Source organism: Choloepus didactylus, chromosome 2 (assembly GCF_015220235.1).
Source record: "Choloepus didactylus isolate mChoDid1 chromosome 2, mChoDid1.pri, whole genome shotgun sequence".
Lineage (NCBI taxonomy): Eukaryota > Metazoa > Chordata > Mammalia > Pilosa > Megalonychidae > Choloepus > Choloepus didactylus.
Window position 1 is genome coordinate 226,879,822 of NC_051308.1, and position 414,120 is coordinate 227,293,941.

At 40.6% G+C, this 414,120-nt stretch overlaps 7 protein-coding genes and 2 pseudogenes across 9 annotated transcripts; 4 read left to right on the forward strand and 5 right to left on the reverse strand.

Annotated features, from left to right (window-relative positions):
• The first annotated feature begins 3,116 nt into the window (after positions 1 to 3,116).
• HTR1D (5-hydroxytryptamine receptor 1D) lies at positions 3,117 to 24,749 on the forward strand. 2 transcript variants are annotated; one of them, XM_037818395.1, is made up of 2 exons: positions 3,117 to 3,169; positions 22,128 to 24,749. In XM_037818395.1, the coding sequence occupies exon 2, from the start codon at positions 22,741 to 22,743 to the stop codon at positions 23,941 to 23,943; it is 1,203 nt and encodes a 400-aa protein (XP_037674323.1). In that variant the 5' UTR covers positions 3,117 to 3,169; positions 22,128 to 22,740; the 3' UTR covers positions 23,944 to 24,749. The 2 variants fall into 2 exon arrangements, with proteins under 2 accessions (XP_037674323.1, XP_037674329.1); XM_037818401.1 differs by lacking the exon at positions 3,117 to 3,169 and adding an exon at positions 3,224 to 3,257.
• Positions 24,750 to 45,422: 20,673 nt separating this feature from the next.
• Positions 45,423 to 203,808, forward strand: LUZP1 (leucine zipper protein 1). Of its 2 annotated transcripts, XM_037828232.1 has the most exons (5): positions 45,449 to 45,503; positions 69,764 to 69,817; positions 148,665 to 148,763; positions 195,181 to 198,371; positions 199,672 to 203,808. In XM_037828232.1, exons 4-5 carry the CDS (start codon positions 195,300 to 195,302, stop codon positions 199,825 to 199,827), a joined length of 3,228 nt encoding a protein of 1,075 aa, XP_037684160.1. In that variant the 5' UTR covers positions 45,449 to 45,503; positions 69,764 to 69,817; positions 148,665 to 148,763; positions 195,181 to 195,299; the 3' UTR covers positions 199,828 to 203,808. The 2 variants fall into 2 exon arrangements, with proteins under 2 accessions (XP_037684159.1, XP_037684160.1); XM_037828231.1 differs by lacking the exon at positions 69,764 to 69,817 and having other exon boundaries at positions 45,423 to 45,503.
• Positions 79,481 to 80,224, reverse strand: LOC119514485 (annotated as a pseudogene).
• LOC119514490 (60S ribosomal protein L23a-like) lies at positions 105,215 to 105,601 on the reverse strand. The gene has a single exon (XM_037810285.1). The coding sequence runs from the start codon at positions 105,599 to 105,601 to the stop codon at positions 105,215 to 105,217; it is 387 nt and encodes a 128-aa protein (XP_037666213.1).
• Positions 169,320 to 170,698, reverse strand: LOC119514498 (annotated as a pseudogene).
• Positions 203,809 to 207,162: 3,354 nt separating the features above from the next.
• On the reverse strand, positions 207,163 to 310,527 carry KDM1A (lysine demethylase 1A). The gene is given in 22 exon segments (XM_037828233.1): positions 207,163 to 207,663; positions 208,455 to 208,601; positions 209,304 to 209,431; positions 211,306 to 211,420; positions 211,822 to 212,009; positions 213,612 to 213,744; positions 229,424 to 229,535; positions 230,386 to 230,459; positions 231,199 to 231,333; positions 232,544 to 232,634; positions 232,997 to 233,139; positions 235,642 to 235,653; positions 241,489 to 241,583; positions 244,478 to 244,546; positions 244,549 to 244,558; positions 246,217 to 246,323; positions 246,968 to 247,060; positions 247,703 to 247,781; positions 254,731 to 254,864; positions 259,702 to 259,761; positions 286,746 to 286,911; positions 310,030 to 310,527. Coding segments are annotated over 22 exon segments (2,619 nt in total). The 5' UTR covers positions 310,372 to 310,527; the 3' UTR covers positions 207,163 to 207,477.
• On the reverse strand, positions 299,165 to 299,586 carry LOC119528207 (protein kish-A-like; the record flags this gene model as incomplete). Its single annotated transcript, XM_037828850.1, has 1 exon — positions 299,165 to 299,586. A coding segment is annotated over one exon (246 nt), but the record flags the coding sequence as incomplete, so codon positions are not given.
• Positions 310,528 to 315,940: 5,413 nt separating the features above from the next.
• TEX46 (testis expressed 46) lies at positions 315,941 to 317,742 on the forward strand. The gene is made up of 2 exons (XM_037818412.1): positions 315,941 to 316,129; positions 317,443 to 317,742. The coding sequence occupies exons 1-2, from the start codon at positions 315,941 to 315,943 to the stop codon at positions 317,740 to 317,742; spliced, it is 489 nt and encodes a 162-aa protein (XP_037674340.1).
• A 73,112-nt stretch (positions 317,743 to 390,854) lies between these two features.
• Positions 390,855 to 401,850, forward strand: LACTBL1 (lactamase beta like 1). The gene is made up of 6 exons (XM_037818424.1): positions 390,855 to 390,969; positions 393,384 to 393,493; positions 395,257 to 395,414; positions 396,380 to 396,618; positions 399,948 to 400,053; positions 400,869 to 401,850. The coding sequence occupies exons 1-6, from the start codon at positions 390,915 to 390,917 to the stop codon at positions 401,848 to 401,850; spliced, it is 1,650 nt and encodes a 549-aa protein (XP_037674352.1). The 5' UTR covers positions 390,855 to 390,914.
• The last annotated feature ends 12,270 nt before the right edge of the window (positions 401,851 to 414,120 follow it).

Sequence of the window (414,120 nt, forward strand, 5' to 3'; positions counted from 1 at the left end):
GGACGGAGATGTCTGGGCAGGGATCAGAGCTGTGTTTTAGGGAGTGTGCTCCAGGTGAAACGGTGAAGCATGGAAGATGGTTTGGAGGGGGGCAAGAAGCTGTCAGGGAATTTGATTACGGTTTGCTGTTGTTTTTTTTAATCACAATGGCGGTGATGGGAATATGATAGACAGAGTTCAAGGTGCCAGGGCTTGCTTATCTGCCCTGTCCAATCATGCCAATCCCTTGCTCAGAGCCCATCCCTGGTGCCCTTGGCTCTCAGGATAAAGCCCAGGTGCCTTTGCCTGGCATTCAAGGCCCTTCATAAGCTGGCTCCTGCCTGCATATCCAGCAACCCTGACTCATGCAACACCAAGAGACTTGCACTCTCCCTAACCAAATTCTCTTCTCAGCCTCCCTGTCTTTGCACGAGCTTTTCTTTCTACCAGGGAACTTCTCCATTTCCCTGACCTCGTCTTTGCTTTGCTTAGATGCCTCCTACTTCCATTTTAAGGCTAGCACAAGGGTCCCCCCCCCATGCCTTCCCTGAGCCCCTTAAGCTCTGTGCTCCCTCTCTCCTTGTCCACCCCACATTGTGCTTAACTGTGTGTGGGTTTTCTCTAGTGGACTGTGAGCTTTTTGATGGCAGAGGCTGTGCTTAAGGGCTGAGAAGCTGAAGTGAGCCTTCCCCAGAGGACCCAGCCTTTGCCTTAACCCAGCTTTCTAATGTCATGTACCATCTTCGGCTGCTTTTATTTTTAAATGTTGTAAGCAGATTTTTTGTTCCAGTGTGCCAAGATGATGCACAAAGCTTGCCCCTCTCTCCTGCCGCATCTGTTTCTCATCTCTGGCCAGGGCAGCTTCTGGGGATGTCAGGGTCTTTTCACTGAGGACATAAACCTAGGGTGCATCTCTATTTACTCTGCCTGAGGATTTTCCAGTCTGGATCTCAGGCTGGGACCCTGACAGCAGCTACAGATGCTTCCGCTGCATAGACAGGACCCCTTCCTCCTCCGTAACTGTTCAACTTGGGGCATCATCAGCGAGACCTATTTTGGGAAATGCCTACATTTGGCATTGCTCAATCTTCCTGCTTCCTATTTGGGAAAGGAGTCTACAGTCTGAGTGGAACAGAGACAGCACAGGTGTGGCTGCCAGCTAACCCCTGCCTATTTGCCAGTGATTTATTTGCCTGGATTTTGCGCTAAGATAAAAAGAACTTTTGCATTATTAATGATCATTGATCACAGCCTTCCAAAAAAGAGAGAGATTGAGAGAGCTGGAGGCTCCAGACCAATCAAATGGCAAACCAGGGATGGTGCGGCGCAGAAAAGGAGGGAAAGGTGGGGCAGACCAGGCAGGGAGGGAATTTTTGTAGAGACAGAATGACAAAGAAGGACACTAAAAGGAAAGTGCATGAGCTGCTGAGTTTGGGTCTGCCAGATGTCAAACATCTGTACAGGCTCTAAATAAACCAGCAACAGTGGGTGCTGTAGTGTTTCCCGACACCTAGCGAAGGAGACCTCAAGACATGGGCCGTTACCAGGGAGAGGGTCACTTTATAACGAGGAACAGGTCAATTCTCCGAGAAGACCTAAGAATCCTAACTGTGCATGCCTCTAATAACAAAGCTTCAAAATACTTGAAAAACAAATAGACAAAAACCCAGTAAGGATACTTCACTTGTGTGAATCCTGGACATGAGATGTGCTCAGAGCTGGTGCCTTCTCAGTGGAAGTTTCTCGTTCCTGTGTTTGTGCTCAAGTCTTCTCTCTCCCCTGGTTCTCTGGAACCAGCCAGCTTCATCTCAGCAGCTCTAACACCTGTTGGGACCTGGCACAGGGGGGCAGCTCAGAATCTGCAGTTTGAACCAGGGAGGGAGGTAGCTGCCCTTCCCCCCACCTCTCTCATCTCAACACCGACTTATTCACTCTGCCAGGGGCTCGCTGGACAGTGGTGTCAGGCTCTTGGCAGGTGTTGTCCCTCTATTTGGATGCAGGGCCGGCTCCTCACCACTCCTATCTTTGCTCAAATGCCACTTTCCCAATGAGGCGTTCCCCGACCACCCTTCTTCAAACCCTCACCTCCACTTTCTATCCCCTTTCCTTGTTTTATTGTCTATCGCACCGTTTTCCTCCGTAAAAATTATATACATTTTACCAATTATTGTGCTGGTTTGAAGCCATTATGTACCCCAGAAAAGGTCATGTTCTTTTAATACATTCATGTGGGTGCAGACCTGTTGTGGGTGGGACCTTTTTATTAGGCTATTTCATTTGAGATATGACCTGCCAATTCAAATTGTCTTAATCCCCTTATTGGAGTCCTTTATAAGAGGATAAAGGACACACAGAAGCAGCCCAGAGAACTCAGAGATGAAATTAAGAGAAGCTCATAGAGAAAAGCCCCAGAAAATCTAGGCGAGGACCCACAGAAGTTCAGAGACGAAGGCACATAAGCCAGAAGCTGAAAGCAATGAAACCTGGGAGCAAAGGAGCACCAGACGCCGGTCATGTGCCTTTCCATGTGACAGAGGTGTCCCTAATGCCAGCAGCTTGTCTTCAATGTCCATGTATCGTCCTGTTGATGCCTTGAGTTGGACCTTTTCACCGCCTAAGAACTAAACGGTGAGTTAATAAATCCCCATTGTAAAAGCCAACCCTTTTCTGGTATATTGCATTTGGGCAGCTTTAGCAAAGGGAAATGCTTATTATATTTGTGTCATCCCCAAACAGAATGGTAAGCCCCATTAGGCACCATCTATTTTGTTCATTGCTATATTCCCAACTCTAGAACGTGCCTGATACATAGTAGGAGATTAATAAATATTTGTTAAATGAAGAAACAAAAAAATCCAACCAGGGATGAAGACAAGGGCCAAGACTGGGTGGGGAGACGGGACCCAGCCCACACGCTCTCCTGCAGGTGGGGCCCAGGGAGCACTGGACTGGAGCCTCCCCACCCCCTCCCTCAGCGCCCAGCCACCCCTGAAGCCGGGGCCGGGGACGCCGAGGCAGGGGCTCCAAGCTCCTCCGCCAGCCAGCGCGGGACGGGAAGGGGCCGCGCCTCCCTCCTCGCGGGTGGGGGCCCGAGTGGCGAGGAGTTGGAGGAGCGGAGCGAGGAGGAGCGGCAGGCGCGGGAAGGGGAGCGTGGAGCAGGAGCCGCAGGGTGCTGGGAGCGGCGGAGGAGGTGCGGCACCGCGAGGGCGCGGGAGGAAGAGCCCCCGGGCGCGGCGGGTAGGGCGGCGCCCCGGACTCGGCTGAGGGTCGCGGCGGAGGTGAGGCGGCCGCAGGAGCTGAGACCAGGCGCGGCGAGGAAGGGGGATCCCGGGGGCAAGTCCGGAGTCCGCACCTGCGTGGCGGGGGAGCGGCTAAGCGATCGGAGCCGAGTGCCGCCCGGGGAGGCGACTCTCACCGGCCTCAGCGGACGTCCCGAGGGAGCGGGGGTGGGAAGGGGCGACCTCCTCGGGGCCCAGGTGACCAAGGGCGTCCCACCTCTCTGCGCCTTCGGACGGGAGGGCGCGCGCAAGCTAGAGGGTCCGGGGAGACCAGCAGGCCCGAGGGGAGCGTCCGGGGGTCGCCGTCCCAAACCCGAGGACGCAGGGGGATGTCGAGGCAGCAGCAAGAAGCGGCTGCGGGATCCCGGGTGAGCTTTGGGGGTGCCCGGCGCGGCAGCGGATCCGGCGGGGCGGGAGGCGTTTGCTTCGGGTGGGGGTCTGCGACGCCCCCACCTGAGCCCCGGCGGCCGAGGGAAGCGGGGCGCTGCCCCCTGCCGGCCCGTCCCGGTGCGGCCGCGGCCGCGGGGCCGCCCCTTTCTGGAGCGTCCCGAGGGGGAGCCTCGGCTTCCACGCGACTTGCTGCGTGACCTTGGGCAGGTCACTGCACCTTTCCGAGCCTCAGTCTGCACATCTATCAAATGGAGAAGACGCTCCTCCCCTCCGTGGGAATAAATGAGATGCCAGATGGTAATGCCTTTTTGTAAATGGTAAAGTTCTGTGCGAACCTTAGCCGATCACATAAAGTCAGAACTAGAAGGCCATTAAGAAATCTGCTTTTTTCAGCTGGAGAGAGTGGGGAATAAATCTTGCTCAAGGCCATACTGGTTGTAGGTGAAGATGAAACTAAAGCCCCCTGCCTCACTAGCTGGGGAAGTGCAAGGGTTAAGAGCAGGGGCTCTGAGTCAGACTGTCTGTGTTAGCAAAGGGGGCTTGGCCACTCATTAGCTGGGTAACCTTGCTCAAGTCCCCTAACTTCTCCCTTGTGAGATAGGGATAACAGCACCCACCTCATAGGCTTGCTGTGCCGATTAAATGGGATCGTTGCTCAGCCCAGGACCTGGCTGGCCATCATTGCTCGGTTGGTGGGAGGAGTCTCTCCACCTCTTTCTCGGAGTCAGCGCCCTGTGCTTCCTCATCGAGCACGGGTGGGCCTGTGTGCTCCCACCGGGGTCTCAGCCTTCCTCAAAGGGACTTTGAGGGACATTTTACCAACAGCAGCAAGTGAGGCCGTTGGGCAGCTGGGCCTTCTCCAGCCTTTGGTCCTGTCCAGCTTGTGGAGAGGAGTGGGTGAGCTTTGTCACAGAGGCAACCAGGAAGCCAGAACTTAGAAAGTGGTGAAGGAGGAGGGGATCGGCCAGCTGGACAAGGCTGGCAGGGCTGGCAGGGCGCGGGCCTTACCTCCTCCCTGCAACACCCCGTCCAGGGCCGGAAACACAGAGGTGCTTCCTCAGGGTGCGTTTGGTTGCCTGATGGATAAATAATGGGGTGGGAGGTATACCAGATTATCCCTTCTCTCCTAGGCTACGGATGAATTTTCTCTTTGGCAAGAATGATGTGAATATGAGTGGAAATACAGCTTCTCAGAACTTGGAGTTCCTCGGACCTGAGAGGTTCCTCTCACTGCACAAATGGCTCCCATCTGAGGCCCACAGAAGGGCAGGGATCTGCCCAAGGTCACCAGTGCCCCCCAGGAAGCTGAATTCAGCAGACTATTTAGTCTTTAACTTGCACTCTCTCACCAGTGGTTGACACTGTTGACCACCCCTTCCTTCCCGAAGCACTGTCTTCCCTTGATTCCTGAGACAACACTGTCATAAATTTCCTCCTCCTTCTCTTGGTTTTGCATGCTCATCCTTCTTTCTACAGCTATTAGATGCTCTGCTCTCCCAGGCCCTCCCCTCTCCTAGTAGACACTCTCCCTGGGTGATCTCATCCACCCCCTTGGCTTCAGTTACCACCTCTAGGCTCATGACTCATAAATTCATGTCTCCAGCCCACATAGCTCCTTTGGGCTGTTGACCCATCTATTGTCAGCCAGGCACTGTCCTAGGCCCTGGGGATATGGTGATGAGCTAGACAGAAGGCAGTGAGGAGGGGAAGAAGCATTAAGCAGATAGAAAATATCAGATGGGGTTAAGTGCTAAGGGAGCATAAACAACTGTGATATATTAGGGGTTGAAAGCTACTTTACATTGGTCAAGGCTTCACCAAAGAGGAGAAAATTTAAGCTGACCCTTGAATGATCAGAAGGAGCCAGCTGTACAAAGGGAAGAGGGAACAGCTAGTGCAAAGGCCCTGAGGCAGGAAGGAACATAAATGTTCAAGAAACGGAAGAAGCAAGGAGAGTAGCTGGTAGGAGGTAAGGTCAGAGCAGTGAGCAGGGCCAGATCATGTAGGACTTCGGATTTTATCCTGAGTGATATGGGAGCCTCTGGAAGGTTTTAAATAGGGAGAGTGGAATGCTGCTATTTCTCTAGGACTCATTTGAGCCCTACAAGAGAAGTTATCCTATATTGATTGCAAGCCTACTGTGCTCTGGGTACTGGAATGGAAGGGAATATGTTTATCTTTAAGAAGCTTCTAGCCACAGGTTGGCCAGAAAAGGCTTCCTGGAGGAAGTAGCATTTGCAAAGGACCTTGGAGAGCAGAGAGGATTACAATAGATGTGTAAAGAAGACAGGAAATATTGCTCTTTCAGGCCAAGAGAACAACCTGAACCAAGACACAAAAGCTCCAAGTGTGTGTAGAGAAGACAGGAAGAGAAGGACCCTAAAGGGGAGTGAGAGGGGAGGCTCAGAAGGGAGTCTGGGCTGATAAGAACAGGGCCCTGAACCTGGTCTTTTATTTGCTGTGTGACCTCAGGCCAGTTGCATGACCTTTCTGAGCTTCAGCTTCCTCATTCATAAAGTGGAAACAACTGGAGGAGGAGGGAGGATTTCAAGGTTTGGGGCTTAGAGAGTAAAAACAGGATAAATATCTGCAAAAAGGAAGGGACAGTCCTGAGGGACTGGCATGGGTGAAGGAGGTGGTGGCTCAGTTGAGTTTGGGGCCTCTGTGTGACACCCAGGTTGGCGGGACTGAAGGACATTTGGGACCAGAGGTACAGAGGGAGGAGTCTGTGCCAGGGTAAAATTGTCAGTATTCCTTCCTTCTTTCTTTGAGTAAAACTTTAATTATCAACTATAAGGATTAAGTCCAAAACATACAGCTGGGAACAGAATCTGGTCCCTGCCCAGGAATGTACCACCTTGTGGGCAGAAAGACCCATAAGCATTAGCCTACAGGATGGTGTGGGATGTGCAGTGTGGATCATAAACATGAGACATAGGGTTGGAACAAAGGGGAGAGGTAGGGTCTCACTTGGGGAGATGGAGCAGGGAAAGTTTCAGTAAAGAAGAGATGGTTGACTTCTGTCAGGAGGGTTGAGTTGGTGGATGGGCGAGGGGAAAGGGTACCCCAAACAGAAGGCACAGGACTTCATGACAGATGTGGCCCCTCTCTCACCAGGGATCCAGGTCCAGCAGGGAGACAGGTGGCTCAGCAAGTAAGCCCAGTTCGCAGAGCCCAATGGGATGGATGCATGTGAAGCCTAGTGGGGCTCAGAGGAGGGAGCGATCAGTCCCATCATTAAGAACCAGGGAAACATCCAGAAAAGGTGGAGAAGAAGATAGGAGGTAGAGTGAGAAAAGCCCTACATGGTTGTGCAGGAGGAGGTCTCAGCAAAGCTGGAGGTGAGGTCTTTTGTTGAGTCCAGGTAAACGGGCAGATGAGAGGATCTACCTGTGTGATCCTGGCCTGTGTGCTCTCTGCATGAATAAAGAACAGGAAATGAAGAAAAAAGAGTTTGAGGTGGATAGGAGGGAAGGCTTCAGACCTGCAGAAGAGGTGTCATTGGTCCCAACTCCTCTTCTCTTGTTGATTCTGTTAGTCATGTAGTGCACAGCTTAAAAGCCACTCTCTGAGGGGAATCTGAGGACTCCAGCAATTATCTGTCCTTCCTCCTTTCCCATGGCTCCCAGTGTGCCCTGCCATCATCCCTCATCACGTCTGTGGTCCCAGGTTCCAGGGAGGTTTTCCCAGAGCCACTGTAAGCCTTCCTAAGAGCAGAGTCTATATCTGTGATGCTTATGCCAATACGGGGTAGGCTTTAAGGAAATAGCTGTTGAATGGATGAGAAAACAGGCTCAGAGAGGTTGAGTAACTTCTTCAAGGTCACAGAGCTAATAAATGCAGAGCTGGGATGCAAATTCAGTCTCCCTGACTCCAGAGCGCTACCTGAATCCCAAAGCTTATGTTCTCAACCATGGCTGCCTTGTGCAGGGAAAGCATATGGTGAATAGTGGGTTTGGGTCCTGTAAACAGTAACAGATTCAGTGTTTAATTTCTAGGAAAAGGATGAATTCCTGTTGTTAATACCTTGTTTATCCAGTCTGGAGAAGACAGTGTCTGAAAATGGTTGCATTTCCTCAGCTCAATTGCCCTCTCGGGACCCGGATGTGCAGCATCAAGGGGAGAGGGCCAGCTTGATCTCCCAGGCTGGGGGTGCAGCCCTAAAGTCTTCTCAGTTACCCTGTTCTTGTATGTTCTCTCACTTCACTGACTGTTGCAAAGGTCTCAGGAGACAGGTGGCTTCACCTGTCTTTGATTTTTTAAATATAACCAGATTGTCAGTGATGAAGATGGTCAGAGGTCTTCCAGGCCAATGGGTTTCAACTCTGGTTGCACTATAGAAATACTTGGGGAGATTTTAAAAAATATAGGTCCTGGGCCCTACCCCAGACCAGTTGAAACTGAACCCCTGGGGAGTGGGGTTTTTTCCCCAGGTGATTCTGATGTTCAGCAAGAGAATATCTGATCTGGTCCAACCCTCTCATTTTCAAGATGGAGAAACTGAGGCCCAGAGAGGGAACCTACTTATCCGAGGTCATATAGATAGTTAATGGCAGAGCCAAGCTAAAGCCCAGGGCTCCTGCCTCTCAGTACAGCACTCTGTTCCCAGGGCCCATCTCCCAACAGTTCATGCAGCCTTTCACGTACATTTATTGGTCTCTTGCTCTGGGCCAGATGCTGGGGCTACAGGGGTGAAATATGACATGGTCCCTGTATTCAGAGAGCTCACTGTCTAGTGATGGAGACAGTCCAGTGGGGTGAGCAATGGCTAGCTATGGTGGGACCACTCAGGAGAGGGCTACTGAAACCAGGCTGGGAGGGGTGTCAGAGAATGCTTCCTGGGGAGATGCCAGAGTTCATTCCTGAGGGGTGACATGGAGTTAGGCAGCCAGAGGGCTGAGAAGAGGATGCTTTCCAGGCAGAAGGCACATCAGGGACAAAGTTCAGAGCAGGAAACAGCATTGGGATCTGGGTATGGCAGGAGGGTGATGGCAGAAAAGTAAGCTGATCCATGCTGCTGGAGTGTGACTTTCACTCTCCACACTGGTGGAGATGCTGGAGGTGATGCTGGAGATGTAGGTAGAGACCGGTTCATGAAAGCTCTCTTAAACCAAGCTGTGGAGCTTGGACCTAAGCCCAGGTGGGATGAGAGCTACTGGAGGATTTTAAGGGAGTGACATAGTCAGACTTTTAGTTAAAAGTAGGATTCTTGGGGTGATGATGAGAGAATGGAGGGGAGGAAGGACTGTAGGCTGGGAGATGAGTAGGAGACATTCAGGCCAGAGAGGATGGTGGCCTGAAATGGGAGAGTGGCAGCAGGGGTGGAGAGGAGAGAAAAGAGCCAAAGTGGAGTTAGGTTTAGGCAGTAAAACTGACAAAACTTAGTGATTCGTTGAATGGAGGGACTATAACAGTCAGCTATTGCTGTGTAACAAACAATCAAGTTACTGGCTTAAAACAATCATCTATTAAAACATGTGCATCTGGAAGTTGACTGATTTAATCAGACTAGCCCACACATGCACCTGCTGGTCAGCTGAGAGGCTCTGTTTAGGCTGGCTTCGGCTGGGGCAGCATGGCTGGGGCAGCTCTGCTCCATGTGTCCTTGTCACTTCCTCCTGGGACCAGTGGGTTAGCCCAGGTATCTTCTCATGGAGGTGGCAGAGGCATAAGAGAGCAAGTGAAAACGTGCATGACCTCTCGAGGACTGGATTTCAAATTGGCTCACTGTCACTTTTGCCTCATTCTTTTGGCGAAAGCAAGTCCATGCTGAACTCAGAATTGAGGAGCAAGGAAATAAACTCCTCCATTTGCTAGGGGAAGGTGGAGGCAGCATGGGGCAGTAGCAAAAGCACTGCTGACATGGAAGGGATGCCCAACTTTGCTGTGTGACCTTGAGCAAGTCACTCACCTCTCTGGGCATCAGCAGTCTCAACTGATTATACTGGATTGATTGAAATAATTAATAAGTCCCTTCCAGCCCCTGAACTGTATGCTTAAAAAATGTTAAAATGGCTAATTTTATGAAATTTGTTACTACAATAAAAAATAATTTAAAAAAGTCCCTCCTAAATCATGTTTGCCAGGGAGGAACTGTTCATTATAACTTACTATGGTTTACAGAGCATTTACTATATACCCAGAACTTTCTACTCAGCTCACTACAGCATAACAGCTGTATGCTGTTATCGTCTCCATTTCCCACACGAAGAAACTGAGCTCAGAGAGGTTAAATGACAAGCCCAAGGTTTCAGTGTGACCTGCAGAGTTGGTGCCTAAGGCACTTAGAACTCAGTCACATCTATTTTGTTTTTTGGGGTAAACTTTTTACAAAAACGGAAGTGCCCAAAACACAAGTGCATATCCTAATGACTTTTCCCAAAGTGAAAACACCCAACTCAAGAAACAGAATGTGATCTGCCCCCAGAAGCCTCCTCATATTCCCTCCTAATCACCAAACACCCCCACCCTCAAGGGTAACACAATAGCTTGACTTCCATCACTGTAGGTCAGTTTTGCCTGGGCTTGAACTTTGTGAAATTTGAATCACACGTGGGATCTGACTTCTGCTCAATGTTGTGTCTGTGAGATTGGTGCCCATGGTCGTGTGTAGCTGGAGTTCATGCTAATCGATGTGTAGTATTCCACTATAAGAATATGCCACGATTTATTTATCCATTCTATGGTCAATGTTTTTTGGGTAGTTTCCAGTTTGGAGTTGTTAGGAATAGTGTAGCTATGAACAATTCTTGCACATGTCTTTTGGTGGACATATGTGTATGTTTCTGTTGGGTATACAGCCAGAAGTAGAAGTGCTGGGTCAGAGGTTTGGCCCCTCTTTATTTTTTTCTGGATCTTATAATTAGAGGAACTGAGGTGAAAGATTTACTTGCTCAAGATACTAATCAGATTTCAGAACTTGGACTCAAATTAGATAGCCAGATACATGATAGATAGATAGATACAGATATAGATATGGGTAGATAGAAAGAAATATATGGATATACACACACACATATACACACCAATTTTTAAACATTTCAAAGTCTTCCTCCACATATATTATTTTATTTAACCTTCATAGATTAAAGGTAGACTAGATACTCTTATTTTACAAAGGAGAAAACTGAGTCTGTGGGAGGTCTCTCACAGCTGGAAGAATGAGATGAAATAACAGCTGTGGGTGCACTTTGTAAAATATAAAGCACTCTCCAGATTTGCGGAGAGTGGTTTCCCCGTCCAGGGCTCACTCATCCTTACCCTGCAGCTTTTAGAGAAAGAACAGACGTGAATTCCTCTGTGGGGGATTTATTCTACCACAACAAATCTTTATCACAGAGCCTTATTGTTTGGGTGTTGTTTTTTTTTCCCCTTGGAAAGGATGAGACTCTGGCTTCTGAGGATCCATTAAACCCATACATCTCCTTTGTTTCTGGCAAGGTTTTATGACTCAGTTAAAATCAAGAACCTTCTGCAAGGGGAGACAACTGGTTTTCCTGCAAACAGAATGAGCCCTGGGTGGTAAACATTCCTGGGGAGTGATAAAGAGAGCACCTGCTCTGTGCCAGCCACTGTGCCAGGTGAATCCTGAATCTGCACAATTCTGGGAGAAAGATATTGTTACCCCAGTTTTCAGATGAGGAAGAGGCCCAGAGGGTGAAATGACTTGCCTGGGATCCCACAGTTTGGATTGTTTGGTGGGTAGGAATGGGAAATCCTCTGCCTCATCCCTATTTCTCAGGGCCTGCTCTGTCTATTTGAACTGGCTAAGCTGGGGAAATGGGAGCTGGTACCAGTGAGTTTTAGTGGGCACAGAGGTCATTGTTGGACATCTGAGGATGGGAAGGAGTATCATCAGGCCTGGAAGACTCCTTCCTCCTCCATTCCTGGGGCAGGAAGATCTCTCTCTCTGCTTCTGCCTCTGTGCCTACTCCATTCTCCCGCCTCTCCCTGTAGACCTGTTTTCTTTATTTACTTGTGGCTTTTCTGCTCCCTCCAAACCAGCCCTGGCCTTGGTCGTGGCTGTGGCCAACTCCAGCCTCACCATCCTTGGCCTGCAGCGTCAAGTGACTCCCCCTCTATCATCTCTCTGGCCCAGCCTCCCACTCTCAGGGTCTCCATTCCAGATTCCCACGACAGAATCTGATTGGCTCACATGGCCACCCTAATCCAATCAGCTGTGGTCAAAGGTGGCCTATAGAATAGGTTGAGAGTGGGATGCAGGTCTGTCTGTCTGCTTTCCCCCTTCAGCCTCCTGCAGAGATGCTGTTGCTGGGGGATGCATGGATGGCTGGGGTCCGTGTGGTCTGGACTTCAGTTGGGATGAGGCTGGGCTGGGGAGATGCTGAGGGAAGTCCTTGATTTGCTATGATGGCTTCTGGGAGTGTGGGTAGGCAGGGAAGAAGCTCCTGTCACCGTAGCTGGTAGTTCTAGCACAAATGGCAGACAGCAGACATTACTCACGGAAATGGCAGTGGCTTGAATTTGGTTGGATGCATCATAGAGAAACTGGAGAAGTTACATTTGAGGTCACCCATTACCATGTTCGGCCCAACTCCCACGAGCTGCGGGTTATCATCTCCATCACTGAGGCTGTGCAGGCTCAGAGAAGGTAAGTGACTTGCCCAATGGCCACTGGGAGAAAGTGGAGGAGCAGAGATGAGACCTGAGCATGCTGACTTAAAACTCATGCTTTTTAGCCACTGCCCTCCATCTTTGTTAGCATCTTAACGTTTGTTCGGGACTTGACGGTTTATACACATTGCATAGAACCACTCAGCACCACTCTGGGGCAGCATAGCCAGGCATATGTCCATCCCTCTTTTAAAGAATATTTACTGTGGTAACATATACAACATAGCATTTCCCACTTTAACCACTTTCGAGTATACAACTCAGGGGGTGTGATTACATTCAGAATGTTGTGCTACCATCACCACCATCCATTACCAAAATTATGTTTCTATTTTACTGAGGAAGAAACTGAGAGCCAAAGAGAAGTCATGACTTGCTCATGGTTACCCAGCTGGTGAGCAGCAGCCATGGGGCCAGAACCCTGATCTTCTGGACTAAAATGTATCAATAGTTATTAATGTATCAAAATGTATCAATATGTTAATGCTGGTAGTCAGGTACTCTTCTCTTTTTTTTATAATGTACGAAATTGATTGTTTAAGAAAAATTATGAATCTATCATTTCCTATAAAAGAGAATATATAACACATGTACAATTTAAAGAATAATAATAAACACCCTAAAAAATGGAATATCACTGATTCTTTGAAAGCCCTCCACAATGATATTCTCTCTTCTTTTCCCTCCAGAGGTAACTCCTATCCCAAATTTTATATTTATCCTTCCCTTGCTTTTCCTTATGGCTTTGTCACATATATTTATCTCCCTGAATTGTTTGTTTCCTTCTGCTTGTTTTTGACTTTGGCACACAGTGTTGTTTGTGAAACTCACTGGTTTTGATGTGCATAGCTTCCGCTGACTCAGTTTTGCTTCTTTGTAGCACACCCTTGGAGGAATGTGCCACGTTTGGACTTTCTGCTGTTGACAGACAGTTCAGATTGTTTCTAATTGTTTGTTTTCTCAGTCAGTGATGCTGAGACCATTCTTGTTCATGCCTCCTGGTGAACACGTGTACGAGTTTCCTTACCACGCATACCTGGGAGTGCAATTACTCGGTTGAGGCAATCACACATATTTAGCTTTATGGGATAATACCAAATTGTTTACAAAAGAGGTTGCTCCACTTTATACTCTACTAGCAGTGGGTGACTGTAGCTCCCCATACCTTCACCAACAACCTGACGAGGTCAGATTTCAAAAATTTTACCAATCTGCTGGGTGATGGTGGCATCTCACTGCTGTTTTAATTTGCATAAAAAAATTTTTTTTTTGAAGTGTGATGGGAGAGAGGTAGTTGCTTATAGAGCTATAGTCCTTGTCTCCAAAGGCAGCTGGATTATGGGAAACTTTGTTCAGGATGGGAAAGGACGGCAGGCAGGAGAGCGGGGAGAAGGAATGGAAAGGCCCCAGAATCTCGTAGCTTCTTTTGCAGAGCTACAGCCCAGCCTCCCTGACTGAGTCCATCCGCCCCATCCTTGTCTTTTTTCCCGAGATGTCACCGAGGGGCTGAGGACTTGCTCACCCACCAGCCTTCCAGCCTCTTGGGCTGAGCCCACGCCTTTCACTGAAATGAGGTCACTGGAATGTCTGGAACCCAGTGAGGGACCACATGAGCTTGTAGGGCGAGCATACCACCTTCCCTGAGAGATAACGGCACCTCACTCACCCAGACTGTCTGGAAGGAAGAACATTCCAAGCGGTCCAACCCAACTGCACATTTTCTGTGTGAACCAAATTGGGAGGAAAACATCGGCTGGAGGCTTTTAGGGTGGAACCCAGGGCAAGGAGGGGCAGGAGGGATCCTCATTTCCACCTATCCCCAGGGGGTCCCAAAAACCAGCTTCACTTCTGGAGGCACATGTACCTTAAGTCTTTTCTTCCTGAACTGAGGCCATGTGGAGAAGAGTGGAAATTTCAAGAGTGGGCTCTGTACCTCTTATTCTACTAACTGGGTGACCTTGGGCAGGTAACCTCACCTCTCTGAGCCTCAGCTGGCTCATTTGTAAGCTGGGGCCCTATTGTCCACTTCACATGTTGGGTGACTCTTAGCCCCAGGGGCTAGCTCAGTGCTGGCATATAGCAAGAGCTCCACAAATGATGGCTGAGGACTAGTTTTCTTAAATCGAGGCTGTTTCCGCTCCTCCACGCAGATATTCTTTTTTTTTTTTTTTTAACTTTTTATTTTGAAATAAATTCAAACTTACAAGACAGTTGCAAAAATAATACAAACCCCATACACAGAACTCCAGCATACCCCAACCCCCTCCACCGATACCCAGATCTACCAACTTTAATATTTTGTCACTTTACCATTTCTTTCTTTCCCTCCCTCCCTCCCTCCCAATCTATCATCCATCATCTTCTGAACATATGAGAGCAAGTTGCACACATCCTTGAACAAATAATATAATTCACATATACATTTCCTATGAACAAGAATATTCATTTATGTAATCACATTAAGTGTAGTTAAGAAGTTCAAGAAATTTAACATTGATATAAAGCTTACATTCTATGTTTCATTTTTTTTCTTATGTCCCAATTGTGTCCTTTTGAGCCTTTTCTCCTCTATTCTTAGATCTCATCCAGGATCATCTATGGCATTTAATTGTCTATCTATTTAGACTGTCTTTTTTTTCATTTGTGGAAACATATATACAGCATAAATCTTCCCATTCCAACCTCTCCCAAGCATTCCATTTAGTGGGATTAATCACATTCACAATGTTAGATGTTCTTTTAAAATAAGGGACCCACAAGTTGGGTTTGGGGAGTGGGAGAGAAACTACTGCATTGCAGTTTAGCTTCTTAATGTTTTAAAAATCAATCAGGAGTGGGGGCAAGATGGTGGCATAGAGAGGAGTGGAATTTAGTTAGTCCCCTGGAGCAACTAATGAACAACCAGGAACAACTAAATAATTTGGAATAACTGCTGGGGGACAACCGTGACTGTCCACACATCATACACCAACCTGGATTAGGAGGAATGCCTGAGATCACAGCATAAAATCTGTAAGTAAAAGCTGCAGAACTGTGCTGGGCGCCCCCTTCCCCCATGGCAGGCTGAGCTGCAAAACCTTGCTGTGGTAGAAAGCAGCACTTTCTGAGCAAGCAAATGTAGCTCAGCCCAGCTCCAGCTGGGCTTTTAATTAACAAATGTGGACTGCTGGACACAAGCTACAAAACCCTAACAAGCAAACAAAGGCTTTTCGTGACAACTGACCTTAAAGAACCAGAGGAATCATCTGTCCCAGGAGGGGGAGCCCAGAAGACTGGGTGTTACCTCTGGCTGATGAGTAAAACTGGGGGGCCATTGACTGGCTCCGAAAGGGGGCTTTCTTTCCCTTTTTCTCTCTCCTAACCTGAGGGGCTCAGTGGAGAGAGCCTCAACCATTTTCAGCTGGCAGAGCTCTGACCCAGACAGAGGTGGAGATAACAGAGTCAGAGAGACAAAGGAGCTATCCGAATGCAGATGAAAACTCCCTAGGGGATTTATCTTCCCTAGGAGGAAGGAGGTGGGTCCCAACTCTACTACCAGTCTTCACTTCAGAACCAGACCCCGGAGCCTGGGGGAAAACAGCCGGAACAGAAACTAAAGAGGCCACACCTCCTTACACCAGTTGGGCGCGACAGGCTGACAGGCGCCATCTGCTGGGCAGGTTAGGAAAAGCACAGTGGCTAGAGACCTCACAGGAAAGCCTGTCAATTTCTAAGACACACCTTCAGGGAGATGTGAAACAGAATATAACCCCATTCTGAGATCTGAACCTGTTCTGGTCTGGGAAAAACCGATTGGAGTAACCAAAGAAACCAGATGTCTAGACAACGGAAAACTACAATCTGCACTAGGAAAAATGAAGATATGGCCCAGTCAAAGGAACAAACTTACACCTCAATCAAGATACAGTTGAGATATTGTTTCACTTTAATGAAACAATCTATTAAAGATTTTCGAAGAAATATGCTAAATAAAATAAAAAACCAAAGCAATGAGTTCAGGGAACATATGGCAAAAAAGATGAAGGCTATAAAGAAAACACTGGGCAAACAAAAGGTAGAAATCAAAAGTTTGAATAAACAACTGGCAGAATATATGGAATGAAAGGCACAACACAGGAGATGAAAAACACAATGAAGACATACAACAGCAGATCTCAAGAGGCAGAAAAAAGCACTCAGAAACTGGAGAATGAGAAACCTTAAATCATGCACACAAAAGAACAGATAGGGAAAAGAATGGAAAAATATGAGCAACATCTCAGGGAATTGAATGACAACATGAAATGCATGAATGTACATGTCATGGGTGTCCAAGAAGGGGAAGAGAAGGGACAAGGGGCAGAAGCAATAATAGAGGAAATAATCAATGAAAATTTCCCATCTCTTATGGAAGACATAAAATTACAGATCCAAGAAGCGCAATGTACCCCAAACAGAATAGATCTGAATAGACCTATGCCATTAATCTGACCTATGCCAGATTATCAAACATCAAAGACAAAGAGAGAATCCTGAAAGCAGCAAGAGAAAAGTGATCCATCACATACAAAGGAAGCTTGATAAGACTGTGCGCAGATTTCTTGGTAGAAACCATGGAGGCAAGAAGGAAGTGGTGTGATATATTTAAGATACTGAAAGAGAAACACCACCAACCAACAATCTTATATCTGGCAAAACTGTCCTTTAAATATAAGGGAGAGCTTAAAATAGTCTCTGACAAACAGACAATGAGAGAGTTTGTGAACTAGATACCTGCTCTACAGGAAATACTAAAGGGGGCACTACAGACAGATAGGAAAAGACAGGAGTGAGAGGTTTGGAACACAATTTTCGGTGATGATAGCACAGCAATATAAGTACACTGAACAAAGATGACTGTGAGTATGGTTGAAAGAGGAAGGTTAGGAGCACGTGGGACACCAGAAGGAAAGAGGAAAGATTAAGACTGGGACTGTATAACTCAGTGAAACCTAGAGTGCTCAACAATTGTGATAAAATGTACAAATGTTTTTTACGTGAGGGAGAACAAATGAATGTCAACCTTGCAAGGTGTTAAAAAAGCATGGTATTGGGGAAAAATGCAAACAATGCAAACTAGAGACTATAATTAACAGAAACATTGTATTATGCTTCCTTTAATGTAACAAAGGCAATATATCAAGACTAAATGACTGTAAGAGGGGGACATAAGGGAGCGATATGGGGCTCTTGGCACTGGTGATGTTGCCTGACTCTTATTCTACTTTAGTTTAATTCTATCTTTCTTTTGTTGCTTTTTAGCTGTCATGTTTTTTTTTTTCTTTCTTTTTCTTTTTCTTTTGCCTCTCTACCTTCTTTGACTCTTCTTCCTTCTTTGTGGAAGAAATGGAGATGTCCTTATATAGATAGTGGTGATGGTGGTGAATACATAAATATGTGACTATACAGGGAACCATCGATTGTTTACTTAGGATGGAAAGTATGGTGGGTGAAAAAAAAATCTTAAAAAAAAATGGGTTGATGAAGAAACCTTGAGGGCACTATATTGTGTGAAATAAGTCAGACACATAAGGACAAATATTGCAAGGTTTCACTGTTATGAACTAATTATAATATGTAAACTCATAGACATGAAATATAAGTTACCAGGATATAGAACGAGGCTAAAGAATGGGGAGCCGTTGCTTATTATGGGTAGAATGTTCAACTAGGTTGAACTTATATGTTTGGAAATAGACAGAGGTGATGGTAGCACGTTATTGTGAGAATAACTAACAGTGCTGAATGGTGTGTGAATGTGGTGGAAATGGGAAGTTTAGAGTCACATATGTCACCAGAAGGAAAGTTGGAGGTTAAAAGATGGAAATGTATAAAATAGTGAATCCTGTGGTGGGCAATGTCCATGATTAACTGTACAAATATTAGAAATCTCTTTCATGAACTAGAACAAATGTATGACACTATAACTAGAAGTTAATAATAGAGGGGTATATAGGGAAAAATATACCTATTACAAACTATGTACTACAGTTAGTAGTATTTTAACATTCTTTCATCAACAGTAACAAATGTACTATACCAATACTATGAGTCAATAATGGAGTGGGGAGTGGTTAGGGGTATGGGAGGATTTGAGTTTTCTTTTTTTTTTGTCTTTATTTCTTTTCTGGAGTAATGAACATGTTCTAAAAATTGAAAAAAAATTAATTGTGGTGATGGATGCACAGCTGTATGATGGTACCATGAGCAATTGATTGTGCACTTTGGATCCTTGGATGATTGTATGGTATGTGAACAACCTCAATAAAATTAATAAAAAAAAAAAAAAGGGAAAAAATCAGCCAATAAACTTTGACTGAATCTTCTCAACAAGGCCCCAAGCAGAGCTATGGGGACAGGGAGTAGGACAATAACAATTCTTGACACTTTTCAGTGTTTTACTGGGTGCCTAGGGCTGGCCCTGCCAGGAGAACCAGAAGCCCCTCAGCAGCCCTGGGAGGCAGGTGAGGTGGCCATTATTATCCCCATTGTTTGGGGAAAGAAATCTGAGACCCAGAGAGGGGAGGAGACTTGTCCAGCATCACACAGCAAGGCAGGTATAGAGTGGGGATACAGCCCTGATTGTCCCAGCCCAAGCCACACTCTCTCCCCTGTGCCTGTTGCCACCCACCCCTGGCACCAGCTACCCCCTGAGCCTCATCTACTGCCTCTCTGCTCCTCATGCCAGCCCAGCTGGTCTTTTTGCACTTTTCTGGCCATGGCTTGCCCTTTCTGACCTCTGAGCCTTTGCTCCTGTCTTTCCAGCCACCAGGAATGCCATCCCTTCTGAGTTTGAGTATTGAAACCCTTCCCCTAATGCAGCCACAGTGGGATACTATGCAGCCCTTAAAAATGGTATCCTGAGAGTGACTGACAGAAAATCGTTTATAATATAGTAACTAGAAAAGCATACAAACCACAAAAAAATTCATACATCATCATAATGATCACTTTTTTTAAAAAGTGGTGTGTATATAAATTCTGCCCTGCCAGCTCCATCCCAGGGTCTACCTCCCAGCCAGGCTGTGAATACTCCCAAGGCAGGAGCTGTTTGCTAAGTTGAGCTGCAAGAAAGAAAAAGAATCATAAGGATTCCTGGTGGCATTGTAGCTTTCCGCACAAGGCAGGGAGTGAGCTAACAGGGATGTGGGTGGGGCTAAGGGGTCTTGGCATTCTTCTTGCCAACCCTACAGCACCCAGAGCCTGCCTCCCGGCCCCACAGACCTCAACTGGGGTCAAGGGAAGCTTTCCTAGCTGCCTTGGAGATGGGCCTGTGTTTTAGTTCCTCGGCTGCTATAACAAATGCCATTCACTGGGTAGGATTAAACAATGGGAATTTACTGGCTCACAGTTTCAAGGCTAGGAGAAGCCCAAAATTAAGATGTCATCAAGGCAATGCTTTCTCCCAGAAGGTTGAGGCTTTCTGGGGCCGGCTGCCAGGGCCCTTGGTCCTTGGCTCTTCTGTCACATGGCAATGCATATGGCGGCCTCACCTGGCTTCTTCCTTCTCTTCTGGGTTCCACTGACTTGCAGCTTCTGGCTGCTCCCTCTGGCTGTTTCTCTCTGTGTGGCCTTCCCTTTGATGCCTGCAGTAATAGGATAAAGACCCATCCTGAGTCAGTTGGGCTGCGCTAACTGAAGTGACCTCATCAAAAGGTCCTATTTACAAGGGTTCATACCCACAGGAATGTATTGAGTTTAAGAACATGTTTTTCTGGGGTACATGGCTCCAAGCCACCACAGCCTGCATCAATTCCGCCCTAGTCTGCCCTCTGGTTCCCTCACCCTGGTCACTGACACCAAAATTCCAAAGCCCTAAGCACCCCAGGACTTGCCCATGTTCCAAATATTCAAACTCAGATCCGAGGCCAGTGGCACACAGAGGGGTAAAGAAAATGAGACTTCAAGATTTATTTTGCCGCTAAATTTCCAGTTCCCTTTTGGAAAGCCAAATGCATTCTCCAGTTTCAAATTCCACCATGAAAAATGCTCAGGGTTTTAATTTTTAGAGGGTAACTTCTTACCTTAAATATCGAGCTTTCATTTTTATCCTTTTTTAAATTATTATTATTTTTTGTTTGTTTGTTTTAAGAGTAATTCATGCTCACTCTAGGAAATTTGGAAAATTCGAATGAATAGAAGAAAGTCACCTTCCCTCCCACCTCCGCATCCTAGAGAGGGACATTGTGACAATTTGGTATCTTTCCTTGTGGTCTCCCCCTACAAACACACACCCACACACACACTTAGTTTTATTTTGTTTAGTTTCCAATCTTGCAGAATAGATGATTTCTGATTTACAACTTAGAGAGCTGATTTCAGGTACTTGTAACAAAGCCTGTGTGCTTGTAACAGTTATGATACTTTGTCCCTTCTGGGAATTGTGGGAGTGGGACATATCACCCTTCACTTTATTCTGCTGACACTTTTGAGAATGCCAGTATTTCACTGCACTGCTGCTGGCATTAAGCAATATCTTTTAAATTTTTTTATTGTGGTTATACATACACACACACACATACACACCCCATAAAATTTGCCATTTTAGCCATTTTTTAATCCAATTTTATTGAGATATATTCACACACCATACAACCCATCCAAAATATACAATCACTGGTTCATAGTATCATTACATAGTTGTGCATACATTCTCATGATCAACTTTAGTTACTCCAGAAAAGAAATACAAACAAAAAAAGAAAACTCAAAGCCCCCCAAACCCCCTTTTCCCCTTATTATTGACCCATAGAATTGGTGTGGTACATTTGTTACTGTTGATGAAAGAGCATTAAAATATCACTGTTAATTATCATCCATGGTTTGCAATAGGTACATTTTTCCCATATACCCCTCCACTATTAACAACTTGTAGAAGTGTCGTACATTTGCTCTAGTTCATGAAGGAACTTTTTAATATTTGTACAGTTAATCACAGACAATGTCCACCACAAGATTCACTGCTTTATACATTCCCATATTTATACATTCCCATTAGCCTTCTGGTTACATATATGATTCTAAACTTCCCCTTTCCTCCACATTCACACATCTTTCAGCTATGTTAATTATTCTCACAATAATGTGCTATTGTCACCTCTGTCTGTTTCCAAGCCTTTAAGTTCAACCTAGTTAACCATTCTCTACATATTAAGCAACCACTCCCCATTCTTTAGCTTCACTCTATATCCTGGTAACCTATATTCTATATTTTATGTCTATGAGCTTACATATTATAATTAGTTTTTATCAGTGAAATCATACAGTATTTGTCCTTTTGTGTCGGACTTATTTCACTTAACATAACATCCTCAAGGTTCATCCATGTTGTTGCGTGCTTCAGGACTTCATACCTTCTTATTGCTGAATAATATTCCATCATATATTTATACCACATTTTGTTTATCCATTCATCTGTTGATGGACACTTGGCATTTTTACCATTTTTATGTATACAGTTCTGTGGCATTAATTACATTTACAGTATTGAGCTACCATCGCTACCAACCATTCCCTAAACTTTTTCATCACCAGAAGCAGAAACTGTACCCATTAAGCAATAACTCTCCATGCCCCTACCCCCAGCCTTCAGGTAATCTCTAATCTATGTTTTGTCTTTATGAATTTGTTTGTTCTATATATTTCATATAAGTGGGATCACACAATATTTATCCTGTGTCTGGCCTGTTTCTCTTAGCATAATATTTTCAAGGTTCATCCCTGTTATAGCAATTAAGCATTATCCTTTTAATCTTATAGTTAATTTCAAGCGTCTGTCTTGTCCTTCTAGAATCTAACTCTTTACTTTTTTTCTTTTTCAAACCCCAGAGTCTCTGAACATGAGCCCCTGTTGGTGAACTTGCAGTGAACTGATTGTTTTGCCTTCTGCCAGCTCACGCATCCTGGTCACCAGAATGTTTTGTCAGGTCAGGCTTAAAGTGGTCGGTGAGACAGGACCCAACTTAAGTGCCCCATCATGTGTCAAGACAGACCAGGGAAAACTGTGAGCTGTTGACGGAATTACTTCTGTGAATCAGCTGGTACTTCTTTTTGTCTCTAGTTTTGAAATCAACCTGACATTCAGAATCTTCTCAGAATAGGATGAGGGAAATTCTGAAGTTCTCATTAAACACTTTTATGTCTCAAGGTTTGGAAGGAGCCAAATGCCAAAGGCGAGAATCCCAGAGCCTTGCCCACACTGGTGGCAATACCCCGATAATTGTCTAACAAACGCAGCATGTGTCCACTGGGCTTGACCCTCTGCTGAGCAAAGTTCCAGAACAATGAGACATCTTGGGATTCTTTAGGAAAGGCCTTTCACTACCAGCTGGAAATCACCTCAGTGTTCTTTAAACAATCGTGTCTTGAGATATTTTCACTGTGGTCTGCTCTTCTGCTGTATGTTTCTCACCTATGTGAAACAGAAGGATGACCTTATTCTATGGGCAAGATAACTGCAAAAGAAGGAGCTGTGTGTGTACAAGTCTGTGGGAAGAGAAAGCCACCTAGAATGCCCCCACCAAACCAGTCGGTGGAAGGCCTTCTCCAGGAGGCCCCTAACAGATCCGTGAATGCAATAGAAACCACAAAGGCTTGGGACCCAGGAACCCTCCAGGCACTCAAGATCTGTCTCGCTGTGGTCCTTTCCATCGTCACGCTGGCCACGGTCCTCTCCAATGCCTTCGTGCTTACCACCATCTTCCTCACCAGGAAGCTCCACACCCCAGCTAACTATCTCATTGGCTCCCTGGCCATGACTGACCTCTTGGTTTCCATCTTGGTCATGCCCATCAGCATTGCATATACCATCACCCATACCTGGAGCTTTGGCCAAATCCTGTGTGACCTCTGGCTGTCTTCTGACATCACGTGCTGCACGGCCTCCATCCTGCATCTCTGTGTCATTGCTCTGGACAGATACTGGGCTATCACAGATGCTCTGGAGTATAGTAAACGCCGAACAGCAGGCCATGCAGCCATCATGATTGCCATTGTCTGGGCCATCTCCATCTGCATCTCCATCCCACCGCTCTTCTGGCGGCAAGCCAAAGCTCACGAAGAGATGTCGGACTGCCTGGTGAACACCTCCCAGATCTCCTACACCATCTACTCCACCTGTGGGGCCTTCTACATCCCATCTGTGTTGCTCATCATCCTCTATGGCCGGATCTACATGGCCGTCCGGAACCGCATCCTGAATCCGCCATCACTTTATGGAAAGCGCTTCACCACAGCCCATCTCATCACAGGCTCTGCAGGGTCCTCACTGTGTTCCCTCAACCCCAGCCTCCATGAGGGGCACTCACACTTGGCTGGCTCCTCTCTCTTTTTTAACCACGTGAAAATCAAGCTTGCTGATAGTGTCCTGGAGCGCAAGAGGATTTCTGCTGCTAGAGAAAGGAAGGCCACAAAAACCCTGGGGATCATTTTAGGGGCCTTCATCATCTGCTGGCTGCCCTTCTTTGTCACATCTCTGGTCCTCCCCATCTGCCGGGACTCCTGCTGGATCCACCCAGCCCTCTTTGACTTCTTCACCTGGCTAGGTTACTTAAACTCCCTCATCAACCCAGTAATCTACACTGTGTTTAATGAAGAGTTTCGGCAAGCATTTCAGAAAGTTGTCCATTTTCGGAAAGCCTCCTAATATTATTTGGTGGTGACTTGGTACAATTGGGTTTGTCTTTTTATTTTTCCTGAGACTTGGGTTAATTCACAATATCTTGGGTCATGGTTCGATTGGTAGAATTGTTTTGTGTTCTCTTTCCTGTCGTTGTCTTGACTTCTGAGTAACCAAAAGCTGGGCAGCTGTGTGAAAGGCTCAGGACTAAAGCTTGACAGGACAGAGGTTGGCAGAAACATGACCCACAGATTCCCCGCTGATACAGTTCATAGGGAAAACTGTCTGGCTCCATAGACAGGACCACAGGCTCAAAGGGAAGACTTTCTGCTCCATTGGAGATTTCTATAGTGCTCAGTGGAGGGTGGAGGAGATCAATGACCTGAGTTGAAAAAGAATTTGAGTCAGGATGGAGGGGTCTCCCTTCCATGTAGCACCTTGAATGGAAAATAACATCCATGGATTTCTTCCATTGAGTCCTTCTTAGATTGAATCTATCCCAGTTGTCCATGGGGGAGGTTCCAGATCTGGAACGCCAGTGATATAGAGTGACTTGGAAAAAGATTCAGAAGCTGGGGGCCAGGGGTTTGGGTTGGTTGGAAACAGATCAATTACCCTATATCCTCTTCCTTTCCCCTTGTCTCTGTACCATCTTAATATTCTGAAGTTAAAAACCATAATCACCTCACTGAAGTAGATCAATAAGCTTTGGGCCCACCAAACTCTGAGTGGAACACAATTCTGATTTTATTTTTCTGAATTATTTTTTTGCAACCTGTCCTCATTAGGGATCTTAAGACATTGAGACTTACCAAATAAAAAGTATGAGACATCATGACCAGAAAAGTCTTTGAGTGATTTTTTTCCCCCTTTCCCCAGATGCTGAAACCTTTTAACTCAATTCAGTCTCCAGCATTTATTGAGCTCCTACCACTGTGCCTGAGTCCTGGCATTTGTGATTTCATTGGAACCACCTAATGATTAACGTTAGTACAGCATGGGAATTAAGATCTCAGGACCTGGAACCTGATGCTTCCGTTCAAATCCAAGTGCTGCCAATTGCTAGCTGAGTGACCTTGGACAAGTTTCTGAATTCCTCTTTGCCTCATTTTCCTCAACTGTAAAATGGGAATGATGATAAATATGTTATTGTATAAATTAGTATAGTGCTTAGAACATAATAAGAGCTCAATAAATATTAACTCTTATAATTTTAGAGATAGAGGAACTGACCTACTTAAGGTCAGACAGCAATATAAAAATAACAGCTACTATGTACTGGGTGATTATGATGAGCTTGTATACATTTTCTTGTTTACTCTTCATCTCCATTTTATGGATGTAGTGAAGAAACTTGTCTCTGGTCAGGGACGTTTCATAAAGAGGTGATCCTTCGAAAGCCTCCAGAAAGATGATGGGAGAGTAATGTAGGGGAGATGTGATGAGGCTTCTGGGAGGAGATGGGGCAGAACAAAGGAAGGTAGGGAAGGTATGTCAGGTGGGAGAAAGAGAAGGAACTGAGGCTGAGAGGCCTGGAATGCTCCTTGGGGTCTCTGGACACAGAAAGAAGAAGAAGGGAAGCTGGGAATATAGGCTGTCAGGAAGGGAAGGGAGAAGAAGGGATGCCAAGATGGGGGTCACTCCCAGGAGTTTTGTGCTAACTTGAAGTGGATGCTGGACATCTCACAGTGTGATCCCCAGACCACTGCAATAGATTTTGTTAACATCACCCAGGAAGCTGTTTAACATCAGATTCCTTGTCCCCAACTGTCTTAGTTTGCTAGGAGTGCTGTAACAAAGTGCCACGAACTTGTTGGCTTAAAACATCAGAAATTTATTCCCTCGCATTTCTGCAGGCTGGAAGCCTGAAATCAAGGTGTCAGCAGGGCTGTGCTCTCTTTGAAGTCTGTAGGGAAGAATCGGTTCCCTGCCTCTCTCTAGGCTTCTGTTGGTGTCTGGCAATCCTTGGCATTTCTTGAGTTGGGTATAACTCAATTGCTGCCTCCGTCATCGCATGGCCATCTTTCTTCTCTCTCTGCATCTTCTTGTCTCCTCTACCCTTCCCATAAGGGCCCAGTCATAGTCCACCTTACTCCAGTAAGACCCTATTTTAACTTGACTAATTCCATTTGCAATGACCCTATTTCCAAACAGGGTCACATTCTAAGGTACTGGGGATTAGGACTCCAACATATCTTTTTGGAGGACACAATTCAACCAAAACCCCACCTCAGGCCCACTGACTCAAAATCTCTGGCAGCAGGCACAGGAATCTCTCTCCTTCTCTCCCACCAAGTGATTTCTATGCCTCGGGGGTTTGGGAACCACTGAGTTAGGGTCTTGCCCACACTGTGATGTCTCTTCCTGATCTCAGACATCTCTTGGCATGTTCGTTGTTCTCCTCTGCACTTGCTGTGCCTCTTCTCCATCTTGGCATTGGATCATCTTCCTGATCTGAGAAACACCAGGATTTCAGAGACTGGACAGGGAACAAAGTACAGTGTGGCATGGTATAAAAAAGTGCAAGCTTTGAAGTCAGACACACCTGTGACTGAATCCCATTTCTGCCATTTATCTGCTAGTCACCTAACCTCTCTGTGCCGCCAGTGGAATAGGGTTGTCAATATATATGCCATAGGGTTTTGTGATGATTATATGAGGTGATGAGTATATAGTGCTTCTCACAGTGCCTGGTACATAATAAATGCTCAGTAAAATGACATCTGTTATTATTGGAGAACTTTGAGCTGATTATAAGAGAAGCTCAAATGTCACCTCAGAGGCCTTTCCTGATTATTTAAAACAAAAATTGGCAAACTTGTTTTTTACGTGTGGTGGCTTTAACTTTTAATTTTGAAATACTTTCAAATGCACAGGACAGTTGCAAATATAATACAAACCCCATACAGAGAACTACAACATACCCATATACCCCCAGATATCCAGATCAACCAATTTTAACATTTTGCTTTGATCTATTGTCTCTTGTCTTTTCCTTTCAATCTTCAGAACTCTCTTTAACATCTCTTGTACAGCCAGTCTAGCGGTGATGAACTCCCTCAGCTTTTATTTATCTGGGAATGTCTTAATCTCTCTCTCATGTTTGAAAGACAGTTTTGCTGGATATAGAGTTCTTGGTTGGCAGTTTTTTTCTTTCAGCACTCTAAATATGTCCTCCCACTGTCTTCTACCCTCCATAGTTTCCAATGGGATATTGGCACTTAATCTTATTGAAGCTCCCTTGTAAGTGACACAACATAGCTTCTCTCTTGAAGCTTTCAGGATTCTCTTTTTTATCTTGGCCTTCAACAGTTTGATTATAACATGGTACAATGTGGATCTATTTGAATTTATCCTGTTTGGAGTTCATTGAGGGTCTTGGATATATATATTCATGTCTTTCATTAAATTTGGGAAGTTTTCAGCCATTATTACTTTAAGTATTCTCTCTGCCCCTTTCTCTCTTTCTACTCTTTTGGAACTCCCAAAATGCATACATTCGTATGCTTGACGGTGTCCCAGAAATTTCTCATGCTCTCTTCACTTTTTTTAATCTTCTTCCTTCTGCTCCTCAGTCCGAATGATTTTAATTGTTTTATCAAACAAATTGGACTATTTGATATTTTAAGGTGTTATCACTGGAATTTGGGCTTCTGTTCCTTTAGCTTGTATCCAGATAGTGTTATGACAGAGCTTTCCTTGAATGCCAGGAGCTAACAACAACAAAAAGAAGCAAAAAAGAGAAAACACCTTTCTCAGTCTTTGCAGGTTGACCTGTGCAAGTGCTCTCCTTCATGGTTTGTCTCCCAACGAGTTTAGAAAATTGTTCAAGGCCAAAGCATAGGGGCCTTCCTGATCCTTTCTGCACATGCCTCTCATCTTTAATGTGTGCGTGATCCCAGGAATTCCCCCATTTACATAGATACTATCCCCTCTCTCCTGGGAAATAGTTTCCTCAGGGTCCAAAGCACTGCACAGTATGTCCTACAGCCAGCAATCCCTTTGCCCAGGTGGCACAACTTGACTGCTTTCCCACAGCATTCTGAAAGAGAGCTCAGTGAGCTGCTTTCTACATATAGGGCAAGTTCTGGGCCAGTGAGTCCCTCAGGCCACCACCAAACAGATTGGGCTGGACATACACCCAATATGTGCATGAGAGTTACTCTGCTCCCTTTGGAGCCAGGACTTGGGATCTGCAGTTGAAACATGGGCTGGCTCCTGCCAAACCGAATAGGGGTGGGGGAGTGGCCAGCCAGGGAGTGACAAGATCCTATCACTTTTAAGTAGCCTTTTTCTTGATACAGGGCTTGCCCCATTAATGAAGAACTTTAGCTTTTTTCTGGAGCTTTCAGAAAGATTTTTTTATGAGTTCTTGCTGGTTGTTCAAAGCTTCTGTCTGGGGACAGAGCCCCACAGCATCTCACTCCATCATCTTGATCCCAAACTTGAGTTTTTAACATTATTGAGAAATAATTCACATACCATGCAATCCAACCATTTAAAGTATACAATTCAAGGCTTTTAGTATAGTCATAGAATTGTATAACCACAATCAATTTTAGAACATTTTCATCATTCCAAGAAGAAACCCCACAACCCTTAGCTGTCACGCCCAACTGCCCACCCCTTCAAGAACTAGGGAACCACTAGTCTACTTTCTGTTTCCATGGATTTGCCTATTCTGGATGTTTCATATAAATGGAATCTTGCAATATGTGGTCTTTTATGCCTGGCCTCCCTCATTTAGCATTTTCCACAGTCATCTGTGTTGTAACATGTATCAATATTACATTCCTTTTTATGGCTGAATGATATTCCGTTGTCTGGATGTACCACATTTTGTTTATCCATTCATCATTCATTGGACATTTTGATTGTTTCCACTTTTGGCTGTTATGAATAATGCTGCTATGAACCTTTGTGTACAAGTTTGTGAGTGGACATATGTTTTCATTTCTCTTGGGCATATACCAGGAAGGAGTTTTGCTAGGCCATATGGTAACTCTATGTTTAGCCTTATAAGGAACTGCCAGTCTTTTCTAAAATGCCTGCACCATTTTACAGTCCCAACAGCAGTATATGAGGCTTTTCAATTTCTCCACATCCTCACCAATGGCTGTTATTATCAGTCTTTTTTGATGATCACCATTTTAGTGAATGTGAAGTAGTATCTCTTTGTAGTAGAACACTTTTTTTTTTAAGGAGACAAATAGTAAATGTTTTCATCTTTGCAGGCCATACCATCTCTGTTGCAGTTACTCAGCTCTGCTATTGTAGTGTGAAAGAAGCCATAGTCACTGTGTATATAAGTGAGCATGCTCATTCAATAAAACTTTATCTATAAAAACAGGTAGGGCCTGTTTGCAGACCCCTGATCTACAAAAGCAGCCATTCCACATCCCAGCCATTCTCCATCCTCTTTTCCAGCTTTAAGTTTTTTATTTCACGTATTACTAATGAAGGTATTTATGTATTAGTTCTTGTTTATTGTCTGTCTTCCACCTCTAAAGTATCAGCTCCTTGAGGGTGGCCAAATTGTCTGTTGCTATTTGATCCCCAAGGTTCCACAGTGCCAGGTATAGTAGAAGCTTGATAAATATTTGTTTGAATGAACAAATGAGTGACTGACTGACTGACTGAATGTTTTCAGAATCTTTGTCTTTAAAATTTTAAGAGCAGGTTGACTGGTCCTGGGCCTGGAATCTCACAAGTCACAAGATTTTGTGTCAGGAAGAGCTGGGTCACACTTGGGGTAGTTTTTCCCAGACATGGCTGACAGAAGAGGTGAGTGAGGAGGTTGAGCACCCCAGTGTCCCCAAGAAGCCGGGGCTGGGGCTGACCCCTTAGTCTGAACTCAGCCCAGCCCCTCTGTCCTTTGGCTCCGACACCACGCCCTCCACCCCAATCACTTCAACTGCTAGACTCAAAGGGAAGTCAGCTTAGGAAAAAGACATTTTCTGCTCTTTGTTATTTTTATCTGAAAGCTGCCTATTTGGATATCATGCCTGGAGAACTGAGCTAATTAGGCCACATTAAAGTCAAATTAAAAATGAATGTTTCCCATGACCACAGAGGAAGCCTATATTTGGGGCCCTTCTCCTCTCCCCCCACATCCCTGGCGTGCTCCCAATTCTTTCACAGTCACAGACACACATACAACATGACTGCCATGAAGCTGGGGAAGGGCAGAGCCCAGTCTGGGTCAGGACTCTGCTAATTTCATGGCCAGCGAGTGTGTCCACCCAGCAGCCAATCCTCCTGCTTCCTGGCTCACAAAACCCCAACTTTGTTTAAATAGCAATAAGCCCTTCCCAGGGAGGTGAGTCATGATTGGTTTAAATCAGTCAGGGGAATTCCTTTCCTTTTGCTAAGGATGGGTCCCAAGGGGTGTATATGTGACCCAGACAGAGGGGGTTCTGAGGACAAGGGACTCGGTTCTAAACCGGGAAAAGACCAGGTAAACCCAGACAAGCTAGTCATCCCAGACGTAAGGGGAAGTTTGCTGGGGGTTTTGGAAAAGGTAGTCCTTGCAGGAAACGAGAGACGTGCAAGAGGAAAGAACGTCCTTCCTGCTCGGGAGCAGCCCTGTCCTTGCGGTTGGGAATCTTGGGCCCCATCCTGTGACCCTGAGGGGGGTTCTGGGTTGAATTGTGTCCCATGTGAACACATGTTCAAGTCCTATCCCCAGTTCCATGAATGTGACCTTATTTGGAACTAGGGTCTTTGAAGATAGGATTAGTTAAGATGAGGCCAAAATGGATTAGGGTGGGTCTAGTCCAATATGACTGGTGTCCTTAAAAGAAGAGGGAGATTTGAACACAGAGACAAGATACAGAGAAGGCCAAGTGATGATGGGGGCAGAGAAATGCTGCAGCTGCAAGCAGAGGAATAAATGCCAGAAACTAGAAAAGGAAAGGAAGGCTTCTTCTCCCTTGCAGATTTCAGAAGGACCATGGCCCTACCAACCCTTTGATTTTGAACTTCTAGCCTCCAGACCTGCGAGAAAATAAATCTGTCATTCAAGACATTAAGTTTGTGGTCATTTGTTACTACAGCCCTAGGCAACTAAGACAGGGGGAACATCGCTGACACCCTGAGGACGGCAGAGTGGAAAGAGTGAGCCCATTTTCTTGACAGCATTGCTGAAGCATCCCTGGGACCACCTGGCTCTAGGTTTTTTGTTAAGGGAGCCATCACCCTCCTTATGGTTAAGCCATGTCAGTCAGGTTTTCTGTTACTTGCTGTTGAATGCATGCTAACAGCTATAGCAGGAAACACCTCTCTCTTCCCACCCTACCCTTCCATAGGCTGTACAGGAGGAAGAAGCAGCACGAGCCACTCTCAGGTTGGCACAGGTGGAACCTGGGGCATGGAGCAGGGGGCAGCCAGAAGGTGACCCTCAAGATGAGCCAGCAAGCGTGATAAACGGCTGGTGGCCATCGGCTGCACCGAGAGGCAGCCCGGGGATTTCCAGGGCAGCACAAGCACTCCTGAGATCTGCAGGGCCCATTTGGCAGGCAGCAGAGGAGACCGAGCCTCAGAGGAGGGTAAGTGACTCATCTGGGCTCACACTAACATGTTCACATCTGGCCAGAATCCAAATCTAGGTCTGTCTGGTCCAAAGTGCACGCTCCTTCTCTTCATAGCGCTGTCTCGGTTATATCCTGAAGAAGGGAGACCTGAAACACACCTGGTGACTGGGGGATGGGATATCAGTGCCCATGAGACATCCCAGTCCATCTTTGGTCAGTATTGACCATTCTTCCCACTGGGCCCAGATCTGATTTCCAGGAACTTCCACCTGCCGGACCTGAGCTTGCCCTTCTGCAACCTGGAGACCAGGGCTGTGCCCCCTGGAGCTGTTCTTTCCTAGGCTGATCCACCTCATGCTGCCTCACAACATAACCAGGGGAGGAATTGGCCCCTATTCCTTTTGCGGGCAAACTAAAAGCACCCAGTCCTGTGCACACCAAGTGCTTGCAGGCTGTCTGCCCCAGTCCCTGATTCAATACCTGCACAATGGATTCTGTGAACCCAAGGGGAGAACTTTTCATCGATCCCTGTTCCATTTCTTCTTGTGGGTTTCTACACATCACTCCACAGAGGAAGCCGTTTTTGAATTTGGAGTCTATGAGCCTTTACACCCCGCTGTCCCTCCCAGCTTTGTGACATCCCCATGGTGAATGCGTCCCCATTATGAAAGAACTCTTACGTCCGTTGAGCCCTTTCGATGGCCTCCTGGTTGGCATTGCCAGACTTCATAAGGAGGCCTTCTCTGGCAGGTAATGTTAGCCCCTCTCTTTCATAGCCAGCCCCCATCCTGCACAGTGTCACTCTGACCTGCGATACATGGTTGCTGGCTGCCTCTTATCAGTCTATGAACCCTGCAGGGACACTCTCACTGATCTCTGTACTTTTAGTACCTGGCACACAGCCAGTGCTCAATTAGCGATAATAATAGCTAGCATTTATTGAGCTCTTATTGTGTACCCAGGTACTGCCCTTAGCATTTTATGAGCATTAATTCATTTAACCCATGTGAAGCTGGTCCTGTTGTTATCCTCCAGATGAGAAACTGGAGGCCCAAATAAATGAAATAATTAGCTAGTGATGCACCGCTAGTAAGTGGCAGAGCCAGGATTTGAGCCAGACAGTTGCTCCCCAGAATCCATGCACTTAACCACCAGTGAACAGGGCCAGGACCAAAATGGTGTGCGGCTATGAGAGGCAGCAGTGGCAAAAGCACAGGTTTGGGAATTAGACTGGGCTACCTATCCCAGTTCTTCCTTTTGCTTATTCACTGACTTCTCTGTGTCTCAGTTTGCTCATCTGTAAAACATGGGTAATAATAATACCACCAGCCTTGTAGGGTGGTTGGACTGAGTAAATGATATGATGATTTAAGAGGCTGGGTGCTGGACCCAACACTGTAGCTTTCAAAACTGGGAGAGATTATTCAATGTGACCAGGTCACAGGTTACTCCTGAGGAATTTCTGTTGAGCAACTATGTCCCAGCAGCTTTACAGACTTTTTTTACTTAACCTTCATATCAGCCCTGTTTAGCCAATGGGAAAATGGAGCTTGGAGCACTAATGAATCACATAACCAGACCAAGATTTTAACCCAGTGTCTGTTACTGCAAAGCCAATGCTCTTTCCTCAAGGAGTCATAGACTCGGGAACTGTAGAGGCCATTGATAAATGAGCAAAGCAGAACTGGGTGAAATACCATAGGGAGGTGTGGGGGATGTGGGGACCTGGAGCCCACATGCCCTATCTGCAAGTGGTAGCCTCTTCTCAGCTCTGGCTGACTCTTGCCATTCAGAAATGTGCCAGCTCTGCTAATTTTTAAAATTAAATTCAGTTTTATTGAGATATATTCACATACCATGCAATCATCCATGGTGTACAATCAACTGTTCGCAGTACCATCATATAGTTATGCATTCATCAACCCAATCTATTTTTGAACATTTTCCTTTCACCAGAAATAATCAGAATAAGAATAAAAGTAAAAAAGAACATCCAAATCATCTCCCCCATCCCACCCTATTTTTCATTTAGTTTTTGTCCCCATTTTTCTATTCATCCATCCATGTACTGGATAAAGAGAGTGCGATCCACAAGGTTTTCACAATCACACTGACACCCCTTGTAAGCTACATCGTTACACAACTGTCTTCAAGAGTCAAGACTACTGGGCTGGAGTTTGATAGTTTCAGGTATTTACTTCTAACTATTCCAATAAATTAAAACCTAAAAAGCATTGTCTATATAGGACATAAGAATATCCACCAGAGTGACCTCTCGACTCCATTTGAAATCTCTCAGCCACCGAAACTTTATTTCATCTCGCATGTTCTCAATCCCATGATGCTGGGTCCAGATTCATCCCCGAGAGTCATATCCTGTGTTGCTAGGGAGATTGACACCCCTGGGAGTCAGGTCCCATGTGGAGTGCAGTGAGTTCACCTGCCAAGGTGGCTTAGCTAGAGAGAGAGGGCCACGTCTGAGCAACAAAGGGACACTCAGGGAGAGACTCTTACGCACAATTATAAGCAGGTTTAGCTTCTCCTTTGCAGTAATGGCCAGCTCTGCTAATTTTTAGGAGGATCTGGGTTTTCTGTGAAATACTCTTATTTTAATTGTTGGCAACTATTTAAAAAAAAAAAAAAAAGCATTGTGCAACTGTGCAAACCACAAAACATACCAGTGAGCCAAGTTTGACCCCTGAGCTGCAAGTCGGTGACCACTGTTCCTCTCCATGCTGTAGGCAGATTGTACCCTGTATGGCAGTTAGATCCCTCACACAGCTCACAGGTTATCTGGGGACCAAAGAGCATGGAACAGATTAGCAGCCTGTAGTACTCCACTGTGCCTGTCCTGTGCCCTGTCCCCTGCCCCCTCAGCTCCCTGGTGACACCTGTCACAGGAAGGGCTGACTTGGAGGGGAGGGAGCAGTACCTGTTTACACTGCTGCTGGCAAGGACCAGATGCAAGCAGACTTCTAGAAGGACTTAGGACATTTAAATGACAGATGCATTTACCTATTTCACCAGGACCCCCTGTGTTTTGCTCCCAAAAGCAGGAGCAGGGCTTCTGCAGCTGGAGGATACCGGGGTAGGGGGCGGGGCTTCAAGGTCATCCAGGCAACCTTAATCAGATTACTAACATCAGAGAAGCAGCTCATGCATTTGGAGTGCTTTATCTCTGTGATTCCCCCAACAACTCAACAAAGTAGGAAGTATTATTATTCCCATTTTTGCAGATGAGGAGACTGGGGCTCAGAATGATTAAGTAATTTGCATAAGGTATCACAGCAAATAAAGAGCAAAGCCAGGATGCAAACCCAGGTAGTACGATCCCATGGCCAGCAATCCTAGCCACCACGCTACCCTGCTTCCCTTAGGCACACTCCCACCTGTTGCTTGACTCTTATGGGTTTTTTTTTTCTTTTCTTTTCTTTTCTTTTAACCATAGCCCACTCTCCCAGCACTAACCAAATGATAGGCCTTGTACTTGGCATTTTAAATGCTTTATATCATTCCATCCTCACATCAGTCCTGTGTGCTCCATATTATATCCATTTTGTAAATGAGAAAACTGAGTTAAAGTGGTGAAGGAGCTTGCCCAAGGTTACAAAACTAGTTAGGGACAGAACTGAGGTGCAAATCCAGGACCATTCTTTATCTGGCTTAGACTGAAAGCTCCACTGGTTTTGCCTCTCGCTGATTCCTAGTTCTCCCAACACTCTTTCCCAGATGCCCTCTTCAGATGTTTGAAGGCAGACACATGTACCCCTTGAATATTTTTTATACCAGAGTCCATATTCTGGCTCCTTCAACTGTTCTCCATAAAATGTGGTTTTGAGTCTCCCCCTCAGCCATTATCTTGTTCTCTCTCCTGTAGATGAGTTACCCTTTCTCCATGTTCCACTCAAAGTTCTGATTCCATAATGGAACGCAGTACTCCAGACATGCACAGGACTGTAACCTGCCTCATTGCACATGCAATGCTTCTATTAATGCAGCCCCAAATCCAATAAGTCTTCTTCTATGTGCAAAGTACTGCTCCACGTATTTGGGATAAGAAGTGAACGAGCCAGAAACATCCCTGCCCTCCTGGAGCTTACATTCTGCACACGGAGCTAAGAAATGAGCCTGCACTACTTAGACATAGATCCTAAAATATTAAAGCTGCCCAGGCCCAATCCTTTCCTCCCCTTTTTACAGAGGAGGAACCTGAGCCCAGAATGGTGCAGTGATGGGCCCAAATTCACACAGTGGGACTGAATCAGGACTTCTGCCTTTCTCAGAGCCCAGGGTGGGAGTAGGTGGGAGGGAGTCTTAGGAGAGACTGGGATGACAATATTGTCCTTGAGAATTTTGCTATAGGTGGACCCAACCAGGGATGCTTCTGAACTGTCATCAGAAATCCTGACCTATTCTAGGTATGGCCACCAAGTGGCGCAGGAGCACCAGAGAAAGGCTCACTTCCCTCATTCAGGGCTATTTTGCTCAGCAAATAGGAATGGTGAGGTGGGATGCCGGGGTGACTTGGGCAACTATATGAATTGTATATATGCATAGGTGCATTCTGCCTCAACCAAGGAGGTAGCCTAGGGTGGTTGTTGAAAGCTTGGATTCGGCATCCCATGGGACTGGTAGAAAATCTAGTTCCCCTTTACTGCATTGTCAGGTCACCTTCCCGACATCTGCCTCATAAGGTAGCCTCTGACACATACACATGGTGGGCAAGGTCCTGATTTCCCAGGGCTTTACCCAGGGCTGGAGTTGCTGGCGCTCTCTTCCTGACTGGTCCCTTTCCTGCCTGGGTGTGATGGCAGGAAGTCGTTGCCTCTGCCTGGAGAAGGTGGAGGCTAATGGGATCTGACAGCCTCACAAGTTATTACACATCTCATGTCACACCACACAGAGAATTTCATGCACAAGGCAAAGACCGGGTTTGGGGGCCGTGGAGACCAAAGGTGCCTGAGAGAAAAGAGAGGCTTGGAGAAGTAGGCTGGGCCTTGGGGGCTAAACCCATCTAATGGCTTTAAACTTTATCCTGGGAGCAACAGGGATCTCTGGAAGATTATTCAGCAGAGGAATGACAGGATCAGTTAAATGTTTAGAGCAATCGCTGGCTGTGTGTGAATGGAGGAATGGAGGGAGGGAGCCCCCCGGCGGACGGACTAACCAGAAGGCTGAGCAAGTCAGAGCTGCAGGCTGGACAGTGGGGAGAGTGATAGCGGCTGATTTTCAGCCCCTCAGAGCTTCTGATCAGCTTGAGTGACTCCAGGGAGATTTGTCTGTCTTGCCCCCATGACAGTTTCCACAGGGTAAGGAGCTATTTCCTAGACGATCCTTGATGAAAACGGCCTAGGAAGAGAGAGGTTGGCCAAGGAAACAGATTCTGGGTCAGGTTGTAGGGGAGGCAGTGTAGTCAAGTGCTTAGGAACAGAGGCTTCGGCATCAGACACATCTTTCCTGTCCCAGCTCTTCCACTTCTTGGCTGTGTGACCATGGACAAGTCACTTAGCCTCTCTGAGCCTCGGTTTCCTCATCTGTAAAATGTGACCATGAATAGGTCTCACCCCTTGAGGCTGCTGTGAGGGCCAGACAAGGTAATGTATGTCTAACACCCAACATGAGGAAGTCGAAAGGGGAGCTTCAAGTTTTAATCCCAGGCCATGGACCAGCATGGGCTGCACACCACACTGAATTCCAGCCAGAAGCAAAGAAATGATATTTTGATCAGCCTTAGGGCCACATTCTCAGAGAATCGACCGTTTCTGTTCCTCTCTTTGAAACATTAAAAATGATTCCTTGTAAGTAAAAACTTTAAAAAGTTGGAAATATGCTTTCCATTCCATGCTCTAAGAATTGATCTTGAAGGGAAAAAAAAATGTGTCAAATTCCCAAAGATGTGTTGTATGTAAGGGTGAAAAAATTGGGAACCACCTGAATGTTTAGCCCTAGGGGATTAGTTAAACTGCACTTCATGTATAAAATAAAATTTTCACACCCATTTAAGGTAATATTCTACAAGAATTTTTATGGACATGGAAAGATGTTCAAGATATATAAAGGAAAGAATCAGAAGTTCAAGAAAACTACATGTATAGCATGATTCCACATATGTAAAAATGTAATTATTGAATATGAACCTAAACAAACTAAATGCTAATGATGGGTGGGAGAAATGTGGATAATTTTAATTTTTTCTTGCTTTGTGAACTTTCAATTTTATCTTTTAAAGTTTTATTAAATATATATTTTACCATTTAAAAAAGAAATGATTCCTTGTTACCCTTTCAGGATCTGAGTGAGCCTTCTTGTTTTATTTTATTGGTTTATTCCTTATTTAGTGGGTGCTTGTGTACTGGAGTCTTCCCCTAATACCAGTTATTGTGTCAAATGTTTTGCATATATTCTTTCATGCAGTCTTCATCGCACCTCTCTTAGGCAGGTGCTATCATTCCCCACTGTATGGATGAAGAAACCGAGGCTTGAGGAAGTTAACAAATGTATGTGGGTCTGTTTGACACCAACCCTTGTGCTCCTCACCACTACACTTACCTGCCCTGAGGACAGGCCAGCAGAAAGGCACCTAGTGGCCCTAGGTTACCATAGTGCCCAGCCCTAGAATTACTCAGTGAGTAGGATGCCAAGGCTTGCCTGGGCAAGAGCCAATGAGAACAACAACCATGTGGCACAAGCCCAGCAGTTGTTGTAAAACTCTGATTGAGGCACCATCCATCATGTTAATCGGAGTTCTTCTATAATAGATTCCTCCGAGAGTTTAGCACAGGGAAAGCTTTGTTTCTCCCAGTAACCAGCTTGATTCTTCCAATCAACCACAGTAATAGCTAATATAGTATTTACTACATGACACTGTAAGAACTGAATGTGCATTAACTCATTTTATCTTCCCAGTGACTCTAAGAGATGGGTTTTATTATTATATCATCCCCATTTTTCGGATGAAGAAACAGAAGCACAGAGAAATTTAAGTAACTGTCTAAGGTCATATGACCTAATATCACATGGTAGAACTGGACTTCAAAACAACACAATCTGACTCCACCGTCTGTGTGCATAATCACAGGTTTAATGCTCCCCATTTTCCTCTTTGCTTTGACTGTCAGGAAACTCAGACCCATGGGTTTTTTGTCCTCTCATTGTTAACATCTTTAGAAATTTTTGCCTAGCATTTCTGCTGTAATTAGTCAATTTCCCACCCTTCTTCCCTCCTTCCCCAACTGACATTTGGCCCAGACTTTAATTACTCCCTGATTCTTGCCCTTTAATCATCAATCAGATAATCCTAAGGCTGCAATGGAAACCACTTTAAAACTCTTTTTGGAATAGGCAGGGTATAATACATCAGTGTGACTGATGAACAGAGACTGTTTCTGAGCTGCTGAGCCAGCTGGACACAGTTGTTGCTAGAAGGAAGTTTTGTGAGTACCTTCTGTGTGACTAATACTGTGCTCCACCGTGTGGAGGATATGACAATGAACCCAACTTGGTCCCATAGAGTTAAGGTAAGACTAACTGCTGTAATAGATAAATCCTGAAATCTCAATGGCTAAATGCAATAGAAGTTAGCTCAATGTTTGTGCCATACAGTCACATGACCAAGTGAGGCCCAGATTGGCCGAGGCGCTGCCATGTTCAACACGTGGCATCCAAGGTCACCTGGTGTTGGCATCCAGTTGGCGGATGAGAGAGAAAACAGAGAGCTTTGGGAAAGCATACATGCTTGTTAACCGCTCTGGCCTGTGTTCAGCACACATCATCTCTGCCCATATCCCATTGGTGGAAACTAGTCATATAGCCCTACCTAATTGCCAGGGGTCCTAGAAAATGTTGTCTCAGCTGCTTTTCCATGAAACAACTCTATACATGGAAAGGGACCATCTTGGATGAATAGCTGACATTGTCCCAGTTCCCAAGGAACGTAAAATAATTGAACCACCTACCTCTATAAAAAGGCTAAGAAAACCACATGGTATTCATTGTAGCCACAAGAAGAATGGTCTTGCCTTTTTTACAAGTGACACTGAGCATAAAGGAGCATTTACGTTATAGACCTCCGTAATTGTTCAACAGAGGAATGGGCTGTTACAGGAGGGAGAGGGTTCACCCTGAGAGGAAGTATTCAAGCAGAGGCTGAATTTTCACTTGGCTGAAGGTTCTAGAAGGAGTCAGGCTAGATGGCCCCTACCAGTCCTTCTAACTTTGAGTTCCCGTGCTTGGTTCCATAGTTATCACTGAAAACCTACTTTGTGCCAAGTTCTGGGTGGAGCTTTGGAGACCCAGGAACAAATAAGACAAGGTCCTGACCTTCAGGTTAGGCAAGTGTGATGGGGAAGCGGACAGTGATGGGGAAGCTGAGAGGCAGGGGAGTGGAAAGGTCTGGAAATTTAATTCGTAGCTCTGCTGCTTTGTAGCTGTGTGATACCAGGGAAGCCACTCGGCCTTTCTGTTCTGTTTACTCATTTATAAAACAGGGACAGTAGTTGTCTTACAGGTTGTGGGGGCACTCAACGGCATATTTAGAGCTTTTGTAGCACAGTGCCTGATGTGTAGCAAGCACTTTATTTAATTAGTAGTAATATTTTTATGATGACCTCGGGTAAGTTACTTAAACTTCTTTAAGCCTCAGTTTTATCATCTGTAGGATGGAGTTAATAAACTTAACATCACGAGGTTGTACTCTTGCTGCGTTGTAGGATCTTAAGTCTACCATTCCTCCACTCATCTTCCTCCGGGATAAGTGGGTCTCATCACACACAGTTGTAAGGACTAAAAACAACAAAAAAAATATGATCGGCAATCAGCACCGTTCCCGGCACAGAGGAGGAACCTGAGTTAACAAGGACACGATTTCCTGGCTGTGCTCCCGAGGAAGGAGGTTTGTGCTGGGTCCCATCCCCCCGGCCCGTCCTGCTCAGGAAATGCGGAGAGAAAGCCAGGAACCAGGCCTGCCGGGCCCAGCGGCCCCTCAGCGCCTTCCCTCCCTCCCCTGCCCTCGACTGCAGGAAGCCGGCTGGCGGGAACGCCCTGCCTGGTGGGTGGGAAAGGCCGGGGCGAGCCCAGCAGAGTTGGCTTCCCAGGCCCGCAGCGGCGGCCGCGCGGAGCTGTCACTGCGGCAAACGCGCGCGGCCCGCCCCCGCCTCCTGCTGCAGTCGGCCCATTAGTATTTCATGGAAGTGCTGCAGCCGGATTCGTGGGAGCAGAGAGGCGGCTCCAACAGGCGCCCTCGACCGGTCCGGCACGGAGCCCACGCCGCTGGGGTGGGGCTGGTGGAGGGAGGGGTGTCCCACCCTCTCCTTTGGGAGGAGAGATGCTGGGGGGGGGGCCTGAAAGTTTGAGGGTGAGTGGTCCAAGCTCCCAGAGCTGGTAAACAGCAGGCGCTAAAGTTTCTGCCTTGAGTCTGTGACCCTAGTCCAGATTCTTGAGGGGTTCAGGAATCTCAAGAATAGGGGTTCTGAATGGGGAAGGGGGACTACTGATGACTTCCCGAGGTCTGAGAACCTCTTGAATTTGTGTCATGCGTGTTGCATTTTTCTTGAGCCTAAAAGGTGTCAGTGGCCCAAAAGGGGTTAAGAACCATTGGTTTCCAAAGCCCCCTGATTTTTCCACAAGTCCTTTCCTGACACTTGGGCTTTATGAGGGTTTGCAGTTCCTCTACAGTTTTTAGCATCTTGAGAATATCTCTACAAGGCCCTGCTGTTACTTTGTAGGGACTTGGGGCCTCTACAGGATCCCAGAATCTTTCTACTGGATCTTCAAAATCTTTCTATAGGATCCTGGGGTCTGTCTGGGGATTTGAGGTCTCCTCGGAGCCCTGGTGTCTCTTCTGTCCTGCGATCCTCAGTGGCATGAGTTCTAAACCCAGGTATCAGGATCCCTGTGAACCCTCTGAAATTGGCAGTGAGAGTTTGTGGGTCTATCTATATATGTGTGATTCTGAGGAGAGGTTTCACAGATTGCATCAGATTCTCAAAGGGATTCATGATTTCCCCCAAAGCTGTGAAAAACACTGCTTTAGAGCATCTGGTGTTGGACAGACCTTGACCCCTTCTCACTAGGAAGAGCCTTGAGGCCACCTCTTCTAGGGAGCCTTTCTTGCCTCCTGGATTTTGTTAGAGTCCCACCTGCCCCTCCCCACCAGGCCCTCAAAGCACCTGGCCTGCTCCTTTGTAGCACTTTATGTAATTGTTATTAAGTAAGTATTTGTGTTTAATGTTAGGCACTGAGCCGCTTGTCATGAAATGAAGAGTGAAGGAATGGAGGGAGGTGTGCAGGCACTGCACTAGGGGCAGAAGGGTATCTGAGATGAATAAGGAGGAGGTCCCAGGCTAGTAGGGGGCAATAAGATGAGTTCCTACAAGGAAGACTGTCCTAAGCATGCTAAGGGGGGTAAACACTAATGGGAGATGTACCAAGAGATCCAAAAATGGTGACAATCCTTGAAGAGCCGATATAATGACCTCTTTTTGTATTATGTGTTATAGCTTACAAAGCACTTAATTTGCATAAAATATCCTGTTATGACCTTACCTGGCAGGTGGGGAGTGGGGGAACTATGGCTGAGAGTCACTCAGTGGCTTGCCCAAAGTCAGCCAGCTAATGAGGGCTACTTGAGGGCAGAGTCCTAGTTTCCTAATCGGCAAAATAGGAATAACGACTTCCTATCACCTATACGAGATATTATCTGTTAAGTACACAGCATCATGCTTGATTTCTAGTAAGGATTCATAAATGCTCATCAGAGAAATGAATGAATTAAATAAATCTATTGAGGGGTGCCCTAAAATGTGAGAGGACTCAAAATCATGCCATGATTCCCGTGAGACTTTGCACTGGCCTCAATCATATGGTGTTATAGTTTACTGCTGTCAAAGCAACAAAAATGAACCAACCCCAGCTTGGTTAGCTTTCTTTTTATATATGAGTTTACTGCCTTTTTTCTGATGACAAAGTAATACGTGCACCTTATAAAAATTTTAATTGCAGAAAGATATGATGAGGAAAAATGAAAGTGCAAAGTTAAGCTTGGTAGGCACAAGATGCTGACCTATTTTTATTCGTTGGGAGGTGGAGGAGGGGCATAGGACAGGCAGCAAAAAAATTCTTCCTGCTTAAATATCTCTCCTACTGGCCCTGCCATAGTTCCTGGAAGTTCAGTTAGGAGTCTGGCTTTTGACTTGGAGCATTGAAAGTTCAAGTGCAACCAAAGATTCAGGTAGGGGGAGATGATGAGAATTGGCTGGGCAGGGCTTTCCCTGGAACCCCACAGGAAATGGGATGGAATCTACAGAACCTTCTATGACAGCCTGCACAGTTGGCTCAGATGCCCACTGCTGATACACCTTGTAGAAGTGTTTATCTCCTTTCCTCTTGCTAACATTTAGTAAAGTCATTTTTGAAAGCTCCTGCTACACATGCATGCATGTGTATACACAGAAAGAAAAAAGTTGAAAGTCCTGTATTTAGTTTTCTATATTCACCATATTTTTCTATGTATACTCTAATCTGTAAACATGGGATCCTACTACACATGAAATTCTGCAACTTACTCTTACTCCTTTTACTTAATAATACTTAGTAGATCCGTTTTCTTGCCTATTCCTGCAAATCTACCCTATTCCTATTTTTGACTATGCTTCTTGAGGGCAGGGACTTTATTTAGCCCTACTTCAGCCTGGAGGCTGGCACATCCTGTAAGATGAGTCACAGCATCCTGGCATGAATTAGGTGTCAGGCTCTGAGCTGAGTCTTTCATGCATTGATTTCATTTAATCTTCACTACATGCTCTGTGGTAGGTACTACTATATTCCCATTTTGCAGATGGGAAAATGAGGTGCAGAACTTGAAAGCCCAAGGTCACACAGCTGGTAAAGTGTGGAGCTGGAATTTGAATCCTCATCTGTGAAGTGTCAAAGCTTGCATTGTGAAAGGATGAATAAGGAGCTGAGGGGGCCACGAGTCCCTGGTGAAAAAATTCTGTCTTCAGGACCTCCCCTGTATATACTGGGTTCTCACTTCCAAGGATTTGCAGTACTTGGAATCTGCATCAGCACATAGGATGAATTCAGTAAAGGCCCACAGAAATCCTGTGGCCATGCCTCCTTTTCACAGGAAGTGACATTTTTGAATCTCCTATTCTAAAAATAAGCCGCACTTTGTTAGGGGCCCTTGAAGACCAGCCCAGGCATTTCAGGATAGCCATTTCCCTGTCTGCAGTGTAAGAAATTAATCAGAACCCCAAAGCCCTTCCTCTCTTCCCATAAGCCAGTGCTGTGAAAACGCCTAGTGCCTTGCTGCAGCTCTCCTAGAGGACTGCAGAGATGCCAAGGGCAGTTTAACACAGATCCATCTCTCTAAGAAAAGCGACAGAAGAAAGGCCCAAGGGAGGAACAGGTCAGCTCTGCTGCAAAGAACTTGCAGAGAAAACTCTGTAGCTGTCATCAACTTGAACGTCCCCTCACCCCCCACCCCCGTCAGAGACACTCAAATAGGACTGTGCTAAATCCACCTGGGGTCTGACTGCTGGTTCCCCTTTGAATGGCAAGGTTCTGTGGGGCTACTAGCCTCTTTCTTGGGACCCCAAAGTCTTCCTCTGTAGAATGATTGGGTGAATTATCACTAGGGGTGCTTTGTGGTGCTAGGTGCTAGAAATAAAATTGATGATGATGACAATAAGAAGAATAGAAGAATGTCAACCACATCATTTGTGGAACACCGTTCCTGCTGCTTTCCATGCAGTATGTTATGTAATTTAAAAACAAACCCTAAAATGACTGTATTATTATCCCTTTTTAACAGATTGAGTTCAGAGAGAGCTAGAAGCGGCCAGAATGTGGGTATTTGATCAGAGGTTTGTCTGGCAGCAGAACCTGAGCCCCCGAAATCTTGTGGATTCTGACTTGGAGGAAGTGCTAAGAAAAAAACTGGTCAATTTGATACATGTTAGAATGTGACCCTGCCCTCCTGAGAGTTAAACACAATGGAAGGGAAACTAGGAGGGGTTGCACATTGAGATGAGACAGCAAGGGAAGAGCACAAGCAAAGGGGCAGATGTGGGAAAGCAGTGGGTGTGCCAGAGGAAGTCTGGATAAACTTTACAGTGTGTGTGTGTGTTTGTGTGTGTGTGTTTCTGGGAAGGTAGGAAGAGATCCGGCCAGGCCAGGACTTTGGCCTTTATGCCATAGGCAATAAGTAGCTTACACAAGAGATGCTTCAAGAGGGCAGCTATGCTGCTGCAGTCAGAGAGGACGCAGCTCTCCATGCATCTATGTTCTGGCTTGTGAATGCAGCTCCCTGTCAGTGCGTGGGAGGGCAGCGGTGTGGGAGACTGTCTCTGGCTGTGTCCTGTGTGTGGGTCTTGGGCTCCATTCAAAACCCTCCCCACTTCTCTGGGTCCTAGGTACTTTGCACATAGTAGGCCCACAGGAAGTATGTTATATGCCATAGAATTATTGGAGGGAGTTTTTAATATCATCTGGTCATCACTCCATGTTTTAAAGAAGGTGAAAGCAGGGAATACAGATGGGGAAAGGACTTGTCCAGAATAACACGATGAATTGATTGCAGAGCTGGAGACCGGAATTCATACCTTCTGATTCCAAGCTGATTTCCTTTTCCACATTTGTTGAATATAGAAATGGTATTTGTTGAGTGTTTACTGCATATGAGGCCCCGGGCTAAGAGCCTTTTCATAAATTATCTAATTTAATCCAACAACACCCCTATGAGAGCGCCCCTCTTGAGAGCAGGGCATCTTGCCTTGCATTTCTATTTCCCACCGCCCCAAGCACAGGTCTTGGGCACCTAGGTTGGCAGGCAATAGAAACTTGGCAGTGTTCAAGTCCTGGGAAAGGGTAAAGGAAGGAGAAGGCGGGGCCTCCCGGAAGGTCCCGCCCTTCGTCTTAGGCCCCGCCCTAGGACGCTGACGACACTATCTGGCCCCGCCCCTCATTGTCAGTCCCGGGGAGTCCGAGGAGGCGCCGGCCGCCGGGAGCCCATCGCGGAGCTTTCGGCCGGCGGGAGCGCGGGCCAGAGCTACCAAGGTGAGGGGGAGGCGGCGGGACCCTTCACCGCCCGCGGCCTCAGGGCGGGAGCGGGGTGGGAGCGTGGCATGGGCGGCTGGGGCGTGCGGGGGCAGAGGAGGGCAGCCGGAGGGGTCCGGACACCCGGGGCAGAACGCGCGGGCGCTCCTGAGGGGAGGTGGGGGCGGGGGGAATCCAGGTTGCCTCGGGTGTGTGTGGGGGGGGGGGGCGGGGGGAAGAGGGAAGAGTTTGAGCGGATTTTGGAGGAAGAGATCCGGGGAGAGATCCTGAAAGGAGATCTTTTGGGTCGAGACCTTGAGATTTTTTTGGAGTTGGGGGAAGAGAATTTGAGGAGATTTTTCTTTCGGCGGGGGGAGGGAAGGTTCTGAGGAGACTTCTTGGTGGGAGAGAGACTCTGAAGAGAGATGTTTGTCGGGGGGCAGGGGAGCAGAGGAGACATTTTCGTGGGGGTAGAGCTTGAAGAAGACTTTTTGGAGTCGTGTCTGGGGTTTGGGGGGCGGGCGTGCGAGGTGCAGGCAAGCGCGGCGCGGGGCGAGCCGGGGAGCGCGGGCCCGGCGGGGCAGGGAGCGGCGCGGCCGGGGCGGGGGGCCCGGGCGCCGGGGGAGGGGGCTGCGCGGGGCCAGGCGGGCACCGGGGGAGGAAGGAAGTGATCATACAGGAAGAGCCCGGGAGGTCCCGAGGAGGAGGAGGAGGAGGAAGAGGGAGGTTTGGAAGCGCGTCGGGTCGGCGTGCGGGATCCCGGCTGCGAGGCTGCGGGGCTGCGAGGCTGCGGGGGCGGCGCGAGCCGGGGCGGGGGGGGTCCCACCGCCTCCGCAGCTGTCGGCCGCGCCGGCCCGTGTCCGGGACGATGCTGGTCTTGCATCCAGACCGCTGGGCCGGGAAGGAATTCGAGGCATTCGCTTTGTTTAAGTTGCCAGTAGACAGTCCTTAGGACTAATTAATGGTGGAATCTGCAGGGGACGCGGGCGAACCGGCCCGGGGGCCGCCCCCCGCCTGCCGGCCGCTGTGAACTTTTCCGCAGCGCGCGTGGCCCGCCTCCCTGCGCACCCCAGCCCCCGCCTCGGCCCGGGCGGGGAAGGAGCCATGGCTTCCCCAAGCGCTGGAATGAAGTGCGGTTCTGGGGGCCGGTGGCCTCTGGCTGCGGAGGCTGCTGTCTTCAGGGAATCCGGCGTCCGGGAGCGGCCGAGTTGGGGTTCGGAGCACTGTTTAGAGCTCCCTGAGGTGCCTGCGGTTTCTGTTAATAACCTTGGAGGAGGCTCTGCAAGCCGAGAAAGACCATCTTGCTTTGGAGCATCTGTTTCTGCATCGCGTCAGCCCCTTTCCTAACACTGCAAAGCTTGTTGTGGCTTGTTTCGGAAATGCCGAGGCCTGTGCTCACACTTAAGGGTGGGAGGGGGAGAGAATCGGCATCCCCGAAAGAAACTGCAGTGTGATCTCCAGTAGGCCCAGAGTGCTTGCAGATTCTCCCTTGTACTTTCACTGACTTGAATGACCTTGGGGAAAGGATTGTGCTTCTGACTCCTGGTGTCTTATCTGTCCACTGAGGAGAAAATACTCTCAGGACTTCCCTGCCTTTTGGGGGTATTTTGAGGGGTGGGGTTTGTTCAGGGTATTTATTTCTTCTACCAACTGCCGCAGCTCTTTTCTAAGGAGCTGAGCTTGTGAAGGCTGGAGAGTTCAGATTACCTAGTAAAATTCTACTACCTCAGGGAGGGGTTTGGATTTTAGGAGATTTCCTTTCTGAGAATCCATACAGTACATTTCAGATTACTTTCATCACTTGTTTGCAGCATTGATGGCATTCAAGTAGTTAAATTGAATAACCCCCATCGAAAATTCTCTTGTCAGAAATAATTATTTTGCTTAGAATTCCCCTTGGGGCAGATTAAGGTTTTGCTCAATTTACTCAGAAGAATTTTCCATGTTTCTAAAATTAAATCACTTTTCTAAACATAGTAACTGAAGTTCAAAAAACTGGAAATAGTGGGATGAGAAGGGAGGGATTTGGAGTGTAGACAAGGCAGCAAGTACAGGTTCATTGTTGACTTGTGATTGATAAAATAACTTGGTTTATGAATTAGCCTTTCTTGATTATTAGATATTTTCTTAGTCTTAAATAATTTAAGACCAAGAAAGGGAACTAGTAATTGTTGAGTTTCTTTGTGCCCAATAATTGTGCTTAGGTGGCTTATGTTTCATATATTCTTCCCAACAATGCTATGAAGTGGTAGTTTTACAATATGCAAATTGAGGGTCAGAACTGACAACATATTTTACAAGTGCGCGAATTGAGAGTCAGAACGGAAAAGTGACCATACCAAGTTCACATGTAGAGTTAGTAAGAGGTAGAGCTGGAATTCAAACCCAAGTCTCTTTCTAAGATCCATGGTTATTTCTAATATACATGCTGCCTTGGGAACAAGGAGACCTAGTTCCTAGCCTTTGATTCAGCTGCTAAGCCCCCGTGGACCCTAGAATAAGTAAATTAAGTTTATTCTCCAAAAATATTTCCTTTTTTTCTTTCAGCAATGTTGTCAGTATGCTGTTGGGGTGCTCCAGTATTTGTGATAGACAAATTAATAAGGCTTTTGTGATGTTATGTCCTATTTGCAGTAGGCGCTTAATAATTTTTTGCTTATGATGGAAGCATTTGTATTGAAATATTGAGTACCTGAGTGATCATAGATTTTATTTATGTAATGGCAGATGTTGGATAGCTAATGGCCATTGTTAAAGTGACATTGATGATCAGAAACGGAACCATTTCTCATGTAACATTGCATTTTGGGACAAAGTTGGCTTAGAGCAAAGCACACTACAAGTAGAACCCAGATAATTCAAGCTGAAAGATTTGGTATAAACTTTGATGTACATAATAGGTGTTCAGTAAATATTTGCTGAATGACTGAATGTATGAATTTCTTTTTTTTTTTTTTTTTGGTTCATTTTTTAGTGTGGTAAAATACATAACATAAAAATCATTTTAACCACATTTTTAAGTGTACAATTCTGTGACATTAAGTACGTTGACAATGCTGTGTTACTTTCGCCACTATTTCCAGAAAATTTTCATTATCCCAAACAGAAACTCATACCCATTAACCAATTCCCTCATTTCCTCCTCTCCCCTGCTCCTGATAACCACTATTCTGCATTTTGTCTCTATGAATTTGCATGTTCTAAGTATTTCATATGAAAGAAATCATACAATATTTATCCTCCTGTGTCTGGCTTACTTCACTAAACATGATGTCTTCAGGGTTCATCTGTGTTTTAGCATGTATCAGTACTTCATTTCCTTTTAGTTTTCCACGTTTAGTTTATCCATTCATCTGTTGATAGACACTTGGGGTGCCTCCATCTTTTGGCTAGTGTGAACAATGCTGCAGTGACCACTGTTGTATAAATATCTGAATGAGTCCCTGTTTTCAGTTATTTTGGATATATACCTAGAAGTGGGATTGCTGGGTTATATAGTAGCTCTATTTAACTTTCTGAGGAACTATCAAACTGTTTTCCACAGTGGCTGTATCATTTTACATTCCCATCAACAGTGAACGAGAGTTCCTATTTCTCTGTATTCTCACCAACACTTATTTTATTTTCCCTTTTTTTTTTTTTTTTAAATAACAGCCATCCTAGTGGGTGTGAAGTTATCTCATTATAGTTTTGATTTGCATTTCTCTCATGGCTGATGATGTTAAGCATATTTCATGTGCTTATTGGCCATTTGTAAATCTTTTCAAGTCCCTGACAGTTTTTCAGTTGGGTTGTTTGTCTTTCAGTTGTTGAGTTGTAGCCATTCTTTATATATTCTGGATATTTAAACACTTCAGAAATATGATTTGCAACTGTTTTCACCCGTTCTCTAGGTTGTCTATTAACTTTCTTGATCATGTCCTTTGATGCACAAAAATTTGTAATTTTGATGAAGTCCATCTATTTTTTTGTTGCTGTTGCTTGTGCTTTTAGTGTAAAATCTAAGAATCCATTGCCTAATACAAGGTCCTGAAGATATTTCCCCTGTATTTTCTTGTGAGAGTTTTGTTAGTTTTAGCTCTTATATTTGGGTCCTAGATCCATTTTTAATTTTTGTATATGGTGAGAGGTTGGGGTCCAAATTAATTCTTTTGCATGTGGATTTCCAGTTATCCCAGCACCGTTTGTGGAAGGGACTATTCTTTCCCCATTTAGTAGACTTGAGCCCTTGTCAGAAATCCACTGATCATAGATGGGGCATGAATTCTTTTTTTTTTTGTAAGTCAGCTTTATTGAAGCTTTAATATGTATGCAGTAAAGTTCAATTTTAAGTGTACAGTTTGATAAGTTTTGACAAATGTGTAATCGCAACCATTACCGTCATTCTTTTAATTTGTTGTGTTATTGTTTAGGAATTGGCTAGCAGATTGGTCCTTGGGGATAATGTTACGAACTTTTTTTACTCAGATTCATTGCTGGTAAGGTCAGAGTAAATACTAGAGAGTCCAAGGTGCCAACTTGGTAGAAATAGGGTAACCTTAGGTATTTAATGGTTAGGTCACTGAGAAGAGCAGAAAGCTAGAGATGGAGATGCTTGTCAGGTCAGGAGAAGGATGGATATATTTGGAAGGAACCAGGTTTTAGTTAGTTCTAGGATAGGGACACATTGTGGGGAAAAATTACTCAAAAATTTATTAAGGAGTTGAACTTTTAATTTTTGTTTCTGTTCTGAAATGGTAGCTCCTAAAATATAAAACTTAACATCTTTGACTATACCTAAGAAATGCGTAACACGTTGTGGTTGTTCAAATCAGTCTTAAGGGTGGGGATGCTATAAAGTGAAGGCCTTGGCCCTTCCACCTATGACAACATCTGTAGTGTTGATGTGTTAATCTCTGACTTGTTTTAGCTAATATTCCACAAAGGGAATACATTAGAAATTGTGGCTTGCTGAGATGACATAAGATTACTTTTCTTCTTTTCATAATTTTTCAAGTCATTGAACCTGTCCCCCAAGTCTCTGTCCTAGAAAATGCTTGCAATCTCTCTGCCACTGAGCTCCTAGAAGCCCCAGAAGTCCCATTTATATTTCTTAGTCTTTCTTGTTCCTCTTTAACACTCTAATATTGACTGCTTTATCATCCCCCTCTCCCACCCATGAATTGGTTTGAGAATGGAAACTCTTCTTACATCAACCATTGGCCTTCCATTTACCACTAGAAAGTAATGATTAAATTAAAATATTCTCCAGATGACTAGCTCAATATTTTGGGTGACTATAGGGAGACAACAACAACCTTATGAGGTAGTCATTATCCTCATTTTATAGATTCGGGAGCTGAGCTCAGAGCAGTTATTTGCCAGAGCTAGTGAGGATTGAGGATTTCATTTAAGCTCAGGTATGATTGATAACTGAATTTTGGGATCTTTCTATTGCATTACACTCTGGTGTGTTTGGGGATGGGGGCAAGGGAAGAGATTGAAAATGCCATATTAAAGTATAAGCCACATGTAACAAGCATTGCAAACCTTGTCTTCATCTTTTCCTTTTTGTAATTTCTAGAGAATAGTTCCTTATCCTCAGGTATTTACAGCTAATCCTTGATCGCATAACTCCCTTTCCTAACCTAGTATTTATTTTTTATAGACATGGAACTTTGTATTAACTGGCTGTTTGACTTACCCCTTCTTCTATTTTGTCTGCATGAAAGTTTCCATCAAGTTAGCTTGTCATTCAAGACCTGCCATATATATATGTGCCCATCTATTCCCCTTTTATCTTGACAGAGCAATATTTTTAAAAAATATTATTAAAAACACGCATAAAACTTTAACAAATTGTTGAAACTTTTAAATGAAGTATGTAATATATTTTTAGAAAAATGCACATAAGAATACAATTTGATGTTTTTTGCAAATGGGATACACCCAGATAACCATCACCCTGATTAAGAAACGGCATTACCGGTGACTGGAATCCCCCCATCATGTACCCTTCCAGTTCCTGCTTCCCTTCCACCTCAGAGGGTATTCACCATCCTGACTTTTAACAGCGAAGATTAGTTTTCCTGTTTTGTACTTTCGTAAAAGTGGAATTACATAGTATATATTCTTTGGTGTCTGACTCCTTTTATTCAACATTATATTTGTGATTGTGTAGAAACTTTTAATGGTTTCTCTTTGTGCTTGAAATAAATTCCAAAGTCAAGCTCTATAATGCCTTGTATAACTTGGCCCCTGTCTGTTTCTCCAGCTTCATCTTATGCCAATCTCATTGTCCATTATGCTTCAGTCACACTAGCTTATTTGTGTATGTGTGTGTGTGTGTGTGTGTGTGTTTTCTATCTCAGGGCCTTTGCACATGTGGTTCTCACTTCTTTGAACACGCTTCCCCTGCTTTTTGCATGGCTGCCTCTATTAAGCCTCTTTCCCTCATCATCCTGTGTCTTTAGGCCTTTCCCGTTATTCTTTATTACTGGCTTCTGTTGCCTCCCTTCATAGTACCTATTAATTTATAATGATATGTCTGCTTGCATGATTGTTATCCATCTGGATATCCACTGGACTCTACAAGAACAGGAAACACGTATGTTTTGTTCACCAGTGTTTACCCAGCACCTAACAGCATCTGACATGTAGTAGGGATTTAATAAATATTTAATGCCTTCATCCCAGTTGATCACCTTTATTCCCATTATCTTCTATCCTTTTCTTCTCTCTCTCACTTTTTTTTTTTAAAAATTGTGGTAACACGCACACACACACACATATATATAACATAAAATTTCCCATTTTACCATTTGCAAGCATACATTTCAGTGGTGTTAATTACATTCACAGTGTCTCTAATGCTTTTTACTATTTAATTATTTTCCATCCTTCCAGACTCAGCTCAAGTTCTCCCTTTTCTTTGAAGTCTGTCCTGACTTTTTACAATAACAAATCTCATTTCTTCAAAATTTGCTCATTTATTGCTGATACTCCTCATGTTCTTGGTTTGCCACACTAGCATTTATCTCCCTAGTGGGATGAAAAAGCTCTTTTCTTAAAAATCTTGTAACTTGTTAGGCAGTATCCCTCATATTCTTGGTTAATCTTACTGGTTTGTATCTTTACCTAATTTGATCAGAAGCTTCGTGATTGGAAGCTAAATTTGTTTTAAGCCAGCATTCTTCTTAGTGCCTTTCGCTGAGCTTTGCATATGGTAGGACCTAAGTAAAGTTTTGTTGATTGATCGTAATGATGCTTATGCATAAGGTAACAATTTTGCTTTTTTAGGCTTGTCAACATGGATTCTTTCTACTAGGATTCTGCTTAGTGCTTTCTCTAATCCAAAGACATACACTGCTTCAGGTGATACAGCGATTATTAGGATGTGAAAGTATAGGAGTTCAATCTTCATGCCACAAAACTGTTCACAGATAGTGCTTTGGAACCTGTCATTGGCAAAGAACTAACTGTACAGTGCCTTCTTGGGAACGTGCTTAATCAGTACTTGTTTAATGCTCTCAGATTGGAGTTACTGACTGAAACAAGATATGATGTCGTACCTCATTTGAATTATTCTATTGAATAACATTTTATTTTGATGTCAACCATGAAATTTTTAAGCCAGCTAAATCTGTTTAAAGCTTCTTTTTTTGACCTGCCAGTAAGCTCTCACAAAGTTATTCTTCTGCCTAATATTAAAGGCAGAAGAATGTGTGTATGTATTTTGTATATGTACTAACTTTATACTATCTTAAATACAGATTTAAGTTAGTGATTAAGATGCTTTAACTTAATATATGTTTCACAAATGAATAATAAATGTCTTTTTTTTAAGAGGTGCCTACTGTGTACTTTAAAGCAGTGATTATTTTGACTTTTCTGATGGAATTATAACAGAAGATTGTGTTATAATTTAGTAATTTTTTATGGAAGCATTGAAACAGAGGTACTTGAAGTTTCTAAGACATTGTAGTAATTATACTAACTTTCATAATCTTCTCTTACTGTTACCTTTCTTTAACAATTTAGAAAATGTGAGAAGAGACAAATAGTAAGCTATAGGAAATTTATTACAAAAAGTAGTTTTCAGTGTGGGTTACAAAGTTAGTACATAATCAATCCAGTTCTCCTACACTTCATACATTCAAGAGTAGAATTATTCATAACATTGGCTCCAAGGCATCATGAGATCTTGGAGTACTTTTCTGAATCATTAAATTTTATTCAAGTAAAGCCTGCATTAAATGTGATTTATTGTATTCTGATTCTTTGAGAATGGCTGTCCATTCTCATTATTCTCATTCTTTGACCATTTTGGTTAAAAAACACTTTTATCTTTCTAGGGTTATTTAAAGCTATAACGTTCCAGTTCTGTAGCCTTAAATCTCTGCAGTGAGGGTGATTAATTTAACATACAGAAACGCTTAGCACATAATGCCTGGTTCACAGTAAATATTAGCCATTATTTCAGTTTAACCTTTGTATTTTTGTTTATTCAAACGATAGAGAAAAAATTCCTTTTTTATTATTATTTTGAAATTTGGAATGATTTAGTCTCAAATCAGATAATATTCTTTTTACACTGGCAGATTAGAAGAATCTCAAAGAGTTTTTTAAAACTGAATTTTAACTTCTCTAATACTTAATGAAGCTAAGTATTAGTGATTAGTGTGATTTCCTTTATAGCCCATCTGTTTTTCTTGAATAGCTCATTCTTAGCCCAAATACTGATTATAATTGGTACTTGGGAGAGAGGATTTCTGGATGCTTTAGGCAGCCCTTCTTCTTCATTTAAAAAGAGACCCTGCAACTGAGAATTGAGACTATTTGGAGATAAAATATGAGAATATTTCAAACCATTATAATTTTAGAAAATTATTTTAAATTAAATATTGTCTGTTTATACAGTTTTGGGATGGAGATATTACTATGGTCAGCTTTTTACTTTTGATTATTCCAAGTACAGCTCTCAAGTGATTATTATAACATTAGCTATAGTAGTTATATATCAGCTACTATCCTAAGCATTTTAAATGCGCTAACTCATTTACACCTTCATTCAACAAATATTCATTGAGTGCCTGCCACATGTTAGGCAATAATCTCATTTACTCCATACCACACACCATGAAGTAGGTATATTGTTTATTATTTTAGCCCTGTTTTACAGATGAGGTCACAGAGAAGCTGAGTATCCTGTTCATATGTCACAAAGTTGTTGAGTGTCAGAATTGGGATTTTTTTTTAGAATATTGGATTGAATTACTTCTATGCCGGATTTTTAACTTTGAGAGGAACCTTTACCACCTTCCATTACTAAAACTTTCCCATCTCTCAATAGAAACGTACATCCATTGTGCATTAACTCCCCATGCCTCCTGCCTCCCGCCTCTGGCAACTTGTACCGTAACTTCTGCCTATATGAGTTTACATATTCTCCCCTGTTTTCTTGGTAGTTACCATAGGGCTTAAATGTAACATCCTAAATCAGTAGCCATCTAATTTACTTTGTTACCAACTTAACTTCAGTAGTAAACCCAAACTGTTCCTATACCCCTCCATCCTCCTACTTTTATGTAGTTCTTATCACAAATTAATGTTTATACATTGAGTCCCAAACCACTGATTTATCATTACATTTTATGCATTTGCCTTTTAGACCCTGTAGGAAGTAAAAAGTGGAGTTTCAGACCAAAAATACCATAGTACTGGCATTTTATATTTACCCATGTTGTTACCCTCACTGGAGATCTTCATTTCTTCATGGAGTTTTGGTCTATTTTCCATTGTCCTCTCCTTTCAATCTGCACAACTCTCTTTAACATCTCTTGTAGGGCTGGTTTAGTGGTGACGAACTCCTTCAGCTTTTGTTTATCTGGGGATGTCTCAATCTTCTTTTCATTTTAGAAAGAGTTTTGCCAGATATAGAATTTTCTGTTGGCAGTTTTTTGTTTGTTTTTTGCTTTCAGCACTATAAATATGTCATCCCACTGCATTCTAGCCTCCATGGTTTCTGATGAGAATTTGACACTTAATCTTATTGATTCTCCCTTGTATGTGATGTGTTGCTTCTCCTTTGTGGGTTTCAAAATTCTCTCTTTACTTTGGCATTTGACAGTTTGATTATAATATGGTGCTATGTGGGTCTATTAGGGTTTATCCTTTTGAAGCATTGAGCATCTTGGATATGTATATTCATGTCTTTCATTAGATATGGGAAATTTTCAGCCATTTCTTTGAATATTCTATCTGCTCCTTTTTCTCTTTCTTTTTTTTCTGGGACCCCCACAATGCATATATTAATATGCTTGATGGTATATACCACAGGTTCCTCAGGCTCTGTTCACTTTTCTGCGTTCTTTCTCCCTTTTGCTCTTCTGACTCGAAGATTTTAATTGTCCTGTCAAGTTAACTGTTTTTTTCTTGTGCCAGCTCCAAACAGTTCCCTCTAGGAAATTTTTAATTTCTGTTTTGTGGTCTTTAGCTCTATTAGGTTCGTTTCCATAATTTACATCTTTCAGCTGTTATTCTCTTTTGTGTTCATCTGTTGTTTTCTTAATTTCCTTTAGTTCTTTGTCCCTATTTTCTGTTAGTTCTCTGAGCATATTTAGCTCTATATTTTTCAGTTTCTTGCCTGGCATGTCCCCAGAGTGGTCCTCTTTATCAATGATTTCTGATTCCTTAATTTTCTCTTTTGTCTAGGCCATTGCTTCCTGTTTCTTTGTATGCTTTGTAACCTTTTGTTGAAATGTGGGCATTTTGATATTTTAATGTGCTGTCGCTGGAATATAGATGCTGAGGTGTCTGTTCCATAAGCTTGTATGCAGCAGTGTTATGACAACTTTTTTGAATGCCAGGAGCTAACAAAAAAAAAAGAAGAAAAAAAGGAAACACCTTTCCCAGTCTTTGCAGATTGACCTGTCTAAGAGTTCTCCTTCAGGGCTTATCCATACAATGAATTTGGATATCTTGAAGTCAAAGAGTAGCAGACACCCTGATCCTTTCTGTGCATGTGTCTTGTTTTGGACATCTTCATGTAGCCCTAGGAATTCCGCTGTTTTCCTGGTTCTGATTGTCCCCAGTTCCCTAGGAAGCCGTTACCTCATGGTCCCAGGCACTGCACTTTAAGTCCTATAGCCAGCAATCCCTTGTCCCAGGCAGTACAGCATGTCTGCTTACTTACAGTTTTCTGTAGGAGAGATCTGTGAACTAACTTGTACACAAAGGACAAGTTCTGGGACGGTGAGTTCCTGTGCCACCACCAGACAAGATTGGGCCAGACATATGTGCTCCTAGTATGTATCTGAGGGTTCTCTGCTCTCTCCCTTGCTGGGACCAGGATCCAGCACTGGGAGTGCAGTATGGTTTCACACTGAGCCGGTGGGGATGAAGGTGGGGGTGGACAGCCAGGGCTCCGGGAAATCCTATCATTTGTAAGTAGCCTCTTTATTTGGTGCTCACCCTGTTACTGCAGTCTTTTAACTGTTTTCTAGAACTTTGAAAATGATATTTCTCCCATTTCTTCTGGTTGTTCAAAGCTGTGGGGGTTGGAGCCCTGATGTGTCTCACTCCACCGTCTTGATCAAGCTGCTCTGTAGTTTTATGGTAATGTTTGAGGGTGATCTGTAAGGCAATATGACTACTTTAAAAAAATTTTAAAAAAATTACTTTTAGTTGTGGTAAAACATAGCATAAAAATCATTTTAAGCATGTTAAGGGGAAAATTCTTTGACATTAACTACATTGACAATACTGTGCAACTTTCACCACTGTATTTTGAGACTATTTTCATAATCCTAAATCAAAACTCATACTCATTTAGCAATAACTCCTCTTTCCCCCCTCCTGCCACCCCTGGTAACAGCTATTCTGCTTTCCATCTCTGAAATTGCTTATTCCAAATATTTCATATATGAGAAATCATACAATATTTGTCCTTTGTTTCTGGTTTATTTCACTCAACTCATGATGACTTCGAGGTTCATCCACATTGTAGCATGTACCAGCACTCCTTTTAATGGCTGACTAATATTCCATTGTATGGCTAAACCTCAGTTTTCTGTGAATGGATACTTGGGTTGCTTCTACCTTTTGGCTATTATGAGTAATATTGTGATGAACCTTGATGTACAAATATCTGTCCCGAGTCTCTGCTTTCATTTCTTTTAGGTGGATACCTAGAAGTGGAATTGCCGGGTTATATTTGAATTCTGTGTTTAATTTTCTGAGGAACTGCCAACTGTTTCCACAGTGGCTATACCATTTTACATTGCAACTAACAATATATGAGGGTTTCTGTTTCTACACTCAATACTTGTCATTTTCAGTTTTTTAGGTAATAGTTAGCCTTTTGGTTGTGAAGTTGTATCTAATTGTAGTTTTAATTTCCATTTTTCTAATGGCTAATCATGTTGAGCACCTTTTTGTGTGCTGTTTGGCCATGTAACTGTGTCTCTGGAGAACTGTCTATTCAAATCCTTGTCCCATATTCTAATTGAATTGTTTTTGTTGTTGGGTTGTAGCAATTCTTTATATTTTATTCTGGATATTAAACCCTTTTCAGATACGTGTTTTCCAAATATTTTCACCCATTTTGTAGGTTGTCTTTTTACTTTATGGGTAATGTTCTTTGATGCACAAAAGTTTTAGATTTTGAAGAAGTCCATTTTATCTATTTTTTCTTTTGTTGCATGTGTTTTTGGTATAAAATCTAAAATTCAATTGCCTACTACAGGTCCTGAAAATATTTTCCTATGTTTTTTTGTAAGATTTTTATAGTATTATCTCTTATATTTAGGTCACTGATCCATTTTGAATTAATTTTTGTGTATGGTGAGGAGTATTGGTATACATTCATTCTTTTTTGCATGTGGATTTGTAGTTGTCCCATTTGTTGAAGAGGCTATTGTTTACCCGTTGAATGGATTTTGGTCGAAATCAACTGGCCAAAAATGTGTGGATTTAATTCTGGGCTCTCAATTTTATTCCATTGTTCTATATATCTGTCCTTATGCTAACACCACAGTTTTGATTACTGTAGCTTTGTAGTAAGTTTTGAAATTGATGTGAGTCCTCTGACTTTGTTTTTCTTTTTAGACATTACTTTGGATATTTAGGGCCCCTTGCAGTTAGTTCCCTATCAATTTGAGGATCAGCTTTTCCATTTCTGTAAAAAAGGCTGCTGGAATTTTTATTAGGAATGCATTGAATTTGTAGATCACTTTAAGCAGTATTGACGTCTCAGTAACATTGTCTTCCAGTCCATGAACACGGGAGGTCTCTCCATATATTTAGGTCTTTAAATTTTTCAGCAGTTTTTCAGTTTTCAATATACAAGTCTTTCATCTCCTTGTTTAAAGTTATTCCTAGGTATTTATTCTTCTGGATGCTATTGTAAATTGAGCTGTTTTCTTGATTTCCTTTTCTGATTGTTCATTATTGGTTATGGGAACCTAACTGGCTTCTGTGTGCTTATATTGCAGACTGCAACTTGGCTGATTTTACTATTAGTTCTAGTAGCTTTCTTGTGTATTTGGATTTTCTATAAATAGGAGCATGTCATCTCTGAATAGACATAATTTGACTTCTCTCTTTCCAATTTGGATGCCTTTTATTTATTTGAGCTTGCCTGATTGCTTTGGCCTGAACTTTCAGTATAGTGTCGTATAACAGTGGTGAGCATCTTTGTCTTCTTTCTTATCTTAGTGGAAAAACTTTTGGTTTTTGAGCGTAGAGTATGATATTTGCTGTCAGTTTTTCATATATACCCTTTATCTTGTTGATAAAGTTCCCTTCTATTCCTAGTTTTCTTGGTGTTTTATCACAAAAGGGTGTTGGATTTTGTCAAATGCCTTTCCTTTGTCAATTGAGATGATCATACGATTTTTCTCTTTCATTTTGTTAATGTGGTGTATTACATTGATTGCTTTTTCTTATGTTGAACCATCCTTGCATTCTTAGAATAAATCCCACTTAGTTATGGTGTATACTCCTTTTAATATACTGTTGGATTTGGTTTGCTAGTATTTTGTTGGGGATTTTTCATCTATATCCATAAGGGATTGTGCCAGTTTGAATGTATTGTGTCCCCCAAATGCCGTTATCTTTGATGTAATCTTGTGTGGGCAGACATTATCAGTGTTGATTAGATTGTAATTCTTTGAGTGTTTCTTTGGAATGTGCCCCACCCAGCTGTAGGTGATGACTCTGATTGGATAATTTCCATGGAGGTGTTGCTCCACTCATTCGGGGTGGGTCTAAGTTGATCAGTGTAGCCATAAAAATGAGCTGACATAACAGAAGGAACTCAGTGCAGTTGTGAATGATGTTTTGAAGAGGAGGTACAGCCAAGAGGGACACTTTGAAGAAAGCACAGGAGCTGCAGATGAGAGACAGTTTGAAGATGGCCATTGAAAGCAGACTCTTGCTCCAGAGAAGCTGAGAGAGGACAAATATCCCAAGTGCAACTAAGAGTGACATTTTGGAGGCACTGCAGCCTAGAGAGGAATGTCCTGGGAGAAAGCCATTTAGAAACCAGAAGTTTGGAGCAGATGCCAGCCACGAGCCTTCCCAGGTAACAGAGGTTTTCAGGACACCATTGGCCATCCTCCAGTGAAGGTACCCCGATTGCTGATGTGTTACCTTGGACATTTTATGGCCTTAAGACTGTAACTTTGTAACCAAATAAACCCCCTTTTATAAAAGCCAATCTGTTTCTGGTGTTTTGCATCCAGCAGCATTAGCAAACTAGAACAGGGATATTTGTCTTTCTTGTCTTTGTCTTTGTCTGACTTTGGCATTAGGATACTATTGTCTTCATAGACCAAGTTAGGAAATAATTGCTCCTCTACTATTGTTTTGGAAGAGTTTGAGGAGGATTGGTTTTAAATCTTCTTTAAATGTTTGTTGGAATTCAAGTTTGTAGAAACCATCTGGTCCTGGACTTTTCTCTGTTGGGATGTTTTTAATTACTGACTCAGTGTCTTTACTTGTTGTAAGTTATGAGATTTTCTGTTTCTTCTTGTGTCATATTAGGTAATTGGTATGCTTTTATGAATTTGGCCATATCATCTAGGTTTTCTAATTTGTTGGCATATAATTATTCATAGTACCCTCTTATAATCCTTTTTAATTCTATAAGGTCAGTAGTAATGCTGCTTCTTTCATTCCTGATCTTAGTTTTGTGTCCTCTCACTCTGTTTCATGCAGCTAAAGGTTTGTTGATTTTTTGATCTTTTCAAAAAAGCACCTTTTGGTTTTGCTGATTCTTTTTGTTGTTTTTCTATTCTCTATTTCATTCATCTCTACTCTAATTTTTATTATTGCCTTCCTTCTAGTAACTTTGGATTTAGTTGGTTCTTCTTGTTCTAGCTTCTTTATGTGTAAAGTTAGTTTATTGATTTGTGCTCTTCTTTTTTAACGTAAGCATTTAGAGTTATACATTTTCCCTCTGCACTGCCTTTCCTGATCCCAGAAGTTTTGGTATGGTGTGTTATTTTTGTTTGTCTCAAGATATTTCCTACTTTCCCTTGTGATTTCTTCTTTGACTCATTGGTTGTTTAATAGTGTGTTGTTTAATTACTACATATTTGTAAATTTTTCAGTTTTTCTTCTGTTAATGATTTGTAGCTTTATTCCATTGTAGTCTAAGAAGATACTTTATATGATTTCAGTATTTTAAAATTTATTAAGATTTAATTTGTGGTATAACATATGATCTCTCCTGGAATATGTTCTATGTGCACTTGAGAATAATGTGTATTCTGCTGTTATTGGGTGGTTTTTTTTGATGTATGTCCATGAGGTCTAATTGGTTAATAGTGTTTTCCCAGACCTTAATTTCCTTATTGTTCTTCTGCTTAGATATTCTGTCAATTATTGAAAGTGGTTTATTGAAGTCTCCAAGTATTATTGTAGAACTATCTATTTCTTCCTTTAATTCTGTCAATTTTTGCTTCTTATATTTTGGGGCTGTGTTTTGAGGAGGATATATGCTTATAATCAGTATATCCTCTTGCACATTGAACCTTTTATTAATATATAATATCTTTCTTTGTCTTTTGTATTCTTTTTTTTTTTTTCTTTCTTTTTTTTGACTTAAAGACTATTTTTTCTGAAAGTAGTATAACCACTCTGGTCTCTTTTGATAATTGTTTGTATGGGATATCTCTTTTCTGCCCTTTTCCTTTCAATCTCTTTGTTTTTGTACCCAAAGTGAGTCTCTTGGAGACAGCATATAAATGAATAATGCTTTTTCATCCAATGTGCCGTCTTTGCTTTTTAATAGGGAGGTTTAACCCATTGACATTTAAAGTAATAACTGAGAAGAAACAAGTTACTTCTGCCATTTAGGTATTTTCTTTCTGCATGTTTTATAGTTTTTTGTTCCTCGTTTACTCCATTACTGCCTTTTTGTAATTAGTTGCTTTTTTGTAGTATATCATTTTAATTCCCCTCTTCAATTTTCTCTCTCTTTTTTTTTTTTTTTAGATACTACTTTAGATATTTGTAATCACAATGAACATATTAAACTAGTAGCAGTCTGGTTGCATTAGTACCAACTTTGTTTCAGTAGTGGGCCGGTTTATATATATTATGTCCCCCAGAAAAAGCCATATTCTTGAATGCAGTCTTATGGGGCAGATTGATTAATTTTTTTGATTAGGGTGTGGCTTCTTGATTGGATGTTTCCATGGAGATTTGACACTGCCCATTCAGAGTAGATCTTGATTAGTTTACTGGAGTCCTTTAAACAGAGTTGACACAGGTCCTGATGCTGACCCAGAGTTTGCTCTGGAGAAGCTAAGAGAGGAAAAAACACCCCAAGAGTGGCTGAGAGACGCCTGGGAGCTGATGTTTAGAGGTGCTTGGAGACGTTTGGAGATGCCATCCCAGAGTTTGCTCCAGAGAAGCTGAGACAAGCCCAGAGACATTTTGGAGAATGCCATTTTGAAATGCAACCCAGAAACAAAGGAACAGCAGATGCCAGCCATGTGCCTTCCCAGCTAACAGGTGTTGCAGATGCCATCGGCCATTCTTCAGTGAAGGTATCCTCTTGTTGATGCCTCAATTTGGATACTTATGGTCATAGAACTGTAAATTTGTAGCCAAATAAACCCCCTTTATAAAAGCCAATCCATTTCTGGTATTTTGTGTAATGGCAGCAATAGCAAACAGGAGCAAGTAGTATAGAAATTCACTATTCCTATGTATTTCTGTCCCTCCCGCTTTATATTGTTTTCGTCTCGGCTGGCATCTTTATACATTGAATGCCCATTAACATGGACTTATAATGTTATTTTACATATCTGCCTGTTAAGTCATATAGAAGGGAAGAAGCAGTTACAAATCAAAAGTACAATAATACAGGATTTTATATTTACTTATGTAGTTACCTTTACCAATGTTCTTTATTTCTTCTTTTGGCTTTGAGTTACTGTCTAATGTCCTTTTATTTCAGCCTGAAGGACCTCATTATTGATTCTTTAGGTCAGGTCTTCTAGTAATGAACTCTTTAAACTTTTGGTTATCTTTAAATGTCTTAATTTCTCTTTAATTTTTGAAAGATAATTTTGCTGGATATAGAATTCTTGGTTGACAGTCTTTTTTAAAGGCTTTTAAATATGCCATTCCACTGTTTTCTGGCCTCCATGGTTTCTGGAGAAAATCCACTGTTACTCTTCTTTGGTATCCCTTGTACATGATAGGTTGATTCTCTTGCTGCTTTCACAGTCCTTTATTTGTCTTTGGATTTTGGCAATTTTGCTGCAATATGCCTTTGTGTCTTTCAGATTTGGGAAGTTTTTGGCCGTTGTTTCTTCAAACACTTTTTCTGTCCCTTTCTCTCTCTCTTGTCCTTCTGGAACTCCAGTGATGCATGTTTTGGTACTCTTCATGGTATCTCACAGGTCCCTCAGGCTCTGTTCATTTTTCTTCATTATGTTTTTTTTTCTGCTCTTTGCACTGGATAATTTCTATTGTCTTATCTTCAAGGTGGCTGATCCTTTCTTCTGGCTGTTCAAATTTGCTGTTGAATATGTCTATGAGTTTTTCATTTGTTACTGTACGTGCAGTTCCAAAATTTGTTTGTGGTTTCCTTTTTTGTAATTTTCTTCTCTTTATTTTATTCAGAGGTTTTCCTAATTCCTTTTAGTTCTTTGTATATGGACTCCTTTAGCTCATTAAATCAACATGCTTAGATGGTTGATTTAAAATCTTTGACTAATAGTTCCAGTGTATGAGCTTCCTCAGGGATGGTTTCTTGCAAATTCTTTTTTCCTGTGAATAGGCCATTATTTCCTGTTTATTTGTGTGTTTTATCATTTTTATCTCTTTGGTCTGAGAATTATGTTTTGAGACTGGAAATATAGTTCTCCCATTACTCTGGGATTGCTAGGGCATTTTGTTGTTGTTGTTGTAGGGAGCTGATCAAAAGTTGTGATCAGTGATCCACTCATACCCCCAGTATCCTGGATTTTAGAGGACTGGGTTCTTATAGCCCACCCTTGTATAAGGATCCTGGCCCTTATGGTACAGTCCCTGCTGCTGCCTGCCATGCAACCACTGCATAGAGGGTGGAGTTTACTGATATTTACTGCAGTTTACCATCCTCTTCTTCCAGCTCTTTCTGGATGCTGCCCAGTATTCCTCTAGACTTAGAGTTCCAAAATAGGTTATTGAGATAGTTCCTACCAATTCAACTGGTATTTTGGTGGAGGAATTGATTCCTGGATTTTCCTACTCTGACATCTTCCCACAATCCTCAATATGACTGATTTTTTTTTTATTAAATTCAGTTTTATTGAAATACATTCACACACCATACAGTCATCCATGATATACAATCCACTGTCCATAGTATGATAACATAGTTATGCGTTCATCACCACAATCTATCTCTGAACATTTTCCTTACATCAGAAAGAACCAGAACAAGAATAAAAAATAAAAGTGAAAAAAGAACACCCAAATCATCCCCCCATCCCACCCCATTTGTCCTTTAGTTTTTATCCCCATTCCTCCACTCATCCATACACTAGATAAAGAGGGTGTGATCCACAAGGTCTTCACAATCACGCTGTCTTTAGGTCAGGTCTTCTAGTAATGAACTCTTTAAACTTTTGGTTATCTTTAAATGTCTTAATTTCTCTTTAATTTTTGAAAGATAATTTTGCTGGATATAGAATTCTTGGTTGACAGTCTTTTTTAAAGGCTTTTAAATATGCCATTCCACTGTTTTCTGGCCTCCATGGTTTATGGAGAAAATCCACTGTTACTCTTCTTTGGTATCCCTTGTACATGATAGGTTGATTCTCTTGCTGCTTTCACAGTCCTTTATTTTTCTTTGGATTTTGGCAATTTTGCTGCAATATGCCTTTGTGTCTTTCAGATTTGGGAAGTTTTTGGCCGTTGTTTCTTCAAACACTTTTTCTGTCCCTTTCTCTCTCTCTTGTCCTTCTGGAACTCCAGTGATGCATGTTTTGGTACTCTTCATGGTCTCTCACAGGTCCCTCAGGCTCTGTTCATTTTTCTTCATTATGTTTTTTTTTCTGCTCTTTGCACTGGATAATTTCTATTGTCTTATCTTCAAGGTGGCTGATCCTTTCTTCTGGCTGTTCAAATTTGCTGTTGAATATGTCTATGAGTTTTTCATTTGTTACTGTATGTGCAGTTCCAAAATTTGTTTGTGGTTTCCTTTTTTGTAATTTTCTTCTCTTTATTTTATTCAGAGGTTTTCCTAATTCCTTTTAGTTCTTTGTATATGGACTCCTTTAGCTCATTAAATCAACATGCTTAGATGGTTGATTTAAAATCTTTGACTAATAGTTCCAGTGTATGAGCTTCCTCAGGGATGGTTTCTTGCAAATTCTTTTTTCCTGTGAATAGGCCATTATTTCCTGTTTATTTGTGTGTTTTATCATTTTTATCTCTTTGGTCTGAGAATTATGTTTTGAGACTGGAAATATAGTTCTCCCATTACTCTGGGATTGCCAGGGCATTTTGTTGTTGTTGTTGTAGGGAGCTGATCAAAAGTTGTGATCAGTGATCCAATCATACCCCCAGTATCCTGGATTTTAGAGGACTGGGTTCTTATAGCCCACCCTTGTATAAGGATCCTGGCCCTTATGGTACAGTCCCTGCTGCTGCCTGCCATGCAACCACTGCATAGAGGGTGGAGTTCACTGATATTTACTGCAGTTTACCATCCTCTTCTTCCAGCTCTTTCTGGATGCTGCCCAGTATTCCTCTAGACTTAGAGTTCCAAAATAGGTTATTGAGATAGTTCCTACCAATTCAACTGGTATTTTGGTGGAGGAATTGATTCCTCGATTTTCCTACTCTGACATCTTCCCACAATCCTCAATATGACTGATTTTTTTTTTATTAAATTCAGTTTTATTGAAATACATTCACACACCATACAGTCATCCATGATATACAATCCACTGTCCATAGTATGATAACATAGTTATGCGTTCATCACCACAATCTATCTCTGAACATTTTCCTTACATCAGAAAGAACCAGAACAAGAATAAAAAATAAAAGTGAAAAAAGAACACCCAAATCATCCCCCCATCCCACCCCATTTGTCCTTTAGTTTTTATCCCCATTCCTCCACTCATCCATACACTAGATAAAGAGGGTGTGATCCACAAGGTCTTCACAATCACGCTGTCACCCCTTGTAATCTACATTATTATATAATTGTCTTCAGGATTCCAGACTGCTGGGTTGGAGTTTGGTAGTTTCAGGTATTTACTTCTAGCTATTCCAATACATTAAAGCCTAAGAGGTGTTATCTATATAGTGCATAAGAATGTCCACCAGAGTGACCTCTCGACTCCATTTGGAATCTCTCAGCCACTGAAACTATTTCGTCTCATTTTGCATCCCCCTTTTGGTCAAGAAGATACTCTCAGTCCCACAATGCCGGGTCCACATTCATCCCTGGGAGTCATACTCTGCGTTGCCAGAGAGATTTACACCCCTGGGAGTCGGGTCCCACGTAGTGGGGAAGGCAGCGAGTTCACCTGTTGAGATGGCTCAGTTAGAGAGAGAGAGGGCCACATCTGAGCAACAAAGAGGTACTCAGGGGGAGACTCTTAGGCACCATTGCATACAACTTTAGACTCTCCTTTGTGGTAATGAGCTTCATAAGGGCAAGTCCCATGCTCGAGGGCTCAGCACAATTATGACTGATTTTTTAAAAAAATTGTAATGCAGTTTTATTGAGAGATAGGCACACACCATGTAATCCATCCAAAGTATACAATCAGTGGCTCACAGTATCACCATATAGTTGTACATTCATCGCCACAATCCGTTTTAGAACATTTCCATTACTCCAAAATAAAGAAAAAAATAAAAAAGAACACCCAAACCATTTCATACCCCTTATGTCTCCCTATTATTTATATATTTTGTCTTTATTTTATTACTCATTTGCCCATACACTGGATGAAGGAAGTGTCAGTCACAAGATTTTCACAGTCACACAGTCACACGATAAAAGCTATACAGTTATACAATTATCATTAAGAAGCAAGTCTCCTGGACTGTAGTTTAACAGATTCAGATAATTCCTTCTAGCTATTTGAATACACTGGAAACTAAAAAGGAATATCTATGTAATACATAAGAAAAACCTCCAGAATGACCCCTCATCTCTATTTGAAATTTCTCAGCCACCGAAACTTTAGTTTCATTTCTTTTCCCCTTGTTAGTCAAGGCTTTCTCGATCTCACAATGCCAGGGCCAGGCTCATCCCCAGGAGTCATGTCCCATGTTGCCAGGGAGACTTACACTCCTGGGAGTCATGTCCCATGTAGGGGGGAGGATAGTGAGTTTATTTGCAGAGTTGGCTTAGAGAGGCCACATCTGAGCAACAAAAGAGGTTTTCTGGGGGTGACTCTTAGGCATATACTCAGAGGTAGGCTTAGCTTCTCGTTTGCAGGAATGAGTTTCTTAGGGGCAAGCCCCAAGATCAAGGGCTTGGCTTATTAAATTGGGAGTCCCTAATGCTTGAGAGAATATTTGTTCCCCACGTGGGGAAATTTAATACTTCCACATTTTTTTCCCAGTCCCTCAAGGGAACTTTGCAAATACTTTTTTATTTTCTGGCCCAAATACTCTCAAATGTATCAGGGAATTACGTTAACCTGTATAGAATAACAAGCTCTCATTCCCTATTCTAGGTTTCATGTAATTATGTTGTTTAAGTAAACTCACCCTACAGGTTAAATCAGACAGTGTGCTACAAAAAATTGAAATTTTGAATCAAATAAGCATTCTTCCTTTGGTGTCACACAGAAGCTGAAGTTTTAAAATGCAGAATATAACTATTTTTAAAAACAAATACCAGAAATTTACAAAAGGGGAAGTTGTGTATTTATTTTAATGAGACTTCCAAACTCTGAAATATTTGGTACACTTCTTTTGAATTTATCTTTAGAGCATATTGCACATTCTTAATCTCCATAAGTCTTCATTTTTCAGGAGTTAAGGTTAACTTTTGGAGACAGGTAAGTGTGGTGAATGGTCAACATTGTTTTTTGTCATAAATGAGATGTAGTTCTAATGGTGGTTACATTTTTTTGTGTGAGGCTTGCTTTTGAAAAGTCTACAAAAGGAGTTTCAGAAAGGTTCTGAGCATTAGCAGCATTGTTGGAAAAGATGCTTGCTTCCCAGGATGACTCTTGAATAGCAGCAGCTTTTTGGGCCTCCGTAAACAAAAATAGTTGCTTGAATGAATCTTGTTTAATTTATATTATGATTGAGTTGAAATTCTCTCTAGTGAAAGCATTAGCTTGTATTCATACCAACATGATTTTATTTATAGCGTTTTGTTCTGGTTTGTTAATGCTGCCATTTTGCAAAACACCAGAAAGGGATTGGCTTTAAAAAGGGGTTTTATTTGGTTACAAAGTTACAGTCTTAAGGCCATAAAGTGTCCCAGGTAAGGCATCAACAACAGGGTACCTTCGCTGAAGGATGGCTGATGGCTCCAAAAACCTCTGTTAGCTGGGAAGTCATGTGGCTGGTGTCTGCTTGCTCCCAGGATGCGTTTCAAAATGGCATTCTCCAAAAAGTCAGTGTCAGCTTCCAATGGCCGTCTTCAAAATGTGTCTCTCAGCTGCAGCTACTCTCCAGAATGTCATTCTCAGTTGCTCTGAGGTCCTGTCTGTGAACTCCTTTATACAACTCCAGTGATCCAATTAACACCCACCCTGAATGGGCGGGGTGACACTTCCATGGAAATTATCCAATCAAACATTGCATTCATAGTTGATTGAGTCACATCTCCATGGAAACAGTCAAAGGATTCCAGTCTAATCAACACTAATACATCTGCCCCCACAAAATTACATTAAAGATAATGGCGTTTTGGGGGGCATAATGCATCCAAAGTGGCACATGTGTAAACAAAGTTTTTTTTTTGTCTAGAAAAGAAAGTTAGAAAATAGGAAAAAAAGGAACATCTTTAGTCTGCTTACAGGCAAATCTGTATAGGAACAGGTACGAATTTAACTCTAATTAAGGGATAAAATTTATTTTTCTGACCGACTAACAAAGGCTTCATTTGTATAGGTTTTTTGCAGAAGCTGAAGAGTCAGAAAAATGGTGTAATCCACCTTGGTCTGACAGCATTATCCTGGTATCTAAACATAAAACATTGTCTAGCTTTATCTAGTTTTGAGTTTACTGGGAAAGGTAAATGATGAATAAGCAAGATAAATGAAGTAAGTTTTGGCTATTTAAACCCTGAAACAGCTTTATCACAAATGCTTTGGGAGGTATTTATTTGATTTAGGCCATCTTAGTGATTTTATCTTAACAGTGAATGAGCAGCTCATTTAAATTTAGTAATTGAAATTTTTCTAAGGATTCTTAGTCATCAAGGATTAATAAAAACCCTAACATTTATTGACCTCTATGTCAGTCACTGTATTTAAGGGTTTTATATGTATATATTTATTCTCTTAAACAGCCCTTTAGGGTAGATACTATTATTATCTTCATTTGGTTTGCTAATGCTGTCGTTATGCAAAATACCAGAAATGGATTGGCTTTTATAAAGGGGGTTTATTTGGCTACAAATTTATAGTTCTACAGCCATAAAAGTATCCAAACTAAGGCATCAACAAGAGGATACATTCACTGAAGAAAGGTGGATAGATCTGGAACATCTCTGTGAGCTGGGAAGGCACATGGCTGGCATCTGCTGTACCTTTGCTCCTGGGTTGCATTTCAAAATGGCATTCTCCAAAATGCCTCTGTGTTTCTTTTAGGTTAGCATCTGCAGATGTTCTTCTGTCTGCATCTCCAAGCATCTCTGAGTGTCTGTCAGTATCTCTTTTGGTTTCCAAGCATCTAACATCTGTGTGTTCTGGCTTAGCATATCCCGGGACATTTTCATCTCTCTGCTATATGTGAAGGCTCCCTTTAAGGGACTCCAGTAAACTAATCAAGACCTACCCTGAATTGGTGGGGTCAAATCTCTGTAGAAACATTCAATCAAGAGGTCACACCCTAATCAAAAAGTTTAACAAGTCTTCCCACAAAAGATTGCATTAAGGAGTATGGCTTTTTGGGGGACATAATATATCCAAACTAGCACATTCCACCCCCTGGACCCCAAAAAGACATATTGTTTCCAAATGCAGAAATACATTCATTTCATCACAATATCACAAAAGCCTAAATCCTTTCAAACAATAGGGAAGTACAAGATCCCTTCAAAATCATTTAGAGGTGTGGTCTCTCCTAAGGCAAAATTCCCCTCTAGCTGTGGACCTGTGAAACTAAGAACAAGTTGTCTGCTTTCAGTATACAAAGGAGGGACAGTCATAGGATAAACATTCTCATTGACTTAGGGAGAAACTGAGAGGAATAGGGGAGTCACTGGACCTAAACAGTTCTGGAAACCTGCAGGGCAAACTCCATTAGATTTCAAAGTCTGAGAGTCATTTATAGAATGTTGTTGTATCCCTGGGGCTTGAGAGAGCAGGAGTCCAATGCTTTCCAAGGGCCTTCGCGGCAGCCCTTTTCTCTCCAGACGCTGAGGTGATTGCTCCAACATATCCACACATTGTCCGCACATTGGGGAGACCACCTTCTTCTCGGTCCCACCCTCCATAAACAGCGGGGCGCCACCTGAATTCTGCCTCTCCAGGGCAAAGGCTCTCCCCTCTCCGAACAGTGGGGTGGTGGCCAGGCTCTCCCCAGTCCCGGGGAGTGTGCTCCACCTTCTCTAAGGCCTGGGGCAGCAGCACTCTTCTTGAACATTGAGGTAGAAGGCCCACCCTCTGCCTCTGGGGCAATTTCATCCTTTCCATGTGCTTGGGTTGCTGTGCTCCCCTTGCCTGAGATTTCTTGACTCCAGACCTCAATTTCCATGGTTCTGTCTTTGAAGAAATTTTTCTTTCAAATTGTTCCTTCTCCATCCCTTCCAGTCCAGACTGGCAGTGGCTCCATTTTTACAGATCTTGCAAAAAATTTGTTGGCTTGGCATGAAGTGCACAGGGGTCAAAATCGTCAGACAATAGGAGTTTCCACAGATCTTTTTTGGTTAATTCCATCTCCAATTCTGGCTTGTACTGAAATGGCTGTCGGGTTCCATGTTTGGTTAAATCCTCACATAGGGCACCATCCTCTGGGGTCTTACTTTCTGGAAGCCCAGAATTTTCCAGACCATCAGTTTTTGGTTTCTTTCTACCCAAGAGTTCAGTTCTTAGCTTATCTCTTTCTTCTCGCATTTTGCTATAGGCTATAAGGAGAAGCCAGGCTACATTTCCACATTTAGCTTGGAGAACTCTTCAGCTAAGTATTCCAGCTCATTACTTCCAAATTCTGCCTTCCATCCGACATCAAGAATCAATTTTGCCAAATTCTCTGCCACTTTATAACAAGGATCTCCTTCTTTGTAGTTTGCAATGACACATTGATCATTTCTGTGTAAGGTCTCATCAGAAGTATCTTTAGAGTCTGTGCCAGTTTGAATGTATTGTGTCCCCCAAATGCCGTTATCTTTGATGTAATCTTGTGTGGGCAGACGTTATCAGTGTTGATTAGATTGTAATTCTTTGAGTGTTTCTTTGGAATGTGCCCCACCCAGCTGTGGGTGATGACTCTGATTGGATAATTTCCATGGAGGTGTTGCTCCATCCATTTGGGGTAGTTCTAAGTTGATCAGTGGAGCCATAAAAATGAGCTGACATAACAGAAGGAACTCAGTGCAGCTGTGAGTGATGTTTTGAAGAGGAGCTACAGCCAAGAGGGACACTTTGAAGAAAGCATAGGAGCTGTAGATGAGAGACAGTTTGAAGACAGATGTGGAAAGCAGACTCTTGCTGCAGAGAAGCTGAGAGAGGACAAATATCCCAAGTGCAACTAAGAGTGACATTTTTGAGGCACTGCAGCCTAGAGAGGAACGTCCTGGGACGTTCATCCTCCGGTGAAGGTACCCGATTGCTGATGTGTTACCTTGGACACTTTATGGCCTTAAGACTGTAACTGTGTAACCAAATAAACCCCCTTTTATAAAAGCCAATCCATCTCTGGTGTTTTGCATTCTGGCAGTGTTAGCAAACTAGAACAGAGTCCATATTTCTGCCAACAGTCTCTTCAAAGCATTCTAGGCCTTTTCTGTCAAGCTCCTCATAGTTCTTCCAGAATCTTACCTTTATCCATTTAAAAAGCCATTCCAATATGCTTGATATTTGCAAACCCAGCAGCACCCCACTTCTCTGGTACCAAAATCAGTTCTGGTTTGCTAATGCTGCCATTAAGCAAAATACCAGAAATGCATTGACTTTTATGAAGGGGGTTTATTTGGCTACAAATTTATAGTTCTACGGCCATAAAAGTATCCAAACTATGGCATGAACAAGAGGATACCTTTACTGAAGAATGGCCGATGGTGTCTGGACCACCTCTGTCAGCCGGGAAGGCATGTGGCTGGCGTTGCTGTACCTTTGCTCCTGGGTTGCCTTTCAAAATGACATTCTCCAAAATGCCTCTGGGTTTCTCTTAGCTTAGCATCCAGACATCCTTCTTCTGGTCTGCATCTACAAACATCTGTAAGCGTTAGCAAGCATCTCTGTTGGCTTCCAAGCGTCTAATGTCTGTGTGTACTGGCTTAGCATATCCCAGGGCATTTTCATTTCTTTGTTCTCTGTGAGAACCCCCTTTAACGGATTCCAGTAAACTAATCAAGACCTACCCTGAATGGGTGGGGTCAAATCTCCGTGGAAACATTCAGTCAAGCGGTCACACCCTAATCAAAAAGTTTAATAAGTCTGCCCCCAAAAGATTGCATTAAAGAATATGGCTTTTTGGGGGATATAATTTATCCAAACTATCTCAATCCTCATTGACTAGATTTAAAAAAAAACAAACACGTCCTTAAGATCATTTGCCCATGATCACCACAGCTAGTAAGTGGCAAGCTGGGATTTGAACCAGTATTCTGACTCCTGAGCTTGCTCCTCACCTTTACATTTTTTCAAACCAGAACACATGATTTTCTGATCCGTTTGCATTTAAGATCCTCAAATGTCTTATGTTTCCTATGATAGAATATTAATTTGTGGATCTTGATGGACTTAAAGATGCATTAAATGTCTTTAAAATAGAAGATTTGTTACTGAAGTGTACAGAAGCTGGTGGAATATAGAAGATACTTACAAATATGTTAGGTTGTTTGTATAATGAAGTTATGGTCTCTGATAGGTTTATATCAGGAATACCAGTTTATGCTTTTTCACAGCTGTTTTGGAGTGCAGTATGAGATTTTTAATATGCTTTGGTATATTAAACAGTAGACATTTTCCCATATATTCTAAAATATTTTTTGTGGAAACTAGAGGACTGACGATTATGTTAGATTTTTGTTTTGAGGCATTTGAGAAACTATGAGGATCTCACAAAAGTGTTACAGAAAATTGATAGGTGGATAGTAAAGTAGTTAATGGAGCAGGGAGAAATAATGTAATGGATATGAAATTACAGATCATAAAGAGAGACAAGTGGAATGGGATTAGAGCAGAGATATTGCAAGGTAGGTGGCTGTTCATTAAATAGGTACAATCCAAAAGGATGGAGAGACTCTGTTCAGGGAAGAAAAGTGAAAAGGGAGACCAGGAGGACTGGCTTCAGTTACATTTTGGTCAGTTTCACATCAAATTTAAAAGGCAGGAATCTTATTAATTCTTTAAGTTTATAGTACTTGTTTTGTAATCAACCCGAGGCTAATTATGTGGAAAAAACAAAAAGACAGAAGTGCCATATATAGCCCTTATTCTTAAGGAATTTTTCATTCTAATTGGGGAGAAATGTTTTTTTTTTTTTTTTTTTTTTCTTTTTTTAAACTTAACATTAACTAGTTTTTGAAACAGTTCCATAACAATATTGGACCATATATAAATGCCAAAATGAGGGATGTAGATTAGTAGCTACAGCCTTGGGTTTTATAACCCAGTAACATTTCAAAAAAGCTTTTTATTTTCAAAGTAAGGACATGAAAATGGGAAACAACTCTCTCATCTAATATCACCATTTTATGAGAGAAAAGATATTTAATGCAGGTAAGAGAAAGTTTATAAGTAGGGCAGTGACTTGATGAACCTGGAATTCTAGACTTATTAATCAGGAAGTTTTATGAAGATTTTTGGAAAGGAGGCTAAGAATTTTTACAGAAATTCAGTGTGAACACCATTGAGGCCTGAATTTAGAGAAAGAAAAAAAGAAGGAATTTATTGGAGAGAACTTCTGAAGAAGGAAAAGATACGGGGTTAATAACTGGATGTGGAGAAACAACGAAAGAAAAGAAAGATGACTCAGATTGTTAGATTGGTGGAACTGAAGAACATTTGTGATATTAACTGAAGTTGGGAAAGTGGTTAGGATGTAGTCCCTATTTTTTGCCCTCAAATTACCTGTTGTGCCGGTTTGAATGTATTGTGTCCCCCAAATGCCATTATCTTTGTGGTCTTGTGGGACAGACGTTTTGGTGCTGGTTAGATTTGCTTGGAATGTGCCCCACCCAGCTGTGGGTGGTGACTTTGGTGGGTTACTCCCATGGAGGCATGACCCCACCCATTCAGGGTGGGCCTTGATCAGTGGAGCCATATAAAACATGCTGACTCAAAGAGACTGGATGGAGTGCAGCTGTGAGTGATGTTATTTGAAGAAGAGCAAGCTTGCTAGAGAGGAACGTCCTGGGAGAAGCCATTTTGAAACCAGAACTTTGGAGCAGACGCCAGCCATGTGCCTTCCCAGCTAACAGAGGTGTTCCGGATGCCATTTGCCATCCTCCGGTGAAGGTACCTGATTACTGATGTGTTACCTTGGATACTTTATGGCCTTAAGACTGTAACTGTATAGCCAAATAAACCCCCATTTTATAAAAGCCAATCCATCTCTGGTGTTTTGCATTCTGCAGCATTAGCAACTAAAACAGATTTTGGTACCAGAAGTGGGGTGCTTTTGCTGCTGTGTTTGCAAATGCCAAACATGTTGGAACGGCTTTTCAAATGGATAAGGGGAAGACTCTGGAAGAATTGTGAGGAGCTTGATAGAAAATGCCAAAACTGCTTTAAAGAGACTGTTTGTGGAAATATGGACTCTAAAGATACTTCTGATGAGGACTTGAGCAGAAATGATGAATGTGTTGTTGTAAACTGGAAGAAAGGCGATCCTTGTTTTAAAGTGGCAGAGAATTTGGCAAAATTGAGTCCTGGTGTCAGATGGAAGGAAGAATTTAAAAGTGACAAACTGGAATACTTAGCTGAGGAGATCTCCAGACTACCTGTGGAGGATATACCCTGGCTTCTCCTTGCAGCTTATAGTAAAATGCGAGCAGAGAGAGAGAAACTTAGAACTGAACTCTTGGGTTCAAAGAAACCAGAAGCTGATGGCTTGGAAAATTATGAGCTTCCAGGGGGTGGAATCCCAGAAGCTACAGCCCAATGTGAGGATGTAACTGAACATGGAACCCAGCCGCCATTTCAGTACAAGCCAAGACTGGAAAAGGAGTTAAGCAGAAAGGATTTGTGGAAAGTCCTATTGTCTGATGGCTTTGACCCCTGCGTGCTTCATGCAAAGCCAACAGAATTTTTGCAAGATCTTTATAGACAGAGCCATTGCCGGACTGGACTGGAGGAGACAGACAAGGAACAAACTGAAGGAAAAATTTCTTCAAAGACAGAGCCATGGAGGTTGAGGTCTGGAGTCAGGAGGTCTCGGGCTGGGAGAGCGGAGCAGCCCACATGCATGGAAAGGGTGAGTTTGCCCTGGAGGTCGAGGGCGGGCTTTCCGCTTCAATGCTCTGGAAGAGTTTTGCCACCTCAGGTCCCAAAGAGGTTGGAGCACATTCCCAGGGAATTGGGGAGAGCCTGGCTGCCACCCCACTGCTCTGAAGGGGTTGAGCCTGTGCCCCGGAGATGGAAAGGAATCCGGGAGCTGCCCCGATGTTTGAGGAGGGTGGGGCCGAGAAGGTGGTCTCCCCAATGTGTGGGTCTGTTGGAGCACTCACCTAAGCGTTTGGAGAGGAAAGGGCTGCCGAAAAGGCCCTTAGGAAGGGTTAGGTTCCCGCTCTCTCAAGCCCCAAGGATGCAACGTTATTCTGTTAATGACTCTCAGACTTTGAAATCTAATGGAGTTTGTCCTGCAGGTTTTAGGAACTGTTTTGGTCCTGTTAAACCTGTTTTCCTTACTCTTTCTCCTTATGGCAATGGGAATGTTTATCCTATGAATGTCCCTCCTTTGTATATTGGAAGCATATAACTTGTTCTAAGTCCACAGATCCAAGCTAAAGGAAGAGTATGCCTTAGGACTGACCACGCCTATATTTGATTTTGATGGGATTTTGTACTTAACTTTTGTTACTGAAATGGATAAGTTTTTGTGATATTGTGATGAAATGAATGTATTTTGTATTTGGAAAGATAATGTCATTTTGGGGTCCAGGGGGTGGAATGTGCCGGTTTGAATGTATTGTGTCCCCCAAATGCCATTATCTTTGTGGTCTTGTGGGACAGACGTTTTGGTGCTGGTTAGATTTGCTTGGAATGTGCCCCACCCAGCTGTGGGTGGTGACTTTGGTGGGTTACTCCCATGGAGGCATGACCCCACCCATTCAGGGTGGGCCTTGATCAGTGGAGCCATATAAAACATGCTGACTCAAAGAGACTGGATGGAGTGCAGCTGTGAGTGATGTTATTTGAAGAAGAGCAAGCTTGCTAGAGAGGAACGTCCTGGGAGAAGCCATTTTGAAACCAGAACTTTGGAGCAGACGCCAGCCATGTGCCTTCCCAGCTAACAGAGGTGTTCCGGATGCCATTTGCCATCCTCCGGTGAAGGTACCTGATTACTGATGTGTTACCTTGGATACTTTATGGCCTTAAGACTGTAACTGTATAGCCAAATAAACCCCCATTTTATAAAAGCCAATCCATCTCTGGTGTTTTGCATTCTGCAGCATTAGCAACTAAAACACCTGTTAACTGCATTACTCCACATCCATGTGTTTTTACAACTCCATTTGTTTGAGATGTGTTGATATTGTCTAAAATTGCCCCAAGATTGAGCTGAATGTTAAAAGTTTTATTTTGGAAGCACTCCTGTGGAAAAAATATAGCGTGTTTCAAACAATTAAACATTATATATGTTCTTAGATATGGAAATTTTACCCTAATAAATTACATCATCTTTATTGTTAGAGTGTCAAGTGGAGAAGAATCTTTGGAATGTATTTGTTATTTTTGATTTTTTTTTGGTTAACAGCAATGTAGCAATAAAGTATGGCTTAGCTTGGATGGTTTAGTTTATGATGGTATTAGTTAAAATAGTCTTTCATTTCTATATCATTGCAACATGTGGTAGAGTATCATATTAGCTACCATTTTAGTATCTACTATGCAGTAGGTATTTGACATGTATTAACTCTTTAATCTTGATAGTTACCTCACGAAATAGGTATTATTCCTATTTTATAGGTGAGGAAACTGAAGCTCATGCGGGTTTAAGAAATGTCCCTGGGGGGACTGGTGGAGTTAGGATTTGAAATCACTGACTCCAAAGCCCGTATTCTTCCTACTACTCAGTCCTTGGATTAGAAGTCATAAGAATAAGAATAATTAAAGAGTGGGTCAATTGAGGTAATTGATTAGGCAATAATTCACATCAGTGAAGTACTACCCAGTTATTAATTGGTGTTACCTATCCTTTTCCATACTGTGTGCATGTGTACAAGGGGGGTTTAAAAGACCTAGTAGGATCTGTGGTCCTAGTTGTAGTCACATGGCATTTACTTACCTTTTGGATACTGTCCTTCAAATCCTTTTGTAGAACTTTGAACAAATCCTTATTAAAAACAAATGACTGATTCAGAAAAAGAAAAGTTGCTAGTTTTGGCACTTGAAATTAAAAGAATTTTCAAGGTCCAGCTTCTGGGAAAGTGGTTTGAAGATCATTCCATTTGACGAGGTAGAGCTGGTTAGTGCTGGAGACTCACTGTCTATGACACCCAGCACCTTTTTTGTATGTTCATTCTTCCCAGCCTTGCAGCCATAAAGTTATTTAGCCTCCCCTTCTTCTTCTTCTCTGCCATTGATAATTATTTCCAAGTTCTATCTTCTGCTATATCCATAATATTATAAAGCCCAGCCCCACCCCTTTCCATCTTCTTGCTGATGTCCCTTTACAGTTGCTTCTTCTGGATCTTTTTAGGACCTGTGCACAAATGTGAGCAAAATTCTATATTCTTAATCTTTTCTTCCAATGTTTCCTCCATCTCTTAATAAATAACTGAAAACAAGGCTGTTCCTTTAATGAAGTACTGTTATTCCTATTTTTGCTAATTTTAATGCCCTGCAACTCCCTGGACAAGGGAGGAGGGATCAACATATTTTTAGTCCTTTAGTGCCCTTTTCAGATCATTGTTTTGCCATTTTTACACAGCTTCTACTTTTTCAAAGTCCCTACCATCTGCTCTCTCACCTTTCTCATTGCTTTTATCTGGTGACTTTCAGGATCCACTGGATTAGTTTCCTTCTTCATCCTGTTCCTTAGCATCCACTTTGTCTAGTACTTCACTTATCAATTATCATCTTTCTTTCGTGCATCTTCAGCTTCACTGTTTGAGAGCTTCCTTTCAGACTATAAATAGTACAAATATAAAACAAATAAATAAAGTTCTCCCTGCCTTGCTATTTCTTTGAGTTACTGCTATCTTTTCTTTTGTATTCTCAAATGTTTTGAAATGGGCATTGTGTATGCAGCTCTTTTTCATACTCATTTCTTGCCACCTTTCCTGTCTTGTTTCTGTTCCCAACACTTTACTGTAAATGCCCTTTCAAAAGACACAATGCCTATGTGGTCAACATTTTCATAGTCTTTGTCTTCCTTATCTCTTTGCAATATTTAAGCTTTTGTTCATCTTCCTCCTTCTGGAACCTCTGTTCTTTAGCATATGTATGTTTGGCCTCATTGAACCTTATAAGGCCATTTTGCCTGGCATTTGGCTGGTTGTTAGATTCTAGTGTTCATCTTATGGTCTGTGCTGACTAGTGGAAAAGGGGTGGTATGGGTTGGTGCTGTACATATTATAGTGCTCTGTACCTTGTGGACTTTTTTTTTTTAATTCAGTTTTATTGAGATATATTCACATACCATACAATCATCCATGGTGTACAATCAGCTGTAGTTGCACATTCATCACCCCAATCTATTTTTTTTTTGACAATCACATAAGGAAGCATTTATTTGAGGTTTAACATGAAATCATGCAAATAAAATTTGTATAAACACAAATCCACAGATAGCAAAGGACAAAGTAAAACAAAGAAAACCAGTTGGCAGCTATATATTGTTGGACAGTTGTGTCTTGTACACTAGAAAGTCTTTTACAAAATAATCATCTTAGATAAACAGAAGACCAATCTTCAACATCGTCCTGCAAGATGGGTTACTTTAGCATTTCCTCCTCTCTTCTCCAAGGTCCTCTTTTAGTATGGCTGGTAATTGTTTTGGTGATTGCCACCCCCTCGAGATGTCTTGCCGTGTGTGCTCTGTTGGCCAGTATAGTCTGCATATCCCTGTCCATATCCATAGTTCCCATAGTTATATCCAGTATAATCATATCTGCCATAGCCGCTATGGTTCTAATCACCACCATAGGCACTGTTGTAATTTCTGTATCCTTGATCATAATAGTTATTAAATCCTTGGTTCCAGTTTTGGCTCTGACCTCGTCCTTGACCCCTAGTACCATCTCGTCCAGCAGCTGCAGCTCCTCTTCCTCCTTTCTGTTGTTGCTGTGGCTGCCTATATACCTCCTTGGGTTGTGCAACTTTGATTTTATACTTCCCAGAACCAATTTGATGGTGTCTGCTTTCTAATAATTTGTTTACTGGCTCTTCATCTGTATATGTGATAAAACAAAATCCTCTTCTTTCATTTGTTTTTGTATCCATGGGAAGTTCAATATTTTCAATCTCTCCAAATGCTCCAAAATATTCTTTTGTTTGCTCTTCAGAAATATCTGGGCTCAATTCACCCACAAAAACTTTTTTTGGGGTTTCTTACCCTTTTAAAGCCTTCATCCTTTTGGGGTCTATCAATTTGCCATCCAGTTTGTGTTCTTTCAGTTCCAAAACCTTATCCGCACCAGCAGCATCTTTGAAAAGCACAAATCCAAATCCTCTTGATCTTCCAGTGACTGGATCTGTTTTAATTGTGCAGTCCGTCATCCTGCTGATTCTTGCTCGCATTAATCTTGGATCCCTCTGTGAATTCCTCTGTGTTGCTGTACTTGTTCATACCCTCCCTGGTGGCGGAATTGTCAGCAGAGGGGTGCTGGCGTGCAGACCGAGCCCTGGTAACAGCGGCAGCGGAGCGTTGTATGGTGCTGAATTTAAAATGGTGGCGGAAGAGCACCCCAATCTATTTTTGAACATTTTCCTTACACCAGAAAGAATAAAAAATAAAAGGAAAAAAGAACATCCAAATCATCCCCCCCCCCCCTTACCCTATTTTTCATTTAGTTTTTGACCCCGTTTTTCTACTCATCCATTCATACACTGGATAAAGGGAGTGTGATCCGTGCCTTGTGGACTTTTAAGTAAATAATTGATTTGACTTGTCAGTCTTCCTCTTCTCTCTCTCTCTCTCTGTGTGTCTATGTCTCTGTCCCTTCCTTGAGTCTTCTGTGACTTGTGTATAAAATGTATTGTTCACTTCTGGTCTTAACTCTGGTTAAATAGTGTAATATATATAAACAGATTTGTCTCATGTCTTTCTCAGCTGACTTTTGGAAAGAATGGATGTGGATTGACTCTTTGATAAACTCTTAGGAGATTTGAAATGCTCCAAAAAATGTGGGAAAGTTTAATGAGTATCAAGTAGTGGCCTTAAATGAGAAACTTTCTACATGCACTCTCCTTTTATTCTTTTTTTAAAAATAACTTTATTTTTAATATTTTTCCAGCATTTTTTGTTTTTTTTTTTTTAATTAGAGAAGTAGGTTTACAGAAAATTCATGCAGAAATTAGGCTTCTTATATACCACTCTATTATTAACACCTTGCATTAGTGTGGTACATTTGTTATAATTTATTAAAGAATATTTTTATAATTGCACTGTTAACTATAGCCCATCATTTACAATAGGGTTCTCTGTGTGGTGTACAGTTCTGTGTTTTTTTGTTTGTTTGTTTGTTTTTTAACTTTTATTCTTGTAGCATATATACAATCTAAAATTTCCCCCTTTAACCCCAACCAAATATATAAATTCATTGGTGTTAATTACATTCATAATGTTGTGTTACCATCACCACCATTCTTTATCAAAACTTTTCCATCTCCCAAACAGAAATTCTGTACCAATTTAGTATTAACTCTCCATTCCCTACCCTAACTCCAGCACCTGGTAACCTGTATTTTAGTTTCTGACTCTATGATTTTACTTATTTTAATTGTTTCACATCAGTGAGATCATGCAGTATTTGTCCTTTGTGTCTGGCTTATTTCACTCAACATGATGTCTTCAAGGTTCATCCATGTTGTTGCATGAATCAGAACTTCTTCCTTTTTACAGCCAAATAATAATTCCATTGTGGGCATATGCCTTTTTGTTTATCCATTCATCTGTTGATGGACACTTGGGTTGCCTCCGTCTTTTGGCAATTGTGAATAATGCTGCTGTGAACATCAGTATACAAATACGTTTGAGTCCCTATTTTCAGTTCTTTGGGGTATATACCTAGAAGTGGGATTGCCAGTTCATATGGTAATTTTATGCTTAACTTTCTGAGGAACTATAAAACTGTTTTCCACAGTGGCTATACCATTTTACATTCTGACCAACAATGAACGAGGGTTCCTACTTCTCCGCATCCTGGCCAATGCTTGAAATTTTCTGTTTTTGTAGTAGTAGCCACTCTAGTAGTGGTTGTGGCCATTGTGGTTTTGATTTGCATTTCTCTAATGGTGGATGATGTTGATCACCTTTTCATGTGCTTATTGGCCATTTATGTATCTTCTTTGGAGAAATGTCTGTTCATGTCTTTTGCCCATTTTTTTTTAAACTGGGTTTTTGTTGTTGAATTGTAGGGTTTCTTTATATATTCTGGATATTAAACCCTCATCAGATAAGTGGTTTCCAAATATTTTCTCCCATTCTATAGTTGTCTTTTTATTTTCATGACACAGTCCTTTGGTGCACAAAAGTTTTTAGTTTTTATGAAGTCCCATTTATTTTTTCTTATTGCTTGTGCTTTGGGTGTAAAGTCTAAGAAATCGCTGCCTAACACAAGGACCTGAAGATGTTTTCTATGTTTTTTTCTGTGATTATTAACGTTTTGGTTCTTATATTTAGGTCTCTGATCCATTTTAAGTTAATTTTTTTTTTAATTCAGTTTTATTGAAATATATTCACAAACCATACAGTCATCCATGGTATACAATCAACTGTATGATCATATAGTTATGTGTTCATCACCACAATCTATTTCTGAACATTTTCCTTACATCAGATAGAATCAGAATAAGAATAAAAAATAAAAGTGAAAAGAGAATACCCAAACCATCCCCCCATCCCACCCTATTTGTCATTTAGTTTTTACTCCCATTTTTCTACTGATTTTTTTTCAATTTTTTAACTTTGTTTATCAAAAAATTAAAAACAAACAGGCAAACAACAACCAAAAAAACCCCACAACATTTCAAACAAAGCAATGGATTAAGGAAAACAAATAACCTAAAATAACTACTTTGCTTCCAATATGTTCCTACCATACCCCAAGAAAATTAATAAACCATGTCCAAACAGAGGAGTAAGAAAAACAAATAATCTAAAATAACTACATTGCTTCCAACATGTTCCTACCATACCCCAAGAAAATTAACAACCCCTAAGAAAACAAAGGAATAAGAGAAAAAAAAACCCTAAAATAACTCTATTGCTTCCAACATGATCTTACTATATCCAAGAAAGTTTACAAACCATAATCATTCCTGAGCATTCCCATAACATTGAGATTACCCTCCATAGTTTATCTGTTCTTATTAGATTATCATTCCCCCTCCACTAATTGGTATCTCTAGGTCCCCTACATTCTACAGTATAAAACATTGTACATTTTTCACAGAATTCACATTAGTGGTAACATACAATATCTCTCTTTTTGTGCCTGGCTTATTTTGCTCAGCATTATGTCTTTTTTTTTTTTTAATCTTCATTTTATTGAGATATATTCATATACCACGCAGTCATACAAAACAAATCGTACTTTCGATTGTTCACAGTACCATTACATAGTTGTACATTCATCACCCAAATCAATCCCTGACACCTTCATTAGCACACACACAAGAATAACAAGAATAATAATTAGAGTGAAAAAGAGCAATTGAAGTAAAAAAGAACACTGGGTACCTTTGTCTGTTTGTTTCCTTCCCCTATTTTTCTACTCATCCATCCATAAACTAGACAAAGTGGAGTGTGGTCCTTATGGCTTTCCCAATCCCATTGTCACCCCTCATAAGCTACATTTTTATACAACTGTCTTCGAGATTCATGGGTTCTGGGTTGTAGTTTGATAGTTTCAGGTATCCACCACCAGCTACCCCAATTCTTTAGAACCTAAAAAGGGTTGTCTAAAGTGTGCGTAAGAGTGCCCACCAGAGTGACCTCTCGGCTCCTTTTGGATTCTCTCTGCCACTGAAGCTTATTTCATTTCCTTTCACATCCCCCTTTTGGTCAAGAAGATGTTCTCCATCCCACGATGCCAGGTCTACATTCCTCCCCGGGAGTCATATTCCACGTTGCCAGGGAGATTCACTCCCCTGGGTGTCTGATCCCACGTAGCGGGGAGGGCAGTGATTTCACCTTTCAAGTTGGCTTAGCTAGAGAGACAGGGCCACATCTGAGCAACAAAGAGGCATTCGGGAGGAGGCTCTTAGGCACAACGTTAGGGAGGCCTAGCCTCTCCTTTGCAGCAACCGTCTTCCCAAGGGTAAAACCTGTGGTAGAGGGCTCAACCCATCAAACCACCAGTCCCCTATGTCTGTGGTCATGTTAGCAACCATGGAGGTGGGGTAGGCGAATACCCCTGCATTCTCCACAGGCTCCTCAAGGGAGCACTACATCTTTTTTTTTTCCTTGTTTTTCTTTTCTTTTTTTTTTTTTTTTAACTTTCCCTTCTTTTTTAAATCAACTGTATGAAAAAAAAGTTAAAAAGAAAACAAACATACAATAAAAGAACATTTCAAAGAGACCATAACAAGGGAGTAAAAAAAGACAACTAACCTAAGATAACTGCTTAACTTCCAACATGTTCCTACTTTACCCCAAGAAAGTTACCTAATATAGCAACATTTCTGTGAACTTGCTCCTACTATATCCATCAGAAATTAACAGACCATAGTCATTCCTGGGCATCCCCAGAACGTTAAATAGCTTATCTGTTCTTCTTGGATTATTGTTCCCCCTTCCTTAATTGCTCTCTATTGCTAGTTCCCCTACATTCTACATTATAAGCCATTTGTTTTACATTTTTCAAAGTTCACATTAGTGGTAGCATATAATATTTCTATTTTTGTGCCTGGCTTATTTCGCTCAGCATTATGTCTTCAAGGTTCATCCATGTTGTCATATGTTTCACGAGGTCGTTCCTTCTTACTGCCGTGTAGTATTCCATCGTGTGTATATGCCGCATTTTCTTTATCCACTCATCTGTTGAAGGACATTTGGGTTGTTTCCATCTCTTGGCAATTGTGAATAATGCTGCTATGAACATTGGCGTGCAGATATCTGTTCGTGTCACTGCTTTCCGATCTTCCGGGTATATACCGAGAAGTGCGATCGCTGGATCGAATGGTAACTCTATATCTAGTTTTCTAAGGAACTGTCAGACTGACTTCCAGAGTGGCTGAACCATTATACAGTCCCACCAACAATGAATAAGAGTTCCAATTTCTCCACATCCCCTCCAGCATTTGTAGTTTCCTGTTTGTTTAATGGCAGCCATTCTAACCGGTGTTAGATGGTATCCCATTGTGGTCTTAATTTGCATCTCTCTAATAGCTAGTGAAGCTGAACATTTTTTCATGTGTTTCTTGGCCATTTGTATTTCCTCTTCAGAGAACTGTCTTTTCATATCTTTTGCCCATTTTATAATTGGGCTGTCTGTACTATTGTCATTGAGTTGTAGGATTTCTTTATATATGCAAGATATCAGTCTTTTGTCAGATACATGGTTTCCAAAAATTTTTTCCCATTGAGTTGGCTGCCTCTTTACCTTTTTGAGAAATTCCTTTGAGGTGCAGAAACTTCTAAGCTTGAGGAGTTCCCATTTATCTATTTTCTCTTTTGTTGCTTGTGCTTTGGGTGTAAAGTCTAGGAAGTGGCCGCCTAATACAAGGTCTTGAAGATGTTTTCCTACATTATCTTCTAGGAGTTTTATGGTACTTTCTTTTATATTGAGATCTTTGGTCCATTTTGAGTTAATTTTTGTGTAGGGGGTGAGGTAGGGGTCCTCTTTCATTCTTTTGGATATGGATATCCAACTCTCCCAGCCCCATTTGTTGAAAAGACCATTATGACTCAGTTCAGTGACTTTGGGGGCCTTATCAAAGATCAGTCGGCCATAGATCTGAGGGTCTATCTCTGAATTCTCAATTCGATTCCATTGATCTATATGTCTATCTTTGTGCCAGTACCATGCTGTTTTGGCAACTGTGGCTTTATAATAAGCTTCAAAGTCAGGGAGTGTAAGTCTTCCCACTTCGTTTTTCTTTTTTAGAGTGTCTTTAGCAATTCGAGGCATCTTCCCTTTCCAAATAAATTTGATAACTAGCTTTTCCAAGTCTGCAAAGTAGGTTGTTGGAATTTTGATTGGGATTGCATTGAATCTGTAGATGAGTTTGGGTAGAATTGACATCTTAATGACATTTAGTCTTCCTATCCATGAACATGGAATATTTTTCCATCTTTTAAGGTCCCCTTCTATTTCTTTTAGTAGAGTTATGTAGTTTTCTTTGTATAGGTCTTTTACATCTTTGGTTAAGTTTATTCCTAGGTACTTGATTTTTTTAGTTGCTATTGAAAATGGTATCTTTTTCTTGAGTGTCTCTTCAGTTTGTTCATTTCTAGCATATAGAAACATTACTGACTTATGTGCATTAACCTTGTATCCCGCTACTTTGCTAAATTTGTTTATTAGCTCTAGTAGCTGTATCGTCGATTTCTCAGGGTTTTCTAGATATAAGATCATATCATCTGCAAACAATGACAGTTTTACTTCTTCTTTTCCAATTTGGATGCCTTTTATTTCTTTGTCTTGCTGGATTGCCCTGGCTAGCACTTCCAGCACAATGTTGAATAACAGTGGTGATAGTGGCCATCCTTGTCTTGTTCCTGATCTTAGAGGGAAGGCTTTCAGTCTCTCACCATTGAGTACTATGCTGGCTGTGGGTTTTTCATATATGCTCTTTATCATATTGAGGAAGTTTCCTTCAATTCCTACCTTTTGAAGTGTTTTTATCAAAAAGGGATGTTGGATTTTGTCAAATGCTTTTTCAGCATCTATTGAGATGATCAATTGATTTTTCCCTTTTGACTTGTTAATGTGTTGTAATACATTGATTGATTTTCTTATGTTGAACCATCCTTGCATGCCTGGAATGAACCCCACTTGGTCATGGTGTATGATTTTTTTAATGTGTCTTTGGATTCGATTTGCAAGTATTTTGTTGAGGATTTTTGCATCTATATTCATTAGGGAGATTGGCCGGTAGTTTTCCTTTTTTGTAACATCTTTGCCTGGTTTTGGTATTAGATTGATGTTAGCTTCATAAAATGAGTTAGGTAGTGTTCCATTTTCTTCAATGTTTTGAAAGAGTTTGAGTAAGATTGGTGTCAGTTCTTTCTGGAAAGTTTGGTAGAATTCCCCTGTGAAGCCATCTGGCCCTGGGCATTTATTTGTGGGAAGATTTTTGATGACTGATTGGATCTCTTTGCTTGTGATGGGTTGGTTGAGGTCTTCTATTTCTTCTCTCTTCAGTCTAGGTTGTTCATATGTTTACAGGAAATTGTCCCTTTCCTCTACATTATCCAGTTTGTTGCCATACAGTTGTTCATAGTATCCTCTTATAATTTTTTTAATTTCTTCAGGATCTGCCGTTATGTCACCTTTTTCATTCATTATTTTGTTTATATGGGTCTTCTCTCTTTTTGATTTTGTCAGTCTAGCTAGGGGCTTGTCAATCTTGTTGATCTTCTCAAAGAACCAACTTTTGGTGATATTTATCCTCTCTATTGTTTTTTTGTTCTCTATGTCATTTATTTCTGCTTTAATCCTTGTTATTTCTTTTCTTGTACTTGGTTTAGGATTGGTTTGCTGTTCATTTTCTAGCTTCTTCAGTTGATCCATTAGTTCTTTGATTTTGGCTCTTTCTTCCTTTTTAATATATGCGTTTAGTGCTATAAATTTCCCCCTCAGCACTGCTTTTGCTGCATCCCATAGGTTTTGGTATGTTGTGTTCTCATTTTCATTCGTCTCTATATATTTAGCAATTTCTCTTGCTATTTCTTCTTTAACCCACTGATTGTTTAGGAGTGTGTTGTTTAACCTCCAGGTATTTGTGAATTTTCTAAGTCTCTGATGGTTATTGACTTCTAATTGTATTCCATTGTGGTCAGAGAATGTGCTTTGAATAATTTCAATCTTTTTAAATTTATTGAGGCTTGTTTTATGTCCCAGCATATGATCTATTCTGGAGAAAGTTCCATGAGCACTAGAAAAGTATGTGTATCCTGGTGATTTGGGATGTAATGTCCTGTATATGTCTGTTAAATCTAATTCATTTATCAGATTGTTTAGGTTTTCAATTTCTTTATTGGTCTTCTGTCTGGTTGATCTATCTATAGGAGAGAGTGATGTGTTGAAGTCTCCCACAATTATTGTGGAAACATCAATTGCTTCCTTTAGTTTTGCCAGTGTTTCTCTCATGTATTTTGTGGCACCTTGGTTGGGTGCATAGACATTTACGATTGTTATTTCTTCTTGCTGAATTGCCCCTTTTATTAGTACGTAGTGGCCTTCTTTGTCTCTCAAAACATCCCTGCATTTGAAGTCTATTTTATCTGAGATTAATATTGCTACACCTGCTTTCTTTTGGCTGTAGCTTGCATGAAATATTTTTTTCCATCCTTTCACTTTCAGTTTCTTTGTGTCCCTGTGTCTAAGATGAGTCTCTTGTATGCAACATATTGATGGTTCATTTTTTTTGATCCATTCTGCAAATCTATATCTTTTAATTGGGGAGTTTAATCCATTTACATTCAACGTTATAACCGTGAAGGTATTTCTTGAATCAGCCATCTTATCCTTTGGTTTATGTTTGTCATATTTTTCCCTCTGTCTATTAATATCCTTTATTGTACCCATACCGAATCTCTTTAGTACTGAACCTTTCTCCAAGTCTCTCTGTCCTTTCTTTGTTTCTCTGTCTGTAGGGCTCCCTTGAGTATCTCCAATAGGGCAGGTCTCTTGTTAGCAAATTCTCTCAGCATTTGTTTGTCTGTGAAAAATTTAAGCTCTCCCTCAAATTTGAAGGAGAGCTTTGCTGGATAAAGTATTCTTGGCTGGAAATTTTTCTCACTCAGAATTTTAAATATATCGTGCCACTGCCTTCTTGCCTCCATGGTGTCTGCTGAGTAGTCACTACTTAGTCTCTTGCTGTTTCCTTTGTATGTGGTGAATTGCTTTTCTCTTGCTGCTTTCAGAACTTGCTCCTTCTCTTCTGTGTTTGATAGTGTGATCAGAATATGTCTCGGAGTGGGTTTATTTGGATTTATTCTATTTGGAGTTCGCTGAGCATTTATGATTTGTGTATTTATGTTGTTTAGAAGATTTGGGAAGTTTTCCCCAACAATTTCTTTGAATACTCTTCCTAGACCTTTACCCTTTTCTTCCCCTTCTGGGACACCAATGAGTCTTATATTCGGACGTTTCATATTATCTATCATATCCCTGAGGTCCATTTCGATTTTTTCAATTTTTTTCCCCATTCTTTCTTTTATGCTTTCATTTTCCATTCTGTCATCTTCGAGGTCACTGATTCGTTGTTCAACTTCCTCTAGTCTTGTAGTATGAGTGTCCAGAATGTTTTTAAATTGGTCAACAGTTCCTTTAATTTCCATAAGATCATCCATTTTTTTATTTAGTCTTGCAATGTCTTCTTTATGCTCTTCTAGGGTCTTCTTGATTTCCTTTATCTCCCGTACTATGGTCTCATTGTTCATCTTTAGTTCTTTGAGTAGCTGCTCTAGGTGCTGTGTGTCTTCTGATCTTTTGATTTGGGTGCTTGGGCTTGGGTTATCCCTATCGTCTGGTTTTTTCATATGCTTTATAATTTTCTGTTGTTTTTGGCCTCGTGGTATTTGCTGAACTTGATAGGGTTCTTTTAGGATTTGTAGACCTATTGAAGTCCTTATCTCTAATTTATCAGATCTACAGCTTCGTGGAGTACACTTCCTCTAACTAACCAGCAGGTGGCGTCCACGAGCCACCTGTTCTCCACAAGCCAGATCTCCCCTGCTTAGCCTTTTTGGTGAGTGGGGGAGTGAGTCTTGTGGGGTCCAATTGGTGTACCAAGCTTGCGTGTGTAGTTGGTGTTGCCTGCCCTGTATATGGGGCGTGTTTCTGGGCAGTCAGGGAGGGGGGTGTGGCTCTAACAATCAAATCTCCCTGGTGATCCTAGAGTTTTAAAGCTGCTGCAATAGTCTAATCCTTCAGTTCAGTCCTGCCACAGTTTGTCTCTGCCGCTGACCCACAAGTCCTTGGTATTGGCGTATGGCTCCTGAGACTTGCAAGTGGGCCCCCTCTTCCAGGCCGTGCACCCCGGGTCCTCTGTTGAGGGATGACTGTGCTATGTCACAGGTGAGTGCCGTCCCCCCAGGGCAGTTCTGGGCTGCTGGGCTGTGTAGGGAGGCTCCCAGTCTGCTGAAATGATGGCTGAATGGGGCTTTGTTAATTCACACTGCTCTACCTTCCCAACTCTGGGACAATCAGCTGTGGTTGCAGGGAAGGCTAATGTCCACGCCCAGTTTTGTGGTGTGTGCCTGTTATTTGAAGCACTTCCGTCACACTGGGTTGTCTGGGGCAGCTCTGGGCTATGGGGCTGGCGATGGGCAGGAGTGTTTCCTGTCCACCAGGATGATGGCTGTGAGCGGACACCCCCCTTTTCTTGGGAAGTTGTGGTGTTTAGTGAATTTTCTCAGCCACTGGATTATTGCCTTTTGTCTCAGAGCTCTCCTAGTTCTACTCTTGACTTGACCTGCCCAAATAGTAAGTTTTTGAAGCTTTCTGTATTGGGCTTCTTAGAGTAATTGTTTTAGAAAAAGAAAAAAGGATTAAAAAAAAAAAAAGAAAAAAAAGAAAAAGAAAAAAACAAAAACAGGCCCTCCTCAGAGATCTAATGTGTTATTGAAATGCTAAGAGACAAAGCAACCAGGGCCATTAAGGAAAGGTCCACAGGGCAGAGAGATCAGCTTTTCTTCGGGATTTGCATATGCGCCTCAGGGCCCTTCCCCTTTCTGTGTTCACCAGAACTCCAAAAATCCTCCGCTTTTATTTTGGAGTTTTTCGTGTTGTTTTTTTTCTATGCCTGTCTCCTCTCTGCTGTGCTGGCTGCTCTCAGATTCTCTGGTGTCTGGTCTCAGTCTATCTATGTTTGGAGTTTGGATCAGTAGAATGAGTTTCCAATAAGGGCTGCCACTGCAGTTCTCCCTTCTCCTTCCCGGAGCTGACAGCCCCTCCTCCCCCGGGACCGAGCCTGGCAGGGAGGGGCGTGGGTCCCCTGGCCGCAAAAACTCACAGATTTCGCCGATCTCAGCAGTTCCACGTTTTCATGAGTGTTGTATGAAGTATGCCCAAAGTCAGATTGCTCTGTGGTGTCCAGTCCACGCAGTTCCTGGCTTTCTACCTACTTTCCTGGAGGAGTAACTAAAACATACAGCTCACCAGTCTGCCATCTTGCCCCGCCTCCTTAAGTTAATTTTTGTATATGGTGTGAGGTATGGGTCCACCTTCATTCTTTTGCACTTGGATATTCAGTTTTCCCAGCACCATTTGTTGAAGACTATTCAACAAGAATTGTTGAAGACTGTTCTTTTCCTATTGAGTGAACTTGGCATCCTTGTCAAAAATCATTTGGCCATGGATGTGAGGGGCCTTTTCTTTTAGTACAGTTTTCATGTAAAGCTATTTCTGGAAAAAAAAAAAAATCAGATTCTGCGATAAAAATAATTACACTGAGAATTTTGAGTATAATAGAGATTGCCAAGCCCCACTTATTTTCAGGAATATTTGCTATAATAGTATTGTACTATGATAGTTCCCTGGAGTTTGTTAGGATTTTGACCTGTATTTGCCAAGACAGTTTCAGAAAGTGATGGAGATAGTGGGAAGGAATAGCATGAGTAAATGTGGGTTAGTCTCATACAAATTTAGCAGAGCACATTTTTGAACTGGCCTGATTTTTTGAGAAGGAATGTGTGTTGAGTAATGCTACTTTTTTTTTTCCCTATGTTAGATGATCTTTGAAGTCTTTTTTCCTGAAATTTTTTTATTCTTGGAGATTTGAGTCATTCTCTGTTGTCAGATATTTATCACCTTCCCTGACAGGAAATGGAGTCATTCAGCCCAGAGATGACACAGAGCTAGAGCTCTGGACCAAATCTGGAGATTCTGGTTCAGTCTTTGTAGTTATCTAGCTTTATTAACTAGAGCAAGTTACTTTACCCTCTGGGCTTCAGATTTGTCAAATGAGAAGTGGAGTAAATAATTTCTAAGAAGATACCATCACTTTAATTTGGGGTGTTTTGATAAAAATCCATATACATTAACGCTCAGAGATAATTTACTAATGTAATCAGAAATTTGTAGATTCAAGTATATTTTTATATAAATATAAAAATACAATATAGATATAAATTCAAAATGGTAGAATAGATGCTCTCAAATAAGCAGCAATGTCAAATGGGTTATAAATTTGCTGGAAAAATATTACCCTAAGTGTGGAGAAACTAAAATTTGAAATCCAATTCATATGCCCATTTTAAGATTACAGTGATAGTTTTAAGGCAAAAATTTTTTAGCTGTTTCTTTATATGGAATATGGGTAAAATGGTGAAAAGATTGGAATACTTATTAATTATAGTAGTTAATAACACTTGGTTAAAACTTACTAAGTGCCAGCCACTATTCTTGGATGAGTTTATAATGCATTTTCTAGTCCTTAAACAATTCTGGGTAGTAGATACTGTTCCCATTTTAACACATGAAGATGCTGAGACAGTAATTTGCTCATACTGCTGAGTGACAGATTGCTTGACTAGGTCTGTATGACCCCAGAGCGTCCTTTCTACGTACATTTTCTGTAACATGTTAAACTCTGAATGCATAAAAATGACGGTATATGGTGGCTGGAATTCAAATAGTTGTGAAGTAGAATTCAAATATTTGTGAAGTGTTTGACCATGTTACTGTGTTTCCTTACATAAGCCATGTGCTGTAATATTCTAACATTTTCATTACACATTATAAGTATATTTTGGTAACATTCACTCAAATTTATTGACCCAGATGGCAGCCTGGGTTTGAATTCCACCTCTACCATACAATATTTGTGTGAACTTGGGTAAGTGATTTCCTCTCTGGACCCCAGTTTACTCATTTGAAAAACAGGGATAATATTAACTACTTAATAGGGTTGTTGTGGGGAATAAATGAGTTAGTTTCATGTAAAGAACTTAGAACGGCACAAAGCAAACATACAGTAAATGCTAGCTGTTATTACTATATCATACTTTTAACTTTTCCAAATACTTTAAATAACATTTCCTTCAAATAATATTCCTTTGAGATAGGTAGCTAGGGTTTAGGGTCTGGCATGTCTCCCATTTCACGAAACCAAGACCCAAAGAGATAAAGAAACTTGTCTTAGGACACCATAACAAAATTAAATGGAATACAGTTTAAAAGATTATTTAACTCTTGTCTAGAGAGAGATAAAAAATGGTTTGAGATTAATATCTGAATAGTCACCTCTGTTTTTAAGTAGGACCAACTTGTGATTTTTGGAATGAGAGATCACTCACAGCTACTTGTTTCTTCTGGTCTTTCATTTCTTTTCCTGCTGTTAGAGGGGAGGTGGTGAGGATTGTTGCTGTGTAATGTCTGTCCTAGTCTAGCTATCTAGCAGTCTGAGAAACAACATTTGAACGGTATCAGATTTGCTGGGAGCTGAGAAAATGAGCTTACCTTTTCTATGTGGAAAAAAAGGTAAAATGATTGGGCGATGTGAGTTACCAGTATGATGTTTGCTGTCATATGAGTTGATTCATTGTGTTAACTCTTGAATTGCTTCACCTGAATTTCAATCTTTTATTTTGCGTCCATTTCCTGCAATTGTTTTGGGATATTTTTTAAAGATCTAAGGGGTTCTAAGTTTTTTTATTCAAGCCGTATGCAGCTTGATATCTCAGTTGTCAGCACCTGATTTTGTTGCAGTATGTACTGCATGATCTCTCCATTGCTGTAACTAGATCTTGGTCAGATTTACCCTTCCCATCTCTTTGATGAAAAGGTTTCTTTCCATCTCTCCCTCGGGCTATTCTACCATAGTTTTGGAGGTTCTTTCTTATCCCCCTTGGAAAAACCCAAAGAGAAAAGAGTTTTTGAGATATTACCTTGTGTTGTGGTTTCTTTTGGGTGGGACTTCTCTGTACCTTCCCTTCCACCTAATACATAGAAACACTCTTCAGCAAATCTATGTAATTGTTCCTGCAAGGGACTGTTTATTGTACTAGTCACAGGAAATACAGAGAGTATAAGAACTGAAGCAAATTGAAATAGACTGAATAATGATTGAGGAGATGGATTAAGCAATATAGCTTAGTGAAAAAAGAGCTTTAGAATCAGACAGACCTGAATTTGATCCCCAGTTCTGCTTTATTAAACCCATGTAACACTGGGTGAATTGCTTAATCTCCCTGAACCTTAGTTTTCTTATCTGTAAAATAAAAATACTGATACCTAGTTTTTAGGATTGTTTTTTTTAAAGATTGTTTTAAGGATTAAATGAGAAAATAAATTTTAATACTCAATTTAATACTAATTCAGGGATATAGTAATATGAGTTGTTACTAACCTTCCTGAAGTTGAGTTCCTCATTAAAACTAGCAGATTAGTATTTATCTCAGATTTTTTTGTGAAGATTAAATTTTACATAAATGGAGGGTAGGCTGGCATATAGGTGTTATATAGCTTAAAAATTTCATGGTGAGTATGTGCAAAAAGAACTGAAGCCACTATGGGCAGTATTTATTTGGAAGAAACAAATTAAAATGCTACCCAAGTCTTAACCATTATCGGCAATTAGGCAATGCCACCCAGTCTGTTTGGGTTACTTAGCTAGGCTCAACCAAATATGTATATTTCTACTTACATTTTTCAACTATCTATTCTTTCCTCAGTTTATCTCAAAGCCCCAGTTCCTTCTTTTTTTATACATTATTTTTGTACAGAGTTCTTATTATGTTACATAAATTTCACCATTAAGGTTTTTCAGATCACCTAAGAGAAGTGATTTGTCCCACTTCTAAATGCCATTGACACTTAGCATGGACTGATCAATGTAGCATCTTTGCTCCCTTTTCTTCTGGAAAGAATGTCTGTTCATTCTTTAAAATCTAGTTTGGACATCTTCTCTTCTAAGAAACCATTCCTGACTCCATAAGATAATGAACCAACTCTTCTGTACTCTGTATCTCTTTTGTTGTTGCACTTTCCACGTTGTTGTAATTATTTACTTAACTTTGTCTACTCTATGATAGACTGAGTATTTTAAGAGCAGAGTATTTTATCTCTGTAGTCCCTGTTTATAGCATGTGCTTTGCACAACATACCTTGCTCAATAAATATTTAATAGAGACCTTGATACTTTTGCCTTGTTTTGATATTTTTCTTTTTCCAGCCCAAGAAGGCATTGAGTAGGAAGTATGCTTTCGTATCTCTGTGTGTGTTTTAATGTGTGTGTGTGTAATTGAGGTATGGTTAACATACTATAAAATTCACCATTTTAAAGTGTACATTTCATTGGTTTTTCATATATTTACAGTGTTCTGCAACCATCACCACGATCTGATTTCAGAACATTTTCATCCTCCCAAAAAGAAACCTTTAGTAGTCACTCCCCATTTCCCCTCCTCCAGCTCCTGGCAACCATTAATCAACTTTCTGTTTCTGTGGATTTACCTATTCTGGACTTTTCATGTAAAAGGGATCATATAATATGTGGCCTTTTTTTTCTTCTTTCACTTATCATAATGTTTTTGAGGGTCATCCATGTTTGTAGCATGTATAAGTAGTAGTTCATTCCTTTTTATGGCTGAATAATGTATACCATATTTTTTTTATCCATTCATTGTTGGATGGACATCTGGGTTGTTTCTACTTTTGTTTGTTATGAGTAATGCTGCTGTGTACAAATTTTTATGTGAACATATGCTTTCATTTCTCTTGGTAATTGTGTTTAACTTTTTTGAGGAGCTACAAAACTATTTTCCAAAGTGGCTGCACCATCTTACATTCTCACCAGCAACGTGTGAGGATTTCGATTTTTCCATATCCTTGCAATACTTAACCATTTTAAAAATTATAGCCATATTATAGTGGGTGTGGAGTGGTATCTCATTGTGGTTTTGATTTGCATTTCCCTAATGGCTGATGAGGCTGAGCATCTTTTTATATGCTTATTGGACATTTGTATATCTTCTTTGGAGAAATGCCTATTCAAATCCTTTGCCTATTTTTAAATTCGTTATTTATCTTTTTATTAGTATAAGAGTTATTTATTTATTTTAGGATGCTAGTTCCTTGTCAGAGAAATGGTTTGCAAATATTATCTCGGTGTGTTCTTGGAAGGATCTTTTTGTGTGAAATTCATTGCCCACCCCATAATACATATGGCATAATGGGCCTAGAGGCTCTGAAAGAGCTTATATTGACTGACATGATTGCTGTACTACAGTTAGCACCAAAGTTGTTACTCAGTCCTAGAAGCCTTTGGTTACATGAGAGGAAGTGAGCCATGAGTGGAAGTGAGCCTTTGACTGGGCCCTGGGGAAATTTGGGTTTTAGTCCCAGCATTGCCACAACCAGAAAACACGACCCTGGAAATGTCATGAAATTTTTCAGGGTCTCAGTTTTCTCATCTATAAAAGTGAATGATTTGGACTAGATAATCTTTAAGGTCACAAAACTGAAATTCTTTGAGTTGATAAGACAGTAAGGTCTTTGGGGCATGTGTGTTATGTGTATCTATAATATACATTGCTGTGCCATGTGTATTTTGTCTCATTTGTTCGTAACCATAGACCCCTCATGCATGCTACCTGAGTTTTGCTAGGCTGTTATGACAAATACCATACAATGGGTTGGCTAAAACAAAGGAAATTTATTGGCTTATGGTTTTGAGATTAGAAGTCCAAAATCGACAAAGCTTGCTTTCTCCTGGAGTCTGTAACCTTCTGGTTGGCCCAGCAATCCTTGAGTTCATTGGCTTTCCTGTCACATGGTGGTGCCCTCTCTTTTCTCTTCTGGGTTCCCTTGATTGCCAGCTTTCTTCTTCTCCCTGTGCCTTTCTCTAATAAGGCCTCCAGTAGTAGGGTTAAGACATATCCTGATTCATTTGGCCACACCTTAACTAAAAATAACATCCTCAAAATGTCCTATTTACAGTGGGTTCACACCCATAGGAATGGGATTAAGATTAAGAACAAGCATTTTTCTGGGTTATGTAACTCAGTCTAACATAAATGCTGTTACTCCTGCTGGAAAACTTTTTTTCTTTTTCACTAAAAGACCATCTGTTTCTTTAAAACTAGTCTTAATTAATTCTGATCAACTCCAGTATTTGAACAAACCTGATTTTTATTAAAGAATTTATAGCTAAAAGTGACCTTTAAAGTGTTGTCTATCATAAATGATGAATAGAGGCACAGAAAAGTTAGATTCATTGATAGAGGCACAGGAAAGTTAGGTTCATTGATTTAGTAACTCATTTGTTGGGCATCTATTATGTTACTGGCTCAGGTTGGGTAACTTGTTAGTGACAGAATTCAGATGAGAATGAAGGTCTATTGGACTCTTGGTTCACTGCTTTTTCTAATATACCACTCTGTCATGTGTTTTCATGTTAGAATCTCACTAAAAAACAGTATCTAGAATTTGCCAGGGTCCTTAATTAAGGTTACAATAACTTGCTTTCAAATTCTGATCCCTAATTAATTTGTGGCAATCAAATAGAATCAACATGTATTTGTTATATATTTTAGGTATGAATTGATGCATAGTTTTAATTTTTTGATCATTCTCTCTTCTTTCAAGGACCTGTTTGCAGTCTTAAAGGTTATATGTGGCTCTAAGATCTTAAATTGGCTACCTGTGATATATGTACAACAACTCAAATCCAACATGCATGGTGTTTTACTCAATCCATATTCTTTCTGGTCATTTTGACTTCTGATGAAAATGATTCTGGTGTTTTGTATATTCCTAACCATCTTATGAAGGTGTTTCTTATGAAGGTGTTTTTGTGTTTTTTTTTCCCCAAAGTCTTCAGTGGCGCTACCTAACACTACAATGGAATCACAAATAAACTTTCTTGAAAATCTCAAAAATCTCTACCCAACCCTGCTTCATAAATAAGTGTGTCAGCTGATGAAATTATCTGAATATGGGTGTAGTATATTCTGAATGAGTCAGTAGTCCTTTATGTGCAATTCCAAAAACCAAATAGCACTTAAAAATGGAAAACATAATTCATGTTGTAGCAAAACCTGACCTGAACTAAAGTGAGGTTGTTTATGATTTTGTTGGTCTCACTTGATATGATTATTCATGCATTTAACTGCAGAGATATTAATGTGTTTGTCTAATGCGTACTGCCCCAATCCCTATTATATTATTTTTTTTAAATCTGAAAAATCCTAAATTCCAAAACATTCTTAGCTCCAAACAAAAGATTATGGACACGTATTTGTTTAATTGGTGATAGTTTCTTGCTATATGGATTCTTTTTTTAAACTCTTTTTTTCCTAATGATTATTAAATATTGTTTATTTTTTCCCACAATTTTACCGAGATATAGTCACAATCATTTGTTCACAGTATTATCATATACTTGTGCATTCATCACCACAATCAATGTTTGAACATTTCCTTACTTGCCCCCCCTCAAAAAGTAAAAAAGAACATGTAAAACATTCCAATCCCCCCATCCCACCCTGTTTTTCATTTAATTTTTGTCCCCATTTTTCTACTTATCTGTCCATACACAGGATAAAGGGAGTATGAGCCACAAGGTTTTCTCAATCACACGGCCACACTGTGTAAGCTACATAGTTACACAGTCGTCTTCAAGATTCAAGGCTATTGGGTTGCAGTTTGACAGTTTCAGGCATTTCCTTCTAGCTGTTCCAATACACTAAAAACTAAAAAGAGATATCTACATAGTGCATAAAAATACCCTCCGCAGTGACCTCTAGACTCCATTTGAAATCTCTCAGCCACTGAAACTTTATTTTGTTTCATTTCTCTTTCCCCTTTTGGTCAAGAAGATTTTCTCCATCCCACGATGCTGGGTCAAGGCTCATCCCCGCGAGTCATGTCCTGTGTTGCCAGGAAGATCTGCACTCCTGGAAGTCATGTCCCACAGTGGGGGGAGGGTGGGGGGGATGGGCAGTGAGTTTACACCAAGAGGGTTAGAGAGAGGCCCAAAGTGAATTTTTGATATTGTGTAATGAAACATGTCAACATTTAGAAGATCTGCATGTTTTCTAACTCAGTGAACAAGTGTTTTCCAAATGATCAAAAAGATCCATTCAAACTGCTGGATAGCCCAGTGAGTTTTTAAAAAATTCTTATTGTGGTAACATATATACAACATAAAATTTCCCTAAATTTTAATCACGTTTGCATATGTGTACAATTCAGTGACATTAATTACATTCACAATATTGTGCTACTATCACCATTATCTAGACCAATAGTTTTTTTTTTTTTTTTTTAACTTTTGTGAGGGTAAGGCCATAACCGATCACCTCACTTTTTTTTTCTTCAAATTGTCGAATACAACATGTTTACATAAAGTGATAACTGTCCAAGTGCATTTCAACAAGCAGTTAGAGAAAAAATTTCGAAGAATGTTATGGGTTACAGTTCCACAGTTTCAGCTGTTTCCTTATTGTGAAATATAACATATATGCCAAAAGATGATAACTTTCAAAATACGATTTAACAAGTATTTATATAGGAAATTTCCAAGAATGTTTTGTTATAGTGCCATAGTTTCAGCTATTTCCGTATTGTGAAATACAACATATATACAAAATGGTGATAAGTACAATTTAACAAGTAGATATATAGCAAATCTCAAAGAATGTTATGGGTTACAGCTCCACCATTTCAGTTCTTTCCTTCTAACTAGTCTAATTCCCTAGGAACTAAGAAGAAGAAAATTATATAGAGATTCAGTATTCATAATCCTTTATTAAATTCTACCTTTTCTGTTGCTGCCCCTTTCTCTAGTTTAATCACTTTCCCATCTTCAGGGACAGCGACCACCCTAACTTGTTCATGTTGAAAAGGGTGTTGACATTATGGGAAAAGGGGATGCAACTGGTTGATGTTCTTCAAGAGGCTGTTTGTTGCCTGTGGGTTTGGGGACTTAGCTGGCATAGGAGTTCTCTGGAGAATTTTAGTTTCTGAAGAATAAACTTAGTGAGCAAGACTTTTATAGAGTCTCCGATAGGATCTGGGTATTCTTCAGGGTTTTGGGGACTACTGTTGACTTGGGCCTATCATATTGTGGCCATTTGGGATATCTAGCTGAAGCTTACATATGAGTAACCTCGTAGACAGCCTCTTGACTCTATTTGAAATCTCATAGCCACTGAAACCTTATTTTATTGCTTTTCTTTTTCCCCTTATGGTCAAAAAAGCTTTCTTAACCCCTTGATGCCAGGCTCAGGCTCATTTTCGGAATCCGTGTCCAATGTTGCCAGGGAGACTCACTCACCTGGGAGGGGGTCCTGTCCTATGTCGGGGAGGGTGATGAATTTATTTTCAGAGTTGAGCTTAGAAAGAGAAATAGACCAATAGGCTTTTTAAAAAATATTTTTAAATTGTAGAATATAACTTATCTACCTAGAAGTGTTAACTTTCTAAGTGCAATTTAACAACTAGTTAGAAAATTTCAAAGAACATTATGGGTTACAGTTTCACAGTTTCAGTTAGTCCCTTATTGTGAAATATAACATATATACAAAAAAAGTGATAACTTTCAAATTACAATTTAATAAATAGCTATAGAACAAATTTCAAAGGATGCTATGGGTTGCATTTCCACCATTTCAGTTCTTTCCTTCTAACTAGTCTAATACCCCAGCAACTAAGAAGAAGAAAATTGTATAGAGATTCAGTGTTCATAATCCTTTGTTAAATTCCATCTTGTCCATTGCTACCCCTTCCTCTAGTTTAATCACTTTCCCGATCTTCAAGGATGTCCAGGCAGTGACAACCCTACTTTGTTCATGTTGAAAAGGGGTATCAACATTATGGGTAAAGGGGACATATCTGGTTGATATTCTTGAAGAGGCTATTGCCTCTGGGTTTTGGAACTTAGCTGGCATAGGAGTTCTCTGGAGGATTTAAGTTTATAAGAACAAATGTAGTGAATGAAACTTTTATAAAGTCTTAGATAGGGTCCGGGCGTTCTTTAGGGTTTTGGGGACTACTGTTGATTTGGGCTTATCGTACTATGGTCATTTGGCCTATCTAGCTGAAGCTTGCATGGGAGTAACCTCCAGGACAACCTCTTGACTCTATTTGAATTCTCTTTGCCACTGAAACCTTAGTTTGTTGCCTTTCTTTTCCCCATTTTGGTCAAAAAGACATTTTCAAACCCTTGATGCCAGGGTCAGGCTCATTCCCGGAATCCATGTCCCATGTCACTGGACAGAGTCATCTGGGGGGTCCTGTCCCACGTCAAGGGGAGGTGATGAATTTATTTGCAGGTTTAGGCTTAGAGAAAGTCCACATTTTAGCCGTAGAAGAGGTTGTCTGCAGGTGATTCCTAGGCATAATTATAGATTGGCTTATCCTCCCCTTTACAACCATAGGTTTCACCAGCGGAAACCTCAAGATCGAGGGCTTGACTTATAAAGTAGGGGGTTCCTAATTTCACATAAAATATGTTCTGTCCACGATAATCCATCCATATCTCATATTATCATCACTTAGTTGTACAATCCTCATCACTCTCCATAGCTCTTTTTCATAGCTCTTTTCAGATCTTAATTATTTGTCCCTAGTATTTGTGTGGTACTAGTAAGGTATTCCTATTAATAATAGTCCCTAGGATGCAATAGGTGGATTTTTCCCAAATACCATTCTGTTGTCAACTCTCTGTATTAGCGTCCTACCTTAGAAGTATATCATGCAAGCACCTGTCTATATTTGTAGTGCTGATCTGTGGGATACTTTAAACAATCCCTTTCAATCTTACTCGCCTTTAATACAGCTCTGATACTTATAATCCTATTAACAAACAGTCATCACCTCATCCATTCCCATACCTTTGAATTCACCGTCATTAACATATCTGAACATATTAGATTATCATTCCCCCTCACTAGCTTCTGTCTCTTTCTAGGACCCTAATATTCTACATTATAAGACATTGATTTTACATTGTTCAAGGAGTTCATAGAAGTGGTAACATACAATATTTCTTCTTTTGTGTCTGACTTATTTCACTCAGCATTATATCTTCAAGGTTCAGCCATGTTGCCATGTTTCAGGACCTTGTTCCTTAACTGCTGCATAGTATTCCATTGTATGTATATACCATATTTTGTTTATCCAGTCATCTGTTGAAGGGCATTTGGATTATTTCCCTCTCTTGGCAATTGTGGACAGTGCCGCTATGAACATCAGTCTGCAAATGTCTGTTCGTGTCACTGCTTTCAGATTTTCTGGGTATACTGAGAAGTGGAATTGCTGGACTGTAGGGTAATTTGATATCTAGTTTTCTGAGAAACCACCAAACTGTCTTCCACGGTGGCTGTATATCATCATACATTCCTACCAGCAATGAATGAGCTCCAATTTCTACACATCCTCTCCAGCATTTGTTGTTTTCTGTTTGTTTAATGGCAGCCATTCTTACTGGTGTGAGATGGTATCTCATTGTGGTTTTGATTTGCAGTTCCCTAATAGCTAGTGAAGATGAACATTTATCAGTAGATTTTAATGTGACAGAATATGAAAAGTTCATGGATAGAGTTTCAGATTCCGTATTGCAACTAACCTTTAAGAAACTACCACTTGTCAAGTTTGGTGTAGTATCAAAGAATATCTCTAATTGTCTTAAAAGTCTGTTAAAATACTCCTTCCAACTACATATTGTATGAAGTTGTATTTTCTTCAAATACTTCAAACAAAACCCTATATTATGATTATTAAAGCAGAAGCAGATATGAGAATGAAGCACAACAGACATTAAAAAGATTAGTAAATTGCAAAACCAGTGCCACTCTTCTCAATACATTTTTTGGTTTTTGAAAATAGTTGTTTTTCATAAAAATGTTATGTTCACATATAATGGATTTATTACTATTTTAAAGTCAATGTTTTAAATTTTTCTCAGTTTTAATTTCTAACATGGTGAGTATAGATGAATATAACCCACATACACAAAAGCCCTTTTTGAGATCTTTTTTTTTTTTTAGGGGTGTAAAAGGGTCTTGATATAAAAAAATTGAGTCTCACTGGCCCAGATTCACAGTTGTTAATATTTTGTTACATTTACTTTATCATATCTGTCTGTCTGTCTAATTTTATTTTATTTTTGGCTTAAACATTTGATGCGAGTTGTACACATCATGACCTGCCATGCCTAAGTATTTCAGCATATATCTGCATTAGGGCAGTGACATTCTCCTGTGTAACCACAGTACAGCATCATTATTATACCCAAGGAATTGAACATTGATATAATAATATCTATTATTTGTTAATGTTGTTCATGTTGTCCTGTAAATGTTCTTTATAGATTCTCCTCCCCATCAGAATTCACTTGAAGGATCTTTTGTTACATTTGGTTGTCATATTTCTCTTAAACTAGAGCAGGGGTCAGCAGACTTTTTCTGTAAAGGGCTAGATATCAGTTATTTTTTGGCTTTGTAGGCCTTGCTGTCCCTGTCACAAGGAAAAAGCAGCCATAAACACTATGAAAATGAATGGGGTATGGCTCTGCACCAGTAAAACTTGAGTTTGCAGACTTGTGTCCTAGAATAACTCCATCATAACTTTTTTTTTCCCTTTAGTAACATTTTCATTTTTAAAGAGTTCAGGTCATTTATAATGTCCCACAAATTAGATTTTTAGTTTTCTCATGCTTATATTCAAGGTAAACATTTTTGGTATGAAATACTAAATAGATGATGCTGTACATTTCATCTTGCATCATATTGGAAGACACATAATGTCCATTTGTCCCATTATTATGAATAAAAGTTAAAGGTACCTACTCCCCTTTGTAATTAATCAGTAGGATAACTTTGAAACAGTGTAACTATCCTGTTCCCCAACAACATTTCACCAAATGGTTTTAGTATCCACCAGTGATTCTTGTCTGAATCAATTATTACATTGGTGGCTGTGGTTATAGTTCTGAATATCTCCTTAAGTAACAATAGCAACAACAACCAGATTGTATTTGCAGAATTCTTGTGAGTTTAGAAAGCATAGTTCGTATATACTGTCACTGCACTCTGTGGTTTAGTTTTCTGTCATAAACTTGTCTCTCCAGATGAGTGAGGCTGAAAGATTGAGTCTGCATGTGTTGTGCTGAACAGCTGTCTACTAGAGGCAGGGTTCCAAAATGCAGTGTCTTTTTTTTGAGACCAAGTCTGCTTAAGAAGGGTCCTGGTCTAGGCTGGACCTGAGGCTTTCTTTGCCTTGGGTAGTTTTTCCTATTCTAGAAATATTTTGTCAATATTTCTAGAGTTTGAGTGGTTCAATCTCTGGGTCCTTTAGTGCTGTCTGTGCTAATCTTGGTCTAATTATATGTTAAAGCTTGTATTGAAAACCAACCAAGTAGTTACAGCTTAGAAAAACACATGTATTAATTCTCGTAAGTGAAAATTGTCCCCAGCAACTTATTATGAAAAATTTCAAACATACAGAAAACTTGATAGAATAGTCTAATAAATTCTTATACCTTTCACCTGGATTAAGCAGTTAACATTTTGCCTTATTATATTTATGTATGTATAAATATGTCTATGTGTTTTTTCCTGTGAACTATTTAATAAGTTGCAGACATCTCTGATATCATCCAATATCAGTTTATTTTCAAATGCCTTCATTTTCTCAGGATTGTCTTTTATAGCTGTTTTTAGAGAATTATTCTCTTGAAGAACAAGATAAGAGATTAATATAATTGGACAGTAAAGTGCTTTGTGTGATCTCTGACATCAAAAATAACAATTCAGTTTGTATGGTGCCCTGTAGACACCTACAATTAATTGCATTTCATTAGTAAACAAAATGAGGTCTGGGGTGGGGACTGGGATGGGGACTGGAATGGGGGGACCAGGACTGCTTTAACTTATTTATGGTCAAGGTTGGACCTTTCAGAATATCATTGATGAGCATGATAAATTGAAAAGGTAAGAAATTAGAATGAAGCCCACCCCAGTGCCTGGCTCAGACTAGGTACTCAATATTTGTTGAATTAATTAAAGACATAACTGGAGAGGTGTGCCAGAAAAGGAATGACTATATGTATTTCTGTCATCAAAAATTGAGCATTTTGGCGGTTGTTCCAATGTACTTAGTCTCTTAAGTGCTGTGGGAGATGAAAAAAGTAGAAAACAATGCTACATTATTAGCTGAGGGGAAATAAAACTCATTCATTCTTTTGGTTAATATTTATTTACTCCCTTCTTTATGCCAGGTAGTGTTCTAGATACTGGGATACGGACTGTGGTTGTTTGGAGCTGTTATGTACCCCAGAAAAGGCCATGTTCTTTTGTTGTTGTTGTTGTTTTGTTTTGTTTTTTTAATGGTCAAAAAACATATTTAGAATTTGCCAGCTGGACTCAGTTTAGATTATCCCAGTTTTGTTAGCAACATCCAAAGCATCATAGTCAGGAGCCAGTCGAACATATGCCTTCTTCTCTCCATCTGGCCTGATCAGGGTGTTGACCTTTGCCATGTCGATGTCATAGAGCCTGTTCATAGCCTGTTTGATCTGGTGCTTGTTGGCCTTGACATCCATAATGAACACAAGTGTATTGTTGTCTTCAGTCTTCTTCATGGCTGACTCAGTGGTCATGGGGAACTTGATTATAGCAGAGTGGTCAATCTTGTTTCTCCTGGGGGCTCTCTTCCTAGGATATTTGGGCTGTCTTCTGAGACGCAGCATCTTGGGATGCCGGAATGTGGGTGAAGTGCGGATCTTCTTTTTTTGTGTGTGTGGCTGTGGACCCATTTTAGTACTGCCTTCTTGGCTTTCAAAGCTGTTGCTTTGACTTCGGTTTTGGGAGGGGCAGGGGCTTCCGTCTTCGCTTTTGGTGCCATCTTTGTGAAAAGGAGGCCATGTTCTTTTAATCTGTTCTTATGGGTGCAGACCTATTGTGGGTGGGACCTTTTGGTTAAGTTGTTTCAATTGAGTTGTGACCCACCCAGTTCAAGGCAGGCCTTAATCCTTTACTGGAGACCTTTATGAGAGGATAAAAGGCACAAACACTGAGAGAGAATTTAGAGAGAAATGCCCCAGAGATGCTAAGAGAGGACCCACAGACGCTCAGAGAAAACTGGAGCTGAAAGCAACAAAACCTGGGAGACAAGGATCAGCAGACGCTGGCCATGTGCCTTCCCATGTGACAGATGCCAGCAGCCTTTCTTCAGAGGAGGTATCCTCCTCTTGATGCCTTAATTTGGACATTTTCATGACCTAAGAACTGTAAATTTGTGAACTAATAAATTCCCATTGTAAAAGCCAACCCATTTCTGGTATGTTGCATTCCAGCAGCTTTAGCAAACTGAAACAAAGACTGACAATATTCTTGACTCCTTAGAGCTTACATTCTAACTGGGAGAGACATGCAGTAAACGTGTCAACAGAATAATTTCAGGTACAGGTAGAGGAAAATAAAACATTTTAATATGGCAAGGAGTAATGGGAGGAGGGGAGTACAGCTTTAGCCAGAGTTGTCAGGGAAGATATTTCTGAGGAAGTGACATTTGAACTGTGACTTGTTTATGAGGAGGTAGCAGCCTGGGAAGATCTGGAAGAAGACAGAGGAAGCTACAAGGTCCTAAGGTGGGAATCCTAAGATCCTAAGGTGAGGACTCAGGAGACTGATGTGTATGGAGCAGAGAGTGAGAGATAGGGAGAGTGGTGGAAGAATATGATAGGAGATGAAGTAGGAGAGGAAAGCAGTGACCAGATCGTGTAGGGTTTTAATTTTAAGTCATGGGAAGCCATTGAGGAATGCAAATTATACTCCATAAAAATAATTGAAAGATTCAGGTCATTGTTAAGGGCTTGCTTTTAAGAAATATTATTAGCTTGGTGGATCCTGAGTATATCCCCTCTCTCTCTCTTTTGTGTTTTTCCTTAAACAGACCTTTATGGAATAACCATTATGTTCATACCATTGTACTGGGTACTTGTTGGAATTCAAAGAAGTGAAAGGGGATTTGCATTGTAATTTCTTCTGTTTTATAAAATTTAGTTTTATTGAGATACATTTACATAGCATACAGTCATCCACAGTGTACAATCAGCTGTTCACAATACCATCATTTAGTTGTGCATTCATCACCACAAGAAATTACTCCAAAAAAAAAATAAATAAATAAAAATGAAAGTAAAAAAAGAACACCTAAAATGTTCCACCACCACCCCACCCCCGCCATCCCACCCTATTTATCATTTAATTTTGTCCCCATTTTTCTACTCATCTGTCCATACACTGGATAAAGGGAGTGTGAGACCACAAGGTTTTCATAATCATACAGTCACTCTGTGTAAACTACATAGTTATACAATTGTCTAAGAATCAAGGCCACTAGGATGCAGTTCATCAGTTTCAGGTATTTCCTTCTAGCTATTCCAATACACTAAAAACTAAAAAGGTATATCTATATAGTGATAAGAATACTCTCCAGAGTGAGACCCCTCGACTCCATTTGAAATCTCTTAACCATTGAAACTTTATTTTGTTTCATTTTGCTTCCTGCTTTGGTCAAGAAGATTTTCTCAATCCTATGATGCTGGGTCCAGACTTATCCCCGGGAGTCATGTCCTGCGTTGCCAGGGAGATTTACACTCCTGGGAGTCATGTCCCACATAGGGGGGAGGGCAGTGAGTTTACTTGCCAAGTGGGTTTAGAGAGAGAGAGAGAGGCCACATCACTTTGGGATGTATTGGGATCTCACACTAATCTGTACAAACCTACCAGATCTCAGCTCCTATTCAAAGTTCCATGTAATTATGGTGTTTGAATAAACTGACCGTACAAGTTAAATTATTTAGTATGCTATAGAAAATATAGATCCTGCACCAAATAAACATCTCTTCCCTTGGTCTCACATGGAAGTTGAAGTCTTAAAACACAGTGTCGTCCTTTACCCTTGGGTCTGATTTGCTTTAGTCCTAACCAGATCTACTTCATATCTCGAATTGAAGCTTTTTTAACAGTTGTTGTGTAAGATAATTACACTGACATTCATAGCTGCTGAACTCTAGCTCTGAATTCAGGTGTCACACAGATACCCAAAGTTTCATAGACCGACCAGGTTTTATACACAAAGAGCTCAGCATCTTAGAATCTGAAGATAACCATTACAACTCAGGAATAGATGTGACTGCTGTAAGAGCTTACAATCTAGGGGCCTTTACAGTAAATGTTCCTCTGATAACCTGTGCTCTAAGATTCAATTCTCAGAGTTTACACATTATAGTTAGTCCATTTTAGTGAAGTATTATAATGTTTGTGTTTTCATTTCTGGTGTACTTCACTCAAAATGTCCTCAAGATCCATTCACCTAGTTGCATGTCTCACAGCTTCTTTCCTTCTGGTTTGCATTGTAATTTGAGCAATAACACATAAGCACACACACAAACATGTTTTTGTGAGTTTGCTGTATAGGAGAATAATACATCTGTCATAGCAGTGTGTGCCTGTATGCTAAATGTCAGTAGATGCTTGAGCAGGAAAGAGTTAATAAGCTGAGGGTGTGGAAGGGTTCCACTGTAGAGGAGATAGCATTAAGTTGTTTCTTGAATAGATATGGTAAGACAGAGTAGACATTCCAGGCTGGGGAGATGTCTGGGTAAAGGTATATAACATGAAGGAATTTTTCTTCAGGGAATAATGAGTAGATCAGTTTGTCCAGGGAAGGAAAAAGATAATGGCCAGCATGCCTAGGCCCTTGAGTGACAGACTAAGGAATTTAATCTGTAGTTGTAGGGGGTGCACCTCATAAATCTCATTTGTGTGCTAAGTCAGTAAGTATTCTAAATCAGTTTATTCCACTGATACTTATTTATTGCCTACTATGTGCTCTTGTATTCTTTGAAATTCCAACAGCTGTGATCAATTGCAGATGTAAAATTGAATTGTGATTCTGGTACATGGTTTGTATATAGATATAGAAACAGATGCAGGAAGTGATAGAACCAGGAAAAAATAAATTAAGTGATTTTTATTCCTTTAGGAAAGTTTGATGGGGTGGAATTTGTATCGCTAAGAGGAGCTGAGTAGTTTGGGGGTGGGGGTTTGTTGTTGGGAGATGGATTGGGGATAAAGTGGAAGCTGAAAAGGCTATGCTGATGTCAAAATGTGTTGCAAGATTCTTAACCTCATTGTTATCTTTATAATCTGGGTTTTGATAGGGCTGTGGTCATTCAAGTTTGAGGGTGAAAATAAGAGAATGGCAGGCCTAATAATGAACTTTTCTTTTCTTGATCATTATTAAAATACAACCGCACACACGTGTACACAATATCAGTAGCTCCTAAACACCCACATCCACCTACCCAAATCCGACTGGCCATAAAAAAGATTTTTATCATTCCTTACCAATCTCTGTAATGGCATTGATAAAGGCACTTCATGGTTTTATTAGGAATGGTGCCAGTATCTTTTAAGATTGGTGAGAGCATTTTTTGTAATCTGCTTATTTTCTCTCTAGCTTATAGAGAACTAAATAGGCTTATGCTGATAATGTCTGTTTGCCATTCTAAAGAATCATTGCTTTTATAGCAGGAAGAAAGTTTTTGGGCCATTTTTAAAACCTTTCTTTTTATTTTGAAATAATTTCAAACTTATAGGACAGTTGCAAAAATAACACAAAACCAATACAGAGAACTCCAGTACGCCCTCTACCCAGTTACCCAGATTTCAGCTTTTAACATTTTGCCGTATTTTCCATCTTTCCTTGTTTCCTTGTATCCTTTCTTCTTTCCTTCCTTCCACCCGCCCACCCATCCATCTATCCATCTTTCATTATCTCTGTCTCTCTATCTAATCTATCATCTGTTTTCTAAACATTTGAGAGTAGGTTGTATATATCATGCTCTTTGAACTATGCTTATTAATACTTCCATGTATATTTCCTAAGAACAAGGATATTCACTTACATATCCTCATTAAGTACAGTTATCAAGTTCTTGGACCATTTTTTATCATCTCATTTTACAAATTTGACAACTGACATTCCAAATGGATTCATGGAAATTATTATTGGGATATAGAAGAGCCCAGTGTTCTTCCCCCTACCTCCCACAATAAATTTTGGTGAGGTCACTGTTGCAGTCATTCTCAAAACATTTTATTGATGTTTTGTATACCAATTCTCTGTCATTGAGAGGTCTGTTAGTGTAGTTGGAGAAATAGGATTTGACATAAAAAGATGAATAATGTATAATAATGGGTAAACTACTACTTTGCTTTCTTAAGGATATATTACCTATTTGGAATATAAGACATTGACCTCTCAGAATGCTCCAGATATAGTGGGAATTTTAATAATGTTGGCCTTATAGGGCTTGTATCAGGCTTTTACTTTGTCATCAAAGTTCATGGTCACATTAATAGTTCTTTTTGTGCAACACTTTATAGTTTATAGTGTGTTTTTGTAGGCATTATCACATTGAATCTTAGGGCACTGTTGTTAGATTGGGAGGCAAGTACATTGATCCCTAGTGTGTAGCTGAAACTTAAGGTTAATAATTTGAACTCGGATTTTACTTCAAGTTCACCTCCTAATGTACCAAACAACACTGCCTTTTATGATTTCATCTGCTTTATATCCAAATTCCCACAGTAATTAATTATGTTATGATGGTTTCCATTTTGGGATAAACCCAGTTTATTTATTTATTTATTTATTTTTAACTGAGAAAGCTGTTTTTTCATTAGTTTTTCTTATTCCAAGGGAGTTGAATGAACATGATTTTTTGTTTTGGAAGTACTTTTTAAGGTCAAAACTGGGGAATGTGATCCTCTATAGATCCTAGAATTTGAGTTAAAATATTCTGTTTAATGCTCATGAATTCAGCAAACATTTATCAAATGTATCCTGTGTTGGACTTAGTGCAGGGGGTGGAAGGTAGGAGGAGCCTTAGGAATTAGTGTTACATGAAAAAAAAAGCAAGAGTTTAAGGTTAGGTAGACTTGAATTCAAATCCTAGCCCTGCTACTTATTTATTAGTTGCAAATTACTTAACCTTTCAGGGTTTCAATTTGTTAAATTATAAAATGGGGATAAAAATACCTATCTTGTAGGATTGTTTGAGGATTAGGGTAATGCATATAAAGCACTTAATGTAGTATGTGCTTTGTAAGATCTTACTTCCCATAGGTGACAAATGTGTGGTGGGAGTTAGCTGAGTCTTGACAGGAAGTGTTTGGCTGACCTAATGTACAATACAGTGCAGTGATTTTGATTGCCAACTTCTTGTGTTCTGCTTTTGTTGAAACTTGTTGCTCTCGCACTGTTGTTTGCCAACACTGCATTTGTCGTCTTACATAGTAGAAGCCAAGGCATTCCTATGGAGTGTAAGTCATTTGGAAATATCTGTAGGCTAGACCTTTAAACTTCTATTGCAGTTTAGCTGGGGGAAAAAATCTCATGTTACCATAGTGTGGTAAAAGTCAGATGGCAGGGTGCCTTTCTGGAATGGTACCTCCGTTCGGTTTCCTGAATGATAGAGCCATCAAAAGAATTGCCGTCCAGGGTGAAAAGTGCAGCTGATAGTGAGTGTGGTGGGTAAATTGAACAGGATGAAAGGTTAAAAACTTATTTCGTTTTCAGATATGGTGCTTTGTTCATTTATAAACATTTATTGAATACCAAACATATGCCAGGCACTGTACTAGTTGCTAGGAATACAGTGGAGGAGAGAGGGAAGCCCCCTCTCTAATAGAGCTTACATTCTCATGAGGGTAAATGTAAATATAAAATATAACGAATACCAGTTTATGCTGAGTACTGTGAAGAAAAATAAAACATGAGAAGGAAGTAGTAAGTTAAATAGGATGATATGGAAGACTTCTTTCAGGAAGTGTAACAAATGAATAGAATCCAGAATGAAGCCAATCAGTGACCCTCAAAGAAAAGCCAAACAGTGTGTTTTCATAACTGTTTAGAGGCCTGGTATGGGGAGTGGAGGTAGTACTGACTTCAAAATTGCTTTAGGAAGAGAAAAGGACAGTTACTTTGTTAAGTGACTGAAATCAGCCCATATTGATTCTTCTTTTTTTTTTAATGCAATTTTGTTGACATATATTCACACACCATATAAGCCATCCAGGGAATACAATCAATGGCTCACAGTATCACCACATAGCTGTGCGTTCATCACCACAGTCAATTGTAGAACATTTTCATTACTCCAAAAAAAAAAAAAAAAGAAAGGAAAAAATAATAACAAAAATAAAAATAATAAAAGAACACCCAAAGCATCCCATATCCCTTACCCCCCCCATTATTTATTTATTTTTTTGGTCCTTATTTTTACTTACCATATTGATTGTTAAAAGTGTCTACTGATGTAGTGAGTGGGTCCAGTACTGTTGAAAATTGGCCTGCATGCCAGTTTTGGAACACCTTGTACTGTGGGTTCCCTTCCAAAATGTTTATTTAGATGTCTAGGATACCTCATGACTCCCCCCACCCTACAGTATTTTAAAAAGTACATACAAAATGCAAATCTTTGGCCCCCACAACAGATCCAATTAATCGGAATATTCGAGGATGGTACCTGGGAATCTACAACTTATAACAAGTACCCAGGTAATTCTATATCTGCATTAAAGTTTGAAATTTACTATTTGCAATCCTGTTAGTAGAAATTACCTTTAGCCCAGGCTAAGTGGACAGGTAGGTAAGTACTTACTTAATTAAAATTCATTACTTTTCTTTATTTATATTGGAGCCAGCACTTCCTTTTGCATTGATGTAAATTCTTGGTTTAAGTCATTGATTTAATCTCTAATATTCTATATCCACCATATTAAGATGTTTTTAGGAGATAGCAGGAAATGAAGCCCTTGTCCTCTTTTCTTGTGTTATTTTGAGTTTTCACCATTAGCCGCATTCCTGGGTAGGAGCAGCCTCTGAAAGGAGAATGCTTAATTGGCTATAGACTTAAACACAACGCTTTTTGTTTTCTATTAATTGAAAGTTCTAGTTATTTACTTGTGATTAAGATTTTAAATTTTTTTCTTAGATCTCTAAGTCTGTAACATGCAAAATGCCTAATAAAAGAGAGAACAGATACTGAGGATTTTGAGAAAGTATTTAATATGTTTAGTAGTAGACACTTAATAGGTATTCAATTTGATTTCAAGGAAAGGGATGGAAATAATCAGCAATGGCAAATTTAAACCCTCTGTACGTGGTTGTGCCAGTTTGAATGTATTGTGTCCCCCAAATGCCATTATCTTTGTGGTCTTGTGGGACAGACGTTTTGGTGCTGGTTAGATTTGCTTGGAATGTGCCCCACCCAGCTGTGGGTGGTGACTTCGGTGGGATACTCCTATGGAGGTGTGACCCCACCCATTCAGGGTGGGCCTTGATCAGTGGAGCCATATAAAACATGCTGACTCAAAGAGACTGGATGGAGTGCAGCTGTGAGTGATGTTTTGAAGAGAAGCAAGCTTGCTAGAGAGGAACGTCCTGGGAGAAAGCCATTTTGAAACCAGAACTTAGGAGCAGATGCCAGCCACGTGCCTTCCCAGCTAACAGAAGTTTTCCGGACGCCATTGGCCATCCTCCAGTGAAGGTACCCGATTACTGATGTGTTACCTTGGACACTTTATGGCCTTAAGACTGTAACTGTGTAGCTAAATAAACCCCTTTTTATAAAAGCCAACCCATCTCTGGTGTTTTGCATTCTGCAGCATTAGCAAACTAGAACAGATTTTGGTACCAGAAGTGGGGTGCTTTTGCTGCTGAGTTTGCAAATACCAAACATGCTGGAACGGCTTTTTAAATGGATAAGGGGGAGTTTCTGGAAGAGTTGTGAGGAGCTTGATAGAAAAGGCCAAAACTGCTTTAAAGAGACTGTGGAAACATGGACTCTAAAGATACTTCGGATGAGGCCTTGAACAGAGATGATCAATGTGTTGTTGTGAACTGGAAGAAAGGCAATCCTTGTTTTAAAGTGGCACAGAATTTGGCAAAATTGAGTCCTGGTGTCAGATGGAAGGAAGAATCTGGAAGCAACAACCTGGAATACTTAGCTGAGGAGATCTCCAGACTACGTGTGGAGGACGTATCCTGGCTTCTCCTTGCAGCTTATAGTAAAATGCGAGCAGAGAGAGATAAACTTAGAACTGAACTCTTGGGTTCAAAGAAACCAGAAGTTGATGGCTTGGAAAATTGCAGGCTTCCAGGGGGTGGAATCCCAGAAGCTACAGCCCAATGTGAGGATGGAACCAAACATGGAACCCAGCCTCCATTTCAGTACAGGCCAAGATTGGAAAAGGAGTTAAGCAGAAAGGATTTGTGGAAAGTCCTATTGTCTGATGGCTTTGACCCCTGCATGCTTCATGCAAAGCCAACAGAATTTTTGCGAGATCTTTATAGACAGAGCCATTGCCGGTCTGGACTGGAGGAGACAGACAAGGAAAAAATTAAAGGAAAAATCTCTTCAAAGACAGAGCCATGGAGGTTGAGGTCTGGAGTCAGGAGGTCTGGGGCTGGGAGAGCGGAGCAGCCCACATGCATGGAAAGGGTGAGTTTGCCCTGGAGGTCGAGGGCGGGCTTTCTACCTCGATGCTCTGGAAGAGTTTTGCCACCTCCGGTCCCAAAGAGGGCGGAGCACATTCCCAGGGAATTGGGGAGAGCCTGGCTGCCACCACACTGTTCTGAAGGGGTTGAGCGTGTGCCCCGGAGATGGAAGGGAATCTGGGAGCTGCCCCCATGTTTGAGGAGGGTGGGGCCGAGAAGGTGGTCTCCCCAATGTGTGGATATGTTGGAGCACTCACCCAAGCATTTGGAGAGGAAACAGCTGCCAAAAAGGCCCTTGGGAAGGGTTAGACTCCCGCTCTCTCAAGCCCCAAGGATGCAACGTTGTTCTGTTAATGACTCTCAGACTTTGAAATCTAATGGAGTTTGTCCTGCAGGTTTTAGGAACTGTTTTGGTCCTGTTAACCCTGTTCTCCTTACTGTTTCTCCTTATGGCAATGGAAATGTTTATCCTATGAATGTCTGTCCTTTGTATATTGGGAGCACATAACTTGTTCTAAGTTCACAGATCCACAGCTAAAGAAAAATTATGCCTTAGGACTGGCCATGCCTATAATTGATTTTGATGGGATTTTGTACTTAACTTTTGTTACTGAAATGATTTAAGTTTTTGTGATACTGTGATGAAATGAATGTATTTTGTGTATTTGGAAAGATAATGTCATTTTGGGGTCCAGGGGGTGGAATGTGCCAGTTTGAATGTATTGTGTCCCCCAAATGCCATTATCTTTGTGGTCTTGTGGGACAGACGTTTTGGTGCTGGTTAGATTTGCTTGGAATGTGCCCCACCCAGCTGTGGGTGGTGACTTCGGTGGGATACTCCTATGGAGGTGTGACCCCACCCATTCAGGGTGGGCCTTGATCAGTGGAGCCATATAAAACATGCTGACTCAAAGAGACTGGATGGAGTGCAGCTGTGAGTGATGTTTTGAAGAGAAGCAAGCTTGCTAGAGAGGAACGTCCTGGGAGAAAGCCATTTTGAAACCAGAACTTAGGAGCAGATGCCAGCCACGTGCCTTCCCAGCTAACAGAAGTTTTCCGGACGCCATTGGCCATCCTCCAGTGAAGGTACCCGATTACTGATGTGTTACCTTGGACACTTTATGGCCTTAAGACTGTAACTGTGTAGCTAAATAAACCCCTTTTTATAAAAGCCAACCCATCTCTGGTGTTTTGCATTCTGCAGCATTAGCAAACTAGAACAGTGGTCAAACCAGATCCTTAAAGGTGTCATACCCGACAGTCTAGTGGGCTCACTGTTGAATGTATGCACTCTTTCCCTCATCTTTAATTTTGGTAGTACCACTGATATTCATAGCTAAGAAGCCTATCTACTAGAACCCATCTTCAGTCCTGCCGCCAAGCTCAAGATTTTTGTGCTTTGTTTTTTTTGGGTATTGTTATGGGTACAGTCTTCCTTGAGCAGGGGCCCTCTTGGAAAGAGGTTGGGCCTTTTAGAACTTGAAGGGGCCTTAGAATGCACCTGGTCCATACTTTTCATTTTACTGTTGAAGAAACCAAGATTCAGAGTAGTGAAATTGTTTTCCCCAAGGCCTGCATACTAAATACTAGAAGACAAAGTCTGGTGATGTGGTTTCCTTCAGTGGAGGCTGGAGCTTTTGAGTCACCTTTAAAAAATGTGCCCTCCCCCAAAGGATGTTATCTTTCTGTTTAAGGGTTCTCATGGTCTTTCTATTCCAGTAGGATTGTTTTTTTACTTTGCCTGTCCAGTATTTGGGAGGCCCCACTAGGGCATGGGTGTAATGTATATCTTGTTTCTTAGTAAAAATTATGTAATTAAGAGAAAAAGCTCTTGGAATTTAAGGGATGTAGAGGAGCAGTAACTGGCCCTGAGTCATACCACAAAGTAGCAGAGAAGGAGAGAAAGAGAGCTCACGAAGAGTTGGTCTCTGTGCTTATGCCCTTCTTTTCTGAGGTCACCTAGCTCCCATAAACTCAATCTTAGGAAAAGATAAGGCGTGGCAATAAGAGTCCTGAATTGGGACTCTGGACACCTGGGTCCAAATCCAACTTTGCTGTAAGCCACCATGTCCCCTACTTCATTTTCCCCACCTTTAAAATAAAAGGCTGAACTGGATAGGCGATCCCCAAAGATCTTTCCAGCTCTGATATTCTTTGATTTCATGATCTTGGAAGATCTGATTCTGTTTGATAAAGGACTAGCCTGCAGTTTGCCCTTGCACACAGCATAGATTCTGCGTTGGAAATTTACCACCGTGCACCTTGGGTGGTCTCAGGCTAAGCTTTTTTCAGGAGGAATGTTCCTGTGAGTGTGGATTTTATAGATAAGCTAGTTTTTTAAACTTTTACTTATTTATTTATTTAATTAATTTATTTTTTAATTTTTTTAATTTTTATTTTTTCAAAGAGATGGTAAAAGATTAAAAAAGAAAGGTCCTAAAACTTAGGTCTTTGGTAAGTAGAGAAATGTATATCCCAAGTGAATGTTCTAGAATCGTAAATGCTCCCTTGGGTTTGTATAGGGTGTCACAGTGTTGTAGCATTCTCCTGATGCTGTTGTAATAAACAAGGGGCTATAAGGAAGTCCAAAGTCCATAGTTATTTCTGCCTTTGGAAAAGGAGTACTGGCTTACCCCAGGGCCTGAGAGCAGGAGAAAGCCACGGAGGACTTGGCTTTCTAGCTCTCTGAACTCCCACTTACTATTGGTGTGAGTTGAGGGCCTCAGAGAATGCCCCTCTCTTATCTCTGTATGAGGGAAAAATATGCAATTTAAGCTTAATTTGTTTGGCTTAATTTATGTGTTTGTTTCCCCTGAAAATGTCACTTCAACCCCAGGAAAGCCTATTATTTTTGTAGGGCACTCCTAACTCTTTGGATATGTCTGTCCCCAGAGCAGGCTTGATGGGGAGAGGACTATTGGCTATGTTAAGGTTTTTAAAGTACAGGCAGGCTCTGTACTAGAAATCATTCTCCCTTATGCTTTCTCCTTCTAGGTGGGTGGGGCTCCTTCCATTCCTGCCTGAATGAAAAGCATTTAGCTTATTTCCTGATCATGCCCTGTCTTGCCCTTCATTTTTTCTTTGCTTTACAGCCTTCTTTGCTACAGCTCAGACCGTCTTGCAGTTGTGCTTCTACAAAAGGCAGGAGCCACAAAGGATGTTTATTATTGGAAAAGAAACTTTAAAAGCTTGAGTTAGGAAAGGGGTTTAGGTCACTTGCTTTGTTCACAGGGTTAGGGTGAGGTGTAGGGAACCTGGGGGAGGTGGAGAGACTTGAATCCAAGAAGATACCCTAGAATAGATGAAGGATTTGAGGAAATGGAACTTGGAGTTGCTGAAGGGTACTTGCGGAGAGCTCCCATTTTGAAAAATGGGTGATTTTTAGTGTGCAGAAAAAGTCGTTTCATCAGTATAGTGGAATCTTGTAGTATTTGTAACCTAAACTAATCGGCTTAGGCTGTGCCACAAAAGTGTCGGGTGGCATGTCCATTTCCTCCTAACTTTTGTACTGTCTGGCTTAACTCCTGCAGTCCTGTGGCTGGGCCTTCACAGGGCACTGGTAGTGGGGAGTAATATGTGTGTGTGTGGCTGTTGCTGGTTGAGATGCTGGTGGAGAGAATCTGTATGCTATGCCCCTGCCTTAAAGCATGCACTTGGGTTGTAGATATAATCTCTACTGTAGATATAATGTGGTGCTTAAATCCAGAGTGTTCCCTTGTGGACCCCAAGCATGACTTTGGGTGGAATTGCCTTAGAATCTGATTTGCTGTTTTTCTGATTAACTTGACATCTTCTACTCATCTGTTCTGGTTCTTGTCCTGGGCATTTTATTCTGTCTTAAGAGAATTTAATTGATTTTAAGCTCTTAGTTATCATTCATTCAGCAAAACTTTACTGAGTGCTCACTGTGTGTGTCTGGTATCGCTGTAAGTGCTGAGTGTCCTTTTGTGTTTGTTTTTTTTGCCTTTGGAAATGTTAACTTGTTAATTATTTAAGGTGTTTTTTAATTTTTAAATTTGGGTTAGGCTGTTTACTAAATAGATTAGTAAAAGATGTTTTGTGTTCCAGTTTTGGTTTGGGTTCCATATAATCATTGTATAGGAGGAGATGTAAGTTAACTGGAAGATGTGGTCTTTGCCCTTGAAGTATTTAGAATGGTATGGAGAAAACAATAGGTAGTTCAAATTACTGAAGAAAATATAATAACAAGTAAATCAGCTGTGCATAAGTAAGGGCTGGCAGGCTATTGGTCAAGTAGGGTTTACAACTCCCTGCTGGAGCAAGTTTTGCTCTTACTGCTTTAGCTTTCTACACTTTATGAAAGTGGCTGTTTGCAGTCTTGGATATCTTTTTCCCTGTGCTGGACTTATTTTTTGCTTATAACATAATAAAAATAATTGGTATAACTGATTCTCATGGGGACAAGGAAAATATGAGTAGTCAGCTCAGGAAAGCAACAGCAACTAGTGGGCTGATTGATCTCATTTGGGGAGGCCAGGGGAATGGAGATGGTGAGGTTCCTGTTTGCTGCCTCTTCTGGGCACTGAAGAAAGAGGCTACATATGAAAGCCCTTCTTTTGCCATCAGCTTGCTTCAGGTCAGCAAATTACTTAAAATATGAGTCTCAGTTTCCTCATGTATAAAGTGGATTTGATAAATACCTCTTCAGTGGATTGTTGTGTGGATTGAGAGTATAGGTATGAAAGCAGTTTGTACTATGAAATAGAGTTTGAGCATTAAGGATTATTATTTGAATGTATATTATTTAGGGAATAGGAGCACGGACTTCTGAGTCACCTGGCAGGACATCTTCTAGGGAGCCTTTCTGATGATGGTTGGCATCCCAAAACCTGAATGTCATTTAGTTGGTGTTAAAAAGGAAAAAAAAAATAGTATTATTTAATGCTATTTGAAAGGGGTATACTTGGTGGAGATAAATTATTCTTTCTTGTAGGTCTACATAAGTACTTCTGAGCACTCCTATGATTTTCAGCAGTTCAGAGATAAAATATACATAATCCTCGCCCTTCAAGAGCTCAGGGGATGTGTGTGTGTGGGGGATAAACAAGTAGTTAGACAATTATAATACAGAATGATGTGCTATGCTAGAGGTAAACCTGGGGTCTTTCAAAAGGGCCCATTCCTACCTGACTGCTTTCAACTTCTCCAGACTTTAAGAGCCGCAAGAAATCTTAGGCCTGTAGAAATGAAACAATTTGCCTAAGATCATACCTGTAGTTAGTAATAGAGCTGGAACTAAAATCTGAGTTGTCAGAATCTGTTGTTTCAGCTGAGTTCCTAGCTCCATCAGCACTGACCTCGCCATTTCTTCCCACATCTTGGATCCTTACCTTCTTCAAAGAGCTGCTTCTCTCCCCACTCCTGCCCTGCCATCTTTTCAGCTTCTGTACTTATCCTGTCTCAAGTTATTGAGATAAAAGTAGGAAGACCTGGGAGTCTTTGAACAGTCTTTGAGCTTGTTGAAGTAGAGGAGTGGTTCTTAGTCTTGGTTGCACATTAGAGTTGCTTATAGAGCTTTTTTAAAATACTGATGCCTACGATTCTCATTTTTACTCCCATATTTATCTGTTTGTTCATTAGTGGGATATAATATATGTACAATAAAGAACATTCATTATTCAATTTTTACACACATATGTAGTGATGTTAAAGACTGCACACATACCAGATCAAGATATCAAGATAACATTTCTAGAACTCTAGAAGGCTTCCTCATGCCCATTTCTCACCACTACTGGCCCCCTAAGTATCCACTTATTCTGACTTCTAATTGCTATCTCCATTAATTAGTTTTGTCTATTTTTGAACTTCGTATAAACAGAATCAGACAGTATGTAGTCTTTTGGTAAACATCTGTGACATTCCATCCATGTTGCTTGTAACTATGTAGCAGTTTCATTGTATAGATATGCCGTAATTATTTATTTACTGTTGATAGACATTTGGCTTCTTTATGGTTTGTCTGTATGACAAAGCTGCCATGAACATTTTTATTGTACATGTCTTTTGGTGGACAGATGTACTCATTTCCTAGTGTATATACCTAGAAACAGAATTGCTGGATTACATGCTTAACTTTGGTAGATATTTACAAACAGTTTTGTGATTCTACTAGGTTTTAGCATTAAAAAAATTTTTTTTCAAACATACACAAAAGTAGGGAGGCTATACCATGAACCTATATATACCTTGATTCAGTAGTTACCAAACTATTGTCACCTTTTGTTCATCCATTCCCTTTTTTCTTTTTATTTGTTGAAGTATTTTAAAGTAAATTCCTGATATCATGTAATTTTATCCCCCTACATACTTTCATTTTTTTCATATTTATTTTTAAACATACATGGAAATGTACTTACATAACCATAATGCCATTATCAAACAATAAAATTAAGAAATCTTTAGTAACATTCTTAGTTCATAGCCACATTTCCTTGATTGTCTCAGAAATGTCTTTTTGCAGTTAGTTAGAATATGGATCCAATCAGAGCCTTCAAGGTACATTAGGTTATTGTTTCTAAAGTTTCTTTTCATCTAGAACAACCCCTCATTCCCTCCTCCCCCTTTTTTCATGTCATTGACTTGTTGGCAGAAATTGGGTCAGATAATGGGAGTAGTGATATTTTTGAAAGCTTCCCAGGTTTTCTGGATGTTCAGCCAGGATTGAGAACCCCTGAGATAAAGTATGTATCTCAGGACCATTTTTACCATGGGTAGGTGCTAGAATATAAATATTGCATGGGTGATTGTGGAAGTGAAGTGTGGCAGTAGCAGTGGTGGTATACCCCAAGGAAGAATGTGGGAACTAGTTAGTAAGTTCCCATTTGTCTATCCCAATTTGTGTGTATCTTATTGTTAGTGGGAACTTCAGAGTTCTTTCTCTTAACCTGTGAATCAGACTCTGACTAGAAAAAATAGTCAAAGTTCTTTTCATGGTCTACAGTTTACAAGGAGTGTCTTTTTTTTAGCTGAACAATGTTAGAAATTGGAATATAGATCATTCACAACAATCCATATTCGTTAGGCTTAATGAGAAAAGCTTTAAGGGATTAAGAAATTAAGTCTGTACACAGCAGAGGGAAGAAATGTTAAAATACCTAGGCAGGCAGGAGCCTGGAACTGTCCTAAGGTAGGACAAACAAAGGAAGGTTTCCTGTGCTACCAAGTCCCTAGGGTGATTTCTCTTGGATCATGCCAAAGACCTTCTTGTAATTAGCCATCCCTTCATTCCATTCTCTTTACCAGCCCAGGTCAAATTGTCTAAATAATTTTATCTGAAGTAACTCACCAGATATAAGTATGCAACAGAGTTTTTGTAGTATTGGTTTTTGGCATAGACTGAAGTGTTGCAGGAAACTCAGGGAAGCTCAGAGTAGTTGTAGCATAGGCTTTGAGGTACTGTGGATTATACATTGTCAGATCTAAGAACTAGAAGGACCCTTGGGTTTTTTATTTTATTTTCCTTAAACTTTTTATTATAGAATTTTCAAACTTATATAAAAGGAAACTTTATAATGAACTCTCAAATACCCATCACTAGTTCAATAGTTATGAACTCATGGCCAGTCTTGTTTCATCTATACCCCAATTCACTTAAACCCATCCCATATTAATTTGAAGCAAATTTCAGATATCATATAATTTCATCTGTAAGCATTTCATTATGTGGTTCTAAAAGTTAAAGTGTTTGAAATTTAAAAAAAAACCCCACAATTTTAATATCATATCAAAATATTAATAAGAATTCTTTAATATCAAATATACAGTCATTCAAATTTCAGTTGTCTCTTACATGCCATAGTTTTATTTTGTTTGCAGTTTTTCTGAATCAGGATCCAATTAAGGCCCCACATTGTGATTGGATGATAGATCTTTTAAGAATCTTTTGATCCAGAGGTTCTCTCTTCATCCCTGCCCCCCCTCCCCCCACCTTTTTTTAAATACACAGGGTGTCTTGGTTAAATTTTGCTGTATAACAAAATTTTGTGGCTTAAAACAATATACATTTATTTCATAGTTTTTGTGGGTTAGGAACCTAGGTAGGGCTTAACTGGGTCCTCTGCTTCAGGTTCTCTCAAAAGGGTACAAAGTATCAGCCAGGGCTGCAGTCACCTCAAGGGAAAGGGCTTGCTTCCAGGTTCACTGAGTGATTGTTGGAAGGATTCAGTTCCTTGTGGGCTGTTAGATTGAGGACTTCAGTTCCTTGCTGTTAGGTGGATGTAGGCCATCTTCAGTTCCTTGCCACCTGGGCCTCTCCAGTGTGGCAGATAGCTTCATCAAAGTGAGCAAGACATGACAACAAGAGAGATAGCCATCAAGAAGTTACAGGGAATTATGGGAAGATGGTAGAGTAGGAAGCTCCAGGAATTAGTCCTTCCACCAGAACAACTATTAAACAGGCAGGAACTATCTGAATCGAATACTTAGAAACTTTGGAGTCCAGTAGAACACGGTACAGCATCCAGGGAAGGGCAGGAGCAAGAGACTAGTAAATACCAGTAAATTGCTCTTTCCCTGTGGTTGTTACCAGTGCTCATCCTCTGCTCTTACAACAGGCAGCAGTGGGATCCAGCACCTGCCATAGCTTGCTGGTGCCAGAGACTTAAAAATCCACATCTCAAATATGGGGGGTGGGGTGGGGGGTGGTGGTGTTGGTGGTAGGTGGATCACTGATCACTGCTTTTGATTAGCTACTTTGGATAGCTAGAGGCCCCACTCTGAGGGCGGCTGTTGTTCCATCCCACCCTGGACAGAGGTGATGGAGGAGACTTAAGAGAGTGTGCTGGTTTGGATGTATTATGTCCCTCCAAAAGCCAGGTTCTTTAATGTAATCTTGTGGGGGCAACTTTATTAGTCTTTTGATTAGGGTGGAACCTTTTGATTGTTTCCATGGAGATGTAACTCACCCAACTGTGGGTGATAGTTTTGATTAGATTATTTCCATGGAGGTGTGAGGTGTGGCCCTGCCATTCAGGATGGGTCTTGATTAGTTCACTGGAGTATTTGAGAGAGAAGCTAAGAGCTGACACAGACCCAGATGCTTGCTGATGTTTGGAGACGCTTGGAGATGCAGACAGAAGGATGTCTGGAGATGCTAAGCTAAGAGATGAAGCCCAGAGTTTGCCCTGGAGAAGCTAAGAGAGGACCCCCAGACGGTTAGAGAAGAAGCATCCTGGGAGAAAGAAGCAAGGATGCACAGAAGCTGAGAGAGAGAGGTGCTAAGAGAAACCCACAGGCATTTTGGAGAAATGCAACCTGGAAGCAAAGGAGCACCAGACGCCAGCCACATTCCTTCCCAGCTGACAGAGGTGTTCCGTACGCCATTGGCCATTCTTCAGTGAAGGGTATCTTCTTGTTGATGCCTTAGTTTGGACATTTTTATGGCCCTTGGACTGTAAATTTGTACCCACATAAACCCCCTTTATAAAAGCCAATCCAATTCTGGTGTCTTGCATTCAGGCAGCATTAACAAACCGGAACAGACAGCATACTTCCTCAGAGCTGTAGAGGATAATTGAAGGGCTGCATTGGCTGGGCAGGGACCAAGTCAAGACAGCACAGTTTTGGGAAACCATGGAAAAAGCTCCTGATGCCCCTTCCTGGTTCCTGCCTTATTCCTCCCCAGGGCAGTTTGGGGCCCTCCAGTGCTCCCTTATGGGTCCCTGCCTTGTTCAGGCCAGGGAAGACTGACTTGAAGATACTCCTCTCTGGTGTGCTTCCCCACTCCCACCCCCACCCTAAATTTGCCCTCCAAGCAAAAGCAGTTTGAGACAGCACAGTTGAGGCGAATGGTCTGGGGCAAAGGTTTACCTGCTTTAAGGCCTGCAGTGGAAGACCCCGGATAGGGAGATCTGTTTCCTGATAAGTAGAGGGAGCATTCAAACTCCAATAAAGAGGGGAACTCCTAAGGTCACTAGCAAGCACAAAGCCTAGGACAAGAAAAAGGCCCAGAAAAGCCGGGGAGGTCCCTGCACTTTGTATTCACCTTGGGCTGAGCTTCCTGATAGGAGGGCTGAATTTTGAGGGGAAGAGCACGAGTGAACACAAAGCCAATTTGCAAAGATGGTGAAAAGTGTTTTTGGTTAGATTTGCTTGGTTAGCTCCTCACACTCAAGAAAATATGTCATATCACCATCTCATTACAAACTCAAGAAACAGACACCTCAGGGAATAAATCCCAGAGTAACCTTTTAAAATACTAAAATTTACAGTATACCCCAAAAGATTACAAGACAAACAAAGAAATAGGAAATGATGACCCATCCAAAGGAATAGGATAAAAATCCAGAAAACATCAATGAAGATGACCAGACTGTGGACATTTTGGATAAAGACTTAAAAAAGAAACGTTCTTCAATTTGCTCAAGGAGATGAAGGAAAATGCAGAGAAAGAATGAAAGGATATCAGGAAAACAATGAATGAACAATATGAGAGTCTAAGTAAACAGAAAGAAAATTTAAAAAGGAACCAAAGAGAACTACCAGAGATGAAGACCACAATAACTGAAATGAAAAATTCCCAGTAGGACTTCAACAGCAGATTGGAACTGGCAGAGGAAAGAATAAGTGAACTCAAAGACAAGGTAATTGATTGATTGAGGCTGGGAATTACAAAAAGCACAAATAGCCCAAGACACAAAATCAAGCAAAACTGGAGCCCAAAAAGAAGAAAAAAAAGAGGCAGAAAGAATACTCAAAGAAATAATGAAAGAAAACTTCCCAAACTTAGCAAAAGATGTGAATATGCACATCCAGGAAGCCCCAGAGAACACCAAACAGGATAAATTTGAAGAAAAACACATCCTGTCATTTATTGATCAAATTGTCAAATGCAAAGGGCAAGGAGAAAGTTTTGAAAGTTGGAAGAGAAAAGCATCATTTATATACAGGGGAGTCCCAATTAGATTGACTGCTGATTTCTCATCAGAAGTGATGGAGGCAAGAAGGCAGTAGTTGAAATACTTAAAGTGCTGAAAGAAAACAACTGCCAACCAAGAATTTTATATCTGGCAAGACTTTTTTTTCAAAAATGAGGGAGAGATTAAGATGTTCCCAGATAAATGCTGAGGTAGTTCCTCACCATTAGACCTGCCCTAAAAGGAGTGCTAAAAGGAATTTTTCAGTCTGAAAGGAAAGAACACGCAACAGTGGATCGAAGTGGCATCAAGAAATAAAGACCCCAGTAAGGGTAACCATTTGGGTAATTATAAATGCCGATACTATTTTATTGTATTTTTTTTTGGGGGGGGTATGTAACTCCACTTCTTAATTCCTATAGCTGCTAAAATGCAAATGTGTAAAAATTAATGACAGATCTTTGGTTTTGGACCTACAGTGTCCCAAGGTAATTGTAACAAGTACCAAAAAAAAAGTGTGAGGACAGAGGGGTATAGGAACAATATATGTATGCTATTGAAATCAAGTTGGTATCAAATCAAATGTGATTGTTATACATTTAGAATGTTAAATGTTAACCCCATGGTAACCACAAGGAAAAAATATGAGAAATATATCCAGATGGAAACGAGAAGGGACTCAATATGGCACAAGAGAAAAAAAAAATCAAATAAATATGTAAGTAGGCATTAACAGAAGAATTGAGGGCTAAAAAAGGTATAAGGCTTAGGAAGACTAGCAAAATGGCAGAAGAAAGTTGTATATTATCACTAGTGACTTTAATGTAAACTCTCCAGTAAAAAGGCAGAAATTGGCAGAATGGATAAAAAAGCATGATCCAACTGTATGTTGTTCACAAGAGATTGGTCTTAAATGCAAAGACTTAAGTAGGTTGAAAGTGAAAGGATGGAAAATAATATAACACGCAAGTAGTAACTGAAAGAGAGCTGGGGTAGCTCTGCTCATATCAGACAAAACAGACTTTAAGTAAAAAACTGTTATCAGAGACAAAGACTGTCATTACATACTGACAAAGGGGTCAACTCAACAAAAAGAAATAACAATTATAAATAAATGTGCAGCTAACAGCAGAACCATAAAATATATGAAGCAACTACTGACAGATTTGAGGGGAGAAATAGATGGTTCTATATTAATAATAGGAGATTTTAATATGACACTTTCAATAATTAGAATATCTATACAGAAGATTAATAAGAAAATACAAGACCTGGATGATACTCTAAACCAACTAGACCTCACAGGCAGACATATATAGAGCCTATCACCTAACAACAAAAGAATACACATTTTTCTTGAGTGCACATGCATCATTTTCCAGGATAGGCCATAAGTTAGGTCACAAAACAAGTTTCAATAAATTAAAAAAATATGAAATCATACAGTATCTTCTCTGATCACAATGGAATGAAACTAGAAATCAGTAACAGATGGAGAAGTGGAAATTAAACAACTCTACTCTTAACCAATGGATTAAAGAGGAAATCTCAAAGGAAATTAGGAAATATCTTGAGGTGAATGAAAATGAAAATACAGCATTCCATAACTTATGGGGTGTAGCAAAGCAGTGCTGAGAGGGAAATTTATAGCCCAAAATGCTTACATTAAAAAAGAAGTAAGATTACAAAACCATAGAACTAACCTAAAAACTGGAAGAACTAGAAAAAAAAAAACAGCAAACTAAATCCAAAGCAAGCAGAAGGGAAGAAATAACAAAGATTAGAGTGGAGATGAATGAAATAGAGACTAAAAAAACAATAGAGAGAATTAGCAAACCAAAACTTGGTTCTTTGAAAGATCAATAAAATGGACAAACCTTTAGCTAGACTGACAAAGACACAAACTACCTACACTGACTCGGGAAGAAATAGAAGATTTCAACAGATCAATAACAAGTAAAGAGATTGACTCAGTAATCAAAAACCTCCCAACAAAGAAAAGTCCAGTATCAGATGTATTTGTGCAGGAATTTTACAAATATTCCAAGAAGAATTAACACCAATCCTCAAACTTTTCCAAAAAACTGAAGAGGAGAAAACGCTCCCTAATTCATTCTACGAGGCTGACATTATCCTCATACCAATTCCAGATAATGATACCACGAGAAAATTAGAGATCAGTATCCCTTATGAATATAGATGCAAAAATCCTGTACAGAATAGTAGCAAACTGAATTCAGCAGCACACCAAAAGAATTATACACCATGATCAAGTGGAATTTATCCTAGGTATGCAAAGTTCATTCCATATAAGAAAATCAGTTAAGGTAATACACCACATTAACAGAATGAAGGACAAAACCCACAAGATCATCTCAGTTGACACAGAAAAGGCATTTGACAAGATTCAGCACACTTCTTGATAAAAACACTTAGAAAACTAGGAATAGGAAAACCTCCTCAATACCACGCTGGATGATGAAAGACCGAAAGCTTTCCCTCTAAGATCTGGATGCCTGCTGTCACCACTGTTATTCAACATTTTATTAGAAGTTCTAGCCAGAGCAAATAGGCAAGAAAAAGAAATAGAAAGCCTCCAAATTGTAAAGGAAGAAGTAAAACTTTTACTATTTTCAGGTAACATGATCCTTTATATAGAAAATCCTGAAAAATCCATAACGAAGCTCCTAGCATTAATAAGGGAATTCAGCAAAGTGAATCAACCTGTAGAAATCAGTAGTGTTTCTATACGCAAGTAGTGAATATTCAGAAGGAAAAATCAAGAAAAAAATTCTATTTTTACAATAGCAACTGAAAGAATCAAATATCTAGGAATAAATCTAACCAAGGTTGTAAAGGCCTTATGCACAGAAAACACAAAACATTGCCAAATAAATGGAAAGACATTCCGTGTTCATGGATTAGAAGATTAAATATTGTTAAAATATCAAGTCTATCCAAAGCGATTTCCACATCCAACACAATCACAATCAAAATTCCAACAGCCTACTTTACAGAAATGGGAAAACCAGTCATCAAGTTTATATGGGAAGGGTAAGGGTTCCTGAATAGCCAAAGCCATCTTAAAAAAGAATGAAGTTCGAGGACTCACATTTCCCGATCTTAAAACTTATAGAGCCTCAGTAATCAAAGTGGCCTGGTACTGGCACAAGAACAGACATATTATAGACCAATGGATTGGGAATGAGATTCCAAAATCAGCCCTCATCTTTATGGCCAACTGATTTTTGAAAAGGAGGCAAAGGCCACTCAACAGGGAAAGAATAGTCTCTTCAACAAATGGTGCTGGGAAAACTGTATTCCCCATTTGCAAAAGAATTAAGGTAACCTATATCACACCATATAAAAAAATCAACTCGAACTGGATCAGAGACCTAAATATAAGAGCCAGAAGTGTAAAACTCCTAGAAGAAAACATAGGGAAGCACCTTTAGGTCCTTGGGTTAGGCTGTGGTTTCTTAGACTTTATACCCAAAGCACAAACAGCAAAAAAATAAAAAAAAAGATAAATGGAACCTCATCAAAAATGAAAAACTTCAGTGCTTCAAAGGACTACCATGAAAGTAAAATAACAATCTTCTCAATAGGAGAAAATATTTGGAAACCATATATCTGATGAGGGCTTACTATCCAGAATAATTTAAAGAAATCCTTCTACTCAGCAACAAAAAACCAAACAACCCATTTGAAAAATGGGCAAAAGACTCAAGTAGACATTTCTCCAAAGAAGATATACAGATGGACAAAAAACATGTGAAAGGGTGCTCCACATCAACCATTAGGGAGGGGCAAATCAAAACCGCAATGAAATATCATTCACATCCACCAGAATGACTATATTAAAAAAAAATGGAGAATTATAAGTGTTGGAAAGGCTGTAGAGAAATTCATTGCTTGTGGGAATGTAAAATAGTGCAGCTGCCGTGGAAGTCAGTTTAGCAGTTCCTCAGAAAGTTAAGTATAGAATTACGGTAAGACCCGGTGTTTTGAGTATGGTGAGGGGCTGTGTAAAAAGACAGCCTTCCACTAAACTGCGACAGGTATGACAGATCAAAGAATGACTCGGACATGTCCAGCTTGGCGAGTAAGATAATTTATTGGGGGCCTACATGGGGTCCTTGTCCTCGGCAGCAGGAGGAGAGGCAGCAATTGCTTGCTATGATGGTCCACACTGACCAGAGGAGAAGTCAGGGTTTTATAGTGGGAATGGACAAAGGAGGCACGGAGCCAAGCGAGTATATGCACATGATTGCTGACAAAGTTAACTGTTTCTTTAATGTTTATCCCTCTGGGCACAACTTCCATGAAGTTTTTTTGGGGAAAGATAACGAAGGTACAGAGCTGCGAGAGTACGTGCAGGAATGTGCATAATTGCTGACAAAGTTGAAAGAGTTGGGGGATATTGAATGTGTGAAAGTCTATTACTGTCTTTTTGCCATTTTTTCTGCATAAGTCCCTGAGCGTGGGAACGGGAGGTTACAGGTTTACAGCCTGCAATATTGAGAAATGAGGCCATGACTACAATATAAACAGCAACAAGATAGACAAATAATTAATACTGTCAATGTGCCAATAAGAAGAATCTAGCTGTAATACAAAGAGAGGTGAATGAGCGAAGAGGAAAAGGAGTCTACATACCCTAACTTTTGGATATGGTTTGTAGAATTTTGTAAGTGTGATAAGGCACTGGTGACATTTGTATGTTCATCTGGTATATATGAGCAACAAGTGGTGCCAACCATGGCACAAGTCCTACCTTGAGTGGCAGTAAGCATATCTTAGGCCGTATGATTTTATGACAGTACTTTTCTCATTTGGATGGTTTCTTCATTTAAAAGGCTTATGCCATGTTTAGTATTATTAAGGGCATGAGCAGTACCGTTTGCTAGTGCTGTAACTTGTGTTAATGCATCTAATGCTCTTGCACTAGGGAGGAAAATACTGAGCAGCCTTTTTCACCAAGCTAAGGCGTGCTTTATTCTCAGACTAAAGCAATTTTGTAAAGCTGAGAAATTCTGAGGTGCATTAGGTTAAACCTTATGAATGCTCTCTGGCAGGAAAGGGGTATCCTAGGTCACATCTGTTTGTCCAAGGGAGATAAGGCCAAAAACGTGTTTCACGTAACTAATTGGTACCCGAGGGAGGCACATATGCTCTGATATGTTTAGAGCTGTTAAGTTTTTTGGTCCATTCATTCTGCCATTCAGTGATGTTTTTTTTTAACACATTCTAATGTGGACAGCCATCTCATGTGAGTGTGCAGCTATATCAGAAGCATTATATCTTTCAGTACACAAGTTAGTTCTGGTGCTTAGGATGCCATGTTCAGCAACTATCTAGGCCAAGCCGTCTCAAATGGATGTCACAGATGAGTGGGTTGGTGGGTTTTGTTTAGAGGTTCTCTAACAACAGGAATTACGTGTTGAACAGAGAGAGTAGTTATAGAGAGCATTAGAATTAGGTAGTTGCCACTTTAGAGGATATGTGTAATTGTTATTATCCAATTACTCTAGTTAACTAAAGATAATGGGAGAATATTTCATGGGAGGCCAGAGCTATGTGAAGCTGGTAGGTATTTGCACACCTAACAGTCAGTTTGATTTTGGACTGCCTCTACGGTTGTAGAACAGTTGAGGAGGATGTTCGATGAACTTGCATGCAGCAGGAAGAGGAGTCTAAGGGCATAAACGTAAATATTTAGTGGGTTCTCAAATAGGAAGGTCTTCACTAGCAAGCAAAATGATGGTAGAGTTTTCTTCCATTGGTTCTAGAAAATTGGCTGCCACTGGGCAAGTGCCAGGCTTACAAGACCACATATGCTGTCCCTCCATAGGAGCAGGCCTTGCTTCCTCTTAGGTTCTAACCACATCACTTTAGCTGTTACCACTTTAGCTATTATTTCCCCAGTGGATATATCTCTTGCACATCCTTCATATTGTGGTGTCATTGGTTCTCTTGAGAACAGGAAAATGGGCTCCAGGGATCCACTGGCCTTTCTCAGTGCCCCCCCCCCCCCCCCGGCACTGTGCTTCAGAGCCAGTCTGGGCAGTGTCCATTGAAGAGCCAAGGTAACAGAGCCCTTTCCAGCAGGCAGAGTTACAGGTGTCAACAGTAGCAATTTGTCTCTATCCACCTCTGGGGCATGACTAGAAGATGTGGCTGATACTTTTATAGTTTTGGGTGCTGTAGAAATCAGCCCTGCTAATAACTCAAATGGGGAAACACCATGTGCAGTACTTGGAGCCTGGTTTAAGCAGGTAAAAGAATCTTTTGATATAGAAGTCCTGTTTTGCAGCATATGGGTTTTAGTAAGTTGCCTTATTTGTTGTTTTAATACGCTGTTTTTTTGTTCTGTTAACTCAGTTCCTATAGAGTTATAGGGGAGGTGAATATGCCAATCTATTTTTTGTTCTTTAGCCTATTGCTGTAAATCATGTCCAGTAAAATAAGTTCTTTGATCACTATTTATGTGATGTGGCGTTCCATATAAGCTACTGAGCTGTTTTTAACTTTTGTGGTATTTTGCTGGGCAGCATGCTGTGCTGGGAAAGCTTGCAAGAGGCCTGTATTAGTATCTACACAAGTTAAGGCATAGCATTTGTCAGCACTAGTGGGTAAAGGTTCTAGTCTGTCTGTTAAGCTTTGAAGGACACTTTAGTTTTATGCACATGCCCATTACAATGAGGTCGAAGGTGGGAACAGGCATCACAATTTTGTATAATGTATTAAGTCAGAATATTTTATAGGGACTCCTAAAGCCTTTTCCGTATGCCACCCCGTGGCTGTCCCCCTAGGTTCACTTTTTCTGTGTAGCCATAGGGCGACTTCTTAGCAGGTATGGGACAAAGGAGATGTATGTGGGCCAAGCATCTACTTCTTGGTTATTTGTAGGGGAGGCCTTCTGGTGGGCTAGTACAGGATAAACAGAGCTGCTTTGGGAGCTGAAAGGTGTGAGTAAATTTTTTGCCACATAGTGGCACTCCAGAATGAGTGGTTTATAATTTGCCAGTTGTTTTTATGCCATTTATTTATCCATTATGTGAGCCCCCGGTAGACTGCCTAGCTATCTGTACGTATCATAAGACCCCAAAATGTAACTGTAAAAACTGCTTATCCTATTAAAGGATAGATAGAAACTTTATTGACTAAATTCTAATCTGAAATAGCCCAATTACAAACTCTACAAAAGTGGCACATATACCCTACAATGGCCATTCAGTTGCAGCGGCAGCACGTCTACCATCTTCACCAAATTTCATAATCTTTTTTCTTGTAACATGTGCTCTATTCCCTTAGGCATTTTCAGTGCATCCCCTTACTCATGCAGAGGCCCACAACAGTCAAGCAAGTGGGCGACCCTTCGCTATATCGAGGAAGCAGGCCATCCCAGGATTTCCCCCACGGATTCCCCACCCCAGCTCATTCTTTGGTCTCTTGTATCCTGCTGACTATGCCAATTGTTCTGAGTAAGGTGAAGGGCTGTGTAAAAAGACAGCCTTCCACTAAACTGCAAGGGGTACGACAGACCAAAGAATGACTTGAACAAGTCCAGCTTGGCAAGTAAGATAATTTATTGGGGGCTTACATGGGGTCCTTGTCCTCGGCGGCAGGAGGAGACGCAGCAATTGCTTGCTATGATGGTCCACACTGACCAGAAGAGAAGCCAGGGTTTTATAGTGGGAATGGACAAAGGAGGCACGGAGCCAAGGGAGTATATGCACATGATTGCTGACAAAGTTAACTGTTTCTTTAATGTTTATCCCTCTGGGCACAACTTCCACGAAGTCAACTTTGGGGAAAGATAACGAAGGTACAGAGCTGCGAGAGTACGTGCAGGAATGTGCATAACTGCTGACAAAGTTGGACGAGTTGGGGGATATTGAAAGCATGAAAATATTACTGTGTTATATCCAGCAATCCCACTTCTAGGTATATACTCCAAAGAATTGAAAGCAGGGACTTGAACAGATTTTTGCACACCAGTGTTCTTAACGGCATCATTCACAGTTACCACAAGATCAAAGTGTCAATAAGCAGATGAATGGATAAGCAAAATGTGGTATAAACACACAAGGGAATATTATTCAGCCATAAAAAGGAATGAAGTTCTGGTTCATGAGACACATGGATGAACCTTGAAGACATTGTGTTTTATGAAAAAAGCAAGGAGAAATTTTAGGTTATATATATATTGCTAGAATAAAAAATTAAAAAAAAAATCCATGGAACTGCACCATACAAATAGTGAACCCTAAGTTAAATCATGGACTATAGTTAATAGTACAATTATTAAAATGTGCTTTCATCAATTGGAACATGTGTACCCTACCAATGCAGTGTTAATAATTTGGTGGTATTTTGGAACCTGTATTTTATGCATGGTTTTTCTGTAAACCCATGACTTTTCTAATTAAAAAAAAAAAAGTTACAGTCTTTTGTAACCTGATCTTGGAAGTCACATCTCATAACTCTTGTCATATTCTCTTCATTAGAAGCACGTCACTAGGTCCAGCCCACTCTCAAGTGGAGGAGACCACTAAGAGCACGAATGTCAGGAGGTAACAAAAATTTGGAGCCATTTTAGAAAGCCTCCCAGCTTCCAGAGATAGGCTGTAGAGCCCATGTCTCTGATCATCAACATATTTGCCTTTTTACCACATTATTGATGATGACATTGGCAAATAAGTGCCCCACCCCGCACCCCAAGCCCCGCATTTCATTTGCCTCTATCCATGTAATAACTCTGTTATCAAGCAGTCTCCTTCTGTGATACTCTGATATAGGTCATGTTTTTATATATCAGTAACCAAAGCCAGTTGCTAAGAATCACAGGCAGGGTATGATGATTGACTCCTAACTGCTTCACTTGGATCAAGAAGAGAACCAGTCACCAAGTCCTTAAAAAACTATTGACTATGTGTTTCACATTGTGTTAGGCCTATGGAGGTACAAATAGAGTATACTAATTATTGTGTGGTATGAATAAGTGCTGAAATTTAAAAGTTAGCCCCAGATCAATTCAACCAATACTTATTGAGTACTTTCTATGTATAAAACTCCATGCTAAGTGCTGGTGGGAATATAAAAATCAGTAAGAAAACTTCTACCTTTTCTCCCTCCTTAGGAGATGATATAGAATAATTTTATGATGGAAGATAGACTGGAAAATGCACAACTATAGATATGGACAAAGTGCTCTTGGGGGCATAGGATGGACAGACTTAGAATGTTGGAGCCAAAAGGGCCCTTGGAGATCTTCAGGTCTTAGTGGTCTCTACTATTTTAGGGACATGGAGTCATTTGATCAGAGAAGTTCAAGCAGCCTTGCTAAGATAAGAGAATTAAGTGAGATTAGAAAGAGAAGATATATTTTTCAGCTGCCAGGGAGAGGAGGACTTGAGTTGGAAATTGGTTGCCTTGGATCATAATATAGATCAAGACAGAGGACTTGCGAAGTAAAACTTAACACCTAAGCTGGCCAAAGGTAGACTTTGTAACTGCTTATATACCTGTGATATAACAATTACCATGTTTTATAGTGTACAAAGTTCTTTCACATACATTATTTCATTTGATCCTTATAATCTTGTAGTGAAGACATATTGTATTATCATTTCTATTTTACAAACGAGGAAACCTTAGAGAATTATAATAGTTCCACATGGGTCATAGAATTAGTAAGTGGAAAGACAAGATCAAGACTGAGGATTCCAGTGTCCTTTGTACTACTCATTGTGTGTGTATGAGTTACATCGTTTTGTTTGTTTTTAATACTGAAGACATTGACTTGAGACTTGTTGGCAAGCATGAGTTACTAAAAGAAAGAGATAAAGAGATAGCAGTAGCTACAAGAAGGAACTTGGAACCAAGATGAGGGCGGGGGTGCTTGGGGGGGTAGGGGTGTGTGTGTGGCGGTAGTGGGGAGAAGGAAGCAGAGGACCTTGCAGGGAGCCTGACTTGTTTCTTCTGTCTTGGGATCCTCCTGCCCTTTTAGATGCTGCTTGGTTACATCCTTGGCCTCTCCCACCCACCTCTCTTAGCACTTCTTTCAAATGATTTATCTTGATAAAGGGGGATAAGCATACTGTATGATTAGGGAAATAGAGTGCTAACCTGGTAAACAGAAGTAGGGGAAGCTAATGTAGTGGGAAGAAGGGTCCTAAGTTACAGACAATGCTTAGTAATACAAATAAGAATAGCTTAATTTATTGAGCTCTATGTGCCAGGCCCTGTGCTGATGGCTTTGCTTGCATTACCACCCTATGAAGTGTGTAGTAGTATCCCCATTTTATAGATGAGGGTCCTGATACCAATAGTGCCCAAGTTCACTCAGCTAGTAAATGGTGGTGTTTTGTTTTTTTTTTTTTTTTTAAGAAAGATTTCTGCTGGAACTGGGCAAGTTAATTTCTCAAGGTTCCTTTTCCAGGAGCTTCTTGGAGCACTAGCCAGAGGGAAAGAAGCTAAATCAGAATGTGCAGGCTTAATTACAGTGGTGGTAAGAAAATTGAATTAACAGTTACAGAACACATTTTATGCCAGGCTTTATGTTTTAGGTACTTTGTTTATTTTCATATAATCCTTATAAACAGTCCCATGAAGTATAGATATATAATCTCTGTATATGGATGAAGAAACTTAGGATATGAAGTTTAATCACCTAAACTGATATGTGACTGAATTATAGTTGGAACCCAGATTCCCTGCCTTCCAAGACTACATGTGCTCTTTCCATTATAGTGTGTTGCCTGGGCAAGCAGGTAAGGTGGAGAGGAAGAAGACAATAAAGACAAAGGGAGGTTCTCTTAGAGGCTATAAAACGGGAGGGAAAAAAAAACAAGACCTTCTTGCTGGGGAGTAGAAATACCGATGACCTCTTAAAATGTGTCTTGAAATAAAAATGGCAGCAGAAAACCTTTTTAACTCAAGCTGTCTGGTATGTAAAGCCCGGTACTCTGTTCCTGAAAGTACCAAGGGAAAGTGTATAGGAGACATTTTATTTTCCGCTGTAATAAGGGAGATGAGATGTGTGTATAAACAAAAAACTTCTGAATTGATATTCTGGGCATTTAGGAATCTAAGGTAAATGGCATTCTAAGTTCATTCTGAGAGTAAAGGTTTGAAACCTTTGGGTGACTTGCACTTTGACTTGTAGCGTTGTACATGTGCCAGTACCGTAGTGTCTCCATAAAACAAAAACAAACAAACAAAAAACTCTTCCCTCGACTCTGCATTTCTGTTCATCTGTCACCTTCATTTTCAAACAACCAAAGTTTTCTAAAAAGCTGTAGTCACTGGTTCACTTTTCAAACCACTCCAGTCTGGCTTCTGCCCATATTGTTTCACTGTAACACCTCTTACTAAGGTCACTAATGTCCTCCATGAAACTGAATTCAACAGATATTTTTATCTTTAATTTTCTCAGTAGCAACTATTGACCACTCCTTCTTTCTGGAGACACTCTCTTCTCTTGGCTGCAATGACATAACACTTTCCTATTCTTCCTCGTACTTCTCTGTTGTTTTTGTAGGTTTATGCTTCATTGTACAGCTATTAAATGTCCTCCTCTCCTAGGCCCTCCTCTCTTCTAGTAGACACTCTCCCTGGGTGATCTCATCTACCCCATTGGCTTTGGTAACCACACCTCTATTCACATGACTCATAAATTTATGTCTCCAGCCCAGATTGCCCCTCTAGATTGTCAACCCATCTATTTATTGTTATCCAGGGACTATTCTGGACCTTGGGGATTATAGTGATGAGCTAGACAGAAAGGGGGGAGGGCATTTAGACAAACAAATAAACTGAAAATATCAGATATGGTTAAGTGCTCAGCTGAGCATAGACTAGGGCAATTTGTTAGAGGGTGAATACTACTTTATATTGGCTGATCAAGGCTTTATTGAAGAGGTGAGATTTAAGCTGACTCTCGAATGACCAGAAAGAGCCAGCTGTACAAAGGGGAGAGAGAACAGCTAGTGCAAAGGCCCAGGTGAGGCAGGAATGAACACAGAGTGTAAAGAAACTGGAAGCAAAGAGAGGAACTGGTAGCAGCTGAGGAGGGAGAGGTAGGTAGGGGCCAGATCATGTAGGGCCTTGTAGGCCATGATGAGAACTTCAGATTATTCTAAGTGAAATGGTAAGCAATTAGAGGTTTTTTAGCAGGATAGGGTTTTGATCTGATTAAACTTTTTAATCATATTTTTTATTGTGGAATATAACATATATACATAGAAGTGATAACTTTCCAAGTGCAATTTAACAAGTAGTTAGCAAATTTCAAAGAATGTTATGGGTTACAGTTCCATAGTTTCAGTTATTTTCTTATTATGAAATATAACATATATACAAAAGGATAATATCTTTCAAAGTATGATTTAACAAGTAGTTATATAGGAAATTTCCAAAGTTGTTATGAGTTACAATACCATAGTTTCAGTTATTTCCTTATTGTGAAATATAACATATGTACAAAAAGGTGACAGCTTTCAAATTACGATTTAACAAGTAGCTATAGAGCAAATTTCAAAGAATGCTATGGATTACAGTTCCACCATTTCAGTTCTTTCCTTTTAGCTATTCTAATACTCCAGCAACTAAGAAAAAGAAAATTATTTAGAGATTCAGTATTCATAATCCTTTGTTAAATTCCATCTTGTCTGTTGCTACCCCTTCCTCTAGTTTATGATCTGGTTAAACTTTTAGAATTTTAATCTGTTGCTGTTTGGAGAATGGTTTATATGGGGACATTTGGAAGCAGGGAGGCTTAGGAGGCCATTGTAGTAGTTAGGTGAGAGTCCAGTGGCTTGAACTAGGGTGCTAAAAGGCAATGTAGAGAACAGAGGGACTGATTCAAGAAAATTTGGAAGTAATGTTTATAGTACTTGCTGATGAACTCGCATGTGGGTGTGAGGGAAAGAAATATCTAGGATGATTCCTAGTGTTTGGCCTGGACATTTGGGGGAATGGTGGTGTTATGAACCAAGATGGGGGAGATTTCTTGAAGAGGAATGGATTTTGGGAAAGAGGGGTGGAAGGTGGATACTGTCGAGAATATTGAGACTATATATGTCAATTAGACGTAGAGGCAGAGATGTCTGGTAGGCTCTTGGATATGCTTCTGGAGTTCAGGAGAGAGGTCAGTGCTGGAGATAAAAATTTGGAAGTCATTGATATTAAAAGTCATAGGACTGGATGAAATTACTCAAAGAAAGGAGGGTATAGATAAAGAAAACAGGTCCCTAGTGGAGCAGAGGAGGAGGAGCTAGCAAAGAAGCATAATGAGTAGGATTAGCCAGTGAGGTTGGAAGATCAAGAAAGTATGATATACTGGACCCAAGGAAGAAAGTCTTTCAGTGGAGAGTGGTCATTTGTGTTTTATGCTGTTTAGAGACTGAATAAGATCAAGACAAAGTAGTGACCATAGAATTTGGCAGTATTGAGGCCCTTGGTCTCCCTTCCCCTCCCCATACGACTCACTGATTGAGTTCTTCAGAACTCTTACTGGTCTATACTCTGTTGAAAAGGGTCTCTGATCATGTGCTTGGATGTTGGAGCAATGTTAACTTGCTACACAAATTTTCAAATATTTATTTTTAATTTCTATATTTATTTTATAATGGTAATAGTTTGTGAGTTGGCACTGGTTTATGGACTGTACTTTGACTCCAAGGTTCTTGACACTTACAGGGCAGGCCTTCTTTTTCTGTTTCCCAATTTAGTCAGTAGAGATCACTTGCTCTGGATTCTCTTCTTTTCTTGTACTGGGCTGAAGATGGTGAAGAGGGGGATGAGAACAAGGCGGGGCTTACAGAAATAGACATGCATTCTGCAGCTTGTTTTTTTCTCCATTTGTACCTAGAGTGTCCTGGATTCCAAAATGAAGTGAAAAGAGTGTGGGAAGCTGGTCAGTGATGGCATTCAGGGGTTAGCTGATCACACTAGTCTAGCTATTAGGAAGCTACGGGCTCTCTTCAGCCCCAGACCCACTGATTGATCCCACCTGTTTATCAGGTTAGCCTCTCAGCAAAGAGACTGCACAGGACAGAAAGACCATTAAAATCCATTGGGCCCATTCTACCTCAGCAATTATAGGGGGAAAAATGACTCTCCTCTTCCTTCTCAATACACATAATGGGGCTCTAGATTTGACATCTAGGATCTGGGATATTATGGTTAGAAGGATTTAATTTTTATTCTGATCTCTCATCTCATTTTCTACCTTTATACTTGCTTTGCTTGTATCGGGAAGACCTCAAGAGTTTAAATAGTAGATGAGGGGCGTGGTTCACCAAAATGGCAGGTAGTGCTTCCTGTAACACTGTGATTCCAGGCTATTCTGTTTCTTTCTGATATCAATTTTTCTGGTAACAGAAAGTGATCACTTAAGTGTATACCTGGGTAAAGGGCCTGTGGGTGGTTTTTCTGATTCTTTCCTCTGTCCTTTCCATTCTTAAGCCCATCAATGGTTAAGCACATTATTCTTTTTTATATATATAGGCAATATTTATTTCATACTATGTGCCAAGTACTGTGTTAAGTACTTTACTAGAATCATCTCATTTAATCTTTTTTTTCTTAATTAATGAAAGAACATTCTTATAGTGGTGCAACTACAGACCATCATCTACTATAGGGTTCACTGTATTGTACAGTTCTATGTTTTATCTTTTAATTTTTATTCTAGTAACATATGCGTCCTAAAGTTTCCTCTTTTAACCACGTTCATCTGTACAATTCAGTGCTGTTGATTACACTCAGAATAATATGCTACCATCACCACCATCCATTTCCAAACCTTTACCATCAGCCTGAATAGAAATTATGTACAGTTTTAAGCATCACCTCCCCATTCTCTAACCCCATTATATCTCCTGGTAACCTATATTCTAGATTCTAACTCTATGAGTTTGCTTATTATAATTGGTTCATAACAGTGAAATCATACATTTGTCCTTTGTGTCTGGCTTATTTTACTCAACATACTGTCCTTAAGGTTCATCCATGTTGTCCCATGTGTCAGGAATTCATTCGTTTTTACAGCTGAATCCATCATATGTATATACCATATATATATATTTTTATCTATTCATTGGTTGATGGACACTTGGGTTGCTTTCATCTTTTGGCAATTGTGAATAATGCCATTATGAACGTCAGTGTGCAAATGTTTGTTTGCATCCCTGCTTTCAGTTCTGAGTGTATACCTAGTGGTGGGATTGCCAGATCATATGGTAATTCTATACTTTGCTTCCTGAGGAACCACCAAACTGTCTTCTACAGTGGCTGCACCATTTTACATCCGAAGAAGCAATGAATGAGTGTTCTTATTTCTCCACATCATCTCCAACACTTGCAGTTTTCTATTTTTTTAATAGTGGCCATTCCAGTAGGTGTGAAATGGTATCTCATTGTGGTTTTGATTTGCATTTCCTTAACAGCTAATGCTGTTGAGCATCTTTTCACGTGCTTTTTTAGCCATTTGTATTTCCTATTTTGGAAAAATGTCTATTCAAGTCTTATGCCCATGTTTCTTAAGCCCATTCAGTAAATTTTAAATCTCAGATACTGTATTTTTGTTCAGAAATTTCCGTTTGGTTCTTTTTTATTTTCTGTTTCTCAGCTGGGATTTACTATTTTTTCATTATATATATTCATATCTATTTTTCATTATATATATATTATATATATATAATCCTCATTGAGCTTAGTTATAATAGCTGCTTTTAAAGTCCTTGTCTGATGATTCTGACATCTGGATCATCTTGGAGTTGCTCTCTGCTGATTTTTTCATTCGCAGATGGATTTAATTTTTCTGATACTTTATGTAATTTGGGATTGTATCCTGAACATTGCAAATGTGGTATTGTGGAGACACTGGATTCTGTTGATATTTTTATTTTAGCAGGCATTTAACTAGATTGGACTCAAACTGCAAACTCTGTCTGCCAGTGGGTGGCAGTTCACATCTTGGTTCAGTTCTTTTGTCCTTAGCTGAGGTCCTTGAATTCTGCCCTACAGATGCATAGTTCAGGGGTCAGCTAGAGACTCCAGCAGAGTTTATCCTGCTCCCTTCTTTCTCACTTTCCAATATCTGTGGCTGTCCTAGGTTCTTCTTCTGGTTCCTCAGGACAGAAAGAGTGGGGCTTATTGTTATTTTTTTTAATGTATTTTTCTTTTATTAACGGAGTGGAGGTTTACAGAAAAATCATACAGAGAATAGTTCCCATAAAGAAATGTCCCCCCACCCCTCATTAACATTTTGCATTAATGTGGTACGTTTGTTAACAATTGATGAAAGAATATTATTACAATTTTAACTATTTTACAATATTCCTTAACTTTACAGTAGTCCTTAGTTTACATTAGGGTTCACTGTGCTGTACAGTCCTATGTTTTTTAAATTAATTTTTATTAAAGTAACATATATGACTTAAAATTTCCCGCTTTAACCCCATTCAGATATGTAATTCTGTGGTGTTAATTATGTTCACAATGTTATGCTGCCATCACCCATCATCCTTTGCCGAAATTTTCCATCAATCCCAACAGAATTCTGTACCAACTGGGCTTTAACTCCCCTTTCCCAACCCCCATACCCCCTTGTTAACCTGTATTCTAATTAACCTGTATTCTAGTTTCTGACTTGATACGTTTACTTATTTTAATTATTTCATAATAAATATTTCATAATTGTTTCATAATAAATACTTCATACAATATTTGTCCTTTTTGTGTCTGGCTTATTTTACTCAGCCTGATGTATTCAGGGTTCATCCATGTTGACACCTGTGTCAGAACCTTGTCCTTTTCATGGCTGCATAGAATTCTATTGTATACATATGCCACATTCTGCCTATCCATTCCTCTGTTGATGGACACTTCAGTGGCTTCCATCTTTTGGCAGTTGTGAATAATGCCGCTAGAACATCAGTGTGCAAGTATCTGTTCAAGTCTCTACTTTCAGTTCTTTTGAGTATATTCCTAGAAGTGGAATTCCCATGTCATATTGGTAATTCTATACTTAACTTTCTGAGGAACTATCAAGTTGTCTTCCACAATGGCTTCCCCACTTTTCATTCCCACCAGCAATGAATGAGTGTTCCTGTTTCTCCACATCCTCTACACACTTGTAGTTTTCTGTTTTTTTTAATAGTAGCCATTTTAGTGGGTGTCAAGTGGTATTTCTTTGTCATTTTCATGTACATTTTGGACATTTGTAGATCTTCTTTGGAGAAATGTCTATTCAAATCTTTTGTCCATTTTTTGATTGGGATGTTTATCTTTTTGTTGTTGGGTTATATAATAAACTCTGGATATTAAACACTTATTAGATATGAGGTTTCCAAATATTTTCTCCCATTCTGTATGTTGTCTTTATACTTTCATGATGAAGTCCTTTGATGCACAAAAGTTTTTTTAAAAGTTTTTAATTTTGATGAAGTCCTGTTTATCTATGCTTTCCTACATTGCTCTTGCTTTTTGTGTAAAATCTAAGAAACCATTGCCTAACACAAGGTCCTTAAGAATTCTTCTAAGAATTTTGTAGTACTGGTTATTATATTTAGGTTTTTGATGCATTTTGAGTTGATTTTTGTATATGATGTGAGATAGGGATCCCCTTTAATTCCTTTTTTTTTTAATTCAATTTTATTGAGATATATTCACATACCATACCATCATCCACGGTGTACAATCAGCTGTTCACAGTACCATCATATAGTTGTGCATTCATCACCACAATCAATTTTTGAACATTTTCATTACCACACACAAAAAAGAATAAGAATAAAAGTTAAAGTAAAAAAGAACACCCAAAACATCCCATACTTCCCATCTCTCCCTATTATTCATTTACTTTTTGTTCTCATTTTTCTGTTATAAGCTATATAGTGTAAGCTATATACTTATATAATCGTCTTCAAGAATCCAGGCTATTGGGTACATTTCAATAGTTTCAGGTATTTCCTTCTAGCTTTTCCAATACACTAAAAACTAAAAAGGGATGTCTATATAGTGCATAAGAATACCCTCCAGAATGACCTCTCAACTCTGTTTGAAACCTCTGAGCCACCAAAACTCTATTTTGTTTTCTTTCTCTTCCCCTTTTTGGTCCAAGAAGGCTTTCTCAATCCAATGATGCCAGGGCCAAGCTCATATAAACAAATCATGTCCTACATTGCCAGAGAGATTTACACCCCTTGGAGTCATGTCCTACGTAGGGGTGAGGGCAGTGAGTTTATCTGCAGAGTTGGCTTAGAGAGAGAGGGCACATCTGAGCAACGAAAAGAGGTTCTCTGGGGGTGACTCTTAGGCACAATTTTAAGCAGGCTTAGCCTCTCCTTTGCAGTAACAAGCTTCATAAGGGCAAGTCCCAAGATCGAGGTTCTCGGCCTTCTAAATTGGTAGTCCCCAATGCTTGTGAGAATATCAGTTTAATATTTACACATTTTGCCCCCTACCCTCAAGGGAGCTTTTCAAATACATCTTTATTCTCTGCCCATATTACTCTGGGATGTATTGGGGCTTCATTCTAACCTGTATAAACCAACCAGATTTCACTCGCTATTCAGTGTTTCATGAAATTATATTGTTTGAATAAACTGACCTTACGAGTTAAATTATATAGTGTGTTACAAAAAATATAGATTTTGCACTAATAAACATCTCTTCCTTTGGTCTCACCCAGAAGTTGAAATTTTAAAGTGTCCATATTGTCCTTTACCCTTTAGTCTAATTTACCTTAGTCCTAACCCAGTCCATTTTGTTCCTATCTCTAATTGAAACCCAATCTCTTTTTTTCAGACTCCTTTAACATTTGCTATATGGGGTAATGCTGACTTTCATAGCTGCTGGAGTCTGACTTTGAATCGCAGGTGTCACACAGATACCCACAGTTCAAGGGACTGACCAGATTATACACAAAGAGCTCAGCATCTCGGAATTTAGAAATAACCATTACAACTCAGGGACAGATGTAACTGCTGTAAGTGGTTACAATCTAGGAAACTTTACAATAAGCCTTCCCCTGATAAACTATGCTCTCAAGACTCAATTCTCAAAGCTTACATATATAGTTAGTCCGTATTAGTGAGGCATTATAATGTTTTTCTTTTCATTTCTGATTTATTTCACTCAACCTACTGTCCTCAGTGTCCATGTACCTCACAACTTCACTCCTTCTTGTAATAGCTCAATATTCCATTGTATATATACACCACAGTTCACCATTCCTTCTAGTTATTGCAAATGCTATTCATCATCAATGTACTGTTAGGCCACCTCCATCCACTGCAAATTGTGAATACTGACACCATAAACTCCACTGTGCAAATGTCTATTTGGGTCCCTCTTTTCAGTTCTTCTAAATTTGTACCCAATAACCTAGTTGCAGGACCATATGGCAACCTCATGCTTAGCTTTCTGTGGAAACACCACACTGCCCTCCAGATGGGCTGCACCATTCTACTTCCCCACCAATGGTGATTAGTACATTTCTTTCTCCACATTTTCTCTGGCACTTGATCCCTCTGTTTATTTTTTAGGCAGTTTTATTCACACATTATACATTCCATCCTAAGTAAACAATCAGTGGTTCCCTGTATAATCACAGTTATGCATTCACCAGCACTACCTATATAAGGGCATTTCCGTTTCTTCCACAAAGAAAGAGGAAGAGGTGAAAAAAGTAAAAAGAAAAAAAAAAAAAGAAAAAAATGACAACCAAAAAGCAACAGACATTGGGGACTGGCGGTTTGATGGGCTGAGCCCTCTATCACGGGACATGCCCTTGGGAAGACTGTTACTGCAAAGGAGAGGCTAGTCCTGCTTATAATTGTGTCTAAGCATCTCCTCCTGAATGCCTCTTTGTTGCTCAGATGCGGCCCTCTCTCTCTAGCTAAGCCAACTTGGCAGGTGAAATCACTGTGGGCCCCCTCCCCCCCCACACACGGGATCTGACACCCTGGGGTGTAAATCTCTCTGGCAACGTGGAATATGACTCCCGGGGAGGAATCTAGATCTGGCATCATGGGATGGAGAACATCTTCTTGACTGAAAGGGCGATGTGAAATGAAATAAGTTTCAGTGGCTGAGACTCCAAAAGGAGCCGAGAGGTCACTGTGGTGGGCACTCTTACGCACAATATAGATAACCCTTTTTAGGTTCCAATGAATTGGAATAGCTAGCAGTAAATACCTCTACACCCCAGAACCCTTGAATCTTGGAGATGATTGTATAACAATTTAGCTTATGAAGGGTGACAGTGTTATTGGGAAAGCCATGTGGATCACACTCCCCTTTGTCCAATGTATGGATGGATGAGTAGAAAAATGGGGGCAAAAAAAAAAAAACAAAAAAACAAAATAAAAACTAAAACTAAAGGAAGAAAATGGGGGGGGACAGTTTGGGTGTTCTGTTTTTACTTGTTTTTTTTTATTCTTGCTTTCACTTTTTCTGGTACAAGGAAAATGTAAAAAAAACATTGGGGTGGTAGGTGAGCATTATATGATGGTAATGTGATGAATGGATTGTGTACTTTGGATGATTGTATGGTATGTGAATAAATCTTAATAAAAAAAATAAAGTCAGGCTAGTACTAACAAGGGGAAAAAAAATGAAATACAATAAAAAAGTCAGGCAACAACACCAACACCAAGAATCCCATACCCCTCCTTTATATCCCCATCTTATAGACATTTAGCTTTGGGATATTTCCTTTGTTACAATTAATGGAAGCATATTACAGTGTTACTGTTAATTATAGACTCGAGTTTGCATTGATTGTATTTTTTCCCCAATATCACCTCATTTTTAACACCTTGCAAAGTTGACATTTATTTGTTTTCCCTCATGTAAAAATATATTTGTACATATAATCACACTCATTGACCACTCTAGGTTTCATTAAGTCATACAGTCCCAGTCTTTGTCTTCTATCTTTCCTTCTGGTGTCCTACATAGTTGGGCTTATTTTTAATTGGAACCTCAGCTAGACCACCCTCAGATCACAGTTTACAAAAATGGGGAGTTCATCCCATGATTGTCCCTTCTTCCAATTTTTGAATACTCTCCAATATCTGTCAGCCTTTATTCACTTCAGATAGTTGTTTTTTGTGTTCTGTCCATAGTTTACAGGTATTATCTATGAGGGAGTCATAATGAAAGCAGAATTCCCTTCTAACAATTTTATCAAAGTGTTATGGGAACAAAAGCAATACATATATGTAAATGAGCTTTAATCAGCAATCAAATGAGAATATGCTGATGCATTTACTCAGTATAGTTAATTGTCTCTGGGTGGACTCAGCCATGTTTACATGGACTTGTTTTGTAACCTTGGCTAAGTCTCTTTTTCTCTCTGGGATTCACTTTTTACTCTGGAATACAAGGGGGTTAGACTCTCAGTTCTGCAAGGCTCCTTTTATCTCTGTTTCTAGACAGACGACACACACACCACCGTCACCAACAACAGTAACAAGAAGAAGAAGCATGAGAAGAGATGCTTGGGAGAAGTGATATGGGTAGATCTGTCAGGGTGGAAAGTTCTCTGAAGGGCAGCACTGTATATTCTGAGGATCTTTACAGTCATCCTTTTGTTTCTAGGGACAGAGGGCCGGTACTCTGAAGATGCAAAGTGTAAACATTCAGAAGCAAAGGAAGAAATCAGTTGTTGCTTGCTTCTACCTCTTAGAAATCAGTAGGGAATGGAGGCAGTTGAAAGCACACCAGGATTATCTGGGTTCCTGTTTGTTTGATTTTTGGCAGTGAGGTCCATCTTGTTTTGAAAAGCACCCCCTCCCTACCCCTGCCCCTGACCTTAGTAACATGTCAGCAAGTTTGGCAGTAGGTGGTGAGTGCTGGGGTACTAGCTTTCCACAGGTTCTGCTGTCATTGTTAAGGCTGCAGAGACCTTAGCAGAGTTAGACCAGATTTATGTGGCCATTTCTTGGAGTTAAGAATAGTGGCAGCTCCAGAATTTTTATATAGGAGAGGTTCTAGGTTATGTAGAGGAAAGGGTGTATGTGTTTGTGGGCATGTTTGTGTGGAGAGGGGTATGTAAAGCTTCTTCCACATTCATTCAAGTCATCCCTTGGATGCTACAGATTCTTCTTTCTACTTCTTTTCTAGCTTTTCCCATAACTTACAGTAATTATTTTCTCTTCAGGTCTTAGTGGCTTGAGGCTTCATTTACTCTGATTGCCCTCGTCTTCTCTTGAATCACTTCAAAAAATCCTATCAGTTTTTTATTTCTACATCTTAATTCTAGCCTTCTAGATCATTAGGAGGATAGAGGCAGGAATGGATTATATTGTGTGTGTGTGTTTTGGGGTTGGTCATGGAGGGGTGAAAATTGAATTTAAAGGGACCAACAGCCTTGCAAAGAGGTTACAAGGTAGACGCAGGATGTATAAGGGAGAGATGGGAGTTGTGATGAAAGAAGGGGAATAGTTTAAGAGCAAGCTACCATTCCATTCTTCCTCAAAATTAGGATATATAGGAAGATTGACTCAAATCTTCTGCCTCCAGTAGCATCTTTAGGGCCTCTCAGTTTTAGGTGTAAGATTCAATGAATTGGTAGGTTTTTCAGCTCTCCTGTAGAAAAGCTACTCATTACAAAATGGAGAGGGAAAGTTTGCTGACAGAGAAGCTCTATCTTTAGTTCTCATTCATACTGGGTGGTTCAGGGCCCTTTGGAGGACAAAGTTTAGAAGGTGACCAAATGGGAGCCAGAATGATGAAGGGGCTTTTGTGGTCAGACAAATTTGGGTTTAAATCCTAACTGCCACTTCATAGCAAGCTGTAATAAGACCTTGAACAAGTCACTTTATTTCTTGAAATTCAGATGGGGGTGGGGGTAACATTATTAAATTGTTGTCTTATATAAAACAGCAAACATAGTGCCTGGGGTATCGAAGATACTATACAAATGTTTGTTTTTTCCTTATACATCTTCCAGGAGCATCTTATTTTTAGTAGAATCCTGGCTTTACCTGTAAGAAATTGTGTGACTCACCCTTTCCAAGCTTCAGTTTCCTTCCTTAAAGCAAGGATATATACCTAGTTGATTTCTGAGATGCTTCCTAGCTGTAAGATGTCATATGAATTTTTAGACTGTTGAGAAATGTAAACAGCTGTTTGTTTAAGGAAAGAATGTAGAATGGTTTGGCACCATATCACCTGATAGGAAACGAGAGCTCTCCTGGGAGACAAACTCCTCCTCTTCCATGAGAAAAGACTTTTAGGCACCTTTCTTCAGAGTAAGGATCCAGACTTGGCATCCTGCAATGACATTGTGCTGTCCTCTCTGGCACTGCACTGTATATATGACAGTCTTTGGGACAGGCCTCTGAGTTGGCTCACATGGTGGTTCATGCTTTACCTATCTCTTCCTCTCTATCTTCTGTCCAGGTCAAGAGACATCTGCCTTTGAAAGACAGTGAAAGACAAGACAGAAAACATCAGAGGAGCAGCCGAAAGCATTGGTGAAAAACTTAAATTACCTAGATGGTATGTTTGTTGCACAGTGAAGTCTGAGCACTCTGATAGAAATGGGTGGTTTCTGAAGCCTCTATAGCTTTTCCACCACTTGAAAGGGAAGGGAAGAAAATCAATATTTGTTAATGGCCTTTTATGAGCCAAATACTGTGGTAAATATTTCATGTTTTCACATTTAAGCAACCAGCCTATTGAAAGTAAAAATACTTGCATGAAGTTGACAGCTCTAAGAAGTAGACTTAGCTACCATTTGACAACTTACTGGGTGCCAGGCACAGTCCTGCTCAATGAATGTTATCTACCTTAATACTTACACCAACCTATGAGGTAAGTCCTATTATTATCACCGTGAAGAGATGAACTTAGAGAGGTCAAATAACATCTAGCTCACACAGGTAGTAAATGGTAGAACTAGGCTTCAAACCTGGATTTTCATTATACCATAATGTTTCCTTTTTGAGAAAGCTACTTTTTAGATGAGGCAGTGCTCTTTAACTTTTAAAGAACAAAGCATACAAACAAACAAACAAAAAAAAACTTGTGATAACTCACTTCTTTTCCTAGTGCTCTCTGGATTTTGTGTGTCATTATTGTATTGGTTGTTGGCCAAGGCACTGGAGAGTACTAATGAAATAGAAGTGAGAACTCGTAGCAAATGGCCAAGGACCTAGTAGTTTTGGTCACCAGTGGTAACTGGGTAATAGAGAAAGTTTCTTTGGGAAATTAGAGCAATAGGGCAACTCAATGAAGGAGACATTTGGCAGCTACTCTGGGAAATGGATTCTAGTTATAGGAGTGACTGGATGAAGGAAGAGAATCCTAGCAAGACTTCTCACTTGCCTGTTGAGACCTTTAGGAAAAAGTCATAGTTAGGGATAGTATGGAACTCTTCTTGGTGGGGGTGGTGTGTGGGGACAAGTTTCAAGGCAAACTCTTGTCTATTAATTGGATCAGGATTCTTGTTCTCTTCCTTTTTCTGGAGCATTTTCTCTACCTTAGGGAACTGTGTTATGAAATTAATTTCTGGTTGGGTAAAGTGGCAGCCAGTATTCATTCTTTGATCTTTCTGATGGTACTATATTGGAACATCAATGTTTTTTAATATACTTGGTGAAATCTGGGGGAAAAGTAATCATTTTCATCAAGAAAACTCATTAGATATACCTATTATACATAGGGTATTATGCTGTATACTCTAGCTTATATTCTAATAATAAAAATTGAGTGCTTACTTATACCTAGCACAATTCTGGGTGTAAAGTATATAACATTTAAATAAAACAGAAAAAGTTCTTGCCCTCAAGGATTTTATATTTTAATGGGTAGAAACATAAAAATAAATGAATAACCAGATATAAATAAGCAAACAAAGAGGCAAAATAGATAAATAACACTCACCGGGTGATATGTGCTAAGAAGAAAATAAAAAGAAGGGTGAAATGATAGAGAGTGAATTGCTACTTTACATAAGGTGATCAGGGAAGGCCTGTTGGAGGGATAATTTAAGCCAAGATCTGAAAGAAGTGAGGAAAGCATCCTAGCAGAGTGTACATCCCATACAACAAGTGTAAAAGCTTTGAGGTATGAGTATGACAAGGACCCACAAAGATGCTGGTGTGGCTGGAGTTGACTGGGTAGGGAAAGAGCAGTATGAGATAAGGGAAGAGAAGTAATGGGACCCAATGATGTAGGGCCTTTGAGGCCAGGATAAGACCTTTGAACTGCCTTTTAGTCTTAAATGAGATGGGAAGCCACTGGAGAGGTTTTTTTTGTTGTTGTTGTTTGTTTGTTTTTTAGGTTAAAATGTAAAATATTTATTTCACTCTGAAGATTACAGAGAACAACATCAGCTTTGCATTTGAACCCTAATATCTGAGAGGTGTACTGTATGTTTAGCAATGTCTACTTTTTCAACTTTTTATCAAGAGATGATTTTATTAAATCATCTTTGTTTTTGCTTACCTTTTTTTAAAATTCAATTTTATTGAGATATATTCACATACCATACAATCATCCAAAGTGTACAATCGTTCACAGTACAATCATATAGTTTTGCATTCATCACACCAATCTATTTTTTGAACATTTTCCTTGTACCAGAAAAAGTGAAAATAAGAATAAAAAATAAAAGTAGAGAACACCCAAAACACCCCCCATCATATTATTCATTTAGTTTTTGTCCCCATTTTTCTACTCATTCATCCATATACTCGATAAAGGGAGTGTGATCCTTAAAGCTTTCACAATCACACTGTCACCTCTTGTAAGCTACATTGCTATGCAATCGTCTTCAAGAGTCAGGGCTATTGGGTTACAGTTTGATAGTTTCAGGTATTCACTTCTAGCTATTCCAATGCATTAAAACCTAAAAAGGGTTTTCTGTATAGTGCATAAGAATGTCCACCAGAGTGACCTCCCAACTCCATTTGGAATCTCAGCCACTGAAACTTCATTTCGTTTCATTTTGCATCCCCCTTTCGTTCAAAGGATGTTCTCAATCCCAGGATGTCGGGTCCAGATTCACCCTTGGGAGTCATATCCTGCATTACCAGGGAGATTTACACCCTTGGGAGTCAGATCCCACATAGGGGGAAGGGCAGGGAGTTCACCTGCCGAGTTGGCTTAGCTAGAGAGAGAGGGCCACATCTGAGCAACAGAGAGGTACTCAGTGGGAGACTCTTAGGCACAATTATAAGCAAGTTTAGCCTCTCCTTTACAGTAATGAGCTTCATAAGGGCAAGTCCCTTGATAGAGGGCTTGGCACATCAAATCGCCAGTCCTCAATGTTGTGAGAACATGGCAACAATCCAGGTAAGGAAGCCCAACACCTCTACATTTTCCCCCAGCTCCTCAGGGAGGCCCTGCATATATATTTTTATTCTCTGCCCAAATTACTTTGGGATGTGTCACTATTTCACACTAACCTATGCAAACCTACCAGGTCTCACTTCCTATTAAATGTTTCATGTAATTAATTAAGGTATTTGAATGAACTGGGTGAGTTAACTTGTTTAGGAAATATAGATCTTGTGCCAACTAAACATCTCTTCCCTTGGTCTCACGTGGAATTTGCAGTTTTAAAATGCACTCAGTATTGTCCTTTCCCCTGTGGCCCGATTTGCCCTGGTCCTAACCACATCTGCTTTATTCATATCTCTAGTTGAGGTCTGGATTCTTTTTCAGCTTTTTTAACAGTTGTTGTATGTGCTAATACTGACGGCCATATCTGCCGAGTTCTAGCTCTGAGTTTCAGGTGTCACACAGATACCCAAAGTTCCAAGGATCCATCAGGTTATACACAAAGGGATCAGCATCTCAGAATCTGGAGATAGCCATTACAATTCAGGAATAGCTATGACTGCTGTAAGAGCTTATAATCTAGGGACCATTACAATAAGCATTCCCTTGATAAGCTGTGCTCTAAGGTTCAATTCAGAGTTTTACATATTGTAGTTAGTCCATATTGGTGAGGCATTCTAGTGTTTGCCTTTGTTTCTGGCATAGTTCACTCAGAATACTGTCTACAGGTTCCATTCACCTCATTGCATGTCTCACAGCTTCACTCCTCACAGTAGCACAATATTTCCTTGTATGCACACACAGCAGTTCACCATTCTGTTCCTTAGTTGATGTACCCTTAGGCTACCTCCAACCATTGCAAATCATATATACTCTCTCCGGTGTGCAAATGTCCATTCATGTCCCTGCTCTCAGATCCTCCAAGTAAATGCTCCCTAATAAGGTTGCAGGAACTTATGGCACCCACATACTTAGCTTCATGTGAAACCACCCCACTGTCCTCCAGAAAGGCTACACCATTCTGCCTCCTAATTGACAGTTAATACGTACATCCCTCTCTCCATGTTTTCTCCAGCACTTTTATCCCTGTTTATATTTTTCCAGACAATTTTATAGAGCTATATTCACATACCATATAATTATCCATAGTATGCGATCAGTTGTTCACAGTATTATCATACAGTTGTGCATTTATCACCACAGTTGGCACTTGAACATATTGATTACTATGGGAAAAAAAAGTTTTTTTTTTTTAACAAATAATAAAAAAGATAATAAAAAGAAAAATATCATACAATACAATGGAGTAGTAGGGTCAGACAACAACACCACTATCAAGAATCCCATGTCCCTCCCTTATATCCCCCTCTCATACTCATTTAGCTTTGGTATATTGCCTTTGTTACATTTAATGGAAGCGTATTTCACTGTTACTGTTGACCATAGACTCTCATTTGCTTTGATTATATTTTTTCCCCACTACCATCCCATTTCCAACACTCTGCATGGTTGACATTTGTTCTCCCACAATCAAGAACAGTTTTATATTTGTACCTTTAGTCACAATCATTGACCACTCCAGTTTTTGCTAAGTTAAAGAGTCCCAATCTCTATCTTCTATCTTTACCTCAAGTGTCATGCATGCTTCTAGCCCACCTTTTCCAGCTTTACTCATGGACATCTTTGTTCAGTGTAGTTAGAATATTGTGCTACCATCACACAGTATTATGCTATCTATTTCTGGGTCTATACAGTCAAGGCTGCTGGACATTCTGTAGTCCTTCAGCATCAAATGCTCTATCTCTACCCTCTTTCTGTCTCCTGGTAGCCTGTGTTATCAGCTTTTAACTCTCAAAGTTTGCTCATTAATGTTGGTTCTTATTAGTGAGACCATAGAGTATTTGTCCTTTTGTTCTGTCTTACAGCTGCGTAATATTGCATTGTGTATATGTACCACAGTATGTTTATCCACTCGTCCATTGGTGGACATTTGGGCTGTTTCCATCTCTTGGCAATCATGAATAATGCCGTGATAAACATTGGTTTACAAATACCCGTTCTTGTCTTAACTTTCAGTTCCTCTGAGTATATACCTAGTAATGGAATAGCTGGGTCATACGGCAAATCTATACTTAGCTTCCTGAGGAACTGCCACACTGTCTTCCAGAGTGGTTGCACCATTCTACAGTCCCACCAACAGTGAATAAGTGTGCCTCTTTCTCCACATCCTCTCCAGCACTTTTAATTTTCTGTTTGTTTGTTTGTTTGTTTGTTTTTGTTAATAATGGCCATTCTGGTAGGTGTGAGATAATATCTCATTATGGTTTTGATTTTGTATTTCCCCTAATAGCCAGTGAAGTTGAGCATTTTTTCATATGTTTTTGAGCCATTTCTATTTCTTCTTCAGAAAAGTGTCTGTCCGTGTCTTTTGCCCATTTTTTGATTGGGTTGTTAGTCTTTCTGTTGTTGAGTTGTAGGAATGCTTTATATATTCAGGATATTAAACTTTATCTGATATGTGGTTTCCAAATATTGTCTCCCACTGTGTAGGCTGCCTTTTTACTTTTTTGACAAAGTCCTTTTATCTACAAAGTGTTTAATTTTGAGGAGATCCCATTCGTCTATTTGTTCTTTGGTTGTTTGCGCTTTGGGTGTAAGGTCTAGGAAACCACCTCCTATCACAAGATCTTTAAGAACTTGCCCTACATTTTCTTCTAAGAGTCTTATAGTCTTAGCACTAATGTTTTGGTTTTTGATGCATTTTGAGATAATTTTTGTATAAGGTACGAGATGGGGTCCTCTTTCATTCTTTTGGAAATGGATATCCAGTTCTCCAAACACCATTTATTGAAGAGGCTGCTCTGTCCCAGTTGACTGCCTTATCAAAGATCCACTGGAGAGTTTTGAGCAGAGGAGTGACCTAATCTGACATGTTTTTAAAAGCTTACTCTGGTTGCTGTGGGAAAATAGGCTGTGGAGGGTAAGGGAAGGTGGTCAATGATGGAAGCAGAGAGAACAGTTTAGGAAGCTTTTGCAGCAATCATTTGTCCAGGGAAGGGATCATGATGGCTTGGACTAGGGTGGTAATGGTGGGTAGCCAGAAGGAAATGGATTCAGGCCAAATTTTGAAGGCAGAATCAAATTCTGATTCTTCCTGTAGAGCCATTTGATTTATCTGGAGTTAACCCTAGGTCACTTGGGTTTGAGGGTGTTATCGGAAACTCGACAATGATCCATGGTAAAATTCTAAAACTGAGCAAAGGATGAGAACACAGTGACCCCCAGAAGACAATATGTGTTCACTTAGAATAAGTCATGCTAATTGATGACAACTCTTTGCACTTTGATATACATTGGGTCAATACATTTTTGATAAGGTTCCTAAGCTGGAGGATCAGGAATATGCTACAAAGGAAATGTGTCTTTAGGATTAAAATTCAGTATTTAACATTTTCTTGTGTGATCCCAACACAGAAAATTTTGGGCTGGCTTTGGAACTGATAGAACAGTTGCATGTAGGTATTGTACCAATTAATGGATCAGTGTTTATCTAGCGAGTCTGTTTTTAGTGGCATTCTAGAGGGCTCTATTCTTGGTTATCTTTTGTTTAACAATTTGAACGTCGATTTGGAAGAAGACATAAAAAATATGTGCCTATCAGATTTATAAATAGTGTATGTTTGCAAGCTGGAAGGTGTGGAGAGTATTTGGGCAATAGATTAAAACTAACAAGTTGAAATGTGTAAAACAATATATAATAATTTAAGCTAAAGTTTACATAGCACTTAAGGACCAGGTACTATTTTAAGCACTTCACGTATTATACTCATTTACACTTACAATAACCATATAAAGTAAGTATTGAAACACAGAGAAGTCAAGTAACTTATCCAGAGTCACACAGCTAGTCAGTGACAAAGTCAGCTAGTAAGTGACAAAGTCAGGATTTGAACTTATCCAGAGTCACACAGCTAGTCAGTGACAAAGTCAGCTAGTAAGTGACAAAGTCAGGATTTGAACTTAGGCTGTCTGGCTCTAGAGTCTGTAATCTTTAATCATTGCACTATACCGCCTGCAAAAGAAATAAGTATTAAGCCATATTTTCAGGCTTTTATAAATTAATTAGATCTAATAGGTTATTTGAAAAAAATCACCATGAACCTACAAAGTAGTAATATGGCTGCCAGCTAAGCTCTTGCAGTCGTAGGCTTCATTACTAGAACTGGATAGACCAGTCATCTTTCAAACCCATCCCCACCCCTTTACACCATTGCTACTGTTATAGTTGTTCTCTCTCTTGCCTAGCATCCTAGCTTGTCCTGTCAGAATGGTCTTTCAGAAATGCACAATCACAAAAATGTTACTCCCTTGCTTAAATCCCTTTGTACAAAACAGAGGTTGCAAATTTGTTTCTCATAGCCACTTACAGGCACTTAAGTGTTCTGGAGGAACTTGCACAGTGGTGTTCTTTTTCTTGCCTTTTTTTTAAATTTGAATTAGTTGGCTACATGTAAGAGATTTCACATAGAAGTACAGGCAGGGCCTGTTCTCTCCAGTTAGCTATAGTTTCTGCCAGGCCCATGTCACTCATTTACATTATTGTCCTGATCCTGTTGGCATTTGTGTTTGTAGCCTTTAGCATAAAGGTAAAGTATCTTTTCTAGAATGTAGTCTGCAGATTTAAGAACAATTCTCCAGATGTAGTTTTACCAGTGCAGAATACAGTCAGACTATTCATTTATTCACCAAACATTTCTAAGTTTCCTACCTTGCCCCAAGCACTGTATTTAGTGTCCAAACATAAAAATGAAGATGATACAATCTCCGCTCTCAGAACTCAGAGCCTAGTAGAGGAAGACAAATGTATAAACAAGTTAAGCATCATGGATGCCATGACAGAAGAATCTATAAAGTTAAGGTGGTGTTTCTGTTGGTGGGATTAGACTGTTTGAAAAGGCAACAGAGAACAGGTGATACATTGAAATATGTTCCCCATCAGAATGGGGCAGGGGAGACTTGGATGGAAGGAAGGAAGGGAGAAAGGGGAATTCTAAACTTGTTCCGCAAACATTATCACCTCTGTACTTGCTGTGAGATTTCAAAGACCCCTGTGATTTGGACCCTATCTACCACTCCAACCTTATCAATTACTTACTCGTCCTTTCCTCATATGCCTTTTATGTCAGCCATGCTGAATTACTTAAAAGTTCCCCAGATGCACCATTGGTTTGTTTGTTCGTATCTCCCTCCTTTCTTCCCTCCCTTCCTCCTTCCCCCCTTCCTTTCATTCAATAAACTATTATTTTATACCTTTTATGTACCATACACTGTTTAAGATGCTAGGGATACAACAGTAAAAAACTACTACAAACACAAAAACCATGTTCCTGATCTTACATTCCACAAGAATGCCATAAGAGGCAGATAAGTAATCAGATTCACAAGTAATATGCTAAAAAGAAGAAAAATAAGTAGGGTATCTTACCTCAAAGCTGTTCAAAGATGGAATGAGTTGTCTTGAAGGAAATGAGTTTCCTTCCTGTCATTAGAAGTGTTTGAACAGATGCTGAATGACTTCTTGCCAGATAATGTAGGCATTGAGTAGGATGTTGGATTAGATGATCTCTAAGTGCTTTCCTCTCTGGAGAATCTCTATATGCTAATTGGGCTACTAACCCTGAGGTTTGCCTATCTAAAATACATGAATCTGTGATTCTGAGAATCATCATCTAAGCCCAGTAATTAAATAGAACCACTCAAGAAGTGGTGGTGAGATGTGGAATGGTTCTCTGCTTCTTACCACCTTTCAGGATAAAGTGACAGTCTATGGTTTTAAGACAGGTAACTAGAAATGGTTGGGAAGAAGCTGCTTAAAAATAGCTCTCCCATTTTTCTTTAGATCAGGGAGTGGCAAACTAGGGCCCAGAGGCCCAGTGCCTGAGTTTGTAAATAAGGTTTAATTGAAACACAGCCATGCTTCATGCTACAATGGCAGTGTTGAATAGTTGGGACAGAGACCTTAGATCTTACAAAGCCTAAAATATTACCATCAAAGCAAGTTGTTTACTTTATCTGTACTATCAAACTTTAAAGAAAAAGTTTTTAACCCCTGCTTTAGATGACTATTGGAAACAGGAAGTGAATCAGGGCAGCTGTGTTGGGGGAAGGGCAGAACAGACTTGATTATGTTCTATTTCAGACCTTTCTTGGTCTGCTAGGACAGGAAGAAGAGCTAGTGTCAGAAATGCTGGATAGGACCACTTGAAACTGGGTTCAGGAACTTTGGCAGAAAGGAGTCACAGTGAGAGACAATTGATGCTGTATCTTTCTATGAATTGGACCTAAGCTCAACAGTGGTATGGGGGAAGTTGGCATTAAAGGATGGGAATATCTTTCCCTCTTTTTATTTTCCTAAAAAATTTTTATTTATTTTTTGAGGTTTAATATAATTTCACCCTTGGGCACAATTAATCACTTTTTCTTCCAAGCCTTGAGTGTGTGTGTGTGTGTGTGTGTGTGTGTGTGTGTATAGTAAAATGTGCTAATTAAAAAAAGCAGGGTGTAAGAGGAAAGAGTGGGTGATATTTTATGTAAGGTGGTTAGTGGAGGCTTTGTCTTTGTTTTATACTTAGTCATATCTGACCCCTCAAAAACAAGGCTCAGGTCTTAATGATCTCTCTCATGCTAGCAACTAGCAAAATGCTGGGCGCACCATAGATGCTCCATAACTTCTACTGAATAAATGAATTTTTTGAAAATTTTTTCGTTTATTTTCTTTGTGGGAACCATGGCGCTTAAATTTAACATCTTAACAATCATGTTTAATTTGATACAACTTGACTTCAGTAGCATACATGTACCGTTCCTATATTCCTCTGTCCTCCCACTTTTTTTTTTTACTTGTCACAAATTATATCTTCATTTATTGTATTCCCTAATCATAGATTTATCATTATTTTTATGCATTTGCATTTAAGAAGTAAAATGTGGAGTTAGATACCAAAAAATAGAATACAATAGTACTGGCATTTATAATTGCCTTTACCAAAGATCTTTATTTCTGTAGATCATGTTGATCCAATATCTAGTGTTGTTTCCTTTCAGTCTGGAGAACTCCTTTTAGCATAGCTGGTGGTGATAAACTTCCACAACTTTTGTTTATCTGGAAATATCTTAATCTCGCCTTCATTTTTGAAAGTCAGTCTCACCAGATATAAAAGTCTTGAGTGGTAATTGTTTTCTTTCAGTACTTTAAGTATTTTGTCCAACTGGCTTCTTGTTTTCGTGGTTTCTAATGGGAAATCAGCACTTAATCTTAACGAAACACCATTGTACATAACACGTTGCTTTTCTCTTGCAGCTTTCAGAACTCTCTACTTGTCCTTGGCATTTGACAGTTTGACTAATATGTGTCTGGGCATGGTTCTCTTCGAGTTTATCTGGTTTGGATAAACTTCTTGAATGTGCATATTCATATATTTTGTTAAATGTAGGAAGTTTTTTGCCATTATTTCTTTGATAGTTCCTCTGCCCATCACTCACTTTCTTCTCCTTCTCAGACTCCCATAAAACATATATTATTGGTGTCCCTCAGGTCTCTTAGGCTCTGTTCACTTTATTTTTTTTTTCTTTCTGTTCCTCAGCATGAATCATTGCAATTCCCTTGTCTTCAAAATCACTGTTTCTTTATTCTGCCAGCTCCAATATGCTGTTGAAACTCTCTAGAGAAGTTTTCATTTCAGTTATTGTGGTCTTCAACTTTAGTATTTCTGTTATTGTTCATTCATTGTTTCCCTGATATCCTCTAGTTCTTTCTCTGTGTTTTTCTTCATCTCCTTGAACATACTGAGGATCATTTTTTTAAGTCTTTGTCTGGTATGTCCAAAGTCTGGTCTTCTTGTTGATGGTTTCTGAATTTTTGTCTTGTTACTAAGAATGGGCCGTCATTTCCTGTATCTTCATTTGTCTTGAAATCTTTTGTTGGACATTGTACATTTTAATATTGTAAAGTGTTTCCTCTGAGTGAATAAATGAATTTTTATTTATAAATAAACTGGATAAACATAGTTAATAGGGAAAGTGGGGGAAGGCACTGGGAAGAGACTTACCTACCCCTTCCCTTTTTGATTGGTCTTAGAGGTAGCAAAACTTTCCTTTCCCTGGCCATGCTTACAGCCAAAAGCTCAAAGATAAATAACACCCTAACCCCATTTTCTTTGCATTTCTTTGTTTTACCTGAGTAGAAAGGATGAACTTAGCAAGTCACTGTTTTTAGGAGGATTCTGCTGGTGAAACTTACCTTAGGGCTATACTCTTCAAAGTGTTTTCGCTGACTCTATTTTATGATTGATGCTATAAGGTATGTTGGGTTGATATTTGTGCCGGTTTGAATGTACTGTGTCCCCCAAATGCCATTATCTTTGTGGTCTTGTGGGGCAGACGTTTGGGTGCTGGTTAGATTTGCTTGGAATGTGCCCCACCCAGCTGTGGGTGATGATTTTGATGAGATGTTCCCATGGAGGTGTGGCCCCGCCCATTCGGTGTGGGCCTTGATCAGTGGAGCCATATAAATGGGCTGGCTCAGAGAGAGGGAACTTAGTGCAGCTGTGAGTGGCGTTTTGAGGTGGAGCAAGCTTGCTAGAGAGGAACGTCCTGGGAGAAAGCTGTTTTGAGGCCAGAGCTTTGGAGCGGACGCCGGCTGCCTTCCTAGCTAGCAGAGGTTTTCCGGAGGCCATTGGCCATCCTCTGTTGAAGGTACCCGATTGCTGGTGTGTTACCTTGGATGCTTTGTGGCCTTAAGACTGTAACTGTGTAGCGAAATAAATCCCCGTTTTATAAAAGCCTATCCATCTCTGGTGTTTTGCATTCTGCAGCATTAACAAACTAGCACAATATTCTTTTTATTTTTTCAGAGGAGGGAGCTGAGGCATGAAAAGATTGATGTCTGAGAATAATAGGATAGCATTCTTAAAAGAATATGGAACTAGATCTGGGTTCAACAAGTTAGATATTCCTCTTATTAGCTGCAAGTGTGAGGGGGTAGCAGTCCTTACCCCATAACCTTACTGTGAAGGTTGAATAGAATAATAGTAACAGCTACTGTTTATTGTGATTTGTGTGCAAGGCATTCTGCTAACCCCTTACATGCCTTGGGATTACCATATTGTCTTTTTATGGATGAGAAAACCTCAGAGAAGAGAAGTAATTTATGCAGGAACGTATACAGTAAACGGTGAATCTGGGATTCATAAGTAGTTAATATATTGCTGGAATATAGCAGTATTCACTTTGTAGTTGTACTTTATTTGATCCCTTTATATCCTTTTGCACTTATTGGTCTGTATATAATTAGAGTAGTGCTCAGAACTCCTCAGTTTGTAAAAATGCTTAAGAGTTTGTAAGGAAGCAATTTTGCACAATGGGAAGAACCCTGGAAAGAGTCAGGAAACTGAAGCCCTTGGGTTTGCTGGGTTGCTGGAGAATTTACAGTCTTTACTTTTGAGTCTCAGTTCCCTCATTTTTAAAATCAGGGGATTGGGCCAAATTCGTGGTTTAATTTTAAATAAAAGCTGTAGAACTCTTCATATGGGGGAAATTCAATATGGTAAAAAGCTAAAAATTAGACTTGCTATGGTTGACTAAATGGAAGGAAGAGCCTTGAACTCAGCCTGCTCAAACCTTCTCCCCTCTTCTTTCTTCTGAATGATGCCTAAGGGGATTTACTGAGTCCAGGTTGAAAAGCAGTTGACTAAATGATCTTTTAGCTACCCTTTGGCTTTGAAATTTCATTCTAAGGAGTGGGGGAAGACTCAGAAATATTTTCTGCTTCTTCTCCAATACTTGGTCCAAAAACTAGAGTTGGAAAGCCTGGGAATGGTGTGGTTTTTTGGTACTTACATCCCGTTTCCCTGGCACAGACCTGACGCCAGTAGAGGAACTGGCTAATAGCCTAGGGGAAAAGCATTGTGATTAAGACTCTGTGTATGTGGTTTGGGGTTCACATATTCAGAGCATTACCACATGTCCATAATGTCTCTGGGCTTCTGTCTCTCTCAGCTTCTCTCAACTCTCTGCTTGGCTCTCTGGGGCATTTCTCTCTAAGCATCTGGGAGTCCTCTCAACTTCTTTAGGGCAAACTCTGGGCTTCATCTCTTAGCTTAGCACCTCCAAATGTCCTTCTCTCTGCATCTCCCAGTGTCTCCAAGCATCTGAGTCTGTGTGGGCTTTGAGCTCTCTTAAGGACTCCAGTGAGCTAACTAAGACCCATCCTGAATGGGCAGGTTCACATGTCCATGGAAATAAACTAATTAAAGGTCCCATCCCATAAAATTAGAATAAAAGAACATGGCTTCCTAGAGTCCATAACAGCTCCAAACCAGCACAAACAGGGAGAAATAATCAGAGAGAGGGCAATATCCCAGAAGCTTAGAGAGGGAGGCTAGGTTATTTCCAGCACCTCCAAGGCCTAACTGCTTTTTAAAGTTCTGGGTATGGGCTCCATCTGGTGGCTCTAGGATTACAGTGCTGCCAGTTGAAGGGCTTCTGGGGTTGGAGAGAATCTGCATTAAGCATTTCCTCAAATCCCACTCTGTTTCACTAAAGCCCTGGGCTTTCTCATGGAATCAGTGTTGGTTGGAGTCAATTCTTTTCTCCAAGTGGTGGCTGTGCAACTCTGTCCACTCTGTCTTAATCTGTTTAGTTGAACAAGATTGAAGGGAAAGATACAACTTCGCTGATTGGTTTCACTTTAAATCATGACCATGGATTTCTGGTGGGCTCTTAATGTTGCCTGGCAATCATTCTATATTTCCCTAGTCTGTTGACTTTTTTTTTATGCAGTTTAATTGAGATATAATCACATAACAAAGAATCATTCAAAGTGAACAATCAGTTGTTCATAGTATCGTCATATAGTTGTGCTTTCATCAACACAATTAAACCGAACATTTTCATTACTCAAAAGTAAAATAAAAATTAAAGTAAAAAAGAACATCCAAAACATCCCTTTCCCTTCCTCCCCTCATTGTTCGTTTACTTTTTTTAAATACAGTTTAATTGAGATATATCCACAGCACCATCACAGAGTTGTGCATTCATCACTGGAATCAATTTTTGAACCCTTTTCCTTATTCCAAAATAAAAATAAAAGTAAAAAAGAATCTCTAACTCTTTCCATCCCTTCCATCCCACCCTATTCTTCAACTAATTTTTGTCCCCTTTTTCCACTCTACTGTCCATACGCTGGGTAAAGGAAGTGCGAGCCACAAGGTTTTCACAGTCACACAGTCACACTATGCAATCTTCATAGTTATACAGTCGTCCTCAAGAATCAGGGTCACTAGGTTGCAGTTTGACAGCTTCAGGTATTTCTCTCTAGCCATTCTAACACACTAAATACTGAAAGGTGATATCTATATAGCACATAAGAATACCCTCCAGAGTGACCTCTCGACTCCATTTGAAATCTCTCAGCCACTGGAACCTTTTTGTTTCATCTCTCCTCCCCCTTTTGGTCAAGAAGATCCTCTCAATCCCACAGTACTGGGTCCAGGCTCATCTCCAGGAGTCATTTCCCGCATTGCCAGGGGGATTCACATCCCTTGTAGTCACGTCCCACGTACGGGGGAGAGCTGTGAGTTCACCTGCTGAGTGGGCTTAGAGAGAGAGAGGGGTCCACATCTGAGCAACAAAGAGGCTCTCTGCGGGGGACTCCTAGGCACAAGTATAAGTGGGCTTAGCCTTTCCTTTGCAGCAACTAGCCTCCCAGGGGAAAGCCCCCTGATCGAGGGCTCAGCCCAGCAAGTTGGCAGTCCTCAGTGTTTGCGGGAAAATCAGCAATAGTCCAGGTGGGGAAGTCCAGCACTTTTGCATTTCTCCCCAGCTCCTTGGGGGGGCCCTGCAAATATAGTTATACTCTGCCCATATCACTCTGGGATGTGTTGGCATTTCACCCGGGACTGTAGAAACTCACCAAATCCCACTTCCCATTCAAAGCTCCTTGCACTTATGGCGTTCAAACAAACTTATCGTACAAGTTAAATTATCTAGTATGCTACAGAAAATATAGATCCTGCACCAGATAAACATCTCCTCCCTTGGTCTCACACATAAGTTGTAGTTTTGAATCGCAGTCAGTGTCATTCTTTATCCTTGGGCCTGATTTGCCTTATTCCTAACCAGATCTTCTTCATTCAGATCTCTAATTAAAGTCTGAATTCTTTTTCAGCTCTTTCAACAGTTGCCATATGGGATAATACTGACATTCATAGCTGCCAAGTTCTAGCTCTCAAAGTTCCAGAGACTGACCAGGTTATACACAAGGAGCTCAGCATCTCAGGATTTAGAGATAACCATTACAACTCAGGAATAGATATGACTGCTGTAAGAGTTTACAATCTAGGAACCATTACAATAAGAATTTCCCTGATAAGCTGTGCTCTACGATTCAGTTCTCAGAGTTTACATATTTTAGATATTGAGGCATTATAGTGTTTGCCCTCTCATTTCTGGTGTGCTTCACTCAAAATGTTGTACTCGAGATCTACCCATAAGATCTATGAAATGTGTCTCACAGATTCATTTCTTCTTGTAGCTGCTCAATATTCTATTGTATGCATACACTACAGTTTACCATTCTGTTCATCGGTCACTGTATTCTTAGGCCACCTCTGTCTGTTGCAAATAGTGAATACTGCTGCTATATATACTGGTGCATAAATGTCCATTCGTGTCCCTGCTCTCCGATCTTCCAAGTATATACCCCATACTGAGGTTTCAGGATCTTGAAACCCCCACATACCTAGTTTTTTGTGGGACCACCTTACTGTCTTCCAGATAGGCTACACCATTCTATTTCCCCACCAACAGTGAATACATACATTTCTCTCTCCAAGTTCTCTCCAGCACTTGTGTCCCTCTGTTTATTTTATTTTATTCCCTTCAATTTTATAGGGATATATTCAAATACCATGCAATCATCCACAGTGTACAGTAGTTTACAGTATCATCATATGGTTGTGCATTCGTCACAATTAGCACTTACACACATTCATTACTTAAAAAAAGAATTGAAACAAAAGAATAATAAAAGGGATAAAAGGAAAACTAGAAATAAGATAAAATACAGCCAACAAAGAAAGAGGAAGAGGTGAAAAAAGTAAAAAGACAAAAAGAAAAAGAAAGAGAAAAAATGGCAACTAAAAAAACCACAAAAGGAAAGGTTAAAATAAAATAGAATACCATTAAAAAGTCAAACAACATCATTAACTTCAAGAATCCCATACCCCTCCCTTATGCCTCCTCTTATAGGCATTTAACTTAGTGTATTGCCTTGGTTACAATTAAAAAAAGCATATTGCGATATTACTGTTAACTATAGACTCTAGTTTGCATTGATTGTGTTTTTCCCCCAGTACCAACCCCTTTTTAACACCTTGCAAAGTTGACATTTGTTTGTTCTTCCTCATGCAAAAACATATTTTTACATTTTATCACCATCATTGACTGCTCTAGGTTTCACTAAGTCACACAGTCCCAGTCTTTATCTTCTGTCTTACCTTCTGGTGTCCTACATGGCCCTAACTTTTCTCTTTCAACCATACTCACAGTCATCTTTGTTCAGTGTACTTACATTATTGTTCTACTGTCTCCCAACATTGTGCTCCAGACCTCTCTCTCCTGTCTTTTCCTATCTGTCTGTAGTGCTCCCTTTAGTGTTTCGTATAGAGTAGGTATATTGTTCACAAACTCACTCATTGTCTGTTTGTCTAAGAATATTTTAAACTCTCCCTCATATTTAATGGACAGTTTTGCCAGATATAAAATTCTTGGTTGGTAGTTTTTCTCTTTCAGTATCTTAAATATATCATACCACTGCCTTCTTGCCTTCATGGTTTCTACTGAGAAATCTGCACATAGTCTTAATTGATCTTCCTTTGTATGTGATGGATCGCTTTTCTCTTGCTGCTTCCAGAATTCTCTCTTTGTCTTTGACATTTGATAATCTGATTAAGTGTCTTGGCGTAAGTCTATTCGGATCTATTCTGTTTGGAGTTCACTGCACTTCTTGGATCTGTAATTTTATGTCTTTCATAAGGGATGGGAAATTTTCAGTGACTATTTCCTCCATTATTGCCTCTGCCCCCTTTCCTTTCTCTTCCCCTTCCAGGACACCCATGACATGTACATTCATGTGCTTCATGTTGTCACTCATTTCCCTGAGACATCACTCATATCTCTCCATTCTTTTCCCATCTGTGTGTGTAGGGTTTCTGATGTCCTATTCTCCAGTTCATGAATCTTTTCTTCTGTCTCTTGAAATCTGCTACTGTATGTCACCATTGTGTCCCTCATCTTGTGTTGTGCTTTTCATTCCCGTAAGTTCTGCCACTTGTTTTTTCAAACTTTTGATTTCTCCCTTTTGTTCGCCCAGTGTCTTCTTTATATCCTTCATCTCTTTTGCCATATCTTCCCTCATCTTGAATTGATTTTTGAATTGAGATTTGTTTGATTAATAATTAGTTGTTTCAATTCTCTTATCTCAGTTGAAGTGTAAGTTTGTTCCTTTGACTGGGCCATATCTTCATTTTCCCTAGTGTGATTTTTTGTTTTCTGTTGTCTAGGCATCTGGTTTCCTTGAATGCCCCAATCAGATTTTCCCAGACTAGGGAGGCCCAGTTCTCAGGAGGAGGCTGTGTATTCAGTATTTCCTGAGGTTGGGTCCTAGAAGATTGACAGGCTTTCCCATGAGGTCTCTAGACTCTGTGCTTTCCCTATCCAGCCTAACAGGTGGCACTTGTCAGCCTGCAGCTACCCACCAGTGTAAAGAGGTGTGGTCCCTTTAATTCACAGTGGACCCTGACCTGGTGGTGGGTCAGAAGCCAAGCAGTTGTTTTCCCCTAGGCCCTGGGGTCTGAATTCTCTGAGACAGGGAAGCCACTTGAGCTGGTCCCACCCCCCTTTTGTTAGAGAGGATACACCCCTTAGGGAGTTATCTTCTCCATTTGAATTCCTCCTTTGTCTTTCTGACTGTTAACTCCACAGTTGCCTGGGTCAGCAGGGACTTGAAGATGCCTGAGGCTTTCTCTAATGGGCTACTTAGAGTGAGAGAAAAAAAAATGGGAGAAGAGCAAATGCCCCTTTTCAGAGCTAGTCCTCAGCTCCTCAGTTTTCTTGGGACTTAGCTGTCTTCCAGTAATCTGAAAAGCCTCTGTTTTTGTTTATTTTTGTATTATTTATTATTATTATTCACTATTTTATTAATAAATAATAAATTATTGTCTATTATTTTATTAATAACAAATTATAAATTATTGTCTATTATTTATTTATGCAGTATTTATTTATTTATTTATTACATTGTCAGCCCTGCCTCCTCCCTGCTGGAAGGAATCTGCTTCCCTTCCTGCTCCGTGCTTGTAGGTTGTATTCAGTACTCCGCATGTGTTAATTAAAACCGCTATTGGAGCTTGGTTGAGTTACTTTCCCTGTAACCTGTTTATCTTTTTTCACCCAGCAGTGTTTCAGCTGTGTCTGAGGAGGGCGGTGGTGGTGGTGGGGGGCTTCAGCTCTGGGTTTGCAGAACTTTACTTAGGATTCTATGCTACCATCTCAGCCACCACTCCACACATTCTGGGCTGGTGTATGTCGTGTGTATTTGCAGATGTCTACCTACAGTTGTTCTTTATTTACTAGTTGCTCCTGGTTTTTTACTAGTTGCTGTAGAGGACTAACTGTGGCAGCCCCTGGCCTGAGCAAAACAGGCCTGCAGAATTTGTCCTCCCCTGGCAGTCTGCATGACCTAGGCCGCTAATGTTTAACCTATCATCTTTGTAAGCCAGTAAAGAGAAAGGGTAAATGTACCTTAAAATATAAGTTTAAAATGTGAAATGGGAAGTAAGCAGGAGGTGAGAAACTCTTGGTCTCACAAAAGAGCAAGATGTAAATGTCCCTAGTATGTTGGCTTATTTTTTTTATTATTTTTTTTCCTGAGCCTCAGTTTTCATTTTTATTTAGAAATAGTATGTTGTGTATTTGCTTGGTGTTTGACCCTGGTTATTATGTTCTACACATTTTTTCAAAAAGAAAGTTTATGTTGAACCCAAACTATTGTGGAGCAGAGATGCCAAAAGATGCTGCCTCATGTAGGCTAGAAATGATACTGTATTTTGTAGACTATTGTACTTCAATGTAAATCGAAGAAAATACAACTTTAAAAGCAAAATGAAGTTAAACATTTCCTTAAAATATCTACTCACAAGCATTTAACTTAAGATAAAATTTTAAGCTTATTTTAATTCACCAAATATGCAACAGTTTTGACTGCCTTGACTGATAAATGTCAGTTAAGTACAGTAAATGAAAAACACCTTAAGAAATTGTTGAAGGTATAGTCTTGGCTTATTTGACTCATATAGACACAAGATTGCCATTCTTTTTTCCACTTTATTACTACTAACAACAATTTTGGACTTCTAGCTCTAATGACTTCACTGGTTGTTCATATACTTAAACGGAATTAAAACTTACTCTTATTCTACAAAGTTGTTCCAGGGAGTTCCTTTTAGTAGCAAAATCTAAACCAGATACAGTGAGAAAATATTTTTTTTACCTATGAAGGGTATAATCTCATAATATTCTATATTGTTTACTGACATTTGCAAATAAAACTTTCTGAAATGTAAAAACATGCACATAATACTATTTTAAGGTGTTTTACATATGACAAAAACCAGACCTCTGAAATGGCTAAATCTGTATATTTTCTATCTGGAGGATTCTTTGGGTCTACATATTTCAATGTATCATTTCATAATGCATTTAATTACTAACCTGTGTGCAGTCCTTTCTTCAGTTGCCTTTCTGGCCCTGTTATATTGAGTGTTTGTCATATTTTCACTTAGCTGGGCTTTAATAAAAAATGCTTTTCAAAATTGTTTTATCAAGGTCCAAAATTGCGACTTGCTCACAGAGTACAAAGATGCTTCACTAGCTACACAGAAAGGGAAATCAATTGTAAAATAAGTTTGTGTAATAACCCTACTTACCCAAAAGCATTTAGGAACACATCAATGGAAATTTTAAGTAAGCCATATAATCCTTTTAATTACAGTAAATATGGCATCTGATATATACTGTTACATACCACATAAACACATTCCTCTTATTCCAAAGGAAATGTTTGTTCAAATAACAAACAGGCTCAAAGTTAACCTTGAAGCCAGTCCCAAAATCTGAGTTTCCCAGGCTAGCCATGCACAGTTAAGGAAATCAGTAAGGCAGAGAAAATACCACCTACATACTAAAACATAGTTTGCCAAAACAAATCCTATGTATGAATGTCAGCTGCCTGAGACATATTTAGTATTCATATTTTATACAGGATGTTTTATGCAAATTTGTTAACTATTCTTTTCAAGCACAAGTTAACGTTGGAATTCAGGTAAGAACTGACACTAGACAAATGTTTTATGTAATAATTCAAGTTCTTTTAACAGCAAACACCACTTTTTAAGATCAATCTTAGTACTGTCCTTTGCAAAAAAAGAATAAAAAAAGCCTAGATAAAGAGGAAGCCAACTAGCAATATGTCATATTAAGAGGAGGCATACTTCAGCTTAGTGCCTGAAATTGTTTATATCTCACAAGAAAAGACTGTATTCTTCTAAAGCAGTCCTCCTAAGCTGGCTTTTATTCTGCTGTATATTCAAGTCTCTTAAATCTCACTAAAGGGGAGAATGATAAAACTAGTTTTACCAAAATTTTTCCACTTTAATAACCAGCTCTCCTCAGTTTTAGTTTTTTCTTTATGTGACTCAAAAGTTCATCTTTTTCCATTTGGTAATCACTTTTTTCCCACTGTTCTTTCAACTGTTGCAATAGAGCCCCGATTTCTTTTCCCAAAGAAATGCCCACTTTTCTGATGTCATGGCCATTTATAGGAAATGGAGGAATGGACCACTGCTGCATATCCTTTAGAAGATGATGCTCTCCTTGATACTTCAGTAGCTCACATATGCGAGTAGTCGCTTTAGGTTCCCTAGAATCTATAATGAAGTCCTGATAGGGTTTTAATGTTTCTGAACTATCTGTTGCTTTAACTAAATCCTTCCTATTTTTAACTATAAATAAGCCAAAGTTTTTCTTTTCTTTGGAAATCTTCAACCTCAAATCCAATTTTGTGACATCATCCTATACTTTGAATAATGAAGCCAAGAGAGTCAGTGGCTTTGGTCAAAAACCTTCAGCATTTTTACTGACTTTGTTAAATTCTTCTAAATTTGCATTAGCAGGTAAATCTTTGTGAGGAGCCACACCAAGGTCATAGATAAGGTGAATCAAGTGATTTAAGTGGTTACCAACAAGAATTTTTTTCAGTTCCACCCAAATCCTCTCTCCTGATATTCCAGCCAAACCATTTACATTTTCTGCAATTGCTTCTAAAGTCTAAGGATCGTGGTCACCAGGTGTTTCTACAATTCCCCCATAAAACCTGAAGTATCTTAAAATTGTAAGATAATCTTCTTGTATTCTCTGTTTAGCATGACCAACAAATCTTTCTTATTTTTTAAATCTTTATAACCATTAAAGTAGTCAAATAAGGTACCATCAAAACCAAAAACATAGAATTTATAGTGAGATCTCTGCATTCAGCATCTTTCTGCCAGTCAGCTGTGAATTCTACCTCAGCATTGTCTTCCGTCAGTGATGACATCAGTCTGGAGTGTAGTAATTTCAAAATTTTCTTCATGAAGCCTAGTAGTAAGTGTTCCATGCTTTTCTCCTTTGTTGTTTATCATATGAATACCAGCAGACTGAAACATTTCCTTCATTTGAGTAGGGGTAGCAGTAGTAGCAAAATCCACATCTTGAGGCTTTATTCTATTTAATAAATCCCTCACAGCTCCTCCTGCTATTCTTAATTGATGATTTTCTTTGACAAATAATTCTATCAGACTCTTCAGTCCTTCTGTGAAGATTGATTGGAATTCTGGGGACTCCAACTTCATTGTAAATAGATACTGTTTGAGAAGGTACAGTCTATTACAACTACAGCTCAGTAACGACCCTGCCAGGGATACAGGGATCTCAACATCTGGAAAGTCACCAACCATACACCAGCCCTGCCACCAGTCTGTTGACTTCTGCATTCATCTAGATGACTATTCCTCAAACCTCTATATCTCCAATACCACCCCCCATGTCACTTTAATGTGATGATCTTGTTTTCTACTTAGTTGAGAAAGCAAAATAAATCAGGAGAGAACTTCCCTAGACCCCTGCCACCATACGTGCCTATTCATCTAACAACTGTACTCTCATATTCTGCCTCCCTGCCTGTTGTCATAGATGAACTATCTTTGTTCTTCTCTAATGCTGGGTCCTTGTGCTGGTATGCTAGAGCCCTGTTCTCTCTCTCCTACCCAAGGGCATTGCTCCAGCAGATTTCCTCCTCTTTCATAATTTTGTCCAAATTTCCCTTTTTCTGGGATTATATTCTGTCAGTATACCAACATGCTCCCCCCATCTTAATAAAAAAACAAAACTTTTAAAATGTTTTTAAAAATTCCGTTTTATTGAGGTATTTTCACATACCATACAAACATCCACAGTATACAATCGGTTATTCACAGTACCATCATATAGTTGTCCATTCATCACCAAAATCAGTTTTTGAACATTTACATTACTCCAAAAAATAAAATAAAATAAAAATTAAAAAGTAATAAAAGTAATTTTAAAAAACAGGAATAAAAATACAAGAATACCCAAAACATCCCACCCCCCATCCCCCTATTATTCATTTACTTTTTGTTCCCATTTTTCTACTCATCTTTCCATACACTGGTTAAAGGGAATGTGAGCCACAGATTTTCACAGTTGCACAGTCACACCATATAAGCTACATAGTTATACAGTCGTCTTCAAAATCAAGGCTACTGGATTGCAGTTCAACAGTTTCAGGTATTTCCTTCTAGCTATTCCAATACACTAAAAACTAAAAAGGGATGTCTGTATAATGCATAAGAATAACCTCCAGAATGACCTCTCGACTCTATTTGAGGTCTCTCAGCCACTGAAACTTTGTTTCGTTTCCTTTCTTTTCCCCGGGTTGGTCCAAGAAGGCTTTCTTAATCCCATGATGCCAGGGGCAGTCTCATCTACACAAATCATGTCCCATGTTGCCAGGGAGATTTACACCCTTGGGATTCATGTCTCACATAGGGATGAGGGCAGTGAGTTTATCTGCAGAATTGGCTTAGAGAGGCCACATCTGAGCAACCAAAGAGGTTCTCTTGGGGGGACTTTTAGGCACAATTTTAAGTAGGCTTAGCCTCTCCTTTGCAGTAACAAACTTCATAAGGGCAAGCCCCAAGATTGAGGTCTTGGCCTTCTAAATTGGTAGCCCCCAATGCTTGTGAGAATATCAGTAATTCCCCAGGTAGGGAAGAAAAAACAAAACTCTTGATACCAGTTTCTCTGTCAGTGCTCTCCTTATTTATTTGCTCTGCTTTTCAGCAGAATTTTAAAAATTGTTGGATACTTGCAGACTCCAATTCATCTCTTTATTTTCTCTCTTAAACTCATTCTAGTAAGGCTTTCTCCTCTATTTCAATAAAGCTGCTCTTGTCAAGGTGACTTCCATATTGTTAAATTTAATGGTCCATTCTTAGTGCTCATCTTACTTGAGCCGTCAGCTTCACTTGACACAATTGCTCACTCCCTCCTCCTTAAAATACCTTGGCTTGGCTTCCATGATACTATATTCTCCTAGTTTTCTCTCTACTCCACTGCCCCTTCTTTGTCTCCTTTGCTGGTTACTCTACATCTCTCCCACCAGTAAATATCATTTGTCCTCGGCCCAGACCTTAGACTTCCTGTTTTCTCTGTATTTACTCAGTTCCTTGGCAATCTTATCCAGATCATGGCTTTATAAATTATCTATTTATCGTTGATTCACAGATCTATATCTTCAGCCCATGTCTCTTTCCTGAACTCTACACTTCTACATTCAATGGCCTCTCTAACATTCCATTTGGGTGACTAATACATATCTCATGAATAACATGCCCTGAGCAGAACTCCTTATCTTCCCTCTCAGTCATGCTCCATCTGCAGTCATCCACATTTGAATTGATAACAACTCTGTCCTTCCACAAATTCAGTTCAAAAACCATAGAGTCATCCTTAACTCCTTTCTTACACCTTATATGCAATCCAAGAACAAATCCTGTGGTTCTACCTTCTCATGGCCAAAATCTGACCACTTCTCACTGCTTGTATTGTCACCCTCCTGGTCCAGGCCACAACTGCCCTTTTTTTTTTTCTTTTTAAATTCACTTTTATTGAGATATATTCACGTACCATACAGTCATCCATGGTGTACAATCAGCTCTTCATAGCACCATCATATAGTTGTGCATTCATTACCCCAATCTATTTTTGAACATTTTTCTTACACAAGAAAGAATAAAAGTAAGAATAAAAAATAAAAGTAAAAAAGAAACCCAAATCATCCCCCCCACCCTATTTTTCATTTAGTATTTGTCCCCATTTTTCTACTCCTCCATCCATACACTGGATAAAGGGAGTGTGATCCACAAGGTTTTCACAATCACTGTCACTCCTTATAAGCTACATTGTTATACAATGGTCTTCATGAGTCAAGGCTACTGGGTTGCAGTTTGATAGTTTCAGGTGTTTACTTCTAGCTATTCCAATACATTAAAACTTAAAAAGGGCTAACTAATAGTACATAAGAATGTCCATCAGAGTGACCTCGACTCCATTTGAAATCTCTTAGCCTCTGAAACTTTATTTTGTTTCATTTTGCATCCCCCTTTTGGTCAAAAGATGTTCTCAAACCTACGATGCCGGGTCCAGGTTCATTCCCAGGAGTCATATCCTGCATTGCTAGGGAAATTTACACCCCTGGGAGTAGGTCCCACGTAGAGTGGGCAGCGAGTTCACCTACCGAGTTGGCTTAGCTAGAGAGAGAGGGCCACATCTGAGCAACAAAGAGGCACCCGGGGAGACTCTTAGGCACAATTATAAGCAGGTTTAGCTTCTCCTTTACAGTAACGAGCTTCTTAAGGGCAAGCCCCAAGATAGAGGGCTCAGCATACCAAACCGCCAGTCCTCAAGTTTATGAGAACATGAGCAACAACCCAGGTGAGGAAGCCCAATATTTGCTCATTTTCCCCCAGCTCCTCAGGAGGGCCCTGCATATATATTTTTATTCTCTGCCCACATTACTTTGGGATGTGTACTATTTCACACTAACCTATATAAACTTACCAGATCTCACTTCCTTTGCAAAGTTCCATATAATTAATGGTGTTTGAACAAACTGACCGTACAAGTTAAATTGTTTAGAAAATATAGGTCCTGTACCAAATAAACATCTCCTCTCTTGGTCTCACATAGAAGTCGAAGTTTTAAAACACAGTATCGTCCTTTACCCTTTAGCCCGATTTGCCCTAGTCCTAACCACATCTACTTCATTCATATCTATAATTGAAGTCTTGACTCTTTTTCAACTTAACAGTTGCTGTATATGCTAAAACTGACAGTCGTATCTGTCGAGCTCTAGCTCTGGGTTTCAGGTGTCACAAAGATACCCAAAGTTCCAGAGACCAATCAGGTTATACACAAAGGGATCAGCATCTCAGAATTTGAAGATAGCCGTTACAATTCAGGAATAGATGTGACTGTTGTGAGAGCTTACAATCTAGGGACCATTACAATAAGTGTTCCCTTAATAAGCTGTGCTTTTAAGATTCAATTCTGAGTTTGAATTAGTAGTTAGTCCATATTGGTGAGGCATTATAGTGTTTGCCTTTGTTTCTGGCGTACTTCACTCAAAATGCTGTTCACAGGATCCATTCACCTCCTTGCGTGTCTCACAACTTCATTCCTTCTTGAGGTTGCTCAGTATTCCATTGTGTGCATACACCACAGTTCACCATTCTGGTCCTCAGTCGATGTACCCTTAGGCCACCTCCACCCCACAACTGTCCTTTGCCTGGGTTGCTGCCGTAGCCTCCTATCTGGTCTTTCTGCTCTCACCCTTATCCTCTACAGTCTGTTTTCAGCACTACAGTCATATTGATCCCTTTTTTGGTTTTTTATTTTTAGGTCCTCCATCTTTATTTTATTTTCTTTCATAATTGAGATTTTATTGATTGTTCTGAAGATCAGCACACAGACATTATGAACATTTTGTACACAATTAATGTATGTACTGAAAATCTAAAAACCCATATAGTTGTAATTCTTTTCTAAAGTTATTCCAATGACTTTCCAGCTTAAAATTTGGAGGCAAGTTTTCCCTAAGAGGGTATCAAGTACCAATGTCTTCAAATGTTGATAAGCTGTTACGTCGTAAGTCCCACTAATTCACAATTTAATATCATACACACAACATACATTTCCAATCTTTCATAGCATATAACAAAGATATTAGGAAAACTGGATGATCACAACCAAAGATGTTACGGAGTACATACAGTTCTGACAGGGTGAGCCAAGATCAGGGAGCAGTTTTAAGAAACAATTCTACTAAAAAACATGGGAAAAGAAGTAATTTAAAATGTTCAAGACATATTAAATGCAAGACTGTGACTCCAAATCATCATTTAGTGTGTGTTGTATTATAGGGATAAAAACTGCCCTCCCACCCCACCCTATGAAATGTTAAAGTTGACAACCAAGACAGTCAAAACCTCCCATAATTCAATATCCTACTATTTCTGGTTATACCAAAAAATAAACAACCAGCAAATGATTTCTCCTCTTAAAAAAAAGCATTTACACTTAAAAAATGGGATGAGGTGGGATTTCAATCTCCTTAAAAATGTTTCTTCTAGAGCTACTAAAAAACTTGCATTTACAAAATAGTTGATAAAAATATTCCTCTGGGTTGTACAAGAAGGGAGAAACAGGGACCACTGATAAGACATAGTATACAAAATTAATCAGATTTGGCTTCTTTCTCTCCTGCTTCATCAGAGGCTGGACTCGCTTCATTTTTAGTTTCTCCATTTTCTGCAGGTAAATCTTCTTTAGTTTCTTGGTTAGCCATTTCAACTTGTTTTCCCTTTGCTCCTCTTTTCCCTTTTGGTTGCACTTTTTTGTCTGAAGACTTTATCCTTTCCTGCTGCCTTTTTTGGCTTTGCTTCCACTTTCGCAGGAGCAGGCTTAGCTGACAGCTTCGCCGACCTCCTCTTGGGCTCCTCCTTCCCCGCCCGTCGGCAGAGCTGACCTTCCTCTTGGGCACCCTGGCAGCGGAGAGGGTGCTTGCCAGGTGCTGTGGGCTGCGGCATGCTGAGAGCCTTCACGAAGCTGGGCTGCTGGCCTCCGCCGCTCCCCCTCCATCTTTATTTTTTTGTTATTGAGGTATAACTTATAGTAAAATGTGCAAATTTTAAGTTACATAGCTTGATGAATTTTTATTATATAATCACCAAGTATCCACCACCCATAGAACATTTTCAGCAGCCTCTTCCCAGTCATCATCTTCCCAGAAGTAACCACTCTCACCATGTATTAGTTTTGCTTGTTTTTCCACTTCATGTAGAAAAAAACTTTACAGATTTATCCTTTTAAAACCTCAGTTAGAATATGTCAGTCTTCTGCTCAAAATCTTTCGGTTGTTCTCCGTTTTTCAGTGGAGAAATTAAAGTTGTCACAGTGGCCTATAAAGTGCCCTTCATGATCTCCCTCATTACCTCTTTGATGCCATCTCTTGCTACTCTCTTCCTTGTTCTCAGCTTCAGCCACACTGGTCCTTTTCTTTGAATACATTAAGCATGCTTCTCTTTTAGAGTCTTTGCTCTGGCTCTTTACCTGGAACCTTCTCCTTTAGACATTCTTCCTTGCTTCCCTCAAGTTTCTGCTCAAGTGCTGCACTTAGTGAGGCCTACCTTAACTGTCCTATTTAAAATTGCAGCCTCCTCCTCTCAGCATTTCCACTACAGTTCCTTTTTTTTTTTTTTAAGTAGCACTGATCACTTTCTTACATATAATATCCTTTTCTGATTCATTATGTTTATTGTCTGTCTACCCTAGAAAGTAAGCTCCACAAGATTGAGGCTATTTGGTGTTTTGTTAACTGATGAAATCCAAGCACTTAGAATAGTGCCTGTGCATAATAAGTGCTCAAAAATATTTGTTGACTGAATGAAATAAATGTAGATGGAAGGTAGAACCAATCCTATCCAGTGGAACACCTGTGGTACAATGAAAAATAAATGAAGGGAGATGTTAAGAGTCCTAGCATTAAAAAAAAAAAAAAAAGCTGCTACTCAATCTCTGGCAGGTTATCTAACCCATACAGAGCTCAGTTTCTAGTTATCTATTGCAGTGTAACAAAATACCTCAAATTTAGTGGTTTAAAACAACAACAGTTATATAATTTGCTGACCAATCTGCAATTTAGACAGGACTCCGTTTTGCTCCATGTGGTAGTAGCTGGGGCTGCTTGAAGACTCGGGGGACTGGCTGGGAGCTGGAATCGTGAAGACTCACCCACATGTCTGGTGTTGATGCTGTCAGGTGGGTCTTCACGTGGCTTGGGCTGTCGGACTCCCTTCACATGGCCTCTTCATGTGTTGTTTGGCTTCTGCACAGTATGGTTTAAGGTTCCAAGAGTGAGTGTCCCAAAAGAATAAGATAGAAGTACATGGCATTTTAGATGATCTACACTTAGAAGTCATATAGCATTACTTCTGCCATATTTTCTTGGTCCAAGCAGTCAGAAAGGTCCATCAGGTTCAAAAGAGAAGGGGTCAATAGGAAGAGTGTCAGTGTCTCATTGTAAGAAGGGGATGTAGGATGGAAATAATTGTGGCAGCCACCTTTGGAAAATTACATTTGCCACTCTCAGTTTCCTTGTGTACAAAGATGATAAGAACTCCTAGCCAGCCTACTTGGCAGAGAATGTCAGAAGAGTTGACAAAGTAGGGAAAGGAAACAGGCTTACTTAAAATATTATTAATTGTAATTTAAATAATATTTTAAATTATGCTTCTTTTAGTTAGGTAAAGAATTTATTTCCATTCTTTTTTTGGAGGGGGGGTTAAGAAAATTTTTATTGAGTTGAATTTTTTTAATGTAATTTTATTGAAATATAGGCACATACCATATAATCATCCAAAGTGTACAGTTGTTCACAGTTTCATCATATAGTTGTGCATTCAACACCATAATCAATTTTTGAACGTTTTCATCGCTCCAAAAAATAAACTGAAAAAATGAAAATAAGAATAAAAATAAAAGAGAGCACTCAAAGCATGCTGTTCTAGTTTGCTAATGCTGCCAGAATGCAAAACACCAGAGACGGATTGGCTTTTATAAAAGGAGGTTTATTTGGTTACACGATTACAGTCTTAAGGCCATGAAGTATCCAAGGTAACGCATCAGCAATCGGGTACCTTCACTGGAGGATGGCCAGTGGTTATCTGGAAAACCTCTGTTAGCTGGGAAGGCACATGGCTGGCATCTGCTCCAAAGTTTTGGTTTCAAAATGGCTTTCTCCCAGGACGTTCCTCTCTAGACGGCAGTTCCTTAAAAATGTCACTCTTAGTTGCTCTTGGGTTGTTTGTCCTCTCTTAGCTTCTCTGGAGCAAGTCTGCTTTCAACAGCCATCTTCAAACTGTCTCTCATCTGCAGCTCCTGTGCTTTCTTCAAAGTGTCCCTCTTGGCTGTAGCTCCTCTTCAAAATGTCACTCACAGCTGCACTGAGTTCCTTCTGTTTGTCAGCTCATTTATATGGCTCCACTGATCAAGGCCCACCCTGAATGGGTTGGGGCAGGCCTCCATGGAAATATCAGAGTTATCACCTATTGTTGGGTGGGGCACATTTCCATGCAAACAACCTAATCCAAATGTTCCAACTTAATCCCCACTAATATGTCTGCCCCACAAGACTGCTTCAAAGAATATGGCTTTTTCTGGGGGACATAATACATTCAAACCAGCACACATGCTATACCTGTCTTTCCCCCCATTTCCTTTTTTTAATATTTTTAATTGAAATATATTCACATACCATACAGTCATCCAAAGTGTAAAACAGTTCTTCACAGTTTCATCATATAGTTGTGCATTCATCACCACAATCAATTTTTGAACATTTTCATTACCCCAAAAAATAAAAGTAAAAAGAACACCCAAAATGTCCCATACAACCCTCCTCTATATTATTCATTTACTTTTTACCCTCATTTTTATACTCATTTGTCCCCTATACAGTCATACCATATAAACTATATAGTTATATGACCACCTTCAAGAATCAAGGATACTGGATTATAGTTCAATGGTTTCAGATATTTTCCTCTAACTATTCTAATAAATTAAAAACTAAAAAGGGATATCTATATAATGCAACAGAGTTACCTGCAGATTGCCCTCTCGACTCCATCTGAAATCTCTCAGCCACTGAGACTTTATTTGTTTCAATTCTCTTCCCCCTTTTGGTTCAGAAGGCTTTCTCAATCACACGATGTAGGGTCCAGGCTCATCGCTGGGAGTCACGTTCCACATTGCCAGGGAGATATATACCCCTGGGAGTCATGTCCCATGTAAGGGGGAGGCCAGTGAGTTCACCTGCCGAGTTGGCTTAGAGAGACCACATATGAGCAACAGAAGAAGTTCTCTGGAGGTGACTCTTAGGCACAATTATGAGTAGGCTTAGCCCCTCCTTTGCAGTAACAAGCTTTATAAGGGCAGACCCCAAGATCGAGGGCCCAGTCTACTAAGCTGGTGGTCCCCAGTGCTTGTGAGAATATCAGGAATTCCCCAGCTGGGGAAGTCTAATATTTCCACATTTCTCCACAGTCCTCCAAGGGGACCTTGCAAATACTTTCTATTCTCTGCCCAAATTACTCTGGGTTGTATCAGGGCTTCATGCTAACCTGTACAAAAAACAAGGTCTCACTCTCTAGTCAAGGTTCCATGTAATTGTGGCATTTGAGTAAACTGACCATACAAGTTAAATTATATAGTGTTCTACAGAAAATACAGACTTTGCACCATAAAACCACTCTTTCTTTGGTCCCACACAGAAGCCAAAGTTTTAAAACACAGTTAATATCATCCTCTACCCTTTAGTCTGATCTACCCCACTCTCAACCGAGTCTGTTTCATTCGCATCTCGTCTGATCTCCTTTTCAGCCTCTTCAGCAGTTGATTTGTGGGGCAACACTGGCACTTACCAGCTGCCAAATTCTGGTTCTGAGTCCCACGTGCCACACAGACACCTGAAGCTCCAGGGTCCAACTACGTCACACACAAACAGCTCAGAATCTCAAAAATTAGAAATAACTGTTACATCTCATGAATAAGTGTGATTGCTGTAAGAACTTACACTCTATGAACCTTTACATAAACCTTTCTCTTATAACCCATGCTCCCAGATTCAATTATCAGAATTTACCCATTGTTATAAGTATATAGTATTGAGGCGTTATAATGTTTGTCTTTTCATTTCTGGTTTATTTCATTCAACCTACTGTCCTCATGGTCCATTCACTTTGTTGCATACTTCATAACTTCATTCCTTCTCGCTGCTCCCTCATGCAAAACATTCTTATATTTGTATATTTAATCACACTCTTTGACCACTCATGGTTTCACTAGGTTATACAATCCCAGTCTTTATCTTCTATCTTTCCTTCTGGTGTCATACAGACCTCTAACCTTCCTCTTTCAACCATATTCACAGTCATCTTTTCTCAGTGTACTTAAAATATTGTGCTACCATCACACAGTATTGTGCTATCCATTTCTAGATCTACATAATCAATCCTCTAGAACATTCTGTACTACTTCAACATCAAATGCCTTATCTCTACCCTCTTTGTGTCTCCTATGTCTTCATTTCTACACTCTTCTCCAAACCTCTCTCTCCTGTCTTTTCCTGTAGAGGGGGTCTCTTGTTTACAAACTGTCTCAGTGTCTGTTTATCTGTAAATATTTTAAACTCTCCCTCATTTCTGAAGGATAGTTTTGCCATATATAGGACTCTTGGTTGGCAGTTTTTCTCTTTCATTATCTTGAATATGATATCATACCACTGCCTTCTTGCCTCCATGGTTTGTGCTGAGAGATCTGCATTTAGTCTTACCAAGCTTCCCTTGTATGTGATAGATTGCTTTTCTCTTGCTGCTTTCAGAATTCTCTCTTTGTCTTTGACATTTGAAAATCCGATAAGTGTCTTGGAATAGGTCTATTTGGATCCATTCTGTTTGGGGTATGCTGTGCTTCTTGGATCTGTAATTTTGTCTTTCATAAGAGTTGGGAAATTTTCATTGATTATTTCCTCTGTTTTTCCTTCTGCCACTTTTCCCTTCTCTTCTCCTTCTGGGACACCTATAACACATATATTTGTGTGCTTCATGTTGTCATCCAGTTCCTGAGACCCTGCTCATATTTTTCCATTACTTTCCCTATCTGTTCCTTTGTGTGCAGGATTTCAGATGTCCTGTCTTCCAGTCTGCCTCTCCAAGTCTGTTGTATGTCTCCATTGTGTTTTTTATCTCTTCTGTTTTGCCTTTCATTCCCATAAGTTCTACCATTTGTTTTTTCAGGCTTACAAATTCTTCCTTATGATCACCCATTGTCTTCTTTATATCCTTTATCTCTTTTGTCATATCCTCACCTCACTGATTTGATTTAAAAGATTTCTGTCAACATCTATAATTAGTTGTTTCAACTCCTGAATCTCAGTTGAAATGTTAGTTTTTTCCTTTGACTGGGCCATATTTTTCTGTTTCCTGATGAGGCTTGTGATTTCTGCTGGTGTCTAGACATGGATATTCTTGATTGGTTTTTTCTGAGGGTTGTTTTCTCTTTTTTGCCTAAGGTTTTCTTGTTGGTTGACTTTGATCTCTATCTTTTCTTTGTTTCTCTCCCTGGCCAGTTATCAGATTGGCTCTGACTCCCAGTCTTCCCCCCAAAATCAGGCGCCCACTGTGGCCTGCCACAGGGATGGGAGATAGGCACTGGGCACCCTGGCAGATTCACTGTGTGTGGTAATACAAATCTGCTGGCTTCCAGTGGTGCTCTTTTCCACCGGCTAGCAAGACCTGGGTTTATTTTGGGGCCCTGCTTTAACAGTTGGGTCTTTGCTATTTTCTCAGCCAAAACAGGGATGGGTTTCCATACAGGGTGTGTAGACCAGTTCCTGTGTTCCTAAGAAAGAGTTCTTGCATTTTCCAAAATATCCAGCAGATGGCGCTGTTCAGTAACTGACTCGTCCTCAGAGGCTTCTTTGCTCGGAGCACAGCTGGGCAGAAACTGCGGGACTCCTCTGTGTCCTCACTCTACCAGCCAAAATTGGCTTGATGTGGGGTTCTGCCGTGGCAAAGCACTTCCCCAGTTGATTCAACACTGCAGCTGTCCCCAAAGCAAGGAAAGGGCCACCGGCTGCTGCTTCCCTCTAGGGTTCTTCCCCACCCTAGACTAGTCTGGAAACATATCTCTGTCCACATTTTCTCAGTCTTTTTGCCCCTCACTGATCTGGGCCTTGAAATGTCCTCCCCTGTCCACCAGGTCTTCAAACAGTGAGGGTATTTTTCACTGCTGTGAGATTTTAAAATCTGTGTCCCCTATTTGGAGGGGGCCGTCTGCTGATTCTGTGCCTTTCCCGCACGTAGATTGAGGGGGAGGGGAAATGACCGGCTGGTCTTGGATGGAAAATTCCTGATATTCTTCTCTTTCTTCAATTCAGCACTTGCAGGGTCTTTCTCCAATCTATATCCTCCTCTAGAGTTTCAAATAGTTCAGAATTGTCCTTTTTTTCATTGAATCTCTGGAGAGAAGTTTTCGCCATATTGATGACATCACTCCTCTCATTTCCATTCTTGATAGAGTCTGTTGCATAAATGTAAAATTTTTAATGAAGTTTGATTGATCTATTTTTTCTTTTGTGGCCTTTGCTTTTGGTGTCATATTTAACAAACCATTGCCAAATCCAGGATCATGCAGATTTCCCCTTTGTTTTCTTCCAAGAGTTTTATGGTTTTGGGTCTTTAATCCATTTTGTTAATTATTGTATACAGTGTAAGGTAAGGATACAACTTCTTTTTTTTTTGCATGTAGATATCCAGCTTTCCCAGCACAATTTGTTGAAGAGACTGTTTTCCCTATTGGCACGCTTGTCAAAATGATTCGACCAATCATGTGAGGGTTTACTCCATTGGTCATGTCTATCTGTGGTCCCCCCACCCCCATCCTAGCATAGATCTGATATTATCTTAGCGTACTCTCACATCTTGTCCTGACAGAGCTTAGCTGTTCCAGATGAAACTATATGCAGATCATACCAAAGACAGTAAGTCATTAGAAGGAAGAGATACAGTTTGATTAGAAGTAATAAATAGGCTTTTGGGTTGTTTGCTAATCTAATAGGTTTTTTTAAGGTTTTTCTTTATTATTACTTTTTTAACAATCCTAAACTTAGAACTTGCAGGTACAGAACAAAGATTTTTTTTTTCTTGGACAACTAAAGACTTAGTTGCTGACATGTTCTCATCTCATCACATATGTATTTTCTAAAAGCAAAGACATTCTCCTATATAATCAACTACAACTATCAAAATAAAATTAATATTTATATATTACTATCATCTAATCCTCACACTTTCATCAAGTCTTGAAGGCTCTAGGATGCAGTTATATATTGTAATTATCTGTCTGTTGAATTGTTTCTTTAATCATAATGGAATGATATCATTTGTTAATAATTGTGCTTTTTAAATCTTATTTGTTTCTGCAAATAGCATTGTACACCCACTTTCTCTTATTATCTGCCTGATATCTTTTCCCATTCGTTTACTTTCAATCTTTTTTTATCTTTGTTTTAAAGTATGTGTTTTAAAGAGATTTTAGTTGAATTTTCTTTTTGCTTTTATCCAATATTAGATTTTTTTGTGTTTTAACTGGAAAATTTCATCTGTTTACATTTATTGCGATTACTTATATTTGTGTTAATTTTATCAACTCTCTTATTGTGTGCTTTCTTTCACCCTGCTTTCCTACCCTTTTTACTTCTTTCCTGTCTTACAGATTGAACAAACATTAGTTTTTTTTTTGTTTTGTTTTGTTTTTTAATTCAGTTTTATTGAAATATATTCACAAACCATACAGTCATCCATGGTATACAATCAACTGTTCACAGTATGATCATATAGTTATGCGTTCATCACCACAATCTATTTCTGAACATTTTCCTTACATCAGAAAGAATCAGAATAAGAATAAAAAATAAAAGTGAAAAGAGAATACCCAAACCATCCCCCCATCCCACCCTATTTGTCATTTAGTTTTTACTCCCATTTTTCTACTGATTTTTTTTCAATTTTTTAACTTTGTTTATCAAAAAATTAAAAACAAACAGGCAAACAACAACCAAAAAAACCCCACAACATTTCAAACAAAGCAATGGATTAAGGAAAACAAATAACCTAAAATAACTACTTTGCTTCCAATATGTTCCTACCATACCCCAAGAAAATTAATAAACCATGTCCAAACAGAGGAGTAAGAAAAACAAATAATCTAAAATAACTACATTGCTTCCAACATGTTCCTACCATACCCCAAGAAAATTAACAACCCCTAAGAAAACAAAGGAATAAGAGAAAAAAAAACCCTAAAATAACTCTATTGCTTCCAACATGATCTTACTATATCCAAGAAAGTTTACAAACCATAATCATTCCTGAGCATTCTCATAACATTGAGACTACCCTCCATAGTTTATCTGTTCTTATTAGATTATCATTCCCCCTCCACTAATTGGTATCTCTAGGTCCCCTACATTCTACAGTATAAAACATTGTACATTTTTCACAGAATTCACATTAGTGGTAACATACAATATCTCTCTTTTTGTGCCTGGCTTATTTTGCTCAGCATTATGTCTTTTTTTTTTTTTTTTTTTAATCTTCATTTTATTGAGATATATTCATATACCACGCAGTCATACAAAACAAATCGTACTTTCGATTGTTCACAGTACCATTACATAGTTGTACATTCATCACCTAAATCAATCCCTGACACCTTCATTAGCATACAGACAAGAATAACAAGAATAATAATTAGAGTGAAAAAGAGCAATTGAAGTAAAAAAGAACACTGGGTACCTTTGTCTGTTTGTTTCCTTCCCCTATTTTTCTACTCATCCATCCATAAACTAGACAAAGTGGAGTGTGGTCCTTATGGCTTTCCCAATCCCATTGTCACCCCTCATAAGCTACATTTTTATACAACTGTCTTCGAGATTCATGGGTTCTGGGTTGTAGTTTGATAGTTTCAGGTATCCACCACCAGCTACCCCAATTCTTTAGAACCTAAAAAGGGTTGTCTAAAGTGTGCGTAAGAGTGCCCACCAGAGTGACCTCTCGGCTCCTTTTGGATTCTCTCTGCCACTGAAGCTTATTTAATTTCCTTTCACATCCCCCTTTCGGTCAAGAAGATGTTCTCCGTCCCACGATGCCAGGTCTACATTCCTCCCCGGGAGTCATATTCCACGTTGCCAGGGAGATTCACTCCCCTGGGTGTCTGATCCCACGTAGTGGGGAGGGCAGTGATTTCACCTTTCAAGTTGGCTTAGCTAGAGAGACAGGGCCACATCTGAGCAACAAAGAGGCATTCGGGAGGAGGCTCTTAGGCACAACCATAGGGAGGCCTAGCCTCTCCTTTGCAGCAACCGTCTTCCCAAGAGTAAAACCCGCGGCAGAGGGCACAACCCATCAAACCACCAGTCCCCTACGTCTGTGGTCATGTTAGCAACCATGGAGGTGGGGTAGGCGAATACCCCTGCATTCTCCACAGGCTCCTCAAGGGGGCACTACATCTTTTTTTTCTTGTCTTTCTTTTTTTTTTTTTTAACTTTCCCTTCTTTTTTAAATCAACTGTATGAAAAAAAAGTTAAAAAGAAAACAAACATACAGTAAAAGAACATTTCAAAGAGACCATAACAAGGGAGTAAGAAAAAGACAACTAACCTAAGATAACTGCTTAACTTCCAACATGTTCCTACTTTACCCCAAGAAAGTTACCTAATATAGCAACATTTCTGTGAACTTGCTCCTACTATATCCATCAGAAATTAACAGACCATAGTCATTCCTGGGCATCCCCAGAACGTTAAATAGCTTATCTGTTCTTCTTGGATTATTGTTCCCCCTTCCTTAATTGCTCTCTATTGCTAGTTCCCCTACATTCTACATTATAAGCCATTTGTTTTACATTTTTCAAAGTTCACATTAGTGGTAGCATATAATATTTCTCTTTTTGTGCCTGGCTTATTTCGCTTAGCATTATGTCCTCAAGGTTCATCCATGTTGTCATATGTTTCACGAGATACTTCCTTCTTACTGCCGCGTAGTATTCCATCGTGTGTATATACCACATTTTATTTATCCACTCATCTGTTGAAGGACATTTGGGTTGTTTCCATCTTTTGGCAATTGTGAATAATGCTGCTATGAACATTGGCGTGCAGATATCTGTTCGTGTCACTGCTTTCCGATCTTCCGGGTATATACCGAGAAGTGCGATCGCTGGATCGAATGGTAACTCTATATCTAGTTTTCTAAGGAACTGCCAGACTGACTTCCAGAGTGGCTGAACCATTATACAGTCCCACCAACAATGAATAAGAGTTCCAATTTCTCCACATCCCCTCCAGCATTTGTAGTTTCCTGTTTGTTTAATGGCAGCCATTCTAACCGGTGTTAGATGGTATCCCATTGTGGTCTTAATTTGCATCTCTCTAATAGCTAGTGAAGCTGAACATTTTTTCATGTGTTTCTTGGCCATTTGTATTTCCTCTTCAGAGAACTGTCTTTTCATATCTTTTGCCCATTTTATAATTGGGCTGTCTGTACTATTGTCATTGAGTTGTAGGATTTCTTTATATATGCAAGATATCAGTCTTTTGTCAGATACATGGTTTCCAAAAATTTTTTCCCATTGAGTTGGCTGCCTCTTTACCTTTTTGAGAAATTCCTTTGAGGTGCAGAAACTTCTAAGCTTGAGGAGTTCCCATTTATCTATTTTCTCTTTTGTTGCTTGTGCTTTGGGTGTAAAGTCTAGGAAGTGGCCGCCTAATACAAGGTCTTGAAGATGTTTTCCTACATTATCTTCTAGGAGTTTTATGGTACTTTCTTTTATATTGAGATCTTTGGTCCATTTTAAGTTAATTTTTGTGTAGGGGGTGAGGAAGGGGTCCTCTTTCATTCTTTTGGATATGGATATCCAACTCTCCCAGCCCCATTTGTTGAAAAGACCATTATGACTCAGTTCAGTGACTTTGGGGGCCTTATCAAAGATCAGTCGGCCATAGATCTGAGGGTCTGTCTCCAAATTCTCAATTCGATTCCATTGATCTATGTGTCTATCTTTGTGCCAGTACCATGCTGTTTTGGCAACTGTGGCTTTATAATAAGCTTCAAAGTCAGGGAGTGTAAGTCCTCCCACTTCGTTTTTCTTTTTTAGAGTGTCTTTAGCAATTCGAGGCATCTTCCCTTTCCAAATAAATTTGATAACTAGCTTTTCCAAGTCTGCAAAGTAGGTTGTTGGAATTTTGATTGGGATTGCATTGAATCTGTAGATGAGTTTGGGTAGAATTGACATCTTAATGACATTTAGTCTTCCTATCCATGAACATGGAATATTTTTCCATCTTTTAAGGTCCCCTTCTATTTCTTTTAGTAGAGTCATGTAGTTTTCTTTGTATAGGTCTTTTACATCTTTGGTTAAGTTTATTCCTAGGTACTTGATTTTTTTAGTTGCTATTGAAAATGGTATCTTTTTCTTGAGTGTCTCTTCAGTTTGTTCATTTCTAGCATATAGAAACATTACTGACTTATGTGCATTAATCTTGTATCCCGCTACTTTGCTAAATTTGTTTATTAGCTCTAGTAGCTGTATCGTCGATTTCTCAGGGTTTTCTAGATATAAGATCATATCATCTGCAAACAATGACAGTTTTACTTCTTCTTTTCCAATTTGGATGCCTTTTATTTCTTTGTCTTGCCGGATTGCCCTGGCTAGCACTTCCAGCACAATGTTGAATAACAGTGGTGACAGCGGGCATCCTTGTCTTGTTCCTGATCTTAGAGGGAAGGCTTTCAGTCTCTCACCATTGAGTACTATGCTGGCTGTCGGTTTTTCATATATGCTCTTTATCATGTTGAGGAAGTTTCCTTCAATTCCTACCTTTTGAAGTGTTTTTATCAAAAAGGGATGTTGGATTTTGTCAAATGCTTTTTCAGCATCTATTGAGATGGTCAATTGATTTTTCCCTTTTGACTTGTTAATGTGTTGTAATACATTGATTGATTTTCTTATGTTGAACCATCCTTGCATGCCTGGAATGAACCCCACTTGGTCATGGTGTATGATTTTTTTAATGTGTCTTTGGATTCGATTTGCAAGTATTTTGTTGAGGATTTTTGCATCTATATTCATTAGGGAGATTGGCCGGTAGTTTTCCTTTTTTGTAACATCTTTGCCTGGTTTTGGTATTAGATTGATGTTAGCTTCATAAAATGAGTTAGGTAGTGTTCCATTTTCTTCAATGTTTTGAAAGAGTTTGAATAAGATTGGTGTCAGTTCTTTCTGGAAAGTTTTGTAGAATTCCCCTGTGAAGCCATCTGGCCCTGGGCATTTATTTGTGGGAAGATTTTTGATGACTGATTGGATCTCTTTGCTTGTGATGGGTTGGTTGAGGTCTTCTATTTCTTCTCTGGTCAGTCTAGGTTGTTCATATGTTTCCAGGAAATTGTCCATTTCCTCTACATTATCCAGTTTGTTGCCATACAGTTGTTCATAGTATCCTCTTATAATTTTTTTAATTTCTTCAGGATCTGCAGTTATGTCACCTTTTTCATTCATTATTTTGTTTATATGGGTCTTCTCTCTTTTTGATTTTGTCAGTCTAGCTAGGGGCTTGTCAATCTTGTTGATCTTCTCAAAGAACCAACTTTTGGTGATATTTATCCTCTCTATTGTTTTTTTGTTCTCTATGTCATTTATTTCTGCTTTAATCCTTGTTATTTCTTTTCTTGTACTTGGTTTAGGATTGGTTTGCTGTTCATTTTCTAGCTTCTTCAGTTGATCCATTAGTTCTTTGATTTTGGCTCTTTCTTCCTTTTTAATATATGTGTTTAGTGCTATAAATTTCCCCCTCAGCACTGCTTTTGCTGCATCCCATAGGTTTTGGTATGTTGTGTTCTCATTTTCATTCGTCTCTATATATTTAGCAATTTCTCTTGCTATTTCTTCGTTAACCCACTGATTGTTTAGGAGTGTGTTGTTTAACCTCCAGGTATTTGTGAATTTTCTAAGTCTCTGATGGTTATTGACTTCTAATTGTATTCCATTGTGGTCAGAGAATGTGCTTTGAATAATTTCAATCTTTTTAAATTTATTGAGGCTTGTTTTATGTCCCAGCATATGATCTATTCTGGAGAAAGTTCCGTGAGCACTAGAAAAGTATGTGTATCCTGTTGATTTGGGATGTAATGTCCTGTATATGTCTGTTAAATCTAATTCATTTATCAGATTGTTTAGGTTTTCAATTTCCTTATTGGTCTTCTGTCTGGTTGATCTATCTATAGGAGAGAGTGATGTGTTGAAGTCTCCCACAATTATTGTGGAAACATCAATTGCTTCCTTTAGTTTTGCCAGTGTTTCTCTCATGTATTTTGTGGCACCTTGGTTGGGTGCATAGACATTTACGATTGTTATTTCTTCTTGCTGAATTGCCCCTTTTATTAGTACGTAGTGGCCTTCTTTGTCTCTCAAAACATCCTGCATTTGAAGTCTATTTTATCTGAGATTAATATTGCTACACCTGCTTTCGTTTGGCTGTAGCTTGCATGAAATATTTTTTTCCATCCTTTCACTTTCAGTTTCTTTGTGTCCCTGTGTCTAAGATGAATCTCTTGTATGCAACATATTGATGGTTCACTTTTTTTGATCCATTCTGCGAATCTATATCTTTTAATTGGCGATTTTAATCCATTTACATTCAACGTTATAACCGTGAAGGCATTTCTTGAATCAGCCATCTTATCCTTTGGTTTATGTTTGTCATATTTTTCCCCTCTGTCTATTAATATCCTTTATTGTACCCATACCAAATCTCTTTAGTACTGAACCTTTCTCCAAGTCTCTCTGTCCTTTCTTTGTTCTCTGTCTGTAGGGCTCCTTTGAGTATCTCCAGTAGGGCAGGTCTCTTGTTAGCAAATTCTCTCAGCATTTGTTTGTCTGTGAAAAATTTAAGCTCTCCCTCAAATTTGAAGGAGAGCTTTGCTGGATAAAGTATTTTTGGCTGGAAATTTTTCTCACTCAGAATTTTAAATATATCGTGCCACTGCCTTCTCGCCTCCATGGTGGTTGCTGAGTAGTCACTACTTAGTCTTATGCTGTTTCCTTTGTATGTGGTGAATTGCTTTTCTCTTGCTGCTTTCAGAACTTGTTCCTTCTCTTCTGTGTTTGATAGTGTGATCAGTATATGTCTCGGAGTGGGTTTATTTGGATTTATTCTATTTGGAGTTCGCTGAGCATTTATGATTTGTGTATTTATGTTGTTTAGAAGATTTGGGAAGTTTTCCCCAACAATTTCTTTGAATACTCTTCCTAGACCTTTACCCTTTTCTTCCCCTTCTGGGACACCAATGAGTCTTATATTTGGACGTTTCATATTATCTATCATATCCCTGAGGTCCATTTCGATTTTTTCAATTTTTTTCCCCATTCTTTCTTTTATGCTTTCATTTTCCATTCTGTCATCTTCGAGGTCACTGATTCGTTGTTCAACTTCCTCTAGTCTTGTACTATGAGTGTCCAGAATCTTTTTAATTTGGTCAACAGTTTCTTTAATTCCCATAAGATCATCCATTTTTTTATTTAGTCTTGCAATGTCTTCTTTATGCTCTTCTAGGGTCTTCTTGATTTCCTTTATCTCCCATACTATGGTCTCATTGTTCATCTTTAGTTCTTTGAGTAGCTGCTCTAGGTGCTGTGTCTCTTCTGGTCTTTTGATTTGGGTGCTTGGGCTTGGGTTATCCATATCGTCTGGTTTTTTCATATGCTTTATAATTTTCTGTTGTTTTTGGCCTCGTGGCATTTGCTGAACTTGATAGGGTTCTTTTAGGATTTGTAGACCAATTGAAGTCCTTATCTCTAATTTATCAGATCTACATCTTCGTGGAGTACACTTTCTCTAACTAACCAGCAGGTGGCGTCCATGAGCCACCTGTTCTCCACAAGCCAGTTCTCCCCTGCTTAGCCTTTTTGGTGAGTGGGTGAGTGAGTCTTGTGGGGTCCAATTGGTGTACCAAGCTTGCGTGTGTAGTTGGTGTTGCCTGCCCTGTATATGGGGCGTGTTTCTGGGCAGTCAGGGAGGGGGGGGTGGCTCTAACAATCAAATATCCCTGGTGATCCTAGAGTTTTAAAGCTGTTGCAATAGTCTAATCCTTCAGTTCAGTCCTGCCACAGTTTGTCTCTGCCACTGACCCACAAGTCTTTGGTATTGGCGTATGGCTCCTGAGACTTGCAAGTGGGCCCCTCTTCCAGGCCGTGCACCCCCTGGTCCTCTGTTGAGGGATGACTGTGCTATGTCACAGGTGAGTGCCGTCCCCCCAGGGCAGTTCTGGGCTGCTGGGCTGTGTAGGGAGGCTCCCAGTCTGCTGAAATGATGGCTGAATGGTGCTTTGTTAATTCACACTGCTCTACCTTCCCAACTCTGGGACAATCAGCTGAGGTTGCCAGGAAGGCTAATGTCCACGCCCAGTTTTGTGGTGTGTGCCTGTTATTTGAAGCACTTCCGTCACACTGGGTTGTCTGGGGCAGTTCTGGGCTATGGGGCTGGCGATGGGCAGGAGTGTTTCCTGTCCACCAGGATGATGGCTGTGAGCGGACACCCCCCTTTTCTTGGGAAGTTGTGGTGTTTAGTGAATTTTCTCAGCCACTGGATTATTGCGTTTGGTCTCAGAGCTCTCCTAGTTCTGCTCTTGACTTGACCTGCCCAAATAGCAAGTCTTTGAAGCTTTCTGTATTGGGCTTCTTAGAGTAATTGTTTTAGAAAAAGAAAAAAGGATTAAAAAAAACAAACAAACAAAAAAAAAACGGGCCCTCCTCAGAGATCTAATGGGTTATTGAAATGCTAAGAGACAAAGCAACCAGGGCCATTAAGGAAAGGTCCACAGGGCAGAGAGATCAACTTTTCTTCAGGATTTGCATATGCGCCTCAGGGCCCTTCCCCTTTCTATGTTCACCAGAACTCCAAAAATCCTCCGCTTTTATTTTGGAGTTTTTCGTGTTGTTTTTTTTCTATGCCTGTCTCCTCTCTGCTGGGCTGGCTGCTCTCAGATTCTCTGGTGTCTGGTCTCAGTCTATCTATGGTTGGAGTTTGAATCAGTAGAATGAGTTTCCAATAAGGGCTGCCACTGCAGTGCTGCCTTCTCCTTCCCGGAGCTGACAGCCCCTCCTCCCCCGGGACTGAGCCTGGCAGGGAGGGGCGCGGGTCCCCTGGCCGCAAAAACTTACAGATTTCGCTGATCTCAGCAGTTCCACGTTTTCATGAGTGTTGTATGAAGTATGCCCAAAGTCAGATTGCTCTGTGGTGTCCAGTCCACGCAGTTCTTGGCTTTCTACCTACTTTCCTGGAGGAGTAACTAAAACATACAGCTCACCAGTCTGCCATCTTGCCCCGCCTCCAAACATTAGTTTTTTTCCTTTCCTCTCTATTGGCTTAAAAGCTGTATTCCTTTTTATTCATTTAATGACTGTCCTTAAATGTTTAATATGCATCTTAAAGTCTAAAGTTAATTATATTTCTGTTCTCTTCCCAAACAATACAAGATCTTTAGAACACTTAATTCTGATCTCTCTCTTTGACTTACGTTATTGTTGTCTAGTATTTTAATTACACTTTTGTTTTAACTCCCCTCCCCCCACCCCCCAGTTAAATTTTGTTACTGCTTAAACTGAGTCAGTGTTTATTTGGGTCTATTTCTTTGCTTACTGTTCTTATTTTTTGTATTTCACACCTTTTTTATGGTATCAATTTCTGCCTTCTGGAGTACATCTTCAGTAGTTTTTTCATTGAAGGTCTGTTAGTAACAAATACTCACGTTTTTATTTTCATTTGATTGTTCTGAAAGTCTGATTAATTCTACCTTCTTTTATAATTTACCTGGGTATATATTTGTAGGTTTACAGTTACTTTCTTTTAGAACCTTAAAGATTTTTCCACGTCTTTTAAACTAAAGGACAACTAAAGTTGCCAGTGAGAAGCTAGTTCAACTGTTCCTTCCTCATAGAATATTTGTCCTTTTTTCTTTTATAAGATCTTCTCTTTGTTGTATTCTGCTTTATCTCCTTATGCTGTCTCTAGGTGCATATTTCGTTTTTATCCTGCTTAGGACTTTGCTTCCTGAATATGAAGTCCATGTCTTTCATCAACTCTAGAAAATCCATAGCCAGTATCTCTTCAAATATTGCTTCTTCTCCATTTTCTCAGTTCCTTCCTTTTGGACTGCCTCATTTGGATTTCCTCATTTTGTGCCTCTTTATTTCCTTTATTAATCACTCTTTCATTTTCCCCCCATCTTTTAAACTATGTTCAGCCTTTTGTCATTTACTTATACCTCTTCTTGACCATTATTCTCTCTTCATTTATGTCTAATTTTCTTATTTCTAGCTGCTCTTTTTAATTTTCAGATCTTCTGATCTTTGTTGTTAACATCTTGTTCCTTTCTCCTGCTTTTTATTCCTTCTTTTATGTCTTTAAACATTGCAATGTATTTAATTTTATGGTCCCCAGTCGATAATCTTACTCAGTTTGGTTCTTGTTGGTATAATCCTGCTTTACTTATTCATAGTAAAAGATTGAGCCTCATGTGTTTTGTAATTTGGAATTATAATGTCGGGTTCAGCAAGACTTTTTCCATGGATCCAGTGTGACCCTGGTAAGGGACTTTGTCCCTCCAGAGTACTTTTGTTTACCTCTGCCAGGTTTCCCAGTGATAGTACTAGACTGAGACCATTTTATGTTAGTTTCTCAGTGAGGGCAGAATGGTCTTGGACCACTAAGGTATGTATAAATTTGAACTCTAAACTCAAGTGAGGGCAGGCCCAAGGTTACAAATTCTCAAGGGATATTCCTCCCTTTTCCTCCCTAACACAGCCCAGGACCTGTGATCTCTTCCTCTGTCAGTGGGGTGATTCCCCACCCCCACTGGTCTACTCCTTTTCTGAAACTGTAGCTTCCGAGTGGTCCTAGCTTTAGACAGGCAGGAGTGGGGTCTACTTTCCAAGTCTCCACTTTATTGGGCTTAAAGCCTTGTCTCTTTTACCTGCATGACTGTTAATACCCAAGCTCCTTGACTCTGAAGACCTATAAAACCCCATTAGGACAGCCTAAATAGTTTAAACTTCTCTGTTTTTTCCTTTGATCTTCCTTTTGTCTTTGATTTTACTTGGGATGTCCGTTACTGTGAGATCAACCATATATTTGATTGTTGTTATATTTTATTCAGCATTTTAAGGAATTTACAGTAAGAGGTTTTCCAGGTTATCTGGTTTGTCCAGGTTATCTGGTGGAAATGGGAGTCTATTGTCTACTTTTTAATTCTGAAGAACTTACTGTTCATAAAAGGTGTTCTTTCCCTTTTGTTAAAGTATTTAAAAATACATATATGAATCCATTCTCATATTTTAAAAAATGAGGAAGTTGAATACGACATTAAAGTTCACTTTGACTTTGCCCTTTCTCCCTTTCCTCAGAGCAACATACTATGTTTGGTGTATATCCCTAATGAAATGGCTTTCAAAAAACAAACCATTCCTTTTGTTTTAATTATATAGCATTCTTACGGAGATGGAAAAATTGACTAAATGTCTGGGGCATTTCTGTTAAAATGCCAGAAGGTAAAATTTATAGAAAAAAGCTGCCTGTTGGCTGGTAAGGGCATCTAAGTCATACCCAGGTTTCTCTTAAAGATATCCCCACCACTTTTGGGAAAGATAGTGTTATGAAAAAAGATGGGGGAACATTTGTTTACTACATTGTGAAGCTATGGATTAATTTTTATCACTTTTAGTCACAGTAGCTCTTAAGAGATAACTTTTTCCTTATAATAATCTTAGGACTGTTTAGTGCTTTGTCATTTACCAAGAGCATTCTCCATGCATTGTCTCAGAACAGCAATAGCTAGAGATAGGGCAGACATCATTATCCCCATTTTACAACTAAGTAAAGCTGAAGCTCAGTTTACTTAATGACTTGTGGAAAGGTTAATGACTCTTCTCAGGTTTGCAGGTAGCAGATGGCAAAGATTTCTTATATCCTGCCATGAGAAATGAGGCATTCTACCTCAAGGGTCTCTTTGCTATGCTGTCACTAGCGGCATTCTTCATTAGGGTTACACTAGGTATAGGCTCAGTACCGGCCAGAAAGAACCAGTGTTTTCGTGGAAGTTTATTCAAGTTCATTCAAAAAATTTGAGCACCTGTGATGTTCTAGGCACAAGAATTACAAATGGGAACTGACGTACAGGTTTTAGATTTGCTGATTGGTGTGCTTTCTGCTTTCCTTCTGTAGACTGATAATGGTCTTCAGCTGCCAAAAAAGGTTGTGGATGCCAAGGAAAAGGTAACCATTTCCCATCTCCTCGAGTGGAATTGGATGCCTCTAGGAGCTCATATTGGCTAGCAGTAGTCATGGCCGAATTTACAAACTACAAGGATACTGCCTCCAGTCGCCACCTGCGGTTTAAGTTACAGAGTCTAAGCCGCCGCCTTGATGAGTTGGAGGAGGCTACAAAAAACCTACAGAAAGCAGAAGATGAGCTCTTGGATCTCCAGGACAAAGTGATTCAGGCAGAAGGCAGCAACTCTAGCATGCTGGCTGAGATTGAAGTGCTGCGCCAGAGGGTGCTGAGAATTGAGGGCAAAGATGAAGAAATTAAGAAAGCAGAGGATCTGTGTCAGCTGATGAAGGAGAAACTTGAAGAAGAGGAAAACCTCACCAGAGAACTGAAATCTGAGATTGAGCGGCTTCAGAAACGAATGGCAGAACTGGAAAAGTTAGAGGAGGCTTTTAGCAGGAGTAAGAATGACTGTACTCAGCTTTGTTTGAGCCTGAATGAGGAGAGAAACCTGACCAAGAAAATCTCCTCTGAGCTGGAAATGCTCAGGATCAAAGTGAAAGAACTGGAATCTTCCGAGGACCGCCTGGATAAAACTGAGCAGAGTTTAGTGTCAGAGTTAGAAAAGCTGAAGTCATTAACTCTGAGCTTTGTTAGTGAGAGAAAATATTTGAATGAAAAGGAGAAAGAAAATGAGAAATTGATAAAGGAGCTCACTCAAAAACTGGAGCAGAACAAAAAAATGAACCGAGATTATACAAGAAATGCTTCCAATCTTCTAGAAAGGAATGACCTACGGATTGAGGATGGTATCTCTTCCACACTGCCGTCCAAAGAATCAAGAAGGAAGGGCACTCTGGATTATCTGAAACAGGTAGAGAATGAAACAAGAAACAAATCAGAAAACGAGAAGAACAGAAATCAGGAAGACAACAAAGTAAAAGACCTTACCCAAGAGATTGAGAAACTTAAGACACAGATCAGACATTTTGAATCTTTGGAAGAAGAGCTTAAGAAAATGAGGGCCAAAAATAATGACCTTCAGGATAATTACCTGAGTGAACAAAATAAAAACAAACTCTTAGCCAACCAGCTGGAGGAGATAAAGCTACAAATCAAGAAGCAGAAAGAGTTAGAAAATGGGGAGGTAGAAGGGGAAGACACTTTCTTGTCCAGCAAAGGCAGGCATGAGAGGACTAAGCTCAGAGGCCACGGGAGTGAGGCCTTCGTGACCAAGCACACATCCCGGGAACCGTCCCCTCAGCATAAGCGGGAAAGACACCGAAACAGGGAGACTGCTCTCAATAATGAAAACTATTCTCTTGGCAACCGGCAGGTTTCCTCTCCCAGTTTCACCAACAGGAGGGCAGCCAAAGCTTCCAACATGGGGATAGGGACAGGTACAGACAGTGGGACTCAGGAGACAAAGAGAACTGAAGACCGATTTGCATCTGGCTCCGCTCAGAGTGAAGGGAAGAAATCTAGGGAGCAGCCATCAGTGCTCAGCCGTTACCCGCCAGCGGCCCAAGAGCACAATAAAGTTTGGAAGGGAACTCCCAAGCCAGGCACTGAGAGTGGGTTGAGAGGAAAAGTAGAGAAGACAACACGGACATTCAGTGACACCACCCATGGATCTATTCCCAATGACACTTTGGGTAGAGCTGACAAGACTTCTGATACCTCCTCTGAGGCCCTCTTTGGCAAGAGGGGACAGGTGCCAAGCAGTGGAAGTCAAATATCTCAGGCTACAGACTCTGGTAGTTCTAAGACTGTTGGAGTTTTGGTCTCATCTCGAAGATCCTCCTCAGAAAGTCTCTCAAAGGGCAAAAAGTCTGCCACTGGCCAGGAGGCTGATAGCAGTTTCCCAAATTCCAAGGCTCCTGTTTTATCAAAGTATCCTTTTAGCTCCAGAAGCCAAGAGAACATCCTTCAGGGCTTTTCAACTCCAAATAAAGATGGAGTTGATCAACCTGTAGCAGTTGTGATGGAAGACAGCAGTCAACATGAAGCCCTGAAGTGTCATGTTATCAAATGTAGTGGCAGAGAGAAACCAGACTCAGATGATGATTTGGATATAGGATCCCTTGTTACTGCCAAGTTGGTAAACACAACTCTCACTCCAGAGCCAGAGCCCAAACAGCTGCTTAACTCTAGAGAAAAAGCCAAATCTCGAGGGGGCCTTAGAACATCCCTGTTTGAGAATGATAAAGATGCTGGAACAGAAGGTGAATCTGTGAAACCTGTCAGGGCCTCTACTAATGCTGTGGAGTTCCCAGAGGCCAATGGTGCTGGGGCAAAAAGCCAAAGACCCTTCAGTCCCAGGGAGGCCTTACGGTCCAGAGCTATCATCAAACCTGTTATCATTGATAAGGATGTGAAAAAAATCATGGGAGGATCTAGAACCGAGGCTGCAATGGAGAAACAGAAATCCACTTCCAAACTGGGGCTAAACAAAGTGACAAGTAGCATTACTATCTATCCCTCAGACAGCAGCAGCCCTAGAGCCACCCCAAGTGAAGCCTTGAAGGAGAGGCACATGTCCACCAGCAACATCCAGGTTGGGCCACAGGAGCTCACATCAGTTAGCAACCATGTTAGCACCCCTTTTGAGCTCTCCATTCACAAACATGACATCACCCTGCAGCTCACAGAACCTGAAAGAATGGCAGATGGGCCCCAGAAGAGCAGGCCAGAAATGGTGGTCTCTCGGAGCAGCATTATAATCAAGCCATCAGACCCTGTCGAGAGAAATAGCCATGCATCCCCAGCGGAGACAATCAGGTGGAAAAGCCATGGTGCCCCTTCAGAAGTGGGTTCTACAGATGCCCGGCATGTTACTGTGCGAAATGCCTGGAAGAGTAGGCGAGACTTGAACTCTGTAGAAGATTCCCTAACCCAAATAGGTAAAAATGTGGATTATACTAATGCGTATACTCAGAGATCTTCCACAGACTTCTCAGAACTTGAACAGCCCAGGTCCTATCTTTCTGAGCAGAGCACTCAAAGGGTAGGAAATTCAGGGGATGCACCTGAGCTCTCCCCCAGAAGGACCCAAAGTAGCCTCACTGTGTCAGAGGTTCTCACCCGCCGGAATCGGGCAGGAGACGCTGTCACTGCTGCAGCCTGGATCCATTCAGCAGGCCTGGTAAGTCCCATTTCTTTTCCTCTCTTCCTTCCCCTCTCCTTCCATTTTCCCTTTTCCTCCCTATCTCCTTTGCTCCCCTCTGCTCTCACCTTGTGACCCAGGACTGAGGAAACTACGGGGCTGAGAAACACTGAGTAGAACTGTTGAAAATCAGGAGGATTTGGCCTGAGTTGAAGAAGGTATTTGGCAGAAAGCAGCGTAAACTTGCAAAACCCGTTTTCTAATTTGTCTCCCCTGTTTTGCCCCCACATATGAAGGCCACACAAAAAGGAGATGGCCACTGTTCTCTTGATTTGCCAGAGTAGCCAAAGGAGCTCTTTATGGCCTCACAGAGGAGACCCTGGAGGCACAAGAACTTCCTGCAGCTGATGGGAAGTCCTGAGAGAAAGGCCTGGTGCACTTCCCATAATGTACAGAGAGGGGAGCCAGGTAAACAAGTTCTTGGCTGCCTTGTTTTAGACAGCAGATCTTTGTAGGCTGCTGGCATAAGGAACAAAGACAGGTAGTGTTGACACTGGGCCTACTTTACAAGCTTTATGCCCGAGGGTCTTTCTTTTGCCCACTATATCATCACTCTGAGGAGGCTGGTTTGGTATTTATCTACAGGACAGATAAATTCAGAACCACCTGCCTTGTTGAGAGTCAGATGTCAGAACAGTATCTGAAGGAGAAGCTCCTGGGGATGTCTTTTAGAATGGAAACTGAAGAAAGATATCTTGGATCTAGACACACTTACTTTAAAAGGCAACAGACCCTATGTTAACTTGAAAAGCCCTCTAAGTCTCGACATTGCACTTAAAACTTTACAAAACACTCACTGTGTCATTCAGTCCTTCCAACAGCCCTGTGGGCAGGTATTATCCCCATTTTTCAGATGTAGAAAACAGGGTCAGCGACACAAAGTGCCTTACCCAAGGTCACCCAAGTGAGTTCCTGGAAGAGTCAGGATTTGAATCTAAGAGTCTTGTCTCTAAATCCCATGCTTTCCCTAGCCTGCCAGCCTATCTTTCTCACTCATACTTGCATTTTCTGTGATCTACATTTGCTTGGGAGGAGCAAGGAGAACAGTAAAAAGGGCTTCTGTTCATATGTGAGCCTCCCATTTTATGCTTGGAGCTCAGAGTCTGTTGATTTCCAAGGAACTCATATTGGTCTGTACTGAGGCAAAAGCATATTTTTGCAGTTACGCTGTGGTCTGTCTGGACCAATGGAGAGGGCCCACTGGGGTAGGGGATATACAGGTGTCTTGTTTCTCACTATACCATTCTCCACCGTTCACTTTTATTATTTGTTGGCACAGGAGGAAGGTGAAGACTGCACACTGAGTGTCTACAGGCGACTGCACAACTCTCTGGATCGGTCTGAATTGCCTGCAAAGCAGGGGCTGCCAGAGCCCGGCCGGGTACGCGCCGAGGAAAGGTTAAGGCCAGTCAGGCCCTGCGCGGATGAAAACTGAGCCTGCTAGGAGAGGGCTGCTACCTCCCCACTGCTCCTGCTTCTCATCTCTCCCACCTTGCTTCCCCACAAAGGATCCAAGGCCAGTTAATCAGGCTAGACACAGGCCTTGGCTGGGAGATCGTCGCAGAGAGCCAGGCCATGGCTCAGGTCATTTTTGCCAAGTAGCCGGAGGGGATCAGAGACTACAAGCTGGACAGAGTCACCCAGGCTCAGCCTTTCCCTGATGCATGAATCTTTTCTCCCTCTTCCCTGGTAGTTTGGACCACTATAGCCCCCAGATGGGGAAAGATATAGAAACCCCTTGAGTCCCCACTATACAACAGCAGCCAAAAACTCTCTGCTCCTTGGTGGGATTTTCTGTATCATAGGGCAGCCCTGTCTCTGTGTGTTTAATGTTCTGATTTCTCAGTCTCCTCACAGCATCCATTTTACTCCGTTTGCCCTAAGGGCCCAAGTACCCATTGAGACTTACCAGCCATAAGCTCCATCTAAGGGATTTCCGTTCCTTTCCCCCCTTGGAATTCTTTTCCTCAGACTTTGAACGCAGAAGTGATCTGTGTTGCCTCTAAGGAATTCTAGGACAGAAAAGCTTCATCTTCCTCTGACCTGGCCCCCTGGCTGATATTGTTCCCTTGGGGCAAAGCACGCCCAGGTACCCATCAGAATGACATCATCCTCCCCCCACCTGAGCTCTGCTCACCTTCCAAAGGCAACCGGAAGTGCATAAGCCTCATACATCTCCTTCTCTGGGCACCAGTACTGCTGCTGGCATTGCCTCCTTTCTCTCCTCTGACTGGAGACTTCAGGCTGACTTCATTGTTTCTACCTTGGAAATATCTCCAGACTATGCTGGGACTTGACCCAGCATCTCTGCCTTCTAGGAAGTGCCCAGCAAGGGGGAAACATGGCGGGAAGAAGTGATTTCCCTCTAGTCACTCCACAAAGCAATAGAGCCATGAAAGGCATGGACTGAGATTATTCCCTCCTGTTCCTTTCATCCCCCATAGAGGAGGTATTGCACTTTACCAAGCTGATGCATTCCTACAGAAGTGGGCCCATGATTTCTGCAAGTCGACTATCATTATGATGACTTAATTAGAGGAAAGGTGATATGCATTCCCATTGAGGGCCCTAGTTTTATAGAATTCAAAATGCAGCAAACCTTTCAGGAAGCCTTGTAAATAAAAATTGATTAGTTTCCTTATACCAATTATATGGGAAGTTAAAAAACCTATTTTGGCACAGCTTTTTCTATGGCATCCTCTCAATTCAAAGCAGGACCTCCTTCAAAGGCTACCTTTATGAAGCAGATGCTATTGCATTCTTAATGGAAGTGGGCATTAGACCAGGAGTCAGGGAAACCTGGATTTTCTTCATGGCTTTGCTACTTCCTTACTGTGAGATCTTAGGTAAGTCATTGTCCTTTGGGGGCTTGTTTCCTATAAAATGAGTATACCATACTCATTTTATGGGTATACTATAAAATGAGTTCTTTGAAAGGGCCCTGGATCTCGGGCATTTTAAGATTCTGTTTCTGCCATCTCATATTTGGAAGGGATCATCCATATGGATTTGGGGTTTGATATGGAAAACCTACATGGATTTGGGGGGTATATTCCCCTGCCTTCAGTCCCACCCACCCACCCACCCCCAACCTTATTCTTACCAGTTTCCCCATGTTTTAATCTCATGGTGATGATGAAATGAGAGATGCTCCCTGGGTGGGCCTCAGGTTTTTCAGTCTTATAAAATGAAGGGGTTTAATTAGTAATGTCCCTGCCCTTTGTGACACAAAGCTTGCCCAGTGCCACACAGTATCTCCTGGCTTTCAGGGAGGGTACTTCTCATAATACAAGACTGTGTATCTCCTGTTCCTGTGCCTCTTTTAGAATTTTTCTTGCAAGAGGTAGGCTTCTTGCGTTGTCTTCTCTGCCTCCACTCAGTGTGGAGAACCAGTGTTCATCAAGCCTTTGTCTGCATCAGAGTTGTCAATCCTGGAGGAAGTTTGGGAAGCACCTACCTTACTTTCAGGGACAGGAATGTCTTGCACAGACTTCCTTTTTCTTGAGTTTTGTCAGTCCAAGGGCATTGTCATGTGGTGTACCTTTCCTCTCCACATCTCTGCCTCAGATGCTCAGATGAGTTCAGGATTTCTTCCTTGCTGCTTTTCCTGGGTCATTGGCCAGAAATATCAGGCTTGGGGCTTCAACCCCTTACGTTTAGCCTCCTTGCCATTCTCCTTTACTGATCGGCAATCCCGAGAGGCCAATGGAAACTGACCTCTATGGTGGTTAACTGAGGATATAGGAAACTAAGTCTGTGGCTCTTCTCTGCTGGTGGAAACAGAAGGGTGCCAAGCCATTCCCAAAAGGATCTCACTAGTAATTCCTGTCTTTGGGCCTTGGAACCCAGGGTTCTGGTGCTGTAGTTCCTGTTGCCAAAGTCGAATCGTTCCACATTTCAGCAGCACCGATACCTGCCACTACTCATAATGCTCTGTGGAAGAGGAACAGCTATGGCGCCCTCTTGCTAGGGCTGCCATCTTGATAAATGAGTGCAATAGGGGTTGACTGTAACAGTTATTTCAGGACAAATATTTTGTTTCCTTAATGTGCATACTTTTAAAACTGTTGAACAATAGATTTTACTTTAAAATGTTCCCAGCATTGCAGAAAGCACTATTTTTTAACGAGTTAAGGCTGGAGGAGGCTTAATTCCTCTGGGTTTCAAATGGCTGGCAAGGCTCTGAGATTCTGGAGTTAGAAGGCATGTTTCTGAAAAGCAACCAAGGTGTGACCGTTTGGACCCAGGCTTCACCATTAGGGGCCTTGGAGGAAACCTTCAGTAGAGGGGAGACCTGGTAGTTGTCTGATCAAGCCAAATATTCTCACTTGTCCCAACCAACAAACTCACTTTTATGAAAAACTTATTCTGCAGCCTGGTCTACATCTTACAGGCAGGTATATGGTTGTGGGAGGGTTCTTAGTGAGAATGTGGGACTTGGCACTACAAAGCTGCTTGGTTGGAGGAAGTGGAGCTAGTGTCTTCCACCTGCTGCTGTGTCCCTTTCCACTCTGATACTAAGAAAACCACCAGAAAAAGCTGTAAGAGTGGTGAACAAAGAAGCTGTGGCTTTGTTTTTCAGCGATGACAACAGTTAAAATGTGGGTTAAAGGGATTTATGGTGGGGTCAAGGACTCTAAGCTCGGCTGCAGGCAAGCTTGCACATAAATCTTCCTCCTCTCATGGGGCGTGTGTTTGGGGGGAGGGGGTCTATAATTGTTCTTGGACTTGTTGTCCTGGGGTGAATTTAGTTCTTTATATTTAGTGGATCAGTGCCAAGTGCTACCACTTTCCAGTAAAGGAATAGGGATCCTGGGACTGGGTCCCTGGCTGCCTTTGTTGGGGTGGATTTGTTGTTGTTACCCTGACAGACTGCTTTGGAAGAGCTGCTTTTAGGGATTATCCTTTCAACACCCAGGGTGGGGAACAGGGTTCTCCTCAAAGCCTCACAACCAAGGTCATAGGAAAGGGGCCCTATTTTCCTGCTGCTTCACAGCTCAGAACATGTACTGAATGGAATGTATTTTTAAGAGAATAAAGTCTATTTTTTTGTATTTTAAAGATTTAGGGGGGAGGGGCTAGGGAGGTGGCCCTCAAACTTACTGCATTATAGGCCCCCCTTTGCTGGGGGCCTTAGTCTCTGTCAGTCCACATCTACGTGCTCAGGCAGGTGCTCTGGTCTCGTCCCTGCCCTTTGGAGTCCAGGTGCAGCAGCTTCTACATTCCTGCTCCAAGCATGGGACCAAGGAGGCTGGACCCTGTCCCTGGAAACCAGGGCAAAGCCATGAGCGGTGACTCAGGGCCCCTTGGGTGCATGTGTATAGTTGAAGCTGCCTGTCTGCATGTATCCTCTGGCTCTAATGCTGTTGGCTCTGCAGCACAATATGTAACCAATAAAGCTCTCCAGTTTCCACTGCTTGTGATTCGGTGCTGCCATTTTTGTTGTCATCTGTGTATATATGTGTCCTGTGCAGCTTAGTATATTTCACTGTATTTTAAATACCCAGCCAGTTATTGTTGCTTTAAAGACTGGAATTGTTGCTGAGGTTTGGAAAAGGGCATTCCTAGGACCCACATAACTAACTAGGAATTAGAATCATATATCAACTATTATTTCTTTGCTACAGTTTATTTTCAGGCCTGTCTGTGCTCCCCATCACTCAAAAAATTACCTCTCAAGCTGTCTATGCCACTTGTTTAAAAAAACAAACAGAAAAGTACCTACCACTGGGTCAGATACATTAACCTCCCTGAGGTTACAATTAATGGCAGAGCTGTTCAAATGTAGATCATACCCCAAAGTCCAGACAGTTTCCACTGCATTTAATTCTTACCTTTATATCAGTTACACCACTTGCCCTGATCCTGATATGCAAATTCTTTCCATTGCTATCACTTCAAGCCCAGCCATTTTCAGTTTTCAGTAAGACCATTAATGTCCCTTAAACCCTCCTAAGAATAAAACCTCTTTTAGATTAGTTATAGGGAGGAATGGACTAACACAAGTAAAATCTGATTTCCAGAAGCCTTTCTGTAAGACATATTACTTACATGTATTATTTATAGTAGTATACTTCATCTCTTAGGGGCCCTTGGAAAGGAACAGGCACTGTTCCTTACTGCATGAATGTTTATCCTTCTAAAATAATATGCTCCAAGAACTCAAGGACATAAATGAGTAAGAAAGGGGGGGTGAGGTGTTTTGCCTTAGGTACTTATTCCAGTGCAGAGAACTCTCAAGTTGAGAAGACTCAGGAGGGATTGGGTTGGAACCCTGGACCTTTTCCTAAAAACCATTAATATCAAAGAATCTGTTTTCTGGATTATACAGGAAAAGTGATCATTCCCTTGATTCCAACACAGAGGGAGGAGACTGACCTACCAAGGAATGACTTAAATACAATTCTCTACTGTGTCTTCTACAAAGTACACACAGCTTTTGACTCTGGAAAGTTTCAGAGAATTCTTTTTGAACACAAAATGCTTTGCTTTGGAAAGGGATCTGGCCTGACCCAACATAGAAGCAGAGATGACTGACACTGGGGAATTTGGGCAGTAAGCTCATTTGTAATTAGGGTGACATGTACCAGGCTTCCCCAGACCTGTGTTTACATTGTTCTTCTACCATAATAATAATGTCTTTCACATGTCCTGGTTTAGAAGGCCGTAAAAGAAATACGGCCTTCCAATAATTTTAACCTCACTTTCCTGATTTAATTTCCCTCTAACGTCTCTGGCTCATCAGATTCTCTTTACGTAATTCATAGTCACAGACTTGAGAGCCAAAGGGAACCTTTGAGTTGCTCTGAGGAGCTCCAGAACTCATACTCAGAGAGGAAGAAAGAAGACAGGATGGCCCACACCAAGAGAGTCAACCACCAAAACAGCTCTACTATGTTCATTGTGTTGGGATTTGGAGTAAGAATGGAAGGTATTAAATTGAAATCCCTTGCTAAAACAATTTTTAACAGGTATCTCGTATCTAGTATATCCTCCTTTATAAAACATGGAGAACATACCGTAGAGAAGAAATGTCCATCCAAGATAATAAGCTGATGACAGAACCCAGATCAGCTCTCCATTCAGATTTCTCCATTTCTCTGCAAAAATACTTGGGGGAGGGGGCATGCACATAGACACAAAGAATCATTTAGAAACAAAGCCTAAAAGTAAATAGTTCTCAATCTTGTTTCTACAGCAACCCAAACAGGGTCAGCCACACTAAATGTAGTTAACTGGCTCAATGGCCAGGGGATTTGGGGGGGGTGGGCAAAGATCTCATGTCATCTTTTCCTCTTACAGCTGGAAATCTGAACTATTTCATCAACTCCTTTGTCAAAGCAGTATCTGTCAGCCATCAGACTACTCAATACTCAAGCTCAAAGTACCAGGAAAGCCACCATATTACATAGGGGACTTTGGCAAAGAAACCAACAAAGCTACAGGTTCTTCCTCTTCTTGAGCCAAAGAATACTAATGCTTATAACAACTTAACAGACTTGTGAACTAGGCTATTTAGGTCAGTGACACCCAGGTTAACAGACATTGAAGTAACTGCTGCTTTGGGGCCTTTGATTCCAATTCCTCAGTAAGTAGCAATTCTTGTTTCCTGCATTGACATAGCAAGTGTAAAATAACCCCTGGAAGTCAAAAACACCCCCCACACCTAGATTGAAGAAAGCTGGATGTGTATTATTTTTGCCCACCAGGTCTCTAAGGATGGGACCAGGAACAAATTGGTCATAATACAACCGCCCTGTAAGACAGGCAGTGACCTCAGTTTTAGAGATGAGAATGCCAACTCAGCTCTGGTCGGCTGAATAATGGTCCCAAAGATACAGGGTCTAATTCCTACAACTTGTGAATGCTACCTTACCTGGTAAAAAAGACTTTACAGATGTGATATGATTAAGGATTCTGAGATGGGAAGATTATCCTGGATTATCTGGGTAGCCCAAAAAGTTATCATAGGTGTCCTTGTAAAAGGAACACAGAGGGAGGTTAGACTATAGAAAAGAAGGTGAAGTGATGATGGAAGCAGAATTGCAACAGTTCACTTTGAAGATGGAGGAAGGGGCCATAAGCAAAGAATACAGGCAAGACATTAGAAGCTGGAAACGGCAAGGAAATGGATTCTCCCTTCAGAGCCTCCATAAGGAACACAGCCCTCTGGACCAACCTATTATACTTCCACCCTTCAAACCTGAAAGATAACAGATTTCTGTTGTTTTAAGTCACTACGTATGTTACGGCAGCAATAGGAAACTAACACACCAGCTACATTTCCTAAATCTTAAACCTTGATCTTTCCTTTATATAACACCTTGCAAAACTGTTATGCCAATTATCTTCAACAGAAGTGGAAATTTAACACACGCAAAGGGAATTGGGGGAATAAAGGTAGCGGTCTGCCAGAGGTCCAAGCTTTAAGTCTTGTTTCATCTTGGAAAATTCATCCGAAGTGTCCTAAGACACTTGGCTTCGTACCCTTGGCACACCACCACACAATCCCAGTATGGAAGTCTAAGCCCACCCCAATGGTGGGTGAGCAGACCAGGAAGCCCACAGCTTCTTAAAACGGTCTCTCAAAACAAAACAAAGCCATATGGACTGACTCAACGCTATCTTCTGACGACTTCCTTATTTAAACATGAAGAACATACATGAATTGCTATTGCCACAGGAGAAAAACTGGCATTTTGAAAGGAGTAATACCCTTGCCTATTATACAGCTCCAACCCAAAGGGGAAACAAAAGACAGGACTGATTTTATAAGAAGTTTTATTCTCAAAATATAAAAAAAAAACCAACCACACACCAAGAGACTAAGATGTAAACTTCACAGCGCTTGCCTGCCTCAGTCTTTATGAAGAGTGCAGAATTCCAAACTAATGGACAAGTTCCTCCCTATGCTCCGAGTCTTTCAAAGGAGACAACCTCCTTGGCCACCTGAACAAAGAGAGCTGCAGCAGCTGATCATGAGCCCAGATGCCAGGATTTGTTTCTCAGTTGAATCTAGTATTGCTAGAAGAACTTTGCTTACTATAGCAAAAGATGCGTACTCTTCCTTTGGAATGCGTATGTCTCACATGCTTGGGGACTGCTGTGCAGGGACGCCTGGTGTGGCCTGGCGAGGCAGGGTATACATAGCCCCCAAGAACTGGTCTGCAATTCTTCCTGCTTCTCGCAACCCACTCAGCAGAGCACCATGGACTGTGGCTGGGTAGTTACGGATCGTATGTTCTCCCGCAAAGAAGAGTCGTGGAATTGGCTATTTCAGGGAAAAAAATTAAGAGAAAATCAGTAGGTTGCAAACATACCTTTATTCTTGTGTTTGAACTGTCAAATTACTGTTAACTTTTGAAGGCTAACCCCCAATCACTAGTCCATCATTCCAAAAAAGCTTCTCAAGTCTCCTTAATCAGTAAGCATTTCCTAGAATTGACAGCCCCAGCCTCAGTTCTAGGGTGATGCTTAACTGTTCTACATACCAGTGTAACTCTGGGGGATACCCAGATCTCAGTTTCCTCTGCCTCATATGGCCCCTACTGGGAGGGCTCCTGACTACTCTGAACCACAGAGAGTACACCATTTGTTCTTATTCAGGAATACTTTTGCCTCTGAGCTCAGAGCAGGCCATAGTATGCCACAGGTCCTGGGCTCAGGTCAGGAGGATCCCTTATTCCTCTCTGGAGCAGAGTCTGGACATAATCTGGATAAGGCCCTGACGTTATTTCTCTGGGGGCATGCCTTGGAAGCCTCTAGTACTTGAGACCCTGCAATGAACCATTAGAAAATGAGATGCAATTAAAAAAAATTTTTTAAGGGAAAAAAATAATTGCCAATAATTGGATTCTTCAATTGTGAATGTAGACTGCCTAGATTAACAAAGCCAAAATGTAAGAAACCTAAACAAATACTTCTCCCTTTTACTCTGCTCTTAGTTTTCTGAAAGAGTCCAAGGATAGACTAGAATTGTAAAAAGAAATCAGTGACATCATTTTTACTCTGAGGTCCTGGGATACTAGTTTTTCCCCAAATAAACCCAGGTAAGTTTCTCACCTGTGGGGCACCTGGAATTGAGGGGCCGGGGGTAATTGGCTGAGCCATTAAATCATAGTCATTTCCAGATGATCCTGCAGCTACATAGGAATAGGAGCCCCGAGCCCAGGGATCAGCACGCCAGCGAGACACCACAGTCTCCTTGGGCTAAAAAAAAAAATGAGCAAAAGTTATTACAGGATACTGAGGACAAACCAGTCATCTCTGAAAGGTAGAAAAGCTGTGATAAATGGAGGTATGTGTTAAAGAGACAGAGGCAGAAGACATGAGGGTTAGCTAAGTGAAGAATGCTGCTGCTGTGAAGTACACTGAGACAAAAATGCCTTCAGACAGCAAGGAAGCTTCCATGTTGCCTTCTTGTCTCTGAATGTAGAGATCTACACAGGACTTGACCTTTATTCCCTTATAAATTCACATGAAGCTTTAATATGCATCTCTCACAGGAATCATAATGAGTTGTAAGTATTTCAAAGGGACTAAAGAATTAGAAAAAAGTACTAAGAGATTCTCTTAGACTTCCCTAAAGTAATCACAGGCCGTGTATATTTGGCCACTTTGTCTAAAAGGCAGGAGGAGGTATGACTCCACAAGCAGAGACAAGGAAAAGAGAAATGCTGGTGGGCAAACAGCCTTGAGATATCCACCAAGTCCATGTAAAGGGGGGCTTTTCTAAATCCCACACTTAGGGCATGAACTCCAAATCTTAATATTCATAAATACCCAGCATGCATTTCTTAATTCTGCCTGAAACTGTCCTGACCAAGGACCCATGCTGCAAGTTAAGAGAATATGTCAAACCCAGATTTAATCTGAACCCCAGATCCCTGCTTGCCCCACCCGCCCACTTACCTGGGGCACTGCACTGCTACCAAAAATCCCTTTGAGAATGGCCAAGCATCGGCCAACAATCACATCATCACTTATGTTTTCCATGATGCCAGCAGCTTCTCCCGCCACTAGTGCCAATAGTATTGGAGCTATGAAAACACAAAGGACAATCCAGGGTTTTTCTACAGCTTTTCTCAAAAACCTCCTTGTTATGCCCCACATTATTTTTGGTGCTCTAAAATCTAATGACAGCAGACATGCACAAGTTATGTTTCTGAAACGCAAATCAAAATTTATCCTCAGAAAGGAGCTGGTAGATGATAGCCAGCAAAGTGTGACTCACACGCACTTCATTGCTTATAACTGCAGAATACAGCAATCCTGAAGATAAAATTCCTGTCCTTGCTACCTAAAGAAAGTTAACAAGTACCCCTATATTTATGCAGAGAATTCTTAAGTCCTAACCACCTCAGACAGGTGTGACAATGGCTACATACCTTCTAGTGATCCCAGGCTTCTCCAAGCCCATCACAACCTTTATTCAGCCATTCAGCAAATATTTATTCAACAGACTTATATGATAGGCACAGTTCTAGGTGCTGGGGATATAAAAGCTAAAAACTAGATTAGGTATGCCAACAGATAAGTAATCACACATTACAGATATATATATAATTATGAAATGACAAAAGCTATGAAGAAAAACATAGGATAAGCAAAGAATACAGGGACTTAATTTAGATTTGATATGGGTGGGTGTGGGGGGTGTGTATGTGTGTCCTGGAAGGCCTCTCTGAAAAAGCAGCATTTAGGTCAAGATCTGAAGGCTGAGTACAAATCAGCCAGTTTGAGAAAGAAGAGAAGGAAGCAGCAGCATCCCAGGCCAAGGCCATAGTAGAAAACAACATAGCCTTGAAGTAGGAAACAGCATGGTACATTCCAAAATTCCAGGATTTGAGAGTGGACAAGTGTGCCTAGAGCCCAGGGAGCAAGGGGGAGAATGGACAATGACAAAGCTGAAGAAGTAGAGAAGGGGCTAGATTATGATGGGTCTTATCAACAGCTATGATAAGGAGTTTGACCCTTTTCCTTAATTCAATGGAAAGCCATCAAAAGACAGAAGCAGGGCTATCAGTTAGTGTCTAATGGCAACAGTCCAGGTAAGAGGTGACAGTGGCTTGGACTGGGGGTAGGCGGCAGAAGTAAAGAGACTTGAGAGATTTTTTGGCACTGGCATGACAGGAGACTTGATGATGGTCTGAATGGGGAAAGGGAAGGAGCCCTTGTCTATTATTAAGAAAAAAATGTGCTGAGGGAACAAAGTGCCTCCTCTGTGGAGTTAGAGGCTCTGGGAATGTGAATGACATTTCAGTATAAGGCAGTGAGGAGTGATGGAAGGAAGTGGAGGGTGGGTGTCAAGTTGGCTAACTGTGCCTGCACTGTCAAGGCCATGCCTCTTGATGTTGCTGCACAGCAGAATGTCATCTAAACTTCTTACTGTCTTATACCATTTTTTTGGAATGAGGTAAAATATAAATATTTTCTTTAGCACAAAATTGTAGTTTAGTCCAACTACAGAAGAAAATAATTAGAAACAGAAAGGAGGAGAATGATAAATGCATTCTAAGGGAAGTGATCAAAGCTTCTGGTGCAAGTCTGCTACAAAACTCTGAGAATACAGGATATGTTTTCCCTTCCAAGAAGCCCCCCTGGGACCTGTCCCTCCTGACTGGGTTTCTTCTTTTTGTGTGGTCTTTTTTAGTGCTCTCCATTTTCACTCTGTCACTCCACTTACAGCTCTGTTCTGGGACCACCTACCTCCTTACTGTATGCCCCACTAGGCTGTGAGCTACTTGAAGGCAGGCACCTTTTTTCTTTTTCATATCCCTAGCACCTAGAAAGGATTTCAGCAATTGTTGGCTGAGTGAATGAAAATTCAAGGCATATATATTTGGGAAAACCCAGAACATTTCCAATTCTTTTCTTTAAGGATATGAAAAACACTAAACTAGAAAGCAATTACCTTTATAGAGGTTCCAGAAGAGGAAGAGCTCGCCCCTGCTGGCAGTTGTGCTGCCAACATGCCCGAACAAATTCACACTTGGATCCCAGAACACTCGATCAAAACACAACACCACCTACCATAAGGAAGAGCTCGTGAATGGGTGACAGGGCTCAAACAGTACGGCATTAAGCATAGTTGTGCCTCAACAGGAAGTACTTTCTTCTTCCTCAAACGTTATTGAAGGTCCCTTCTAATCTATTTTCAACATAACCCCGAAATCCCTACTCAGGACATTTATGACTTTCTCTTAGTAGGCTTGGGTTTGTGAAGTGACCCCGTAAGTCCTCATGGGTATATATATATATGATTAAGCTCTTAAGGGAATGAATTGATAGGCCTCAGCCCTGATATCACAGACAGCTGAGAGCACAGCAAAATGTATAAAGATGCAAACCCCTCTCTTTTATGAGTGGAGGACAGTAAGGTTGGTATTTGTACAATGGGTATATAGAGAGAAGTGCCTGGGGAAGTTACCTTGTTAAGGTTGCCAAATCCCATCCTCTGGACTGCAGATGTTTTCCACTCAGGAAGAGGTGGCACAAACTGAACAGCTGGCGGCTGCTGCTTCAACACACCCAAAGGAAGGGTACAGAGAACTGCATCACATTTATAAATAAAAGTTTGACTTGTAGAGCGGGTATTCACAGCAATCACTTCACATCCTAGAGAGGTTGGAGGGAAAAGATTTTACTGTTGATGAGGATGATAACATTAAGGGTACTGAACATTTAATGCACAAGAGATAGTGCACACTTCTCATTTACTTCTCACTGCAAGTCTAGGAGATAAATTCTATTACCTTCATTTTATAAATAAGGAAACACAGGCAGAGGTGAGATAACTCACCTAAGGTCACATAGTAATAAGTGCCAGGATTTAAACCCTAAGGATAAACTCTGAATCCTTGATCTTGACCCACCATACTTTCTTACCCTGGTAGGATGTACTGGGGTCTTCTGGACTAATGAAAGGAGGTTACCACTTACCAAAGTTAAGAGACTTTAGACCAACATTAGAAAATAAGCAAAAAATGTCTATCCCAATAGAACCCATACCTCTTCACTGTGGTTAGTTGCTCACTGAGCACCAAGAGAGGGGGAAGATGGGGATGCAAATCTAAGGTATACAGCCTAAACCAGCCAAGCTGGCTAATCCTTAAGAACACACTGTGATGCTTATCAGGATATGAATGAGCTCAAAGCTGGATACAAAAGGGCACTGAAAATATGTTCATGTTATTTTTCCTCATTTGTGTTTGATATTTTCCTTCAATGAATGCATTATTTATATAATTTCCAAAATATAGAAAAATAACTCAAAATAAATGTAAGAGCTCAGTATAATCCCATCTTTCTGTGGCTGCAGAACTAGAGAAAATGATAAGAAAAACCATCCTAACTGTTCTTCACCAAACTAAAAAAGGTATTTAGCGAGTATAGATATTCTCAGCACCATCAGCCAGAAGCTGCCTTTGGAAAACTGTTTCAGGGGTTGTAGAAAACCATTTGTGTGATCTCTGCAACTCTAGGAAAGGGAGAGGCCCTGGAGAGTAAGGCTGATTCTCCACTTCTCATGTCCAGACACATGAAGACCCTCAGAGATGGAGGAGACTTGACTTTCCTGAGGAGTTTAAGACTATCAATTAGTTTAAGACTCTTTCTAAAATTCCAAAAATGGGTGGATAACAGGTTCTTAGCACTCCACATTAAATGCACCCTGAAACAACCTGCAATAATAATGAGCACTGAAGCCTACTGCCACAGAAATCACAGGGCAGTTCCATCTTTGAAGTCATCTTATTATAAGCAGCATGGCTCACAGAGCTAAGAAACCACCCTGAGCAAAGTCAGCACACCTGAAGTCACAATGAATCCAAAGACCACGATGCAAATTGTGAAATTCAAGGGTTTGATCCCATTGGAGTCCAGGGGTCAAAATCCTGGCACTTTGTATTTAAGAATATACTTAGGAAAATTAGATCCAAACTCACTGGCTGTTATTATAATATCAAATTAATTCAGATAAAAATTAGAAACTTTAAAACTTGCTTCAATTTTCTGGTTTGTAAAATTAGGGGATTAGAACTTCAAAAGGATTTATAGGCTCAATCATTCTATATAAATGCAAAAATTTTATTCAGGAATCATAGTTTATAAAACATTCTATCAGGAAATATACCTAACATTGTTGCTGTAGGTCAAACTCAACAAAAGGTCAGTACCCTGTTTCCAAGGAAGAGATTTAACTGTAAAGCAGTGACATACCTGAAGCTGTATAGCGAACCTGCCGAACTGCTGTATTCAATTTAATGTCTAGGCCTTCTGCTAAAGCCACAGGCACACATGAGTAGCCATTCCTCACTGTCAGGTGGCTGCCAGTAAACTCAAAGTCATCATCCTTATGAGGGAAAAGGATATTATTTCCACATGTTATTAATCTAATCTATGACATTTGCATCAAGTTCTGTATGACAACATTGAAAAACAACAGCTTGTGAAAAAAGTCAGTATTTTAAGGTAGAAATTCAGTATTCAGTTCCTATATCACCAACTCCAGACCATCCACGGAGGTTGGGGGGGTGGGGGGAGCTATGATCCAAGAAAATCAGTTGATTAGAAATCATAAAAATTTCTTTATTTGGCTTTTGAACACATTACAGATTTTGTAGGACATCAGATTATTAATTAATGATTAATTAATTACATTTTCATTTGCAAAAGAACAAAATCAATTTTCAGTCCTTAAATGTACAAGTTTTAAAGTTGAAGAAGACTTCTAAAACTAAAGCCTGTCAAACTAGAATAAGGCAATCTAGAATTATAAAAGACTGGTCCAACATTATCCATATGGTAAAGTAGTCAAGATTTGGCCTGAAAGTCAGGAATCCGCAAAGTGATCTTATTTCTTTGAATTTACTGAAAAATTTTCTATCTAAAAAAACTTTTGAAAGCTAGCCATTATTTCTAATTCCACGAAATTCCTGGGGAGAAGATGCTGCAATTCTCAGGCATTAGATTAAAATATTGGGCTGGAAGCAAAACTCACAGCTCTCCAGGCAGATAAGTTAAAATACCAACATTTGAAACAATTACAAATGGATACACTATTGACAACTTAAATGATAAATCAATGACTAGGGAGGGTCTAATTTAGTATTTACATGAAAAACCACAGAGGAACTGAGAATTCTGCCAGATTCTTACCTTTAACAAGTCCTACCTTTACTACAATTTAAATACTAAAGAATATCAGTATAATCTAAAGATTAAAAAGTTAAAATAATTTTACTGGAAAAATAAATAATGAAAACTAAAATATGTAAGTAAAATATAATATTTACAATCATGCAGTCCTAAGTCTGACCAAAATCTCATGGAGATTGGTCTATTCAATATCCGAAAAGCCCTGTGATTTTACCCCAAAGATTTTACAAAAAATATGTAAGACCTCTATACACTGAACACTGTAAGACATAACTGAGATAAAGAAAACCTAAATAAATGGAGAGAGAGGCTATGTTCAAGGATTGGAAGAATCAATATTGTTAAGATGGCAATTCACCCTAAATTTGATCTAGAGATTAAATGCAGTCCCAACCAAAATTCCAGGAGGTACATTTTGCAGAACTTGACAAGCAGATTCTAAAATTTTAATGGAAATATAAGACATAGAATAGCCAAAACAATCTCAAAAAAAAGAACAAAGTCGAAGAATTTACACTACCTGATATAAAGACTTACTAAAAAGCAACAGTAATCACGACTGTGATATTGGCATATGGACAACAGACAGAATAAGGAAAAAAAAACGGCAACTATGAAGAGACTCACACTTACATGGTCAAGTGATTTTCAACAAAGGTGCCAAAACAAGTTAAGAAATGATGGTGCTGAAATAATTAGATAACCATATGGAAAAGAAGGAATCCTACCCTCACCCCTCACCACGCACAAAAATCAACTCAGAATAGATTATAGTCCTAAACATATAAGCTAAGCCCATAAAATTTCTGGAAGGAAACATAGGAAAAAATCTTTTTGACCTTGGGTTAGACAAGGATTTTTCAGGACATAAAAATCACAAACCATGAAAGAGAGAGATGATAAACAGGATTTCATAAAAATTAAGAACTTCTGCTCTTTGAAACATACAATTTAGAAAATGAAAAGGCAAGCCGCAGACTGGAAGAAAATATGTGCAAAACATATATCTGAACAAAGTACTTCTATTCAGAATATAAAGAACTTGAAGAAATCTTACAACTCAACAGTAAGACAACAACTGGATTTTAAAAACAGGCAAAAGACTTGAACAGGCACTTCACCAAGAAGACAGACAAATGGGGAAGAAATACATGAAAAGATGCTCCAAATCACTAGTCACTGGGGAAATAAAACTTAAAACCACAATGAAATACTACTACGCACCCATTAGAACTATGACTAAAATTTTAAAAACGGGCAGTAACAAATGTTGATGAGGATGTGGAATAATTGGAACCTTTACACACTGCTGGTGGGAATACAATTTGGAAAACAATTTGGAAGTTTCTTAAAAAGTTTCCATTAGGCCAAGAAATTCCACTCACTATTTACCAAAGAGAAAGACATGAATGTTTATAACAACTCCATTCATGAAGCCAGTAAACAGGAACAATCCAAATGTCCATCAATGCACTGGTGAGTAAACACTCTGTGGTATATCTGTACAATGGAATACAACTAAACAACAGAAGGGAACAAACTGATAATACGCAACATCATCAGTGTATCTCAGAAACTTCATGTTAGAAGTTAGAATGAAGAATGAAGTTAGAAGTTAGAATGAAGGAAGCCATACATGAAAGGCTGTATACTTACTATATGATTCGATTTATATGAAATTTAAAAAAATCAAAGCTATAGGGACAGCAAATCAATGGATGTCTGGGGCCAAGAACAGAGGTGTATGACCAAAGGGATAAAAGAGAACTCTGCAGGATGAAGGAGGAAATTATCTGTCTTGATTGTGTTGGTGGCTCATGATTATATATACTTGGAAAAACATCAATCTGTTCCCTAAAAATGGATGAATTTTACAAAATGTAAATTACCTCTAATAAAGCTATTTAAAAACACACATATGGGGAAGATGGTGGAGCAGGTGAGGTGGAGCAGACTTCTCCTCCCTGAAGGAAACTAAACAGGTGGGAGAACACCCCAGACCATGGTTTACGGGTGTGAGTGACCATAGAAGGACTCTTGTATTTCCTGGACAGACATGAATAGAAAGGCCGAAAGACTATGCCTCGAGGGATGGGGTGAGTTTGTTCAGCCAGGACCCCCTCACAGGGCCGGCAGCGATGAGACGGCCACTCAGAGGGGGTGAGCAGTGGATCTCCACTTCTGTGCATCCACCTTAACAGTCGACTGGGGAGATAATCCTCCGTAGCAACAAGGCTGAGAGCTCCTGTGAGGGAACCTGGGAGGCAGTGGACAAGTATTGATGGCATTTATTCTCCCCACAGGGAAGTCCAGGGGGTGCACCAGCAAAACGCAGGAATAGGAGAGTGTTGCTACAGGGAAGCATCAGGATCCCCTCCCACACCTCAGAGGATCAAGGGTGTATGGTAGGCAGGGGAGTGGGGCATGTTTGAGTTGTAGGGTGCCACTGAGCAGATTCCCTGCCAAACTGCACAGGGTCCACATCATACTCCCTGGACAGGAGCCCCAATGTACATGGACAGCTGGTGTGCTGATTGGATCCCCACCTGGTCTGGACGCTGTCCAGCGCAGAGGAGAAGTTCGGGAAGGCTGGCTTGAGAGTAAGAGGCGGCTCAAGAGTGCCAGCTGCTGGTAGGGCAGGGAAGGCGCACACCAGCAAACTGTAGATCTGCCAAATTATATATAAATGCAAAATCCTGCATTTCCCAAAATAATCTTACCAAGATAAGGAAATGCCCTGAGGCCAACAGAAAATCATAAAGCACCTGAAGAAACAAGAGGATACAGACAAGCCAAACAAACAAAAAGCCAGAAGAAACACAAAATTTGGAACAATTAATTAATTAATTAAGTACATACAGATTTCCAAAACAACTTCAACGAGATGGCTAAAGACATAAAGGATATCAAGAAGACTCTAGAAGAGCATACATAAAAATTTGAAAGAGTAAATAAAAAACAGCAGATCTTATGGAAATAAAAGATACTATTCATCAAATTAAAAATATACTGGAGACACACAATGGCAGATTTAAGAGGCAGAAGAAAGGATAAGTGAACTAGAAGACAGACAACTGAATAAGAACATACAAAAGAAAAAATGGTGAAAAAAATCAAAAAATTTGAAATGGATCTCAGGGAAATGATGGACAAATGAAGCGCACAAATACAAGAATCCTTGGTGTACCACAAAGAGAAGAAAAGAGTGACGGGTTAGGAAGAGTGTTTCAAGACATAGTTGTAGAAAACTTCCCAACCCTTCTACACTCCACACATATGTAAATCAAAGATGACCAACAAACTCCAAATAGAACAAATCCAAATAAACCCACTATGAGACATTACTGTTAAGACTGTCAAATGCTGAAAAGAAGGAGAAAGTTCTGAAAGCAGCAAGAGAGAAGCAATTCATCACATACAAGGGAAACAACATAAGACAGTACTGACCACTCAGAGGGCACCATGGAGGTAAGAAGGCAGTGGTATGATATATTTAAGATTCTGAAAGAGAAAAATTACCAGCCAAAAATTCTTTATCCAGCAAAGCACTCCTTCAAAATTGAGAGAAAGTTTAAAACTGAGAGAATTTGTTAGTGAGAGACCTGTTATGCAAGAAATACCAAAGGGAGCTCTACCAGCTGAGAGAAAAAGGAGAGAAGTCTGGAGAAGGGCAAAAAATTGAAGAGTATTAGTAAGAGTAACTTAAAGGAAAAAAGAGGAGGGGAAAATCTGACAACTGAAAATCAAAGGATAAGATGCTTGATTCATGAACTCCCTTTACAGTAATAACTATGAATGTGAATGGATTAAACTTTCCAATTAAAAGATGCCAAATGGAAGAAAGGATTAAAAAGTATGACCCAGCAATATGCTGTTTACAACAGACTTCTTAGACCCTGTGACACAAAGAGACAGAAAATGAAAGGATGAAAAAGAATATTCTACTCAAGCTGCAACCAAAAGAAAGCAAAGGTAGCTATGCAAATAAAAGACAAAATAGATTTTAAATGCAAAGATGTCATAAGAGACAAACATGGACACTATATATTAATAAAAGGGACAATGCACCAAGAAGAAATAACAATCATAAATGTTTATGCACCCAATCAAGGAACTCCAAAGTACATGAAACAACCATTGGCAAAACTGAAGAGAGCAACAGACATTTCTATAATAATGATTGGAGACTTCAATACACCACTCACTTCTATAGATAGAACAACTAGGTAGAGGTCCAATAAGGAAAATGAGAACCTAAACAATATGATAAATGAGTTAGACTTAGCAGACATATATAGAGCGTTATATCCCAAAGTACCAGGATATACATTCTTCTCTAGTGCTGATGGAACGTTCTCCAGATTAGATCATACATTGGGGCACAAAACAAGTCTTAATAAATTTAAAAAGACAAATTATTCAAAGCACATTCTCTGACCATAATGGAATGCAACTCAAAATCAAAAACTATCAAAGAACCAAATCTCTCACAAAACAATCAGTGGGTCAAAGAAGAAATTGCAAGACAAATAGGTACATATCTAGAGACGAATGAAAACAAGAACACAATATATCAAAACCTATGGGATACAGCCGAGGCAGTGCTGAGAGAGAAATTTATAGCTCTAAATGCATATAGCAAAAAAGTAAGAAAGAGCTAAAACCAAAGACCTAACTGAACAACTGAAGAGCTAAAGAATGATCAACAAACTAATCTTAAAGCAAGTAGAAGAAAAGAAATAAAGATTAAAGCAGAAATAAATGAGCCAGAGAATTAAAAAATAAATAAAGAATAAATAAAACCAAAAGTTGGTTCTTTGAGAAGATCAACAAGATCAACAAGCCTTTAGCTAGAATGACAAAGTCAAAAAAAGAGAAGACACAAATAAACAGATTGAGAGTGGGGTAGTTATAATGGATCCTGAAGAGTTAAAAAAATCATAAGAGGATACTATGAACAACTGTATGCCAACAAGCTAGACGATTTAAAGGAAATGGATAATTTCCTGGAAGTACATGAACAACCTAGACTGACCCAAGAAGAAATAGAAGACCTCAACAAACCAATCACAAGCAAAGAGATCCAACCAGCCATCACAAATCTACTTACGAATAAAAGCCCAGGGCCACACAGCTTCACAGGGGAATTTTACCAAACTTTCCAAAAAGAATCGACACCATTCCTGCTCAAACTCTTTCAGAACACTGAAGAAAAAGGAACGCTACCTAACTCATTTTATGAAGCTAATATTACTGATACCAAAACCAGATAAAGACACTACCAAAAAAAGAAAACTATAGGCCAATCTCCCTAATGAATACAGATGCAAAAATCCTAAACAAAATACTTGCAAATCGAATCCAAAGGCGCATTAAAAGAATTATACACCACGACCAAGTGGGGTTCATTTCTGGCATGCAAGGGTGATTTAACGTAAGAAAATCAACTAATGTAATTCAACACATCAACAAATCAAAAGGGAAAAATCAAATGATCATCTCAAGAGATACTGAAAAAGTATTTTACAAAATTCAGCATTGCTTTTTGATAAAAACGCCTCGCAAGGTAGAACTGAAGGAAACTTCCTCAATATGATAAAGGGCATATATGAAAAGCCCACAGACAGTATAGTACTCAATGGTGAGAGGCTGAAAGCTTTCTGCCTAAGATTAGGAACAAGACAAGGATGCATACTGTCACCACTATTATTCAACATTGTGCTAGAAGTTCTAGCCAGGGCAATTCGTAAAGCCAAAGAAATAGGCATCCCAACTAGAAAAGAAGAAGTAAAACTGTCATTATTTGCAGATGCTATGATCTTATATTTGGAAAATCCTGAGAAATCGACAAAAAAGCCACTTGAGCTAATAAAATTCAGCAGAGTAATGACCTAACTGAAGAGGCATTAAAAAAAAATTCCATTCACAATAGCAACTAAAAAAGTCAAGTACCTAGGAAGAAATTTAACCAAGGATGTAAAAGACCTCTACACAGAATATTATAAATTGTTGCTAAAAGAAATCAAAGGGGACCTAAAGAGGTGGAAAGATATTGTCTTCATGCATAGGAAGGCTAAACGTCATTAAGATGTCAATTCTACGTAACAAAGGCAATACACCAAAGCTAAATGTCTATGAGAGGGGGTTAAAGGGAGGGATATGGGATTCTTAGTAGTAGTATTGTTGTCTGACTTTATTGTATTTTATTTTATTTTAATTTTTTCTATCATCTTTTTTATTATTCTTTTTTTTAAATTTTTTTTTGGAGTAATCAATATGTTCAAGTGCCGACTATGGTGATAAATGTACGTCTATATGATGATACTGCGAACAGCTGATTGTATACTGTGGATGACTGTATGGCATATGAATATATCTCTATAAAATTGCAGTGAAAAAAAATAAACAGAGGGATACAAGTGCTGGAGAAAATGTGGAGAGGGATATACCTATTCACTATTGGTGGGGAAGTAGAATGGTGTAGCTTATCTGGAGCACAATGTACTGGTTCCACAGGAAGCTAAGTATGTGGGTGCCATAAGGTCCTGCAACCTCATTATTGAGTATACACTTGGAAGATCTGAGAGCAGGGACACAAATGTACATTTGCACACTGGTTTTTACGGTGGCAGTATTCATGATTTGCAATGGATGGAAGTGGCCTAAGATACACTGACTGATGAACACAATAGTGAATTGTGGTGTATGCATATAATAGAACACTGAGCAGCTGCAAGAAGGAATGAAGTTGTGAGACATACAACTAGGTGGATGGATCTTGAGGACAGCATTTTGAGTGAAATACGCCAGAAATGAAAAGACAAACACTGTAATGCCTCACTAATATGAACTAATTATAATGTGTAAACTCTTAAAACTGAATCATAAAGCACAGCTTATCAGGGGAACACTTACAATGGCCCCTGATTGTAAGCTCTTTCTTACAGCAGTGACATCTATTCTGAGTTGTAATGGTTATCTCCAAATTCTGAGATGTTGAGCTCTTTGTGTATAACCTGGTTGGTCTCTGGAACTTTGGGTACCTGTATGACACCTGAAACTGAGCTACAGCTCGGCAGCTATGCATATTACTATTACCTCATACAACAACTGTTAAAAAAGCTGAAAACGAGATCAGACATCAATTAGCGATATGAATGACATGGATCTGGTTAGGATTAAGGCAAACCAGGCCCAAGGGTAAAAACGATATTGACTGTGTTTTAAAACTTCAACTTCTGTGTGTGACCGAGGGAAGACATGTTTATTTGGTGCAGGATCTATATTATCTGTAGCACAGTAAATAATTTAACTTCTATGGTCAGTTTATTTCAAACACCATAATTTTATGAAACTGAATAGGAACTGAGGTCTGGTAGGTTTGTACAGGTTAGTATGAAATCCTGAATACATCCCAAAGTAATTTGGGCAGAGAATAAAAATGTACTTGCAGGGCCCCCTGAGAACTGGGGAAAACTATGGAAATGTTGAAACCTCCACACCTGGGTTATTACTGATATTTTCACAAACATTGAGGACAAACAATTTAATAGGCCAAGCCCTCAATCTTGGGGCTTGCCCTTATGAAGCTCGTTACCGCAAAGAAGAGGCTAAGTCTACTTATAATTGTGCCTAAGAGTCTCCCCCAGAGAACCTCTTTGTTGCTCAGATGTGGCCTCTCTCTCTAAGCCCACATGGCAGGTAAAGTCATTGCCCTCCCCCCATGTGACTCCCAGTGGTGTAAATCTCCCTGACAAAAGGGGACATGACTCCCAGGGATGAGCCTGGACCTGGCATGGTGGGATTGAGAAAATCTTCTTGACCAAAAGGGGGAAGAGAAATGAAACATAATAAAGTTTCAGTGGCTGAGAGATTGCAAATGGGAGTTGAGAGGTCACTCTGGAGGGCGTTCTTACACACTATATAGATATCCCATTTTAGTTTTTAGTATATTGGTAATAGCTAAAAGGAAATACCTGAAACTGTTAAGCTGCAACCCAGTAGCCTTGATACTATAGTATGTACCTTACATGGTGTGACTGTGGAAACCTTGTGGTTCGTATTCCCTTTATCCATGGTATGGACAGATGAGTACAAAAATGGGGACAAAAATTTAATGAAAAATAGGGTGGGATGGGGGAGATGCAATGCTTTAGGCGTTCTTTTTTACTTTTATTTTTATTTTTATTTTTTTGGAGTGAGGAAAATGTTCAAAAATTAATTGTGGTGATGAATGCACAACTGTAAGATGGTACTGTGAACTGACTGTACACTGTGGATGATTGTATGGTATGTGAATATATCTCAATGAAGCTGAATTTAAGAAAGAAAGAGAAAAAAAAGATGTCAATTCTACCCAAACTGATCTACAGATTCAACACAATTCCAATCAAATTCCAACAGCCTACTTTGCAGACTTAGAAAAGCTAATTAAGAAATTTATTTGGAAGGGAAATGGGCCTCGAATTGCCAAAAACGTTCTAAAATGTAAGAATGAGTGGGAGGACTTACATTTCCAGATGTTGAAGCCTACTATAAAGCCATAGTGGTCAAAACAGCATAGTATTGGCACAAAGATAGACAATGATCAATGGAATCGAACTGAGAGCTTGGAAATAGACCCCAGATATACGGTCAACTGATTTTTGATAAGGTCCCCAAATCCACTGAACTGGGACAGAACAGTCTCTTCAACAAATGGGGCTGGGAGACTGGATATCCATATACAAAAGAATGAAAGAGGACCCCTATACCTCACGCCCTACACAAAAATTAACGCAAAGTGGATCAAAGACCTCAATATAAGAGCTAGCACAATAAAACTCTTAGAAGATAATATAGGGAAACATCTACAAGACCTAGGAACAGGAGATAGCATCTTAGACCTTACACCCAAAGCACAAACAACAAAAGAAAAAATAAATTAATGGGAACTACTCAAAATCAAAAGCTTCTGTGCCTCAAAAGACATTGTCAAAAAGAGGAAGAGGCGGCCAACTCAATGGGAGAAAATATTTGGAAACCATATTATCTGATAAGAGACTGATATTCTGCATATATAAAGAAATCCTAAACTCAGCAAGAATAGTACAAATAGACCAATTTTAAAACGGGTAAAAGATATGAAAAGGCATTTTTCCAAAGAGGGAATAAAAATGGCTAAAGAAGGAGGGGCAAGATGGCGGCATAGAGAGGCGTGGAAGCTAAGCAGTCCCCCTGGAACAACTACAAAAAACCAGAAACAACTAGTAAATAATCCAGAATAACTGCGGGGGGACAAACGAGACCATCCACTCATCATACACCAACCTGAATTGGGAGAAATGCCCGAGAACACAGCATAAAATCTGTAAGTAAAACCTGCGGAACCAGGTCGGGAGACCCCGTCCCCCATAGCCCGAGCTGCGGAGCCGCGTGGTGCCAGAGAGAAGCTCTCTCCCAGCAAGCAAATATAGCTCAGCTGAGCTCCAACTGGGGTTTTAAGTGGCGAGTATGAACTGCTCACTACAGGTACACATTCCCAAAAAACAGACAGAGGCTTTGGGTGACGACTGACCTGGGAGAGCCGGAGGGTCACCTTGACTGGGTCTGAAGGGGACTTATGTGTTTCTTTTTCGGCTCAGTGGAGAAAGCCCCAGTCATTTTAAGTTTCCAGGGCTGTGACTCCGGGAAGGGTGGAGACAGCACAAGCAGAGAGCAAGACCATTGAAATGCTAATGACCTCCACCTGGGGGGTCTGTCTTCTCTAGGAGGAAAGGGGTGGGGCCCTTTGCATTCAGAACCAGACCCCAGAGCCTGGGGGAACACAGCCATACCGCCTCACACCAGTCAAGAATTATAGGCTGACAGGCGCCACCTGCTGGGCAGAAAAGCACAGTGACCCGAGGCATCAAAGGGTGGAGCAATTTTCTAAGACACACCCTCAGGGAAACCAGATACTGAATATTTCTTCCCTCTTGGACCTGAGCCTGTTCTGGTCTGGGAAAACCTGATTTGGATAACCAAGGAAACCATGCCTAGACAACAGAAAATTACAACCTACACTAAGAAAAACAAAGTTATGGCCCAGTCAAAGGAACAAACGTACACTTCAACTGAGATACAGGAATTTAAACAACTAATGCTAAATCAATTCAAAAAGTTTAGAGAAGATATCACAAAAGAGATACAGGCTGTAAAGGATGCACTGGACATGTATATGGCAGAAATCAAAAGTTCAAAAAACCTACTAGTAGAATCTATGGAAATGAAAGGCACAACACAAGAGATGAAAGACACAATGGAAACATACAACAGCAGATCTCAAGAGGCAGAAGAAAACACTCAGGAACTGGAGAACAAAACACCTGAAAGCCTACACGCAAAGGAGCAGATGGAGAAAAGAATGAAAAAATATGAGCAACGTCTCCGGGAACTCAAGGATGAAACAAAGTACAATAATGTACGTATCATTGGTGTCCCAGAAGGAGAAGAGAAGGGAAAGGGGGCAGAAGCAATAATAGAGGAAATAATTAACGAAAATTTCCCATCTCTTATGAAAGACATAAAATTACAGATCCAAGAAGCGCAGCGTACTCCAAACAGAAGAGATATGAATAGGTCTACGCCAAGACACTTAATAATCAGATTATCAAATGTCAAAGACAAAGAGAGAATCCTGAAAGCAGCAAGAGAAAAGCAATCCATTACATACAAAGGAAGCTTAATAAGACTATGTGCGGATCTCTCAGCAGAAACCATGGAGGCAAGAAGGAAGTGGTGTGATATATTTAAGATACTGAAAGAGAAAAACCACCAACCAAGAATCCTGTATCCAGCAAAGCTGTCCTTCAAATATGAGGGAGAGCTCAAAATATTTTCTGACAAACAGACAATGAGAGACTTTCTGAACAAGACACCTGCCCTACAGGAAATACTAAAGGGAGCACTACAGGGTGATAGAAGACAGGAGTGTGTGGTTTGGAACACAATTTTGGGAGATGGTAGCACAACAATGTAAGTACACTGAACAAAGGTAACTATGAATACGGTTGAGAGAGGAAGATGGGGAGCATGTGAGACACCACAAGAAAGGAGGAAAGATAAAGACTGGGACTGTGTAACTTGGTGAAATCTAGAGTATTCAACAACTGTGATAAAATGTACAAATATGTTGTTTTACGAGGGAGAACAAGCAAATGTCAACCTTGCAAGGTGTTAAAAATGGGGGGGGGGCATTGGGGGAGGATGCAATCAGCATAAACTAGAGACTGTAACTAATAGAATCATTGTATTATGCTTCCTTTAATGTAACAAAGGTGATATACCAAGGTGAATGCAGATAAGAGGGGGGGATAGGAGAGGCATGTTAGACACTTGACATTGGTGGTACTGTCTGATTCTTTATTCTACTTTGATTTAAGGTTATTTTTCCTTTTGCTGCTTCCTAGCTGTCATTTTCTTTTTTTCCTCTTTCTTTTGCCTCTCTACCTTCTTTGACTCTCCCTCCTGCCTTGTGGAAGTAATGCAGATGCTCTTATATAGATAGTGGTGAAGGTGGTGAACACATAAATGTATGACCATGCAGAAAACCATCGAGTATTTACTTCGGATGGAATGTATGGTGAGTGAACAAAACCATATTAAAAAAAATGGGTCGATGACAAAACCTCGAGGGCAATATACTGAGTGAAATAAGCCAGACACATTAGGACAATTATTGCAGGGTCTCACTGATAGGAACTAATTACAATATGTAAACTCATAGACATGAAATATAAGGTACCAGGATATAGGACGAGGCTTAAGAATGGGGAGTGGTTGCTTAGTATGAGCAGAATGTTCAATTAGGATGAACTTAAATGTTTGGAAATGAACAGGGGTGTTGGTAGCAAGACGTGAGAATAACTAACAGCGCCGAATGGTGTGTGAATGAGGTGGAAAGGGGAAGCTCAGAGTCATATATGTCACCAAAAGGAAAGTTGGAGGTCAAAAGATGGAAATGTATAAAACTGAATCCTATGGTGGGCAATGTCCATGATCAACTGTACAAATACTAGAAATCACTTCATGAACCAGAATAAATGTATGACGATACAATTAGAAGTTAATAATAGAGGGGCATATAGGAAAGAACTATATACCTATTACAAACTATATACTACAGTTAGTAGTATTTCAACATTTTTTCATAAACAGTAACAAACGTACTATATCAATACTAGGAGTCAAAAATTGAGGGGGGTTGGTTAGGGATAGGGAAGGATTAGAGTTTCCTTTTCTTTTTTCATCTTTCATTTTATTTCTTGTCTAGAGTAATGAAAAGTTTCTAAAATTTGAACAAAAATTAAGTGTGATGGATGCACAGCTGTACGAGGGTACCCAGGGGCAAGTGATTGTACACTTTGGATCTTTGGATAATTGTATGGTATCCGAACAATCTCAATAAAAATTAAAAAAAAAATGAATAATAGGGAGGGGTGAAGGAGATGGGATGTCTTGGGTATTCTTTTGTACTTTAATATTCTTTCTTTTTTTGTGCGTGGTAAAGAAAATGTTCAAAAATTGATTCTGGTAATGAATGCACAACTATATAATGGTACTGTGAACAACTGATCATACACTTTGGATGACTGTATGGTATGTGAATATATCTCAATAAAATTGAATACAAAAAAAAATGGCTAAAGAACACATGAAAAAATGTTCATCTTCACTAGCTATTAGGGAAATGCAACTCAAAACCACAATGAGATACCACCTCACACCAATAAGAATGGCTGCCATTAAACAAACAGGAAACAATAAATGCTGGAGAGGATGTAGAGAAATTGGAACGCTTATCATTGCTGGTGGGAATGTATAATGGTACAACTGCTGTGGAAGTCAGTTTGGCAGTTTCACAGAAAACTAGATACCAAATTACCCTACAGTCCAGCAATTCCTCTTCTCAGTATATACCCAGAAGATCTGAAAGCAGTGACACGAACAGACATTTGTACACCAATGTCCAGAGCGACACTGTTCAAAATTGCCAAGAGATGGAAACAATCCAAGTGTCCTTCAATAGCCAAGTGGATAAACAAAATGTGGTATATACAAACAATGCAGCACTATGCAGCAATAAGAAGGAACAAGGTCCTGAAGATATAATGCTGAGTGAAATAAGTCAGACACAAAAGGAGAGATATTGTGTTACTTCTATGAATTCCCTGAACAATGTAAAATCAATGTCTTATAATGAAGAATATTGAGGACCTAGAGAAAGACAGAAGCTAGTTGAGGGGGAATGATAATCTAATATGTTCAGATATGTTAATGATGGGTGAATTTAAAGATATGGGAATGGATGGGGTGATGACTGATTGTTAATACGATTATAAGTATCAAATGCATTAAAGATGAACAGGATTGAAAGGGGTTGTTTAAAGGCATGTATCCCACAGACCAGCACTACAAATATAGACAGCTGCTTGCCAGATATACTTCTAAGGTATGACACTGTTACTGAGAGTTGACAACAGAGCAGTATATGGGAAAAATCTACCTATTGCATATTAACAATTATAATTAATAGGAATACCTTTCAAGTACCATGCAAATACTAGGGACAAATAATTAAGGGCTGAAAAGACCTATGGGGTGTTTTGGGTCATGAGAATTGTTTGAAATGGAGAGTGATGAGGGTTGTACAACTAAGTGATGATAATGTGAGATACTGATTGATTATCATGGACAGAACATATGCTATATGAAATTAGGAACCCCTACTGTTTAAGTCAAGCCCTTAATCTTAAGGCTTGCTCTGGTGAAACTTATGCTTGTAAAGGGGAGGATAAGCCCACCTGTAATTACACCTAGGAATTACCTCCAGAGAACCTCTTTTGTTGCTAAAATGCGGACTTTCTCTCTCTAAGCCCAACTCTGCAAATAAATTCATCACCCTTTCTCAACGTGGGACAGGACCCCCAAAGTGAATGAATCTTCCTGGCAACGTGGGACACAGATTCTGGCATCAAGGGGTTGAGAATGCCTGTTTGACCAAAAGGAAGAAAAGAAAGGCAACAAAATAAGGTTTCAGTGGCTAAGAGATTTCAAATAGACTGGAGAGGCTGTCCTGGAAGTTATGACTATGCAAGCTTCAGCTAGATATCCCAAATGGCCACAGTATGATAAGTCCAAGTCAACAGTAGTCCCCCAAACCCTAAAGAATACCCAGGTCCCTAACTAAGACTTTATAAAAGTTTCACTCACTAAGTTTATTCTTCAGAGACTTAAATCCTCCAGAGAACTCCTACGCCAGCTAAATCCCAAAATCCAGAGGCAACAGCCTCTTCAATAACATCAACTAGTGGCATGCCCTTTTCCCATAATGTTGACACCCCTTTTCAGCATGAACAAGTTAGGGTGATTACTGCCTAGACTTCCCTGAAGATTGGGAAAGTGATTAAACTATACGAAGGGGTAGCAACAGACAAGATGGAATTTAACAATGGTTATGAATACTGAATCTCTCTATAATTTTCTTTTTCTTGGTTGCTAGGGTATTAGAATAGCTAGAAGCAAAGACCTGAAATGGTGAACTGTAATCCATAACATTCTTTGCAATTTTCTCTAAAAGTTACTTGTTAAATTGTAATTTGAAAGTTATCACCTTTTTCATATATGCTGTATTTTACAATAAGGAAATAACTGAAGATGTGGAACTGTAACCCATAACATTCCCTGAAATTTGCTCTGTAACTACTTATTAAATCGCATTTGGAAAGTTATTACTTCTATGTAAATATATCATATTCCACAATAAAAAACACACACACATGCACAAATTAACAGATTCTCTTAAGAACCTTCTCAAAGACATATGTAGCAAAATAAATGATAAGTAATTTTACCTGATCCCAATGTTTAAGAGAGAGGGTAGAGAGAGGTGTGGCATTAGCAAATTCAAGATTTGCAAAATGCCAATCAAGTATCTGTCTGTCTCTTGACGATAGATACACATCACTGCAAAATAAGAACAATGGGCACATGGTTATTAAAAGATAGATTACAACTATTCTAAATGAGGTCATGTGGATTATTTCAATAACTGGCCTGAACTAGTTTGGGAATATGCATCACTGAAAACTGTAAGTCAAAAAGTAGGGCCTTATCTGTCTTGTTAACCCCCATATTCCCAGTGTTTACAGCAATGCCAAGCTTACTGCATAAAGCAACTTACAACGGGGTCTCATTTGCCTAAAATAAAAGCCTTCTTCACAATATTAAACTCTTTATTGACCTTGCATTATAAAAGCTTATTGGTTGTAAATAGTTTTGTTTTTTTATTTTCAATAAAATAAGGATGGGTAGTATCCTTGAACAATGTAAATCAGTGTGGAGGTCTTATACAATGTGGAGCTTGGTATCAGCATATAAGTATTCAATGTCAAAAATCCAATGGAAATGAAGTGTAATACTTTCCTACTCCCCAGAATTACGGAAATTCAAAGCAACACTGGTCTCTACCCCATTCAAAAAAGACAATTTTCATCTATTACATCTTTATTAAAATATCAGATCTTATGGAGAAAGACCACCTTTTCAAAAACAACCTACTAGGTATCTAGGACACTGTAAGACATTCAAATATAAGAGTGGAAGGTTTAGAAACCTCATAAGTTGTCATATTTTCACAGATACTTATGTTCACAATTATTTCCATTCATTAAATAATGTAAAACCCATTCATAAAACCTACATAAAATCCATCGTTAAGCCTAAATAAAAGCCCGCTGTACTTTATAATCTTTCTTCTAACACCAACACAGAAAGAACAATAAAAGGTATCCTGCCAAATATTTGTTTTCCTTACCTTGGAGGATTGGCTTCTAATTCTTGAAGTTTTTCTTCTAGTTTTCCTTGTGTTTCTGCTAATTCATCATACTCCTGAAAAAATTCAAGTGAATTTCATTTATTGAGATGGGTCAGCTACCCACCTGGCTACTTACACCACGAACTATAAGGTCTGGACCATATTTCCTGCTCAGATTCGTACCTAGGAAGTGTGGCTTGATTTGAGGTTGGATCCAAGGCTCAGGGATTTTTGTTTTGGGAAACAAATTACAATTGTGATTCTAGAATAAGATGGTGTGGGGAGGGTTACAGGAGGAGAAAATAGAAGAAACATACTAGCGTGCTATTTCTTGAGCGTTTACCATGGCCTTAGCACTGGGATAAGCACTTTAGATACATAATTTTATTTATGTTTTGCCTCACATAACACCATGTGATAGATGAGGCAATTAAGTAGTCCAAGATCACATAGCTAGTAGATAACAAGTTAGGGATTTAAACCAGACAGTTGGACTCCAAATGACTCTCGAGTCCATGATCATTACCATTATTCAAAACTGTCATGGATAAACTGCATGACAGAGCCCTTAACTGTGATTTAAGTAAACTAAAAGGAAGACATCACAAAAATGTAAAGAGAGAGTAGGAATTCTGCAGGAAAAGCAAATCTCAAACCAAACTAACCCATTAAGTCCCCATGGCTCCTTAGGGACCAACCCTCTTCTTCCCACTACAGACAAATATGATTGGCTCGTGGCTCTTTTTCACAGTTTCGCAGATCTGTACCATTCTTAGGATTCCCATTAAAACCAGTGAAGCACATATACCACACCTTGCACAGGGCAGTCAGATCCCTGTGTTTGCTTTTCACTAAGAATTCAGCAGTGATATCTCTGGGTGGCTTCACTTCAGATGCTTCCTTGTACTGCTGATGGAGTTCTTTAATTTTCTCTTTCAAATTTACCATCTAAGAGGAAAAAATACAAATTTATCATTCTGGAGGGCAATTTAATTCATCTCCAAATCACATGTGCCCTTGGTTTGAGCTTCTCCCCCAAAATGCTATCATATCAAATCAGGGCTACAACAGTAGGTCCTTAGAATTCTTAAATACCCCGTCTATAATTCTGTCATTTTGGAAACAGGAAAAAATCCTATATGGCCTAACACAGAAGTATCACATCAATTTTGGGTAAGTACAATTGGCTCTGTCTTCCACAACAAATGGAAAGAAAAATATGACCCTTTAAAAAAAAAAAAAAGGTATTAAAATAAATTTAAATCCCAGGAAAAACAAACTGCCATGATTTGTTTTTTAAATATGTAAAAGGTCAAGTCATCACACAGAACCCTGGGAGCATCCCCAATGTTTTGTGTTTTTTTTCTTTCAGGTTTCTGATGGTACTAACACATGAGGAGGGTGAAGGTTAAAGTCTGAGACTGGGCCCCACAGAGATCCTGCCAGTTGGTAGTTTTCCAGCCACTCTTGTGATTTAATCCTTACCACAATCCATGAAAAAGGTGTGCAAGAGACCTCTCCACTTAACAGAAACGAGGCAGAGTGAGATAGTGAGGCAAAAGCCTAGTCATAAGAAAGACCCAGAGTTTGCACTATAGAGCCCCCTTAGGGGTTGCCTAGCTTCATACTTTGTTGGCAGCTGGCAGGATAATGTAGAACAAACGGTTGGGTTTTCACTGTCTAGAGCCCAGAGTGCTAGAAGGTGGTGGTAGAGAAGAGCCCTCAAGTGACTTACCATTGGGGAATGGAAGTGGGGGATGTTGGTACCTCAAGGGGAATAATTATGGCAAGAAACTGGCTGCTAACCCATTGTCTTCATCAATGGGAACTTTAACCCCAGTACAGCTGATTTCCCTCTAATCCTAGAATTCAAGAAAGAGCCCTAGGCCAGTTATAAAAAGGTCAAAGGGAACCTGACACAGAGGAAAAATCTATTTCCCCTGGCAACAATTTATCAATAATGCCACGATGAAAGACTGACAGCTTAAACAGAGCCTTTTGCTAGGCATTATTTTCTTAAGAATAACGAACCTCAGCTTAAAAAATTAATGAACCTCTCTTCCAGGGAAAGAAAGAAAACAGAAATGTTGTTAAAATTTCTAATTATAGGCTTTTTCCCCATTGAAGCTTCAGCTACTAAGAAAATATAGAATTTTACCTTATTAAGAAGTTCTTTCAATTCTTCCTGAGTTTTCACTATCTTCTTCCAATGTTCAATCTGCTCATCTTTGACGTGCTTTTCTTGTAACCTAAGAGACACAATATGTTTCAGCCAACTTTGCCACACAAAACAAGTGCCTATCAAAAACACTCAAGGGCATCAAGGCCCACCGAAACTTCCAACACTTCAGAACAAGAAAGCTGACCCATGACAAACTGTTTTCTAGGCTATGTTACATACAGTACTATCTTGTAAAAGCAATGAATTTTAGGATTGAGAAGGGCCTTAAGGATCATGTAAATATTTTAAATGTTTCTACTTTTGGATTTAATTATTGCGCATGAAAATAAGTGAAAATTACTTCAAATAAGACTGGCTGAAAAACTTAAAACATAATAACAAATCTCTACATAGAATTCATTCAACAAGAAGCAGTATCAAAGTACTTACTGAATGACAACTTCCAATGCCTGGCCAAGTGACACAGGCTTATTATTGAGGACATTGAAGTCTAGTTGATGGCTAAGATAAGATGTAGCTTCTAGCAACCGGTTAAACTCTTGCTCTACCATCTCATCTTTCTCTTTAGGAACCTAAAAATTCAAAGTATAGCAGAGTTGGTCCTTATAAGATTAAAAATAACAATCCATGAAAACAAATACTCTACACAAGTTTAAAAAGGTCAAAAATGTATCTCAAAGGGGAAACCTTTGAGGAAAATTATTCAAATTTTCTTTTCCATGAAGTGGTCAATTCCATTTAAATGAGACATGAAATGTTTTGGCCCTGATTTTTTCCTGTTCTCCCTCCTTTGCCCTCAGAGCTGGGACTCCACCTATATTAGCCACAGAAGTCATGCTAGATGCTGACTGATTGAAGATACATGGAACTGGAGGTGCACTGGAGCTGACATGCACTGAGTTGATCTGGGCTGACATGCAAACAACACGCTGGAAAACTCCCAAAGAACAAAAACTATGTTAACACACCTGATGACCTTCCAGAATAAGGGCAGGATGGGAAAGTAAGAAGCCCAAGGTATGTGCCTCCCCTCAACGATGACAAAATTTCAGATGTGAGATGGAGAGAGAGAAGTGAAATTCACAGCTATTAGTAAGAACTAGCACCTTTATTCTTTTGCAGAGTAATGTTTTGTGGCACCGAAGTTCAGAGATGAATGTCCAAAGCGCTTAGAGAGACTATGAATAACCGAAGTGCCAAAGGGTCTGGCTCCTCAATGATGCTCATGATGGGAACAGATTGCAAAGCAGTTTATCAAGCTGCAAGACCATGCTCCTAAGCCATGCTGACACACATCTCTCTGCTACCGCTTAATTCACTTTGCCTCAAAGTAAACCATATCTGCAATCCTGTTGCTGAATTCATGGCAAAAGCAAGAAAAGGAAAAAGCATGTCTAAGGCAAGCATCTTTTGCCAAAATTCACATGTACATAATAAGCTGGGCATCAGTTGGGAAAAGGGATGCAAAATATGGAATTTTACTTCACAGTCAACCTAAAATTGGTAACAAGAAAAATAAACATTAAAGTAAGTTTTAATAATCACTAAATTGAGAAATAATCTTTTACAATCAGCAGTAACTGATTGTGTAGAAGAATCATTACACTAAGACTATATAGTTTTTGAAACACCTTAGTTTTTGCCCTTCCCAATTAAACAACCTATTTCAAAGGACCAGCCTCTGCTGTTTCACTAATTAGCCACATAAGTAGCTCTACCACATGAGCTATCATGGAGCAAAAAGAAGTTGGTGAGAGGAGCAATCTACAACAAAAGAAAAAGGATCAAAGCTCTCCTTTGCCACTGAAAATATGACAGATACCTCAACTGAGTCAACGAAAATCACATTGAAAGCATCAAGTTCTAAAAGATCACACGGGCAACAGAGCAGGATATCTTTATGAATTAGAGTCACCTTTGGCCTAAAGAAAACATAAATCCCTAAGAATCTCCCTGTTTATGTTGAGAAATGAAGTAGAGAATCAGGTTATGGATGCTTGGGCTATTTATGTATCAGGGTGGTACCTAGGATTTGGTGGTTCAAACACATCTGACCTACCCATTCAACTCCCAGGGCCAAAGAAAAGAGCTATTAGTGACATCCCTACTTGTTCTGATTACACAGCTATCAAACCTGATGGCTAAGAGACTCTCGTCAGAAATTTCATTTATTTTCTCATTAGTTACTTCACCTCACTGATGTGATATTCACAAAGAGCAGTTCAAAGCAAAGCTGAAATCTTGCTCAGTTTTACTTGCTATTTCTAGTGCAACTCCTGCAATGATGCTACAAAAGATGGTTCTAAAAGCTCTAAATTTGGTGCTCCTTTTGAAAAAGAAAACAATTAAATTTTCAGCATGAAATCTACCTAGTCATGAGATCTCAAATTACACAGTTTCCAAAGAGAAAGTGGTAATAATTGATCACAGATGCAATGTACATTACTGCTTTTCCTGCAATACAAAAGGGAGGTAAAATTTCTTTTGTGAGGCTTCTAAAATGCCTGACAAGAAGAAGCTATTGAAGCAAGAGGGGCTAGATCACAAATGCCTCTGCAGTTTGGCAGAATGTGCCAATCCACAAGTGTGCAAACGGTACAGATTAAAGCTCTTCCAGTGTCAACTGGATAACTTGCTGCAGACAAAGCTTTAATCTTTGCAGCTAGGGTGACAGTCACATTGGAAATTTTGGAAAAGTATGCAGCACTCAGGCTCAGTAACTGGGGTCCAGGGTGTGTGGTAGAGAAATATTTAAAGGGACACTGTCAAGGTTAGAGGGACCAAATTTGACCTTTCGTTTCCTCCCTCTGTTTGCTGAGCAGCCCACTTGATTCATTACTTTCCCCTTCAGTCCACCCAAACCGCCCCACCAAAAAAACTGATGTTTTACATGCGCTTTCAATGACAAAAACTCAAATGGCACCAGCCCAACATATAGGTGCAACTCTACAACAACAAACCAGTGTGAATGTATGATGGAGAGGATCTTTGGAAGGGAAAGATTTAAGTTTCAAGCTTTTAATGGGTTATTATAAACAGTGAGGAAAATGATTTGAAAAATTATGAAAAAATACCTTGACAGTGTCCTTTTAACCAGTGCAGCAGAGAGAGAAATAAACTGTAAATAACAGCCCAACAGCCATGTCAAGTTTAGTTTTGTACACCAGCAGTAAAATCAAGGCTTTAAACACATACAGCATGACAGAAGCATTCTACTAGCTCAGAAGCTGCAACCACCAGAGAAATAAGGAACAGACTGTACAGAGACCAAAACGAGAAAGTCAAGGCAAAGAAATGGCCAAAAGAAAGGCAGTTTTAAAAAAAGTGTGTATGGGGGAGGGGGGTCAGAAAGCACTGAGGAATAAAGCAAAACTAAATTAAAAAGGAAAGGATAAACATTGAACGATGACAACAAAAAATTCAAACAAACAAAAATCAAACCAAAAGATAACTGCCACATTTGACTGACATCAGGATGACAGGACTGCATCTCCCATATACCACTCTAACTCAAGGCTATGAGATGATGATGATTATTATTACTATTATTATTATAAGATCATGAGAAACAGTCAGCAGTGGGGCCACAACCATTATCTGCCTAGGTAAGCTATTAGAAGAATGTTGCAAGTGAGACCAAGGATAGTTTTGAGACCTAGATTTTTTTTCGTTAACTTTTAAATTCCACTTGGAAATTAAAGGAATATTTGGAAAAGTCAATAAAATACTTATTTCATTAGAAAACCAATACTTACTGGGAGAAATCCAAAATGTGTCTCTGACACACTTAAATGTTAAATCCGTTTCTAAAATCAAGCTAACTGAAAATGTTCTATCTGACATACTCAGACAGTGAAAAGAACTTCAGCAAATGACTACCCTAAGCACCTCTTAAATACCTGGGTTTCAGGTCATTTCTTTCATCTTGGTGAGACCCCCCTTGGGTTCTATTAATTTTGCAAATAGTTATGGAAAGAGAATGGTATAAAGGAATTGAAATTGTCAATATCTAAATACCTGTCAAAATAATTTCAATTTTACCTGACATTCTAGATCCTTAATAAATTGCATCCTGAGAAAAGAATTTGGCAAATGACTACAAAGCATTAAGCACCATATTAGAAGACAGGTGGCTTTTCTAAATGACATAGCTAAGAAGCAGTTTTGGGGGTTAAGGACCAATAATACAGCCTTCTATCAATGGCTCAAACAAAAAGGATCTCACTTTAAACAGATTTTGATTATGACTTTTCAAAGTGTTTTATTTCTCTCAAGAGAGGCTCCAGATAAATGCTTACTTCAAGGCTAAAAGAATTTGATGAGTCTCATTGTTCTAAATGGGTTTCAAACCTGATTGTTTTGTTCCTTCAGACTATATGGAACATCCTTGAACATGGTGGGGGGAGGGACAACCTGTGTGTCCAGCCCATGCAGAATAAATTTAGGGAGAGCCAAGCAAACTTCTGGACAAGGTCCCTGATGCTGCAAGAAGTAATTTCAAAAGAGGACAGCTATACTTAGTTCTACCTCAGGCTGCATTCTACCATCACAAGCTCTCTAGGTTTTCAAAATGGTATATATCTGTCTCACATCCAGTCTTCATAAGTTCTCGTGCAGAAATGGAATTAAGTTCAGCAATGTCCTGGCTGCAGAGAGTTCTGAAATTTAGTGAACCAAGAGAAATTCTCAGGGAGAGTAACACTGAAACAAGATTTAGTGGCCAAATCTGGCCAACATAGGCCAGATTCAATCTCCACCTCCCTCATTCCCATGCTATTGAGCACTTTTAGAATCATGATAAAACAGATGATTTATTTTCAAGTCATCAGAGAAGTTGGGAAAAAAAAAAAAAAAAAGATTAGGTCCTTTGGTAAAGAAAGCCTGGCAGAAGGGTTTTAAGGTTTCCATCAGAAGAGTCTCTAATTCAGATTTCCAAATAGCCAAGGGAAATGGGATGTAGCTATAAAATTCAGTGTGATTCCATAAATGGAGACGGCTGTTCCCATTCCCCTCTTATTAACTCATAAGGACTCTTTTACGGGATGTAAATAATTGGCTTCATTCAGTTCACAAAGCATACACAATACACCTATGGAGTTCACTCTCAGTTTTTAGCACATAGTAGAAGTGTTCAGTAAATATCTGTTAAATGAACAAATCAATATAGTTTGAAAAGCCAAGTCAGTATTATAACTGTATATCTGAGGAAAAACTTATGAATGGTCTTTGTGAAAGACCTGGCACCCATTACCTTCCATGTATTATCTTTCTGGCACCCATTACCTTCCATGTATTATCTTTCTTCCTTGTAACAGCTGAGCCATTCCTATGAAAATTATGATCTTGGTTTTTCATAGCAGTAGTTCCTGAGCCTTTGGATCTCACTTGGTAACAACACCCACAAAGTCAAAAGGAGAACAAAGACCTTGTAACAAAAAATGCCTTAACAATGCAAGAATTCAATTAAGATACCTTTTCATTTTTTTGCAAGAGAAACTGATTCTAAAACCGAGTTACCAGCTGGTGTACAGGAGATGCAGAAAACATTCAGAGTAATTTCCCCCCAACCCATGTTTCCAGTCACCTCACTGGTGACCCTTAAAACTATTCCTGAAATACCCAATTTCTCAACCTTCTCCATGTTCAGTCAAAGCTGAGTGCAGCATAGTTCAGTATTTAACTTCATCACTGCACAATCTGAGGACAGCTACTATATTAACTCTGTGTTTTAGGCTTAAAGGATGATGGATTTTAAAATGGAAGAAACTTCTATTTATAGGTTTATCCTACTTAGAACCTATTAGGGAGGCCCTGTTTTAGTCCTCCAGAGCCACAAAGTAAACTTTCCCTGTGTCAAATACAAAACACAGAAGCTCAACATTCTGGTTGCCAATGTTAGACCAGGAAGGAAAAAAAAGGGTAGGGTAAACACTTTCAGAGATCCTTGTGATTGTAATCAAGAAAATAACATAATAAAACAAAAACCACTTTCTAAATGGCTTTTTCCTAGTATCAGCAAAATGGTTGGGTATGGTGACATGTTCTAAAGACAATATTATCTCGGGATCACTGCCCTCATTGTACAAGATGGTACAATTAACTTCTATGTGGAGCTAATAGTAACAGAACCATCAAATCACCCTCTTTTCCACTGAGGCTTTCCACAAAGAATGGAGGAATACAACCCCATTTCATTTGACGGTTTACTAAAGAAAATAAATGGTTGAGAGTGCCTTTCCACTACAGGTGGGCCTTGCTAGCTCCTTAGAGAAACTACAAAGAAAGCTCTTTGACAAGGAGACTCAGGGTGATGCAGGCATACATACAGAAGGAGTTGCACATACTCACCCTGCCGCCACCTCCTGAAATCTCAGCGAGGTGAAGCAGAACAAGTACAGGAATTTGAGCTGGAACACCAGACAATGGATCATAGCTCTCCAGCTTATTGACTATAATGACCTCATGAACTTTAGTTTCTTCCTCTGCAAAATGGGGGAATGAAACAACTAAACTACTTACTCCTTTAGATTTCTAAAGCCATGAAATATTTTTGTAATTATAAACATAAATTAATGGGGCTATAAGCTCTTAGTATTTGTCCTATAAAACAAAGACTTGTATATTGGTCAACAGTTGCCCATTCCTACTCCAAGTTACACTATTTGGTACAGGAAAATACAGAAATTTTCTTGTCTTGTTTGACAAACTAACTTAAGGCAAATAGGACTCAAAGCTGCAAAGAAACCTCCTTTCCACTTGGCCACTGCACCAAATACAAAATACCAACTTAGAAAAACCATATTAGATCAGAGTTGAATGAAAACTACCAAATTTATGAGCACCACCGAAATCTCACTTGGAAAAATATTCCTGCATACAAAATGCTGAAAACCACACACACCAGCTTAACAATGATTTACTGCAGTGTTACTCAAAGACCCGGTCCTGGAGAGATAAGAAGCTTGCATCAGAATGTTAAATCAATGTACTGCTTCCTTCATGAAGAAAGTCTTGCTACCAAAGAAAAAAAAAAAAAAAGAAAAGAAAAGAAAGAAAAGAAAAGTCACTTGATGATGTAGTTTATTCACAACCTGACACAAACTACCTCTTCTGGCACTAGTAACCAAGAGTTCACGAACCAGTGGTTGCAGGCCACACCTGTGGGTATACTAGTATATCATTTAGAAACAAATGTGAAAGAAAAATACATTAAAGCTCAACTAATTCCAAGAAAGACAATTTCTCTACATGTTTCTACTAAGGAAAAAAGATCTCTTTTTATTGTTAGAAAGACTAAATGAACCTGTTTTCTTTTAAAGACTGAGTCCTTGTTTGTACTTCTTGTAGACTACCATAATACCCACCTTGGAGGCTTTGCCTCCTCAATTTAATTCTCCATACTGCCACTGCCTATCTACCTAAAACACCCATCTGTCTGATCATGTTACTTTCCTGGTCTCAAATCTCTGAAGTCCCAACCCACAAATCGGCCTAGCAAGCAACATCTTCCAAAGTATAGCCCTATCAGAAACTTGAGCCTTCTATCTATCACTGATGTAGTTACAACCTCTTTTTAGAGATCTCTTTGCTTAGACTTACACCTTCCTCTGCCTCTCATGCCTTTCCCTTCCACAACCACATGTTCAAGTACTAACCTGCCCTTTACAAATGCTCTCCTTCCCTCCAAATCTCCCTCACCTTGTCTCTCTCCACTCCCAGACTCTCTCACTCCTTTGACTCCTCCATAGCAAGTAGTACTTCTATTTTTGTGTGTGTTTGAAAATTTCCAGAACAAAAAGTTGGGGAAAAATTATTTGTGTACAGGTCCCACTAAGACTGTAGGATCTTATACGGCAGAGACTATCTTATTAATTTGCATATCCTTTACAGCTCTTTGCAAAGTAACAGAAATGTATTGAATTGTTAACCTCTACTTCGTCCTTTTTTTTCTCTCTCATTCTGTTCTGTTTATTCTGCTCAGAAGACTTCTCCCCATGGGTCCTGGAAGGAAATTAGGATCCAAGATACTGAGAATGGGAACCAAAGCATTCCCAGAAAGACAGTCCTCTGACATTACCTCATAAAGCCTAACAGAAGATAGGGCTAAGTGAGGATGTTCCTTGGGACTGTATCTCTTGACAAAATTCATGAGTTGGGATCTTACAGCTTTTAGTAACAATAGTCAAATTTCCATTTACATAGCAAATCTTTCCTTCCTCAAAAAATAAAGATATCAATAATGTGCTTACATCCCAAGAAATGTGGACTCCCTCATTCCTGATAGGGGAGGTGGTAAAACTTCTGCTTTTGAATTTTACCAACTGCTACTGAATATCTAATGTAAAGCATTACTAATTGGCTACTCTGAACAAAAAATTAGGACTGGTTTACATAATCCAAGCCTATTTTGTATTTTTTAAACTACTCTCACACCCCCGTATCAAACATCACTTCCATGCTACTATCATATTAAGCTCCTATGCTGCTGGTCAACAGAGAATTTTAGGTAACCTACCTAAGCATGTGGGTAAGTACCACCATTTGGCTATTAGCCCATCAAAAACTTGAGCCTATAAACACAAAATGGAAGTCATAAAGAACACATAGAGCTTAAAGCACATGATGGGAGGCACAATACAAAGAATTGAAGAGTCAGGTTTCAATTCCACAGTCTCTTGGAGTAGACAGCCACAGCCAAACTTTAACTGTTTAGCTAGCCTTCATTAAATGTCTAAGGATAAATACCCAAATATGCATGTGAATTTGCATATGTACAATAATCCCTTCCTATTTATAGCTGAGTTAAGGAAAAACCAGAATGTCACATCATTTCTATCTTCCAATTCATGCACACATTTCTCCAAAATTATTTTCAACTGAACCAAAGAAATTTTTAAAAATTCTGTTTGTCTTTGACTTACAGCTTGTCCATTGGCTTCATAAAGTGGGCATTTTTGCTTGATCTTGGCAAGTTCCATATTTACTTGTTTGCTGACCACAGCCATGGGATTCCCTCCTAGAAAAAACTCAGCCAATTAAATTTAACATACCTATGAAAAGAGGATTAAAACTTCAAAGTAATATTTTTACTTAAAATTTAAAATGTTTAAGGCTTATGGTATGTGAATTATGTATCAATTTTTAAAATGCTCAAAGTAAAAATGTAAGATGTGCATAACAAAGCAAAAAATAATCACCTATAATCCCACAAGTTAACATTTTATTACAGATCCTTCTAGACTTTCTGTTCATAAAAGTACAGCCATACATACACAAAAGGATTATATAAGGAATATATTGTTTTGTAATCTTTTTTCATTGTATCATGATTTTTAAAAAAAACGTATTTTGAAATATGTTCACCATATTGCAGTACCCTCACCACCTCCCATTACCAAAACTTTCCCGTCTCCCCAAACGGAAACCCTACACCCATTTGCATTAAATCCCCATTACCCCTACTCCCTGCCCCTGGCAACCCTTACTCTTTTTTCTGTGATCCTGCCTATTCTGATATTTTCTTTGTAGTAATCATGAGGCTTAAATTTAACATCCTAAATCTGTAACAATCTCGTTTGCTTTGATACCAACTTAACTTCAATAGTATATACCAACTATGTTCCTATACCCCCATCCCCCCAACCTTCATGTAGTTTTTGTCACAAATTACATGTTTATACATAATGAGTTCCAAACCACTGATTTATCATTACACTTATGCACCTGCCTTTTAAATCCTGTAAGATATAAAGAGGGGAGTTACAAACCCAAAATATAGTGATACTGGCATTCATATTTACTCCTGTTGCTACCCTCACCAGAGATCTTTATTTTCTTCATGCAGCTCCAATCTATTGCCTATTGTCCTTTCTTTTCAAGTCACAGAACTCTCTTTAGCATTCCTTGTGGAGTTGGACTAGTAGTGACAAACTCCCTCAGCTTTTGTTTATCTGGGTATGTCATAACCTCTCCATTTTGGAAGACAGCTTTGCTAGATATAGAATTCTTGGTTGACAATTTTTTTACTTTCAGTGCTTTACATGTCATCCCACTGCCTTCCTGCCTTCATGCTTTCTGATAAGAAATCGGCACTTAATCTGTACATGATACACTGCTTCTCTCTCGTGGCTTTCAGAACGCTCTGTCATTTGCCAGTTTGTTGAGCATCTTAGATGTGTATATTTATGTCTTTCATTAAATTTGGGAAGATTTCAGACATTATTTTTCCGAATATTTCCTCTTCCCCTTTCTCTGTTCTCCTTCTAGGACTCCCACAATGCATGTATTAGCATGTTTGATAATGTACCACAAGTTTCTCAGCCTCTGATCACTTTTCTACATTCTTTCTCCCTTCTGCTCTTCACACTAAATGATTTCAATTTTCTTACGTTTGAGTTCTCTGATTCTTTTTTCCACCAGCTCCAAATTACTGTTGAACCCCTCCAAGAAATTTTAAATGTTACTGCAGTCTTTGGTTCTGTTTGGTTCCTTTTCTTAATTTCCAGCTCTCTACTGATATTCTCTTGTGTTCATCTATTGTTTTCCTGATTTCCTTTAGTTCTTTGTTCATGCGTTCCTTTAGCTCTTTGGGCATAATTAAGATCATTTTTTAAAAAGTCTTTGTCTGGATTGTCCTAGGTTTGGTCTCCTCATCCATGGTTTCTAATGCTTTAATTTTTTCCTTTGCCTGGGCCGTCACGTCCTGTTTCTTTGTATGTTTTGTAATCTTTTGTTGAAACCTGGATATTTTCAAATTTTAATGTGTTATTGATGGAATTTAGACTCTGAGGCTATTCCTTAAGCTTGTAGTCAGTTAATATTAGGACAGAGTTTTCCTTGAGTGTTGGGAGCTAATCAAAAAACTAAAAAAATAAAAACAAGGAGAAAGAAGATACCTTTCCCAGTCTTTTCAAACTTAGTTGTGTGGTGTGCTCTCCTTCAGGAGGTATCCATTCAAAGGGAATAGCTCCAGGCCAAAGCTAGGGGCCTGCCTGTTCCTTTCTGCACGTGTTTTGTCTCGTCTTTAGCATGTGAGTGTGGCCCTAGGAATTCCCCCATTTACAGGGATACAAATATCCCCTCTTCTCTAGGAAACAGTTTTTTTCCTCATGGTCTCCATCACTGCACTGTATATGCCAGAAACCCCTTGACCCAGGCAACCCAACTTGATTGCTCTCCCACAATGTTCTATAGAGAGTCCATGAACCACCTCCTACCTGCAGGGCAAGTTCTGGGATGGCAAGACAGATTGAGCCAGACACATATGTTCCTATTATGTGCATGAGAGTTACTCCCTCTGTAACCGGGACACAGCATAGTTCCAAGTCTAGTCAGTGAGGGGCATGAGTGAGGCCAGCTTGGGCGCTAGGAGATCCTACTGTTTAAAGTAGCCTTTTTCTGGATCCAGCATTTGCCCTGTTACAGCAGTCCTTTATTTTCTGGAACTTGAGAAAGATGTTTCTGTCTCTCTTCTGTGCGCGTTCTTGCTGGATGTTCAAAGATTCTGTGAGGGGATAGAGCCCTGAAGCATCTGACTTCACCATCTTGATAGGGGTGGGCCCACTGAATCATTATTTAATCTTCTACTCTGTGGTTTCTAATGTTCTGCTATCATAAAAAACGCCACATTAAAAACCCTCAAAATGCAACACCTATCTACTTGTCTATTTTCTTAGGATAACTCCCTAGAACTGAAACTGGTAGGTCAAAAGGAACATACAATTTAAATTTTGCATATATTGGTGTATTCTTCAGTAAGAATATCTGGTAATTTACCTCTCCCTAACAGTATGAAGAGTACCCTAAACCAACATATTTTGAAAAACTGCACCTATGGTTTTAAAATATAAGTTTAAACAATCTTATGAGTCTCAGACTATGCTTTGCAAGGTAAGACTTACAACTACTTACCAAGACCTGTTACTACCATGGCTCCAAGATCAGCTACATAGTTTCCTTTGCGAAATGTAGCAACTCGTCACCCACACGATCCTGTTTTTCAGAAATTAAATGGCCTAAATCATTAATTCTATTTTAACCATGGTAACCTGGCATGGTTGTTATCCCTGGAGGCTGATCTTTGTAATTCCAGAAGAAAACTGTACTTGAGAGTTTACATGGAATGCAATAAATAGTACTATGGGCAAAAAGAGCAAATAAAGTTTAACTTGATTATTTGGGGGAAAGGTAGGTAACCACTGACAGTTAAGAACTATAGAATTAAATATAGAATTAAATGATGCAATAGGAAACAATCTGACAGCCAGAAGACATATTTAGTCACAGGTACTATTATCTCTCTAACCAACTGTCTCTAATACCTCCTATTGTACAGGAATGGCAAGGGTCACATAAAAATAATTATTCACAGATTCTAATGCTAAATATCTTTCTACTACCATGTTCTGACTCTTGCCCCCTAACCCACAAAGTCAGCTGTGAATGATTTGACAGATGCTTTCTCTGACAAATGGTTCTCCAGTGCAGCCCTATGCCCAGGGGCAGACTGTTTACTGAGCACACACAGTTGATTATACTATTCATTCCTAAACAGGCCCAGGTTTATATCCCTAACAACTAGGGATTTTCAAGTATGGGGAAACCACCACCACCTACCATACTCAGCTGCAGTGTTAATTTATTCATGGATAATGAGAGTACTCTGTAAACACTTTAAAAAAAGAAGAAAAAAAACTCCACAACAAAAACAAAACAAAACAAAAATCTACTCTAGTTTATAACCTCCGTATGAGTAGGGACCCTGATGAATGTATATATTTCTTAATGTACTTTCAGCACATAGGACAGAGAGGGTACTCAATGTTTCTGAATTAACAATAGTAACAGATCTTAGGAAAGTATCTTCAATTTCACTGTACTCTATTTGCAAAGAGCAGTTTTAAAAAGTTAGCCTTAACTTATTCCTGGAAACACAACGCACTTTATAAAAAGCAATTTGGGTTGTTTTTGTGCAGAATACAGATTAGTTTCAAAGCTTTTATAAAGTTTTAGGTTGTTTAGGTTACACTAGAGAAATGTTTTTTAAAAATGGCGAGGGCACAGGAAGGCTTTAACCCACTGGAAGATAATAAAAATTTCAAAAATTATTCACAAAAATAATTTGAATATTAACATCCTAACGTGATGTCCTTTTTTCCCCACTGTGCACCATCCTCCCTCTCCTCCCTCAGTTCCCGTGTATCTCTCTAGAACTAATAAGGGAGCCTCATCTTGGCTTCATCAGGCCCTAAAAGATGGCTGCTTCCCAAGAAGCAACTGTTTTCCTTGAATATCAAATAAGGGAATATAGTTTACCCTGTTCCACCACAGGAAATAACTGCCTTTTGCAAAGGATGTCCATGAAGGCCCCAAATTTGAAAGTTAACTGCAAGAAACAATGACCCGAAAACATCCATCAAAAGAGCATATGGATCAATTTACAAATCTTAATACTTGCTAAGTAGTTTTCAAAGCTTTACTGTCAAAAATGCTTTATCCAACATAAAATAATGCTGTTCAAAATGCTCTGGGAACCATACAAATCAATTTGGTTTACTTCAACTTGTATGATTCCTTAACTTGCAGCAGATAATTTCCTTGCTATATTTCCCATTAGGGCAGGCTTCTAAAACCCCAAATAAAATTCTTACCCTGGCTTCCAAAAGTGTGACATCCATTCCGAAACTTTGCAATTGACGAGCTGCTGCCAAGCCTGAGACCCCAGAGCCTATAATTATTACCTTTCCTGTCTTTTTAGCTAAAAGCAAATAATAAACAAAAATTAGAATATTTTGTTAGTTTAAGAGTTTGCATTTTTAGTTTTTTTTTTTTAATCATGAAAACATCTAGGTTCTTAAGATGTCATGCATTTTGCAAAGTTAACAGTTCAGATAGTTATTTTCAAAATATGAAAATGCCTTATAAATTTTAATTCAATATTGAGAATTTATAAATCAAATCCATTATCTTAAAATTTACTTTCTCATTATCTCAGTTATGAGTCTAAGTATCTGTAATTTAATATGTATAATTTACTATGAATACTCTGCTTTATTTACCTCACAAGTATACCAGCACACAGGGTTTTGAGCAACCAACCTATTTATTACAGGTATAATCTATTTTCCTTTAAGTTCTCCTTCTGTGGTCTTAAGTTAGTATCTCTTTTTGAAGAATTTTTAAAGCATTTAAATAACTATTAGTTCTCTATCTACTGGTTATCTGGCAGACATTATCTACACACCATGAATTGGGTGTGAAAAAAATAAAACAATGCTTAGCAGGATAAAAACCAGTCAATGATAGAAAATCTTAAACCTCCTGCTCCATAACTGATTTCTCTCATTTTCTAACAAATTTTACAAATTTTTAAACTAAAAAATTCATTTGCCAGGTCCTTACTTGGTAGGGGTTTTATCCTCTTATAGATGCCGAAGTTGATAAGACCGTGACGCTCTAAGTAACTGTGAACTCGGTGGACAAGCACAGTATCACCTAAAGAACAAATTAATTTTAAAACATAGTTACATTTTTAGCAGTTTAAATGGAAAGCTCTTCTAACTCTTCTATTTCTCCATCATAAAGTCATTCTATACATCTTTTCCGTAAGCTTCAAGTCATGTGATTCCTTTAGAAAAATGATTCTTAAACTCATACAAGGTGATCCAAAATGCCTATCACATAATTTGGAATTTTCTTAAAATGACATTCCACTATGGATAGAAATGAAACACAAAGCCAAACCTTTGTAGATTAGTTACAATGCTCATTTACTTTGGCAAAAACTTCACAAGACTTTGTTGGTGGAAAGTGGAAAAAGAAAGTCAGACAGACAGACAATTGAGTGTCAACAAAATTTCTGTGGATCAAAAGTGGGACCACAGGTCTAGGAAAATAATTTAGCAATCTCTTGAACTCACTTATCTTTTAACACAAATGGAATGCCAAGAAAACACACAAAAAACAGACTTTCTATAAGACTCATTTTTTAATAGCACAAGGAGATATATAATATGGTGAAATAAGATGGAAATATGAATGAAAAAATTCATTATCAAGAAACCATAAGGCTTCTGGAAGGCAAGATCAATTTTTACAGTCTAATTCAAAACCAATCCTACTGCAAACACCACTTACTGTTATAAGGTGCTTCTAACTGTTGGAGAGTAGCCTCAAATGTCAGCTGAATCTTCGGATTATCCAACCACAACTGCAACTGCATTTAAACGAAAGAAATTGTATTATATACAAATAGAGATATCATCTGACCATCTTTAAAAATAATCTTAACTTTTAGGCCCTGATTATGGGCTTTCCTTTCACTAAAACAGTGAGGGTTATAATCCTGACAAATAAATTAATGAAATTCAAAATGACATAAAATGAGTGAAATTATTAAAAGAAGCTGGGAGATAGCCTAAAGAAGAAAGATATCTAGTAACTCACCAAGGTTATACAGCTAGTAGGGGGCAAACAGAAATTAAAACTGGGTTATATGACTCCAGAGATACTGAGGAGTTAAAATCCACAAGACCTAGTTATCAATTAGAAACCAAAAGGTGAGAGAGAAAGTGGAGCCAAAGATAACTCCTCAGTTTTTGGCTTGTACAACTAAATGAGTTGGCATGTCATTAACTGAATGAGGGTTCATAAAAGAAGAAAAGAAATCATGGCTTTACTTTCAAGACAACCAAGAGTACATATAAGATAGTTATTAAATATATAGTCTGGGGCTTAGAGGAGAGTAATGTCTGGAGTCCCGTTTCTGGGTGATAATAACTAAAGCCAAATGTGTAAGAGGGGGTGGGGATGGGGGGAGGTGGTCCCTCAGGAGAAAAACAGGGAAGAGAGATGAGGACATCTCAGTTTGAACTTCAAGGAATTCCCAACCAGTTATGCCCAGTTAGTAAAAACACATTTCACAAAGTGGTCAGAGAAGACAACAACTAGGGAAGGAAGAGAGAAAGCAGAATACTATGTTACTGAAACCAAGGGAGGAGTATGTTTTAAGGAAAAAGAAGTGGTCTTTTATTTCAAATATAAATGAAAAAAAACCGTAGGTTGAATGAAAATTAGTATGTTACATTCAGTGGGCTCTGACATGTATTCTCTTCAAACTGAATACATATTTGGCAAAATGCAAGACAAACCAAATATGACCATAAAGTACTAGCTAAAAATTAATAAAGACTGCTCCATAGACAAGTTTAAACCAAGAAAGTTATTTAGTTATGTGTAAATAAACCAAATTAGAAGGGGATGGGATCGAATCCATGTAAGTCCTCCACTTCCCTCTGTGACAAATGTCAAGGGAAAATAGAATTCTTCAAGTACACACTGGGTGCAAGTACCTCACCCCTCAACACAAGCCACCTTCTTTCTCCCATCCTATAAATAAGGCTCAGGTCATAGGTTCTAGTTCAATAATCCTAAAGTTGCAGTTTCAAAATCTGGAGACAAAGATTGTAGTTTAAGAGAGAACGGATAGAATTCTTGTAGGAGAGAATTATTTATGTTGTATTTCATAGCCAGAGACCACAACTCTAACCTGAGCCAACTATTCCCTATATCGGAACTTTTGGTCACAGGAACCCAACCAGAAAAGATAGTGATCACTTGAAATCCACCACTCAAATTCAAGTAAAAACTGAAAAGGTCCTTCAGCTGGAAAAAAAAAAAAAAAAAAGACAATTTTGTCTAAAAAGGCCACTTAGAACAAATGTTGACATGCTACACACAGAGGCTGATTCAATTTTAAGACAAAGCAGCCTAAGAAACGCATACCAAGAATTTTCCAGTAGCTTTTTAAAATCAGTCTTTTCTTCACAAGATAAGAAGCCTTTATTAGACTGCAAAAAAAAACCAGTACAACCTACCACTCACTCTAGCTAACTGTCATTTAACAATCCAAATTTAGCACTGGTTTTACAATCTAACAGCCAAAATTAAGAAGTCAGTGGTAATTAAAAAGTAGAACGACAAAATAAAAAATGCTAAAATGTTATCTTTGAGCTATATTCAAAATAGCTGAAACTGGAACATAAATTTCTTCTACTTTGTATTACCCTAGAGTACAATGAATATGTTCCAACTAGCATCTTGTCCTCCTCTAATCTATGGCTAAAGAATTTTTATGAATAAAGGAGATGAATGGAAAATCCACAGAAGAAATACAAATGACTAACACATGTGAAAAAGCAATGAGTCTCAGCCATCAAAGAAATGCAACCTAAATGAGATGGGTTTTGGCCTATTCTGGCAGCAAAGATTATGCTTGTTTTAGTAACAAAAACAAGGACAGGGCAGTTGAGGTATCGACTGGTTCAAACTCTCTTGGAAGCAATCTGGTAACATGTAACAAAACTTAAAAAGTATTCATACACTTTAAGAGGGTGGTTTTAATTGTACTCCAGCCTAAGGAAACAATAATCAGATATGCAGTCAACAATGTATAAGGCTGTTCAGAGCTTAATTTATAATAAAGAAAAATTGGATACTTAAATGTCCAACAGTTAAAATTAGGACACAATGGTCAAAATACTATGAAGAGGAGAAAGAAGGCGGCGGCATAGAAAGGAGTGGATGTTAGCCCCCCTGGAACAACTAATGAACAGCCAAGAACAACTAGTAAATAATCTGGAATAAATGTTGGGGGACAAATGTGACTGTCCACACATCATATACCAACCTGGACTGGGACGAATGCCGAAGATAGCAGCATAAAACCTGTAAGTAAAGACTGCAGACACACACCAAGAGCCCCTCCCCCACAGCAGCCTGAACTGCAAAACCTCTCTGTGATAAGAGAACAGCCCTCTCTGAACAAGTGAATATACCTCAATCCAGCTCCAACTGGCATTCTGATTAACAAGCATGAATTGCTCAATACAAGCTACAAATCCCCAACAAGCAGACAGATGCTTCTAGTGACAACTGACCTTAAAGAACCAGTGGACTTCTCTGTGCCAGGAGGGGGAGCCCAGAGGACCAGGTGCTATCTCTGGCCAGCGGGTGAAGCTGGGGGGACTGTGGACTGACCCTGAAGGGGGGCTTTCTGTCCTTTTTTCTCTCAACCTGGGCGGCTCAGTGGAGAAAGCCACAGCCATTTTCAGTTTGCAGCTCTCTGACCCAGACAACAGTGGAGACAGCAGAGCCAGAGAGACAAAGAGCCTATTTAAATGCAAATGAAAATTCCCTAGGCGGTATATCTTCCCTAAAAGGAAGGAGGTGGTGCCCAGCGCTACTGCCTGTCTCCCATTCAGAACCAGACCCCAGAGCTTGGGGAAAAACAGCCAAAACAGAAACTAAGGACTAAGTGGACCACACCTCCTTACACCAGTCAGTAGCGACAGGCTGACAGGCACCACCTGCTGGGCAGGTTAGGAAAAGCACAGCAGCTTAAGGCCTCACAGGATGTATCAATATTCTAAGATACACCCTCAGGGAGATCTGATACTGAATACTGCCCCCTTCTGAGATCTGAGCCCATTCTGTCTGGGAATACCTGATTGGGGTAACCAAGGAAACCAGATGCCTAGACAAGAGAAAACTACAACCTACACTAAGAAAAACGAAGTTATGGCCCAGTCAAAGGAACAAACTTACACTTCAACTGAGGTACAGGAATTGAAACAACTAATGCTAAATCAATTCAAAAAGTTTAGGGAAGATATGGCAAAAGAGATGAAGTGTATAACGAAAACACTGGGTGAATATAAGGCAGAAATCGGAAATTTAAAAAAACAACTGACAGAATCTTTGGAAATGAAAGGCACAACACAAGAGATAAAAGACACAACAGAGACACATAACAGCAGCTCTCAAGAGGCAGAAGAAAACACTCAGAAACTGGAGAACAAGATACCTGAAATCCTATACACAGAAGAGGAGATAGGGAAAAGAATGGAAAAATATGAGCAACATCTCAGGAAATTGAATGACAACATGAAATGCATGAATGTACATGTCATGGGTGTCCCAGAAGGAGAAGAGAAGGGAAAAAGGGCAGTAGCAATAATAGAAGAAATATTCAACGAAGGTTTCCCATCTCTTAAGAAAGACATAAAATTACAGATCCAAGAAGTGCAGCATACCCCAAACAGAATAGATCTGAATAGGCCTATGCCAAGACACTTTAATAATCAGATTATCAAACATCAAAGACAGAGAATCCTGAAAGCAGCAAGAGAAAAGTGATCCACCACATACAAAGGAAGCTTGATAAGGTTATGTGCGAATTTCTCAGTAGAAACCATGGAGGTGAGAAAGCAATAGTATGATATATTTAAGATAAGAAAGAGAAAAACTGCCAACCAAGAATCCTCTATCTGGCAAAACTGTCCTTCAAACATGAGGGAGAGTTTAAAATATTTTCTGACAGACAGACAATGACAGTTTGTGAACGAAATACCTGCACTATAGGAAATACTAAAGGGGGCACTACAGACTGATAGGAAAAGACAGAAGTGAGAGGTTTGGAACACAGTCTTGGGTGATGGTAGCACAGCAATGTAACTACACTGAACAAAGATGACTGTGAGTATGACTGAAAGAGGGAAAGTTAGGAGCATGTGGGATACCAGAAGGAAAGAGGAAAGATAAAGACTGGGACAGTATAACTCAGTGAAACCCAGAGTGCTCAACAATCATGATAAAAAGTACAAATATGTTTTTACATGAGGTAGAACAAATGAATGTTCAACCTTGCAAGGTGTTAAAAACAGGGTGGTATTACATGAAAAATACAATCAATGCAAACTAGAGACTATAGTTAACAGAAACATTGTATTATGCTTCCCTTATTGTAACAAAGGCAATATACCAAAGCTAAATGCATATAAGAGGGGGACATAAGGGAGTGGTATGGGACTCTTGGCATTGGTGATGTTGTCTGACTCTTTATTGTACTTTAGTTTAATGCTATCTTTCCTTCTGTTGCTTCCTAGTTGTCATGTTTTGCTTTGTTTTTTCTCTTTTTTTCTTTTTCTTTTGTCTCTCTACCTTCTTTGAGAAAGAAATGGAGATGTCCTTATATAGATAGTGGTGAGGGTGGTGAATACATAAATATGTGACTATATAGGGAACCATCAATTGTTTACTTAGGATGGAATGTATGGGGCGTGAACAAAATCATCTTTTAAAAAAATGGCTTGATGAAGAAACCGTGAGGACACTACATTGAGTGAAATAAGTCAGACACATAAGGACAAATATTGCAGGGTCTCACTGATATGAACTAATTATAACATGTAAACTCATAGATACAAAATATAAGTTACCAGGATATAGAATGAGGCTAAAGAATGGGGAGTGGTTGCTTATTATGAGCAGAATGTTCAACTAGGTTGAACTTAAGTATTTGAAAATGGACAGAGGTGACAGTAGCACGTTGTAAGAATAACAGTGCTGAATTGAGTGTGAATGTGGTAGAAAGGGGAAGCTCAGAGTCACGTATGTGACCAGAAGGAAAGTGAGAGGTTAAAAGATGGGAATGTATAAAACAGTGAATCCCGTGTTGGTCAATGTTCATGATGAACTGGACAAATATGAGAAATCTCTTTGATCAACTAGAACAAATGTATGCCACTATAACTAGAAGTTAATAATACAGGGGCATATAGGGAGAAAAGTGTACTTATTGCAAACTATATAGTACAGTTAGTAGTATTTTAACATTCTTTCATCAATAGTAATAAATGTACTTTATCAATACTATGATTCAGTAATGGAGGGGAGTGGTTAGGGGTATGGGAGAATTTAAGTTTCCTTTTTTTTTTTTTTTTGGTCTTTATTTCTTTTCTGGAATAATGAAAATGTTTCAAAAATTCAAAAAAATATTAGTTGTGGTGATGGATGCAAAGCAGTATGATGGTACCATGGGCAACTGATTGTACACTTTGAATCTCTGGATAATTGTATGGACTGTGAACAACCTCCAAAAATAAATAAATAAATAAATAAGAAAATATGATGAAGATATTAAAATCAATAATTTAGCCAGAGGAGTAGTTTGTACCACATAAGTAGAACTAAATAAGGGTTTCTATTATTCTGGGAGGGAAAAACAAAATTTAAAAAAAAAATTTTTGTTGTTACTTTCTAAAGAAGAGATTCTTAATATGTATTTGTGAGGTATAAAAAGGATCCACAAACGCATGCAAGTAGGATTTCAAGTTTGTAAAAATAAGAATCACATACACATTCGATAGCCCTGAGGTCTGTCTCAGAACCTATTCCACCTTTGAGGCCGGTAAAATGGCCTCTGTGTCATCCACTCCACAGAGCCCATCAATTCTCCAAACTTGACAGACAATACCTTCCACTGTGAAGATGAAAAGCTCTGTGACTATATCCAGGATGTAACAGACAACTTTGGAAATGGCAGAATGCCCTCACCCAGAACCCCAGAGGCTCGCCCAACACTAGTCCCCCGCACTGATACTGGTGGCACCCAAGGGCTACTACATGTTCATCAAGATCAGGCTCAGGGAAATGGGGAACCAGGTGAAGCTGGCAAGTCCTCTCTACAATGCCAGCACTAAGTTCCACTGTATCGCTTTCTTCTATAACATGTATAGGAAGGACATCAGCTCCCTCAACCTCCTGGTGCAGTCTCAGAACAAAGGGGCCTTGGACATGAACAGTCCCTCAGCAGCAAAAAAGGGCAACTTGTGGCAATAGGTCTATGTGCCCAACAACCCCAGTGGGGTTTGAGGCTTGGACTACCTGGAGGATATCGCCACAGACAACATCACAATGAAGAGGGAGTATGTCCCTGGAAGCAGATGGATCTCAAGAAAGCCTCCCACCAGCCCTACCCACAGCTCTCGCGGTCCATGGCCATCTTTCTCTGGGCATTGCAGAGATGGTGAGAGTTGTGTACCCCCACCCCATCCCGCCCCCAACACACCAAATTGCCCCCATTATACCAAAGGCTATCTCCTCCAGCCAGTGTGCCCAGGGACAGGGACAGCCAGCCTGCCAGGGAGGGGGCCTGCATTGGCTGCAAAGATAAGAAGAGAACAAGGCCCAGCACTGAGGCCCTGGAGACAATGAACACACTCAAAGATATACTAAAATATAAGTTTCTAACCAAAGAAAAACAAACAAAAAAGAAAACAAATGAACAACAACAACAACAACAAAAAGCTGATGTGGAAACTTACTGTGCGGTTTCTAATGAATAGAAAAACCTTCTGGGTCTGCTGTGGTCCACTGATGATATCTGGAAAACAGGCTGCTTCTTGAGAAGTCATCCGGTCATGAGGAAGTCTACTCTGGAAAGCTGCACCCTCCACACCTATCAAAGAAAGCAAAGGACTTCCAGGAAAAGTGCAAGTGAGTGCAAAACTATGGATAATGATTATGCCTCCAATTCCTTTTTTGCCTGAAGAACTCTGCAAAATTTTGCCTCATTTACAGGCTGATTTTACCTCCTTTAAAAAAAATCTTTCAATTTGTCTGGAAAACTGATATATAACTTAGAACTTAGTCATTCTTTTGAGTTTAACATCCCAAAGTTTACTGGTAAGCAAAAAAATTTACCTTATTAAGGCATTGTAGAATATTTTCCTTATCCATAAAATAACTTTAAATACTCCAACTGAAATTTAAAACTAAAGAAACAGAACAAAGGAAAGTACACTAACAGAGTAAAAAAAGGCTATGAGGTAAAAAACACAATTACATGCCTTCTTTTAGGATTATAGCAGGGAACATAATGAATACACTAAGATTTTATCATCAACAGTGGGAAATACATGATCCCATCAATGGTCCCATTCATTAGTTCTCATAATTCAATGCTGACAGCAGTGAGAGCAATTAAGGAGACAACAATGATAAGAGAAGCAAGTATTTTACCTTTACTGGCAGAAGTAGTAGAAATGCTTAACTATCTACATATTACAAGTAAAATTTATATAAATATATCTTTAAGAACACCTTGTAAAAATGAACTTAAACACCAGCCTATAAAAATATCAGTGAGTTTCAAAATTCCATACTGTTAAATTATATATAAATAATGAAATGAACACCAGATATCTATAATTTAATCATTTTTAAGCACATAAAGAACTTAGAAGCACTGATAATGGAGGCACAATTAAAGGAAAGGCATTAGTAAGATTAGGAGAATAGAAAGAACAAGGCAGGTAAAGATGTAATTTAGAAAATTATAGCTACTCTAATAAGACATCCAAATGGCAAACAGTTCGTAGGGAAAGAGTAATGCTTAAAAAGGATCAAGCAAAAAATACCTAATGTTAATATGGGCCATATATTAAGACTGTTCTTGGAGACAAGGAGAAATGACTGTTCATCCACAATAGGTAATGAGAGCACAAATACTATGCTTCACATTACTATATCAGATCAACAATCCTTAGGTTTAATGAATCCCAACCTAAAATTAAACACCGTCAGGACAATTAATTATTCCCTAAGGAAAAACATAATCAGTAAGAACCATATTGTTGCAGAAAGAGCATGAAATTAAGGCAAGAAAATAAGAAATACTATCAGGGATATAGATTATTTGAGAAATGTGAAATTTTATAGAACTATATAGCTAACCCCACATCAAAATAAACAAACGAATTAAACAAAAACCAATCTAAAAACATCTCACATTAAAAGGAGCATTATCTATACATTAATCCTGGGTATTGAGCCAAATATCTCTTAATGGGTTACTTCTTGGTGTATTTCATGAATGTATGCCATTAACATAGAAATAAGTTATCTCTATTAAACTCCACTTTTTCCCACCAAAAACAGGGGCAGTGTTCTTTCTTAGCTATATTATCTTCAATGCGTTTAATTAAGTGGTCATTGAACATCAATCCTACTGTGAAATACTATTTTCAATGACAGAAAAACTAAGTTGAAAAACACTGAATTTTATATTACATTTGGTTCCTCACTGCAAGTGTTTTTATCATCAAAAAATGACTCTAGTATAGTTGGCTAACTTTCGGAATCTTAAGAGTATATAACAATTGATAAATTTTATTTTCCTTTTTATTCAGTTTTATATAAATCATGTGGCAGTTTCAAAGTATCTCTAAGCCAAACACCAAAAGTTTAACCAAAGGAATTAAAGAAGCTAAAAACCAGTTGTGACACACATGCACTTGGCATATTCTTCTCCATCTTTATCTTTTACACAACATCTAAAAACCTAGTTATTCTTAGATACTCTGATATCAACTGTTAAAAATGAAAAATGATCTATAAAATCTCTCAGTAATTAAATTCTTCCTTTTGGTTCTTAGAGATGAAAACTATTATTTCAAGGAACAAAGATCATTATCAAAAACAGGGTGAAAAGTGTGCAAGATAAAAACCTAACCATTATATGAAAAAAGAAAAAACACGGTAATTTGGAATCTAAACTGTTCAAAAGCTAAACCAAAATGTCCTTCTTATAGGATGTTTCCAAAGTATATAGCCCACTGTGGTAATCAAATTCATTAGTTTCTCCTTTAGAGGGAGAAACCTTAAAAAAAAAAAAAAAAAAAAAAGATTCAGTTGACTATAATATCCTCATTAAAAGGTGGCAGCAGTAATACAGATAATTCAAAAGCAATTTACACTTGGTTCTGGAATAGTTTCCTACTTTGGGATTTGTGTGCACTTAATGGAATCTGGTATTCTGGAAATACATACAGAATGTTTCAAAGAAGACGGCTATCTAAATTTTTAAAAAGCCCTAAGATTGCCTAAATGCCTGTCTTGCCCTCTGTTCAAATTCCTCCTTGCTCACCAATTCACAAAGAAATTCCAGCATCATCTTTCAGAATAGAGTCATGCTGAAGTAGAACTGCCCTTTCTAATGAACTGAATGGCTAACACTTTCTTTGAAAACACAGTAAACACATAAATACTTAGGGGAATAATTTAGACACTTCTGTTCAGGTCAACTAGAGGTTGTGTGTATGCGTGTGTGCGGAGTGGGGTGGCGGGGGGTTAAGCCCTCTATTCCGTGAAATCATTCTCCCCCAATTCTGATGTGATACAGGTAATACCTTGACTAAAATAATAGAGATTAAAATTTACCAATGAAGAAAAGAAGGCCTCCAAGAGGGTGGCTTGTCTTTGATTTTTTTTTTTATAAAATAAATCAAGTATAATAGAACTAGATTTCTAGCTGAAGAATGAAAATAGAAACCTGATGGGATCTACATACTAAAGACTTTACTTAAAATTAGTGAACTATAGATGTACCACATTAATCCTTATAATGGTATAAAAATAAAAAGAATAAGTAGCAGGAGAAGAGAAAAAGTAAAAAAAGAACAGAATCATATGATTCCTTATGCTTTTTACTTTTGATTTTTTAGGGTAAATGCATATTTTAAATGATTCTATGAGGGAGGGTATAAGGAATAGTCCATGCACTAAGAAGTAAGAGCCCTGGGTTCTCACTCCTCCACAACTGTTGGTGTATCCCTGGTCAAATCATTTAACATCTTTGTGTTTCAGGTCCTACTCCAGAAAATAGGTGTGATATGATACTGTTTGAAGGCAGGAAGCTGGACCAGATGACCTCAAGTTCCCCTACTGCGCTAAGATTTAGGAAGCATACACCAACTTAATGTAGAGTTTAAGAAGTCAAGATATGATCCTAGCCCCAAGATACCGATGGGGTCATTTCTTCATTAAGGGAAGAATGCCGATCACTTACAGCCACTCATTTCTAACTGTGATTGATCATCTCACAAATGCATGTTTCTGAGCATGACAAGACCTGAAGAGAGATCTTGAAGGGTTCAGAACAGTCACCATCATTCCTGGAAACACTTAAAAGTCATATTCTACTACTAAGTCAGTAGGACCAAAGTTTTATATGAAAGTCTACTTTCACTTTCAGCAATACCCCCTTTACTGTTTACTTAAGCAAAGGAGCAAATATTCATTCACATAAAAATAAAACAAAACCAAAAAGCAACAAGAAAACTCAATTTCTTTCTTCCAGATTAAAGCACTAAAGGCCATCCCCGATCTTCAACAGTTCCCATGAAAGCTCTAACTGTGCATCATTGTTGAAAAGCATTCTTGAAAGTTTATCTGCCATAAATATAGACTCTGAATGAAGATTTTAACTCTTCTAAGATAACAGTGTACTGATTATCAACCTTCAATCCTAGAGATACTATTTAAAGACATCTACCTCTAATATCCTGGATGCCCTAATTACTATAGTGTCTATATTAACATTGAACTATCTTTGATCCAAGAGAGTAAAATACAAAACTCCCTGGACCTGCTGTATGCAACTGCAATAGACAAATCATTTGAAAGTAGTCTTAACAGGTGAAAAACGACAAACTCTAGAAGTAAAGTAACACCTACTCTGATTCTATCAAAATATAGATAATCCAGCTTTGAGCACTGGAGCACACAAAACATCCTTTAAGAAACAAACAATGAAATCCAGACAGACATGCTACCTTGGATTACTGGAACAAACTTTAACTGTTCCAGATGGTGATCCCTATAAATCACTTAACCCCCTTTGCTTTTTCCTACAGATAAAAATCTCATATTGCTTGGTCTGAAAAGAAAGAGTATTTTGAACAGACTTCATTTTAAAGATAATTTTCATGTGAGAAACAAATTGCTTAAACAGAAAAATTATTAACTATGTAATGCTATTTGAAAAAAATGTATCCATCACCACATAAGAACCATTTTTTAAAAGATGTCACTTGCCTGCATAATTCTTCTGACTAAGCTTATACTGCCTTTCAGCCCTATTTTTTTAAAGACTTTCAAGCCTGCAGATCCTGTGTATACAGCTATATTTCTTGTTAAAGGTCCCATGATTCCTAAAGTCTGTATTTTATATTGTCTTTACTTTTACTGCAAAGGCTGCTAGGGAGTAAAGTACCCGCCATCTCAAAAACATGAAGAAGAGTGGAGGGCTGAGATCGGCCTGAGGACTTCAGAAGCTTTTGCTTGCCCTTTTTCTGGCTACACTTTCTCCTATTATACTACTCTATTCCGTGGGTTAAATTTTCCCTGCGCTTCTGGCTAAAACGTGGATACCACAGCCAAAAACACCTGCAAGCATCAATCCCTGACTTGGCGGCTCTTGCTACTAAGTGGCAAGCATCTAATGCCACCCTCACCTGATGCTTGGCCGTCTCCATACCCTCCAGAACTGTCGTCTTGAAGTCCTCCTGCTTGCCCTGTGGAAGGAAAGAGGAGAACTCAGGGACCTTACTCCATAAATTAAGATAATATCTGGACATAAAGGCCTAGTAGTTGGCGACTCATGAATTCACCACCAACTAGTAAACCCATATTCAGAGAGTTCCTTCTTCTGGAATCAAGGCCCAGGGAATCACATCGTAGTCTTCCAAATTCTGGTCAGGAAATTTCAACTTTACACACATGATTTTTGCTGAAAGGCAGTGGAAAAAAGTACATAGCGTTTCTAATCGCTAAATACTTGCTGTCAGCCTCATTTAATAGTCAAGGGTGGATGTGGAAAAAAAAACAGATTCCAGATGACTTTTACTACTCATTGCTAAATTGAGAATGGATGTGGAATGGGCTCTAGGACATGGAGTTGCAACAATTCGGTATCAGTGCAATATCCTTTTATCTTTAACTTTCTATCTAAAAAGAATAAATATTAGACAAGTAAAAGACTGATAATTTTAACGAAAAATTCTCTCTTCTTCAAGGCAGAGATCATACTAAAAGATTCAGCTCCCAAAGAAGTTTCATTTACTACCTATACTAGAGACAGCTCCAGAGCTGAATATACCAGTTCTTCCTCAACAGAACTTTGGAATACACTTTAGCATACCCTGCAGTCATATGCCAAGTACTGTAGGCAGAGAAAAAACTGAGGGGCAGGAGGAAACAAACAAGATCTTGGGGAAGTTTCTACCTCAAGTCACACAAACTTTGCTAAGAAATTTTCTTTGTTGACTAATGTGTAGAAATAATTTCAAAGAAAGTATCAAAGCTTGAAAGTTCAATCTGAAAAAGTCAGGATAGATCGTTATCTAGACACTTCCAAAATGGATTACAAAGATAGATGCTGTGATCCCCTTTATGCATCTAGGCACCTTGAACGCTATGGAAAAACTAGCATGAAGTTTTGAAGATATGAAATATGAAACTAACACAATCCCCTTACTAGAAGAATGCTCCAAGGTCTGACAGACTTAAAAATGACATCTTCATCTTCAGGTATATAAAGGACAGGATTGGGTATTTAGATGTAAGAAATAATTTTGGACAATGACATTAGAATGTGTTACTGCACTGTATGCTCTGCTTTGAAGGCAGAATAGAATCTCATTCTAAAATTATTTCACTATGCTCTTCTTCCGATTCTAGAAGGTTCTTCTTTTCAAACAAGGCACAAAGTGTACGATACGTTGTTTACAATCCCTGGAAAAGGGCAAATAATTATGAAAAGAATGACACCAATTAGTAAATCCTGAAAAAGCTGGTCCTACATTTTAAATTTTACTTAAAGTTTAAATCAGAAATGTTCATTCACAGTACATCTGGATTTGTTCATAAAACTTTTTGAATTCAAAAAAAAAAAAAAAAACAACACCTTTTTCATAGTAAAAAAAATAGATATAATTGTTATTTGTTTGGTTCTGAATAAAACCAAGCTAGAAACTAGATGAGAACACTGAACTGTATTTGAAACAAATTGGGGGGGGGGGGGGGCAGGGGGTGGGGAACGCCGACACTCAAAACAGTGAAATAAATACAGTTTCCAAGAATAACACCTAGGCATTAGAAATAATTGAGCTCTTTTCTCAAATTATGTTCTTGCCTTGACAAAGCAACAATCTCTTATCATGAAGGCATCTCACCACAAAAACAAAAGAAAACAAAAAACACTTTCAAGCTAGCCATTAAGTCTGAAATATTTTATTCTATTTCTATCATGTTCCTTTTTCTCCCATTGCATGTCACATAATATGCTAATTAGTTTGTTTTCCTCTACAGGTGGCTCTCAACTGATTTTTTTCTCTGTTAAGTCAATGGTACTTAATAGAAATATGATGTCCTACTCCCGCCTTATGTGCTCAAAGGTTAACAAGAGCAAAAGAACAAGATAGGGCAGTCTTGTCTCTCTAGCATCTGCAAAAAGGAATTAACATGACTCTTGTAAAGATTGTTTTCTTTAAATTAAAATATATAGGATAAATACGGAAAATATTCTATACCCCGAGAAGATTAGTAAAGGGACCCCTCATAAGAGCAAAAAGTAAAAAAAGAAATGAAACTCCAAAGTATTATATTTAAGCAGAGAAATATGGACAGCAAGCAGGTGATATAAACAATATAATAACATAAGAAATGACGGAAAACAGAACTAAAAAAGCACTTAAAAGTATTAAAACTTAGGAAGACAGGAGTGAGATGACTCAGGAGTCCATCCCCTCAAAGAAGCTTTCAACATCCAGCAAGAACTGGCAGAAACATCTTCCTCAGTTAAAGAGGTGCAGTAACAGGGCAAGTAAGGAATCAAGAAAAGGTAGGATCTCAGGGCAACTTGGCTGGCCCCTCCCTGACCCCTCACTGGCTCAGCACAGAACCAGCTCCAGTTCCCGGTGTGGACCCCTAATCCCAGTTCTGGAGAAAACAGAGTTAACCTCGTGCAAATACTGGAAACATGCAGGTCTGGCCCAGTGTGTCTTGTAGTGGCCTGAGGAGCTCCTAAAACTTGCTCTGCTTGTGGAAGGCAGTTCACATGGCTGTCCTACAGAATGCTGTGGGCCAGCAATCAAGTTGTGCTGCCTAGGGCAAGGGATTACTGGCTGTATGACATACAGTGCAGTGCCTGGGACTGTGAGGAAACTTTCCTAGGAAGAAGACACATTCAGAACCATATAAATGGGGAAATTCCTAGAGCTACATGCACATGCCCATGTCCAAGACAAGACATGTACAGCAAGGATCAGGGTGGCCACTACACTTTGGCCTGAAAATATTCTCTAAACTCATTGTATGGGTAAATTCTGAAGGAGGGCACTTGCAAAGATCAATCTGGAAAAACTGGGAAAGACGTGTTCATTTTTTCCTTCTTTTTTTTGTGGTTAGTTCCTGGCATTCAAGGAAAGCTCTGCCATAACAATAACTGGATACAAGCTTAAGGAACAGAAGCCTCAGAGTCTAAATTCCAGCAATAACACATTAAAATATCAAAAGACGAGATTTCAACAAAAGGTTACAAAGCATACAAAGAAAGAGGAAGCAATGGCCCAGACAAAAGAGAAGCTCAAAGCTAGGAACTATCAATGATGAGGAATAAACCTGGGACATACCAGACAGATATTTAAAAATAATGGTCCTAAATATGCTCAAAGAGCCAAAGGAAAACATGGACAAAGAACTGAAGGAAATGAGGGAAATGATAAGCACAAACAGATTATCAACAGGGAGATGGAAATCATGAAAAGGAACTAAACAGAGCTTAAGACTATCATAACAAAATAAAAGTTCCTTAGAGGGGTTCAACAGCAGTTTCAAGCTGATGGAAGAAAGAATCAGAGAACTTGAAGAACTGAAATCGTCTGGTCTGAGAAGCAGAAGGAAGAATGAAGAAAAGTGAACAGAGGCTGCGGAACTTGTGGTATACCATCAAGCATACCAATATATGCATTTGGTGGAGTTCCAGAAGGAGAAGAAAGAGAAAGGGGCAGAGTGTAATATTCAGAGAAATAATGGCTGAACACTTCCCCAATTTAACGAAAGATAGGAATATACATGCCCAAGACACTCAAACTCCAAACAGAATAAACCCAAGTTACATTGAAGCACATTTTAATCAAACTGTCGAATGCCAAAGAGAGAATTCTGAAAGCCATAAGAAAGAAGCAACATGTCATGTACAAGAGAATCTCAATCAAATTATGGAAGCAAGAATGCAGTGGGATGACATATTTAAACTGCTGAAAGCAAAACATTTCAACCAAGAATTCTGCACCTGGAAAAACTGTCTTTCAAAAATGAGGGAGTGAATAGGATACTCCCAGTAAACAAAAGCTAAGGGAAGGCGGGGCAAGATGGCAGACTGGTGAGCTGTATGTTTTAGTTACTCCTCCAGGAAAGTAGGTAGAAAGCCAGGAACTGCGTGGACTGGACACCACAGAGCAATCTGACTTTGGGCATACTTCATACAACAGTCATGAAAACGTGGAACTGCTGAGATCAGCGAAATCTGTAAGATTTTGCGGCCAGGGGACCCGCGCCCCTCCCTGCCAGGCTCAGTCCCATGGGAGGAGGGGCTGTCAGCTCCGGGAAGGAGAAGGGAGAACTGCAGTGGCAGCCCTTATCGGAAACTCATTCTGCTGATCCAAACTCCAACCATAGATAGACGGAGACAAGACACCAGAGAATCTGAGAGCAGCCAGCCCAGCAGAGAGGAGACAGGCATAGAAAAAAAACAACACGAAAAACTCCAAAATAAACGCGGAGGATTTTTGGAGTTCTGGTGGACATAGAAAGGGGAAGGGCAGAGCTCAGGCCCGAGCTCAGGCCCTGAGGCACATATGCAAATCCCGAAGAAAAGCTGATCTCTCTGCCCTGTGGACCTTTCCTTAATGGCCCTGGTTGCTTTGTCTTTTAGCATTTCAATAACCCATTAGATCTCTGAGGAGGGCCCTTTTTTTTTTTTTTTTTTTTTAAATCCTTTTTTCTTTTTCTAAAACAATTACTCTAAGAAGCCCGATACAGAAAGCTTCAAAGACTTACAATTTGGGCAGGTCAAGTCAAGAGCAGAACTAGGAGAGCTCTGAGACAAAACGCAATAATCCAGTGGCTGAGAAAATTCACTAAACACCACAACTTCCCAAGAAAAGGGGGGTGTCCGCTCACAGCCATCATCCTGGTGGACAGGAAAAACTCCTGCCCATCGCCAGCCCCATAGCCCAGAACTGCCCCAGACAACCCAGTGTCACGGAAGTGCTTCAAATAACAGGCACACACCACAAAACTGGGCGTGGACATTAGCCTTCCTGGCAACCTCAGCTGATTGTCCCAGAGTTGGGAAGGTAGAGCAGTGTGAATTAACAAAGCCCCATTCAGCCATCATTTCGGCAGACTGGGAGCCTCCCTACACAGCCCAGCAGCCCAGAACTGCCCTGGGGGGACGGCACTCACCTGTGACATAGCACAGTCATCCCTCAACAGAGGACCCGGGGTGCACGGCCTGGAAGAGGGGCCCACTTGCAAGTCTCAGGAGCCATACGCCAATACCAAGGACTTGTGGGTCAGTGGCAGAGACAAACTGTGGCAGGACTGAACTGAAGGATTAGACTATTGCAGCAGCTTTAAAACTCTAGGATCACCAGGGAGATTTGATTGTTAGAGCCACCCCCCCCCCTCCCTGACTGCCCAGAAACACGCCCCATATACAGGGCAGGCAACACCAACTACACACGCAAGCTTGGTACACCAATTGGACCCCACAAGACTCACTCCCCCGCTCACCAAAAAGGCTAAGCAGGGGAGAACTGGCTTGTGGAGAACAGGTGGCTCGTGGACGCCACCTGCTGGTTAGTTAGAGAAAGTGTACTCCACGAAGCTGTAGATCTGATAAATTAGAGATAAGGACTTCAATTGGTCTACAAATCCTAAAAGAACCCTATCAAGTTCAGCAAATGCCACGAGGCCAAAAACAACAGAAAATTAAAAAGCATATGAAAAAAACAGACGATATGGATAACCCAAGCCCAAGCACCCAAATCAAAAGACAAGAAGAGACACAGCACCTAGAGCAGCTACTCAAAGAACTAAAGATGAACAATGAGACCATAGTACGGGATATGAAGGAAATCAAGAAGACTCTAGAAGAGCATAAAGAAGACATTGCAAGACTAAATAAAAAAATGGATGATCTTATGGAAATTAAAGAAACTGTTGACCAAATTAAAAAGATTCTGGACACTCATAGTACAAGACTAGAGGAAGTTGAACAACGAATCAGTGACCTCGAAGATGACAGAATGGAAAATGAAAACATAAAAGAAAGAATGGGGAAAAAAACTGAAAAAATCGAAATGGACCTCAGGGATATGATAGATAATATGAAACGTCCAAATATAAGACTCATTGGTGTCCCAGAAGGGGAAGAAAAGGGTAAAGGTCTAGGAAGAGTATTCAAAGAAATTGTTGGGGAAAACTTCCCAAATCTTCTAAACAACATAAATACACAAATCATAAATGCTCAGCGAACCCCAAATAGAATAAATCCAAAAAAACCCACTCCGAAACATATACTGATCACACTGTCAAACACAGAAGAGAAGGAGCAAGTTCTGAAAGCAGCAAGAGAAAAGCAATTCACCACATACAAAGGAAACAGCATAAAACTAAGTAGTGACTACTCAGCAGCCACCATGGAGGCAAGAAGGCAGTGGCACGATATATTTAAAATTCTGAGTGAGAAAAATTTCCAGCCAAGAATACTTTATCCAGCAAAGCTCTCCTTCAAATTTGAGGGAGAGCTTAAATTTTTCACAGACAAAGAAATGCTGAGAGAATTTGCTAACAAGAGACCTGCCCTACTGGAGATACTAAAGGGAGCCCTACAGACAGAGAACAAAGAAAGGACAGAGAGACTTGGAGAAAGGTTCAGTACTAAAGAGATTCGGTATGGGTACAATAAAGGATATTAATAGACAGAGGGGAAAAATATGACAAACATAAACCAAAGGATAAGATGGCTGATTCAAGAAATGCCTTCACGGTTATAACGTTGAATGTAAATGGATTAAACTCCCCAATTAAAAGATATAGATTCGCAGAATGGATCAAAAAAAATGAACCATCAATATGTTGCATACAAGAGACTCATCTTACACACAGGGACACAAAGAAACTGAAAGTGAAAGGATGGAAAAAAATATTTCATGCAAGCTACAGCCAAAAGAAAGCAGGTGTAGCAATATTAATCTCAGATAAAATAGACTTCAAATGCAGGGATGTTTTGAGAGACAAAGAAGGCCACTACGTACTAATAAAAGGGGCAATTCAGCAAGAAGAAATAACAATCGTAAATGTCTATGCACCCAACCAAGGTGCCACAAAATACATGAGAGAAACACTGGCAAAACTAAAGGAAGCAATTGATGTTTCCACAATAATTGTGGGAGACTTCAACACAGCACTCTCTCCTATAGATAGATCAACCAGACAGAAGACCAATAAGGAAATTGAAAACCTAAACAATCTGATAAATGAATTAGATTTAACAGACATATACAGGACATTACATCCCAAATCACCAGGATACACATACTTTTCTAGTGCTCATGGATCTTTCTCCAGAATAGATCATATGCTGGGACATAAAACAAGCCTCAATAAATTTAAAAAGATTGAAATTATTCAAAGCACATTCTCTGACCACAATGGAATACAATTAGAAGTCAATAACCATCAGAGACTTAGAAAATTCACAAATACCTGGAGGTTAAACAACACACTCCTAACAATCAGTGGGTTAAAGAAGAAATAGCAAGAGAAATTGCTAAATATATAGAGACGAATGAAAATGAGAACACAACATACCAAAACCTATGGGATGCAGCAAAAGCAGTGCTAAGGGGGAAATTTATAGCACTAAACGCATATATTAAAAAGGAAGAAAGAGCCAAAATCAAAGAACTAATGGATCAACTGAAGAAGCTAGAAAATGAACAGCAAACCAATCCTAAACCAAGTACAAGAAAAGAAATAACAAGGATTAAAGCAGAAATAAATGACATAGAGAACAAAAAAACAATAGAAAGGATAAATATCACCAAAAGTTGGTTCTTTGAGAAGATCAACAAGATTGACAAGCCCCTAGCTAGACTGACAAAATCAAAAAGAGAGAAGACCCATATAAACAAAATAATGAATGAAAAAGGTAACATAACTGCAGATCCTGAAGAAATTAAAAAAATTATAAGAGGATATTATGAACAACTGTATGGCAACAAACTGGATAATGTAGAGGAAATGGACAATTTCCTGGAAACATATGAACAACCTAGACTGACCAGAGAAGAAATAGAAGACCTCAACCAACCCATCACAAGCAAAGAGATCCAATCAGTCATCAAAAATCTTCCCACAAATAAATGCCCAGGGCCAGATGGCTTCACAGGGGAATTCTACCAAACTTTCCAGAAAGAACTGACACCAATCTTACTCAAACTCTTTCAAAACATTGAAAAAAATGGAACACTACCTAACTCATTTTATGAAGCTAACATCAATCTAATACCAAAACCAGGCAAAGATGCTACAAAAAAGGAAAACTACCGGCCAATCTCCCTAATGAATATAGATGCAAAAATCCTCAACAAAATACTTGCAAATCGAATCCAAAGACACATTAAAAAAATCATACACCATGACCAAGTGGGGTTCATTCCAGGCATGCAAGGATGGTTCAACATAAGAAAAACAATCAATGTATTACAACACATTAAAAACTCGAAAGGGAAAAATCAATTGATCATCTCAATAGATGCTGAAAAAGCATTTGACAAAATCCAACATCCGTTTTTGATAAAAACACTTCAAAAGGTAGGAATTGAAGGAAACTTCCTCAACATGATAAAGAGCATATATGAAAAACCCACAGCCAGCATAGTACTCAATGGTGAGAGACTGAAAGCCTTCCCTCTAAGATCAGGAACAAGACAAGGATGCCCGCTGTCACCACTGTTATTCAACATTGTGCTGGAAGTGCTAGCCAGGGCAATCCGGCAAGACAAAGAAATAAAAGGCATCCAAATTGGAAAAGAAGAAGTAAAACTGTCATTGTTTGCAGATGATATGATCTTATATCTAGAAAACCCTGAGAAATCGACGATACACCTACTAGAGCTAATAAACAAATTTAGCAAAGTAGCAGGATACAAGATTAATGCACATAAGTCAGTAATGTTTCTATATGCTAGAAATGAACAAACTGAAGAGACACTCAAGAAAAAGATACCATTTTCAATAGCAACTAAAAAAATCAAGTACCTAGGAATAAACTTAACGAAAGATGTCAAAGACCTATACAAAGAAAACTACATAACTCTACTAAAAGAAATAGAAGGGGACCTTAAAAGATGGAAAAATATTCCATGTTCATGGATAGGAAGACTAAATGTCATTAAGATGTCAATTCTAACCCAAACTCATCTACAGATTCAATGCAATCCCAATCAAAATTCCAACAACCTACTTTGCAGACTTGGAAAAGCTAGTTATCAAATTTATTTGGAAAGGGAAGATGCCTCGAATTGCTAAAGACACTCTAAAAAAGAAAAACGAAGTGGGAGGACTTACACTCCCTGACTTTGAAGCTTATTATAAAGCCACAGTTGCCAAAACAGCATGGTACTGGCACAAAGATAGACATATAGATCAATGGAATCGAATTGAGAATTCAGAGATAGACCCTCAGATCTATGGCCGACTGATCTTTGATAAGGCCCCCAAAGTCACCGAACTGAGCCATAATGGTCTTTTCAAACAAATGGGGCTGGGAGAGTTGGATATCCATATCCAAAAGAATGAAAGAGGACCCCTACCTCACCCCCTACACAAAAATTAACTCAAAATGGACCAAAGATCTCAATATAAAAGAAAGTACCATAAAACTCCTAGAAGATAATGTAGGAAAACATCTTCAAGACCTTGTATTAGGCGGCCACTTCCTAGACTTTACACCCAAAGCACAAGCAACAAAAGAGAAAATAGATAAATGGGAACTCCTCAAGCTTAGAAGTTTCTGCACCTCAAAGGAATTTCTCAAAAAGGTAAAGAGGCAGCCAACTCAATGGGAAAAAATTTTTGGAAACCATGTATCTGACAAAAGACTGATATCTTGCATATATAAAGAAATCCTACAACTCAATGACAATAGTACAGACAGCCCAATTATAAAATGGGCAAAAGATATGAAAAGACAGTTCTCTGAAGAGGAAATACAAATGGCCAAGAAACACATGAAAAAATGTTCAGCTTCACTAGCTATTAGAGAGATGCAAATTAAGACCACAATGAGATACCATCTAACACCGGTTAGAATGGCTGCCATTAAACAAACAGGAAACTACAAATGCTGGAGGGGATGTGGAGAAATTGGAACTCTTATTCATTGTTGGTGGGACTGTATAATGGTTCAGCCACTCTGGAAGTCAGTCTGGCAGTTCCTTAGAAAACTAGATATAGAGCTACCATTCGATCCAGCGATTGCACTTCTCGGTATATACCCGGAAGATCGGAAAGCAGTGACACGAACAGATATCTGCACGCCATGTTCATAGCAGCATTATTCACAATTGCCAAGAGATGGAAACAACCCAAATGTCCTTCAACAGATGAGTGGATAAATAAAATGTGGTATATACACACGATGGAATACTACGCGGCAGTAAGAAGGAACGATCTGGGGAAACATATGACAACATGGATGAACCTTGAAGACATAATGCTGAGCGAAATAAGCCAGGCACAAAAAGAGAAATATTATATGCTACCACTAATGTGAACTTTGAAAAATGTAAAACAAATGGTTTATAAGGTAGAATGTAGGGGAACTAGCAGTAGAGAGCAATTAAGGAAGGGGGAACAATAATCAAAGAAGAACAGATAAGCTATTTAACGTTCTGGGGATGCCCAGAAATGACTATGGTCTGTTAATTTCTGATGGATGTAGTAGGAACAAGTTCACTGAAATGTTGCTATATTATGTAACTTTCTTGGGGTAAAGTAGGAACATGTTGGAAGTTAAGCAGTTATCTTAGGTTAGTTGTCTTTTTCTTACTCCCTTGTTATGGTCTCTTTGAAATGTTCTTTTATTGTATGTTTGTTTTCTTTTTAACTTTTTTTTTCATACAGTTGATTTAAAAAAGAAGGGAAAGTTAAAAAAAAAAAAAAAGAAAAAGAAAAAAGACAAACAAGGAAAAAAAAAAAAAAAATATGTAGTGCCCCCTTGGGGAGCCTGTGGAGAATGCAGGGGTATTTGCCTGCCCCACCTCCAGGGTTGCTGACATGGCCACAGACATAGGGGACTGGTGGTTTGATGGGTTGAGCCCTCTACCATAAGTTTTACCCTTGGGAAGACAGTTGCTGCAAAGGAGAGGCTAGGCCTCCCTGTATTTGTGCCTAAGAGTCTCCTCCTGAATGCCTCTTTGTTGCTCAGATGTGGCCCTCTCTCTCTGGCTAAGCCAACTTGAAAGGTGAAATCACTGCCCTCCCCCCTACGTGGGATCAGACACCCAGGGAAGTGAATCTCCCTGGCAACGTGGAATATGACTCCCGGGGAGGAATGTAGACCCGGCATCGTGGGATGGAGAACATCTTCTTGACCAAAAGGGGGATGTGAAAGGAAATGAAATAAGCTTCAGTGGCAGAGAGATTCCAAAACGAGCCGAGAGATCACTCTGGTGGGCACTCTTACGCACACTTTAGACAACCTTTTTTAGGTTCTAAAGAATTGGGGTAGCTGGTGGTGGATACCTGAAACTATTAAACTACAACCCAGAACCCATGAATCTCGAAGACAGTTGTATAAAAATGTAGCTTATGAGGGGTGACAGTGGGATTGGGAATGCCATAAGGACCAAACTCCACTTTGTCTAGTTTATGGATGGATGTGTAGAAAAGTAGGGGAAGCAAAGAAACAGACAAAGGTACCCAGTGTTCTTTTTCACTTCAATTGCTCTTTTTCACACTAATTATTATTCTTGTTATTTTTGTGTGTGTGCTAATGAAGGTGTCAGGGATTGATTTAGGTGATGAATGTACAACTATGTAATGGTACTGTAAACAATCGAAAGTACAATTTGTTTTTGTATGACTGCGTGGTATGTGAATATATCTCAATAAAATGATGATTTAAAAATAAAAAAAAATAAAAAAAAAAAAAAAACGAGAAAAAAAAAAAAAAAAAAAAAAAAAAAAAAGAATGAAAGAGGACCCCTACCTCACCCCCTACACAAAAATTAACTCAAAATGGACCAAAGATCTCAATATAAAAGAAAGTACCATAAAACTCCTAGAAGATAATGTAGGAAACCATCTTCAAGACCTTGTATTAGGCGGCCACTTCTTAGACTTTACACCCAAAGCACAAGCAACAAAAGAGAAAATAGATAAATGGGAACTCCTCAAGCTTAGAAGTTTCTGCACCTCAAAGGAATTTCTCAAAAAGGTAAAGAGGCAGCCAACTCAATGGGAAAAAATTTTTGGAAACCATGTATCTGACAAAAGACTGATATCTTGCATATATAAAGAAATCCTACAACTCAATGACAATAGTACAGTCGGCCCAATTATAAAACGGGCAAAAGATATGAAAAGACAGTTCTCTGAAGAGGAAATACAAATGGCCAAGAAACACATGAAAAAATGTTCAGCTTCACTAGCTATTAGAGAGATGCAAATTAAGACCACAATGAGATACCATCTAATACCGGTTAGAATGGCTGCCATTAAACAAACAGGAAACTACAAATGCTGGAGGGGATGTGGAGAAATTGGAACTCTTATTCATTGTTGGTGGGACTGTATAATGGTTCAGCCACTCTGGAAGTCAGTCTGGCAGTTCCTCAGAAAACTAGATATTGAGCTACCATTCGATCCAGCGATTGCACTTCTCGGTATATACCCGGAAGGTCGGAAAGCAGTGACACGAACAGATATCTGCACGCCAATGTTCATAGCAGCATTATTCACAATTGCCAAGAGATGGAAACAACCCAAATGTCCTTCAACAGATGAGTGGATAAAGAAAATGTGGTATATACACACGATGGAATACTACGCGGCAGTAAGAAGGAACGATCTCGTGAAACATATGACAACATGGATGAACCTTGAAGACATAATGCTGAGCGAAATAAGCCAGGCACAAAAATAGAAATATTATATGCTACCACTAATGTGAACTTTGAAAAATGTAAAACAAATGGTTTATAATGTAGAATGTAGGGGAACTAGCAATAGAGAGCAATTAAGGAAGGGGGAACAATAATCCAAGAAGAGCAGATGGGCTGTTTGGCGTTCTGGGGATGCCCAGGAATGACTATGGTCTGTTGATTTCTGATGGATATAGTAGGAGCAAGTTCACAGAAATGTTGCTATATTATGTAACTTTCTTGGGGTAAAGTAGGAACATGTTGGAAGTTAAGCAGTTATCTTAGGTTAGTTGTCTTTTTCTTACTCCCTTGTTATGGTCTCTTTGAAATGTTCTTTTATTGTATGTTTGTTTTCTTTTTAACTTTTTTTTCATACAGTTGATTTAAAAAAGAAGGGAAAGTTAAAAAAAAGAAAAAAAAAAGAAAAACAAGGAAAAAAAAAAGATGTAGTGCCCCCTTGAGGAGCCTGTGGAGAATGCAGGGGTATTGGCCTACCCCACCTCCATGGTTGCTAACATGACCACAGACATAGGGGACTGGTGGTTTGATGAGTTGAGCCCTCTACCGTAGGTTTTACCCTTGGGAAGACGGTTGCTGCAAAGGAGAGGCTAGGCCTCCCTATAATTGTGCCTAAGAGCCTCCTCCCGAATGCCTCTTTGTTGCTCAGATGTGGCCCTGTCTCTCTAGCTAAGCCAACTTGAAAGGTGAAATCACTGCCCTCCCCCCTACGTGGGATCAGACACCCAGGGGAGTGAATCTCCCTGGCAACGTGGAATATGACTCCCGGAGAGGAATGTAGACCTGGCATCGTGGGACGGAGAAGATCTTCTTGACCAAAAGGGGGATGTGAAAGGAAATGAAATAAGCTTCAGTGGCAGAGAGATTCCAAAAGGAGCCGAGAGGTCACTCTGGTGGGCACTCTTATGCACACTTTAGACAACCCTTTTTAGGTTCTAAAGAATTGAGGTAGCTGGTGGTGGATACCTGAAACTATCAAACTGCAACCCAGAACCCATGAATCTCGAAGACAGTTGTATAAAAATGTAGCTTATGAGGGGTGACAATGGGATTGGGAAAGCCATAAGGACCACACTCCACTTTGTCTAGTTTATGGATGGATGAGTAGAAAAATAGGGGAAGGAAACAGACAAAGGTACCCAGTGTTCTTTTTTACTTCAATTGCTCTTTTTCACTCTAATTATTATTCTTGTTATTTTTGTGTGTGTGCTAATGAAGGTGTCAGGGATTGATTTGGGTGATGAATGTACCACTATGTAATGGTACTGTAAACAATCGAAAGTACGATTTGTTTTGTATGACTGCGTGGTATGTGAATATATCTCAATAAAATGAAGATAAAAAAAAATAAAATAAAATAAAGAGAGTTCTGCATGTTGAAAGGAAAGGACAATAGACAATAGATTGAAGCTGCATGGAGAAATAAAGATCTCCAGTGAAGATAATAACATGGGCATATATAAATGCCAGTACTATTTTATTTTTGGGTGGTAACCCCATTTTTTCCCTTCCTACAGGATTTTAAAGGCAATGAATAAAATGTAATGACAAAAAAAAAAAAAAAAAAAAAAAAGCTAAGGGAGTTGTCACCACTAGACCAGCCCTACAAGGTATGCTAGAGAGAGTTCTGCAGGCTGAAAGGAAAGGACGATAGACAACAGATCAAAATCGCATGAAGAAATAAAGATCTTCAGTAAGGGTAACAATAGGGGTAAATATAAATGTCAGTACTACTGTATTTTTGGTTGGTAACTCCACTTTCAACTTCCAACAGGATTTAAAAAGCAAATGCATAACATGTAATGATAAATCAGTGGTTTTGAACTCATAATGTATAAACATGTAATCTGTCACCAGAACTACATAAAGATGGAAGGGGGGAATGGAAGGTTATCGAAACATAGTTTATATGTACAATTGAAGTTAAGTTGGTATCAAAGCAAATGATCCTGTTATAGATTTAGAATGTTAAATTTAAGTCCTAGAGTAACCACCAAAAAAAAAAAAAAGAAAAAGAAAAAGAAATCAGAATATGCAAGCTCACAGAGACAGAAATTAGACTACAGGTTGCTGGGCTGGGGGCAGGGAGATAAGGGAGTTAATGCAAAATTGGTATAGGGTTTCTGTTTGGGGAAATGGGAAGGCTGCAGTAATAGAAGGTGGTGAGGATACTGCAATATAGTGAATGTGATTAATCCCTTTGAATTACAAGCTTGACAGTGGTTGAGATGCATGAGTTTATGTTGTATATATGTACCCACAATTTAAAAAAGAAAAAAGAAGGAACTCAAGAGACAATGACAATTAAATGTAAAACATGATCCCACGTGGGATCAAGCAAGAAAGGAGAAAAGGCTAAGAGACATGATTGGGACATATGAAAACACTGAAATATACACTGTAAGCTTTATATCAATGTTAAATTTTTTTTAACTTGGTAACTGTGCTTAGGGGAGATTCCTTAAGTGAAAATCCTTTTTCTCAGGAAATGTACATAGGAGTAATAAGTGTTCAAAGAACATGATATATACAACCTACAATCAAGTATTCAGAAATGGGACTGACAAAAAGTCACATGGATGGATGGATAGAAAAACTAATATGGCAAACGTGGCAAAATGTTAAAACCAGTGGATCTAGGTATGGAGGAGTTCTCTTTATAGGGTATGTATTATTTTTAACTGTCCTGTAAGTTTGAAAGTATTTCAAAATAAAAAATTAAGGAAAAAAAAAAGAACTTAAAACTAACTAAAGGAATAAGATATTATGGTAGGTTGGAGGCTGTATGTACCCCAGAAAAGGTCATGTTCTTTCAAGCCATTCCTGTGAGTGTAGATCTATTGTGGGTGGGACATTTTGATTAGTTATTTCAATAGAGATATGACCCACCTCATTCAAGGTAGGGCTTAATCCTTGTACTGGAGTCCTGTATAAGAGGGAAAAAACACATACAGAAACTAAGAGATGAAATTAAGGGAAACTCCCAGAAAAAGCCCCAGAGAAGCTGAGAGGAAGCCACTGAATCCAGAAGCTGGAAGCAATGAAACCAGGGAGAGAAGGACCAGCCATGTTGCGCCTTACTATCTGACAGAGGAGCCCAAGCTCACCGGTAACTGGTCTTCAGAGAAGGTATCATCCTGTTGATGCCTTAATTGGGACATTTTAACGGCCTTGGACTGTAAATTTGTAAGCTAATAAATCTCTACTGTTAAAAGCCAGTCTATTTCTGGTATTTTGCATTTCATCAGCTTTAGCAAACCATTAAAAAGGAATCTTTTTGGTTTATCTTATAAGGCAGTCTCTCAGCTGTCATCTAGTAAGTCATTCCTGAATAACAATAAAGCACATTTTAGCTATAGTCACAAATACTACTGTATATTTTCCCATCTTGATTCAAATCCTGAAGGGACCACTCTTCTCAAAATTTGAAAAGGAGGCCCATGATGACTTTCAAATACCTTTATCTGGAAGTATGGAGGTGAGAATTACTGGCTTGTTGTTCCCAGGGATATACTGACCAACAGATTCATATTTTGACCATTTAATTTCTTAGAATGACATTCCAACTGATAACTTTTGTAAGCATTCTGAAATTTTTAAAATGATTTTTAACTAGAAGATCAATTTATAAAAGTGGCCAAATTTAAAAAGCAACTACTAACCTATAGATTTCAACCAAACCTGATAAATGGGCAGGGAAAAAAACATTCCAAAAAGTTAAAACCATCTTTGAACACTTACATGTCTACTGTGTTAACATATTAGTTTTTCCTTACTCAATAATCTCACTAATTCAATGTTTACTACTCATCCAAAAACCACTAAGCACAAATACAAAAGAAAAATACATAATGAGTCCTAATATCCACAAAGAAATTGTTTTAGGAAACAAGAAGCTAATGCAGACTTGGAGAATATAGGAAAGCTTTTCTGAACAAGTCCAGAGAGATCTGACTAGATTGGAAGGCAACAAAATCACTACTGTGGTCCAGAAGAACATGGACAAAGGAAAGGAGAAAAACAGACACAGGGTATGCGCAGAAGACTCCACAGCACCCTGCCTTAATGAAGGAGATGGTCCAGAGAGCAACAGGAGATCAAGTGGCATAGGTAAAATGGGCCACCTTCAGGGTCAAAACCTAAACTTGATCTTAATAGTAATGGAGGGAAATGGCATGATTTTTGGCAGGAGAGCAGCACAGCAAGTGATATTTTAAATTAATCTGGTCCCTTCGTACAGATGGATTAGAGGGGAAAGGTGACCTAGAGAAAGGAGATCCAAATGAAAGACTACTGAAATAATTTACATGTGAAGTGAAATCTACTAGAATACGATGACAGTGAAAATGGTTAAGGCATTACAAATCAAAGAGGCTGTGCAGAGGAAGAAACGGCACAGGAAGAAACATGACTTTACAACAGATTTGATAAAAGGAATAAAGGACTTTCAAAATGATTCAAAGGTTTTAAGTTCAGGAGAGTGGTAATGCAACAGACAAAACAGAAAATTTGAGAGATAGTGGAGTGAAATTAAATGGAAATGTTCTAAAGATGGTTGGAAATTAAAGAATAGAACCCAGAGGTAAGAACCCAGAGGTCTAAAAGACTTTTAAAATAGGATGGAGGTAATAATAGGCTAAGAGTTCAAAGTAGTTGTAAATGTATGATTAATCTCACAAGCATGAGAAGTCAGTTTTGACTGTGACCAAAAGGAATTGGTCAATGTAGACAAATACCATGAAGGAAAAATAAGATTCAAAACAGTAAGTTATTAGTAACCATCACCACTTCATGCTGCCTTCCTGTCCTCCCTGTAGAGAAAGGTGGCTTAAAAACACTGTTCAAGTATACCACTCTTCATGCATCTCTTCCTGCTAACTTTTTGATTATGGCTCTTGGCAGAGGAATGAATGATCTATAGCAGTTAAAAGAAATGCAAAGTAAAGTAAATTGGGTTCACAGAGGTAGACTAAACTAGCCTGAAGGGAAAGACTCAAGGTTCCTTTGAGGGACACTACAGAAGCTTTTTCACATTGCTACCACTGTTCAGTACTCTCCAACAAAATCATCCAAAATGTAATTTATGGGTTCCTACTAAAGCAGGAATCCCAGGGTTACACTGCCAGTTAAATACTGAAAATATATAAAACAGCCTTCTCAAGGTCTAGAAAGGAAGAAAATGATTCCTGCCTGGAACTTCTCCAATTGCACCCCTGGAGAAGCAGTAGCACTGCTGATTTCTGCCTGAAGACTCAAAACTGGGGCAGAAATAAGCAGCTCAGTAGCAGGGATCCCATACAAAAGAAAGTAAAAGTCTAATGAGCTAGGAAGGAAAGCAAAGCTTTTAGAAGTTAATGGAAAGAAGAAATTTTTTTTCATGTTATTTCTCATTATTTCCACATTCCATTAGCAGGGATTTTCCTAATCCTCACTTACTTTCCTGTGAAACCTTGTTTTATAGTTCCCTTTTCAAAATGTTACAATGAAAGCCTACAATTCAGATACATGCTATGTTATGTTGCCCACTGTGGTGAATTGAATTATGTACTCCAATTAAGATATTCTTAATTTTAATCTGCATTTCTGTGGATGTGAACCCACTGCAGATAGGATCTCTTAAAGGTGCTATTTTTAGGTAAGCTGTGGTCTAGTGAATGAGGATGGGTCTTATCCGGATTTCTGGAGTCCTTCATAAACAGAAGAAATTCAGACATAGAGAAAGCCATGGAGAGGAGCCTGAAGCCAGAAGTCAACAGTAACATGGAAGAAAAGGAGAGGACATCTCCATGACATCTCCAAAAGCCAAGGAACCCAAGGATTGCTGGCCAGCCAGAAGACTACTATCCCCCAGGAGGAAGCAAGAATTCTAGTTTCTGAAACCATGAGCCAATAAATTTGTTTAAGCCAAAACCAGTTTGTGGCATTTGTGATAGCAGCATAGAAAAATGAAGACATCCGACTATCAAGTTTAAAGGGAGTGGTTAACAACGAGGCTTACTTTTCTAGTTATTCAACAGTTTTAAAAAAGAACAGCATTAAACCTTATTCTGGAACTCCTATTTAAAAGACCATTTTAACTTTACACAACTGATAACCATAAATGAGTTTCCTAACAAAATTAATACCCCTTCCTGCTCAGGCAAGTTTCTCAGAACTCTGGCTAGCCACATCTTCCCAGACTATTAAGATTAGAGGCTGCTTAACATGCCTTGGGGCTACAATTCTATGGGGAAGATAAACTTCCTTCTATCTTCAATATCAGAATATGCAAAAACAAACAAACAAACAAACAAAAAAAAAAACTTCAATCCTATCTTCAAATGTTTAAAATTTTTGTATCAACAAATATGGCAAAATTTTAACGTTTGTTACATCTCAGTTGGGTTTTGAATATGTAATTCTCTGAGGACAGAAAAATGCGCGTATTAGAAAGTACCAAGCAAGATTTGCCATTCCTCCCATGACTTAACATTACAGGTTAAATATCAAAATTTTATTTTAAAAGTTATATATATATATATATAAAGCTAACAGTTCCAGAGGCTTAAAGAATGTCCTATTTCATAAGTGACATGTTATTGAGAATGGGCTACAACAAATACTTCCAGTTTTTAAAAGTGGCAGCATATGTATATTGTGCTGGACCATAAATTGACCTGCTTTTTTTCCTTGAATAAAATACCAATCCACTCTATTCTTGGTTCAATTCTGTACTTACTAAAAAAACAAGACAGTTATACATAAAGGTTGATTTTAGATTTTCCCATTTGATCCCCATAAGCCCCATTTTACAGATGAGAAAATTCTCATAGACAAAGTATCCCATTCTTTTATTATAAAGCAATCAGACTAAATAAAGGATAGTAGCAAAAGGAATAAAAAGAAATTACAAAAATAAAATTACTCAGCTAAACAAATAACAATTTTGCCTTAATAAAAAGACAAAACAATCAATGAAACAAAATCACTCATTAAGAAAAGCAGCTCAATTTCTCCAAGACCAAACAAGAAACTGGTATATCTGATTCCAATGGTTCTTCTCAGCCAAAAGCAGTAAAGAGTTAAAAATCAGGGTCTAAAACTGCTTCATAAAAGCCCAACTTCATTCCTTCATGTTTAATGAGAAACTTCCAAAATTCTATTGGGGAAGAAACTTTTTTTTTTAAAACAATTTCTGAGTTCTAATCATACTTTGTATACTTTTATTGTATTGTTTCACTCTTCATTGTAGTCAGTTATTAATGTCTTTAACCCTAAACTGGACTGTGAATTCTTTGCAGGAGGACCTAGTTTTCATTCTTTGAACCCTTTATCATCCAGCACCATTCCTGGAACAAAATACTGTGGTTGTACAATTAATGAGTGCAGAATAAAGTGAATGAGGAACTGCCATGTATAGAAAATGTTTCCATCTTATTGAAAATTTTTTTCTCTATGCTACCAATCCCTTACCTTTTTTTGTTTTTAAACCTCCAGTAAGCCAAAAAGGATTTATTTGGGAAGATTTCTTTTCCCCTATTCTTTCTATCTCTAAGTCTCTCTAGGACTTTCAGACTGAAACTTAGCATTTAAAGAGTATTTTGCCTTCTATTACACATTTATATATACAATTATGTTTCATTCTAGGCTATAAATTCTCTCTAGGCAGGGACCATGTTGTACAGTACTATTTACCTTGGTCCATTTTAAATATCTCTTACAATTCCAGTATATATTAAGTGCTTTATAAGAATTCTGTTGAATTGATCTAGATTACCTTTTCAGCCTGTGAACATTTTTTCTCAGCCCTCCAGTAAGTTATTCTGGAGCATAGTTCCAAACCAGAACACTGAAATGATGCTATACAAAAAAAAAGGTAAGAAAATTAATCCTAGTTTCTGTTTTCTGCATGTATGCATAATACTTCATGTAATAGAACTCAAATGATTTCAGGCATGTATTTTACACTAGCAAATCAAAGTGGCAACATAAACAACTCTGTCAAGAATGAATTTCCCAGCCACTTCTGGTAAATCTACAAAAGAGGGTCTCCTATAGGGTATGGGAATGTAATAGAATTCTGCTCTCTGACTCCATTTGTAGGCATGGAGAGAGAACAAGGAGAAAAGCCTGGGATAAGCCTACCTGGGAACAGTTACAGCATGATAAAAAACAAAATTGTTTACCTGAACTCTGACCATAACTATCCATGCTGCCAAACTCAATACCTGGCAACCACACCACCCATGCCTGTTACTGACTGCCTTGCAGGGGAGGTATTGAGCAGCCTTATAAGCAAAAAGCGTACAAACATAAGGCGAAAATTTAAGACTGCCAACTCTTTCTTTTAAAATAAGGAAGTCAGCCTTTGACTCTTCTCTGGTCAAATTCAACTAGAGGAAGCACTAAAGGATAGTTAAAAAATTATGTCTTAAATTTCTGCTATACCGAATAAGCAATTCATCAAATTTTGGAGTCTTTTGTCATATGGCTATGTTCATTATTAACAGCACTTACAACAGAAATTCATTGATTTTAAACTAAATTCTTCTAACCATATACATATAGTTTATATATTTTCTGCAGTTTAGCATTTTTACTACTTCAAGTTGCATCTCTTTTGATGTCAAAAAAATATTTTAATATGTTCAACTCACATTATGACTATTATATAAACAGGGATCCAAATTTATTAAAACCACACAAAAATTTTTGTTACACCAATCTCTCACATCAAAGAATTTTGCACTTTATTTGGTAGCCTATAACTCTTTTGAAAAAATATACACACATATATACACATATTTCCAAAATTAGCATGCAAAATAGAGAAGAGACCGGGCACTTCCTTCGGTACAAGTAAGAATATAAGCAAGTAGATAAACATGATTCTTCCCATGGCAATTCAATAAAATAGATTATAGTATAGAACTGTCACCAATCAGCATAGCATATCTAATAAAATCAGTCTGAAGAATTAACCAATGGTTTAATGGAAATCCCTGAGTTTCATTAAAGAGTATTAGTACATCACTGAACCTGGAAAAATGGTACCACATGGACACACACATATATAAATATTTTAAACATACTTCTGACATCTCCATTGAGAAATCCATTAACCTAAAGAAGTCTTGAGAAAAGCATGTTAACAGCCCATTTCAAATTTCCTTTTACTTATTAAAAAAGAAATTTCCATAAATGTCTCAGACTATGCACAACTAAGCTATCTCTAACTCAAAAGAGAAGATATCCTCCCAAACCAGGGTCCTCTAGTAAAAACAGTTTTTCAATACAAAATTTAAATCCAGGAACTACTAGTAAGTTTTTCTGGTAAATTTCAACTGCTATGAGGTGGGGCGCAGGTAAGACTAAATTGTGTTTTGTATTAAAATTTAAAAGCTGAGTGCTAGCAAATTAGCTACTATAGTGAAACCTCATTTATTTGAAACTCACTGAGTAATAATCTAAGGCATAAAAGATAAACTGAAAAGGGCATTTCTCCAACAGCAAGCTACTTTAATGGAGGGGCTGTATGAACTGAAACCACTGCCAGCCTGGATTAAAAGAGACAGAAAAGGGAAAGAGTGAAGGAAAAATGACAAAGGCAGAACAATTGAAGCTGAGGAACAAAGACAACTTGGGACAGAACAGCAGACCCACTCACGTACTTAACTTTAAAGGGTGAGTATGCCGCCAGAGCTTGCAGAGGATAGGCCTTCTGCCTCATTGTTCAGGAAGAGTGTTACCACTCCAGAGTTCTCAGGTGCCTGGGGGACTGAGACAAGTCTGGCCACCATCCCACTGTACTAAGGGGGTTGAGCCTGTACCTCAGAGACTGAGGAGAGTCTGGCTGCCACTCTACTATTCTGAGGGGATGAGCCTGTGCCCTGGAGATTGTGGAGAGACCAGCTGACACACCGATGCTCGATGAGGGTGGAGCAGAGAACAAGGCAATCAACCCAATGTTTGGAGATGTTGGAGCCCTCACCCTAGTATTTGGAGAGAGCAGAGCCAATGTGTACAAGCCCTCGGCAAAGGAAAGACTGCCACTCTATCAAGTCCAGAGGACAAAACATCATTCTACAGATGACGCTCAGACCTTGAAATCTAGTGAAGTATGCCCTGCAGGTTTTCGAACTGTTTGGAAACGGGAACCTTTACTCTGTGTCTGTCCTTCCTTTGTATACCGGAAGTAGATAACTTGCGTTCTAAGTTTCACAGGTCCACAGCTGGAGGACAATTGTGCCCCAGGACAGAACACACTTGTAATGAATTTTGATGAGACTCTGTACTTAATATTGTTACCAAAATGATTTAAGCCTTTTGAGATACTGTAAAGGAATGAATATATTTTGAATATTGAAAGAATATGTGTTTTGGGGTTCCAGAGGGTAGACTGTGGTAGTCTGAAACTGTTATATACCCCAGAAAAGTTCATGTTCTTTTAATCCATTCCTGTGAGTGTAGACCTATTGTGGGTGGGACCATTCAATTAGGCTATTTCAGTTGAGGAACGCCCCAAGAGGGTGGGTCCTAATCCTCTTACTGCAGTCCTTTATAAGAGAATAAAAGCAAGGAAGCTCACAGAAAAAGCCAAGAGAAGTTAGAGAAAAAGTCCCCAGAGAATCTAAGAAAGGACACACAGAAACAGAGGAAGACACTGAAGCTAGAAGCTGAAAGCAAGGTAACCTGGGAAAAGGACCAGCAGACATCGCCATGTGCCTGGCCATCTGATAGGAGTCCCAGATGGTCAGGTATCATCCTCTTTGATGCCTTAATTTGGACATTTTCATGGCCTTACAACTGTAAACTTGAAAGTTAATAAATCCCCATTGTTAAAAGCCAGTCCATTCCAACTGAATGAGATTTTACTCTATTTTATAGCAGCTCCACTGTTATGTGACATTATGAATAATCAAACACACTCAGTTCCAAAGACAACCTCTTCAGGTTAAGTTGCCATAACCTGAAAAGCACTTTCATTTTTATAGAAAAAGTACTAGGAAACCAAATAAAAATATCATTTACTAAAACAAATACACTCACAAGTATAATAAATTTTAAAATGGAAATTAAAAAAAAAATATAAACAGCAATGACTAAGTATGAAAAATGTATTCTTTACCATGGCAACTACCACAGGGCTACAATACCACAGAAACTTACGGTTAAAAAACAAATCTAAAAACAGTGTTTGAACCAAAACAAAGAGAACTTCTTCCTCATTAAATAAATACAAATAGAAAAACAATACAAACCCAAAAAAATCTAACCTCTTATTTCCATAAAAATTCAACTTTCATAATGAGAATTCTTCTGTGGACCAAAGTCCACTAAACTCAAATTACTAAAATAGCAATAGCCTAACTCATCTCTCCAATCCCAGTCTCTTTACTCCTTTAATTCATCCTTACAGAGAATAGCAAATTGATCTTTCCAAAACACGGATTTCAGTACAACTCCCTTTGTTCAAAATACTTCAGTGCCCCCCTAACTCAACCATCCCAGGGCTTAAAACACATCCAGTCCAAATTCCTTAGCCTGGCAACCAAAGCTATCATATGGTTCCAACCTTCCTTTCTGCCTTCCTCTAAGTACTCTACTCGAGAACCCTCCTCCAGCCAAATCATTCAACCCACTGACTTCAGAACACCTTGTGCTTTCATAACTAACAAAATATCTTATTTTTCTTAAGATTAACCCTATGAAAAGCAAAGCCAAGTTTTCTAAACAAATTTAAAAGATGCTGAGAATGAAAGGTATGTAAACCTTACATATTTTAAGAAAATAAGTTAATTTCTAGTTGGTTATTACCTAAAAAGATTGAAATTAAAAGTCTGGTAAAAAAACAAACCCAAATCTTCTCTCTCAAGATTTTAAGATACCCATTTGGTGATGTTTCCATTCAATTTTTGACTGAAAATTCTCAAGTGAAAAACTGGTTCTAAAAACAAGAGCTCTCAACTGTAGACAATTTCTAAATACTTGAACTCACGCAGTAATATTTTATGATTCACCATCTGGGCGCTAATCTATTTCTAAACTATATAGGACATTAAGTTGTCACTGCTTCCTAGGAAAAGTACTTCCTGCATTCACCCCAGAATTTTTCAAAAACTTTTGTCTTAAAGGAAAGATAACCTTTATTTTGATAACCACAAATAATATATTGGCAGTTTGGGCTTTATCAACACATTTTGGAGTACAGAAGATATCCTAAACCTATGAAACAAAACTGCAACTTTCCCAAAAAATATCGTTAAACCACTGGATTGACTAGAACACAGGAGGATAAAAACAATTTCCCAAATCCTAAATCCCTTTGCTAGGACACTTATTTTTGGTGGGGATAGTGTCTGACATTTATGAAATAAAAAACAAAACAAAATTTAAAACCTCTCACAAAAAAGAAAATACCAAACACCAAAATTTGTTTAAAACTTTCAGAGGACAAAGAAAATGTTTATCAATTTTTTTTACCTACAATAAATCAGGTATTTAGGGAAGACACAATCACAGTAAAAAGAGAGTGGGGCAGCACCTGAGCTACCAGATCATACTAATGTAATAATGAGGGCCCTTGAACTAAAAGATTAACAGCCTCTTGAGCTATGACAGCTATCAAAAGAGTTATCTCCAAGTATCTCATTAGCAGGTTCACACATAGCACAGTAGAAAAAAAAAAGGCAAGAATTATAAAAGGAGAAGAGCAGAGAGGTGAAAGGAAAGAGATGGAGACAACGACAGAAAGAAAGAAAGAAAACTAAATGTAAAGACTAGAGAGAGGAGCAAAGAGGAAGAAAAAATTAAAAGAGAGAGGGATTGTTGAGGTACAGAGGCTACAGTTTGCCTCAGGGACACTGTTGCAGAGATAATATATCAAAGACTAGAAACTTCTCAACAAGAAGTAGCCCAAGAAGTCATTTTAATAAAGTTTAGGAAAACCACTCTTAGAAAACACTGATCCTTAAGATGAATTCATATAGAATTCATCTACTCTAACTTATTCTGAATGTGCTCAAACTATGTTCCTTTATTACTTTATTACAGTCACTGTTACTTAAAAATTTTTATCTTTGAGTTTTAGCCAGACTTTATTTGATAAGACCTAAATCCAAGTTTAATACTTGACTTATAATCAACATCAGTGCTAATACTGATTTTTTTAAATAGAACAGCTTCTGATTATTTAGAATAACATCATAGAGGAGAGAGACCTTTAAAAAACAGATGTTAAAACAAAAGATAAAACTTCTCAAATATGTCATAATCTGGGTACCTATAAAAGTCATACAAAATAGAAGATGGAGTATGAAACAAACATTTTGTTTTGAAAGGTGCGAGACTAAAAGAATTGGTGAGATGAAAGGGCCTGGACCTACTGCAAACATAAAAATTATTTTAAGGAGAGGAACTTAGTAAAAATTCAGAGTCAAGGAGAGTTAATGAAAGGTCATTAAGGCAAAAGGTATTTGAAAAATCTGTTAAGCTTTTGTTTTTGCTTTGTCTTTCTAAAAGAGAAGGGTATCCCTGATTGGTCCCCATATCCTCAAAAAGCTAGGACTCAAGACTGATGAGATAGTAATGAGAATTCCTTACAGCTATGTGAATTTCTTCTTACTTCAATTATCTTTCCATATCATAAGAAAGCTTGTGTAGCTTAGAATCTCTTCATAGCTTTTTCTTACACCATTCCTCTGGCTGGAGGGCTCAATGAACACAAACAGGCACTTAGGCCTTTTTCCTTTTGACTTTAGAATGTATTCTCACATTTGTTTACCAGTAAAAGGCACTTCTCAAAATTGATCCACAACAAGGCACTTTTCAAAATTGATCCACACAAGAAGGTTTTATCACAAAACATCTATGTGGTAAATACATAATTTAGCCAGAACAATTTTAGTACCATTCCATCACTAAATTCTGTATCAGAGGTGTCACTGAGAGGTTTGGTTCTCTGGATTTGACTTTCTGTATGTTTTCTCTAATCACTTATTTTCCCATTTCTAACCAACTTATACTGCCACTATGGTTCCACCCCCATCCTTCACTTTCCTCCTATGTGTACAGAAACACACACACACGCACACAATATATCAGTACCACTATGCATGAATGCATGCATGTATGTATATATGTTTAGACACACACATATACTAAGACACGCATAGCAGGAACCCCAATATCAGAGTATAAGCCAAAGATAAAGACAAAAATCATGGTGCAAAAATTCTTATTTCTAAGAGGAAATAAAACTGTGACTGGATACTAGAACTCACCAGATGGTTCTTCAGGCTCACTTTCATTTTCTTCCTCAGGTGGGGCTTGAGGAGGTGGTGGGGGAAGCTTCTTTTCCTTCTCGGCTTTGGCATTTCTCTCTTCTTCTGAATAATACTCATCTTCTGAGAGGTTAGCCAAGCTTTCATCCATTTCTCTGTACTCAACCTATATGGAGATTATAGCAGCGAAAACTAAATACAGTGAACATCTAAAATCAAGGTCTTTATTTGGAACCATCATTGAATGAGAATTGCTTTCTGACTTCAAATTTTTTTTTTTATCATCATTTTATTGAGATATATTCACATACCACGCAGTCATACAAAACAAATTGTACTTTCGATTGTTTACAGTACCATTACATAGTTGTACATTCATCACCTAAATCAATCCCTGACACCTTCATTAGCACACACACAAAAATAACAAGAATAATAATTAGAGTGAAAAAGAGCAATTGAAGTAAAAAAGAACACTGGGTACCTTTGTCTGTTTGTTTGCTTCCCCTACTTTTCTACACATCCATCCATAAACTAGACAAAGTGGAGTTTGGTCCTTATGGCATTCCCAATCCCACTGTCACCCCTCATAAGCTACATTTTTATACAACTGTCTGACTTCAAATTTTAAGGGAAATAAGCAAAGAACAAAGAACAAGCTCATAACAGGTAATTATTAAAAACAAAACCCCTCAGACCTGACTCCCAGGGGTGTAAATCTCCCTGGCAATGCAGGATATGACTCCCAGGAATGAATCTGGACCCGGCATCGTGGGATTGAGAACATCTTCTTGACAAAAAGGGGGATGTGAAATGAAACGAAATAAAGTTTCAGTGGCTGAAGAGATTTCAAAAGGAGTCAAGAGGTTACTCTGGCGGACATTCTTATGCACTATATAGATAACCCTTCCTAGGTTTTAATGTGTCGGAATAGCTAGAAGTAAATACCTGAAATTATCAAACACCAACCCAATAGCCTGGACTCCTGAAGACGATTGTATAACAATGTAACTTACACGGGGTGACAGTGTGATTGTGAAAACCTTGTGGATAGCACTCCCTTTATTCAGTGTATGGATGAATGAGTAGAAAAATGGGAACAAAAAACTAAGTGAAAAATAGGGTGAGATGCAGGTGATGATTTGGGTGTTCTTTTTTACTTTTTTTTAGTCTTATCCTGATTTTTCCTGGTGTAAGGAAAATGTTCAAAAATAGATTGGGGTGATGAATGCACAACTATATGATAGTACTGTGAACAGATAGATGATTGTACATACACCATGGATGACTGTATGATATGTGAATATATTTCAATAAAACTAAATTTAATTAAAAAAAAAAAACCCTCACAAAAGAACCTTGCATCAGTTCAGATCAAGCTCACTATACTGCACATACTACAAGTTTCAACAAAAGATTAAAATAAGCTTCAGTTAAACAAAAATATAATTAACCAGAATACCAAGTCTGTCTAATGCCAAGCCTGCACTTCTAACTACTAATCCGTGGGGAAACAGCAAAAGGATTCCAGAATCCAGATGAAGGTGGGAAAAACAAAAGTTGCAAAAAATTGAAACTAAGAAAAGGTGTATTTCCTTAAAAAAATAACTGGTGATCTAAGAAAGTAGAGTGATAAACAAAAAATCCCTTCTACAACAAATTAAGTGATGTGGAAATGAAGGCTACAGGTCTTACTACTCTGGTTATAAAGGCGAGAACTAGTTTAGTGGTAGAAAGAGGAAGCAGTCTTAATGAATGTTTCATTGTGGAAGTGCGCCAGTCTGAATGTATTGTGTTCCCCCAAACGCCATTATCTTTGATGTAATCTCGTGTGGGCAGACCTATCAGTGTTAATTAGATTGTAACTCTTTGAGTGTTTCCATGGAGATGCACCCCACCCAACTGTGGGTGATGACTCTGATTCGATAATTTCCATTGGGTGGGTGTGAATTAAATTACTGGCACACTATATAAGATCAAACAGAAGGAGCGAGCTTGCTACAGCCAAGAGGGACATTTTGAAGAAAGCACAGGAACTGCAGATGAAAGATGTTTTGAAGACGGCCGCTGAAAGCAGACTCATGCTCTGGAGAAGCTAAGAGAGAACAAATACCCCAAGTGCAACTAAGAGTGACATTCTTGAGGAACTGCAGCCTAGAGAGGAACATCCTGGGAGAAAGCCATTTTGAACCCAGAACTTTGGAGCAGATGCCAGCCACATGCCTTCCCAGCTAACAGAGATTTTCCGGACACCATTGGCCATCCTCCAGTGAAGGTACCTCATTGCTGATGTGTTACCTTGGACACTTTATGGCCTTAAGACTGTAACTGTGGAACCAAATAACCCCCCTTTTATAAAAGCCAATCCATCTCTGGTGTTTTGCATTCCGGCAGCATTAGCAAACTAGAACAGGAAGATTCTGGTGTGTAGGATAGGGAAGACTATATTATGGGCCTGTTTGCCAAAATATATAATATGGCATTATAAATAGCCATCAACATTAGAATCCTGGTAAATTGTCAATGTGACTCTCATTAATAAATACTCCAGGGAAGCCATAGAAACCACAGCTCTCTATTACAGATTCAATAAGAAGATTAAAATGAATAAAATAAAATATTTATTAGATGTGGAGACAGAGACAACATGGTTTCCACATATAACAAATTTAAGGTATTGGTTTTCTGAAATGAATAGTCCTGTAGATTCCTGTGAATATAATCTATTTTAACTTTCAAAATACATTCGAAATTGCTTCAGATGGTTGGCTGCTCTTATTTTGTCTTTTTTTTTTATTATTTCAATGGCATGAGTGCAGGATTTGAAGGGTTGGGAAGTGCAACTAGGGAAGGTAGAAGAGTTTTGCTAAAAATAAGGTTGGTTTAGAAAATGAAAACAAAAATTAAGGTTAAATTGACCAATTCTTACCCACGCTCTAAGAATCTTACTAAACATATAAACAATTGCTACTCAAATTCTGAACACTAAGTGCATGGCACAATGGAAAAAACAATTATGAATGATAGTGTTCCTGACCTTAAGAAGCTGAAAATCTAGTTGCAAATAACTGACCCCTTCAGGTGACCATCCAAAACATAGATGATACTAAACTTTATCCTAACTGAGATAAACTGTAAGAATAGATCAGAGACAGGACAGTGGATGAAGAGAAGAGGCAAGGAGGAAAAAAAGCTTCAGAGGAAGAGGGGGGGTCAGAAAATGCACTATATGTTTACTGTATGCAGTTCTGTTTCTCCTTTTACCCCTTCATCAGTGCTTGACTTGACCCCTCCCTACACCAAAAGATCAGTCCTACCTTGATCCCTGTCTCCAATCCAAAGTGCCTACAATGGAGATGGGCACTGTGTGAATTTTGTAACAAACACAAATAATACAAGATCTTTTCTATGCAGTAGTTTCAATTTTCCCAAAGAATGTTCCATGAGACACTACGCCCTTTGAAGGACAAAGTGATCTGAGATCAAGTTTGGGAAACACTAATATTCTTTATAGGCTCCCCCTAGCAGAGGTGGAGGTATGCACATTAGACTAGAGTTCTGTGAAAAACAATCTTTTTAACACTGTTTAATGTTTTAATGAAGTAAATACCTACTAACAAGGAACATACTTGAATAAAGGCTGGTCTAGAGTTCTTAGTTCAAGAAAAAAAGAGATTAGAAAAATACCTAAAGGTAGCAGCAAAAATACCTAAAAGTAGTATTTTTTAAAAACTGTATTCCACAGAACCCCAGGGTCTTCAAGACTTCATTTATTGACTTAATTTTTAAAAATAAAATACCCAGTGATATGTGTTAAATCAAACCTCAACCCTTTAGAGACCACCAACACAATGACTTCTACTACTTGGGTAACTCAGTTTTGGATAGAACTAAGAATGAAGTTTCTTCTGTCATCTCTGTTCAACTGAGAAAGTGTCCTGAGATGGCAAGGCAAGCAATACAATCTTCTTATATGCTTATCATGTGAATTGGGACTAGATCTTCAGAATACTTCATAAACAAAACAAAATACAGAAATAAAATTGTATTCTAAGGCTGAAACAAGACCATCATGTATAACCTCCAATCTCAAAATTTGGTTTCATCAAAACAGCCTCATTTCCTCATAGGCTGACAAAAATAATAAACGCTATAAATTCAAACTTGTAATACAAAACAGAGAAACAGTATTTTATTTTGGAATTTTCATAAAATTTTATTTCGTAAAGAGTCTCCACACTTGATAAAAAGTTTAAAAATCATCTGAAAGAACTCTAAAAAGTAAATTGAGAACAAGGAATAGATACCCTGAACCCAAAGGGCTGGGAACTCTCTTCCCTGAGTACAAACCTCAAAGATTTTGAAGGACCTCAACAAGCCAATCACAAGTAAAGAGAAATCAGTCACCAAAAACCTCCCAACAAAAAAGAGCCCAGGCAAATTGGGCCAAAGGGTAAAGGGTGAAACTGACTGTGTGTTAAAACTTCAAATTCCATGTGAGACCAAGGGAAGAAACGCTTATTTGGTGTAGGACCCATATTTTCTAAACAATATAACTTCTACAGTCAGTTTGTTCAAACACCACAATTACACGGAACTTTGAATAGAAAGTGAGATGTGGTAGATATATATAGGTTACAGTGAAATAGTAACACATCCCAAAGTAATTTGGGCAGAGAATAAAAATATATATTTGGGGCCCCCTGAGAAGCTGGGGGAGGATGCAGAGGTGTTGGACTTCCTCACCTGGATTGTTGCTGATGTTCTCACAAACACTGGGACTGATGGCTTGATGTGCTGAGCCCTCTGTCTTGGCGCTTGCCCCTATGAAGCTTGTTACTACAAAGGAGAAGCTAAACCTGCTTTATGCCTAAGAGCCTCCCCGAGTGCCTCTTTGTTGCTCAGATGTGGCCCTCTCTCTCTAACTAAGCCATCTTGGCAGGTGATCTCACCTCCCCCCTACGTGGGACCTGACTCCCAGGGGTGTAAATCTCCCTGGCAACACAGGATATGATTCCCAGGGATGGATCTGGACCCAGCATCATGGGATTGAGAACATCTTCTTGACCAAAAGGGGGATGTGAAATGAAATGAAATAAAGTTTCAGTGGCTGAGAGATTTCAAATGGAGTCGAGAGGTCACTCTGGTGGACATTCTTACACACTATATAGACAACACTTTTTAGGTTTTAATGTATTGGAATAGCTAGAAGTAAATACCTGAAACCACCAAACTCCAACTCACTAGCCTTGATTCTTGAAGACAATTGTATAACAATGTAGATTACAAGGGGTGACACTGTGATTGTGAAAACCTTGTGGATCACACTCCCTTTATCCAGTGTATGGATGGATAAGTAGAAAAATGGGGACAAAAACTAAAAGAAAAATAGGGTGGGATGGGGGGGATGATTTGGGTGTTCTTTTTTATTTATTTTTTTACTGTTATTCTGATTCTTTCTGGTATAAGGAAAATGTTCAAAAAATAGATTGGGGTGATAAATGTACAATTATATGATGGTACTGTGAACAGCTGACTGTACACCATGGATGACTGTATGGTATGTGAATATATCTCAATAAAACTGAATTTAAAAAAAAGAGCCCAGGACCAGAAGGCTTCACAGGTAAATTCCACCAATCATTCCAGGAAGAATTAATCCAATCCTGCTTAAACTCTTCCCCAAAAAATGAAGAGAGCCAGATAAAGATACAAGAAAAGAAAATTACAGACCAATCTCTCTAATTAAGATAGATGCAAAAATCCTCAACAAAATACTTTCAAATCTAAACCACAGCACATTAAAACAATCATAAACCATGATCAAGTAGGTTTTATTCCATGTATGCAAGGGTGGCTCAACACAAGAAAATCAATTAATATAATACACCGCATTAACAAATCGAAGGGGAAACCCACCTGATCATATCGATTGACACAATAATAGCATTCGACAAAATCCAGCATCCTTTTTTAATAAAAACACTTCAAAAGATAGGAATACAAGGAAACTTCCTCTACATGATAAAGGGCATATTTGAAAAAACCACAGCTAACATTGTATGCAATGGTAAAGGACTGAAAGCTTTCCCTTTAAGATCTGGAACAACACAAACATGCCCACTATCACCACTCTTACTCAACATCGTGCTACAAGTTCTAGCTAGACAATTAGGCAAGAAAAAAAATAAAAGGCATCCAAATTGGAAAGGAAGAAGTAAAACTTTCACTATTTGCAGATGACATGATCCTATATTTAGAAAGTCCCAAAATATCTACTATAAAGCTACTAGAACTAATAAATGAGTTCAGCAAAGTGGCAGGATATAAGATCAACATGCAAAAATCAATAGTGTCTCTATAAACTAGTAAAGTGCAATCTCAAGAGGAACTCAAGAAAAAATTCCATACACAATAGCAACTAAAAAAATCAAATATCTAGGAATAAATTTAACCAAGGATGTAAAGGACCTGTATTCAGAAAACTATAAAACACTGATAAAAGAAATCAAACACCCAAATAAATGGAAGGACATTCCATGCTCATGGATTGAAGATTAAATATAGTTAAGACGTCAACTCTACCCAAATTGATTTATAGATTCAACACAATCCCCAATCAAAATGCCAACAGCCTATTTTGAAGAAATGGAAAAGCCAATCATCAAATTTATTTGGAAAAGGAGAATGAAGTTGGAGGACTCACACTGCTTGACTTTAAAGCATATTACAAAGTTACAGTAGTCAAAGCAGCATGCTACTGGAGGCAGGGCAAGATGGCGGCATAGGGAGGTATGGAATTTAGTTAGTCCCCTAAAGCAACTAGCAAATAGAACAACTGATGGGGGGAACAGCCATGACCGGACAACATCGTACACCACTCAGAATGGGTGGAACGGCTGAGATGATAGCACAGAACTGTAACTAAAGCTTCCCAAACCGTGGAGCTGGCACCCCTCCCCCACCTTCATGGCAGCCTGAGTTGCAAAACTTTGCTGTAGGAAAAAGCAGTCCCTGCTGGGAGCAAGGGAATGTAGCTTAATCAAGCTTCAACTGTGGTTTTAATTAACAAATTTGGACTACTGAAGACATGCTACAAGCAAAGATAAACCTGGGGAAAGCAGGAAAGGAACCTGGAAGATTATCTGGGCAGAGAGGAGGCAGGGATGACAGGGGGAAAAAAAAAAATACACAGACACACAAATATATATAAAATACATATATTATATTTGCATTATATATATATATAAAAACAGAGATTTTTGGAGTCTGCTGACATCAGAATACTGGAAAACAGCTGTGTCCCAAGAAAAGGGGCATGCAGAACCAGGTAAAATTCCGGTCTTCCATGGTGAACTTGAGGACTGGGACTGGCTCTGAAAAGGGGATTCTTACCCCTCCCCCCCCTTTTTTTCTCTCATTCTAAGTAGCTCATTAGAGAAAGTGTCAGGCAGTTTCAATTGTAAGCACTGACCCAGGCAAGGGTGGAGTTAAGACAGTCAGAGCTTCAAAGGAAAAACCCAAGTGTAGGAGACAATTCCCTAAAGGGCTTATCTGCCCTAAGAAAAGGGGGGCTAGGGCCCAGTTCCTGTGGGGGCCCTCCCTCAAAGAACGCAGACCCCAGGGCCTGGGTGGGGTGGATGGATAGAAACAGCTTAAACTTGGCTTCTGACACCCTCGGTCCCTGGCTGGGATAGGGTCCACTGAGAATTAAATATGCCGTACCTCTTTATGCTGGTGGGGAGCTGCAGGCTGACAAGTGCTACCTGCTGGGCAGGATAGGAAAAGCACAGAGTCTAGAGACCTCACAGGAAAGTCTGACAATCTTCTGGGTCTCACCCTCAGGGAAACCTGATATCAAATACAGCCTCTGGTCTGGGAAAATCTAATTGGGGTAATCAAGGAAACCAGATGCCTAGACAAAAAAAAAGTTACAAATCACATTAGGAAAAACACAGATATGGCCCAGTCAAAGGAACAAACTTGCATTTCAACTGAGATACAGGAATTGAAACAACTGATTATTAACCAAATCTCCAAAATCAATTCAAAAAATCAAATCAATAAGTTGAGGGAAGATACGGCAAAAGAGATGAAGGATGTAAAGAAGACATTGGGCAAACATAAGGAAGAACTCAAAAGTTTGAAAAAACAATTAACAGAATTTATGGGAATGGAAGGCACAACAGAAGAGATAAAAAGACACAATGAGACATACAATAGCAGATTTGAAGAGGCCGAAGAAAGGATTCATGAATTGGATGAAGGACAGGACATCTGAAATTCAACATACAAAAGAAAAGACAGGGTAAAGAATGGAAAAATATGAGCAGGGTCTCAGGGAACTGAATGACAACATGAAGTGCACGAATGTACATGTCATAGGTGTCCCAGAAGAAGAAAAGGGAAAATGGGCAGAAAGAATAACGGGGGAAATAATCACTGAAAATTTCCCATCTGTTATGAAAGACATAAAATTACAGATCCAAGAAGCGCAGCGTACCCTAAACAGAACCGATATGAGTACACCAACTCCAAGACATGTAATGTGGAAATTATCAAATGTCAAAGACAAAGAGAATTCTGAAAGCAGCAAGAGAAAAGCGATCCATCAAATACAAAGGAAGCTCGATAAGACTATGTGCAGATTTCTCAGTAGAAACTATGGAGGTGAGAAAGCAACAGTATGATATATTTAAGTTACTGAAAGAGAAAAACTGCCAACCAAGAATTGGCAAAACTGTCCTTGAAAGGGAAACTGTCCTCCAAAACTGTTCTTAAAAGTGAGGGAAAATTTAAAATATTTTCAGACAGACACTCAGAGTTTGTGAACAAGATACCTGCTGTACAAGAAATACTAAACGGAGCACTACAGGCAGATAGGAAAAGACAGGAGAGACAGGTTTGGAGAACAGTGTAGAGATGAAGACTATCAATAAGAGTAAAAAGAGAAAGAGAGCGGAAAAAAATAAAAACAAAGATATGACATATAAAATCCAAAATGGTAGAAAGTAGACATTACGTTCAGTGAAATCAGCCAGAAACAAAAGGACAGATACTGTATGGTCTCACTAACATGGACTAACAATGATGAGTGAAATTAGAGAGTTGAGAACACAAGTTATCAAGAGACAGAAAGAGGTTAGAGATCAGACATTTGATGCTGAAGGAGTCCAGACGATTCAATAGGATTGACTGTATAGATCCAGAAACGGATAGCACAATACTGTGTGATGGTAGCATAATATTGTTAAGTACCCTGAACAAAGATGAGTTTGAGTAGGGCTGAAAGAGGAAGGCTAGGGGCTTTATACGACACCAGAAGGAAAGACAGAAGATAAAGACTGAAATTGTATAACTTAGCGAAACCTAAAGTGGTCAATGATGGTGATTAGATGTACAAATATAAGAATGTTTTTAAATGGAGAGCAAATGAATGCCAACACTGCAAGGTGTTGAAAACTGGACAGTATAGGGGGAAAAACACAATCAATGCAAACTAGATTCTATAGTTAACGATTACATTAAAAGATGCTTCCATTAATTGTAACAAAGGCAATATACCAAAGCTAAATGTCTATGAGGGGGATATAAGGGAATGACATGGGATTCTTGGTGGTGGTATTGTTGTCTGACCTTTTCATTGTATTTTCTTTTCATTTTTCTTCTATCTTTTGTATTTTTATTCTTCATTTTTTTTTCCTCCTTTTCCTCTTTCTTTGGCGAAATATCCTCATATAGATTGTGGTGGTGGAAGCATAATTATGTGATTATAATGGGAATCACTGATTGTTTACTTAGGGTGGACTCTATGATGTGTGAATAAAACTATTAAAAAAAACAAACAAACAGAGGGAAACAAGTGCTGGAGATAATGTGGAAGAGAGGGATTTACCTGTTCCCTGTTGGTAAGGAAGTAGAATGGCACAGCCCAGCTGGAGGGCAGTGTGGTGGTTCCACAGGAAGCTAACTATGGGGTTGCCATACAGTCCTGCAAACCCGTTACTGAGTATATACTCGGAAGAACTGAGAGCAGGGACATGAGTGGACATTGCACACTGGCGTTTATGGCAGCTAAATTCACGATTTGCAATGGATGGAGGTGGCCTAAGGGTACATCGACTGATAAATGGAATGGTGAACTGTGGTGTATACATACAATGGAATACCAAGCAGCGGCAAGAAGAAATGAAGTTGTGAGGTATGCACCTAAATGAACCGACCTGGAGGACAGTATGTTAAGTGAAATAAGCCAGAATTGAAAAGACAAACATAACGCCTCACTAAGATGGACTAATTATAATGTGTAAACTCTGAGAACTGAATCTGAGGGCATAGGTTATCAGGGGAAGGCTTATGGTAAAGGTTCCTAGATTGTAAGCTCTTACTGTGGTCATATCTATTCATGAGTTGTAATGGCTATCTCTAAATTCTGAGATGCTGAGCCGTTTGTATATAACCTGGTGGGTCCCTGTAACTTCCGGTATCTGTGTGACACCAGAGACTCAGAGCCTGAATTCAGCACCTATGAATGTCAGCATTACCCCATACAGCAAATGTTAAAGAAACTGAAAAAGAGATCAGACTTCAATTAGAGATAAGAACGAAATGGACTTGATAAGAACTAAGGTAAACCAGACTAAAGGGAGAAGGATGATTTTGACTATTTAAAACCTCAACCTCTGTATGAGTCAAGGGAAGAGATGTTTGAGGCAAAATCTGTACTTTCTGTAGCATGCTATATAATTTAACTTGTATAGTCAGTTAATTCAAACACCATAATTACATGGAACCTTGAGTAAGGGGCAAGATCTGCTTGGTTTGTACAGGGCAGCATGAAACCCCAATACATCCCAAAGTAATCTGGGCAGAGAATAAAAAGTATTTACAAAGCCCCCTTGAGGGCCTGGGGGAAAATGTGGAAAAGTTAAACATCTCCACCTGCGGAATTCCTGATATTTTTGTAAGCATTGGGGAATACCATTATAGCAGGCTAAATCCTCGATCTTGGGGCTTGCCCTTATGAAGCCTGTTACTGCAAAGGAGAGGATAAGCCTACTTATAATGGTGCCTAAGAGTCACCCCCAGAGAACGTCCTTTGTTGCTCAGATGTGGCCTGTCTCTCTAAGCCCACTTGGCAGGTAAACTCACTACCCTCTCCACTACGTGGGACATGACTCTCAAGGGTATAAATCTCCCTGGCAACGTGGGACATGACTTCCAGGGATGAGCCTGGACTCAGCATCGTGGAATTGAGAAAGACTTCTTGACCAAAAGGGGGAAGAGAAATGAAACAAAATAAAATTTCAGTGGCTGAGAGATCTCATATGGAATAGAGAGGTCATTCTGGAGGTTATTCTTATGCATTATATCAATATCTCTTTTCAGTTTTTAGTGTACTAGAATAGCTAGAAGAAATACCTTAAACTGTTGAACTGCAATCCAGTATCCTTGATTCCTGAAAACGATCGTATAACTATATAGCTTGTACAGTGTGACTGTGTGATTGTGAAAACCTTGTGGCTCACACTCCCTTTATCCAGTGTATAGACAGATGAGTAAAAAAAGGGGGGACAAAAAGTAAAATGAATAATAGGGGAGAAAAAGGAGTATATGTTTTGGGTGGTTTTTTTTTTTTTTAATAGATAACTTGATCTGAAAACTGTTTATCATCATCTACAGAATACTGAAAAATCATGAGATTCCAGTTCAAATTTTGACAGACAAAACATAAACTAGATTTAAAGTTCTGTATTAAAAAAACAAAACAAAACAATAGCACAGTTTGCAACATCAGCAATTAAAATAACTGAAGACCTGACATTAAAAATAATGAAAACTATGTAAGAGATCATTCTATAATTATTCTGTTTTGCCCTTCTCACTCTAAGAATGTAGTATTTTTCAGAGACAAACAGCAAGCTGGTCAAGTTTATGCTTAAGACATTTACCTATACTTGGCCAGAAGTTTCAGAGACTTATTATACATGCTGGCTAGTGTAAACTCTCATGTTAAATATGAACATTTTCCCAATAATACTCTCAAGTCGCATCTCACTTATCTCCCTTCTTAAGATCTGCATAGGCTTATTTTATATACTTAGAAAATCTGTAATAAACTACAGAGTTCAAAATGGTGTGGCCAGAAGAAAAGCAAGCAATATTAAAGAAGAACGCAATCCTTACCAACAAAAACTGAAACCCCCTTTTCCCCAATAAAAAAGCTAGCCCCAAAAAAGGTCTCATTCTATAAAGATTTATCATTTCCAAATCACAGTGTAAGGAGCTTGAGTAATTTACCAATTTTGTTTCCTACTCTGTGCCTTAGAGATACCTCATGAAAAACTGGTATCTGACACAACAGAAGACATTTGCAGACTGTAATATTGTAGCAACAGTACTGAGGTTGATTGGTTACATCTTAATTATTTATACAGAACATTGGTCCAATAACTTAAAAATAAAGAACAGCAGCTGGAAATTTATCTCAATGTTCAGAGATAAAAGGGTTAACCACTCTTTCCATTATTTTCTGCATATAAGTCCTTTTTCATTTTGAAATCTGATGGCAATTAAATTCTGGCATTGTTCCAAGCTATTGCATGAACAGGATACTGAAGGCCATCACTATACAGCACACTGCAACATAAGGACTCCTTCGTTCATCAATTCTAGCACATTTCCAAAATATGCCCAACAATCCAGTTTTATTTCTGTCCAGGAGGCTGGGTACCAAGGATTGGATATAAGCAGAGGTATATATAAGCAGCAAGATTACAGTCAACAAACTCTGAAAATTGAAAATGGCAGACACAGTGAGGCCGGCAAAGCCCCAGCCACATCACCCTTCCGGGCCCAGAGCGGAAGAGGTGTTGGGTGTTCTTTTTTACTTTTATTTTTATTCTTATTCTTAATTTGTTGGAGTAATAAAGTGTTCAAAAAATTGTGGTGATGAATGCACAACAATGTGATAATACTGTGAACTGACTGTACACTTTGGATAATTGTATGGTATGTGAATATATGTCAATAAAATTGCATTTAAAAAAAAAACAGCATGGTACTGGCATATAGACTTACCCATCAATGCAACTGAATTCAGAGTTCAGAAATAGACCTGCACATTTACGGTCAACTGATTTTTGATAAGGCTGCCAAGTCCATTCAAACCCGGATAGAACAGTGTTTTCAACAAATGGTGGTAGGAGAACTGGATATCCATATCCAAAAGAATTAAAGAGGACCCCTATCTCACACCTGATACAAAAATTAACTCAAAATGAATCGAAGACCTAAATGTAAGAAACAGGATCATAGAACTCCTAGAAGAAAATGTAGGGAAGCATCTTCAAGAACTTGAGCTAGGCAGAGGTTTCTTAGACTTGACACCCAAAGCACAAGCAACAAAAGAAAAAATAAATGGGATCACCTCAAAACCAAATACTTTTGTGCATCAAAGGACTTTGTCAAGAAAGTGAAAAGGTAGCTTATTCAATGGGAGAAAATATTTGGAAACCAAATATCTGAAAAGGGTTTAATATTCAGAATATATAAAGAAATCCTACAACTCAACACTAAAAAGACAAACAACTCAATTTAAAAAACGGTCAAAAGATTTGAATAGACATTTTTCCAAAGAGGATATACAAATGGTTATAAAGCACATGAAAAGATGCTCAACATCACTATCAGGGAAATGCAAACCAAAACCACAGTGAGAAATCACTTCACACCTACTAGAATTGCCACTATTAAACAGAAACCTACAAGTGTTGAAGAGAATGTGGAGAAACAGGAACACTTATTCACTGATGGTGGGAATGTAAAATGGTACCGCTGCTGTGGAAGACAGTTTGGTGGTTCCTCAGGAAGCTAAGTATAGAATTACCATATGACCTATCAATCCCGCTACTAGGTATATGCTCAGAAGAAATGAAAGCAGGGATGCAAACAGACATTTGCACATCAGTGTTCATAGCTGCATTATTCACAATTGCCAAAAGATGGAAACAGATGAATGGATAAACAAAGTGTGGTATATACATATGATGGAATATTATTCAGCTGTTAGAAGGAATGAAGTCCTAAAGCATGTGACAACAGGGATGAACCTTGAGGACATTAGGTTGAGTGAAATAAGTCAGACACAAAAGGACAAATATTGTATGATCTGACTAATACGAACTAACTATAATAAGTAAACTCATAAGAGTTAAAATCTAGAATATAGGTTACCACAAGATAGAATGAGGATAGAGAGTGGGGAAAGGATATTTAACGTGTGCTTAATTTTTAACTAGGTTGAATTTACATGTTTGGAAATGAATAGAGGTGATGGTAGCACATTATGATAAGTGTAAATAACAGCACTGAATTTTGCATGTGATTATGGTGGAAAGGGGAAATTTAGAGTCATGTATGTCACTAGAATGAAAGCTAGAGGATAAAACATGTGACTGTATAACACAGTGAACCCTGTGGAAGACAATGACTGTGATTAATAATACAAATGTAATAGTGTTCTTTCATGAATTAGAACAAATGTAAATCACCATTAAAAGGAGTTAATAGAGTAGTATCTGGTAAAAAAAAAAAAAAAAAACGCACCTATTACAATCTATGGACAATGGTTAACAGTAATATTTTAAAATTCCTTTATCAACAGTAACAAAGGTACCACACAATGCTAAGGGTCAATAAAAGGGTGGGAGAAGAGGTATAGGATGTTTTGTTTGTTTTTGAGTAATGAAAATGCTCTAAAATTGAATGTATGCACAACTGTGATGATACTGTGAACCACTGATTGTATACCTTGGATGGAGTACATGGTATGTGACTAGATCTCAAAAAAAAAAAAAAAAACCTGCTTAAAAAGAGAGGAGGGGGTAGACTTTGAGGTTTTACAACTATTTACAACCACGGACATAAAGATGTACCAATAGACAGACTATGAGTCAATAGGGTAATTATTCTTACTTTTACACTGATGACTACCCAAATTTAATCTCCAGTTTCTTCCTTCTCATACCCACCCTTAATAAAATGATTCATTGCTTCTCCCAATCATCTTAAAAAGCCAGTCTTTTTTTTTTTTTAATTTTTCTTCTTTTAGGTTATCTAGAGCACAATTGGCAGATTAATTTTTGTGCCAGTTTGAATGTATTGTGTCCCCCAAATGCCATTATCTTTGTGGTCTTGTGTGGGGCAGACGTTTTTGGTGCTGGTTAGATTTGCTTGGAATGTTCCCCACCCAGCTGTGGGCAATGATTCTGATGAGATATTCTCATGGACGCATGGCCCCGCCCATTCAGGGTGGGCCTTGATCGGTGGAGCCATATAAATGAGCTGACTCGGGGGGAGGAAGAGAGTGCAGCTGGGAGTGATGTTTTGAAGAGAAGCAAGTTTGCTAGAGAGGAACATCCTGGGAGAAAGCCGTTTTGAGGCCGGAGCTTTGGAGCAGACGCCAGCTGCCTTCCCAGCTAACAACGGTTTTCCGGACGCCATTGGCCATCCTCCGGTGAAGGTACCCGATTGCTGAGGTGTTACCTTGGACGCTTTGTGGCCTTAAGACTGTAACTGTGTAGTGAAATAAACCCCCGTTTTATAAAAGCCTATCCATCTCTGGTGTTTTGCATTCTGCAGCATTAGCAAACTAGGACAATTTTCCAAATATGTGATATCTCAGATAGCTTATCAGATAAGCCCCCAATTTTTCAAACCAGTATAAAAACTCTCTGGCTCTAGCTCATCAAGCTAGACAAGTGTTAGTCACTTTCTAACATACTAAAAATGGCTTTATTGCAGTTCTGCCTAGTACCAAACCCTCTAAAAGCTACTCCCACTATTTTTTGTTAATGCAACTTAGTTCCACCTTCTCCCTAACAATGCCAAACCTACAAATACATCTTTTCCTTCTCTGAATTGGTCTGCACTTCTTTTAGTGCAGCACTGTCCAACAGAACTTTCTGTGGTAACAGAAAAGTTCTGAACCTGCACTTCATTATGGTAGTCACTAGCCACATGTGGCTACAGTGCAATTAAAATATAGACAGTACCACTGAGAAAAATTAATTTTTAATTTTAATTTAAACTTAAATAGCCACATGAGGCTAGTGGCTACTGTCCTGGACAGCACAGACCTAGGGCTGGCTCTCTACACCCTGAACAACCCAGATACTACTACCAATCCCTCCAATCTATCTTGCTCCTAGATACCTCCACTCCAATTTAACTCCTTTACCCACTATTCAGTAAATTTAGTTGTTCACTTTGGACTCCCAGCTGTTTCTCAAACTACTTCATACTATATTCCAAGCATTTTTTCAATCCCTTTTCTCCCCTGGTAGGGTTTAATTATTAATTATTTGGCACCTAATTCCTATATGCCAGGCATGGCAATAAGCAAGGTTGTTACCCAAGGAAAATGGATCATAGGAGATGAATTAACTCCAAAAAACCCATCCTTTTCCAGAATAGTTCTAAGTTCTGCCTCTTTCCAAAGTCCACCTCAAGCTGTGTGGTGTTCTTAAAGTCCCAATCCTATTTACCAATTTCAAATCTTAAATACTTTTGCCAAAATTTTAGCGTACATACACCCAGAGGTGAATTTATTCTGAAACCAATGAAATTTAAGCTTCAAGGACACTCAATGGCATAGTTCCCCTTCCAAAACCATGAATCTAATTTTGAGTACATAAATATTATATATATATATATATACATGTATATATATATATAAATTATACGTAATTTTTAAAGAGAGGGCCCCCAAAATCTATCATAAGCTCCCAGATCCCATAAAACTAGACATTCCCCCTACATATACCTCAGAATTCTTAAAGCAAGGCCTTTTTACACAGGATTCTGCTTACTTTTTAATCTTTTAATGGATACTCTATCCCTTGAGGTCTGTTTCTTCTGGCTATGAATGGGTCAGTTTCCCCATCTCCTTGCTTTGTAGTTGTTCCCCAAAGTAAACACATAACCCATTTCCCTTTTGAAAGCTCTAGAACTAATCACAATGGGAAAACAGAATAACAGGAATTAAAATAAACACATGAGGATTACAAAAAGAAAGATCTTACAGCATGCCCCAAGTTGATCTTCAGATTCAATGTAATTCCAATCTGAATCCTAGCTTCTTTTTTTGCAGAAATTGACAAGCTGATCATAAAATTAATAAAGAAATGCAAGGAACCCAGAACAGCCAAAAGAATACGGAAAAAGAACAAAGTTGGAGGATTCAAAGTTGGAGGTCTCACACTTCCAGATTTCAAAACCTTCTAAAAAGCTACTATAATCAAGAGTTTGTGGTAGAGAAATAAGGACAGAAATATAGGTCAATGAGATAGAACTGAGAGTCCAGAAATAAACTCTTACATTTATGGTCAATCAGTAAGGTTATCAAGACAATTCAGTGGGGAAAGAATAGTCTTCTCAGCAAACTGTGCTGTGATAACTGGATATCCAGATGCAAAAGAATGAAGTTGGACCCCCTACCTCACACCATATATAAAATTTAACCCAAAAATGATCAAAGGCCTAAATTGCAAGAGCATTAACTATAAAACTCTTAGAGGAAAAGATAGGAGTAAATCTTTGTGGATTAGGCAGTGGTCTCTTAGATATACGCCAGAAGCAATAGGAACAAAAGAAAAAAAAAAGAAGAAAAAAAGAAATTGGACCTCATCAAAATTTAAAAATTTTAACCAGAATATATAAAGAACTCCTATAACTCAATAATAAAAATAGCCCAATTACAAAAATGAGCCAAGAATTTAAACAGGCATTTCTTTAAAGATATACAAACGGCCATTAAGCACATGAAGAGATGCTCAATACCACTAGTCATTAGGGAAATGCAAATACACAATGAAATACTACTTCAAACCCACTAGAAGGGCTAAAATTAAAAAGAGAGACAATAATAAGTGTTGACAAGGATGTGGAGATACTGGAATCCTCATACATTGCTGGTGGGTATGTAAAATGGTAAAGCTATGTTCTAGTTTGCTAATGCTACCAGAATGCAAAACATCAGAAATGGATTGGCTTTTATAAAGGGGGTTTATTTGGTTACAAAGTTACAGTCTTAAGGCCATAAAATGTCCAATGTAAGTCATCAACAATCAGGTACCTTCACTGGAGGATGGCCAATGGTGTCCGGAAAACCTCTGTTAGCTGGGAAGGCACGTGGCTGGCATCTGCTCCAAAGTTCTGGGTTCAAAATGGCTTTCTCCCAAGATGTTCCTCTCTAGGCTGCAGTTGCTCAAAAAATGTCACTCTTAGTTGCTCTTGGAGTGTTTGTCCTCTTAGCTTCTCCAGAGCAAGAGTCTGCTTTCAACGGCCGCCTTCAAAGCATCTCTCATCTGCAGCTCCTGTGCTTTCTTCAAAGTGTCCCTCTTGGCTGTAGCAGCTTGCTCCTTCTGTCTGACCTTATACAGTGCACCAGTAATTGAATTCAGACCCACCCAATGGGCGGGCCAACACCTCCATGGAAACTATCTGTGATGGTTGAGTTCATGTGTCAACTTGGCTAGGTGGCCTAACTGGCTGGTCAAGCGGGCACTGGCCTGACGATTGCTGTGAGGATATATGAGGCTGGTTAATAAACCAACAGGCTGGTTTGTTGGATCATCAGTCAACTGACTGCAGCTGACTGATGACTCATCAAGGGGCGTGCTTCCACAGTGAGAGAATGCAATTGGCTGGATTTGGTCCGGGTGATCAGTTGGAGGCTTATAACCCGGACGGTTAGAGAACCTTCACTTCTTCTTCGGCTGCTGAGTGAAGCATTTCCTGGGGAGCTCGTCAAAGTTGCCAGTTTGTTTCCTGAGGAGTTCGTCAAAGTTGTCGGTTCATTTTCCGAGGAGTTCGTCAGACGTCTTCCTTGGAGTTGACAGCTTGTTGACGGCTCTGCACAATTTGGACTCGTGCACTCCCGCAGTTGCATGAGTCAGTTCTACAATTTGATAATCAGAGACATCTCTCACTGATTCTGTTTCCAAGAAGAACCCTAACTAATACACTATCCAATCAGAGTCATCACCCACAGTTGTGGGGTGCATCTCCATGGAAACACTCAAAGAATTACACTGATAGGTCTGCCCACACAAGATTACATCAAAGATAATGGCCTTTGGGGGACATAATACATTCAAACTGGCACATTCCACCCCCTGGACCCCAAAATGACATTATCTTTCCATATACAAAATACATTCATCCCACAACAATATCACAGAAACTTAAATCATTTCAATAACAATAATTAAGCACAAGATCCCATGAAAATCAATTACAGGCATGGTCAGCCCAAAAGCATAATTCCCCTCTAGCTGTGGATCTGTGAACTTAGAACAAGTTATGTGCTTCCAATATACAAACGAGGGACATTCATAGGATAAACATTCCCATTGCCATTAGGAAAAACTGAAAGGAAAACAGGACCAAAACAGTCCCTAAAACCCGCAGGACAAACTCCATTAGATTTCAGTCTGAGAGTCATTAACAGAACGAGGTTGCATCCTTGGGGCTTGAGAGAGCAGGAGTCTAACCCTTCCCAAGGGCCTTTGCGGTAGCCCTTTCCTCTCCAAACACTTGGGTGAGTATTCCAACATATCCACACATTGGGGAGACCACCTTCTTGGCCCCATCCTCCTCAAACATCGGGGCAGCACCCGGATTCCCTTCCATCTCGGGGCACATGCTCAACCCCTTCAGAACAGTGGGTGGCAGCCAGACTCTCCCCAATTCCTTGGAAATGTGCTCTACCCTCTTTGGGGCTTGGGGTTGCAGAACATTTCCTGAGCATCAAGGTGGAAGGCCCGCCCTTGACCTCCAGGGCAAACTCACCCTTCCCATGCATGTGGGCTGCTCTGCTCTCCCAGCCCAAGACCTCTTGACTCCAGACCTCAAACTCCATGGCTCTGTCTTTGAAGAAATTTTTCCTTCAATTTGTTCCTTGTCTGTCTCCTCCTGTCCAGACTGGCAATGGCTTAGATGTCTATAAAGATCTCGCAAAAATTCTGTTGGCTTCGCATGAAGCACACATGGGTCAAAGCCATCAGACAATAGGAATTTCCACAAATCCTTTCTGCATAACTCCATCTCCAATCTTGGCTTGTACTGAAATGGCAGCTGGGTTCCATGTATAGTTAAATCCTCATGTTGGGCTTATCTTCTGGGGTTTCATCCCCTGGAAGCCCGTAATTTTCCAAGCCATCAGCTTCTGGTTTCTTTGAACCCAGAAGTTCAGTTCTAAGTTTATCTCTCTCCGCTCGCATTTTACTATAAGCTGCAAGGAGAAGCCAGGGTACATCCTCCACATGTAATCTGGAGATCTCCTCAGCTAAGTATTCCAGGTTGTCGCTTTCAAATTCTGCTTTCCATGTGACACCAGGACTCAATTTTGCCAAATTCTCTGCCACTTTAAAACAAGGATCGCCTTTCTTCCAGTTCGCAACAACACATTCATCATTTCTGTTCAAGTCCTCGTCAGATGGCCACAAACAGTCCATATTTCCACAGTCTCTTCAAAGCAGTTTAGGCCTTTTCTATCAAGCTCCTCACAATTCTTCCAGAATCTTCCCCTTATCCATTTAAAAAGCCATTTCAACATGTTTAGTATTTGCAAACACAGCAGCAAAAGCACCTCACTCCTAGTACCAAAATCTGTCCTAGTTTGCTAATGCTGACAGAATGCAAAACACCAGAAATGGATTGGCTTTTATAAAGGGGGTTTATTTGGTTACAAAGTTACAGTCTTAAGGCCATAAAATGTCCAATGTAAGTCATCAACAATCAGGTACCTTCAATGGAGGATGGCCAATGGTGTCCGGAAAACCTCTGTTAGCTGGGAAGGCACATGGCTGGCATCTACTCCAAAGTTCTGGGTTCAAAATGGCTTTCTCCCAGGATGTTCCTCTCTAGGCTGCAGTTGCTCAAAAAATGTCACTCTTAGTTGCTCTTGGAGTGTTTGTCCTCTCTTAGCTTCTCCAGAGCAAGAGTCTGCTTTCAACGGCTGTCTTCAAAGCATCTCTCATCTGCAGCTCCTGTGCTTTCTTCAAAGTGTCCCTCTTGGCTGTAGCAGCTTGCTCCTTCTGTCTGATCTTATACAGTGCACCAGTAATTGAATTCAGACCCACCCAATGGGCGGGCCAACACCTCCATGGAAACTATCCAATCAGAGTCATCACCCACAGTTGGGTGGGGCGCATCTCCATGGAAACACTCAAAGAATTACAATCTAATTAACACTGATAGGTCTGCCCACACAGATTACATCAAAGATAATGGCCTTTGGGGGACATAATACATTCAAACTGGCACAAGCTACTTTGGAAAACAGTTCCTCAAAAAGTTAAACATGGTTACCATATAATCCAGCAGTTCCACTCCTACATACTCCCTGAGAAATGAAAGCACATGTTCACACACAAGTTATACACGAATACTCACAGCAGCATTATTCATAATAGCCAAAGAGTAGAAACAACCCAAATGCCCACCAATAGATGAATGAATGAATAAATTGTAGTACATCCATGCAATGGAATATTATTCGGCCATAAAGAGGAACAAAGTACTGATACATGCTACAAAACTGATCACCCTTGAAACATGCTAAAGCCAGACACCAAAGGCCATGTATTCTGTGATTAATTTATATTTATATAAAATGTTCACAAAAGACAAATCCATAGAGAAAGAATGTAGATGAGTGGTTGTGGGGGGGGGAGTAATGGGAGGTAACTGCTAATATGTATGGGGGTTCTTTTGGGGGTGATGAAAATGCTCTGGAATTAAGTAAGTGGAGACGGTTGAACAATTCTGTGAATATATTAAAAAAAAACACTAAATTGTACATCTTAAACAAGTGAATTTTATACTACACAAATTATCACAATAAATCTGTATTTAAAAACCTCTCATGGCATGGTTTCCGGCCACGCTTTCTATTGAGATAGTAAGATAAAAATCCTATTGTGTTTTTTCCTCCAATTGTATTTCTGAGGATTGGGGTCACCAAAGTCTGTGCATTTTAACCCATGATTTGGTAAAACCCCACAAAACCTTTCCTTCTAGATGGCCTTTTACCCAGCACTACATCCCCTTCAGAGAGCTCTCTCAATACTCATACTCAATACTCATCTCAAGAAACTCCTCATACACACTGACTTGGAATACACACTCAAAATACATAGATATGAAATGTGTTATATACATAAATTATACAACTACATAATTTAAGTATTTACTTATTTTTTAAAAACTTTATGTACATATATTTCCATTTTTTCCACTATACCATGAAACCTCTGGAAAAGGCATGCATCTGAAGTTTGTGCCACAGTACAGTCCCAGTGCCCAGCACACTCTTGGTGTCCTAAGTGTTCTTTTGTTTTGGGTGCCAACGATACCTTGTCACAACATAAGTACAGGAGTTACATTCCAGTTCCACCATTCACTTAGTTGTGTAACTTTAGGCAAGTAGCTTACATTGTGTGTCTCAGTTTAATCATTCTTAAAACGGGGCTAACAATACCTGCTTGTTGGTGTTTAGCAAAATTCAGATGGTGATGTCGCTCTGAATACAGTATCTGGCACACACACAGATATGAGGCAGCTACTGTCTGTAAAAACTGTTGCCAAATCTTTTCCTTTCCATATAATGTCACCTTCATTAACTGAAATCAGCCAGCCAATCAAACATTAACTAGCGGAACCTTATCTGAAGATATCTATAGCAAAAGATCAGTTGAATGGATTAAGACGAAAACTCCTAGCACGCAGCTAAAAAAAAAAAAAAAGTTTCTTTTTCGTCTCCGTGGCTAAAGCGGTTTCTTCAGCATCACCCTACAGCCCCGTTGTGCTACCAGCAGAAACTCCATAAACACTACTGAACAGCTTCCAAACACATCTGAGGGCAAAAAGGTGATGTCTCCAACAACGCCAACTGCAGCTCCATGTCAGGGAGCCATTTTTTCAATCAAGAAAAAAAAAAGGTGAACAAGTTATAAGGAATAAAATACACCTCCCATCAGTCCCCACTTTCCCCAAGACGCCCGTAGCAACACAAAGACCGTATTCAATTGATAAGACCCTCCTTTCACCCACTCGTCCAGCTCCTGGGGAGGCGGGGCGGGACCGGGAGTGTTGTGGTTCAAGGCCCAGGGCCCGCGGTGGGGGAGGGGCGGGGGCGGAGAGAGAGGGTAACCCGGGCTGGACCACTCAGGGGAAGCTAAGTACAGGGATTTGTTTGAGGGATGCCGCCAGGCCTCACCTTCGCCCGCTTGCGCCGGCTGGTCCGTCGCCCCTCCGGAGTCTCTGCTATTCCCGTTTCCATGGGGGTGGCAGACCCAGGCACGACGGCAGGCCCGGTTTGAGGCCCGGCGGACCCGGGCGGCTCGGCCAAACCCCCGGGGGGCGAGGCCCGTAGAGGCTCCTTCTTGCGGGGAGTGCGTTCCCCGGCCACCCCCGGCCCGGCCTCAGCAGGGCCCGACAGGCCCGAGGGCGGTGCGGCCACCTCAGAGCCGTTCTCAGCGCCACTCGCTGTCCCCGGGCCGGCCTCGGTCCCGGCCGCTGCCGCCGCCGCCGCGGCTGCCGCCTTCTTCCCGGACAACATCTCGGGCCGCTGGGCCGCCGACGGCCTAGGGGCCGCTCCGTCTGTGGGTCGGTGGGTCCGGAGCCACTTCAGAGAATCTCGCTCCACGAAGCCCGCACGCTGCCAACCGCCGCCGCGTACGCACGCACCCTGCGCGCTCCCGCCGCGTTTGGACAAAAAGGCCCGTGACGCCCACGGTCCCTGCCCCTCCCCCACGTCAATAGAGTGGCGTCCTCGCGGCTAGAGCGGCAACATGACAAAGAGACGATGCTTTCCTAGAGCGCCTCTTTGCGTTTGGAGTAGGCCCTAGCACCGTCCCGGTCTTAGGGCTTCTGGGCCAGACTGCAAGTCCAACCGCTACCATTTCCTCCAGAGACTTGTATTCATTCATTCATCCATTAATTAACCAATTCAACCAATATTTATTAATGCTTACTACGTGACAGGGATTGAATTATGAAATTCCTCCTTTCAAAGTGCCAACAGTCTAGTGGGAAAAAAAAAAACACTGTCATGTAACTGGTAAATCTACTTATTTATTCATAATTTTCCTGCTTGGACTGGGAAAAACTTGAGAGCAACAGTCTTGGTGGCGATAAAGTGGAAAGAAGTCAGGAGGTCTAGGTTTGACTCCAAACGAGATTTCTCTTGCCTGTAGACCTTTGTTCTTGCTCTTCCGTAGTCTGTCTGGACCCCTTCAAAGTCCTCTGTACCCCCACGTCCCACAAATAACACTCCTTTATACTACAGGTTAATTTTTTTGTAATGATCACAATGGTGGTGGTTTATTCTTTTAATTCTCCCATGAGTCCTTTCCTGATCAAACACTGAAATATGTCGTGTCCTCTTTGTGCCGTCACACTTATTTCCACTTATTACACAGAACAATTGCCTTTTTACTTGTCTGACTCTTTAAAGCATAATTTTCAAAAAAAAATTATTCTATTTATATGAAATTCAAGAAATGGTAAAACTGATCTCTAGTGACAGGCTACAATTAGTGATTGCCTGGGATGGAGATGGGGGGTTGAATGCAAAAAAGTGGGAGAGAACTTGCTGGGGGTGATGGAAATGTTTTATATCTTGATTGGGGTGGTGGTTACAGGGGTGTGTATATGTCAAAACTTATTGAATTATACACCTTAAAAGGTCCATTTTATTTTATATAAATAGTACTTAATAAAGTTGATTAAAAAACAAAACTAATCAATGCCAAAATGAGCTTTGTACCTGCTTGACTGTATAAATTGTGTGGGATTTTATCCTAACTTTGTAGTCTCTTGTGGGCTACCTGTATGCATGTATTCCATTAAGCTCACTCAATAATAAACCAGTTGTTTTTCCAAAAATAAAAAATAAAGAAATCAAGGGAAAGAAAGAGGCAATTAAAGTCCAGGAAAAAAAAAAAACTGTGCAAGAAAGAAAGTATAATCATTGCACAACATAATGCTCAGCTATGAACTATATTGACATGGTTATAATAACATAAACTATGAATATTGTTTTAAACAAAATGATAGAATTATATTGAGAAAATAGAAGAAAGTTTGTGGGGAAGAGGATTGACAGGGGTTCACAGAAGGAGCATTGAAGTGGGAATGGGGATTGATGCATGGGCGCTAAATACTATCTTCCATCATAAAAAGATAATATATATAATCAAAATTTTAAAATCAAGAAATAACAGTATAAGCATACTATTTAGCAATATCAAGGTAAATACCAGAAGAATCAGCTACAAGTTGGAACTTGTTATTTCTGAATCTTGGAACATAAAGCAGAAAAGAATGAGGCAGGGGATGGTTTGTTTTAAACCCTGTAGATCTGTCTGATTTGTTTGAATATTTAATAAGTTGATAAAACTTAAAATAAAATTTTAAAAATATGTATATCTTTTGACACAAATTCTACTTTCAGAAAAGCATTCTAGGAAAATATTTAACTATGTGTGCAAAGATTTAATTGCAAAACCATTAATCTAAGGCTATATACATTCATAAAAGAAAACTAACCAATAAGTTGGCAGCTAAATAAATACATTGGAATATCATATTGAATATAACATTAAAAAGAGTATTATACAGCCATCAAAACTGATATTTGAACATAAAGAACTCCTATACAAAATAATGAGCACATATCAAAGATTTATTTAACCTCAACAAAGTGCTAGCAAATTGAATCCAACAGCACATTAAAAGAATTATTCAGTATGATTAAGTGGGATTTATCCCAGGTACACAAAGGTGGTTCAAACATAAGAAAATCAATTAATGTAATTCATCAGATTGCCAGAACAAAGGGAAAAAAACACATGAGAAAAAGCATTTGACAAAATCCAGCACTCCTTCTTGAAAAAAACACTTAGAAATACAGAAATAGAAGAAAACTTCCTCAACATGATAAAGGGCATATATGAAAAACCCACTGCTAACATCATACTCAGTGATGAAAGACTAAAAGCTTTCCCTCTAAGATCCGGAACAAGACAAGGATGCCCGCTGTCACCACTGTTATTCAACATCGTACTGGAAGTTGTAGCCAGAGCAGCTAGGCAAGAAAAAGAAATAAAAGGCATCCAAATTGGAAAGGAAGAAGTAAAACTTTCACTATTTGCAGGTGACATGGATTCTATATTTAAAAAGTCCCAAAAAATCTACCACAAAGCTACTAGAACAAACAAACAAACTCAGCAGAAGTCGCAGGGCACAAGATTAACATGCAAAAATCCGTAGTGTTTCTATACACTAGTAATGAGTAGTCTGTGCAAGAAATCAAGAAAAAAAATTCCATTTACCATAACGAGTAAAAGAATCAAATATTTAGGAATAAATTTAACCAAGGATGTAAAGGACCTGTATTCAGAAAACTATATAACATTGCTAAAAGAAATCAAAGGCCTAAATAGATGGAAAGACATTCCGTGCTCATAGATTGAAAGACCAAATATTGTTAAGATGTGAATTCTACCCCAAATGATTTAAAAATTCAAAGTACTCCTAATCAAAATTCCAACAGCCTTCTTCAAAGAAATGAAACAGCCAATCATCAAATTTATTTGGAAGGCAAAGGGGCCCCGAAAAGCCAAAATCATATTGAAAAAGAAGAACAAAGTTGTTAGATTCACACTTCCTGACTTAAAAACTTTACAAAGCTACAGTGCTCAAAACAGCATGGTACTGGTGCAAGAACAGATATATAAACCAATGGAATTGAATTGAGACCCAGAAATAAACACTCACTACTATGGCCAATTGATTTTTGACAAGGCTGCCAAGTCCACCCAATTGGGAACGAATAGTCTCTTCAACAAATAGTGCTGGGAAACTGGATATCTGTATGCAAAAGAATGAAGGGGGACCCCTACATCATACCATCTATAAAAATTAACTCAAAACGGAACAAAGATCTAAATATAAGAACCAAGACTATAGAACTCCTAGAAGAAAACAGGGAAGCAGCTTCAAGATCTTGTATTAGGCAATGCTTTCTTAGATTTTACACCCAAAGCACAAGCAACACAAGAAAAAATAGACAAATGGTACCTCATCAAAATTAAAAACTTTTGTTCATCAAAGGACTTTGTCAAGAAAGTGAAAATGCAGCCTACTCAATGGGTGAAAATATTTAGAAACCACATACCCAATAAGAGTTTAATATCCAGAATATATAAAGAAATCCTACAACTCAACAATAAAAAGACAAACAACCCAATTTTAAAATGGGCAGAAGACTTGAATAGACTTTTTTCCAAAGAGTATATTCAAATGGCAAAAAAAAAAAAACACATGAAAAGATGCTCAGCGTCATTACTATTAAGGAAATGCAAATCAAAACCACAATGGGATACCATCTCACACCCACCAGAACAGCCAGTATTAAACAAACAGAAACTACAAGTATTGGAGATGTGGAGAAATAGGAACAGTTATTCAGTGTTGGTGAGAATGTAAAATGCTGCAACTTCTGTGGAAAAGAGTTTGGCAGCTCCTCAGAAAGTTAAGTATAGAATTACCATATGACCCCACAAACCTACTTCTAGCTATATACCCAAAAGAATTGAAAGCAGGATCTTGAACAGATATTTGCACACTAACATTCATAGTGGTATTATTCACAATTTCCAAAAGATAGAAGCAACCCAAGTGTCTATCAACCAATACATGGAAAAATAAAATGTGGTATATAATACAATGGAATATTATTCAGTCCTAAAGAGAATGAAGTTCTAATACACATAACAACATGAATGAAACTTGAAGACATCATGTTGAGTGAAATAAGCCAGACACAAAAAAGCAAATATGTATGCTCTCACTGACATGAAATAATTAGAATAAGCAAACTCAGAGAGCCAGAATCTGGAGTATATGTTACTGGGGGCCCACATTGGTGGGTAGGGAACGGGGACTTAATGCTTGAGTTGTACCAAGTTTCTACTTGGGTTGATTGTAAAGTTTTGACAATGGTGAAAGTTTTGGTGGTGATGGTAGCACAGCATTGTGAATTCACAACAACATTGTGAATGTAATTAACTGCACTGAATTATATATTTGAATATGGTTAAAAGGGGAAATTTTGATTGCATATATGTTACCAGAATAAAAATTTTTTAAAATAAAGGACTATACAACACAAACTGTGAACCCTATTGTAAATGATGGACTATAGTTAATAGTACAATTATAAAAATGTTATTTCATGAATTGAAACAAATACACCACACTAATGCAAGGCATTAATAATAGGGTATTATATGGGATCTCTGTATTTTACGTATTTTACGCAAGACTTTTCTGTAAACCTACAACTTCTCTAATAAAAATTGAAAAAAAAAATGTTTAACTCATTATTGAAGGAAACACAGGAACATAAAGCTGGTTCAAAGGAGAATGAGAATCTGACATGTGGTCACTGATCAGTGGAAAAAAGAATTCTGGAATAAGATTGCAAAGTTAAATAGGGAAAAAAAGGGGGGGCAGGGATGTTATCATCCTACAATGCCAAAAAAAAAAAAAAACCCTCTAAACTTTGGGGTTATCCTTTCTATCAGACAAAACTCATTTATATCTATGTTAAAAAAAATTTCACCAGCATCTTACCCATTTTTAAAATAAATTAGCATCTAATTTTAGAATCAGGGCCCTAATCAATATTAAATAGCAAGTTAAAGTTGCCTTTCCTAAAGCATCAGGTGACTGATGGGAGGAATTGTTAGAAAATATTCTAGTATGACTTTGAAGGGGTGCAGAGTAGTCTTTTTACCTTATTTTCAAGTTTTGGATAATTTTTCTTTGCCATTTCCCCCACTAGACCATGGATCCTCAATGCATCATTGACCATTTTACTCCCAGAGGCCAGGCCTCCTGTTGTGAGGCTGCAGTGAGATAATGCTTGCAAACCGCCTGTCAAAGAGCCTGGCACATAGTGGGTGCATCAGACCCAGGAGCAGTTAAGGTTATTGTTATGCGGCAGCTATGAGGGGGCTATGACCCAGAGGCCTGCGAGGCCCAGACTCCTGTCATGGAGGCCCTCCATCCTAGAGGGGGACTGGGGCAGGGCCCTGGGGCCCGTGTGCCTCCAAGTCATTATGTTGGGGGCACTGATGTCTCTTTTTAGGAGTGTCCCTGGGATCCTTGCTTCCTCGGGGAGCATCGGAGTCACACTGGCTTGGCTGATCAGCTATAAGCCAGTCCTGTTTGGGTTCCTATTCCTTCTGCTGTTGTTTAGCAACTGGCTGGTGAAGTATGAACTCAAGCCCACCTCAGAGACCCAGCAGGTGAGCAAGAAGAGGCTTTGCTTCAGCTGAGGATGATGGAACGCTTCAAGCTAGATTGCTGGGGTGGGGGGAAAGGGACGGTGTCAGGATCATAGGCCAAGACTGAGGGATCCAGAGGCATTCCTAGCCCCTGCTGCTTCTTTTTTGGGTGATGGCAGACAAATCCCTTCACAAGACCTCAGTTGCCTCAGCTGCATAATAGGGACCATTCCCAGGTTCTCCAACTTCAGGTTTGTTGCCAGAATGTTCTGGAAGGAGTTAAAATGGATGAACTAGAAATGCACATGTCAACATAAACACATCTCTAAAATATAATAGTGAAGACAGAAGAGATATACATGGATTATGACATCTTTTATATAAAGTTAAAAACCATGTAAAACAATCTTAGTTTATGGATAGACATGTGTAGTGAAAGTATTTTAGGGTTTCTCAACCTCCACCCCATTGACATTTGGGGCCGGTTAATTCTCTGTCATGGGGCACTGTCCTGAGCACTGTAGGATGTGTTGCAGCATCCCTGGCCTCCACCCACTAGATAACAGTGGCACCCTCCCAATGTGACATAAGAAAATGTCTCCAGACACTGCCAAATGTCCCCTGGAGGACAAAAATAGCCTCCTATTGAGAAACAGGGGTAAAAGAGAGGCATAGAAAAAATAAACCCCAAATTTAGGATTGCAAGTGAAGAGATGAGGCTCAGGGAGGGAGGGAGAACACTATAGAAAAGGGGACCTTAATTATATTTGTGGTGCTTTGTTTCTTAGGCTGGTGTGGAACATGGGTATTCGTTGTCATACTGGCTTTACTTTTTTGCATGTCTGAGATATTTGATTTTTAAGTGTTGTTAAAGGCCAGAAGTTTCTAGCTGAATCTGAAAAGAAAAAATAAAGTGTTGTTATTAACTAGGTGGAGGGCAGATGGAGATTATAGAGATAAGACCATGTCATGAGACCATTGACACTTAGCAGTGTGAGAATTTATTGGGCCCAACAAGTTACTCGAAGAGGCACATCAGAAAAAGCACCAGCTCTGGAGATACTTTTGGGTTAAGGGCTTTACATCCTCTGTGGCTGCAGATTAGTGGGCCCTCTCATTTGTTCCTAAGAACCAAAGGCCACTGTGGGTGCTGGGAGCTTTGAAGGTTCCCAGCAAGCTGCATGATACTGAGAAAGTGACCTTGTCTTGACCACAAAATGCGACCAAGGAGCTCATCTTGCAGGAGTGGTTGAGATAACGTTTGTAACGTGGAGTAGGGAAATGATTACCATCAGTAACCACCCTTTCCTCTTTTCCTGGTGGTGGGAGCTTAGGAAGAGGCAGAGACACCAAAGCCTCCTGAAGCCAACCCCAACTGCACCATCATGAACACTAAAGAAGTCGAGAAAATACATGCCTGCTTTGCCCTCCAGGACAAGATCCTCGAACGGCTTCTGTTCAGTGAAATGAAACTGAAGGTCTTGGAAAATCAGATGTTCATCGTATGGAATAAAATGAATCACAGCAAGAGGCCAAGCAGACATCGGACTTTTTCCATGGGGAGACATAGGAGGAGGAAGCATAGGTCAATTTTCTCTACTTTATCTGACTGCAGTTCCAATTATCCCACCTAACCAGGTCAGGGAGACTGAGGTCGTTGGCTTCTTCTGATGTTACCTTCACTCAGTAAAACCCATCAGAGACTGTTAAATTTTCTTAGGAAATAGCACTGGAGAGGCACCTGGGAGCCAGGAGGAGGATCAGAGGCTGAAAGGTCACCTCTGGAAAATTAATCTGTATGTACCAGGCCAGCCAGATAGCACCCTGTGACATGATTCACTGGGACAGGGGCTCCAGAACCCACCCCTTCCTCTCTACCATTTGGGACACTTCAACCGTCCAGGCCCCCATACTTCTTCACCTTGAGTCTTACAGTGGCCCCTCACTGGTGTGCCGACCTCCAGTCTCCCACTCACCCATCTTTCCTGCCGTCGGGGGCGAGATTATGCACTGCCAAGCACAGCTCTGAGCATGCTCATTGCCCATTCTTGAGCCAATGTCTTGCTATGGTTGATGGAATAAAATCCACACTCCTTACCATGGTGTTCAAGCTTTCTGTGATCTGACACCTCCTGCCCCCTTTACTCCCCCTCTCAGACCTTATTCTCTGCCGGCATAGCCTAAATGTCGGTCATTTGTGTATTATCTTTGTAATTTTTGCCATAGCCATGAAGTGCCAGGATGTTTAACTCAATACAGTTCTTTTAAATGGACTGTTTTTTCCTAAAATAAACTGATCTGTAAAGGAAAACCATAATGAATCAAGTAATTAATTAATAATAATTTATCTGTAAATTAAAAAGTATCATCTCCCTTAAATAGAATATAACCTTAAAAATAATGACAACAACAAAAAAAACAATGTTATTAAGTTCCAACCAGAGCTTGGTTGTCCACTGAAGGATCTGACTCTGTGAATTTTGTGTTAAAAAGTGAGATTATCAAAGTACTGGAGAGTTTGAAAGACATGCTGGCACAAAACGGAGACTTTTCTCCATAAGGAGGATTGCATGTGTGATTCAGTGATTCAGTGTGACTTGCCTGATTGGTGTCCCACCTAAAATCATCTTCCTCACAACAAGTCTCATGTAAATTATCCTGGCCATCCCTCCTATGCCTACACATCTTTGTTCCTGTGGTTTCTTCCCTCTGGAATCCCATAGCTTCCCATTTCTGCTATTATAATTCTTCACTCCTTCCAAAGCAACCACCTCCAGAAATCTTCCCTCAACCCAGAAAATGAATTCTTTTCCTTAGCAGTCTCCTGGCATTTTACCTGCACCTCTGCAGTAAAATGTATCACAACCTGTTGGGATCTGACTTGTACAGATTTCAATGTTCCCTATCCCCAACTTTCCAATTAGATTATAAGTTCTTGGAAGGTGTGATGGTTAGGTTCATGTGTCAACTTGGCCAGGTGATGGTGTCCAGGTGTCTGTTCAAGCAAGAACTGGCCTAACCATTACTGCAAGGACATTTGTGGCTGATTAATAAACCAAAAGGTTGGCTTATTAAATCATTAGTCAATTGACTGCACCTGTGACTGATACATCAATGAAGGGTGTGTCTTCCACAATGAGAGAATTCAATCAGCTGGATTTAACCCAGTCAGCTGAACATTTTTAAGGGAGAGAGAGGACCCTCATTTCTTCAACTAGCCAGCAAAGTGTTTCCTGAGGAGTTCATTGAAAACCTTCATTGGAGTTGACAGTTCGCTGCCTGCCCTATCAAATTTGGACTTGTGCATCCCCACAGTTGTGTGAGACACTTTTATAAAATCTTGTATTTACAGATATCTCTTGTTGGTTCTGTTTCCCTAGAGAACTTTAACTAATATAACTTGGTACCAGGAGTGGTTCTTGAGAAACAGAATCTTAAAATGGGCTTTTACAATTGATTTTCTACTTTGATTAGATTCAAAGGCATTGATGACTTCATTTCCAATAATCAAGATGGCATTAACAGTCCATGGCATGAGCTGGCAATGGAGATAAGCAAAATATCACCATTTGATTCTCCTAATCATACTGTTGTATGAAGCAAGGCTCTGGGTGACAGTGTTTTTGACACCTTAATGGAGTTTTGCAAAGTTAAGGGGTATAATGATGTATGATTGCTCTTAGATAAGCTGGATAAAGTTATAAGAGAAAGGGACAAGTTAAAAGTTTCAAATTTGAAACTTAAGCTCCGTATGACAGATGCAAAGGTTTCTATGTGTGCCCTGAAAGAAAATCTTATTTCCTGTGGCTGCAGACTTGAGATTTCAGAAAACCAGACCCCAAGTCTCATTGTGCAAGTAGAGATTTACAATGCAAACTAAAATCTCAACCTAGCAGTGTGTCTACTGTTAAAGTAAAGGCATTGATTGGAAAAGAATAGGATCCTGAAACTTGGGATAAGAATTGATAATAATGGCAGTGAGGACATTGGAACCCTGGATTCTGCTGAGTCTTTGTTAGATATACCTGTAAAGGTCTGCCCTGAGGAAACAGCCCCCCATCTCCAGTGTGCCCTGAGGAGACAGCTACCCAACCTCCAGCCGGCTTTGAGGAAACAGCTTCCTGACCCGCAGTCTGCCCTGAGGAGCCTGCCGTCCAACCTCCACCTAAAGAGATTAACCCTTCAGTGCCTGCTAAACCTGTAATCACCTCCCCTGAGGAAGCAGCCCTCACTCCTCTGTCTGGAGAGATTAATCCTGTTTCATGAGATGAAACTGCAACAGAATGTCCTAAGGTAAATGGCTTAAGGGATACTGCTAATTCTTTTCATGATCTACCCTCACCACCAGTCTTTGCTTTAAGACCAATAACTAGACTAAAGTCCCAACAGGCCTCAAAGAGTGAGGTACAAAGTATGACCCATGAGGAAGTATGCTATTCTCCAAAAGAACTGCATGAGCTTTCCAATTTGTATAGACAGAAACCAGGGGAATATGTGTGGGAATGGACATTAAGGGTGTGGGATAATGGTGGAAGGAATATAAAGTTGGATCAGGCTGACTCCACACCCCACACCCCACTCCCCCAGGAAATATCTCATCCTCAGTCTCTGCCTTGCTTCCCCAGCTACCCCCTTTTCCCTGCTAGGACAGGCTCCATGCTTTAGAGACAGGTCTCTGTGATGGTGGCCCACCACCCTCTCTGGTTCTTTTGCTAATTTCTTTACATATAAAAAAATCTAAAATATGAGAATCATACAGAAAAGTTCATGTAACATATATACTTAACAGTTTTAAATATTTCTAGAGAGACTCCCCATGCAACCGCCAACCAGGTCAAAAATAAAACACTGCCAGACCCTGGAAGCCAGCCCCGCTACACTCCAGATCACAACCCTCTCTCAACCTCCCCAAATAACCACTATCCTGACTGTGATGGTAAGTACTTCCTTGATTATCTTTTTAGTTCTCCTATTGACATATGCACCCTTAAACAGCAGATTTTAGTTTCGCCTATTCATGTACTTTATATAAATGGAATCATACTAGATGTATTTGTTTGTAATTCACTTTTTTTTACAATTAAAAATGATGTTTATAGAAAAAAAAATGTTGGATCAGGCTGAATTTACTGATAGGGACCCACTAAGCAGAGATTCTGCATTCAATGTTGTAGCTTGAGGGGTTAAAAAGGGCGTTAACAGTTTGGGTTGTTGGCTGAAACATGGATCAAAAGGTGACTGACATTACCTGAGGTCGAAATGCCAGAACTGCCCTGGTGTAATGTAGAGGAGGGGATGCAAAGGCTTAGAGAGATTGGAATGTTCGACTGGATTTATCATGGAAGACCTGCTCACACATACCTGGAATGTCCAGAGGATGCACCTTTTACCAGGACTGTGAGGAATAAATTTGTGAGGCTAGCTCCATCATCCCTGAAGAGCTCTGTAGTTGCCTTCTCTGTAGGTCAGATATTTACTGTGGGAACTGCTGTCACTGAGCTGGAATCCTTAAACACAATGGGGATAATTGGATCCCGAGGCAGCAGAAGCCATGTGGCTGCAGTTAATCACCAAAGACAAGGTGGGCTTGGCTACCATAATGGATAACATGTTCAAAGCAGCAGTCAAAATAATCTGACTTGCAGAGACTTACAGTGTTGTCTAGTAGATCATGGAGTACAAAGAAGTAAAACAAACGGGCACTCTACTAAATTCTTGTTTGATCTGTATAAGCAGAAGAACTATAGGTCAAGTGAACAAAGGTCTAACTTAAATTACATAAAAACAGAGAGTCATGGCCCCTTAATCAATTCCAGACTTGAGAAAGTTTACAGACCCAGAGCCCCTTGAATGAGGGGAAGGCTGGGAACCCCTGGGGAAGGACCCTGTTACACTGTCAAACATTTATACTGTTAATCTTCCTCCCAGCCTTCCCCAGGGGGACCTGTGGCTTTTACCAGGGTAACGGTGCATTAGGAAAAAGGAAATGACCAGATATTTGGGGGATTATTAGGCACTGGTTCAGAAATGACATTAATTCCAGGAGACCCAAAATGTCACTCTGGTCCACAAATCAGAGTTACAGCATATGGAGATCAGGTGATCGATGGAGTTTTAGCTCAGGTCCATCTTACAGTGGGTCCAGTGGGTCCCTGGACCCATTCTGTGGTTGTTTCTGCAGTCCCACAATGCATAATTAGAATAGACATACCCAGCAACTGGCAGAATCCTAACATTGGTTCCCTGACTCATGGAGTGAAGGCTATTATGGTAGGAAAGGCCAAGTGGAAGCCATTAAAACTGCCCCTGCCTAGCAAAATAGTAAATGAGAAGCAATACTGGATTCCTGGAGGGATTGCAGAGATTAATGCCACTCTTAAGGACTTGAAGGATGCAGGGGTGGTGGTTCCCACCACATCCCCATTCAACTCTCCTATTTGGCCTGTGTAGAAAAAAGATGGGTCTTGGAGGATGACAGTGAATTATCGTAAGCTTAACTAAGTGGTGACTCCAATTGCAGCTGCTGTTCCAGATGTGGTATCATTGCTTGAGCTAATCAAAAACCTGGCAAATGTTTTTTTCTCAATAGCTGTTAGTAAGGACCACCAGAAACAGTTTGCATTCAGCTGGCAAGGCCAGCAGGATACCTTCACTGTGCTATCTCAGGGGTATATCAACTCTCCAGCCCTATGTCATAATATTGTCCGCAAGATCTTGATCATTTCTCCCTCCCACAAGATATCACACTGGTCCGTTATATTGATGATATCATGTTGATTGGACCTAGTTAACAAGAAGTAGCAACTAATCTAGATTTTTTGGTAATGTATTTGCATGTCAGAGGATGGGAAATGAGTCCAACAAAAATACAAGGGCCTTCCACCTCAGTAAAATTTGTAGGTGTCCAGTGGTGTGGGGCATGTTGAGATATCCCTTCTAAGGTGAAGGATAAGCTGTAGCACCTGGCCCCTCCCATGAACAAAGAAGAGGCACAATGCCTAGCTGGCATCTTTGGATTTTGGAGACAACCTATTCCTCATTTGGGTGTGCTACTCTAGCCCATTTACCAAATTACCAGAAAAGCTTCTAGTTTTGAGTGGGAACTGTAACAAGATGAGGCTCTGCGACAGATCCTGGCTGCTGTGCAAGCTGCTCTGCCATTTGGATCATATGATTCAGCTGATCCAATGGTGCTGGAAGTGTCAGTGGCAAATAGAGATGCTGTTTGGAGCCTTTGGCAGGCTCCTATAGGAGAATCATGAAGCAGGCCTTTAGGATTTGGGAATAAAGCCTTACCATCCTCTGCTGATAACTATTCTCCATTTGAGAAACAGCTTTTGGCCTGCTGTTGGTCCTTAGTAGAGACAGAATGCTTAACCATGGGCCACCAAATTACCATGAGACCTGAATTACCTATCATGATCTGAATGTTGTCCAACCTGCCAAGCTATAAAGCTGGGTGTGCACAGCAGCATTCCATTATAAAATGGAAATGGTATATACGACATAGGGCTTGAGTGGGTCCTGAAGGCACAAGTAAGTTTCACGAAGAAGTGACCCAAATGCCCATGGCCCCCTTCTCTTTCCCAGCCCACAGCTATGGCATCTTGGGAAGTTCCTTACAATCAGTTGACTGAGGAAGAGAAAACTCGGGCCTGGTTTACAGATGGTTCTGCATGATATGCAGGCACCACCTGAAAGTAGACAGCTGCAGCACTGCAGCCCCTTTCTGGGATGTCCCTGAAGGATAGTGGTGAGAGAAAATCCTCCCAGTGGGCAGAACTTCAAGCAGTGCATCTGGTTGTTCATTTTGCTTGGAAGGAGAACTGGCTAGAGGTGCATTTGTATCCTGATTCATGAGCTGTTGCTAATGGTTTGGCTGGATGGTCAGGGACTTGGAAGGAACATGATTGGAAAATTAGTGACAAGGAAGTCTGGGAACAAGGTATTTGAACAGACCTTTCTGAGTGGGGCAAAAAAACATGAAGATATTTGTGTCCCAGGTGAATGCTCACAAGAAGGTGACTTCAGCAGAGGAAGATTTTAATAATAAGTGGATAAGATGACCCATTCTGTGGATACCAGTCAGCCTCTTTCCCCAGCCACTCCTGTCATTGCCCAATGGGCTCATGAACAAAATGTTCATGGTGGTAGGGATGGAGGTTATACACGGGCTCTGCAACCTGGAGTTCCACTCACTAAGGCAGACCTGGCCACATCCACTGCTGAGTGCCAAATCTGCCAGCAGCAGGGACCCACACTCAGTCCTTGATATGGCACCATTCCCCAATGATCAGCCTGCTATCTGGTGGCAGGTTGATTACACTGGACCACTTCCATCATGAAAGGGACAGTGACTTTTTTCTTATTGGAATAGACACATACTCGGATATGGGTTTGCCCCTTATCTGCACGCAATGCTTCTGCTAAAACTACCGTCCTTGGACCTCTGGAATGCCTTATGAACCATCATGGTATTCCACACAGCATTGCTTCTGACCAAGGAACCCACTTCATAGCAAATGAACTGAGGCACATACTCATGGAATTCTCTGGTCCTACTGTGTTCCCCATCATCCAGAGGCAGCTGGGTTGAAAGAACAGTGGAATGGCCTGTTGAATACTCAATTACAGTGTCAACTAGGTGGCAATATCTTGCAGGGCTGGGGCAGTGTTCTCCAGGAGGCTGTGTATGCTCTGATTCAGCGTCCATTCTGTGGGGCTGTTTCTTCCATAGCCAGGATTCACGGGTCCAGGAATTAATGGGGTGGAAACAGGAGTGGCACCACTCACTGTCACTCCTAGTGATACACTAGGAAAATTTTTGCTTCCTGTCCCTGCAAGTTTAAGCTCTGCTAGTCCACAAGTCTTAGTTCCAAAAGTAGGAGTGCTTGCACCAGGAGACACAACAATAATTCCATTGAACTGGAAGTTAAGACTGCACCTGCCCACTTTGGGCTTCTCCTGCCTCTGAATCAACAGGCAAGGAAGGGAATTACTGTACCGGCTGAAGTGATTGATCCTGACCAACAGGGGGAGATAGCACAGTAACTACACAGTGGAGGTAAAGAAGAGTTTTCCTGGAATACAGGAGATCCCCTAGGGCATCTCTTAGTACTACCATGCCCTGTGATTAAAGTCAATGGAAAACTGCAATACCCAATCCAGGCAGGACCACCAATGGCCAAGAAACCTCAGGAATGAAGGTTTGGTTCACCCCACCAGGCAAAGAACCATGGCAGCTGAAGTGCTTGCTGAGGGTAAAGGGAACATGGAGCGGGTAGTGGAAGAAGGTAGTGATAAATATGAACTATGACCATGTGACCAATTACAGAAACAAGGACTAAGATGGCATGAATATTTCCTCCTTGTTTTGTTATGAGTATGTTTGTATTCATCTGTAAAGCAAATATCTTTGTTTTCTTCTCTATCTTATCCCCTTATCATATGACATAAGTTGTTTTGTTCATTTCACAGTATTTAAGTTAAAGGAAATAAAGTTTAAGAGTCAATGTCACCCAAGGACTTGCACCTTATTCTGGAGAGATTTAGTGCATTTCTGGTTGTATGCAGGACAGCTGAGTATTGTTAGGTGAAATATATGTCTGTTATTATTCTCTACTTAGAGTTAAAGTATGGTTTAAGGTGATATGCATAAGTGCCAAGTTGACAAGGGGTGGACTGTGATGGTTAGGTTCATGTGTCACCTTGGCCAGGTGATGGTATCTAGGTGTCTGGTCAAGAAAGCACTGGCCTAACCATTACTGCAAGGACATTTGTGGCTGGTTAATAAACCAGAAGGCTGGTTTATTATATCATCAGTCAATTGATTGCACCTGTGACTGATTACATCAAGAAGGGTGTGTGTTCCGCAATGAGAGAGTTCAGTCAGCTGGATTTAATACAATCAGTTGAAGACTTTTAAGGGAGAGAGAGAGAGAGGACCTTCACTTCTTCTTCAACTAGCCAGTGAAGTGTTTCCTGAGGAGCTCATTGAACACCTTCATTGGAGTTGACAGTTCACTGCCTGCCCTTCAGAATTTGGACTCGTGCATCCTGCCCTACAGAATTTGGACTTGTGCATCCCCACAGTTGCATAAGACACTTTTATAAAATCTTATATTTACAGATATCTCTTGTTGGTTCTGTTTTCCCAGAGAACCCTAAAGAATACAGAAGAGTAGCATGGCATCTTGTTCATCTCTACTCCCCCCATAGCACCTGGTACAGTAACTAGTATACAGTCAGTGCTCAATAAATAACATCTATGATTGTTGATCCATCTTACATGTCTTGACCTTTTCTCTGCTCTCTCCTTACATGATGACTTTCTTGTTTCCTATTTTGAGTAAGAGTAGGATCTCTGGAGCTACACTGCCTGGGTTAAATCCCAACTTCAACAACTTTCAGCTTTGTGATCTTAGACAACTCTAAGTTGTTTATTCTTATTGTACCTTGGTTTCCTCAACTGTAAAATGGGGAGAATAACACTCCCTGATCTCATGGAGTTTTGAGGATTAGATGACTTACTAACACCTCTTTCTCATCTTTGCTCAAATGACACCCTTCTGAGGACTCCCTTGACCATGCTATTTAAAATTACAAATCTCTGGGTGTGTCAGAGAGATTCTACTTGCCCATCCAGGTCCACTCTCCATCCTTCTCAGCCATTTCTGCCCAGGGGACCCACCTGTATGGACCTGGTGATGAGATGGCTGGTGGGCACCAGAGGGGGCTCCCTTCCCCAAAGCAGAAATGACTCCACATGGTCTCCACTTCCCACAGGGTCTCCAGGTACCCTCAGCACTGTGAGCCAATCCCCTGAGCTGCTGGTGCCTGAGTTCAAGCCATTTCTTCTGTATTTGCAAGACTGACCTCATGCTTGCCCTATTAAAAAGTAGAGTAGCAAAGCCACATCACACATCAGAGATGAAATCACTGCTCTCCCCTCTACGTGGGATCAGACACCCAGGGGAGTGAATCTCCCTGGCAACGTGGAATATGAGTCCCAGGGAGGAATCTAGACCTGGCATCATGGGATGGAGAACATCTTCTTGAACAAAAGGGGGATGTGAAAGGAAATGAAATAAGCTTCAGTGGCAGAGAGATTCCAAAAGGAGCCGAGAGGTCACTCTGGTGGGCACTCTTATGCACAATATAGACAACCATTTTAGAGTCTAGTGAATTGGAGTAGCTAGCAGTAAATACGTGAAACTATCAAACTACAACCCAAAACCCATGAATCTTAAAGACGATTGTATAAAAATGTAGCTTATCTTTGTATCATTGTTGAATCTCTTGTACTTCTTAGCTGCGCTTAATGGAATTGCATAAAAGAATGTTCTTGTTCATGGGAAGTGTATACATGAATTATAGTGTATGTTCAAGGATGTATGCAGCTAACTCTCATATGTTCAGAAGACAGAGCAATAAATGAGGGATGATAGGGAGGGAGGGAAAGAAATAGCGATGTGACAGCATGTTAAAGTTGGTGGATTGAGCTATCGGGGGAGGGGGGTCAGGGTATGATGGAATTCTGTGTATGGGGCTAGTATTGTTTTTGCAACTGTTCATATAACTTTGAATTTATTTCAAAATAAAAAAAAAATGTAGCTTATGAGGGGTGACAATGTGATTGGGAAAGCCATATGGACCACACTCCCCTTTGTCTAGTTTATGGATGAGTAGAAAAATGGGGGAAGGAAAAAAACAAACAAACAAAGGCACTCAGTGTACTTTTTTACTTTAATTGCTCTTTTTCACTTTAATTATTATTCTTGTTATTTTTGTGTGTGTGGTAATGAAAGTATCAGGTATTGATTTTGGTGATGAATGCACAACTATGTAATGGTGCTGTGAACAATCGAATGTACACTTTGTTTTGTATGACTGAATGGTATGTGAATATATCTCAATAAAATGAATTTAAAAAAAAAAGTAGAGTAGCAGATGTGGGGAATTCCTCTGCTGGAGCACACTGCTCAAGTGTGTCCAGCTGTGCCCTGGTGCCCAAACCTCTCTCCTTAGGATGGAGAGAGGTTGAATGACCCTATGCCTCATTTAGCTGCTGACCCTCTCCTTTTAAGTTCCCCCCAGTAAAGCCCTTTTCGCACCTACCCTGCATGACTTTGTGATATTTGCCTTCACCCCTACTAACATCTCCTGGACCTCTGGGCTCAGTCCTCAGATCCTTTCTTTTCTAGGTTTCATTCTCTTGATGATCTTTTCCAATCTCCTGATTTTAATGCGGATCTACTGTTATGTACCAATGGTTTCCTAAATTACATCCCTCATACAGACCTCTCCTCTCAGCTTCAGATTCAGATGTCTAACAGCCTCCTTCAACACCTTCACTTGGACATCTCAAAACTAACATGACCAATCCCAAATCCTCAGCCTTTCCCTCCAAGCCCACTCCCAGTGCAAGCTTTCTTGTTTTTTTTTTTATCTTCATTTTATTGAGATATATTCACATGCCATGCAGTCATACAAAACAAATCGTACATTCGATTGTTCACAGTACCATTACATAGTTGTACATTCATCACCTAAATCAATCCCTGACACCTTCATTAGCACACACACAAAAATAACAAGAATAATAATTAAAGTGAAAAAGAGCAATTGAAGTAAAAAAAGAACACTGGGTACCTTTGTCTGTTTGTTTCCTTCCCCTATTTTTCTACTCATCCATCCATAAACTAGACAAAGTGGAGTGTGGTCCTTATGGCTTTCCCAATCCCATTGTCACCCCTCATAAGCTACATTTTTATACAACTGTCTTCGAGATTCATGGGTTCTGGGTTGTAGTTTGATAGTTTCAGGTATCCACCACCAGCTACCCCAATTCTTTAGAACCTAAAAAGGGTTGTCTAAAGTGTGCGTAAGAGTGCCCACCAGAGTGACCTCTCGGCTCCTTTTGGAATCTCTCTGCCACTGAAGCTTATTTCATTTCCCTTCACATCCCCCTTTTGGTCAAGAAGATGTTCTCCGTCCCACGATGCCAGGTCTACATTCCTCCCCGGGAGTCATATTCCACGTTGCCAGGGAGATTCACTCCCCTGGGTGTCTGATCCCACATAGGGGGGAGGGCAGTGATTTCACCTTTCAAGTTGGCTTAGCTAGAGAGAGAGGGCCACATCTGAGCAACAAAGAGGCATTCGGGAGGAGGCTCTTAGGCACAATTATAGGGAGGCCTAGCCTCTCCTTTGTAGCAACCGTCTTCCCAAGGGTAAAACCTATGGTAGAGGGCTCAACCCATCAAACCACCAGTCCCCTATGTCTGTGGTCATGTTAGCAACCATCGAGGTGGGGTAGGCCAATACCCCTGCGTTCTCCACAGGCTCATCAAGGGGGCACTACATATTTTTTTCCTTGTCTTTCTTTTTTTTTTTTAACTTTCCCTTCTTTTTTAAATCAACTGTATGAAAAAAAAGTTAAAAAAAAAAATACAATAAAAGAACATTTCAAAGAGACCATAACAAGGGAGTAAGAAAAAGACAACTAACCTAAGATAACTGCTTAACTTCCAACCTGTTCCTACTTTACCCCAAGAAAGTTACATAATATAGCAACATTTCTGTGAACTTGTTCCTACTATATCCATCAGAAATTAACAGACCATAGTCATTCCTAGGCATCCCCAGAACGTTAAATAGCTTATCTGTTCTTCTTGGATTATTGTTCCCCCTTCCTTAATTGCTCTCTATTGCTAGATCCCCTACATTCTGCATTATAAACCATTTGTTTTACATTTTTCAAAGTTCACATTAGTGGTAGCATATAATATTTCTCTTTTTGTGCCTGGCTTATTTCGCTAAGCATTATGTCTTCAAGGTTCATCCATGTTGTCATATGTTTCACGAGGTCGTTCCTTCTTACTGCCGTGTAGTATTCCATCGTGTGTATATGCCGCATTTTCTTTATCCACTCATCTGTTGAAGGACATTTGGGTTGTTTCCATCTCTTGGCAATTGTGAATAATGCTGCTGTGAACATTGGCGTGCAGATATCTGTTCGTGTCACTGCTTTCCGATCTTCCGGGTATATACCGAGAAGTGCAATCGCTGGATCGAATGGTAACTCTATATCTAGTTTTCTAAGGAACTGCCAGACTGACTTCCAGAGTGGCTGAACCATTATACAGTCCCACCAACAATGAATAAGAGTTCCAATTTCTCCACATCCCCTCCAGCATTTGTAGTTTCCTGTTTGTTTAATGGCAGCCATTCTAACCGGTGTTAGATGGTATCTCATTGTGGTCTTAATTTGCATCTCTCTAATAGCTAGTGAAGCTGAACATTTTTTCATGTGTTTCTTGGCCATTTGTATTTCCTCTTCAGAGAACTGTCTTTTCATATCTTTTGCCCATTTTATAATTGGGCTGTCCGTACTATTGTCATTGAGTTGTAGGATTTCTTTATATATGCAAGATATCAGTCTTTAGTCAGATACATGGTTTCCAAAAATTTTTTTCCCTTTGAGTTGGCTGCCTCTTTACCTTTTTGAGAAATTCCTTTGAGGTGCAGAAACTTCTAAGCTTGAGGAGTTCCCATTTATCTATTTTTTCTTTTGTTGCTTGTGCTTTGCGTGTAAAGTCTAGGAAGTGGCCGCCTAATACAAGGTCTTGAAGATGTTTTCCTACATTATGTTCTAGGAGTTTTATGGTACTTTCTTTTATATTGAGATCTTTCATCCATTTTGAGTTAATTTTTGTGTAGGGGGTGAGGTAGGGGTCCTCTTTCATTCTTTTGGATATGGATATCCAACTCTCCCAGCCCCATTTGTTGAAAAGACCATTATGACTCAGTTCAGTGACTTTGGGGGCCTTATCAAAGATCAGTCGGCCATAGATCTGAGGGTCTATCTCTGAATTCTCAATTCGATTCCATTGATCTATATGTCTATCTTTGTGCCAGTACCATGCTGTTTTGGCAACTGTGGCTTTATAATAAGCTTCAAAGTCAGGGAGTGTAAGTCCTCCCACTTCGTTTTTCTTTTTTAGAGTGTCTTTAGCAATTCGAGGCATCTTCCCTTTCCAAATAAATTTGATAACTAGCTTTTCCAAGTCTGCAAAGTAGTTTGTTGGAATTTTGATTAGGATTACATTGAATCTGTAGATGAGTTTGGGTAGAATTGACATGTTAATGACATTTAGCCTTCCTATCCATGAACATGGAATATTTTTCCATCTTTTAAGGTCCCCTTCTATTTCTTTTAGTAGAGTTATGTAGTTTTCTTTGTATAGGTCTTTTACATCTTTGCTTAAGTTTATTCCTAGGTACTTGATTTTTTTAGTTGCTATTGAAAATGGTATCTTTTTCCTGAGTGTCTCTTCAGTTTGTTCATTTCTAGCATATAGAAACATTACTGACTTATGTGCATTAATCTTGTATCCCGCTACTTTGCTAAATTTATTAGCTCTAGTAGCTGTATCGTCGATTTCTCAGGGTTTTCTAGATATAAGATCATATCATCTGCAAACAATGACAGTTTTACTTCTTCTTTTCCAATTTGGATGCCTTTTATTTCTTTGTCTTGCCGGATTGCCCTGGCTAGCACTTCCAGCACAATGTTGAATAACAGTGGTGACAGCGGGCATCCTTGTCTTGTTCCCGATCTTAGAGGGAAGGCTTTCAGTCTCTCACCATTGACTACTACGCTGGCTGTGGGTTTTTCATATATGCTCTTTATCATATTGAGGAAGTTTCCTTCAATTCCTACCTTTTGAAGTGTTTTTATCAAAAACAGATGTTGGATTTCGTCAAATGCTTTTTCAGCATCTATTGAGATGATTATTTGATTTTTCCCTTTCGAATTGTTAATGTGTTGTAATACATTGATTGATTTTCTTATGTTGAACCATCCTTGCATGCCTGGAATGAACTCCACTTGGTCATGGTGTATGATTTTTTTAATGTGTCTTTGGATTCGATTTGCAAGTATTTTGTTGAGGATTTTTGCATCTATATTCATTAGGGAGATTGGCTGGTAGTTTTCCTTTTTTGTAGCATCTTTGCCTGGTTTTGGTATTAGATTGATGTTAGCTTCATAAAATGAGTTAGGTAGTGTTCCATTTTCTTCAATGTTTTGAAAAAGTTTGAGTAAGATTGGTGTCAGTTCTTTCTGGAAAGTTTGGTAGAATTCCCCTGTGAAGCCATCTGGCCCTGGGCATTTATTTGTGGGAAGATTTTTGATGACTGATTGGATCTCTGCTTGTGATGGGTTGGTTGAGGTCTTCTATTTCTTCTCTGGTCAGTCTAGGTTGTTCATATGTTTCCAGGAAATTGTCCATTTCCTCTACATTATCCAGTTTGTTGCCATACAGTTGTTCATAGCATCCTCTTATAATTTTTTTAATTTCTTCAGGATCTGCAGTTATGTCACCTTTTTCATTCATTATTTTGTTTATATGGGTCTTCTCTCTTTTTGATTTTGTCAGTCTAGCTAGGGGCTTGTCAATCTTGTTGATCTTCTCAAAGAACCAACTTTTGGTGATATTTATCCTCTCTATTGTTTTTTTTGTTCTCTATGTCATTTATTTCTGCTTTAATCCTTGTTATTTCTTTTCTTGTACTTGGTTTAGGATTGGTTTGCTGTTCATTTTCTAGCTTCTGCAGTTGATCCATTAGTTCTTTGATTTTGGCTCTTTCTTCCTTTTTAATATATGCGTTTAGTGCTATAAATTTCCCCCTTAGCATTGCTTTTGCTGCATCCCATAGGTTTTGGTATGTTGTGTTCTCATTTTCATTTGTCTCTATATATTTAGCAATTTCTCTTGCTATTTCTTCGTTAACCCACTGATTGTTTAGGAGTGTGTTGTTTAACCTCCAGGTATTTGTGAATTTTCTAAGTTTCTGATGGTTGTTGACTTCTAATTGTATTCCACTGTGGTCAGAGAATGTGCTTTGAATAATTTCAATCTTTTTAAATTTATTGAGGCTTGTTTTATGTCCCAGCATATGATCTATTCTGAAGAAAGTTCCGTGAGCACTAGAAAAGTATGTGTATCCTGGTGATTTGGGATGTAATGTCCTGTATATGTCTGTTAAATCTAATTCATTTATCAGATTGTTTAGGTTTTCAATTTCCTTATTGGTCTTCTGTCTGGTTGATCTATCTATAGGAGAGAGTGCTGTGTTGAAGTCTCCCACAATTATTGTGGAAACATCAATTGCTTCCTTTAGTTTTGCCAGTGTTTCTCTCACGTATTTTGTGGCACCTTGATTGGGTGCATAGACATTTACAATTGTTATTTCTTCTTGTTGAATTGCCCCTTTTATTAGTATGTAGTGGCCTTCTTTGTCTCTCAAAACATCCCTGCAGTTAAAGTCTATTTTATCTGAGATTAATATTGCTACACCTGCTTTCTTTTGGCTGTAGCTTGCATGAAATATTTTTTCCATCCTTTCACTTTCAGTTTCTTTGTGTCCCTGTGTCTAAGATGAGTCTCTTGTATGCAACATATTGATGGTTCATTTTTTTTGATCCATTCTGCAAATCTATATCTTTTAATTGGGGAGTTTAATCCATTTACATTCAACGTTATAACCATGAAGGCATTTCTTGAATCAGCCATCTTATCCTTTGGTTTATGTTTGTCATATTTTTCCCCTCTGTCTATTAACATCCTTTATTGTACCCATACCAAATCTCTTTAGTACTGAACCTTTCTCCAAGTCTCTCTGTCCCTTCTTTGTTTCTCTGTCTGTAGGGCTTCCTTTAGTATCTCCAGTAGAGCAGGTCTCTTGTTAGCAAATTCTCTCAGCATTTGTTTGTCTGTGAAAAATTTAAGCTCTCCCTCAAATTTGAAGGAGAGAATTGTGGGAGGCGGGGCAAGATGGCAGACTGGTGAGCTGTATGTTTTAGTTACTCCTCCAAGAAAGTAGGTAAAAAGCCAGGAACTGCGTGGACTGGACACCACAGAACAATCTGTCTTTGGGCATACTTCATACAACACTCATGAAAACGTGGAACTGCTGAGATCAGCGAAATCTGTAAGTTTTTGCGGCCAGGGGACCCGCGCCCCTCCCTGCCAGGCTCAGTCCCGGGGGAGGAGGGGCTGTCAGCTCCAGGAAGGAGAAGGGAGAATTGCAGTGGCTGCTCTTACCGGAAACTCATTCTACTGATTCAAACTCCAACCATAGATAGACTGAGGCCAGACACCAGAGACTCTGAGAGCAGCCAGCCCAGCAGAGAGGAGACAGGCATAGAAAAAAAACAACACGAAAAACTCCAAAATAAAAGCAGAGGATTTTTGGAGTTCTGGTGAACACAGAAAGGGGAAGGGCGGAGATCAGGCCTTGAGGCGCATATGCAAATCCCGAAGCAAGGCTGATCTCTCTGCCCTGGGCACTTTTCCTTAATGGCCCTGGTTGCTTTGTCTATTAGCATTTCAATAACCCATTAGATCTCTGAGGAGGGCCGTTTTTTTTTTTTTTTTAAATCCTTTTTGCTTTTTCTAAAACAATTACTCTAAGAAGCTCAATACAGAAAGCTTCAAAGAATTGAAATTTGGGCACGGCAAGTCAAGAGCAGAACTAAGAGAGCTCTGAGACAAAAGGCAATAATCCAGTGGCTGAGAAAATTCACTAAACAACACAACTTCCCAAGAAAAGGGGGGTGTCCGCTCACAGCCACCATCCTGGTGGACAGGAAACACTCCTGCCCATCGCCAGCCCCATAGCCCAGAGCTGCCCCAGACAACCCAGTGTGACGGAAGTGCTTCAAATAACAGGCACACACCACAAAACTGGGCGTGGACATTAGCCTTCCCTGCAACCTCAGCTGAATGTCCCAGAGCTGGGAAGGGGGAGCAGTGTGAATTAACAGAGCCCCATTCAGCCATCATTTGAGCAGACTGGGAGCCTCCCAACACAGCCCAGCAGCCCAGAACTGCCCTGGGGGGACGGCACTCTCACCTGCGACATAGCACAGTCATCCCTCAACAGAGGACCCGGGGTGCACAGCCTGGAAGAGGGGCCCACTTGCAAGTCTCAGGAGCCATACGCCAATACCAAAGACTTGTGGGTCAGTGGCAGAGACAAACTGTGGCAGGACTGAACTGAAGGATTAGACTATTGCAGTAGCTTTAAAACTCTAGGATCATCAGGGAGATTTGATTGTTAGGGCCACCCCCCCTCCCCGACTGCCCAGAAACACGCCCCACATACAGGGCAGGCAACACCAACTACACACGCAAGCTTGGGACACCAATTGGGCCCCACAAGACTCACTCCCCCACTCACCAAAAAGGCTAAGCAGGGGAGATCTGGCTTGTGGAGAACAGGTGGCTCGTGGACGCCACCTGCTGGTTAGTTAGAGAAAGTGTACTCCACGAAGCTGTAGATCTGATAAATTAGAGATAAGGACTTCAACTGGTCTACAAACCCTAAAAGAACCCTATCAAGGTCAGCAAATGCCACGAGGCCAAAAACAACAGAAAATTATAAAGCATATGAAAAAAACAGACGATATGGATAACCCAAGCCCAAGCACCCAAATCAAAAGACCAGAAGAGACACACCTAGAGCAGCTACTCAAAGAACTAAAGATGAACAATGAGACCCTAGTACGGGATATGAAGGAAATCAAGAAGACCCTAGAAGAGCATAAAGAAGACATTGCAAGACTAAATAAAAAAATGGATGATCTTATGGAAATTAAAGAAACTGTTGACCAAATTAAAAAGATTCTGGACACTCATAGTACAAGACTAGAGGAAGTTGAACAACGAATCAGTGACCTGGAAGATGACAGAATGGAAAATGAAAGCATAAAAGAAAGAATGGGGAAAAAAATTGAAAAACTCGAAATGGACCTCAGGGATATGATAGATAATATGAAACGTCTGAATATAAGACTCATTGGTGTCCCAGAAGGGGAAGAAAAGGGTAAAGGTCTAGGAAGAGTATTCAAAGAAATTGTTGGGGAAAACTTCCCAAATCTTCTAAACAACATAAATACACAAATCATAAATGCTCAGCGAACTCCAAATAGAATAAATCCAAAAAAACCCACTCCGAGACATATACTGATCACACTGTCAAACATAGAAGAGAAGGAGCAAGTTCTGAAAGCAGCAAGAGAAAAGCAATTCACCACATACAAAGGAAACAGCATCAGACTAAGTAGTGACTACTCAGCAGCCACCATGGAGGCGAGAAGGCAGTGGCACGATATATTTAAAATTCTGAGTGAGAGGAATTTCCAGCCAAGAATACTTTATCCAGCAAAGCTCTCCTTCAAATTTGAGGGAGAGCTTAAATTTTTCACAGACAAAGAAATGCTGAGAGAATTTGCTAACAAGAGACCTGCCCTACTGGAGATACTAAAGGGAGCCTTACAGACAGAGAAACAAAGACAGGACAGAGATACTTGGAGAAAGGTTCAGTACTAAAGAGATTCGGTATGGGTACAGTAAAGGATATTAATAGAGAGAGGGAAAAATATGGCAAACATAATCCAAAGGATAAGATGGCCGATTCAAGAAATGCCTTCACGGTTTTAACGTTGAATGTAAATGGATTAAACTCCCCAATTAAAAGATATAGATTCGCAGAATGGATCAAAAAAAATGAACCATCAATATGTTGCATACAAGAGACTCATCTTAGACACAGGGACACAAAGAAACTGAAAGTGAAAGGATGGAAAAAAATATTTCATGCAAGCTACAGCCAAAAGAAAGCAGGTGTAGCAATATTAATCTCAGATAAAATAGACTTCAAATGCAGGGATGTTTTGAGAGACAAAGAAGGCCACTACATACTAATAAAAGGGGCAATTCAGCAAGAAGAAATAACAATCGTAAATGTCTATGCACCCAATCAAGGTGCCACAAAATACATGAGAGAAACATTGGCAAAACTAAAGGAAGCAATTGATGTTTCCACAATAATTGTGGGAGACTTCAACACAACACTCTCTCCTATAGATAGATCAACCAGACAGAAGACCAATAAGGAAATTGAAAACCTAAACAATCTGATAAATGAATTAGATTTAACAGACATCTACAGGACATTACATCCCAAATCAACAGGATACACATACTTTTCTAGTGCTCACGGAACTTTCTCCAGAATAGATCATATGCTGGGACATAAAACAAGCCTCAATAAATTTAAAAAGATTGAAATTATTCAAAGCAAATTTTCTGACCACAATGGAATACAATTAGAAGTCAATAACCATCAGAGACTTAGAAAATTCACAAATACCTGGAGGTTAAACAACACACTCCTAAACAATCAGTGGGTTAAAGAAGAAATAGCAAGAGAAATTGCTAAATATATAGAGACGAATGAAAATGAGAACACAACATACCAAAACCTAAGGGATGCAGCAAAAGCAGTGCTAAGGGGGAAATTTATAGCACTAAACGCATATATTAAAAAGGAAGAAAGAGCCAAAATCAAAGAACTAATGGATCAACTGAAGAAGCTAGAAAATGAACAGCAAACCAATCCTAAACCAAGTACAAGAAAAGAAATAACAAGGATTAAAGCAGAAATAAATGACATAGAGAACAAAAAAAAATAGAAAGGATAAATATCACCAAAAGTTGGTTCTTTGAGAAGATCAACAAGATTGACAAGCCCCTAGCTAGACTGACAAAATCAAAAAGAGAGAAGACCCATATAAACAAAATAATGAATGAAAAAGGTGACATAACTGCAGATCCTGAAGAAATTAAAAAAATTATAAGAGGATATTATGAACAACTGTATGGCAACAAACTGGATAATGTAGAAGAAATGGACAATTTCCTGGAAACATATGAACAACCTAGACTGACCAGAGAAGAAATAGAAGACCTCAACCAACCCATCACAAGCAAAGAGATCCAATCAGTCATCAAAAATCTTCCCACAAATAAATGCCCAGGGCCAGATGGCTTCACAGGGGAATTCTACCAAACTTTCCAGAAAGAACTGACACCAATCTTACTCAAACTCTTTCAAAACATTGAAAAAAATGGAACACTACCTAACTCATTTTATGAAGCTAACATCAATCTAATACCAAAACCAGGCAAAGATGCTACAAAAAAGGAAAACTACCGGCCAATCTCCCTAATGAATATAGATGCAAAAATCCTCAACAAAATACTTGCAAATCGAATCCAAAGACACATTAAAAAAATCATACACCATGACCAAGTGGAGTTCATTCCAGGCATGCAAGGATGGTTCAACATAAGAAAAACAATCAATGTATTACAACACATTAAAAACTCGAAAGGGAAAAATCAATTGATCATCTCAATAGATGCTGAAAAAGCATTTGACAAAATCCAACATCCGTTTTTGATAAAAACACTTCAAAAGGTAGGAATTGAAGGAAACTTCCTCAACATGATAAAGAGCATATATGAAAAACCCACAGCCAGCATAGTACTCAATGGTGAGAGACTGAAAGCCTTCCCTCTAAGATCAGGAACAAGACAAGGATGCCCGCTGTCACCACTGTTATTCAACATTGTGCTGGAAGTGCTAGCCAGGGCAATCCGGCAAGACAAAGAAATAAAAGGCATCCAAATTGGAAAAGAAGAAGTAAAAACTGTCATTGTTTGCAGATGATATGATCTTATATCTAGAAAACCCTGAGAAATCAACGATACACCTACTAGAGCTAATAAACAAATTTAGCAAAGTAGCGGGATACAAGATTAATGCACATAAGTCAGTAATGTTTCTATATGCTAGAAATGAACAAACTGAAGAGACACTCAAGAAAAAGATACCATTTTCAATAGCAACTAAAAAAATCAAGTACCTAGGAATAAACTTAACCAAAGATGTAAAAGACCTATACAAAGAAAACTACATAACTCTACTAAAAGAAATAGAAGGGGACCTTAAAAGATGGAAAAATATTCCATGTTCATGGATAGGAAGGCTAAATGTCATTAAGATGTCAATTCTACCCAAACTCATCTACAGATTCAATGCAATCCCAATCAAAATTCCAACAACCTACTTTGCAGACTTGGAAAAGCTAGTTATCAAATTTATTTGGAAAGGGAAGATGCCTCGAATTGCTAAAGACACTTTAAAAAAGAAAAACGAAGTGGAGGACTTACACTCCCTGACTTTGAAGCTTATTATAAAGCCACAGTTGCCAAAACAGCATGGTACTGGCACAAAGATAGACATATAGATCAATGGAATCGAATTGAGAATTCAGAGATAGACCCTCAGATCTATGGCCGACTGATCTTTGATAAGGCCCCCAAAGTCACCGAACTGAGCCATAATGGTCTTTTCAACAAATGGGGCTGGGAGAGTTGGATATCCATATCCAAAAGAATGAAAGAGGACCCCTACCTCACCCCCTACACAAAAATTAACTCAAAATGGACCAAAGATCTCAATATAAAAGAAAGTACCATTAAACTCCTAGAAGATAATGTAGGAAAACATCTTCAAGACCTTGTATTAGGAGGCCACTTCCTAGACTTTACACCCAAAGCACAAGCAACAAAAGAGAAAATAGATAAATGGGAACTCCTCAAGCTTAGAAGTTTCTGCACCTCAAAGGAATTTCTCAAAAAGGTAAAGAGGCAGCCAACTCAATGGGAAAAAATTTTTGGAAACCATGTATCTGACAAAAGACTGATATCTTGCATATACAAAGAAATCCTACAACTCAATGACAATAGTACAGTCGGCCCAATTATAAAATGGGCAAAAGATATGAAAAGACAGTTCTCTGAAGAGGAAATACAAATGGCCAAGAAACACATGAAAAATGTTCAGCTTCACTAGCTATTAGAGAGATGCAAATTAAGACCACAATGAGATACCATCTAACACCGGTTAGAATGGCTGCCATTAAACAAACAGGAAACTACAAATGCTGGAGGGGATGTGGAGAAATTGGAACTCTTATTCATTGTTGGTGGGACTGTATAATGGTTCAGCCACTCTGGAAGTCAGTCTGGCAGTTCCTTAGAAAACTAGAGATAGAGCTACCATTCGATCCAGCGATTGCACTTCTCGGGATATACCCGGAAGATCGGAAAGCAGTGACACGAACAGATATCTGCACGCCAATGTTCATAGCAGCATTATTCACAATTGCCAAGAGATGGAAACAACCCAAATGTCCATCAACAGATGAGTGGATAAATAAAATGTGGTATATACACACGATGGAATACTACGCGGCAGTAAGAAGGAATGAGCTGGTGAAACATATGACAACATGGATGAACCTTGAAGACATAATGCTGAGCGAAATAAGCCAGGCACAAAAAGAGAAATATTATATGCTACCACTAATGTGAACTTTGAAAAATGTAAAACAAATGGTTTATAATGTAGAATGTAGGGGAACTAGCAGTAGAGAGCAATTAAGGAAGGGGGAACAATAATCCAAGAAGAACAGATAAGCTATTTAACGTTCTGGGGATGCCCAGAAATGACTATGGTCTGTTAATTTCTGATGGATGTAGTAGGAACAAGTTCACTGAAATGTTGCTATAGTATGTAACTTTCTTGGGGTAAAGTAGGAACATGTTGGAAGTTAAGCAGTTATCTTAGGTTAGTTGTCTTTTTCTTACTCCCTTGCTATGGTCTCTTTGAAATGTTCTTTTATTGTATGTTTGTTTGTTTTTTGTTTTCTTTTTAACTTTTTTTTTCATACAGTTGATTTGAAAAAAGAAGGGAAAGTTAAAAAAAAAAAAAAAAAAGAAAAAAGACAAACAAGGAAAAAAAAAAAAACAAAAAAAAAACGATGTAGTGCCCCCTTGAGGAGCCTGTGGAGAATGCAGGGGTATTCGCCTACCCCACCTCCATGGTTGCTAACATGACCACAGACATAGGGGACTGGTGGTTTGATGGGTTGAGCCCTCTACCATAAGTTTTACCCTTGGGAAGACGGATGCTGCAAAGGAGAGGCTAGGCCTCCCTGTATTTGTGCCTAAGAGTCTCCTCCTGAATGCCTCTTTGTTGCTCAGATGTGGCCCTCTCTCTCTGGCTAAGCCAACTTGAAAGGTGAAATCACTGCCCTCCCCCCTACGTGGGATCAGACACCCAGGGAAGTGAATCTCCCTGGCAACGTGGAATATGACTCCCGGGGAGGAATGTAGACCCGGCATCGTGGGATGGAGAACATCTTCTTGACCAAAAGGGGGATGTGAAAGGAAATGAAATAAGCTTCAGTGGCAGAGAGATTCCAAAACGAGCCGAGAGATCACTCTGGTGGGCACTCTTACGCACACTTTAGACAACCTTTTTTAGGTTCTAAAGAATTGGGGTAGCTGGTGGTGGATACCTGAAACTATTAAACTACAACCCAGAACCCATGAATCTCGAAGACAGTTGTATAAAAATGTAGCTTATGAGGGGTGACAGTGGGATTGGGAATGCCATAAGGACCAAACTCCACTTTGTCTAGTTTATGAATCGATGTGTAGAAAAGTAGGGGAAGCAAACAAACAGACAAAGGTACCTAGTGTTCTTTTTTACTTCAATTGCTCTTTTTCACTCTAATTATTATTCTTGTTATTTTTGTGTGTGTGCTAATGAAGGTGTCAGGGATTGATTTAGGTGATGAATGTACAACTATGTAATGGTACTGTAAACAATCGAAAGTACAATTTGTTTTGTATGACTGCGTGGTATGTGAATATATCTCAATAAAATGATGATTAAAAAAAAAATTTGAAGGAGAGCTTTGCTGGATAAAGTATTCTTGGTTGGAAATTTTTCTCACTCAGAATTTTAAATATATCGTGCCACTGCCTTCTTGCCTCCATGGTGGCTGCTGAGTAGTCACTATTTAGTCTTATGCTGTTTCCTTTGTATGTGGTGAATGCTTTTCTCTTGCTGCTTTCGGAACTTGCTCCTTCTCTTCCGTGTTTGACAGTGTGATCAGAATATGTCTCAGAGTGGGTTTATTTGGATTTATTCTATTTGGAGTTCGCTGAGCATTTATGATTTGTGTATTTATGTTGTTTAGAAGATTTGGGAAGTTTTCCCCAACAATTTCTTTGAATACTCTTCCTAGACCTTTACCCTTTTCTTCCCCTTCTGGAACACCAATGAGTCTTATATTCGGACGTTTTATATTATCTATCATATCCCTGAGGTCCATTTCGATTTTTTCAATTTTTTTCCCCATTCTTTCTTTTATACTTTCATTTTCCATTCTGTCATCTTCCAGGTCACTGATTCATTGTTCACCTTCCTCTAGTCTTGTACTATGAGTGTCCAGAATCTTTTTAATTTGGTCAACAGTTTCTTTAATTTCCATAAGAAAATCTATTTTTTTATTTAGTCTTGCAATGTCTTCTTTATGCTCTTCTAGGGTCATCTTGATATCCTTTGTATCCCGTACTATGGTCTCGTGTTCATCTTTAGTTCTTTGAGTAGGTGCTCTAGGTGCTGTGTCTCTTCTGATCTTTTGATTTGGGTGCTTGGTCTTGGGTTATCCATATCGTCTGGTTTTTTCATGTGCTTTATAATTTTCTGTTGTTTTTGGCCTCTTGGCATTTGCTGAACTTGATAGGGTTCTTTTAGGATTTGTAGACCAATTGAAGTCCTTATCTCTAATTTATCAGATCTACAGCTTCGTGGAGTACACTTTCTCTAACTAACCAGCAGGTGGCATCCACGAGCCACCTGTTCTCCACAAGCCAGTTCTCCCCTGCTTAGCCTTTTTGGTGAGCGGGGGAGTGAGTCTTGTGGGGTCCAATTGGTGTACCAAGCTTGCGTGTGTAGTTGGTGTTGCCCGCCCTGTATATGGGGCATGTTTCTGGGCAGTCAGGAAGTGGGGGTGGCTCTAACAATCAAATCTCCCTGGTGATCCTAGAGTTTTAAAGCTGCTGCAATAGTCTAATCCTTCAGTTCAGTCCTGCCACAGTATGTCTCTGCCACTGACCCACAAGTCCTTGGTATTGGCGTATGGCTCCTGAGATTTGCAAGTGGGCCCCTCTTCCAGGCTGTGCACCCCCTGGTCCTCTGTTGAGGGATGACTGTGCTATGTCACAGGTGAGTGCCATCCCCCCAGGGCAGTTCTGGGCTGCTGGGCTGTGTAGGGAGGCTTCCAGTCTGCTGAAATGATGGCTGAATGGGGCTTTGTTAATTCACACTGCTCCACCTTCCCAACTCTGGGACAATCAGCTGAGGTTGCAGGGAAGGCTAATGTCCACGCCCAGTTTTGTGGTGTGTGCCTGTTATTTGAAGCATTTCTGTCACACTGGGTTGTCTGCGGCAGCTCTGGGCTATGGGGCTGGCGATGGGCAGGAGTGTTTCCTGTCCACCAGGATGATGGCTGTGAGCGGACACCCCCCTTTTCTTGGGAAGTTGTGGTGTTTAGTGAATTTTCTCAGCCACTGGATTATTGCCTTTTGTCTCAGAGCTCTCTTAGTTCTGCTCTTGTCTTGACCTGCCCAAATTGCAAGTCTTTGAAGCTTTCTGTATTGGGCTTCTTAGAGTAATTGTTTTAGAAAAAAGAAAAAGGATTAAAAAAAAAAAAAAGGCCCTCCTCACAGATCTAATGGGTTATTGAAATGCTAAGAGACAAAGCAATTAGGGCCATTAAGGAAAGGTCCACAGGGCAGAGAGATCAGCTTTTCTTCGGGATTTGCATATGAGCCTCAGGGCCTGAGCTCCCCGTTCTATGTTCACCAGAACTCCAAAAATCCTCCGCTTTTATTTTGGAGTTTTTCGTGCTGTTTTTTTCTATGCCTGTCTCCTCTCTGCTGGGCTGGCTGCTCTCAGATTCTCTGGTGTCTGGTCTCAGTCTATCTATGGTTGGAGTTTGGATCAGTAGAATGAGTTTCCAATAAGGGCTGCCACTGCAGTTCTCCCTTCTCCTTCCCGGAGCTGACAGCCCCTCCTCCCACAGGACTGAGCCTGGCAGGGAGGGGTGTGGGTCCCCTGGCCATAAAAACTTACAGATTTCGCTGATCTCAGCAGTTCCACATTTTCATGAGTGTTGTATGAAGTATGCCCAAAGTCAGATTGCTCTGTGGTGTCCAGTCCACACAGTTCCTGGCTTTCTACCTATTTTCCTGGAGGAGTAACTAAAACATACAGCTCACCAGTCCGCCATCTTGCCCCGCCTCTCCCCTTTCTTGTTTTTTTAAATGCAATTTTATTGAGATACAATCACATAACGTACAATCATTCAAAGTGCACAATCTGTTGTTCACAGTATCGCCTTATAGTTGTGCATTCATCACCACAATCAATCTTTGAAAATTGTCATTACTCCAAAAAATAAAATTAAAATTAAAATTAAAAAGAACATCCAAAACATCCCACTTCCCTCCTCCCACTCATTGTTCATTTACTTTTTTAAAAAAAATACAGTTTTATTGAGATATATTCACACACCCTACAGTTATCCACAGTGTACAATCAATTGCTCACAGCACCATCAAACATTTGTGTGTTCGTCACCAGAGTCAATTTTTGAACCTTTTCCTTACTCCAAAATAAAGATAAAAGCAAAAAAGAACACCTAAATCTTTCCATCCCCTCCATCCCATCCTATTCTTTCTTTAATTTTTATCACCATTTTTCCACCATCTGTCCATACACTGAATAAAGGGAGTGCGAGCCAGAAGGTTTCCACAATCACACAGTCACACTGTACATGTTATATAGTTATACAATTGTCTTCAAGAATCAAGGTCACTGGGTTGTTGTTCGACAGCTTCAGGTATTTCCCTCTAGACATTCTAACGCACTAAATACTAAAAGGTGATATCTGTATAGCACATAAAAATACCCTCCAGAGTGACCTCTGAACTCCATTTAAAATCTCTCAGCCACTGGAATCTTATTTTGTTTCATCTCTCTTCCCCTTTTTGGTCAAGAAGATCCTTTCAATCCCACAGTGCTGGCTGCAGGCTCATCTCCAGGAGTCATTTCCCGCATTGCCAGGAGGATTCACACCCCTGGGAGTCAGGTCCCACATAGGGGGGATGGTAGTGAGTTTACCTGCCAAGTGGGATTAGAGAGAGGGGGCCACATCTGAGCAACAAAGAGGCTCTCTAGGGGGGACTCCTAGGCACAATTATAAGTGGGCTTAGCCTTTCCCTTACTGTAAACTAGCCTCACAAGGGAAGGCCCCCAGATCAAGGGCTCGGCCCAGTAAACTGGCAGTCCTCAGTGTTTGCGGGAAAATCAGCAATAGTCCAGGTGGGCCCGGGTAGGAATCTAGATCCGGCATTGTGGGATGGAGAACATCTTCTTGACCAAAAGGGGGATGTGAAAGGAAATGAAATAAGCTTCAGTGGCAGAGAGATTCCAAATGGAGCCAAGCGGTCACTCTGGTGGGCACTCTTATGCACAATATAGACAACCCTTTTTAGGTTCTAATGAATTGGAATAGCTAGCAGTAAATACCTGAAACTATCAAACTACAACCCAGAACCCATGAATCTTGAAGATGATTGTATAAAAATGTAGCTTATGGGGGGGTGACAATGTGATTGGGAAAGCCATATGGACCACATTCCCCTTTGTCCAGTGTATGGATGGATGAGCAGAAAAATGGGGGCAAAAAAAAAGGCACCCAGTGCTCTCTTTTATTTTATTTGTTCTTTTTCACTTTAATTTTTATTCTTATTATTTTTGTTTGTGTGGTAATGAAAATGTTCAAAAATTAATTTTGTTGATGAATGCACAACTATACAATGGTACTGTGAACAACTGAATGTACGCTTTGTAAGACTGCATGGTATGTGACTATATCTCAATAAAAATGAATTAAAAAAAGATAGTCCAGGTGGGGAAGTCCAGCATTTCCACATTTCTCCCCAGTTCCTTGGGGGGGCCTGCAAATACACTTTTACTCTCTGCCCATATCACTCTGGGATGTATGGGGATTTCACCCCAGCCTGTTCAAACTCACCAAGTCCCACTTCCCATTCACAGCTCCACACACCTATGGTGATCAAGCAAATTGATCGAACAAGCTAAACTATCTAGTGTGCTACAGAAAATGCAGATCCCGCACCAAACAAACATCTCCTCCCTTGGTGTTGCACAAAAGTTGCAGCTCCAAAACCCAGTCAGTATCGCCCTTCACCCTTGGCCTGATTTGCCTCAGTCCCAACCTGCCACATTTTTCCCCAGTCTCTCAAGGGGCCTTTGCAGATACATTTTTATTCTCTGCCCAAATTACTACAGGATATATTGGGGTTTCACACTAGCTTATACAAACCAACCAAATTTCACTTCCTATTCAACGTTCCATGTAAATATGTTGTTTGAATAAACTGATCATGCAAGTCAAATCATAAAGTGTGTTACAAACAATATAGATTTTGCACTTAATAAACATCTCTTCCTTTGGTCTCACACAGATGTTGAAGTTTTAAAAACACTGTCAACAGTATCTTTTATCCTTTAGTTTGATTTATCTTATTCCTAACAAAGTCCATTTTGTTCACAGCTCTAATTGAAGTCCGCTTTTTTTTTTTTTTTTTTTTCCAGACTCCTTAACATTTGCTGTATGAGGTAACGCTAACATTCATAGCTGTCAGACTCTGGTTCTGAGTTTCAGGTGTCACAAAGATACCCAAATTTCCAGGGACCTACCGAGTTATACACAAGGAGCTCAGCATCTCAGAGTTTATAAATAACCATTACAACTCAGGAATAGATGTAATTGCTGTAAGAGCTTACAATCTAGGAACCTTTACAATAAGCCTTCCCCCGATAACCTATGCTCTCAGGCTCAGGTCTCACAGTTTGCACATTATAGTTAGTCTGTATTAGTGAGGCATTATAATGTTTTTCTTTTCATTTCTGGTTTCTTTCACCCAACGTGTTGCCCTCAATGTCCATTCACCTCATAACTTCACTCCTCCTCATAGCAGCCCAATACTTCATTGTATATATACACCACAGTTTGCCATTCTGTTCACCAGATGATGTCCCTTAGGCCACCTCCATCCACTGCAAATCATGAATATTGACACCATAAAACCCACTGTGAAAATGTCCATTCATGTCCCTCTTCTCAGTTCTTCCATGTAAATACCCAATCACTGGATTGCAGGACCATATGTCAACCCCATGCTTAGCTTCCTGTGGAACCACCACACTACCTCCCAGATGGGTTGAACCATTCTACTTCCCTACCGACAGCGATTAGGTACACCCCTTTCTCCACATTTTCTCCAGTACTTGTGACCCTGTGTTCATTCTTCAGACATTTTTATTCATGCACCAAACATTTCATCCCAAGTAAACAATCAGTGGTTCCCTGTACAATCATGTAGTTCTGTATTCACAACCACCATCTATATAAGGATATTTCCATTTCTTCCACAAAGAAAGAGGAAGAGGTAAAAAAAGTAAAAAGACAAAAGAAAAAGAAAGAAAAAATGGCAACTAAAAAGCAACAAAAGAAAAGGTAAAATTAAAATAAACTACAATAAAAAAGTCATACAACAACACTAACACCAAGAATCCTATATCCCTCCCTTGTGTCCCCCTCTTGTAGGCATTTGGCTTTGGTATATTACCTTTGTTAACAATTAAGGAAAACATATTGCAATGTTACTGTTAACTATAGACTGTAGTTTCCATTGATTGTATTTTCCCCCCAATACCACCCCCTTTTTAACAACTTGCAAAGATGACATTCATTTGTTCTCCCCCATGTAAAAACATATTTGCACATTTTGTCACAAGCACTGACCACTCTAAGTTTCACTAAGCTATACAATCCCAGTCTTTGTCTTCTATCTTTCCTTCTCGTGTCCTAAGTGCCCCTAACCATTCTCTTTCAACCATACTCACAGTCATCTTTGTTCAGTTCACTTACATTATTGTGTTATCATCTCCCAAAATTGTGCTTCAAACCTCTCTCTCCTGTCTTTTCCTGTCTGTCTATAGTGCTTTTAGTATTTCCCATAAAGCAGGTATCTTGTTCACAAACTCTCTCATTGTCTGTCTGAGAATATTTTACTCTCCCTCATATTTGAAGGACAGTTTTGCCGGATATAAAATTCTTGGTTGGTGGGTTTTCTCTTTCATTATCTTAAATATATCATACCACTGCCTTCTCACCTCCATGGTTTCTACTGATAAATCTGCACATGATCTTACTGATCTTCCCTTGTATGGGAAAGAGAAGATCCCTTTTCTCTTGCTGCTTTCAGAATTCTGTCTTTGACATTTGATAATCTGATTATTAAGTATCTTGGCATATGTCTATTCAGATCTATGCTGTTTGGGGTTTGCTGTGCTTCTTGGATCTGTAATTTTATGTCTTTCATAAAAGATGGGAAATTTTCATTGATTATTTCCTCCATTATTGCCTCTTCCTTTTTTCCCTTCTTTTCCCCTTCTGGGACCCCCATGACATGTACATGTTGTCACTCAGTTGAGACATTGCTCATGTTTTTCCATTCTTTTCCCCATCTGTTCTTTGCATGTAGGGTTTCAGATGTCCTGTTCTCCAGTTCATAAATATTTTCTTCTGCCTCTTCAAACCTGCTCCTGTACATGTCTCCATTGTGTCCTTCATCCCTTGTGTTGTGCCTTTCATTCCCATATGTCCTGCCAATTGTTTTTTCAAACTTTCAATTTCTTCCCTATGTTCTCCCAATGTGTTCTTTATATCCTTCATCTCCTTTGCCATATCTTCCCTCAACTCATTGATTTGATTTTTTGATTGATTTTTGAATTGATTTAGGAGATTTGTTTGATTAATAATTAGTTGTTTTAATTCCTGTAACTCAGTTGAAGTGCAAGTTTGTTCCTTTGACTGGCTCATAGCTTCGTTTTTCCTAGTATGATTTTTTTTATTTTCTGTTGTCTAGGCATCTGGTTTCCTTGATTACCCCAATCAGATTTTCCCAGACCAGAGGGGCTCAGGTCTCAGGAGGAGACTGTATTCAGCATCAGGTTTCCCTGAGGGTGAATTCTAGAAGATTGACAAACCTTCCTATGAGGCTGCTAGACTCTGTGCTTTTCCTATCCTGCCCAGCAGGTGGCACTTGTCAGCCCACAGCTCCCCACTGGTGTAAAGTGGTGTGGCCCCTTTAATTCTCAGCAGACCCTGTCCTCGCAAGGGGCCGAGGGTCAGAAGCCAATTTTAAGTTGTTTCTGGTTTCTTTGTTCTCCCCCAGGCTCTGAGGTCTGAATTCTCTGAGAGAGGGCAGCCAGTTGAGCTGGTCCCACCTGCTTTTTCTTAGAGAAGATACACTCCCTAGGGAGTTATCTTCTCTACTTGAATTCCTCCTTTGTCTTTCTGACTCTGTTAACTCCTCTGGGTCTGCACTGAATTGAAAATGCCTGAGGCTTTCTCTAATGGGTTACTTAGAGTGAGAGGAAAAAAAAAGGAAAAAGAGCAAAAGCCCCTTTTCAGAGCCAGTCCCCAACCCCAGTTTCCCCGGTCTACCGGAGTTGGTATCCAGTTCTCTGTGCCCCTTTTCTTGGGACACAGCCATCTTTCAGTATTCTGAGCTCAGCCATCTCCAAAAGTCTCTGTTTTTATTTATTTATGTATTTTTTTCCCCTGTTAGCCCTGCCTCCTCCCTGCTGGAAGGAACCTGCTTCCCTTCTTGCTCTGTCTGGGATTATCTGTGCTTGTAGCTTGTATTCAGTAGTCCAAATTTGCTATATAAACCACGATTGGAGTTTAGGTGAGTTACTTTCCCTGTAACCTGTTTATTTTTTCCACACGGAATTGTTTTAGCTCAGTCTGCCATGTCCAAGGGTGGAAGGGTGCCAGCTCGGGGTTTGCAGAGCTTTACTTACGAGTCTGTGCTATGGTCTCAGCTGTTCTACCCATTCCAGGCTGGTGTATGATGTGTGCCCAGTCATGGATATCTCCCAACAGTTGTTCCAGATTATTTACTAGTTGTTCCTGGTTATTTACTGTTAGGCAGTACCCCACCCCTTGCCCTTAGAAATTCTGCAAGTCCCCGATCAGCCACCATTCCCCACCCTTAGGAATTCTGCAAGTTTGTAATAACATTTAAAATTTAAACTTTCCCACTCCCAAGTTCCAGCTCTCAAGCCAGCCAATGGAAACCTGTCAGCTACCCCCTTCCTCAAGGTAGCCACTGAGAAACTGCCAGCTCCCCTTCCCTGGGCAAAGAACTTCCCACCAACCATCCTATATAAGCTCTACCACTCCCCTCACTCAGGGCTTTTGCCATCTTAGGCTTCAGCCTGCCTGTACAATAAAGCTCCTTTGATTGTGTTTTGGTCTGTTCTCTTCCCGGTCGAAAAACCTAACATTTTGGTGCCAGAACCTGGGATAGAGAAAAGAGACAAATCTCCAAAAGAAGGGTCGGAATCCACTTGCCTGACTTTAGCACCCACACCAGTGAATCACCTCAGGGTAAGGAGAACATGCCCTCTCTTTCCCCTCTGGCACTCTCTTTTTCTCTGTTGCCCGGAACAACACTCACCGAAATCCTAGCAGTAGGTAAGAGCTGCCTCTGCCGGGTCCTGGACCCCAGGAACGAAGGAGACGGTGGAATGTCTCCATCCACTCCTCCACCTACTACTGCCTTGGGGCTTGGGAACTCTCAAGAGGGGACATCCTCTTGATTGTTCCTAAACTTGAGAGCTGGAATTTCTCCTTACCCTATACACCCTCACTCTAATCATGGGCAAAGAAAACAGCCTCAGAATGGATCTAAAACCTAAAAGGCTTATTTTCTATTACAATTCTGCATGGCCACAATACAAATTAGATAATGAATCAACCTGGCCAGAAAATGGAACCCTTGATCCCCAGATTCTTTTTAACCTTGACAATTACTGTCAGTCTCTTGGCAAGTGGAGTGAAGTCCTATATGTCCAGGCCTTCTTCGACTTGTGCAGGCACCCCTCTCTCTGCCAAACTTGTTCCATTTATCAAATCCTTCTCCATTCCCCTTTCACAAAACCACCTATCTCCAAGCCCAGTACTCCTTCTCCACCCCCTCCTTCTGACTCTTTTTCTCCTCTCCCTCCTCCTAACCCTTCCTGTCTTCCTCCTCCTCCCGACTCTTTCTTCTATCCTTCTGAAGACCTTCTCCTCAATTCTCCTTCTCTTCCTCCTCCTTATGCAGCCCCTCCTGGCCAAGCTGAAGCTGTTCTTGAAACACAGCCAGGAAACAACCCTCCCCCATCTCCAGATTCCACCTCAGAATCTCAACCCTCCTTTCCTTCCCCGTGAAGGACCTGATCCTCCTGATATTAGCCTTCTCCCCTTGCAAGAAATGTCTAGACCAGAGGGGCCCATCTGCGTCCATGAACCCTTCTCTCTTTCTGACCTTTCCCAAATTAAACAGCCCCTAGGCTCGTACTCTACTGACCCTGCCCGATTTCTCAAAGAATTTCAGTACCTTACTATGTCCTACGAACTCACCTGGCGATATCTCTCTGTCATTCTCTCTACCTGCTTCACCCCTGAAGAGGAAGAATGAGTACAGCTGGCAGCTCAGACTCATGCAGACACCTTAAATAGACAGGACCCTACTAATAGTCCCATGGGAGCTACTGCAGTGCCCGGAGAGCAACCCAATTGGAATTATCAGGAGGGGAAGCCTGGACGACAGTCTCGCAAACTTATAATAACTTGTCTCGCTGTGGGACTGCAAGCAGCTGCACACAAAGTGGTTAATTTTGATAAACTAAAGGAGATCTCCCAACAAAATGGCAAAAAACCAGCAGCCTTTCTAGCTAGACTTAGAGAAGCCCTCCAGTGTTATACTAATCTTAACCCAGACTCCCCTGAAGGCACCTTACACCTCCACATGCATTTTGTTTCTCAGTCAGTCCCTGACATCTGCTGAAAACTCCAAAAGCAAAAAAACAGGGCCCCAAACTAACCAAAGCAAGCTAATTAATCTAGCCTTAAAAGTTTTTAACAATGGAGATATAGAAAAGGCCCAGCAAAAAAAACTTAAGGAGGAAGCCAAAGCCAAATCTTGCACTCAGGCTTACCAGCTTCTTGCCTCAGAACTGAAAGAAATCCGAGGCTCTCCTAAACCTAAAGGGAAAACCCCACCTGGAGCGTATCTTAAATGCAGACAGCCTGGGCACTGAGGCAGGCAATACCCAAATTCACGAACCCCCCTGGGGCTGTGCCTGCTCTGCAAGTACGAGGGTCACTGGAAGTCCGACTGACCCCCGCCTCAAGGCATGGGGACACCGGTTACCCACTCGACTAAGACCCCCCAGCTTTGACCTCCCAGAACTCCTGGGACTAGCGGTGGAAGACTGAAAGTGCCTGGAAACCGCACAAGGCCGCGCTACGATCACCTGCACAAAACCTCGGGAAACTCAGTAGCAGGTAAGCCAATTTCGTTTCTTATAGAAACAGGGGCCACTTACTCTGCTCTCCCTGACTATAAGGGCTGACTAACAAATCTTCAGTCTAAATAGTTGGGGTTGATGGCATAGTTTCATAGCTTTTACTTACCCCTGTTCAATTTTCTAAAGCTTTTTCTGATTTGCAGGCATCCCTTTGTTAGAAAGAGCAGTTTTAAACATCTTTATTATGATGCATAAGTCTTGGATGCCACTGTAATGGCCACAAAAAAAAACAACAAAACTATTGAAATAGCTTAGCGGATGTGGTCCTGCAAAACAGAAGAGTCCTGGACAGACTAACCACTGTAGCAGGGGGTGCCTTGTGCTTTATTAAATGAAACTTGCTGTTTCTTCATTAACACCACAGGACAGGTAGTAGAAAATCTTAAAGTCCTAAAAGAAAACAAAGAAGTTATTTAAAGAGCTAAAGAAAATGTGGTTGACAATTCATCCCGGCTTGGCTCTCTCCTATCCTACTTCTCATGTCCTCCATGTTTTATGCTAATACTTCTCCTAACCCCTCTATTAATGATTGCCTTAATCCTCCTCCTAGGACCCAGTCTCTTATGACTTTTAGTTGAATTTATCCACAGGACAATACAATCCATGACTAATCAAGCTGTGGGTGACATGCTACTCCTCCAATGAACACACCCTTACCAGCCACTACCCCACAACGAATCTTAAGGACAACTCTACACCCCCCACCAGCTGGAAGCAGATACAGAAACACAGATCTGCGCCCCTCAGCATCCCTAGAAAAAATCTGGAATGTGAGGCAGTGCCCCACCCCCCACCCTTAGAAATGCTGCAAGTCTGGGATCAGCCACCGCCCCCCACCCTTAGGAATTCTGCAAGTTTGTAATAACGTTTACAATTTAAACTTCCCTGCTCCCAAGTTCCTGCTCTGAAGCCAACCAATGGAAACCTGCCAGCTACCCCTTCCCCAAAGTAGCCACTGAGAAGCTGCCAACCTAGATCTGCCAGCTCCCCTTCCCTGGACAAAGAACTTCCCGCCAACCATCCTGTATAAGCCGTACTGCTCCCCTCGCTCAGCCTGTCGCCATCTTGGACTTCAGCCGGTCTGCGCCCAGCCGCAGGAGAAGAGGATCTCTTCTCTTCCCGTTCGAGAAACCTAACATTTACTAGTTGCTCTAGAGGACTAACTAAATTCCACACCTCTCTATGCCACCATCTTGCTCCGCCAGCCCCTTGTCTCTTATTAAAGTCAACTCCCTCTTTCCAGATGCTCAGAGGAAATACTTTAGAGCCCTTTCCAACTCTTCTCTTTCCCTCATACCCAACTTCAATATATCAGCAAATCCTACTGGCTCCACCTTGGGAGTATATCCAGAATCTGACCCATTCTCACTGCCTCCCGCTGCAGGTCTAAGCAGAACCCGAATGAGCCTATGCTGGTCTCCCTTCCCCGACCCCGGCCTCCAGTTGGTTCTCAGCAGAGACGCCAGAGTGCTCCTTTAAAATGAGTTAGGTCACGTCACTCCTCTGCAACGGCTCCCATTTCACTCAGAGTGAGACCCAAAGTCCTTTCTGTGGCCTCTAAGGTTTGACATGACCTGCCCCCCACCCCCAACTCCAACTTTGCCTGCTACTCTGCCCCTCACTCAGTCTGCTCCAGTCACTGGCCTCCTTGCTTTTCCTTCGACACCCTAGGCATGCTCCCACCCTAAGGGCTCTGTACTGGCTGTTCCCCTATCATAAATGCTGTTCCCTCTGGTGTCCATCTGGCTAACTCCCCTACTTCCTTTAAGTGAATGAGGCCTATCCTAACCACCCAATTTAATACTACACTTACTCCTCCCGGCACCCTCCAATCCCCCTTACCTTGTTCTACTTCTTTTTTCACAGCAGGAATCACTTTCTAACACCCCATTTAACTTATGCTGCCTCAGCTGGAAAACAAGCTCCATGAGGCCAGGGCTTCTGTCTGTGTTGTTCTTTGCTGTATCTTAAACACTGAGAACAGTGCCTAGCACTTAGTAGGTGCTCAATAAATCTATGATGGCAATGAATAGTTGTTACTATGTCTGCTTCCCTGTTGTGTCCTGACCTCAGTGTAGCACCTGGGATACGGCACTCAGCACGTGCCTGGTGACTGACTCAGTGGGTAAGTGAGTAAATGGATGAATCAGTGACTCAATCAAGCCCAACTGGGAAAAGTACCACTTTTTAATAGATGCTTTCATAGGGACATTTTCCTCTTTTGAGTTTAATTTGTCCTTGACATTTTCCCAACCTTGTTCTTTTTTCTTAACAGTCTTGATGCTGGGCATTGGGACAGGTATTGTCTCTCTGGGGATGTTCTGGAGTGAATTTGGGGACAAGAGAGTGACCTCAAAATAAACTGGGAAACAGGCCACCCAAGGAGGCAGAACTTAGAAGAAGGAAGTTTGCAGGAAAAGGGCAAAAAGAGAAACTAAATGGGGTCTCTGAAATCCCCATAGTCTGACATTTGACTGGGAACATTTCAACCCTGTATGTAACAACAAATATCATAGTTTCTGTTCCCAGTTCTAAAAACCTGAACGTGGCCCATGGAGAAGAGAAATCAGAAAATACCCCCAAAGAAGTGACTATTGGAGTGAGTTTTAAAAGTGGAAAGAGAAGGAGGAGAAAAGAAAAGAGAGAGGTAAAGAAATGAGGAGGATTGTGTGAAAAGAACACTGCCAGGAGAGGGCAGGACAGACAGCCTGGCCAAGCCGAAGGGGAGAACACATCTCCGAGAGAGGGGTGGCAAGCGGGCTAACTGCTACCACTCCCTGCAGCCCTTCCTGCTACACGCAGCCTATACCCCTGCAGCCCCTGGGCAGACAGGAGGGAGGGAGCCTGTGGGAGGAAGGGCCTGAGATAGGGAGAGGGCAGAGCAGGGCAAATGAGGTCCAGAAAGAGAAAGCAGAGCCTGAGCTCCAAGTGGGCAGGTGTGAACTAAGGCGGGAGGGTGTGGAGAGAACTGTAACAAGCAGAGGCTTTCCTTTGGGGAAGGGTGCACTGGAAACCAGACAGACCCAGGTTGGAATTCTTGCTCTGGCCCTTTCAGGTGATCTTGGACAACTCCCCCGTTCACTTGACAAATGTGTCTTGAGTGACTTTTGTTTGAATCCAGGCACTGCATTTGCTAGGCTGGGAGTCCTTGAGCACATTTCTTGTTTTGTTTTCTTGTGCTTCAGTTTTCCCACCTATAAAAGGGGGGTGATGGTGAGGGTAATGGTACTATCCTCAGGGTACCATTCCGAGGACTAAATGTGGACCCAAATCAGTGAATACATGGAGAAAGCTCTTGGAACACTACCTGGCACTTAGTAAGCACTAGAGAAGGGATAGCTATGGGCTCCCCTACTGTGGTCATTTCGCCACATTTGGAATGAAGACAGTGCTCAGCAAGCTTGCCACCTAGTGAACATAGATAAATGAGATGATAATTGTAAAGGAGAAGTGCAGGAATTTAGATTCCTAGGAAAGCAAGGGAGAGATGGGCAGGAAATGAGACTGATACAGTGACAATAATAGTGGCTAACATTTATTGAGCACTTGCTGTGTGCCAACCACCAAGCTTGTGCTCTAGGTGTATCTCATGCCCTCCTCACTCCCACCCAAAGGGGTGGCTTCCATTTCAACCCCATTTTACAGATGAGCACAAGGAGTCCAGGAGAGGCCAAGAAAATTGACCAAGGAACTGGAGTTTGAACTCCTGGATTCTGACTCAAGGGTTTACTAGGTAGGGTTTAGCCTATGCAGGTAAGGATTTTAAATATAGCCAAAGAGCAGGGAAAGGCCTCTCATCTAGAAAAATAATGAACAAATTTCTACCTCATGGGGCTTTTGTGTACATTATCTGGGTTCATGGATAGAAAGTCCCTGAACAAGTACCTAGAAGAAAAGATAGTCAATGAATAAACTATCCTTTAAAGGAGGTGGTTCAGGCTGGACCAGGAGATTTTACGCATGGACATCTACTGCCACCCTGTGACCACTCTGCAGCATGACAGATTATGGATTCTAATGTAGCTAAATTTGGGAAGGATGGGGCTGGTTTCTACTGAGAAATGGCTGCACTCAGGGCTGGGCAGGTGCCAAAGGAGGAGTTCCCAGATAGGGGCTAGTGTCCTGTGGTAAGGGTCTTTTTCAGCAGAGCTGGAGAACCTTGGAGTAGATTAGGTGATTCAGATATTCAACGGTAGGGTCAGCGACACAAACTGAAGGAGACGCTCTCCTTGCCCTAGAGGGCCTCGTAGTCTGACAGGGAGGCAACATGGAAAGCACTCGAGGGCTGTGGGGAGCAGCGTGGACTCCTGGGTCTGAACCCCGGTCCTGCAGCTTTCTGTTGACTTTTTTTTTCTGAGCATCAGATTCCTTGACTGTAAAATGGGAACAGAATACAACCAGTCGCACAGAATTGTTGTGAGGACCAAAAAGGCACATAGAAAGCGTTATGCATGGGCTCTGGCACATTGTCAGCACTCAGAAACCCCTGGTCCAGAAGCAGGCTGCCTAGAAACTGCTGGGAGCCTCAATAAAGAAGAAACAAGCAACCAGACACAGCGGAAAAGAAGAAATAGGTCCCAGCTGTATCGTGGCCACTAAACTTGCTAGGTGAACTTGGCAAGTCATTTCCCCTCTGAATAATTTGTCCAGAAGCCAAAGAAGACAACAAGCATTTTCTGATACATGAACTGTTATTCAGGGCTTACGTACAGGGTGAGAAGTCATGGAGAGGTCATGACGGCTCTCTTAGGCCGGGCATCGCATTCACAGGGAAGTCGACTGCACAATGCAAAGAGGACAGCAAGCCATTTATAAGAGTTTAAGACAAAAGGTGGAGGAGCATTGACGCAGGAACAGGTCACTCTGACCTGAGGGCTGGTGCAGGAAGGACTAGAATAACACTTGAACAATTACATTTTGCTCTTTCTGTGAGACTAAGAGCCTCTCACCTGCCTGCTTCCCATAAAGTTACATTTTAAGGTCAATTTACCCTTTTTCTCTTTGCTGGCTTACAAAGACAATAGGTTAAACATTAGCTGCCTAGGTCACGCAGACTGCTGTGCACCAAGATCTGCAGGCCTGTTTGCTCAGGCTACGGGCTGCCACACCATCCATACAATGCGGAGTTTGGATGAAATCACTCAGATCCCTTGCAGCTCTAGCAAGAGTTAATTTATCAAGTCCTTTTTTTTCAGGCGTGTCTTGGATTTTTGGCCATGGAAGATATGGGAGAAGATCCAGAAGGTGTGGAGTCCAAGCCTCAGCTCTGTCTCCACCTGCTAAAATCAATGGATAGTGATCTTCTAGAATGCTTATTGAGAAAGATCTGATGTCTGCCACAGGGGCCAGGTAGAAGTTGAAGCATATAAGCCAAGTCATAACAAGAAACCAGCATTTACGGAGCCATTCTAGGTGCCAGGTCTGGGCTGTGTGATCTCAGGCACATCACAATTAATCCTCACACTAATCAGAGGTATCATTACTATCCCCATTTAATAGATGAAGAAATGAAGACTTGAAGAGGTAGTGACTTACCCTAGGTCACTCAGGCAATGACAGAGCAGGATTTAAACCCAGGTTATCTGAATATTTCACAACTAGGCTGATGCCAGTGTCTTGCAATTGTGTTCCTTGGAGGACCAGGTTCCTGAGAGGTGCGCCTGTTATCCCTCTTACACATTGGGTTTGGGAGAGACTCTTTTTTTTTTTATTAGAAAAGTTGCATATTTACAGAAAAATCACACGGAGTTCCGTTATGCTCCCCCTCCCTGGTTTTCCCTATTATTAACACTTTGCATTAGTGTCATAATTTTGTTACAATTGATGAAAGATTATTATTATAATTTTACTATTAACTATAGTCCACAGTTTACATTAGGGTCACTGTTTATGCTGAAAAGTCCTATGGTTTATTTTAAAATTTTATTTATTTAGATACAACCTAAAATTTCCCCCTTTAACCACATTAAAATATATACTACAGTGATGTTAATCATATTCACAGTGTTGTGCTACCATCACGGCCATCCATTACCAAAACTTTTCCATCACCCCACAGAGAAACTGTGTACCAGTCAAGCACTAACTCCCCACACAACCCCTGGTAAGCCATATTCTAGTTTCTGACTCGATGGATTTGCTTATTGGAATTAACTCATATGAATGAGATCATACAATATTTGTTCTTTGATATCTGGCTTTTTTCACTCATCATGATGTCTTCAAGGTTCTACCATGTTGTTGCATGTATCAGAACTCCATTTCTTTTTAGAGCTGAATGATATTCCATTGTATGTACATGCCGTATTTGTTGATGGACACTTAAGTCCCTTCCATTTTGGGGCAATTGTGAATAATGCTGCAATGAACATCGGTGTGCAAATATCTGTTTGAGTCCCTGCTCTCAATTCTTTTTGTTATATTCCTAATAGTGGGATTGCCAGGTCATATGATAATTCTATATTTAAGTTTCTGAGAACCCGCCAAACCGTTTTCCACAGCTGCTGCACCACTTTACATCACCACCAACAATGAGCAAGGGTTCCTATTTCTCCACATCCTCTCCAACACTTGTTATTTTTCCTTTTTTTAACAGCAGCCATTGTAGTGGGAGTGAAATGATACCTCATTGTGGTTTTGGTTTGCATTTCCCTAATGGCTAAAGATGTTGCACATCTTTTCATGTGCTTTTTGGCTATTTGTATTTCATTTTTGGAGAAATGTCTACTCTTTTGCCTATTTCTTAATTGGGTTGTTTGTCTTTTGTTGTTGAGTTGTAGTCCTTTATATATTCTGGATATTAAACCCTTATCACATATGTAGTTTCCAAATATTTTCTCCCATTGAGTAGGCTTTATTTTCACTTTCATGATAAAGTCCTTTGAAGAACAAAAGTTTTTTTTTTGTTTCTTTTTTTTTTTTTTAATTTTGTTGAGGTACCATTTGCCTATTTCTTCTTTTGTTGCTTGTGCTTTGGGTATAGAAACTAAGAAACTAGTGCTTAATACAAGGTTCTAAAAATGTTTCCCTATGTTTTCTGCTTGGAGTTTTATAGTTCTGACTCTTTTATTTAGGTCTTTGATCCATTTTGAGTTAATTTTTGTTTATGATGTGAGGTAAGGGTCCACCTTCATTCTTTTGTATAGGGATATTCAGTTTTCCCAGCACCATTTGTTGAAGAGATTATTCTTTCCCCATTGAGTGGACTTGGCAGCCTTGTCAAAAATCAGTTAGCCAAAGATATGAGGGTTCATTTCTGAACTCTGTATTCAATTCTGTCTATATATCTGCTCTTGTGCCAGTATCATGCTGTTTGATCACTGTAGCTTTGTAGTAAGCTTTAAAATCAGGAAGTGTAAGCCCTTCAACTTTGTTCTTTTTAAAGATGTTTTTGGCTAATCAGGGACATGTATCCTTCCAAAAAAATTGTGATGATTGGCTTTTCCATTTCTGCAAAGAAGGCTGTTGGAATTTGGATTAGGAGTGTTTTGCATCTTTAAATTGCTTTGGGTAGAATTGACATCTTAATAAATATTTAGTCTTCCAATCTATGGACAAAGAATGTCCTTCCATTTGTTTAGGTCTTCTGTGCTTTCTCTTAGCAATGTTTTCTAGTGTTCGGTGTCCTTTACATCCTTGGTTAAATTCATTCGTAAATGAATTTAGTTGCCATGATAAATGAAATTTTTTTCTTGACTTCCTCTTCAGATTGTTCACTACTAGTGTATAGAAACACTAATGATTTTTGTGTGTTTATCTTGTATCCCACCACTTTGCCAAATTTGTTTGTTAGCTCTAGTAGTTTTGTTGCAGGTTTTTTTTTTTTAAGGATTTGCTATATATAGGATCATGTCATCTGCAAATAGGAAAAGGTTTATTCTTCCTTTCCAATTTGAATGACTTTTATTTGTTTCTCTTGCCTAATTGCTGTAACTAAACTTCTAGCACAATGTTGAATAAGCGTAGTGACAGTGGGCATCCTTGTCTTGTTCCAGATCTTAGAGGAAAAGCTGTCAGTCTTTCACCATTATGTATGATGTCAGCAGTATGTTTTCCATATGTGCCATTTACCATATTGAGGAAGATCCTTCTATTCCTAGTTTTCTAAGCATTTTTACCAAGAAGGGCACTGGATTTTGTCAAATGCATTTTCTCCACCAATTGAGATGATCATGTGTATTTTTTCCTTCTCTCTATTAATGTGATGTATTCCATTAATTGATTTTCTTAAGTTGAACCATCCTTGTATATCTGGAATAAATCCTATTTAATCTTGGTGTATAATTCTTTTAATGTGCTGTTAGATTTGGTTTGCTAGTATTTTGTTGAGGAGTTTTTCATCTATATTCATAAGGAATATTGGTCTGTAATTTTCTTTTCTTGTGGTTCTTTATCTGATTTTGGTATTAGGATGCTGCTGACCTCATAGAATAAATTGGGGAGTGTTCTTTCCTCTTCTATTTTTTGGAAGAATTTGAGCAGGATTGGTGATAATTCTTCTTGGGATATTTAGTAAAATTCACCAGTGAAGCCTTGGCTTTTCTTTGTTGGGAGGTTTTTGATTACTTAGTCAGTCTCTTTACTTGTTATTGATCTGTTGAGATCTTCTATTTTTCCTTGAGTCAGTGTAAGTAGTTTGTGTGATTCTAGAAATTTGTCCATTTTGTCTAGGTTATTTACATCTAATTTGTTGGTGTACAGTTGTTCATAGTGTTCTCTTATAATCCTTTTTATTTCTGTAGGGTTGGTAGCAATGCTCCACCTTTCATTTCTGATTTTATTTATTTGTGTCCTCTCTCTTTTTTCCCTTGTCAGTCTAGCTATTGATTTTGTTGATATTTTCAAAGAACCAACCTTTGGATAGGTTGATCCTCTCTGTTGTTTTTTAATTCTCTATTTCATTTATCTCCTCTCTAATCATTGTTATTTCATTCTTTCTGCTCTCTTTGGGTTTAGTTTGCTCTTCTTTTTCTAGATTCTCCAGTTGTGAGGTGAGGCCTCTGCTTTGAAATCTTTCTTCTTTTTTAATGTAAGCATTTAGAGCTATAAATTTCCCTCTCGGCACTGCCTTTCCTGCATCTCAAGAGGTTTGGCATGTTGTGTTTTCATTTTCATTTGCCTCAAGATATTTCCCAATTTCCCTCATGACTTCTTCTTCAACACATTGGTTGTTTAAGAGTACATTGTTGACATCAGGGAAGATGGTGGATTAGGAGAGGCAGAGCAAACTTTTCCTCTGTGAAAAAGACTAGATAAAAGGCAGATATTTCCCCAGAACAACAGATACAGGGTGCCACTGGCCAAACAGTGACCTCTACACCACCTTGTGGGGACTCATATGGAGAGGCAGAGAGACTGTGCTTGAAAGGACAGGGAGAGTTTATTCAGCCATGTCTGCCACCTGGGACTGGTAGCTGGAGCTGGCTGACCACCAGGCATGGGAGTGAGCAACTTTCCATGCCCCATGCAACCATTTCATCAGTCAGCTGAGGAGATAGCCCTTCAAAGCCCTGAGGCCGAGAGTGCACCTGTGGGAACTCAGGATTTGGTGGTCTTGTGGTGACCACACTCACTCTTCCTCCATGGAAGCCCTTGGCTGTGCACACACTGAAACAGCAGGAGCCCCTCTCCAACCCCAGAGGCTTGCAGGTGCATGGCAGACAGGGACTGCAGGGCATTTGAATTTGAGGGTGAGATGCACAGCCCCACACCCCCAGAGTGGTCTACTCGCAGGCCCAGGAACTGCTGGAACCACTGTCCCTGGAGCGGACTTCCTGCTGAACTGCACAGGGCCTGCCCACCAACCACAGGGCTGGCAGTCTCCAGTACACATGGAGAACTGGTGTGCTGATTTGATTTCCACCCAGTTTCAACACTGTCTAGTGCACAGACAAAGTTGGGGAGAGCTGGCTTGAGAGTAGTCAGTAGCTCAAGAGTGTTATCTGCTGGTAGGACATAGAAAGTGAACTCCATGAAGCTATAGTGCTGCCAAATTATATATTAATGTGCAAATAATCCTACACAAGCCAAAATAACCTTATTAAGATAAGCAAATGCCCCAAGGCCAACAACAGAAAATCATAAAGCATATGAAGAAACTAGAAGATATTGACAAGTCAAATGATCAAATTAAAAAGCCAAAGGAGACACAGAACTTGCAGCACTTAATCAAACAAGTAAACACAAAACTCTAAAACAACTTCAGTGAGTTGACTAAATACATAAAGGGCATCAAGAAGACTCTAAAAGAGCATAAAGAGGAATTTGAAAGAGTTAAAAAAAAAACTAGCACATCTTATGGAAATAAAAGATACTGTTGATCAAATTAAAAATCTGTTAGAGACACACAACAGAAGATTGGAAGAGGCAGAAGAAAGAATAAGTGAACTAGAGGATAGTGCAATTTAATGAGAATGCACAAAAGAACAAATCGTGAAAAAACTTGAAATGGATCTCAGGGAAATGGTGGACAAAATGAAGCACCCAAAAATAAGACTCATTGGTGTACCAGAAGGTGAAGAGAAAAGTAAAGGGCTAGTAAGAGTATCCAAAAACATAATCAGGGAAAACTTCCCAACCCTTCTAAATGACATAAATATGCAAATCAAAGATGCCCAAAGAACTCCAAATAGAATAAATCCAAATAAACACACTTTGAGACATGTATTAAGCAGATTGTCAAATGCTGAAGAGAAGGACAAACTTCTGAAAGCAGCAAGAGAGAAGTGATTAACCACATTCAAGGGAAACAACATAAGACTAAGTACTGACTACTCGGTGGGCATCATGGAGGCAAGAAGACAATGGTATGACACATTTAAGATTCTGTGCCAGTTTGGATATATTATGTCCCCCCAAAAGAGCCATGATCCTTTAACCCAATCTTGTCAAGTGGGAACTTTTGATTGAGTGTTTCCATGGAGATGTGACTAACCCACCTGTAGGTAATACCTTTGATTAGATTATTTCCATGGAGGTGTGACCCTGTGCATTCAGTGTGGGTCTTAATTAAATCACTGGAGTCCTATAAGAGCTCATAGTCAAAAGGAGCTCAATGCTGCAGCTGAGAGAGACTTTGGGAGAGATGCTTGGGGGCTGACACTTTGGAGATGATCTGGAGAAGCTAAGAGAGGCAAGCCCAGAGACATTTAGGAGAAAGCCATTTTGAAACCAGAATGCAGGAGCAAGGGAAAGCAGATGCCATCATGTGCCTTCCCAGTTGACAGAGGTATTCCACATGCCATCAGTCATTCTTCAGTGAAGGTATCTTCTTGTTGATGCTTTAGTCTGGACACATTTATGGCCATAGAACTGTAAGTTTGTAGCCAAATAACCCCCCTTTTATAAAAGCCAATCCATTTCTGGTATTTTGCATAATGGTAGCATTAGCAAACCAGATTCTGAAAGAGAAAAATTGCCAGCCAAGAATTCTTTATACAGAAAAGCTCTCCTTCAAAATTGAGGGAGAGTTTAACAGTTTCACAAACAAATGCTGAGAGAATTTGTTAACAAGAGCTCTGCTCTGCAAGAAATATTAAAGGGAGTTCGACTGGCTGAGAAAAAAAAAAGAGAGACAGGTCCAGAAAAGGGCACAAAACTGAAGAGTATTAGTTAGGGTAACTTAAAGGAAAAAAAGAGAGGGGAGGGGAAAAGATCTGACAAATAAAAACCAAAGGATAAGACTGGTGATTCAAGAACTGCCTTCACAGTAACAACATTGAATGTGAATGGATTAAATACCTCAATTAAAAGATAGAGATTGGAAGAATAGATTAAAAAGTATGAATCATCAATATGCTGCTTACAGGAGACTCATCTTACACCCAGCAACACAAGGAGTGAAAGTGAAAGGATGAAAAAAAAATTCCATGCAAGCTACAGCCAAAAGAAAGCAGGGGTAGCAATACTAATACCAGACAAAATAGACTTTAAATGCAAAGTTGTCATAAGAGACAAAGAAGTACACTATATGTTTAACCCACTGATTGTTTAGGAGTGTGTTGTTTAACCTCCAGGTATTTGTGAATTTTCTAAGTCTCTGATGGTTATTGACTTCTAATTGTATTCCATTGTGGTCAGAGAATGTGCTTTGAATAATTTCAATCTTTTTAAATTTATTGAGGCTTGTTTTATGTCCCAGCATATGATCTATTCTGGAGAAAGTTCTATGAGCACTAGAAAAGTATGTGTATCCTGGTGATTTGGGATGTAATGTCCTGTATATGTCTGTTAAATCTAATTCATTTATCAGATTGTTTAGGTTTTCAATTTCCTTATTGGTCTTCTGTCTGGTTGATCTATCTATAGGAGAGAGTGATGTGTTGAAGTCTCCCACAATTATTGTGGAAACATCAATTGCTTCCTTTAGTTTTTCCAGTGTTTCTCTCATGTATTTTGTGGCACCTTGATTGGGTGCATAGACATTTACGATTGTTATTTCTTCTTGCTGAATTGCCCCTTTTATTAGTACGTAGTGGCCTTCTTTGTCTCTCAAACATCCCTGCATTTGAAGTCTATTTTATCTGAGATTAATATTGCTACACCTGCTTTCTTTTGGCTGTGGCTTGCATGAAATATTTTTTTCCATCCTTTCACTTTCAGTTTCTTTGTGTCCCTGTGTCTAAGATGAGTCTCTTGTATGCAACATATTGATGGTTCATTTTTTTTGATCCATTCTGCGAATCTATATCTTTTAATTGGGGAGTTTAATCCATTTACATTCAACGTTAAAACCGTGAAGGCATTTCTTGAATCGGCCATCTTATCCTTTGGTTTATGTTTGCCATATTTTTCCCTCTCTCTATTAATATCCTTTATTGTACCCATACCGAATCTCTTTAGTACTGAACCTTTCTCCAAGTCTCTCTGTCCTGTCTTTGTTTCTCTGTCTGTAGGGCTCCCTTTAGTATCTCCAGTAGGGCAGGTCTCTTGTTAGCAAATTCTCTCAGCATTTGTTTGTCTGTGAAAAATTTAAGCTCTCCCTCAAATTTGAAGCAGAGCTTTGCTGGATAAAGTATTCTTGGCTGGAAATTTTTCTCACTCAGAATTTTAAATATATCGTGCCACTGCCTTCTTGCCTTCATGGTGGCTGCTGAGTAGTCACTACTTAGTCTTATGCTGTTTCCTTTGTATGTGGTGAATTGCTTTTCTCTTGCTGCTTTCAGAACTTGCTCCTTCTCTTCCGTGTTTGACAGTGTGATCAGTATATGTCTCGGAGTGGGTTTATTTGGATTTATTCTATTTGGAGTTCGCTGAGCATTTATGATTTGTGTATTTATGTTGTTTAGAAGATTTGGGAAGTTTTCCCCAACAATTTCTTTGAATACTCTTCCTAGACCTTGACCCTTTTCTTCCCCTTCTGGGACACCAATGAGTCTTATATTTGGACGTTTCATATTATCTATCATATCCCTGAGGTCCATTTCGATTTTTTCAATTTTTTTTCCCATTCTTTCTTTTATGCTTTCATTTTCCATTCTGTCATCTTCCAGGTCACTGATTCGTTGTTCAACTTCTTCTAGTCTTGTACTATGAGTGTCCAGAATCTTTTTAATTTGGTCAACAGTTTCTTTAATTTCCATAAGATCATCCATTTTTTTATTTAGTCTTGCAATGTCTTCTTTATGCTCTTCTAGGGTCTTCTTGATATCCTCTGTATCCTGTACTATGGTCTCATTGTTCATCTTTAGTTCTTTGAGTAGCTGCTCTAGGTGCTGTGTCTCTTCTGGTATTTTGATTTGGGTGCTTGGGCTTGGGTTATCCATATCGTCTGGTTTTTTCATATGCTTTATAATTTTCTGTTGTTTTTGGCCTCGTGGCATTTGCTGAACTTGATAGGGTTCTTTTAGGGTTTGTAGACCTATTGAAGTCCTTATCTCTAATTTATCAGATCTACAGCTTCGTGGAGTACACTTTCTCTAACTAACCAGCAGGTGGCGTCCACGAGCCACCTGTTCTCCACAAGCCAGCTCTCCCCTGCTTAGCCTTTTTTTTGGTGAGTGGGGGAGTGAGTCTTGTGGGGCCCAATTGGTGTACCAAGCTTGCGTGTGTAGTTGGTGTTGCCTGCCCTGTATGTGGGGCGTGTTTCTGGGCAGTCGGGGAGGGGGGGTGGCCCTAACAATCAAATCTCCCTGATGATCCTAGAGTTTTAAAGCTGCTGCAATAGTCTAATCCTTCAGTTCAGTCCTGCCACAGTTTGTCTCTGCCACTGACCCACAAGTCTTTGGTATTGGCATATGGCTCCTGAGACTTGCAAGTGGGCCCCTCTTCCAGGCCGTGCACCCCGGGTCCTCTGTTGAGGGATGACTGTGCTATGTCACAGGTGAGTGCCGTCCCCCCAGGGCAGTTCTGGGCTGCTGGGCTGTGTAGGGAGGCTCCCAGTCTGCTCAAATGATGGCTGAATGGGGCTTTGTTAATTCACACTGCTCCACCTTCCCAGCTCTGGGACAATCAGCTGAGGTTGCAGGGAAGGCTAATGTCCACGCCCAGTTTTGTGGTGTGTGCCTGTTATTTGAAGCACTTCTGTCACACTGGGTTGTCTGGGGCAGCTCTGGGCTATGGGGCTGGCGATGGGCAGGAGTGTTTCCTGTCCACCAGGATGGTGGCTGTGAGCGGACACCCCCCTTTTCTTGGGAAGTTGTGGTGTTTAGTGAATTTTCTCAGCCACTGGATTATTGCCTTTTGTCTCAGAGCTCTCTTAGTTCTGCTCTTGACTTGACATGCCCAAATTGCAATTCTTTGAAGCTTTCTGTATTGGGCTTCTTAGAGTAATTGTTTTAGAAAAAGAAAAAAGGATTAAAAAAAAAAAAAAAAAAAAAAGGGCCCTCTTCAGAGATCTAATGGGTTATTGAAATGCTAAGAGACAAAGCAACCAGGGCCATTAAGGAAAGGTCCACAGGGCAGAGAGATCAGCTTTTCTTCGGGATTTGCATATGCGCCTCAAGGCATGAGCTCCGCCCTTCTCCTTTCTGTGTTCACCAGAACTCCAAAAATCCTCTGCTTTTATTTTGGAGTTTTTCGTGTTATTTTTTTTTTTTTCTATGCCTGTCTCCTCTCTGCTGGGCTGGCAGCTCTCAGATTCTCTGGTGTCTGGTCTCAGTCTATCTATGGTTGGAGTTTGAATCAGTAGAATGGGTTTCCGAGAAGGGCTACCACTGCAGTTCTCCCTTCTCCTTCCCGGAGCTGGCAGCCCCTCCTCCCCCGGGACTGAGCCTGGCAGGGAGGGGCGCGGGTCCCCTGGCCGCAAAAACTTACAGATTTCGCTGATCTCAGCAGTTCGACATTTTCATGAGTGTTGTATGAAGTATGCCCAAAGACAGATTGCTCTGTGGTGTCCAGTCCACGCAGTTCCTGGCTTTTTACCTACTTTCCTGGAGGAGTAACTAAAACTTACAGCTCACCAGTCTGCCATCTTGCCCCGCCTCCACTACATGTTAATAAAAGGGACACTTCACCAGGAAGAAATAACAATCATAAATGCTTATGCACCCAATCAAGGTGCTCCAAAGTACATGAGAGAAACATTGGCAAAACTGAAGGAAGCAATAGATGTTTCTACAATAATAGTGGGAGACGTCAATACACCACTCTCTTCTATAGATAGAACAGCCACACAGAGGACCAATAAGAAAAGTGAGAAACTAAACAATGTGATAAGTGAATTAGACTTAATAGAAATATATAGAGCATTACAACCCAAATTACCAGTATATACATTCTTCTCTAGTACTCATGGAATGTGGTCCAGGATAGATCATATGCTGGGGCACAAAAGAAGGCTTCAATAAGTTTAAAAAGATTTAAGTTATTCAAACCACATTCTCTGACCATAATGGAATGCAAATAGAAGTTGACAACCCAAAAGAATGAGAACATTCACAAACATGTAGAGGTTAAACAACACACTCCTAAACAATCAGTGGGTCACAGGAGAAATTGGCAAATACCTAGAGATGAATGAAAATGAGTACAAAACATATCAAAACCTATGGAATGCAGTGAAGGTGGTGCTGAGGGGGAAATTTATAGCTCTAAATACATACATCAGAAAGGAAGAAAGAGCTAAAATCAAAGACCTAACTGAACAATAGAAGAAGCTAGAGGATGATCAACAAACTAACCCTAAAGCAAGAAGAAGAAAAGAAATAACAAGGATTAAAGCAGAAATAAATGACATGGAGAACAAAAAAACAATAGAAAGAAAAAATAAAACAAAAATGGGTTCTTTTGAGATCAACAAGATGGACAAACACTTAGCTAGACTGACAAAGTCAAAAAGAGAAGACCCAAATAAACAAAATCAGAAATGAGAGGGGGGACATTATTGTGGATCCCAAAGAAATTAAAAAAAAAATCATAAGATGATACTATGAACAACTGTACACCAACAAATTTAGAGGAAATGGATAATTTCCTGGAAACACATGAACAGCCTAGACTGACCTGAGAATAAATAGAAGACCTCAGCAAACCAATCACAAGAGATCTAATCAGGTATCAAAAAGCTTCCTACAAATAAAAATCCAGGCCCAAATGGCTTCACAGTGGAATTCTATCAAATTTTCCAAAAAGAACTGACACCATTCCTGATCAAATTGTTTTGAAAAAATTAAAAAGAACACTACCTAACTCATTTTATTAAGCTAAAATCACTCTGATACCAAAGCCAGGTAAAGATACTACAAGAAAGGAAAACTATAGGCCAATCTCCCTAAGGAATATAGAGGCAAAAATTCTCAATAAAATACTTGCAAATCAAATCCAAAGACACAAATTAAAAAGAATCATATAACACAACCAAGTGGGGTTCATTCCAGACATGCAAGGTTGGTTCAACATAAGGTAACCAATCAATGTAATACAACACATTAACAAATCAAAAGGAAAAAGCCAAATGATCATCTCAATAGATGCTGAAAAAGCATTAGACAAAATTCAGCATCTTTTTTTTAGTAAAAACACTTCAAAAGGTAGGAATTGAAGGAAACTTCCTCAATATGATAAAAGGCATATATTAAAAACCACATCAAGCACAGTACTCAATGGTGAGAGACTGAAAGCCTTCCCCCTGAGATCAGGAATGAGACAAGGATGCCTGCTATCATCACCACTATTATTCAACATTGTGCTAGAAGTTCTAACCAGAGCAATCCAGCAAGACAAAGAAATAAAAGGCATCCAAATTGGAAAGAAAGAAGTAGAACTGTTAATATTTGCAGACGATATGATCGTATATTTGGAAAATCCTGAGAAATTGAAGACACACTTGAGCTAATAAACAAATTCAGCAAAGTAGTGGGATACAAGTTTAATGCACAAAAGTTGGTAATGTTCCTATACATTAGAAATGACCTAACTGAAGAGACCCGAAGAAAAAAATTCCATTCACAATAGCAACTAAAAAAAATCAAGTAACTAGGAGTAAATTTAACCAAGGACATAAAAGACCTTTACATAGAAAATTACCAAAACTTTACTAAAACTTTACTAAAAGTTTTACTTTTACTAAAAGAAATCAAAAGAGGACCTAAAGAGGTGGAAAGATACATACCATGTTCATGTATAGGAAGGCTAAACATTGTTAAGATGTCAATTCTACCCAAACTGATCTACAGATTAAATGCCATTCCAATCAGAATTCCAACAACCTATTTGCAGACTTGGAAATGCTAGTTATCAAATTTATTTGGAAGGGAAAGTGGCCCTGAATTGCTAAAAACATTCTATGAAAGAAGAACAAAGTGGGAGGACTTACACTTCCAGAATTCAAAGCCTACTATAAAGTCACAGTAGTCAAAACAGCATGGTATTGGCACAAAGATAGACATATTGATCAATGGACTCAAATCAAGAGTTTGGAAATAGATCCTGAGATCTATGGTTGACTGATTTTTGACAGGCCCCCAAATCCACTTAACTGGGACATAACAGTCTCTTTAATAAATGGGGCTGAGAGAACTGGATATCCATATCCAAAAGAGTGAAGGAGGACCCATAACTCACACCCTATACAAAAATGAACTCACAGTGGACCAAAGACCTCAATATAACAGACAGTACCATAAAACTCCTAGAAGATAATGTAGGGTTACATCTTCAAGACCTAGTGTTAGGAGATAGCTTCTTAGACCTTACACCCAAAGCACAGGCAACAAAAGAAAAAAACAGATAAGTGGGAACTCCTGAAAACCAAAAGCTTCTGTACCTCAAAGGAATTTGTCAAAAAGGTGAAGAGGCAGCCAACACAATGGAAGAAAATATTTGGAAACCATGTATCTGATAAGAGACTGATATCCTGCATATATAAAGAAATCCTACAACTCAATGACAATAGTACAAACAGCCCATTTATAAAATGGGCAAAAGGTATTAAAAGCCATTTTTCTGAAGAAAAAATAAAAATGGCTAAAAAAAACACATGAAAAATGTTCATTTTCACTAGCTATTAGGGAAATGCAAATCAAAACCACAAGATATCATCTCACACCAAAAAGAATGGCTGCCATTAAACAAACAGAAAACTACAAATGCTGGAGAGGATGTGTAGAAATTGGAACTCTTATTCATTGCTGGTGGGAATGTGTAATGATTCAGCCATTGTGGAAGACAGTTTGGTGGTTCCTCAGAAAACTATATATTGAGTTACCCCAAGATCTGGCAATTTCACTTCTCAGCATACACCCGGAAGATCTGAGGGCAGTGATGTGAACAGATATTTGCACACTGATGTTCATAGTGGCATTGTTCACAATTGCCAAGAGATGGAAACAATCCAAGTGTCCTTCAACAGACCAGTGGATAAACAAAATGTGGTATATACACACAATGGAATACTATGTGACAGTAAGAAGGAATGATGTTGTGAAACATGATGACATAGATGAAACTTGAAGACATAATGCTGAGTGAAATAAGACAGACATAAAAGGACAGATATTGTATGTTACCACTAATGTGAATTCCTGAACAATATAAAATAAGTGTCCTATAATGTAGAACATAGGGGACTTAGAAATAGACAGAAGCTTGTGAAGGGGGAATGATAACCTAATATATACAGACATGATAATGAGGTTGAACTTAAAGGAATGGGAATGGACAGGGATAATGATTGTTCATTAATGGGATTATAAGTCTCAGTGCCACATTGAGGCAAACATGATTGAAAGTGGTTGTTTGAAGGCATGTATCCCACACAGATTAGCACTACAAATAAAATAAGTGTTTGTTTGATATTCTTCTAAGGTATGACACTGGTACAAAGAGTTAACAACAGAGGGGTATATGGAAAAACTACCCATTACATATTATGGACTATATAGGAATACCTTACTAGTACTACACTAATACAAGGATGAATAATTAGGGGCTGATGAGAACTTTGGGATGTTTTGTGTTATAATAATTGCTTAAAATTGGGAGTGATGATGATTGTACAGCTAAGTGAAGATAATGTGAGATACTGAATGTTTACCTTGGACAGAATATATGCTGTGTGAAGTTGGAACCTCCTACTTAATAAGCCAAGCCCTCAATCTTGAGGTTTGCTCTTGTGAAACTTATGACTGTAAAAAGGAGGCTAAGCCTTCCTATAATTACACCTAAGAGGCACCTCTGGAGAACCTCTTTTGTTGCTCAGATGTGGCCTTTCTCTGTCTAAGCCCAACTTGGCAAATAAATTCATTAACCTCCCCCCAAGTGGGACATGACTCCCAGGGAAGTGAATCTCCCTGACAACATGGGACATGACTCCCAGGAATGAGCTTGGCCCTGGCATCGAGGGATTGAAAATGCCTTCTTGACAAAAAGGGGGAAAAGAAAGGCAACAAAATAAGGTTACAGTGGCTAAGAGATTTCAAATGAGTTGAGGCTATCCTGGAGGTTACTCTTATGCAAGGTCCAGTTAGATATCCCAAATGGCCTCAGTATGCCAAGCCCTAACCAATGGTAATCCCAAAATACCTAAGTCCCTATTTGAGACTCTAGAAAATTTCACTCACTAAGTTTATTTTTCAGAAACTTAAATCCATCAGAGTGTTCCTATTCCACAACAGTACTAAAACCCAGAGACAGCCTCTTTAAGAACATCAATCAGATGCAGCTCCCTTCCCCATAATATCAACACCCTTTTTCAATATGAACAAGTTAGGGTGGTCACTGCCTAGACACCCCTGAAGACTGAAAAAGTGTTAAATGAGAGGAAGGGATAGCAACAGACAAGATAGGATTTAACAAAGGATTACAAATACTGAGTCTTTATATAAATATTTTTTTAGATGCTAGGATGTTAGAATAGCTAGAAGGAAATAACTGAAATGGTGGAACTGTAACCTATAACATTCTTTGAAATTTGCTCTATAAGTACTTGTTAAATTGTACTTTGAAAGTTATCACCTCTCTGCATATATGTTACATTTCACAGTAAGGAAATAATTGAAACTGTGGAATTGTAACCCATAACATTCTTTGAAATTACCTATATAACTACTTGTTAAATTGTACTTTGAAAGTTACCACTGTTCAGAATATATGTCAAATTTCACAAGAAAAATGAATTTAAAAAGTGTACTGTTTAGTTTTTACATATTTGTAAATTTTCCTGTTCTCCCTCTTATTGATACCTAGTTTCATTCCATTGTGGTCAGAGAAGATACATTGTATGATTTCAATATTTTTGAATTTATTGAGACTTGTTTTGTGACCTAACATATATAGTCCATCCTGGAGAATGATCCATGCACGCTAGAGAAAAATGCGTATTCTGCTCTTGTTGGGTGAAGTGTTCTATATATGTCTCTTCAGTCTAGTTGGTTTGTATTATTGTTCAAGTTTTCTATTTCCTTATTTATTTTTGTCTAGATGTCCTATTCATTATTGAAAGCAGTGTGCTGAAGTCTCTTACTATTAATATAGAACTATTTCTCCCTTCAAATCTGTCAATATTTGTTTCAAATATTTTTGGACTCTGCCATTAGGTGCACATATATTTATCATTGTCATGTCTTCTTGTTGAATTGACCCCTTTATCTGTATATAGTGACTTTCCTTGTCTCTCTTATCAGTTTTTTACTTAAAGTCCATTTTATCTTAGTATAGCTACTCCAGTTCTCTTTTGGTTACTATTTGCATGGTGTGTATATATATATATATATATTTTTTTTTTTCTATCCTTTTACTTTCGACTTGTATCATGAGTTAAGGGTAAATCTCTTGTAAATAGCATACAGTTGCGTCATTTTTTTTAAAAAATCCATTCTGCCAATCTCTTCATTTTGACTGGAAGGTTTAACCCATTTGCATTTAAAGTACATACTGATAATGCAGGACTTTCTTCTGCTATTTGCTATTTGGTCTTTGTAAGCCTTATACCTTTTTTGACCCTCAATTCTTTTATCAATGCCTTATTTCATGTTTATTTGATTTTTTTATACTGTACCATTTCTTTTAGATTTTTAGAAAGTTTATTAAAATATATGTTCTCCATTATTCTACTTGCAAAGAAAATAGTGTAATCAGCTTTACATTTTCTCCCTACTATGGGCAATATTCTCATTCTGTATAAGGTGACAATAGAATGGATTAAAAGAGATTCCTTTTTCTTCCAAGAATATTCTTTTCAGATATTTATGGGGGAAAAACAGCAAATAATGTAACAGTCTAATGAGTGAGCTTGTATATTTTCTGCTTTGTTTCTTCATAAACCTAACTTCCCCAGTTAGAAATAGATAATTATTATTCACTCTCCCTTTATGTTTTTTTTCTGAGAATGCAAGTCTTATGTGTTCATTGTAGAAAATCTGTTGTGTACAAAATGTATTTTGTTGTGCACTGTACCTGCTTCTGCCATTCCATTTACTGTGTGCTCTGAACAGCCAACTCATCCTTAAACTCTATTTCTTCATCTGAAAAATGGATAATGTCTCCCTTAAATTTCACATGTGAAAACTAAATATAATGTTTGTAAAGTTCGCAGCACATAGATCGCACTCAACAAATATTAAAGACTTTTAATTTTAGAGATTTCTCATTTTCTAAGCAGCTTCATATCACCTATGTAAAAATTATGGTTGTTATATTGATCTGAATATGACTTTCTTTTTTAGAAGATTACTCAGATAAACAATGATTCAAATAAGTGGTACCTTTCCCAGTGAAAACTTGGTCTTTGCTTTTCTCTCTTCCTTCATTGTCTTTAGAGTTTTTATCTTAAATCCTTAAATGGTCTTCTCACTTTCTGTGCTGGTTTGAATCTATTATGTACCCCACAAAGGCTATGTTCTTTTAATCCAACCTTGTGGGTGCGGACTTATTGTTGGTGGGACCTTCCTTTTGATTAGGTGTTTCTATGGAGATGTGACCTACCCAACTGTGGGTGGGTCCTTATGATTAGACTATTTCCTTGGAGCTGTGACTCCACCCATCCAGGGTGGGTCTTAAATAGCTTGCTGGCATCCTCTCTGAGAGGATAAAAGGCAGAGACATTTTGAAGAGAACTCAGAGACACTTAGAATATTAACAATATCACTCTACAGACATTTTGGAGACAGCTGTTGAAACCAGAACCAGGAGAGAAGCTAAGAGGTGAAATCCAGAATTTGCCCCGGAGAAGCTAAGAGAGGACCCCCAGACACTTGGAGAGAAACAAGCAAGGATGCACAGGAGCTGAGACAGAAGCTAAGACAGAGACCCAGAGACATTTTGGAGAAAGCAACAGAAACAAGAAGCTAACCCCGGGAGAGGCCCAGCGGACTCTGGGCCATGTGCCTTCCCATGTGACAGAGGAATCCGCCTTTCTTCAGAGAAGGTACTGTCCTATTGATGCCTTAATTGGGACATTTTCATGGCCTTAGAACTGTAAATCTGTGAACTAATAAACCTCCATTGTAAAAGCCAATCCATTTCTGTTATTTTGCATTTTGGCAGCTTTAGCAAATCGAAACACTTTCCAGCTCCTTTTCCTTTTGTTTTCCAATCAACTGCTGATATAAACTATAGCAAGTTCTTCTGTAATAGAAATCACAGCACATTCACTATTTTATACCCCTTCAAAGAAATTTAAGCATGCCAGTGGGATGTTTCCCAGGTGCAGTCCACACTGAATGCTTGGCTGGCAAGCCCTACTTTTCTGTGAGGAATGGAAGGACCTAATCTGTGACATTATTTCCCTTTGGATGCCTACTCTTAGGGCCCCCACTCAGAAGGGCCCCCATGCTTGGGGTTTAATGCTCTGCCATCCAGTCCTGAAAATTCTTAAGAATTTTATCTTTGAAGTTATATTTTGTGAGTGATGTTAGATGGAACACTGGAGCATGTGCTGGGATCGTGGCACCTCAGCTTACCTGAAGTTGGATTCATCTTTTTGGGATGGGTTCTCAGCTTCCTGCTTTCCACTCCTTGGTGCCCTGGGACACATCTGGCATCTGCTGGGTCAGTTGCCCCATTGGGACCCACATTTCTCCATTACTCTCTGGGCCTGGAGGGGGCCTGGGCATGAGCATGACACAGGTTGGGATGGGGTGCACAAACCCAGTGGTATCTCCAGGTGGGAAATGGCATCCCGGCCAGGTGATAGGGTCAGGTGGCTGGTGGGAGGCTGTCCTGGCAGTGGTGGGTTACAGGTGGGTACCTGTGTACCTGTGAGAGTGTGCACTTTTCCTATGACTATTCCCATACATTCTCTCTCTTCCCTTCCTCTGTGATTAGTCAACTCAAAACTTGACAACAAGGCTGACAGTCCCATTTGCTCTTAATGCTTGCTATAGTCTACCATACTTATCTGAATTAATTCCATTATTACTTTAGCTATTTTTGCTTGAATGTCCTAAAGCATCCACAGTGGTTTCAAGGTTAGGATAAAAGTCCAAAAGGCACATGGTGGTGACTCCTGGTCTCTCCCTTCTCTTCTGGATTCCATTGATGTTCAGCTTCTGGATGCTCCCTCTGTGGCTTTCTCTCCTATTGTACCATTTTGAGTTCCTTCTAATTTCTTTCTGTATCTATTTTTCATATTTTCTTTGTAGTTACCATAACACTTAAATTTAACCTCTTAAATCTATAACAGGCACATTTGGTTTAATAACAATTTAACTTCAATGGCATATACACATGCTGCCCCATACCCCTCCATCCTTTTGGTTGTACTTGTTACAAATAATATCTTTATACATTGTATGCAAAGACCATGGATTTATCATTGCTTTGTATACATTTGCATTTTAGAAACTGAAAGACTAAAAAAGTAGAGTTACACACCAAAAACTACAATACAATAGTAGTGGCATTTATAATTACCCATATGGTTACTTTTACTGGAGATCTTTATTTCTTTATGCCACTTCCATCTACTCTCTAGAGTCCTTTCTTTTTAGTCCGAAGAATTCCCTTTAGCATTGCTTATAGGGCAGGTCTAATGGTGATGAATTCTCTCAGCCTTTGTTTATCTGGGAATGTCTTAAATCAGGAGAGACAACTTTTGAAGACAATTTCTTTGCCACCAGTCTGAAGCATCTCGGGTCACGTGGTACCACCCAGTGCCCCCTGACAGATGTGCCCCCTCCCAGCAGTCGGGGAGCCCAGGAACTAATCCTCTTGGCAGAGTGCACTCCGAGAGATTAGTGTTGGGGAAAACGGGCACCGCATCTGCCAGCCCTTGGGTTCCCGGGTGCAGCCCACCCTCCGAGCCTGGGGGGCAATTCCTGCCCCGGGACACAGGGGTCTCCTGGAGGTACCTGCTGGCTGTCGCAGAGCCTGCATTGCTCTGTGCTTTCTGAGCCTTCTAGAGGAGGGTAAGTTGGTGTTAAGAGCCCAGGGGTCCTCAGACCAGGCTGGAAGGAGGAGGATGAACTGGTGGAAGAGACAGTGACAGGTGGGGTGACTGACTGTACTGGTGTACCCAGATCTGAGGGGTTTCAGGGATGTGGGACTTTCAGTGCTAAAACCAGGCAGTCCTCGGTGAACCGGGATGGTTGGTCACCCTACAAGGGTTTTCTGAGCCTACATTTCCCTTGTCTTGAAGCAGAACCACGTGAAAGTGTGCGGTTGCTTTGTCCCCTCTCCCATCCTCATCTGCCGTTCTTGCTTTGTAGCATCCCTCTTTTTCAACCCCCCAGTTTCCCTTTTTGCCTTTACTCTTCTGCTCACAGGGTCTCCTGGGGGTGTGGCTCTGAAACCTCAAGGAGCTGGAAACTTCCATGCCTTGGAGAGGATGAAGACCCAGGTGAGGCAAGGCCCCCAAGCAAGCTTAAAATATTGGCCTAAATCAGCTCCCATCACCCTCCTCCTCATCATCTCTGACATTTCAGAGCCTATATCATGGGCCAGGAACAGTTTCCAGTGTTTTACATGTGGCAACTCAGTGAGCTCTCAGAACAAACCAGAAACAACTCCTCTTCCTTTTCCCATCTCCAGGACTCTCCCCAGAGGGCCCCCACTTATCCCCAGTGCCCTGCTCTCTGATGCTTTCCCTCCGCCCTCCCTAGGCTGAGCTCATTTGTCTCTCTGCAGTGACCCCAGAGCCCTCTGTGCATTATCTGTTTACATGTTTCTTTCCCAGAGAAACTACAACAATACTCACTATCAATTAATGTACAGCTTCCTAGGGGGCTTTCATGCGTTATCTCACTTAACCCTCACCTAAAGTCGAAGAGATGTAGAAAGGGTTGTCACCCCCATTTTGCAGATGAGGAAACTGAGGCTCAAAGAGGTGAGGTCATTGGTCTAAAGCTAATTATTGGCAGAGCTGGAATCAAGTCCTGCTTCACAAGTCCTGGCCCCAGAGCCTTGTATCTGATCACTCCACCATCCTGCTAGTTCCATGGGGACAGGCGTTGGACAAAGGTTCTGTACCCTCAGGGGTATAGCACAGTGCCCAGCACACAAAGGACCTCTGGGATTGTTTACTGGGCAAAGAGGTGCTGTACCAGAGTAGGCTGTGAGAAAGCGGAAAGGAGGTGGAGGTCTTTGGGCTGCATGCCACCCTGGGAAGGACCCTGGGGGGAGAGGCATATTATGGGTGGGGTTTGGGAGAGCCTGGCCCTTCCTGAGCAATTCCCATGCCAATATTTCCCAGCTGGGAAGGTAGAGGGGAGCAATTCCTGGTGGACACTGCAAGTCAAAATATGAGCAGCTGGTGATCAGCTTATAGTTAAACATAGTGCCTGCCTTTGGGTTTATTGGAATAAATCCTGAGACTGGAGACAGACATGAGATGAGGCTGGATGACAGAGGAGAACTACAAATTGGGGATGCAGAGACCCCAGCTGCACACTGAGGTGTGGTGGGTGATGCAAAGAGCACAGAGCTTGAATTCCAGCTCTGCCACTCATTACCATGGTGTTTGCAAGTCATTTAATGTCTTTGAAAATGAGATGGCTGTGTGCTAATGAAGGTGTCAGGGATTGAGTTAAGTGATGAATGTACAACTACATAATGGTACTGTGAACAATCGAATGTACGATTTGTTTTGTATGACTGCATGGTATGTGAATATATCTCAATAAAATGAAGATTAAAAAAAAAGAAAAAAATAAGAAAAAGAAAATGAGATGGCAATACCCTGGCCCTGCCATTGGAGCCTGCTGAGGAAGTTGAGGCCACCTTTCCATCAGGGCACCCTCACTGGCCCTGCCCCAGAGGCCCTTTGCACATGCTCAAAGAGGAGCATCTCCCTCCCTCCATTCAAAACCTGCAACAATGCCAGAGAGCACCATCCCCACGCCATTCACTCTTTGCTGCTAGGCACAGTTTTGTGTTCTGGTATCAGCCCTCTGGCACCCAGGAGGAGATATCCTAATGCTCTTGGGATCTTTAATTTAATGACTTCATTTTTTAAAAATTGAGGTATAATTTATATGCAACCAAATTCACCCTTTTTGATGTATAGTTCTATGAGTTTTGACAAATGCATACACTCCCATACCAAGCAGTACAATCAAAATGTAGAACAGTTCCATTATCTCCCCAAATTTCTTCCTGACACCTTTTGTAGTCTCTGCCTACCCCTCTCCTCCAGGCAACCATAGAGTAGTTTCCTGTCTCTAAAGTTTTGCTTTTTCCAGGATATCATATTAATGGAATCATACAGTCTGTGGCCTTTTGAGTCTGGCTTTGTTCACTTAGCATAGTGCATTTGAGATTCATCCACATTATTGCATGTATCAATAGTTTGTTCCCTTACATTGCTGGGTAGTATTCCATTGTATGGATGTACCATGGTTTGTTCATCCATTCACTAGTTGAGGTTGGGTTGTTTCCAGTCTTTGGAAATTACGAATAAAGAGTGTCTTCACTGTGAACCCCAAATTCTAGAGTTGGGAGAACTTTTAAAATCAAATGAGATTTCTAGTTTAACCCTTTCCTTCAACAATTAAAGAAATGGAGGCCCAGAGAGGGGAAGGGACTTGTCAGAGTTATAATTGACTTAGGAGGTGGGGCTGAGATTTGAACCGAAGTCTTCCAACTCAGGATAATGTAAACTTCAGAACATGTTTACTGAGAACATAGAATCAGCAGGCAGTGTGCTGGGTGTCACGGGCATAAAAGCAAAGAAGGAACAATCCTGGTGTTGCAGGCATTCCCCACTAGCAGGGAGCCGAAGAAGGCAGCAGCAATCTGTGCAGGTTACTATTCCGTGAAGTAATGGGGGCATGCAGAAAGTGGACGGGGGGGCTGATCAACTGTGCCTGGGGGCAAATGAAGAGGTTCACAGACACCTTGGGTTTTGAGGGAAGAACAAAAGTTTGCCAGGTGGGTAAGGATGGGAAGGGCATCACAGCCAGAGGGAAAAGGCACAGCAAAGGGCAACAATGCAGGGCGTGGGAGCATAAAGACACAAGGAGGAGGAGAAAGGGCAAGAAAAGGGCAGTGGATCTAATTGGTGCCAGATCATAGACGGCCTTGCTTGCCAGATCGTTCCCTCTGGAAGAGCGCCTAGAGGAACACGCGCCAAGAGGAATCACTCGCTCAACACACAAATGATTTTTGTTATGGAAGGGAGTGTAGGATTAGATAGAGAAGGATGGAATAAAAACTCAGTGAAGTTCTAGTGGAGCAAATTAGAGAGCCCAGAAAGCAGATGTAAGCATGTATGGACACTGACATATTTCAGAGTGGTACACAAATCAGTGGGAACAGGTTGGAGTATTTAGTAGATGATGCAGGCACTATTTGTTATCCCTATGGAAGGAAATACACTTAGATCCCTACCTCACACCACAACCAAGATTATTTTTTGTGTGTGAAAATATAGAAGTCTATCTTTATGAACCTCATGAAAAGGATTTCTTAAGCACACACAACACAAATGAAAGCCAAAAAGAAAATAGTGATAAATTTGGCAACAACCCAAACAAAACTAACAAAAAGCCCTTCTATTAAAAAATAATAGCTAATAAGGCTTACTATGTGCTGGACAATGCACTTTACATATATTAACTCATTAAATTCCTATAAACTTCTGAGGCAGGCACTATTACCATCCTCATTTTACAGATGAGGAAATGAGCATAGAGAGGTTAAGTGACCTGCTTAAGGTTACACAGCTAAGTGGCTGAGGTGAGAGTCCAAATCCGGCAATCTGACCACAAAGCCTGCTCTCTTAACTATTACACTATTTCACCTCTCAACAAAAGATACCATAGACAACATAAAAAAGCAAGCCATAGATTGGCTTGTCTATACATAAAATCAGTAAAGGAAGAGTATCCAGAATATATAAAGAACTATAGAAATAAAGAAAACCAAATAGAACAAATAACAGATGAAGGAAAAAAAACAGTCAATTCACAGAAAAACAAACCCAAATATATGTAGTAAACATATGAAAAGGTGTTCAACATTATTAGCAATCAGGAAAATACAAATTACAATAACAAGGAGACTCACAGTAATGGGAGTGTAAATTGGAAGAACAATTTTGGGGAGCAAAGTTAAGCTGAAGATGACCATAACTATTACTCAGAAATTTCACTCCTAACCACAGTGCTTACAACTCAAATATATAAAAAGATGACATTTGTAAGGCAGTCTGGCCCAAGAGTCCATACGCTAAGCACTACATATGCAGTATATTCATAGAATAGCACACTCCATGGAAGTTAAAATGAATAATCCAGAATCATATGTTTCAAACTAAAAGAGAGAAAGAGAGAAAGAGAGAGAGAGAGAAGTTACTGAAGGAAAATACAGTAAGATCTTATTTATATGTTTAAAAACTGTGCAAAACAATACCACATGCTGTTTGTGGATACATAAACGCATAGGAAAATAATGAAATCATGCATGATGAAGATAAACACCAAGATTAGAATGGGTGTTGCATTTGGGGAGAGAAGGGCATAATTGAAATCTGCAAAGAATACACAGGGAGCTTCAACTCTACTGGAAGGTTTTATTTTCATTCATTCAACCATTTAACAAACACTTATTAGGGTTTTCTATGTTCCAGGCACTGAGAATACCACAGCAATCAAAACAGTCAAAAATCCCTGTATTCTGATGGAGTGGGGATGCTGGACAGACCATAAACAAAATAAGTAATTGGCATAGTATATTTTACTTTTTTTAAAATATGAAGAAAATTTGGTGAAATGTTAAGATTTAACAAAGTTGGGTGGTGAATACCCACGTGTTCGTTATATTATTCTTTATATATACTTCAGTATGCTTGAAATATTTCATAACAGGTGAGCAGGGTTTTGTGATGCTTGGAAGTGGGAAGTGAGGGACGAGGAGGGGGTAGGGCAGATGCCGAAGTTTCTATCTTGGGTGACTGGGTGGAAGCAGGTGAAATGATGCTGAAAATGTTAGAGAAGGAAGAGGAGGTAAAATAAGTGAGTTCTTCCCTGGATGTTGAGTTTCACATATGTGGGGGCTTCCAGGTGGAAATATTTGCTCAGGAGGCAGCTGAAGATGGGAGTCTGAAGTTTAGGAGAGAGCTGGGCTGAAGCTACAGAATCGGAAATCATTAGTATGTGGCTGATACTTTTGTGCATGAGCTCACCAGGGGATTGTGTCTTTCAAGGAATTTATCCACTTCATTTAAATTGCCAAATGTATGGCATAATTGTTCATAGTATTTCTCATTAGGACCTATAGTGATGCACCCCCCCCCCCCTTATTTCTGATTTGGTAATTTGTCACCTGGGGATTGTGAGGAAAGAAGAGGAGGAAAGGTAGGGGAACACCAGTGTTGATGGGACAGGGTAGAAGAGAAGCCCTTGAAAAAGGGAGGTGGGGAAGGAGCAGTTTATGCAACACCCATCTCCCCCCAAAACTGTAATCTGAAATAGGGTAGGGGACATTTCCTTTTTGTTCAACAGTATATCCTGGATGTTGGTCTTGGTGCCTAGCACATAGGCATATATGACAATTCAATCTCTACACACATATGACAATAATGCATTCAATAATGACTAGCACATATGTAGTGTTTGCCATGTGCCAGGCATCATTGCTCCAAGTAATTTAGAAATATTAACTCATTTGATCCTTGCAACTGAATACAGCAGGTGCTATTTTTTTTTTTTTTTTGGTGGGTGCTTTTTTTTTTTTTCCCACCCCTGTTTTTCTACTCATCTATCCATACACTGGACAAAGGGGAGTGTGATCCACATGGCTTTCCCAATCTCATTGTCACCCCCTCATAAGCTACATTTTTATACCATCGTCTTCAAGATTCAAGGGCTACTATTTTTAAAAAAATTATTGAGATATAATTCACATACCATAAAATTCACCATTTTAGAGTGTACCATTCAGTAGTTTTTTTTAACATATTCACAAGTTTGTGCAACCATCAACACAATAAATTTTAGAACATTTTTATTACCCCAGAAAGAAACCCTGTACCCATTAGCTATCATTCCCCATTCTCTCATCCTCAGCTCCTGGCAATAACTAATCTACTTTCTTTCTCTATGGATTTGCTTATTATAGGCATTTTGTATAAATAGAATCTTACAATATGTGGCCTTTTGTGCCTGGCTTCTTCCACTTAGCATAATGTTTTCAGGTTCATTCCATGTTGTAGCACATATCAGGACTTCAATCCTTTTAATGACTGACTAATATTGCATTATATGGCATACCACATTTAGTTTATGCATTCACCAGTTGATGGACATTTGGATTATTTCCACTTTTTGGCTTATGATTAATGCTACTATGAAGATTCATGTACAAAGTTTTGTGTGAACATATGTTTCCCATTCTCTTGGGTATATACCTAAGAGTGGAATTGCTGGGTCATATATATGTTAACTCTGTATTTAACTTTCTGAGGCACTGCCAAACAGTTTTCCACAGTGGCTGCACCATTTTACATTCCCATTAGCAGTGCATCCTTGCCTACACTTGTTATTGTCCTTTAAAAAAAAATTGTAGCTATTCTAGTGTGTGTAAAGTGGTATCACGTGGTGGTTTTGATTTGCATTTCCCTAGTGATTAATGATATTGAATATCTTTTCATCTGCTTGTTGGATGTCTATTCAAATCTTTTGCCCACTTAAAAATTTGGTCACTTATCTTTTTATTATTGAGTTGTAAGAGTACTTTATATAATTTGGATACTTCATCTTTATCATCTGTAGAATTTGCAAATATTTTCTCCCATTTGTGAGTTGTCTCTTTTCACATTCTTGATAGGTCCTTTTACATATAAAAGTTTTAAGTTGTGATGAAGTCCAATTTATCCATTATTTTAAAAATCACTTGTACTTCTGAAATCATATCTAAGAAATCATTTTCTAATCTAAGGTCATGAAGATTTACTCCTATGTTTAGGTCTTTGATCCATTTTGGAATTTTTTTTTTATGATCACAAAGAAGCCACAATGTTTTTATTGACAATTCAATCTCTACACACATACAGTATTGTGCAAACCATAAGTGGATCAACAATTGTCTTAATGTTACAAACTCATGAGCATTTACAGAAAGCCGCTATTCCAGGTTTGGTGCATTCTGTGCCAGGTACTTTAGTGAATATGACAAATAAAGGAACTTGGGTGCTACTTCAATTTGGGAGAATAAGCTTTCAAAAAAAAAAGCATATTTGTCACCTCACAGAATATGTCAAACCCAGGAAAATTGATAACTAAATGACAAAATGAACACTTTTAAAGAAAATTTGATGATAAAAACATTAGGCTAAAATGTTAGGTTTAAAATTTTAGCAATTGGATTTAAGATCCAGAAAGTAAAAGCACCTTGGGAATTTTAAGAAAAGACCCCCAAGTTCTGCTTCATGATAATACTACATTGTAAAAGAAGAATTCTGGGTTGCCACAATCTCTACCCTGCTAGTGTAAACCATTGTTTCATGGTTTCATGAAAGAAACAAGATGGCAATTCACATAAATGGGTTTTAAAATAATACTCTTCCCATTCAAAATAAAATTAAAACTTAGATGCTCTCCATCAAATTACTGAAAACATTTTACCAAAATGTCGACCAGACAGAGAAGCCAGATCGCCATTTAACTTCCCTGACTGCCTAAGAGCCTGCGGAACGTGTCACTGACAATGGAGCGACACCTGAGTGGGGTCCTGGCCCTGCCCTAACTTGCCGTGTACGGTTGGACAAGCTCTTAACTTCCCTGGGGTTCGGCTCACTCAGCCACAGAATGGAGAAGGGTGTGGGCAAGGTGGCTTTTAAGAGACCTTCCAACTAAAAGAATCTAAGTCAGCTTCAGACCCCATTTGGAGCAGACATTTAAGGTGGTAAAAGAAATGGATTAAGAAACAGATGGTGGAGTATTTTCTACCTTTTGTACCATTATTCAGTTCCAAATATTGAAAGTTTCAGATGCTGGAAATTTTTATCTAACGGCTGTTACTGTTAAAGGGCAGGCAAGTGAGGCATTTGGTAATGACATTTTAAATTAAAATGTAAAAAGGCCATGCCCAATTTGGGTAGAAAAGCAAAGCACTACATTACTACAAGCAGTCAGGATTTCTTGCCTCTGAATTTCAAGAGGCATCAAACTGGGTGGGAAAATGCCAAGGGAGTTGCACAATTCAAGTCCTTTGATAGAGACCTACCTAAAATCCTACCATGAAGGCGTCTTCAGTTAAACTGGTTCTAACAGAAAGGATGCGAGAGAGTTAAGTGTAGGGTAGGATTTTTCTTTTTCTTTACAGAACATCAGAATGATCCAAAGAGAGTAACAGCTTCTCATTTTTCATCCTCTAAAAGGTACACAAATATCGCTACCCGAATTCAACACACTGGCCTCATTTTCAAAATGCATTACTTTGTTTCCTCCTAAGGCAGCCATGCATTATAAGCCTTGAGAACTTGACAGAACATTATTTTTTTAGTTTAAACCCCAAATCTTCCAGAAGCATCCCTGGAGCCTATAGCTGATGGAGGAGTCCTGGGGTGTCTGATATTAAAGCCTTTTCCACAGCCACAAGTTCCTTTGATGTTTGGGTTATTGGACACCAACTCACTGGATAATTTGTCTTCTACTGGTCCATTTCTGTTCCTAAGAGAGTTAGTTGTGCTTTCTTTTTGATGAACATTCTGACTCCATCCTGAACAATTGCATCCGAATTTCCTTTTGTGTTTGTATACTCTAGAGCATAAGAAAGGCCATTACAACCCTTGGTTCGGACACCCACTGTTGCACCTACAGGTTCAGGCGATATCTTTTTTTATCTTGTTTATGGCTGAAGGTGTCATGGCGGGAGCGGCCCACAGGGCCGGGCTAAGGAAGCTGCCGTCTTGGCCACTGACCTCAGCCTCTCTCCACCGACGCAGCCGGCGCGTGCGGGTGTAATTTTTGTAGGTGGCCTGAGGGTCCAGCTCCTTTCTTTGGTATATAGATTTACAGTTGTTCCAGCACCCTTTGTTGAAAAGACTGTTCTTTTCCCATTGACTTGTCTTCCTACTCTGTCGACTGACCATAAATGTTAAGGGTTTGTTTCTGAACCCTCAGTTCTATTCTGTGGTCTCTGCGTCTATATTATGCCGGGACCGCCCTCTACTGATTACTTCAGCGGTGGACTGAGTTTTGAAATCTGGAAGTGCGAGTCTTTCTACTTTTTTCTTCTCTTTCAAGATTGTTTTAACTGTTCTGGGTCCCTCCTTGCATTTCCGTATGAATTTTAGGATCAGCTTGTCAAATTCTGGAAGAGGGCTGTTGGAATTTTGGTAGCAATTGCATTGAATCTGTAGATGAATTTGGAGAGTGTTGCCATCTTAGCAATATGTCTCCCAATCCACGAACACCTGATGTCTTTCCATTCATTTAGGTCTTTAATTTCTTTCAAAGATATTTTGTAGTATTCAGTGTACAAATCTTATTATTTTGTTCCCATTTTATTCTTTTTGATGCTATTGCAAATGGAATTTTCTTAATTTTATTTTTGGACTGTTCATTGCTAGTATATAGTAATACAACTGAGTTTTGTGTATCAATCTTATATCCTGAAACCTTGCTGAACTCATTTGAAAAAATAGGTTTTGTGTGTGTGTGTGTGTGTGTGTGTGTGTGGTATCCTTAGGATCATATCATCTGCATATGGAGATAGTTTTACGTTTTCCTTTTCAATCTGGATGCCATTTATTTAATTTTCTTACTTAACTGCCCTGGCTAGAACCTCATTACAATTATGAGTAGAAGCAGATATCTTTGTTTTGTTCCTGGTCTTAGGGGGAAAGCTTTCTGTCTTTCATCATTAAATATGATGTTAGCTGTGGGATTTTGTAGGTTCCCTTTATCAGATTGAGAAAGTTCCCTTCTAGTTGTAGATTGTTGAATGTTTTTATAATGAAAGGATGTTGGATTTTGTTAAATGCTTTTTTTCTTTGTTGAGATGATCCTGTGTTTTTTTCTATTAATATGATGTATTACGGTGATTGATTTTTCTCATGTTGAGCCATCCTTGCATTCCTGGGGTAGCTCTCATTTGGTCATGGGGTATGAGCCCTTTTATATGCTGCTGGATTCCGTTTGCTGTTTACACGTTGCTAGGCTGTTTTGTGTGACTGAAGATCCAGAGGCCAGAGTTGCTTCCATCCCTGGTCAGCCACTGAGCTCAGCACAGAGGATGTGTGCAGAGGTGGGCCAGCCTTAGACATCAGCGTGCCAGCTTCCCGTGGACCGGGACTCATGTTGTTGGTTCACTGCTGAATCCCCAGGGCCTGGAACAGTGCCTGGCACCTAGTAAGTACTCAGTAAAGAGTTGTTAAAAGGATAAATAAAGGAAACAGTAGCTTGTGGCCCTCAATCCCTTGAATGAGGGGCCTGATGGAATAATCTTGAATTCCCTCCCACCTCTCATTCTGCAGGCGCTCTAGGAAGGACAGGAAAGGATGTGGGGAGACCATGGAAGAGCCCCGTTCACATCACAGCTTGGGTTGCTGGGACAATGGAGACAAGTTCAAAGGAGGTCACCTTTTCGGACATGATGGTTGAGAGTCAGGCCGATTGGTTTGAACCCTGGCTTAGCTGTTACCTCGTTCTGTGACCTTGATCAAGTCACCTAACCTCTCTGAGCCCCATTTCATCACCTCTAAAATGGAGCTCCTATAACCAGCTTCAGGAGGAGGTTGTGAAGTATAACAGAATAACAAATGTTAAGTTCTCAGAACAGGCCTGGGCATAAAGTTGACACTCAACATATGATTGTTATTATTTTTCACAAGTCTTTCCTTCCTGTAACCTCAGTTTGCCCACCTGGAAATGAGAAGATTCAACAAATGATCTCTGAGCTTCTTCCAGAACTTTGGTAGAGTGTATCAGAGATGGGGCTTTGAGTTCTAATCCTAGCTCTGCAACTAGCTGTGTGATCTTGGGCAAGTCACTTAACTTCTCTGAACCTCATCTGTAACAGAAGGGCGCTAAAGTGCCTACCTCACAGGGTTGTTGTGAAGATTAATGAGACACTTTCCTTAAAAGGCTTTGTACAGTCTCTGGGACACTAACTGGAGGTGGTATTGCATTTCCAGGACTTTAAGTCAGCTGTGAGGGAATGCTCCATTCTTCCTGGGAGCTAGGTTGCCACATACAATTGTCTCCAGATACCCTGGCCTTGGTGCCTGCCCCCTCGTCCTTCCTCTGCCAGGCCTGAGGACATGCTCTGTCTCTACACTCCCCATTGTCTGCCCTCACCCACCTCACAACCTCCCGAACCTGGGTGGGAAAGGACCTTTATCGCTCCGCAGCTCCACCCTTCTTTGAGGTCTCCAAACAAGTCCCTTTTCATTGTAAAGGTTTCTAAACTCACTTGGGCAAAGCAATGTGGGGCATGTGATCAGCTTTCCAGAACCAGCCACCTGGTAGAGCACCAATCACAGGTTGTGCTCCAAATGTCTGCTGGTCTGCTGATGCTCTTTCTCAGGTTCAAGGACACAAAATTGGAGGAGGGGAAGAGGTGACTGATGTTCTGGAAAGTGAGTGTGTGCAGGAATGGAAGGAAGCAGTTCTCCTAGGGAGCTCGTCCTGCACATGGAACCCATACATTCACTCCACAACCAGGCACTGAGCAATCAGGATAAACCAGAGACCATGGAAGAGAAAAAGCAAAGGAGAAGTGGCCTTGGAGAGCTTATACTCCATTAGGTAGATAAGCTGCAGGAAAACAACTGTCCTACAGAGAGAGTTGGCTTTGCACCATAAAGGAGCTTGCTCTAAGTGCCATGGGAAGGGACATGGGCGAGGAAATTTGGGTATATTAGTCAGGGTCCTCCAAAGAAATAGAGCCAACAGAATATATATATCTTCCCGTGACAAGCAGGGATACTAACCACTTTACAAATGAGGATTTTTTTTTAAACACTGAATCCTCTGCCACTCTAAGGATGTCTTGTCTCTAACATATTACAACTTGCTGCTTAGAATGAGTGGATGTTTTGAAGAAGAATTAAAAGTGTCTTTCATTTTAGTACATGCTTTAAACCAGAAAGGCAAAATCCTCAATGTGGATGGATCCACTGTGACCAACAGTAAGTTATGGAACTTTTTGATCACTCTTCTCATCACCTGGGACACAGTTTAACAGACAATTCTGAATCCTACAGATTAACAACATAGCCACGTAATTATATCCATAGGCTCTCTCATTCTGCCTCTCCTATTGACAAGCTTTCTTAAAAATCATACATATGTAAAAAAGCATCTCCAGTTAAGACTTTAATTCATATCAAACATAACAAATGCAACTCGAATGTGCAAAGTCTGAACAAACATTAAAAAAACGGGGGAAAAAAAAACCAAAAACATTTTTTTAAGCGGGTTCATGCAAAGAAATGAATGGGACACTGCTGATGTCACTCACCCTGTTTTACCTTGATTTATGGTAAATGCAAAGGATGCCAATGGACTTCTAGTGGAATCCAGACCTTGCGGATATCAGAAAAAGTAAGAGAAACTAAGGAGAGAGGTGGAACTTTCCCCAGAATTCAGACAGCATGGTACAAACTTACTTTCTATTTTTAAGATAGTCCTTGAATAAATTTCCAAGCCTAGGATTAGAAGATACATCAAAAGGCTGATGGAATAATTTTCCTTTTTCCTAGGAAATGCATTCTTGCAAAATAAACACTACCAGCTACCAGTTTCTAAGGAATCAAGGGTTTTCATTTAAAGTGCACCTGTACACTTATATATAGGGGCAAAGTGTCCTCCAGAAAATGGAATCCTTTCACAATGGAGGTACTTGAATAATTACTTTGGGAAACTGCCTCCCTGATCTGTGAGCATTTAGAATCTTTGTATCTACTAGTGAGTGACTGAGAGAGAGAGAAAGGAATTGGCTCATGGGGGCTGGCAAGTCTGAACTCCATAGGGCAGGCTGCAATCTTGAAACTCCAATAAAGATGATACCGAAGTCCTTAATCTGAATTCTCCAGGGGAAGCTGGCTAGCTGGAAATTTTGGCAAGAACCAAGGCCGAAGTTGATGGAAAAATTCTTCTGACCTCTGAAATCCTCAGTTGTGGTTCTTAAGAACTCCAACTGATTGGATGAGGGCAATTTCCTTTGACTGTAGATCCAGTCAACTAATTATAGGTGCAAATCCCATCTATGAAACACCATCAAGCAACAAGCAGGCCAGCACTTGACCAACAACTGAACATCATAACCTAGCCAAGTTGACATATGAAAGTAACCATCACATTGGGGAAAGCTTCGTGGAAGAAGTGGCATTTCAGCTGGTCTTAAGAGATTTCAGTGGGTCCATAAGGAAAGGAGAGGGCATGCCAAACAGAGGGTACAGGCTATGTGTACATGCATGGCAGAGCTGTTGACGGGACCATACTGGGAAGGGCTTGGATTTTACAGGTGTGACATTTATCCAAAGTTGTGGGCTCTTATGATGCCTGAGAAAACCTGAGGAATGGGGCATAGGGGGACCAGAGTAGGGGTCCCTCTCTCTCTTCCTACCAGCTGAGCCCCTTGGGAATGGGCCCTGTATCCTTCCCCTGCTGCAGACTGGCAGGCAGCTCAGCTTGCTGAAAGTGAAAAAGAAGTGGCTCTTCCCGGCCTCCTGTGGCTTTTTCTTCCTGCTCTCGATGGTCATGATTGGCTGCTTCCTGTGGCAGTATCACCTCCCCAAGCTGAAGACTGGTGAGTGCAAACACTTCCTTGGGTTTCTCCCCATCCCTGTGGGTCCTCCTGGGCTATAAGCTGCCTCCCCTGACCCCAGGGTGCAGGGGGAGAACAGTGAGATTTAGCCTTGGAAGCTCTGGCCTCTGCCCTGTTTCCAGCTCTCACCATCTGTGCATCTCTGGGCCAATCATGTGACCTGCCTGTGCTTTGATGTGCTTGGGTTCACCGTGAGGATCCCCAAGTCAGTGGGGTTTCCTCCCATTGCCCAGCCTGGGGTTAAACCCAGGGTCACAGTGAAAGGGCACACAGGGTTTCTCTGGCTCTGCCTTCAGCCACCTTGATGGGCTCTCCAGGCCCTGCCCCTCCTCAAAGCCATGCCTCCCCCCCCATTATACCCAAGTCCCCCAAGGGAACATCTCACAGGTGTCCACGGACAACAGCTGCCACATCCCAGAGCCATCCCTTCCTGGGCTGGTCAAGGCCCGGCAAAGGAGCCTCCACTGCTAGTGATGCCCATCAGGCTCTCTGTTGCTATGGCAACCCCTGGGCCCTCCACTGTACAGGGATGCTGGATGGTTCAGAGACCCCAGATCTCTGCTGATGTGGCGGGGTGGGGGGTACCTCTCTCCATTGCTCTGTGTCATCCTGTATTACAGAGGCCCCAAAGCTCCAAAGTTCCACAGAGGTTTCAGCAGAGATGACTCCTTTTATTTTCTTGCCCTCCCCTCCCACCCCAACAGTTTCTTTTCTAGGGTAAATTCCTTCTTAGCCCCTCAAGCCAATGGACACAGTGGGCAGGCTGACCCATCCTCTAGGGCCATGCTTATCAAACTATCAAACTACCAATCACTAGCAGCTCATATTATTATAAATACAAAAAAATGAATTACTAGAGAAATTAAATGAAAAAAAAAAACACGACAAACTACAAGCCCAAATTTTTAGTTACTTGATTCGACAGATACAAAATTACTCTTTCAAACTGCTATAAAAGTTTCTGAATACCTTCTCTCAAATTTTGGACTTAATTTGTCAGAAATGGGGGGAAAAAAAGAATACAATTTATGGCTCAGCTCTGGGTCTGTGGGCCACACCCATCTAGAGCCTTTCCTCCCAGGGGTTGTTAGAAATGAGGACTCTTGGGCCTGCCCCAGCTCTGCTGAATCAAATGTGTATTTTATCAAGATGCCCAGGTGCCTGTGTGTGTGTGCGTGTGCGCTTTAGAGACGCAGGGCTGCACGTGGCCTGTGCACAGCCAAGGCTCCCACTGAGACCTTCCCGCCTCCTGCTCAAATTACTACGCTAACTCATGGAGTTATTGGACAGCCTCCGTAAAGTCTGCAAGTTTCCTGTTTGGGGCCATATCATTTATCTACTACTGAGTAATAAACCATCCCAACCTTCTCAGGATTCGGTGGGTTGGCCGGCAGTTCTGCTGCTGATCTTGCCCAACTCTCTCCTGCGGTTGCATTCAGGAGGTGAGTGCACTGGAGGAGCCGGGCCTCTCCTTCCATGTGGCCTCCCCCTCTCAGGGCAGCAGGCCCAGGCCCGTCCACCAGGTAGCAGTGTTCCCAGGAAGGAAAACAGAGGCTGCCAGGCCCCTAAGGCTTAGCTTTGGAAGTTGCACAATCAACTCAGCCTTACCCTTTTGGCCAGAGCAAGTCACGAGGCAAACCAAATTCAAGGGGTGGAGGAAGCTGAAAGGATGTAGCCAAATTGCTCCATCACAGGCACCCTCCTCCCTGTTCCGGGCAGTCTCAGAAGGCAGCAGTGGAAGGCAAGAAGGATACAGCTCCTCAGGTGGTGCTCACGACATCCCCACACCGTCCTTGGCGGACAGGGTGACGTCGGGGGGGGGGGGCACAGTGCTGGTATCACAGCCTCAATCTTGACCTGCACCCTCCACACTCTCTCCCCTGAGTTCCAAGGAGGTGAGATGCTGGACAAAAGCAGAGCAGCCTTCATGCCCCTGAGGCCCAGCTTTGGTGATAAATGAGTGTCACTTGTGGTTTAGGCTTGAGCCCAAGTGGAGCCCACAGTCTGCTTCTCCTCCCAAACACATATAATCAGGATGAGGGAAAGAGAGACAGACAGACAGACAGACATGGCTGAATTCCCAGGAGCCAGGCCTTGTCCAGGTCCACTGACCACATGAGGGTAGGAGCTGGTTGTGCAGGAGAGAAGGCAGCACAGTGACTGTGCCACCAGGAATTGTGGCCTCACAATCTTGAGAGCTAAGCAGCAGGTGACAAGTGAGGACTGTCCCTTTGCCTCCCAGGTGTACTCTGCCTTCTGCCCCTCATTACCCATAGTCTGTGGACCCTGATGGCTCTTGGGAAAGGCTGTTGCAGGCTGAGGAGACTCTGGCCTTTACTGGCCCTGGAATTGTATCCTCTTCTGTGATTCTGCTCACCACATCATGCTCCTTCTAGGTTCCTTGGGACCAGAGGTGACCTCTGCCCCCATGAGGATGTGTCCCCGGCACCCTGAGCCTGTGCCCCTGGCGCACCCCCTCCCCGTGTTGAAGGAGGCCCTGCAGAAGGTCAGTGAGACCCGGGAGCAGCAGGGTGTGTGGGCTGAGCTCACTCTCTGCACTGGCGGAGGCATTCATTCATTCAACATGTTATTTCTTGAGGACCTGCCCTGTGCTTGGCACCAGGGATATGGCAGGAAGATCTGTCCTGCCTTCAAGAAGGTACTAGTGCCGGGAACAGTGAAGACAGCAAACACTGATAACACAGGGGTCAGAGTGAGGACAGGGAAAGTTTAGGGGGCTGTGGGGGGAGAGAGGAAGCAGCCTTGGGTTCATGGAAGGGTTCTGGAGGAAGCAATGTCTAAACCAAGACATGAGCAAGTAAGAGCTATCCAGATGATGGGTGTGTGTATGGTGGGGGTGGGGCTGGGGGAGGGAGGGGCATGCTCCAGGCAGAGGGAACAGCATGTGCAAGGGCCCAGAGCCACAGAGGGAGAGCAGGACCATGCAGAGAACGCTGAGGGAGTGCAGTCCAGCTGGGCCACAGGAGGGCAGCGGGGAGAGGTGAGACAGGAGAGGACAGCAGAGCCCACATCACAGAGGCCCCTGCAAAATGATTCAGTGTGTGCGTGCCCCCCCCACCCCCCCAACACACACAAGCACACAGCTGGGGCCACTGCAGGATGGCACAACCCTAGTGGGAGTCCCCAGCCATATCCAGTCTGTGCCAGTCAGAGCCTGTCCACTTTGTAACTCACTTCAGGAAAGGTGCAGTCAAGCGAAACATGATCAGAAGCACATGAACAGCATCATGAGGGTGGGACTCGAAACTGTCATCTAAGGAAGAGCAAAGAGAAAGAGGGTGACGAACCCACAGGAGGCAGGCTTGGGCCAATGTGGAGAGATGCCTGAAAACCATTCACGAAGGAGAGGGAGCAGGAGGGTGCTGTATGCTTCCCAAGGGACAGAGTGATTAAAACAAGGGAGCCATAACAACCACAGCTGCTTTCCATCGAGACCAACTATGTGCCAGGTGCTGCACTAAGCTCTTTCTATGCATTACCTCGTGAATCCCTATCTACAGAGGTGGAGACTGAGGCTCTGAGAGGCAAAGTTAGCGCGGGCATGGGAACGACAGGCAGACGGAGCACAGCTAAGGGTCTGGGCAAGTCACTTCATATGTCACAGACTCAATTTTCTCATCTGTAAAATGGGGAGAAATTAGCACTGACATACCACGAGGATTAAATGAGAGACTGCATGAAAATTAATTTATACAGTATCTGGCACATCTTAAAAGGCCAATTAAATGTTAGCTGGTATTGCCATTATACCTCATCATTGAAAAAGGTATTTTCAATAAATGTCCAAAGGAGGCCTAGGGGTCCTCTATGAATATAAAATTCCCTAACACTAGGGAGTCAGACTAAACCTACTGGAGGTTTTCTAGGGCACCAGACAAGGGATAGACACCATCAGAAGTTCTGACCCTTCCTTTTTTTTTTCTATTCTTTCCCTCCCCTCCCCTCCCCTCCTTCCTTTTCTTTTTCTCGCCAAGGAAATGTTTCTTTGAACAAAAATCATATGAGGAAGCCCTACAGATAAAACAGATTCAGAGGGAACTGCTTTGATTGAAGCGGGGTGGGGGGGCCCCAGAACCTGAAGTGTGGTGGCTCACTGGACCCCCCTCCAGCAACTGGGGAGAGAAAGGAGGAAAGCAGGGTGGGGGCACATGTGGGAAGGGGCGGATGTGCAGAACAAGTGGAGGGGTGTGGGCAGGGGGGGCTGTCACTGCACCCCACGTTCTGAGCTCCCCGCTCCTCTCCTCCAAGGTGGACAAGATCCTGCGGCAGGCAATGTCTGCCCCAGGCCTGGCTGCCATGTCTGCGATTGTCATCCACAATGACACCGTGCTCTGGACGGGGAACTTTGGGAGGAAGAATGGCTCAGACCCAACTTCTGGGCCCCCCAATGAGTACACCATGTACCGGTCAGCTGGGCAACCTCTGGGGTCCTGTGGAGGGGGCGAGGGATGGGAGGACAAGGGACCTAGGGATTAGGGAGACACAGGAGAGAATCATGACTGGGATCCAAGCTGCCAGGGCCCCTGTTGAGTCCTGACAAGTTTACAGAGGAGAAGAGTGAGGTCCAGAGAGGACCAGTGCATGCCCAAGGTCACACTGTAGGGGTTACAGGCCAGGAAGGAATCCCTTCCACAGAGCCCTTAGCTCCAAACCTCCCAAATTAGAAAAGGCTCCCTTGTGTCTCCTGCCCCTCACATGTGCACATAGGAAACAAAACCAGTTCCTGGGACATTCTGCCACACTCCTAGGGTCTCTCCTTCTGGGTGCTGCCTGCAGGGTCCCCAAAGCCTACAGTGCAAAATGAACACATTCACTCCCAGGGGTGCTGGGGGGATCATGGGGTTCCAGAAGGAACCAGCATTCACGCTGCGTCTGCATCAGCACGGAGCTGACAATTATGCTTGCTATCACTTATTGGGCATTTATTACCTGTCAGGTGTGCTGCCAAGCACTTTACAGGCACAATGTAGTTCAATCCTTTCTACAACCTGTGAAGCAGCTGTAATTATCCCTATTTACAGGACAACAAACTGAATCTCAGAAAGTTCCAGTAACTGGCCCAAGACCACCCGGCTAGTGAGAAGCTCAGGTGCGATTCAAACCCAGGTCTTTCCCAGAATGGGAAGTGCCTGGTGAAGGGTCGGGCACAGGGCAGGTGCTCAAAGGTGTCTGTTCTACCCCATCTCCACTGCCTCTGGTATGTACTTAAGCATCCCCATGGCAGTTCTGCAGAGCCTGGTGGATTTCTGAGACCTTGAATAAGGGTGGATTTAGTGCTTTTCTAGAATACTAGAGGGTCAGAGGCTAGGGGCACAGAGTGCTACATGGGGAGGTGGGCTGTAGGGCCAACAGGATGCCCTTTGCACCCCAGGATTGCCAGCATCTCCAAGGTCTTTCCCGTCCTCATGCTGTACCGCCTGTGGGAGGAGGGCATCGTAACCTCTCTGGATGACCCTCTGGAGCGGTATGCTGATGGCTTCACCATTAACAACCCGCTGGGAGTGACATCAGCTCCTGAACGGCGGAGCCTGATTGATGGGCTGGAGGAGGTGGGCACAGCTCCCAGGCCTTCATCCGTCACCCTCCGAAGGATGGCCAGTCAGCTCTCAGGTGAGAGGCTCTGAACTTACCCAGCCCAGCCCAGCCCAGCTCCGGTGGGGCAACTGAGGAAGAGGGCCTCATCCAGCCAGGCTGGGCTCGCTCTGCCCTGCTCCTGAACTGGGCCATACCTCTATCATGCAGGGCTGGGGGATGCGCTAGGAAGAGAAAAACTGAGGTGAAGCCTGGACATTTAGATCAAGTGGAAAAATTAAGATCAGTTGAAAAATCAAAGTAAATTGGTAGGTCAGAATCAAGTTGACAGGTCAAGTTGTGCTTAACGGATCAAGAGCAAGTCAACAAGTCAGTATTAGTAGACAATTCTACAATGAAGAATTTCCCTCAATATATAAAGAGCATGTACAAATCAATACAAAGACTTATAACCCAACAGAAAAATGGGCAAAGGATATGAACAGAAATATCATTCACAGAAAAGGAAATACAAATGCCTAAGACTATTAAACATACTAAAAGTTGCTCAATCTCACTCTTCATAAAATAAAGCCAAATTAAAACTACACCGAGAAAAAATGAAAACTACACTGAGATACATTTTTTTTTCCATTGAAAGACTGAAATGGAAGGACTGAGTTGATGAGGTTGTGGTGAAATAGGCCCTCATATAACAGTAGTGGGGATTTAAGTTGGTATAACTTCTATGAAGGGCAACTGGTGATCTCTGTCACAATGAAATGTATATACCCTTTGACTCTGCAGTTTCACTTCTAGGAAATTATCTTACAGATGTGCTCACACACAGAGTTATTCACAACAGTATTGTTTGTAATAGTAAAAGATCAGAAACAACCTAAATGTCCATCAGTAGGAAACGACTAATAAACTATGATACAACTGCATAAGCAAATACTATATAGCTCTAAAAAAGAGTAATAATGCTCTTTCTGTACTGAGATGGAATGAGATACATTGTTAACTGGGAAAAAAAGGCTTATTTATAACACTTTATATAGTATGCTACCATAATCATAAAGAATAAAAAGAATATATAGTCACATGTAATGTTTAAATATGTATATGGATCTATATATACAATGTATGTGTAATGTACCTCTTAACACATATGTGAATATAAGTATTAGTTTATTTATGTGAATAACATATATTTGGACAGAAACTAAAGAGATTTAAAACACTGGGTTGACTCCAAGGAGTAAAACTGGGTGGCTGGGTAAGGGTAAGAAGACAAGACCCTTCAGCATCTTTTGAATTTTGAATTTTGTAAATGGATTCCTTATTAGGAATAAATTATATGATAATAAAAATAATAAAGATATGATAAACTGAGATTAAGTTGGCAAAGTGGAAAGGCAGGAGAAGGGCTAACACAAAAGCCAGGGGACAGGAATTGTGCAGGACTGGATTGGGAAGGGAGCAAGGCCATGAGGGATTGCTCTGGAAACTCCTGAGAGACCCTCCATTGGCCTTTATGCCCATCTGCCACCTGTGAATGGGGAGGGCTGGTTTAAAGAGACGGTGTGTGTGTGCGTGTGTTAGGGGAGGGAACTGTGCTTCTGGTGACCCACCCAGCCAGGCGGGGGGAGGCAGGCACCGTCTGTCCCCTACTCCCCCCAGAATGCCTTCCATTGCTGGTCTTTGCCGTCACGAACCCATCAACTCCGAAAGGCAGGAATCCCTCATGTGCCCATCATTTCATCACTCTACAAAGGATGTTTGGCACTGAGGTCTCAATTGATGATTGTGCCAATTCTACAAGGTGGTCGTGGCTGACTGTGTGTCCCAGGCACAGAGGGGGACACGGAGGCTCAGCAAGAGGATGGGGCCTCCTGAGGGAGCTCAGGCAGGACAGAACCTTCTGGGGAAGGCACCCAATGGCTAAGGCATGAACATTGGAATTCCAGCTCAGCCTCCTTGGAGTTGTGTGACCTTGGGCAGGTCACTTAACTTCCCTGAGTCTCCTCTCACTCCTGTGGTTAGGGCTGTTGTGGGAGATTAAATGAGATAATGAGCAAAAGTAGGGTACTTGGTACACAGCAAGTACTTGCCGAGGTAGCTCTAATTACAGCAAGTGCCAGATCCAGGTTTAGTGGAGCCTGATGTGGATATAATTTGGGGGACCCTCTTTAAGAAAAGGAATACAACAACATGAATACAATATTAGATACAGGCCTTGGAAGGGGCCACAAGGGAAGGGGCCCTGAGGCTCAGTCCACATCTGATTATAGCCCTGACTCCAGGGGTAGACAGTGCATTTTTCTTCAAATATATCCATGGAATCTGCTGCAGGTCAGGCTGAAAACACCCTACGTGCCTCATTTCAGTCCTGAGCAAGCTGCTCCCTGACTATCGCTGCTCTAGAGCCTCAGGGTCTTTCATTATTCACCCTCACCCCTGACCTAGAGCTTTCTCCCATTCCTGGAACTTTTCATCTATTCTCTTACTTAAGTCTTGCAACACCTCACAGGGAAACCACATAGCTCTCATTTCCAAATTCTTTCCCTTTCTCATTCCTCTCCAGCCACACTGGTTGTCCCTTAAACATGCCAAGATGTTCCTACCTCACGGCCTTTGCACCTGCCATTCCCTCTGCTGAGATATTCTTTCCTCCTAGAGCTGTGTGGTTCATTTCCTCACCTAACTCAGGTCCCACCTGCTCAAGGATCACCTTCTCTGTGAGGCCTTCTCTGATTGCCTTGTAAAAAATTACAGTCCCCTCATTCTGACATGGAATTACTTTCCTCCATAGCACAAATAACCATCTGACAAACCATATGTATTTATTTGCTGATTGTCTGTCCCCTCCACTAGAATGTAAACTCCTCATGGTCAGAGACTGTTTTGTTCACAGCTGAATCCCCAGCATCTAGAACAGACCTTAGCACAAAACAGATGCTCAAAATTATTGTGGCATGGATAGATGGAAGGGATCCCAACCTTAGAACCCTTCACACCCAATAAACAGAAAATTCCAAGTGGTCAGAAGAGTCAGTTCCACAAAACCTGCTTGTTCACTGACCTCAAGAAATTTATGGAACTAAACTGTAGTTGACAGTAGCAATTGTTGGTTGAGCATTTACTCTATGCCAGGCACCAGGCTATGCATTTAATCTCCTCCAGTCCTCACATCGTCCTGTAATGCAGGAACTATTTCCCTATGTTATAGATGAGGGTGCTGGGGCTCAAGGAGGTTCTGTGACTCGACAATGAAATGCAGGCAGGACGATGAAGCACTGCAGTTCACGCTCAGCCTTTTCTTTTCAAGTGACTTTGTTGTTATCTCACAACTCATGGAAGGTGGGGGAGTTCACCCAGGGGCCCAGCACCCACCCTCAGCCGGTCTGACCACTGCTCCTCCCTAGGCCTGCCCAGAAGGCTCCGCTCCACTTCTCTGCTGTGGAAGGGCAGCACCCAGGAGGCCCTGAGTCTGCTCAAGGATGATGTGCTGGTGGCCGACCCAGGAACCAGGTGAGGGGTGCACCCCGAGGCCTGCCACAAGTTAGGAACCTCCCCCAGGGACATAACCCCACCTGGGAAAGAGCCTGCTTCACCTCCCCCTGGATGGTCCAAGCCAGGAGAGACCTCTGCAATCATTGACAGCTGGGAAGACTAAGTTTTAGAGGAGGTGGCTCAGAAAGTCCAGGGAGCACTGGGCCCAGAATCCAGTTGTTTGAATCTTGTATTCCTACCATTCATTAGCTCAACATTTACTGAACACCTACTGTGTGTCCCAAATCTAGTAATACTGAGATATGGCCATGAGCAAATCTGACCAGGTCCCTCCTCATGGAGTTTGCATTCTTGTGCGGGTGACACACAAAACAGCCAGTGAACAAATAAACAAGATAAATACAGATTTTGCCAAGTGCCTGATGGAAATAAAGGGGAGGCTGACAAGCTAGGGAGTAGCTAGTGTGGCCATTGAACAGAAATGCCCAACTCTGGGAGCAGTGGGTCTGTGGGGCTGGACAGAGGAACACTTAGTCCTCCCATTCCAGGTCTATTGGTCCTGGGCAGTGCCCCTTTTCCAAATTTGCCTCTCTGCCTCTCCAAATGCTGAACCTTGGGCCCCACTTCTCTTCAGGAAAAAAAAAAAAAAAAAAAAAAAAAGACCACGGCTTGGGCATCTGCAGGCTAGACGCAGTGAAGCAGGCTTCTTCCTAGCCCCATGCAGTCCAGTGAAACTCTGCTGGCATTTCAGACTGAGCAGGTGGGAAGGACCATTTAGGGCCTGGGGATGTCTGTCCAAGGCCACATTCCAGATCCCACACCTCTCCTTCCAGGTGCCATTACAGCACGCTGGCCTTCTCCCTTCTGGCTCATGTCCTGGCAGCCCACACACCCCAGGGTGACTACCAGCGCTGGATCTCGGAGAACGTGCTGGAGCCCCTGGGGCTGGAGGATACGGGCTTTGACCTCACACCCGCCGTGCGCTCTCGCCTGGCAGCTGGCTTCTACGGCAGCGGGCGGCCGGCGCCGCTCTATGACCTGGGTTGGTATCGGCCCTCGGGCCAGATGTACTCCACCCCTGCCGACCTGGCCAAGCTGGCCACCGTGCTCTTGGGCAGCGGGTCCCAGCGGTTCCTGCGGCCCGACGCAGCCAAGACACTGCTGGCGCCGCTACTGGCCTGCCCGGGCGCCTACTTCGCCAACCAGACAGGCACGCCGTGGGAGTTCCACACGCAGCGGGGCTACAGCCTGGTGCGCAAGGACGGCGACCTGGACGGCTACGCCGCCACCTTCTCGCTGGTGCCCCAGCTGCGCCTGGGCCTCGTGCTGCTGCTGGCCGGGCCGCGGCCTCCCGGGCCCGACCTGGTGGCGAGGGCCTACGACGTGCTCCTGCCCGCCATGGAGAGGGCCTTCCGGGAGACCGCGCGCAGCCCAGCCCCGCCGCCCAGCGCGCGCCCCTTCGCCGGCTACTTCACCTTCGCCAACCTGACCTTCTACGAGGTGCGCGCCGGGCCGGCGGGCGAGCTGCACCTGCGCCAGTTCGGGCCCCGCGTGGAGGCGCTGGTCCCCGCCGCGTTCCGCACCCTGGCGCTGCGCCACCTGCGCGGCCGCGTCTTCCAGCTGCACGTGGCGCGCGAGTTCCCGTGCGCGCTGCCACTCGGCGACGCCTGGCTCTCGCTCGAGGCCCAGCACGGGCAGCTCGTCAACTTCTATCCCTTCGACGGGCACGGGCTGTCCCCTGGCTTTGACGTGCCGGGCCTCAACACGTACCACGTTCTGCGGCTGCCGCGCAAGCCCGTATTCAGGGGACAGTGACGCCGGGCTCCGTCCGGAACCTCCCCTTACCTCGCCTCCCAGCTCTTGAACTAGACTGTGGGAAGGAGCACTGCAGGGGTGCCCGTTAAGAACCTGAGTATCTGGCAAATTCGAGGGCGTCACTACTCAAAGTGTGGTATGTGGACTGAGAACTAGTCGTTAGCTGTGGGGCGGGAAGAGTTAAGTACAGAAATTTAGAGTACGTGCATTTTAGAAACTTTTAACAAGTTGACAGAGTATTTGTGTGTGTGTTGAATCTAACAAATAATATAGGCTGTAATTTGTCGTTTAAAAATCAACTTTACATAGTTAAGATTTACGTAAAATGAAATGCACACATTACCAGAGTACAGTTTGATGATTTTGACAAATGTTTATATCCACTCCCACAATCAAGATATAGAACATTTCTGTCACCCCCAAAACTTCCCTCTTACCCCTTTGCAGTTAATCACCCCCCCCAACACCCAGTCATAGACAACTGCTGATCTGCTGTCACTATAGATTAGTTTTGCCCATTTAGAATTTCATTTAATGGAATCATACAATCTTTTATGTCTGTCTTTTTTCAATTCAGCTTGATGTTCTTGAGGTTCATCCATGTCTTTGTGCATATCAAGTTTGTTCTATCTTATTGCTGAGTAGTATTTCCTTGTATGAGTATGCCAAATTTGTTTATCCATTGACCTGTTAATAGACATTTGGGTTGTTACCAGTCTGGGACTATTATGACAAAAGCAGCTATAGGCATTATAAAGCAAGTCTTTTTGTGAATTCATGATTGCATCTCTCTTTGGTAAATATCTAGGAGTGACTGTCAAGCAGTTTTCCAGAGCACTCATACCATTTTACATTCCCACTAGCAATATGTGACCCATCCAATTGCTGCACATCCTTGATACCACTTGGTATTGTCAGTCTTTTTTATTTTAGCCATGCTAGTGGCTATGAAGTAATAGCTCATTGCCTGTTGTTGTTGTTGTTGTAGTTGTTAACTTTTTAATTTTGAAATATTTTCAAACTTACATGACAGTTATAGAAATAATACAAACCCCATACAGAGAACTCTCCAACACATGCCTGCCCACCTACCCCAGATACTCAGATCCACGAATTTTAACATTTTGTCACATTTATCATATTATTTTATCATCTGTCTATCCATCCTTCCATTTTCTGAACCCTTGAGTGTAGATTGCATTCATCATGCTCCCTGAACACTTAATACTGCTGTATACATTTCCTGAGAACAAGGATATTCACTTCTGGAACCACCTTAAGTGCAGCTACCAAGTTCAAGAAATTTAACATTGATATAAAGTGTACAGCCTATGTTCCAAGTTTTCATAGGTCCCAATAATGTCCCTTTGAGCTTTTTCTCCTCACTTGCTAAGTCCCTTCCAGGATCATCTATTGCATTTAATTGTCTTCATCTCTTTAGTTGCTCTTTCTTTTCTTTCTCTCTTTCTTCATCCTTTCCTTTCTTCCTCCATTCCTCTCTTCTTTTCTCTCTCTCCTTCTTTCTTTCTACATATATACAACATAAAATTTCCCATCTCAACCACTCCCAAGATACCATTCAATGGGATAAATCACATTCACAATATTGTAGTACCCTCATCACCTTCCATTACCAAAACTTTCCCATCTCCCCAAACAAACCCTACACCCATTATACATTAAATTCCATTCCCTCCCCCTCCATCCCTGGCAACCTATACTCAAATTTCTGTTTCTGTGAGCCTTCATATCCACTGCTATTTTCTCTGTAATTACCATAGGGATCATAGATCCTAAAGCTAGAACAATATCCTTTGTTTTGTTATCAACTTAATTTCAATAGTACTCACAAACTGTGATCCTCACTCATCATACCCCACTGTGCTCCGTAACCAGCTTTGGTCCTAAGAAAGAACCATTGCTGTGGTCACTCTTTAACGTTTACTCTCATCTCCACTGCTTCTCTCTGGCTTCATCATACTCATCTGCCCAAACCCCACATTCTCAAACTTATGTCTGTATCCCTGGCTACTCCCCAAACTCTATACTCTTAATACCCAACTGCCTTCTTGATGTTTAAGAGGCATCCTTCACTTGTGTCGGAGATGGAACTCTCCATCTCCCCCCCCCCCCCAAACCTGCTCCTCTGATAGTCTGCCCCGTCTCAGATAGTGGCACTACTATCTTTCCTGCTGCTTGGGACACCTTTGGAGTCCTCCTGGGCCCCCACTTTCTCACACCCACATCGAATCCACCAGCAAATCCTGTTGGCTTCACTACATCCAGAATCCAATCGCTTCTCACCACCTCCACTCTCTCCAGGTTTATTGTAATGGTTTCCTAATTGTCTCCCTGCTTCCACCCCCCGCCATCCCCCAACCCCAATTCTGTAAAAGTCAGATCACACTGCTGCTTTTCTCAAAGGCCCAAGGGCTTTCATCTCATTTGGAGAAATGTTTAAGTCCTTATCAAGACCCACAAAGCATACCTCTCCCCATTCTCTCCCTTATTCCTTCTGCTCCAAGGCCTTCCCTGACCACCCTGTTTTTTAAAGTGTGAAAAGTGCTCTAATCTTTGCACATGAAGAGTTTTTACATATGCCAATACCTGTGTAACCACCACTAGATCAATAAATAGAACATTCCTGGTCCTGTGGCCTTTCCCAGGTTCCCTTCTGCAATTCCCAGAAGTAACTACTCTTACGAATTTTATCAACATTAATTGATTTGACTGTTCTTGATCTTCATACAAATGGAATCGTGGATTATGCATTCTTCTGTGCTCAACTACTCTGGATTGTTAAAAATCACAACCCAGCCCCCAATCCCTCCCCAACCCTTTTCCCACTAATTTTTTTTTAACGACTTCATCCCCATCTAACATACTGTTTGCGTTCGATTGTTTAAATGCCTGTCTGCCTCCCCCAGAAAAGGAACACCATGTGGGCAAGCTTTTTGTCTGTTTGGTTCATTGCTCTATTCCCAGCACCTGGTGAACTGACCACCACGTGTGGGAGCTCATTTAATATTTGTTCAGTAAATGATGAATGAATCTCCTTTTCAGGATGATGACATGCAGGCTCAGAAAGGTGAAGTGACTTCCCCATATCACACAGCATCAGATGGCTTTTCTGTTGTCCCCTCTCTGCTTGTTTTTATCTCTCTTTCCTCATCTCTTTCTCTCTCTCCTTCTCTGTTTTTTTTTTTTTTTTTTTACTGCCAGGGCCCTCAGGTTTGGGGATCAATTATGAAAAATGGGACTTGGAATTTTAAGAATTAGCCACACACAATCATATAGTGATGGAATCCCAGAAATATGGATGCCTCCCATTGGAATCTTAGAATTGCAGGGCTTTGCTGTCTTGGAATCTTGGACCCTTTTGCCCATGGAATGTTAGAATTCTTGGCTCTTATGGTCTCAGTGGGAGCCTCAGAGGGCCTGTGGTCCTGGCTCCTACCACCTCCCAGAACTTTCATCTACCTGAACCCAAAGATTGGGCTGTTAGCCTGCTGCCTTAGTCCCTCCCATGTATGAGAGTCTATGCACGTGTGTCTGCGTGTCTCTCTTTGTGGGTAGGAATGTGAATGGACATGAGAGTATTGATTCATTCAAAATTATTTACCAAGTGGTCACTATGTGCCAGGCACTGTACTGGCACCAGGGACGCATCAATCAGCAAAACACACTTCTGTGTGCTTGGCCTATGTTTTTGTGTGTGCACATGTGTGTTTACTATAGTGGATGAATGCATGCACATCAGTGTATCTTGGTATCTGGAGTGCTTGTCCATACGTGTATTTGCAAGTGTGTGTCCTCTGCTGTGTATGTGAGTATAACTGTGTTCAAGTGTGTAGGGCATATGAGTCTGCACAGTTTTAGAGCAGGGTTCTAACTCTGGCCCCAATCCTTACGAGCTGTGTCACTGTGGGCAGGTTTCTTCAAAATGCTGTAACCTCAGTTTTCTCATCTATAAAATGGAGATAATGACAATTGACCACTTTCTGGGATGATTTAGAGCAGTACTATTAAAAATATAGACTGGGTGAAATATAGACTAGAAGTGTTTGTTACTGGTCTGTGATGAGATAGGGACAGAAAATGACAGTACATGTTTAGGAACTTTCATAGGAACTTGATTTGCCCTGGCATCCAGATGTGCATCAGTGGACCTGTCTCCTGTAGCAGGGTATAGACACATTTGGGTGTGGTTGATTTCACAGTCAGATCACATAAGGATCCGCAAGAGATTGGAAATGAAAAGCAAAGGAACCAGCCTTGTCCTTCGCCACAGATGGTTTGAGAAGCACGGGTTTAGAGGATTAAGCCGATGATGCACATAAAGCGCAGGAGCCAATGCCTGCAGCAGTGAGAGTTTGGGAAAAGTTATCTGCTGTTATGACGTGGGGGTGAGTGTGTGTGTGTGTGTGTGTGACCTGACCAGCATGTCAGGGTGAGCTTGCACACGAGCCTGCATCTTTGTGACTGTGTGTGTGCACGCAGGTGTGGGCGTGTGAACGAGAATCTGCATGAGGCTGTGTGTCTGTGTGTAGTTGATGGCATGAATGTGTGTGTGCTGCAGGGGTTGCTTAGGAATGAGTGTTGTAAACGTGTGGGTGCCTCTGTATGAGTGGGGGTGTTTTTGTGTGTGTGTGAGTGTGTGGAGGCTGGGGGAAGGGGAGTGTGTCCAGGGACCCTCCAGTGATACAGTCTCAGGTTTCACCATTGTGACCCCAGAGCTGGGGAGGAGATGCCAGCAGCGGCCAGGGGCTGCAGAGTCATCATAGTTTCTGGGGAGGGCTGGTCCCAGCAGGTGCCTTGGGAGCATCGGGGAGAGAATGGGGCGAGTAGGGGGAGGTGGAGCATTTCTACAGTCCCACCTGTAGGGGTGGGGGCCTCCATAGCTGAGATGCCAAGGGTCAAACCTGTGAGAGACTACGGGGAAAGCTATCGCCACCCCCCACCCACCCTGCTTCTCTTTTTCTCCTCAATGATATATTTGATGGCAGAGACAATACCCCTGTCCCTGTGAAGTGACTGAGCCCGTAGGTGCCCACATGGAGCCAGGAGGGACAAACGGAAGGTCTCGGCTGTCTGTTGGGTAGGAAAGAAGAGTGAGAAGGTTGGGAGGAGCAGGTGAGGTTTGGTGAGAGGGATGGGGGAAAGGGGGCCTGGGTCAGTATTCCTGAGTGGGGAGCAGACCCCTGTGAGATGGTGCTGAGTTCTGGAACAGATGGAAACGTCTAGGGAGAGACTGGTTTGGGCCAGGGATTGGGGTAGGTGAAACCAGTAAGAGGATCTGGACTTCTCAGAGAATCCAGGCTGGGAAAGACAGGAGCTGTCCTGGGTGATGGGGCAGTAGCCCCAGGACACCTAAGGGAGGCCTTCAGTTTGCAAGCTGCAGCCTGACTGTGCTGTATGCCCGTGTGTGGTGCATGACCCAGTCAGCCTCACCGTGGGCTCCCACAGAATCTCCTCCCACCTGGCACCCACGAGCATCTCATAGGAGCTTCCAGTCATGCCGGCCTGTATGTACAAGCTGGTATGAGGGGTCATTTGTCATTTTTAATGTGGTAGTTCCATTTGCATCAACATTACTTCCAAAATAATTCACAAAGTATGTTGCATCAACGTTGGACTTCATGCCTTTGTATCTGCTGTCTCCTTGATCTGGAATATCTTATCAATCCTTAGCTTCCTGGAACACTCCCAGGCATGCTTCAGAACCCTGCTCAGGACCTCCGAGCGTGCCCATTCAGGGTTAGCTATGCTCTTCCAGAAGCCGCAGACCCTTCGATTGTTGCATAGCTTGCCCTGAGGTGTAATGATCTGAGTGCCTGTCAGTCTCCTCCATTGACTGAGGACTTCCATGATGGCAGACATGTGTCTAATTCACTGCAGCTCCCCTGTAGCAGCCCAGTGTTGGGTGCTCAGCAGGTGCCTGAGCCATGGGCAGAAAAGTGAAACGCCCTGGTGAGCTCTTTGGAGCAGGACACATGCAAGTCATCTCTACTTCCCCCACAGTGTCCCGCAGGGCGCCTCACATGTGATAGGAATTCAGTAAGCACTTTTTGAATGAATGAATGAATGAATGAATGAATGAGTGAGTGAGTGAGTCAAAAGACAGCCTCCTAGATCCCACCCTTCTCTGAACTCTACCCCACCATGCTTTCCAGGTCCAGCTTCAACCCAGCCCCAGCTCTATCTCGAGCTATCAGACTCAGTCCCAGCATTACCCAAGCTTTGGTTAAGTGTCAAAGTGTGTTTCCTGGGACACTGATCCCATGAAATGCTTCCCCCCAAAATGGGAAACCTTGTAAACAATAAGACATTTTGGGAGATTCACATTGTATGTTTAGCATATTTGAGGCTCTGCAATATCCTGAAGTAAAGAAATCTATTTTACTTGGTTTAACCCAGCATATGCCAAATGTATTTGACCATGACCTTCCCCAAAGTTCCTTTTTTCTTTTTTTGGACACTTATTTGACAAATGTTTATTGAGAGCCTACCTTGGGTCAGGCATCATTCTGGTTGTGTATGATAGACACAGGCCTTGCCATGATGAGCTTCCTGCCCAGCAAAACAGGAGCTAACATTTTTGAGTACTTACGATTTGCTAGGTCTTGCCCCAGGCACTTTACATGCTTCACCTCATTTAATTCCTATTCAAATTCTGGGAGTTAGACATTTTACAGGCTTAAAAATGAGACCCAGAGAGGTTACACCACTTCTCCCAAGACATACAGCTAACAAATGTCTGAGTTGGGATTCAAACCTAGAACCTCTGACAGGAGAATCCAAACTCTTAAACACGAATGCATGTTCTTAGAACACTTAGGAGCTGTTGCTTGGGTTCACCAACCCATACCAGCCCAGGCCAAATCCCCACCCCAGCCCTAACTCCAGTCCCAGCCCTAGTCCAGCCTTAGCCCTGGAAAATTCCTAGTCATGCTTCAGAACCCTGCTCAAGACCTCTAGAAGCTCCCATTTGTTCCCTGGGGGACCTCAGTGAAAAAAAATACCATGAATCCAAGTGATAATTTTTATAATTCACATTTATTTTGGGAAAAAAAAGATTCTGCTAAAAGTACTCTTACAAAGGCATTGGAGTAACAGGGTCAGGGTTGCTTGAGGACAATGCTGGAGGGGCTTCCTCGGTCATGGCAGTGGGGGTGCAAAGGGGCCAGGGCTGACCCATGGCCATTAGAACCCCAGCGACTCTCTCCCCGAACCCGCAACATTGTCATGTCTCTGACCATGGAAACAGGGTTCTGGGAAACCCCATCGCATCCCCCCCCTACCTCCCCAGTGCCCTGGGAAGGAGTGGACACCTCAGGAGGGGGAGTCCTGGCGGTCACCCCCATGGCCTGTGGCTCTGACAGGATGGGGTGAGGAAGGTCACAGGTGTCAGAGAGCATCCAATCCCACGGGACCCCCGGGCTGTGTGGGACCACTGGCAGCAGCATAGTAGAGTGAGTAAGAAGTCATGGGCTGAGGTCAGAGGCCACTTACTGACCGCGTCATGTGGGAGAACCACCAGGTCACGTCTCTGAGTTTCAGTTTCCTGGTCTGTGGAATGGGAATAATAACTGTGCCTGCCTCACAGAGTTGTGTGAGGATTAATTAAGCAAGACACATGTATAAAATTAAGCACGTTGTTGGCATTTGAGAAATAGCAGCTTTGATGATCTTGGGCTGGGCATGACCAACCAGTAATTGCTCTTCTCTGGAGCCCAAAGGCGCTGGCCGCACCAGAGGGTCCCTCCCAGGCTTGCCCTGGGCCAGCCTCAGAGGCTAAATTTCATGCCCCTGACCCATCGGAGTCCCTGTTCACAGAAGAAAAGAAGCTGGACTGGCTTCTCTTATCTGAGCAACCTGCTCAGGTGGGCCTCCCAGACCTTGGGGCAGTGGACTCAGTTGGAAAGGGTGAGGGGGGTCCTTGGAATTGGGCAAGGGCTGTGTGAACTTGGAAGCATGTCCTGAGAGTCGACGGGAAGGCACCTGGCTCTGGGGTTTGCAGCAAGACCCTGTGGTTCCCATCCTTACGACTGGCTCTGAACAGGAAGGAAGTGTGCTCGGGGAAGTCCCCCACCTGGGGTCTCCCAAGGCAAATCCCTGGTCCTGCCACTTCCTCTCCAGAGGCTTTCACCCCAGATGACCTCTCCTCTCCTTGGCTCCTGAGCTGAGCTGCTTGGTACCCACCAGCCAGTGGGCATGATGGCCTGCATGGGGATTTGCTCAGCTGCAGCCTGGGGCAGCCAGCTCCCTTTGCACCCCTGGAGGGCCTGGTGGTGGGGGGAGGCGGGGGGGGGGGGCGCGGCAAATCTATCAACTCCACAAGGGAAGAAAATTCAGCATCACACTCAAAAGGAGGGTCCTTGGTCCTCGGCCCTTGCCATGGTTCCATCTCTGACTCAGATTCAAAGGATCGAGCTATTGTTAGAATCTGTTTTTAGCTCTCTGTCTCTCCCCATCTCTCTCTTTGTGCTTTTTCACTGTTGGATCCTCAGGTTTTGGGGACAGCAATGAACAACGGGAGTTGAAATCTTAAGAATTAGCAGCATGCAATCACATAGTGATGGAATCTTAAAAACATGCGCCCTTCCATCAGAATCTTAGAACTGTGGTGTTTTGCAATCTTAGCCTCTTGGAAACTTCTGCCCATGGAATGTTAGAATCCTTGACTCTTACAGTCTCTGCGGAAGCCTCAGATGCCTGTGGTCCTGGCTCTGCCCCCCTCTGGGATGTTTCTTGACCTCCTTCTGCTCCTGCTCGCCTGCCTACACCCAGAGGTCTCCACCAACATGAGATATCAGACCCTGCCAAGTAGGACAGGACTTTGCTCTGTCTCTCTCCTCTGGGGACAGCTTAGCCTAGGTCGCAGGGGCTGGGGGTGCACCTGAAGTTCCAGGTCCGACTGGAAGCCCCACCTGCCTTTGCCGGGCCCACACGGTCAGGTGTTGAGGGAGCAGGCCTGTACCTCAGCCTTGGGGTCTGCAGGGTCTCCATAGGATGGCCATGGGTGGCTTCTGGGCCCTTCCAGAGTATTGGGTTCCTGCTGCTTCTTGCTGTATCAGTTTTCCTGAGGCAGCCTTCATGCTGCAAAGCTAAACTCAGACAGATGCTGAGGCTGCAGGGTCTTTCCAATTTTCCTGAAAGCCTAGCTAAGTCTGAACACATTCCTGAGGGTCAGCCGTACCCCACTTTATGGGTCCCAATCCATGTCTGAGCTTGGGCATCTTATCTGAGGATGTCCTGCTTTTTCCTAAGCTCTGTCGACTACTACAGACCCTCTCTCGCTGCAGACATCAGGGCACAGTTTGTCAGGAGGGAAGTGAAGTGAGAGGAATCTTCTGGAGGAGCTTGTTAAGCATGACCCCTGGGATTCTAATTTAAGAGTTTGGGGTGGAGTCTGGAAATCTGCAAGGTGAAAAGCAACCCTGGAGATTCTGATGCAGGTGGGCAATGGCAAAAACTTTGAGAAATCCTGGGAGGTGGTAGGGAGGATGCCCTGAAGATAGATGACCTGGTTGGAATCTTCTGGGAATAACTTTGGGAAATAACCTCTGTTTCCTCACCTGTAAGTTGGGATGATAAGGTAAGGTACTCAGCACCCGGCACCCGGCATAAGTAACATTCAGCTAATACTGCAATCCCTGTGGCCTCCACCTCCCGAGACCACCTCCAAAGGAGTATGCCCTGAGCCCTCTCTCTTCTTAGGTGGAAGTCAACTAGGCTCAGTCAACTATATAACAAAGGCCAAGACCTTTCCTGGGACTGATGCTCTGACCTTGGATTCTCTGAAGGACAAGCAGCCAGCCTCGGGGCCATTCTCCATCGTCAGCTTTATGGCAGGAGCCGTTTGGTGGGTCATGCCAGCTGGTAGCATGTGTGTGCATGTGTAATATCATGCAGCACGGTGTGGGCCCCTAAACCACCCTTCAGGTTTCCCTGGGATAACACAATGACACACAGAACAGGACCGCAGACTCCCAGCAGGTCTGGGCAACCTCTCCAGGGCCAGGGTGACCAGGGCAGGGATGGGCATCCTGAGCAGTTTTTCATGCCCTCCCCTACAACTCCCAGCCGCTGCTCTTTCCAGCACTCTGTGCTCTTCTGGGCTCTGTCACTTTCACCAGCCCGCCTTCCCATGGACGTTACCCTCTGGTAATGAGCGGCAGGCAGTTCCCTGGGAGCCTGGCAGCTTGCTCCCACCATGACTCCTGCCAACTCTCGGAGCGGTCTGGGGAAAAAAGGGTGGGCATCGGTTGAACACAGCCGAATTAAGAAGAGGTATCAGATTGCCCAGAATCCAACCCTGCTGTTCAAAGCAACTGAAATGACTCTTTGGATTATCTGCATCAGTGAGTGAGGACGGAAAATGAAGCAGCAGGACCTAGATTTTCCCAGAATAAATTAGGGCTTCTCCCAGGGGAGGAGGGTGGCTGCAGGGCATGCTGCCCCCATCTGATGGCTGAGCTGCCTCTTCCTAGAACCCGATGCTCACCCTGCCACTCTTCTGCTCAAGAGCCTGCTGTGGCTGGACCGTGCACCACAGTCCAAACTGGCTCAATTTCCCCTTATATCAACCCGCATCTCCTGCCGCTCCCCCCGGCCCATCCACACACATCGCCTCAAACCATCCTGGCCTCTGCATCTTTTGTTGCACTGTACCTTTCACCTGGAATGACCTTTCCCTTGGCCTTTCATTTTCAAAACAGCCTCCTTCCTGAAACCCAGCCTGTTTGAGTCTTCCCTTCTCTCACCAGCCAGCAGCAGACACCAAGTGCTTTATCTCATCTAATTGAGTGTGGCGGCGTGGGCGCTGGCAGTGGATAAACCAAGTCTCATGGCCCTGATCTGCCCGTCCTGACTGTGTAATCTTGAGCAGGCTACTTCACCTCGCTGAGCTTCAGTTTCCCCCTATGAATGGAGGGAAGTAGTCCCTCCTCATAGAACTGCAATGTATGAAACGTTTTGCACATCTTGAATCACCCAGTCCAGTCCTTTCATTTTCAGATGGGGTAACAGGCTCAGTGAGGGCAAGTGACTCTCCCAGAGCCACACATCCAGTCCGTGACAGGAGCAGGGCTGCCAGCCCAGTGTCAGATGCACTTTTCCAGCGTGGTGCTGCATCCTTCCCTTCAAGTGCGTTTACATTATTTTCCCTGGCAAGAGTCTTCCAGCCTTTGGTCTATAGGGGCCCAGGAGAGAGCTAGGGGCGGCCAGGGGCCCAGCCCTGGAGTAGATGGTGGCCTGGGACCTGCGTCCTTCAGGTGATTCAGCCAGGCAGGAGGAAGAGCTGGGAAGGCGCCCGGAGCGCCCAGCCTTCTGCTGAGCTTGGAGAGGGTGCAAGGCTAGTGACAGCCCTCAAGGGGGCGACAGAGGGCTCCCTGAGACCGTGGCAGGGTGGGGACCAACAAGAAACGAAGGGGAAATTCTCTGGATGCCATCCGAGCGAGAGTCGCCACTGGTTAGTAAATAGCCAGTGCCCCGAGCCCCTTACATGTCCCCCACTGTCCCTGCCACCCTAGCCCCGACTCTGGGGCCTTTTGGTCCCGCCCTAAGGTCATCATCTGCTGGTTGGTCTGCCAGTATCCAGCAGGAAGAGGCCTGCTTGATCATCAACAGTGGCCCATTTGGGGGGCTCCCGGGGCAGTGGGAGTGGGGGTGGAAGGTATGGTGCCCCCTTACCCAGCCCAGCCCCCCTCTGATCTGTCTGCCTGTCACACCCTCCTAGAGCAGCTGGTACCCATTGCCACAGTCCCCTGGCCCGTGTTTACCAGGCAGCTTTCTTTCCTCAATACCAACTGTGTGCAGAGCAGCTGGAAACGCCCTCTACACTGCTGGCCAGGTGGGGGCTGGCGGTCGGGGAGGCTGAGCCAGGAAAGGATTAGTAGCCAGGCAGCGGGCGGCTCCCGAGCTGTGTGGCCCCAGTGAGCGGGCGGCACAATTGGAAGTGTTTGGCAGCATGGCCTGCCACTCCCCGACGAGAAGCAAGAGGTGGGGGGGGACAAGCACCCCAGCAGCAGGGAGAAGTGAGCGGCCACCTGCACCTCCGGGAGGGTCACAGTGACACAGGTCTGGGTAGCACCTTCAATTTGGGGAGCAAGCATGGGGAGGGGATCCGGGACCCCTGAGGCCCTCTGGCCCCAGAGGGTGATGGGCAGACGTGCCGACTAGCGGACACCAGCCTAGCAGCTTACCACAGGAAGCCATCTGACAGGAAGCATCAATTGCCAAGCCCTCGTGGGGTCCCAGAGTTAATCT

Bases quoted from the DNA above. Each gene is read 5' to 3' on its own strand.
- HTR1D (XM_037818395.1), top strand. From the start codon at position 22,741: ATGGGCAAGATAACTGCAAAAGAAGGAGCTGTGTGTGTACAAGTCTGT.
- LOC119514490 (XM_037810285.1), bottom strand. From the start codon at position 105,601: ATGGGTCCACAGCCACACACACAAAAAAAGAAGATCCGCACTTCACCC.
- LUZP1 (XM_037828231.1), top strand. From the start codon at position 195,300: ATGGCCGAATTTACAAACTACAAGGATACTGCCTCCAGTCGCCACCTG. The intron at 198,372-199,671 runs GTAAGTCCCATT...TTGTTGGCACAG, and splicing joins GGATCCATTCAGCAGGCCTG to GAGGAAGGTGAAGACTGCAC.
- TEX46 (XM_037818412.1), top strand. From the start codon at position 315,941: ATGTTGGGGGCACTGATGTCTCTTTTTAGGAGTGTCCCTGGGATCCTT. The intron at 316,130-317,442 runs GTGAGCAAGAAG...GTGGGAGCTTAG, and splicing joins CCACCTCAGAGACCCAGCAG to GAAGAGGCAGAGACACCAAA.
- LACTBL1 (XM_037818424.1), top strand. From the start codon at position 390,915: ATGGTCATGATTGGCTGCTTCCTGTGGCAGTATCACCTCCCCAAGCTG. The intron at 390,970-393,383 runs GTGAGTGCAAAC...TGCTCCTTCTAG, and splicing joins CCTCCCCAAGCTGAAGACTG to GTTCCTTGGGACCAGAGGTG. The intron at 395,415-396,379 runs GTCAGCTGGGCA...TTTGCACCCCAG, and splicing joins AATGAGTACACCATGTACCG to GATTGCCAGCATCTCCAAGG.